Here is a 556,412-nt window from a genome sequence, read left to right as displayed (position 1 = left end):
CCTTCTCCTTCCTTTTCCAGAACCGTCTATTACACAGGCTACCGGCAAGTGTACACCATGGAGGCCCAGACCGTGCTCAGGTGCTGCCCCGGGTGGAGCCAGCAGCCTGGTGACCAGGGCTGCCTCTCAGGTGAGTGGCCCACCCACCTGTGCCACCTACAGATGCTAGATCTGCCTCTGAAGGGACCCTGTCTCCTGGGGACTGTCCCTCCCAGCTGCCACAGGGTGAGATGCAGCCCCGCCCCACTGTCTGCACTTGGCAAGACTGTCGCAGTCAGTGAGACGCCCAGGGCCACTCCTTCAGCCAGTGCGCTCACCAAAGGCTTTTATAACTAAGTATGAGAGGAGGAGCCGCGACTCCCCCTGTGCCGATGCCGGCCCTGGAGACAGGGCTGGGCCGGCGGAGGCCGTCTGCAGGCCCCGGTGCCTGGCACCATCGGGAGGGGCTCTCGGGCACCCCTGAGCCTGGTTTGGGGTCAGTGTCACAGAGGCTGACCCCTTGCCCACCTGCCCCGCCATGCCCACGTCCTGGTCTCCGGGCCCTCTTTGTCCCAGAAGGGCCGGCCTGGGCACTGGGACCCGGCCTCGGTGGGCTTTCAGGGGAACCGCTCCCATCCTGCCTCCCACCGCTGCCCCCTGCGCCTCAGCCCCCCCTTCTCTGCTGAATGGAGTCGCTGCCCCCCTCTGAGAGTGAGTCCTGGTGGACGCAGCAGGGAGGGGAGCCCCGCATCCAGGTGCCGACAGACACGGAGATGGAGGCTCCGGGAAGCGCGGCTGGGCTGGAATCGGGGTGTCAGGGCCCAGCGGGTGGCTGGGGAGCCTCTGCTTCGTGGAAGGGTGGGGCTCAGTGCTGCGGAGTGGGCAGGTGAGGCTGCCTGGCCCAGAGGAGCCAGCGTCCCTCCCCTGGACAGGTCGGCCCAGAGGTCTTGTGTCCCCTGAAACAGTGACGTGGCGTCCGGTGCTGTGAGGGGGGACTGGGGTCCCCGCTTCCCACGTCCAGGGGTTGGCGGTGGGTGACTGGGACAGGAACCTGACGCAGGGGTCCTGTCATAGCCTGTCTTTGGGGCCCCTGGGCCCCTCCTCATGCAGAAAACATGGGGGCTGAAGACTGCCTCACGTGAACTCTGGGGGCAAAGGGGACAGGAGAGGATGCTGTGATGTTTCCTTGGGAGAGGAAATGAATAATTCTCTCCGGAAGGGAGTGGAGGGTAGAGAAGGAAGCCGCTCAGGGGGCCGCGGGCAGGAGGGACCGTGGGGGGGGCGTGGATGCTGGCCAGCTGCCCGTGGGGGGGGCGCCCGCCCCTGCAGCCGCCCTCGGTCCCTGGTCTGGGTCTGCGGCTCTCCGGGCTGGCGGCTCTGGGCTGGCGTCGGGAACAAAGGGGTCTGTTGAGTGGGTGCAGGGTGGACATCAAAGCCAGGCCCCGTTTCCGCTCCGCTGGGGGCTCCTCAGCCTGCCAAAGGTGGCTCTAGCAACCCTGACACAGTAACGGGGGCTGGGGAGGAAGCGGGCCAGGCCTGTGTCCCTGAGTTTAGTGGGGGAGGCAGGGCCTGTCCACCCAGGAAGGGACGTGGGTGCAGGACGTGTGGCTGGGCTCCTGGGCTGGGGGAGGGGAGTGGCCGCAGGTCCCGGCTTGTCCAGCAGCAGCGGACCCAGGATGTGTCTGCTCTGCACCCCTGAGCTGGGCCTCCCAGGCCCTTGGTTTCTCCTGGGTCTTAGAGTGACCAGCCCAGGGTTGGGCGGGAGGAGCAGCTGGGCCAGGGGCCGGCCAGACCCCAGAAGGCCAGGCGGGCCTCTCCCTCTGTGCAGATGAGCCCCCGAGTGCTGGGTTTTCAGGGACTCGAGGCCAAGGTTGGGACGATCTGTAGGGTCAGGGGCTGTGACAGTTCCTCCTCCCCAGTCTGGCTGAATCTGAGCTCTAGCTGTGCTGGGTGCTGTGGCTCTGTCTGCCTGGGAGGACAAGGCGGCAGGAGTGGGGATGCAGGAGTGGGGATGCAGGAGTGGGGATGCAGGAGTGGGGTGCAGGACTGGGGGTGCAGGAGTGGGGTGCAGGAGTGGGGATGCAGGAGTGGGGATGCAGGAGCGGGGATGCAGGAGCGGGGATGCAGGAGCGGGGATGCAGGAGTGGGGATGCAGGAGTGGGGGTGCAGGAGTGGGGATGCAGGAGTGGGGATGCAGGAGTGGGGATGCAGGAGTGGGGATGCAGGAGTGGGGTGCAGGACTGGGGGTGCAGGAGTGGGGTGCAGGACTGGGGGTGCAGGAGTGGGGATGCAGGAGCGGGGATGCAGGAGTGGGGTGCAGGAGTGGGGGTATAGGAGTGGGGTGCAGGAGTGGGGATGTAGAAGTGGGGTGCAGGAATTGGAGTGCAGGAGTGGGAATGTGGCATGTGGGGTCCGAACCCACCGAGGGCAGCAGAACCCGAGGAGTTCCCTAGCACAAGGTGAGTCTCAGCCGGCACCCTCCCCAGGGGAGCCTGGGCCTTACAGAGGTGAAGGAGCTGGGCTGGGGGCAGGGCTGGGGTGGTGGAGAGATGGGGAGGGTCTCAGTCACCGGGCCTGGCCTTGAGGGCCCAGGTTGTCACATCTTCCAGGAGACACGGGACAGGGTCCCCATGGGACAGGATCTCCATGGGACAGGGTCAGAACGTGTATCCGGAACTTGAAGCTTTGCCTTTCTTGGTTGTTTGTTTTCGAAAATTCTTTTTTTAGGGCAGGATTTGCTTATTTATGTATTTGGCTTTCATGTGTTCGTCTCAGGGATCCGGGAACAGCCCGTGGCTGGCCTTTCGGGACGCTCATGTCCTCCGTGTCTGGGGAGGGAGTGGGGGTCCCAGTGGGGGGCTGGGTGCTGGGAGCTGGGTGCTGGGGGCTGGGAGCTGGGTGCTGGGTGCTGCGGACTGGGTGCTGGGAGCTGGGTGCTGGGGACTGGGTGCTGGGAGCTGGGTGCTGGGGACTGGGAGCTGGAGGCTGGGAGCTGGGTGCTGGGTGCTGGGAGCTGGGTGCTGGGAGCTGGGAGCTGGGTGCTGGGAGCTGGAGGCTGGAGGCTGGGAGCTGGGTGCTGGGAGCTGGAGGCTGGAGGCTGGGGGCTGGGCGCTGGGCGCTGGGCGCTGGGGGCGATGCCAGTGCACCCTCAGCTCGCCATCTCGGATGGACGGCGTAGTGACAACGACGAGAATGTTTCAAGAATAAAGAAGGTAGAGGACGCTGTGAGATTCTCGGTGAACAGCTGGTTTACGGGAGCGGAGGCGAGGAAGAGCCGGCTCCTCCCACTTTCACTGGAGGGCGGTTCAGCCTCTTCGGGATAATCGCCTAATGAGCCGGCTCCCTGAGTGACAGCTACGCGGGCCAATGAACCGGAGCCCTGAGAGAGAGCTACGCCGGCGGCGCTCTGAGCGACAGCTACGCCGGCCAATGAACCAGCGCCCTGAGTGACAGCTACGCCGGCCAATGAACGGGGCCCTGAGTGACAGCTACGCCGGCCAATGAGACGGCGCCCGAGCGGCAGCCGAGCCCGGCCACCTGCGCCTCAGGTGGACCTAGCTGAGGTTCCCTAGAAGGACGGCTGGGAGCCCGGCACCGCGGGCGGGCTCTTCGGTTCTGTAACTCGCCAGGAGAGGGTGAGGCGCCGCCGCCGCGTGGGTCACTCCGCGTCCTCCGTGGGACGAGCTTCAGACGCCGAGCCCCCCCCCCCATCCCCAGGGACACGACGGGACGCGGGCAGCAAGCCCACGCGGGGGCACCTGTCTGCGCCCACGCTGCTGAGAGGGGGTGCGGGTCGGCGGGAGGAACCCCTTCTTCTCCTATTCGGGGTTTGGAGGCCCGCCCTGCCGCGCGGCCTCTAGGACCGTCCCCACGGACACGTGCGTGGGTGACATCGACGGCAGAGGCCGCCTTGGCTTCTAGACGGAGATGCGCCGACGGCTGATTCTTTCACCGTCTTGCTGGGAGCAGCTCAGTTCCCCTGAGCATCTGTTCGCTCGTTCGTTCACCAACTAATTCATTTCGTCAGTTTTTAAGAAATATGTTTTTTATTGATTTCAGAGAGAGGAAGGGAGAGGGAGAGAGAGAAACATCAATGATGAGAGTCATTGATCAGCTGCCTCCTGCAGGGCCCCTGCTGGGGGTGGAGCCCACAACCCGGCCATGTGCCCTGACCGGGAATCGAACTGCAACCTCCTGGATCCTAGGTCGATGCTCAGCCGCTGAGCCAGGCTGGCCGGGCTCATTCGGTCAGTTTTTGCTCCACTGCCACCAAGCACTGGGCACTCAGAGGGACCTGGTGGGGTAGCCACGGCCGAGCGGAGCTCAGGTCCCGTGGGGAGGCTGGCTGCTAACAGACGCTGAGGTTGTGACCAGAGGCCTAGGGCTACCTGGGGCGTCTGTGAGGATGGCCCGGGAGGCCAGGAGCGGGGACCTGGAGAGTTCAGGGAGCAGACCGGAGCCCGGGGCAGGAGGAACTGGGGGTGGAGCGGTCGGTGCTAGATGCTGGCCTGCTGGCTGGAGAAGGTGGGCAGCACACGGGGCCCCTCTCGAGCTGCCCCTCTGCTTGGAGTGGGCTTCTCCCTGGGAGCCAGCCCTCTGCCTCCCTCTCTCCAGCTCAAATCCCCCCCCCCCCCGTCCCTAGTAAGCAGGTGTGGGAGCCCCTGGCTACTGGGAACCCCTGCCTCTGTGGGCCAGGTGAGTCTGGGGTGGCTGCCTTGGTCCCCTCCCGGCTGGCGTGACCACAGGCGTCAGTGCTGCAGGCTGGGTCTGGGTCCTCCGAGCCCCCGAGCCTGGCAGAGAGGACACAGGTGAGGGCCCCCACATGAGAAAGGCACTGCCACCTGCCGAGGGGCCCCTGGGTCAGGTTCGCTGGCTCTGCCTCCACCCTCCCCAGTTCTTACCCTCCGCCCCTCCGGTCATTTCTCCACCTTCCCTCCAGCCCTCCCAGAGCCTTCTCTCTACCCCAGGCCCAGCTGTCTGCAGTGGTCAGGCTGGGGCAGGGCAGGGGTGGGCCACAAGCAGCCGACACCGCCGCCCCATCCCATGGCGCCTGCCGTGGCAGAGCTTCTGCTTCGTGGTGACCTGGAGACATGGGCGAGTGCGGGACAGTGTCAGAGCCTGTGGTTTTTGTGTAGGAACAAGGAGAAGGCGGCGTGCCGGTGAAGAGAATGGCAGGAAGCTTCTAATGGTGTTGAGATTCCTCCGAGACCGCTTAGCAGCGTGGTGACCGGGAGGTGACCCCAGAGGAAGAGTGCTGGCCGGGAGGGGCAGTGGTACCTAGTGACCAGGGCTTCCCCCGTCCACTTGGCCTCACCGCCCACATACGCTGGGAGGCAGCTGGGCTCCAACCCTTTGCTGCTGGGGTTCAAGTTTTTCTGCTGAGTGGATCTCTGAATTCCACCTCTATCCCAGTTGGGTGACAGATTTTGCCTGGACCCTCACGATGTTTCAGCCACAGTAGCCCTGGGCCCCGGCTCCCCCTCATGGAAGGATAAGGTGCCTGGCCTGGAGCAGCTGTAACCCCCAGGCCCCCGCACGCAGACCCTGGGATTGACACAGCGAGGAAAAATGCCTGCCTTACCTCTCCGCGTGGGCTGGGCTCAGTCCATCTGAAGAGGCCACAGGGTGGAGAGGCAGAGCCTGAGGAGGTGCCAGGAGCCAGCCCCGTGGGGTGTGAAGAGGTCCGGGAAAGGGGTTCTGCAGCCCAGGAAGCTCTGCCTACAACACAGTGAAGCAGGTTCCCTTTGCAGGACTTCTCAGAGCCTTTATTTTGCTAATGAGCACTGTGGATTCCCGAGACAGACTATGTAGTGTTTTCCAAACGAATTCTTTAAAAAGAAAGGAGGAAAAGTAACAGCAAAGTCAAAACAATAAAACAGTGACCCTAAAGCATGTGCCGAGAAATACTGCCCCAGGTGATACATTGTACAAATGTTCAGCGAGGGCCTGCGTGCCATCTGTGCCCGGGAGCTGCGCTCAGGCCAGGGAGGCGGCAGGGAGCAGAGGCTGGTACCAGCCCTATCCTCATGGAGCTCATGTCCTACAGTGGGGGGTGGGGGGGAGGATGGGAGGGAGGGATAAATGATGTTAGTCAGTGGGAAATGCTACAGAGAAAAATGAGTGACGAGGCACATGTGGTGCTGGCTTCGATGGGGCTCGGGGAAGGCCTCTCTCTCTGTCCAGGGCATGGGTGGCCTGTGTGACATGGCCTGAGCAGTGGGCCTTGCACGTGCCTGGGGAAGGTGTGAGGCCACAGGAGGGGCTGTGCCAGAGCCCCACCCATAGGAGCCCCTGGACTCAGCCCACCCTCTGGGCCTGCTACCCCAGCACCTGCGGTCAGGGCTGCGGTGAGCTCCGGGCTGCACGCCCCTGCGTCCGGCTCTGGTTCTCCAGGCAGGCGGACCCGCAGGCACAGGTCTCTTCCCTGCTCTGGCCTGGCTGCCCTGGGTCCCATGGCTCTGGCCTGGCTGCCCTGGGTCCCGTGGCTCTGGCCTGGCTGCCCTGGGTCCCGTGGCTCTGGCCTGGCTGCCCTGGGTCCCGTGGCTCTGGCCTGGCTGCCCGGGCCTGATGGAAGGAGCGGCTGGGAGGCCGCCCTCTGCTTTCCTGCCTCTGTGCCTCACTTTCCCTTTCCGTTCTGGACTCGGTTGGCCCTGCGCCCAGTGTGAGAATATGCAGAACTAGCACCCACACGCATGTGCTCACACTCACGCTAGCAGCCCCCTGCCCTTACACCTGGCCCAGTGCCCCTCCCCTGTGTCCCACACCCCTGGCACTGGACTGCCTGGAGGCACAGGGAGCTGGAGCGCAAGCCTGGAGTGCTCAGGACGCCTGGGGCTGGGCCAGGGAGGTGGCTCACAGCCTGCCCAGTGCGCCCCAGGCCTGAGACCTGCACGGGGGTCTGTGTCCTGGGACTTACTCTGTGATCTTAGCAGCAGGTGAGAGGCTCATTCATAGATTCCACCAGGAGGTACTGAGGTCAGCTGGGTTCAGGTCCCTGGGTGACCCCTGGTGATCTGTGGTGATAGGACCCCAGTCCAGAGCCATCCAGGTACCAGGTGGAGCTCAGTCCAGGACCAGCCCTTCTGTAAGGTTCCAGGTGCATGGCCTGTGCCCTACAGACCAGCTTTGGGGAGGTGGGTGTGGTGCAGCGGCGGGGGGGTGGGGGGTGGGGGGGCAGGCAGGGACCTACTGCTCTACTCAGATCTGCTCTCTGGGGCTCAGTCTCGGGGGTTGGATGCCAGGGCCTGGAAGGGCGGAGGGTTTAGTCACTGGGGTCTGTGGCCTCGACCTCTCACCTCTCCCACTGACAGGATGGCCTCCCAAACTCGGTGTGGCCACCTGTGTGGTGGGCAGTGGTCTAGGCACGGAGCCTGGAGAGTCAGCCTGGGGGCTTGGTTCTTCCTCGGGAGCTTGGAGCCTCATGCCCAGCGTGGCGCTGGGCTCCCTCCCTGCAGCAAGGGTCTCGGCAGGGGAGAGGGTTGGAGTGGGGCACGCGATCCAGGCCCCTAGCCTCCAGCCAGTGTTGGTGTAAGGCAGGTTTGAGTGGCAGATACAGGGACAGAGGGACAAAGCAAAGGGGCTCAGGGCCTGCTCTGTCCCTGGGCTCCCAGGGAGGTGGCCTCCCTTAGCTACTGCCAGGCACTGGGAAGTGGGCACTGCAGTTCCCACGCCTCCCACTTACAGCTCTAATCAGCTGCTTGGGCGAGGTTTGGGAAATGCCACCCAAACCTCGGCTAATAGGATGGGAGCCCAATAATCGCATCGTGGGCCGTGAGGCTGGCAGGGTCCCGGACGCAGTGTCATCCTCACCATCACCCCCTCTGTCTGTGCTTTCTGACGCCCAGTGTTGCTGAACCCTAAATGCTTCCCACGGTGGTGCACACTGGTGTCCTCACCAGGTGGAGGGAGGTGCCACCGTTGTTCGCTGGTTGGGTGACAGTGGAAAGGCTCTGCTGCAGAGTGTCCCTGACCACTGCCCCGCCCTCCTGATCCAGGGGCCGGTGGACCCACCCGGTGTCTGCGGTGGTGGACCCCCCTGCACCGGGTGCCTGTCCTGCCACACGTGGAGCCTGCCCAGTGCCACTCCATGCCAGCCAAGCTTCCCTCTGTCCCAGGCTCTGTGGTCCCCCATGTTCCCAGCATCCCACCGGCCTCGGCCTCCAGGAGCCCCTCCCTGGTTCGGGACATAGCGCTGTGCGTCTGTTTGCCTTTTCCTTGGTCTCCGTGGACCCACTGCCCTGAGGGAGCGTCCTCTGTGGGGCTCCTGCCCTCCCCGAGGCTTCCTGACAAATCACTGTCACCTGCAGCTTTGCCTGCTGTTTAGTTGTTCACTCACTTGCTCACTCATTCGTTCAATTCACTCACTCACTCCTTCACTCACTCATTCATTCACTCACTCATTCATTCACTCACTCACCCACTCACTCCTTCACTCACTCATTCATTCACTCACTCATTCATTCACTCACTCATTCATTCACTCACTCACCCACTCACTCCTTCACTCACTCATTCACTCACTCATTCATTCACTCACTCATTCATTCACTCACTCACCCACTCACTCCTTCACTCACTCATTCATTCACTCACTCACCCACTCACTCATTCACTCACTCACTCACCCACTCACTCACTCACTCACCCACTCACTCACTCACTCACCCACTCACTCATTCACTCACTCACTCACTCATTCGTTCATTCACTCACCCACTCACTCACTCATTCATTCACTCACTCACTCACCCACTCACTCACTCACCCACTCACTCACTCACCCACTCACTCCTTCACTCACTCACTCCTTCACTCACTCATTCATTCATTCACTCACTCACTCACCCACTCATTCACTCACTCACTCACTCACTCATTCGTTCATTCACTCACCCACTCACTCACTCCTTCACTCACTCACTCATTCATTCACTCACTCACTCATTCAACAAAATTTATGCCACACCTTCTCTGTGTCCCTGAGGAACGTGATGGTGGGGTAGGTGGCTGCTCTCAGAGAGCCTGTGGCTTGTGGGGGGAGATGAGCTGCCACCCCCATAAGTGCCTAGGTTGGTCGAGAGGTGCTATGCTGGGAAATAGCAAGGTGCTGTGCGTTGGGTTTTTTTCCCCACCCAGAGGGGTTCCGCTAGACCACATGTGGCCATGGGGGTGGCAGTGTGTGACCCAGGACAGCAAAGCTGGGGCCAGTGACCTGACAGCAGGGCTAGGCTGCCTGCCTGGGAGACTCTCCCAGGTCCCAGGTTCCGGGGCTCAGCTCCCAGGTGTGGTCCAGGCTGCGGTGCGGGGAGGACTTTCCTTTCCATGGGGAGGGCCTGGGTCTTGTCCAGGCCCGAGGCCTCTCCTTATGGGTCAACTTCGTGGTGGGGAGGGTCCCCCCAGGGACTCTGTCCTGGCGGGTGGGCTGGGGGCTGCCCCCAGGCTCCTGCCCCTGCTCACGGGCCTTCTCTCCTCTCTCCACAGCCGAATGCAGCGCTGGCCTCTGTTTTAACGGCGGCAGCTGCGTTCCCGGCTCAGCCCAGCTGTGCCACTGTCCCCAAGGCTTCCAGGGTCCCCGCTGTCAGTACGGTGAGTAGAGCCCCCGTCAGGCACCGAGGCTCTGACCGTGGGCAGGGGGCACAGTGTTCAAGGGAGACCCTGGACGACTGTCCCTCTCCAATACCCTCACCCTGCGCCCTGCAGCCCAGCTGAGGTTGTGGGAGGAGGGGTGACTCTGAGGCTCCTTCCTCAATGGGTGCCTCTGTACCCCATAATCTTGGAGCCGCCCCCATTCAACCATGCCCTCTGTGGATGGGAATGCAGGTGCAGAGGCGGGCACGGACTGGTGGGGTTGCTGGGCAGCGCAGGAAGTGGCTCGTCCCAGGCGTCTCCGAACTGCCTGCCCACCAGCTGGAGTCTCCCATGTCCTTAATGTTGGAAGGTGGGGGACACCCAGGGGTCCTACCTGAGGTGGTCGGTTGAGAAAATGGTGGCACCCTGGGCACTGAAGCCTGACACCCCATGGGGCACTGTCCCTGGGGGAAATGTTGGCGGGGTGCTCAGGGAGAGGATGGCTAGCGTGTGGGGGCGATAGGACTTTCGTCAGGTGCACACACGTGCGTGAACATGGTCAGAAGTATGCCCCGAAAGTCTCTGGTTGGCGCCTCCGGTTCCCGCTCCCCGCGGCGCGTGGGCTGGCCCGCGGGGTCCTGCTGGGACAGGGCGCAGAGCCACGCCGGCCGCCCGCACAGGCCAAACGCTCCCAGCGGCTTCCCGGGCTTTGAACTCGCCTCCGCTGAGCGGCTGGGGCTCCTTCCGGTGGACACCAGGGCAGACATCCTGAGATGCCCCCTCAAGGTCCAGACGCCCAGCAGGCGACCGGAGGGAGAGCAGGAAATTGTGGGGAGTGGGAGGCCCCCTGCTTGCAGAGGGGAGCCCTCCCTGTCACTGTTCCCTGTGTGTGCACATGTGGTGCCCACTCCTAGTGCCTGGCTGAGGGCCGGGGGCCCAGGGAGGGGTGCTGCTGGCCATTGGAGAGGCTGGCTGGTCGAGGGCCCCCTGCTCGCCGAAGGCTGTGTGCTGGGCTCTGGGTATCTGGGGCGGGGGCTGCTGCCTCGCGCAGGTGGGAGAAGGGCCCCCCCAGGTGCCAAGGGTCCTCGCTTTGTGCCCGCACCAACCAGGCTCCTCCAAGCCTCCGCCAGGCCTCCCGCTGGGTCAGGCTTCCTCCCCTCTGTGGGCTGGCCAGGGGCGACCCAGCCCACCCCGATGCAGGCAGGGGTCCAGGCCAGGAATGGGGGGCCCCTCTCCTCCTCTCGGGGTCTGTAATTAGGCTGACAGGTGGTGTGGAGAAAAGCTCTGAGGACCTTGGGGCTCATTCCTGCTGCTTGACTTGGATTTCTCTGGGAAATACCAGGGCCTTGGGTGGGGGGCTTGGGGGGCAGGGGGAGGGCTGTGGTGGGACAGTCAGCAACACGAACGCTGCTGTGGTCCCCGTGCGGGAGAAGGGCGGGGAGGAGGTGACTCCGGAGGGTGGCCTGTCCTTAGTCATGTCCTCTGAGAAGCGGCAGTGACACAGGGCCAGACCTTTACCTGTCCCCTCCTCCCCACCTGCCTGTCCAGGAGCCCAGCCCTGAGCCCCCAGGGCCAGAGTGCCACCTGAGCCTCCTGTCCCCTATGAGTCCCCGAACTCGGCCTCCTGGGCACCAGAGGGACTGAGGGCTGGGGTGAGGGCTGGGGTGGGGACTGGGGTGGGGGCTGGGATGAGGGCTGGGGTGAGGGTTGGGGTGGGGGCTGGGTGAGGGCTGGGGTGGGGCTGGGGTGGGGGTCATGCCTTGGCAGGGCAGCCCCTTCCTCTCCTCAGTGCCCTGGCCCACACCCCCAGCAGTGCCTCCCGGCCCCTCCTCTGTGCAGGCTCGCAGACCTGCTCTCCAGCACTAACCCCCAATTATAATTGATTCCAGTTTTGAAAATAAAAACCATATTTCTTCTTGTTCCCCCAATTCTTTCATTTGAACAAAAGAGAGGGGGAGGGGAGAGGGACTCTGCTGGCCGAGGGTGGTGAGCAGAGGCGGGAGCCCAGGAAGAGCCGGCCCGCGCCCCCCCCCCTCCCCGCCTGCCCGCTGGGGCTCCGGGCTCAGGGCTTCGTTCCACCTCCCAGCGGAAGGCTTCCTGCAGGAGCACAAAGGGGCCTGTGTGGGCGGCTTGAGGGCGGAGGTGCCCTGGGTGAGCCCACTGCCCAGCCCTGCACCCCACCCAGCCCGGTGCCAGCCAGGCGCAGGCAGCTCTGGTCCAGGGTGGGCTTCGGGCCTTCCAGATGCGCCTGTGCGGCCCAGGGTGACGGCTGCACCCCTGTTGCCCGTTAGGTGGGGTGACAGAGCGGTTTTGTGCAGGTTCCAGGCGTCTGGCGGGGGAGGCCCAGAGCCCCTGGGGGAGGGGGGCCTGCTTTCCCCAAGGACCTGGGCTGGGTATGCACTGTCGGGAGGGATGGTGGCTGGCGACCTGCCTTTGTTCTGGGGTAACCGCGGGCACCGCCTGCCTGAGCCTCCGCCCGTGCAGCTCCCATGTGGCCTCTCCCTCGGGTGGCCGGGGCCTGGACACCCAGGACCACTGGCCTCTCTGCCCTGGGGGTCGGCGGAGGAGGGAGGTGGACCCGGGGACCCTGTCCTGTGGTGGCTCCAGGAGCATATGTTTCATCAGACCGATGAGGAAAGGTTTCCACAGGCCGAAAACGTGGCTTCATCCTACGGGTGCGCCAGGTCACCTGCGTGCTGCGCGAGGGAGCTTGGCAGGTGCCCCCCCGGCCCCCCCAATCTGCTGGGGCGAGTGCTCTTCCTGGCCGAGGGCGGAGGCTTTAAGGAAAAAACAGGCACAGAAAGCTTATGCTTGGGAGCACATAGGCTCTCTCCTGTGCGATGAGTCCTGGCACAGCTGCCCCTGGCCATCTCTCGTGACTTGGCCTGGCCTGACCTCATGGGGCAAGGGCAGACAGAGCTGAGGCCTGGGTTGCCTCTGGGTACCTTCTTGGTCTGGGAAGCTTTGGTTCTGGCTCCCCTCTGGGCCTCAGTTTCCTCACCCATGACATGGGCAGGTTGGGCGGGTCTCTGAGGCAGTTCCGGGACTCTGGCTCCTGGGACCAGTGAGTGATCAGGGCCAACAGTCTGGAGGGCTTCCTGGAGGAGGTGTGCTTGTGGGCTGGGGCAGGTTTGGGGAGAGGCTGGTGGGTTGGAGTGGCTTTCCAGATGGGAGACAGAGGATCGAGGAGCCGAGAGGAGTGGGGGAGCCAGGTTGGCCCCGGGGGCGAGGCGGGGATGCAGAAGGTTCAGCTGGAATCCCAGGACCTTTAGCCTCCTCTCAGAGGGTCGAAAAGACCTGGACGCAGGAGGGCTGCTCTGGGGCTGGCCTGGCAGGTGCCCTTGGGGACCGGGTGTGGCCTGCCCCCCAGGCCCGCCCCACACTGGCAAGGAGAGGCGTGGGTGATCCTACCCGGAGCCTAAACACCGAGGCCACTTGCGCCCTGGTGGGTCCTGCCTTTTGAAGGAGCCTCGGTTCCCCACCTGAGCAGGAAGCCGGTGGGTGGGGGTCCCTGGGAGTGGGAGCAGTGAAGGCAGGAGGTGGCCAGGCCTGGCCGGAGCCCCCGGCCTCGGCTCAAGGGTGACTGTTTCTAAAGGGGAATATTGATTAGCGGAGAGGAAGCAGTGGCCCAGGCCCTCCTCGCTGCCCGCGCCCCTGAGGGTGGGAGCCTGACCCGGGCTGGAGGAGGGCTGCTCTTGGCCACTCTCCAGGGCAGGCCTGGTGACTGCTGCTTGCCTGGGGCCTGGTTCTCCCCTCCCCGGGGGGAGCCTCGCCAGGCCCTTGATCCACTCTGCTCTGTTCCCCGCCCAAGTGGACTGAGTGGCCATGGGCTCCTGCACACACCCCATTAGCTGCACTAGATCCCTCCTTTGAGGATGGCCCCCAAATCTCCAGAGAACCAGCCTCTGGGTGGACCTGGCCTGGTGGGTTGAATGGAGGGAGTGGGTGGCTTTGACTATAATGACAGATGCCCTACTATCAGGACAGGACCCCACTGACCCTCTGACCTTGGTTCCCACTGGCCATGACAGGTCTGGGACACTGAGGCTGCTCCGGGCCAGGTTCCTGCGGGGCGGAGGGCAGGGCGGGAGGGGCATTGGTAGGGATGAGTGTGGGTTGCAGACCCGTCTGCTCCCCGAACTGCCCAGGGATGGCCCCAGCGGAGGCCCAGCTGCCTTTCTAGCGGCTGGCTCAGGGAGGGGCATTCATATTCCTTCAGTGAGTCCTTTAATTACCAGGTCTGTCCCCCCTCCCACCATAAAGGCTCCTCTGTCCTCTGAGATGACTTGTCCCCAGGCCTGGGCCTGGTCTGAGCACAGTGGGGCCATGGCCTCTCTCCAGGCTTCAGAGTCTTGGTCTTTTAATGACATAATTACAGCCGGAGACACTGAGGGGCAGACCCTCCTGGCGTGGAGGTCTGTGGGCTCACCCTACCTGCCCCCATGCCACCCCGCTGGGCTTTTGGTGGGTGGGTATCTCCGGTGCCCCCTGCCCACTCCTGCTTGCTGTCCAGGCAGGACTGAGGCTGGGGTTCAGAGGACAAGGCCCTCTGCCTTCCCCGGCTGCCCCGGGCTAGAGGCCCCACCCTCCTGGGTGGTTTCCTGAGATGATCTGGTGACCCTGCCCCTTGGCCACACTGTCCTGTCCTGTCCCCCCCTTCCCAAGAAACCATCCCAGACTCTGGGTGAAGGCCCTTCTCTGCACTGCACCAGCTCTCCTGGGTGGTCCAGGAGCTTGTTCCGTTTTACATATGGAGATCCTGAGCTGCTGAGTCACAGGGGTCAGCGATGGCTCAGTGTAGGCAGGCAGCCCCCTGGCCCCCCCCAGGGCAGGGCTGGGTGCTCTGTGATGCCTCCGCTGGGGTGGGGGAGCCTGGATGGTGTCGGGGATCCATGCTGCTCAGGTTCCCTGTGTGGGTCCTCAGACTGTCGCCACCACGGGGGTGGATGGATGGACAGGCACTCACGCATGTCCTCCGGGCCTGAGGGGCTGTGCCCGGGGCCCCTGGCAGACCTTTTCCTGGCAGCCCGCTGGGCTGAGTGGAGCCAGGCAGCTGCCCACTTGCCAAGAGGCTGCGGTGCCCAAATCCACAGCCCGCGCCGACCACGGTCGATGGCTTGGAGGCTTCTATTCTGGGCAGAGGAAAGGCTGGGCCAAGCCGAGTGGGACAGGCTGCCTGGCCTGTGGCCGGACCTCACACTGCACCGGGCGCCCTCCTCGCCCCCCGCCCCCCTCGCCCCCCTCACTCCTTGTCCTCTATCTGTACCCTCGCCTGCCCAGGCTTTCCCTGCCCGCGGAGGGGGCAGAGGGCAAAGCCCCCTCCCGGAGGCCTCCCTGTGTCAGACCCTGTGTCAGTACTCCAGGAATCTGTGCCCCCTCCCTGTGGGACCCTCTGTGCCTGGTGCACCCCTTGCCCCCGCGGGGCAGCAGGAGTGTCCATGATTTAGTGTAGCAGCCAGGGCGGAGCTGCGGGGAGGCTGCCCTCTGAATTCCTGGGGAATTCCTGCCTGGGGCGACCCTGCGCCCAGGAGCCAGTTCTGGGGGGGCCTGCCTCCACAGCAGGTTCTGGGGGGGGTCTGCCTCCGCAGCAGTCGGCCCCTCCTGTCCCCGCCCTGTCTGCTGTGCCCACCTGCCCGAGCCTGGCCACCCAGAGCCTTCGCTGCTCTGGAGCAGATTCCAGGAAATGTGCTGATTGCCTGTTTTTAGGGTTCCTGGGGCTGAGCCTGTCTCCCCTCCCAGCAGGGTAATTAAGGAGGGTCTGTGGGGAGGGAGCTGCTGGCCCTGGCCCTGGCCCTCGGGGCAGGCATTCCAGAGCAGGGGCCCTCCCGGGCCAGGCGGGTCTGGGCAGCTTCAGGAGCCCGGCCAGCTGATAACAGGGCAGCCCCGCCCTCCCGGGAGGAGGGTCAGCGAGGGTGTGACTGGGGCGGAGGGTGGGAGGGGGCTGGGGATCCGGGCTGGCTCTGGGCTGGGTCCAGGGCAGACCACCTCCTGGGGCTGGTGGGCTGAGCCAGAGGTGACTGAGCTGCTCACCCCTGTGGGGGCATCTCTGGGTGCTCCTGGGTGACTAGGGCCACGGGAGGCTGGGAGGTTGTCCTGGAGGGAGGTGGCACAGACGAAGCACATTGATGCCAATGCTCCAGACCCATCTGAGGGCCTTTCTCTCCAGCCCCTGCTGGGGGAGGTCATCACAAGTGGCTGGTGCTTCAGGAGCTTACACAGCTGGTCCCTGCTGGGAGCTGTGCGCCTGGTCCCTGCCCCGTGAGAGCTATGGGGCTGGGGGGCCTTGGGGCACGTAGTGCTCTGCTGGGCACTCCCACTCCCCTGTGAGTCCTCCAACACCTTCGTGAAGGGGACACAGGTTTTCGAGGGTCCCTGTTCAGGGCTGAGTGGCCATCCTATCCCCTGCAAGGTCAGGTCAGGGCGCTGGTGTCCCCTGGTGGTGGTGAGAAGCCAGAGCAGGTGCAGGGGACTGCCTGGGATTTAATGCCAACTGTGACCTCCAGGGACAGAGTGCCAGGCTCCCTGCATCTCCTCACCCACCCCTGACACCAGCCCAGCAGGTGTGATGCCTGGTGTCACAGCCGAGGCCTGAGGGACACAGGTGGGAACAAGGTGAGAACCTGATAGGGTCCCAGGGCAAGAATGGGGAAGCGGTGGCCTGGGTGCGCACTGTGCTCGCTCCCTCGCTCATTCAGCGGCCCATCAGTGTGGGCCATGGAGGGGGGATGTGGAACCTGGGCCTGGCCTGGTCCGAGCTGGGGCAGCCACTCCATGCGGTCGCTCTGTGCACCCCCACATTCACCCAAATCTGTCCATGAAGCTGCATCTCCAAGATGCCTTCATGGACCTGCCCTTGTGGCTTTAAGTGATTGAGAGAGAGACAGAGAGAGAGAGACAGAGAGAGAGAGAGAGAGAGACAGGTGTGGATAAGCGTTTGGGCAGGCGGGACAGGCCTGGGGAGGTGCAGGGAAAGTTTGTGTTTGCCAAGGCTTGCTGTGCACTGTGCAGGGGCCCTGGCTGGGCCCTCTTCCCAGCTGGGCAGGGAGCTGAGCTGGTCAGCAGAGCAGAAGGCCTCTGGGAAGTGACCTTTGGGTGGGCTAAGAAGGGGTGTAGGTGAGCGCCAGACCAGAGAAGGGCAGAAGTCCTGGCTGGGCATCAGGATGTTTCTTTGGAGAGAGCTAGTCACCTCCTGGGAGCTCTTGGGGAAAACATGCCGCTCACCCCTGGGCAAGTCCTGGAGGGGACAGCTCCTCTCCTCGCCTGTGACCTTGCCCACTCAGGAGCCAGCCCGGGGAGCCTGCTGCCCTGGCCTCATGTCCTAGGCAGGGCAAGTCTGGCCAAGGGGCTCCTGGCAGGTCAGAGGCTTAGCTGGCCAGAGGGACCAGTGTGTCCAGTCCTGGGTTTCCTACCAGTGAGGTGTGAGGACCAGCAGGCACTGAGCAAGGTGTTGGAACTCAGCTGAGAGCTCTCACTCTAGGGCACAGACAGATGCAGACTTGAACATACACACATGCATGTACGTGTACACACACACTTGCACACAATGCACACATGCATACAGATGTGTACATTCTTGTGCACATGCACTCATGCACACATATGCTCATGTACTTATGTGCACAATGCATGCACACACACTCATGTGCACACATGCACAATACACTCATGCACATAGTGTACATGCATACACACATACACTCGTGTGCACACATGCACAATGCACTCACGCACACATGTGCGCACACAGGCACATAAACACACCAACATATGCACACACTTGTACACACATGCACACACATGCATGTACACGGTGCTCATGCGCACACATGCGCACACACATACACTTGAGCACACTCATGCACACATATGCACACGTATACATTTGCACGCACACATACACATCTATGCAGGCACACACACATATGCATACATACACATGCACACGCAGAGGAGATGGGCTGGGTGTCTAAGCCCTTCTGTAGCTTCACCCCCAGGGTGGGGCACTCAGAAGTGGGGCGCTAGCTCCCAGCTGCAGCCCGTCTGCTGAGCCAGAGAGCTGAAATGTCCCAGGAACTTGGCCTCGGAGGGGGAGTGGAGACCTGGACATTTGGGGAACCAAGGAATGTTCTTGGCTCCCTTCCGGGCCTTTTACATTTTGTCTTGTTTTCTGGGAAACACATGGAAAAAAGCGCCCCATTTCCACATTTTTGGAAGCTGATTTGTATAAACAGACCGAACCTGATAACTTGCAGAGTAAACAGAAACTCCGTCCGAAGGCAGGAAAGCGTCAGCCTTGGCGTGGCGGAGACGCACTTGCCCGGTGTCTCCCTCGCTCCCTCGATTTCCTCCTGCCGCGCCCACTTTCCGAGGAGGCTGTTCCGCGGGTGCACACTTGGCATAGGGCAGGCACAGTGCGTTTTCATGGGATCAGGCTCCCATGGGCTGCTGGCCTTGGACACGCCCCCAGGGTCTCTGGGCCCAGGGCCTTCCTCTCTAAATGGGCAGTGGGTCACCTGGTGGCAGTCAGGCGTCTGTCTGAAGGCCTTGAGTCCTTGGTACTCAGTAGATTCTAGCCCTGAGGGTGGCTGTCACGTGACAAGGGACTGGGGGCCTTGATCCTAGGCTGATGGCAGAGGAGACGGGGCTCTTCTGGGCCTGCCCTGGGCGGTTCCACTTCCTTAAACCCTCTAATGATACCTTCATGCCCACTGCCTGCTGGGGTTCCGCTCAGGAACCTGCAGGGCCCCTCATCTCCAACCTGCCTGAACGTCCCATGGTGCCAGGTCCCCCATGGCCCTGGGCTTTGGCAGCGCAGGCGGCACCCCAGTCCCCAGAGCCCTGCTCAAGGCCCGACTCTCTGCCTTTCTCCGGCCACAGCCCTGGCAGCCTCTGCCCGTGGATGTGAACACATCTTCTGAAGGCTGTCTCTCGCTGGGGGCCTTGTCTTCATGGCCCCCTCCTGCTGGCCAGAGACAAGGGGGATTTGGCAGGTGCTTCCTGAGAACCTGAAACTTCACTTGACCCCCTGCCACCTCCGTGCCTGTCCCTGGGCAGCAGAGGGGCCGTGACCTGCCCCCTGCCCCTGGAGTCCCTGGATGTTGGCCTGCCCCGTGACCTTATCCTGGAGGGGAGCGCCTGGTGGCCTTGGAAATTCAGAGTGGGTGAGGCCTGTCTGACCATTTCTAGGCGACTCACTCTTGGTTTCCATGGTTGCCCTGGAAACCAGAGATGGGGAGGGGGTGCTGGGGCGCAGCCTCTCCTGGCCTGGGAAGGAACCTGGGAAAAGCATGGGAACGCTTGGCCCCCTTAAGTGCACGCTGTTGAGTGAAAGAAGCCCGTTCGTAAAGGCTGCGTGTGGCGTGACTCCTACTACAGAACTTTCTGGAAAAGGCAGAACCCTGGGGGCGGTAGAGAGATGGGTGGTGGCCCAGGGGCTGGCGGGGGATGCACAGGCGGGGCACAGGGGGTTGTGAGGGCAGTGACATTATTCGATATGATGCCACAGCGGTGGAGATGGTCACTGTCCATGTTTGGGTCTCCCAGGAGGTCCACCGCCCAGGGACGCTGGGCTGCGGTGGAAACCACGTGTCAGTGCTGCCTGTCGGGGTGACCACGCAGCGCATGTGGGTGCTGGAGAGATGAGGCGCGTGTGGGGAGGGGGTTACGTGGGACTCTGCACTTTCTCTTCAGGTTTCCATAAACCCGAAACTGCTCTAAGAAATAAAATCTATGGATTCCAAACAAGACAAAATAAGACTTAGCCTTGTGGCCTTCGGGCTGGCGCGGCCTGACCTCGTCCTGAGGGCGCCTCCCTGTCCCGCGTCAGGCGCGGCCCCCCTGCTCTCTTGCGTTTTCTTGGCGCGTGGCTCATGGTGCTTTCAGCCTCGTTTTCTTTGCCTCCCAAGGACGGCTCCGTGGCCTCCGTCTCTCTGCCTCTCACCCTCACGCCCCCAGATCTCCACGTGGTTTCTAACTGTCCATTACAAACGTCTGGAAGTTGATGTTTGAATGGTCAGGCCGCGAGGTTCCCGGGGTGGTCCTGGCAAAGGCCCTGAGGGTGTGGCCCGAGGGCTCCCTTCTGTGGCAAAGGCACTAACTGTACCCGACTAGGAGAACCACCGCCTGGGGGTGCGGCCTCTGAAGGTGATTCTCCAGGCCGGGGTCCCGGGGGCTCCAGCAGCTGCCTTCCTTCACCTCCGCGGGGTCCCAGGCAGCCACCCAGGCGGTTCCTGGAGCTGCCACCAGGGGGTGACATTGGACCAGCACAGCCCGGTGCCCTCCAGGTGCGGATGGACAGGAAGGCGTGTCCCTGACAGCTCTGAGGGGCCCAACGAGAAGGGCTCCCTTTAGAAGCTGGACGGCAAACCCTGGGCATCTGGAGCCAGTGCCCACGGGGCCACACTGCAAAGGGCCCACGGGCTCCTGCAGACGGCCAGCCGTGGGGGCGCTCAGCACGGCTGGGCCCTCAGAGCAGTGGGGGGCAGGGCCGGTGCAGTCTGCACCCCTGCCCGGGCCGCACCCCTGGGGAGACAGAGGGTGCCCTCCGAGCCTGTCTGAGCAGACTCAGCCCCTGGATGCTTCTTCCAGGAGGCCTCCCTGATGCACCTTCTGCACTTCTTTCCTTGACCGCCCACCTCCGCTTGGGCTTCTCAGGCTCCCTCTCCCCCACCCCATGGGGCTTCCCCTCCTTGTCTGACGCCTGGGGCCCTCGCGGGTGCTTGTTGGGGGCGTGAGAGATGGGGGGCCTTCATCCAGCTCCCTCCTCCGGCGCTGGGGTGGGGCGGGGTCCGGCGGGGATTGCACTGGAATGTGCCGGCTGCCGGGGCGGAGGGACTGCTGAGCTGCAGAGGAGATAACCACCCGAGGGGAGCCTGGGCCTGGCAGCCCAGCTCGCTCAGAGAGTGGCTCCCCTCCATGCGGGGCCCCTCCTGGGCCTGGAGGCCAGGGACGCGGGGCAGCCAGGAGGAGTGAGAACTGTTCTCGAAAGAAGTGTGTTTTTCTTTCCAGTTTTGTGTTTTTTTTTAAATAAACCTTTCAGCCAATGGATTACAACATTGAAGTTTTCATTGATCTTTTTTTAAAAAAATATGTTTTTATTTTTTAACATGTCTTTATTGATTTCAGAGAGAGGGAGAGGGAGAGATAGAAACGTCAGTGATGAGAGAGAGCCATTGATCGGCTGCCCCCGGGGATCGAGCCTGTGACCTGGGCATGTGCCCTGACGGGGAATCGAACTGTGACCTCCTGGTTCATGACACTCAACCACTGAGCCACACCGGCCGGCTTTTCTTTCCAGTGTTTAAGGTGCTGCATACCTAGTAACTGCATTCATTTTCCTCTGCTGCCAGGAGAAATCGCCACCAGCTTAGCGCCTTCAAGCAGCGTACATTTATCCCTTCGTGGTTCTGGAGGTTCTGGAGGTCCCGCGTCCAACACGGGTCTCCCGGGGCTAAAGTGCAGCTTCAGGCGGGACCGGTTCCTTCTGGAGGCCCCCAGGGAGCGTCCGGTTCCTTCCGGGGCCCAGAGGCGCCCGCCTCCCTTGGCTCGTGGCCCCATCCTCATGCTCAAAGCCTGCCTCGTGGCATCTCTGACCCCGCTCTGCGGGTCGTCGCTTCTATTTCTTGGGCTTCGCCTCTCCCGCTTCCCCTGCCCTCCTGTGATTACACCTGGCCCACCCGCTCCGCCCAGGACGCTCTCCCTCCGGCGAGCTCAGCCGGTCTGCAAACACTTGGCCCTGGAGTGACAGTCACAGGGTCCGGGGGTTAGGCTGGGGGCATCTCCGGGGACACTGTTCTGCCTGCCACAGTAACTAAATATGGGGAAGCAGGAAAAAGGACTGCAGCCTTGCCCCCAAGCCCAGCAGGACGGCAGGCCACCCCTGACCGGCCCCGCTGCACCGGGAGCTGTGGGGGCCCAGGGCGCGAGCCCCACCGAGGCAGCGGGGCGCCTCCTTTGTGGGGCTCTCTCCCACCCCTGCTCGCTCGGGCCCCTGCAGGAGGTAACCGCACATTTAATCCCATCCAGCAAACAGCCTCGGACCTGCCAGTTGCCATGGCAACCTCCTAAAAGGCCCTTGACGTTTTCTACCCTAAGGAGCTCCCGGTGGTCTCTTTGGGCCACGGTTGAGGAGTCCAGTCTGGGAGCCGGTCAGTTGGCTTCACACGTGGCTCCCGGGTGGCGTGGTCCCGCGGCCCCACTGCCTGTCCTGGGTACTGCGGGTGTGGAGGGCCACGCACGGCCCTGCGGGATGTCCCATTGGCACAGGGGAGATCATGTAGCGCCCGGGGCGGGGCAGGCTGAGCCCACCGGGAAGAGGGGCTCTGCGGGCCACAGAGCCTGCTCGGCAGGATTGGGGAACCTGGGATCCCGTCATCTGTGGGGGAGTAAAGCGGAGATGAGGCCGTTTCAGTGGGTCCCACGGGGCCCGGGCCGCCCCCAGCCGCGCCCCCCCCGGGCGATGGTGGGACAGCTTTTTAGCGGGGGCCTGTTTCAGGCGCTTTCCCTTTGAAGGCTGCTCAGAGGCAGATCCTCCTTGAGCCCTGTGTCCCCAGCCAGGGGCAGGGCCGGGTCCCTGGCTGCCAGCCTGGTCCCTGCCCCACCTGGCAGGCGCTCCCCCGGTAGCTGGGAAGCTCCGCGTTGGCCTGAGAGCCGGGAGGCTTCTGGGACAAGCCGAGGCGGGTGCCCGGCCTGGCAGCATCGTGAAGGAGAGCGGGGTGAATGCAGGGAGGACTCTGTGCCCTGGCGTCCCAGCCGTTCCCTGAGAGGAGCAGGGCCTCGGTTCTGGTGTCAAGGGCCTGAGGCCCAGCTGCGAGTTTTCATTTCTGCCCCGAGTGGGATTAGGTGCCGATGGGCGCAGTGCTCGCCTCTGAGCCCCGCGGGCCCGGCGGTCCTCGTGGCTGCGTTCCTCTCGGTCTCAGAGATGAGGAAACCGAGGCCCAACAGCCCAGGGGCTGAGCAGCTGGGGCCCGTGCCGGCTTTCGGGTGCTGCCTCGCCTGGTGGGGCAGAGTGGAGGTGCTGGGGGGCCTCCGAACCCCGGCTCTGGCGGGACCTGCCCCAGCAGCAGCAGGAGTTCGTGCTGGGACCTCCCTCCTGCCCCGCCGGCCAGGCCTGGGTGTAGGGCTGGCTCCACGTGGCCGTGACCCAGGAACACTGGCCCCTGGAGGAGGCAGGGGAAGTGCTCCTGGAGCTCAGGACCAGCGGCCCTGCCCGCACCTGGGCTTAGCCTGGGGCCACGGATTTTGAATTCTGGCCTCCAGAACTGTGAGAGGGTACAATTCTGTTGTTTAAGCCCCAGGCCTGAGGTGCTTTGTCACAGCAGCCCCGGGACACTGTACTGTCACCTCTCGCTGTGGCCGGGACACCCTGGGGCCCCTGCCTGACTCCAGGGGAATTTCTGACTCTCCTGGGTCAAAGCCAAGGTTGTCTGCACCTCTGCCCTGACCTGGCCAGGAGCCTGGGGACCTCCCCCGTGCTGGGACCGCCCCTGCCAGTCCTTCCCAATGTCCCCACCTTTGCAGCCTGGTTACCTTGGAGCCACCTTCCCTCCCATGGCTGACTCTCAGTGCCCCCAGCCCAGCATCTTTTGTGTTTCTCTGTCTGACCCCTAGGGCGTCTGTCCCCCAAGGCTGGCTCGGAGCCCCCACAAGGGCCTGGTGTTACCTGTCAGGGCTGGAACCCCTGCCCATGACGTGCAGCAGGGTGTGTGGGAAGGGGGTGACTCAGGTGGGGCCTGGCAGGCTCAGAGGCAGGCCCCGACCTGCTCTGGCTGGGATGCCGAGCGGGCACGTAGGCCTGCGGAGCTCGCTCACACGGGCCCCCGGTGTCCCGCTGCCCCCGAGGGGAGGAGGGGAGGCAGGCTTCTGGGGTGGAACATTCTTGGGGAGATATACAGGCATCCCCCCACTTCCTGCCCAGGGAAGGGGTTCCCCACACTGGTGCCCTTTGATGTGTGGCTCATGGGATGCTTCCAGCACCGCTCTTCCCAGATCTTGGCCCTCCTGCCCTTCAGCTGGGCACAGCGGGATGTGGGGCTGTCCCCTTCTTTGGGGGGACCTCTTTCAGGCCCCTGAAAACTCAGGGCCTTTTGTGAAGCCCTTACATGAGGTCTGCCCCTCCACACCTGCAGCTCCCACATGTCCGTCTACAGAGGCCCGTGTGGGACTCCAGCCAGCTGGCCCACAGCCCTCTGCTGGGACTTGGTGCAGCCCTGCCTGTCTGGGTGACACCTGGCTGCAGGAGGAGAATTCCTGGCTTCCTCACAGGCAGGGCCTTATAAATCCGGGCTCCTGACAGGTGGCCCGCAGCCTGGGAGGGTGGCAGGGATGGGGTGACTGTCTCCACAGGCCTGGTGAGCCAAGGCCCGGCCATCCCCTGCCCACCAGGCTTGGCGACCTCCCTGGGTGGTTGCAGCCTCCATTCCGCAGGTGGGCCTTCCCCACCCTCATGGGCTCTTCCTCACTGACAGGTGGGGGACCCCTGGCCATGCCCTGTGCCCCCCCATGCTCTACCTACAGACTCCCAGGCGGCGACGTGATGTGGTTGGGGACACAGGAGAGATGGCCTGAGTTGTGGGCTCTCAGAGGGCTGGTCACCTGCCTCCACTGCTTCTCTCCTGATGTTTGTTCAGACCCGTGGGCCCAGTACCCACCCCAAACTGGCACAGCCCAGCTGCGGGGGGACATAGGTGTTGGTGGCTCGCCCAGTGCAGATCCAGCAGGGCTCAGCCTAGCAGGGCGTGGAGGGGCTGTTGGGGGTGCCGTGGCCGTCTCCACCCTGGTGTTGGGGGTCCGGGCGAGGTGCTGTGTTATATGGTTGGCAGCCTCCATGCCCGGGCAGCTGTGGGAGCTCACGGGGCCTGAAGGCTCGCCCACCGGGCAGCCTGCCCTCCTGGCTGCCCAGCAGAGGGGCCCGAACAGGCGGCAGCTTCTGGGTGCAGCTCGCACCCAGCCACACCCGGCCACGCCTTGTTAGGGGCCTGGCCTCTGCGCCATCTCCCCAGCTGGGCCTCCAAGGGAACCCCTGGGCCCTGATCCTGGACTCTGACCCCTGTGCTGGGCCGACCTCCGTCTGGCCCTATGTAACTAGCTAGGAATTCCCGGAAAATTCCCGATGTTCGCCTTGGCAGGCCCGGATGAAGTTTGCATTCCAGCGGTCCCGAGGGGATTCCGGCCACGGCCGTTCCCGTGGGACCGTGGCCCCCCGCACCCTGCGCCTGCCTTGGGGTCTTCTAGAGACCCTCCCAAAGAGCCACAGAGATGAGTGCCGGAGCCATTGGGGGCCTTGGAGGCTGAGAGGGCGGGAGGCAGCCCCTCCCGGACCTGGGGTGGGCGGCCGGGCCGGGGCTGGAGGCGGGGGCGCTTGGGCGCCCCACAGACGCAGGCGGCCACCTAGGAAGCAAGCAGCAGCCTGCCTGTGGGCAGCCTCAGTCTCACAGGCCCCGGCCTAGGGGCAGCTGTGGGGGGCGCGACGCACCCAGCCCCGGGGAGCCCTTCAACCCCGTCTGGCCAGATGCCCAGCCCCAGGGGCCACGCCCATAGGGCAGGACGCAGGAAGGGGAGCTGTTTGGGGTCTCCCGTCCTGCTTGACCCTCCGTGCCAGCCCACGTTGGGGCAGCTGCGAGGGTGACGGTGGGCCTTGTCCTGCCTCAGCACTGGGCAAAGCCTGGCGTCCCTGCAAACCGACAGCTGGACTCACACAGGGCCGCTCCTGTGCTAACAAGGGGCACTCGAATGCTGCGGGGTGGCCGCTTGTCCTGGGTGCGTGAGGGGCCCGGTGGCAGCATGGCTCTGCTGCCGCCAGGTTTGCGCATGATTGTCCCCCTCGTGGGGCCTGTCTGGAGGGGCGGGGCTTGCCTGTCTCTGCCGGGCGATGTCCTCTTGTGGCGGGGGGGCGGGGGTGTCCGGGGCCTGGAGTGGCCGTGGCTGTGAGGTCCCCTTAGGGTGGCTCACAGCTTCTCCTCCTTGCAGATGTGGATGAGTGCGCCACTGGCAACGGGGGCTGCGAGGGCCAGTGCTGCAACAGCGTGGGGGGCTTCCACTGCCGCTGCCCCCCCGGCCGCCAGCTGCAGGGAGACGGCAGGACCTGCAGAGGTAGGTCTTGGGCCCGGCCACCACCCTGCCTACCACAGCCACTGCCCACAGCCACTGCCCACAGCCACTGCCCACAGCCTCTGCCCACACCCACTGCCCACACCCACTGCCCACAGCCACTGCCCACAGCCTCTGCCCACAGCCACTGCCCACAGCCACTGCCCACAGCCTCTGCCCACAGCCACTGCCCACAGCCTCTGCCCACAGCCACTGCCTACAGCCTCTGCCCACAGCCACTGCCCACAGCCTCTGCCCACAGCCACTGCCCACACCCACTGCCCACAGCCTCTGTCCACAGCCTCTGCCCACAGCCACTGCCCACAGCCTCTGCCCACACCCACTGCCCACAGCCTCTGCCCACACCCACTGCCCACAGCCACTGCCCACACCCACTGCCCACAGCCACTGCCCACAGCCACCACCTTGCCTGGTTGGTCCTGGAGGCCACCTCTTCGCCCCCACCCGGGGTTCCTCTGAGGGGGACCACTCAGGGTCCTGGGTCATGCTCAGTCCTCGGGGTCCTCCCTGCCTGACCCACCCCCCACACTCGTAGGGGTCTACGTGTCTCTCCTGAAATGAGGTTGGGAAACTCAGAAACCTGATGTGGGTGGGAGCACCCGGGGGGCTGTGCAGGGGTGGGTGGCTGCTCTGTCCCTGGGGAGATGCAGGTGGAGAAGGTGGGTGGGCAGCCAGCTGGCCAAGCGCAGGCCCTGTGAGGGAGGGAGGGTGGCTGTGTGCCGGGCGTGCATGAGGGCACCGGTGGGCACCGTGCCCCGGTGAGGGCTCACTGAGGCCCTGGCAGGGGTCTGGAAGCGTTCACCAGCTCCGGGCACACCCTGTACCCAGCTCTGCACCCAGCCCTGCCATCTCTGGTGGGCTGTCAGCAAATCAAGAACAGACAGAAAGAGAGGGAGGGAGAGAGAGGTTAAGGCTGAGGTGGGAAGAGGGTGGGGTGGCGAGGTGGGGAGGTGGGGTCTCCCACGCACCCCCCTTCACCTGCTCCAGCCCCTGCCTGGCCTGACCACCGGAGGGCTGGGTTCCGTCCTGCGGGCATCTGCTTTCCCTCAGACAGCCTCTGTCATCCCCTCTCCCAGCGCTTCCTTTCCCGAAAAAGCACTGTCTCCAGCTGCCGGCACCAGCTGTGAGCCGTCTGTGAGGTCGGGCAGGGGGAGCCTGCAGGAACTGGTCTGGGGTCCCGGAGGGCAGCCTGCTCTACAGGGCCTGGGGTCTGAGGGGCAGCCTGCTGGATTGGGGCTGGGGCTGGGGCTGGGGGCTGCCCACTGGCTGGGGTCCGGGGCTGGGGGGCTGCCTGCTGGACGGGGTTTGGGTTCTGGGAGACAGCCTGCTGGACCGTCTGGGGACCTGGGGGCTCCCTGTCCAAGCTGCTCCGCAAACACTGTTTGCAGGCTCGAGGTCTCAGTGGCAACAGGAGGTGTGTGGGGTGGGGACAGCAGAGAGGCCCCCGTGACCCCTTGTTTATGCCCAGGACCTGGGGACCCTGTGCCGCTGGGGGGGGGGTGCAGGAGCCAGGGCTCCGTGAGAGGGGAGATGCCTCCACATCACCCACTGAGTTAGGCTTTTGCTTGATCTCCCTTCTGTGAACCAAGCCCATTGGGATGGCAGAGCCCGCTGAGGCCGTACCCAACCCCAGGGCACTAGCGCAGGGGAGGTGGGCGGAGGGGAGGAGTGCCTCCCTCTAGATCCCTGGTAAGGAGGGGCTTCCAGCGGCCAGCCCTCCCTCCCGGTCTCCTGCCAGTGCCTCTGAAGTAAGGTGACCTCTCTGGAGTAAGGAATGACCCAAGGGGCCTAGGACGTGCCAGGCCCGGGGCAGGCTCCCCGTGAGTGTGAGGCCCCCTCACCCTGGCCCAGGGTGCCCACAGGTGAGACAGGACAGCCCATGACACAGCTTCTCCCTCCGAGGTTCTCCTGGGCTCTGGCACCCCTAAGGTGCCCTAGGAGGATTCTGGCTGCACCCCGCCTTCCTCAGGAACACTGCCCAAGCTCAGGGGCCTGGCCTCTGCAGGCCTTTACTTCTACATCTGGATTCCTGCCAGGGGCTCCCCTGCCCAGGGGTCTCCCAGCTTGGGACTGGGCCTCGGGCTTCCCATCCCCTCACCCTTTTGTTCTTCAGCCCCCAGAGCCTGCTCAGAACCTGTGGGGTACGCACCCCACCCGTTGTTGGTGTCTGGGACCCCTGCTCTCCCATGAGGGCTTGTGCCAGGCTGCCTTACAGGGGTCTTCTGATGTGTGCCTGGGTTCCCAGTGCTGGCTGAGCCCAGCGCCAGGCAGAGCCGGCAGCGTGTCTGCAGGTCCCGAACTCGGCCCCTGGCACAGGTGGGCAGCTGGCCTAGACTGTGTCCTTAGCAGGCGTTGGAGCCCCTTAACCCAGGAGGTCCCTGAGACAGGCAGGCCAGGCTGTCGCCACCCAGCAGAGCTGGCTGAAGGTGGGATGGGGTTGAGATGACCCCGGGGGCAGGGGGAACCAGACGGGAGGGAAGGCCTCAGGCCTGCATCCCGCTGCGAGCCTGGCCCGTCCCAGCCCCGGCCCCTGGGAGCTGGCTGACCCCGGCCCTGCATGTTTGGAATGGCTGGGGCTCTAGTCACCGCGTGGCCTGCAGGGCCCTGCTGAGAGCCAAGCGCCTGCAGTGTTTTCTGTCTCCCTGCAAGGCCGGCCTCCCCCGAAACCGAGCAGGGCTCGCAGGGCGGCCGCTGGCCATGTGCGAGCAGAGCCAAAAGGAAATCAAGATGTTACCTCGGGGAAGAAGGTGCTGCTGGCTGGCGGAGGGAGGGCGGTGCGCCGAGTTGATGGTGGGGTGAGCCCAGAACCCGCACGGACCTACGCATCGGCTCTGTAAACCCTGCGCTGGCAGGGGGCCTGGCCAAGGGCGCCGGGCCTGCGCTCCGGGAGCGTCGCCAGGCCGGTGTGTGTGACATGTTCTGGGAGACCGTCCTGGAGCAGGAGCCGTGTGCTCACTCGCTCGCTCTGCCGGGCAGCAGAGGCCGGAGCGACAGTGTCTCCCAGGCCAGGCTGCTGCTCCCCACCAGGGCGTGGCTCAGCCGGGTGCCAGCTGCCCCCAGGCCAGAGACAGGTTCAGTCTTGTGGGTCACAGAAGGGGGATCCTGGGGAGAAAAGTCAGGTCCACTGCAAAGCTCGCCCTGGCCTCCCAGCTTTCCACGTTGGCCCCTCTGGGGAAGCCGCTCTAGGGCCAGACTCTGGGTCAGTGAGCCCCTTGGATGAGACTCCGAACCTCAGTCTCTTCTTCTGGAAAGTGGAACTAATAACGTTCTTGCCTCAGGGCCCTTAGGGGACTCAAGGGAAAGCCCGAGGCCCACGGCCCAGCGCCTGTAGCAGGCTCCCAGCCCCGGGCCAGCACAGGATGCAGGGAGGGGCTGCATCCTGAGGGGGACCCACTCCCCACCTGGGCCTTGGGGTACTGCTCTCACCTCCACCCTCACTGTATTCTCTTGACCGAGGTCCACAGGGACCAGGCCCAGGGGCTGGGGGCTACGTCCAGGCCTGAGGGTGAGGGGGACACTAGGACCCTAATCAGGCCCAGGAAGGGAGACCTACATCCAGCCCACAAGGGGGAACGGGGCCTCCATCAGGCTAGGGGACCCTGACAGGTTCTGGTACCTCCCCAAGGTCCCCTGTCCCCTCCCCTCACTTCCCCAGTCTGCAATGGGACCCTCTGTCCTGTGAAAGCCCGTCTGTGAGATGGGCCCGTCCTCACACCGACTGGGTGGTTTGGCCTGCGGACAACGCTGCCATTGGAGTGGGTGGGGGTGGATTTCCAGTCCCCTCCGAGGGAGAAACGCTGTCGTCTGGAGAAAGTCAGGGGCCTCTCTCCACGCGGGAGGCTCAGGCTTGGGGGGGGACTCCCTGTCCAGGCCTGCCTTCCCACACCAGGGGTGGGACTCTGCGAGACCCTGCTGACCACTCCTTCCGGGAGATAAGGGGGGGCTAGAGGAAGCTGGCGGCTGGACTGGGGGGGGGCATCCCCCAGCGAAGGCCTTCTCAGCCCAGCTCGAGGGGGCTCGGGGCCTGGAGGCAGCAGTGCTGTCCCCGGACCCCAGCCCACGGCCCGGCTTTGACAACTGCTCTGAGCCTCTGGGCGCACTGCCCCGGTCCTGGGACCTCCCTTTCCAGAGCGAGAGACCCTGTCTGAGGTGTGTGAGCTCAGGGTCGCGGGAGCAGGCGGCCTCTCGCTGCCGCCGGCCTGCCCCGCCTGCCTCCACTGCCGTGGCCCCCGTCTCCCCAGTCCTGTCCCCCTCCGGGAAAGCAGCCCAGCCGGGAGGGAGACTGACAGGGCTCCTCTCACACCCCCTCTGCCTGGCCGCGAGGAGGGAGCCGCCAGGGTCTCACCGTCCCCAGGGGGAAGCAAGAATGTGGGAAGTGATAGGTCCTGATAAGGACGCCTCGGGGCTCCCCTGGGTCAGGAGGGCCGAGGGCTGACCCCGGCCAGCTGTGCTGTCCTGCAACGCGGGGCTGGGGCTGGCGGGAGGGGCCGGGGAGCTGCTAGGGGCCTCCTCCGACGGAGGCTGGAGGGCTGGCAGGGCAGGCTGGTCAAGGGCCCGTGGAGCCCAGCGTGAACTCGGGCCTCTTGGGGGCAAACCCCGCCTTGTTCCTAAGAGGGTCAGACTCTGGGCCTCCCCAGGCCCCACAGTCCGTCCAGGCAGGACAGCGACTTTTCCGACGCTGCGTCTGCGGCAAGGGCCCCCCCGTCGGAGGCGCTGAGCGGAGAGCCTCCGTTTCCTGCCTCAGGCGGAGCGTCCCTCTGGTGAGCGGGTCCTGGCAGGTGCGTCCTTGGTTACGGCCAAGGCAGCAGCAGTAATAGCCTTCGAGGTCCGTGCTCAGAGCCAGCGGTGACAGGACAAGAGGCCTGCCCACAGCCTGCCCCGACCCCTCAGACCCAGCCAGCCTGCAGGCGTCTAAATTCCGGGCGCCCGTGGCCGGTTGCCGAACCCCGAGCTTCAGGCGAAGGTGTGGGCGGAGCAGCCAGACGCGGGCGTCGGCGCGGGCGGCCCCCACCCCTGAGCCCGACCTGGCGCCTTCCACCGGGCGCCCGGCCTCCTCGCTGGACTCTCCTGCTGCCGTCTCTTGGCTGCATCTTATCTCTGTCCCTCCCATTCTGAATGACGGCCACACCTTCCCCGCCATGCCCGTGACCCCGAGAAGTGGGTCTGGGCCGGGCCTCGGCTTCCACCCTCTCACCCCTTCCCTGCCCCTGACCATGCCGGGCGCTGGGCTGCTGATCCCACCCGGCTCGGCCAAACCCCAGGACTTTGTTGTCAAATCCTCATTGCTCCCCACTTCCCAAGGTCTGGCCAGAGCAGCTCTGGGGAGGGGTGGGGTGGGGTGAAGGTGGGGTGGGGCACGGAGTTGCAGAAGGAAGAGCGGGAGGAAAGGAGATGCCTGTGATAGTAAGGCCGCGGGGCCCAGTGCATCTTGGGTTCCGGCGAGGGCTGGACACTTGGCAGGGACCTGGCTGAGTCGGGTTAGAGCCGGGAGGTCCTGTGGTCTTAGACATTGCCTCTCTGCATTTTACGTGGATGGCAGCTGTCCCTGAGCTCAGTCTGTGCAGTGGGTGGCATGGATGGCCAGCCCTGCCGGCTCCAGGCTTGGGCACCGTCGACGCAGCGTAAGTGCTGGCTGGCCCTGGGTCCGGCTGACGCCAGCTACCTCCCCTGTGACCAGTTTCCTGTGATCAGGTCCGGCCTCCAGGTTGGAAGGGGGCAGGAGGGTGGTCGAGGACTCCAGCAGGCCCTGTGGGTTGCAGGGAGCAGCCTGGTTGTGTGCCTGGGGGTTGATTTACTAGTTCCTTCTGTCGGGTTGGGTGCCTGCCGTGGGCCAGGGCCAGGGCCAGGGCCAGGGCCAGGGCCAGGCACATGGTGTCGTCCAGACGCCCCACCTGGCATTCAGTCCTCACTGGCCTTTCCTGCCTCTGCATGAGCAACCCCACACTGGCCCCAAATGTCCTCTGACAAGCCAGTCCTTGCTTCCTTCTACTCATCCAAAGGCCAGCTCAGGCCCACCTCCTCCAGGAAGTCTGCCATCGCTCAGCTTTCACCCTCTCCTCTTCTCTGAGTGCAGCGTGAGCCCCGGGGCTGGGGGTGAGCCCCTTCTGTGGTCGCTGCTTCCCGGCAGCTCAGATGTCCCCAGTGAGAGCCAGGTCTTGGCGGCTGTGTCTGTGGCCGTGTCCATGGTGGGACCGTGTCAGTGTTCCAGGGCTTGGGCTCTCTAAGCTGGACCCAGCCTCCCCCAGCCTTTTCATGGCTACAAGAGGCTGGGCGACAGAGAGCCATGGAGGGGGCCTTGTCACGTGCTTACACATGTGCACACATGTTCGGAGGCCTCCAGCCAGGCTCTGGGTCTGGCTCGGGACAGTGCCTCCCCAGGCAGACCAGGCCGTGGGCTTTCTGGCGCGGGGCTGGTTCTGATGCCCCAAGCCGTCTTCTCCAGGGAAGAGAGTGTCACGGAGACTGCCCCCTTTGTCCCTCCCAGGGGGGCCGTGTGGGTAAGAGGGGGGCTCCCCTGTTTCCGCCCGGCCCAGCCAGGGCAGCGGCAGGCAGGAGTGGCAGCTGGGCTCTCGGAAACGGCGTGGTTTTAATTTTCCTTCCTTGACTTGGTGAGGAGCTGAGGCGGGTAATGGGTTTACCATGAGGCTGACTCGGAACAGCGGGAGGCCGGGCCCCCGCGCGCTGCTCCTGAAATGCGTCCGAGGCGGCGGCCCCGGGCGAGGGGCTGGGGAGACACTCTGCAGGCTGGTCTTCTTGGTCTCCGTGGAGGCAGGGTAGGCCACACGTGACCCCAGACCAAAAACTGACCCCAGCTCTGGGCTGGACTCTGGGCATCAAGGGTGAAAACTGCCAGGCAGGGTGTTTGTCACCTGGGGACCAGAGGTGGCAAGGAGGGCTTTGGGCTGAGAGGCCTTGGGGCCCCGAGAGCAGCCTGGAGAGAAGCCTGGTAGACTGACACTTCCTTCCAGCACTTCCAGGCCCCTCTCCTGCCACTGGGCAGCCTGTCCTGCTTACAGCCCTGCCCCTGAAGCTCCCAGATGGCACCCGCACTGCTTTCTCCTCCTTCAAGGCCCACCAACCTGCCCCAAACAAGCCATGTGACCCACCCAACTTCAATGGGAGGGGGAGGAGGGAGACATCCCTGCACCTGCATGGAGGAGGTGTCTGTGAGCACCAAGGGCAGAAGCCATGGTGTGGGGGGGAGGTGGCACGTCTCTGCCAAGTTCCTCTTCCTGGCCCCAGTTGGCCCTAGGACATGGCAGCTCTACCCCAGAGCTCTAGTCAGGGGCCTGTGGTGGGATGGGGGCCTGGCATTTGGGGGCAACATGGGCCCTCTCCCAGCCCGGGTCCTGGCAGCAGAGCCTGTGGCCCCCCAGCTGGAAGAGGAAGGCGGGGCCGCCCGGCGGGCGAGGGAACAGCCCTGCTGCTGACACAGACATTCCCTGTGTGTCCGCATCCGGAAGGCATTTCCCAAACTGCTTCCAGACCTCCAGCCGCGGCCGATGCGCTCGCCATCAAGGGGCGCCGTGGGCACCGTCTGGGCTGCCGTGGCATTCCGTACTCTGTGGGCTCCTGCCCCTCACGGCCATGCTGGAGTCCCCACACCCTGCCTAATGGGGACGGGGGCCCAGAGCCGCCCGCACCTCCGGTCCTGAACGTAGCCCTCAACTAGGTGGGGAGACATCACTGCACCCCAGAGCCCTGTCCAGCCCGGAGTGGACACACTTGGTCACTGCTGAATGAAAGGCTTGAATGAGTGAATGAGTGGGTCAGTGTAGAGGGATGGGCCAGGTGTGGGGGAGCAGAGGCGGCCCCAGCTGGGTCAGGGGGTGAGCGGCTGGGGGTGTTTCGCAGAGACCGTGAACTCTGAGTGGCCACCCCGGTGCATAGGAAGATGGGCATCTCGGCCACAGTGGAAGCTGGGGCTCCTGAGGGCCAGGCCACCCAGAGGAGGGAAGAGCCAAGATTTGAAGCCAGAACCTCCTAGGACCCTTTGCCCAGGTCCAGCTATGGCACCAAGGGCCCTTTGGTGGCCAGGCCTGATGAGTTCCAGCACTGGGTTCTGGCCCACAGTCCGGGGATGCCTTGGCTGGGGACAGTGGGTGAGCGGGAGGAACTGTGTCCTACACGGCACCCCTCCTCCTGCAGGTCCTCTGCCCCCACCCACTCGGAGCCGGCCGGGTGCCTGCCCACAGGGAGACACCAGGTACCCAAGAAGCCTAAAGGAGGTGGTCCAGTGAGGAAGGGTGTGGGTGAGTCAGGCCTGGCCCCCTCGGCTGCCCCTCGGCCTGGGTGACCTGGGGAAGGTCATTTCTCCTCCGGAAAAGGACCATCAGAGAACGTCCTGGGTCCCTATGTGCGAAGTGCGGGTCCAGGGCACCCTACTTCTGGGTTCCCTTCTGGGCAGAATGAGGGTTGATTATGGACCTGTCTGTGAGGGGCAGAGAGGGGGGTGGGGTGCAGGGCAGGAAGGAAGGAGGGAGGCCTGAGGGGCCAGGCGAGCAGGCGATGGACAGCCTGGGGCCCTGGAGGTGCTGGGTGCTGAGGGTGGCACAGGGGTGGGACATCACGTGGACTCGGGGCTCTTGAGGACTTCCAGGGCAGAAAAGATGGGATCCCCTGCCCAGACTTGTTAGAGAGCCTCGCTGTGCTCCAGGAGCCAGCCCTGCGCACGCACTCGGATCACTTCTTTCATTGGCGGGTTTCTTCCTCCCTGGACCCAGTGGGCACCGGGGCAGGGGACACACTTGATCCTGTTTCTCTTTTTCAAGTCATGGCTTCAGGCTGTGGGCCCCTTAGCTGGTCTAACCTGGCCCCCTGCCCACTGTGCCTTTGAGGAAACTGAGGCCCATCTCCCCCAGCCCTGCCCTGAGCTGGGTGCTGGGGACAGAGGCCCCCAGCAGCCCACCCCGGCCCTGGGAAGGCGGTGGGACTGAATGACCCCTGCTCAGGCCGGGCTTTGCTAGGGTGGCCTCGTGCCTGCGTCGGGAGCGCGCGCCTGTGCGATGGGCCTGGAGGTGCCCGTCGGGGGGGTTCTGTGCGCGTCTCCTGCGCACGTTTGCACACGCGGGGGCTGTGTTTGCGCGCGCGTCTGAGTTGTGCGCGGGGCGCCTGTGTTCGCGCGCGGGGCTGCCTCCGGGTGCGGGAGGCTCAGCGGAGGAATGCGCGGGGCGCGCTGCGCGCTGCGCGGGGGGTGGGACCAGCGCGGCTGCGGGGGGCGGCGGGGCGGGGCGGGGCGGGGCGAGGGCGGGAAGGGGGCGGCCCCCCAGCTCCCGGGATTTGGCTTTTACCTGCGGGGGGCGGAGGGAAAGCTGAGAACTTAAAGGCGAGGGGCGGGGAGGCCGGGCGGGAGCGGCTCCCGGCGGCGCCGAGAGAGCGCGGAGCGGCGGCTGCTTGCGCGCCTGGTGCCTGCGGGAGCCGGAGCCGGAGCCGGAGCCGAGCCGCACGGACCGGGAGCCGGACCGGGAGCCGGAACCGGAGCCGGGTCGGCTGAGCGTAGCGGCCCATCCGCCATGGGGGTGCCCCGGGGCCTCGGCCGTCTGGCTGCGCTCTGGTGCCTCGGGCTGCTGGGGGGCCTGGCGCGCGTGGCGGGCACGCACTACCGCTACCTCTGGAGGGGCTGTTACCCGTGCCACCTGGGCCAGGTCGGCTACCCCCTGAGCGCCGGTGAGCCGAGACCAGGTGGGTGCGGCTTGGGCGCTGCGCGGGGCGGTGGACCCGGTGCCCCCGGGGGCCCCGAACCGCCTGCGTGCCCTTTGTTTCCTCTTTTTAAAGTTTGCGCGGGGTGCTGACAGCCCGGGGGCTGGAGCGAGCGGGGCGGGCAGACATTCCTGCCCCCTCCTGGGCTGGTTGCCGGGGCTGCTGACAGCAGGGTGGTCGCCCGGCCAGAGGGAAGGAAAGCATCCTCCGGCCTCTGCCCATGGGCCCGGCATTGGTAGCCCTGGGGCTCAAGAGAGAGGCCCTGGGTCCCAGAGCAGGGTGTCCCCTTCCAGGGTCCTCAGAGCCTAGGCCCCTTGGGCGTCGTGTGTGGGTGTGGCAGGTGCCCTTCTTTATCCCTTCCACCACCCCAAGCCTTGGGTGCGGTCAGCCCAGGGGGCTGCAGGGTCAGCTGAGCGGACCCCAGCTGCCTGTGGGAAGTGGGTGCACCCTGCCCTCTCCCTGCAGTTCAGATCTGGTACCCACGCCGGGCCAGCCGCCCTGCAGGAGGCTCCCGGGAGCTTGGAGCCAGGAATTGGAGTCAGGTGTGGTGCTGGGCTCCAGAGTCTTCACCTGGATCCCTGGGGCAGCAGGCCCGCCAGGTCCCTCGTGTAGCTCTGTGCAGTGCACCTGGTCTCTTTAGAGACATCGGCCCTGCTCAGCTGTCCCCTGGACCAGTCCCTGCCACTCTCCAAACCGGAAGGCACACAGTGTCCCTGAGCTGCAGGCCCTCAGCTGTGGCAAACTCTTCTGCCTCTCCAGGCTTTGTCCCTCAGCCAGCTGGGGGACAGGGTCGGTCCCCACGAGGTCCCCAAGGCAAGGCCAGTGCTGTCACAACCCCATGGGTGGCACTGAATGCCACGAGACTGTATAGCATCCAAAGTCTGGGGTGGGGCAGGCTGGGCTTAGGGAGCCAGGAGGCCCTGCTTTGGGGCCTGCTTGGGCTTGTGGAGGGGAAAGGGGACGGGCCCTGGATAGTGGGGTGCACTCTCTGGGGGTGAGAACCTGTGGCATATTTAGGGGGGGTGGCAGGACTTGATGACCACTGGGTGGAGCTCTGGCAGGATCCCAGAGGCCTCCGTTTTCCTGTAAGTACAGGAGGCTTTGGAACGGGCTTCATTTTGGGTGGTTCCTGTCGGGGCAGCTGACTTGACCCTGGCTGTGTGTTCCTGGCCCGAGAGCTGGTGTGACTGGGTGACGGTTGGGAGAGACCCCGTGGGCCCCCAGCAGCCTCGTGACGGGCTTCCCGAGGCACCACGGTTTCCCAGCTCAGCAGACACTCTAGGGCCAGACGGGATCCCCGGGGACCAGCCCAGTGCCACACAGTGATGTCACCCTGCTCCAGTGTGCAGAGCGTGTCTGGGGGCTGCCAAAGTCCCCAGTCATGCCTGTCAGCCAAGGGCAGCAAGAGGACAGAGGGGACTTTCCCGCAGAGCTCTGGCCCAGCTGTTCCTTAAAATCACCGAGCTCAGGACTCCGAGCTGGTGCCAGCTCCATGGCTGCCGCCCAGGTGCCATCCCAGGTCTCAGGAGCAGGGGTGTGGCAGTGGGCGTGGAGGTGGGCCCGCGGCTGGAGGGCAGAGCGGCCTTGCCCGGGGCCTACCTGGGCCTACCTGGGCCGGGGTGGGATTTCTGACAGGCCGGGTGTGAGGGTGGGCTACTAGAGCCTAAACTTGCCTCTAAGCAGCTGGAGCGCTGGGAGAGCTGTCCCTGGGCAGTAGGTGTGAGCACAGAGGGAGGCTGGCTCCTAGGGACTGAAGGGCTGTCCCCTGTCCCCGCGTCTCCCACCTGCTTCTTCCCAGACTGTTGTTTGGTGTCCTTGCAGCCTGTGGGGCTGCTGGGCTGGCCCGGCGGGCAGCTGCTCCTCCTGGGCTCCCTGTGCCTCCTGGTCGGACCGTGCAGACCTGCCCTGGAGCTGCTTGCAGACACGGCCCCCAGGGCAGGCTCAGCCCCCCAGGCGTCCTCAGGGCACAGGAGGGTCTCCGTTCCGGGACAAGTGTAATGCCACCCAGGTCAGCCTCTCCTTGGCTGAGTGTCTGGAGTGAGCTCAGGGTGAACATGAAGTCGCCAGCTTCCCCACCAGCCTGCTGGCTCTGCGCCTGCCTCTGGGGTCACATCTGGGGCACATCGGTGCCCTCTCCCCGATCCACCTGCCTGTCCACCCCTCAGATGACATCAAGGCTTCTCTTTCCCCAAAGCTTCCTGAGCACCCCCTGTGCCCCCAGTGCTACCCCTGCCCTGCCCTGCCCTGCCCAGCGGGTATGGGTCAGCCCTTCTGCCCGCTGCTCCCAGCTGACTTTCCCACAGAGAGCCCTGGGCCCTGAGGCCGCCTGCCTTGCTCTGGCTTCTTGTCCCCCGAGCCTCTCTAGGGCTCTTTTGGGGGCTGTTAACATTTTGCCTTCCTGCTCCTTCCTCTGAACATCCTGGCTTTGTCCCGAGGACATCTGCAGGTCCCCTTGGTGCAGGCGGAGCGGCTGCGGGCCTCACCTGCCTGTCCTCTGAGGCGGTCTCCCCAGGGTGGACATGGTTTGTGCATGGAGAGGGTCCTGGAGGTCCCGGCAGAGTCACTGGGGGAGCCCCAGGCGTGTTCTCAGAGCGCGGGCCGGGGGCAGGGTTTCCTCGTGGGAGGCGCGGCCTGGCGGGAGGCTCGGGGACGGGATCCCCGGGCAGCATTTCCTGGGGCGGTAATGGAGGGCGGATGGCTTGGACCCGGGGGTCATGGGGCAGAATTAGGGGGAACCTCAGCTCTGCAGCCTCTGGGAGCGAGTCGTCCATCAGCCCGGGTTTCCACACAGCTGAGGACTTGCCCCCGAAGTCAGTGCTTCTCCGGGTGGAGCCACGCAGCTGGCGTGGCTTCCCTGTGAGTCTTGGTCCGTCCGTGGTCGGGGCCTCTGCTGTCCCGCCGGGGTGCCCAGGCTGGTCACCTGATTGCCCCAGACTCTTGGTCGGTAGACCCTCACGAGTGAGGAGCATCCGTGTGCCTGTCCCCCTGCGACGGCGCCCCCTGGCAGCCCTCCCGCTCTGGTGCCTGGGGGGCAGGTGGCCCTCACTCCAGGGCCTCTGAGCAGAGGCCTCGCTCCGCCCTCTCTCCGTGTCTCCCTGGCAGGAGGGTCCCTCCAGGGTTCAGCCTCACCCCCGGTGCCTGGGCAGCCTGGTGCCTCCCCCCTTCCTTCTGCCTCCGTTGCTGCCTGGCCTCCCCCGGGGCCCAGCTTGGCAGGAGTGGGCTTGGAGGGCGGGTGAGGCGAGGCCAGTGGAACCTTCTCCACACCTCTGCATTCCTGCAGAAAGGGGACAGGTGCGGGCCCTGGGCCCCCAGCCCTGGGGAGGGTCTTTCCACCCCCGCTGCTCCCCTCTACAGCCACCTTCTGGCTGACCCCACAGGTTGGGGTCCTGCTCTTCCTGCCAGGCGCGGGGCTCGGGCCCCACCCTCCCTCCTCCTTGCCTGGCAAGTGCGGGCTCGTGGCTCGTTGCACAGAAGGAGGGTTTCGGGATCGGGTCCTGGCACCTGGGCCTGGGGCGGTGTCCTCAGTGAGGCGGCCTGGTTTGGGGACCCCGGGGCCAGCGCAGCGTGGGTGGGCAGCCTGGTGGGTACTGGCTGTTAACCCTGGACCCCGTGTCCCCACTCAGATGTGGACGAGTGCCAGCTGCGCAACGGCGGCTGCCATCACAGGTGTGTGAACACGCCGGGCTCCTACCTGTGTGAGTGCAGACCCGGCTTCCGGCTCCACGTGGATGGCAGGACCTGCCTGGGTAAGCGCCTCCTGGGCCTGGGCCACCTCCCTGCCCGGGCCCCTGGCCTTGGCTGTCCCCCACACCCTTGGGTATGCCCAGGTCTGGGACAGGGCCAGAGTCCCCGCGCTCCTGGGCTGAGAGGCCCAACGGGGCCAGGCTCAGTGACGTGCTGTTACAGTGGCCCGTCCAGCCGCGTGTGGGAGGCCACGGGGCCCCTGGCCAGGCTGTCATAGGCCTTCCAGCCCCACTCCCAGGAGAGAGCTGAGGCTCAGGCAGGTGAAAGAACAGGTCTGAGGGCCCAGCTCCCCCATGCCCAGGCTGCAGTCTGTGACCCTGCACCCCCCCCTCCATTCCCTATCTGTAGCCATACCTGAGTCGGGTTGGGATGCCCAGGTAATCTCCCATGGATGGGGGCATGGCTCTTGTGACGTGGGGAGGAGCCCTGGGCTGCCGTCCTATGCAGAGTCGTCTGCAGTGAAAGCCACAGTCGCTGGTCAGCGGGGATCAAGGCTGACTATGCTCCCCCCAAACTCGAGGGAGACTCAGATGCCCTCTGGGCAGTGGGAAGGCTGGCCTGGGGCAGGGCAGTGTGAGGTCACTCTGGGTCTGCAGAGCTGGGCTGCCTGGGCCCCCAGGAGCCTGGGGGATGGGAGGTGGCAGGGGGAGACGACTGAGCAGTGGGATCCTGACCCTCGGTTCCTCTGCTGGCTCTTTGTGCCACGGGCAACGGGCCCGATGGAGGTGCTGTGCCTCAGACTGTGGCCCCTGGTGGTTCGGGAGGGTTATAAGGGAGAGAAGGGGTGAAAGGGGGAGAGAGAGCACCAGGCACCCTCGGAGGTAGGGGGTGGAGGGGCTGGAGGCCAGGAGCAGTCAGGGCCCATCCCCCCCCCTCCCCGCTGGCTCTGGACATAAGTGCTGTGGCACAGGGCTGACCCCTCCCTGCTGGCTACTGCCTTCGGGGCCCCATGGGGGTCATTCTCTGGGGGGCTGGGGGCGGGATGCCCCTTCTTTCCACCTGGGAGACCCGGAGTGCTGCGGCGGGCTCCGAGGGCCTCCTTCCTGCAGGCCTGGCTGCTATGTGGCAGGCAGCCTGCCAGCCCTGGGGGGCCCCCCCAGCACACACTCACATGTCCAGGCTGCTGCTGGGGGAGCGAGGCAGCTGCCCCATAAAGTTTCTCTGGGTCGGAAAGTGGAAACAGATGCAGGAATGCTGTGGTGTGCTTCAGACAAAATGACAGGGCGGGGGGGGGGTGCGGCCCCAGCTGCTGCCCACTGGGGCGGGAAGGGGCTTCGGGGAGCCCACCACCACGGGCTCTGTCCTCGGGGCCCCAGGTCTCCCACACCCTTCCTCGGGGCAGGCTCTCCTTGGAGCAGGGCATCCACGGGGGCTGGGCCTGGTGGATACCCACAGGCCCCTCCCTCCCGTGGCTGCCCGGCGAGGGGCCTGGGGCTGGGATACACCCTCCGGTCTCCCTCTTCTCCCCATCTGCGCTGACGGTGGCCTTCCTGGAGACACTGACAGGGCGTGATGAGTAGGCGTCATGAAAAGGGAGAGTGCCATTTGGAACTTTGGAGGGACCCGTTGTGGCCTCTCTGAGTGCCTCGTGCTGCTGGCTTCGGGAAGGGTGGCCCTCGGCCTTGTGGCCTCCAAAGGGCCTGCCTCTGGTGCTGTCTCTCAGGGACCGAGGAGCAGGGCCCGTTGGCAGGGTGCAGTCTGTGATGTTGGGGCTGGTGCCACCCATGCTCATGTCCCTGGAATGTGGCACAGTGGGCGTGTGCACGGCTACAAGTGAATTATGTCCCCGTGTAATGCCAAGGCCCCATCCAGTGGTGGGGGACAGGGCAGGACACACAAGGCTGAGCATGAGGTGACACCTGAGCTGCCCGGGGTGAAAGAGGGGTGGGCAGAGACCAGGTTGATGTTTCTCTTCCTGGCCGAGCTGGCAGGCCGCCCCTTCCTGTCCTGCTGTCCAGCCCTGGCCCCAGAGAGGGCTTCCTAGAGGGAAGGGCTATGGATGGCCGCTGACCACATGGGGGGTGAGGCTCTTGGGATTAGAAACCAAGCCAGTCTGAGGTCAGGAATTACAGAACCTATGAAGCCAGCCCTGAACCTGCCAGCTGGTGGGAGCCTGGAGTGGAAGGCTGGACCCGCAGTTGACAGGCCTGTCCCCCACCCTCCAGCCTGCCACAGCACAGCCCCTTAGCTGACCAGCTCGGGCTGGCCCACGTGCCAGGCCTGGGGGCCAGGGCCTTGCCAGCGGAGCCGCACCCACAGCCCCCACCTTCCATTTCCTCCATGCCACTCAAGTGCACCTGACCCTGGGCTTCAGCCTGAATCTGTGTTCAGGCCTCAGGTGCTGCCACTAGCACCTCCAAACACGGAGAACCGCTGGCAGAGGCAGAGTGAGCCCCCCACTTTATAGGACACTTGTCTTCTAGATGTCCAGTTTCCTGCTCAGGTGAGGTCCTGTTCTCCGGGCCTCCTACCTGAGGCTCCTGAGTAGGGCGGCCCCTGCTGGCAGGAGGCAGAGTTGCTGCCCAGCTCTATTAGACCCTGCAATCCCCTGGCTGAAGCCCCGTGTCCTGGAATTTGCAAACTAGGGAATGAGGGTGTATCAGTCAGCTCAGGAGGCTGTAACAAATACCACAGACTGGGGGTCTTAAACAACAGACGTTAATTTTCTCACCATTCTGGAGGCTGGAAGTTCCAATTCAGCCCTAGTGAGAGCTGGCTTCCTGGCTGCCCCCTTGCTGTGTCCTCATATGGCAGAGAGAGGAAGACAGAGAGAGATCCCATCTCCTCTTATAAGGACACAAATCCTGTTGGATCAGGGCCCTGCCGTTATGACCTCATTTAACCCTAATTACCTCCATGAAAGGCCTACCTCCAAATACAGTCACATTGGGGGTTGAATTTTAGGGGGATATAAGCATTCAGCCTATTAGGGGTGGTGGAGCCCCCTCACCTCCCATCTTCTTTTTGAAAATATATATATTTTTGTTGATTTTAGAGAGAGAAAAAGAGGGGGAGAGAGAAACATTGATGTGAGAGAGAAACAGTGATTGGTTGCATCCCATACACAACCCTGACTGGGACTTAACCTGCAACCTGGGCATGTGTCCTGACCGGGAATTGAACCGGTGACCTTTCAGTGCACTGAACAATGCTCATCCAACTGAGCCACACCGGCCGGGGCACCTCCCACCTTCCAATGGGCTCTCAGCTTTGAGTGTGGTCTTAATTGGCAGGAATGTCCAGGCAGGGGTCACTGGGACATGGGTGACTCAAAGGGCTTGGAAATGCCACCTCCAGCTCTGGACACTGGTCACATAGGGGCTGGCCCTTCCCTGAGCTGTGCAGCCCAGCGCCTGAGAAAAACATCCCTGGCTCAGCTTCCTGGGCTCCCGGCACAGGCCGTACAAGTGGCACTAGGCTGGGCTGCCTCCTGCGCGCAGCCTGGGAGTCTCTGGAATGTCAGAATGGGGAGCAGGATGGGGACAGGCAGGCCCAAGAGGCTGCGCGGGGAGCCTGGACCCCTCCACCTGCACCCACCTGCCTGTTATTCCTCCCCTGGTGGGCTCAGTGCCCGCTGCTTCTGGGCTCCTCCCGGGGCACTGTCCGTCTGCGGGGGCTCCTCTCCAGCCCTGCCACCGCTGGCCCCTTGCCCTGGGCTCCCGGCGCCCGTCTCCGTGAGCCTGCCTGCCCTGCCTGCCAGGGACGAGCTCTGGTTCCTATTACGAGTCCTGAGCGGGGCTGGTGCTGTGAACACAGACAGAGTCCCAGGAGTGGGGCTGGCTCAGGCCACACTCAGAAGCCTCCGGGGTGAGGGAGGGGCTTAAGCAGAGCTGGCTCAGGTGAGGCAGTTGGGTCTTGAGGGGTCAGGGCAGAGCTGGGGGGTAAGTGGGTGGAAAGGAGGCTCAGGGGTGACAGGAACGTGAGGTGGTGGCTGCCCTGCTTGCCTTGCTCTGCCCAGGCCTCGAGCCTCCGCTGCTGCTCCCCCGACATGTGCCAGGCCAGATATGGGCAGGAGGTACCCCTGGGCGCCCTCCTCTCCCCCCAGGGCTGGCTTGGCCCCAGGAGGGGAGCCTCAGTGCAGGCTCCCCACCCACACACCCCACGTGGAGAAACGGCAGGATCCTGAGTGTTGTGTTTGGCTTTTTTCAAACACGCTTGCTTTGAAGGAAGCTTTGCTTCTGGCCGACAGCGTGGCTGCCGCCTCCTCCAAGCCCCGAGGCCGCTCACGCGCTCCGCGGGTGCAGAGCACACCGCACGGCACCCAGCTCCCCTGGCCGCAGAGCTCCGCCCCCCAGGGTGCCAGGTGCATGCTCCTGGCTCCCAGACTCACAGGGGGCACCTCGGGGTTCGGCCCTGCCTCCCATGGCCCCCAGGTTTCAGTGACAGGACTCAGGTCTGCTTCAGGTCCCGCCTGCTGGGACACAGACAATAGTGCATTCTTGTGGTTTTGCTCGCGTTCTGGGCCAACGCCCTCCCTAACCACGAGGCCACTGCCAGAGCCTTGACCGAGCTGCCAGAGGCTCGGTGCCCACCCTGGGCACCCAGCCTCACCCAGCACCTCCTCCCAGGCACAGCCCAGCCCAGCCCGGCCACCTAGTATACAGGCACTGCTCGGCCATCTGACCCGGTGGAGCCATACCCTGTAGGAACCCGAGAGTGAAGGCCTGACCGCTGTGGTCCCGGGGCTGGGACTTGGGTCCCTGGCTCTGTGGCCTTACCTAGTGCTGTCCCCACAGCCGCTGGAGGAGTGGAGGCTGTGTGAGCTCAGGTTTTGTGTGGGGCCCAGTCTGGGATGGGCAGAGGTGCGCAGGGATCAGGCACCAGGGGCTAGGCCTGTGGCCACAGCAGCTGTCCACGGCAACCCATACCTGCCTCTTTGTCCTGACCTGACGACCAAGATAGTGGAATGTCTGGGCCTCCACCACCTCTTGCTGGCCTGCCACCTCCTCCAGGGAGCCTCCCAGCCTGCTTTGCCTCTGAGCCCTGGACACCCTGGCTCTCAGTGGGGTGCTGGGTGGCTCTGGGCTTCTCCTGAGAGTCTGTCTGCTCTGCAGTGTCTCTACGCCCAGGGCTTGGGCAGGCTGGGGTCAGAGGACCCAGAGTCAGACTACAGTCCTGCATCCCCTGTGTGGGGGCCGAGAAGCAGGGCCAGACGGGCCCGGGGCCAGATAGGAGCAGTGTTGCCCTCCTGAAGCCCCTACTCTGGGGTGGAGGAGGGGCTCCTGAGCTAGCGTGTCGCCACCTGCTCCACGGGGCCCCTCAGTCTTGCTGTCCTCCTGGGCTGATCTGGGCCCCTCTCTGTGTCCCCAGCCATCAACTCCTGCTCCGTGGGCAACGGTGGCTGCCAGCACGACTGTGTCCAGCTCACGGTGACCCAGCACCGCTGCCGGTGCCGGCCCGAGTTCCAGCTCCAGGAGGACGGCAAGCGCTGTGTCCGTGAGTGCACCAGCCCAGGGGAGGGCAGGGCACAGCTGGAACCCCCGCAGACCCCTGTCCCACATGCACCCACAGACCCGCCCAGGAGCCCTGCAGTCTGAGCCCAGGCAGAGGGAGCAAACACCTCCCTGCTGGGCTTCTGGGCTGGACAGGCCATTGCCCAGCTCCCATGCGCTCTGGGATCAAATGTCTGTGGGGGCAGGAAGCTTAGGACGGGGGCATCTTGTGTGGCGCTTGGTTCTGGACCCACCCTGGGCTCAGCAAGGCATGTGGGTCCCAGGCCCCACCTTTGGGGTGGAGGAGACAGGCCACACCCCATCTGGCACCTAGTCCTGGGGTCTCGGGCTGCCTGTCAAGGAAACAGGGGGCTTCCCTGATGGAGAAGGTGGAGTGGGCTCAGGGGTGCCTCTGAGATGTGGAAATGGGAGGCAGGCTGGAGCAGGTGCTGAGACAGTGCCCCTTGGGTCCCAGGCCAGGAGTGAGGGCAGGTGGGCCTGAGGTCCAAGCCAGCAGTGGGTGCAGAGTGGCAGGGTCACGGGACTGGGGAGCTGCCGGGCACGCTGGTTTTAACAAAGAGAGGAGGCACGCTGTCTTCTCGGGGGTGTCTAGGGGGCCCCCACATCGATGTGGGAGGAGGGACACCCACTGGCCTAACCCACACCTCCCATCCTAATCCTTTCCTTTTGCCCCTGTTCCTCCTGGCGGTGACCACAGGCAGAAACCCGTGTGCAAATCGGAACGGCGGCTGCATGCACACGTGCCAGGTGCTCCGGGGCCTTGCCCACTGCGAGTGCCACACGGGGTACCGCCTGGCAGCGGACCGCAAGGCCTGTGAAGGTGAGACGCCCTCCCCGGGGGGCGGCCCCGCCCGAGGTCCCATTGGGCCTGTCCCCCTGCAGCCGGCCTGGGGGCAGGACAGGCCTGGGGTGATAGGCGGGCTCCTCTCGGCTGCCGAGAGTGGGGGGGTCGAGGGGGGGGGCAGGAACACACCCAAGGGGCTGCTTCCGACCTGAGCCTCATTTGGGCAGCAATTGTCCGACCTCAGGCTCTGTTTTGTGTGTAAACATTTCTGGTGTCACCAAGCGAGACCTGCTCCTTAGAGAGTTAGAAGAGGAAGGGTAAAGGGGAAGCCCCGGCCTGAACCCGGGTGGCGGCTCACCCGCTGGTCTCCGGTGGTCTTGGTTTCACTGGGTGCCCCTCTCTAGAACGCGCCCCACCCCAGGCTGCAGGGGCCCCCGGGGGTGCTGCACTTTGTTGGTCGGTTAGTTGCCCCCCCCCAGACTTTCGGGTGTCCCCCCTCCTTCCTGTGACAGGCGCCTGCAGGGCAGCCTTGGGGAGGGGCAGCAGGTGGAGCCCTGGGAAGGAGGGTTCAGGCGTCTGTCAATGTCGCGGGCTCAGTGGGACACAGGGATGAGTGTCACCTTCATCCTGAGGAATTATGGGGCGTGACCAAGGCAGTGGCCGGGGACCCTGGGGCTCTGGTCCTGATGGGCAGTCAGCAGGTGGGCGTTTTCTCCTGCTGGCCCCAGAGGCGGGAGTGTACAGGCCAGACCCTGTACAAGCCGGACCCTGGCTTGGTGAGAGTGGGGCGGGCACAGCTGAGAGACTGACCCCAAGCAGCTGGCAGGGCCTGAGCTCGGCAGTGGGGCCCCGGGGTGCAGACTTGCAACCACACCCTCCCTGCCCCGGGAGAGGCTCAGAGGGGCCAGCCTGGCCTGGGGCCACGGAATGGGAAGGCGGGAAAGGGCATGGGGTGGCACCCTCCTGGCACAAGGACCCTGAGCCCTACCCGTGGCAGGTGTCCTCCACGTGAAGGCACCACCCCTGGGGGTATGTCTCCCAGGCCAGCGCCCAGAGCCCCCACCCATCTCTCTCACCCAGACGTGGATGAATGTGCCACGGGGCTGGCCCAGTGCTCCCACGGCTGCCTCAACACCCGAGGGTCCTTTAAGTGTGTGTGCCACGCAGGCTACGAGCTGGGGGCCGATGGTCGGCAGTGCTACCGTGAGTGGGCAGTGGGCGGTGGGCACGGGCGCCGCGGAGTGCTTTGGCCAAGCTTCCTTGTCAATCAAGGACAGTGCTGGGTGTGGGGGGTGTGGGTGGGCCCTGGGGGGCAGGGGGAGGGTGGGGCGGGGGGGTTCCAGAGCCCAACCTGCCCAGGGGCTCCATGCGGCCTGTTTCCCAGCAGAGCGGACCCGGGGGTCTCCGGCTGGCTGCTTGGTCAGGGCAGACCGGGATCGGTGGTGGGGTGGGGTGTCACCCAGACCCCGTCCCAGGTCCCCGGGGTGGGTGTCCTCTCAGGAATCGACATGGAGATTGTGAACAGCTGCGAGGCCAACAACGGCGGCTGCTCCCACGGCTGCAGCCACAGCAGCGCGGGGCCCCTGTGCACCTGCCCCCGCGGCTACGAGCTAGACAAGGACCAGAAGACCTGTATCGGTGCGAACCGGCCCCCCCGGATGCCCGCGCCCCAAACTGTGACATGGAAGTCCCCTCCCGTCACACCCGAAGCTCGCTCGGCCCCAGGCCTGTGGGCCAGGCCACGGGTGGGCTCCTCCAGTCCCTGGGAGTAGCACCCAAAACGCTGCAGCGTGTGAGGGTCCCCTCCCCCCTGGGAGACCCTGCCCCCGAGAGGGACTCCCCACCCACCCACCCACCCACCCAGCCCACCGTCTGGCCCCCGCAGCAGGGGGTGGCCCGGTGGCTGTGATGTCTGTCCTGTGGGTGTCTGTGGGTGCAGGACAGGAACGCCCATGGGTGCCTGCAGGCGTGGGAAGGGTGTGCCCGCTGGGGGCCTGGGTGCCAGCGGGCTCCCATGTGTCCCCGCAGATGTCGACGACTGCGCCCACTCCCCATGCTGCCAGCAGGTCTGCACCAACAGCCCAGGCGGCTACGAGTGCAGCTGCTACGCCGGCTACCGGCTCAGCCCCGACGGCTGCGGGTGCGAGGGTGAGCGGGGCGGGCCCTGGACTGAGAGCGTGGGGTGGGCCTGCGCTCTGCTTCAGGGCTGCAGGGGGCAGCCTGCGGGGTCCCGGCCGGTGGTCACTGGTCCCTCACACGAGGCAGGGCCAGCCCCCTGCCCCGGGCAGGGCTTCCACAGTCATTCCGAGCCTGGGGAGGGGTGGGCGAGGCTGTGGCCGGGCATCACCCAGCAGGCATAACCTCTGGCCTCAGGCCAGCGGGCAGGGTGGGGCAGTGGGTGCCTCCTGAGACCCAGCCCCCGGAGGACAGGCCCCGGCAGCCTGGTTTGCCCGCAGATGTGGACGAGTGCTCGTCTGGCCGCGGTGGCTGTGAGCACCACTGCACCAACCTGGCCGGCTCCTTCCAGTGCTCCTGCGAGGCCGGCTTCCGGCTGGACGACGACCGCAGGGGCTGCACCCGTGAGTCCGAGCCTGTCACACGGACACCCCCCTTCCCGGAGCACCGTGCACCCTGGAGGGCAGGCCAGGGGCAGCGGCGGGAGGGGGCTGCTCAGAAAGGCGTCCACCGGGCGGGAGGCACCTAGGGCTCGGGTGGACCCGCCTCTGCTCTGCCAAGGAGGCAGAAGGGACATGGTCCCCTGGACTGAGGGCAGCGTCCAGAGGGGCAGAGAGCTGCTCCCGCCCCACCCCTGCCTCCATGCTCAGGGTCCCTACATCCAGGGGGGAGCCGGGCCAGAGCTGGGGTCAGGTCCTCAGGGCCCAGAGCCTTGTCTGTCCTGAGAAGTAGGGTTAGGAGAGAAGCTGGGACCCGCAGTCCCCAGGACCAAGGTGAAGAGGGGTGTGGGGGCTGTGGGTAGGGGCCCTGGGGCGGGGCTCAGGCCCTGAGCTAGCTCTGGGCACCGAGGGGCAGGGAAGTGGTTCCAAGGACAGGCGGGCACAGGGGCTCAAGGGCCATTGTGTCCCCTGCAGCCCTGGAGCTGCCCGTGGTGGACCTGGATGGCCGGCTGCCCTTCGCGCGGCCCCTGCCCCACGTCTCGTTGCTGGAGGACACACTGCCCCACCTCTTCCAAGACGACTCCGTGGGGGCCGAGGAGGCGGAGGCCCGGGGCGAGCACACACTAGAGGAAAAGTTTGGTGAGTAGTGGGCCCTGCCCTGCCCTGCCCTGGGCTTCTGATCACTGGGAGGCAGCCAGTGCCCCTCAGCCACCCTGCGGTCCTGGGTGTGAGGAAGGCCCCTGCGATGGCCTCATTTGACCACTGCCGAGGGGTCCAGCCACCTGCTCAGCTTGCTCAGTGAGTCTGGGGCTGAGCCTGGGCTAGATGGGCCCTGCACTCCCGGGTCAGGGCCCTCCCAGGCCCCTGCATCTGCTCGCATATCCCACCTTGCCCATGGGGGCTATCATGGGCATGGACATCCCTGTGCCCTCTTCTCTGGCCCCTGTGCACTGGAGCTGGGCAGGATCTGAGGCCCCTCTGCCCTCTGCCCTCTGCCCCCAGTCTGCCTGGACGACGCCTTCGGCCCTGACTGCAGCCTGACCTGTGAGGACTGCAGGAATGGAGGGACCTGCCTCCCGGGCCTGCCTGGCTGCGACTGTCCTGCGGGCTGGACTGGGCTCATCTGCAATGAGAGTGAGGCTGCTGCCGGGGGCGAGGGGGCGGGGCGGTGGCAGCGGGCCTGTGAGCCCAGGACCTGCGGGCCGCCCATTCCGTTTGCTCTGTCCTGCTAGCCCTGGGTAGAGGTCCACGTCGGTCCACCCACTTCCATTCACTCACTCACTCATTCATTCAGTGTCTGCTGACCGCCTGCTCTGTGCCAGGCGTCTGCCCCTGGCAGACGTCGCAGTGGACAGGGGGTCCAGGATGCTGGAGGCTGTCTGCTGAAGGGGAGCTGGGGGGGGGCAGGCCTGCGGAATCCCGGTGGGAGCAGCAGCTTCCCCAGGCCACGCAGCCCGTTGGTGGCTGGAGCTCTTCCTCCTCTGTCCAGAGCCTGTGCCACTCCCCTCCCAACAACCCCAGACCAAGGACAGCCTGGAGGTTCGGTCTTGGGGCCTCAGTGACTTCCCGAGGGTCTGCCTGCTGAGAGTGCTGGCGGGGCAGGTGGATGTGTTGGTGTTCCAAGGGACGGCACGTGGCCGTCGATCAGTGGCCTCTGCTCTGCGTGGGGCGTCACGGGCACGAGCATCACACTTGTTGCTCTGGGCCGTTGCTTCTGAACCGGGTGGCTCAAGCCCCAGGAGGGTCTCTCAGTGTCTCTGGAGGGGCTGCTGGGCCGAGTCCTTTTGGGGCCTGTGACCCTGGCTTCCCTGCCCCCTGCAGCGTGTCCTCCAGACACCTTTGGGAAGAATTGCAGCTCCCCCTGCAGCTGTCAGAATGGCGGGACCTGCGACCCCATGGCTGGGGCCTGCCGCTGCCCCCCGGGTGTCAGTGGAGCCCACTGTGAGGACGGTGGGTGCAGCCCCTCTGCATCTGGGATTGTCCCTGGGTACACAGGAGGGGAAGGCACCACCTCTCAGCTCTTTGAGGTCTAGCGGTCGGGCTGGGCGACCACTGAGGGAGAGAAGTCAGGCCACTGTAGATGTGGGTCGGACACGGGGGACCGGGATATGGCCTTAGTCCACGTGCATGCTGAGCCATGTGTCTGGTCTCCCACTCTGGCCACTGTCAAGGCCACAGATCCCGGGGCCGGGGGGAAAGGCCAGCCAGGGCAGACAGCCACACCCTTGGGGTTCGTCTTGCGCCTGCCTTGCCCTCCTGGTGCCCTCACTCATTCTCCACGTCCCTCGCTGTCTGGGATGCAGGGTCATCAGGCTGCTGGTGGCCCCAAAGCCCTCCGGCTGTGCCCCAGTGGCCCAGGCCACTCCTGGCTCTTGTGCTGGGGGCCCGGGGCCCTTGGAGCATCTCCTCGGCCACCGTGGGGCCCATTTCAAGTGGGTGCTCACAGGCCCGCCTCCCGCAGGCTGCCCCAAGGGTTTCTACGGGAAGCATTGCCGCAAGAAGTGCCACTGCGCCAACCGGGGCCGCTGCCACCGCCTCTATGGGGCCTGCCTCTGCGACCCAGGGCTCTACGGCCGCTTCTGCCACCTGGGTGAGTCCCCCTGCCCCCAGTCCCCATGTCCGAGGGGGCAGTGCCACTGTGCCCTGCCGCCCACCATCGGGCCTGGGTTTGACTTCACCGTTTGCAGATTATGATGTGGGAACTCAGCAGGGTCCCCCAGCTGGGGTGTGGGGTCCGCCCCAGTCAGTGGACTGTAAGCCACAGGACTGCCCCCCTCCAGGGCGTCCAGGTGGGCAGTCCCGGCTCAGGTCTGGGGGTGCAGGCAGGCCTCCCTCGGAAGCTTCCGGGATACAGGGCTCCTCTTGGCTTGTAGAATTTGCTGGGGGTGAGAGGAGGCCTGGGCCCCGGTGGGGTCCACAGACACCCCGTGGGGGGGCGAGGAACAGCAGGCTGGTGGAGAAAAAGCATGTGGCGATGAGCGGCTTAGTCCCGGCAGCTCCATACGGTGCTTTGTAAAAGGACAGTTCAGAAGGAACAACACCGGCACCCCAAGAGTTTCCCAGCTGGGAAGTGGGGTGACCCAGGGCAGGTTCCTGAACTTCACGGAGCCCCTGGGACACCAGAGGCTGGGGAGGACCCTGCTGGCTCTGTGCCAGGTCCCAGGGACACAGCCCAGCGAAGCGGGGTGGAGACCCGGGACCCGGGAGGGGCGGGTGCAGGCAGGCGGCAGGCCCCTCATGGTGCTGTGGGCGCAGCCTGCCCGCCGTGGGCCTTCGGGCCGGGCTGCTCCGAGGAGTGCCAGTGCGAGCAGCGGAACACCCAGGCCTGCGACCGGCGGGACGGCAGCTGCTCCTGCAAGGCGGGCTTCTGGGGTGCACAGTGCCAGCATGGTGAGTGCTGGGCGTGGGGGGTGCTCCCCGGGCTGACTGGCTGAACCTGCAGGCCCCCTCTCTCCTCACCCCTGCAGAGTGCGAGCCCGGCTTCTTTGGGCCGGGGTGCCGGCAGGCATGTGCCTGTCCTCCGGGCATGGCCTGTGACTCTGTCAGTGGCCAGTGTGGGAAGCAGTGTCCTGCCGGCTACCGAGGGGAGGACTGTGACCAAGGTGAGCGGCTGGTCCCCGGAACCTAGGGTCTGGGTGGGGTGCGGGTCAGTTGGTCCACCAGGGCTGGGCACGGGAACGGTAGTGAGCTGGCCTGGGGCCCCGCATCTGTACCCACCCTGTACCTTCCTCACCGTGTGCTCTGCCTGCCCCTGGGCCCCTGCGAGGCTGCTTGGGCAGGAGCTGGGGTGTGCCCAGGGCCTGGCCCAGAGAGGGGTGGATGCCTATCCAGAACCCCTCCTCTCCCTCCCCGAGTGTGTTTGTGCTGAAGCTGGGGTGCAGGAGCAACTCCCTGGTGGCCTGAACCAGACAGACAGGCAGCTGCTCCTGGGGTGGTGGCTCGGAGCCGAGTCTGGGCCAGCGAAGCCTGCGTGGGCGTGGGCGGTGATGGACGGCCCTCCTGTGGATGCTGAGACCTGGGGCCCAGGGAATGGGCACAGAGCGGTGGGCGAGGCTGGAGGCCTAGACCCCTTTACCTGTCATGGGCAGGTGATGAAAGAGCCCTCAGTGTGAGTGGCATGACCATGGCCAGGGGGAAGCTGGCTTGAGTTTGCCCCAGCCACAGGCCTGTCCTCTCAATCAGAGTTGCCACCCAGCTTCCCATCTCTCTGGGGAGTAAGGATGGGTCTGGGGGCTCTGCCTGGCCTGAGACGAGGGGTCCATATCCCATCTTCACCCAGGCCAGGTCTCTCCTGTGTGGTGGTCCCAGGACCCCGTGATGACCCTGCCAAGGGCTCTTGGCCCCATTGGTACAGGAAGGGCATGTGGGAATCCAGCCAGAACCCCCTCCCAAGCCCAACCTGTCTCCAAGGAGCTCTGTGGTCTGTCTGGGCTGCCCCGAGCCTGCTTCCCTGTCTGTGGAAGAGTCACAGGACTCCCCTGAACCCACAGGCGGGCACTCATCTCCTCCTGACCCCTCTCTGCCCCCCCCATGCATGAGCAGGGCACACACTTGCAGCTCCCCGCCCCCCCCCCCCCCGCGCCCCCGCTCCAGCCCATCACCCCCAGCGGCCTGTATGCTGAGACCTGGAGGCCTCGCCCAGCTCTCCGTGCTGGTTGTCTGACTCCCTTTTTTCTTTAAAAGCCCTCCGTGTCCCAAGGATGAGGCACCGGAAATGACACACATATTTTTATAGACACGATGCCCCCCACCCCCCACCTCCCGCCGTTGTTAGGTCTGGAAAGTATTACTGAGCCAAACACGCGTCTGCCCCCAATTAGTGGAGAGGAGATCCCAGGCCTGGCAGGACCACTTCAGACGGCTCCCCTGGGCCTCCCTGTCCATGGTCCACAGCGTGGTACCCGCGTGTGTGTGTGTGTGTGTGCGCACCCTGGTCACTCAGGGTACCCCGGCTACGTCCAGCAGCCCTGCTGGGCCAGGAGGCAGGTGCCAGGGGTGAGGGCCCCTGAGGGGAAGAGGGCAGATTCGCCTGAGGCCCTGCCTGTCTCCCCCACAGAGTGCCCAGAGGGGACGTTTGGCGTGAACTGCTCAGGCTCCTGCTCCTGTCGGGGGGCCCCCTGCGACAGGGTCACGGGGCAGTGCCTGTGCCCACCTGGGCGGACGGGGGATGACTGTGGGGCAGGTGAGTGGCAGGCATGTCCTGGGTCCTCTCACCTCCCTGTGCTGCACCACTCTGGGTGGGGCCCCAGCCCCAGGCCCTGTTTGCAGACCCCAGCCCTGGGCTGCGTGTGGGGAGCCCTGGCCCCAGGCCCGTCCACAGGAGCTGCGGGAGCCCATGCTGGACCACCCTGGGGCCTGGGAGTGGGGTCTGTGCTCACAGAGGGGCCCTAGGAACCCTTGTCCTCCGGGAAGGTTGGCCAGCAGAGCCCAGCCCCCTCAGAGGGACCTGAGGTTTCCCCTCAAGGCTGCTTGTTCACTGCATGGGAGTGGCCTGACCTCTCTGATGGGCCCCTTGTGCCTGCTGAGCCATCCCGGGGCAGGGGCTCCTCTTGGGGCTATTGCATCCTGCAGCTTGCACCCCGAGGAGGGGCCAGGAGCTCCCCTGACCAGTTCTGCCCCTCCCCCTCCTGTGCACGGGATTCAGGGCTGTGCCAGATGCCCAGCAGTGCCCCAGGGAGACTGACTGCCATGGGTGGGGGGGAGACTAGATTGTCCCGAGGGCCACTGGGGGCTTGGCTGCCAGGAGATCTGCCCGGCGTGTGAGCATGGTGCCATCTGTGAGCCCGAGACTGGAGCCTGCCAGTGCCGCCCTGGCTACACGGGCATCCGCTGCCAGGATGGTGAGTGCCACACCGCCTGCCTCAGGCCCTGCCTGTGATCAGAGCTTCCCCACCCACTCACCCTCCCCCTTCCTCCCCCCAGCGTGCCCAGCAGGCTGGTTTGGGCCTGGCTGCCACACGCGGTGCTCCTGTGCCAATGATGGGCACTGCCACCCTGTGACCGGACATTGCAGCTGTGCCCCTGGGTGGACCGGCCTCAGCTGCCAGAGAGGTAGGTGCCTTTGCCCAGCATCCCTCCCCCTGGACAAGCCTCCACCCAGGACCTGGGGGTCTGGGGACCAGCAGGAAGCCCATCCCCCTGACCTGCTGTAGTGCCCGTGGGCTCTGCTGGGCCTGCGCAGGGTGACAGGGCTCTGTTGCAGCCTGTGACAGCGGGCACTGGGGACCCGACTGCAGCCACGCCTGCAACTGCAGCACCGGTCACGGGAGCTGTGATGCCGTCACTGGCCTGTGTCTGTGCGAGGCCGGCTACGTGGGCCCCCGATGTGAGCAGCGTGAGTTGTGGCCCGACCCGCAGCCATGCTCTCTGTGTGCACACGCAGGGGCGCATGTACACACACACAGGTACACACGCGAACATGCACACACATATACACATGTATACCCACAATATACACGAGCACACACGTGCATGGGCAATGCACACACATGTACATGCACACATGCACGCACATGTGCACATACACATGCACACACATACACACACTTGCAAGTGTTGGGGGCCCTAGCCCTGCCCTCTTGTCCCCAGACAAGCAGGGATTCTACTCACCTGAACTCACCCAACTTCCCTCCCCAGCCTGGCCTCACCCTTCCACCTGCCTGGCCCAACCTCAGGCTCACCTGGAGCAGCAGGCAGGGAGAGGAGGGGCCTGTCACACCCCTCAGGGCACCAGGAGGAGGGGGAAAGTGGCTGCTGAGAGCCCAGGGCCAGGCCTTCCAGTGCTGCAGCTTAAGCTGGTGGGTGGGAGCCATGCCTGGGGCAGGTCTTCCTACAAGTGGCCCGAAAGGTCACACCTGGGGCTCCTGCCTTTCCTGGGGCTCAGGTCCTACCTGGGCAGGGGAGGGGGGCAGAGGAACGTGAGCCCAGCACCCCTGGGGCAGGAGGGGCTTCTCCATGAGCCCCTAAGTCCCTGCGGGGGTGGTGGAGTCCCAGGCAGGACTGGGTGGGCTCACTGTCCCCCCAGCTGATTGCTGGCTGGGGCTGTGTGTCTCAGGGTGTCCCCAGGGCCACTTTGGACCAGGCTGTGGGCGGCAGTGCCAGTGTGAGCATGGTGGGGCCTGTGACCATGTCAGTGGGGCCTGCACCTGCCCAGCCGGCTGGAGGGGAACCTTCTGTGAACGAGGTGAGCTGGGGCTGCGCTGGGGTCAGAGCTTGGATGGCCAGGAGTATGGGCAGGGTCTGGTGACCCCGGCTGTCTCCCCATCCCTGTCCCTTTCCTGCAGCCTGCCCGGCTGGCTTTTTTGGAGTGGACTGCCGTGAGGCCTGCAACTGCACCGCCGGGGCCACCTGCGACGCTGTGAGCGGCACCTGCCTCTGCCCTGCTGGCCGGCAGGGTCCCCGCTGCGCCCAGAGTGAGTGAGCCCTGCCAGCCGGGTGCTGCAGATGGGGGGCGGGTTGCTGTGCCAGACTCGCTCCTGGAGCCCAGCTGTCCGGAGCTGCCTGGTGGCCACCTTGGAAATCCCTCTTTGCCCATAAAGGCCAGTGTGTTGTCCCTGTTTGTGGTCACCCTGAGCGATGCCCAGGCCAGAGAGAAGAGTCTGCCCACCTGCCCCTCCCAGGGTCTGTCTCCCTGGACCCCTGACCACCCTCTCCCCTGCAGCCTGCCCAGCCCTCACCTATGGGCACAACTGTAGCCAGGCCTGCTCCTGCTTCAACGGGGCCTCCTGTGACCCGGTCCATGGGCAGTGCCGCTGTGGCCCTGGCTGGATGGGCCCCAGCTGCCTGCAGGGTAAGCCCTGTCCCAAAGTCTGGGGCCGGGGTTGTGCTCACCTGTCTCAGGTGGGTGTGAGGCTCACCTGGAGCGGTGGGCAGGGATGGCTGGGGCCCCTGGCACCTGGGGGAAGGAAGAAGGGTGGCTGCTTAGGACCCAGGGCCACACCCTTGGGTGCTGAGCTCCCCACAGCTGGTTGGTGAGCATGGGTGGCCTGGGGCAGGTTGTACTAGGGACAGTGGCGGGCAGGTCCCCACCCCTGATCTGAGGTTGGGCTGTGGGCCGGGCCTCCGGGGGAAGGAGGCCGGGGCCCCTGTGACCTGGCTGGCAGGTGCCGCACGTTGCTCCCTCTGCTTCCAGCCTGCCCCTCGGGCCTGTACGGCGAGAACTGCCAGCAGGCCTGCCTGTGCCGGAATGGAGGCACCTGTGACCCCGTCTCCGGCCACTGCGCCTGCGTGGAGGGCTGGGCTGGCCCTGCCTGTGAGCAGGGTGAGCTCTGGGTGGGCAGAGGAAGGACGGGGGTTCCTGGGGCCCTGCGGGAGCCAGGGCTGGCACCCCATGGACCCCGGTGCAGCCCCCTTCCTCGGAGGCCAAAGCCAGCTTCCTGCTCAGGGCAAGGACGGCATCCTGGGTGTAGCCTCAGGCCTGCAGGGCGACCGGCCCCCGCACCGCTCCTTCCTGGAGACGTAGGGGAGGCGTGGGGGTCCTCGGGTCATAGCCCCGCCCCAGGAGGTGACCTCCCCCCACTCCCGCGCTGCAGAGTGCCTCCCAGGGCGCCTCGGAGCCCGGTGCCCGCGCAGCTGTGGGTGTCGCCATGGTGGCCGATGTGACCCGCACACGGGCAGCTGCCTCTGCCCCGCCGGCTGGACGGGGGACGAGTGTCAGAGCTGTGAGTGGGACGGGCTGGGGGCCGGTGCGTGGAGGCCCTGGGGCCCTACTCCAGGTGTGGGTCCTCGGCAAGGCGGCCAGTTGTCCCGGAGCGGCCGGGGTCCCCGTGAGAGGGTCTCGGCCCGAGACGCGGGGCTGGAGAGCGGGGGCCCCAGCCCTTCCTGTCTTGTCCCGTAGCCTGTGCCGAGGGCAGGTTCGGGGCTGACTGCGAGGAGCGCTGTGCCTGCCGGCGGGGGGCCACCTGCCACCACATCACTGGGGCCTGCCTCTGCCCCCCGGGATGGAGGGGCTCTCGGTGTGACAGTGGTGAGCCCCCAGCCCCTCCAGCGCCCGGGGGGAGCCCTCCAGGCCGGCGCTGGCCCCAGGCTCACCCCGGCCCGTGCCTTCCCGCAGCCTGCCCGCCTGGCTGGTTTGGAGAGGCCTGTGCCCTGCACTGCCAGTGCCCGCCTGATGCTGCCTGCCACCACATCACCGGGGAGTGTCGCTGTCCCCCAGGCATGACCGGGCCTGGCTGTGAGCAGGGTAAGTGACCAAGCTGGGTGGGCCTGGGCTGATGGGTGGCTCAGCCCCTCCTTATGTGACCTGAAGCTCGGTCCACATGTCCCCTGAGCTGTGCCTCAAAAATCTCATGCCAAGGGGAGGACTCGGGGTGGCCGGGAGGATGCCTGTCCCGGAGATGGGCCGGGACTAACCTTCCACCTGCACCCAGCCTGCCCACCTGGCACCTTTGGGGAGAACTGTGGGCAGCAATGCCAGTGTCCCGGCAAGAACCAGGCCTGCCACCCTGCCTCGGGGGCCTGCGTGTGCGCCGCTGGCTACCACGGCCCCGGCTGCCGGCAACGTGAGTGCTGCCTGGGCCACCGCCGGGCCGGCCTCGGGAGGGCCCCCATTTAGGGTGGAGGGTAGGGACGCCAGGGGCTCTGTGTGGGGGGTGGGGGTGGGCAGCCCCAGCCCCTCAGCCCCTGGCCACTGGCCCCTCCCCTGCAGGGTGCCCTCCTGGGCGCTTTGGGTCCGGCTGTGAGCAGCTGTGTGGATGTCTCAATGGGGGCTCGTGTGACGCAGCCACGGGCGCCTGCCACTGCCCCGCGGGCTTCCTCGGGACCAACTGCGGCCTCAGTGAGTGGTGGGTGAGGATGGGGGGATCCTTCCTGTGCCTCAGTGGGTGGGGCCCCACACCCCAGTCTTCCGGGAGGACAGCCCCCCGGCCACCCACCCCTCTGGCTCTCCGGTGGGCCCCAGGCTGGGTGGAACTAGGGGTGTCCCAGCAGGCTGTGCTGTGCCCCAGGCTGTGCTGTGCCCCAGGCTGTGCTGTGCCCTCCAGGGGTTCTGTGCCGCCTGCAGAGGCCAGCGGGCATCCTGCCGAGAGCAGGGCCTTTCCCTAAGTCACATGGGGACTTTCCACCATCTGAGATGCTGGCGGGCAGGGGAGTGAGTCACTATAGCTGCAGAGCCAGCTGGGCCCCAGCAGGACCCTCGCGGGATGGGAGATGCCAGAACGGCAGGGGGCAGGGGAGCGGCAGGGGGCAGGGGAGTGGCAGTCTCGGCTCTGTTTGGGCCAGACACGGGAGATTCCTCCCGGCCACCCTGTCCCCAAGCGGCACAGAGAAGGGGGTCCAGCCAGGGGCAGCCACCCTCCCACTTCCTCCCGGCAGCCTGTCCACAGGGCCGCTTTGGCCCTGGCTGTGCCCACGTATGCAGGTGTGGGCAGGGGGCAACCTGCGACCCTGTGACTGGCAGCTGCACCTGTCCCCCGGGGAGGACCGGCATCTACTGTGAGCATGGTGAGTGCCGCTTGCCTGCTGCCTGGGGCGCGTCCGGGTGTCACTCGGTCAGCCACGGGACGGAGCAGCGGGGCCCCGTGATGTGTTCTGTAGACTCACTCCTCTGCCCGCCAAGTGCCCCAAGGGATAAGTGAGCTCCTTCTTGTGTTAACAGCAGCGTCCCACTCGGTCACTGGGCCACCCAGCACCACTCTACACCTTCCTTTGACCTTGGCCCCTGACCCAGGCCATCGAGTGACCTGTTCAGTCCACCGGGGGTGCTGAATAGGGTCCCTTTAGCCCCATAGCAGGAGGGGCCAGGTGGCTGTTTAGTCTGAGGATGGAGCCAGCCTCCTGGCTGATATCTCCTTGGAATGGGGACCTCCTGGCACTTTCTGCTGGGCCAGGGGCTGGGACCCCAGTAGAGGGAGGCCTGGAGCACGGGCCTCGGTGGAGAAATGGAATGGCCCAGGAACAGTCCTGGAGCTAATGCTCACGATGGCAAGCAGGTCCCCACGGCCACCCCACAGCCCGAGGGACTGACTCCTTGGTAGGTCTGAAACCCTGCCACCCTCTGGTCCTCATAGAGGTGCTGGTGACACCCCCTGGTTCTCAGCCGGTGGCAGTGGGGGGTCAGAAGCCCAGAACCTGGCTCTAGCCAGTCCATGTCCTTATCCCCAGAGGATGGCAGCTGTGAGTCAATCAGATGTTGAGCAGAGTGCCGCCACCTTCAGGAAGGCTTCCCTGACCTCCTCCCATCAGCTGGGCAGGCGCTTGAAGCCCCTGGAGGGACCTGGCCCTTTTCTCCTGAATTACCCTCAGCCCTGGGTCAGGCCTGGCCTTTGCTGACTGAAAGGATGGATGAATGGGCAGGGCATGGCTGGTGCTACTCCCTGGCACACGTGTGCCCAGGGTGCAGAGACTGGCCCCCAGAGGTCCTGGGAAACATTTGTTGAATGAATGTTGGACTCAGTGGGGATGTGTCCCAGAGAGTGTCTGGCTTCTGTCTCTAGACTGTCCCCCAAACCGGTTTGGAGCGAGCTGCGAGCACAAGTGCTCCTGCAGGAATGGGGGCCGATGCCACCTCGCCAACGGCAGCTGCTCCTGTGGCCTGGGCTGGATGGGTCCGCACTGTGAGCTGGGTGAGTGTCCAGGCCAGTTGAGCAGCTGAGACCTGTGTGGCTGGAGGGATGGCTCCCTGGTCGCCTGAATCAAGCTAGTGCCCAAGGGGCCGGCCCTGTGCTCCCCCCACTCCCAAGGCAGGAGGCCGACCTGCCGCTCTCTCCAGCCTGCCCCCCTGGGTACTACGGTGCCACCTGCCACCTGGAGTGCTCCTGCCTCAACAACGCCACCTGTGAGCCAGCCACAGGCACCTGCCGCTGCGGCCCTGGCTTCTATGGCCAGGCCTGTGAGCATCGTGAGTCGTGGGGGGACCCTGGCCCGACATCCACACCGCCTGCCCACGTGGGGGATCTGGGCTGACCTGGGCCCGTGGGGACCTATGAGACTGGGTCTGACCCCGGAGCTCTGAACTCAGTCATCTGCTCACTGGGGTAAACTGAGGCAAGAACTCTAACCGCTCTCCCTCAGCATGTCCCCCTGGCTTCCACGGGACTGGCTGCCAGGGTGTGTGTGAATGTCAGCACGGAGCCCCCTGCCACCCTGTCAGCGGCCAGTGTCTCTGCCCTGCTGGCTTCCACGGCCAGTTCTGCGAGAAGGGTGAGTGCTCCCAACCCAGCCCCCACCCTGGCCCTGCCCGGTCGGGGTATGGGACAGGAGGAGGCGCTGAGCCCACTGCCCCCCCCCAGGGTGTGAGCCAGGCTTATTCGGAGAGGGCTGCCGTCAGCGGTGTGACTGTGGGAGCGGGGTGACCTGCGACCCTGTCACCGGCCACTGCCTTTGCCCCCCAGGGCGCATGGGGGCCACCTGTGACCTCGGTGAGTCTGTGGTCCCACTGGTGGGGGCACAGGTGTGGGTTTCTGTCAGGGGTACCCATTGGTCCCGCCCTACCTGTGCCATTGCTGGTCTGGGCTCGGTGCCCTCCTGTTCCCAGCCTCCTGCAGGGGTCAGCTGCTCAGAGCTCTGCCTCTGGTTGTCGGGGCCACTCCTGGTCCTCAGGCCACCCACAGAGTTCCCTGGGTGACCTCTGCCCAGGGAGGTGGAAGGAGCCCTCTCTGATCTGCCGTCAGGGGCGGGGATGGGGGGCCATCCTGCATGTGGTTTTGCTGTGGGGGCACATCCTTGACCATCAGGCCCCCGTTGCTGCCCGGGCTGGGCAGGACCTGGGGCTGTGATTCTGGGCAGGTGCCTGGTGCCGGGTGCTTTCCACGGGAGAGCCCACCCCGGGCAGGGAAACAGCTTGGGGTTTCCCCCTGCACCACCCTACCCAGAGGGCGGCCTGGCCGGGCGGACAGGGGTGGCTCTCAGGCTCACCCCTCCTGCCTCCTCCCCTGCAGACTGCAGAGGGGGCTTCTTCGGGCCCGGCTGCGCCCTGCGCTGTGACTGCGGGGGTGGGGCCGACTGCGACCCTGTGAGCGGCCAGTGTCACTGTGTGGATGGCTACGCAGGGCCCACGTGCCGACAAGGTGAGTCAGGCTCTTGGGGAGAGGACCCGGACACTGTGCCCCAGCCCCGCCGCTGCCCAGACCGTCCCCCGCCCCACACCCAGAGCTGACCGTCCCGGTATGTTCCCATGGCTTCTGATGGGCAAAGTGTAACCTTGCGGCCACTGGGCCTTGGAGCAGAGCGTGGCGGGCTGTCAGTCGGCGGCAGCCCCAAGGTCTCCAGCCCCAGGGCGGGCTCCCCCGCACATAGGGCGGGCGGGGAGGGGGTGCCAACCTTGCCCGCTGGTGCCCAGGACTTAATGTTGGCTGTGGCGGCACCTGGTGGTCAGGTGTGGTACTGCACCACGGGCCCGCAGCCTTGGGCAGCCTTGCATTTGGGGGGGGGGGCTGCTGCCTGCCTGAGGCCCCCCTGGGAAGGCAGGGCCTCACTGCCCCCTGCTTTGGAGTCAGTAGTGAGGTCCCCTCTCCCCCCACATCCAGCCCAAAGTCTTGCCTCCCAACCCTCCAAGCTGCCTGGACCGGGTAGGGCTGGGGGAGCTCATTTGGGGAAGGGAGGAGTCCCCACTATTTGCATAGGAGGGGGTCCCTGCAGGCGTGGGTTTCCGATCACCACTGTCCACCCGGGAGTGGGGCACTAACATGAGTGCTGTCTTCTGCCTCCAGGTGGGCCCTCCCAACACCCTGGGATCCTGTCCCCAGCCCTGAGCCCAGGTAAGGGGATTGGGTGGCATTAGGTGGTGTGACTGGCATGTCCTCAGCAGATGAAGGGCAGGGGAGGGACGAGGTTTGGGCACTTAGGTAGAACCTGACCCTCGGAGGATAGCCGGGGTGAAAGCTGGGAGGACAGGCCGGAGCTGGAGAGCAGGGGGCAGAGCGCGGTGTGTCCCCCCCCCCCGCCGGCGCCGACCCTCCTTCCTCCTGTATCCGCAGCGCCCTCACAGGCAGCCCCTCGCAGACCGGCGCCCGGGCTCCGCGGCAGGACGGAGGGGCGCTAGCTCAGGGGCAGCGCGGCCCGGGGCTTCGGTGGCCTCTCAGGAAGGACGCGGCGGGCCTGGCCCGCGGCCGCTCTTGTTTGCGAGGGCCGTGGACAGCCGTGCAGCCTCTCCGCAAGGACCGCCTGGCCTCCAGGGGGGAGGCTGCGCCTGGCCGGCTCCTGGGGCCCGGCAGTGGCCTGGCCTGGCCGGGGAGGCCCCCCCGCCGCCCTGGGGCGGGACTGCGGGCAGGTGCGGTGCGGGTGCAGGCCTGGGGCCCCTGCCCTCCAAGCGGGCTCTTTGGTGCTAGGCCCTGGGACTGGTGCGCTCGGCCCGTCACCGGGAAGGGTCACCGGCCATATTTATGTGATGGTATTTATGGGCAGGGCACGCCCGCTGCGCCCCTGGGGCTGGAAGGCTGCCTGCTTCCTGCCGCCCGGGAGGCCTGACTCAGGACTGCGGGGCTCTGAGGGGCTTGGGGCGGCGGGCTCGGTACCTTGTGAAACCCAGTAAGTTAAGAAAGGAGCAGCCGCTACTGGAGGCCTGTGCGTGTGCGTGTGTGTGTGCGTGTGTGTGCGCACACGCGGCTCTGTGCGGGCCCCACGGGGCACCCCCCTGGGTGCACCTGCATGATTGTCCTCGGACAGGGGCCTCCCTTGACCAGGATACTCGATGGGTACCTGGCTCACTCGGCCCCTGCTCCTCCCTGGGGGTGCCAACTAGTAAAGCTGGGGTTCACCCTGGTTCTCAGGAGCTGCTCAGGCGGAGGGGAATGGACCTGCAAGGGGAGCTCACAGCCAGGGCGCCCGAGACCCAGGGGGCAGCTGGTCCCGGAGCCGGTGGGCTGAGGGGAGGGGCTGCCCTAGGGCGGGGGTGGCGTGGGGCAGCGTGGGGGCCCCCCACCCCTACTCCTGCCCCTCCTAACCTCCAGCCGGAAACAGTGTTGAGGAGAGAACGTCACAGGGTGGGGTGGCCAGTGGAGAGGGTTGGACCCAGATTGTCCCACCAGACACGGGGTCTGAGCTGTAGCCCCTGTCCCCTCCCCTCCAACAACCAGCCCAAGGGCAGAGGACCTCATGGGGCAAAGCACAGAGGTTCTAGGAGGCCTGGCCCCCTACAGACGAGCAGTGAGCAAGGGACAGCCGAGGAGGCCCAGTGAATGAGCCACATGTTAAGACTCGAGTAGGTGCAGTAAGTTTCGGGGGGGAAGTCAAGGAGGAACCGTCCTGGAGGCTGAGTCAGGGGCGGGCGCACAGGCCCGGCTGCCGCGGGTGTCCCGGCCCAGGACCGGAGGCGGCAGGGAGGCCGAGAGAGGGAAATCCGAGAGAGAGGCTAATAGCAACGGGGGGGGGGGTTGACGGCCGTCTGATGGAAAGAAGGGAGAAAACCGTCCGCGGGCCGCCCGGTGAGCCGAGGGAGGCTGGCCTCAGACGGCAAGGGCCCAGCGTGCGACAGAACAAGTGAAACGGCCACGGCCCGAGGAGCGTGAGGGACAGCGGCGGCCAGAGATCCCAAATGCCCGGGAAAGAGGACCGTGGGTCAGCGGCACCTCCGGCCGAAGGGACACGGACGTGCTGTGTTCAGGGTTTGAGAGAAACATCTGAAACTGGGACTTGACGTCCCACCGGCCATGTTGTTCTTGGCCGGTCCCCACCTGGAAGCCGGCCCCGTGTGTACTCGGAGGGGCTCTCGGCAGGGAGGGGAAGCTGAGTGTCTGTGTGTCTTTGTGTATCTATATCTGTGTGTCTGTGTATCTGTGTGTATCTGTGTCTTTGTGTGTGTCTGTATCTGTGTGCGTGTCTGTGTATCCATATGTGTGTGTGTATCTATGTGTGTGTGTATCCGTGTGTGTCCATGTGTGTGTGTCTGTGTCTTTGTGTGTGTCTGTGTGTATGTGTGTATCTATGTGTGTATCTGTGTCTGTGTGTGTCTGTGTATCTGTGTGTATATGTCTGTCTGTGTGTATGTGTGTATCTGTGTCTGTGTGTCTCTGTGTATCTGTGTGTGTCTAGGTATCTGTATGTGTATCTGTCTGTATGTGTGTCTGTGTTTGTGTGTATCTGTGTGTGTGTCTGTGTGTGTCTCTGTGTGTCTGTGTTTGTGTGTATCTATCTGTGTGTGTCTGTGTGTCCGTGTGTGTCTGTGTGTGTGTCTGTATCTGTGTGTATGTGTCTGTCTCTGTGTGTCTGTGTGCTTGTGTATCTGTCTGTGTGTGTATCTGTGTGTGTGTGTCCGTGTGTGTCTCTGTGTGTGTGTCTGTGTGCCCGTGTGTGTCTGTGTCTGTGTGTCCGTGTGTGTCTGTGTCCGTGTGTGTCTGTGTGTCCGTGTGTGTCTGTGTGTGTCTGTGTGTCTGTGTGTCCGTGTGTGTCTGTGTGTGTCCGTGTGTGTCCGTGTGTGTCTGTGTGTCCGTGTGTGTCTGTGTGTCTGTGTGTGTCTGTGTGTGTCTGTGTGTCTGTGTGTCCGTGTGTGTCTGTGTGTGTCTGTGTGTCCGTGTGTCCGTGTGTGTCTCTGTGGGCACCAGGAGGGACCACACTGCCCACACACCCTGGTGAGTAAGAGAATCCAGGGTCACGCTCAGCGGCAGCTGGACTCCCGACAGTGCCCGGGAGGCCGTGGGCTCTGCTCCTCCAGCCGGGGGGACGTCGATGACAAATGCACGGGGTGTGGACAGGCTGCCGAGAGGCGCAGTGCCGGGGGCCCGGAGGATGCTGAGCTTTCAAACCACCTGCAGGGAGTGTGTCCCCTCGCCGGGCCGCGGGAAGGCGGGCGGGGAAATGAAGCCAAGACGACGACGGACGGACAAAGCTAACGAGAAGGGTACAAGCGATCGGAGGACAGATGCCCGGCCCAGCGGACAGCGCCCGACAGCTGTCACTGCGGGGGCGCGAGGCCCACGGTGCAGACGCGGGCGCCGGGCGCCGGGGGGCGGGCCCCGGGCTCAGCAGCTCACGCCTGAAGCCCCGCAAGCGACGCACAAACACGCGCTCATGTGCGCGTAGCGGCCCCGGCTCGGGTTCGGCGGCAAGGACGGTGTGACAGGTGGAAACAAGCGTGGCTGGCGGTTTTCCTTGTGAAAACCGGGTGGTTAAGCAGAACGACGCAGGCAGCGGTGAGGTCTGAATAAGCGCTGGCACGAGCTGTACTTACGCCCACCGTCACGTTCCGTTCGCGTGTGTACACTGTGCACACGCGTGTGCGTGTAACTACGCTCAGCCAGGGGAGAGCCATGAGACGCGTAACAGGACCAAGGTTTATTGGAGACTAACAAGAAAAAAACTCGAGCAAGACTGATTTTTTAAAAACATAAAGCACGTAAAAAATGCAGGAAGAAAATGAATGGCAGGCATGGGAGAGTATGGTAATAAATAATATTATGGGACAACTGTGTGCCGATAGCGTGGGAAACAGGAAAATGGACACGTTTCGGGGAAAATACAAAATGCCAGGATCGGTGCAGGTAGAAAGAAAACACCGGACTAAGCTGAGAACTTAAGAAAATGCCAACAGTAATCCAAGCTCCCCCCGCTCCCCGCGCCCCCTGGTAAAGCGGGGACACCGCCGGTGCAGGCGGTTGGCTCAGACTTTCAGGAGCGACACCGCGGATTCGTTTAATATGAAAATTCCAGAAGCATTCGAGGAAAACAGCCCAACTCACTTCGCTGGGCCGGTGTCCACTCGGCGCTCAAGCCAGGCGTCGCGGGCAGGGCAGGGCAGGGAAAGAGAGGTACAGGCTCCTCCTGTGTCCGCAAAACCCCCGATAAAATAGCTCCTCGTGCAAGAAGTTGTCAAACGTTGAGCCAACCGGGACTGGCTCCACTCAAACGCCAGGGCGGCTTAGCCTCAGAAAGCGTGTCCGCGCCTCGGGGGAGAGGAGACGTCGGAGGCTTGTCGGGAAAGAAGTGGAAAGCGTGAGACAGCTTGGCGTCCACGTGGGATGGAAATCCTCGGAGAACAGGACAGAGGGGCTGCGACCGTGGTGATGCGTCAGGAGTCCCATTCGAGTTGGAGAACCCAGCGGGCTCGTCTCTTCATGCGGCGCTTCCAGGGCCTTCCCTGCCCACCTCCCGCTCTGCGCCCTCCAGGGCCTTCCTTGCTCCCTCCAGGGCTTTCCCTGCCCGCCTCCCGCTCTATGGCTTCCAGGGCCTCCCTGGGGCTTCCAGGGCCTTCCCTGCCCGCCTCCTGTTCTGCCGGGTCCAGGGCCTTCCCTGTGGCCTCCAGGGCCTCCCTGCCCGCCTCCCGCCCTGCGGCCTCCAAGGCCTTCCCTGCGGCTTCCAGGGCTTTCCCTGCCCACCTCCCGCTCTGTGCCCTCTAGGGCCTCCCTGTGGCTTCCAGGGCCTCCCTGCCCGCCTCCTGCTCTGCGCCCTCCAGGGCCTTCCCTGTGGCCCCCAGGGCCTTCCCTGTGGCCCCCAGGGCCTCCCTGCGGCCTCCAGGGCCTCCCTGCCCGCCTCCCGCCCTGTGGCCTCCAGGGCCTCCCTGCCCGCCTCCTGCTCTGCGCCCTCCAGGGCCTTCCCTGTGGCCTCCAGGGCCTTCCCTGTGGCCCCCAGGGCCTCCCTGCGGCCTCCAGGGCCTCCCTGCCCGCCTCCCGCCCTGTGGCCTCCAGGGCCTTCCCCGCTCCATCCAGGGCCTTCCCTGCCTGCCTCCTGCTCTGCACCCTCCAGGGCCTCCCTGCCCACCTCTTGGATTCTTGCTGTTGCTCCGTGGCCCTGACTTGACCTCTGACCTCGCTAAGGGGCAGCACCCGGGAGGTGGGGCTCCGCTTGCCTGCTGCGGGACCACGCAGACAGGGCCTGGCGAGGGCCCAGGAAACACTGTGGAACAGATGAACCGATTCCCTTCACAATCAAGAATGGACGTCCCTGTCGCTCCCCCTCCCCCCGCCCCAGCAGAGCTGGGGGGCCGGAAACAGGAGGGCTGAGGACCTGGGGGCGGAGGGATGGACACAGGCCTCCCTGGTTCTCGGGGATGGGCTGCTGCTGTATGAAAGTGCCAGCAGGCCAATCTGCAGGACCAGCGGGCACTCCACAGAGGGGTCATCGCGTCCCACAGGTCCGGAAAATGCATCCAGCCCACACAAACCAACCGTTCCCAATGCCGGCCGTACCGGCTAGAAAACAAAACAAGCCGCCGTTCCAGGTGGCAACAAAACCGGCAAACATCGAGGCATTCCTCTGGCAAAGGGGCTGATGAAGCTTTCACCACGTCCAGGCGACCGCGAGGGGCCTGAATGTGCGGACGCCCCTCTCTCCAGCCAGCGTCCGTGTCGGGTGGATCCCAGGCTGTTCCGAGACCGAGCGATGGGCTAGACGGGTGACAGCTGGGGCAGTGACCTGGGATGTCCGACGTGGTCGAGGGTCTGCTATCGGGAATGGTGACAAATAGCACAGTGACGGGAGGTGAGGGGGATTCATGGAAACCCCACAGCCAACTAGGGTATGGAAGGAGGAGCGGACACCAGCAATCCAAGCTTTATTGGGTTTATTGGGAGCCGGAGGACTGTCACCCAGGGGTGGGGAGTGGGGACTCACAGGCACTGGTCCCACCGTGGACACCAGGGGGCTTCCCATGCCCTGAACCCCGAGGGCTGGACTCAGTGTCCCTGCCAGCCACCAGGGAGCAGTAGAGGGAGGTGACCCCCTACCCCCAGCCTCCCCAAAAATGACAAGTCAGGGAGATGGAGGCCCTGATCCCAAGGGTTTGGTGGGCACAGAGGGGCACATAGGTCCTAAAACCGTGTTGGGACACGCAGCAAGGAGGTTACTGGAGCACACGGCCTCTAAGTCAGGTGTCCCCTGCCCTCAAGAGGACACGTGTTTACAAGGACAAGGGAAGGAGCTCAGCCACAGGCCCCAGTACCAGCTTCCTCTCCCCACTGCTCCGCAGACGCATCTCCGGGTGCCCCAGGCCGAGGCCCCAGCGGGTGGGCTGGGACACCTCGCCGGGTGCCCGAGGAAGCCGCGATGTCTCCCAGCAAACCCACCAACCCTGGCAGTGGGCAAAGGGTCTTCGGGCCTCAGTTTCCTCACCTGCAGCAGGAGGGCCGGTGCAGCTGCCTGGGCCTGGTTCCGCCTGGAAGGGTTCTGTGTCCTGAGCCGGCCTGGTCTGGCCCTCCCCGGATGGACCCAGCTGCCCCCAACAGCCCCTCCCCACATCTTGGAACATCCCTCCTCTGGGCTAAGCAGCCCGACTCCTCCTTGCTTATGAGGCACAGGGGGGCTTTGACCACTTTCAAGACCCGACCCAGGTCATGGGAGTGAGGATGTGGCCTTGGGGCTTTCCAAAGCCACTCTGCTCCATTAACCGAAACTGTACTGGGTAGAGGAAGGGGAGCAGGCTGGCTGCCCTCCCGGGGTCAGCAGGGAACAAGCAGGTGGGCTACGGGCAGCTGGGCTCATACAGGATGCTGCCCACTAGCTTCTGTGCAGCACACACACCCCTGGGCCTGCACCCGCACCCACCCACCGGCACCCATGCAGCTGTGCGCACACTGGCCCCAGCTTCCCCCACAGCACTCCAGGAAAAGCAGGGAGTTAGCCCAGCTCACAGGTGGGAAAATCAAGGCCCCAAATTTCCACCTGCCCAGAAAGAGAGGGCCTGATCGCTGGTGACCCAGCCCCCCAGACCATGCTTCTCCCTGAGCCCTGGCTTTGCCCATCTCTCATCCCCCAACACTGGGAAGCTCCTGCCCAGGATGGCGCTTTGACGTAGGCCTTCTGCCTTGGGCCGAGGCCATGGAGGTCACCTCAGTGGGGAGGAGTGAACCCCCTCCCGGGGTGAACCCCCTCCACCACCTGGTACGGGGGATGGGTAGGACCCCATGGCTGAGGGCCAGCGGTGGGCTCCCCAGCCACACACTCTGGGAGGAGGGGATCAGTCACAATCCTGGCTTTTACACAGAAGCTGGCGCCCAGTGGGATGCGGCACTCAACCTAAGGACAGTAGTGCCAGCTGAGAGCACAGGGTGGGCATCGGGAGGGCTGGCAGGGGCTTCTGGGAGAGTGGACTGGTCTTTGAGCCTGGTTAGGCAGCCAACAACCCCTACCCCCTGGAAAAACCATTGTCCCCCGCCCAGCCCAGTGCCTCTCCCACTGCACATCCCTCTAGGGTGTCTCCCCCAGGATCTGCTGTCTTCGAGCCCCCAGACCCACCGGCCTTGCCCATGACTCCAGCTGGAAAGACAGGCGAGGCCAAGAATGAGCCTGGAGTGACCACGAATGGGCACCCAGACAAGTGACTAACCCAGTGACCACACCCAGGGGCCAGTCCCCCTGGCCCATGGTACCCTGGTAATTTCTTGGGGACTTGCGTGGCCTTGGCGGGGCTCACATACGCTGTGGAATCCAGGGGCTATACGAGCACTTTAATGTCTCTGGGAACCTCCGTCACAAGTATAGTGCTGGGATCACGGGGTCACCTCCCTCTGGGCGGCCCGCCTCTCGGACGGCAGGGCAGCCTGGGGCTCAGGGCCCGCCCTGTCCACGCGGGGCAGGAGCAGTGTAGGAGGTAGACAGCCCCATGCCAGTCCCACGGCTCCCGGGGCCATCCTCCATCATGCCACCCATGGCATAGTTGTGGGTGCTCGGGGCAGGGCGGGCGGTCAGGAGCTGGTATGGGGCCAGTGACCACAGCTGGCTGGGCTCCTCTCAGGAACTTGGCCAGGGGTCAGGGCTGGCACGGCCCCTTCGAGCTTGTCTGGAGCCATCACTGCAGCCACAGGTCCTTGGGGAGACCCAGGATGGCTCGGCTCCCGGGACAAGCCCACAAGGCCCCCTGCGGGCTGCCACAGCCACCTGCTGGAGTTTGGACTGAAGCTGCCTGGCGAGGTGCCCACGGAGCGGGCTACACGTCAGTCTCCACCCGCAGCCGCTCCATCCTGCGCACGTTGCCCTCCACGGCCACACGGTTGGTGATGCACCGCGCAAAGTCCTCGGGGAACCAACCGGTCTCTCCGTCCCGCAGCCTCTCGCCGTAGAGCCAGCCTGAACCCAGATACGGGCAGGTGAGGGCAGGGTGCTGGGCACCAGGGAGGGGCCCAGCCTTGGCACTCCCGGCCCTCTGAGCTGCTGTTTTGGAAGACGCTGGGGCCAGGCTTCCCACGGAGCTCACCACCATTGCCTCCCACCAAGGGGGTCTTGCTCAAGGTCACGTGGCTACAGTCAGCTCTGCCTACCCTGTGCCGGCACCCGCTGGGACCCCAGGAGCCAGCCTGCCCGGGCTCCTCCCACCCCACATGCCCCCCCCCATGCCCTCCCCGCCCTGAGCGCTCACCGTCCTCCTGCTGCAGGATCAGCACCACGTCCGCCTGCTGCAGTGAGATCTCATCCGCCTGCTTGGCGAAGTAGGCCTTGGTGACCTCCACCTGGGGAAGGTCTGGGGACAGAGGCAGGCGTCAGGGGCGGGACTGTCCTTCCAGCCCCGAGTCGAAGGGCTCCACCTCCTGACACAGCCCCCGCGCCGTTCCCGTGTCCCAGCACGTGGCCGTGGCCGCTTTCCTCTGGCTGAATCAGCCCCTCCGCAGGCAGCAGGATGGGCCTGCTTCTGGGTCAGTGCCCGGTGCGGACAGAGGGTGCTCCCAGCTCCCAGCTCCCGGGGGCTGAGGGCCGGGGGCAGGGCTGGAGCTGGGGGAACAGATCTGTGGGCCACACGCTCCAGCTCTCTAGTCTCAGTTTCCACCAGCCAGTGGGCACAGGGCAGCACTGTCTCCCCACCTCGCGGAGGGGAGGCCCCGAGACAGCTGGGTCTGCGTGGCGAGTGCCCCTCACCTGGGCAGGCCCACCCCAGGGTCAGGCTGCAGGACGGACAGAAATACGGAGGATACCTCCCCTTCCTGGCCAACACCCTCCCCGACCAGGGCCGGAGAAGGGGCTACGAGCCCTGCTCCTGTGGGGCGGGCGCTCACCTCCCTTGTTGGTGGTTCCCAGCCACTGCTGCTCCTTGTACGTGAGGGCGGTGATCCACCGGGCACGGTCGCTCCTGGGGACAGAGTGTGAGCATGGCCCGAGGCCGCCCCTGCCAGTCCGGTGACTTTGGCATCAAGCACCCCACCCCCAGTGTGGCACAGTGAGAGGATGGGGGTCACGCGGGCTCCCACGGTGTCTCTGAGAGTCGCCCCACAGCCCTCGGGGTGGGACAGGCAGTGGTGACGCAGGCTCAGGTGCCTGGGCACCCTTTCACGAGCCTGGCCGCGGACTGGAAGTTGTAAGCAGGCTTCCGCTCTGGGCCTCCCCAGCCCCGTCCTGGGGGTCGAGGCGTGAGAAGTCACAAAGCCTGAGAAGGACCAGCGCGCAGGCTGAGCCTGAGCCACACCTGCCTGGGGTCAGGGTCAGGTGGCAGCGTCACGCCCGGAACGCAGGCTGCCCCACTTCCTGGCACTGGGCTCTGAGCCCCCTGCCCCTGGTCAGTTTGCTGTTTGCCATACAAGGCCTCAGTTTCCCACTCAGAAAGGGGGCCGTGCTGGAGGGAGTGCAAAGGCCATCTACTGGGCTCCCTCAGGGCCTGCACCTTTCTGTGTGCTGAGCCCCTGGCCACCCGGGTCCCAGCCCCGCTGTCCTCTAGCTGCTCCGTGCCAGGTGCCTCCTGCCCCAGGGCCTTTGCACGGCTGTGCCTCCTCTGGGACCCTGCTCCTCACGCAGCCCCACAGATGAGGCTTCCTCCGCAGCCCCCACCCTGTGCTCCCTTTCCTGCCTGCTTTCCTCCTTGGTCCCTACCCCTCAGACACACCGGAAGCCTCAGCTGCTGATTTTGTAGCTGGGGTGTCCCCCTCCCAGGAATGTGAACTTGGTGAGGACAGCGTTGTCCCTAGCACCTGGTACAGTGCCGGCACAGAGCAGTTGGTGATGGAAATTCTGTCCTCACAGAGCACACAGAGCCGCCCTCTCCGGGGAGCCCTCCCGGACTTACGCGGAGTCAGAGGACAGCAGGATCTTCTCCTGGCGGCCCTCACTGTTGTGCAGCAGGGTCACCTGGAAGGGGTGTGGCACGGACGAGCTACGGTTGCCGCCCCCTGGCAGAGAGAGCTCTGTGGCCTCCACCTTCTGGACCTGGATATGGTCCACGTGGGCGTAGTCCTGGACCACGAAGCTGTCCTCACTGCGGGAGACGGAAGGCAGGTCTATGTGCAGCCGGGTCCCCCTCGGCCCTGTCCACCCAGGTCCCCAAAGCGGTGGGGGGCCAGGCAGCCAGAAGGATGCTCTAGAGTTGCTCTCCCATCCTCCCACCCGGGATAATAGAGGCTGCAAGCTTCCAGGTCCCGGTGGCTGGGCGGGCAGGCCCAGGTCTGCAAGCGGGAGCCAGAGCTGCACAGCCAGAGACACGGCCGCCCTGGGTCATGTCGGGGGTGGAAGCTGCATGTGTGTCCTTGCGTGGGGGATCCAGGCCGCTGCCGTGGGCAGACCAGGCTGGGTGGGGGCCCTGTTGTGCACCCCCACCCTGAGGCCAGAGGAGGCTCAGGTCGGCTCCCCGGCGCCCTCCTGGCCTCCAGCCCTCATCCTGGCCCCAAGGCCGCTGCTGTCGCCCACTGCACAAGGCAGGGCCACTCAGACTGGCACCCACGGGTGGGGCTCACCTCTTCTTCTTGGTGACGACCAGGACGTCATTGAACAGGAAGAGGTAGCAGGTGGGCCGGCTCGCAAGCTTCCGGAAGAGCCCGGCCTCCACCACGAAGAGCTCGCCGCGCTTCAGCAGCCAGCGGGAGGCGGAGATCAGAGGGAGGGACTGGGGGACAGACAGACGGTCAAGCTCCGGGGGGGGTCAGGACATGCAGCTGCCGGTGGGGATGGATTCCTGCCTTTGAGGACTGGGGACTGACCATCCCCAGGGCCGCACAGGGTGTGAGGCGTCCCGATCTCCACAAGAGGCCATTCAGTCAGCCAAGTGCTCAGGGTGAGGCAGCTCTGAGCCAGGCAGGGCCCAGATCCCACCCAGGGACCGGGGCCAGGCTGCCCCGCTCCCACCAGGCCCAGGAGCTGGCTGTCCACCTACTGAGCGCTCCCACGGGAAGCCCGAAGAGCAGAGGTGCTAAGGGTGGTCTAAGAGCCTGGGACGGCCAGGGAGGGTGGGGTAGGACACGGCGGTGCTGACGGACCCCCTACCTTGACCTTGCCGAAGTCCAGCTGTGTGTGCAGTGTGTACATCTGCTCTGTGCGCTCCATCTTGTGGGCTCCCTCATTGCACTGCCTCACCAGCTGCAGAATGGGCACCGGACGTGGGCTAGGCTGCGGGCCCCACCTGCCCAGCCGGCCCGGACGCCTGCCCTCGCAGCCGTCCTAGTCCCCACGTTGCCATGGGCTCACGGCTTGTGTGCAAACTGCACTCGCTCTAAGCCTGTTTCCCCACTGGTACCATGGAAAGCTTGGGATGGACAGTTTGGAAACTCTCGGCGGGGTGGGGGGTTCAGGGGCAGCGGGGGACTAGGTCCCAGCTCACCTTGCTGATGGCCTTCAGCGCACGGCTGGCGGCCTTGTACCTCTCGGGGTGCCCCTGGGTCTTGAGGCAGAGCGTCTGCAGGGAAGACACCAGACGTGAGAAGGCACCAGGTACCTGCCTGAACCTCAGGCTTAGAGGCCTGCATGGGGCGGAGACCCAGGTGGGGGCTACAGGGAGGTCCAGGGCCCCTGCCAGGCCCCAGTGGAGAACGCAGCCCCCAAACAGCTCTGCCAGGTCAGCAGAGCTGACCTGAAGTGAGCATTCCCAGGACCTGGCCCCTCCCCGCCCTGGCATCACCATCCAGCCAGGGGAGGCCCCCCAACCATGGCCTCTACTTCTACTCTTCCCAGAAGGCCCAGGAGTGGCCAATGTCCCATCTGGCTTGGATAGCTGACCTGCCTGGCACAGGGCCACACGCTGCCTCCGGGAGCTTAGCTGGGTTCCTGCCACGTGTATGCTCGTGTGTGCATGTGTGGACACTTGTGCCTTTCACCCTCTGCCCCGTGAGCCAGCACCTCAGAGACACAAGCTACTCCAGGGAGCCCTCTGAGCTGCTCTCCCCACGCCTGGGACAAGGGTGCTAGGAGGCAGCGGCCCAGGACCAACGCTCGGCAGGGGCCTGGGTGACGTGGGTTAAGACACATCCACATGGCCATCAAGTAGGTGAAGGACCATAAAGTGCAGGGCCAGGTCCCGGCAGAGGGAGTTCTATGAGCAGCGGTGACGATGCTGGGACCACGTCACCACGGCGATTAAACCATCTTATCACGGTCCTCATAATTATCACATAACAGGCAAAGGGTGGATGAAGATCTGAGGGTGGGGTCTGAGGGTGGGACCGGGTGCGCTCACGTCGGTCAGGAGGGGCAGCCGGGTCACTCTCTGCATGGGTAGGATCAGGAAGGAGATCATGGGGAGGCCGCCGCACGCCGGCCGCTTCTCGATCTCCCTGAGCACGTCTCGGAAGGCGGTGTTGCTGCTTCTGCAGGAGAACGGGGCGGAGGTGGGGTGGCCGCGCAGAAATCAGGCAGGACCCCCGAAGCCAGGCCGAGAGCAGGGACGCGCTCCCGGCCGAGGTGCAGGACCGTCCCCAGCCCGGCCCTCCAGGCGCCACAGCCCCGCTCACGTCAGCTTCTGCAGGGCCCGCTGCTGGTAGACCTCGTTGGAGCAGTAGGCCACGTAGGGGTGGAAGTGGCTCTCGGCGTGCTCCTCCAGGATGTCGCTGATGTCCTCCACGCACACCTGCGCCTTGTGCCGCCGCTCCAGGTCCTCGAAGAACCTGCGGGGGGGACGGCGGCCTGAGTGCCCACTGCTGGGCGTGTGAGCACATGGACACACACGTGCACACACACACATGCCCAGCTCAGCTCCCAGGGCGGCACATAGCTCGCATGTGTGAACACACGCACGCACATACACACGCACACACACGCGCGAGCACACACAGCTCAGCTCTCGGGCAGCACACAGCATGTACATGTGAGCACACACACACACACGCATGTTCACACACCCAGCTCAGCTCCAGGACAGCACAAAGCACACACACACGCCCGCCCACATATGCATGCACGCACACACATGCACACACGCTCGCCCACAAACGCCCAGCTCAGCTCCAGGGGCAGCACACAGCACGCACGCGGCAGGACTGGGCCAGCACTCCTGTGAGCCACAGCCCCCTCCAGGAACACCCCAGGACAGATCAGCTCCTGGGATCTGAAATAACTGGCACAGACCCATGGCCACATCCAAGGCCACTTCCCTCGAGGTTCTGGCAAGACTGGTGGGCATCACGGGACGCTGATGGTAGGACAGAACTTATCCCTCTGACTCGATTCCCTGGGACTCAGGCGAGAGGTGCCAGGACCTGCCTTGAGCCCCAGCACCCTTCCCCCGCTCAGCTGAGTGGGGCCTCTGGGCAGGCTCCCTGGAGGTGACCGCCAGAGCCCCGATTCCTGGGGGTCCCCTTCTGAGGCTCAGCGTACCCAGGCCTGGGCCGGGAGATGACGGTGAAGTGAGCCAACCTTCGGCTGGTGCTGGCCAAGGGCTCTGCTCCCACGGGCAGCTGCTGCTGCTGCGGCTGGGTGAGTGGGCCCGCGTGGGGCCACGTGATGTACATGGCTCTGGCTGTGGCCTCCGGCACATCCTAATAGCTGGAAAGTGCCGGATCCCAAGGCCCCATCACCTCTCCAGGCCCTGGCCAAGGCAGTGGGAGGTCCTCCTACCCCAAGGGCTCTGTCCCCAAGAAGTCCCTCCCCAGTGCTGGGCTCTTGGCTACGCCCATGCCAGCATCTCTTTCAAAGTCCTGCTGAGCTGGGCTCCTGGACAGCCTGGGACAGCCCTACCTGGAGATAAGATGCTGGCTGACCTCCCGAGGGCAGAGGGCAGAGTCCCAGAGCACATACCCGCCCCGCAGGGGGAACTCCGGTGGCCCACACCCTCATCAAGGAGTGACCAGCTGAGGGCTGCCAGCCCTTGCCACTCACCCACCGGGGCGGAAGCCGGTAGAGAGACAGCGAGAGGGGGAGAGTCAGCCCCACCCAGGACTTGTGGCCAGGGCACTACCTGGGAGGAAAGTAGGCCACCCACCTATCTGTGGGACCGCCTGGAAGATGGGCGCTTCACTCTGGTTATCCTGGCGAGACCAGTGAGGGTGGCAGGGAGGGGAAATGAGGCCTCCACCCGGAGGTGGGCAGGGGTCCCTCAGGCTTCTGCTCACAGGCCCCCTGCCTGACCTTTTGCCCACAGGGGACCAGGATTCCTTTAAGTGGGGACATTCTTACAGCCCCGGCTGATGGGCAGCCTGGACAAATGGGGACCCCACCCCCATCCCCAGGAGGGTGCGGGAGGCCCTGGCTGCCCAGATGCAGGGCCACAGGCACGTGCACACACCCCCCTACTGTCCCACATATGTGCACACACACAATGTGCATTCACACGCATGCATGCAAACACCTGCTGCTCTACATGTGTTATCATATATGTACACGTGCACACACACGGCCCCATGCAGACCTGCAGCTGCATGTCCAGCCCCTCCTCCACCTCCCGCCTTGCAACCAGAGCCCTGGGCCTGGCACCAGACACCTCTGGGAGGAACATGACCCAGGTGCAACTAGAGGCCACCTCCCACCCGCTCTGCCTGCGGGTACCTCAGGCCTTGCCATTCAGCCCTCTGGGCCTGGGTTCCTGGTGGGAATGTGCCTGTGGGCAGGGCCATGTCCCAGGGGAGGTGATCCACCTTTCAAATGTCAGGGGACAGGGTGCAGGAGGTACCAGGCATCCACAGTCCCGGTGCTCAGCTCTCCCCCGGCTACTCCCGGAGGCCTCAGGGCCTGGGGAGGCCCTCACACTCCCTCCCAGCAAACCGCTGCTCCACACCTCCCACCAGCAGACTTAGACCAGGGGGCTCCCAGAGTCTGCCTTTCAGCCATCCTGTGCCAGTGGGCAAGGCAGCCTCCTGGGCACGCGGAGGGCGGGCACGGGCCTCACCGCTGGCTGGCACTCTGGACGTCCAGGATGTTGGAGAAGAGATGGTGGTGCTCCGTCTGGGTCATGGTCGCCCGCAGCTCCCTGGACTGCAGGAACTCGGCCACCAGGATGCCCAGGCTGTGCTGGTAGGAGAACTCGGACGTGAGGATCTCGAAGATGGCCTGGGCGAGAGGAGAGCGGTGCTGGGGGCCCCCACACATACCGGGGCCCCACGCACACTGGGACTCCACGTGCCGGGAAGGTGGTCTGGACGAGTCGTCGCCGCACAGGGGCCTGGCACAGGGCGTGTTTGTGATGAGTGCTCAGTGGGGATATGAGCCGGGTGAGGGGACAGGTGGGGATTCGAGCCCCCTGGATATGCCCTGGGTAGGACGAGAGGACAGCCATGGGGATGTGAGCCTGACTCCTGGGTTCGCTCGGCCAATTATGAGCTGTGACACTGAGCAAGGACACCTACCCTCGTTCAAGAAGTAACAGTGGCCACCCCTGCCCCACCCGACCAAGGATGTCGGCCATCACCCTTGTGTCTGCCCTGGGAGGTGGCCCGTGGGTGGGCGGGCAGGCGGGCAGCATCGCTGTGGCCGCTGTCCCCCTGCAGGACAAGGCTGGGACGCAGGGCTGCCGCCCCTCCCCCCACCCCGCCACTTACCTCCTGCCTCTTGCGCTCCTCAGCCGGCAGTGTGTCCAGGATGCCAGACTCCACCACCTGCAGGGGCACAGGCCTGGGAGTCAGGGGTCGTGTGTCCTGGGAGCCCTCCCTGCTGGGCCAGGGCCAACGTGGATGGCAGAGAAGCCTGGAGGGGGCAGAAGCCAGGCTGGCTGGGGGCAGCCCCACCCTTCCCATGGCTCAGTGCAGTGGGACGGCTGAGCTGGCCCGTCACCCACATCCCTCCTCTCCACGGAAACATCCCCTGGGTGGGCGCATCCCTGGCAAGGAGCCCTGGGGCAGCTGGGGAAGAGAGTGGGGGTCCAGAGGGGAAGGCCCGGAGGCACCAGAGCAGGGGAGGGGGTGGAGAGGGCAGGGCTGCCTGGAAAAGCTGAGGGGGTGCCTGGGTCAGGTGAGTCAGCGTCCTGCCCAGGAGGCTCGGGGTGACACTGTTCCAGCAGGGTGCCCTGCCCCAGCTCCCCACCCTATCAGGGCTGTGGCCTCCAGGCTGCCCTGGGTGGAGCGTGGCTCTCAGCCACTGCATGCCTGCCGTGTCCCTACAGAGCCTGCCAGGACAGGCTGGCTGTTCCCCTGCCTGGGGGCACCCCCTCTGTAGGACCCAGGGCCACCCCATTCTTGCCCCCCTCCTCAGCTGGCTGGGCAGAGGCCACGTCCAGCGCCTATGCCGGGGAGGCCAAACCCCATGCCTCTTCCTCCAGCCCAGGCTGGGCCAACACCCCCCAGTGCAGGGGGCTGGGGTCAGAAACTCAGGCAGTGTGTGGAGGGTGCAGAGTCCTGAACCCCACCCTGACCCAGGGGGTCATGCACACCCAGCTCCTGGCATGCATCTGGGACCTGGCCGGGGGGAATACATTTCCTGACCCCAACCTGGGGTCCCACAGCCTGGAGCAACACAGCCACTCACAGCCCCTCAGCTCCTCACCCCCCAGGGTGCAAACAAGGAGCCCGCTGTGCTGCAGACAGAGGAAAACCCAGTGCCCACCCTCCCCGCCTGCCCACCAAGCCCACAGCCAACAGCCCAGCTTGTCCCTGGGCTCTCAGGGGGTGGGGTCAGGAGTCTGCCACGTGGCTGGCCATGCCATCCTGGGGTGGTGACATCTGCTTTTCCTGCACTTGCTCGGAGCCCCAGGGACTCATTCCCTGCTCTCTATCAAGCCCCCCACATCCCTGTAGGGCGGGACCAGCCCCATTTCCAGGTGTGGAGAGTGAGGGTGGCTTGGCAGTGGCACAGAGCTGTGTGGAAGCCCAGGCCCGGCCCAGCCTCCCCCTCCTGCCTCCTCCTGAGGACTCTCCTGCACTTTCCTGGGTGCGGGGCCCTGGGAGGGTCCTCTGTGTCCAGGGCTACCCGCAGGCCAGTCTAAGCAGGACGCAGGGAGCTCTGAGTTCACCTGTGGGACGCCCATCACTGGAGCAAATGGCACCTGCCTCTATCTGACACCCGTCCCCCCGCCAGGGACCACCAACAGGTGCCAAGCAGGGCAGGGCCGCTCTGAGGGCACCAGGAGGCAGCCCGCTGCTGTAGCTGGGGCAGCTGGGGGCCTGGAGGGTGCCCCCCCCCCCGGAGGACCTGGGACAGCTGCTCTGGGCTGACCACCCGCAGCCTAGGGGAAGGACCTCACCCAGCAGCCTGGCCCTACCTCCGGGAGCTGGCTCCAGGTGACCTGGGGGGGCCGGAAGTTCTTGACTACGATGGGAGTGCCCCCCTTCCGTGTCCCCTCGGGGCTGCAGGGCTCGTCAAGCAGGTCGTCATCAGACTCCTGGCTGGTGTTCAGGCCCCGCTCCCGAATCTCCTGATAGAACCGGGGGTCTGGGAAGAGCGGCCACATCACCTGGGGGCCTGGGGGCTCGGAGAGGGCCTGGCGTCCCCAGACCCCACAGGCCGAGGCCTCCCAAGGAGGAGTCCCTGAGAGCATCAGCGTCGCCAGAGCAGGCTCCCCGTGGGCCGGCTGGCCACTGGCTGCTCAGGGTGGGCCCAGGACAAGGTGGCACCCCAGTGCAGAATGTGGCACCTTCAGACCAGCTGAACGGACCAATCAGAGCACATGGAGGCCCACAGGGGCTTGGGGTGGGGACTGTCCCCAGGCTGGACCTCAAGCACTGAGACTAGAGGCTCAGTCTCCTGCTCCCACACCGCAGGCCACCTGGACGGGCTGGTCCATGGCTCAGGGCACCTCTGAGCCCTCACAGCAACCTCTCCACACCTCACACCGAGACCTGGGCAGGAGACCTGGGTCCTGAGGCCTCCCAGCTCCAGCCTGTGGCTGTCCACAGAGGTCTGGGCTGGCAGGGAGGGAGGGCCTGCCCCAGCTGGGGTCCCTGTGTCCTCAGAAGCCCAGGCCTCACCCAAGCCTGATCCCTCATGCCCAGTGGGTGCTCCATCCTGGCTGGGCAGGCACCTCCCCCCCCATTGGGTCCTGTTGGCACCCCAGCTCTCAGCAGGCTGACTGCGCTGCTCTGGGCAGCCAAGGCCCAGGGCCACCCATGCTCTCCGGAGCCCCATTCCCACGGGCTCCCTGTGAATGAGACGATCCCAGGAGGAGGCTGCAATCAGGCAGGACTGTGCCTGTGGGGCCTTGTTCCCCGGCATGGCCACCACAGGCCCTGCACACACACGAGGTGCTTGACAACTGACACCTGGGCGTGAGTGTGGGGGCCCTGTCTCCTGCCCCCAGGATAGCTCAGAAGAGAAACTTCTAGACCTTCCTAGACCCATCAGAGCTCCATGGCCAGATGACTAACAGGACCTCGGGTCCCCAGAGGGATCCCCTCCAGTACATGCTCTGTGCCACCGCACCCAGGCCCTCCCCTCCCCCTCCTCCAGGAGACCAGCCTCCCCGAGGCCTGGCCCAGCCCGCAGCCACCTCCTGAGGCCACGCTCCACACTCACCATCCTTGAAGGAGCCCTTGTGTGCACGTTTCCGCCCCAGCGTCTTCTGCGCAAATGAGACAAACAGTGGTCAGCAGGGAGGGGGGCGGGTGTGGGTCTAGAGCTGTTCCTCTACCCAGGGGCTCAGAGACCAAACAGCCCTGTGTGTGACACCGTGCCCAGAAGTAGGCTCTGCTGAGCACACAGAAGGCGCTCAATAAATGCTGGCTCCCCGAGGAAGGCAGGGCCACCAAGGGAGGCCAGGGCAAGGTGGGATGCCCCCAGAGGAGCCAAGGCAGGTGGCTGATGGCTGGGCAGATCCAGGAGGGCTGCCTGAAGGAAGAGGCAGGACTGCACTAGTTAAGAGGGGCTGCTCAGGAGAGCGGGGTGTTCCCACTTGAGGAAGCCCAAGGCAGAACAGGTGTGGTTAGGAGAGAGCCAAGAAGGGACACTGGGGTGGGAGTTGAGGCTGCACACAGGACCCCACGGAAGGGGTGCCCCGAGGCGGCAAGGAGAGGGTGAGTGTCCAGCCCCACAGAGGTCTGGAGGCCTGGCAGCTGATGGCAGGGCTGCGGAGGTGAGTGGGGGCCCGCACCCTGGCGCACCAGGTGCCTGCTCAGAGCCTGCCTTCTTGGCTGGGACACACCATTGTCCCTCACCTCACAGGTGCCCGGTTCCAGGAAAGTGGGAGCTGTTTTCTCTTAACGAGTTGGGGCCTGAAAACTCCCCATGCTGGTCTGGACCGTGTGTGCTGCCAGCTGCACCTGGCCCTGCCGCCCCCCCCAGTGCCCTCACCCCTCCCACCCCCAGGTCTGGGCACAGGCTGCTGCCTCGGCCCCTCCTCCACCTGGCACCAGCCCTTTGTCCCTGCCTCTGCTTTAACCCTCCCCTCTGGGACCCCCAGGCCCTGTGCACCTGGGGAGCCCTTCCTCTGTGCTTTCCCAGTTCCCTGAGCACCCCAGGCATCGCCCTCAGCACCCCCAATGCCTGGGAGCTCTCCTGGGGCCTGGCCACTGGGACCACCCCCACACCCCAGCACCGAGCGCTCAGGAGACTCTGAATCGGCAGAAGGAAGGACCAGACCCCGCAGGTCTGGCCCTAGCTGGGTGGAGGGAGCACTGGGGTCCTGAGGCAGTTTCTGGGGTCCGGGCATCTCAGGTAGGCATCGCAGTGAGCACTGCCCACCTCCCAGGCCTGGGGCGTCTTTAAACTCGGGACAGTGGCTGTGGTCCTCCCCACCCTGGCCCATCTGCACACTGGGTGCAGCTTTCCCACGGGTCCAGGCAGGAGCCCTAAGCAGAGGGGGCCGTCGGGATGGCAACCATGGGCACAGAGGGTCCTGGGTGAGGCGCCCATCTTGCCGGCCCTGCGCCTGTTGCATTCTCTCTAAAACATAGAGGCGGCAAAGGGGCTGTACGTGCAGAGGGCGCCAGACTGCCCCTGAGCTACAGGCAGCCAGAGCTGCCACCGCCCCTCCTGAGTCCCTGGCAGGAGCCCCTGCAAAGCCAGGGCCAACCCCCCTCAGGGCTGGTCCCTCCCCAGGCTGTGTCTGAGAGTAAGACTCACAGTACAGGGTCCTGGGTAAAACCCTGGACCTTTCTGGCCTCTGCTGCCTCATCTATAAAATGGGGACATTCACAGTCGGCTCACAGCCTGGCTGATGGGTCTAATGGAATAACTGTCAGGAGCCTGCACACAGTAGGTGCTCACCGAGCAACAGCTGTGGGATGGTGATGTGATGGTCACGCCCCTCTCTGCTTACCCACTCCCGGGGCCCCTGAGGCATACCCCCTCCTGTAGTCCAGGTGCATGGGCGTCCTACCTTATTTTTGGCCACATGCCGACCAGGAGGCTGGGTGGACTCCTCGGCCAGAGCGTGGAGCTTGGGGCTCAGAGGGATGGGGGGCACCTCGCCACCCAGTGCCCCCAGGCCCTTCATGGCTGCGCGGTAAGACTGGCTGCGCAGGTTCCGCGCCAGTGTCCCTCCGGGGCCCGTGTCCATGTCCATGTCATCCAGGGAGAAGCTGGGGGCTGCGAGGAGCCGGGGGTCCCTCCGGGCGGCCTCCTTGCTGAGTATGGCTGCCCCAAAGCTCTGGTGGCGGGCTGGGGTCTTGGCCTTGCTGGACACGGCCAGGCTCCGAGGGATCAGCTGCTCGGTGCCCATCCTGAGGGCCACAGGGCTCTCCGTGCTCAAGATGACAGTCCGTGGCTCCTTGTTCGCAGGGGGCGAAAGCGGAGGTCCCATGGGGTCCTGCTGGACGATGGCATTGCTCCTACCCTGCAGGGGGCTCCGGACCAGCGGGAGTCTGGACTCGGGGTTACCCTGGGCATCCAGCCGCAGCTCCGCGTGGAAGCGGCCTTCCAGCAGCTTTTCTTCCAGGGAGCTGTCCGAGCGCCGCTGGGCCATGCTGGGCGGCCGGGGAGTCCTGTGGGGACAGGGCATGGGGGAGGGCCTGGAGCAGAGTTGCCGGGCACATGGCCACGGTCATCGGGGCTGCCTAGGGAGGTCAGAGGCAGCCAGCTGGGTGTGCAGGGAGGGGCCCTACAGTCTCGGGCCTGCAGGACCCGGCAGAGGACAGGGGGCTGGTTTTCTAAGCTGAAGGACCCAGGCGGGAGCAGCCTGCAGTCCAGGCTGCCCTGCGAGGCCACCAGGCTCCCTCTGCTGGGCCGCCCATGCTGAGGGCAGATTCCTGAGCTGGGGGTGTCAGTGTGGGCAGTGAGGGGTTCCTGGGCCCCTGGACCCACAGGCCTGGGATGGAATCAGCCACTCTGCCTGTTGGCAGCATTTCCACCAGTGGGTCCCAGCCTGAGCCCATCTCACACACTTCCTGCCCAGGATGGGTCTGGGGGCTCCCCTGGGATGTTCTCTGCTTTCTCCCAGGAATCTTCCCTGAGGGGAGGCAGGGCAGAGCCAGCCACACGGGGTCAGAAATCAGCCACACGGGACTAAAACCGGCCACGAGGGGCAGAACAGGTTGCACGGGGCAGAGCTGTCCACACAGGGCAGAACCAGCCACAGGGCACAGAGCCGGCCACACGGGGCTGGCCTAACCCACAGCACAGCCAGACTGCCTGTGGGCACCGGGAGCCTGGTTCTCTGTCCTGCTCAGCACACAGGTTCTCCACTAAACCGCCCAGGGAGGAGGCAGGGCTGTGCCTCCCAGGCCCCAGGAAGCCCTGGCCACCCCCACGCTGGGAGGCCCACCCACACATTCCCGGGGACATTCTGAGTCAGCCAGCAGGGATGGCAGCTGCCACACTGGGCCTCCTCCAGGCCAGGCAGATGGGCACCTCCCGGATCCCCATCCCATGTCAACTCGCCTGTCTTTACCCAGGCCTGGGGTAAAGTGGGGTTCAGACTTCAACCTGGAAGCATGCCCCTCGGGCAAAATGCACCCGGGTGGGCAGCCAGGGCATCTGACGCGTGAGTCCTCTCATTCTAACCATGACACGTGGGCATTGTTACCAAGAGCAGGCACTGAGGCTGTGCCCCCCAAGTGCCCACACAGAGCCCGGTCCGCCCCGTCCCCTCCTCCCCCCTCCCGTCTTCCTGTCTCCTGCAAGGGCCTGACTCTGCCAGACTCCTTCTCCCGAGGCCGGACCTCACGGCCTCTCCCAGGAGAGGGCAAAGTCTGCTCCGGAGGAAGTGCCCGGATGGAACCAGTCCCGCGAGCCACTGCAGGGCGTGACCTGGGTGCCCAGCAAGGCGGCCCCACCCACAGGCCTGGGCGCCTCCAGTGGGAGCCCGGACCCGGGGTCTGCAGGAGCTCCAGGCGTGGGCTGCAGCCACCACAGGCATCAGTGCCTCCTTTCTACTGCCTGGTTTACCCCAGAACCACCTGGGCACCGGTTTAAAAGTCAGATACACAGCAGGAAAAGGCTCATCCTCACAGACAGGCGCCCCTTCCTCCACCACGCTGTCCCCCCGCAGGCCACCACCCCGCAGGCGCAGCCCTAGATGGGCACCCTCTGGATCCCCACCCCCATGTTAACTTGCCTGTCTTTACCCAGGCCTGGCCGGGAAGCGGGGTTCAGACGTGCATTCACTGGAGGTGTCGCCCGCCCTCTCCCAGCCCCGAGGGCGGGGCCGGCCTCCCACGGCGACCCCCAGGGGGCCTGTGGCCCTGAGCAACTGAGCAGCACTTGGGCTTCGCCTCCGTCGGTTAATCATTCCCTCTAGTTTACGAGCGAGCGGCTTTCCTCCTAATTTCCCCCCAGGCCTTCCAGCGCCCCTGCGTGTGCTGGATCTTACACAGTCGGGGCACCTGCCCCGGGGGTCCCCTGAGACCCTGTCCTCTCCCGGCCTCCGTCGGCTTCCAGGGCTGGAGCTTGCGGGTCTGATTCGCCTCCCTCCAGCCGCCCTCGGGCACTGTGTCCCCCGGTCCCGCTCCACCAGAGGCAGCATCCCGGGACCGAAACGTCTTCCCTCCTTCCCCTGGGCTGGGACGGTTAAAGTCCCATCGAGGCTCCCTTCCCAAGTGGAGAACCCCATTTCGCCTCCTTGGATTAGGACCCGAGTGGGGCTCTAACCGCCAACTTTACCCGGGGCTCCGAGGCTCACGGGGACACGCTCCACGGACGAAGCCACGTTCCCTCCCGAGCCGCGTGCCTGTGAGTCCTGGGGCCGTCCCCGTGGCCAGCCGCCTTCCAGGGCTCTTTCTTTCTCTGCATGTTCTCTGGTCTCCGTGTCTGGAAAAGCCCGCTGACGGGCAGGGACCTCCGAGGTTATCTCCGAAGTCAGAGCTCTTTCTCCTCTGTCTCCCTCTGTGGGGACTCCCTCAGTGTCACCTCCCGCCACACGCGCGGGCGTTCTCACGTCCCGCTCGCGCCCTCTCCCCTCCAGCTCCGCACCCTCCCACCCTGCTCTCGTTCCGTGGACCCCCGTCTCCTGCTCACGTCGGACTCGTTTCCTTCTGCCCGCAGCCCGACCCCTCTCAGCTCAGCCAGCCCCGCTCCCGGGCACCAGGCTTCCCGCAGCCCGCTGGTCCTGGTTGGCTGGCTGCTTCTTTTTAGGCGACGGGCGTTGCGCTGGTGGGAGGCCCACGTGCCCACGCACACACATGTGAGTATGCGCACACACGTGACTACATGCTTTCACCCGGCAGGCTCTTTGGGACCCTCGGCTCCCAGGGCGTTCCCACCCGGGAGCCTTCCCTTGGCAGGTGAGACCTACAGGCTGTCCCCTCAGTGTCCCACTGGATGCCCGCCCTGACCTGGTGTCCAGGAGCCAGCACAGCGCAGGGGCTGAAAACAATCTTTCAGCTGCCCTCAGGGCAAATGCCAGCCACGCTGCCTGGGCAGCAGCTGCTGAGAGAGGCCGGAGCCCTGCAGCAACCACGGGGGCCACCGTGGCGGGTCCTGTCCTGCAAAGGCGGCCCCAGAGAGCTCCTCCAGGGGCCACAGCAGCGAGGACCGAGCTGTGTCCCCGACAAGTCCATGGGTCACAGGTCCCACGGGCCCTTGCTGTGTTCTGGTCCCTCACCTGGGGTCCGTGCCCTCCCTGAGGCCCTTGGTGCCCATGCAGAGAACTAGCCCACCGGGCCGGGCACCTGGCTTCAAGCAGCAGAGACCCCCAGCGGCTAAGGTCACCTGTGCCCCCTTGTGGGTGACTTCCTGTTTCTGCTTAGGGTGGGCAGGAGAGGGTCCCCAATAGTTGAGCCCCCAGAATCCACAACACTTGGTTTTCCCTTTGCCACTCACCAGCCTGCCGTGCACCGCCCCCCCACATTCAGGCCAGGGTAAGGGACAGTAGGGGCTTGGGAGGGAGGAGCTGGGGGGTTGCTGGGGGCAGCAGGTGGAGTCGGGGAGGTCCCTGGGCAGCCTACCCTCAGCCTCAGGGCCCCTCCTTAGCCTGGCCAAGCCTAAGCTGTACTGGCCCCTCCCTGGCCTGGTGGGCCCCTGGCTCCCTGTCCCTGAAGATGGGCCTCCCAGGACCCCAGAAGCCTCAGCTGCACCCTCTCACTCTCCTGAGAAGCACAATATTCCTGGCCTGGGCCTGGGGCTCGGCTCACAGCTGCTCTCACAGCCACCAGGACCCATGTCACACCGAGGTTGGCACCTGCTACCCCTTGGATCAGTACACCACGTGACTTCCATCCTTGTGACACCTCCATCCCCTCTGCCCCGACCCCCAGGTCCTGGTGGGGCTTGGCCTCTCCGGCACCGTCTGTCCGACCCAGGTCTGCGCTCAGGCAGACTCGGCCACAATGATGGCCTTGTGTCGGGTAATTCTGCCTGGCCAAGCTCGAGACTAGGAGTCACACGGAATTTGGGGACAGGATTTGGCTCTGTAAACCACGAAGCTCGTAGCAAACAGTTCCACTTGCAAGGTGGCCTGGGGTGGCTTGGAAGCTCAATAGTGGGACAGCTTTGCTCCCCAGGGGACATTCCTGGTGGTCACAACCAGGGACCAGCTACTGGGCTCATGGGGATGGGGGCTGGGGACACTGCTGAATGGCCTGCAGTGCACAGGACGCCCGACATCAGGAATTGTTTGGAGCAAATGTCCACAGTGTTGAGGTGGGGAGACCAGAGCTTAGCAGACTGGAGTCACCCTTCATGGTGGGGGTTAGGGGAGCCCCACCTGGCCACGCCCAGCCTCGGACATCACCTGGCAGCTCCTCCCACCTCAAGCACAAGCCTCTTGCTGCCTCCTTCCTGGGATACCTGCAGGCCAGCAATCGTCACAGACACTGCTGACCGTCCTGGCTCCCGGCTCCCATCTCTGAGTCCAGACATCCCATAAACCTGGCTCCTGTCCTGGGCCCGGCTGGCACACACTGTTTCTCCAAAGGAGCCACAGGCAGGAAAGCAGAGCCTGACTCTGGCAGGAGCCTGGACAGGTGACCAGCAGGTGTCCTCCAAGTGCCTTCTCGCCCACTTTTCTTCAGCCCCCCACCAACCTTCCGGAAGGTGGGTCCTGTCCCGCTCTGACGGGTGAGAGGACCGGGTGCAGGGAAAACGTGGCCCGTGTGGGTCAAGGTGCCAGTCCACAGAGCTGCGAGGAGGAGGCCTGTGCTGACCCACACGGCTGCCCTGACAGGCGCGTGGGGAGACGAGCAGCTGACAGCCACGTGGAAACGCAAACTAAAATCCTGGGACCCAGGCCCACGGTGAGCATCCGCACCCATCGGACCCTGCACACAGACTGCTGTCCTTGGGGCAGGGACTGTGGGGACCCACCCCAGCAAGGCCCCGTCACCTCCGTGCCTCAGTTTCCCCATGGGTAGGTGAAGGGCACTTCCCATATGGGGTCAGAGACGACCCCGGGAACCAGGGATGTTGGGGTGGGGGGTCACTCCACCTTAGTTTCCAGGTGACCTTTGTCCAAGCGACTTAGGACCTTACTTCTACAGGAAGCCCCCAAGCCCCCCTCCTCCCAACACTCCCTCCCTCAGGACTCAGGGGAAGCCCTGCCTTCGGCCTCTGGCCCTTGCCCGGGCAGTGCCCACGGCCCACCTCTCACAGGTGGGCCTCGTCTTCTCGGGGCCATGGGCATCAGAAGGGCAGCGAGCAGACACAGCTCAGCCAATGCCTGAGCGGGCACGCCTGCGATTCCCGTTACAGGTAAGGAAACTGAGGCGCAGGGGGCTTAAGTAACCTGCCTCAGTTCACAGGGAGCCAGGATTTGAACTCGGGGTCCCCACTGAGCACTAGGCCACCGGGGTGTCAGGGTAGCCAGGTGTGCGGGGTCTCCTAGCCAGGGCCGCAGGTGCCATGAACTGCAGGGCCTTGGGTGAGCCCCCTGCTCTGTGGATTCAGGCTGTTCACCCCAGGACAGGGGACAGATTCAGGCCCTGCCCAGCTCTGGGGCTCTGGGCCGGATGCCGAGGTTGACACACACTCCCACCTGCCACTCACTCAGTCATCACCAGCCCACCCCGCGCCCAGGCGCTGGGCTGAGGTCCACTCCAATCTCAGGAAGACCCTGCAGACGCGAGGCTGCCCGTGTCAGAGGCCACCGCCCCCCTCCACGCCCCGTCCAGTCTCAGCCGCAGGGCAGGACCCCTCCCGGCGTCTGGTCTGCCCACCAGTTGCCCCAGGGAGGGGAGGGGAGGGGAGGGGAGGGGTCGTCATTCCAGGGGCTGCTAACTCCTGGGGCCGAGCGGGGCTGGGCAGCAGATTCTCAGAATTGTTGAGAAGGTCGTTCCGTCCCCGCTCCGGCCACCGTTCAAAGGCCCTGGGGCCTCCTTCCTGAGACTACGGGCTCTGCGGTCCGCCTGGCTCCGGCCGCGGGAGCGCTCCCGCCCGGGGCTCCAGGGGCCAGGCAGCCGGCCGCCCGGGCCGGGCTCCGCCTCCTCCCGCAGCCCCGCCGGCCCGCAGCCCGCGGGGGGGCGCAGAGCTCCGCACACCCGACCCGGCTCGCGGGGACCGCGACGGGGAGGAAAGGCGCCCCCAGGGGTACTGCCTCCCCCTCCCGAGGCTCACTCCCCGCCCCTTCCAGGCTCACCTGTCCCCCCAGGCCCACCTGTCCCCCCAGGCTCACCTGCGCCACGGGGCGGGGGCAGGAGCGGGGACCGCGGGCGGCGGAGGCGGGGCCGGTCCGGCCGGCAGGCTCCGCGCCCAGGCCGGGCAGCTGCTCCAGTTCCAGCCGCTCCTCGGGCGCTCGGGCCCCTCCCCGTCCCCGCCCCCCCACTTCCTGGGCGGCCCCGGGAGGCGGGGGCGCGCTCGGCGCGCGGGGTGGGCGGCAGGTGGGCGCGCGGGGCGGGGCGGGGCGGGCTGGGCGCACCTGGCAGCGCCGCCGCGTCACCTCCGCACCTGGCGGCCGGCGTCACGTGACCGCGGCCGGGCGGGCTCCGGCCTCGGAGTTCGGGCGCCTCTGGATTAGGGCCGGAGTCCGCCACCGGCGCCAGAGGCCCGCGCGCCCTGGGACCGTCCACCCCGCCCTCCGGCTCCGGCCCGCCCCTCGTGGGACCGGGCGCCAGGCTTCCCTCCCTGCAACCTGGAACCGCTCCCTTCTCCGGATAGGCCCGCCTGCTGCCCCCTCCTCCAGGAAGCCCCCTGGGAGCTAACCCGCCCCGCGCCAATCTGACCTTTGCCAGATCTCCGCGCTGCAGAAATGGCTCCACCTGCTGGGTTCTCTGAAGAGTGGCCGCCGCAGGGCGGCTGGAGGGCAGCCCAGGCCACCAGCCCTCTCAGGCCTCAGGGCTGCTGTCAACTTACCGTCACCCCTGTTTTACGCTGAGGATCCTGAGGCCTGGACAGGAAGGCGCCAGCCTGCTCAGGGCCCAGCCTGACTCGGGCCTGGCCTTTCAGGATCTTATCCCAGGAGGTCCCCTGCACAGAGGCTCCGACAGCCCGCAGCTGGGGGTTCAGGAATCGGGCTCCCCTGGAGCTGCAGGAGGGCTGGGGCCTGGGTCAGGTCGGCTCCACCTGAGCTTGGGCCCACCTGCCAGTGCACCAGGCGGGGGCCCTCTCACCAGCCTCCCTGCCCTGTGTCGCCCACCCCACCCAAGTCCCAGCCCCACACCTGCCCAGGTGGCAGCCGGGGAGTGTGCTCACAGCAGAGTGTGCCTCTGCTCAGGAGGGGCCCACGGCTCCCAGTGGCCTCCTCCGTCAAGGGCAGAGGCCTCAACTTCCCCGTGAAACCCACCCCCCTTGCCCTCACTCAGCCTGTGCAGCCTGCCCCACGCCCCCCAGGGAAAGCCCTCCTGTTTCCCCAAATGAGAGGCACAGGGAACGGGTCACCATCACTGTTGGAAAGCCCCTGACCCGGGGGGGTGGTTGTTATGGCAGCACAGCCCGGGAAAGCCGAATAATGCCCCCTCCCCTTGCTGACGCCCAGCCCTTCGTCAGGGGTCACCAAGGTTCATCTCCAGCAAGCCGCCTCCTGCCTGCCTGCCTGCCTGCCTGCTCCTTTTACTCTTAGGTATTTATTGAGCCCCTACTGTGTTCTGACTACCGTGCAGGGCATTAGAGATACAGCCCTGAGCACAACTGACATGGTCTCTGTCCTCATGGAGCTCACTGCAGCGAGGACATGAACAGATGTAAACCTACAGCCGAGGTAGTCCCGCAAGTGAGGGGCTGCGCTCCACAAGCTGTCACAGTGTGTGCAGTCTGGGGTGGGGTGGGGAGCCAGCGGCACTGCCCCTAAAAGGGGCCTCTAATCCTGAGACCTGGGGATGAGCAGGAGTTAGATTGGTGGAAGGGAACAGAGAGGGTTTCAGGCAGGGTCATGTGCAAAGGCCCTGTGGTGGGCGTGAGCATGGCCAGATAAAAGGCTGTGAGGCTGGGAGCAGAGGGAGCAGGATGGTGGGGGGGAGTTGGGAAGACTGGACAGGGCCTTGCCAGCTGGGGGCAGGGAGTCTATGCTTTATCCTGAGAGCAGCAAGGAGCCTCTCAGGGCTCAAGCGAAGGGATGGAGTGATCAGATCGGTGGGAAGAACCCTCTGGCAGCTGGAGAGAGGGCAGGTGGAGCGGCTAAGGCAGACACCCTGACTCCACCCAGACCAAGGAAGCTCATATCCTGCCTCTGTTTGACCACTCCCTGGATGAATGTCCCAGTGATGACATTCATTAGTCAATCTTGATAGGACACAGAGTTCAGGCTGCTCATCCTCTCGGTGTGTTCCCCCAAGTCACTTCGAAATGTACCCAAATCCCCCTCAAGATGTGGTCATCAGAACAGAACCCAGTACCACACCAGGAGAAGAGGAGGGGGGACACTCACCTTCTTCCTTCTGGATACTATACCTCTGTTAATACAGCCTCTTCCTGCTGCAGCTCTTACATGTGTCCATCTCACAGCACAGAGCCCAGGGCCCTGTATACAGCTGGTGCTCAGGAAGTCCCTGGTGACTCACTGATGTGACCTAAGGTCCCGGGACACAGCCCCAGAAGTGCTGGATATTCCAGCCTGCCCCCCCCCCAATCTGTCTCCAGTGTCTGCCCTGCCCCTGGGGCCCAGCTGCCTGTGAGTCAGGTAGTGCAGAACCCAGACTGGCTGGCCACAGGGAGGGGCCTAATAAGCCGTCAGTCTCCTCTGTGTGTGTCAGGTGTGGGGCTAAGGGCTGACACCTGTGGGTGGCGGCCTGGGCCCTGCTGCCACCTGCGTGGACTGGCGCTTTCAGGCAGCTCCCTGGAAAGGTGGGCTGCTGCTGCCCTCCAGAGACCATTGTGGGTATTGCAACCACAAGGCCCAGCCTGTGGGGGGAAGCAGCTGGGGGCGTCCTGGGGCGCCTTGGACTTTGGGGAGACGGAAGCCCGGTGGGTTCCCAACTCCCACTCAGTACTTTCCTGTAAAGCCCTCTCTCAGAACCTGGCTTGGTCACTGCAGGGTCAATCCCCACCCCACCCCCTTCTGCCCCGGAGTCCAGCACCTGTACCACCAGCTGGGAGGCTTTGGGAGCCAGCTCCCCATATCCGGCTGGGGACAGGTGACCCAGAGCAGGTGGCTTAGCCTCTGGGCCTCCATTGTCTCTGCAGTAGGTGGGGGTTTGGTGGTGACACCTGAGGTCGCCCAGAGTCAGGGGGTGGTGGCCGGAAGGAAATAGGTCAAGAGTCTTAGTGACTGGCTGGAGAGAGGGACCCGGGGCTGGCTGCATGGCCCTCCTCTCACTGGCCGGCCAGCAGGGCCAGGTCTCTGGAAGCCTTGGCACCCATGTGGGCCAGGAGCACCAGGGCCAGGTCTCTGGAAGCCTTGGCACCCCCGTGGGCCCAGGAGCACCAGGGCCAGGTCTCTGGAAGCCGCGGCACCCCCGTGGGCCAGGAGCACCAGGGCCAGGTCTCTGGAGGCCGCGGCACCCCTGTGGGCCCAGGAGCACCAGGGCCAGGTCTCTGGAGGCCGCGGCACCCCCGTGGGCCAGGAGCACCAGGGCCAGGTCTCCCTGAGCTCCCATGGGGCAGAAGCCTTGGAGCCCCCCGGGAAGGCTTTAACGCGTAGTTGCCGGAATTGTCCCACCACCCCGGAGGGGTTTTCAGCCTCCAGAAATGAAAGTCAGGAGTGGCTGCCACATGGCCCCTGGGTCCTCCTCCCTCCCTCTCCCTCATGACAGCCTTGGAGGTGACACAGCTGTCCCATCCCTGGGTTCCTGGGGCCTGCACACCATGGTCACCTTTGTAAGGTGACGTGGGTCAGCCACTTGCCTGGCCTGCCTGACACTCACTAAATGAGGGGCCTTCCCCTCTGGGGTTCCCGGCAGGGAGAGGGTATTGAACCCCCAGTCCCACGGCTACTGGGATTTCCTGAAAGAAATCAATGCTTTTCATCTGCAGGAGTCTCTTTCCTGCAGCTCACGGGTGTCCTGTGCACCTGGAGGTTTTGCTTCCAGTCTTTGAAAAGTGAGATGTGAAAGCAAACTTTTGCTCACCCCCTGGGGCCGCAGCCCAGAGAAGGCTTGAGGCCAGCAGCCCTCCAGGGGACCTTTGGCCTGACCACCCCCGGTGCCCAGGGCTGACTTGTGAGGCTGCAAGGGGTGTCCGTTTCCCGGGCCAAGGCTGAGTGAGCAGCGCCCACTGCCCTCCCTCCCCGGGGGCCACAGGGAACGTGCGAGGTGGAGGTCACGGGCACAACAGTCCACTTTTCTTCTCTTGCCCTGGCACTGGGCTGACCTATCCCTCACTGCAGGGTCCCACGGGTGCCCTGTCCAGCCTGAGGGCAGCTGGGAAAGGTCTCGTTGACCTCAGATGACACGGCCACTGTGAGTGGGCCTGAGGACAGAGGCTCCTCTGTGCTGGGTGGGTGGAGGCCCAGGCCGGGTGGGGTTTGCAGATGCCTGAGGGGGTCGGTGGAGGGGGGCTGCTGCCTCTCTGGCCACCAGGGTGGCCTTGCTGAGCAGGAGCACAGGGTCACTCTCTCCTCCTGCACCCAAACAGCAAGCGATCGTCACTCCTCTGTGTGCCAGGCCTCGTGTCAGCTATCGAATCTTCCAGAAACCCCTCAAGGTGTTTGCCTGTTGTCACCTGGCCCGTGAGTGGCCCCCCCCAAGGATGAGACGCCAGGTGTGTCTGGCTCTAAAGCCCAGGCCCCGTCGTAATAATTAGGGACTATTTCAGGTTTCCAAAGAAGTGAAACAACAACTTAAATGCACTTATCTGCTTCCAACTGAAAATTTAAAACGTCGCAGGCATTTTGGCCGTGACAAAGCAGCTTGACCTGCTCCCCACTTCTAGTCAGCCTTGGTCCTGTCCTGCGCCAGGAGGTGAGAAGAAGCCACAGGACCTGAATGTGCGTTTAAACGAGCCATCGCAGAGAAGACCAGAGCCCCCCAGCCTCGCCCGCCCCCTGCCCCCGCCTCCGCCGCTTCCCCGGGTCCCCTATTTATCCGCCTACACGGGTTCCCCACACAGATGCCGCCGCAGCCGGCCTGCGCTTTTAAACCCCGTGTCAATGTGCTGTGCTCCTCAGCTCCCCACTGGGACGAAGGGGCCCACCCCAAATGCCTGGGGCGAGGCAGGGCCAGGAGCCCCCAGCCGGCCCGGCTGAGCCGCAGTCCCCACGCTCTGCCACACCTCCTGTGGACACACGTCTTCAGCTCTCGGCACGTTGGAAGCTGGCTGCTGCTCGGCACTAGCTTGAGGAGCCTCCTGGTGGCCAGAGCCACACGCTGGGTCCCAGGGTATTAGGACCTCCGGAGGTGCCCGTCCTTCCCTGCCCCGGAACTCCAGGGGCAAACTCCGCTGTCCCCTCCTGGCGGGGGATGAGCCGTAGGGGTTGACATCCAGGCTCCTGGCTGGCGGCCGCCTTGCACCCCAGACCCCAGACCCCCACTCCAACCTTGAGCAAACCTATGCTGTGGACGCCTCTCTCCGGTCCCTCTGCCCCGTGAAAGCCCCCTGGGCCTGGTCCTTTTGCTCAGAATGAGGAGACATCTCAGTTTGGGGAAGACTCTTGCTGCCATGAGAAACAAGGCTCACGAATCTCAAAATAGCTTCTCCGCAAATAACTGAAAGGCCCCCTCGGCCCCACAGGAATCTTAAGGGCGATTCAAAAGCATCGCTTTCCCCAGAAAACAGGTTCCGCATTGACACATTTCTCCCGTCGGTTTTTCCCCCGTTTCCAAAATGCGGCCTTTTTCCTCGGTCCTTTATGTGAGGAGCAGGGCCTGAGAAAGACAAAGTCCCCTTGTCAGCAATATTCGTGCCTGTTCTCCTATCCCCGGGGCCCCCACAATGGCGCTATTATCCAATGGCCTCTTACTCCTCGTGTTTTCCTCTCCCCTCGGGCTAATGAGGAGGAAGGTTGCCAGGCCGGACAAAGACGGGAGGGTTTGCACTGGAGGGAGCCCCAGTGTGCAGATCCAAGGGCCGTGATGGGCGTGGTGGAGACAGTCTTCAAGCCTTGGAAGGACTTCTGGAAGGGGGCCATTCGTGGGCTCTGTGATTCACATCACTTGTCCTCTGAGAATGGAAATCTATTTCCCAGAGAGAGGCCTGGTGAGCTGGAGAGCTCCTGGTGCTTCCAGCAAACCCGTCAGACCATTGGGGCCTAAGGTCTCTCCAGTGCTTGTCAGTGACATGAGAGAAAATGACCCAAAATAGTCAGACGCCTCCCCAACCAACCCTGCCCCTGGAAAACGCACTTCAATAAGAAGGCTCAGCACACAGATTCTGGCCCAGGGAACTTGTTCCAAGATAACTTCTGTTTCTTGCCTTTGGAGGCTCTCAGGAGCTGCTATTTGGGGGACCCCAGGCCTCACCCCCATTACTCTGCCAGAGCATGTTCAGGCCCCTTTGGAGGCACTGGAGCTCCCAGAATCCATGTTGAGTAAGGGCGTTTATAGAAAACCACTCATCCATCCATCCACCCACCCACCCACTCATCCATCCATCCAACCACCCACTCATCCATCCATCCATCCATCCATCCACCCACCCACCCACTCACCCACCCACCTATCCACTCACTCACCCACCCACCTATCCACTCACTCACTCATCCATCCATCCAACCACCCACTCACCCATCCATCCATCCATCCATCCATCCACCCACCCACCCACCCACCCACCTATCCACTCACTCATCCATCCATCCATCCATCCATCCATCCATCCATCCATCCATCCATCCATCCATCCAGCCATCCATCCATCCACCCACCCACTCATCCATCCATCCAACCACCCACTCATCCATCCATCCATCTATCCATCCATCCATCCATCCACCCACCCACTCACCCACCCACCTATCCACTCACTCACTCACTCATCCATCCATCCAACCACCCACTCATCCATCCATCCATCCACCCACCCACTCACCCACCCACCTATCCACTCACTCACTCATCCATCCACCCATCCATCCATCCATCCACCCACCCACCATCCACCCACCCACCCACTCACTCATCCATCCATTTATCCATTTACCCACTCACTCATCCATCCATCCATCCATCCATCCATCCATCCATCCATCCATCCATCCATCCATCCACCCACCCACTCATCCATCCATCCATCCATCCATCCATCCATCCATCCATCCATCCATCCATCCATCCATCCATCCTTCCACCCACTCACTCATCCATCCATTCATCCATCCATCCACCCACCCACTCACTCATTCATCCATCCACCATCCATCTACCCACTCACCCACCCACTCACTCATCCATCCATCCACCCACCCACTCACTCACTCATCCATCCATTCATCCACCATCCACCCACCTACCCACCTACCCACTCACTCATCCATCCACCATCCATCTACCCACTCACTCATCCATCCATCCCTCCACTCACCCACCCACCCACTCATCCAACCATCTACCCACCCACCCACTCATTCATTCATTCATTCATGCAACCTACCCTCTGCTCAGAGTGTGTCCAAGCCAGGCTTTGGGGACCAAGAGCTCCATTGGGACTCTCATCTTTGCAGCCCCAATCCTCTGGGTGACAGTTTTTGACTCAGAGAACAGAGGTTCTGGGACCCTCCATGTCCTGGGCCCTGAGATGGTCTGTGGGGGCGGTTGGACCAGCCAAGAGGTCCCTCCTGTTGACACCGTTGATATTGTTTCCCTCCTGCCTTACAAAGGAAACAGAAAAGACAAAGGTCCCCTCAGCCTTCTTGGGCAGCAAGCTATCTCCCTGAGCATGGAGACGCTGCTCCTGGCACACCTGGGGAAGGGAGGGCCATAGGCCACCTGGCGTGGGAGGGGCTGCTTTGTCAGGCAGACACCTGGGTGTGGGAGGCAAGCTGCCACCTCACCTCCGGGCCTGGTGGCCAGGAGTGGCCTCAGGGAGGGTCAGCTGCTGTCGTGAGTCTGTGAATTGGGGAGCTATCTCTGTGGCTTGAGTGGTTGAAGGTGGGCGGCAGGCCAAGGGGTTGTGGGGGCATTGGGTGGGTAAGAAGTTACCTGTGGGAGTAGTCAAGCTGGTCAGCGATGGGTGTTGTGCCACGTAGAAGCTTCCTGGATGCTGACACCTCCTATGGAAGATGCTGCTTGGAGAAGATAAAGGGCCACCCACATGACTACGGGCGGCCTCTGGGAGGGATGGACCCCACCACCCACAACTCCCCGCCAAGGGTGCTCCAGGCATATCTCCTCCAGGTGTGTCCCCTCCAGGTATGGCATGCCCCTGCACGTGCCCCATATGTGAGGAGCCAGGGGCATAGGAGAAGTTTAGGAACCCTGCACGGGGCGGAGGCTACTTGTAGGTGGCAGGCAAGGCTGGCTTCGTGGGCTGCAGGCCTAAGGGTCACCCGTGTGACACCCGCTGGCTCTGTGTCAGCAGAAGGCAGAATGGAGGCACTGGGTGACAGGGCTGGGGGAACTCCCTGTGGATGGATGATCAGGACCATCATTTGTTTTTGGTGGTTCAACCATCCAAGGCCTGTGGGTCAGAGAAGAATCAGGTGGGGGGCCCGGCTCCCGCTGAGGCAGGTGGGTCTCGGAAAGGTACTCAGGAGGAGGGGTGCCCTGGGGGAGGCTGGGCCTGCTCTCCCTGCAGCCCTCGGCATAACCCTAGTCCACCTGTCCGTCTGTCTGTCACCTGTGGGGCAGGCTCAGCCCTGGCTGGGGGTGGTGTGAGGGGGCTGGCCTGTGGGGAGAGCTGGCCGGTGGGGCCTCCACCCTAAGGAAGGGGCGGTGAGGATGGCTCCCTCACCACTTCTGGGAGGGGACACTGTCACCGAGAGGGAGACACTACATCTGGAGGGAGACGCACCTGAGGCTGAAACGTGTAGAGGCAGATGGTGCCAAGCCTGGAGATAAACGCACCCGGAGGAGGGCGTGCCTGAAGGCCATTGCACCTGGAGGCCGCTGTGCCTGGGGGTGGGCACGCCCAGGGCCGCTATGCCTGTAGGTGAACACCCCCAGACGAGGCTACACCCGGGGTGGTCAGACCCGGAGGCCACAACACCTGGAGGACACACCTGGAGGCCACTGTGCCTGGACGTAGATGCGCCTGGAGGCGGCCACACCTGGAGGCGAACTACTACGGCCGCTGCAGGGCTGCCGGGGTCCTGGGCGCCCTCCCCGCCCTGGCGGCGGTGCTGGGAGGGTGGCCTCGCGTCCCCTGGAGCGCCCGGTGAAGGCCGCGGGCCTGAGCACCGCCCAGCCCCGCCGCCCCAGGGCTTTCTCCGCCTCTGCTCTCCCCCAGTGAAGCTCGCTGGCACGGAGGTTAGAAAAGCACACGGATTTATTGCATATCAATCTCATGTATAAATTCATTGTAGCATCGGGAAGGTTACATTTGGTATACAGTCCTATCCTACAGCATCGCCTCGGACCCAGCGCCGCCCGGCGTCCTCGCACGCACAGGGACCTCCCTACGCAAGTGCTTGTCTTTGTCTCCAGCGGCGGGAAGCCTGCAGGCCCGCCCTCGACGGCCTCCCCGCCTCCGCCTCCGCCTCCCCGGCCGCCCCTGGCCGCCCCGCGCCCCTCCCTGGCCCCGGGCCCTCGGGCCCCCGGCGCGGATTGAATAAGTGCATCTACGGAATTCTCCCTTCCATCAAAACGTCACGACCACACAGGACAACGACGGCTGCACGCCGGCCATGCACACTTCACTGGCGACGGAAGCAATTTACAGTCGGGGACAGATGCACCGGCCTCCTTCCCAACGGTCGCGTGTTTTTGAACAGCATACGAAACCCCGACATTTACATTTTCCCCCCAACGCTATACAGCCCTACGAGGAAACAGAGACGAACGCGAAAACGGAACCGGGCCGGTAAGGTAACAGTGGGACAGACGACGGGGACGCCCGTGGACGCCGCAGCGGGCGCGTGGACGCCGGGCTCGGCTCCCCCCGGCCGCGAAGGGGACGGTGGCCCCGGGAACTCTACGCGGGAGGTCGACCGTCAGGGCCACTTGGCTCGCCGGTGAATTGCACGTTTGGAAACTCAAGCTGCCTTTTCAGTTTTTTCTTTCTTTTCCCCCCAAAAGTGGCGCCACGGATCAGTGACAGAAAGGACAGAAAGAGCCTGGGATGGAGAGAAGCGGGCTCGCCTTGGAGCAGCTAGGACGCCTTCGTCACAGTATCGCTCGTTGTTGCTACAGGGACACAGTTAGTTACATGGCTTTTGATCCCCGGCTGAGGTCCACCGGCCCGAGCAGCAGCGTCCTGGGCCTGTCCCCGGCCCGTCCCCGGCCGCAGCTCTACGGGTGGCACTGCCCCCTCTCCTCCCTCAGGGCAGCACAGTGAATACAGCTCAGTAGATTTCAGTCACTTGGGCGGGGGGACGGGGTGGGGGACAGGGGTGGGGACAGGGGTGGGGACAGGGGCCACAATCCAGTGCTTCGAGGCTAACACACCTGATATGTATTTCGGCAAGTGCTTTGCGGACGCTCACTGAGGGAGCAGTGAGGACGGAGGAGGCCAGGGGCCCCGAGTGTCCGGGGCCAGGCTCGGGGGCCACCGGGCTGCGGGGCGGGTCAGGTCTGGGCGGGCTGGCTGGGCGCTTGGCCTTGTCCAGGGAGGCCACACGTCCGGGCGGTCTCTCACCAGGTTGGCCTACAGACCCACACGGCAGGGTGCCGGGCTGGCTGCAGAACCAGGTGCCCCTGGGTTTGAATTTGGGGGCCCCCTGTGCCTGGTCAAAGGGCCGGCAGGCCGTGTGTCCTGCCCCATGGTCCCAGGAATGAGCACAGCAGGGGTAGGAGGGGAGTGTGGGCCGCTGGGGGCTGGGGGCCGGGGGACCGCGGAAGGAAGGGCGAGGAGGGTCCCCCTTCCGAACTTCGCCTTGGGGGTCAGTCAACCGTCCACACGAGGGGAGCAGTTGAGGCTGGACTGGGGAGCCCCGGCCCTGGGCAAACCCACGGGCACAGCGTTCGTCCTGCCAGCCTGATGCCTTCCTGCTCTGAGGCTGGGATCGCCCAACTGCAGCCAGGCTCCCCGGCCCAGGGCTCCCCCGGCACAGGGACCCGGGGCCCAGGAGCACAGGGAAGGGGCCACCGTGGTCTGGGACGCGCGGGGCTGTGAGGCGATGCTTCATGGATGCACTGGGCACAGGAAATAAGTGCTCTCTGACACGGGGTCCAAGGACGGACCCCCAAACCTGCAGAGTGCTCGGGCCCGAGGGGCTGAGTTCAGGATCGGCTGGCCTCGCCCTCATTGTCAGGGGGAGAAAACACAGGCCTTAAAATGTGCAACGGGGGCTCTTGGGGAGGAAAAGAGCCATGATGCTTAGGAGGACTGGCTGGTAGTGACAGAATGTGACAGTCAACAGAGGCCTTGGTGGGCGGCAGGGCAGCCCTTGTGTGCCGGGGCCGCCGAGGACGGACTCTCAGGCGTCCACCCGTCCAAACCGCCTACTTCAGACAGAGTCAAACGGCAAAAGGAAGCTCGCGCCTTACTCTTTAGCGCGTGATCTGGGTTTACGGACGTGGGGTGTCTCTATCTGAGGGGTCCCATCCAGACCAAGCGGATGGTGGCATTTCCGGGCCATGCCTGGCAGCTCCGGCCCAGGGGAGGTCGCCGATGCCCGTGGGAAGGTATGAGCATTGTGTTTGCAAATCCTCGCTGCCAAGGACACAGCCATCTCTCCCCCGGGGTCCCCGGGGGGCCATGTTCCGGCCGGCACACGTGTGTAAGTGGCCTCGGCACACGCTCAGTCTTACTACCTCGTGTAGGTTTGAGAAAGGGGGTGAAGCCCTTTCTCTGGGACTGGAGGGCGGGTGGCACCTCAGGGGACTCCCCACCAGGGCCTCCAGGACAGAGCTGCCCTTCCCCCCAACGCCCACAGGGATGACCGTCTGTGGCCCGGAGCCGCCACGACGTGGACACGTCCCGCCATCCCGGGGCCAGCACTGAGGACGCATCCACGGTTGAGGCCACGTCCACCGCGACCCACGACCCACACTGTCCGCATTCACACGTTTTTAAGGGCAACGCGGGCGACTTTTTTCCCTCTCTTGTTGGGACTATTACTCTTTTTTTCTGCCAAACGATAAAAGAAATAAATAGAACACTCGTCTTCAACGCAAATGCAACTGAAACGCAAATTTAACAAAAACACGTGATTGTCTGGAAGCGGCAGCCGCAGCGGCAGGATCCGGGGGGACGCGGGTATTTGGCACAGTGGACACCGCCCACTCCCTGGCTCTCGGTCACACACACACAACCTATTACACGGTTTTGGTCCTTCACTGGGTACTTATATTAACATTATTTCTTCACAATAAGAATGTCTAATGCCAAAAATACTGTTAAGGAAGAAATAAAATAAGAAAAGAAACAAATTAGAAAAAAATTACAAGTTATATACAGATTAAGGTCAATTCCATCAGGGAAAAAAAAAATTATTATTTGAACTTGGCCCCTATGGGAATAATTTAAAGCCCATGAGTGGGGAAGGAGACTGGTCCCCAGGGAGGGAGGCGCGGCCCCGGCCGGCCGCGCTCTCTGTGCTCTTTGCTGCAGGTCTCCAGGTCCTATCAGGACGTCCTTCGGTTCCGGAGCAGGGTCCCACCTGCCAAGGGCCCACGCAGAGAGCGGGCGCGGCCGCTATGTCCTGGGTCCCGGGTCTCAGGCGCACGTGGAGCTTGGCCGCCTGCTCGGGGGGCTGTGAGCGTCCCCCGTGGCGGCCACGGGTGGGCCCGCCTCCTTCCCTTGTCCGTTTGACGGGGTGGGTGAGGTGGGGGCTGCAGGCCCTGCCTTCGGAGGAGCAGCGGTGGGGGGCTGGCCCAGGGGTGGCCAGGGACGGACCCAGGGAAGGAACGTAAGCTGCCCGGCCCACCTCTCTGACCTTCCCATATAATTGGGGGGGTCTTGGGAGGAGCCACTTGGGGGCCACGGGCACGAATCACATGTCACACAATGACAGGCACATGTCCCAGTCCCAGCCTCGGGCCGGCCCTGGACAGCATATCTAGGAATCCTTGGTACAGTCTGAAATGGCTCACAGGAGCGGCCGACGCCTGGGCCCGCCACGAGGTCACGGAACCACCGGGGCCACGGAACCACCTTGGCTTTACAAACAGGGTCGGGGATAGAAAACTCCGTTATCTACCGTATAAAGACCACGCCCACAGTGTGGGGTCCCAGGCGGGCTTGGCTTTGCAAATAAGCTCAGGTTCCCAAGCAATGCAAAATTACTTTAAAAAAACAATTTGCAAGTCCTTTTCAATTTCTTTTTTTTAAAAAATACTGTCTATTATTAAAACCACATGCTTAAATAGACTCTGTCGTCGATAAGATTACCAAAAGGGCTGTTCTGGTCATTTTCACTATAAAAATCGCGTGGGCCGCGTCCCTCTGCGGAGCACGCCCGCGTCTGTCTTCCTTCGGCTCCTGGAAGCTGCCCGGCTTCAGTTTGGGATGAAAGTCCCGCCCTTGCCCACCGGGTTGATCCCATGAGTCTGTCCCCGAGAGCTGCGCCCACGGCCGGCCGTGCGCCAGGCAGTTCCCGAACGGTGCTCTCGAGACCAATTCTTAGAGACGTGGACTCGACGGCTGCTTCGGGGACTTCGGTTTCTGAGTTTTCATTGGAAACGTTGAGTTAAACCAAGGTGGGGGGAGCAGACACCGAGGAGTGGTCAAAGGCAGGCGACAGGGGGGTCTCCCTGGCTCCAGGCCACGCTGGTTCCCCGAGGCCCTTGCCTCCGCCTTCTGCAGCTGGGATTTCTGTCGGGACTTGGGGCCCGAGGTCGCGTCGTGGACCCCAGCCCCCCGGCCGATCAGAGGTGGTTGATGGGGTTAAAGGCTCCGGACTCGGGTGTGGCTCCCGCGATGTTCAGCCAAGCGTCCAGGGGGCTCTGGGCGGAGGTGCGGAGAGGAGCGTCCTCAGAAAGGGACAGCATCATTGCATACGCCTGGGGGGAGAGGACACGACACGGGGCAGGCAGGTGAGCAGTGTGCGTCCGGGTCCCGCAGGCCCCAGGCTGGCTCCGTGCTCACCCCTCCCTGGCCCCCCACTGCCCTCAGCCCGCTCAGGTCCACACCGGAGGGGAGAGCGGAGGTGCCAGCGGCCAGGCCATAGAGGCCAGACCCCCCAGCCCGTCCTGGAAGAGGGAGACAGGGCAGAGAGGGGAGCTAAGACGCCACGGCCCGAGCATAGGGGCTCCTCCCTCGGCCTCTTGGGGTGCTCCCCTGCAGCCCCACCCCCCACTTCTCTGCCTGAGCAAACAGTTTGGGCAAGTATGCCTCGTGGGAGGGCCCTGGGAATTGCAGGTGGTCACTGCTCAGACCTCGTCTCCCCCGCCTGTGTGGACGACCGTGGTGACACCACAGATCTCCTTCGGGGAGACGAATGCAGCTGGGTTTGCTGGCCCGGAATATGGCTCAGACAGCCCACAGGCCACGGGCACGAGGCCACGGGCCACTGCAGCAGGGCGGGGCCGGTGGGGAAGCCCAACCCTCGTCCCGCCTGAGATAACACTCTGGACAGAATTAGTAAAAAGACAAAGACAGACATACAGACGGTTTTGCTGAGACTCGGGGTGGGCCACAGAGAGCTGACTGAGACCCTGCCCCCTCCAGATGGACCAGGAGGCCACCTACACTTGGGAACAGAGTGCCTGGGGCCAAACCTGGTGCCTCCCTGACCCCATCACAGCTCCAGTTTGGAACCAGTGCCCTCCTGAGGGGCAGCTTCCTGCAAGGAAACCTGGGCTACTGGTCACTCTGGCAGGATCACAGAGGGGGGGAAGCCAGGGCAGCCTCATGCTGAAAACCTGCTCACGGGCGCCTCCTTCTGGGGACGAGAGGACAGTGACCTCTGTGCCCCTGAGCACTCTGGCTCGGGTCCTCCTGCTCTCAACCTCTCCCTCCCCACTCCTGCTGGCAGGGAGGTGGCAGTCACTGGGGTGTCTCTCTAGCTGATGCAAAGGGCATGGGAGGGCCAGTGGGTCCCGGGTGCCCCCCAGGCAGGCATGGGGTGGCTCCCCTGCCGTTCAGCCAGGGGCAGGCGGGAGGGGCGGGCTCTGCGGGTACCTACCTGGTTCTTAGCCTGCCTGTACAGGGTCTGTTTTAAAGCCTCAGAGTCTAGGGTGGAATTAAGGACATCTTTAACTTCAAACGCTTCCTCAGCTGCTCTGCGCAGATCCAGCCCCTTCCCAAAAGTCGGCATCGGCTCCAAAGCTAACAGGCCGCCCGCCGGCTGCTGCTCAACACACCTGCACCAATGACCGGAGAGGGGCCTGCCGTTAGCCTGGCTGGCCTGCGGCCGCCTCTTTGACGCCCCACGGACTGCTCCGTGCCTGCATGCATGCCACGGTGCCTCCACGAGCCACATGCACAAGGAGATAGACACAGACACATGGACACCAGGATGGAAGCCACACGAATGCAGGAAATGGATGGACAGAGGACCACGAGGGGGTGAGTATGTGCACACATGTCGCAAGCAGCAGGCGGGGCGCCCAGGTTTCCGGGTACAAGGACAGAGCGGGAAGCCTTGGTTCCCAGGATTCTGGGCAGCTCTGAGGAGCCCAGGACCCCCAGTCCCAGTGCCCAGGGGTGGGAAGAAACGCTATCTCTGAGGGTCCCCCAGGGGCTCTTGGAAGCCACACTTTCACTGTTGCTGAGGTAGGGGGCCAGCACTAGGATGTGGGGGAAGTGGCTGTGGTCAGCACAAGTTCCAAAACTGGGGAGTTAGCCCCGGCACCACAGCTCCTGCGGGAGGCTGGATGTCAAGCCCCAGGCTGACAGACACTGTGTGGCTCTGTGGCTGGACCAGAGACGTCCACGGGTCCAGGACCAGCTTGCTCTGTCTTCCCTCCCATACTCTGCTCCCTGGTCTCGGATGTGCATGTGTGCAGATGTGCATGTTTGCATGCATGTGCAAGTGTGCACACACAGGCACACATATGATCACGAACACACAGTCGCACGCTTGCTCACACACGTGCAAGCACACACACACGTTCACACATGTGTACATATGTGCATGCACACATGGTTGCACGCTCTCACACATGTGCACATGTGCTCGCATGTGCGCAAGTGCATTTTTGCACTGTGCATGTGTATATGTATGTGCGTGTGCATGCATGTGTGTGCATGTGCGTGTGCACATGCGTGTGAGCCTGTGCATGTGTGCGTGTGCATGTGTGTGTGTGGTGAGCGGCTGAGCCCCAGCCCCCTGCCCCAGGGCCGGGCCTCACCCTGGCCACGGGCACAGGCCCTGCGGTAGAGACGCCTGCAAGGAGGTGACCCGCAGGGAGTGTGGAGGGCTCCCTGCTGCGGGGGGCCAGCTACCCTCCCGGCCCCCTCCCCAGCTGGGCCCCCAGCCGCCCCACCTGCGGCCCGCAGAGCCCAGCACGCACCTTCGGGGGCGGTCGAAGCCCACGGCCAGGGCGGTGGGCGGGTCGTCCTCCTCCTCATCCTCATAGGGGCCCTGGGGCTCGGGCGTGGGGGACGCGGTGTCCTCCTGGGACTTCCCCGCCAGGCTGTCATCGTCTTCCTCCAGCTCCTCCTCCTCTTCGCCCTCCTCGGGCTTCCCACCGGCTCGGCCCGGGCACTGCGGGGCGCCGTCCGGGTCCTGGGCCTCTGGCCTGGGTGACAAGGGAGGGGATTGGCCGCAGGCCCTGAGGCCAGCAACCGGCTGCTGCCCCCTCCTCCCCAGGCCCCTGCTCCCCTGGGGGAGCCGCCCTGTGGTCACAGAGACCCGGAGCTGTGGTCTTGGGCTGCCCCTGCCCTCGGCCCCAGCCCGGCCCTGCGGGGGGAGTGATTCGAGGAGGGGAGGTGGCTGGGGACAGACCAGGGCCACTCATTGCAGGGCTCCTGTTAGGCCACAGTGGACACCCGGCCGTTCAGGGCATGTGGTGCCAGGGCCGGGCACTGCCCAAGGCACATCCTCAAGGAGATGCGTGGCCCAGCCCCGATGGACGTGGCTGCTCCTGCCACCCTCGAGGACAGGAGGACGTGGGGATGGCCAGGGCGAGCGGCCCCTCAGCAGACGGAGCGCCTGGGTCCAGGGTCCTGCAGAGCGAGGGCTGGGCTGCGGTCGGCAGTGGACCCGCCCGGACGGGTTTGCTTCAGAGACGAGTTCCCTGGCTGTAGACCCCCGGGGACATTCCAGCCCAGGCAAGACCTCCACTCGGGGGCCTCGTTATTAAAAGGCAAAAAAAGTGCCCCGGGTGAGTGTGAGAGTCCTCACTGCCTCCAGACAGCGCCGCCGGTGTGGGTTTAGTTCATCAGCAAGCCTGTGACCGGAGGGCTGGGCGTGAGGGCCACCCGGGCAGGCGCCCAACACGTGGGCAGGGAGCTGGGGCGGGCAAGGCGCACGTTCGCTGGGCTCACGTCAGACCCGAGTCCCAAGACCCCAGCCCCCAGGCCCCGCTCCTCCTGGACCCCACGTGGCTGCGGGAATCTGTCCACGGCAGCCACAGGACACGGTCCTCCTCTCAGCGTCCTCAGGGAGGTGTCCTTCCCAGTGACCACTGCTGGCCTCCAAATGGGGGATCTGTCCTGGGCTTGTCCTTGTGCAGAGGGACTGGGCTGGGGACCCCAACCCCTAGGCTCCTGGCCTGCCTGTCTTCAGTTCTTGTCTTTCCACAAGGAAGCGTGTAGATTCTCACACCTGACCTGCCTCAGGATGGGCCCAACCCAGCGCATTTCCCTGTGTCACTGGTCACCTGCGCGGGGCACTGGGCCCTCGCCCATCACCACCAGCAAGGGGCGCTCTGGAGCCAGGTGACATGGGCCAAGACCAGTCTGGTCTCCTTCTCTGGCTCTCTGCGGGTGACCTTGGCCTCTCGGTGACGTGAGGACACCCTGTGCTGAGGCACGTCCCTGTCGGTTCTTCTTCATGTGGCTTTGCCTGGACATCGGGAGCCACGGTCAGGGGACTGTCTCTAACAGCCAGACGTGCCTTAGGCCCCAACTGCGGGGCTGTGATAAGATCGTGACTTTCTCTGAAGGTGGAGACCACGATGCTTGAGCCACAGGCGGCTCTCAAACGGGGGCTGGAGTGCTGTCTTCGGGTGCCCGCCTGGGCCCTGCGAGTACCCAGCCACCGGAGGTGCAGACGGGCTCCTGGGACCCCGTCTCCTGGGGGGCTCCCCTCACTTGCTGAAGGTGAATGGGGAGGGCCCTGGGCCCTGGGGGCCGTACAGCCGCAGCCCACCCGTGGCCAGCACGTGGGCCGGTGCTCTGGGCCGGGCTGTGTGGCTGGAGCAAGGTGCCCCACTTCTCTGGGCCTCAGGTCCCCTCTGCAGAATTAGGGGATCGCACCCGAGGCCTCTTGGAGTTGGGAGTGTCTCTGGTTCCCTGACTCCGGGTCTGGCACCAGCTTCCCCCAAAGAGAACCTCTTCCTGGGGTCAGAGTGTCCTTCCTGGGTGGGGCCGCACGCCGGGGCGGAGCAGACACCCTCCTTCTCGAATCAGAATTCTGCCATTTGCTGCTGCTGCTGGGTGTGTGTGCACGCGTGTGCGTGCATGTGTGCGCACGTCTCTGTGTGTGCACATGTGCACTTGTGTGTGCACGTCTGTGTGTGTGTTTAAGGAGGCAGCATTCTTGTTTGGAAACCTTCAGCACCCGGCACTGAACAGTGTCCCCGAGTCTCAGAGGCCGGGGGGATCTGGGCAGCAGCCCTCGCTGGGCAGACACTTGGCTGCACACAAGTGAATGTCGAGGCCCCGCTGTGCCAGCTGCCGGCGAGGCCTGCACACCGGGCGCTGCTCTGGGTGCAAACCTGTGTCAGCATCCTGTCCAGGTGGAGAAACTGAAGCAGAGGTGGAGCCCTTGCTGACACTCCCCCAGCTTCCAGGTGGCGGAGCTGGTACAGAGCGAGCGTCAGCGGCAGAGCTCGTGGGCCTCCCCTGGGGGCAGGTGCTGGGGCGGGGGTGCCCTGCTCTGGGCCCAGCCACACAGGGGAGCTGCAGCGTCCTCACAGTCCCATGGCCCAGCGTGGGTTTCTTACCGTGTGTCTGTTCGCGTGGACGCTTGGTTCATCTCGCTGTTGGCAATGAAGTTTCTGATTTCAGAGAAATAGGAGTCCTCTTTCTCATCTAAAAGTGCGTGGGTGTCCGACTCGGAAGTGGGGGAGGAGGCGCTGGTCCCCAGGTGGTTCGAGAGGACCCCGGAGTGCTGGCTCACTGCGGGAGGGGGCATCAGAGGGGCCCTCAGCCAAACCGATCTTCTCCACTGCCCTCCCCTCTCCATCCCATTCCCCCCTCACATCTCTTCCCATTGCCCCGTCTTTCAAGTCCTCTCCTGCTCCTGAGCTCACCCCCCAGCTCCTGAGCTCACCCCCCAGCTCCTGAGCTCAGCCCCAGCTCCTGAGCTCAGCCCCAGCTCCTGAGCTCACCCCCCAGCTCCTGAGCTCAGCCCCAGCTCCTGAGCTCACCCCCCCAGCTCCTGAGCTCAGCCCCCAGCTCCTGAGCTCAGCCCCAGCTCCTGAGCTCACCCCCCCAGCTCCCGAGCTCAGCCCCCAGCTCCTGAGCTCACCCCCCAGCTCCTGAGCTCAGCCCCCAGCTCCTGAGCTCACCCCCCAGCTTCTGAGCTCACCCCCCACCTCCCGAGCTCAGCCCCCAGCTCCTGAGCTCAGCCCCCAGCTCCCGAGCTCACCCCCCACCTCCCGAGCTCACCCCCCAGCTCCCGAGCTCAGCCCCCAGCCCCCGAGCTTGCCCCCAGCTCCTGAGCTCGCCCCCCAGCTCCTGAGCTCACCCCCCACCTCCCGAGCTCAGCCCCCAGCTCCTGAGCTCGCCCCCCAGCTCCTGAGCTCACCCCCCACCTCCCGAGCTCACCCCCCACCTCCCGAGCTCACCCCCCAGCTCCCGAGCTCACCCCCCAGCTCCCGAGCTCAGCCCCCAGCTCCTGAGCTCGCCCCCCAGCTCCTGAGCTCACCCCCCACCTCCCGAGCTCACCCCCCACCTCCCGAGCTCAGCCCCCAGCTCCTGAGCTCGCCCCCCCAGCTCCTGAGCTCACCCCCCACCTCCCGAGCTCACCCCCCACCTCCCGAGCTCACCCCCCAGCTCCCGAGCTCACCCCCCAGCTCCCGAGCTCAGCCCCCAGCTCCTGAGCTCGCCCCCCAGCTCCTGAGCTCACCCCCCACCTCCCGAGCTCACCCCCCAGCTCCCGAGCTCAGCCCCCAGCTCCTGAGCTCAGCCCCCAGCCCCCGAGCTTGCCCCCAGCCTGGCGGAGCGGTCCCGGGGTGTGGCGGGCCCCCAGGGTTGGCGGGCTGTCCCGGGGTGTGGCGGGCCCCCAGGGTTGGCGGGCTGTCCCGGGGTGTGGTGGGCCCCCCAGGGTTGGCGGGCTGTCCCGGGGTGTGGCGGGCCCCCAGGGTTGGCGGGCTGTCGGGGGTGCGGTGGGGCTGCCCCTCGGTGTGGCGGTGGTCTCCGGGGCGTGGCCCACCTGGCGCGTGCTCGTGTTCGTGCTTCTTGAGGTGCCGGTCCAGGTTGGTCTGCTGCCCGAAGCAGCGGCTGCACAGGTGGCACTTGAAGGGCTTCTCCTTGTTGTGGATGTTGCGGACGTGCCGCTGCAGGTTGGAGGAGATGCTGAAGGACCGGTCGCAGTACTTACACCTGCAAGGCACGCGTGTCTCAGAGGGGCCCCACCACAGCCGCAGGGCCCCGAGCCCCGTGGGTCCCGAGGCCACGGGCCACCCAGCCCCAAGGCGGGCGGTCGCACAAGGCTGTGCCCAGGGGCAGGTATTCGACCTGGACCCCTGGACAAGGGATCATGTTGGGCTGTGCCTCCAGCGGGGGGCGGAGGGGGACCCGGGGCCTGTGCCCTGGAGTGCGCAGTGCCCAGAACTCTCCAGTGCCTCTGCCCGCCCTGCCGTCAGGTCACCCAGCTCCGTGGCCCCAGGCCTGGCAGGTCCACGCGGAGGGTGACATGCTCCCAGCAGCCTCAAGGGGGCAGCACATCACCACAGAAAGATGCTCAGGCCTTTCCCGGGAAGGAGGGGCCCACGGCCACCTCCCTGGAACTGTCCTCCCCACAGGGACCCCCAGCAGGCCTGGGAGGGTGAGGAGAGCCGGGTCGCAGCGGGTCCCTGGGCCAGTCCCATCCTGCTGGGGCCTCAGCTTGCGAATCCATCAAGGGGGGCGTGGGAGCTGCCCCGAGGCTCTTTAGTGTCCTAACCACCCTGAAGGGGGCCTCCCAGCCTTGCTGCTGTCAGGGCACGTCCTCTACAGGGACCACAATGACCACACTGTCCCTTTCCGATCTGGGGCAGCTCTAACACTCAGTTCATCTGTGTGCCCCTCTGGGTGGGCACCGCCTGCCAGCCTGCCCCGTGCACTCCCTCCTATAGCAGCCAGCCTCAGTTGCACCTGCCGGAATATTCTGCTGACATCCAAGTTTATCCAAACAAAGCGCTTACTGCCAGGAAATAGCCGTGATGAGCCATCTGAGACGCCCGGGTGTGACATGGCCCCTGTACGTGGGGGGCCCCCGGGTAGGGTGTGGCTTTCAAGACAACTCTCTCGGGCCCTCATACAGAGGGTGAAACGAGCCGGGGCCAAGCGATACGCGTGTGGAGAAGACACGCCAGCCAGGAACAGGGAGCCAGGGCCAGAGAGCAGTGACGGAGAAGGGGCCTGCGACCACGGGCTCTGCAGCCAGCGCACTGCCCCCTCCTGGTGGCAGAAGTGCAAGCAAGGCCGGTAACCGCTGGCTGACAGGCGCTTCCACCGCCCTGTGCGCCCAGCAGGAGTCGCACACTTGGGTATGTGCATGTGTGCACGAATGCATGTACACAGTGTATGTGTTAGTGTGCACACATGTGCACATGTATGCTCACGCACACTGCGCACATATAGGCCAGTGCACATGTGCTAGTGTGCACATGCATGCACACAGTATGCACACGTGTACACACATGTGCACCCCGTGTGCTCGTGTACGCTGTACACATGGGTATGTGCAGTATGAGTGCATGTGCACAGGCGGTGCAAGTGCACATGGGCACACAGAAGTGCTGGCTCCAGAGCTCCTCAGAGACACTATGAGCCTCCGCTCTGTCCGATGGTGTCAGCATCCTGGGCTGCGGGCCTGCTCCTCAGATTAGCCGCTCAGGAGGGACCGGGTGCAAGGCCAAGCTGGCCCCAGCCCAGGTCTGGGCACTCACCCCCTGCCCACCCACAGGCGTGCCCGGCTGAGCTGCGCCCGCCCTCAGTCTATACCGTGCTCACATGCAGTGTCTCTTCCCTTGCTCCTTTCAACACGTGCCCCCTGAGGGCAGCTGTGGGAACCTGGAGCAGCGGGATCCTGAGTGCGAAATGGGGCTGCATCGGAGCCGGTTCCCAGACATGGAGAGCAGGGGTGGGGGGCCACAGAGAGTCCTGAGTGGCCATCCTGAGTGGCCCTCCTGAGGTCTAATCTAAATAAATGGCCCAGACAAACAAGTCTGTTTGGAATTTAGGGGAGCAGTGAGCCCAGGGCTCAGGGAGCAGGGCTCTGCAAGCAGCTGGGATTTGCATTGTAAATAAGCTGACAAGTGGCGACTGAAATTTATGGCCGTGCTGTGTAGAGTAACGGCCGGAGCTCCACCAGGAACGGGTGCGCAGATGGGCGGCCGCAGCAGCGGGCAGCTGAGGGCCCGGAGGGTCCTCGCTGTGACCACGTCTGCTGCCACCCCAGGGAAGCCAGCCACGGTGGGCACGGCACGGGCAGGGAAGGGTGAAAGGCTCAGGGCAGCGTCCTCCCTGGGACCCGCAGGACACACCATGGGGGGAGAAATGCTGTTGGTAACTGTAACGCAAAGAAGGAAAAGATACCCAGCCCTAGAAATAAAACTAGCGGAGGAGACCCACAGGGGCCAGGCTCGGGCGTTTGGCTTAGCGCAGGTGGCAGGACGGGAGCCCAGGAGGAGCCGGGCTGAAGATGGAGAGGGTGTGTCCCTGCGAGGAATCCCAGGTCCCACCAGGAGCCCATGGGCCAGCCACGGAGCCTCGCATCCACAGAGTGACTCAAGGCCCCAGTGGGCACGCTCTGGAGGGACCCCGAGCCGTCCCCCTCAATCCCAATTCAGTCTTTATCTCCCTCCAACCGTGTCTCAACAAGGCCTGCAGGCTGGAGCTGTGAGCAGTGAGTGTCTAATGGCTCCTGCCTCCCAACCTCTCCCTCAGCCAGAAGCTGCCAGAGGACACGGGGCTGGGCCAGCGGGTGGTCTGGTCTTCCCTCCAGGAAGAGTACCAGTCACACTCAAGTGCCCTTCCTTCCCCACGTCCAGGCTCTGAAACACTCTCGGAGTGATTTTAGATGCCCTGGGGCGCAGACTCTGAAGGAAGCGTGTTCCAGTGTTGTCTGGTTTGATTACCGGTCACCCTGGGCAGCTGGCGAGGGGGATGTTAGCTGGCCTCCCTGGTGCACACGCAGGGACGCATATGGGAGCTGGCCCAGGGGTGGGGGTGGCTCCGGCAGGGCAGTTGGTGGGCGGGCAGTTTAATCAGCCTCCAGGGGCTGGGGTCCCTCTCTGACGGGTCTGAGGACGAATGTGCGCAGTTCCCTTTTCCAACGTAAATCTTCCCAATGATCAAAGTCGGCCAGAAACCCCCGTGATGTCACAGGGAGGCCCCACCCCCGGACTGCTCCTCACAGGGCCGCCTCGAGCCAGAGGAAGTCAAGATTTGCAACGAAAACTTTCCAAGCAATTACTGCTGTGTAAGTTGAGCCTCGCAGATCGGAGAAGACAAAAGAAATCGATGACAATCAGGTTTCTCTACAAACACAAGCTGACCGCCAGGGGTCTTGCACAGGGACCGCCGCCCAGAAGTCGGCTCTCGTTACAAAAAAACGCGGGGCGGCGGGGGACAGACAGATCTGTTGCCAGCCTTTGATACGTTGTAATTCACTTTTAGGGGGACAGGGGCCTGTGTGCTGGGGTGTTGGCCACGTAAGTGGTTAAGTAGTGGGGGCTGTCATTTATGCAGCCAGGAGACAGGAGGGACCGTGGCACCTGCAGGGGCCCCATGTGGCCACCGCTCTAGGGATGGACACACACACACAGCCTCCAGGGCCAGCGGGTGACTCAAGCTCAGTGTGGCCAGACACGGGGACCTGATGTTACCATCTTAAAACCGTGCAGACTCCGCATTCCCAACGGCTGTTATTCCTAGACACATCCCAGACTGACACGTTGGCATCTAAGCCAGCGTCTCCCCAATGTGCCCCTTGGTCACCATCACTTGTGGCTCTTCTCTAACATGCTGACTCTTAGGCCCTGCCCTTGGCAGGTTCCTGGAAGCCAGAGGTCACCCTCAGCCCTGGCTTCTGGCTGGTCCTGCTCTGGGTCCATGCCCAGTGGACACCCCTGAGGAGGCAGGAGGGCTGCTCCCAGCATCGTCCTCTGTGGGCAGGAGGGAGCTTTCCAGAAGCCTGCTGGGCATGGGCCCCTCCTGCCTAAACTTTACAACATCCCAGGGCATAGGGTGGAGGTGGGGTCAAGAGGGAGGGGCCCAGGCACTGACAGGGAGCCGCCCCCTGGCTCCCACCAGCTGCCTTTCCTGTGGTCAGGAGCCTCCCCCCCCCCCCGGGCCAGGTGGGCTCCCACCTGTATGGCTGCTCCCCGGTGTGCGTCCTCAGGTGTCTCGTGAGGTTTGCGGATCGGGGGAAGATCTTCCCGCAGTACCTGGGTGGGGGTGGGAGACTGTCAGGCAGGGCCATGCTGGCATAGACTCAGGTGCCAGGTGCTTTCCTGGCACAGCCCCCCTCAAACTGGACATCTAGTCCCGGAGGTCCTATACCTGGGGGAGATGGGTTTTAACTCCCCTGCAGCCCTGGGGCCCAGCTGAGCTTTACAGAAAAGCCACCGACAGACTGTCCTGCTCGGGCCCTCAGGCCGTGCCCCTCCTCAAGCGTCATCTCAGCCCTGGAGCCCGGAGGTGCTGGGCCTGCTGGGATGGGCTTGGACAGGCGGGTGCAGCTGGGGACAGACACAGGGGTCTCTTCCCAAAGCCGGGACTCCAGTCCCTTCCCAGAGCTGCAGTTAGACACTGAGCAGCACACCCTGGTCCAGGCCTTTTGAACTCCTACTGGCCAGGCCAAGGGGGTTATTTTTTTGAGCTCACGAAGTTTAGTGGGAGGCAGGGGGAAGCCCACCCCAGACACACAGACTTGAGGGCAATGGGCCATTTGCTGCTGCTATGCTGTGAGTCGTGACTGGGTTTCTCCTGGAAGCGCAAGGTCACGGGGCTTGGGCACATCGCCTGCTGCCACCTTACCAGGCCCCCCCCCCCCCGCCCCAGGGGCTCCCCGGGCTCACCTGCACGTGTACCGCTCCTTGCCCTTCCTGAGGATGGGGTCTGAGAGCGTCGGGGGCGGGGACCGGAAGTTGAAGGGGTGGTGGGGGAGGGGCTGCAGGGAGCCGCCGGAGTCCGCCTTCATGGCCGCGAAGCTCTCCAGCTTCTCCGTCATGGTCTCAATGGCTGACATCTGTCGGCACGAGAACGGGAGAGGCTGGGGACCAGTCCCGTGGGGTCCTCGGCGACAGAGCACACGGGTGGGCCAGGCCAGGACAAGAAGGCCACGCGGGCCCTCGAGCGGGCCTCGGAGCCAGACATCCTGGCGTCTTCTCGGCCCCTGGGCTGGACTCTTCCACCGGCTGCAGCCAGCCCCGTTCCCGTCCTTCCCCGGGACCCCCGTTTCAGTCTCGGGCCCAGGCTGTGGGGCCCGGATCTGACCACAGCAGCCAGCCCTTCTGCCTGGTGTCGGGGACACAGCGAGGCAGGCTGTGGACACGTGCGATTACGCATCAGCTATGCAGAAACAAGCCAGCAACGCCCACCGGTGCGGCCCTGGGCCAGCACCCCTGAATGTCCAGATTGGGTTAAAGACATAATTATATCGATTTTTTTCCGAGTCCTGAAAAATTAAGAAGTTACCCGAATCTCAGGGTTTAACAGGGATCACGGCCTGAGGCACCACCGCCACCCCCTAGTGGCAACAGGCCATAATTGCAGGCAAAGCACCAACAGGCATTCAGCAGCCTGGGACCAGACCCCACGAGCTACGCGGCCAAGGCCACAGTGCCAGCGTCACACGGCACAGGACGTGACGATACGGACAAAGGGAGCTGCCTCTCTGCTCCTTGGGGATGCCAAGGGCCAGCTCAGGGAGGAGAAGGGGGCGGGCATTGGTCCTTCCCACGTGGTGGGCTGAGTTATGACCAGACTGTGCCTGTCCTGAGTCCTGGGGTTTGGGGATAGGAGGTGGGGCTGATGGAGCGGCACAGACCTCGCAGCACCTCCCCTAGATGGAGGGGCTGTCCCGAGACCACCTGCCGCGAGCCAGGCCCTGTGGGAGGCTGGGTGGGGCCTGAACAGGAAGGGCATTCATCACGCCAGAGCCCCTTGGGTGTTAGTTGGGGAACCACCAACTTGTTACAATAAAACACCCAGGAAGAGGTTAATGAATAGAAAACGGTGTCTCCCCTTAATGGCCCAGGCCACCTGTGACCCTGGGCTGCCACCTTGCCCCCACGCCAGCTGCGCCCAGGTGGCAGGACTTTGGGCTTCCCCATTCCTGTGGGGCAGGGACGCCCTGCTCTGGGCTCTGCCCTCCCCTGGCCCCTGATGGACAGATGGGAGCTGCCCCCTCACTGGGCCCTCCATGGACAATAGGACCCCTGGGACACAGACAGCTGCCCACCTGCCTGCGGGGCTCAGGCATAGCCATAGTCTTGAAAGGCTCTGGAGCCCTCCACCACCCAGGTACCCCAGGACCCCCCAGAGGTGGTGAGGGACCACGGCCTGGCAGGACTTCCTCTCCCTGTACTCTGGGGGCTGCCCACCTGCACATCGGGCCTCAAAAACAGAAGGCCCTGGCCACGTCCTGCCTGGATCTGCCCAGCACAGGCTAACATCACCCAGATAGCGGCTCAGACCATTTGATTAGGTGACTTACTGGTCATCTCCTATCACTCCACCCACCCAGCTCTGGGCCCATAGACTGGCAGGGGGGCGGCAGGGCCCAGCTGACAGGAGGGACGAGCCCCCCCGGCCCCTCTTCCTCGGGCCAGGATGGGTCTCTGGGGGGCTGCAGCAGGTCCCGCCTGCCCAGCCCGATCAGATATCCCTGCCCAGCTCCCCCACAAACAAACACAGGATGCGCCTGCTGGCTTGTCGGCTTTTCCCAGCCCGTCCCAGAGAAAATCGCGGGAAGTTATTAACCAAACTCCTCGGCCCAGCAAACAATGGGGACTCTAAGTTTAGCTGTGAACCCGGGCAGGGCGCAGGTTTCACAACCTGGGGTGTTTGTCCAAGGTGGGGGCTCTGAGAAAGCAGATGATGCCCCAGAGTCTGGGTTCAGCCCAGGACCCTCCGGGCCGGGGGTGGGGGGCTGTGGCTCTACGGGGCACATGGGCAAGGAGTCGGGAGACTCTGCCCAGCCCTGCTGCTCAGCCAGCTCACCAGCTCTCTGTGTCCACCCCTTGGGAGGCCAAGGCCCAAGGGGCAGACTGAGTGCCTGCAGGCCTGGCAGGGTCTGCGGTCGCTGCCCGGACTTGGGTGTCTCTTTCCCAGACCCAAACTCCAGTCTGGTGGGTAGCCTCCACCCTCTCCAGCCCCTGGGGGGGCTCTCCTCCTGCCCCCACGCCCCGGGACCTTCTGCATGTCTCCTGCTCCTGACTCCTCCAGCCTGCTTTGCACCCTGGGGGCCACCCACCAGCACGTGGCATCTCAGAGGGGTCTACACACAGGCCGCCCATTCCTGGCCTCTCCACGGAAGCCCCCGGAAAGGCCTGCTTATGTCCCCATGGCCTGCTTATGTCCCCATGGCCTGCTTATGTCCCCACGGCCTGCTGCGTCTGTATTTTTCACTCAAGTTTCTTAGATTCACCCCCTCTGAGCTCTGCCCACCACCCACTGAAGTTCATCCCACCTCCCACCGCCCAGTCTCAGCTGGGTGGGCTCCCTTTGGGCCGGGGTCCTTGGCCACTTCTGAGGGACCCATGGGGCTGCCCCCACCAGGCACCAGCCTCCTTCCTTGCTGTCCTGGCCCTTCCCACCCAGGCCAGCCTCACGGTGACGCGTGGAACCTGCAGGGAGAGCCCTGGGCAGGTGGGGAAGCCCAGGCCGCCGCAGGTGTGGCTTGGCCTCGAGTGGCCTCGAAGCTCCAAACCAGCCCGGAGCCCGCCCGGAGCCTGGGTCTCACCTGAGGGTGGAAGAGCAGCGGGGGCGGCCGCAGGAACTTCTCCTTTAGGACTCCCACGGGGTCGGGCACCTTCCGCTTCTCCACCCTGCTGGACAGCAAACAGAGGGTTACGTACACCCCCCAGGGGCCCCGCCGACTCCTGCCTGTGTCCTCCGTCTGTGTGGGGCCCTGGTCACGGCGGCTCTGCTTCCCTGGCCCCAGGCTACCCAGTCTCACCTGACATGTGGGGACGTCCGTGACCTGGCCAACCCCTGCCTGCTGAGCCTCCTGGCCCGCCGCCCGCTGCCCACTGGGCCCCCGTTCCCTGCCCCCACTCGCTCCCCATCACCACGCCCAGCTCCGGGCCCTCCGACCTCCCAGGGTCCCTCCACCCACCCCAGCTGGGGCTTCCGCGCACGTGCAGACGCTGAGTCTGGAGCCTGGGACCTTCTCTGAAGCTCCCCCTGCACCCACCCGCCTGGGGTCAGCCCTGTCTGGGCCCCTGGGCTTGTCACAGAGAAGGTGGAGCCCACGGGAGGCTGACGCTGACCCCCAGCTTCCCTGTCCCTGCCGGCCCTCGGCGTGGGGCGTGCTGCCTGACCCGTGAGTGACCAGTGGGCTTCATCCTGGGGAAGCCACCAGGGCCTCCTCACACGGCCAGGTAGGCTGGAAACTTGTGGCCAAACGCCGGGGACAATCTGGATAATCACAGGACACGTGGGGGAGGTGGACAGGGCGGCTTCCAGCGCCCCCCTCTCACCCGAGGTCTTCTCCCACCTCTTCCCAACAGTGCGCCTGCCTCAGTCTCCCCTGTGGGGCTGAGATTTAATCTCAACTCTGGGAAACCTCTCCACACACAGGCACAGCCCTCTGGACAAACCCCGGACCAGTGCTTCCTGCGAGGGCCACGCTCACGTCACTTTTACTTGTGACCATGTCTTCCCAGGAACGAGCGGGGACACTGACTGCAGCAGGACAGGGGACAGCACAGGAGAGGACCCGAGTGCAGGAGGACTGCAGAGCCACCCCAGGGGCTCAGGGGCAGGAGCACCTCGCAGGTACCCCCCCCCCCCCGAAACCCCAGCCCGGTCCAGGAGGCGGACAGCGGGAGCCGCAGGACGTGCTTTGGGCAGGTTCCCCACCCGGAGGCATAAAATAAACCTGTGGGAGCTGCCGAGAGGGGTGGAGACCAGCTCGGAGGCGTGACCGAGGCCTCGGGGCTGGGCTGTGTCCGGTTCCGCCTTCCGAGGGGACACTGTGCGGTTGGTGGCGTGGGCTGAGAGGATGGGGACCACATGGGGGGGGGGGGAAGGTTTGTGTCCATCTCTTCTGCCCTTTCCTGGTTTGGGTCACATGGTGGCCCCACCAGGCTGAGGAAGCGGGGACCCACTGGGCGCGCAGGAGGGCAGAGCGGGAGACGCCCACCGTCCCCTCACGGGCACCTCTACCTGACTCTGACCTCACTTCTCCCATGTGTCCTTCGGCGGGCGTGACCTCACCCGAATGCCAATCCCAGGCTCTGCTGGCCCCTCGGGTGCAAACAGCAGGCACCACACACGCCCTTGCTCCCCGAAGACCAGTGTGTGCACGCACATGCATTTGCACACAGGACCTCAGGGTCCCCGAACACCAGCGCATGCACGCACACGCGTGTGCACACGGGCCTCTCTCACAGGGCCTGCACCAGCTCCCACTGCCGGTGCCTGCTGCCCACACCTCAGGGCGCAGCTGCCCAGCTCCCCCAGATAGACGTGTTGGGGTCACATCTAACCCCCCTGACCAAAGCTTGCCCAGAAACGGGACAGGATTAAGTCGGCCCCTCACTGGCAGGGCTGGCAGGGACACTGATTTTTTGCAAACCCTCCAATGCTTCCTCCTTCCTTCCCCCACCTCCTCCCCTCTGGGGGCAGGGGCTCCTCTCTGACTTCCCCGGGCCACCAGGAACCCCCAGCCTTGGCTCTGCAGAGCAGCCTACGGGAAGCAGGGACTCGGAGCGGAGGAAAGAGTGCGGGTCTGAGTTGTGTGGGAGGCAGAGCTGTTCCAGAGAGGACAGCTGGAGACAGCAGGGGTCCCAGGGTGGGGTCGGAGGGGAGGCTCGGAGGAGCTCAGGAAGCACAGCGGCCGTTCCAGTGGCTGTCGGCAAAAGGGAACCGCAAGGGTCCAGGAGACCCTGCCCTGGCCTCCCAAACACGCCCTGGCCGGGCACCCATCTCAGGCACGGGCCCAGGCAGCTGTGGGCTCCGGCACAGACCCCGAGCTCAGGCAGCCCCCGAAGCCAGCAAAGGCGGAGGAACGAGCCTTGGGGGAAGACGTGAGGGCCGCGCCTGGCACGCAGACCCCCCCAGGTGCCCAGCTGGGCGGCGCCCCTCTGGGAGAGCAGGTGAGGCAGGGCATGTGAGTACCTGTAGATGGGGTCCATGAAAAACGGCGAGGGCTTGGCGTAGTGCAGGGAGGGCTGCTGGGCCAGCTGCGCCGCGCAGGCCTTGGGCAGCCCCTCGCCGGCCCCCGGCTTGCGCTCCCCGTAGACGTGGTTCTTGCGCGGCTCCCGGCCGCCGCCGTTCTGACTGGCCCGGGCGCGGCTGCCGATGCTCAGGTCCAGCGGCTGCTCCTCGCCCGCCGAGGCGGCCTTGGGCGCCAGCAGGATGGGCTTCGCCTCTTTGGGTTTGGTGGTGAGGTCGAAGGGGGACTCGGCACTGGGGCCGCCACCCTTGAGGGCGTCCCTGGGCGACTTTGGCTCGGCCTTGACCAGCAGGCTGTGGGCGAGGGTGCGGTCGGCGAGGGGGTAGAGCGCGTGCGGGAAGTCGGGCAGGAACTGGAAGGGGAACACCGAGTGGTAGGGCAGAGCGCCCAGCCGCTTCTCCTGCGCGCCCATGAAGCCCGGCCCGAAGTACTTCTCGGCGATGGAGGCGATCGCCTTGATGGAGTCCCCCGTGGCGCCCGACGCCGCCAGCAGCTGCTCGTCGGGCGGCGGGAAGAAGGAGCGCTGGGCGTAGAAGACAGGCACGTCGTTCACGCTATTGGGGGCCCCCGGGGGCACCGCACCCCCCCCGAACTCGGGCTTGCCCTCTGCTGCCTGGCTCTTGTCCTTGGCCTTGTCGCGGTCGCTTTCCACGTCGCTGTCCAGGTCGGAGCCTGTGCCTGTGGTCGTGTCCAGGTCCGTCCCGGTCGTGGTGTTGATGTCCTCGAAGTCGCTGCCGTCCGACAGGTCGCTGCTGCGGGTCTTGAGCTTCTCGGGGTACGTGTCCTCCAGGCGGCCCTCGAACTTCTCCTCGGGCCCCGTGGCGGCCGCGGTGCCCTGGCCGCTGCTGCCCACGGCGGAGACAAGGGGCAGCGCCGGGTTCCCCAGGGGGCTGGGCAGCTTGGCGTCCTGGGTGTGGTTCAGGGGGCTCTTGAGCAACGGAGTGGGAGGTAGCAAAGGTGGCCGGGGGTAGAGGGACGGCGGGAAGATGCTGGGGAAGCCGGGGGTGAGTGCGGGGAAGGCGGGCGGGGCCGCCGAGAAGGGCAGGCTCCCCGGGTGCGGCCTGGAGGGGAAGTACTCGCTGAAGCCCAGGCCGGCGTGGTTGAGGCTGGGGGGCGGCTTCGCCTTGTCCAGCAGGGGGCTGGGGGTCAAGGGCAGGCCCGGAGAGAAGATGCCGCCGGGCGCGTAGTGGTTCTTGCCCTCGCAGAAGCGCCGGTGCTTGTTGAGGGAGGAGGTAGTGCTGAACATCTGCCCGCAGTCCTTGCACTTGATCTGCGTGCGGCAGTCCGCGTGCATGCGCTTGTGGCGGCACAGGTTGGAGAACTGCGTGTAGGACTTGTGGCAGACCTCACCTAAAGCACCAGCAGAAAGCAGGCGAACACGCTATGAAATTACCGGGAAACCTCCGGGTGGGGGGGAGGGGTGCTTCTGGCCCTGGTGATTGGAGCAGCCTGCGCTTGTGTCATGTGAGCATGTGTGTGTGTGTGTGTGCATGTGTGTCCCTATGTGTGCACGCCTGCATGTGTGTGCAAACGTGTGGTTGTGCACATGTTCATGTGAGAATGTGTACATGTAGGCACATGTGTGCATATAAGTACACATGCACACATGCACGTGCCCATGTTGTGCATAGACGTGTGTGTGTCGTGCATGTGCATGACTGTATGTGCAACTGTGTCTTCGTGTGAGAACATGTGCAGGCATGTACGCACACACATGCACACGTGTGCACACAGACACATGCATGTCACGAATGTGTGCATGGCATGTGCTATTCACATGCACATAAGTGTATGTGTGCGCACACACGTATACGCATACATACACCTTTCACATGCACGTGAGTGCACACCTGTTGCACGTGCATGTGCCACATGTGTTCATGTGTACAGTGTTTTGCATGTGTATATGTGTGCACATGCCTGAGTGTGCCTACCTATATGTGTGCACATATACACCTGTACATGTACATACTATTCTAGGGCTGGCTTCTGGTCACCAGCATGAACTGACAAGACCACTTGTGCCTTCCTGTTGGCCCCCGTGCAGCTCGGAGAGGCCTCAGCTGGCTCTTTGGAAAATGGGGGACCACTGCTCACACTCCCTTCCTGGGAGTGTCTGTAATGTGTGGGCTGAGGTCTTCCGAATCACTCAGGTGGGCAAAGTCATGCAGGCAGCCGTGTCTGCCACCACATGGGCTTGCCCAGGACACCCACCCGTTCCTGTCCATGTCAGTGTCCTGCCCCACAGTGTAGGAGGAACCCTGACCACCAACCACATCAGATCTCCTATTTCCAAAGCTTAAAATGTCCCCAGCGTCCCTGTCCTCTCCTCTGCCCCAGGCCCTGGGATCTGCACCAGGAGAGGGCGGCCCAGGTGGTCATTCCGCTCAGGAGTTCTTGGTTGGGGAGTCTGGGCTGTGTGGTCACTGTTTGGGGGTGGCCTGAAGGTAGGGGTGAATCCCTAGCAGGGCCATGCAGAGAGGGGCTGGGTCCATGTCAGAGGAAAGCGGAACCTCCCCAAATTGGGATACAGAGGCAGATGCCAGTCTGTGCTCTTAACAGGAGAGGGCAGTGCCAGCCAGCACCAGGACCCAGAGGCCCAGGGGACCCCGACTCAGCCATTTCCCGATGGCCTGTGAGCTGAGGGTCAGCGAATCACCAGCTTTTCTTTCTTCTGTTTTTCTAGCAGCAGGAGGGACACACACACACACACACACACACACACACACACACACACGCCTGCGCATACACACACGCACCCCCTTCCCCCCCCGCATGTGGCTCTCTCTGCAGGACAATTTTCGTCCTCAATGTAGCCCTGGTGGAAACAATGATTTCCGCGTGTTTCTCGCTCCCCATCAGTCCTCGCCAGCCTGATGTCATGCTATTCTAGCGGGAGCTTCAGCCCTGAGATTACCGTGTCCTTTAATCATGGTATCTATTTATATTAGCCGCTCGGCCTTCCCGGTCGCCTGGCATGGCGAGGCATTTTCAAGGCTGAGGGGGGAGAGTGCTGCCTCATTGAATCAAATCAGCCCCTCTGGGAGGCACGGGACCGTCTATAAATATCCTCAGGTCCCCTGCCTGGCCCTCGGGGGAGGGAGAGAGAGGCTGCTCTCAGCTCAGGCCTGGCTGGACAAAACAAGTGACACGTCACCGTGTCCCTGACCCTGGAGGGGTTCTGTCAGTGCCTCCTTAGTGGCTGCTGTCACTCTGAGGTTGGAAAGGTGCCTGGGCTTGGGAGCCTGGCCTGCTGGGCCCCACCACCTGCTCCCACGGTGGAGGGGCCTGAATAGATGTTGGGGCTGTAGAAAGGTCTCTAGGAGACCGAGGTCCTGGATTCAGGTCCTGGACCTGGGATGGCCAGCAGCTGTCACAGCCGGCAAAGGGGCGGTGGCTGCCTGCAGGGGCTGAGAGAGGCCCTGGATATGGGGACCAGCACCTCATGGGGGGTGACCCTGGGCCCTGCCAGGAGGCAGAGGGGCCTGGCCCATTCTCACCTGTCAGCAGTTTCTTTTTCTTGAGTGTGTGGATATGTTCACTCACACCCACGTGCACCCTCCCACACCCATATACACCACCCACTCCCACACCTGCATATGCTCACACCTTCCCCCGACACCCACACATGCACTTGCGCACACACACACATTCACCCCCACCTCCCCACTGAACAACCCCCACACTTGCGAGAACATCCTGACCCCAACTCCCCACGCTCCCAGAGTCACCCCTCCTGGCAGTGATCTAACGGAGCCTGAGAAGTTCCAGGCCACCCAGCCTGGGGTCAGGAGCCAGACCCCTTGAACTGGAATCAGGGTTTGGCAGTGGTGCCTTGAGCACCTGACCCCTTAATGTCTTAAAGCCTCGATTTCCTTCTCAGTCATTAGAGAGAGTACAGGCCCTGCAACCTAGGATTTTATAAGGATCCGGTGAGATAATGGGTGTGAATGGTGACTCGGCACAATGCTGGTGTGAATGGTGACTCGGTATAATGCTGGTGTGAATGGTGACTCGGCACAATGCTGGTGTGAATGGTGACTCGGTATAATGCTGGTGTGAATGGTGACTCGGCACAATGCTGGTGTGAATGGTGACTCGGTATAATGCTGGTGTGAATGGTGACTCGGCACAATGCTGGTGTGAATGGTGATGTCAGCACAATACTGTGTGAATGGTGACTCAGCACTATTTGGTGGGAATGGTGACTCAGCTCAATCTGGGATGAACAGTGAGTCATCACAATACTGTGCGAATGACGACTCAGCACAATCTGCCAGTGTGAATGGTGACTCAGCACAATCTGCCAGTGTGAATGGTGACTCAGCACAATGTCAGCGTGAAAGGTGAGTCAGCACAATCTGGTGTGAATGGTGACTCAGCTCAATCTGGTGTGATGGTGACTCAGCACTATGTTGTGTGCAATGATTGTTCACTGTATTGTTAGGCAGAGAGGATCCTTTAGGGTCACTTCCCTGGGCTGGCCTATAAGGTCCCTGGGACCTGGCCCTTTGTGACCTCTGACTCCTCTCCTATCAAACCCCCATCACTCGCTACCCAACACACCTGGCCTCAAGGCCTCTGCTAGAGTTGCTGTCCCCACCTCTCCGCAGCTGTCCCCTCTGCTCACTCCCTCTGCTAGAGTGACTCTCCCACAGGCTGTCGTGGGCTCCCACTGCACTGACAGGAGCAGTGCCCACCTGGGTGCCCTCCTGGCACTTCGGAGCCTCCTAATCCTGCACTCTTCTGGACAAAAGGGGGTTTGGCCCATGGGGGAGCACCTGGGGACCTCCTGCCATGGCCTGGTCCTCAAAGCCCCCGAAGGTCCCCCTGTGCGGCCCGGCAGGGGGACGACTCACATATGAAAGGTTTGACGGTGCTGTGGATGTGTTTGTGCTGCTTGAGGCCGGAGGACGTGGCGAACGTCTTCCCGCAGTCCGGGCAGGCGTGAGCCCGCGCGCCCACGTGCTGGGAGCGGATGTGCCGCTGCAGGTTGCTGGGGTCCGTGAACACCTGGGGAGACAGATGCTGTCACTAGAGCCCCGTCCACCCCGTTCTGGCTGCTGGACGGGTCTCCCTTACAACTCTGTCCCCTGCACCGAGCCTGCTGGGACCTCTGCTGTAGTGGTGACCCCCGGGTGCCTGGGGAGAGCTGTTCAGGCTTCCCTGGCTTCTGTCTCCTTAATAATTCCAGAGAGTTCTGTGGTCATGAGGATGCGCAAAGAGGAGCTCAGAGGGGACACATGCAGGCCCAGGGTTGGGAGGCTTGCCCGCCAGCCCCTCCTTCCACATTGAGAGACCGGGTCTGTCTCCCTTGGCTCTGTCACCTCCCAGCCATGTCACCAGCCTTCCCGGAGACTTGCTCTCAGGTGGGGGCGGTGGGCGCCCATGGGCATGTTACCTTCACGCAGTTTTCACATTCGAAGCGCTTGCCGCTGTCGTGGGACATCTGGTGGCGAATGAGGTTGGACTTCCAGTTGAAGGCCTTGGGACACTGGTCACACTTGTACTCTCGCTCCTCTGTGTGGACGACCATGTGCTGTTCCAAGCTGTGCCGAGAGGACAGAGGTCACTGCAAGGCCCGCCTGCCACCCACTGCCTAGCGGGGGATGTCCCTCCACCCTGCCTGGCTTCTCTCGTCCCCCGCTCCCTGCTCAGCGATCAGAGTGAGGCGTGGCGCACTGCTGTCCACCCTGCTCTGGACAGCTCAACAGATGAAGGGCAGAGATGGCCCTTATCCAAAACCACCCCCCGGGGCCCCAGCCCACACTTCCTGGCCTCTCTTCTGGACAATCTTAACCTTGAGGTTAACCCTGGGCCTGAGAAAAAGGAGTCCAGAGCTGTCAACACTGCCATGAGCCCCAGCGTGGGAGAGGGGCACAGGAGAGCCAAGGCCACCCTCCGAGTGGCCTGAGGGTGCTTGCCCGCCTGCCATGCACACACGGGCGGTGGCCGGCAGGGCTGGGTCTCCCCGGGATGGGGAGGGTGGCGCACAGCTGCTCCGAGGGCCGGGCCCGGATGAGCAAGCGGCTCCACGCCCTCTCGGGGGACGCCCTGCCTCTCCTGTCCCAGGTACGCCCGTTAATCTTCATGAGCGAAGCAGCAATACATCACAGCCCGTTAATTACGGGGCCAGCCATCCGTTCCGACCAGAAATGCCTGGGCTCGGCACCCGGCAGACTGTATTCCTTTCCCTGTTGCTAATTGTGATTTATGTGTTTATGTAAAGGAAACACGGACCCTCTCCAGCACGCTGACCGCCCAGGGCCTCAGCCGGGATTTGCCCAAATGCTCATTTTCTGTCATCTGCTCAGGGTGGAGGGTTTCCCACCCCTGGGGAGCCGGGGAGGGATGGCGGTCGGTCCCCCACAATTCTACAGCCAGTTAGTGGCCTGATGGGGCTGCTCTGACTTTGCGAGTCCGTCCGGGGGGAAATTCTCCTAGGTGAGAGCAGAGGCCCGTGCTGGAAAAGGCCTCTTGGTTCCCTGGAGCATGGGGACCACATGACCCGGCTTGCCCTTCGCGGGACCCCAGGAGGCCCATCTTTCACAGGGGTCCTCAGGGCCCCTTGCCTGACTCTTGCATGGCTCGGGGCAGGGGATGGCCAGGTTGATGGTGTCCAGTGTCATGGTCTGGCCCGGTGCCCTGTGTCCTTTCCTGTGATGTCCCTGGGACAGTGGGTGCTGCCCGTGGGGAGCAGAAGCTGGCACCTGGGCAGCTTCTTCTCACTCCTGGCCACTGTCTAAGAAGTTGTGTGTGTGTCCAGATGGTCAGGCCCCTCCACCAGGCCCTGGGGAGTGGGGCCTGGCTGTCTACACTTTGGTCTTGGGCATTTCTACAGAAGCGGCCCTGGAGCCTGACCCCCGCATGTCCTGGGGCCTGGCCCGCGTGTCTTAGCTTCCTTCACACCTGTCTGCACAGCTCAGCCCTGATTCAGAGCGATGGGGCCAGCGCTGTCTCAACTGGGCTACAAGGGACTCTTCCAGAGGTGGGGGGGGACTCGGACCACAGACCTGGGCTTCACGTCAGAGCCGGGAACACTGGTGGCCTCCAACTGCCAGCTCGTGGGCTGCTCTGTCTCAATGTCAGATGCCTGGGCCAGGGTACCTGCCCTGGCTGTGCCAGGAGGGGACCCTCATCTGCACCTGTCTCTGCAGCCCTTGAACTGTCAGGGCCCCCTCTGTGCTCCAAGGGCCACTGACCCCGCTGCCCTTGGCTGGCTCCTGGGGGGGTGGGGAGGGGGGGGGCGGCAGCACCTGTATTTGTTGGGGAACAGCCGCTCGCAGTCCTTGCACTCGTGGGCCTGCCCGTCGCTGCCCCCGCTGCCCAGGCCCTTGGGCTTGAGCGCGTCGCCCAGGCCCTCGTAGAGGGCGGCCCCCACCGAGCCGCACGCGTATTTCTTGTGTCGCCGCAGGTCCAGCTTAGACGGGAAGAGTTCGTCGCACACGTCACAGCGGAATGTGGGCTCCTCTGCAAGAGAGAGGGGTCAGGAGTTGGGGGGGGGGTCCCAAGACCTGCCCCAGGGCCTGCCAGGAGGGCGCAGGAAGGCTGCGAGCCTGTCCCACGCTCACCGTTCCCGCTCCTGCTTCCTTCCTGCCCTCACCCCGGACCTGGGAGTGGCTGCCCCGGGGACCTGGAGATCACAGGGACCTGTGTCTGCATCTGGGAAGCACTGAGAGGCGCTGGGCCCCGAGCCTCAGGAGGCCCCTGTGGGCTTGAGAAGCCCGTGCTCGGGAGCGAAGAAGGAAGCAGGCCAAGTGCTTTGTTTATGAATTAGGAGAAAAAAGATGACAGAGCTCTAATGCATGTCATAAATTATCGTCGTCAAGGTCAAACAAATTAAAAGAGGGGCAGCTATTATGAAGTTTACGAGGCGGCATCCTGACCGGCGTGCCAAGCCAAACAATCAGCCCAGAGCTGTCAATTTCCTGGGGGGGCGACCTCCGGTTCATCCAGCCTCCCCCCTCTACCCAGCGGCCCCCTGACAGCAGCTTCTGCACAGCGCGGGTCCCCTCCCAACCCGAGGCGGACCCTGCATCCCACACAGGGCTGGAGGGAGAGCACGAGCAGTAAGCGCTCTGCACAGATGCATCGCGTGGGTGTGCTTGTGAGCAGTGTGTGCATGCACGTGGCTCCCTGTGCAGGGTGTGTGGCCGTGTGTGTGTGATGTGTGCACAGGCATGTGGCTGTGTGAGAATGCAGGGGCACGCGTGTGAATGTTCACACTTATTGGCATCCATCCACATCTCCGCATTTTTGTGCATCTCCACTCATGTTTGTGCTGGTGTACAGCTGCATTCATGCGCATGTGTGCACAGGTGTGAGTGTGCACATGTGCTTTTGTATGTGGTTGCGTGTGTGAAGATTTGTGTGTCTGCATATCTTCGCCCTGCATGCATGTGTGTGTGTGTGCCTGGGCATGAGTATGTTTCTATGCACATGTGTATACTGCGTTGTGTGTGCATGTTAAGTGTGGACATTTGTGTGCACGGTTGACTGTGTGCTGTGTGTTGAGTGTGTGTTTCTGTGCATGTGTAAATGTGAATGTGTGCACATCTGTGTGAGAATACGTATATATGTGCATTTGTGTGTCTGTGTAAATGTGTGCAGTTGTGTATGGGCATGTGCACATGTATTGATGTGTGAATGTGCCTTTGTGTGCAGGCATGCACATGTTTGAGTGTGTATGCACATGCACAAGGACCCCAGGGCTGGCACCAGAGCCTTATCACCTTGCTGGGTGCTGCCCAAAGGGCCTGACCTTCAGGGGTGCAGAAGTCAAGGAGGAAGGGACATGGGGGCCAGCAGGAGGGGGGCCCTCCTTCCCCCTCCTAGTGTCAGGGAGACCACTAGAGGCATCTCTGAGTGTGAGGAGAGGTGAGCAGCTGTGCAGCCTGGGCAATGTGGATGGGGGTGGCCTGGGGAGAGGGTGGGCCACCTCCTCGTGACCAAACGCTTTTGAGCGTAGGGTGGAGGCATTGGAGGGCATCCCCACTGGTGGGCACTTGGACCCTCCCCTGCTGATGTCCAAGGGAAGACGCCTGCAGGAGCTGGCTCTGAGATGCCCCTCTGAGCCCTGGCACTGGCAAACACCCTCGGAACCCCAGGCACCACCTTGCCCCATGTGACTTCTGTTCACGTTGTCACACAGAGGCAGGTACGTGGGTGACAGGGGAAGGGCTGCCTGCTGAGAGGAGCCCTGGGAACTACGGGATGCAGGATGCATGCGTCTGGGGCAGGCCAGGCAGTCCTACTGCCAGGAATCGCGTTACAACAGCCGGCCCCGCTCTGGGCTGTGGGGGCAGGGGCCTTGGGAGGCTCTGGCCCAAATGTCTCCGGACCAACCGCCCTGGAACTTATCCCAGACACACGCTGAGCTGTCAAGTAGACTGGGAGGAGGCAAGCAGGCCAGTGGTCCATACAGAGACCTGGATGGAGGAGACAGGGAGGGTGGCTGTGCCTGTGACCTAGGAGCAAGCGTCTGCAAACACAGTGGCCGAAAGGACAGACATGATACTCCCACGGACAGCAGAGCAGCTACCTGGGCAGAGGGACCGGGGCGGTGGGGCCCGTGGCTGACTGGAGTCAAGAGAAAGGTCTAAAGCAAAGCCCCTCTAGGCCCGGGGCTGGTCCTCAGGTGCCAGGTGGAAGCCCAACCACGGAACACAGGGGAGGAGATGGGCAGGATGAGGCCCATTTACAAAGGGGTCACCCTGAGAGTCTACGAAGTGCCGCCTTTAAAGCAGAATTCTGGCCTGGCTGGTGTGGCTCGGTGGTTGAGCACTGACCCATGAGCCAAGAGGTCTCGGCTCGACTCCTGGTCAGGGCACGTGCCCAGGTTTAGGGCTTGATCCCCAGGTAGGGGCGTGCGGGAGGCAGCCGATAAATGATTCTCTCATCAATGTCTTTATCTCTCTCTTTCCCCCTTCCTCTCTGCCTAAACCCCAATACAAACATATTTTTAAAAAAACCAGAATTCCGGCGTGCCAGTTATTTTCAAGAAAAACATCTGTGAAAATAACACGGATAACATCACCGACGCCGAGGGGTGGGCGCCTCCACGTGGCAGGCACAGGCCCAAGGACGTTCGACGTTCACGCATCTGAACCTCAGATCCGTCCACAAGCACCCTCCTGGGGACTATACTTGTGCCTGCTTTCCAACGGGTAGACTGAGGCTGAGAGAGACTAGCTTACCCAGGGACCCAGCAAAGTGACAGAGCCATGTAACTGCGGCCTTTGCCATGTTCGGCACCCTGAAAGCGGGGGGCGGAGTCCCCACTTCCCACGAGGCCGTGGGACACACACAGCACGTGGCGTGCGAGTCTGGGGCACACCGTCACCCCCGCAGCCTCCCTTCCTTTAGAACTGTCAGCTCCTGCGCATCTGAGCGCCGAGGCACCGTTTCAGGACCGAGCCGGAAGCTCAGGCCCACAAAGCTGCTCTGCGGGTTCCCTCGGGCATCCTGGCTGGGTGGGGCGGCGACCGGCCCTCCCACCAGCGTCACGACGCCGCTGGAAATGCCCGCTCGCCTTTGACTCGCTGCACTGGGCTAAGAGCAATCACTGAAGTTACCATTTGAAAACAAAGAAGGAACGTCAGCCCCACCCACCCAACTTGGACCAACTGCTTTTCCCACGTTTGATCCGGAATTTGGATTTAACATGAAAACTCGGCCTGATTCTCCGTCTGACGGCATTGGAGGGAGCCTGGAGGTGATGGGCCCAGCGACGGCCGTGACAGTCACCCTCCTTCGCCGCTTCCCAGCCCACTGTGGACCAGAGCTTGTCCCGATCGAAAGACAGCGGGGAAGGGGACACATCTAAGCCTCGCCCACCGGCGCTGCGGTGTGGACAGGGTCCCACTGCCTCCCATGCAGGTAAGGCTGGCGTCGGGGGCACGCCTGGGCTGCGCTGGCCGGGGGCGGGGCGTGCCCACAGCCCACGTGGCTTTCGCTTTCCCAGCACAAGCAACTGTTTCACTGAAATACTAAGTGCGTTGTTACATTGCGCCCTGTCATACTGTATTGTTGCACTGCATTGTTCTACGCTGTATTTGTTACATTGTATCTCATCGCCTTGCACTGTGTCAGTCTCATACCTTACAAACAATACACTGCATCCTCTTGCCCTTTCTTTGGAGAGAGAGGGGAAAGAGTTAATAACGTCAAGCCTTTCTCAAAAGAAAAGCATGTTTGAATGGAAATAATTTTCTTTATTTTCTTCCAAGAGCAAGAAGTTCTCCTGAAAGAGAAACCTTTTCCCTCTCCATTGAAAGAGTAAACACAAAATAAAAAGTCGCTGGGACCCAGGACCTGAAGGGGCTCTGTCTGCTCACACTCACTGGGAGGAAAATTAGACTCTCACGTCTACGGAGCTGCGGCCTAGACAGGGGGCGTCCAGCCCCAGGCCAGCCGGCCAGAGCTCGGGTGCCCAGTGGGGTGGCCCACTGGGGCCTGTTTCTTCCATGTGACCCAGCCTATGTGGCTCTGCGGTGAGAGTGTCGTCCATGCACCGAAGGGTCTCGGGTTTGATTCCTGGTCAGGGTATTTACCCAGGTTGCTGGTTCCATCCCTGGTCAGGCACGTACGGGAGGCAACTGGTCAATGTTTCTCTCTCACATCGATGCTTCTCTCTCTCTCCACCTCTCCCCTCCTCTCTCTCTCAAATCAGTTTTTTAAAAAATCCCTGCAGTTTCCTCTTTTTAAGCTGGGTAGGGGGCCTGGGGAACCGTGGCCGGGGCAGAAGCTCCATCTTCCACCCAAACTGAGCTCAGCCAGCGCGGCGTGTGTCAGATCCACGCCCTGCTTGTCCATCTGAAGTTCCATCAGCAACTTCTCCGGGTGGAGCAGGAATATAACAGAAAGGGAAGCCAGTGCCTAATGGCCTCGCAGAACCGAGGGGGACGCAATTATGTGGCATCTACATGCTAATCTACCAGCCTGGAGGCTCGAGGCGCTCAAGAGCCCACTCCAAATTCCCGCCGCGATAAGGGGCTGCCGCATTTAGCCGGCCCGGGATAAAAGATTTTTTATGATAATTATCTTAGTGAGGAACGTTTTTGCATTTTCTTTTTTGTGCAATTCAGAGTCTAACTGGGGGGAGAGGGGTTGGCTGTTGGGGGGCGAAAGAGTGGCCTCGCCAGCAAAGAGTCTGAAAAGTCAAATGTTTGGCGTCGGGCGATTATGTGTGGAAAGCAATTAGCCCACAAATGTCTGATAAATTATTAGGTAAAAGGAGAGCTAGGTTATTCAAGATCAGGGGCCGGAGGGGGAGTGGGAATCGAGGTTTTTAAACCTTGGGAGAAAAGAAATTTCATTACACAAATGAGCTCCGTCTCCAAGCATGCTCCGGGCTAAGTAGCTTCACCTCGCAGGCTCGCGTTTACTCGAGATCCACAGGTCTTTTCAACAATTGTTTTAAGGAAAATGAGACTGTCCCCTTGCAACCCAGGTCTCGGCCATTTATTTTTCTTTGCTCGATGGCCTAATGAAAACCAAACATCAGAGCAGAGGACAGATGGCATCCGGCTCATGAAACTGTCCCTCTGCGGTGACTGCCTTCGGAGCAGCTTGGGGCCGCGGCCGGTGCTGCCCACAGGAAGGCTGGCTCCTGACCGCCGGCCAGACTCGGGGTGGAGCGGAGGAATCGAGGCAGAGAACTCTGGGTGGGCTCTCGGAGGCCTCCTGGTAGCTCCAGGGCCCAGCTCCCTGCCCAGCCAGTGCCACCCCCAGTCATGCCACGGGAGGGGCTCCTTGGACAGACTTGCTGTTAGTGTGTTTGTGGGGGAGAGAAATAAAGACAGAAAGGACCCCCTTCCTCTAGCCTGAGGGGTCAGTAGCCCCGAGGACGCCTAGGCTAGGAGGGGATGCTGCTTTTCTGTTCACCGGTGGGGCTCGTGCGAAGCAAAGCCTCCGTCTGCTCAGAGGCGGCGCTCAGGGAGTAAGCGGACCCGCGCCCGTGCCAGGCAGCCTTCCCCCACCCACTGCTCCCACTTCTCTGTGACTTAGGCCGGCCGCAGCACCCCAAGGTGGCTGGGGAAAGCGACTCTGCTCAGAAATCCTGGTCGGTCTGCGACCGGGACTTTCTCCAGCTTCCCCTGAGACACGCTTGGGCGGATGGACGGGGAAGGGAAGCGGGCCTACCGGGCAGTGACTGAGCAACGGCGCGAGAGGCGGCGCTCGGAGCAGCCGCAGCGTTAACGCAGGACGCGCTGAGCCCGCACCCCAGGGCCCGCCCGGCCCCGCGTCGCCCTCTTCCCAAACACACTGGCCCTGAGCTTCTCTCTCCGACGGGTCGGCCTCCTTTTAGCTACGGATGGGCGCTAGTTTCAAAGACAGAGCTGTGTCACCATCCTCCCCTAAGCGAGGCGGGAACTCCTCCCGTGGCGCAGAGCTCTGGAGGCAAGCGGGTCCAGGCCACAGAACGGCCTTGTTTTTGTTTTTTAAGTACTGAGGAGAGCAGACGCTGCTGCTGTTAATAATAATACAGTTTAAAAACATCCCCGGGACTCTACCAGAGAGACATAATATGACCAAACACCAGCACCCACATCGGCGCAAGTCCCAAGTTGAACCCAGGGCGGGGCTCCCAGCACCTGAGGAAGGAGCGAGCCAGGGGCTGAGGCGGGGAGGCTGCGGAGAGGAGGCTGTTGTGTTTCCCTGGATCAGAGTGGGGGGCTGTGGGCAGCGGCTGGGGTGCCTGGCCCTCATCGCGGATGAAGTGACCGGCCACCTCGGGAGCTCACTTACCATCCAGGCTGGAGGGGACGGTCCCCAGGGAGTAGGCGCCTTCCTTCACGTGCACCAGCAGCTCTTCCCCTGGCCCAATGTCCTTGATGACTTTATAGTAAATCTGGGAAGGAGAAAACAGAGAGAGCGTGTCAGTGTCAGTGTCAGTGTCACCGTCCCCGTAGTCTGGAAAGCCGTGGAGAGGGCACCCGGCCCTCGCCCTCAGGGGCCGCGTGCTGGGCAGGGGGTTGGTCTGCCTTCTGAGAGCCCCTGAGAGGCTCCCCTTGGGAACTCTGCAGAATATGCTCAAAAATCCCACAGCCCCTTTTAATTTGTTTATCACTTCTGCATGCCGATATGGGGGGGGGGGACTAAATCCACAAGGATCTGTCCCAAAGTTTGGAGCAAGGAGTGGCCCAGCAGGAGGCATTAAGGGAGGATGCCTCTCAGCCTCGGCCACAGGGCCTGGGGTGATTCCTTTGGTCAGTGTGTGTAAGTCAGGGGGACATCCTTTGCCCTGATGCAGGCGCCCAGGTCAGGAACGAATGTGGGTGTCCACAAAAGTGGCCATGAGCTCAGACAGGGGCCCCGTAGGCCAGGACCCTGCGCATCTCCCATGAGCGTGGACACCGTCCTGAAGGGGGTGGAGGGCGGGGGCACCTGCAGCAAGCCCGGTTTCCAGTGGCCATTGGGGACCTGCGATCGGGGACATCCCTGAAACGGGGAGGCGGGGGGGGGGCTGGGGGTGGACTCTGCAGCTGAGTCTCAGGATGTTCAGGCTCAGTGCTCCGGGCAGCCCCGCAGCCGGTCAATGTGTCTCCTGAAAAGGACCGACCACCCTGGAGGTGGTGGCCGTGGTCTGGAAAACTCCAGCATGGCGGGGCCGCTCCGGGGGGAGAACCAGGCCGCCTGTCTCTGCCAGGCCCTGCCAGGAGCCCCTGTCCTCTGCAGAGACCGGGGACACGCAACATGTGGGCAGGGGGCCCCCACTCCTCACAGGAGCAAGCTGATGTTGTCCCCGGGACACCGGACACCAGGACAGCGGGACTGCACACAGTGAAAGCAATCGCCCAGGCGCGCAAGTCCCACCGCCGGTCCCGTTCCCTTCCCGGGGCTCATCAGTTATTTTATTTGGCAACTATTTTCAGGGACGTCAGTAAAATAAAGGCAAGATTTTCAAACGAAGGTAGCAACTGGGCCATCTTGACTTAGAAATTCAACCAACTGTTATTAGCATCCCAGTTGCATCTCATTTTATCCAAAACATTGCACAGAGGCTGAACCATGGTTTTTTAAATAATCAGACTTGAGCTTCTGTCACTCAGGTCGGGGCAGCGAGTCAGGGGGTTGTTAACACGCAGGGAGGGTCGGTCGCGCTTTGATCCCGGTCGGCGCGCACTCCCAGCAAGGGCAGGTTTCCTGCCTTCCCGCCCCGCTCGCTCGCGTCCTGGCGCGCAGGCTGGGGAGGCCCGGCCAGAACCGCGGCTTCCGCAGGTCCCCGTTAGAGGGCAATGTGGACCCGCCCGCAGCGTCCCTCCCGCCGGTGCCCCCCACTCCCGCTCCCAGCCCCGCGCGGGCCCGGGACGCGAGGCAGCCGGGCGCTCTGACCTGGACTCCTGGCTCGGCTCGCAGCTCCAGGGCGGCCGCGTCCTCCGTGGGCCGGGCTGCGGGGCTCCTGCTCCAGCAGGGCTGGCGGGGCTGGGCGCGGCGCCTCGCTCCTCTGCCTCCCCACTTTGACCCCCTGGGAGGGCCAAGTGGCCTCTCAGGACCCCCACCCCCGCCTTACCCCCGCTTGGAGGGCCACCGGCTCCCCCAGGCCCCACACCCCAGCTCCTAGGGAGGCAGGACTTCCTCCCCGACCCCCTCGGAGGGCCCTAGGACCTCCTGGGACCAATCCCCACCCGCACTGCGCTCCAGGGTCGCCCAGGTTCCCGCCCCCCACAGCCCCCCTGCTCGGAGGGCTGCCCGACCGCCTAGGACCCTTCCCGCACCCCCAGTCCGAGGGCCAGGGACTCCCTCCTCCGCTGCTCTGCAAGGCCTCCTGGTCTCCCAGGGGCCCGACCCTCCCCTGGAGCTGCCCGCGGGAGGGTCTAGCGCGCTGGGGCTCAGGGAGCAGTTTGCGCGCAGCGGACGCCCCGTCCCTGGCTCGGGACCCCACAGGACCGCCACCCGCGCGCCCGGCGGGGGCGCAAGCTCAGGACGCGAGGGCGGCGGGCCCGGTAGCCGTGGCCGCCTGGACTTTGAGCTGCAGACGGAATTAATCGCTATTAGTGTTAATCGCAGGGCCCGGGCGGGGCGGGTGGGGGTGGGGTGGGGGACACTGTCCGGATCTGCCTCCACCTGGGGGCACAGGGCAGGAGGCGAAGGAAATCTGTGAAAACTTTTCCCAGCTCCGCGGGTCCTGCCTGCGCTTGCGGCGGGCGGGGGGAGGTTGCACAGAAGCCGCGGGCGTTTTTACGACCTGTCCCCAGTGGCACAAAGGCCGCATGAGCCAGACGCGCCGACAAAGCCGAGGTTCCTGGTGCGCGGGGTCGGGCGACTTCCCGGGACAAAGGCCGGGCTTAGGTGGGACTGCGCGCGGCCTGGCGCTCCTGGCTGGCAGGGCTGGCGAAGGCGAACTGCGCCTCGGCTGTCCCGAGCCCTGAGCCAGCCCTGCCCCCCGGGGCCTGTAATATATTATTGCAGCCCCTTAAAAATTCCTGACGTCGGTTTATCGCCTTCCTTTCATTGTCTGCCTGTCAGTCCATCACACCCAGACCCGAGACCAAGCCAACACCCCGGACGGGCTGAGCCGGGGAGTTTTCAGGAGACGGGAGGGAAAAGTCTGCCTCTCAAGAAGCGCCGTCCTCTCCAAAGCCCTGTCACTCGGCTCAGCCGCAAGAAGGAAACACCGAGGTTTGTTGTATTTTGTTCCAGCGGCAGCATCGAAGTCCCTCGGCCTTTTTCCGAGCAGCCAGTTGCCGCCCCGCTCAAACCTGCCCGGGGCCCTGGGTCCCGCGCCCGGCCGGCCGGCCTGGGCTGCGGCCCTTCTCTGGTTTCAGATCCCGGGGCTCCGCTGGCTGCTGCCACAGCTGCGTTTACTAGCGCCAATAAATGTCGGCTCTGGACGCTTTTAAAATAACCGTGCCAAGCAGACCTGATCGGAAGTCAGTCCTCGCTGCAGCGGCCCAGGCTCTCTTTCTCGACAAGGACTCTATTGAGCGCGGCAAACAACACCCAAACCAGGCCCTGGGCGCGGTGACAGCCCTGCCTGTCTCCCTCCCCTGTCACCCTCCAGAGGCGCGCCTTGGAGCCCGGGGGATGCAGGACACGCGGGTGGCCACGGCCTCGACAAAAGGCAGAGAAACCGCCCGGGAAGCGTTGGATTCAGCACGGGCCACGTTCATTTCCACTGGGCCTTTCATGAAAATGAACATCGTTTCCATCCCAACAACGTTCTTTAAGACAAAGAAACATTTCAAATTGATCGCAGCCAGTTTGGATACTTTCTCCTTACGGTTCTTTAAGTGTTATTTTTTTACAATATCAAATCCATTCACAAGGATACATAGTATCTTCTAATAAGCATGCCTAAGTCCCCCAGTGTTGATTTCTACTTAATCTTAGAATCCTTACATGCAAATCGATGAGAAACCGCGTGCACGCTGCCCTGGGCGGGAGGGACGGGACGCAGACTCGGGGCCAGCACAGGACACAGGCTGCTGGTGGCGCCCGCCCCTCCCGGGAACAAATGGTTTTCTCAAAGGAATCCTGAAAATGCTCAGGCCAACCGGACGACTCTTCTCCCTCGTTTTGACCAGTTTGGGAAACTTTAAAGAGGCCTTTGAATAACTCAGTTGAAATTGCCTGCCGCTTATCTTTAAACAGATCAACCACTCAGGGCCCTGGATTTGGGAATTAGACGGCGCTCGAATTCACGGAGGCTTCGGTGTGGTGCCCGGGGGCTTTTCCGCAGAAGCCGGGCGGCCAGGGGAATCCGAACTCCTCTGAGGAAACTGCCGAGAGCAAGTTCATCCAGGGCCCGCCCGCCTCTCCCGGCCTTCGGAGCCTGACGTTGGTCTGAGGGTTATGCCTGGGCTTTTTTTTTTTTTTTTTGTCTCTTGGGGACTGAAGAGGCTCGGTGGGTGCCCGGGCTGCCTCATTGCTTCAAGGACTTTGGAAGTGTCACTGTGTGTCCTCACTGTTTGCTGGCCCCGCACCCTGGGCCACCTCTCTGGGAAAGGCTGTGGACCCCGGGGCCCTGCGGCTGGCCCGGGGCTGAGCAGTGCAGGTTAGAAAACAGCCCCGGCGATGCTCCAGGACCCGCCGGGGCGGCGCGGGGAGGCCCCTCTCTCTCCGCCCTTGTCTGGGCCTCGGCTGTCAGAGCTTCCTCTGCCCGGTCTGCTGGCCGGCTTTTCAGGGCCCAGAGGGGACAGCAGCTCCGGGTTCTGCTCCATCCGCAGGCTCCAGGGGCCTCAGACAATTCTTTCTTCTGGCCAAGGGCAGAGCAGGCTTGTTATCTGGGCTAAAGCCGTTTGCGCCTAAATCTTCACATTCGACCGTAGATATTCTGCCCCCCCCCCTCCCCAGCGGCTCAAACATTAAAAAATCTCTACACGTATCTCTTAGGTGTACAGTTCGCACCTGGGCATTATTTCTCTCTCTCCATAAATTTTCGGCCCCAGTTAAATTGTCTTCCTGATTCTGAAACGGCTTCTTGCTATAAAATACTCCGTTGATTACGAGGAACAGACTATGCGCCGACCGGCGCTCCCAGCCGGCGGGGGCCGCGACAGGGCTGCTGGCTGAATTTCTATCTCGGTTCTTGCCACGAAGAGGGTCCGCTTGCTCTGAGGACGGCGCCGTAGAATCAACAGCTTCCCGACAACTCGGACATGTGTTTTCAGTCTTTTGTAAACTGGCCAGGAAATGCTAAAACGAATCCCCTGCCCTTCTCACTAAGAGACAAGCGTGTCTCTTCGGAAGCTGCCGATTCACCGGCAGTTTTTACTTTATAAAACCGCAGGGAACAAATGCAGAGGTGGAGGGGACCATCCGGGTGACGGGGTGGAGCAGGGTGGTGGATGTCAGAGGCCCGTCCTTTAAAATCCCAGCCTGGCAGACAGAGGGGTCCACGTCGGGCGACAGAAATGAAAGCGAAAGAGAAGCGCCCGGCACCAGCGGGCGGCGAGCGGCCGGGAAGCAGCGGGTTCGCGTTAGGAACAGCGCTGGCTCGGGCGCGGCCGCGTGTTATCAGTCGGCTAATCTGCTAATGAAATGCTTTTGTTCCACACGAGAAAGGGGCTCAGCCCCGTCTGCTTTCACTTTGGGGAGGCCGCCCCCTGCTCAGCCGGAGCCCCCCACTTGGCCCCGGAATGTGCTGCTGATGTGGGTTTTCCTGCCGCCCGGCCAGCCCTGGGGAGGGGGCGGCGGGGGCCTCACCGGGGGTTTGGAGCCCCGAGCCCTGCTCCCCAACACATGTGTGGCCCCGGCTCCACGTCCTCAGCCCCACCGCCACTTGCCACCTGGCCACCAACCTCCCTGCCCCGTGGAGGCGACGTGGGAGCCGCCTCCCGCCTGCCTGCCCCTGTGGGCACCCTGTTGACAAGCCCTTGTTTTCTCGCAACATTAGAACGGAGCCGGGAACAGAGCCCGCCTGTCTCTCCCGAAACGTTTCAAGCCAACTCGTTTGCTCCTAATTGTGGGAGCATGAGCCACGCGGGGCGGGGGGTGGAGGTTCCGTGGCTCTCCTGGGCCCTCCGTTCCCGCTGAGCTGCCGGGGGGGCCCGAAGCTCCCGGCGCTCTGCCAGCAGCCCAGCCACCCCCAACGATCCCAGAGGAACCCGGTCTCCCCAGCTCGGGACCGTCAGTGGGCCCCACGTGGGTAGCAAACCACATCACCTCCTAGGTGATGGGATCATGTCCAGGAGGAAATCCGTGGCCCAGTGTGGCCCAAGCTGCCCTGGGCTCCCCCATCCAGGGCCACGGAGAGGAGGGCCGAGCCGGTGCCGGAGGAGCAGTGGGCCTCTCGGAGCCACGGAGGACCGAGGGGAGGGTCTCGTGGCCAAGATGAGAACCCAGAGGTGGGGCCGGGAGCACTGCCTGCAGCCCCCCAACCGCGGGGACCACGCGGTCCATGCAGAAGACGGCCAACCTGGAACCGGAGGCCGGCGCTGTGCGGGAGGGAGGCGTCGGGGCCTCCGTGACGGCGCCTCCCGTGGCAGGCAGGTCGCACGAACGCTGGAGTTCCCAGGGAACCTCTGGACGGGCGCTGAGTTCTTCCAAGCCCCGGTCACTCTGTCTCCCACGCCCTTTCCCCTGCCGGGGCCCCGAGTGGGAGCTCAGGGCCGGGGCCTGGGTGCGCTGGGCGGCTGCGGGCCGGCAGCGGGAGTGGGCAACAGTCCCTGGAGGCTCCAGGGAGGGCGAGGCCTGGCCCATGGACACCGTGCCTGTGGCTGCTGTCCTGTCGCCGCCTGGGCTCCCGGAGCTCCCGTGACGTGAGCTGAAAAATCACTCGCCACTCACAGTCCGGACACGCGAGGCCAGGCTGCCCGCAGAGGCCCTGCGGGCGGAGGGGAGCCTCGGTGGCCCGGTGATGCCGCGAATCTCCGCGTGGCCCGAGGAGGTGCCCGCAGGCAGAGGGCTCCTCGCTCTCTCGGGGGGCTGAGGGCTTGACAAGCTCCGGGCGCAGAAGTTGCTCAGCTTTGGCCTTTGCAGGGCTGCGTATGCTTCAGTGCGCACCCCGCGGCTCCCCCGGCCTGTGCACTAAGGCAGGACGACTCTCCCCGGGGGCCTGCTGTAGAGAAACACCCAGCCGGCGGGAGCAAGGGAACGTGACACTCCGCCGCCGGGCGTCCGTCACAGAGCCGGGCCGTTTCCGACTGGGGGACAGAGCTTCGGGGCAGATAGGCGCCGGGATGAGCGCGGGGTGGCAGAATCGGTAGGAGCCCAGGTCTGTTATTCCGGCCCCATCCCCGTGGAAAGCCTTTCTCCCGCCGGTCCTGGTGCGGTGCAGACTGGGCGAGCGGTCAGCCCCGTTTAGACCCGATGCTGAGCTGGAATGAACGCTCCCCGGAGACAGTAACAGTGAAACAAAGATGCTGGGAGACAGGCTGCTCCCCGAGGACTGAGCGCCTGTTCGCTTTCTCGGAAGCTCGAGGCATGAAGACACCCGCGTTCCCGCGTCGCGCAGGGGCCGGCGTGCTCGTGCCGTTTCCCCAAACGGAAAGTCGCGATGCTCCATGGGCCCCTTCTGCGTGTCAGGAAAGTGCGGCCCCGGCCCCGGCCCCGGCCCTGTGCTGTGCCCTCCGCAGCCGAGGACACAGGCTCTGCTCCCCCAAAACAAAGGGCGAGAGGCCGGGGGCTCCCTGTGCCCCTTCCGTCTAATCCTTCACCTGAAATTCACAGCCACCCAGAAAGAAAAGTTCTCTTCAAGGTCTGTTCTCATTTTTATGTGGACTTTTTTGCTTTATATCTGTTTTTTAATTTTTTTGCAATTGAAATAGGAGTTATTTTCAAAATGTTGAGTTCTCAGTAAAAGCCGCAGACGTCCAGGGAGCAGAGGCGGGTTCGAGCCTCAGGGCCGTCCGGCACCAGCTGTGTCCCAAGGAGCCCCTGCCACTGCCGCCGGGGACACTGCCGCGGGGGAGTCGCCCGCCCCCGGGGGTCCCGGGGACCGCCCTGGTTGTGCGCCCTTCGATTATTAACGCCAAACCGTTTCGCCAACGTCAAGGGCCTGGAGCCCCGTGCTAATGGTTTGCACCGGCGATGCGAGAATGCGCCCTTGTTATGTGGTCTCCGCACACATTTCGGAAAGCAATGGAATCCTTCTTGCAAATGAAATCGCATGTGTGACCCCAAGATGTTACAGGCAGAAGCAAAAGGCTCTGATGGAAGGGGCTGCCCCCCCCACCGCCCGCGCCCCAGGAGCCAGTCCTCTGGGAACGTAAGGAGGGGCCTGGCTTGGGAGCGGAGAGCAAAGCAGCTGCGGGGCCGCGTGCACACTTATGAGAAAACCGTCGGCGCTGGGGACACGCCGCCTTCTGGGTCCAAAGAAATTCCACGCGGCATCCACCCTCCTGGTGAGCTCGGGGCCTGGATGCCTGCCACGCGGGCGGGTCAGAGCCAGCGACGCCCACAGCCCAGGGGCGGACCGGACACCCACGGGGAGCGAGTCAGCTGCCCCGGCTGCCCTGTCGGGTCTCGGGCCGTGGGCGGCTGGGGCCGCGTCAGCCTCCCAGCTGGTCAGTGCTGACCCGTCCCGAGGGCTCGGCCAAACCGCGCCATTTAGACACAGCTCTCAGCAGACAGCTCCGGGCGCTGCTTCCCGGGTGCCTCCTGGTGGTGGCACCCGTGGGGAGCGTGGCCCTCGAAGCTGCGGCCCGTCTGCCCTGGCTGGTTTCCTTCACGCGCACAATTGCCTGTCGGCTCCCGGGACTGTCAGCCTCGGGGGGGCCACCGACTAAGGGCCCCGATGGAGCCCTTGTAGGGTCTCGCTGAGCACCCGGAAACCCTGCTCTGACCGAGCGTCCGACAGCCACCGCTGCGGCAGGACAGGGCTTGGCGCCAGAAGTATGTGGCAGAGGTGAGCGGGCCTTCGCCTTGGCCCCCCCAGGCCCCCGAATCTCGGTGCCAAGGTCCCCAGGCTGGGACCGAGCCTGAGTGCACGTGGCCCACTTACCTGCTCGTTGATCTGACACATGGTGAGGTTCTGGTCCTCGCAGGAGCACGCCACACGGATGTACTTGAGCCAGCTTCCCGCCCCAGCCGGGCTGGTGTCCACGCAGAACTTCTCGCCACCCAGGTCTTCGGAGACCTGCCGGGGAAGAGAGGACACCGAGCAGGTCAGAGGCATCGTCTGCGCAAGAGCCGGCCGCTGGGCTCAGAGGCGCAGGCGGCTCGGCACCTGGGCGTCGCGAGGCGCCGGGCCCACCCCGCCCGCCCGGACGCCCGGAGCCCAGGGGAGGGAAGGGGCCTTTTCTGTCTCACCGGGCGGGTCACCGGCCCAGCGTCGAACGTGCCGCCAGCCCCGCAAAGTCTCCCCAGCAGAGGGGCTGCCCCGCGTGAGAGAGCGGAGCCCCCCGCGCCTCAGAGCAGGGCCCTCTGCCGAGGGGAGAGGGCGCCGGGCGCAGAAAACCGCTCTCAAGGTAAAGGTGTCGGGCCTGTGGCTGCACAGGAGGGGGGGGGGGCGTGTGCAGCTCACACCCGGGCCCCCATCATCCTGAGAGGCAGAAAAACATCTTGTTTTCTGAAAAGCGGAAAATTTCACCTGACACCGTGGCCGCCGCCACTCAGCCTCTCTCGCCTGCGAGGCCACGGGCTCCTCCTGACAGGCGGAGGGAGGGTGGCGGCTCCTCGGGCCACCTCCAAGCGGCCCCGTGTGAGAAGACCCGGCTGCTGTCCTAGCTCAGAGAGGGACACCCCCGAAGCGGTGGACCCCAGGGGAGGCCGCGGGCCGGGTCCCACCCCCACCCCCACTCCCACCCCCACCCGCTCTGTCCAGCGCCCCCGGGGGTCCCATCTCAGCCATGGGAGCAGCAGCATCTGGGGGAACATCTGGGGCAGCCCCGCCCAGCACAGGGACGGTGGGAGGGGCCAAGGCCACCTCCTCACTGAGGTCCTGGTGGGCAGGTGTTTCCAGCTGAGCGGGTGATGGGAGCAGAGCCTTAGGAGGGCCCAGTGAAGTTGGGACAGGGGGTAAGTGACCTGCCCCAGGGCAGACAGCGGAGGCCGGCTCTGGGTACCACGGCGTCTACTCCCCGGAGGTTCCCCCACTTTCCCTGTTATGAACAGTAAGGACCCGGGGAGGGAAGGAGGCTGTTCCCCGAGGCCTGGAAAGGACAGCTCTGGCCAGAGAACCAGGGCACTTTGTAAATAGTTCATGTGGCCCCCAAATATCCACAGACACTTTCTCAATGGCCGAGGGCCCCACGAAGTTTTGGGGAGGCGGCTGCTTTGCTGGGGGAGACACAGAACCTGCCTCTCCACGGCCCCCGGTGGAGCCTGCGGCAGCCCCTCTTCTAAATGACAAGTGTCTGAGGGACCCGTGGGGGCCCTGCTGGGCTGGCACCTCCACAGGCTGCTCTGGAAACGGGCTGTGAGCCCAGGGGCCCCCGTTCTGAGAATTCTCCGTTTTAAGGGAACTTTAACCAAACGGGCCGAATTCTGAAAGGAAGGATTCAGAGGGTCTGGGCAGGATGGAGAGGATGGAGACAAGAGACGGCAGGTGGGGACAGGTGGGGACTGGGAGGGAGGTGAGCTCCCCATCTTTGTCCCGGCCCCCCGGCCCTCACCGCTGCAGCCCAGGCCCTGGGAGGCGGGGGCGGGGGTGTGGCCGCTGTGCCATGTCAGCAGGCCCCTGTGGGCTGGCTGGTGGGGGGCACGCAGACCACGTGGGAGGGGTCCCTCCACTGCATGAAGGCCTCTCGGGGCCCCTGCTCTCACCTCCCACCCCAACTGCAGGAAACCTGCCGAAAACACCCAGCACACAAAGCCTGTGGTTAGTGGCACCTCCGCTGGGTGAGGCAGCCCCACCACCTTCCTCTGTCACAGGAGGAAGCGGGCTCACTGGTGGGGGTTGGAGTCCCCTGTGGTCCCCAGGCCACAGCATGGGCCACACAGGGCCTGGCAGGGACAGGGCATCTCTCTCACCCTGTGCCTGTCCCTGCCATCTCTGTGTGTGTGTGTCCCTCTGTCACCACATCCCCAGCCCCCGTCTGTGGCTCAGAGCCTGGGCTGCAGTGCTTCTGGGGTCTAGCTGGCTCAAGGGTGTCACCTCACCCTGACCTCCCAGGACTTGGGGCCCGTCTTCCCCAGAAACCCCTGGAAGATGTAACTAACATTCTAACTGCTTGGAAGCTTCTCTCCACCCAGTCTGCACTGTGTGTGCGTGCGTGTGTGTCAGGGTGCCAGTAGGGTGGTTGTGGGGGACAGTCCGTGTGTTTTGGGAAAAGACTAATGAGCTGCAATGAGGAAATGGCCCTTAGCAGCCCCCATGAGCCACCTTCCCCGCCTTCCAGGGCCCCGCCCTCCGCCGCCTCTACTCACACGTCCCCAGTGGGACCAGGGCCTGTGCCATCCCTGGGCTGGGATGTGGGCGTCACAGGCAGACTTGAAGGCCCCTGGCCCTTGGGCATGTGCCCTGCGCCCCGGACTCTGCATTCGGCCCTGCAGACTTGCTCCCCGTGGGCCTCCATCCACTGCGGTGAGAGGAACTCTGAGCAGGACCGGGGTCCTCTGCTGTCCCCTCTCCCTCTGTCACCCGGGGTCCTCTGCTGTCCCCTTTCCCTCCGTCACCCGCAGAGCGTGACTCACCCTTTAGGTTCTCACTGGACTTGCTCTGGGGGGAGGTGAGGAAAAGCCCAGGCAGCTGGAAGGTTCCAGGCTCATCCCATCCTCCCCATCCCACACCTTCCTTAGTGTCTGTGGGCGAGTCCACACCCCGCACAGGGACCCGCCGCGTGCACCCAGTCAGCCCTGTCTACCGTTGGCCCCAGTGCAACACCAGGAACAGAACAGACCCTGCCTTCCAGAAATTTCCGCTCCCCGCCCTGCAGAACAAGCCTCTTTCCCACTGGACGGCCTCGCAGGTCAGCGTCCCTGACTCGTGTCCCCCAGCCCTTCCCTGTGCCTCGGCTCACACCTCCGGGTCTCTCCGGAGTGTCTGAAACCAGGCCCGGCTGGCCGCTCGCCAGCTGGGGACACTGGGCTGGGCCTCAGTCTGTCCTTGCCCCTCGGGGCACACGCGTGAGCTCAGAGGCCACAATCTTCCGGGGGCCCCCCCACCCGGCTCCCCGTGTGCCCCCCTCTCTGGCCAGCAGCCTCCCTTTCTTGATCACTCATGTAAACGTCCCTCCCGCTCAGTCCGGAAGACCTTTGAATGGTCACCGGGTGGCAGTTACTTCCTGGGGGCCCCTGAAGGGCAGAGGTGGTCTTGGTTAACCCCTTCCTTCCAGAGACAAAACTCTACCTTTGAGGGGTGCCAGGTGGAGCTGGCCCGTCCCCCAGTCCCTCTCCAAACATAGCACCCGCTCTCCTGCCTGATCTGAGTCCAAACCCTGGCTCGGGCTGTGAGGCCGAGCCCCGGAGTCCGGGAGCCTCCCGAGGAAGCTGCCCCACTCCCCGCGCCCCCCACCCCGGTCCCTCACCAGCGCCCCCCGCTCATAAACCCCCCACCAGAAATGCTGTTATGAGCAAAGGAATGGAAAAATTCTCGACCTTGACAATTTTTTTGCACATAATTTGAGGTTTTCCTGCACTGCTAATTTGTGGGCTCTGCTGGGCCGGTTCTCTCCTGTTTCGGGGGCACGGCCAGCGGCTGGCCCGTCCGGGGTGACCGCACAGGTAGGGACGCGAGGCTTCTGTCATCGGCCCCCCCAGTGCACTCGGGCGAGTGGACAGAGCGCCCAGGCTGCCCTTGGTCCCCGGGTCCCACTGCCGTATTGGGGCTCCCCTGGCACAGCGTCCACCTCCACCAGCTGGGCGGGCACCCGGGAGGGGCTCCTCCTCCCCTCCGGCTTCCTTTTTGTTTTCGTTGACCTTCACCCAAGGATATTTTTTTCATTGATTTTTAGAGAAAGTGGAAGGGAGGGAGGGAGGGAGAGAGGGAGAGAAACATCGATGTGAGGGAGACATCGAGGGGCTGCCTCCCGCATGCAGCCCGACCGGCGGGCCGGGGTCACACCTGCAACCCAGGTACATGCCCTTGGCCCGGAATCGAACCCGAGACCCTTTGGTGTGTGGGTGGACGCTCTAACCGCTGAGCCACACGGGCCACGGCAGACGCCTCCTTTAAGGACCAACAAACAGGCTGTTTCAGCGCCACAGGCCCTGGCCGCAAAGCCGCGTGGGCCTCTGTCCGTGGGCACGCACGCACCTGCACACACCTGGTGCCGATTTACGGCGCCCGCGGGGCTGGAACAGAAAGGCCATTCTGTGGTGGAAGGAGGGGGGAAGGCGTCCTGGAAACACCTCCACGGGGTGCAGACAGCGCCCGGGACGAGCCCATAAATCCCGTCCCGACTTTCATTAGGGGGCTCCGTGATGAGATGACCACGCGTTGCCGCCAAATGTGGCTGGCGGGAGGGGCGCGCCCAGGCGGGTGGGTGAGGGACCTGGGCCCCACCTCCTACGGGTGGGAGGGAGGGGAGAGAAGGGGGAACGGGGCAGACAGCAAGGGGGAAAGCAGGTAACTCAGGGGAGCGGCTCCTCCAGGATGGACCCAGCTGCCCCCTGAGCGCGCGAAGACAGAGAGGGACAGAGAGCCAGCGTTTTCTGGGGCGCGTGTCTGGGGGAAGCTGGGTAGGGCTCCTAGGACGCCCAGGCCGGGCCAGGTCTCCAGAGAACAGCTCCAGGCCAGGGGCGCTTTGGGAAGTAAAGACCAGGGTCCGCTGGTCTGAGAGACCCAAGAGCGCAGCTGAGACGGGGAAGCCGCTGGCGCCTGACGGCCTCGCTCAGCGTCAGCGACGCGCGGAGCCTCCCTGCCAGAGCCGGGGCCCGAAACCACACCCGGCTCTGTTTTGGGGCCACTGATGCCTTCGAGGATCGGATGAAAGTCACGGACCACAAATTGTCCAGATAAAATGTCATGTGAATGCCTGAGGGTCGCCCACAAATACTCAGACACTTGGGGGCCATGGAGCTTCTCAGTGCTCACAGGCCATCTCCCCGAAATACCCCGACATTCGCCTCTAAGCCCTGCTGGGGAGCACGGCCCTGGGCGCCCGCCCGCAGCCTGGGTCCCTGGCCCAGCCCAGCACCGCCGGCCGTCCTCTCGACTCTGCCGCCTTCCCTGCCTCCTCCCTTCTACCTGGCCCTTGTTTTAATGCCCCCTCGTGTCCTTTCCCTCCTTGGTCCAGGGGCTGAGCCCAAGAGGGCAACTCCACCAGCAGCGCCTACACCTTTGGCAGAAACTGGAGGCTGAGACGGTGGCCAAGCCCAGCTTCCGCTGACATCCCGTCGCCCCCGTGCACCCTGCCAGGTCCCCTGGAGTGGGGCTCACACACCACGATTCCGTAAACGGCACTCGGGGGCAAGAAGAGGGGCCACGTAAACCCGGGCGCAGTGGCTGTCCCTCACTGTCTGCTGCGGAACCGGGTCCCCAACGTTTATGGTCTGATTGGGGTGTTTGGGGGCTGGGCCTCCTGCCAAGCCCGGGTCTCCTCCACCGCTCGAGTCTGCAGTTTGTCTCGCGGGCCGGGAGCTGCAGCCCCGAGCCGTCGGGAGTAACAGGCGTCGGAGATTCACACTAGTTCCTCCCTCGACAGGGAAACTAACGAATCAATACAGACCTGCGCAGGCACAGGACCCCTCAGATACAGGCTCCCTCGGGCGATCGGCAGTGAGAAGGTGACCGGCAGCAGGGGTCTGCTGAGACCTTAGGACCAGTGGCTGAGTGGTTTCTACAGGCAGCCGGTCTGATGGGTGGGGAGCCTCGCAAAGGGGTGAGAGCCCCGTCACCATGAGGATTCAAGGAAGGCCGCATGGCCATGCCTCCAGGGCGCTCTGAGGGGAGGCCAGACTATGTGAACCACGTGTGCCTTCCCAGCCCTGACGTGTCAAATTCCTAATCTGATGACATGGGGGTGGTCCGGGTCCTGCCTCTGTTTCCCCTTTGGAGCTAGACAGCCTCCTTCCTGCTTTTGGGCTGTGTGGAGGCCCGTGGCTAAGGGAAGGTTCAACTGGCCTCAGCAGAGCCCCCACCCATGCCTTGCCTGGCACTGGGAGCCCTGTGCTGATGGCTGTGGGTGCTGCTGCTTCAAGCTGGCCGCACCGGCTGGTCAGAGGCCGGCCCTCCTGGGTGGGCACAAGAGTGGACTCCTGGCTGGTCGAGAATGTTCAGTGGCTGGCCCAGGGCCCCAGAGGGAGAGACCAGCTCTCCAGGGAGCAGGGAGGGTTCTGTACGCTTCCCCTCCACCCACCTGTGAGCTCAGAATGTGCACACGTCCCCAGCGAGAAGCCGGGTGCCTGCGGAGCCTCCCCCAGCACCAAGACGGGATCTCAGCTGCCGGCTGGGTGACAAGGTCAAAGTAAGGATTTGGGGCTGGACTTGAACCCCCCGAGAAAGTCAAGATACTGCAGGCCTGGGCCCTTCCCTCTGACCCTCTGAGGAGAGGGCTGGTGTCGCAGGGGCAGCTACTTGCTAGTGGGTCCTGCAGAGGGCTGAGCTAAGGTAGTCCAAGTATAATCTGGGTGCAAATGCTCTGACTTTTTGTGCCCCCCGACCCGGCACCACAGTGGGGGGGCCCACGTGTGCAAGCACGGTCCCTCAGGGGCTCAGCCCTGCCCCAGCCTCACCGGGCTTCTGCTCCTTGGGTGGGGGCAGACAGCCACAGCCAGTCCTGCACTCCTGGGTGGACCTGGAGGCCAACCAGAGCTTGGTGCCCAGGGGAGGGCAGTTGTGAAAGGCCACTGATGTGCTAACTCGGGGACAGTTTGGACAGGTAAAGGCAGGGTGCAGAGAAGCCCCCCCTAATCCTGGCCTGGTGTATATAGCCCTCCAGCTTTCAGGTTCCACCCCAGCTCCTGGCCCCCCCCAAGCAGGCCCCAGGCCGCCCCGGCTCCTGGGGCTGATGTGGTTAAAATGCTCGCAGCCCTAACACTTGCCAAACCCCAGTTTGCTGTGAGGTTGGGCCGGGACCAGGAGCTCTGAGACCGCGGGTTGCACGCCACCACAGACCCCGCTGTGACATTATCAAGTGACACTCTCTTGCTTTTTTTTGCTGCTGTTGTTCATGGAAAAGACTGAAAAAAAAAAAGCCCAAACAACCCAAACCAAACGCATGTGGTGGTATCTTTGCCCTGGGGTCAAGTTGGAGCCAGAGTCTGCCCACAGGAAGCCACTGAGTCGATGTGAGGCCCCTGCGAGGTGTCACACACATAACCTTTCTCTGGCCACATAGATGGTGACAAACTGCAGAGCCTGTGAGCGGGCACCGTCCCCAGCAGGTGCAGAGGAGTTTCCACAGTGGCTAAGCTGCTGCAAATTGGGGGATGGGGGCTTCCAGGCCCAGCCAGCACGTCCCCCAGGGCCTGGGGCCAGCTGCCCAGACTTTCTCTCTGCTGGACAAAAGCCCCAGGTGTAGAAACAAAATGCCAGGTCGAGATGGCCCCCAGGGACCTGAGGCCTCCTCCCCCGACTCCATCCCCCTGGGCTGGGACTCGTGCGCCTTCCAGCCTTGGGAGGAGCTGCTCTGAGGCCCAGGGCCTGATTACCCTCAGACCCTCTGCAGTGTCCCCATCACTGTGGACAATGCCGACTGCGCCCAGAGTGACTAACACATGCACCTCTCAGAGAACCAGAGAGGCTCAGAGTCCCTCACCCTTCCTCCTCCGATATCCTCTCCCCCACCCTACAGACTGCTTGCTGCTCCAGCCGCTGGTCACTGCTGAGCCTCACCACTGAGTCTCTAGTAGCCACATGTGTAGATGAGGAAACTAAGGTACAGAGGAGTTAGGTAACTGATCCGATGTAGCACAGCAAGACAAGGCAGACTGGCTGGATGCTGGGCACTGGTCTCACCTCTTTAATGATCTGTGGGGACCAGCTCTAAGCATTCTGGCTAGTCTTGCCCTTCTCACCCCTCCTGTACTTGACCATGGTGGCCAAGGGTGACTACAGCTTCCCCAGAGCCTTGCCAAGGACTATGGTTCAGTCAGGGCTCACTGAGTGTCTCCATGGGTGGGTGGATAAATGGATGGATGGATAGATGGATGATGGATGGATGGATGGATGAGTGGATGATGGATGGATGGTGGATGGATGGATGGATGAGTGGATGATGGATGGATGGATGGATGGATGGATAGATGGGTGGATGATGGATGGATGGATGGATGGATGATGGATAGATGGATGGATGAGTGGATGATGGATGGATGGTGGATGGATGGATGGATGATGGATGGATGGATGGATGATGGATGGATGGATGGATGGATGATGGATGGATGGATGGATGGATGGATGATGGATGGATGGATGGATGGATGGATGGATGGATGGATGGATGGGTGGATGATGGATGGATGGATGATGGATGGATGGATGGATGGGTGGATGATGGATGGATGGGTGAATGGATGAGTGGATGGATGGATGGATGGATGAGTGGATGGATGGATGGATGGATGGATGATGGATGATGGATAGATGGTGGATGGATGGATCATGGATGGATGGATGGATGATGGATGGATGGATGGATGGATGGATCATGGATGGATGGATGAATGGATGGATGATGGATGGATGATGGATGGATGGTGGATGGATGGATCATGGATGGATTGTTGAATTGAATAATGAATGAGACACAGAGTCCCCCATCCTTCCCAGACACCTTTGGCTTCCTCCACTTCCCAAGGTGAGGTATAAGAGAGCATCCTGCCAGGAGTTATAAAGGTGGAAGAACACATGGACACCCCTCCCAGGAAGCCTGCCCTGATCCCACACACCAGAGCATCTCTCACAGCCCCTGCACCATCACAGGGCGATTACAGTGAACTTCATTTGGATGGTCCCCAGAGCCAGGCAGACAGTGGTGCCCCATCACTGTTTGGGGGACAGAGGGGTAAGGTACTTCAGGACAACTGAGACTGGCCTTTGCTCCGTGAGTCTTTCTTTCCTCACTCCCCTGCATCACCTGGACCCCTCTCCTTGTTTTTCTGTGGGTTTCTCCTCTTTGTCACTGTTTCTCTGGAATCAGGGCTGCGGTTTTCCCTGTGTCCAATGTCACAGTGTCATTGTCCTGTGTTCATGGTTACAGTGGAATTTCCCCTGGGTCGAAGGGGCAGCGCCCTATGTGCCAGGGCGGAGGCCATGCTGACCTGTCCACCTCAGCACCCCGAGGGACCTGGCACACAGTAGGTGTTCAGGGACAGTCTGGCGTGCAGCCAGGATGGACCGGGCCAGGTTATATTTAGCGCCTTCCCCGAGGCTGACTCAGTCTCTCCGAGCCCATCCAGTCTTCCTCCTCCAGGGGACACGTCGGTCTAGAGAAGCTCCGTGACTCATCGCCTCCCGTATCAGGCCTCGTGGTCTGAGATCAGCTCCCACAAATAGCTCCGATCTCAACAGGCCAAATCTAAGCAAATACCTTGCCAATCCCACAGCGAGCACTCCGACAGACAAACATGGGCATTGGCAGAGGGCTCCCGGTGCGGAGCGTGTTGTCTTTGGACGCTCCTTCGAACAGCCAGCCGCGGGGCCCCGCGCGGGCCCGGGCACACCTGCGAGGCATTGCGGCCTGGCTGCGCCTTCGCCTGGGCTTCACGGAGACAGGAGCCGCTTTGCCTCCAGATGCTTTGCCGTTGCGATCCCACCTCCTAGGATTTGTTTTTTGGGGTGTTTGGTTTTTTTTTTGCAGGGGGGCCCAGAGCTCAGCCATCGTCTAGCTGAGCGGGGAGGGGCCCAGGGTCCTGTAACTGTAACTCAACGGGCCCGTCTTTCCCGACCCTCCCGGCACATCGGACGCGGAGCGACCGAGATGCTGGGCCTGAGGTGCCGGGTTCCGGATCCCCCCGTTCCATCCGGATTCCCAGGTCTCCCCTGCCGCCCGCCTCAGGGGCGGACCTCGCGAGCTGCGCCAGGCCGGCCGTGGGATGTCAGCTCAGCCCGAGCCATCCCCCTGGGAACCCACAGCCGGCTTCCTTCCCAGGCTGTGGGCATGCTGGGCGAGATCCACGGGGTTGGGAATGATTCATAGGCCGAGGTGCGGCGGAGTCAGGCCGGGGTGACAAATGGAACCGATTAAATGCAGTAGGTCTCCCTCTTCCTCCGTGTCCAGCCGGTTCGGTCACCTCTCACGACACATATTCAAGGAATTAAAAGGGCCCCCCGCCCCGCATCACGATAGTACCCGGATTCCTTTCAAGTCCTCACTGACCAAGTTCAAACATCTCTTCGGCTCAGGAAATAGAACCTAGATGGCTTATTAAAATCTAACGAGAAGGGTTTGCAGGACACCATGTCTGTGAGGGGCCCCTGGGAGCCCCACAGTCTCCCCGGGCAGCTGAGAGCAGCCGCGTTCGGCGTGTGCCTGGGTGACAGCCTCGGGGCCTCGTCAGCGGGGCCTTTCTCTGTGGATTCTGTTGCATTTTTTAATTTGAAAAGAGGCGAAGGGTGGGAGGGCTGTGCTTTTTGAGGGAGCCGTGCGTCTGACCTACTCCGGCCGCTGGTTTTCCGTGCTGTTCTCAGGATCAGGATAAAAGCCCAGGGAACCGGGGCTCTGCCGCAGTGACAGGCTCGGCGTGGCGGAGGGTGGCTCCCCTGTCCGCTGTCCTGAGGTGGACACACCCCCAGGGGGCCTTCAAGAAGGACTGTACAAACTCAGTCCTCTGTCCTCAGGGTGGGAGTGGAAGAGGGGCTGGAGGGCGGCTAGTCCTCGCCATGTGAGTTTAGCTCTCGGGGTATCTGGCCCGTCCCCCGACAGCGACAACAGACGTGGGCGCAGAAGCTCCCTTTGACGTCCTCCTAGTCAGTGGTGGCCTCCCAGGGGGTGATCATGTTGCCCCTCTCAGGTGGCAGAGGCCCCCCCCCAAGCTTCCCCCAGATGGAAGCCTGGTCTTCGGTGTGGCTCCCGAGCTGGGGTCTCTGTCCTGGAGACTCTTGGCCAGAGTGGTCCCGTGTGGTGACTTCCCCACAGGTGCTGGATCCAGCCCCACACAGCGAGGTCTGGGCCGGGCAGGGGGCCGTGGTGGTGGAGACGCACCCCCAGGTGGCTGCTCGCTCTGCCCCCGGCCACTGTCAGGGCCTGGCCACAGCAGGGACGTGACTCTGCAGAGACTCTGGCTCCAGGACCCCGAGCGGCCCTGGGGCCACAGCCAATGAGAAAGCCACTGTCCTCGGGTGTCTGCCGAGGCTGGTGGAGAAACGCCTGGATGCGCACGAGTTCAGGTCCCGGGATGCTTAGCTCGCTTGCAGACAGTGAATCGAGTTCATTCGGGGGGAGGGAGGCAACTCCAAGTAAAAATGTGCCCAGCTTTGCCCCATCCCTCTCACCTGCGATGGGCCCGGCGTCCCCGCCAGCGACGGGCGAGAGGGTCTCCTTTTCATGTGTTTGGTGGGACAGGGTTCGGATTAGGTTTGAGATTCCCAGCACCTTGTGGCTTCCCGAGGCCTGTCCTTTTATGGTAGCCTTAGGGGTAACCAATCTCTTGGGGGAGCGAATATGTTGAGACGTGGCATAAAATCAGGGACCCTGGGGCTGCTCGTATTCCTGGACAACAGACACTCAGGGGGGTCCTGGGCTGGCAGCCCCATCGCGTCCCAGTGTCCCCCCAAAAGCCACGTGGCTACCGGTGCGTCGGGCTTGGGGATCAGCCGACACCCAGACAGTGCATTCGAGCACCCTCTTTGCCAGGGGGACCCCCCCAACCTGCCTGCACGTGAGCCACAGGCACAGCCTCCTGTCATTGGAAACAGACAGGGGACCCCTGCCCGTGACCGCCGGGCCCCCAGGCTGCAGGGTGAGAAGATGCTCCTTCCTTAAAGGGGGGACGTCTTGAAACGGAGGCAGAGCAACCCGGGGCGCGCCCCCCGAGCCACAGAGCACCCTTTGTGCGCCGGAGCCGGGGCAGCGGGCTCGGCGCTCGCACACGCAGCTACGGCCCGATATTACGCAATAGGATGTTAACCACACGTTCTAATAAAAAAATAAAATAAATAATAATAAACATTTGACCCGGAGTAAAGATCTTTCACGAGACGCCCTAATCACTTTTCTGCTCCGACCTCCGTTTTTTCTGGACCGGCTCCAGGGAGCCCGGGTGGTGCCACAGCCTTTTTCTCCGAGGGAACAAAAGGTCTTTTTCAGTCCTAAGGGCTGTCAAGTTTATCCAAATATTCTCAGCTTACTACTAGCCCCTTTCTGAATTGATATTTCCAATAAAAGGACACTTTGTATCTTTAAGCCGCGCTGGGCCCCCCGAGCGAGGATGCGGAGGGCAGGGAGGCCGCCGCGCGGCCGGTCGGCCACTTCCTCGGGGACGGGTGGAGAGGAGGCGTCCCCGGCGCGGCTGGGAGGGAGCGGGCGGCCCAGGGCCGGGCGGCGGTCAAGGCCGGGCGCTGAGGGGAGGGGGGGCCGGGGCCCGCGGCGGGCGCCCACCCCCCACCCCACGTCAGGGCATTGCCGCGGCACCTCCTCCCGGCCTCGCTTCTAATTTTGGCCGAGCCTGTCCAGCCCGCCAGCAGCTGCCAAGCACATTAAGTCATGAGAGCGATTGGTGGCGGCCGAGGGAATTCATTCCAGCCGGGCCGAGCCGCGCGAAGCCTGTGTTCTCCCTGGGCTGTCGGCGAGCGGGGCAGGGGCGGCCTCCCGGGACCCCGCCCTTCCCGAGGGGCGAGGGCGACTTCCGAGCGTCGGCCCCTCCCCATCTGCCCAGATGTCTCCCACCGCCCAGCCTGAGAGCCCTGTCCTGTGTGCGCGCCTGTGCGTGTGCGTGCACGTGCACGCGTGTGTGTGTGTGCGCGTGTGCACATGTGAGTGCACGTGTGTGCGTGTATGCATGTGTGTGCGTGAGTGCACGGGTGCATGTGCAGCCACGCGTGTGTCCCCCAAGCATGCACGCAGAGGCATCCAACACCTTCCTGAGGGGTCCCTGCAGCCCCACAGAGGGCATTTCCTTCCACCGGCCTCCTCCAAACGGCTCTGATTAGCGTTAATGATAATTCTCATTAATCACCCTCGGCGGCTGCGGAATGGAAACGCGGCCATGGCCCAGTGACAGGGCCACTTAGGCGGTATTTATGACTTGCGTGTGCAGCAGCAGCTCCGGGCCCTGACACCTCTGGCCTGTGGCTGACATCAGGGCTGACACTCGGGGCCGCCGGCTGCCCGGCACAGAGGCCCTGTGTTCCGTCTCTTTGCCTGACCCCAGGGCCGCCGCCACCCCGGCCCCTCCAGGTGCAGAGCAGAGCGGAGCGGGCGGAGGCTCCCTGCCGGGGCCAGTGGCAGAAGAGGGGGCTGTGGGGAGCAGGCAGCCTGCCCCCAGGCTGGGGGAAGGGCGGGGGGGCTCTGGTTGCCAGGAAGCCCCCGCCTGCTTCCCAAGCAGAGCCACACACCTTCCTGTCCCTGACCGCGTGCGTGTGTGCGTGTGTGCGTGTGCGTGTGCGTGTGGGGGGGGCGGGGGTGACTGTTCCTGCCCCTGCCCCGTGGAGCCCAGCACGGAATCCTCCACTCCTGGTGGGACTGTCTGATCTCCCGCAGACCCTCAGCCACGCACACACCAGGCGCTCAGGCGTGTTTGTGGCTCGGGGCTGGTCTAAGTGTCGGGGGGGGGGCAGAGGCTGGGGTACGTCAGGCAGCTGTGCACACAGAAGCCCCCCCCGAGTCCCCCCGAGCCACCATCCAAGGTCTTCAGGTCATTGTCCAGCCCAGGGACCCTGCAACCCGACTCCCACGTTCGGACTGAACCACATCGAACCCGCAGCCACTGAGACCCGTCGCTTCCAGGAGACCCCTCCTCGCCCACCCGCGGCTGCTCCCTGGCTGAGAGAACGGGTGCGCTGGGGGGCCCCCCACTCCCCCTCCCTCTTATCTTTCCTTGCAGCCCAGCCCCGGAGACCCTTGGCGCGGGTTCGTGAAGCCTGGGGCCCTGAAACACGCTGCTTCCCGAAGAAGCAGTAAGCGTCTTTCTCGGGGTTCGGGGGGGGGTGGACCCGTACGCCCGGCCTCTGGTCCCCCGGCAGGCTGTGATCGTTAGGGCTGTGTCCTGGCTCTAGTGTCCACAAGGCCCGCCTGTCCCCCTGGGCCGCAGGGGGAGGAAGTGATTGCCGGGGCAGCGAGTAAATATGCTTCCCTCCGCCGGTTTAATTTTGCTCTGGCACCGGGGTGCCACGTGCAGGGGCGCAGGTCGTCACTAGGCTGTTGCCGGGCGAGGGGGGCCGGGCGCGGCCCGGGGTGGATACTCGGATGGCGGCGGCTCCGCTGCCCGGGGCTGAGACGGAGGGAGCGGCTGTGGAGGCCGCCCAGGAGCTGCCCTGGACACCCGGGGGCTCCCTGCGTCCACCGGGCCGGCTCCCCCCACTGTGCTGACCTCCCGGGGTCTAAGGGACCGCAGCTCACTCTCAGGCCCTCCCGTGCCCCTAAATTACAAGGTTAGAGTGCAGTCTGTGGAGGCTGCTACACAGGACAATTTGGGGTCCACTAAACGGCAAACCAGGAGCCCCTAAGAAGCACTGAGCCACCTCCCCCGAAACCCCACACGAACCCCCACCCACAGCGAGGGCGGGCGGGCGGGGGGTCGGGCTGGCTCGGCCTCCGCGGGAAGCCCACCTGAAGCCCTCGGAGCGCCGAGCCCCGCGGGGCAGCTGGGGAGCAGCACCCCGATTTCACTAGGGAGTCTCTGTGCTCAGGGCCCCGCGCGGCCGGGATCGCAGCCCCTCCCCCAGCTGCGTGGGAAAGATGAAGGAGCCCAGTCCTGTTCGAACTCCAGGGCCCATGCAGGTGGGGGTGTCACTTGCGCCCCTCGGTTCCCTCATCGGGGTGCGTCCGCTTTCCGTGAGTGGCTTTACCGGGGGCTTTTTATTTTGTTTGGGTTCTTTCTACCCCTTCTCCTCCCACCGTTTCCTCCAAAGCTGCCCCGTGGAGGCGACAGTTGGGCAGCGGTTCGTGGCTGCACCCCCGAGGCAGGGGGAGCCTGTGGGACGGGGGCCTCTGGGGGTCCGGGAGCGTCTTAGGAAGTTTATGCTCATAAGATCGAGGCCGGATCCCGCTCCCAGGAATGAAGACATCAGTGACACGCAGGCGCCCTGGCAAATCCGACGGCTCCGTCTCGGGAGGAGCCGCAGAGCGCGAGGCCTGCGCCGGCCTCCGGGGCTCCCGCCCCGAGCCCGCCAGCCGCCCCCCAGGGCCTCCCTCCATGCCGGGGGCTTCCCCGGAAATGGCCCCCTTCCCCGGGATGTTTAATTACAGCGATGCGGGCGCGTCCATGCCACGGTGGTGGGAAAACCAACTATCAAAGGAAAGTGACGGGACGCCAGCCCCCAGGGTGGGCGGCGCCTCAGACACAGCCGCCGGGAGAGGCCGGAGCTCTGCGCACCTGCCTCGGGCACCTGGCCCGGCTGGGAATCAAGTGCCCCCAGGAAGGTCCTGTGAGCGCCAACTTGGACTTGCTGGGTCAGAAAGCCCCCACCCGCTGCCCAAGTCACCATGGGGTGGGGACAGCGGCCTCCTGGGGGAGGGGGCACGAGGGGGCCCTTCCCCGGCTTCTGGCTAACGAGGCTCCAGCTCCCGCTGGGCGCGGGGTGCAGGTGAGGAGGAAAGAGGGGGGCCTCGGGGAAGGAGCCCCACAGGCCGAGACGGTAAAAGCAGACCCGAGGCTCAAAGCCAGGAGCCTCTGAGCCGGCGGCTGAGGCTCCGTCCACCCGCCGCCACAGCCCACGTGTGAGCCGGGGACGCTGTCCCCGAGAACCGCCCCCCACGTCAAAACGGCCCTCCAGCCGCTCCGCCCGGTGGGCCCTGTTCTGCGGACACCAGGGTGATTGTGAGGTCGGTGTCCTCGCTCGGTCACACAGAAGCGGCCCCGCCGGAGAAGACGAAAGGGCCCAGAACCCCGGCCTTTCTCCCTTCCCAGCGGGAGGGGCACCTGCTCCCCTCGCACCGCCTTCGACTTTCCAGGGCAGGAGGCTCCACAGGGGAGGAACGGAGGGGCTCTGTCCAAACGGGACCTGGAGGGCCCGGGTGCTGGGCAGCACAGCCCGGTGGCTCTTGTGGTCACCCGGGCAGTGTCCCCATGTAGCTCTTGATCTGGCGGTTCCCCGCCCCCCAGCACATCCCACGGCCCCCCTGAGTCTTCCTTCCCGCAGAACGCAGGGAGGACGCCCAACAGCACCCAGCTCAGCAGGCCGCCGACCCCTCCTCCCAGTCAGTTTCCCCCACGGCGCCCTCTCTGGTCACTGGTGCCTGACCCCCCCCGCCCCCCGCCACTGGCTTATCTGCAACCCGGGTGCCCAAGGACAAGAACATGGGGGCCCCTGCCACTGAGATGAATGCAAGTCACCCGCAACTGGAAGTCCCGTCAAGCACATTAGGGTCTCAGCAGGAAACACCGCCCAGGACAGATGTCCCCGCCCAGGACACGCGAGTTCTGCACATATGGTCCCCATTACAGCACCGTGTCCCGGAATACGCGATAAAAGATGTGTTAGATTTGTTTACCGGAGCTTTCAAATAGGTGACAATTAGGGACAGGGGACTGTGGTCCCGCCAACAGGGATGCATGGAGTTAATTCCTCTTTCAAAAAAAAATATTTTTAGTGATTTTAGAGAGAGAGGAAGGGGGAGGGAGAGGGAGAGAGAAACATCCACGATGAGAGTCATCGATCGGCCGCCTCCTGCACGCCCCCCGCTGGGGATGGAGCCCGCAACCCGGGCACGGGCCCTGACCGGGGAATCAGAACGCGACCTCCTGGTTCATGGGTTGACGCCCAACCGCTGAGCCACGCGGGCTGGACATGAAGTTAATGCCTTTGCCTGTGGCTTCCGGCTGTCCACGGGGCAGGTGTGGCTCCGAGCTCCGTGTCCAAGCCCAGAAGCCTGCGCCCCCACGTGGCTCCCGCTCTCTGAGGGGCCTGGCCCAGCAGCACACGGGGCCCCGCCCGCGCAGCTTCCCCAGAAACGCGGGGCAGCCGGGCGTCGGGCTGAGCGCTGAGCGGGGCTCAGTTCCAGGCTCCCGGCCTGCCTGCCGCCCGTCTCCGCTGCACAGAGGACGTGTTTTTTTGGTGTGTTTTTTTCTTCCAGGGGAAAGAAGTGAAGATTGCCAGCAATTTTCCAAAGGCCTTCAGAAGAGGGCCCAAGGATGGAGCTGTGAGCGCCGAGGAGCGTAAACAGCGGTGACAGGTGGGAGGAGCGTGAAACCCAACCCGGAGCAGCCGGGCGGCGAGATCTCTTGCAGATGGCGCGGACAGGGCCCCGCTGGAGCTGCCGCTGCGCCTCGCTCGCTGCCCGCGGCCCGTGGGTGGCACTGCCCGAGCCTCTTCCCCGAACCCTGGCCTCGAGCCCCGGACGGTGGGAGGTCCCCTCGGGCGCGAGGTGGACGGTCCTGAGTGGCTGTTTTCATGGACCGGGCCCGGGAGAAAGGGAGTCACCCCATCCAGGAGCGCTGGCCGGCCCCTGCTGCGTCCCACGGGTTTAATGTGCCCTCCCGGCCCCGCCCCGCTGGTGTGGCTCAGCGGTTGAGCGTGGACCCATGAACCTGGAGGTCGCGGTTCGATTCCCGGTGGGGGCCCAGGCCCGGGTTGCGGGGCACAGGCCCAGGGGGCGCGCAGGAGGCGGCCAATCAATGACTCTCATCATCGATGTTTCTCTCTCCCTCTCCCTTCCTCTCTCTGAAATCAATAAAGACATATTTTTAAAAAAATTTGTGCTCCTGATTTTCTGAATTTCGAAAAAAATTCTGGGTTGTTTTTTTTTAAAGAGTCCAGTGGGCACGTGGAGGCTGTGCGTCGGGCACCTGAGAGCCGACCCGGGTGGCAGTCTTAGCTGTGACGTGTCACAGGGGTGCCGGCCACTGTGCCGGTCGCCATAATTTCCTGCCTTCCCCGGTGCACTGAGGAGCGTCTGTTCCCCTCGAAATGGGCTGAATCAGGGGCGAGCTCCCCTCCCTTGTGGCACGAGTGCCGCACACGGTGACCACATGCAGACTCGGAACAGACGGAGTGCAAGTCACCTACTTTCGGACTGCGACATAGATTTTCTTCGGCGCTGCGTGGACGCACAGGTGACGGTGGTTTCTGGGTGTCCACCTGGGTGGCGACACGTGGACGGTGGGCGCCCGCAAAGAGACCTGCCTGCCAGGTGTCCGGCGTTCCTCCCGGGCCCAGGGCGCTTTATGGAGCGGAAGCCGCTTGTCTGTGCCCGGCTCTCGCTGGGCCGGGGTGAGGGGCTCCGGGGTCCCCATCGGGTCTGTGTGGACAAGCCGCAGTGCAGGCACGGGCTCTGCGTCTGGGCTAGGCGTTGGCTGGAGCATGTCCACCACGGCCCGAGGAGTGGAAGCAAAGCTATCGCCCCTTGTCTGGAGACCCAGCATCCCAGAGGCCCAGCCCGAGGGTGGCTGGCATCACTTTGGTTCCCTGAGCGTCCCCACCATTTGGGAGCTTTCTCAGCATCGAGGGCCTGGCTCCTGAGTCTGGGCACCAGGGACAGTGCCCGGTCCAGCTCCTGGCACCAACCATCTCCATGCTCAACCTGCTTACGGACTTTGCTTTCCTTGGCCTCAGCCTGCTCATCTGTAAGATGGGCGTGAGGGGAGGGCCTCCTTCCAGGGCTGCGCTGAGTCCTCACCAAGGCCACGGAGGGTGCCCAGGTGTAGCAGGCGTTCCAAACCGGCTCAGCTGTGGCTATTTTTATTTTCAAAGCTTTGCAAACAGGCAAGGGAGGGGGGCCATGGCAGGGGGTGCTGTAGATGGAGGGCTTCAGACTCGCCTCCCCTCCTGCCTCCTCCTAGGGGTTCGGTGTGAGCCTGACTAGGGCTGATCAGAAGGTGGCCCCGCGTCACAAAGCAGAGGCCGTGTCTGCCCAGAGCTGCTCCCTCCAGCACGGGCTTCCCCTCCTTTATCTCCTTGGCTGAGATGATGGCTGGGTGGATGGGGCCCGGGGGGCTTGGGGACAGAGCTCACGCCGGGCCTGGGGGGCCTGCTCTGAGAGTGGCCGTCCCTCTCCTCGCCGAACACCGATATGGGCAGGGAGGTTATTTGCTTAAGATTAGGGCAGTTTTGCTAACTCATCATGGGAATCGTGGGAAAAGCAAACGGCCCCGTTTCCAGAATGTGGGGGGTCCTGGGCCCTGAACACCGCGCTTGATTCAAGGTACAGGTGGCAGCTGTCCCCTTGTCCCTGACAGGCCGAATCTCCTTGTCAGGAGGGGCCCGGAGGAGATGGTGCTGAGGGCCCTCGCCCATGTTCACACTGATTACGTGGCTGGGGGCATTTCAGGGATGGGGAACAGTGTCTGGATCACTGGGGTGCCCTCGTTTCCAGAGACAGCCTGTGGCATGAGTGGGCAGGGGCCTGGGGGGCCGGAGGTGAGCCCTGGCACCCCGTCCAGCTGTCTCACTGGGCGGTGGCTCAGCCTCCTCCTGCTCTAGCTTGCCCTTCCCGACACCCTGACTTTTTGTCATCCTGGCCCCAGAGAATGTAGCATCAGGGTCCCATGGGGCAGGGGCCGGGCTGCTCAGGGCTCCGGGCACCACAGGGGCCCAGCACTCAGACCCCCACGCATACTCAGCCCTCATCACACCCTTGGAAAACCCTGCTAGACTGTTCAGTTCACCCCATTTGCTAGACAGGGAAACTGAGGCCAAGCTCCTGCCCACCCTACTGGGGAAATGGGAAAAAGGTGTGTGTGGGGGGGGTGAGCCTGGCTCCTTAATCCGATTGGAGGACTCCAGAGTGAGACAAGGGGCAGAGCTGGCCGAGGAGAGGGAGGGGTTCGGAGAGAAGCCCCATGTGCGGCCGTCTCCTTGGGGTACAGTCGGATCGCACCTGCTCGTCTCCCACCTGCAGCCCCTCCCCTGCTTCAGCCCCTCTGGACGCAGGTGCATTTGCAAAGCCCAGACCTCACCTACCTGCAGGTCTGGGTGACCCGTGACCCTCCATCCAACACCCCCATCTGGCCTCTGAGGCCCCTGTGCCCTCTGCTGCTGGTCACGCTTCCCCAGGCCCTGGGATCCCCCCCCCCCGGCGGGTCCAGACCACAGTGCAGGCCAGGCCATTGCTTCCAGCCCCCTCCCTGAACCCGCCTGCAGTTTGCACGCACAGCCTTCGCCATGGAGATACCCTGTCCTGTCTGCACATCTGAGTATCCACCGGGTCCCTTGCCCTCTCTACCCTGAACAGCACCTGCTGCGAGGCGGGTCAGATGCCCGGGTCCCAGCTCCCCGTGTGACGCTCTGGAGCCCATGTTCACTCCACCAGTTCAGAAGGGAGAGGAGATGGTTCTCTCACCCCATGTAAACGGTTCCTCTGCAAACACCCAGCCACACGGCCACTCTCTTCTCCAGGGACACTCCGCACCCAGGCGCTGGGAGGTGGCTCTGGGCTCCTGCAGCCCTGAAGCCCCCAGGGCCCTGTGTCTCTCTCCTCTGGCGATTGCTCCCGAGGTGGCCCACAGGCCTGGGCACCGCCAGGCAAGGAATGAGGTGGGGAGTCACACACCCAGGCCAGGCGAGGGGTCTATAAAGAGTCCTTAGAGTCCTCCAACATCACGGATCTCAGAGTACCTGTCCCCTGGTTTCTCACTGAGTTTTAGCCTTTGAATGGATTCCATCGCTGCCTTCTTGGAGACAGGAGCCTCCACTAGGAGCCAGTCCCATAGCAGAGATGTCTTGGAAGAGTCACAGTGGCGTCCTTCCCTTGGGACCTGGGGACCTGAGTGGGCTGAGCAGCCTGGGCCTCACCTGTGTGTAGGTCCCCCAGCCTCCTCTTGGCCTTCAACAGAGCCCTCTGGGCTCCCAGAGCCGCCCCTGGTTGCTCCCCTGGGTGCTGCCGGCTCAGCTGGGGAGGGCGGGGCGGCAGGTCAGGTGGCACCGGGGGAGGCGGCACCGGGGGTGGGAGGCCCGGCCTCGAGGGCCAGCAGCTCAGCCACTCTCTATATGTCTGGCCGTCCCCAGACTCCCACCAGCCTGAGCTCTGATTATCTAGTCTCTGCAGGGTTCTTGGGAGGCGGCACCCATGGGTGGTGATGGAGGGTGAAAAGCTTTGTCAACTCAACACTTACACGGAGCAAAGTGGCCCATGGACACCATCCTGGAGGATGGCATTTTTGTAGAGGGCTGTTGGACGGCCTCACCACAGACCCCAAGGGCCAGGCCCACCTCCAGGGTGAGCCCAGCAGGGCCAGGCCCCACTCGCTGCTGTGTGCTTGGCGAGGCCCCGACAGCTGCTCGGGGTCCCTGGACCCGCCGTGCAGGTGAGCGGGGAGGCCCGGCTCTGAGCAGATCACAGGCAGATTACCCGCCGTCGTAAACTTTTACCGCGGCCCACGCAACACGCATTTCACACCCGGTTAACTTTTATGACAGACTCCAGGAGCAAGGAGCGGAGGGAAGCAGGCAGGTCCTAGCTACGGGGGGCCGCCCGGGCGCAGCATCTGGCTGGGCGGGTTTGCGAGCTCCGGGGGGTGCACAGCAGCCACCTCCCTCCCGGCTCCTGTGGCGGGGACCACGACCCGTGACCGGCACCACGACCCGTGACCGGCACCACGACCTGTGGCCAGCACCACACTCAGGTTCCACCATGAGGCGCTGCCTGGAAACAGCCCTGAGCCAGGCCCTGCATGACCCCAAAGGAGCCCCCTGATACCCTTGGGGACAAGCCTGCAGGGGGCGCGTGCCCGAAGCTCACCCCAGGCTCGCACCCGGGCCCGGCGGCGGGGGATGCCGGCGCTCCTGCCTCGGCGTCACTTTTGCGCACGGCGTGGGGCTTTGACGGGTACCGACCCCGTGGTCTGACCTACACTCGAGCTGTCTGTCCCTGAACTGGGCAGGGGCGCCAGTGGGGGCCCGGGGTGAGGGGCGAGGGGGGCGGGGGCTGTCCAGTGTCTGTTTTCAATATGCGGCCAATCGCGGCCTTCCCCCCGTTTGGTATAATTTTGTGCCGGGGACGCATTTAGGGCCTGCGCGCTTGACAGTGATGATTAATACGGTGCATTAGGAGATTCCAGCGCGGCCGGGCTCGCTGCGCGCCCTTCGCCTCAGACGGCCGGGCCGCAGGCCTATTAAAAGCAGCGGGAGTCCTGGAGGCTTAATCACGGAGGCGGCCTCGGGGAGAAAGGGAAAGGGGACGAGACAGAGTCAGGAGACCGGAGAGGGGCGAGGGGCGAGGGCGGAAATGCTCCTGGAACCCCGGCCCCCCAGGGAGCAGGCGGGGGCGACGCAGTGGAGGGGGAGCATTTGGAAAGAAAAACAATTAAAACATGAGGCCACCGCTGGAGACCTGCAGCTCTGATGGGAAGTCTGCCAAGGGAGGGGCATACGGCCCGGGCTGGGGAGGCAGCCGAGGGCCCCAGCACTGTCACGGGGGCATCGGAGGAGATGCCCCGCCAAGAAGATGGTCTCTCCCAAGAGTGTCCCCTTTGGAGTAAAGTGTGTGGCCATCCTGCTCTTTGAGGGGCCTCAGGGTCTGGGGAAGGGGGAACCAGGCCCAGCTGGGCCACCTTCTGACCTCTGCCCCTCCTGCCCCAGGAGGCTCCACATCAAGTCACGGCACTGCGGGGGCTCCTGGGAGGGCAGAGTGAGGGCCTGAGGTCCCCCTGTGGGCTGGAACCCCATAAAGTGGGCTGGAGAGTAGGGGGCAATGGAAAGAGAGAGAGGGGGAGAGACACAGAGAGGGAGGTGGCTCAGGCCTAGAGCTGCTGGTGCAGACACCAGTGGGGGCGGGTGAGGGTCTCGGTGGGGGTTCCGAGTGGGAGGTCTGAGCGTGATGGGAGAGGCAGAGGCCTCCTCCCGGCCCCTGTGGACCCCGCCCCGGGCAGCCGGCCCCGCTGAGGGCCCCGCGGCGGTTTAGAGACAGCAGCCCGCTGCCGATGGAAAGGTGAAATTCAAGGGCAGGAGGCCGAGTTTGTCTGAAAGTGAGGCTGAGGCCCGGGGGCAGTTTTCAGAGCACCTGCCTGGGAGCCAGCGGTGCTCCACCCGCAGGGACTGACCTCATGCCTCCCACCACGTGCGGCTGACAGCCGGGGCCAGCCAGGCAGAGAAACTGAGGACATGACAGAAACATCCCTCTGAATTTCCACACGAAGACAAGGATCGCCCGGCCTGCCTCGCAGAGGTCGCGCTGAGTCTTGGTCCCTGGCCCCAGGGCTCCCCGCCTGTCGCTCCCCAGAGGGTTGGGCAGCCTGGGTCTGAGCCTCCGCAGCCCTGGGCACCAGCTGCAGGACCCAGAAGATGGGGAGCCCTCACAGGAGGAAACCGCCTGCTTCGGGGAGTCCCGTCGCCCACTGCCTGGCATTGCTTTGTCTCCTTCCTATAGAGATGGGTCTCCAGAGCCTCTGGGACTCCAAGGAGGCCCTAGGACGCAGCTTTCTCCCCAAACACAGCCCAGCGAAGGTGTACTCCAAGTCAGAAACCCCAGGGGGGTCCTCAGAACACCTGTCCCCGGCAGGGTCCTTTCCACCTGAAAGTCTGGGAGGGCCACTCCGTGCCAAGCCCTGTCTGGGATGCCTGTGACCGCCCGCTGTCCGGTGGGCAGGGAGGCCAGGGAGGCCAGTAGGCGCCATCAGGGCCCCGGTAGACCCTGGGAGACAGGGGCACTCTGCTCAGATATCCCCAGGAGGCTGGGTCCGGGGGGGCTGCTTGCCGAGCCCTGTCTGTCTGGCCTGGGAGACAGCTCCTGGCAGCTCCGTGGTCCCCAGGGGGCCAGCCCGCGCTCCCACCCAGGGGGCTGTGCAGACTCGCATGGGCCCAGACAGTTCCCACTCTCCGCGGGCTATTTTTGGAAGCAGCGTTCTGATTTGTTTTTCCTCCCAGGCTCCAGAATGAAAAGGGTTGAAGTGGAGGCCGACACCTCCTTCGAGGGGGCTCTGCAGGGACCGTGGATTTCGCGTCCCGGGCGCCAGCCACCTGGGCGTGAGAATGTGTTAGAGGCCGGGAAAGAGGACAGTGCTGGGCTGCACCAAGGAGCCGCCTCGGACCCAGAGCTCTCGCCGGGGAAGGGAGCGGTGTGCCTGGGCCACCCGGCTGGGCCTGTGAGCTGGGTGCCCTCTGGGAAGCTGCCTGTGACATGGGCCCTGCCTGCTGCTGGGCGCTCCATCCCGAGGCCCTGGACAAAGCCACGCTGTGTCCGAGAGCCACCAGGGGGTGGCTGCCACCCCTCTTCCTCTGCCTGTCCCATCTCCCTGCTGAAGCTCAGCCCACCCACACTGCCCCAGTGTGAGGGGGGCCTGCTGGTGTCCTGGGGGCCACACAGGCCCAGGAGCCTCTATATTTGCACTGACACATCCTGCCTGGGCTGGAGCGTCACAGCTGCAAGCTCCCACCCCCAGGCCAGCCCCAGGCCCCAGCCCTGGGCCACACACACGTGGCGGAGACCTGGACCGGGGGTGGGAGCTGCTGCCGGGGCACCCAGCTCCGAGGTGGCAGAGCTGGGCACCCCTCCTCCTTAGAGGATCGGCAGCCTGGTGGGGGGGATGCCCGTCGGTGCCTGACTTCAGTTCTAACCTCCAGCACTCAGGGCTCAGAGCTGGGCCGCCAGAGAGGGACAGTCCTGGGCTGCGCTGACCAGAGGGAGACGGAGCGAACCCAGTCAGGCCACAAGCCAGGCGAGCTGCAGGCAGCTCACCCCACGCCCAGCACCGCGCCTGGCAGGGCCCGGCCTGGAGCGCACAGGACACGCAGGGCCCGCAGCACACTCAGCCCGGAGCTTCCCAGAGACGGGAGCTGACCCTTGACCTGGGGGGAGGGGAAGGGGCAGCTGAGCTCTGACCAATAGCCCGAGCTCCTGGGGAGGGGGTCAGCTGCCCTGCGCCACCCCCCACCCGCTAGGAGGTCCCCTCCTATCCTGGGACGGGCAGGCCTGCTGGGCTCAGGATGATGGCCTGAAACGAGTGCCCCCGCGGGCGGCGACAGCCAGGCCCTCTTCCCGCGGCCGTGCTTGCCAGGCGCCTGACCCGGGGTTATCAGGCCAGCGGCTCCGGCGATGACCTCATTAAGCCCCGTGGCCACGTCAGCACCTTTCTGAAGCCCCTTTTCTCACTCACAGTGTGCTGGGGCGGCCCCGTCGGCACCTCCTCCCCGACACCCGCTCTATCTTATCTGCCTGGGGCGGGACCCTTGCTGGGAGCCAGGGAGCGGGTCTGGGAATGCGGGCCAGACAGCGGCCACCGTGCTGACGGCCGGGGGCCGGGCGGGCGGGGACGGAGGATTCTTGCTGACGAAACTGTGCAGAAAGACACTGACTCTGGCTCCCTCCTTCAATGATCCCTGTGAGTGCGCGTTCAGAGCCCCAGGCCTCTCCCACCTCCATTCCGCAGGTGCTGCCCAGCCCCCACCACCCCCAAAGGCAGGAGCCAAGAGCCACGCTGGGGTGGTCACGTGTCCCCGTGGTCTTCTCTTCTCCACCTCCCAGAGCAGGAGGCCCTTCACGAGACTCTCCCACCGTGGGCTCCAGGACAGGCCACTTTCTCACTGGGCTGAGCTCTGGGCCCTTTGGACGGCGGGTGGGGAGGCTGAGGCCCCCGTGCGTGCTCTGCCCCCCCCCCCCGGGTCTCTGTAGTCAGGTCCCCAGGGGTGGCGAGGAGGATGACTGTCCTCGTGAAGAACCCAATGCCACTGTCAGGAGCCCTGCATGTGGCTGGTGGCACCCGACACTCAAGGTCACCTCTCAGGACAGGCTCTGGAACTCAAAAGCCCAGCAGCCCGGTGGGGAGAGGGTTTAAGCCCCGAGCCACTCGCTCACCCCACCCCGCACACTCAGACCATCTCTGTGAGTGGCAGGGCTGTGCCCACTCTCAGATGAAGCCGGATCTCTTTCCCTGTGCCCTTGGCCGGCGGGCTCCACGGTGGCGCTGAGTGGCTGCCCCTCCTGCGCGTCTCTCTTCACTCTGCCAGGATTCCCCCAAGGCCGACACATGGATACTAAAGAGGAGCCACCAGGCGGCCAGCATGTGCTCCCGAAGCTTGGCCAGGGCTCAGTGTTGGACGGTGCTGGGGCCAGAGCTCGGCCCTGGGTGCAGGAGGCAGGGGGCAGACCTTCCAGAAGCAGGTGGACAGCACTTGCCAGTAGGAGCTACGTCTGCCCCGTGACTGGGTCCAGTTGCTCTGCCTCCTCCCAGGGCTAATGCTGGAGCGCTGGCGACTGTGCACAGCGAGAAGCCAAGGGGTCTCCCCTCCCCACGGGGAAGGTTCTGGTTCCCCCTCCCAGGGCTTGGTCCCTGCCCCCCCCCCGGCCTTGTACCCCGCCTGGAACAGGACCGAGCTCCCCTCCCAGGCTCGCTCTTGGCTGCCCTGGTGCCGCCCTGTGTGTCCACCTGGTGCAGAACCTCAGTAAGATCATAATTCTAGGGCGAGTGGCCAGGAGGCATCCCCGCAGCCCCCAATCCTGCCCTATGTTCGGGGCCACACACCGTCTTGGACTCCCTCCCGGGACATGACTCGGGAGCCGGGTTTCCTGAGCATCCTCTGAGGTCCTCATGGAGCTCACAGGGGGGCTGGAGATGTTTCCTGGGCTTTGCTGTGCCCAGGGGCCCCACGGCCGTGCTGAGGACGTCTGGGGGAGGGTCAGGTCGCAACGCAAACCCGAGACAGATGTCACAGTCCATTCACAGCCATCTCAGATGAGAACACGACCCTCGGGGAGAGAGGCTGGTAAAACCACACGGAAGCAATGAACGGGACTTGCTCCGGAGCCAGCTTGATGGACGGATCAAACATCCAGTATGTTCAACCCCCCCCCAGTGGGTGCCAGGTGCCGGCCCGGCCCCAGGACGGGTGCGCACCGAGGAAGGCCTCCCGTCAGAGCCACTGACCCACGCTCAGAGCCCAGTGGGTACCCTCCGGGCACCAGAAGTGAGCCCCGGCCTGGACCACAGCAGGGGAAAGACCGGCTGGAATCTGAGTCCCACTGACTCAGGGAGGTCGTGAACATCTCTGGTTTTCCATGAAAAGCCTACAAGGGCTGCACCTTAAGAGCGTGTCCTGAGACTAAGAGCAAAACTGTGACCGACTCACCCCTCACCGAGCGTGGAGTCGGGAGGACAGGACGCCACGCTCAGAGGACAGAGGGAGTGAACCCGGTTGGCCACTGAGAAGATCTGAGGAGAAGCTAGAGTCCGCCTGGCCCCGGGGAGACTGAGGTGGGCTCAGGTGAGAAAAGGGAGACCCCAGGACAGAACAGGGTGGGGAGGGTGAAGTGGACACCTTGGTGTCCTGGGGGAGCACAGGGCACCTGACGAGGAATGGTGAGCGATCGACCTGGGGTCACGCAGGGAACCGCGGCACATCCAGACGGTCAACTCGCACATTCAGACGACACCACCTCCAGGTAGCCAGCTGGGCCTCCCGCCCCAGACCCTGGGTTCTCTGTGGCCTCTTTGCCACAGCAGCCACGTCGGCATCCTGAGGCTCATCCGCTGGACCACTGAGTCCCCCGCCCGACGTGTGCAGGGCTCCCGCCGACGTGCGGGGGGGGGGCACCGCCGCCAGCCACCGCGGGCACGGCCAACGGGAGAAACAAAAAAGGAAACCTGATAAACAGTTTCCATCTCCAACATTTTCCACATTCAATTATTTTTAAATTAAATAATCTCTCCCGAGGAGAAGAGGGAAAGTTCCCGTTCGGCTCAGCCCCACCGGCCTCACAAAGCCCACATTGTGGGGCCCTGGTGGAGAGCGTCTCCGTGGAGCCCGCCCCTCAATGCCCCCTTTTATATTCGCACTCCCCGCAGCCCCTCTGACCGCCCCTGTGCGGTGGAGACCCTGGCCCACCGCCCACAAGGCCTCTGTGGGGCTCTTGTCGGCTCCCGGGAGCCCGGGCGGGGGCACCGAGCAGCCGGGGTGGAGTCGAAATCCCGCCAAGGGAAACAGCTACAGAGGCGGCGAGTGGGGACCTGCGGGGCGGCCGGGATGAGGGTCCCGCCGTGCCCGTGCGACACCTTCAGAACCAGCGGCTGGAGGAGCGTGGGGCTTGCGATCGGCCACACCCTCCTACCAGTGGGGTGTGCTCGGAAGAGGCATCAGGCAGTGGGAGCCTCGGCATTGCCGGCCGTGGTGGCCACTTCCCCAGACTGAGGGGAGGGTGACAGAAAGAGGCCATGTGGTCGTGCATGTGGGAGACAAAGAGCGGGGGCTCTGGGGGCTCCGGTCCTAGGAACAGTAGAGTAGCTTGAGTGGGACTCACCCTCCTGCTGGACAGAATATTTAAAAAACAATTTAAGGCATCAGAGTGTGACAAAAAGCAGGACACAGAAGGGATGTGACTCTTGAGAGAAGGAGTTGCCTTGGCAAAGTCCGCAATTATCTGGCTATCCCCCTGAAGTCGCCACCTAGTCCACGGGGCACGGGGCACCCACATTCCAGCAGAGAGCCACAGACATATTGGGCCGAGGTGGCCGAGCATGGGGTTGGAGGCTGTGAATCCTGGAGGGGAAGGGGCCACAGACAGGTGAACCCCAGGGTACATAGGAAACACCCCAATCTTGGGCTCTTCTGCATTGCCCATGCTTGAGAGAGGCAGCAAGGAGCCCAGCAAAAGTCAGCAGCTGGGAGGTGGAGAGCTGAGCAAAGACCGTGGCTACTGCCCACCACAGCAGGAGAGAGAGGGTCTGGAATGTGAGTCCAGTGAACTCAGAGCGGAGTGGTGAGCATCTCTGATTTTCCATTAAAAGCCTACAAGGGGCTTTGCCTTAAGAGCAAAGACTGGGGTCAAAACCGAAACAGACACACCCCAACCAAGCGTGTGGTCAAGCTTCCACAAGGGGACCTTAGGGTGAGCCGCTGGTGACTGAAATTCTGCCGGAGCGAAAACCAACACTCTTCAGAGGAAGATCACAAAATCTAGAGTTTCTACAACGTGCCATAGACAATGTCCAGTACAATGTAATAAAAAAACGACTAAATGTACAAAGACACAGGAAAATGTGACCCCCAGTCAAGAAAAAAAAAAAATTACCCAAGACAAACCGACTCCGATATGACCCAGATGTTAGCAATTAACAGACACAATCTTTAAAGCGGCGATTGCCTATCTGACCAAAGAGTTAAAGGAAAGTGTAATCACAAGGACTGCACAGATAGGAGATGCCAGCGGAGGAACGGAAAAATGCAAGAAAGAACCAGATTCTAGAACTGAAAAGTACGATGCATGAAAGGAACACACTCTGGGGCAGGCTTTTAATGACAAGTCAGAGACAGCAGAGAAAGGGTAAGATCCACAGAAACAAGCTAATCTAAATAATAGAGAAAATACTGAAACAAAATGAGCAGAGCCACAGTGACCTGGGGGACAATGTTTGGCGTAGATGTAACTAGAGCCCACAAAAGAAAGAGAAGACAGGAAATGGAGCAGAAAAATTTTGAAGAAAAAAGAAAAAGACTGAAAAAGCATTAAACATACACAAAAAATTAAAAACACCCACTTATTAAAAAAACAAACAAACTCTGTTAAGGAAAGAAAAGGGCAAACCATGCACGGGGAGAACACATTTGCAGTGGGTCAGGGAAATGCGTACGGAAACAGAGACACTATTTCGCATCTGCTTGAACGGTTCCAGTTATGAGACCGGCAGTGGGACTCAACGTCAGAGGGGGTCCGAGCCACGGAAACACGCGACCCCCGCTGGCGGGACGCGCACTCGTGCGTCGCCTCCAGAAACAGCTCGGCGACGTCTCACAGTCCGAGAAAAACACGTATCCCCCCCGCCCAGCCAGTCTACTCCCAGATACTGTGCGCAGGGGAAGTGAAAACTCAGGCCACACGGCGGCCGGACACGAGTGTTCACAGGAACCAGATTCACAACAGCCCCTAGCTGGACCGGCCCCCAACGCCCGTGCGCAGCCTGTGATGTGTTCCCACCACCGAGGCTGCGCTGTCCTCCCGGCAAGGAAACCACTGCAGATCCACAGGGCTCAGCACGGGGGACGGTGATCGTCGCCCTGTCAAGAGAGAAGCCACAAGAGCACAGACCCTACGAGTCTCTTCCTACGAAGCTCGGGGGCAGAGCCTCCCCGGCAGAAAGCAGGTGGTGGCGCCCATCGGCCATGGAGAGCGCTGGCCGGGCGGGGCGGGGGTGACGGAAACACCCGGGGTCTTGGTTCTGGTGGCGGTGACGTTTGTCAATAGTCGTCCAAGGGCGCGCACTCGGGGGCTCCGAGGCCAGGCTGCTGGGTCGAGTCCCGGCGCCACCGTGGGCAGGAGGGTGGACTGTGTGTGTCTTATGTCCTTTCCAGTCGACGATTTGCAACATGGGGACGCCGACCGTGTGGACTGTGGCGACAGCTGACTGAGATACGCAGGTCCGCCCCGGCCCAGGGCGGCACAGAGGAGGACGCTGGACCCTCGTCAGGGCTGTGGTCTGTCTGATGTGGGCTGAAGCCCATCCGCACGGCAGAACTGTCGCTCTGCGCAGCAAGTCGCCTTCCCCGCAGGCAGGCGCGGACGTGGGGGAGGTACCGTGAGCGAGAGGGGGCGCCGGGCGGCTGCCCCAGATGCGGGTCGTTCACTTGCCTCTCCTGGAGCCCCCCAGGGAGAATTCCATGCTGTTCAGGAGAGGGGAGGGGCTCTTCTTTGGAAACCCCCCCCCCCCCAAGGCCCTGGTGTGTACTGTGGATGCCAAGGTTATTTCTGGGGCCTGCAGGGGAGAGTGGCAGGGGCCCGGGGGAGCCTGCTGGCCCCAAGGTGCCCTCAGAGCCCCCTGGCTGTGCATCCCCGCTGCCTCCTGCCACCGCCAAGCACAGCAGGCCCGAGAAAATGGCCTTAACTGCCCCGAGGCGGCCTTGCTCCGGTCTGGAGGCAGGTGTCTGGGATTCTGGAAGCTTCCTCATTTGTCGGCTCCTCACAGCGGAGACCAGCTGGGCAGCCCTGGCCAGGCTCTGATGGAGGCTATGGGCCATCCCTGGTCCCACGTTTCAGGTGATGTTACCTGCAGGCCTCTCAGCTGCCACTTTGCATCCGTCTCCCTCGGAGAAATGCAAGCTCCCCGGGGAGCGGCTGGGTCCGCTTGCTCCACCTGGGACTCCAGCCCTGGGCACGTGGCCTGGCCTCTGCTGGGCACGAAGGAGGCCAGTGAGTCCCTGTCACTGCGTCAGTGTTTTTCCTTAAACTCCACCGGGCGTCTGTCGGTCACTGCCCGAGCCCTTTGCACTGGGGAGCGCCCACAATATCCTCAGGCCTGTGGGTGATGGTCACAGGGCACAGGGGAAGCCACCCGGCAACAAACTTGGCACCTCTGGCACCACACTGCCTGGAGTGAGGGCGCCCTGGCCGGGTCTCACTGTGCGTGTGCTCTGCCTCCTCCAGGAAGGCCCCCAGGCTCTGACCTGCCGCACCGCCCAGTGCTCCGCTGTGCTCCTGTCCCCCTACCCGCAGGGCGGGGGCGCCTTCCTTTGGCCGCTCCACGACTTCTGCTCCGTCCCCCACCCCTTTGGCTGTTAATTTCATAAGGAGGCCATTGTTCCTCTAGATGCTCTTTACAGAAACGTGTCCCCAGCGAGTGGAAACATTTGGTTAATAATTTAACACTGTGCTGTCTGCTGAGTCTTCAGGCCCCCAAATAGGATCGATGGAGCTAACAATTGGCTTATTGAGTTTGCGGCTGTTTCCCCGAAGACACAGGAGCGAGGAGGGGACGGCCAGGGCCTGGGGGAGGGGAGCCCGCGCCAGAAAAAAATGTAGATGGTATTGACTCCAGTTGTCAGAAATAATTGTCTTATTTTCCCTGGGACTGATCCGGACACCCCCGGACGCGCCGATCCGTGGCGCGCTCCCCGGGAGCGGGAGTCTGGCATTTCTTGGCATTTCGCTGCCCCCTCCTGAGAGGTGCCTCAGGTAAATGCCTGTGTCTCATTAGGTCACCGTCTATCCCCAAACTATTTCGAGCGGAAGGGGGAGGGACCAGGGTCCTTCCCTCCCTTCTGCTGGCCATTCAAGGGGCAGGAGGAGCCTGGGGGACATGACCCAAGAGGGGCAGCAACAGCGCAGGGGCAGCTCCCGGGCCGCACCCTCTGCCGCTGGTCCTTGCGGGCCCCATGTGCCCTGGTGACTCGGTCTCACCCAGGGCGTCGCGCTCAGAGCGTGCGGTGGAATGTCCTGCCCAGAGAGGGCCTCACTGTCCATGCCCAGGGACCACCTGTCCGGGTGGCTTCGGGAGCCCCAGGAGGGCACAGGGGCCATGACCCCTGGGTTCCAGGTGCCTCCCTGGCCCAGTGTCGGAGCCCAGGGGATGTTCATCAACCACCTTCCCTGGGAAGACGGATGGGCGGATGGACGGATGGACGGACGGGGCAGTGCTCTTGGCCCCCCACTTTGAAAAAAGCCTGAAATCAAGAAGTCTGGTTGGGGGCCCCGGGGCCTCTTAGGTTCTTGCCTCTTGGCTTGTGGCTGAGATAACGGAGTTAATGGGCATCCTGGTCTGACAGGGCCTCCGATGGCGCCACTCGCCCCAGGCCATGGAGAGTTTCTTCTGAAAACCTTCCTGTCGTGGTGGGAGGGGGAATGTTCTCACCCTCCCTCGCCATCAGGCCCCCCGCCCCAGGTGCAGTCGCCCTGCGAAAAGCCAGGGAAGGCGTTCGCAGCCCCCAAAAGGAATTTGGTTTGTTCGTTTCTCTAGAAGAGTCAGAATGGAAACAACCGGGGCTGGACCCTCACCAAGCTGGAGGTGTCTGTATGTGCACACATGTGTGTCTGTGTGCACGTGCATGTGCACGTGAGCCTCTGGGTCTTGAGTGTGTGCATGGTGTCTACAGACACGTGAATATGTATGTGCACATTTGCATACGTGTCTGGCACGAGCATATGCACTTGTATCTGCACGTGCACATGTGTACGTGCACACATGTATCACCTCTGTGCACATGTGTGTCTTGTGTGTGCATGTTTATGCATATGCATGCCTGCATGTGTACCTGTGTCTGCGTGTGCACGTGAGTCTGCCCTGTGGGCAATGCCTCAGGAACCCAGCATTGTCTTGGGGGCTCACTCCACCCTCAGGACTGCAGCTTCAGAAGTTGGGGTTCTCAGATTCAGCCAGGGGCTGCTCTGCGGAGAGGGGGGCAGGCTGTTGGCTCAGGGGTAGCGAGTAGGCACTGCCAGTGAGGAGGCAGTGGGAACGCTCAAAGCTTCCAGGAGAAAACATGCCCACTCTCCCGCAGCCCCCTCCTCTCTTTCCTCCCGAATTAGACTTCCAGTGGGGTGTGCACACACACACACACGTGCACAGACACACCAGCACACGCACAACCTATGCGTGCATATATGCAGAACACACGTACACACACCAACACATGTGCACACACATGCACACCCCAAGTGCACAGATGCAACACACACATACACACATGCACACACACCAACACACGTGCGTGCATACCCCCCCACACACACCATCTGGCTGTGTCCCGTGTGCAGGGGCCAGGCCTCTAGGCAGGCTCCCCAGTCTCCCTGTCCCTCCCAGTCCTCCCAGGCACGGCTGTGGGGACTGGCTGACCTGTAATTGGTTTAGAAATATTTGGGGTGTCCATCAATAGAGACGTCACACCCCCCTGTCTGCTGCCCCACAAGATCCGAATCAGAATTCCAGCCGGGCCAGGTCACCAAGCACTGCCCACGTCCCGTCCCCCCCCCCCTGGCACGTGCAGCCTGGCTTCGCGGCTCCCGTGAGCCCGAGAACCGGCGGGGGCTGCGGGGGCGCTCTGGGCGGGGGGCCCTCACATGTGCCCGGGGGGCACTCCTGCCAGGACACGGGACAGAACACAGAGCAAGGGCAGGCTCAGAGAAGCAAATGTTTTCCCTCGGAAAGTTTATTTGGAGATTTATGTCCGAGGGCGTGTTTTGCTAAACCTCAGCCGGAGGTTAGATCTCAGATGTCCCCCTCCGCGCCCGCCGCTTTGAAGTGCTGTTTATTTGTTTGGATTGGCCGGTCCAGAGCTAAAACACACAAACTCGCCCTGCTCGGGGTCTCGCCGGGCGCAGGTTCGGACACGCGCCGTGCCGGCCGGCCCGGGCGGAGGAGGCGCTCTGCGGGGCCCTCGGGGCGGGAGGGGGCTCTCCCGTGTCCTCCCGAGTCCCACCCCAACCCCCGCCCTCTGTCAATAACCTCCTTCCATTCACTTTCCAAAGTGGCAGGTCCGAGAAGAGCAGCCTGTGAGAGCCTCCCCATTGGGACCTGGCCCGAGCGGCTGGCCCGCTTCTCAGCAAGACGCTGGCTCCGGACACCACCTCCAGTCAGGCCTCCGCACAGAACGCTTGCATTGTCACCTGCCGCATCTCCTTCCGGGTCAGGCTGGAGCCTGGAGCCAGTCCAGGGGTCCCCTCTGGGCGCCTACCTGGTCCCCACCGCTCCTGCCGGGGCCTCTCTCACCTTGGGCTGGGGTCTGTGACATCCTGGCACGGTGCTGGCACTGTGGTGGGGCCACATCTTCTGCCCACACCTGTGAAGCGGGTCCGGTCGCTCGAGCTGGCTGAGAGCAAGAGCAGCCAGGCCGCTTCCTGGCAGTGGCTCCTGGACTGTTGTCACAGGCAGAGTTGACAGCCACTTCGGAGAGTTTGGGGGAAGCTGGAAGTGGCCCCGGGGATGACAGAACTGTCAGGGGATCAGAGCCCAGGTGGTCTCTGGGTGGGAGCCCCTGGCCGGCGTGCGGCATCTCCTCCAGGCTGGGGCGTGGTGGTCTTGGTGTCACGGCATCGCGGGCTCCTCCTGGGTCTTGCTTTATTTCTCAGTGACGGGGGGGACAACGGCTCTGGCAAGCTCGAGTGTCAAGGACGGATGGGCTAACCTTTGCTGGTGAGGCCTGGGACCTCAGAGACACCGTGGTGACCAGAACTGGAGGACCTGGCCCTGCTCGGACACACTCGACCCGCGTGGCATCGAGGGTGCCCTCAGAGGACAGGGGGACAGGATTTCGGGCTTGCTCATGCCCTCGGCATCTCGCTCAGGCTCTGGCCTTAGAGACCTGAGCCCCGGCCCTGGGCTGGGTCCGGGCCTGTGGCTCCGCACGTGGGGGGGTTCTGGGCCGGGCCACGCTCCACGTGTTTCTGTCTTTGCTGTTTCCTGTTCACAACATGTCACTCGTGGGCCAAGCAGACTCCCGTCCTCGGGTGCAGGCTGGCTTCGCGAGCCCGGCTCATCTGAGAGGTGAGGAGGCAGACACCCCGGGGACCGCGACTGCCTCCGGCCATTCAGCGTGTCAACAACAGGCGGGCCTCATACGGCGACAGGCGCCGAGCAGCGGGCCCCGAGTCTGCAGTCTGGACCTCAGGGCGCTGGCAGGATAATTCCAGAAGCTTTCAGAGGAAGGTATGTTCACCCCGGGAGCACGCCTGCCCTGCGCATTCCCGGGCAGGCCCCGCATCCCTAATCCGGTCGCTGCAGGAGTCAGGAGACTCTCTGGAGCTGGGCTCTGGAGCCCACAGGCTCCGAGCCCTCTGTCCGCGGGGACCGGCCCCTCTGCCGCAGCCACCGAGCTCACAGGGCCCTGCTTCCTGAGCCCGAGCCCTGCCCTGCCGCGGGCTCTGCCCCTGCTGCCCACCACCCGAAGGTCCCCCAGCACCCCCGAGGGACAGGCCCCACTTCCGCAGGACACCTTGGCCTTCCTTCCTGCCATGTCTGCTACCGTAGCGATGACACTTTGTCACTGTGACACTAGTAGGTCAACCATATAACCCAGCAGTTCAACTCCCGGATATGCACCCGAAAGAGCTAAAAATGGTTGTTGGCACCAAGACTCGAACACCAATGTCCACGGCGACACCACTCAATCACCAAAGAGCAGAACAACCCAGATGCCCACGGACGGGTGAACTGATACGATGTGGCCATGCGCACAGTGGAATATTACTCAGCCCTGAAAAGGACCGACGCTCGGACACAGGCTGCTACGAGGCTGAACCTGAAAACACCCTGCTAAGCGAGCGTGAGCCGGTCACAAATGGCCGCGAACCATGTGATCCGTGTGCGGGAACCTTCGGAACAGGCGAGTCCACGGAGACAGCGCAGACCTGGTTGCCGGGCCCGAGGAGGGGGGCGGGGAGTGATGCTAAGGGCTGTGGGGTCTCCTTTTCTGGGGGTGAAATGGTCTGGATCTGGGCAGACGTAATAGTCACACAACTTGTAAATGTGCTCAGTGCCGCTGAAGTGCCTACTTTTAAATGGTTAAAACCATAAACTTATGTGTATTTTACTGTAATGAGAAAAACCACCCCTAACACTAAAGGCTGATTTAGAAGAAACACAGAAACGGGCTGATCGAGCCGAGCCCACAGCAGCCACATGGCCGCCCGGCCAGGCTCCCAGCCACTCCCGTGGGCATCTCCCGGGCTGGGCCTCCCGGCCCAGGGTGAGGGCCTTGGGCAGCGAGTCTCAGCCCTCCTAGGACAGGCAGGTGCCCTGAGCCCCAGGCCACCGTCCCCGCCCGCAGTGGAGGCGGGAGGCCCTGAGGAAGGGCTCCAGGATCCACGGGGGGCTCGGGCCTGGCTCCCCCACAGCCCCGCCATTTGAGGCTCGAGGGCGGCTCCTCTAATGCAGGGCTCCTGCCTGTAACCAGAGGGTCGCCTAATTGAAACGCATGAGAAACAATTAAGAGTAATTGGAATCAATTAATAGATGATTTTCTCGGGAACCAGTACACAATGTGAGGCAGAATCTAATTACAATTGCCAAGTGCCGCCCCCCCACCCCCAATCAAGTCACGAGTTGGGGACGAGCGGGCGCGATTCCAGCACCGTGGCCACCGGAGGGTGAGCAGGGATGGCTGAGGCCACGGGCCGGCTGGCGGGGCTCACAGAGGGTGGGGGTCCAGTCTGTCACCTGCCCAGGGTGCCACTCAGCTCTAAGGTCAGCTTATATTTCAGGGACGTGGTTGAGCCACTGCCAGGGCATGGGGGTCACCCTTCCCTCCCCTTTGAGACTTGGAGACATCTGTGTCACATGAAAAAAAGGACCCCAAGCTGAGACCCAGAACCCCTCCAGGGCTGTGCCCAGAGTAGCTGAAAGGGGGTCCAGGGGACAGCTCAGGGCCCTGCCACTCAAGGTGGGGGACTGCTGATGAAGGGACAATAACAGGGGATCCGGGGTGACAGCTCCTCAGCCTCCTGCCAACGGCTTGGCCCAGGGTGCCCAGCAGCAGAGAGAAAGGTCATCTCTGCCCATTCCCACAGCAAGGGCTGCCCACGTCCCGGGACCAGGATCTTGCTTGGCCACAAGTTAGGCGACTTGAATGAACGTGTTTTCCTCCAGGATTCGGCTCACGTCCTAAAGGACAAGCCTGGAGAAGTCCCCCCCCACACCACTGTCCCCAGTCGGTGCCGCGGGCCAGTAGCTGCTCAGCCTGAAAACAGAGCCTGGAACATTCGTCCGTTCATCACCAAAGGGGCGTGGGCCACCCAGGGTGAGGCCCCTGGTCTGGGGGTTCCTGACGGGCCCTGTCCTCTGAGGAAGTGGCCGTGCCTGTTAATCCATAGACCCTGACGCAGGCTGTCGGCTCGGCCGCTGGCAGCCTTGTCCTGTGAGGGGAACAGGAGCAGCCTGTCCCCCAGACTTTGGGGGTGCTGCCAGGAAGGTGTCCCATCAGGCCAGCAGGGGGGAAGGGACAGTAGAGGCGGAGGTGCTGTCCGGTGGTCCTCTGCAAGCCCACCCTGCAGGTAAGGGGGTGGCGGCCGGCAGATCCCCAGGACCCTGCCCAGGCTGGGGCCGCTCCGGACCCTGCAGCCTACGGAAGGAGGGGGTGTCAGTGGGGTTTAGTGTCCCTCCTTATCAGATGCAGGTCCCCACCACCAGGGAGCCTATTCTCCGCAGAGGGGCCCACTTCCTGCGAGCTGAAAGCCGAGCTCCCCACACAAAGGGCCGGCTCTTATCTGCTCACCCCTGACCCGGCAGGCACGCGAGGCGGGCTCGGGTTTCTGCCCCGAGCGGCAGGTGAGAAAGTGTCTGGCTGGGGCGCTGCGCGGGGGGCCGGGCGGCTGCGCCCAGCGGCTCCTTCCTCGGCCGGCGAGCAGGGGCCTGGCTGCTCCCGAGGAGCTTCTGCAGCCCCAGCCCACCCAGGCTGTCACCTCCCACTGGACGCAGGGCCCCGTGCGGCCAACTGAGGCTCTACCTGATCTGGTCTGGAAGGGTCCTGGGGGCCCCCTGACTTGGGGTTTGGAGCTGGCGGCTGGCTGGGGGACAGGAGCACGACCAAGGCCCAGGGGCCAGGACGGTGACGCTGTGAGGGTGGATGGAGGCAGGAGGGAAGCCGCCCGCTTTCGTCCGGGCAGGTGGACGGTGCTCAGGGAACCGGAAGCAGATGGAGGGAGGCAGGGGAGGGAAAGGGGCTGATGGAGATCGGAGCAGGGCCCTGGGGTGGGAGGTGTGCTTTCCGCTCAAGGTCGCCATCATTGCGTTCAAGGGCACGGGTCTGCGGACCTCCCGCTCGGCGGCCTGCCACTCAGCCAGGCACCAGTTAAAGGCGGCCGTGTGACTTGACAGGTCCAAGGTGAACTGGTGGCCAGAGCCTCAAAGTCCCCCCAGCCCCTCTCGGCTGAGAATTCCAGCTCTGTCCGGGGACAGCGTCTCCCATCACCTGTCCCGGGAACCCGAGGCCACAGACAAGACAGCCTTGATTCTTAGAGGGACAGCGAGTCCACAGCCGCCGTCCTGGGGGAGCATCCGCAGTCCCCCCGCGTCAGCTCCTGGGTGGACTTCTGTCCAGCTGGAGGAGCTCAGCTCAGCCCAGGCAAACCCCGAGGAGCACCTGCTGGGGGGCGAGGCCACGGAGTCGGAGCAGAAAGGACGGGACTGCAGCCCCCGTAACAGGGCAGCCTCCCCAGGAACCTACGCAGACCGGAGGGGTTTCCTCCCCTGTGGCTGCTTCTTTCCCTGCAGCCAGAAAACTCCCCACCCGGGGGCCCGGCAGCTGGGAAGGGTGGGGTTGGCCTGGGAGGGGGTCCCTCTCTGCTTCTCTTCAGCCCCAGGCCCCAGGCAGGACACTGCCCCTGAAGCCCTTTGAACCAGAGGGTCCCTGTGTGTTTCCTACCCACCTTTGTAGGAGCCCCAGCTACAGGGGGTGACGGAAACTCCCTCCCTCCCCAGGAAGGCCACCTCCCCCCCCAGCAGTACCTGGAACAGTTCTAGTTGTCACGTCACCTGGGTGGAGGCTGAGATGCTGTGGACACCCTGCACCGACCAGGACGGCCCCAGGACAGGACAATCAGACCCAAATATCAGGCTGAGAAACCCTGACAAGGAGACGCTCGGGCCCCATGGCCACAGCAGCTGTGGGGACACAGGAGGGGAGGGGCACCTCGGAGCTTCTCTACCACCAGCCAGCTCATTGCTCAGCTCAGCCAGGCCTCGCCTCCTGGGTTTCCTATGATGTGGTCCAGAAACTCAGACCCCAGGCATGAGATATGGACCTGGAGAGGCATCCGACAGCTTGAGCACCAAGACAGCCCCCCAGCTGGAGACGTCCCCGTCCGCAGAGACCCCTGCTCTGTTCCCAAGGAGTGTGGGAAACCCCAGTGCTTCCAGTTTGCTTGCTTCCATGAAATGGTTTTTCTGCTCAGGGGAGAGGCGAGCCCCAGCCCTGGGTGCTCCGGGCCTCCAAGGCCCCCTCTGGTACAGTGAGGAGATGGGACACCTGTCGCCGGGAAGGTCTATCCGAAGCGGGGTTTCCTCCTGAGGCTCTGAGACACCCACATAGGGCTACGGTGACCTTCTCCGGTCCCTCCCTCCTGGGCAGGCGGCTATGATGCCAAGACCCCACCTCCAGGGCCCGCCTGTCCTGCTGCCACCTTGACGTGGCTCCCGAACGAGGCCGGACGTCTGAGTGACAGCGTGCGGGGTGCAGGCGGGGCCGACACGCTCCGGATCAGTAACCGGCTCAGCGCCCAGGTCAAATGACTTTCTGTCCATAAACGGAGCTCCTGCCTGGTAGGCGCATTTGTCGGACCCGACCGTGTGGACAGGGCGTTGAAAGATGACTCTGCGAATGGGGAAGGTGGGGTGAGGGGACCGAGGGGACACGTGTCCGTGGAGACAGGGAGGCAGACAGGTGGCAGGGCGGCCCGGGCGGAGGCTGTTGGCCGAGCTCCTGTCCAGGACCCCAGGTTTCTCCTGGGAACCGGCCTCCCACCAGCCTCCTCCCCGAGCAAAGATCTCAGACGCTGAGTGTAGGGGGATGAAGTGACACCCCAATCTGGACTATTGTGTCCCTGAAATATCACCGGGCTATGCAGGTGGCTTTGAGGGGACTCTGCCTAAAGAAAATTCAGAAAGAAAAGAAAGCTTGAAACACACAAGGCTTCGGACCCCTCCTGAGAGCAGGGCGGCCTGGGGGCCGGCGTCTTTCTGCGGGTCCCACTCCGTGGGCTCCTCACCGTGGGCGGCCCAGCCTCCCAGGGCCCGCAGCCACACAGGGAGGCGCGGGTGTGCGGGGCCAGGACATCGGAGGCTCTCTGAGCTGGGGGCCTCTCTGCCGGCCATCATAAGCCATCACACTGTCACATGCCACGCCGGGGGCAGGGCAAAGACACTCGGGAAAAGGCGTCTTTGTTGACGAGGCTCTGGGATGCGGGGCAATGAGGCCGGGAAGGCGGCGGCCTGGGGACCTCTGCACCCTTGCCGGTGCCTTTTATGACGTGCATTTGGTTTCCAGCCCTGTGGGGGTGGGGGGACAGGGATTCCCTGACCTGGGCTCATGGGTGTCTGCCAGTGGCAGGTGGGGCCCCCCGGTCTACACAAGTCCTTTCTCCCTCCATTGGTCAGGCTCCCTGGGTCCCCTGAAGGTCCCAAGAGGCCCTCCCGAGAGGGGGCCTGATGCCTTCCCAGGTTGGCAGGACGGTCCGGCCTCTGTCAGCTCAGAGAGCGGTTGCGCCACCCAGGGACTGAGGTCGAAACTCTACAAACTGAAGCCTGCGCAGCCTGATTTTTTTGAATTCTCGCAAGCTCAGGGGTCTTTCTCAGTTGCCTTGGGAGTGGCAGGTGGCCCCTTGCCCCCAGCCTCACAGCTGCTGCACCGATACCAGCGAGGACGGCCACTCGAGGTCCGGCTGTGACATTCCCGAGCGCCAAGAGCGAGACCTCCCCGGAATCCCGTCTGAAAAGGCGACCAGAGCGTCTGTCCCCCACCACACACCCACGTGCTCTGAGAGGCTCCCGGACACCACGACCGGTTCCCGGGTGAGGCTGAGTTGCCCCGAAGCCAACGCAGGAGTCGTCCCCGCTGGCCACACAGGAGCCAGAGTCCAGTCACAGCAAATTCCCCGATGACCGGTGGCTGCCCAGCGAGGACACCCCACCCCCATGGCCTGGCAGCCCTGCCACAGCCCAGAGCAGGAAACAGAGACGTTATCGGAACCACAGCCAGAGAGCAGGAAACCCAGAACACCGCGGGCCCCACTCTAAGATAAAGGAGAATTTCCTTCATGTCTCCCCAGGGACTTAGTCGGGGCGGCAGGTCCCCAGCAGCACGCGGGTTCTGATGGGAAGAGGGAAGATGGACGGACCGAGTGCCAATGGACTGATTTCCAGGTGACAAGATGCTCGTCCCATCCAAGAGCTCCGTCTGGGGAGAAGCTCTGGCCCAGGCCCCGACCTCTGGAGCTGGTGGCCACAGGGTGCCTGCCTGGGGGTTCCGGGCTCACCCAGGTCTGGGAGGACCCTGGGCAGCAGGCAGGAGCCCCAAATGGCAACAGCTCCCCTGCGGCTGGTCTCAGGGAAGGGGCAGGGTGGGGGCCGCGGTCCAGGGACAGAGGGGGAGGGAGGACCCCCCACGAGAGCACAGGCTGGAGCAGGTGGGCCCAGAACTCCCGATTGTTTTTAAATTCTGTTTTTACAAGAAGCATGAGATTTATAGGCTCTTGAGGGGAAGGGAATGATGTAACTGGAGTCAATCAACAGGCCGTTTATTCCGGGCCTGTTTCCTCTCAGGCTGTGGGCTCCCAGGCGGCTCGGGGAGCGGCGGCCGTCACAGAAAACCAGGCACCACACACACTCCCACACTCACACCCACCCCAGCCTCGCTCACACACACGCGCCCTGACACGCTTGCACACACACATATAAGCATATATACATACACACACGCACACACACACAAGCATATATACATACACACACATGCACACATATAAGCATATATATACACACATGCACATATACACACACATGCACTCGTACACACACATGCACACATATAAGCATATACACATACATGCACTCGTGCACACGCACATACACTCTCATACACACATACACATATACACAGTCATGACCACACACTCACGAGCGCACACACGCGCACATGCACACACCCATGCCCGCACACTCACACATGTGCACAAACACGCACAGAGCGTCGCTGCTCAGGCCGGCCTGACCACAGGCACCATGAGGGGCGGGTGCTTCCTCAGGCCTCCCTGGGCTTCAGCCCCCCACGATTTCCCTAATTTTCTTCCTCTGTGAGACCCCGGCTGCACCCGTGGTATGACATGGACAAAGCCCAGTGTCTGCCTCCATCCCTCTTGGAGCTGTGACAAAGCGCACATAGAGGAGTGCGGCAGGCTCCCCTCTAAACCCTGCCCTCCCCCAGGGCCTGGCAGAGCCAAGACCAAAGGTGTAGCTCGGAAGCTCTTCAGGTCACCAGCAGCCAAGGTGGGTGGGCAGGGCGCCTGAGTCACCTGGGCGGGGAGGAGCCTTTGGAGGGATCAGTGGAGATCAAAGGACCTGTCCTATCTTTGCAGCGGGAGGACCTTTGCTCGGGAGGATGGCTCCAGGGAAGGGCAGCCGGCTTCCCCGGCGGGAGCTCTGCCTTCAGCAGGCAGGAGTCATTATCGATTCCTTGTCTCTTCCCCGCTCAGAACCGAGGTGGACAGACGCAGACTTTGTGCCCGGAGAGAACACAACAGCCGCCTGGGAACCAGCCAGGGTGTGCAGCCAGCCCGCAGGCCCCGCACCCACCTGGCTCCCCCAGGCGGGGCCCCGGAGGCAGCCCCAGCCCAGGCCTGTGCAGAACCATCCCCACTCACACTCACACTCACCTCCCAGAGACACACACCTTCCCAGACGCACACACATCCCCCTCTACCTTTCGGCTGACCCTGCAGAGGCCACTGCCTCACGTTTGAACTCCCAGGGGCCTTCGGGGTCTGGTCCTCAGCAGATGGCCGTCGATTTTCCTGTGTTGTCCCAACTCATGTTTCTTTTTGTTTGGCACGTGTGCGCATTTTATGAGGGCGCTGCGGGGCAGAACCAACGGCAGAGGGCGCGGGTCTACACTCGCAGAGCTCTGCTTCCAGGAAAAGGGAAGTAGGCCTCTCCAGAGGCCGTACCAGGCTGTTGTGGCCGCCAGCCCAACAGACAACCTTGCTACTCGCCCCCTCCACTGTCACCTGCCACACTGACGGGAAGACGGCTGCCCTGGGGCACTCAGCTTCCCAGGGGCTGAAGGCCCATCAGCCTAACCTGGCCCAGGTCCTGCCTTGTCTTCCTGCAGGTGTGGCAGCAAAAGGCCACATCTCTTCTGTGGAGCCATCGAAAGCCATGGGAGAAGCACGTACCTGCTCACGGACAATGACGTGACAGCTAGTGTCACGTGGGTGGGCTGTGGTGACACAGAAGAAAGACACCCAGCCCAGGAGCCAGCAGAACTCGGTTCCGTCCCAGGTGTGGGAAGGTCAGTATTACCCCTGGGCCTCAATTTCTCCGATTGGGCATCCAGGCAGGAGATCAGACAAGTGTTCAGAGCCCCCCCCCAGCCTCCTCTGTCCGTCCCCGGAGCCAGGGGCCAGCCAGCAAGATGTCCCCCCACCCCCCACCCTGGGAGTGCCTCTTTTCTGGCTGCCCACACTTGCCTCGGGCCTGGTTCCACGGCTTCAAACGTCTCCCATGACTCTGTGAGACCCAGGAGGCATGTCACAGTCCCCATCACCCCACATCATCCACCCCCTGCCTCAAAGGCCAACGCCCCCCAGCCCGAGAAAGGAATAAATGCGGTTGGAATAAATGTGCAAACCCATCAGAGGAGAACGGCGGCGGGTGACTCACTCTGCAAATGTGGAGCCTCCTTCCCGGTCCTATCTCTCCACGACCAAGCCTCACACCCCAGTCCTCCCCACTGCCTCCCACACCCCCATTCCTGCCGGGCAGCAGAGCGGACAAGCTGGTGGCTTTGGAGCCCGTCCTCTTGCACCCTGGGCGCCCCTGGGAGCGGTTCTGCTTCCCGGCTCCCGAGGAACATTCCGCTCCGACTTCCCCCAAAGACGGTCGGCGGAAGCGGGACGCCACGGGGGAAATTCCGGGGTGTCACTCCCAATGTCACGCCATGTTTGTAGCCATGTGTGGCATTAGCGATGTAAATGAATCAATTACAGAGCGCAGGGCCCTCATTTTTAGTTCCCAGTTGCATTTTTCCGAAAGTGGGGAGAGCGCTGGCAGCCTGCACCACTCCCTCGGCGTTTTTATTACTTTTTATTGTTACAAATCTTTCAACGAGCAGGGGGGAAACACCCTCCGTCGCTTTTTGGCATGCCTGAAACATCCAGAGGATGCTCGGAATTTATGAATTTACTTTTGTGACTTGCAATTTGGAAATGCGGTTATTGAGGTTCCCCCGCCCAACAGGGAAGTTCAAGGCCACGAGGGTTTGTCTGGCGAGGGTGGAGCAAAGAATTCCAAGTTGGGAAGCATTATATATGTGTGTGTGTTGTAATATATATGTTACATACACGCTATATATTATATATACTGTATACATATATATATGATGGGTCGAAGCTTCCTTTCCCACATTTTCTGGTTTAAATTGTAGAAAAATAAGAAGAAAAAGCAGATTTGAACCAGATCATTTTCTTTAAAAGACAAACATAATACCCAAACTTCTCAGGGACAGGGACGAGCCCGAGAAAGCCGTGAGCGAGCAACCCAATGGGACGGAGCAGGACGGGGCTTGAGAGGCGCTCTTAATGCAGTTATTAAAAGTCCTATACGTGTCTTCCCTTGTAATTGAATTTCACCGCATAATTTAAGAAAAGCCACACAAAAAAAAACTTGTAGTAAAAATCTGGGGTATAATTTTCTTCAATCAACTCCGGCTCATGACTGCAATTACCCCGAACCCTTTGCGTGCCTCGCCGCGATGCTCCGGGGACGGGCCCTGGAGCCGCTGTGGGTGGCGGCTTTTCATGTGCCGCTCAAACCCGCCTTTATTGTAAGGTTTCAAATTAGCGCTAGCAGCAATGAGCAAATTTGATAATTCGATCTCAAATTAGTTAATGTGATGTGCCAGCAACCACTAACGAGTGCATTACAAAGAGGAAAATGCATCTTCTTGGAGTTGGGATATAAAGTTAACCAGCCTGTCATTTTGCCATTGGAAACTTTTTTGGGTCTTTATTAAAAGAAAATAATCCTATAAGCAATGTGTACTCCTAACGGCACTGGTGGTGTCCGGAGGAAGCGGCTGTGGTGCGTGGGCAAGCCCCGAGCCCAGGATGCTCACACCACCTACTGGCAGCCCTCAGAGGGCTTCCCGGCGCCCAGGTCTGCAGGCCAGGTGGTCCCAGGTCCCAGGGAGAGCTGAGAGGCAGGAGGGATCGTCCCCAGGGTGGCTCTGCCACAAGGGAAAGCCATATCCGGACAGAAGCAGGATGCCGTGGGGAGCCAATGACACCCAGCCCTGCACCTACCTCAGTCCCAGGGTGTCGTGTGCTCGTGCCCTCACCCTGCTTAGTAACGGAGCCAACAACAAGAAAAGGCAGCCAGAGAGGATGTGCACCCAGCCGGAGCTCCCCACAGGGTCCGTGAGGGTCTGGCTAGAAGTGTAAGTGTCCTTGTCACTCCATCTCATCCCTGTCCCTCCCCAGGTAAGTGTCCTAAATGTCCCCTGGAATGCCCACGTATGCTATAGGAGCAGGCAGCCAAGAAGGTGAGTATCCCTCGCGCCAAATGGCGAGAGACAGTCCTCACAGTCGGTGCCAAACCGTAGGGATCACGAGCTTCCTTCCCTGCTTTCCGTGCATCAGGCTGCGAAGTCTGTGCCTGTTTCTGAGTTATCACAGGTGTCGCTCCTTCCCTGTAGTGCTGTATCCCTGCTTCCAGCCACACTGTTTCCCTGTTTCCTGCTACATTGTATCCCTGCTTCCAGCCACACTGTTTCCCTGTTTCCTGTTACACTGTTTTCCTGAGTCCTGCTACATTGTATCCCTGCTTCCTGTGACACTGTGTCCCTGTGGCCTGCTACAACATACCCCTGCTTCCCTGCTTCCTGTGACACTGCATCCCTGTTTCCCACTACAATGTATCCTGCTTCCTGCTACATTGTATCCTTGCTTCCTGTTACACTGTATCCCTGATTCCCACACTGTCAGCTCCCTTCTAAGTTACTCACCTTCCTGTTTCTCTGCCAGTACTTGGTGCACATCACTGGCATTTAATAAGTACCCATTTTTTTCTGAAAGCTGAAGCATGTGCAATTGAGACCCGAAGCTCTTAACTTTGAAGAGTTTCTTTTGGAAAGCAAGGCTAGCTACCCCCCCCCCCACACACACACACACCCCACCCCCATATGGGGTAAACCAGGCAGCAAAGCAGGAGGAAGTACCGGGAAGGCTTTCCAAAGCCCCACTGTGGCCCTGAACTTGCTACTTTAATCAGAACTGAAAGGTCCCTCCCTGCCCCCACGTGCCCTCAGTCAGTGACAGATGACTCCTGCCTGAAAAGGTTTGAGAGGAACAGGAGACGCTCTTTATCTGTGTGGCCCGAGCCCATTTACTGCGGGAGAAAGCCCGAGCCCGTCCCACTGAAAGCCACGGCTTGTTCTCTCATCTGATGGATGAAAGGAATTTGGAAGCCTGATACTGTCCCCTGAGATGTCATTCAAATCCTCAGATACCTTCTCCAGGCAGGGCCACCTCCACTGGACCCATCTCTGCCCCCCCCCCCATTCATTGTGGCCCTCCCTCACCTCAGAGCCCTGCTCTAATCAATAGAAACCTGGGGGGGGGGGGTCTCCGACTGGTAGGCCGGCAAAGTAAAAACATGATTAGAGATGAAGTCGCTGGGGATGCTCTAAATTGGAGCTCTTTGAAACCAGCCGGGGCAGATCGGCTTTCCTTCAAGGGGGCGTGGGGGGGTTGTTGTCAGTCTTCATGTAGAGGGAAAAGATGAAAAATGCAAAAGACAAAGCTTGCAGCCCCCCCCTCCCCCAGGCCGGGGGGACAGCAGCAGTGTCCTCTGGCTCATTAAAGAAAATACAACAATGGACAACAACTTGTTAAGTGTTTCCTTAAACAGAACAAAGAGAAGCCGCAGGTCCTAATGGTTCCCATTGATGGCTCATAAATGTGCCCCTGTCCTCCAGCTAGAGGCTCTTCCCGGCCAGTCCTCTCTGCTTTTATTCCAAACGCCCCCTTCACCGCAGCGGCCACCCCCCCCCCCATAGTAAGTCAAGCAAACTTTAAAATCTATAGATGCAGCATTCCTGGGTGATGGATTTGCCCCCTTCCTGAAATTCGAATATAAATCCCAGCCTCTGCAGAGGAGCCCTGGCAGCTTGATTTATTTGGGCTGTTGCAGGGTTGCCCTGTAGACTTTCAAAAACTTGGAAAGGCGAAGAATGCAGGGAGAGGGAGGGAGGGGAGGAGGGAGAGGGAGAGAGAGGGGAGAAAAAAGGGAGAGGGGGAGCGGCCGCCGAGGGCTCCCCCCCGGGCCGGGGTCCCGCCTCCCGCCCCGCGCCCGGCCTCGGGGAGGGGGCTTTCCCCGCGCAGGGAGGGCGGGGGTCCGTGTTCCGAGCAAGCCCGCGCGCTCGGTCAATCCATCTTCCCCCGGATATCGCTAATCTGCACATTTCTCTTCTCGTGTGATGTTACCATCGCTTCATCATAAATGGGCTATGAAGACGTTTGGTGCTGCTACTGTTGTAATCTATCCAAGATGAAGAGGGGCGAAGGCTGACGCGCACCCCGCTTCCTGTCCCATCTGCCTGCCAGACTGCGCAGGTCAGGGGCATCCTCCCTCCAGGCTGGTAATTGCAAAAAAACGGAGCAACTGAACCGAACCAGAAGATCAAAGAGCTGGGGGGCGGTGCGGGCGGGCGGCGGGCTTTTCTGAGAACAAACTGGCTACAGGGGCGGGGGGGGGGGGGGGGGGGGGGCGAGGCGGCGATTAGGGGAAAACAACAACAAAACCCGACCTTCGCTCGGTAACGGGATGGGGAAGGGCAGCCGGCAGGTGGGCTCCGGGCTGGGGCTGAGGGACATGGGGGCCCCGGTGGCAGGGCCAGCACCAGGCTGGGGTTCAGGCCCCCTCCTGGTTCTCGTCCTGCCTTCTCCGACCCGCAGGCCCCCTCGGTCAGCCACTTGATCGGCCGCACATGCAATCGAGTCCTCAGCTCCCTGGGCAGGCTCTCTCCCCGTCTCTCTCCCAGCCCCTTCTGTGTGTCTGTCTCTCTCTGTGTCTCTCTGTGTCTCTGTTTCTATCTCTCTCTCCTGCCTCCCCCCATGTGTCTCTCTGTCTCTGTCTGTCTGTCTGTCTCTCTCTCAATCCCCACCCCCTCTCCCTCTGCCAACTTGAAAGCAGTCTTGTGCACGACCGGGCGGGGAAGAGCCAGGAAGAGCGTTGCCGAGTGTCGGCGGAGTGGCCAAGCCCACACCAACCGCAGCCAAGACGCACCGTCCCCGTCCCCAGCATCCTTCCTCTCCCACCGCACAGGGCACCCTTGTTACTCCCCAGCGAACCGCAGCACCCACAGCCTCCTGGGCCCAGATTTTTTTCTTTAGATGTGACGGCGAGCGGCTGGGTCTGGGCCGTGACCCCAGCCCCCCATGGGGAGGAGGCCTGTTCCTGGCAGGCGGCCGCAGGCTCGCCCCTGTGAACGGCTGCCGGTGGGCCTGTTTCCTGGGTCCCACACTCAGCAGCTCATCAGTGCATCTTATATTCACGTGGCCAAAACGCCCCAAGGCGGAGATGTTTCCCCACCAGGGCCGTAAATCGTGGCCGGGAGTGCTAACAGTGCTCACATTTCCCCCTGTTAATTCTTCCTGCGCCGAGCCTGGGCCGGCTCCAGGCCGCTCTCCAAGCCTTCCTGCCGCGAGCGCCCCGGCGGCCGGCCAGGCCCGCCAGCTGCCACCTTCACACATTCGCGGGCCGCGCCGCGCGGGGACCTCCGGGCTCGCCCCGGGCGGCGAGAGGCGCGGCTCCAGGGCCGCCCACAGCCTCCTGGGACCCCAGGCAGGACGGCGGGGCAGCAGGCCCACGGGGCTCCCCCCCCCCCCCCCGCTAGTTTTGGAAAAACTATTTCCGTTCGTGCTTAGGTTTTTCTTCCCGGTTCCTCGCTCACCTGGACGCAGGTGGGGGCGGGACCGGCAGGGTGCCCGCCAGGCGCGCGTTTCACCACTGAGACGCCCCTGCCCTTTTCCTGACTGACCCAGGGCCCTTTACAGTTTCCAAGCAGCTCTTTCATCACACAGGTTTCTGGGAAACCGGGCTCCGGGTGCGAGGATGCTGCGCCGTCACTTTCTGACTCAGGGCTCCTGTGACAGCGATGACTGGACGGCAGGGCGAGCGCGGAGACGGTGAGCGGTTAGATTCCTTTCCCGGCTGCTTCGCCCCCCTGTCTAACCCGCCGCGGGCAGAAGGCCACGGGGGAGGCGGCAGAAACCACATCCTCCCCATCACCGGCTCCGGGATGGGCATCCTGCAGCGGGCCCGGCGTCACGCGTCGGCTGGCTCACCGATGAGACTGCGCGGCCCCCGGCTCCCGGCCCACGCCGCCCCGGCCGCCCGTGAACACGGCCCCTTAGCACAAAAGCTCAGCCCCCCCCCCCCGCAGACGCGGCCCTGCTCTGTGAGGCGCACCCCCGAGGTGCGTGGGGGTGCTCGTGGGTGCCCGCGTGTGCGTGCGGGTTTGGAACGCCTTTCTCCAGGCATGTCAGGATCACACGCGTTCCAGATCCAGGCGCGCTTTTCAGAGGTTATTTCTGGAAAAATGTTGACTCTCATAACAGCAGTGAAAGGGAAACAGTGCCTCCGCCAACGTAAATGTCTGTTTGGAACGCGCTTGAAAAGCAGGGGAAATGTGTGTGAGTTTGGAATTCCAGCCTCGGAGTGGAGCGGCCTGGCCGTTGGCAGGCCCGGGGACAGACCGAGGGTCCATTTCTGAAAGGCCCCCCCCCCCCCAGCGTGTCCATTCGGTGGCCTCGGCCTGCTGGCCCAAGCTCCGGGATGGGCACACACAGCAGCCGCCCACTGAGACAGCAACGGTGATGTCACCCACGGCCAGCTGGGGAAGCGGGGTTCTCGGCGCCATTGGCAAGGCGGTGGCCAGCCTCCGGGACGAGCCTCAGAAGAGGGCTGGTGGCAGCTCTGGACCTGCGGGGCCCTGTGGCCCTGCACCCGGGGCCTGTCCTCCCGCCCATCGCTCTGCCCGATCAGTGATGTGCCCGCCACTTCCAACCCGCCAGGCCGCGGGCCGCGGCACCATGTCCGCTCTGGGACCCTGACCGGACCTCAGGACGAGCAGAGAAGCCCCCTAGGGAGGCGAGGGCTCCGCCGGCACCACTGCCACCAATGAGCACCCAACCCGAGACGGGCTGGCTCCACGCGGCCCCCCCCCGCACCACCTCATGCACTCCTGACCACAACAGGGCTCCCGACTGCCCTCGGGTTCTCAGGAGGGAGACAGAAGTCAGGGTCGGAACCCGGGCATCTCTCTGGGGACAGCCGCCCTGGGACTGGAGCCCGCGACCAGCCTCCAAGGCCCGGCCATTGCCGGCAGGAGCCGACCTGGGCTCTGGGCTGGCCGGGAACGGTGCAGCAGGGCCTGGCAGCCGCTCAGGCCGGGACGAGGGGAGTCGAAGGCATCGGCCTCTGGTTCCGTGTGTGAGGCGGGCTCTCTGAGACCTGAGGCTCGTGAGAAAGCTGTGGGACCTGCTCTGCCCTGGCTGGGACAGGAATGGAACTGGGACCCTTCTCCCGGTGACAGGCCAGTGTCGGCTGCCCGGAGATCTGGCAGACCCAGCCTCCTGCGACAGCCTCTCCTGGCTCTGGCATCCGGACAAATTCAGGACCTCTCCCTGCCTCGGTTTACCCATGGCTTAGAAGGCCAGGGTGAGGATTAAATGAAGACGGATCTGCGCCATGCGTGACTGGTCTCTGACTTTTAAGTGACCCTCGGTCAATTCATCCTCTGATTATCCGGAGACCTGCCCCTGGGCCTGGGGCACGGGGCCCAGAAGGTCTCCCCGAGGAGTGGGGATCGTGCCTTGGAGCGATGGGCACTGGGCAGAGCTCGGCGGCACCAGCAGAGGGGCAGGTTTCCAGGCAATTTGGGGAAGAAATAAAGAACCTCTCTCTGGACTTGGCTCCGCCTGTTTGTTTCCAAAAGTGAAAGAGAGGGAGGCGGGAAACGCAGGCCCCCAGCCCACTCCTTGGGAACAAAAACCAAGACGCTTCGCCCCACGAGCGGCCCAACACTGTGCGATTGTTGTCGGGTCTGGTTTGCATTAGCGGAAGTGACGGCCAGGCCCGGGCAGGGACCTGGCCCGGTTAACCCCTTCCCCGCCTTGCCACCCTCCCCGCTCGCCACGTGTCCCGGGCTGGGCGTCCTGGGCCAGGGTCAGGAGGACCATCTGCACCCACCGCCAACGACGCCGCCTGCTGGCGCTCGCACACGCCGGCGAACACGTGTGCACACGCATGCACGCGCAGGGACTCTCCCCCCGGCCCTCTCATCTCAGGTTCTGCAAAGAGCTGCGGGGACACTTGAAGGTCCAGAGCCTGGGGCAGAGGAGGGGGCCCGAGGGAGCCTGGGGCAGGGATGGGGTCAGGGCCCGGTCCCCTGGGGTGAGAAGGGCTTGCTGGCTGGGCCTGTGGAGGAGGGGCAGCTGTGGGCATTGGGGACAAGTGACCCGCTGGTTTGTGGCTCTGTCCCTGGACAGCGGGATCTCGCTCTGTGCTGAGCGCGGCTGGGACCCCTCCGCGGCTCAGAGGTCTCTGGACCTGAGATGCCAGAAATGGGGCCACTGCTCCCCTAGGCTGATGTCACCTTCCCTAGCTCGGGGGTCATCCCGAGTGACAGGCACCAAGGGCCGAGCAACAAGTGGACGCCCTAGCTCCCTGCGGGTTTCCTGCCTTCGGGTCCACATCTGCGTGGTCAGCTTTGGTGTGTTATCTCAATTAACCACCCCTGAGACCACCACTGTACAGATGAGGGAACTGAGGCACAGAGTGTGACGGGTCCCAGCGCCCTCAGCCGGGCAGGGGGAGGCGCAGAGCCCCAGCCTGTGGCCCGGCACCTGTCGCCAACTCTCAGACCAACGCGGACGTGCAGACGTGACTGTGCCCGGGCTTCAGGCTCTAAAACGCACCTTCCGTGTGGCTACTGATGAAAATAAACCGCACCCGGGCAGACCCTCGGAGGGTGGGGCCGGCGGACCTCTGGCGGGCGTCAGGCTGCTACACCTGGGGCCAGGGATGAGCCGACAGTGGGTTCACGGGGACGGTCTCCACCTAGGACATTCACGCGTCGCCCTGTGGCCGTGTCCAGGTGTGGAGGGGCCGGAGCCTCCCGGAGCCTGTCAGCTCCCCGGCCGCTCTGGGCCCCCCGGTTTTCCTGGGAGAAGAGGCTGAGAGTCTTTCAACCTCTCTGCTCTCTTACGTGGAAAACCTCTAGAACACGCGTCCTGCTTCCCGGGCTGCTGACCAAGAAGCGCACCTGCCCCGTGGCCGTCCTGGTTACTCTATATTGTGACAACGAGCCACCCTGCCCGGAACGGCCCCGAGGTCCCCGGCATCGCTGCGCATGCGGTTTGGGGTCTCCCTGAAGCTGGGGGCCGCTGGCTCCGCTTTTGCTGGGGTCTGACTGTCGGTGGCAAGTGCCTCCTGCTTCCGATTTGCTGGAGGCACAGAAGGTGGAAACTCAAGCCGGGTAGGAGCGTGGGAACCCGAGAGAAACCAGCTCAGAGCGGGGCCCTTCCCGCGGGGCGGCCTGCGCAGCCCTGAGCAGCCTGAGCCTCGCCACGTGAACGCCAAGAGGACCGGTGTGCGTGTGGGGTCTCCCGGTGCTGACCCGGGCGGGGCACAGGGAGGGGCACAGGCCTGCGAGGGGTGAATAATCCTCGGAAAAGCCAACGCCAGGCTGCGCGCGCTCTGTCACCCAGACGCCTTTCTCCTCCCGTCTTGGGTCTCAGCTGCGTCCCGAGTTCTGCACACGAGGCACACATGTACCGTGGACCCGGGACACGCACCAGGCACGTGGCGCCCGGCCCGCAATCCCGCTGCAGGGCTCCCTCCCCAGTCTCGGCTGCCATCTGCCCACCCGGCCCGTGGGCTCCGGCGCCTGGCGTGGAAGCCGTTTCACGGTCACGACGACTGGCCACAAAAAGGATCACCCAGGCTGACGAACTGCAGCCCAAATCATTAACTGCACGTAAGAGGCTGCGAGTAAATAAGCAAATAAATGGGGGGGGGGTGCTTATAGCTAATTACATGGCTGGACGGCTGCCACCGATCGGGCCCTGACGCTGGGAAGCAGAATCCAGCCAGAGGCAGCTCCGGGGAGGCAGGACCAGCCGTCCGGCTCCGGCACCGCCCCCCATCTCCGGGGGGACCCAGCACCGTGCCCACGGCCGGGACCCTCGCAGGCAGGGCGGGCTCTGCACGCAGCCCGGCCGCCCCGCAGCCCCTCCGCTGGACTCCCGCCCTCAGCGTCTGTGGGAACTGCTCCCAGGGTGCGACCTTCGTGAGTGTGAGTGGACAGGTTCCCACAAAAAAAGTCCAAAACGCTTAACTGCTGCCCGGATGCAAGCGGCGCTCCCCCATTTCTCGCTCTGGACGACAGCGTCTTTCACGGGTGTTCACTCACCGTCCAGTGACGTGGGTCTGGACGGCCCTTTCTCAATGCTGTCCATCCTGTGGGTGCAGAGGTGGCCCCGTCCTGCTTGGCCAGGCCACTGGGAACCGGGGGCCACAGCCACCTCCCGGGCTCTCTGCACAGCCTCGGGGCAGGTCTGGGGGAAAGGGGGAAGCCTTAGGGGTGACCCTGAGCTCTGGGGCACTCCCTGCCCTCTCTGGAGAATTCCAGGCCTTGGGGACAGCCAGAGGGGGAAGGGGACAGTGAGTGTGTGCTGGGTGCCATCGGACCAGCTCCCTGGGTCCCCGGCTGACTCAGGCAGCCCGACCGCCCTCAGCAGACCACCCCCGAGGTGTCGCAGGTAACGGCCGCCTCTCCTGCCCCTCGCTTGGCCAGTGAGCCGAGCCCGCTGGCTCTCAGCGTGCGGGGCGGCGGGAATACAAGGCCTTCTTTGTTTGCACAGATGGGGTGGGCCTTTGTCCTGGGCTACAAACTTGGTTTCCATAGACTAAGACTTGTCCCGAGAAAGTTCCATGGAAACCGCTTGCTTCTCCCTCCGCTACGTCAGGGGCAGTGTTACTCACACCGATGTGACCTCCAAGCCCCTGCTGGGCTCCTGCCTCACTGTCCCCGAGCATCCAAGAGCTGGTCTCCTCCTGGGCTCCCCGGGGCTCCCCAGGGCACACACATGAGATGCACCCCACCCGCACCAGGATGCTACAGACAGGAAAACAACGGGTGTGTCAGGAGGACTTGGGGAAGCCCCCCTGTGCGAAGGGCCGCGGTTGGGCCTCTGTGAACACAGCTGACAGTCCCTCTGAAAGGTAAGCAGGGTCCCCACGTGGCCCAGCAGTTCTACTCCTAGGTGGGCACCCGGGATAAACGAAAACACAGGTTCGCACAAAAATGTGAACACACACGTTCACAGCAGCTCTGCTCACGAAGGCGGGAAAGGGGGAAACAGCCCACACGCCCGTGGACAGGCGCGTGGACACACAGAGCGTGGCCCATCCCCACCGTGGCGCCGTGTCCAACCACAGCAGGAGGCAGGGTCCTGAACCCACTCCAGTGTAGCCGGGCCTCGGAAACGTGCCAGCGCCTGACAGAGGCCGGACGCACACGTGCGACTCCGTTTCTGGGAGCGCCCAGAGCAGGCGGGGCCACAGAGGCGGAGGGTAGATCAGGGGTTTCCGGGGACGCAGGCTGCGCGGTGGTCACGGGGCCACCGTTCTGTGGGTAAAAACCGCCAAACCGTGTACGTCCAAAGGGCAGAGTTCACGGGGTGTGGGTTACGTCCCGACGAAACCGGCCTCTGCCGTGAAGCCGGGGCGCACATGCTTGCGCAGCTGACCCCCACGCACGGTTCCGCGCCTGCGAGCGCCCCTGCTCGCCAGGGTGCGTTTGTAACCGCGCATCAGCCGCTGCGGTTCACTCGCCGTCGCTCTAAACGCGCGGAGGGCGAGGTGAGGGTTGCCCGCGGTGCCCGCGACCAGCTGAGGACCGGGGGGTGAAGGGTGGGGGGGGCGATGCACCGCCCTCCGGTCTCCTTCTGATCTCAGCTTTCCGCTGTTACCAGGCTCCTTTTTCTCTTTTTTCACCCTCACCTGAGGATATGTTTTCCATTGATTTTCAGAGAGTGGAAGGGAGAGAGGGAGAGGAACCGGCTGGCTGCTCCCACACCTGCCCCCTGGGGCGTGAGCCTGCAACCCAGGTGCGTGCCCTCGACTGGGACCGAACCCGGGCCCTCGGGTCTGTGGGCCAACGGTCCCAGTTGTTCACCGGCTGACGGCTGTTCCCTGACCCGTGAGGGGTCGGGCTCCGGGCCGGGCGGCAGCCTCACCCCGAGAAAGTCGGGGGCAGGGGGCCGGGGCGGGAAACGGCAGCAGGAGGCAGGACAGGAGCCGAGAGCGGACAGACGCCGCGGGAGGGGTCCTCTGCCGCGGTCCTCCCAGGCCGTGCTGGGGGTGGCGGAGGCCTGGGTGGGAGCTTTAGGCGCTGGAGGGAGGCGCGATGAACCCGTTTCACACAGTCGGGGGGAGGCTCCCCGTCGGAAAGACCAGCAGGGCCAAGCAGGGATGGCGGAGAGACGCTCGGGGTCACGCGGGGCCCCGGCAGGATCCACGCGGGGGGGACGACCTCGCACAGTAGGGTCGCCTTTGAGACCCCAGTGAGCCAGTCCTCTCGGGGACAGGAAACACGCTAGCAAAGCCGGACAGGGATGGGAGGGCCGGGGACACAGGGCGGCCCAGTCCGGTGTCTTCCCCGAGGCAGGTTCGAGGCCGGGCGGCGGTGCAGGCCCCAGACTTCCAGAGGACGCGTGCGGGTCCTTCACCCGGCATGGCCTCAACTCCCCCCCGAGGGTTGATGACGGGGGTCCCTGGGCCCCGAACACCGAGCCCAGCGCCGGGAGAGTCACAGAGAAGAGCCAGACCCAGTCCCGAGGTCCCCGTGGAGAGTGCGGGGGGGACGCCACGCCAGGGAAGAGAGCCTGAGAGCGGGCGCCCCCCCCAGCACAGCCGCTGGGCAGAGGGGGCAGGGGGGCAGCACCGGGTGGGTGAGCCTCAGGGCAGGTGTGCGGGGCAGCCCCAAAGCTGGGCCACCCAGCTGCTCTTTCCTTTTCTTATGCTTAAAACAGCGCATACGGGATACGCAAGAAAACCCCAAGGCCTGTCCCCCCTCCCAGTCCAGCACCTTGACCACCCAACCTCACCAGCCCCAGGGAGCCTCCCCGCCCCGCAGACCGGCCTCCTCCCGGCTCCTGGAACAAGACGGGGCGCTAAACCTCCGTTCCTGTCCCCCCGTCTCCGTCCCCACACTGTGGCCCGCACACATCTGCCCTCTTCCCCCCGGGGCCCAGTGCTCTGCACGCGGGGGGGACCCGCGTGTTTGTTGGGTGACTGGGTGGACGTACCCCGTCTCTCAGGGGCTGTGCCAGGAAGTGGGGCAGCTGCCTCGGAGACCGTAGGAGGGAAACGGGGGCTCCATGGCCCTTCATGGGGGGGGTGGCATCTCAACGGGGCATCAAGCGAGAACCTTAAAACTGCCGGGAGCCAGTCAACCAGCCGAGGACTGTACGGGGACGGATGCTTCCGCGGGGCACGGACTTAAGGGAGGGAGCCTGGGACCGAGTGGCCGGCTGGGACTGTGGTTCGAGGACAGCTCGCCAGCCTGGGGACAATCCCGAGGCCGGGATGGAAGCAGAGCTGCCGGAGCCCCTCCCACCCGGAGCCCCTCCTGCGCCCGCATGCTTCTGTCTGGATGGGGGACGGGCTCGCGGCCTTCCTGCGGGAGCGGCCGGCTGTCATGCCCCAGTGCCCCCCAGGTCCCTGGCCCGCCGTCGCCCGGGGGGGGGGACACAGGAACTTCTCCACTAAGGAGGGTTATTTACTCTCCCCTTGGGCTGCGGGGTGGTGTCACCGTCCTACAGAATTTGGAAGTCTTTGGAGACAGAAAGAGCCCAACACCCAGAAACCCAGACTAAACAAAGGCTGTGGTGGGCGAGCTGAGTCGTGGGGGCCTCGGGGCCGGACGGTGCAGGGCGAGCGGGGCCGGCGGCTCATCAGTTACAGGCGGGCCAGCGTCTGGCCCCCCGGGTGCTGACCGTGAAGGGGCCCTTTGTTCCTGGGACACACGTGCGCGGCCACCTTTCCCGAGAGGGGGGCTGTGCACCTGCATCGGAGGATCTATCTTCCCATCCCCCCCGGGGGGATGCTCCCGGGGTCAGGGCTGGGGGACCGAGAAGAGAGTGTCACCTCCACGGGTTGGTCGCGGGAAGTCTAGGGGGACGGTCGATGCAAAGGGTCCGAGAGGGGCCCTTTAGGCCGTCCCCATCACCGCGGGACCAGCCTGTCTTCATGGAAGGAGGGGAAACGGAGGCCAGGAGGGGTGAAGCCCGAAACCCAGCCCTCTCGCCCACTGTCTGGTGTCTGTCCTGGGACCCGTCCTGGGACTGTCTCACCCTCAGCAGCCTGGCCTCTCCTCCCACACGTGACAGCGCCCAAGGCCTCCCCGGAGAGCACGAGGCTGCTGGTGGGGTCGGTTGGAAGCTGGGGTCCCTCAGGAAGGGGCCCCACCGGCGGGACAGCGTCTCAGGTATGCCCAGCGACACTGGGGCACGGGGCTGGACCTGGCGCTGGGGTTTCCCAGGTGGGACGACATCCCTTCAATGTTTCCGATGCTGCTCCTGCACCCCCGGACCTTCGATTCTTAGAACAGGTGGGGCTGGCTCTGTGCGTGGATGAGAAATTATGTTTTTTCATGGAGAGCCCACCTAAGAACAAAACACTGGCCTGCGTGTGACAGGGACGCTGGTTTGGTTTGTCTGATTCTGCGCAAGTCCTGGCTCTGACTGTCCTGTGGGCGTCCCTCCCAGGACCATGAGGTCACAGTCCTTGATAATTCAGAGCTAAATACTTCCCAGCAAGGTGGGGCTGGGGGACAGGGGACAGCTGCTCTGCCAGGGTGACGCAGAGTCCCTTCCCCCAGGCTCCTCGGGATCTGCTCTTTGTGGGGTGCTGGGGGTGGGAAGAGAGGGGACACTCGGGAGCCCCAGGTGGACAGAGCCTCAGACAGGGAGAGCTGTGCCCACTGACGTCAGCAGAGGCACTGGGTCGGCTGTATGGGGGTAACCCGGAGGCCTCTGGGCCCCGTCTGCCATGACCCTGCAGGAACACTGTGAGGGGGGCCCCAGGAGCAGGGTGGAGGCCTCCAAAAGTGCTTTCCCACAGCCGGTCAGAGGATGAACACAGGGGGACCAAGAGAGGGGTCCAAACTGTCACCTGCTTCCCCCACATGGTCAAAGGCCTTTGGGGGCCTCCTGGGGAGCACAGGCCTCCCCACCCTGGGCACACCCCCAGGCCGCAATGCCTCTGAGCCAGGCTCTGCCAGAACAACACCTCACCCGTTCACCTGGATCGCATCATGCCTGCCGCCTCCCTCAGGTGGGCACAGCAGGGATGCCCAGGCCCCAGGGAAGCAGAGAGATGGCCCAGCTGGGGCTCCTGTAGCCAGAAACCCAGATCCCACACATGTGCACACACATGAATGCACAGCCACACACATACACCCCGAACTCACACAATCACATGTGCACACAGATGCACACGCACACATGCACACACACTCAAACACCTGTGCACACTCACACACGCACACACTCAAACACAAGCACACACGTGTGCACACACACAAATGCACACATGCTCACACATACCCATACACACATGGACACTCAACCACACACACATATGCACATGCACATGCATGCACACACCCAAACATGCACATGTGTACTCACACACAAGCACATTTGCTCACATGCACACACATGTATGCACATGCACATGCATGCACATACCCAAGCATGCACATGTGTACTCACACACAAGCACATTTGCTCACATGCACACACACGTATGCACATGCACATGCATGCACATACCCAAGCATGCACATGTGTACTCACACACAAGCACATTTGCTCACACACACACACACACACACACACGTGCCTTTGGAGTGCCCGCCAGGAGCTGTGCTGTGGGCCGTGCCCGTGAGATACTCCAGCACCCGCAGGGGCGACACTCACTGGGAGACGGTGAGGGACCCACTAGAGCCGGAGCTGCGTTGGCGCCGGCGCCCCCCACCCAGCGACCGCCGAGCATCCTGCACAAACAGCCGCGCAGGATTCTTCCATAAATCCCGTTGAACAAGCTCTTAGCCATGAAATACCCTGCTATTAGCCGAGACAACCACTTACTCAAAACAAATGCTCGTCGCGAGTTCATCTCACACGCACTCCCTCCCTCGGATTGTCGCCCGGCCCCGCACTTCAATCTCTCTGTTTATGAAACAATCACCGAATCCTATTTAACAGCCGCCGAGTTCGCGCCTCTGATGAGCTGCGTTCCAACTCTGCCCCTGGCGATCGGCTCCTTCCTATTACCGCCTGTCCTGCTTCCCAGACGGATGGGTCCCGGCTCAGACAGCAGGGCAGCCTGTCCCCACGCGTCCTCCTCAGGCGCGGCGCCCACAGCCATTTCCAGAGGGCTCCTTCCCACAGCGACGCGCCGGGGTGGACGCCGGGGTGCGTCCTGATCATCACGGCTCCGTCCCGGACGCGGGGACCGTGACCTGCGCTTCTCAGGTGGAGGGGGGCCTCCTGGGCTGCCTGGCTTTCTGGTGGGCTTCCCTGAGGACCCCTCCCCGGACAAACTCCCCCTCCCCTCTCCTCTGGGGAGCGAGGAAGTCGTATGTTCAAACGCCTTTGAGTTGTGGCCACGTGCCCGGGACGCGAGTGGAACGTGGGCCCATAGGATCTGGTCCCCATTTTCTTGGGGCCAACGGTGCTTGTGAAAGCCGGACGTAGACAGGTCCCCCTGTCCTGGAGATGAACTGCAGGGAGACGGGGAACTCAGGCTGCGCCAGAGCCCAGCTCCATGAGACAGCCGAATGCCGCCTTTCCGGGCAATTCTACCAAGTGGGCGGGAACCTCAGTGCCGCCCCCTGTGCCGCCCTCCCCGCCGCCCGAGACCCGCTGGGCCGTCCTGAACATACTCGGGGTGCGGGGATTTCACGGCCCCCCCGGCCAGTGCTGGAGGAAGGTGGTCATCGTTGCCTCCGCGCCAGTTCCCCGATCCTGCCTCCCGGGTGCCCCAGCCCCACAGGGAGCCTGGCAGCCTCCCCACCCCTCGGGGCCTGTCTCTTCCAGGGGAGCGGGGAGGCTGGCCATCCTTCCCCTTCCCTCCTCGACACCCCCAGCTCCTTATCTGCTGCCAGGCAGCGCGGTCAAGGGCGAAGGTTACGTTTGTGCTCCTCTGCTCCTCGCCCGGAGAGCGCCTTTCAACACCCGGGGGAGCAGATAGCGAGCGGCCGGGGCGAGTGTGAGCCGCTCAAGTGCGGTTATCTTTCTGTGGCCCCCGTTCCTCCAAAGGCGGGGACGCCGCGGCCCAGGGCGGGGTGATCAAAGGCCCTGGGACGAGCCGGACGCTCCTTTGATTTGAAGGGGCTAAAAATGCACAGGTTTGGAGAGGCCCCGCACCCCCGCGGCGTTATCGCCTCCGAGCTCTCATCTGGCTTCGCGGGTAATAAGGCGAGTGTTGAGTAACAGGCCCGCGGCCCGGCCGCGGGAGATTCCTGCCGGCGATGTCATTGGACAAAACAGGTCAACATGTTTTCCCCTCAATAAATCTATCATGTGCTGAAGGTCGTGTGCACGACCTTGAAAAGCGAGAGTCCTGCCAAGGCCTCTTCGGCCCGGAGACTTTGGCCTCTAAACCGGCCTTTCTGGGCTCCCGCCGCCGTGTCAGACATGGGGTGATCCTGGAAGTACCGGCCCCACGGGAGCCCCTGTTGGAAGGTGCCCACTGCGGGGAGGGGGAGCCCGGGAGGAGCACCAGCGGTGGGAGGCCTCCGAGACCTTCCAAGAACCGCGAACAGGAGCTGGAGCTCGGCTCGCCCTCTGTGCCCGACCCAGCGGGTCTCTCCCCGGAACTGCGATCTCCCTGCAGACTCGTTCACAGAGCACCGGCCGCACCCATAGCGCTCACTCGGGTTTGGGCTGGGCCCAAGAATCTGCATTTGTGACAGGTTTCCGGGAGATGCTGAGCACTGTGGCCTTGACCTTATTTAATGGGATTCGAGTGGTAGTCAGGCTGTGGCAGGGGAGGGCCTGTCCCACGCTGGCTGCTTAAGGAGATGGGCACTCAGGGAGGCTCCGGGCCCAGGGGGCCTGGGGGCCTGGGGCTGGCCCTTGCGTGTTCTGGCTGCTGGCGTAATAACAACAGCGTGTGCCATTGATTGGGGACCTGCCCACCAGCGAGATAAGAAACCAAGGCTCAGGGAGGTGGGGTCCCTGCGGGACTGGGTAAGTGTGACTCCAGGCTTCTCCCGGGCTCCCTGTGGCCTTCACTTTGCCCTTTCGAAGGGACCACTGACTACAGGGGCGATTTCCATCCAGGGTCCTCCAATCTCAGATGCTGTGTTTCCGCTGCCCCCGAACAAGGCCAGGTGGGTCACGCCCTCCTGCCGACCCTCGTCATCCATGACTTCTGTCACGGGCGTGATGTTGCTCCGGGCCGGCGAGGGCCTGGGAATCGCAGTGGCCGGCGGGCATTTCCAGGAGGTTCCTCCCGCACCTCGCCTCCCAGCTGAGGACCAGGACAGCTGTCCCAGGCCCCCGGAGTCAGGAGGCCAGGCTGCTCCGGTCACCCCGTAGGACAGTTAATAAGCCCCCTGATGAATGATGGGGACGGATTTCTGCACCACTAATTTCCGTAACTATCGCCCTTTGAAAGACAGCCCGGGGCCCCAGTGCTCCCGGCCCGGCCCAGACAGAGCTGCATTATGTGGCCAAGTTCAGGTTGCGGATCCCGTTTCAGGGCCCTAACAGGGCCTGCCTTGGAAAAGCCTGCGATACTTTGAGATCCATGGTCCCTGTCTTGAGTTTCTTCCTCTGTTGCAAGTCCTCTTGGAGCTTAATTCTTTCCTGTGATGGTGGGGACGGTGTCCCAGGTGGGGACAGTGCTCCAGGCGGGGACAGTGCTCCAGGTGGGGACGGTGCTCCAGGCGGGGACGGTGCTCCAGGTGGGGACAGTGCTCCAGGTGGGGACGGTGCTCCAGGCGGGGACGGTGCTCCAGGTGGGGGTGGTGTCCCAGGTGGGGACAGTGCTCCAGGCAGGGACAGTGCTCCAGGTGGGGACGGTGCTCCAGGCAGGGCTGCTGTTACAGGTGGGGATGGTGCTCCTTTCACCCAGCACTGAGTGGACTGGGACCCAGGGATTTGCTACGGGAAGGGACAGCATTTAGGGAAGGTTTCTGGGAGCCACACGTCTTCGTTAGTGACAGTTGCCCAGGGCCGTCCGGAGCATGAACCTCCATCCGCATCATGGGAGCAGCTGCCAGATTCAGTCGGGTTTGAGGTCAGAAATGGTGTTAAGAGCTGGAGGGAGGGACGGCTGACCTCGGGGAACACTGGGCTTCTAGCTGTCTGCCCTCCATCCTGACCTTGGGGAAACCCGGGCAAGCCCCAGCCTCGCTGTGCCTCAGTTTCCTCGTCTGTGAACGGGAGATGCTGAGACACACCCCCCGTTGGGCCACGATGCGGGTGAGAGCAGCCAGCACACGCGGGAGCCGGGGCTGAGCCTGGCCGGCAGGCTCGATGTTTCACTTTCTGTTCCCATTTTCCACTCCCGCAGGTCGGAGCCCTGCCCAGGGGTGGCAGCATCCTGGCCCGTCAGGTCCCAGCGCTGACCGTGGGCATGGGGACAGGCTTCCTCCAGGTCCAGCCCCCCCCCAAGGCCTCAGGGAGTTAAGTGCCAGCACCTGGAAGTTCGCCAGCAGACCAGGCAGCGGGCATGGGCATCGCTTACGCGGGAGGAACTGGGGGTGCGGAGGTGTAAGCGCTGTCTCCAGCCCCCCCGGCCCCTGAGTCCTGAGTGCCGAGCGTCCCCTCGAGGTGGGGCCGCAATCCGCGCTCTCCCCTCCGGACCCCATGGCAGCCGGTCATCCTCTCACCGGCCGGAGCAGCCAGGGTGCCGACCAGGACCAAGGCGCACAGCCGGGGCTGGTGGGAAACGGCACCATCTCCGGAACTTTCTGGAAGGCCCATGTGTCCCCAGGCCTGGGTCCCTCCCACACGGGGACACGGCCAGGCCGGCGAGGCGGGCCTCCCGAGGGGTAACCTGCAGTCACCGGTGGGCCCCCTCAACCCACAGGCACCGCCGCTTGGTCCGCACGAGGTTGCCGTCACCCACACGGCTCACGGTGTGTTTGGCGCCGGGCGTCGGCATCAGCCTGATTCAATCACGGGCACCGCAAAGGGGTGTCCCCTGCAGGGGCCCGCGAACGCTCCAGTGCCCGCGGATGCAGGGGGAGCCGTGGGCCGAGAATGCTGACTCCATCCCTTTGAGATCCTGTAATTGACTTTTTAAAAAATGACATTAGCATTTAAATGGTCCCGTCGTTATGAGGGTGAAGGTTCACGGAACGCGGTCAATGTATCGAGCTCCTCAAATGTTCTCGGATATTATTTTTGCTGTGTCAAGCCGCAGGGCTCGGCTGGCGAGGGCTTTGATTAGGCTCCGGAGTCTGCGGCGGTGCGTCTGCCCCCTCCCCGTGGACGTGGACATGGACGTGGGCCTGTCTGCGGCCACGGCAGCTCCCCTTCTCCAGGGCCCGTGGGCGCACCTTCCGCGGCCTGCATGCCGGCCACCCCCAGGGCCCTCAGGAGGCGGGTCGGGCGTGTGCTGGGCTTGGGGCTGGGACCACATCCGATGCTGACATCAGGGGGGGGTGGGAGAGGGGTCCGGGCACACGTGCCTGTCCCATCCCAGTGGCTACAGACATGCCCGTGCCCGGGGCCGGGGCCAGGGCCGGAGGAAGGGCATTTCTGTCCAGAGCCCTGTGCGCGGGGACGAGACACCAGCTGCACGGGGCCTGGGAATGTTTTGCAGAATTACAGGGATCAGGTGAAAGTGTAAAATGACCTAAAAAAGGAGCCCGTGGAACAATGGGGTGCAGGCAGGAAGGAGAGCGGCTTCCCAGCGACACCTGGACGGGTAATAGGCACGTCCAGGTGGCCAGCCGGAGGGGAGAGGCTCCGGCCCTCCGTGGGGCTGGCGACAGAGGGGCAGGGTCCTGAGGCAGACTACGCATCCACCCGGGGAGCCTGCGTCCACCCTGCAAAGCTCAAGATCCATCCAGGGCCGGGTCCCCCTGGGGCTCCCGGCTGGGGCAGTGGCCCGTGAGGCCAGGGGCACGTGCCACCTGGCGCACTGAGCCCGGAGCTTCCCGCCATCTTTTCCCATTTCGCCCCAACCCTGGGGGGCCCTTTGCGCTTTGAGGCTCGTTGGCCCCCCGCTCACGTGGTCTCTGAAGCCCTCTAGGCGAAAGGCCCTTTCGGGGGGCCCATCCCAGACCCAGGGTCCAGCCTGCGACGCGCCCTCCTGGCCCAGGACAGACCCTCTGACTGCCCATCGACAGGCCTGAGCTCTGTCTACAGATGTCTGTCTGGATGGAGACGGTGTCCAACTGAGCCCGGGACGCGGGTTCCACGTGCCTGCTGGTGTCTCTGGGGCCGTCAGAAATCCCGCAGTCTGGGCGGGGTGGTGCCGCTGACGGTCGCCCAAGGGCTCCTTCCACGGTGGCCGGAGTTGAGCAGCAACCACACGGTTGTGAAATGGGGCCTGGGCCGCCCAGGGGTGACCACGTGTGCGGAACCTGTCCGCCAGCATCCCGGGTCCTGGGGAGCTGGGGCCCCTGCCAGCCTCCTCAGGACCCGTCTAGAATTTCAGGCCAGGGCCAGGTGGGTTTGCTTCCTCGCTGCTCCCCTCCCCTCGCTGCCATCCAACCTCTCCCTCCCACCCTGTCCTGCTGGGGAGGGACCTCAGTGTCACCCACCCTCGGGAGGAATTGTGAATACTGCTGGCCCGCGGCCTCGGCCTCGGATCCCCGGAGCTGCCTGCTCGGCCTGTCCGCCCGGCGAGCCCCACGTGCCCGGCCGGGAAACCCGGACAGACGCTCCAGGGCATAACTGTCCCCACAGCCGGTCACCAGAGCAATAAACAAATGGCCTCCAAGGGGGGGAAAAAAAATCACACATCTGCTTCCAGGTGGAACACAAACATTTAAACACCGAAACGTAACCCACCAACAGAATAAATAATAGACCAGAAAGCCCCCGAGCGAAACCCTCTGCAAATGTCTAAGAGGCTTATGAAACACGATGTCTGACCATGGAGGCCCCGTGTCAGGAAGGCCCGTCCCTGTCTGCTCCACCCAAGGGCGACTGTGCCACCTCGGGAAGAGCCCCAGGACCCAGCCCCGCTCCCGCACAGGAAACCGGGGCAGGGCACAGAGAAGCCTGCCCCGGGAGGTGTTCGGAGATTTCCGACGTGCTTCTGCTCTCGACAGAATTCTAGGCCACGGGGGAAGCTAACTCGCCGTTTGGGCCGTATCCTCAATTGCTTTTCCACAAAAACTGACTGAATGGGAGCCGTTTTCGTGCTTAAAAAACAAACTCGCGCTCCAAGGACCACACGGTTCATATTAAAAGTCAGCCCGGAGCTGGGAACGCGTGACTCTTCGTTTTAAAGGTTCCCCAAAGGCAGATAACGTCTGGGGAGACCGGGCATTGGCTGTGGGTTGGCAGAGGCTTCCTGGGCAGCCGGCTGCTGCAGGAAAGACGGCCCCGAGCAGGCGATAGAGGGCGCCTGTGCCCCAGCTTCAGGGCGCTGGGTGGCAGCCCCACCCGCAGGCCTCGGGAGGCAGCCTACCAGCAACTCGGGGCCCCAGGGGCCACTGGCCGCCTGCGGCATGAAGCCAGCGGCCAGGCCCTGCCAGCTCCCTGTCTTGAGGTGCAGCCGTGTCCGCCCAGCAGGAGGCCGGTGTCACGCTCCGTGTGGCCCCTCGGATCTCGAGTGGTTTGTCTTCCACACCAGTCTCGTCTCCAGCTTGGGTGTGGCCTTGGGGCCCTCACTCCTTGGCCCCTCCCTTGTAGGGGAAGGTCCCCCCTGGAAGCATTGAGGGGCTAACGGGGCAGCCGAGCCCCGGCCACTGGGCCAGGTCCCTCCTACATACAGCGTGCGGCTGACACCTTCCCTAGGCCTTTGGGGAAAGAGGCTCGCGGGGTCACCGGGAGCGGACCTCTTAGCCCGGTACCCCCACCTCAGGGCACCCGACCCTGTGGCCTACTTCTCCCTCGGTTTCCCAAGGATAAAAATCTGTCCCCGCGCGGAGTGAATGTGTCCCCTCCCCAGGAGGGGAGAGCGCAGGTTTCCAGAGAATTACACCTGCAGCAACCACAGCAGTGACCCGGCCGGTGCACACGGCCGACGGGCTTCTGAGAACCTGTTTCCAAGGCACCAAGCGGAGGCCAGGGTGACCTCCGCGACCTTGGCCATTACCAGGCTTCGTGGCCGCTCAGTTAGAGGACACTCCCCCATCTCAGAAGACAGCCTGCCTCACCGTGGGCAGGACACTGGGACCCTCAGGGTGGAGGCTCCCGGAGGGGCTTCCCGAGCCAGAGTCCCCCAAACTGGAGCCCCCGGAAGAGCGGCCGGCCCACCAGGCACCCCAGGGCCCAGGCTCCTGGGGGTGGCCAGTCCGCAGGCCCGAGTGCCAGAGCTGGGGGCAAGGTCTCTGGGTCAAGGGCGTGTAGGGGCCGAGACAGGAGCTCAGAGCCTCGGCCGGACTCACAGACAGCCGAGCTGCCCGGCCGGCGGGGCCAGCCTGCATTTCCAGGGCGCCTGCCAGGGCCTGGCACTCACCGGCCTCTCCCTGGAAATGAGCGCCTGCCAACGCCAGCCCCGGGCACATTCCTCTTCTAGAACACACTGAGAACTCACGGACCGGGGCTGTTTACGAGCGGAGTGCAGAGCCAAGCTGGAGACCAGCTTCAGATGCTTCACGTTTGCGAGTCCAGCAGGGCTTCCTCGGGAGAGGAAGGAGCTGGCGTCGCCACCCTCGGGCTGGACGGCGACCCGGGCGAAGCGTATGGGACGGCTGTTAGGAAACAGCCCCTCTGCTCGAGCAGGGTTCTTGGTCACCTGCGAGGGACTCTGACCACACAGAAGGCACAAGACATGCGTGGCCCCGTGGGAGCCCAGGCGTGGGTCCCGAGGTTGCCTCGGGGCCGTGGGGATGCGCTGCTGTGGTCCCTCCCCCAGCATCACTTTCCCAGGATGGCCCCCCGCTCCTGGCTCCACACAGCAGTCAGATGCCCGGCATCTGGTGGGCAGGCCGTGCCCTGGGGCCAGGGGTCAGCAGCTGGCAGCCCTACCCAAGGGGCTGTGGCTGACTGGGCTGCAGCCCAGACCACCTCCATCTACACCCGCCAGTCCCTCCTCCCGGGTCACCATGCCCACAGGCCTGTCCTCCGGTGGAGGTGGGTGGGTGGGAGCCCGCAGGACATGGGGCAGAATTCATAGTTAAAGAGGATGCCTGGGTCCCTGCAGCACCCGTTCCCTGCCGAACGCCTAACCGGCCCGATGTTGCAGGACCCCAGCAGCCTGGGCCCAGAGCTCCAGGTCACCATTTACTCCTGGCAGCCTTGGGGGACAGTCCAGCAGCGGAGCCCCCAGCCCAAGGCCGGGCCCCCCGCTCTGTTCTCTGAGGCTCCTTCGGTCTCCGCAGCCAGAATTTTGGAAGAAACCACCTGTGGAGATTTGAGCTGATCCTCCAACTCTCCTCTCTCTTCCTGACCCATTTCCCCAGTTTCCCGAGTCCCCGGGCGGATCTCTGCCTGTCCCCAACCCCGAACACCCAGGGAGCCCGGCCCTGACGCCTCGCGGGCTCGCTGCTCGAGGCGGCTGCTGGGCCCTGGACGGCGGCCACCTGCTTCCTACTTACCCAGGAGCCGGGCTTCCCTTTCATGGGTATTTACTTTTTTTCAAAGCTGAACACCTGTCTCCAGACCTCAGCGAAGGTTTTAGTGTGTATTTCTTAAGCCCTGGCCCTTGGTGGGGCTCCCCCAGCCGCCCACAGCCCGAAAACGGAGCGGGGGGGGGGATGCTGGCAGCCCCGAGGCCCGAGCGCGGACATTCTGACACAGGGCTGGACGCCCACAGCAAGGGGGGGCTGGGGTGACCGAGGGGCCATTCTGAACCAGATCCACCTGCCCGGGTGGGCCAGGGAGCCCCGGGAGGGAAGTGAGGTCCCCCGCCAGGCCACTGATCCGCCAGCTGTCCAGCGATGCCACCCCACTGCCCCCGACGACAGTGTCCGAATCAAACCACTGTGTGGAACAGGCCACGCCGCACGGGGCTCCCTGTGAGAAAGTGAATGGAAGGGGCGAGGTCACCGCGGCTGTGCCGGTCCCGAGCGTGGCAAGTACACCTGCGGGGGCACACCTGCCCGGCCCTCCCACACGCGTGCGCCCCCCACACCCGCGCCCACGGAGGCCGCGGCTGAGCACGGACTCGCCCCGCGGCGGCCACGCGGGGCTCACGGGTCTGCTCGGCGGTGGAAGCGCCTCCCTGCCGCTCCCGGGTTCGTTTTGCGAATCAGCGGAGCGATCACGGGGAGTCCACGTTTTCTTAGTGCACAGCCTTGTCCTCCCCCCACGAACTTTTCACAAAGAACACGTATTCCTGTCACGACGGGAAGACAAATCGGGGTTTCCCCGAGGCCCTCGGGGCTCTACAGGGTTCTGTCCTGCGGCGCGCGTGCTTTCCCGGTGGCCTGAGGGCGGGAAGGCGCACCGTCGGGGTGGGCGCCGGGCGGGGGGCGGGAGGGGCCGCCTGGAACGTGTCCCGTGTGACGCTGCTCGGGGGGCACCAGGGCACAGGCTGGCTTCCCTGTCACTTTCCCTGGGGGCCCCCATGCCTGAGCTCCAGGCTGTGCCCGGGTCTCCGGGTGGGCTTCTCTCTGTGGGTGCCTAGGCTGGGGGCAGGGGCAGGGGGCAGGGGCAGGGGCTGGGGGCAGGGGCAGGGGGCAGGGGGCAGAGGCCCCTTTGTCCAGCCCTCCCTCCTGTCCCTGCCTCCCTCCCTCTGCAGGCCCCATGCAGTGTCCCCAGCCCTCCTGCAGCACCCACCCTCCCCAGCTGCCCCATCGAAGCGCATGGCCCCCGGCAGCCACCTCCTCTCTCACCCCGGTTCACTCCCTCCAGGGGGACGGGCGGAGCCTCTTGCTCAGGGGTTTTAACTGGTGTCTTTTCCCTTTGATTGGCCAGAGAGAAAGAGTCCTGAACAGAAGGGGCTCTGCGGCCGGGCCTGTGTTCGAGGATGGGGTTCAGGGGGTGCCTGGCCTAAGGCTGTTCCCATCTCTGGTCCCTTTGCTTTGCCCCTGGGACCCAGGCCGGCAGGAGACACCCTGACTCCCTCTGCTGAGATGCCCCCGTCCTTCCGGGCAGATGGGCAGGGCTATGGGGCCCCTGGTGACCATCCGCCCTTTGGTAAGGGGAGGTCCCCACTGCACCCCAAGCCTCAGGGGCTCCGAACGGCTCCGGCGGCCACGGGGGCAGCTTCCACAGCCGCTTTCTTTGCGAAGGCAGCTCAGAGAAGACATAGTCGGATGGCCCCCGGGGCCGGCAGGGTGGAGGGAGAGGCCGATGACAGACAGAAAGCACACGATGTCCTGTGTCCCCGAGGACGGACGGGCAGGCCCCTTCCCTCCAAGACAGGCGGCAGCTCCAGCTCCGGGGCAGGAAATATGGGGGGACTGGAGAGGTGGCGGGGGGCGGGCTGTTGGGTAATTATTGCCCACGGACTTGGGGGAGCCTGGCCATCGTGAGAGGGGGCGCCCGTGATGGGCTGTGAGCTCCGCCGGCCCCTCCATCTCTGTTTCCAGACAAGGGAAGGTTTTCCGAATTTAGACCCATCTCTCAAAGTTCATCATCAGTCAGTTTGTCAGCACGATCGGAAAGGCTCTTGGCGGTCAGTCCTCTGTCTGTGACCCTTAAGGGTGGGCCTTGCAAGGGGATGCCCCGGCCACGACCCCCACAAGCTCCACAGCCTGGTGGCCGGTTACCGCTGGGTGTCCTGGCTCGCCGTGGGTACCCCAGGGGATCCCAAGGTTTGAGGCTGGTGTTTCTGCCCAGCACAGGGACTCCCAGGCACGTGGCGTTTGCTGACCCACGTATGTGACATGGGCACTGGCAAGGGTCCCCCAGCTCCAGCTGGGCTGGTGCGGCCAGTAAGAGGCAGCTGTCGGAAACGTCCCACAGGACTGTTCCCCGCGTTCGGGCCACTGAGGGGGTCTTGACTGCGGCAGTTGTCTATTTTCTCTTCCATGTGTCACCCAGATAGCATTAGGCTTAGGGTGCTGGTCCGGGGGCAGGGCCAGGCCACCCCGAGGAGGGACAACTTTGGAAAGCATCCGGGGTCAAGGACACCCGGGGACCTTGGGGATTTTCTATGCCGCAGACGGGCAGAACTGAGAACCGGGCAAAACCCACGAGGATGGAGAGGCCGCCGTACTGGGTTCAAGGGGCATTGGATGGGGTGAAGGAAATGCCGTGGCGACCAGAGCACTGCACACCCCTGCTCTGCTGCTGCAGTGACGGCTCATGCACAGAATTCATCCAGCAGCACAGCATTCGTGGTCTCAGGATGGTTGCACATGCGTGTGCACACATGTGCACGTGTGTGCATGTGCATGTGTGTGTGCGCACTTGTGTGGTGCCCGCATGTGTGAAGGGGCGCGCAGCACACAAGGACTCCTGGCCTGCTCTAGGCACCCTGTGGATTCCTTTGGGGTCGATGCCCCGTTGTACCCAGGCCCCCATGTCCGAGACGTTTGCACGGCACTGTCCTTGGGCCACATTCCGGGGCGGGGGGGCCATCAGCAGACTCACCCCATAAACCACTGTTTTCTCCCCAGGGAAGAAGGGCTGGGCCGTCAGGGGCTTCCCGCCACTGCTCCTTTGTCTCTGCAGATGTGTCAGGAAGTGTCCACACAGCCTTCCTGGCCACTGTGCCCACCGGCCTCCAAGCTGCCCTCCAGGTGGGCAGGGTGGGCATCTGTGTGCCTCTGGTGCTTGGTGACATCCCCAGGTGGAACCTGGCCCAGGGGAACTGGCTGGTGGCTGGAGGCCCACCCCCACCTTCCGCGGGGTCCGGCAGCAGGCAGGCACGACCATGTGCCCCACGCCATCCCCACGGCGGGCCGGCCCCTCCCCAGGCCTCCTCTGGGCCTGGTTCCTGTCTGTCTGCTGGTCATCGCACGGGGCGACCACAGGCAGCAGGTAACGGATGGCCGGTGTCAAGTCCTGTCATGCCAACAGGGTCCTGGGGGAAATGAGAGAGGCTCTCAAAATGGCTTTATTACCAACCTGTGGCTGCAGAGATGATCAATCACACTGACCGGGGGTGGCAAACACGGGCAAGACGAGAGGCAGATGCCGGCCTCCGAGGCTGGGGGTCAGCGACGGGGCGGGCGGGGGAAACCCGGGAAGGGTGGCGGGTTCAACGCTGACCTTGACCTCAGCCCAGGCCCCTCAGTGTCCATGCTGTGCCCTGTTGCCAGCCTGGCTTTGGAGGCACTGGCGGGGGCACAGGGGCTGGTTCCTTCTCAGGGACAGGAGACGGGGTCTCTCTCTGCACTGGCTTTGTCCCCAGGCGTGGAGCCGGGGCCAAGTCGCCGACCCCCCGAGGGGGCTCTGCAGCTGCCCAGGGACCCAGCCCCAGTTCCCCATAGGCGGAGGCTGGAGGCAGCCTCCACGCTTGCTGTCCAGGGCAGGATGAATCAGACCTTTCTTGGGGGGGTGCCTCCCGCACAAGGACGTTTCAGTCGGACATAATTACAAGGAAAAATAAACCTGCCTTAACAGAAAACAGCTTCCCGCTTGTTTGTCCCTCGGCGGAGCCTTTTCAGCTGCAGGCCTTGGCAAGGCCTGGCTGTGGGTAATTGTCAACACCGCCCGGTGTCCAGAGACCAAAGCCAGCAGAACGGAAATGGCACCCGCAGCGAGAGGGACCCGGGACGCGGCCCCGCAGGCACGCGTGCGCGCCTACGCCCTCCGAGGGCACCGCCCGACCACAGGCAAAGGGGACTTTGTCTTGGCTGCCACGGAGAGGGCTCCGCAGGCCTCGCAGGCTCCGCGCCCCGGGCACGGGAGGCGGCCGGGCCTCACTGGGAGCGGCCCGAGCTGGGGCTCCGGCTGCACGGGGCTCCCCCAGGCTGGGGCGAGGCCCCTCCTCCCTCCTGGCGCAGCCTCCCTCCCAGGTCTCATGTCACCCCCATGGAAGGTCACCCAGAGTGCTGGGGGAGGCCTTTTGGTGCCCTGGCACTGTCCTTCCTCAAGGGGACCGGGTGGAGTGGCCGAAGGAATTGGAGACAGGGCCGGGCGGGATGACATGAGGCCCACGGCCCACATCAGGGGTACACCCACTGGCCCCGTGTTGGATGACAGGCCCAGCCAGGCCCTCTTCTTCCCTCTGTCCCTGCTTCTCTGGGCCTCCTGCCAGGGGGCCGCGGGGATGGGCAGGCTGCGTGAGAGGGGCATGGGGACGGGACGGGCGCCCACCGGTCCTTCATCACCGACGTCCTGCTGTTCGTGCTCAGGAACTTGTTACGGGGTCTGTCGAGCCCGCGGCTGACAGGCCGATGTTACTCACTTGGCTGGGTCCCCGGAAACGCGGGCTCATTTGCCAGGCAGAATTAATGAGAAAAGAAAGACTTCAACGAGATAGTAATTTATGACTTCCACCGGCCTGCCTCCCGTCCCCACGCGGCTCTCTCCGCGCGTCTCATCGGCCACGACGCTCCGCCCGAGGGAGCCGAGGCCAGGCCGCCCCCCGGCCCTGCGCCCGGACGCTGGGTCTGCCCCGCTCTGCCGCTTGTACGCGGGGCTCTTGGAGTCTCCGGGGTTCAGAACCCCCATCTCCAAACCTCAAGCCCCAGGGAGCCTCTTGACAGCGTTTGCCCCACGGCTGGCTCCCCGAGGCGCCGGGACCCAGGCCCCGATCTGCCTTTCTGGCCTCGCCGCCCTCGCCGCCACCCACCCCCCAAACACAAAGGAGTAGAAAGCAGTGGAAAAGCCAGCAATTCGGCAGAAAAATAAACCTTTCCTAATGGCCACTGACTTGCTGAGTGTCAGCTCTCGTCCCTCCGTGCGGCGTGTCGGTGAGGATCACGCAGCTCGGAGACAAGGCCTCTCTCCGGCGGGAGCGCGGTGACGGCCCGGAAGGCAGGTGTTACTGTAATTAGCTATTGTTTGACTATCAAAAGTCAGGGCTGATTAAAGCCACTGAGCACAAGTGCGCGATTTTATTTCAAAGAATATTATGAACTGCACGCTGGGCCCTTTCAGACGGGGCCTCCCTTCCGCAGCCGGCGCGGGGCCCGTGCCAGCGGTAATCAAACGCGAAATCTGCATAAACCTTCGGGGTTTCATTCAAGCAGAGACCTTTCATTAGAAATATGTTACTTTATGAAATCTGGTCGCCGGCAAGGGGAGGAAAATACGATTTCTTAAGGAAAGTGAATGGCACCTCTTTAGTGATTAGCCCGGGATTAATGGGGGGCCCCACTGCTCGCCTAAGTCCGTTTTATTGCTAATTCATTTAGGTACCATTTCAGATCCGCCTGATGAAGGTTACCTGCCGGGGCGCCGGGTTTTGGCAGGCGAGGCCAGCCATTAAGGTCAAGCCCCAAATACACTTTTTATTAAAGACGCTTTGAGAAGTGTCTGGTATTAGCCTTTTTCCTCCCCTTCCCTTTTAGGGACTTTCCATTGAATGTATTCCATTAGTTAAAAATCGGGGTCCTAATTCCTCATTAGAGAGCGATGGGAGAGCTTCACTCTTCAGGGCTCCTTTGTGACTCCTGCACGCTGAGTCCACGCGAGGGGCTGCCTCGGGACCCACACCCACAGGCCCACGCCCACGGGCATGTGTCACACGGGCACACACGCACACGCCTGCCCAGACACACTCACATGTGCATGCACCCACCTGTGTGCACACGCACACATACGCACCACCACGTGCACATGTACGTGCACCTACACACATTACACGGGCACACACATACACACACGTACCACCACGTGCACACGCATGTGCACACACACATTACACGGGCACATACACACATACCTGCCCAGTCACACCCACATGTGCATGCAGCACACATGCACGTGCACACACAAGCACACGCATACCATCACACATACATGTACATGTGCATGTACGTGCACATACATGTGTCACACGGGCACCCCCACAGTCATGCACACCTGAGCAGAGGGCATTAAGAACAGAACCACAATAGCCCTTGTCAGCGTTGCTCAGTGGTTAGAGCATCGGCCTGTGCCCCGAAGGGCAGTGGGTTCGATTCCCGGCCCCAGTCGGGCATGTGCTAGAGGCAACCGGTCGATGTGTCTCTCACATCGATGTTTCTCTCCCTCTCTCTCCTCCTTCCTCCCTCCCTTACACTCTGAAAAGCAATGGAAAAAATATCCTGGGGTAAAGATTTAAAAAAAAGAGGAACAGAATCACAACAGACGTGGAGGGGGCACCCATTCGCCACCTCTGCCCCAAAGGCCCCTCCCGCTGCCCCTTCACTGGCACACGCCAGGAGGCTACCGCCCGAGAGGCACAGGAGGCGGGGGAGCCACTCCTCACCCTTGGGGGCCACAGGGCGGGGAGGGTGCTGCCACCCTGCCCACTGTGTACCCAGCTGGGTCACCGCCCCTCACCCCCACGTTAAGGTAGTGCCGCCACCTTGGCGCCTCCCACAGATCCGGGCACCACACCGGGAGCTTTAAATCTACATCGACCAATGCAAAGCCAGGGGCGTGCAGCCACTATAGCGGTTATTCCAACACCTGCACCCATGTCCCAGGGTGGCGCGTGTCTGTCGATGGGCGGCAGGGAATTGAGCCCTGGTAGGTGGCATCCCAAGCACCTGCTTCGAGCCCAGCACCCTACCAGCCCCACCCTAGGGCCAGACCCAGGGTGGACGGAACTGGAGCTGCATGACCTGGCCTGTGAGCTCAGCGGAGAGCCCAGCGCTGTGTCTTCTGGGCCCTGAGGACTATCTCAGAGACAGTGTCACCTGATGGAGCTGCCACCTCCACAGTGGAGTCTGCCTTGCGTCCACTCAGACCCTCCTGCCTGCTCCCAGCCTGGCCCTGCAGAGGCTATCGACACGGAGTGACAACAGGGTCCCGGCCCTTGGCCTTCCCCAGGCCTGTCCACCCGGGCCCCCCACCCTCTGCCTTCTCTGCTCCGCGAGTCCGAAGAGTCTAGATTCCCAGTGGCCATCACCGGCCGCTCTGTCCCCGTGAGCCTGCAAAAACCTGCCGAAACCCTTACCTAGTGCGTCTTCTGTGCCCGCCTGGGAATCAGAAACATGCCCAAGACACCCCCTGTTGCCTCTGCGACCCCGTCGGGCCTGCTGGCCGAGCCTGGCCGAGCCTGGTTGCAGGAACAGCATGCTGGCAGGTGGGAACCTTGGGCAGGGCGGCCCCGGTCACGGGCCTGAAGAATATCATCTTCTGCCTCTCTCAGGGCAGGTCCCCAGCCTCCGGGGCTTGTGCCCCCAGGAGGAGGTCCACGGATGGGGGGCTTTCCCTGTGGAGGAAGCAATGCCCCCCACCCAGCCCTCGAGGGGCACCCGGTGGAACCTGAGTTGAAGCCAAGCAGCTGGGCCGGACAGGCTGGGGGGCGTCAGCCCCCAGCTCCTCTCTGCTGCGCGGGAGGGAAGCAGGGCCCTGGGCCAGGTCAGCGCTGACCGCCCTGCCCCTTCCACAGTCTAGGAACATTAACATTTTCTAGAGGCCCCAGTGGCCTCCCGGGCTGGCGTGGGAGTGGGGAAGGCCCACTTGGAGGCCCCTCCAGTGTCCCACGTCCCCCGTCTACCCCGTCCCTTGTCCTTAGGCAGGCGGGCCCCCCGTGGAGGCCATGGTCCCCGCTGGGGACTATGGATTTTCCTTTCCTCAAAGCCGACCTGGAAACGAGGGGCAGCCTTCTCTGACCTGCCCGTCGTGGGGGTCAGCGGATGAGCCGGCCCGGCGGGGCCGTCCCCCAGGAGCCACGTGTCCCTAGCCGGCTCCTTCACCTCGCGGCCTACCCTGCACAGCCTGGCGCCCTGTCCCGACGCCCGTCTGACGTCCCTTTTAGATGCATGTGTTAATTATCTCGCTGCCGCTGTCATTTCCCCCGGTCGCCCGTTAATTGAGGGGTCACCACCCGAGAGCATGTTTACCCAATACGCTTTCTTTTTTAATTATCCTAATTGCTTGGAGACTGACAAAGACTCTACTTTCCTCCTTCCCTCGGTGGATTAGCCGATGACAAACGCACTCGCACGCGCGCACTCGCCGAGGGGCTGGGCCGCGTCCATGGTCGGGCGCAGGGCCCTTGCTCGGGTCAGGTGGGTGCACACGGGCCGCGAGCTGGGGCCCTGGGGCCGCTTGCCACATGCTCACACATGTGTGCCAGTGTGATCCTTCCCTGGTTACGGTTTGGGGACCTGGGGCCCAGGCTGGCAGGGGTGTGGATCCCGAGGTCAGGGCCCAGGCAGCTCGTTTTCACGGATGTGGCCCACGAGGTTCAGGAAAACCCGGCCCTGTTCCAAGCAGAACCAAAAATGATCGCTAGGCTCCAACTTGGCTTAGAATCGGCCTCAAGGTCCTTAGTCCTGCAAACACATGGGGCTCCCGTGGGCTTGGCCTCTGCACCGATGGAGCTGGGTGCTGTCCTTGACCCCAATCTACAGAAGGAGCTCTACAGAAGAGGTCCTGGGAGCCGACCCTTGAGTCACTCTGAGGAGCCCATTCTTGATTTTGAGCGAGTTGGAGTAAAAAAACACACCCAGGAGTGTAAAACAGGGCAGCCACTGCCAAAAACAGCCCGGCGCTTTCCCAGTTAAACGTAGAGTCACCCTAGGGTCCGGCGCGTCCACTGCCAGGTACATGCCCAAGAGAACTGAAAACAGGATGCAGTCAGACACGTGACCACGTACATCCACAGCAGCGAACGGCGGAAACCATGCCAATGTCCACCAGTGGGAGGGTGGATCAACAGACGTGGCCTGTCCACGCCGTGGAATATTACGTGGCCATGTAAAGGAACGGAACAGGGACACTTGGCGCACTGTGGATGGTCCTCCAAACACTATGCTCATTGGAAACATTCAGACACAAAAGGCCACGTACTGTGGCTCCACTTACATCAAATGTCCAGAACAGCTACATCTACGGATGGAGGCGGAGTGTGGATTAGTGGCTGTCAGGCGAAGAGGTTACTGTTGGTGGGCACAGGGTCTCCCTGAAGCTCAGGAAAGTGCCAGAGCCACACATCCCAAATGCACTAAATGCCACTGAATCGTTCACTGCAAAACGGTTAATTTGTATGTTTTATGAACCTCGGCTCAGTGAACAAGAAAGCGGGGGGGGGGTGGAACAGGACGCAGCCCCTCGGGCCCGGCTGACGCGGGTGGCGACGCGGGTACTTGCTTCGTCCCAGACGCGGCAGGTCTGCTCGCGCCGGCCTCACGGGGCTCCGGAGGGGGAGGGGGGATTAATTCAGGTCTGCTGAGGTCAGCAGCAGTGACGAGGGGAAGAGCGGGTCCAGCTACATTGTTCTGGGGGGATTAGGGGGTGCTGTCGCTCCTCGGCCACCCCGCCGGCTCCCCAGGCGCCCGGCTGCGCCGGGCAGGCCCGCCCGCTCTGTGCGAGTTTCCGTCTCTTTAATAAAGATTAAGATGTCAGAGGGCCAGCGTTGCACAAAATCCCACTTTTATTAACTTCTCATTACCAGCTGAAGGCGAGGCCGTTGCCGAGCTTCGGAAGCAGCGACGAGAAAATAGTTATTAAGTGTGCGTTCGCGAGGACGGCTCCCGGGGCCCTGCTGACTCAGCGACCGGCGCACGCGGCCGGCGGGCCCGAGACAATGGGACCCAATGAGGAGGGGCTGCCGGCCCGGCCCGGGGGGGACCCAGGCAGCAAGCGTCCCGGGCCCACCGGGAAATGGGGTCCTCCGGGCACCGGCCCTGAGCCTGTCTCCAGGTTTACTGTAATCTCCCTGTTAGCCGCCCGGAGCTCCCAGGGTGAACCCCACTGTCCACCTTCTCAGGCGGCCCCCAGAGCTGCCGTTGTGGCTGTAGGTCCAGGGCCCCCACCCCTGGACCAGAAAGGGCCTCTCCAGTGAAACTTCGTTCCCTCTCCAAGGCGACACTTCACCCCTCTCTCCATCCCAGGAACCTCAGGCAGTTCCCCTGAATCACAGGCCACGGCCCAGGGAGACCAGGCAGGGGAGGCTCACCTCCATCCCCACCCCACGGACCACTCCCGCTCCATCCCAGGGCGAGCTCTCCACCGGGACCACCCTCACGCTTCTCACCTGACAGTGGCCAGCAGCTCCAGGCTCCCCTCGCCTGCACCCCTTCCAGCTCGGGCCCAGCTGCCACCCACCCCCGCTGTGCCACTCCTGTACCTGACACCCACATCCCAGCCCACGTGGAGCTCTGCCCCAGTCCACGGAAAAATGCCCTCATCCAGGCTGGCGATCACAGGGTCCCGGCCCTTTCTGTCCAGTTTCCCGGTCACTCCAAGTACTCCACATGCTCGGTGCTCCCCGCCTCTCCCTCCACTGGTCCCGGATGCTGGAGCTGCTCAGGGTGCCTCCTGGCCCTTCTGTGTTTGTATCCCAGGTGTCCCGAGCTCATCGGTCCACAGCCACTGCCCACCTGACGGCCTTCTGGGATGTCCAACGGGATCTGACATCTAAGACCTACCAGGCCGACATGTCCACCAACAGGTCCAGGCTTTCCCCCTGCTAATGGTGCACCGCCCCCAGCTGTCCTGGGCCCTCTCATCATTGTCCATACACTGATACTTCTCCCTCTGAAATATCCCAAATATGTCTACTTTTGTCACCTCCCTACCCCCCACCTTTGCCCAATCACTTCCACCCCTCCTCTGACACCCAGTGACTCCAGGACCCCCACCCAGATGGCCCCTCCTGGGCCTCTCTCCTTGCACGTCAGGGCCTTCCAGCTGCTGGCCCCTCTGCCTGGATGCTCTCAGCTCTGCCCTCCCAGGTCTGACTTCCCCTCGGTCTCAGGGGCCTCCTCCTATCCCCCCTCCAGGGGCCTGTCACAGCCCCCACTTCCTGCAGTTTTGGTCACTTACAACTGTTCACTTATTTATTGCTTTGTGTTTGCATTTTATTTCCCTCTTCAACAGCATTAGGGGCTGAATGTTTCTGTCTCCCAAATCCATACGCTGACACCCTAACCCCCAATGTTATGGCATCTGGAGATGGGATCTTTGGGATGTGATTACGCCACGAGGGTGGGGCCTTTTCACCGGAATTAGTGGCCTTATAGGGAGAGACCCGCGAACTCGCTCATCCCTCCAGGACGTGAGGACACAGGGAGAAGACAGCCGTCTGCGAACCAAGAGGAGAGGCCACACCAGACGTGGATACGGCCGGGGCCTTGACCTCAGACCTCCAGCCTCCAGACAGTGAGAGAGAAACTTCTGTGGCATTTTTATAAAACACCCTGAGCAGACTGAGACAGACCAGAGGGGATGGGGCCCCGTGGGAAGGGCCTGACAGCTCCCAGCTGCAGGCTCAGAGCCCAGCGCAGGCCGGCAGGTCGTATGTGCTCCATAAACAGTGCAGAGGGGCAGCTGAGGGGCCGTGAAGATGGGTGGGCTACGTGCCTGCTCAGCCACCTGGAGCTTTAGGCAAAGTCATTTTCCTCCCCGTGCCCCGGAACCCTGGTCCTTAAAGGGGGATCAGCCGCCCTTTCGGGGGAAACGGGGTTACGACGAGAGCAGGAACAGTGTCCGCACAAGGGAGGCCCCACGGGTTCTGTCCAAGGAACAGTGAACGAACGAATGAATGGATACTGCTATCCCACCAGCCTCTGCCATCTGAACATTGGTTGCTTTTCCAAAGGATGCCCAAGGCTTCTCCCTGCCTCTTCTGTAAATTATTTAGGGAGACCGGTCCTTTGTTATCAGGCTTGTCCAGATGGGCCCTCCCTGGAGTGAGACCAAGGTTTGCCTGTGAAAAGGCTGCTGCGGCCTAGAGGAAGCCGACCTGAGCCAGTGTCCGGAGCACGTGAGCCAGAGAGCAGCCCGCGTCGCCCGCTGTGTGCCTTGGGGGTCAGGGTGCGCTTGGGGACCCACTGTTGGCTGGTTACTTCTGGGGGTTCACTGGTGGGAGCCGGGGGAGGCCAGCTCAGGTCCACCAGCCCGAAGGACAGAGGCCCAGGGACCAGGCGATGCCCAGCGCCGTGGGAGCAGCATTCCCACCACCCGCCAGGTAGATCTGCCTGGACTGGCCTGGGAGGGGCCAGCAGGACAGGGCATTCTCCACATACTTGGGATTGCCCCAGAATTCCGGCCAGGACCGCGCTGTCCTGCGCCTGGGGCAAGGCCAGCAAGGCCCGGTGGGAGCGAGGACAGGCCTCAGATACAGTCTGACTGCCAGGCTGTCTCCTGTTAACAAGCCCGTCCTTGGGCCTTTGAAGCGGGTGAAACCTGACAAAAAGAGCCCCCAAGGTGACACTGGGCAGCTACTTAACCTCTCTATGCCTCGCTTCCCCACCCGTGGAGTGGGCACCGACTGATCTCGGGTGTTGGCCCCATAGCCAGCCTTTCGTCATAAGCGTTTTAAGGGCCAGAAGAAACGCCAGCCAAACACGCCAGCAGAGTTTGTGCTCAGTCTGCCCCTCAGAGAACACCCTGCTCTGGAGCCTTCCGCTCAGCTTTGGGGCAGCCAGGGTAGCGGCTGGGAAAGGAAGGGGGACAGAGGGGGCCCATCCTGCCACCTCATGGCCCAGAATGGCAGCTGGACAGGTTCCCTTCGGCCAAGGGGCCGAGCAGGCCGCAGCTCCGAGCCACCATCAGCTGACCACACCCGACCCACGGGGGACAACTCTGGGCTGAGGTCAGCGTGGAGGGTCAGACAGGCTGCAGCAGAAACACTGGCTCTCCCAGACTCTGCCTCGGCGAGCTGGGCAGGCCGCACGGTCACCGACCAGGGTCCTCGGCATGTCACTGGAGGGACAGACTCCTCACCTGGGCACCTGGTTCCAGGGGCGCCCAGGCAGGTCCACCTGAGGGCCCGGCTGGGTGCGGAGTGTGGGTGGGTGGGCGGCCGTCATGTGTACCTGCCCCTACCCGGCCCCCGGTGCTCAATAGCCCTCGCTCCAGCCCTGTTTACCGGAGGGAGGGGGCAGACGGGCCTCTCCCCACTGTGTCAACACACTTTCCAAAGGCCCCTGCTTTCTCACCCGCTTCAGCTTTCCAAACCCACATTATGAATTGGCGGGCTTATCGGAAGGGCCGTCTGGCAGTTAAAAGATGTTTCCACGCATTGTGCGGCTGCATGGAAACCAAGTCATGTCAGCTCCAAGGACAAAGGAACTCAAGTGTTTGAAATGCAAAAATATTTTGACCCAACTACATCATTTTTCAAAGGGAAAAAGTAATTCACGGCTCACAATTCGCTTGCTATCTCGCAGGAAGTCCTGTATTTCTTATTAACTCCCCAGGGCCTGCTTCTCCGTGTGAGAGGTCACCTCAGAGGGCCAGCGTGGGGGGACGTTTATGAGTTTTCTTTCCGTCTCTTCCTGTTGTTTTTTACTGTGAGTGCCGCCTCAAATTTGCGAGGTGCTCACTCCAGGCTGCTCCCGGCCTTGTCTCCAGGTTTTCCCAGACCAGGAACTTGAGTGGGGTACAGATCATCTGCCCTGTGCTGCCAAGTCAGGAATCAAGTCTCCAAGAGGTTAGGTGACTTGCCCCAGATCACATCAGGTGATGGTAGAGCCAGACCTGGAGCTCCTTTGGTCTAAGCCTCTGGGTGTCCTCCCCTGAGCTCTTTCCAGATGATGGTGTCTGGATGGGACCTCAAGGGCTCACCACCATCATTATCATCATTGTCAACATTGGCACCATCACCACCATCACCACCACCATCATCACCATCACCATCACCACCATCATCACAATCATCACCATCATCACCATCATCACCATCACCACCATCATCACAATCATCACCATCATCACCATCACCACCACCACCATCACCATCATCACCATCACCATCATCACCATCATCACCATCATCACCATCACCATCACCACCATCATCATCACCATCATCACAATCATCACCATCACCATCATCACCATCATCATCACCATCATCACCATCACCATCACCACCACCATCATCACCATCATCACAATCATCACCATCACCACCATCACCATCATCACCATCATCATCACCATCATCACCATCATCACCATCACCATCACCACCATCACCACCATCACCATCATCACCATCATCACCATCACCACCATCACCACCATCACCACCATCATCACATCACCATCATCACCATCATTATCACCATCATCACCATCATCACCGTCATCACCGTCATCACCGTCATCACCGTCATCACCGTCATCACCGTCATCACCGTTATCACCGTCATCACCATCACCTTGGCCTCTCTCTGAGCCCTAAGCCTGTGCCAGGTGCTTTACACACAGTAACCCATGTCATCAGTAACTACAACTCTGAGGCAGGAGCTACAATCATCTTCCTTTTACAGCTGAGGAAATCGAGATGCCAGAGGAGAGAGAAGTCCTCAGACAGAGTCTTAGGCCTTCTGAGAAGGGTTTTCTACTAAATCTTGAAGCTCACAGAAAGTGTTATGGCCCGGCCTTCAGAGGGGCTGCTGGAGCCGCTTTGAGGAGGCGGCGCAGCCTGTGGGGTTGGAGCTGAGCGAGCCCCAAATGCCTCTAATGCTGTGTGTGGGATTTGGGCCCTGGGAGCACAGGAATCAGGCTGCTCAGGACGCACTCCTGCTGTGGGCCACTTGGCAAAAGGGCAGAGTTTGTCCTGCCAGAGGAGCAGAGTTTCCCCGGACAGAGGGTGTGAGTGCAGAAGTGGGGCCTGGGGGTAAGGGGAGCAGGAGAGATGCACTGTCGGGAGGGGGCTCCTGAGCAGGTGGGTGACATGTTATGTTGGGAAAGCAGGGGCCCAAAGAGGGGCAAGGGCTTTGAGGAGAATTTCAGTGATACATTGGGGGTCAGAATGTGATTATGGAAAAAAACATCCTGGGTGTTTAGTGAGGGACACAGGAGTAGCATCTGCTGCCCTAACTGGATGGCGACCAGGATGTGGCACGACCAGTGAAACCAACCAGGGAAGGAAGTGGGCGCTGGCCCAGGCCGAGGGGAGGCGGGCTCTCTCTGGCCCTGCACTCGGCTCCTGGCCCCAGGGACACATGCTTCCCACCAGACATCCAGGACAGTGGGTGACCCTGGAGGGCGAGGGCCTGCTGGCCATCCTGCAGAATGCCTTGTGGGTGCCTCTGGGCATCGCCTCATGTTTACGAGTCTGGGTTTGGGAGCGTTTGGTGGAGGCCGAGTTTGCCGCTTACTGTCTGCGCAAACTCAGGTGAGTGAGTTCACCTGAGCCCTAGGCTTGGGGACATGGCAGTGGGCATGCAGACGTGGCCTGACTTTGCACACAGGCAATCACTAGCCTGGGCACAGGGACTGTCATCCCCCACCTGGCACCTGCCTGGACCTTCCTCCTGGGTGAGCCGGGAGAGACACAGGTTTCCCCTCCACCAGTTCTGCCCCCTGAAGGCCTGCACATGGGTACACGCTGGTGAGGACGCCCCTCGTCCCCCGGCCCCACCCCTGGGCAGCTGCCACTCCCGGCCTTCTGAGGGCGAGCGGGGTCATCGTCTCGGCCTCTGCACTTGTCGTCCAAGGCGGAAACACAAAGGGAGAAAAGCTATTCAAAATCCCTCCTCCTCACTTTATTTTTGCGGCTCTCTGGGGTGCTTCAGATTCTCTTCTGATAATTAGGTTTGGGGGGTAAGAAGCAAGGGCTGGGCTGGCTGAGGCCTGCGGGACGTCCTCCTGCGAACGCTGGGTACGCAGCGTCTCGGGCCCCTTTCCCACAGGGCGAGTGTGGGGAGGCGGATGTTTATGATTTTTTCCCCTGTCTTTGAATATCTCTCCTTTCTCTCAGCTGATCCATGATAAATGCCACATCACACCCCTTTTATGTGATAATTTTCTGTCCCCGGCAGCGCACACATTTCTGAGGCTAATACTCCGAGTCTTGGCGGTCGCGCAGAAATAACAGAGGCAAGGTTCCCACACGAAATAATACGTCTCGCCTTTTATGACTTAATTTATCAGCGCTCCACCGAAGAGACGTCTCGCTAACCGGGTGAGCAGCAGCCGTCCGCCACGATGGCCGGGCTGATGGAGGTGGCGTCGGGGGGAATGATGGGCCCGTTAGCGCGGAGAGGACGGATTATTCTGAGAAGGAAATACTGCGCGCAGCGTCTGCGAAACATCGAGAGTCCTGCCCTCCCCAGCCCAGTCCGTCTGTCATCCTCACAGTGTTCCCCTGGACAGAGTAGGGATGCAAAGGACTCCCCCAGAAAAACATCTCCTTAGACCGGGGGTGGGGGATGTCCGGCCCGCGGGCCATGTACAGCCCACAAAACGCGAAATCATTTGGTCTGGCCCTGCCGAGGCCTCACCAAAGAGAAGCAGTTCCAGCCATCACATTAGGGGTGAGTGAATTAAACGTTTGACCAAATCGAGCAGGCTAATTTTTAAGTTGATCGTTTCGTACGGCCCCTGAATGATGTTATCAATAGCCAAATGGCCCTCCGCAAAAAGAAGGTTCCCCACCCCTGCCTTAGACTCACCCCTGCAGGGACGGGGCCACACCCACAGGGCAGGATGGGCATTTCTGCTGTAAAGGAGGGGCTGCTGGACGCTTGCCCACCCGGAGGAGGAGTGTCTGGTCTGGAATGTTGCTGCTGGGCGTCCCCGGGGATGAGGGGCACCGAGAACTACAGCTGGGAGGCCCAAGGCGCAGACGACAGGGGCTCGGAAAATGAACTAACTGCAGGAGGGCAGAGAGTGGGGGCTCCAGTACCTGGGACAGAGTCCCGCACAGAGTAGGTGCTTGGCGACCATGTGCTGAGCGGGCAGGTGAATGAATGAAGGCAGGGCTGAGACTGCAGAGCTGGGCAAAGCACTGCGAACCCCTAAGTCAGTGAGTTGGGGGGTGAGGTTGGGCCTCTAAAGCAAACAGCCGCCGAGGTCAGAGGCCGAACAAAAGTCATGTTAACCCTGCATGTCCGCTGTGGCTCACAGGGTGGCTCTGCTTATGGCCACCCCTCGGCAGCTTCCGGAAGTTTCCGGCTGCCGGGTTGGAGAACAGAGAGCTCCAGGGGGTGTCCCACAGCAACTGGCGGCTCAGCCATGATGTCGGCCTCAGCTGACGTGAGCCTAGGCCAGGTGATTATGAGTGTCTGCTATCACCATGAGAACATGGCCCAGGGTGCCCACTGTGCAAGGAGGGCGAGGCATTCAGAGAAAACTGGACTGACCGTCGGCTGGGAACCAAACCCCACCCACTGAGCCCAGCCTGGATCAGCCAACTCGCGCACGTGTAAGTGAAAACCAATGAGCAGTAAGAGTTTGGGGCTGTTTGTTACGCGGCATTATTGGGGCAGTCGCTTACTTCAAACTACTCCAGCCCCACCCAGGCTCACCTTTCTCTGCACTGTACCCAGAGCTCAGTGGGCTCAGCTCCTGGAGGGTCCAGGTTGCTCTGACTATATGTCTGGAGAGCAATCCTGGAGGCGCATGTATCGCTCGATACTTAGAAGACTTGCTTCAGGCCTTGTCAGCTGCCATTAGAAAATTCCCGGCTTTGCCACTGAGTGGTGTGGCCTTGGTGAGCGACTCACACTCTGTACCTCAGTTTCCCACGGGTTGATGTGGGGGTGACGGGGCCTGTGTGGGATGGGGGCAGACGAGTCCATCACAGAGCTGTCTGGGCAGGGCCGGCACTAACACGGCAAAAATGAGAAGAGGCATCAGCAGCGGGTCACAGTGCCTGGCCCGGGGCTCGTGTGGGTGGAGATGGGCCTCAGTGGGGCAGGCGGGTGGATTCCACTCCCCACCGGCCCCCATCTGTCTGCTCTCCTCCCTCCCTCCAGGCCCCGTGCGGCCGAGCACCTGGTCAGCCAGCGGCAACGTGAGCCTGGAAGCTGCCGTGGGAGTGAGGACAGAGACCACTGAGCCCCCCGCCCCCCACCGCCCGCCGATGTCAGTGTCTGGGGCAGGAAGCTGGGCCTCACTGCGGAGAAGCCGGGGAACAGAAGCTGGGATGCAGGTGGAGGTGCCCGCCCCAAGCTGGGCAGATACCTGCTCCCTCGCAAGGCAGCAGGTGGCTTCTCGGGTGGGACAGGGCGAACACAGCCTTCCCCGAGGGCCCTGCCTCCCCCAAGAGCTTCTGCAGGCCTCCGAGAGCCCCGGATGCAGCCCCACTGGGAGGACGTGGCCCCCGCATCCCAGGAACAAGAAAGGAGGCCCCCAGCTCCAGCAAAGTCCTGGGCCCAGAGAAGTGACAAAGGTCCCGCTCCCTTGTCTCAGGACAGGGGTCCTGCCTGGAAGCTGTGTGCCCGCGGCCTGGAGGACCCGGGACTACGAGGAGGGATCACAACACAGCCTGGCCCCCCAACACCTTCAGGGATGCCATCTGGGGCACCAGGGTGCCTCAGGAGGCGATGCTTCCTTGGGGCCTGGGGTGCTCACCGGCACCCATGAGAGCACCCACTTGTGCTTCCATCTTTACCCGAGGGACCGGCCACCTCGATGCCCAGCCTGTGTAGCACCAGGAGTGGCCTTTTACGCAGAATGACACAACCACACGGGGAGAGGACAGCGGGCTCCCCGCGTGGAGGCGGCCGCTGCTCTGGAGGAGGCCGGGCCCACCTGGCCCGCCCGCCTCGCGACGGTGCGCGTCTACGCCCCGAAAGCTGAGGATGCGGCGGAGCCCAGAGCCGGCGTGTTTTCTCTCCTAACAGTGCAGCGCGATTTAATTAACTCGCTGTTGCCCCACCCGAAGGCTGCGGCGTTTATTGACACCGCCATCTGGCTCCTGGGAAGCCGGGAGAGTAGATAGTAAATCTGGTTCATTACTCGCTGCCTGGGAGAGGCATCCTGCTCCGCTCCCTCCCGGCCCCCTCCTGCCAGCGAGGTGGGCCCAGGCCCGTGTGGCACCTGCGGCTGTGAACTCTGACCCATGGCAGGTGCCACGGCACCACCGAGGAGACAGGTGTCCTCGAAGAGGCCTGACACCCTCGGGAACGGCCGCCGTGCACCCAGGGTCTCGCTGGCCCGCTTGGCCCCACGCCAGCAACAGCGGCCGCACCCCTAACGCCCATCCAGCCGGCCTGGTGCCCGGGGCTGTGCCCACTCGCTGCCTTGTTACCAACTTAATGCCTGGACCACGCGGTGCTGGAGGCTGCGGTAGCTCCCTGACCGCAGGGGGAACAGCAAACCTGCAGCGGTCCCAGCTCAGCGAGGGCCACAGGTCAGGGCAGAGCCAGGCCCAGAGGGCAGTGGGGCTGGGAGGGCGAAGACCCGGCTCCGCTTCCCTGGGCCTCTGGGGAAAGTGGGGTCCTTCCTGTCGTCCCTGAAGGTCGATGTTCTTTCTGTGGCTGAGATCTCAGTTGGGGCAGAAAGTCTCCACAGGTAGGAGAAGGGGCCTGACCGCAAAGAGGGGTCCCCTGTCTCCTGCCCTCTCACACTGCGAGGGGCTGCTGGGGGGCCCCAGGGGACACCCCCACTCTCCCTCCTCCAGGGCCTCTGCCCTGAACGGCAGCCTCAGGCCTTTCAGAAGCATTTCGGCTGCTGCAGGCCCAGAGAGACCCTGCTCATGGCTTTCCCAAAAGGGGAAAAATTAAACTGTCATTCCTTCCCTCCCCCCGCCCCCCCAGCAATCAGGTCCTGCCCCCTCCAGGCCTGCTCTGAGCCCAGCACCCCGAGGTGGGCCGTCCGGGCCGTCCCCCCACGGGCCCGGCCTCAGCAGGTAATGAATTACTACGAAGGAAATTAATCACCTGCGGCTCTCCCGGCCTAATCTGGTGGTTTAAGCTGATTCCAGGAATCCTTCCGTTGGGGCTGGGGCGGGGGCGGGGGTGGGGGTGGGATCAACGCATTTGGGGGGCAGGAAACAAAACGCAAAAAGGCTGAATTTATAATGTCATCACCCCGCCGGGAGCTGCCGTAACTCACCCCGGACACACTTTGGGCCCATTAATCACCCTTATCTGCTCAGGAAGGGGCCACGGAGCCACCGCCCTGGGGCAAGTTCAGGTACCTGGAGGTGGCTGCAGGTCAGAGTCCGTCCAGGGGCCTGATTTTCTGCCCCAGGCACCAGAGCCACCAAAGTCAGGCCTCTTCAGATAAGCGCCAACAGTTGTGAAAACAGAGGCCTCCGGGGTGGGGGTGGGGGGCCAGGAGCAGGACTCGGGGCTGTTCCTGGGCCCGGGGCGGAGGGTCCCCAGGGCCCCGGCTCCGGAACAGGGGCGGGCAGGGACAGGCGGAGGCCCCACCGCCCGACTTTCTGTGTCTTGGCCCCTGTACACCTCTGGGCTCCAGGGCCTTTGATTCAGCAAAACCAAGGATGGAAACTTCTTAGGAGTACTTAGTTTCCATGGCAACCGAAGCTGACCCCAACATTACTGTTCTCAAGAGGGGACTGACTTTCCTATATGTTCATTCACTGAATTAATGGACTCCCGGTTCTTTCATCAGAGGCCCCGGAACAAAGGGGCGAGAGACGTGTCGTCAAAGGGCTTTCAGCCTGTGTCCAGCCTTTTGTCCGGGGCTTACCGCGACGAGGCGCGTCCATTCAGCCCCAGATTATCAAAATCAACTCGGGGCCGGCTCTGTGGCAGCTAAACACACTTTGATTTCATAAAGACATAACCGACCCCGCATGCAAATTCATAATTGCGGTCGCGGGGTTCCGGGGCTCGGGGCTCGGGGGGTGTTTCTTGGTCCCAGGGCGCGTCGGTAGGTGACCCGTGGCGGCGTTACAGCCTCGCTGGCGGGGACGCCAAGAGGGGATTTGGGGGGGGCTTTCTAAGCCTCACCTCGCCGGCACGGGCTACACGGCTCGCACGGCCCAGGGGACCCAGCCTCCCGGAGTCCCGGCGAGGGCAGCCGAACCCTGGGCACTCCGCTCAGGGGTGTGGCGTCCGCAGTCTCCCCGTTTCCCAGTCCAGCCACATCCCTTCCCCTCCGCCCTCCCCCTGCAGCCACCTGGAAAATAGCTCTGCTTCCTCAGGGAAACGATGCGAAAGGAATAAACCCCGGGACGCAGCGCTGAGCAGAGACGCGTGGCTACGAGGTGCGGCCCGGCCCGGAGCGGAGCGGAGACAGCCCGGGAGCCCGGACCCCAGGACCCCCGAGCCCCGAGCCGCGGCTGGCGCAGGCGGGCTCAGCCCGCAGGGCGTGGGGCCTGTTCGAGGAACTGGGGTCTCCACGGCCACCATCCCGGGGCTCGCTCAGCTCAGCGCTCATTCCCGGCTCCCCCTCACCCTTCATCAGCCCCTCCGCCGCCACCACGGGGGGACACAGGAGACCTCCGGGCTGCCCATCACCGGAGGCATTTTGCCCGGGTCAGACGCTAGAAAAAAACATCCTCACACAAGAGCCCAGTGGGACAGGCCACGGTCCTAACACCCACACAATCATTTCACAAATTATCATAATTATCAATCCATCACCCTGTGCGGACAATGCCAGCTGGGCTATCGGATGACTTTTATGACCTGTAGCATTTTGTACGTAATAACAGGGAGAGATTTATGGACCCATCACGTCCCCTCTTCCAGCAGTAGGACTTTATTAGCTCGATTTATTTTTGACTCTCCGAAGCCCCTGCCTCCCCGTGCGCACCGGCCGGGGCGGCCACAGCCCCCCAAGCTTCCGAAGAGACATCTTCCCGGGTCACCCCGGTCCCAGCCCTACGGATGCCACTTCCCGATTTATTTATTTGTGGGGGGGGGGGGCTGGTGGAGACGGGAAAGAGGGAAAATACATCTATAAAAATAAAGAAAAAGGCCGCTTTCCTTTGTGTGCGTTTGCTCCCGGTTGTGCCGTATTAACGCGCCCGCCCTTCCTTTTCAAGGCAGCCCCAGAAAACAAGACAGAGCGGCGCAGACCCAAGGCTGCCGGGCCGCGCGTCCCCGTCTCATATCTCCGAAGAGATTGAATCAGAATTCCTTTAGCTGATACCATCTCCCCGGGTGGACTACGCTCTCGTTAAGGGATAAATTCAAGCCCTCCGGAAAGTAAAGAATAAATTTAAGCCTTTTGCCAAATGTCTATCCTATTGGATTTTGATAAGACGGCCATTGAGCCTTAATAATGTCTTCCATCCATTTTCAGTGGGCCCTTAACACGGCTCTTTATTTGTCCCCAAAGCCTCTTCGCCCGGCCTTTTTATTACCGGCTCCAGCGGGCTCTCCAGGGAGTGGGGCGACCCGAGTGATGGATGGACCACTGGTTAGATTATCTCCCGCAGATGTTTGCTCTCCCGGAGCCCGGGGCTTTCCCTCTGAGTAAACAGAGACTAAATAGAGTCGTTGGAGGGACAGTCCCAGAGGTCCTGGCACCTCGGCAAGAAAAGGCGTCGCAGCCGGACCTGCAGCCAACGTGACTTCAGGGGGCAGCTTCAGGGCCATACGCCCTGGGGGGGTTGGGGGCGGCGAGGGCACAGGGACGGGCAAGCACGGGTCCGAGTCTCATCAGCACCAAAGCTCCCGGCTGCTGGGGTTGCAGAGGGGACATGGGGACAGGGGCTGTGGGGGGGCTGAGAAACATGCAAGAATTCGGGGGCCAAGATTAGAGGGATGGAGAAGGGGCTGGGGGTAGGGGGGTGCAGGGGACACAGGGGGAGGGAGGGCACTGGGGGGTGGGAGACCCAGCTCAGCCAGGCGGTGGCCCCACACTTTCTGGAGGCGGGGCCAAGCCTGCGGCATCTGTCACTCCAACGGGAGCCCCGCCCCACTCCGCAGGCCCAGCTGCATCCCGAGTTCAAATCACTCCACCCCTGGGGGTGTGGGCGACGCCAACCATCCTGGGCCTGGGTTGTTTCACTGGTAAACTCCGAACAAACCGATTCTCCAGCCCCTTCAGCCGCCAGGATAATACTTAGAATTTATTACCGTGACTTCCCTACAGAAGACCCCATTTTCTGCAGCTCCCATGTCAAGCCCTGATTGAATTAATTGACGTTGGTTATATTTCACTGGCGCACCTAAGGGACAGGAAGTGAAATCTTCCTCAAGTCGAAACAGATGAAGCTCAGAGATGTCAAGGGGCCAACCCAAGGACACACAGCCCCCCAGTGCAGCCCCATCCCGATTTCAAGACTCCCAAACCCGCATCTTTGGGGAAGGAGAGGCCCTGCTCGGCCAGACACGGAAATCCCAGACCGCAGAACAGGTAGGCGGGAGTCTATGTCCATTACCAAGGAATTCACCTAATTACCCTTTAAAATAGCACACTGACATCTTTCAACAGTAAAGATAAACTTTAAAAAATAAAATAAACCAGCACACAAAGGCACGAGCAGTTACATGTGAAATACGCACACTCCTCTCAGTCGCTGTGACATCCATTCGTCAGGTGGGACTTGCTTTTTGGAAAGAAAGTCACATGAATGCTACCTTTTTCACCTCTTTGGTCCCACGTACGAACCCCTTTGCCTTTGCTCTCACCTCTCTCGGTGCCGTCCCCCCTCTCCCCTCTGGAGCACGTGGGGACGTGGCCCAACGGGCCCACATCTCAGCACCACACTTAGGTTTCCATCGTCTCACCAGTGTGGCCGTCGGCACCCACATCATCACTCAGATGCCCCACATGCTGATGACACCTATGCTTAATGGGAGAACGGGACAGTCCTGGGTTCAGGGGGCGGCGGGGCTGGGAGAACACTGGAGGAGGTGGGCAGAGCCCCCCAGGGAGCCTGTTCCCAAACAGACGGCAGCCACGGCGCCCTGCGCCCCTGGTGCCCAGCGCCGGCTCCCGGGCGCGCGGGCGGCTGTGGGGTTGGGTCCGTCCTGATTTTGTGCGGAGAAAGGCCCCGGGCCGCCCGGGCAGTGGGCCTGGGGGTGGACACCTGTGGCGGTGTTGGCTCAGACAAAGGATCCCAAGGGCCAGACGAGAGAGGTAAAAAGGTCACCCTGCCAGAGGTCCCTCAGGAGGTCACCGTGGGGTCGGAAAACGTCTCCCATTGCAAGGTTTTCTCCAAAAATCAATGTCTCCGGGGCTGAGCCTGGTGAGAAGGGCCGGGTCCTTGTCCCTCACACGTACGTCTGACCAGATGGCAGGTCTCCATGTCCCCACCCCCACGAGAACTCCGTCGAGGTGTCTCAGCTCCAGCCCCTGAACCAGGTGCGCAGAGAACCTGGGACGGTTTGGCCGGACGGTGTGTCGGGAGCGAGGGCGGGGCCTGGGCCGCGGCTCGAAAACTCAGCTCGCAGCCCGACAGGCCACGGTGGCTCATCGCTGCCACGGCGGTGCCTGCGCCTGACAGAGTCGGGGTGTCACAAAGGGGCCGCGTCCCCGCTAGGCCTGGGCGGGGGGGTCTTTGCAGCAAAGGCGTGGGAGGAGGGAATGAGCCTTTAACCCCACCATAGGCCCAGGGTGCTGGGCCAGGGTGCAAGTGTGGGTGTCTGCGTATCACGCGTGTGCACCGTGTGCATGAGCATACATGTATGCCACGTGCGTGCGTGTGTCATGTGTGCGCACAGTGGGCATGTGTGCCACATGTGTCTGTGTGTACCATGTGTGCACACCACATGCATGTGTGCACATGTATGCCACGTGTGTGTTTGTGTGTCATGTGTGAGCGCAGCGGATATGTGAGTCGTGTTTGTGTGTATCATGCATGTAGCGTGTGCACCTGTCGTGGTTTGTGTGCCTCACGTGTGCACCATATGCGTGTGTGTGCACGTGTGTCACGTGTCACGTGTGTGTGTGCATGCTCGGGGACAGCCCGCCGGGTGAAGGCCGAGCTCTGTCTGACGAGCAGCCTCGGGTCCGGAGACGATTTCAGGGTGCGGTGCCTCTGCCGCTGGGCAGCCTGCCGCGTGCCGACGCAGGTGCGTACCTGCCTGTGTGTGTACTTTCCTCCGGGGGGTGTGCATTTTTCTGGCCTTGTTCACTCTCTGGATAATGTCACCCAGCTATCATCCGTCACCAGCCGGCAGAGCACAGACGACGGCTGTGCTGACACTTTCTCTCGCCTAACGGGCGGTGTGTTTACCGCCACCTGGAGCCCTTTCGGAATCTGAGTCCCGACCGCAAAGGCTTGGTGACTGCGGCCAACTGTGCTCCTCCCCCCACAGTCTCCTCACGTGGGGACCCAGTGACAACAGTGAGACCAGCGTTTACTCAGCTTTGTGCGTCCCCTGGCCGGGAGCATTCCCGCAGGTACAGGGCTCTGCTTGTTCTCGGGAGCTCAGCGATCCCCACCCGCCCACACGGCGAAAGCAAACCCCGTCCCGATGACAGGGAACCGCCGTCTGGGACCCGCGCAGGCCACAGACACCGACCGCTCAGGGACGCCCTCGGCGAGGCCAGCGGAGGCCGGAGCAGCTCTCCTACCTTTTGGACGCAGCCCTCCTGCGACGACACCTCCGCCTCAGTCAGCATTTGCTGCAAAACAATGTTGAAAGGGGATGTTAGTTTCTTGTTTAAAAAATATGTTTTTCTTGATTTTTAGAGGGAGAGGAGAGGGAGAGAGAGAAACATCAATGATGAGAGTCATCGGTCAGCTGCCTCCTGCACGCCCCCTACTGGGGATCGAGCCTGTTACCCTGGGCATGTGCCCTGACCGGGAATCGAACCAGTGACCTCCTGGTGCACAGGTTGGTGCTCAACCACTGAGCCACACTGTCCTGTCAAGAGGGTGTTAGTTTCTGACAAGGTGCAGCTCCCCGGCCACCGCGGGCTGTGAATCAGGGGCTCATTATCTGAAATAATGAGCGTGGGACACAGCGGCTTCTCCATCACAGGAGAAAAGGGCCCTGTGAGGAGCTGGGGTCCTCCGTTCCCCAGCAGTGTCTCCCCCATTTGTTGTAAGGACCCCCCAGGGACTTTGCCTCCCTGGAAAGGCAGCTGGGTCCCTATAGGGAGGGAGCCACCCTGTGCAGCTCACCCTGGTCCCTTAGTAACTGGGCGGAGACCTGCACATGTTATTAGAAACCGTTCACGAAGACGTTTCGAGACATGTCGGGGACTCTGTCCTGTTCCCTCCGAGTTCCACCAGCAATGTCAGTGGCCCACGACTGGGGATGACTTTGCCGAGCGCGGAGCCAGCCTGGGGGGAGCAGGAGGGTCCCCTCCGGCCACACAGACGCAGGCCTGGGGTGGTGCAGGGAGGAAGTGCGGCCGGCCTGGGCTTTCCTCCGCAGCCCGGACGCGGAGCTGTCCCCGGCGAGGCTGGGACGGCTGCAGCATCTGGCCTGGCAGCGTCCCCTCTTTGAAACCACAAGGTCCCACGGCAGGAGGCGGCATTTCAGGGACGGTCCCGAGTGCTTTCTAAGCTAAGCAAACCGACAAATTAGCTGCATAAACGCGCTTCTCCCTGCTGGATCGAAGCGCTGCGCGGAGACGCATATAGAAATTGGAACGTCGTTTCCAGAAGAATGGAAACCAAGATTGAAACTAATATTTGGAGAAAAAAAAATCAAACGAGAAATGGTGTCAAATCCCGGGGTTTCGTCTCCCCTCCCCTTAAAAATCGCACCGTTGCCTTTTCAAACCCCGAGCGTGGAGGGGCGCGCCCGCCAGTGCCCCCACGGGCAGGTGAGCATCCCGGGATGCCGCCGTCCAAAATGCGGGCGCATTTGCCCGGGCACAGCTGTAATAACAATACGTCATCGTTTTAAATGTTGAGAATTCTAACCAGTTGGGGATTTTATGTTTCTTTTAATAGATTCTGAAACTGTGGTTTGGAAGGTGGCTTTAGAGAGTAAAGAAAAGAGACAGAAGAAGGTGAGTGGTGCAGCGGGGATGCCGGGATGGTCCCCGGGGCATCCGCAGAGACCGGGTCACCTGGTGCCCCGTCCCTGCCAGGCCTGGGGCTGGACAGGCCCATGGAGATCAGCCCAGCGGCTGGGCTGAGTTCAGCCAGCGGGCAGGCTGGTCTTTCTGTCCTCTCGTCTGCCTGGTTTTCACTCTGAATCCAGAGTCAGGAGGAGAGAGGGAGGCTAGTCTCAGACAAGCCAGCGACTTCAGGAAAGAGATGAGCTCACCAATGCCCAAGGCCAGAGAGGGCCGTCCAGGGCCACTGAGGAGAGGTGCACGACTGTCCTACCGCAGGCTGTCCAAGCCTGGCCCCTGGACCTGGTCACCTGGCCGGGACAAGGACCTTCATCACTGTTGCCCAGAACTGACACCTTCTTACTGGGTCACAGGGTCTCCTGACGTGGGCCAAGGTCTGGGGTTTACCAACCTGCCCCACATGGATCAGAGGTAGAAAAACTGTGTTTTAACTTTTCTAAGGTCCCAAGGGCCCAGGGCTTGACCACAGGAGGGGTATCCAGTCCTGATCCTGGTGACTGAGGCACCGGGAAGCAGCCCCTGTGGCCCTTGGCGGCCACCACCCAACACCACCCCTGGGGGAGCCTGAGCCACGTCCAGTCGCCCTGCAGCTGCCGGAACCATTTCCAGGGAAGGGGCTTCAGGGACCCTCGTGCACGGACATGTGGTTGCCTTGCAAAGCTGGAGAGGTGCTGAGTGGGTCAGGGGTACCAGGTGACCTCCCCCAGCTGCAGCCAGGCCGCTCGGTCACATGCCCACCAGGGCCAAGCACTGACTCCCGGCACCCAGAGAAGCCGCCTCTGAGAGAGGAGAGAGCGCTCAGGGTGCGACCTGCCCAGGCTCCACCAGCTCAGCGATGGCTCCCATCTACCCAGGAGCTTGTGCTCATGTAGGGACAGGGAGACGGGTGTTCAAACCACACTGTCCCCTAACAGGTCAAAACACATGACATACCAGGCAAGCAAAGCCAGATAGAGCTGTGTACATCTGGGTGGAGTGGGACCAGGAAGGGCCAGGTGGGATCAGGAGGGTCTGGGGGGGACCAGGGGGGGGCCAGAGAGGACCAGGAAGGACCAGGAGCTCCTGGGTTGTCTCCACTGCTCCCCCAAGCCTGGTCCTCAGCTCCTTCAGGCTGTGGGGTGTGGATGGTTGAGCAGTGTGGCTGCCTGAAGCACAGCTGTAGGTAGGACCCCAGTTGACTAGGGAAGACCCCACCCAACCATGTGATGCAGAGAGAGGTGGGCATTAGGCCTAGCCTGCCCGATGCCCTCCCCAGAGGAGGCTGGACCAGGCTTTGAAGTGTCCTCCTGCAAAGGGAGGGTCTGAGCGGGTCCAGAACCCCCTGTTCCGGAAGTTTCTCTCTGCCTCCCTATTTACCAGCCTCCTTGGCACCTATGCATATCACTACCTCTGCTCTCACCCACCGCTGACCTCGGGCAGACCCCCGCTGGACGCGCCCCTCCTGGAGCCTCGGAGCCCCGGCCTCCCCCGCCAGGGCCGTGCGCCGCTGAAACAGCCCTTTATTCGGCGAGCTGAGCCCTCAGCACGGCCTCGCTGGCCGGCCCGCCTGGCAGAGGCTGTGGCCGCTCTCAGCCCCATCTCCACACCCCGCACAAGGATTAGGTGTGTTTTGATTAAGCATTTTAGCCAAAAAGGCGAGGTTTGACCTCCGGCATTCCGCTTCCCTTGAGGGTCTCGGTGCCAGGACTGAACTAAGTGGGGTTGGTCCGAATATCGTCTTTGACTCTTAAAAATAAATACCGTCTGTTCTCCAAGTGCGCGCCCGAGCAGACAGACACAGACATCTCGTATGCTCACAGCTCCGCAGCTCTGGCGGGTACCCCGAGGGGGCTAAGCTTTCTGGTCGGTGTCACAAATGGATCCCAGAAGGTTTCTCTCCCTTCAACATAATCTGTTATTAAAGTATCTGGAAACACAGCTATAGGAGGAAACCAGACGGAGCCCGGCCTCTCCGATTCCAAACCCAGAGGCGGATGAGCTCCCCCCACCCCAGTCCAGTCTGTCCTGTGGCTCCAGAAGCCACCAAACGCCGGCGTTTACCGACCCCTTACCCTTGGCCTTGGAGCCCAGACCTCTTCCTCACCTGCTTCTCCCTCACTCCCCACTGAAGTCACCTCTCCAAGCCCAAAGCCGAGAGTCTGTGTCTAGAAGCAGCTGAAAGCTGTCCATGCTGAGGCCCTGGCCGTCGAAGAAGCCGCCGTGGTTGGGGGTGAGAGCTCTCCGTGCAGGTCACTTGGGGCTGTCAGGAGAGGAGGGCTGGGTCCCCGGAGCTGTCTCTGAACCTCACCCTGCTGACCTCTGGGGGATTGGGGTCTGCAGAGGGGTCAAACCCGGCCCCACTGGCAGCTGCTCTGAACCCCACATGGTCTGTCCTCTAAGGACGATTTTATACCCGCGAGCAACGCCTGCAAATGGGCCTTGTGAGCTGACGATTGAACTCACGGAACCTCGAGGTTCAGGCTCCTTTCAGTCTCGGCAAAGGGGGCCCACCGCCCCACGCGTGCCTCCTCTGTTTCTTTTTAAAGAGCCATTCTCATCCTTAATGCTGTGTCCAGATGAAAGTCCTGCCGTGACTGCCACTTTCCCTGGTGTAAATGCTGCACTTACATTGTGACGGCAACAGTAGCCGCCGTGACTTGATGATGACAACAGGGGCACTCGTTCTGGGGCCCATCCCAAGCACCTGGCAGGTGGCTCTTATCCTTTACTTCTCACAAGAACCCTATCAGGGCAGGCGTTGTTATTGCCCCACCTTATAGATAGGAGACTGAGGCTCGGGGAGTTGGAGACACAGGGCAAAGGTCAAGGAGCTGCTAAGTGGAAAAGCCTGAGTTCAAATCCAGGCTCCTGACTCCGGGCTTCTGCTTGGGAGGAACACGAGGCCGCTGGGCATGTCGGCGGAAACACGCCACATGGTGCCCCTTCCGACCGGGACTCACACCTGAACCCAGGCCAGGACCCTCCCGGGCGAGGGCGCTCCCCACGGCCAGGCCGCGGCCCCATGAGCTCGGGCCGAGCTGGGTGTCCTCCCGCTGGCAGCCGGGACAGGAACCATGAGAGGCATTAGTCACCGCCGGCCGCTCTGGCTGCACAGCTAAGGCTCCCGTGGTGTTGACACAAACTCTTGTGCTCTCGACTGGGAGCGGGTGATATTTATTTATTTTTTGCATTAAAAAAAAAACACAAAAAAAAACACCCCGCTTGGCCGTGTTTGAGCTACAGAACTGATTTTTTTCGAAAGGCGCCTTGGACACTGTTTTTAGCTTTTAGGCCTAAACAGACACTTCTCAGTTCTTTCAAGTGAGACCTGCCCAATGAATGGAGGCTCTCTCTTTACGCCTAAGAAAAATATTTACACAGCCAAGTATGGCACGAAAAGGACCCGCGCTCCTCAGAGAGCCCATCCCCGGATCGCAGATGGGTCTCCCCACTGTTTACATTCCCAGCCCAGCCCCTCCCCTCCCCCTCGGGCTCTCCTCACTCGTTTCCCAAGCCTCCCGCCCTGGACCCCGGACCCCTGAGCCCGGGGTGTGCACGCCGGTTCCTCCCCGAGAGCCCACACTGCTCCCACGTGAGGACACCGCCCTGTGCGAGTGACGGCAAAGTCCTCCCCCACCCACCCCACCCCCACCCCAACAAGAACACCCAGGCCACTCTTCCTGGGGGACCCGTGCAAAGAGCTGTGATGTGGACACCCCCGGGCCTGCTTCCCCGATGCAGCAGGCCCCCAGCCCTCCCTTTCCAGACCCGCCTGGAGCACCAGGGCCCACCGCCCCGCCCTGGCAGCAAGGACTATGGTGGGGCGGACGATGTTTCCTGGCCAGCGCGGCCTTGCTCAGACCCAGAACCTCTGGGCACAGTTTGTCCACTGTCAGAAGCGCCCAGAACACTCTGTCTGCCCGAGGTCTCCTTCCGTCCAGCTCCGGGGCCCCTCTGCCTACACGCCCTGCCCCGCCCGCGGCCGCGTGGTGCCTGCAGCTCCCGTCTGCAGCTGGAAGGGCTGAGTGGCTGAATGAATGACCTCCCCGGCCCTGCCCAGTCTCTCCTCCCCAGGTTAGATGGTCCAGCCGGTCCCAGGTCCCCTGAGGGCAGGGTGGCAACATCCTTCACACCTCCTTTCCACGCAGCCCCTGAAGGCCTGGTGTCTGGCCCTCAGAAGTTTAAAAAAGCGTCTCAGGATAGCACTGACTCCAGTATCGGCTCCGTGGGGGCAGGGGCCGCGGAGCAACACCTTCCTCCATCGAACGACTTGAACTTGGGCACACGGAGCCCCAGGGAGCGAGGGGGCCGTGAGCCCGGTGCTTCTGGAGCAGAAATCCTGAAGCGGGGGTGTGGGGTGGGGAGGGGCCGTGATGGGGGAAGGGGGCGTGTGCCCTGGGCAGTGGCAAATGCAGGCACAGAGGACGGGAGGGGCCGCGGGGTTCGGAAAGGCCCTGGGGCTCGGCATGGGCGTCCTCAGGCAGGCTGGGGTCCGTTTGCCTCTGTGGGTAGACGCGGATGCAGATGCTGGTGGGACAGGGCAATGGGTGCAGGGCGGGGCAGGGGGAGGAGGTCTGCGGGGGGGGGGGGGGCAGCCTCGACGGGGCGGATACAGTCCACGTGGCTACTCCCCGGAGCACGTGGGGCGTGTCCCCTGTTCACAGGCTGCTGCTGCCTCACCCCTTCCCCCTGCTCCCCCATCAGCTGGGGACCCTGCTGGAAGCTGCCCGACACGCCGCAGTGGGATGGAGGAGGGTCCCGGGCAGGCCAGGCGCCGTAACCGGTCAAAACTTAGCGCCAGCCTCTGGGAAGGGCTGTCGCCGCCCTCTCCTGACAGATGAGGTGGAGGCTCAGAGAGGGAGGGTGACCTTCTGCGGGCGCACAGCTGGTGGGGCGGACACGGGAGCCAAGGCGAGGCCCTGCCAGGACCAAGGTGAGCGGGGCCCAAGGGGCAGGGGTGGGGTGGCACGCAGGTGGGCAGCCCCTTTCCCCAGGCGGCACAGGTGTGGAGGCCAGGATGGAGGCCAGGATGGGGGCCAGGTGCGGAGGCCTGCGCAGCCCTGACCTCGCTTTGCCCCTGCGTGTAATGCCCCCAGGTGGTATCAGGGCAGGACTCGGGCTGACCACTTGCCTGGGGCTGCAGTTGTCAGGGTTGGTGGCAAGGATTCCCACTCTCTCTGGACTCCCCCCAAAGCTGCTCTGCCGGAGAGGAGAGAGCGCAGGTTACCCCTAGTTCAGACATCAACCTCCGAGGGCCTGTACCTTTCCAGCCGAGGCTTCGAATCCTCCATGGACCCAAAGACGGCTCTTCCCTGTCCTGGGCAGCCCGGGTCTCCGAGCCCCACGCGTAGGTGCTGCTCAGCCCTTCCTGTCACCCCTGAGTGGGGTGGCCTGACCCAACCCAGGGCCCCCTGCCCTCTCGCCCTGGCCTCACGGGCACGTGGTTCCTGGGGGCTCTGCACTGAGCTGCACCCCTGGGCGGAGGAACATGCTGGTGGCCAGGCCGGTGAGAGGCACTGACAGGGGCCCTGAGCTGGCAGGAGAAGGCCACCAGTTCCACGCTGACGTCAGCAGCCGTGGTCAGGCTCCTGCCTCCTTCCTCTGCCAGGCAGTGCGCTAAGGCCGAGCCCAGGACGGCCCCGCGGGCCCCGTCCCGAGAGCTGCGTGTCCAGCCCCGCGCCTGCCGGGTGGACAGCGTCTTCCCCGGCTCCGGGAAGATTGACGGCCTCGGGGGAAGTGGGTGTAAATCACAGGAGGTGTCGCTTCCAATCGATGACTCATGACAAGCCATAACTTTCAGCCGTGGAAAGGGAAGCATGGGCGCATCAGGGCCTCGCCGGCGCCGGGAACCGCCACCCGCGCCCGGAAACCAGGACCACCGTCCGCGGGCCTGTTTGCTCCTGGACCTGGTGCCAGAGCTTCCTCCCGGGGCTCCAGTCCGAGAGGAGACAAGTGCGGGGCGACCGTGGGGCCCCGGGCGGCCCCGGACCCTGCAGAAGGGGTCACGGCGGGGAGGGCGGTGCCGAACCAGAGGAAGCCCACGCTCCCTGTGCCCAGAACGGGGGCTGAAAGGTGGCGGCTCCAGGTGACACTGCTCGGTGGCCTTGCCCAGGGTCCCCTCCCTCCTCCCTCCCTCGCTCCCTGTCTCTGTGAACTGGCTTCGGGTGGAAGTGAATGTGTCCCTTCAAAGCCCTCCTAACCTGGGAGCCTCTGCCTGCCCAGCGACTCAGACGCCGCCCGAGGCACCTCGCGGTCCCCAGGACACGCCGTGGAGCCTGCTCGGCACTGACCGAACGAAAGGCTGGGAGTAAACAAGTGGGTAAGGGATCCACCCAGCCACTGTCCCCACGGCCACACCCAGCGGACCCCTTGGAGACAGCCCCCCGGAGGCTGCCCGGCAACCCCGCCCGGCCCCGATGGACTTTGCACCTCGCCGCCTCCCTCGGGGAAATAAATCCCAGGGTCAGTTATTGGTCCTACGCACAGATCCGTCTTTTATCACGACCCTTCTTGGTTACAGAAATAACCGGGGTATTGACAGACTGTTACTAATGCGCTTGCCCTTGACCTGGCTTATCGATAACACGTCTGTTAGGATGACTCTTAATAATCATAAGTGGACGGGGGGTGGGAGTGGGCACAGGTCTCCTGGTAGTGGCCGCTCGGACCCGCACGCGGTCATACGGTCCCGGGATGTTGGCTGGACAGGCGCTGAGATGCCAGCCTCCCCAGGGCATCCCGCAGGACCCGGCTCTTCCGGGCTGTGAGTTCCCACCCCGCTCGCTGGGGCTTGGGGTCGCCTTTGATTAGCTGAAGGAGGAGGGTCAGAGGCCATCACCCCACATTTCAAAGCAGAATTAATATTAATCCCGTTACAAATGGCAGGCACCTCAGTACCTTCTGGGGATAGAAAAACAACAAAACGTGGAAAAGCGGCCACCTGTCCTCGGGGTCCCCCTTGGGGCCGCGACCTGGGGGGACAGAGGCCTTTCCCGGTCACGTTCGGGCCTGTCTCACCCTCGTCTTTATCATCCCCCTCATTCGTGGGCAGCTGTGTGTGGACTCTTCCGCCAACCTGCCCACAGGAAGCCAGAAGCGCCACCGCTCGGTTCCCATCCCGCTCGCACCAACAGCCAGGGCGGGCTCTGCAAAATCGCCCTGGAGCCCACTTATTTAATGCTCACCCTCCGGTGAACCCCCCCTTGCCCCGGGAATGCGAGCTCAGGGAGGTTGAGTGACCCGCCCGGGCCGCACAGCTGGGAAGCCACAGCGCGGGGGCTCCCACCAGCCGTGTTGGGGGCCATCGGGCTCTGTGGCCAATGCACAGCCGGCTGCATTTGGAGAAGGGGGGTTGGGGGCGGAGGGAGAGGCGATGAACAGGGGGAAGGGGGCTGGGCTTTCTCTCCCACCAGGAAAGTTTCCAACCCGTGGGGAGGAGACAGGGCAGGGCCCCGAGCGCCCGGGGTTTCGGTCACAGCTGCCGCGTTAACCGGAGACCACCGTGCGCGGGGCGGTGGGAGGCAGGGAGCCCCCAAAGGAGGCCGCGCGCCCGCCTAACGCCGCCCGGTTACAGCAGCAGCTGCGGGGAGGAATCCGCGCTGATCCGCCGTGGGAACAGCGGCCGTGGGACCCGCGGCCGCCAGGACGCTGCGCGGCAGCCAGGAGCACCCCCTCCCCACGCCAGGTCTGCTCTGAGGAATTCTGGGGGCCGTCCCAGACCGGGCAAGCCCGGGGCGCAGCCGGCCTGTCCTTGAGGACGCCTTGCTGGGTAGGATGGGGTGTCAGTCCCACCGTCCTTCCTCCGGGAGTCGGGCGAGGCCGCAGGGTCAGCGGAGGAAGCTGAATCCGGAGCCTGCCCTGCGCCCTGGGCGCCGGGGGCGCGCCCACCTCGGTCCCCTGTGCACCTTGCTAACCGCACAGCCTCAACTCCTGCATCCAGGCAACGGGCCACGGGGCACTGGACACACCGCCCACTCTGTCCACACCACCCACGCTGTCCACACCACCCACGCTGTCCACACCGCCCACGCCGCCCACGCTGTCCACACCACCCACGCTGTCCACACCGCCCACGCTGTCCACGCCACCCACACTGTCCACGCCGCCCACACTGCCCACGCCGCCCATGCTGTCCACACTGCCCACACCGCCCACGCTGTCCACGCCGCCCACGCTGTCCACACCACCCACACTGTCCACGCCGCCCACGCTGTCCACGCCGCCCACGCTGTCCACACCACCCACACTGTCCACGCCGCCCACGCTGTCCACACCACCCACGCTGTCCACGCCGCCCACACTGTCCACGCTGTCCACGCCACCCACGCTGTCCATGCCGCCCACGCAGCCCCAGTGTTGAGAAAGATGCAAACCGCGAGCGGTCAGCCAATTCCCAATGGAAACACAGTCACGACGACGCCGAGACGTAACCACCATTTTCGAGACGCCCAGGCTCAGCCCACGATCCTCTTTGGGGGTGACCTCCAGCCAGGGTGCTCGACAGACAGCCGCAGAGGGACAGAGGGGCCCCCGGGCTGCCTGGCCCGTGGCGGGGTTGGTGGGCCGCATCCAGCCCATGGCCCATTTGGGTCCGGCCTGCAAGCCAAGGGCTGTAAAAATAAACTGAGGACGTGGGACAGAGACCGCGCGGGGCACAGAAGCCCAACTCATTCACTATCTGCTCCTTCGAGGGGCAGCGTGTGGACCCTGGCCCGTGGCAGACACAGTGGCCCAGAGGATGGAGGGAGGTGTCTGTGTGTCCCCAGCTGCAGGTCCAGCTGCGAGGCCTCCTGGACCGGGGCTCGATGGGCAGAGCTGGCTCGTCTGTCCTCGGGGGGCTTGGCTCACGCTGTTCGCCGACCCCCGTGGCACAGGCAGAGCCCGGAGCAGAAGCAGCGTGGTAAGGTTGCCCCTTCCAGCCCCTCAGGTCTGCGCCCCGGGGAGGTCACCTTCCAGCAGGTGGGCCGGCCTGGGCGGCAAGCAGGCCAGCGCTCGGGGCAGGGGGGTCCCCAAGAACACCTGACCCTGCGGGGCGCATGCTCAGCTGCAGCGGCACCGGGGGGGCCCTGTGAAACTGGGAGCGCCCTGCATCGCCCCGTTCCTTCTCCTTTCTGCACCTTCTCCCGCCTGCTTGTTTTCCAACAAGGAAAGCGCTCAACACGGTCAGGAAGGAAACCTCAAAACGCTCCTTGGAATTTGTACCTCGAGCCCCTCGAGGTCCCTGGAGGTTTGGCCTCCCCCGGAGATGGGAGGGGTCCCTTCCTGGGGCAGGTCCGGTGGCCAAGAGCGGGATCTGTGCTCAGAGCTGCAGAGGAGGGTGGCCTGGAATTCGATGGACTTGCCCCAGGCCCACCAGAGGGCCCATCGAGGGCGGTCGGGGGTGAGGGGGTGCCCCGTCGTGATGCTCGGGGACACGGAATACCTGGATGTGGCTGCCGGAGAGTCAGGCGCCCGAGACTGTCCCCTAGCGATTTCATCTTACGGTGATGAAGCCGAGGTGGGGGCAGGGGACCCAGGCAGCTGGGGAAGGACATGCGGGTCCTGCCCCCGGCCACCGCGACCCCTTCAGACGTACAGAGAACGTGACCATCAACGGAACACAGATGCCGGGGGCCCGCTTACTGTCCTGACTCCCGTGCAGAGCGTGGTTTCATTCCGTCACCTCCCCTGGCTGTCGCAGTGGGTGTGAGGGTCACATCGCCGCTCTCAGGACGAGAACAGCCCCCGTGCCCCCCGCCCGCGCTCTGAGAGCCACGCTCTGGACCCCGCTGCTCCCCTGGCGCTGGGAGACATGCCCAACCTGCCGGCCACCGCTCTCCATAGTCCTGAGAGTAGTGGGGGGGGGGGCTTCAATTCTCCCCTGGAGGTGGAAGTAAGGAAAACACGCCCCCGAGCCCTGGGAGGGCAGCGGGAGGGTCCCGGGCATGGCAGCCTTGGCGGGCGGGGGGTGGCCCTCTGGAGCTCGTCTGCCCTGTGGTTGGCGTGCCCGTCAGTGTAACAAGACAAGGTCACCGTCCGTCTGCGGGACGGACTCAGGAAAGTGGCCCCCATTAGCGCAGGAGGAAAGGAGGGGCCGGCAGTGACTGAGCTTCCCCGGGGCTGTCGGGGGACACACAGGGAGGCCCGGGCACCCGCAGGTTGTGTGTGTCGCGTGTGGGGCCCCCAGGTCCTCCCCAGACCCCAGCTGGCCTGCAGGCCGTCGGCACGTCCAGGGGAGCTTGTCCACTGGGCCCACGTCGGGCCGAGGTGATCTCGGGGAGGCGCAGGCCGGGCTTCCAGATATTCTTGGACACAGCGGGATTCTGAAAACTCTATTCTTGGAGCTGGGAAGGTTGGGCGGCAGCGTCATTTATTTGCTCTTTCCAGAGACTGAGAAGAGAGCTGAGGTTTTCCCGGCTGCGCAAGTGCTGCCTGGGGGCGGGGGGCAGTGTGTCCTGGGCCGAGAGAGCCAGTGGGGTGGGGGAGAGGGAGACAGACCGACAGACAGACAGAGGGGTGGGGGACAGGGAGACAGACCGACAGACAGACAGAGGGGTGGGGGACAGGGAGACAGACAAAGGGGTGGGGGGCAGGGAGACAGACAGACAGACAGACAGAGGGGTGGGGGACAGGGAGACAGACAGACAGACAGACAGACAGAGGGGTAGGGGAGAGGGAGACAGACAGACAGAGGGGTGGGGGACAGGGAGACAGACAGACAGAGGGGTGGGGGACAGGGAGACAGGCAGACAGAGGGGTGGGGGACAGGGAGACAGACAGACAGACAGGGATGGGGGAGAGGGAGACAGACAGACAGATAGACAGAGGGGTAGGGGAGAGGGAGACAGACAGACAGACAGAGGGGTGGGGGAGAGGGAGACAGACAGAGGGGTGGGGGAGAGGGAGACAGACACACAGACAGACAGAGGGGTTGGGGAGAGGGAGACAGACAGAGGGGTGGGGGAGAGGGAGACAGACAGACAGACAGACAGAGGGGTAGGGGAGAGGGAGACAGGCAGATAGACAGAGGGGTGGGGGAGAGGGAGACAGACAGACAGACAGAGGGATGGGGGAGAGGGAGACAGACAGACAGACAGAGGGTTGGGGGAGAGGGAGACAGACAGACAGAGGGGTGGGGGAGAGGGAGACAGACAGACAGACAGGCGGGGGAGAGGGAGACAGACAGACAGACAGAGGGAGGGAGGAGAGAGACACAGGGAGAGGCGGGAGGGGTGGGAAGGGAGGCAGTGAACACAGGCACCCCCAGGAGACCCCACTTGGCAGGGGCTCCGGAGAACTGGGGCCACCTGAGGGCGGGTGGGTGAAGGGACAGAGACACGGTCTGACCAGTAGGTGGTGGGCACTGTGCCGCAGGTGGGGGGCTCCTGGGCAAGGCCACCCCGAGTTCACTAAGGGCAGGTTCACGCTCCGACGCAGGCCGCCTCTGCTTGGCCGTGGAAGCGACGGGGGACTCGGGTGTGAGAGCAGCTGTCCTTCCTCCCGGTGGCCTCCGGCTGCGGCTGTTTCACTGGGGCCAACGGTCCTGATGACGGGCACCTAACACTGCTCTCCGCGGGGGCGGCGGGGTTGGCGGTCACCGTGCAGATTAAAGCCGGAAACCCTCGGGGTCACCTCCGCTCCCCAACGTCGCCTTTACGGAGAGCACACACCCACGAGCCGCCACCGGGTTTCTGCCCTTTCCCAGGAAACGCTGCTTTTCTGGGCGTCTGTGCCCGGTTGGCGCGGGAATGTGGACAGACACCCCTGGATTCCCTCCGAAGGGCAGCAGCTGGATCATGAAATCCACGGGGCCGGCCCACACGGGCTTCCTCGGGACGGTGCCTTTCTGCCTCGGTCTCCCCACAGGGAAAGCGGTTTAGTTGGATAAAACAGTAAATCTTGGGGTGCAGCGAAGAGGCCACGTCTCGAAACAGAGGAGCAGGCGAGGGGTGAAGCTGCCCCCCTGGGTTGTGCAGCTCAGGAGAGGAGCCTGTCCGAGCCGGGGGGTGAGGTGCCATGTCCCCTATAGACCAGCCCCGTCCCTGCGGCCAGTCCGCTCGGACACAGCGCCCCGAGGACGCTTTCCACGGCTGGCCCCACGGGAACCCGGCTTTTGCATTTTCCACAGCAGGCCCCAAAGCTGGGCCCTGAATCCTGGGTCGCGGGGTCCAGCTGGGGCCCACAGATCCGATTGCCTTTCGTTGCTGGCTGGCCGTGAGCGTGCGCGGCGGCCCCCCGGCCGCGGTCCGGCCCCTGCGCGCTCGGCTGTCACAGTGCCACCGCCCGGAGCACCTCCAGTCAGCCGCTCGTGGCCGAGACGCCACAATCTTTTTACCCAATTTTCCAGCTCAGTTGGCCGAGGCCTGCGGGGTCACTGAGTAAAACAGCTAAGCCCCTGGCCTGGGGACAGGACGCGGGACTCGGGCTCCCTGTTCCTAATCGCTTAGCCACAGGCTCTTTCATAAATAACAGGAGCAACAGGGCCGTGCTTTCCTTTAGAGGACGCGCTCCCCAAACGGCCACCGGGGTTGCCATCCGAGTGCTGCCAAACCCTGGAGGGCAGCGGGGACAGAGCCGAGGGGGACAGATGTCACCCGAGGGCCTGGAGAGAGAGCCTGAGGGCCGGTTCATACCATGATGCCGACGGTCATAAGCCTATTACTATTATTATTATTAATAATAATATTCTCGCCCGGCCGGGCATGGCTCAGCGGTTGAGCGTCAACCTGGGATCCAGGCGATCAGGGTTCGATTCCCGGTCAGGGCACATGCCCGGGTTGTGGGCTTGATCAATGACTCTCTCATCATTGATGTTTTTATCTCTCTCCCTCTCCTTTCCTCTCTCTGAAATCAATAAAGATGTATTTAAAATAAAAACAATAATAGTATTCTCACCCAAGGATTATTTTTCCCATTGATTTTTTAGAGCGGGAAGGGAAAAGACAGAGGAAGACAGAGAGAGATACATTGATGTGAGAGGGAGACATCAAATGGTTGCCGCCTACACACGTCCCAACCGGGGCCAGGGGTCGAACCTGCAACCCAGGTCCATGCCTTTGGCTGGGAATCGACCCCTTGGGCCCGTGGCCTACAGGCCGTGCTCTAACCCTGGGCCACGCCGGCCACGGCTATTCGCCTGCTATTAGATGACTCCTCCTTCCTACCCCGCGCCTGCCCTTAAATGCTTCGTGAACTGACATTAACGAATCCAATTAGCGCAGGACCCAGGATCTGTGTCCGCGGTGATCCGAGGCTTTGTCCGTCTCCGTCTGAAAGAGCAAAGGCCTTGGACGTCGGCTGGAGCCACTCGTACAATCAAGAGAATTCCTCCGGGAGGGCAGCCGAGACTCGACCCCGGGGCTCGGGGTGAGGGACCCGGCCTCCCGGCCGGCGGGCAGGGCGTGTCTGCGGCGGGCGAGCGTGTCCCCAGCTTCCTCCCGCATCCAAGCTCCCGTCCGCACTTGGCCGCCCCGTCCGCATCGGGGAGGGGAAATATTTATTTTTATTACGAGTTGCGAGGCCGCGCGGCGAGGAACCTTGTTATTAAACTCTCCCAGCCCAACTCGGCCGAAAATCTCGACATCCAAGTTGGAGTATTGATTGCGAGTTGTTTTTCTAATCAGATGCCAAGAGGAACATTGTGGGGAAGGATGTCTCAGGCCGGCCTCCGCCAGGCAGCATCTCTGTTTACGTGTCCGGGCCAGCAGCTGGGCTCAGAGGCTCGGAGACGGCGGGACGGGGCCCGAGGTCCCGGGGAAGAGCCCAGGACGCACGGCGCACGCAGCTGAGGCCCGGGCTGGGGTCCGCCGGGAGTGCCCGTGGGGGACGCTACCGAGGGGCAGCGGGCCTGGCCCGCTCCACGCTCCGCGGAAGCCCCGAGTTTTATTACTGTGAAGCTGCAGAGCGAGCTCTGGGAATCTGAGCGGTTCCCCGCCTTTCTCGTGTTTAAGTGGCTTTCACTTCATGTATCAGGGAGCCCCGCAAACTCATAACCAGGGGTTCCCTCGCTGGCCGCCCCGTATCGCTGGACAGCGGGGGGGCGGCCCCGCCGGACTGCCCACCTCCTGAGCCACCCGAAGAAGGGAGCGGCTGTTTCCCCCGAGTGTCCCGACCCCGTCAACCTGCCGGCCGCGCCCGCCCTCCCTAGGAGAGCCCCGTCCCGCCGGGGCCCCTGCCGCGCAGGTGAAGGAAGGTCGCCGCCCAGAATTTGTTCCTGCAGAGGCGAGCCTCGCCCTCGCCCTTCCGCGCGGGTGCCCGGGGTCCTGGCCGTTCTGTGCGGCGCCCACACGTCTGGCTGCCCGGCTCCTCCCCCGGCCGCTCCGGCTGTGGGATCACGAATTTCTAGGGGGCAGAGCTGGGCTTCCCGCTCAGGACCCAGATGTCCCGGCGGCGGCAGACCCCCGGCTTCACCCCAGCGTCCGACGTACACGGAGCCTCTTTCCAGCTCCTTCAAAAGGAGGAAGCAAGGTGCTCGTTTCCTCCCCCCTTTCGTGTCCAAATAAAGTCAGGATTCTTTCAGTCTCAAAGCCTAATCGCTTTTGAGATCTTCCCTGCGCGCGTTTTCCCCTGTGGGCTCGCGTGAGTGCGTGCGCACACGCGACACGCACACGTGAGCACGCACGGCACACACGTGCCCATGCATGTGCACACGCGTGAATGCGCGCAGGCACAGGCGGCCCGCCCGGCGGGCGGGTGGGGAGGGGCCCCTGGGTGCTCGCGCAAGGTCGGGCGGACGAAGAGACCTGGGTGCAAACATTTCAGAAACCTCTTCAAAATATTTGCATTTGTCAAGATCCCAAACCGCCGTTTGCCAGGCACTTTTCCCGCTAGTGCTTGAGCCCGCGGGTATTTTAAAGGAAATGAAATCCGTGTGTTTCTGATTTATTTATACTTAACTCATCAAAATGCTGTTTTAAGGAGCTGTTTTGTGTCCAAATGCGCTTTATGCCGTTTTTCCTTCCAAACTAAGAGCCGCGCTCCGCCAAGTGCAGATGACCTTAAACGCGAACGTTCCCAAGGCCCTTTCGCAAACCGAGCTCGTGGCGTCCAAACGGACCTGAACCGGAACTAACGGTGCCGCCCGCACCCCCTCCCCGCACCCCGAAACCTGTGGCCCCCCCAGCATTTTGCTCCGAGGCCCTGACCCAAGCAGGGTGACACCCGCCCCCATGACGGGAGCCCCGCATCCCTGCACCAATGGGAACGAGCCAATTTTCCGGAGATCAGAATCCCCGGATCTGGGATTTGAGTCTCTCCCGGGGCTCCTGCTGGACCGGCTCAGGGCCACCTTGGGGTGTCCCGCTCGCCCTGGGGATGGGGGGCTGTCTTCCCGGGAGGGGCACAGGGGCTCCCTGGTCCTGTGTGGCCCACGGCACCTTTCCTCCCTCCTCGGCCTGACCCTCAGCCTCAGGGTGCCTGGGACGGCCCCGCGCAGACGGCCACGGCGCGCCCGCAACTCTCACGCGTGTTCTAGAGGATCCCCGCCGGGAAGAGGCTTTCTCCCCGCGCCGAGAGGGGGCTGTGGCCTCTGCCGCTCTGAGCACTGCAGGGCCGGAGGGGGCCCGAGTCCCTTCTGAGGCTGGGTCCCTCGGGAACACGGTCGCCTGGCCCGTAACGTGGGGACCCGGGGCTCCGCTCCGGGTGGGATATTTATTTCTGGCCGATTCCATGCAGCGGCGCTCAATTATGAAGTTGATTGCTTTTTGTGTGTGGGTGATATAAAGTCCCCTGTCCCCTCGCGTTTAACTGCGCTTCCTGGGAGATTTGGTATTCATCACCACCCCGCTGTCCCCAGCCCCTCAGATAAACCACCGGGGCAATAAACGTCTGGCCGGTTATTGATGCTCTCGGGGAAATTGATTATCTATTTGAGGGTGCAGAGCGCTGACGCGTGCCGCCTCCTCCCCGGAGACGGGTCGCTTGACGGGAGCGATGGATTTCCTATTATATCTAACAGTTTCCAAAGTGACACCCTTTTATCTTAATATTTGAGGGAGGCGTTCAGGCCTCCGACACAGGTGGGAATCGGCCGTCTCTTTCGTCCGTTCACGGGATTTCAAGCCGAGAAAATCAGGGAGATGACGGACCGCGGCCAGGTGGGGGCCGGCCAGTCGCCGCGGCCGAGCGCAGAGCGAGCTGGGCGCCGGGGCTGTGGGACACTGGGCGCCGGGGCGGAGATTTACCGAGACATCTGCTCCTGGGGCTGTGATATTAACGTGTGGTCCGAACATTCACCTTTATGGGGTATTTCCCTGAAGCCCAAGAGAGGAAAATGGGCTTTGGGTGAGCTTAAGCTAAAGAAAAAACGAATCCAAGCCATTTTATTCTAGACTGACCACCAAAGACTCGGGTGCCCGAAACGCCCTTCTCCGTTTTTCAGTTAAAACGATGCTTGTGCACCGGGTGCTGGCACATGTGCGGGGTGCGGGGCCCCCGGGCTGTGGAAGGAGCTGAGACAAAAGATGAACTTCGGCTCATCAGGTTCCGTCTATTAGTCAGGAGATAACAGGTGTTGTAAACTCAAGAAACGTTTGCTCCCGAGAAAAATCGATACCAACCCCACAATCCACGCTGCAGAGCTGCGCCCTGGCTACCGCCGGCGGGGTCCCTTCATGCGGTCATTTCCCAGCAGCGGAGGTGGGGAGGGGCCTTTCGGCTTCCTCCGGGCGGTGGCCCCCGCACATGCTCATATCCGGGAGTCCCTGGCGCCGCGGGTTCCGCGGCCGATCTGAACGCCCCTTAAGCTGCCCTTGGCCCCTGTTGAGAGCCAGAAGCCACAGGCCGTGGTGGCGGGTGGGCAAGCTGCACCCTGCCTCCAGTCCCCCTTGGATGCAAAATGCTCAAATGTCAGCGAGGGACCCGCAGGCGGGGTCAGCGGAGACCCGGAACAGCGCTGGGCGGGGGCTCTGGTTCTCATTCCACACGCCAGCCATCCTCCGCCCTGGGCCCCGCTGGAAACATCCAGGGGCTTTGCAAAATGCCGGTGCCCATGTCCCCACCCCAGTCTCACGTCACAGGGGTGAGCCAGGAGGGCCTGGGCACACCCTGGGGACCCTGGAGCTCAGCCAAGCTGCAGAGCAGGCCCCACCCTGTGTGACAGCAGGAGAGCTAGGCCTGCCCGCTGGGTCCAGAAGGTGCCAGCACCGTCCGCAGACAGGGCCAGGGGTTTCCGCCACCTGAAGCCACCAAGCAAAGAGGGGTGGCTGAAGATGGGCTGAGGCCCCCCTCACGGTGGAAGGAAGGAGAGGCCTTCCCCGGGAAAGTGGCCCCCAGCACAGGGGCTGCGTGGGGCCTGAGGGGTGTACCGCAGGGCCGGGGCCTTCGGAGCAGGTGGACAGGCCAGGGCAGCCGCCTCTTGCGGGCAGTGAGCTCTTTGCCATCAGCTCTTTCCCACTGGGCTGTTTGCTCCATGGAGGGATGGGTCGGATGGGACCGGAGCTCAAGGTCATGGCACCTGACACTGAGGCCAGCCCTGTGGGTGCCCCTTCCTTGCTCTCCTACGGCTCCAGCACTGGGTGCAAAGGCCTCTGCCGGGCGTCCTGGGAGCAGAGACGTGATGAGCCAGCTTCCTGAGGCTTCCTGTCCATGCTCCGCCTTCTCGGGTTTTCCTGCAAACCCTCCAGACCAGGGAACTCGGAGGTTCTGGGCCTCAGAAGGAGAAGAGAATGACTTCTCCAGGAGGGGTTTCTGTGTGCACGTGTGTGCATGTATGTGTGCGCGTGAGTTTGTCTCCATACTGGCATGTGTGCGTGTGCATGTGTATGTGTACAGGCATGCGTTCTCTCTGCATATGTGCGTGCGTGTGTGTGCATGTGAGCACGTGTGTGTCACCTGGTGCCCAGGCTCCGGGTAGCCTGGGGCTGAGTAGGAAGGGACCGGATGCAGAATGCCCGTCCCGCCCCAGCTCCTTGGGAACAGCACTGCGTGCATTGTACCTCGGGGGCCAGGCTCTTCCATGATTGATGGCCTGGGCAGTAACTCTTTATTTTTACTGAAGGAAATACAGTGCTTATAGACTGGGCCCACTTGGGACAAAGGACTCCCCACAAAGCAGGCCCGGGCATTCTTCCCTTGTTTGCACAAAGACAACGCGTCCAGGCAGCTCTGCGAATCCTGCAGAAAAAGTCCCACATACATTATCCAGCTTGGTCGTCTCCCTTGCTCTGTGAGGCTCAGAGAGGTTGAGTGACTCGTCCAAGGCCACCCAGCTGTAGACTGCGCACCAACACCTGGAGCGTCCGTGTCCGGGCCTCGGCTTCCTCAGTCTGGGGGCTGTTTCCTTAAAGATCAGAGAGACACAGAGGCAGCAGGGCCCTGCCGGACGTCCCTCATCTCCCTCCATGCCAGTGTTGCCGGGGTTGCTGGGGCCTGTCCCAGGGCTGGGCCCCCTGAGCGAGCTGTCCCTTCCTGCCCAGGCGCCTCACCCTAAGAGGTCACAGGCAGGACCTTCTCCACCCAGCGTGTCGGCCTCGGAGTGGCCAAGACCAGCTTCATCTGTGCTTCCCTGTTCGCCTGGCTGCTGCGGGACTCCATCCCTCAGAACTGCTGCCCTGGGTCCTTCTGGACCATTCCAGAAAGCACAAGAACACGTGTCCAGCCGTGCACACTGCATTCTCCGTGTGTGTGCATGTGCAGGTGTGCACAGGAACACGTCGCGACCTCTGGCCTTTCAGGCAGAGGAGAGCTGGGTGGACAGCAGGACCCCAGGACGGTGCAGCCGGGTTCTCCCGGGGGCCCTGCACCCGCAGCAGGTCCCAGCTAGCTCGGCCCCACCGGCCAGTGCCGCTCGCTGAGCTGCTGGGCCCTGCGTGGGCTGGGCCACCACCCACCGAGGATGGGCAGGGTCTAGAATCCTGGACACAGGGAGGAAGCCCGCAGAGGGACATCCACGTGGGCTGAGCGTGGGGACGGGGCGCTTTCTTCCGGCTCCCGTGGGCGCGTAATGAACGTCTGCTGGGGAGGAGGCTCCCGTCTGGAGAGGGAGGTGTCCGCCCTCCAGGGCGCAGCCCGGGGCCTTTACCGTCTGAGGTTACGTGGTCAATGGTTTTCAGGGGAGGCTCATTACTACCTCAGCGCCAAACATCTGTGGCCAGCGTGGCCGCCTGCTTCCCAGAGGAGCCCCCATCCATGTCCCGCTCTAGGCCGGCTTCGCCGGCCCGGGGCCCTCGAGGCCAGAGCCCATCCTGCTTTTCTGGGAGGCCCGCTGAAGGCTCGCTCATGCTGGGGACACAGTGCCCCAGATTCCAGGAGGGACCCCCACACCCCCTCCCCCATCAGCTGCTCAAGGCGCAGTGGGGGGGGGGGGCAGCCGGGGGCGGGCGGCCCCAGTCTCCTTGCCCGGCAGAGTCAGGCAGCCCCCGGCCGGGCCAGTTCAGTTATTAACTCCCGTGGGACATTATCGGGCCCGAATCTGCTGGGTGCAGAGGGGCGGCCGGGCTCCGGGCCTGTTTTATCGGCCTGTTCCCGATGGGCGCAGACAGGCCCCGGCAATCATTAACCCGGCTCCTGCCGCTCTCCCCTCCGAGGACGGTCCTGCCCCGACAAAGGCGCGCCAGCCCCCGCGCTCGCCTCCCACGCTCGGACCCTTCCCCCGCCCGCTCCCTCCCTGCGCGGGGGAGAATGGGAAGGCAGGTCCTCCGGGAGCTGGCACGGCAGACAATGTGTGTCTTGTGTGAGCGATTCAGCGCCTGGCCAGTCAATCTGGTTTCTGGGCCGGCTGCCCTGACCCTCTTTAGAGAGCCTCGCTCTGCAGCCCAGTGTGAAACGGCTCCTTTCAAGGCCCTGACACTCCGCAGATTGAGACGTCAGCCGGGTCCAACTGCAGCAAATTAGCAATTTTTCTCTTGCTAATTGGAAATAAAAATGTTTGCCGAGGGAGCCGTTTGTCGGCATGTGGTTTTCGGTTTCTGTGCATCCGAGGGCTGCGTGGAAAACGCTTCCTGGGGCGCTGTGCACCCTGGGGTGCCCCTCAGCGCACGTTCTAAGGGGCCTCCTGGTGGCTGCGTGCAGGACCTGCCTCCCCCCGTGCCCCCCCCACCCCTCCGCATTTCCCCGGGGACCTGGGCATCCCTCCTGTCCCCAGGCCCCTTCTCTGCAAGAGCTGGGCCTGGGGCCACTGTGCACCTTCAGGAAACCATCCGGGCTGGGCCGGCAGCAGCCCTGCCAGGGGGGCACCTGGGGAGAAGGCCCTTTGAGGAAAAGAGGGAAGCAGAACGTCAGGGGTTAACGGCCAAGGGCAGCCCACACCGTCCCCAGCTCAGAACAGTCTGCAAAAGCCAGCTGCGTTATCTGATTTCCGAATCCCTGCCCGCCCCTGCCCAGCGTGCACAGGGGGAGGAATGTCCTCGGGCCTCCAGGGGACTTCCAGTGTCAGCCACCTCTCAGTCCCAAGGAGGAAAAGACCCCCGTGCCCGGGCGAGGGGCAGAGGCCCCTGCGGGGATGGGGGCGGAAACGAAACCTCCCTGCTGATTGGAGCAAAGAAAGAAAGAGCCACGCGGACAGACGTCCCAGTCCCTTGCGGAGGAAAGTGGCGCAGGACCCTCGGGTTAAGTGCAGCAATTTGGAAATCTGCTTATACACAGACCCAGGCGCACACCCGCCCGCGCACTGACCCGCGCGCGCCCTCGCTTGCACGTGTGAGCGGGCGCGGGCCGGCCTGCGGTGCCGCCGGGCGGCCTGGCCCCCTCCCCACGCCCAGGGCCTCTCAGGCACCAGGCCTGTCGTCGGGCCAGCGCCTAAAGGGTTACCCTGCTCCCCCTCCCTGTTTCCCTGATAAAGCATTTGACAGCCATGCCTAATAATTCCTTCTGCGGGGTTTTTTTTTTTTTTTTCTTGATGTCTTTATGTGAATATGAAGCCGGAATGAAAGGCTTTGGGGGACCCCCACGAGAGAGGAAAAGTGTGAACCCTGGAGGAAGAAAGAGCGTGCCCCGGCTCCCCGCCGCGCCAGCATCTCCGCCGGCAGCCCACGACTTGGCTCCCGAGGCCCTTTGTGAGTGGGAACGAATCTTCTTTCCTCGGCCACGACAATAGGTGTTTTGTCAGAGGGGGCCGGGGTGGGGGGTCAGCAGCGGCGATGGGCTGCCCCGGGGCCTGCAGATGTTGGACGAGAGATGATTTATTGCTGCAGTGTCCTCGGTGGCATTTGGCTACCTTCCCAGAGCCCAACATCGGTGGCGGAGGAGAGGGAAGGCGAGGGGAGGAGGGACAGGGGGGCACAGTCCGGGGGCCCCCACACCTTGCTTGGGGGGACGGTGTTGGGGAACAAGGCGGCGGGCGGGCTGCCTCCCCGGGACTTCTGGGCAGAAGAGCGGGCATCTCAGCCGCTCCCAGCTGGAACTTCCAAGAACTCGAGGAAACCGGGCCGAGTCCCTCAAGAACCGCCCGCGTTAGGGGGAAAAAGAAAGAAGCGTCGGGATGAGCCGCCCGGGGGACCTGGAGGCCGAGGAGTGTGACATCGGTGACGACGGCTTTTGGAAGCCGTCAGCGGGCAGGCAGCGAGGCTGGAGCCTGCAGTCCTCTCCCTGAACGGAACGCGTGCCCTCGGCGTCCGGGCCCAGCTCCCGCGTGGCCTGTGTGGCGGCCACGGGGGTCCACGGTCATCCCAGCTCAGGAGCAGAAGGAGATGCTCTCCTCGGGCTCCGACCTGGCCTCAACCGGCGAGGCCATAAATCCAAGCAGGAGGGCTGCTCCCGTGGGCGCGGCGTCCACTCCAGACCGAGGAAGCCTGGGGGCGGCCGGGGCAGCCCAGCAGCCTCCAAAGGGTTTTCTGGACCGAGAGAGCCTCCAGCCGCCACACCCGCCGCGTCCCCCACGCGAAGCCCGAGCCGGGAGCCGTGCGCTTGGACTGTGGAACCAAAGCGGGGCTGGGTCACTTCCAGCGACAAGAGACGGCTGCCCGACGGCTCTCCCACACCCCAAACCACAGCGCAGTCCCGCGTGGGGGTGAGGTCCACTTTGGGACACTTTGTCCAGTTTTAGACTAAGCTTTGAAAATAACAACCCTTGGCCCCGGGAGCCCTGGACGGAGAACGCTCTTTAAAAACGACTTTCCTGGCTCGGGGCTGGGAGCTCCTTCCTCCGTCCTCACGGCACTCCAGCCGGGAACAGAGCTGGACCCGGGTTCAACGGCACCGAGGAACCCAGCACGATCCTAGGCGGGGGCTTCGGGCGCCGGGCGGGGACAGCGGTGGCCTGGGGAGAAGACTGGCAGGTGCTGGGAGGAATGGGGGGCGACGTTGGGCACACAGCCCTGGACCGGTCCTGAGCAATCTGTGGGCCCTGGTTCGCTGCTGCTGATGGCCACTGGCCTCAGCCCCTCCCAGTGTGACATCCAGGGTCACTGCAGTGTCTTTGGCCTCAGGTTTAGGCCCAAGCCTTCTTTTATTTTATTTATTTTATTTTTGTTAATCTTCCCCTGAGGATATTTTTCCCCTTGATTTTTAGAACGAGTGGAAGGAAGGGAGGGAGGGAGAGAGAGAGAAACATCGATGTGAGAGGGACACGTCCATTGGTTGCCTCCAGCGCCCCAACCGGGGTCAGGAATTGAATCTGCAACCCAGACCGGGAATCGAACCCTTGACCTCATGGTGGGTGGGCTGGTGCTCTAACCACTGAGCACACCGGCCAGGGCCTGAGGCCAGTCAGGGCCTCGGGACACCAGGTCCTGGCTCCACCTCCGGGCCTGGGCAGATGCACAGATGTCCACTTAGACGGTACAGGACGGGCACAGGGCCTGCCCCATCCAGCAGGCCACAGCCACCCGCACGCCCCGCTGGGCTGCGCAAGCCCCTGGAACACAGGGGACCGCGGGACGGAGCTCGGGGAGGGGGCCCTCCCAGGCGCGGTCACGTGGGAGACGCTGCGAGACTCGCTCGGCGGCGGGGCCGGGGCCCTGGCATCGGCACGCATGCTCCCTGCGGCTCCCCGGGCCCTCCGCGCCGCTGTGTCACCATCCTGACGCGGACGTGAGAACCGCTCCGGGCTTTTTGTTCCTCGGACACTATTTGGACGTGGCCCGTCCAGCGCCCGGAGGGCCTGGCAACTGCCACATCAGCACAATCCCCCCGACTCTTCCCGGGATGTGCCGGGACATTTTTCCCAGGGAAAGAGAGCGTGGCCTTTGTGAGGGGGCCTGGCCGGCCCGGGTTACAGTAAAGATTAATCCCAAACAAGAGACAAGAAGGACAGACAAAGAACATCATACAGTCCGCTTTTCAATGGATGTTTTCATAAATGTATGAATAATTTAAATTATCATTGCCGGGTATTTATTCGAGTGTTTCAGGGGGAAAATGCCTCGTCTCTTGCTCCCTCGATTCTTTTCATTTTTGTCTCATCTCTTTTATGTGCTGCATGGGCTGTTTCCCTGCCATCTGAATCGGCCGGGACAATGGGATGTGGAGGCTGCGGGGGCGCGGAAGAATGCTGCCCTTGTTGGGATGTCGTGCTTGACGTTGATTAATGAGGGTGCGGACACGGGCAGAATCTGTGAGAGCCGCGGGGGGACCGCAGGCCCGAGGGCACCGAGGCGGAGGGCAGGGGCTGGCAGGGAGAAGGCCACGGCCATCTCTCCACGCCCAGTGGGAAAGGGCAAAGGGGGAACGGGGAGCCTGGAGCCACCAGCGCCAGGGATGGGCACCGGACGGGTCCTCCGGGGACGGGCACAGGGAGGGGGTCCAGGTCCCCGGCACCCGCTGGGCGGAGGGATAGCGAGTGGCGGCCACTGAGCTGGGCGCACGGACGTGCGGCCCACCTGCCCGCCCCTGCCCGCTGCCAGCCTCTCAGATACCCTGTCCCCGGTCAAGGGAGGAGGGGTCTGGCCCAGCGATGCTCCTTAAGGTACGCAGCCTCCTTCCTATCCCTGGGGCCTCGCCACACGTCCACGAGGCAGACACTGTCTTTCAGATGTCCCTTTGGCTGCCACTGAAACCTCAGGACGGACCATCGAGACGAGTGGCAGCCACAGGTCAGCACACGAGACCATGGCTTTAAGCGGCCCCGTGCTGGCAGCCAAATCAGCTGAAATGAACACGCTCAACCAGCGAGCACACAATTGTCTACCCAGGCCCCCCTCTCAGGCCTGCTCCTGCCACCCACCTCCAAGGTCAGGGGCCCGAAGGGAAGGTTTGGGGGGTGGACGCCCAGAGCCTCACGCCAGGGCCTCAGGACCCGCCTGTGAAAGGGCCCGCGTCCACCAGCAGAGCCCGCTGGGGCTAAGGCTCCCCTCGGCCAAGGCCACGGTCGTCCCCTCTCCCCATCTGTGGGCATCGCCTATCTGATGTGGGACATGCCAGCCCAGGGCCAGGCACCCGGCGGAGCACGGAGGGGGCATCACCCCCGAAGATGCCGACACTTTAGGTGAAGCCCCTCTCGCCGCACAGGGTGGCCCTGTGTTCGCTCCTGCCGGGGGCCGGGAATCTGGGACCCTGGGGTCTGACCAGCACTCGCCCCTGGACACTGGCTCTGAGGAGCTGCCTCCCTCTGAGCTCCCTGCGCCCTGTGGACTGTGCCCTGTGGGGCGGGCACTGGAAGCTTCCAGGTGTGCCAGGCCCACCAGGTCTGGAAGTTTCCGGTTTAGGTCTAACAGGAGGATGAACCTGTATGAACAGGGAAACCCACTTGCCTCTTTATTATTTTTCCGCCTTTTGAAATAAACTGTTTACAGAAATGCACCTTCTCCGGTCAGTGCCGAACCCTTGGGTGGATCGTGCGTTCTCCAGACCAGGGTGGCAGTGGCATGAGGACAGTGGGTTCCCGATGAGTTGCGCAGGCGACCACACCAGCCTGGGGCACGACACGGGTCAGGGGCAGTTCCCAGCCGTTCGGTTGGGCTCACCGGCCACTCCCTCCACTCTGCCTGCTTCTGAGTTAATGTCCCGGGAGGAGTGGCCCCGATAGTGATCTGGAATTGCAGGATTAATGGGGGGCAGTGAGGCTGCATGGGAGGGTGCCCCCACGGCCCGGCGGGTCCTCTGTCTGCAGCCTTGGCTCTGACCTTGACTGTGACCTTGACTGTGGGTGACCTCAGCGGACCTGGTGTTCCAGAAACTCTGCTTCCTGTGCTGGAGAGCGGGTCCTGTCGGTGCCGCTCAGCCTCCGACGTCCTGGTGCTCGGAGCATCTCACGAGCAAACTGCTACCTGTCAATCACCGCTTGGACTGGGGGCCTTTCCGCAGGACAGGGGACCATGGCTGGACACGTTCAGATGCCTGCGCCCTGAGGGACATGGACACAGACTCCCCGGTGGAACAGGATGCACACAGCCAGCCCCCAAAACGGAGACGCCGCGCACCACCCGGCCCGGCACTTGTGGCTTCCCAGCCCGTGACAAGCTTGAGTGGCAAATTACAGTCATCACAATTTTATAATTACAGCAGCCGAGCAGACAACTGGGGTCCCATCGCCCGCCCCTCGAAGCCCTCTCCCCAACAGAATAGGTGGAGTTGTTTGTGTCAGCAAATTAAGCAAAAATGGGTGTATCCATGGCTTGATGGACTTGCCATGTTTAATTCATAAAGATTTGGGAAGGGGCTGCTTTCCTCCCGATCGCGGGAAGAGCCGTGTTTATTGGCTTGTTTGGAGGCCCACAAATCTGTGTTTGGCGGGTGTTTCCTTTCTGGCAAACGAGGGGCTGCCACGGTGCGTGGGATGTGATCTCCGCGACCTGGGCAAGAGAGGTCTCCCAAGGAAGCAGGTGGCAAGTGAGTGAGGGGACGGTCTTTCTTCCCCAGGGGACACCCATCCTTTTGCAGGCAGGTCCCTCCAAGTTCCCTGCACAGGGCTCGGTGGGTGGTGTGCTTTTGAAATAGTGCCGGGGGGTGGGGAGTCCCTGAGAAACGCAATGCAGCAAATGCTTGGGGCCCTGTCCCAGGAGTGACGGCCAGGTCGCCTACCCAAGGGGACACTTGGAAACTGCCCCTTCGATGCTGAGCTTCAGGAAAAGGACAGAGCTGGAGATGGTGGGCAGGGGGCAGGTACAGGGAGCCAAAGAGACCGGCCTGGTGACTTTTAATTGGTGCCGAACACATACATTACGGCAAGTAAGGCAGCCTGAGTGGGGCCAGGGGACACTGGAAATGTCACTTGGCCTTAAGGACTCCGGAAGCCCAGAGCTCCCGGGTCCAGCCCCGCCCCGGCCAGGCCCGGGCTCTCAGAATTCCCGCAGGGGCCCCACCCCAGGCAGCCCTGCCCCCACCTCCCCCCGGCCCGGCCAGGGGGCGTCCAGATCACCTGAAAAGGCAGCCCCGAGGGTGACCCAGGCCCTGAGCCCCCAGCGGGGACAAATGAGGAGCTTAACTAGTGCAGCGCATGAAAGGGGCAGGGGACGGGACGAACAAAGCTGCCGCCAATTTGCTCTTTTGGGCTTTGTGCGAGCTGGCCCCTTTCCCAGCGTCCCCCCCATTGAACGGGCCGCGCGGCCCTTCCGCAGCACGGAGGGGTTTTCACGGGGCGGTGAATGGAGGGCAAATTAGCGGAGCCCAGGGAGGCTTGTTACTGTCACTCCCGCGCTGACGGCCAAAGGCGACGCGAGGATTAATCCATCTAAAGCGCGGCCATTCTCAGAGCAAGGTAGGAAACTGTTTATTGTCCCCGCTTTCACGTTTCGGCCGTGCTGCCCGCTGGGGAGGCGGCTGGGGACCGGGCGGACGCACAGCCGCCCCTCCACGCGGAGCTCAGGCCGGAGGCCGCGGGGCCAAACGCACGTGCAAGACGCCCCCGCACGCAACACGTAAGGTGCCCCAGGGCACACACGTCAAGGTGCCCTTGCATGCACATGTATGACCTGTGTGCACACATGTATGAACCCTTGCTGTACATGTATGACCCCTTGCGCGCACATGTATGACCCATGCTTTAACGTGTATGACCCCTCGTGTGCACATGTATGAACCCTTGCGCACACATGTACGAGCCCTTGTGTGTACATGTATGGCCCTTGCACACACATGTACAAACCCTTGCATGAACATGTATGACCCCGTGCATGCACATGTATGACCCCCTTGCACACACATGTGCTCCCCTTGAGCGGTGCCGGCACCTTGAGCCGTTTCCTGCGCATTTTGGCTCTTCTTCAGGAAGCAGGCCTGGCTGGTGGCTGAAATGCCGAGGGACAGGCCAGGTGCAGGCAGTGGGCACAGAGGGCGGCCAGTGCCGCTCCCACGGATGTGGCCAATGAACGGCCTCATCGCTCCCCGAAAGACCAAGGACAAGGCCGGGCCCTCGGGGGACAATGTCTCCCAAATCAAGGAGCAGGAGGACAAGCGGAGCCAAATGCAACTTGTCTCCAGGATGCGAATCCACAGAGGCCCCACTGCGACCAGAGACATGGCTCTCAGCCAATCGGCCTGCTGGCAGGGGCCTGCCTGCGACCCGCGTCCTCACAGAGCAAGTCCACGCTTCTCACCGGGAGCTGCGCCCGTGGAAGAGATGCCCCGCCGAGCCCCTCCTTCATTCATCTCCGACCCGCGGGCACAGCGCCCCGAGGAAGCGGCTCCCACTCCTCTGCTCAGAAAAGGCGAGCAGCGCTGACAGCTGGCCCGCCGGCCCGGGGACCAGCCCGTGCCTGGTCTGTACAACGCAGACCTAAGGAACGAGGGAGTGAGCAGGTCTAGGTGCAATGGAGGCGTGGACGGGTTGGCATCTGAGTAAATAAATAATCCAATGAATCCACAAAGATACCTCTAATAACTTAATAAAAACGCATATTCCCCAAGTGAATCTATAAGCATATATCTCATGAGGGAGCAAATACATATCTAAGTTAATAAAGTTAAGTGGATAAATAAAATACGTGTGCAATGAGCGATCAAATAAATACCTAACGAGTGAATGAATAAATAGCTATCCCATGGGCGGATGAACATCTGATGAATGAGTAATAAATATGCAGCGAGCGACTAAATAAGCAAACACGTGTGTCCAGCGGCTGGGAATGCACCGTCTGCAGCCCTGTCAGGCAGGACAGACACCCCGCAGCCACCTCCCCTCCATTCTGGTCCCTTCCCATGGGATGTGGTATCTGCTCGTCTTGGGGATATTTCATCAACCTCTACGTGTGGCTGAAGCGACTGGGGCTGGAACTGAAAGTCACACACACGCACACACGCCTCTAAATCTTCCAAAACGCCCAGGGCCAGGCCACCTGCTGTCCGGGTGCTGCTCCGGGGCCTGGATTCGGAGCCCGCCGCGGCCCCCACCTGAGTCCGCGGACGCACAGCCTTCCTGGGCCTCGGTTTCCCCACCTGCACAGCTCGGCTCTGCCGGGGTCACGTAGATGACGCCTGCCCCTTGGAGGGTTGCCGAAAGCAGGCTCGTTTGGCGGTTAGGGGCGTCTCCCCCTCCCTCCCCACACTCGCAACAGGATCTGCTGCGGGAACATACACGGGACACACAGAAAACTGTTTCCCGGTAGAGAACTTGACACACAGGTATTTACTCCGTATGCTCCTGTTCTAGGTGTGCACACCTGAGCTACTTTTTAAAACAAGGTTGTATTGACAGTCACCGGTTTTCCTGTAGCTGAGAGAAAAGAGAGGCCTCGGAGTGTCCCAGGTCCCCTTGCAAATGTCCCTAGAAAGTACCACGATGTTTCTCCACGAGAACTCTGCCAACAGCCTGGCGTGGGAGCCCACGCTGAGCACCTTCGGAAGGACCACGTCTCCTTGGACCTCAGAAGGCACCTGTTGCAGCTACTTCTCTAGAATATCGCCCTCGGCAGAGCCTCCGATGCGCCCGGTTTGGGAAATTCTGAAGGCGGGGGCCCCGAGACACACCCTCGGCCCAGAGCTTGGGGCCGGCAGACGAGGTGGGGCCGACCCGAGGCTCCAGGTGTCCGTCACCGGTCACGCCTCCCAAGCAGGAGGCACACTGTTTGCGCTAAATCAGTCTCGACGAAGCTCCTGGCCGGGAGTTCCAGAACATTCCACCTGCCCCTACAGGCTTCCGCCGAGATGCGCAGGCGGGAACCAAGGCTGCGAGCAGAGCCACCCCCACGCCCCGCTCTGGCTGCCTGCCTGGCTCTCCAAGGGGACGTAAAAGTGACCTTCAGAAACCTGCCCAGGAAAGGGCCCGGCCGTCTCCGGTCCGTCTGCAAGCAGCCGGGGCAGGCGTGGAGGCTGGGACAGCCTTGTCAGGGCCAGGCCAGGCCAGGCCAGGGTGGAGCCGCGACACCCGGGACGTTCTCTGGACTCCGTGGTTTCCCAGGGTGACCGTGCTGGGTAAACCCAGTCGAAGGCTCGCTTCAGGTCCTTATCGCCTGTCCCTTTTCTGCTCAGGCATGAGCCCTCGCCTGGTCAATGATTAATTTTTCTTGCCACTGGAGCCAACCTTTCCCAGATTTTTGTCTGAGACATTCAGATGCTGCCCGACGCCCGCCCGCCCCCCCGTGCCCCGCGGAGCAGCCGCCTCGGAGTCCGTTCAGAACCCCGGGCCCCTGCTGGAGCGGGCTCCCCGGGGGTCGCGTCCACAGTTGCTCCCCACCCAGGCAGGTGGGGGTGCGGGGGGTGGGATAAGTCACCACGTGGGCCGTGGAAATGATGACCTTGACATTCAATAAGAAAATAAAAGCCAGTTCACGTGACCAGAAACCCAGTCCCAGGAAGAGGCGCCAGGGCCCCTCTGGCTCACCAAGACCCTTTGCCCCCGAGTGGGGTCCTGGGGGCGAAGCTACCACCTGTTCAGCCCACGTAGGCCAGCCATGATCCCCCGTGCTACCTGAGACCCCCCCACACACCTCTGGCCTTGTCACGGAGCCCAGGCTTGGGCAGGGGCCAAGCTTGGTCTCAAGTGCCTGGAACCTGCTCGGCCGCCAGTGGGTGGATCACACGCTCGTCCCCCTTCAGAGTGGGACAGAGGCTGCAGAGGGCAGGAAGGGGTCAGTGTGGCAGGACAGTCCCTCACCCACTCTCTCCGTGTCTCTCCTGGGATCTTCTGGACACTGGCCTTGAAGGCTCAGAACAAACCTGGGGGCTTCTAGGTGAGGGCTCAGGCCAGACCTTCTGAATAAAGAAGGGGTGATGCCCAGGCTGGGGGCTGTGCAAATATTATCAGAGGCCTGGCCCCAGATCCTCCCACAAAGGGACGGGCCACTCAGCGTATGACCCCCTCCTGGTGCCGGGATGGGCAGGGAACATGCACACAGGAGGAGACCTCCAGACGGCCGGGGGCGGGACAGGGCAGAGCCAGACACAGCCAGCACCTGGGCATGTGGGAGTCCGCAGGCCACACAGGCTCCTGGGTGGCACCCGAGAGCAAAAATACCTAAGGGAGCCCTGGCTGGTGCGGCTAAGTGATTAGAGCATCAGCCCACGGACTGAAGGGTCCTGGGTTCGATTCCCAGTCAGGGGCACCTACCTGGGTTACAGGTTCAATCCCTGGCCCCAGTTGGGGCGCATGTGGGAGGCAACCAATTGATGGGTCTCTCTCACATCGATGTTTCTGTCTCTCTTCCCCCCCTTCTACTCTCTCTAAAAAAGCAACGGGGGGAAAATACATCTGAGGAACCCAGAGGAAGGAGTTCCAAAGGAAGAAGAGGAAAGGGGGTCATCAGGCAACGTCTGAGCCACACTGGGCTGTCACAGCTCGGGGTGGGGAGCCACGGCACCCATCACGCCAGCATCCCCAAAGCCTAGCACAGCACCCGCATCAGAGTCCGGGCCCTGCCTATAAACCGAGCCAGAGATGCCTTTGTCGGGGTCACACCATTGTCCTCCTGCCACCTTTCCAGGGTGACACCTGGGGGCAGACACCCTGACCTTCACTGTGAGGTTCGCTCACCACCGACTGCAGACAGACCAGCTGTCTGAACACGGACCCCACTGGGCAGGCCCTGGGCTGGCGGGTCTGGGTGGGTCTCCCTCAGTCACCCCACAGCCCGAGGGGCCGGACCTTTAGGGACAGGCACTGTGGGACACAGCAGGGTGGGGGTCGCCGCTTCAGGGCCACCTGGCGGACAGAGGGCAGAGCCAGGTTCCCAGTCCAGGGCCACGGAAACAGGCCCGGGAACCATCCTGCCTTAGGGCCAGAGGACTGCGCGAGGGGCTTCCAGTCGCTGCTGCTCACTTGCTGCACTGGAACTAAATCTATGGGAACGACCTCCCGGCTCCTGCCTGCGTCGGGGTCAGCGCTGGCCCGGCTCTGAATTACAGACGCAGGTGGCCTCCTCCGGGAAGCCCTCAGTGGACGTGCACCGGCCTCCCCGGAGGCAGAGCATCCGCGTCTCTGCCGCGAGTGGACACGAAAGCCGCCGAGACGGTAGAAGTTGCTGTGAGAAAGGGACCCGGCGGGGCCCAGGCGTCCAGGAGACGCACACGGTAGGGCCCAGGGAGCGGCGGAATTAATTAAGTCACCTCACACTTGGTGGTTGCGAATTTCTTTCCAAGTCATAAAAAGGGGATCAAGAGCTTTGGGCTGGAACTCTTTCTGGGATGGTGAGCCGGCGGACCTGGCGCACTGGCCCATGTGGACGTGCCCTCCTGCCCCGATGGCTCCTCCGCCTAGACACCGCCCTCTAAGGCCTGGCTCCCGCCTCGGCCAGTCCCGCCCCTCTGCGTCCCGCTGGCCGGGCGGCTGGCACGCAGCGGGACAGGCAGGCGGCGTGGACGTTCTCCGGGTGCCCTGTGTGCCTGGCTCCCCCAGCAGAGGTGACTGGGGGTGGGTGAGACCACAGCGTGTCTCAGATTCACTCCCCAAGCACGGTTTCTGGAGACCTCTGTAAACGCCTGTTCCTCTAGCCAGGCGCCGGGACCGCATCCCTGACTCCCATCCCTTCACCCGCCCTCGAGCAATTTCCCTGCTGCTGCTTGGGAAGCAGATTTACAGTCCACAGAAAAAGCAAATGGCCCACCTGCCCCTTCATAAAACATCCAGGTCTCCACCCCGTGGGCCCTGATGTCCCCTCTGGGGGTCAGGAGCCTGCCAGCTGGGAGATGGACTGTGCTGGCTGCTCCATCAGGAGGTCATTCGCTCCCCCTTGCCAGCCACGCTATGGGGCCCCGAGGGCCCTGAAAGGGACCCCTCGTTGAAAATACACGTGTGCTGGTCATCCCCAAGGACACAGATCCGCGCCCACCCAGCGGCATTCTCTGGAAAAGCCCTCTCTCTGCCCGGGGTGCGCGCTTGGCGGTTCTCTCTCCAATGTCCGGATAAATCTACACGGTAAAATCAGAGACCACCGAAGACGCTCAGAGCTCTGCCACCTTTTGGGGCGAGGAGCTCATGAAGGTTCCAGAACAGGGGATGTGACACTCGACCTCATGACACCTTGCAACTGCTCGGGGCATGCCACCTACACAGGCTGTCCTCCTGCAGGCACCCGGCAGGCCTGGGCCCTGGCCCTCGTGGACAGGAGAGGCAGGCGGCCCCAGAGGGCAATGGCAGAGCCAGACTCCCCAGGGACACCCCGAAACAAAACCACAGCATCAGAAAGGCACGCTTCCATTCCCAGGTGCTCACACAGGGCGGGGTGCACACCTGGACCTCCTCCCATCCTCACCACAGCCCTACGGGGCCCTCAGAGGTGCCAGGGATGCCTGGGTCTGTGCCAGTGTGGGTCAGCGGGCTCGTGACGGCCACCCCACTCCAGACAAGGGCCCTCGCTAAGGAAACAGGGACAGCGACGCCTCGCTGCTTCCCTCCGAGAAGTGCTGGAGTCCAGGCCCCACGAATCCCTTTGGAACTTGGATGCAAACGGGAGGGCTCACTGGGTGGGGTCCCGAGATTTTGGCCGTGAACCCCAGCACCACAGGATGGGTTCGGAGCGACACAGCGGACGCAGGGGTGGCCGGTGCCCCCTGTGATGGACTCCAAATAGCAAATCAGCCCCTCCATGGGGCAATGACTGGGGGCGGAGGGCCAGCCAGGAAAGCCCGTCCCGGGCGCCCCAGGAGCGGCCTGCCCGCCACCGCCCTCCCCAGGCTCCTCTACATGGCTGCCAGGCCCGCCGTTCCTAATCCTGATTTTCTTTTAAAAATGGATTAGGGAAATCTCATCTGGAAAATTAATTAATGTGTGAATTCACTGAGCATAGCACTTTGTTAAGTATTTATTTTTTTACGTAACCTGTATCCCCTCCCCCTTTTTTTCTGTCCAGGCAGGTTCCTGGCTGGCCCGTTTCTGAATTTTATGGGTTTTTATTGCTATTTCCAGTAATATTCTCTAATTCAGCTGCTAGGATATATCTCCTGCCTACACAATCGGCCACCTGAGCAGGTATGAAATCTCTGAGTTTTAAGTGGAAATGAAGCGATCTGACGACCGGACGGGAGGTCAGGGGTCAGCCGGTGACACAGCCCAGGTCTCCGCGGACCTGTGGGAGCGGAAGGAGCTCTTCGGAGCCCTTGATGTGCGCTGGCGATTGTGTCTGCTGTCACCCACCGCTGGCCCCGGGATTGTGGTCAGGGCCCCTCCCGGCCGCCGCACGGTAGGTAAGCCCGTCCTCCCAGAGCAGCCCGCCCCCCGCCGAACAAAATGAGGCCCCGAGACAGGAAGCCGGAGCTTTTCACGCAGTGAATGGGGCCCCGGCTTAGGCCGCATTACGCCCCGGCTGCTCTTCCCCTTCCTCTTTCCCCCAGTCAGGGGGCTCTGACTTCAGCTAATTCGATAACAATCCCGCCGCCTGCCCAGCTCCCAGCCCCTGAGCGCATTGTCCGGGCGCCCGGCCTGCCCCCCACGCCCAGCCGCACTCAATTAGCCCGCCGCTGGGCCTCCTGTCCCCCCCACTCCCTTTCTGTCACCGCCCATTTGTAACCATTTCCTCTGGGGCCGGACTCCAGGGGCCTTCGGGACAGCGTGCCCCCGACGCCGGGGTCAGCGGACCTGGGTCAGACGGTGACGACTGAGGCGCTCACAGCTCAGGGGCTCTGGTCCACACGGCCTTTCGGCACCTGCCCCACTCGGGCAAGTGATGGGACGTGCAGGTGGAACCTCCGTCTCCTTTGGGGACCTTCCTTCTGAGCCTGGTGGGTTCCGAGGGCAGGACAAGCACCCCAGCCTCGACGGCCTGTCCGGGAGACCAGAGCTCGACCCTCAGACCACACAGATGAAGGCCAGGGGAGGGGGCTTGGTCACCTCTCCCAGGCTCAGCCACCCTCGGGCCCCTGTCCTCCTGGGCCAACATCTGGCTGAATCTCCCGGGCGAGCCCCTTCCCTTCCCTTGGCCACGTGCAGCCCCCTGGACCCCCCGGTGCTGCGGACCAGAAGCAGCGGCCAGGCTGAGTCCCCCGCCCACCGCCCTTGGCAGCGGCGGGGCCTCGCCGAGTGAAAGGAAGGCTGATAAATGAGTCTGGAGGGAGACAAGGCGCTTCGACTTGTAAGAGGTCACCGCGACTTTGTTCTGGGTGAGGGTTTATCGCGGCTGCCGCGGGGACAGACAATGCCCGGGGCCTGAACGCCAGAAACCTTAGCTGGGCTCACGGACCAACGGCGCTGATAAGCCAGAACGGGCTTCAGAGAGATCTAAATGGGAAAGGAGTGGATGGCGGTGTCGGACACGGCTGAGCCGGGCTCACACAATGGGACGTGCAATTACCCTGGGCCGCGGCCAGAGGAGGAAACGCCGCCTCCGAGCCGGGCGGAGGTGGTCCCCGCGCCCCGCCGGCCAGCGGGCCCTGCCAGGCCCTGGCCTGTGGGCCGGGGCACAGTGGGGACAGAGGACCACAAGCCCGGGCCCACAGAGGTCCCTGGGCACGGTGGAGGGAGGCCAGCCCTGTTCCTCAAGCCAGGGCCTCCTTGGGACACGCAAGCGTGTCACCGGTAGCGGGGCCAGGCAGGCAGGTGAGGCGGGACTGGTGCTCTGGCTCCGTGACGGCACACACGGCCACCCCGTCTCAGCATCATGCCTTCCGGGGGAGGAAACCCCGCTCGACACATCAGGGAGCACCCTGTACACTGGCGTAAGAGTCACCCCCAGGCCATACGATTCACTGCGCCCCACACAGTGTGCCCGGGGTCACGAGGAGCACCCTGGACGCCAAGGACACTGCTTCCACCCCGACCCTCCGGAGGGGCCTGCTGAGCAGCCACCTGGTGGATCCGGCCCCGGCTCACGTAAATCCAGCCGCCCGCAGCCGCCCGTGGGCCGGCCGAGCAGGAGAGGCCTGAGGGTTTGGGCTGAGGCCGCGGTGGCCTGTGAAGGGCTGAGAACACATTCCTCTCTGGGGGGTGACCAGCCCTCAAAATTCCCAACTCGAGAGAAGCCCTGATAAGCAGACAAGGCCTGGAGGGAGGGGCACGCCCTTGTCCCATGACCCAGGGAGACCTTTTATGGCCTGCCACCCCTGGGACTCTCGTCCGGCCCGGCGGAGGGAGGCCCACGCAGGGGCTGGACGACGGGACGGCTCAGGCCCTGCTGGGCATCCCCAGGGAGCTGCCTGGCCAGTAGCTGCCATCCTCAGGAGGGGCCGCCCTCCCGGCCCGGGCTGTTCCCGGCGAGGCTGCTGCTGGGAAAGTTCTAGAAATAGAAATACTTCTGTGTAAGTGACAGACACTGCAGATACTTCAGTCTTAGCAGGTGGGTCCCCGGAGACGGGGTCAGCACAGAGGGGGCTGGCCGGTGGCAGTTCAGGTGGAACCTGAGAGGTAGCCTCACTCCGAGGGCAGAGCGGGCGCAAGCAGAGGCCAAGGTCACGCCTGTGTCATACCCCACCTTTCCGGTCTCCGTTCCCCTCGAGAGCCAAGGGCCGGGCCATCGCCCACGGGACGAGGTGGGGGGGCTGCTCTGACTGCGGGGACACCGGGCAGTGGGCCGGCCACGGCCCTGCTCTCCCCAAGCTTTATGAGCTTCACGGGGAAAAGGCAGAGAGATGCTGCTGGGGGTCCTGAGTCTGCTCCCTCGCCCCTGTGCCCACCTATCGTGGGATCCTGCGTGACCCTGTGTGACCCCTCCCCTCTCCTGGGCTCAGGGGAGAAATGGCAATGACCTCAGGCGTTTCCAGGCGTGACAGGGACAACTGGTGCCTGGGATCCCCACTGGCCATCACTGCCATGCCCTCGGGGAGGGGGCCTTTGTCACTGGTCAGCCCCACCCCAGGAGGACAGCAGAGCTGAGCACCCCCTGATGGGGTGAGGGTGACAGTCCTCAGGGGCCCTTGCTGGCCTCCCTAGTCCTGCTCGGCACGGGGACACCAGGTGTCTTTGTTATCTCCCCTGATATGCAATCCCTCCTGTTCTTAGGAAAAAGAGAGAAAGGAGGGATGGTGGGAGCGAAGTGCCCCTTCTCCCAGGCAGCCCTCGGGGGTCCACAGGAGGGGCTGAGCTGCCCAGCTGTCCCCTCTGTCCCCACCCCCATCTTTCTGACAGCCTGGTGCGATTTCCCAGGTCTCGGGTTCACAGCGGCCGGTGCAGACTGAGGGTTGGTCTGGCTGTCACTGGTGTGTGTGTGAGAGACGGGAAGGGCGAAATGCCATTTAAGAAGCTGGTATTCAGGGACGTCTCTAGAATATGAAGAGAAAATATTTATTTCCTTTTTCGCTTGTGAATCAGATGCTCTATTTAAAGCAAGTCCCCTCGCTGGACCGCGGCTGAGTTATTGCCCCTTAAGGAAGTAAAGGAGCCGTCCCGGGGGTAGTCTTAGTCAGTCTATCTCCTTTTTTCTAAAATTCCTTATATACCCGCGCCTCGAGCCGGGCCTGAGAGAGTGCAGCGTTTTGGGGCATTCCTGGGCTAAAAACGTCTGGACCTGATGTCACGGTGCCCGGGAGGGGCGGGCACGGGCTGGCAATGTGGTCCTTTTCCTACGCAGTAAGTGGCTCCTGGGGAGGGAGGTCGCCCGCCGGGGTATCTGCACTGCGGACCCCCGACACGCACACCCCGGCCCTGGGCGCACACACCCAGGCCCCCAAAGTGCACACCCGGGCCCTAGGTGCACACACACCCGGACCCCCGACACACACACCCGGGCCCTGGGTGCACACACACCCGGACCCCCAACACACACACCCGGGCCCTGGGTGCGCACACACCAGGACCCCCGACACACACACCCGGGCCCTGGGTGCACACACACCCGGACCCCCGACACACACACCCGGGCCCTGGGTGCACACACACCCGAACCCCCAACATACACACCCGGGCCCTGGGTGCGCACACACCAGGACCCCCGACACACACTCGGGCCCTGGGTGCGCACACACCAGGACCCCCGACACGCACACCCGGGCCCTGGGTGCACACACACCCGGACCCCCAACACACACACCCGGGCCCTGGGTGCACACACACCCGGACCCCCGACACGCACACCCAGGCCCTGGGTGCGCACACACCAGGACCCCCGACACGCACACCCGGGCCCTGGGTGCACAAACACCCGGACCCCCGACGCACACACCCGGGCCCTGGGTGCACGCACACCCAGCTGTGTCCCAATGGGCTCGAATCCAATTCCCGCTGGACGTCCTGGGAACAGGTCCCCAAATGCCCGCCGTCCAGGTGCCGTTTCCAGGGGTGCCAACGCTCACAGGCGGCGTACTTGCGGCCTGGACACTTTCTGAATGTGTGTTTTGCCTCCTAAGTAATAAGATGATTATTGCGGGAAAAACAGAAAAACAACCCCCCGCCGTGTTTCCAGGCCTCAAATAAAACCCAAGCAACACGGACGGAGGGGCAGCATCCAGCGGGGCAAGTCCAGCGCCCGGTGGAGGAGCCGCCGCACGGAGGATTCTGGGGGTCTCCCCTGGGGGTGGGGGGCTATGGGATAGTCCCAAGAGTGGGTCCTGGAGCCTCTGAGAAGAAGAACAGTCGAGATCTGGGACCGAGGGCACTAAGCCGGGGCTCGCGTGGCCATCCGACCCGCAGGAAGCCCCGAAATAAGGTGTTTACAGTTCAGACGGCCCCTGCCCCCGTCCCCTGCCCCACCCCCTGCACCCGGCACTTGGGATGACCAGGAAAAAAGGTTTTCTAAGGAAATGACGAGCTGAACGAAAGAGCAGGGAGCCCCTCCCCAGCACACCAGCCGGGGCGCAGCCGGGATGCCCAGGGCAGAGAGGGAGTGAGGGGCACAGAGCAGGGCACACGCAGTGCCATCCGCCGAGCGACCGGACACCCGCCTGCCGGCCATCCGGCCATCCCCGCTCGTCCCCGGATCCCACGCGGGCGGGGCTCCTGGAAACGTCCGCTCGCGCCCGGCCTCTGTCCTTCGGGCCCGAGCAGGTGCGGGAGGCCTGGCTGGTCCTCCCTCCTCCCTAGATCCGCTGTCCGACCGCGACTGCTCCTGGCACTTCCCGGGCGCTTTCACCAACCCAGGACTGTTTCCCCGTGACCCTGGAGCCTCCCACGGGCCTGGCCCAGACGCAGCCTGTTTGTTGACTGAACAAGTGAACACGAATATTAATACTCAGGAGCTAAAGCCACGGACACGGATGAGGCAGGAGACGGAGTGAATGGTTCAGACGACAGAAGGCCCCTCATTCGCGTTGACGTTTCCACCAGCTCCTTACACAGAGGCCTCAGCGTCGTTCAGTCGCTGAGGTACCAGCCCCAGGCCCAGGCCCAGGCTGGGCGATGCTCTAGGCACCCGCAGTCCCCGGCGTCCACTTTATGGGGGAGACGGGCACTCAACCAAGACCCAAGCAGGACACAGGCAGGTTTGGTTTGGGACTCACTCCTGTGGGCCCCCAGGGGGTTGGGTGTGGGGGTCCCCACCCGCCAGGCCCCAGAGCTGGGGGAGGTGGGCAGTCACAGCTGCAGGGCCCGGCCCTGGGGCAGGTGGCACGTCCAAGGAGCCTGCTTCCTCAGCCCGAATCCCTCTGGGCTGTCACTGGCAGCCATCTCTTAATTAGCAAAATAAACAGCACAATGATAAATGTCATGATTTACTCAACAAATGATCAAAATCATTGTTTTTTCAGACCTCGGGGCAATGAAATGCAATCTCAGGGTGATTTATTCAGGCAGGGTGAGTGGTGGCAGGCAGGCCGCCCATAGGGGGGAGGAAGGTCATGTCAGGCGTCACCTGGGCCGGGGACAGACCACCTCCCTTTGAGATGGAGCCCAGGGGCCGCCTGCACTCACCCCAACTCCCGTCTGTCCCACAGACATTCCTGGCCAGGTCAGGGTGCAGGGCAGATACACCTGACATGGGGTATGTCTCCTTCCAAAATGACAGAATCTCCAGGTGTCCGCAAAGCACCCAGGGGACGGGACGTTCGGAGACACTGAGCGTTCTCGATACACGTGGGAGGGGGGCTCAGCTGCCAGGCCGCCACCCCCGTTACTGTTTTGCTGAAGAAAACTCCTGCATGGAGCAAGGGTGGCCCCAGACCTTGAACCTGAAGGTTGGAGGTCGCCCGTCAAGCCCGGCAGGGGAGAGGAGCGGTGTGTGCCCGAGGGGAGGGCGACCCCCGGGGCCTCACGCGGGCCAGGCAGCTCGTCAGTTACCCGCAGACAAAAGCAACCAGCCGTTCGATTTGATTTCAATGGAATGTCCAGAGAAACAATTTTGTTCTCAGAGTAGAAAGAGAATTGTTTCCATGGTGTCCCCAGATGAGGGTAAGAATAATCCAGTTGACCTTGATTTTAATCCAGTCCTCGGGGACACCTTCCTGTGACTGTGGGGGGACCCCTTTGTGCGTCCAGCCGACAGGAGGAACCCCACTGAGAGCTTGGACCTTGCACGGATCTGCTCCCAGCCACCCCCCAGGGGAGTCCACAACGATACCGGGCCCTCCTTAGGTTTCTTTTGACATCTTTGCTAAAAATGTGCCTACCTCTCCTCTTTCAGTCAATGAGTAGAACGTAAACTGTAGCAAAATCAAAGCACCCCAATTTATAGAACAATCCCCAGCATGAGACTGACGATTACACACACAAAACTGGGGGCCGGGTTGAGGTTACAGCCTTCGTGCCTCATCCCCGGGACCTGGGCTGACGGCCGGGCCTGCCCCCGCCTCGCCCGCTCACCTGCCGCTTGCGTGCTAACAGCTGTCTGGTTATCTGCCCCATCCAGCTGCCTGCTGGGCAGAGGTCCCGGGGGGCCCAGGGAGCGCGTCTTTGCAGGAGCTCACGCTGGACGGGTCACACGGTCAGGCCGCCCGGTTTACGTTAGGGACTCAGGGACTCATAGAAAGATCCAGGCTGTGGAGCCTGGGTTTTCCGCTCCGGTCCGGGGCCTGTTTGCAGGTCGGGCCCACAGTCAACGCCTAACTGGGAAGGGGCACCCAGGAGGCGCGTCTCTCTCCCGAGCCACCCGTTCTCCTCGAGGAAGGCGCGAGAACAGAGCGAAACGGCCGTGACCTGTTTTGGGAGACCCCTGGAAAATCCCATAAAGCTGCTGACGAGGGAAGGCGGTGGATTTCCCCCCAAAGGCCCAAACGGAGGCCGGTGAAGCTAGAAGGAATCCTCCTTGGCCTCGTGATCTAGTTCAGGGGAAAGTGGGCTCGCCCTGAGTTTTCGGGGGACCCGCTTCCTCCCTCCCTCCGTCCCTGGGGAGGTGGTGGCTTCCCATCCAGTCCCCCCTTAGGCCCTCTCTCAGCTGCCACACTGACGCAAACAGCCGCCCGCCCCGCTCGCCGGGGGCCGTGAGGCCCAAAGACGGGCCACAGCGCAGCTAATCCGGCTGCGGGCCTGCAAAACAAGGCCAGAGCAGACCACGCGGTGCGGCGCGGCCGGAGCGCCGGCGGAGGGCGTTGGGTGGAGGGCAAACACTCCTAAGCGCTGGCATGAAAGGCAGCTGGCAGGTCATGACCCAGCGACAAAGCCCACTGGCGGGCGGGGGGGCCGCGGGGAGATCGCTGCCTCACGTACGCAGAGAACAAACAACATGGCAAAGTCAACAGGCCCGGACAGATAACCGCACGGCCCGACGGGCCTGGCACCCAGCACGCGGCGGCGATACGGGCCATTTCTTTAAAGAAGAGCAAACAGAAACCTGTAGCAGAGCAGACGAGAACAAGGTCGCCTCAAGGTCATCCAACGCCCTACCTGCAAGGTGTGTTTTCACTCCAGGGTCCAAAAGCCACCTGCTCGTTCAATAGCCCAGACCTCTCCGAGAGTGTCACCCAGACACCCTTAAATTTCTCTCCCAAACAGCCAGGCAGGAAGGACGAGACACAGGCAGAGTCAGAGAAATGCCACCTCACGGCCCGAACCACTTACCTGTCACACTGGCGGGAAATGCTCTCCTTGCTCCCAGAGGGGACGGCCCCACGAGCCACGGCAGAGCCCACAGTGTGGCCCCCGGGGTGGTGTTAGGGCTGCAATTCCAAACCCCCTTCACCTCCTGCCTCGCCTTGCTCCTAGGCTCCTGGGGATTTGTTCTGAAGGTGACCTTGAGCGGCACAGACCTGAGTCTGCCACCCAGGACGGTGGGGCCAGGCCAGGCCACCATCGTAGACTGTGCTGAATTCTGGGGCGCCCATTCCTTCGTCCATCTGGTCAACCCACCTCCCAGCTAAACCTTTTATAAAGCTGGCACTCGGGTGGGGAGCCTCTGCGCCCCCAATGTCCACACCCCCAGGCAGGGGCCACACTCCACCTGCCTGCTGGGAAGTCAGAGGCTCCCAGTGTCGAGGGCACAGCTGGCCCTGGCCCCTGTGAAGGAGGGAGGATCTGTGGGCTGTGGGCAGCCTCTACCACCGTGAGCATCAGCACATCCAGCCTCCCTGAAACCCTGAGAAAGGGTCTCAATGCTGATGGGCCCAGGGGAGGCGCCCCAGGGTGGCTGGGGCTCCGGGAGCCTGGAAACGAGCTGGGGAGAGGGCACTGCCGTCTCTAGGGAGAGGTCAGGCATGACAGGCAGGGATTAACCTCGTGAGAGAGCAGAGGGGGGCCTCCACACACACTACAGGACCCCTCAATCGGGGACCTTCCCGAAGCCACTGAGAGGCTGTGAGCACTGGCTCCCCTCCCCCTCACTGCCCTGGTCCCTGCCACACCGGTCCCCTCCCTAGAGCTGACCTCATCCTAGGAATCTGGGTGCCGACCTGCATCTTCCGCCCAGGCAGGGTCCCAGCCCAAACAGCACCGGAGACACTGCAGGGCCGGAGCAAAGTCAGGACACCTGAGACCACCTTAAAGCCTCCAGACCGGGTCCAGCATCCTTGGTGGCCTGAGCAGGACACCTCTGAGGGAGGGACGCCTTCAGGGACCTCCGCACCCCTCAGCTAATGTGCCTCCACTCTCCTGACCACACACAGGCTCAGAACCATCACGGCAGACCCAGGCTGTTAGGGAACCTAACCCACAGAATCCCCTCCCTGGCAGGACGGGACTGTACCCCACTAACACGAGAAGTGAGGCTCCTCTTAGGGAGCCGGGTGACAGGGAGTGGTGGCGGGAGGCCCTGGCGTTGATGAGCTCGGGGTGCCTGGGGACAGCACGGCCACCGGGCTTATTCTCTGAGTGCTCACCAGGCGTCCGGCCCCCCGGGGCGGGAGGTCTCCCTGGAGTAGCGACTCCTGATCTGGGACATCCCATTCATCTGCTGCCTCCCCGAGCTCGCAGCCTCAGCACCTAAGGCCCAGACGGGAAGCCCGGGCGGTTTAAGACATGAGCTCATTAAAGACACATTTCCGGGAGAGCGCGGAGCGGGCACAGCCGGGCCGCCGGGCGCCCGCGAGGACCTCGATCTCTCTGGGTCCCGTCACGCGAGCCGCGGGATAAAATAAGCCTGGGAAATGTGACATCCGAACACTCCCTCCGACCGCGCCTCCCGCCCGGGGCGGCGGCCCGGCCGGCTTTATAAATAGACGGAGCGCAAGATAAATGGGCGCCATCAATCTCCCGGCGCGACGCTCACCTCCCATCCGAAGTCGGCCTCCTTCAGCGTGGCCCGGGGCGCCACCATGTAGGGGCCGAAGCGCTCCCCGACCTCCATCCGCTTCTTGGCCCAGATGCCCAGGCCGGCGCCCGGGATCGAGGACTCCCGGAGCTCGAAGTCCGGCGGGATGGGGATGTCCTCGGGGATGTAGACGGGGGCCTCGTAGGGCGAGCCCTCCTTGGGGGTGAAGTCCTCGCTGGTGGGGAAGGGGGAGGCGGGCCCCATGGGGATGGGGGACATGATGCTGTCCTCGGTCTCGTCCTCGGCGCTCTCGCCCGCCAGCAGGTCGGGGTCCGGGTCGTACATGTTATTTACAATGTCACCGTCACCTGCGGGGAACAAGGCAGTGTCAGGCTGGGCAGCACCCCTGCCCCAGTGCGAGGGGCTCAGGGGCCCCCCGGGACAGGGACGGGATGGTGGCCCGGGGTACCAGGAGGCCAGGACGTCCCCGGCCACCACCCCTCCTCCCCCCGTGACGTCGCCGCCGCTCCTCCTGACCCAGCAGCCCTCCCCCACGTTAGAGCCGCCCCCCCCCACGGCGAGTCCACCAGCTCCCTCAGGAGCCGGCGACCTCCGTGTCCCCCGCGGCCACACGCGGGACCAAGAACCTGTCACCCGCTCCGCTTCAGAAGAGCGGGGACAGGAGCCGCCCATGGCCCACAGGTGTGGGGACAGCGGGGGGGTCGACACACTGGGCACCCCACCTGGGGCTGGTGGTAAAGCCACGTTCTAGAACCATCCGACCTGTGTCTGCAGCTGGATGGACACACGTCCCGCCTTCTCGGGAGGACTCAGAATTTGGGTTCCTGGGGCATCTGTCCTACTCTGGACAGTCGAGTGGGGCCAGCAGGGCCCCGGACGTTCCCGACGGCCTCGCGGCAGGTTAGGGCAGAGGCCTGCTGGGGTCACGAACACGGGGCTCATGCGGCCGCAGGTCACAGGCTGAGAGAAAGGGCAGGAGGGTCCCCGGTTTATCTGTCCGGGGTTCTTCCTAAGATAGCCTTGGTGCCAAGATAGTGCCACCCGGACATATGCCAGCCCCGAGGAGGTTCTAAACTGTGGGCTGGGGAGCGATGGTGAGAGCAAGGGGCGGGTCACTCGGGGGAAAGGGCCCCCTCCAGGTATCGACCCGAAGAACCGAAAGGACCGGTGAACACTCACAGCACCGTAGCCATGTTCCCCTAAAGGCAGGCACACCGGGTGCCCCTCGGCAGGTGAAGGGCGGGCGCTCGTGGCCCGTCCACACGGCGGAGCACCACCCAGCCACGAAACGGACCGGCCGCCGACAGGCTGCCCCGCGGACGGGCCTGCAAACGCCTCGCTGAGCGAGAGAACCGGCGCGAGGGGCCACGCGCCGCCCGAGCCCGTGTCTGCGGAACGCCCAGAGCGCGAGCCCGGCGAGGTGGAGCTCACACGGCTGGGGCTGGGGCTGGGGGCCGGTCAGTGGGCGTGGGGTCTCCTCTGGGGGAAGAAAATGTTCGGAACTGGACAGAGGCGGCCGTTACACAACCTTGAGAATGTGCTAAACGTCACTGAGCTTTCGCTTCAAAATGGCTAATCCTTAACGTTACTTGAATTTCACTATAATGAGATTTTTAAAGTCAGAGAAGGCGTGGGGAGCAGAGGGCGCCTCGCCCGCTGGAGCCTCCTGACCTCTGTCCAGACGCTTCCGCCCGAGTCTGGCCTTTTGAAAAACCTGCGAAAGTGACCCGGCCGCCGCGGTCACTCTGGCCCTTGGCCTCGGCCCCTCCCTGCTCCCTGAGTGACGTGGGCGGGAGAAGCTGAAGTCCCCATGGAGACGGGCCCCTCACGCTGGCTGCAAACAGGCCGGGCGGAGAAGGAACAAAATGTTTTCCTTCCAAAGAAACCAAAGTCTTTGAGGAAAAAACATCCTGGGGATACCACTTATTTAATTTAGCAGCATTCACAGAAGTAATTGTTATGTTTTTAATTGATCGGCAGGATCCTTTCAAAGGAGCTGCAGCTGAGGCCCGGCGCCCTAAGGATCCCGGCTGCTTCGGTTGGAGCCTCCCCCATACACCTTCCCTGCCCGCGGGGCGCAGAGGCCGGTCCCAAGGGGGTGATTAAGGTGCCACCTCGTTACTGGGAACTGGGGACTGTGCAGAGCTCGCAAACAGGCCCCCCACACGCGCCCCTAACTCCCGGGGGGTGGGGTGGCTGAGCTCCAGGACAGTGAGCAACCGGCGAGGCTTCCGTGTGGGTCCCTGCGCGGTGTCCCCCCCACGCATCTCAGGGCTCTTTTTTGTTTGGGGGGGGCGTGTTGTTTTTATTTTAATTTTCTGTTTGAATTCTACTTCCCCAAACGCCTCACCTGCTGGAGGGCAATCGACATTTGAGGGTGTGTTTAATGTACGGGCCGAGCAAACAGCTCAGGCGAGCTCGGTGGCCGTGGCGGTGGCCGTGTTTCCTGCTGATTAGAGGAGGCTGAGTGGGGCCTCCACCCCCAGCGGGCACGGGATTAAGTGACTGCCCCAAGCGCCAGGAAAACCCGTCTCCGTTCTGCTGGGGGACAGGTGGCCTAATTACCGTGCAGAAGCATTTGGAGAAAATGGGGTGTCAGGAGCAGCCCCAAGGCCCTGGAGGAAGCAGAGAGCTGCTCAGAGGCGCCGGAGCCGCAGGGCAGGCCAAGCGCAAATTGTCCTCTCCCCAGGGTCCTCGAGGAGCTGGAGAGACCATCTTCCTCAGCGGCCAGGGGACCGGGAGGGGGCCGGCCCAGGCAGGAGCTCCCTGCCCCCTTCCCTCTGGCCCCTGCCCCCTGCCCTGTGCCCTGGGCTGGATACGCATTTCTCCGGCCCCGGCCCCGCCACCTGGGCCGGTGACCACTGGTGCATATCCAGCGCTCTCTCGAAGGTTGGAATGCAGAGCCGGGAACACGGGCTTTTTACGACTTTGGACACCGGCTGTGCGATGTGTGTTATTTACTGCCCGGGAGACCTCGGGTCCCTCATTTGGGTTTTGCGGTAGTTTCAGGAGAGGGGCTTATGACTGAGTCCATCAGTCCTAAAAATTTTTCTGGGACACCTATCAAGATCATAACATCAGGGAAGATTGGGGGGGGGGGTCAGTGGCTGTGATAGGAGGAGGGGTAGGGCGGCTGGAGTCTGGCAGCCAGCAGGCGATCCTGAGCCACGGCCACTCGATGGGCCACGGGGCACGGGCTGCCGGCGCCAGGGCCCGGCCCGACCACTGTGCTCCTGGTGAATTAGATGCCGGAGCCCGGTGTGGAGGCCTGTCGCGTACCCTTCAGGGCACGTGCTGTGGTCATCTGGTTTCCTAACACGGGTCAGGGAAGTGGAAACACCCGGCTGCTCCCCAGTTGGGGACCCAGTGGGCTGGAAGCCAACGAGTTCTCAGCCCCTATCCTGCCCCCGAGTCCCTAGGCCCTTAGTTTAGGGCTGGGTCTTTTCCAGCCTCAGAGTGGGAGCCTTCTGCGCAGTCCCCCCCCCCCCCCCCGCCCATGTGCATGTTAATCAGCCCTGACCAGCGGGCGCCCTACCACCTCCTAGAGAGCCCCATCCATACATCGGGGTCTGGAGGGAGGGGCCCCGAGTAGGGACAGCTGGGCTCCAGGAGCCAGCGCAGGGTGTCCCTCCTGCACTGTCCCTACGAGGCTGGCGGCCGAGTGAGCAGTGTCCCTCCGGGAGGGTGGTTAGAACCGGTAGAGAGACCACTGGCTCCTTCCCTGAGGCTGCAGCTCCAGCGGCTGGCTCCTGGGGAACCAGGCGGACTTAAGCCTGGCTCCTGGGCTGGGGACTGGGAAGGAATTTCTCAGAGTCAGTGCCTGCTTCCCCTTTGCTGTCTGGTGGCGTTTTCAGAACCACTAAGCCAGCTGGCCCGTTTGGGTTGGGCCCAAGAGACAGAGCGCGTGAGAGTGTGGGTGCTGCGTGTGTGTTAAGTGTGCCCGAGATCCGTGAGGAGGGTGCGAGGGGAGGCGATGGAGCCCTGAAAATACATCCATGTGGCCTCAGCCAGCCCCCTGCCTCCTGCAGCCCTTTGGGTGGGGAGGGCAAGGCTGTCCTCCACTTGGGGACCCCAAAAAGAAGGGAGAGGGAAAGCCCGTCTGTGGGACTTGGGCCACCTCCCCCTTCCTCCTCCAAGCAGGAGTCTGCAGGGCTGTGTCCGGCTGCCCTGGGTTGTGCCCCTCACTGGGCAGAAGGGATCCCACAGGGGCTTCCCAGTGCTGGCCGATGACACCCCCGTGGGGACGGTTTACACGGCCAGCAGGCCCCGGGCATGGACAGTGGAGAGCTCACCCTGCCCGCACACCCTCTCCGCGGGGCCGGCTCCCTCCCAGGACGCCCCTGCTTGGCCATAGGGGATCCTGCCCTGGCTCTGGCCTCTGGACACCGGCCGCCCAGCCGGCCCACGATGGTGTGCAGGGCCGTGGGGAGCGTTGCACCATCAGCCAACAAGCAGACGCTGGCCTCCCGGGGCCCTTCCGTCCCTCCTGCCTGGCCCAGGGAGCTGCCGGCCGGCCTCCGTGGGCCCCCCTTCCAGGCGCTGAGGGGAGAGGGGCTGGCTGACCACCGGCTCGGGCTCCACCTTTTTTGGGAGGCCTCTCCTGAAAGCAGCAAGGTGTGGGGGCACTGGGGGAGGGGGGGGCTTCCCTAAATAGAGGAGCCGACTTTGTATTTGTAGCAACATCAGAGGAGGTAAAGGGGAGTGGTTGGGGGGCAGGCGCAGGGGGCCAGGAGGCCACAGGAGGACCAGCTGAGGCGTCCCAGGGCCTGGGGCTCTGGTGGCTGGTACAGATCTACCCAGACGCAGAGCTCAATGCACGGGGACGAGTCAGAGCCGCTCAGGAGGAGGATACATTGTATCCACGCCCTCGATTGTATCCCTGGATTGTATCCCTGTCAGCACCCCACACACTGGAGCTCCCCGCAAACTGCTGGCATCAGGGAAACGGGAAACCGGCCAAGGGCACAGGGTCTCCCGCTCTCACAGGCCTACAACTGCGTGTGAATCTACAATGATTTCAGTTAAAGCTCTGATTAAGAGCACCTACCCTGAAAAACCCCAGGTCTTTATCCACCTGTGCACAGCGGGGTGTGATTCCTTCAGGTCTGAGTATATCAGAGAACACGTTTAATTAGTCTCGCTGGTCTCGGGGACCCCTCATCCCGGCCAGGGTTCCCCCTGCCCTGGTCCAGCTCATCCTTAACTCTGGGCTTTAGGCAGAAAATTGCCTCGGTCCAATCACCCGTCATCTTCTTCAACACCCTCCGAGGATGGTGGTGCTGGGTGGGGCTGGGATGGGGGAGGCCAGCAGGGTGCCCAGTGCCCAGCTTGAGAGTGACCCCCTGAAATCTGCACCTTCTCCCACCCCCCTCATCACAGCCCATCTGGTGGGGTCATAGGCCAAAAGCAAATAATTCTCTGATGACCTGGTACTGACCACTGGGGGGGCCACCACCATCCCCCTAAATGGGGAGAACAGGTCATTGGAAGAGAGAGAAAAGGAGGGGCTGCCGTGACCCCCCACAAGCGAGCTGCTCAGAAACACACCCTGTGGGAGCCCTCTGCTGAAGGAGCTTGTGGCAAGGACAGTTCGAAGTCAACTCCACCCAGGCCCTGCAAGGTCAGCCATCGGCCACCCTCGGCCGTCGCCCACTCCCTGTGGAGCTGGGGATGCGCAGCCCTGCCCAGTGAGGACATGCACACCGGCCACAGCCTATCCCGGTGGCCGCCCATCCCTGGCCGCCGCCGCCTGAAGTCCACCCTGCACGCTGCGGCTGGCTCATGGGCTCAAGGACCCCCGAGGGGAAACCGTCCTGGCCACCCTGTGGAACCAGCTCTGAAAGTCCCCCCTGCTTTCTTGGACCCAGAGCTGATGGACATGCCTCCTGTATTCCTCCCTCACTCATTAACCGGTGACACTGAAGTGGCCAGGCCCCCAGAGGTCACATTTCCTCCCGACAAACACGACCTCCCTGGGTGGTGACGGTAACATCATGGTGGGGGAGGGGGGCTGATGCACAGGCCAGGGCTCAGCTGGCTCCCCCAAAGCCCTGGGCTGGACATCGTTACAGGCCTCCTCCCCAGTCAGGGACATCCGGGTCAGTCAGGGCCAATCTGGAAACTTCTAAAGCAACCCCCTTCTTGGAGCCCATGAGGCAGAGCAGTGGGCCCCAGGCCAGGAGTGTGCCCCTAGGAATCCTCACCCCGTGACCTCTGAACCCAGACATTCATGCCACACCTCTCAAACGGGTGGTGGTTTCTTGTGGGACACCCACTGGCCTGCTCGGCAAAGCTGTGTCCTCGAGTGCGACAGTGCTGGACGCAAGGATGCGTGGGGGCTGGGGGCCGAGGGACACTTCTCCAGTCAAAGGGCTCAGACCGATGTCACCTCATCTTGGAGGGAAAACTAACCTAAGGAACAGCTCCCTCACCTGAAGAAGCTCAGGTGTGCGCAGGAGGCAATGGCAGATCTAAAATGTCCCTGGAGGAAGGACCATGCAGTGTGGGGTCCAGCTGTGGGTCAGGCCAAGGAGTCCAGGGACAGAGCCTGAGCCCACAGGCCACAGACATGCCGGCCATGGCCACAGAGCAGCTTGCTGAGGGACCGTGTGAGCCTGCAGCTTCCTGGGGAGGCACGTGCCCAGCGGGCTGAGCTGGTCAGGTGTCAGGAGCAAGGGACCCAGCTGTGTTGGATGTTTTAGGGACAGTTTGGCCCTCTAAAGCAGGGGTTCTCAGAGTGGGGTTCCCAGGCCCATGGCATCTGTGTCCTCTGGAACTTGTAGAAAGAGCTACAGTTCCCACCCCAGGTCCACTCCACCTGCAGCTGGGTGCAGGCAAGGTGATCTGTGCCCACACATGTCCTCTGGGATGTGGCAGCCACTGCTGTGGCTTCAAGAGGGGGGTGGGCAAGTAGCCTGCGTCAGAAATGCCGAAATGAGAGGCATGCACCCTGGAGGAATAGGGTTGGAAAGGGAGCCAGCCTCCTAAAAACAGCCAAAGGTCCCCTTGGAAGTCTGGGATGCTCCATCCATGCAGACCTGGTTCACTCACCCCAGTCTGCCACATGGAAGCCCACAAACCTGCCTCTTAGTGGGAGAAACACGCCCTGTGACTGACCCTCTCCAGTAACCCCATCTTGTCACCAAGGGACTTCCCTCGTTTTGTCCATCAGGGATGCTCAAGGCCACGCAGCTGGTCAGGACTATCTAGTCTTGATTCTGAAGTTCTTGGACGCCATACTGTGCAACCCCAGTGTTCTCACTCCAGTGGGACAACGGCTGGATAAGTGTCCCAGCACTTAGTGACGGCCTTCCTCTTGTCCCACAGGAGACTCAGGACATGGATGGATGAATGGATGAGGTGCATAAATGACTACATGGAAGAACAGATGGGTGTGTGAGTGGATAAACAGACAAATGGATGAGTAGATAGTGGACAGATGGGGGATGGATGGATGGATGATGGATGGTTGATGGTGGATGGATGATGGATGGATGGATGATGGACGGATAGATGATGGATGGATGGATGGATGGATGGATGGATGGATGGATGGATGGATGGTGGGTGGATGGATGGATGATGGATGATGGATGGATGGATGGATGGATGGATGGATGGATGGATGGATGGATGGATGGTGGGTGGATGGATGGATGATGGATGATGGATGATGGACGGATAGATGGTGGATGGATGGATGGATGGATGGATGGATGGATGGATGGATGGATGATGGATGGATGATGGATGGATGGATGATGGGTAGATGGGTGGATGGGTGGATGAATGATGGATGGTTGATGGTGGATGGATGGTGGATGAATGATGGATGTGGATGATGGATGGATGATGGCTGGATGGATGATGGACAGATGATGGATGGATGGATGGTGGGTGGATGGATGGATAGATGGTTGATGGTGGATGGATGGGTGGATGAATGATGGATGGTTGATGGATGAGTGATGATGGATGGATGGATGGATGGAGTATGAATGATGGATGAGTGATGGTAGATGGATGATGGATGTGGATGGTGGATGGATGGATGCATGCATGGATGGATAGATGGAAGGACAATCTTGAGGGCAATTGTTAACAGAAAAGTTAAAGGCTGAAACCCTCACTTTCCATTCTTGACTTTCCTTTCCTGAGGATGAGCCCCATTAACATGACCCCCTTGCTCCTCTCACCCACCCAGACTCTGAGTGGTTCATCTGGGAGAGCATCTGGGCTTGGTTGGCCCTGTCCCCACCTCTGGGAGGGAGCCCATTTCTCTGCTGCTCCTCAGGGTTGAACCCCCTTCAGCCATGCAGAGTAGCCTGCCTGGCCCAGCACTCCAGGGCTGCGGTGGCACATCTGTGATCCTGGGGTTCAGCCATAGGCCCCAGCCCTCTGAGCTGGTGGGACTACGCTTCCCACCTTCTGACTGTTCTTTATTCTCTCGAACCAGGCGGCAAGGACTGCTGGGTACGGGGCCCCTCAGACACCACAACACGTTCTCCCCGCCCCAGAGCCTGCAGTCCACCCAAGCTGTGACTGTCACGAAGACCATCTCGTCTGTGCTCAGGAAAGGGGGTGGGGGTAGAGAAGAGCACTCAGTAAGCTGGGTCCACGGAGGCCACCGGATAAAATGGTGAAGTAAGACACTCTTGTTTCTAACAGGATTTCCCTGCTGTTAAGCTCCTGCCAAGAGCAGTCAGGCAAGGGGAGCCCCGTCCTCGATGGAGGGGTTCTTGGGCTGCAGGGAGCGTCCTGCAGACCCACCTCCAGAAAACGTTTGCTAGAAAGGGAACCGGGAATTGACGGCTCACATACTTCAATCACCCACAACAACCGTGATTGACTGTCCCCCAGCCATTGTCAACCCTGCCTGTAAGCCAAGAACCGAGCATCTTGGCTCCAGGACCGGCCCAAGGAGGCACCCATGGTGCTCGGGGACCCACCGCCCCTGGAGCCGCCGAGGGCTGCGGCCGCCTCGGGCCGCGCTCATTGGCATTCCCCTCACCAAGTGGCCGCTGCTTCTGAGCCCGGAGCGCGGCTGCTATTAATGCAGCCGATTAATAGCTCTGAGAAAAGACGCCCCTGCAAACATGCTAAATATTAATAATAATCAGTTGCCATTTAGATTCCCAGCCTGCACCCGGGACCTTGCTCACAGGGACCCGAGGGCGAGAAGCCCAGCTGCCGGGCCGATGGCACCAAATGTGATCAGGGTCTGGGGACGCCGGGGCGGCGCAGGGCTGGCACTGGCCTCTGGTCTCGCTTGGGCCCAGTCCCAGCCTCTCCTGCCAGGGCCCCGGTGTGGGAGCCTCCCAGACAAAGAAGCAAGGCCTCCCTCCCTCCCCAACCCTGACAAGATGGCCACTGCTTGGCCTGGCCACTGTCACAGGCCTGTGACCTGTTCCCAAGATGGAGCTGGCTGGGGCAGCCCACAGCGTCGCCTCCTCTGGAGAGGAGGAAGGGAGGTCAGAACAACTGTGACCTGTCCAAGGCCCAGAGCGGGCGATGGCCGGTCCTTCCGGTTCTGGGCCAGGTGCTCCACTGGCCTCCAGTGCCTCCTGTCACCTAGATGTCCCCAAGGCCGTTGTGGGTGGAGCTGCGTTCCCCCACACGTTTTGCCCTGACCCTGGTTCCTGTGGATGAGACCCGAGTTGGAGACAGGTCACCGCAGAGGCGATCGGGTAGGTGAGGTCACTAGGGTGGGTGAGCTTTAATTCAACACAACTGTGTCCCTATAGGAAGAAGAGACAGAGACACAGGGGGTGGGGGGGACACAGGATGACGGAGGCCTCTGGGGCTGTGAGGGAATAAATGTTTTACGCCCCTAGGTTATGGCGCTTTGTTACAGCAGCCTGGAGCAGACACAGAGCCGGGCTGGAGGGCCCCGACCCCCACAAATGCGGCCGGGGGTCCCCACTGGTCACAGGCCCCCCCCTCCACAGCTGGGGTACCCCCACCTGCCCCTCGAATCTTAGTCTGCTTGCGGCGCTGTGAAGCAGGTCACCGGTCTACCCGTTTCACAGACGCAGAAACTGACGCACGAAATGGATTAAGGTTCCAGATGAGGCCTTTGCTGGGAGTGGAGCCCAAGCGGCACCTCCTCAGAGCCGGGGACACTGGACGCCCTGAGAATGAGTCCCCGCTGCTCGCTCGCCACGGCCCAGCTCAGCCTACTCAAGGCTGGGGCCACCTGCCCACCGACCAGCGGGGGCCGGGGGCGCGCATCGCAGGCCACCACTTCCCGGGGACCCCTCTGCCCTCCTCAGCCCCGCCTGCCGCCGGCCCAGCTGCCAAGGGGAAGCCGGCGGAGATGGGGGCCCAGGGGTGCTCCGGCCTCCGGGTCTCCATCCAGCGGAGCCGACGCGGGGTCGGGGGCACTGCAGCCGGCCCGCACCACCCGGCCCCTACCAGAAGCCCGCGCGTTATTCCAAGGAGCTCATTTACCCGCGCAGCGCTCGGGGGACCGCCGCGCCCCTCGCCCAGGCCGTCCCCATTTCATCTTCCATCGCCCCGGGCAGGCAATGCCACTGTAATTTTTATCAGGCTTGTTCCCGGTAAAAAGCCTCTTTGTTTCAGAGAGACGGGATCTGGCCTTTCTCTCCTCTCCTGCAGCCCGTGGTTAATACGCCGCTTCCCCGAGCCCCGGGGCGGCGAGGTGGCCGCGGATCGCTCACAGCTCCCTGTTTTTCTTCTAAATCACAGCCCACGCTCCCGGGCCCGCGCTGAGCGCCGCGCGAGCAGGCGGCCGGGCGGGGTGTCCCCCGGGACCCTCTACCTCCCCCGCTGTGGATGCACCAGAGGGGTCCGGCCCCCCCCCCCGACCTCCTCAATGTCAGTGGGGGGCTGGCTCCAGACACCAGCTGCGGAACCTCACATTCGGCAACTCCACGGGGTGCTTTTTAAAAAAATTGTGGTAAAAGACACGTAACATAAAATGCAACAACCTGACCACTGTGCAGCTCAGTGGCCTTAAACACAGTCACACGGACGTGCAGATGTCACCACCGTCATCTCCAGAACGTCCCATCTTCCTGACCTGAGCCTCTGTCCCCGTTAAACGCTCACTCCCCACCCCGGGCCCCGGGCCCTGCACCCCCATCCCGCTCTCTGTCTCTGTGTGTTTGAATCCTCCAGGGACCTCATCTGAACAGCGTCCTAGCACTTGCCCTTCTGTGTCCGGCTTATTTCACTCCGCATGATGTCCCCAGGGTCCATCCATGCTGTAGCAGGCATCAGAGCTTCGTTCCTTTTCGGGGCTGAATAATACTCCATTGTCTGTACCTGCCGCCCAGTTTATCGGTCCATCCACCCGGCCCTGACACTTGGACCATTTCCACATGTTCACTTTGTGGAGGATGCCGCTCTGAACACTGGGGTGCAGGTATCTGTCTGAGTCCACAGTGCGCTTTTAGCATCACCAAAGCCGACAGGATCGGGGGGGTCTCCCCAAACTGTCCCACCACAGTGAAGCCAGGCTCTGTCCTCAGCCCAGGCCCCACCCCGGGCACTCTCTCCGCCACCACCTCGGCTGACTCTCGGGTCCTCCTGCCGGTTCTCACACACCTGCCCCCCTTGTAAAAGAGGGGTGTATCCACCCTGGGAGACTGTCAGGAGGCCCCAAGCCACAGGCACATGCATGGGGGGACCCTGTTCCTGGCACTGTCATCACAGGACCGTCTGGCAGCCCCGACGCCCAAGAAGGGCGGCAACGTTGGCCAGCAGTGCCCGTGGCTCTGGCCCCATCGAGCATCCCTCGCCCCCACCGTGCCCACAACAAGGACGCGCCCACCTGTTAGACGGGCCGGAGGGCCCAGGAAGAGCCCCAGGGACCGGGTGTCAGTCCCTGGGGCTGGGCACAGCTGCTAGATGTTGGATTTTCAGAGGCCCCCGTCGAAGCTGGGCTTCAGGAGGCTTGGCTGGGGGCGGGACCTGGTGGCCACAGTAACCACGCCGCCTCCTTTGGTCCAGGGGCCTCGGGCTCCTTCCCTGCTCAGCCCGGTGAGTTGAGGCCACAAGGCCGAGGGCACTGTGGGCCCTGAGTCCTCAGTGGGGGAAGGGAAGGGGGAACCCGGAGGGACATGGGTCTGCACAGGCCACAGGCAGCCGTCATTCAGCACGTGACCAGGTGGGTGTGGGGAAGGGACCCCAACACCCACAAACACACTGTTACTGAAAATTCAGAGGGTGGGTGTGGGGAAGGGACCCCAACACCCACAAACACACTGTTACTGCAAATTCAGAGGGTGGGTGTGGGGAAGGGACCCCAACACCCACAAACACACTGTTACTGAAAATTCAGAGGGTGGGTGTGGGGAAGGGACCCCAACACCCACAAACACACTGTTACTGAAAATTCAGAGGGTGGGTGTGGGGAAGGGACCCCAACACCCACAAACACACTGTTACTGAAAATTCAGAGGCTTAAGTGGAGTGTGAGGGGAGGGACTGAGGTGGGACAGTCACACCTGCTTGCTGCGGGCCACCCACGGTGCAGAGGCTTTGGGGACAAGGCTGTGTCTGCCCCACCCACCTGGGGACAGAGTGTTTGGGGACGAAATGTGCTCGGCTGGGCCTTGCAGTGCCCCCGCCAGCGCTCCCTCCCTGTCCAGACAGCACGTGGAGGAGGAATGGGTTAACACTGAGCAAACACCCTCACGGCCGCCACCCAACTATTTATAGACAAATTTATCGCTTCGGTTCCCACACGCTGGGCCTGTGGCTGCCGCTCGAGACGGGAGCGGGTCACACGCGTCAACAAAGGGGCCCCAAAATAAAAATCTGAAGAGGGAGAAAGCCGACCGAGTGCCTGCCCCACACCAGGGAGGCCTGGTTCTCCCCAGGGCCCTGGGGGGGCTGCGGTGCCCTTGGGGCCGGGCTCTGGGCCGGGTGGACATAGGGAGAAACAGCCCCCTGTAGAGACCCCATCAGCCGGGCTTGGGGCGAGGCCCCTGCTCCTGGGCCTCCTGCTGTGTGGCCGCCGCCTGGGGCTCCGGCTTCTCAGAATGACAACTGGGTGCTCGCACCCGGGGCCTCAGAGCCTGGGGGTGGGGCTGCCGGTGGTGGGGCAGGTCCTCTGCCCCTTCCCTCTGCCCGGAGCCGGCGGGCGCCCTGCCCCGCCCTGGCCTCCAACTAAAGCAGGGTGCGGAGTGGCCCAAGCTGAGCCCCTCTGCAGCCGGGGCTGGGGGCTCCGGTCCTCCAGACGCCCCGAGGGAAGGGGTGCCTTCTGCGCCTCGGCTCTTGGGGGGCCGGGAAGCCCCCCCCATGCTGCCCAGACCTGCTCCCGATTCCCCTGCCCTCCTCCCGTGTACTGTCCAGACGACAGGGCTGCGGGCAGGAGGGATGGGAGAAAGCCGGGGCACCCCCAGCCCCCTGGGCCAGACACCCAGGGGCAGCCTCGGCCCTGCAGCCCGGGGGTGCCCACCACGCACACCGCCGCCGGCCCGGCCGTAGCCGCGGCCCGCCGGTGCCGCCCTGGCCCCGGGCCGCCGCCGCCCTAATGAAGACGTTTATAGTTTGAACCATCAAATAAAGCGCTTGACTCGGCCCGGCCCGGCCCCGGCTCAGCCACGCCACAGCTTCATTTAGCAGGCCAGTGGCGAGAGGAAAAAAAGAGAGAGAGAGAAAAAATTCATTAATTTTTATTAACAGGGAGAGCCATTTGTTCCCTGTGACAATATTTGACTTGTCGAAATGATTTTCACCTCTGCCATGAGGTGGGCGCTCCCCACATACATCACCCGATTACGCGGCGCGGGCCGGCCGCAGTCATTAGGCAGTGAATTAACGACAATCCCCAGCACTATTAATCACCCTGACACAGGCGTTAGCTCCGCGCTGACCCGCGCCCGCCGACCCCGCAGCCAGAGGGGCGCCCGCGGCTCCCGGAGGCGCCGGCGGCGGAGCGGGCGCCCGGCCCTCCCCTTCCTGCCCCCAGATCCTGGCGCGGCCGGAGGGCGGGCGGTGGGCACCAAGGCTCCCTGGTCTCCGCCCTGGCTGTTTTACTCCGACACTCTCCCTGTCCAGGTGGCAGCCGACATCCACGCGCCCGCCAGAAAGTTCACACCAATCACCCTATTTGCTCCCCAACACACAACTCCAGGAGCGGGGCCCACTGTGACCCCATTTTATGGATCAGGAAACTGAGGCACAAAGATGCCGGGACCTGCACCAGGTGAGGATCTGGGAGGCAGGGCGGTGCCTGGGCTCCAACAGGGCCCAATGAGCTGCCAGGTTCTGCCGTGGCGCTGCCCCCGTGACCCCGGGCCGACATCTCTCGACCCCAACGCCCCAGAAAGCTGCCGGGAATCAGTCAAGGTCACGGGGTTTCCTTCGGCCCCTGATCAGCTTCACAGGAATATAGTTGGCTCCTGAACCACATGGGTTCGGACTGCGTGGGCCCACTTACACGCAAAGTTTTTTCAGTAGATCTACCGTACGATTTTCTGGAGGTTTCCTCACTACGGGACACGGTCACGTCGATTATACGGGGTCCCACCCGCGATCATTAGCAAAGCAGGAAGCGCCATCCTGTGAATAAACGCGAGCGTCTTTCTCCCACGAGCCTCGCACTGTTGACGCCTAGTGTTGGCGGCAATACTGTAACATCCACGGCGCTTTGCGTCATGTAAAACAATATCCACGAGACACTGACCCACGGTGCGTCCGGTAAACAGACTCCGTGAGCTTGTGGCGCTGGTACATACGTCTGGTGGCGCAAACGTGTTTTCTCTCCTGGTTTCCTGAGTCACGGTTTTTTCTCCGGCTGATTCTGTGGTAAGAACACAGAATAGAGCAGACGCCCAGTGTGAGCCCACCGGCTGTCGGCGTCGTCGTGAGGCTTCTGGTCCACGGGAGGCTGTCGGTAGTCCCGTTTGGGGGGGTCAAACATTACACACAGATTTTAGATTTCAGGGGCTCAGCACCCTGACCCTGGCATTGCTCAAGGGGCAGCTGACTTTCCAATCAAACGTGTTCAGAACAGGGAGGCTAAGTTGGCAGATCTTAGAAACCTGACTTTCACGGAGTTTATTTTCTCTTGAGGTCGCAGACCATGGGTTTTGTTGGTAAAAAACCAAAAAGAGCAGAAAATTCTGTTGTGATGAGATGTCCCCACTCAGCATTAGGGACAACTGGGGCTCGGAGAGGAACATGTCCAAAGGAAGGGCCTGGACAGGTAGAGCCGAAGCCCCCAGCCGCCCAACACGGTGACCGGCTCTGAGGATCCCGACGGACCAGGACAGCTTGTCTCTGTGACTGCAGACCCACGGACAGCGGCCTCGCCTTCCCCGACTGGCCCTGTTCCAGGCCCGTGACCCTGAGGGGCCGCCGCTGGGCAGAGGGAGTGAGCCACACCCGGGCTCCCTGCTGCTGGACGACACGCCGGCCACGCAGTTTCTCGGAGCCGGGTCTCTCCTGGTTGGCGGGTGACAGGGCCCACCTGCCGGGAGCCTGGTGGGACCCACAGCAGGCCATCTGCAGTGCTTGACACGGGGCCGGCAGGTGGCGGGTGGCCCCCCTCACTCCCGATGCCACTTTAACCATTTTTTGCACATTAATCCAATTAATCATCTCTACATTTTAAACCAATTTCTTCCCATTAGCCCGGTCGTCAGATCCGTGTTCCAGCCCGGTCTACACCCGAGTCTGAAGCAGGAGGACGCGGGCGGGGGAATCACCCCCGACCCATTTGTCTTCTTTCTCTGGACTTCTCATTTTTTATGCCTCAGCACATTCCCTAATTTTCCTCATTAGCGACTCATTTACAAGTCTCGACAATCTCCCCACCTGTTCCTAGAGTGGAAATCGCCACGCAGTCGCCGCTGTGGTTCCGGTTCAGGTTCCCAGCAGACCGGGCGGTGGGGGCCTCTGTCAGGGTTCACAGCGTGACCCCATGGTGACAAGCACCCCGACCTCCTCCTGCCACCAGCCCCCGCTCCCGGGGCCGGTCCCTACACCCAGCACCAACCCACATCCCAGGGCCCGACCTCCGGGAACTGGGGCCTCAGTTCGGCACTGTCGACGGGCGGGCGGGCAGGTCCTGGACGGGTCGTCTTCAGAAACTCCTCCTGCATCAAGGGCGACTGAGGCTCCCCTGCAGGATGGGGGCAGGGGTCTCCTGGTCTCTGCCTCCCCACTTTCTCCTGGTCCTACCCTCGGACCGGAGCCTTCTCGAGCTCATGCTGGTGGGGGTCTCGTGTGGTACGGACCACCTGAGCCATGGCCTGGCTCTGCATCCCGAGGAGCCCTTCCAAGGGGGGAGGCCAGGGAGAGGTGCAGAGGACAGTGTTCACCCCTGTTCTACCGCGTCCTGCTGCGTGTGCTTGGGCAAGTGCCTTGCAGTCTCTGAGCTTCATGGCAACATCTTTCCAGCAAGGGAGCAACGGGGCTGCCTCTCAGGGCCGCTGTGAGGATGAAGCGAGTAAACACCAGGCACACACTCAGTACCCAGACCTGTGGCCTGGTGATGGTCCCACGACGCAGAGCAGCCGAGGTGACTCCGGCTCGGGGGCACCTCCATTTCTACCAACTCACTGCGGGCCTGCAGGGAGGCTGTGGTCAGCGCCCGGCCATCAGCAGGGCCCCCTGTTCCTGGCGAAAAGCAGGGAGCTCTCACCCACAGCACTTTTTCTTTTAGGTGAAGGCCACGGGCCACGAGTGGAACAATCCCCAGGGCCGTCTCCCCGTAGAGGTCCCATTTCACCAGAGCCCGAGCCCAGTGGGCACCTGGCAGGGCTTTTCAACCATCCCCCCAGGGGCCTGGGGGGACTCAATCTCCTTTTGAGAATCATCAAAGGCCCTCTTAGAAAACGTCAGTGCGTCCCCACAGCCATTCACCTGGCCTGTGGCACCTGGCGTGGACACCTGGGGGCCTCTGCAAAGTAACTTGGGTGTAACGGCTCCGCCCCCACCCGGGAGCCACCAGCCGGCTCCTGGGCGAGGCCTCCAGGCGTGGTCCCCGTTACCCGCTCACATCAACCTGATTTTCTCTGCTGAGGGGAAGGCTGTAGAGAAGCTGGGCTTGGAAATCCATGATTTCCTGGCAGTTAATGAATTTCAGGCCAACGGAAAGCAAGGTGAGGTTCCAATGTGGCCTCAGATCCAGACACAGGAAGGACCAGGGGCCAAGGGAGGGCTGCAGCCTGGGACTCCCCCCTGCCCCCACGGAAGCCCCTCTTCAAGGCCCTGCTCAATGTGCATTTTGCTAGCATTTAACAACACGTGTGATATGGCCACAGGAGAGGAGGCCGGGTCCACATTCCTGAGCCCAGGTGGGCCCCATCCCTGAGCCCAGGTGAACCCCATCCCTGAGCCCAGGTGAACCCCATTCCTGAGCCCAGGTGGGCATTCACACCAAGAGACTTCCTGTTTGTGAGACAAGCCCCCTCCCCCCCCCCAGAAAAGCTGAGCAGAGGAGGGACACTGGAGGCTCTGCCATGGACCCCACAGGCCTCCACCCACAGCTGAGTGCTTCCTCGTAGACAGGGCCACCTGGTACAGAGGATGGACTTCCCCACAGTGTCCCAGACACAACAGCCAATCAATGGAGCAAAGACTAAACAGGGGTGGAGGGAGGCCTCTGGAAGGCAGAGACCCACCCCACAGCCCACACCCCCGGCATTGCTGGGGAGCAGGCACCTGGCCCAAAATAGCAGAGGGAGGGAGAAGGGGGCCTGTTTCACTCCTGAGATGACAGATGACCAGGGCAGGGGGCCCCTGCCCACCCCCCAAATGGCCCACTGAAGGACAAACGCACACCCATGACTCCGTGGTGCAGGCCCTCAGCCTGGTTCCCAGCCCCCCCAACGCAGCCCCTCGGAATTGCTTCCACGGGGTCTTATCCAGTCAACATGGCCAGGCCTGTGCCGACGCCTCGGAAAAATGGCCATGACCTCATTTCTCTTGCAGGTCACCTCATGGCCCGTGCCCCTGTCGGGCCACCCGCCTGCCACCAGCATTTAGGTAGCAATTCCTCACACTTAAAATCCATCCCTGCCAGACGCGGAGCCGGCCACACAGGGACCGAGTCCTGTCCGACTGGCCAGGCGCAGGCTCCAGCTATAAGAACGGGGCCTATCTCGCTCCACACAGCAGCCAAGGCCGTGCCACCCCAACCTGGGAGCCCCCGGCGGCCGTGTGGTGAGAAAATCCTTCTGGAAGCCGTCAGCCCGACCCCACTGCCTGACATCGATCACGTTTCTAAAAATTAGAAACAAGGAAGGGAAATCCTTCCCTTAAAAACATCATCTTCTCGAGTTGCCGAACCCACCGTCTGCCAACCCAGGACAACCTAAAATTATTCTCAATCACTTTTCAAACCTTAGGAAACCGCGAAACGGAATGATCTCCTCTGTTTATCACACATTATACTTAAGCAGTTGGCCGGACGTCTGAGTGGCAGAGAACTCGCGGGCGGCGGCCTCTGAGGTCTGCGGAAGACACAGCAGCAGGGTACAGCGGGCGAGTGCCACAGCCACCGACAACCTGCAACCCCTGGCTGTTTTAGGGGGATGGTGAGGCCGGCTGGACAGAGGGCGGAATAGTGTCCAAGCACTCCCAGCACCTCAGGCCACAGGAGCCGATGGCCAGGTCTGCAGATCTGTCCCCAGAGGCCCCATAGCAAAGGCAATGCCATGTGGGAGGAACTGGGGCCACTCTCCATTGTTGTGGGCTGGACTGTGTCCCCCGACTTTCGTATGCTGAAGTCTTGACTCCCAGGACTCCAGAATGTGGCCTCATTTGGAAATAGGGTCCTTGCAGATGAGCTGGTGAGGCGAGGCCATTAGAGTAGGTCCCTGATCCCATAGGACAGGTGACCTTGTCAAAGGGGAGCTTTGGACGCAGACGCGGAGGACACCACATGGAGACGGAGCAGAGATGGGTGATGGGTCCACAAGCCGAGGATGCCGGCAGCCACCAGGAGCGGGGCCTGGGCTGGGTTCTCCCTCACGGCTTAGAGGAGCCAGCCCTGCAACACCCGGACCTGGGACCGCCAGCTCCAGGCCTGGGAGAGAAGCTTCCCGGTGTGATGCCCCGGCCGCGGAGCTGTGTTATGACAGCCCCAGGACACTCACCCGTTAATTTAACCCACAGATCTCCCCTCACAACTTACTGAGCACCTACTAAGCTCAAGACTGTGGAAGGGGCCCGGTGATGCCATCCCAGTGGGCACAGTTTGGACACAGGGTTGTGCTGGTTACCGGCCAGATGGGTCAGGGCAGAGCTAGTGTCTCCAACAAACACCCGAGGACGCACATGTCGGGGCTCCCACATGCACCCCCTGTGCCCAATTCCTTAAGTGTTCGATACCCTTGACCCTTGACCCCCTGCTGCCTGGGCATCTGAAACTGTGAAGCGGGGGCCGGCTAGTCTGTCCCTATCTCCTCAGATGCAGCTAGAGGTTAAAGGGCGCCAGGGCCCACCCCTGCCTGACCCGTAGCCAGGTCCCCTGCGCCCTCCTCGGGGGTCACTCCCTCCAGGGCAGGGGCGGGCAGGCATCCTCCTGTTGGGCAGACTCATCTCAAATTATTCCCTCCCCAGGGGCAGTGCCCACGGCCTCTCACAGAACCAGGCCACATGGTGGTTAATAAATTCAGAGCCTGTGGCCCCGGGTGGTGGGGCTGCTCCAACGGCTCCCAAGTTCAGGTCACTTTTGCTTCCTGGGAAAAGCTGCTGCATCTTAAAAACATCAGCCGGCAAATCCACGCAGACAGAGGCCGGAGCCGGGGCGCCGGGGGCTGGGGTGACGGGGGTCAGTGTTTCGTGGGGGCGGAGCGTTTGGTGGAGATGGGAGAAAGTTCCGGGTGTAGAAGGCCGTGGCCAGCGACGGTTCCAGGGCGCGCGATGCATTCGGTGCCGCCGAGCGGCCGGCCCTGGAGCCGGTACAGCGACAGGTGCGATCGGGCGCCCACTGTACCGCAGTGAAAAGAACAAGCCCGTTTTGGCGAAGAACCTTCTGCGAAGCGCGGCTGCCTCCTCCCGGCGCCCCCATCCGCCTTCACGGGAAGAAATCCTGCCTCTCCCCCAGGCCACACGTGTGTCGTCCCCCCCCCCGGTCCAGACCCAGCGGCCCTTTCGTGTGGTGATGAATCCACGGCAACAGGACCTGGCCCGAGACAGGAGGGAGCTCAGCACCCACGAGCGCGCGGAGCCGGGGACAAGTCAGGGAGGCTCGGGGACTCCAGGCGGCTTTTCCGGAGCCCGATCCAGCAGCAGCGAAGCCACCGGAACAGCCTCTGAATAGTCCCACCTGCGCGCCAGGCCCAGCGACCAAGTGCCCCCCCAGCGAGGGGACTGGGCCCCGTCACTCAGGCAGAACACGAAGGGCGGGCCCAGGAAGCGCTTTTAAACCTAATCGTCCCAGTTCCTTTTGTTCACTGGCCTGGGGGTTCCTGGGAGGCCTCACCCCGGATCCAGTGAAAGTCCGAAAGGGACCGACACGGGCCACCCGAGACAGGGCCGTCCCCCGACGGCGGTGGAAGGGGCAGCTCGCGGCGAAATCCGTCCGCACGTCTGATGCGTCCAGGACAGACATGCTGACGGTCGCTGCGCAGGCTGGGGCGCGAGCCATCTCTCCTGACCGGCCCCTCTGGCAGCCGGGCGGGCAGGGGACACTTAATTGTGGAGCCGGTTCGCTGGCAGGAAGCCCTGCCTCGTCCAGCGGGCAGCCAGCATGTTAATGAGACTGTTTCTATGGAAATGAGCTTATAACTATTCATTTTCTCCCCACTCCAGTCCCATCCACAAAGAGGTTTTTCCAAAATGACCCCCATTTTCCTACCCCCAACATGTCCTCACGCCATTGCCCGGCCCGCTAATCAGCCCGAGGAGAAAGGAGAGAGGAAACGCTGTCCTTTGACAAGATGTGGGAAAGCCCTGGGCTGGTGCTCCGTGCGGTTGTGACCAGCAAACAAAGCAGCCTGGCCGGCCCCGGGGGCCAAGTTTCCAGTCAACTCCCCCAGCGCCCTCCCGGGGGCCCTGCGAGTCCTGCCATCTCCAGAGAAACTCTCAAACGTCCGTGTTCTGGAACATTCCAGCCGGCGGCCTGCTGCTCGCCTCCCGCACCTGTCCGCGGGGAGCCCCTGTCCCCGCGCTGTGTTTTCTCTCCTTTTAGGGTCTCAGGACGTAGAGGGACGGCATCATCTCGGGGACGGAACAAAAGAAGAAAAGCCTGAGACGCGGCACAGAGGCCCCCGCCCGCCCGACCTCTTCCTGGCTGTGTGGCCTTGGGCTGGGCACCTGCCCTCTCTGAGCCTCCCACCCCTCAGGAAGTGGAGGAGGGAGGGTCAAACGGGGTCATTCCTGCCGAGCGCTCAGCGGGGCACCTCCAGCGAGGGGTCTTTGTGGCAGTCCCCCGGGGGTCTGGCTGTCGGCCGGGGTTCTGGCTCTGGGACCCTAACCAGGAGGGATGTCCCGATCCTGGCTATGTCAGGAGGGGCAGGCCCTGCTTCCTCCTTGGGATCCAGGCATCCTCTCCCCCTTTCCCCCGGGTGGGGGGCAAGGGCGCCCTTCAGGGGTCCTCCCCCCTTCATGTTCTCTGAGATGCCACGGGGAAGCCACTCGATCAATGCTCCCTGGGTTCACCAGCGAGGGAGGGAGGGACACGCGACGTGGCATCTAAGGACGACCCCTTTAGCCGATGACACTCACAGTGCACGGGGGACCCAGGATGCTGGGTCACTAGGTGCCTTCCCACCCATCTCACCGGGGGCCCCGGCGGGCTGATCCCTGCAGGAGCCACCCATGGCCAGTTCCTTCCGTGGACACCACACAGCTTATCTCCAGCCTCCAGGGCGGGCTTAGCAGATGCAAACACAGGACACCCGTCAGCCTCGAATCCCAGATAAACATCGGGTACATTTTAGTAGCCGTGTGTCCTGTCCTATTGGGACCCTCTCTCTCTTCCCCTCCCTGGGCTGAGCCTGGGGGCCTGGAACCCGGCTCCTCAGACCTGAGAGAACTTCTTCCAGCTTTTTATAGGAAAACCTTTAGCAAGGACCCCCCCACACTCCCAACGGGCCGGCTGTTTCCATCCGAGGTAAAGTCCCGGCGCTCTCCGGGCCGCAGGGGAGCGGAGGCACCTTCGTGCTCTTCAAGGAAACACCCGTTTTAAAATTTCACTGACTCAGCAAAAAACCTGAAAAATCAGGGGCTCAGGCACAGGTTTTAAAAATCCATGTTTTTAAAAAAAATTTTAAAGCTTCCCATTTCAATAATCACAGCATATTTTTGACAGAAGGCAAGTTTAAAAATCCAGATTAGATCTGGGCCCCTCTTTTGGAAATTAACCCTCTTGAGGACAAGGCCTGGGTTTGACTACGGGTGGGGGTTTCGTCTCCGCCTCTCGGGAGTATTTATATAGGCAGAGACGTAAAAACTAAACGCGCAAGGCTGGAAAATATACCTAATGTCACCTCTCAATGATGGGACAGGAGATTTTAATTTTTAAGATGTTCCTGTATTTTCTATTGTGAACATTACGTTATAATTTTATAATGTGATTTATGCTAGAATTTTAGGTGGGAGAATGGGGCCTCAGTCGCGGAGACTGTGCGCCAGGGCCAGGTCTGGGTGAGCGTGTGCCTCTCAGACCCCTGGGCTGCCCCTCCGGCCCCCCATGGTTGCCCCAGAGACCCCTGCCCCCACACACAGCACCTTGGCTTCCTCTAGACACTGGGAACCATGGGTCACCCCACCCCCCGGAGGCAGCTGCCCCAGAGCTCACACCCACGCCGGGGTTCCCAGAGGCCACATGCGTGGTGCAGATGCTCCCACGGACGCCACTTTCCACCTGCTAAACCCGCACGTGACACGCAGGAAGGAGCAGGTCTGAGGCAACTGATCCCACCCACTCGGCTGTGGGGAGGGCCCAGCTGTCGGTCGCCTTCCCGACAGCCGAGCACTGAGGCCCCTCTGCGTGGGTCCAGCCCGTCTAGGGTGGAGATAACTCCCCAAAGCAGATCCTCCGCGCGTCCCAATTCCTGTCTGTTAGAAACCACCCAGAGAGGGAGCCAGAGACACCGGCAAACACCCGTCCTCCCCCAGAACCACGCTCCGTGCCTCTTTGGGGGAAATCAATTCGAATTTGGGCCAATTGTGGGTTTTTTTAAATAATGGTCATCCACCTGAACAAGCCCAGCCCCCGAAACAGAAGAAACGGCGACTTTTCCTTCTGCGGAGACAGATTCTCGAGGGTTCCGGGCAGAAACCACCCGGGGTCTTTTCCCCTCCAAGAACAATTTCCCTAGATCAGGGGTGGGGAACGTCCGGCCCGCGGACCATATATGGCCCTGGGGAAATCATGTGGTCTGGCCCTGCCGAGGCAACTGCGGTTCCAGCCATCACATTAGGGGTGAGTTAATTAAACATTCGACCAAATAGAGCAGGCTAATTTTTAAGTTGATAATTTTGTATGGCCCGCGAATGAAGTTATGAATACCCATATGGCCCTTGGCAGAAAGAAGGTTCCCCACCCCTGCCCTAAAGTCACTGAAAATGAAACTGATGACAACTGGCACCCACACTGGTCCCCATCGAGTGCGTCACAACCGTCCTCAGAGGAGCCCGGGCGGCCGGGGCCCAGTCCATCCGTGGCCGGGCAGCCCCCGTTCTGTCAGGGCCTGGGCAGGTGATCCGAGTCCACGGCAGAGGGACTCGGGGAGATATATTAGCGCCGGGGGACATTTGTCACCTCCTCTGTCTCTCCTTCTGCAGGAGTGCCGGTGATGAATTTGCACATGGCCCCGCATTATGACAGAGCTTTCCCCCTCTTCATTATTTATCCCTTCCCCGCGCCCCTCGATCAGAGGCCACGGGGACAAACGCACAAATAAAAGGCAGAGACAATATTTTAGCCACGTGCTGTAAATCTCCCCCTGCGCATTATTAATTTAAGGGAGTCCATTCCGCCAGCCGCTCCGGGAGGGAGGCAAGGGGACAAGGGATGGGGGGCGGGGAGGGGGACGGATCTGGCTCCTGAGGGTCACGGAGAGGAAAAAACGCCCGGCCCGCCGCTCACCCACCCACCCACCCGCCCGGAGCCTTTCCCCAACCGAGGTTTTGTTTTAAGTGAAAGAGGGCAGAGCCGCTCCCCCAAACGCGGGCACATTGTGCAAAGTGAGAGCCGGGCCCTTTGCGATGGTCTCGTCCGTCAGGAGCTGGGAAAGGTGGGCGAGGCCCGCGCAGGGCTGGGGTGCCGGTGGCCGGGCGAGGGGGGAGGAGGGGAAACAGGTGGGGTGCTCAGCTCGGGGCAATGCGCCCCTGAAACGATGGAGTGGGTCCCTCCCTTCTGGCCTGGAGAACGCGGCTGTGACGATCCCGGAGAGCGAGGCACCACCGCCCCGAAGCCACGGCCCCTTCTGGGCGGGTGCAAACCGCCAGCAGCCAGCCCGCAGCCTGGTTTTCTTTCCCTCATTTTATTTTCTCTTAAAAACCTCCAAGAAAGGCGCTCCGGGCGGCCGGTCCCACCACCCGCCTCGGCTGCCCGCTGGAGCCAGCTCTGGGTCCCCAGAGCACCCGCCTACAGGGACCTTCCTCGGGATTGTCCAAGGACGGCGGCAGCCCCAGCGGAGGAGCCCGGGGCCGGGGAGCCACGAAGGCCACCGCCAGGCTCACGCGGGGTCTCTGCCCCCGGAGCTCTGCGCCCCGGGGTGCGGGGCCTGCAGGAGCCCGACCTGGCTGTGGGGCTGTGCGAGGACCGGTTTTGGTGCGCGTGGGGTTTCTTAACGACTGAACTTGAGTTTCTTTCTCTGTCGCCTCCCTGAATTCACAGCAGTTTGCGTAGCGCTCCCTGGCCCCGCCCGGCTGCTACCCACACTCATCCCCCGGGGCCCCTGAAGTCGGAGGGTGACGGTGGCCCGCGGCTCGCCACCTGGGCTGGGCTCCCGGCCTTCCTCCACCCCGGCCGCGCCACGGTCCCCCCCCACGGGCATAAGGAACACTTGGCAGGCCCCTGAGAACACGGGGGACCCAGCGGGGAGCTGAGAAGTGGGCAGGGGGAGAAAGCTTCTGTACGCTGCCTGAAACTGGGCCCCTGGGATCGCGGGATTTCGGGGTACGGGGGTTCCTGGCACTGGATGGGGCATCTGCCACCCTTTCTCTCAATGCCCCACGTGGCACCTCTGTCCCTGAAGGGTCGGGCGGTCCCGACAGGATGCACAGGCCCCGGAGGTCGCAGGCAGAGCTCCGTCCCCTCCCGCGGGCCCCCCTCGGCCCGTTTAGGGACCCGGGGGCGGATCGCCTAGGACCCCTCACACGCGGGCCTGGCGTCCCCGTGACAGCGCTCGGAGCAGCGGGGGAGCAGGGCTCTGAGGTCAGGAGCTCGGACAAAAGGGCTCCGGCGGGGCCGGGGGTGGGAGAGCCGGGCGCCCGTCCTGCGAGGGGTGGGATCGCCTCATCTTGGTTTTGCTCCTCCGGGCCGCGCGCGGTTCACCTGCACTCAGGGGGACAAGCGCCGCGCGTATCTCGTGTAATTGCCGGCGCAGGAGCGGCGCACTCAGCGCGCTCTCCTCGGAGCGGGAGCCCCGCTCTTCTCCGTGTGCGAGGTTAATACTCAGCTGGTGTTTACTTCCCATACGACTGTTAATCAGCCTAAATTAAATGCGTACTTGAAACCCCCACTTAAAGCCACGCTAATTATTTTTTTGATCCAAACAGGACGGGCTTTTCCGAGAGGGGGACTCAGGACTCTCCGGGGCCAAATACGAGCGGGAGAAACTGATGCCAGCGCCAAGGATCGGCCTCAAGCACACGTGCGGCGGTTTCTCCGGCGCGGTTTCTCCCGGGGCGAGCGAGGGGCCGTGTCCGGGGGGGCCCCGCTCGGTCCGGCAGGCAGCCACCCCCAGGCAGCGGCCCCGTGGTCCAGGAGAGCCGGCCGTCCACTGGGTGGGTGACCGCTGAGCATTCCGTTCCCAGCGGCCCAGGAGACAGGGGGCCCGGCACCCGAGTACTTCAGGGGTGAACAAGGCAAGCGACCTTTGCCAAAGGACCGTTGTCTGACGTGTTCACGCCGGAGCGGCTGTGGGTCCAGGGTCTGCGCAGAGAACAGCTGCGGGGGCCGCAGGCACCGTCCACAGGCTCCGCCCGATCCTGGCTGGGGTGCGGGGGAGACACGCGGCCTCGGAACCGGATAGAACGTCTCACCTGTTGGCTTTACTCGCACTGCGCAGGCGGCCATCCCGTCAGAACGCACCCCTCGGGGCCTCTTTCAGTAAAAGGAGAAAGGTTCCCAGGGACGGCCCAGATGGGCCCGGCTCGGGGGAGCGGACGCCGGGATGGGGGGGGGGGGGAGCAGGCTCCCTCTGTCCTGGCCTTGGTGGCAGAGGGGGGTCCAGCCCAGAAGGAAATGGTGCAGGGTGTCCTCTAATCACAGGACCCCCCCATAGGCCCCTTCTGTGCGGACTCTGGGGAGGATTAGACCCTGCCTGTCACGTCTCCAGGCCAGACAGGGGGACGGGGTGCCCTGTGCCCAGAGAGGGCGCAGATGCTGTGGCCCCAATGCTATGTCCAGAGACAAAGGCCGCTGGATGGCATCACAGGGCATGAGCTGGGATGGTGTTGTCATGTCAACAAAGAGGTCAAGGGTCGACTCCCCTCCAGAGGAGTCACAGCTCCCACACCCCACACCCCACATGTCCCTGGTTAGAGAGGAAGCTCAGCTTTAGCTAAAGCATCACGACTGTGACTAGGGTTCCCCCAAAGTCTTTTTTCCTCTCATTTGTTGAAGTTCAGGCCCAGAGAGGGGTGTCCGTTTCCTCGGGGAGAGGCCAGTGCGCCCGCAAGCGCTCCAGGCCCAGGGCTCGCATCTCGGCCAGCCCTGGGCCACGGGTCCAGATCCACGGACACAAGTTCCGGGCGGTTTCCTGTTCACCCTGAGCCCTTCGCCTAATCATCGGAGATGGATTCTGCCGATGGTGGAGGATCGTGTGTTCTGTCCTGGTTGTCTGTCTCTTTTCAGGAGCCAACTGATGGCCCACAAATGCCAGCCTGGCCTCCAGGGCTGGTGGAGCAAACCGAGGACAGCGTGGGACTCCCGCTGGCTGGGCGTGTCCAGGCTCCTTTCACAGCGGCCAAGACCTCGGTGCCGGATGCGCCCCGAGACTAACGTGCCCCTACCGGAAACTGAAGTCACCCCTTCGGGCAGGCGTGGCAGGTTAGGCGGCGGTGTCCTGGTTGCCTTGGAGTGGCAATCGGGGTGTCTGCCTTCAGATGGTGTCCAGGTATTTTTCTATCTCAGGTGAGTCCTCTCTGGATACAGGGATACGTAAGGCAGGTCAAGGGGTACAGACTCCGGGACCGACAGGAACTGAGGCCGCCAAATCCCCAGCCCCAGAGACAAATGCCCCCACCCACTGGCCAGCTGGGCTCACGGTGCCAAGAACCTGCCGGAATCACTCAGGTGTTCAGACTTGATGCAGAACAATCTCTCCCCGTGGCCCAGCCCCGACCACTGTCGCCTTCTCACCTCTGTGGCCCCTGATCCATAGGAACGGGGGGGAGCCCCCTTTCTCCCCGATCCCTCCTCGGGAGTCACCTCTTCCTGCTGCCGAGCCCGGGATCACTCTCGGATACCAGTCCCCATGCTTGGCCGAGAAAGAAATGGAAAGTATGGAGGGTGGGCTCCGGCTTTCCTTCCACAGACCAGACACAGACAAGGAATCTCTAAGCCACTCGGTGCTCCAGTTCCACAGGACACAGGACTCTGGGGGACAGCTACCCAGGCTTTCCCAGAGGAAAGAATCTAGACAAGCCCCACAGCTGAGGTCGGGAAGCCAGGGTGGGACCTCGGCGGGGCCGAGCTGTGCCAGACCACCCGGGTGCCCTCCGGCCCTCACCACCCTTTGTCCGTAGCCGGGTCCGCTGGCCGTGGAGGGCGCCCTCGGGGCTCTCCTGGCAAAGTCCATCTCACGAGGAATGACTTTGACCAAGACAGAATGACCTTCCCACTGAGGCCTGGCCCTTTCAAGGTCATTCAAGGTCATCACACTCAGCAGCCCTGATCCCCACTCTGAGGATGGACTGAGGCCCCTGCTGCTTTCAGAGCTGCCTGGGCCACGTCTGGAAGCCAGAGGGGCTGCCGGGCCCTTGCAGGGACGGTGCTGTCCTCGCTAGCCCGCGGTCATCCCCGGGACCCTCAGGGGTCCTGCTTTTCCCACTGCCCAGCACACTGAACCCTCCAAAGCTATTTGTCAGATGAGAAAGCAGAGGGAAGATGTGCCCGGAGTTCACATGAAGACAACACACCGCTTGAAGACTGTCCCGAAGACCTGGCATTTATGATGCTGTCCACGGGGTGGCCGAGGGCTGCGGACTGTCTGAGGACGCCGCCGCGAGGAGTGTGGCTGGATCGGGACATCCTGGGGAGGAGGCCTGAGGAGAAGGCCGGGGCGGCCAGGCTGGGCAGCACGGGGTCCCCAGGGAAGCCGGCCGCCGGGTGGGACCAGCGTGGGGCCGCTCCCCAGGTGTCCCTGAGCACAGAGCCTCTAGCTTTCCCTCTCGAGACAAGGAGAGACCATTGTCACAGCACATCTTGGGGAGGCAGAGGAGGCTGCCCGGGTCTGGGGCTGAGTGCCCATCAAGGGCAGTACAGTGCCCAGGCCCCAGCACCCTCCTCTGTGGGCAGCAGCAGCCAGGGCACTCGATGTCTCTCCCACAGTGACAGGGCCCAGATGGCAGGAAGGGTCCATCCACCCAGGACTGTGGTCTGCAAAGCCGTCGAGGGGGCGCAGTCAGCCAGGAGAGGGGACCAAGCAAGACCCCTTAGTTCCTTCCCTCCTCCCCAAATATACTTGTGGGGTGTCCGCTACGACGAGCCTGGGCTGGAGTCTGCAGGGCCCGGAGCCGCCCTCCCTCCCACACAGGCACCACCTCAGCTCCCTCGGGCTGCAGGCGCGGGGCTGCCTGTGGGGCTTCAGACACGCGGGAGACACAGTCCTCCCCGGACCTCACTATTCGAGAAGAGAAATAAAAAGTTTCAAACAGCAGGGGTCCTGGAGCCCCCAGTCCCAACACTCCAACTGGGGGGCAGGGTCAGTCCCAAGTCCCCTGCCCAGACCGACAAGCACTCTGCCCAGCTGACCAGAGCTCACTGCGCCCCTCGCCCAAACAGCCAGTGAAAGCAGAGCCCAGGAATTCAGGCCACGTGGGCCACGCTGACCCCACGTGAAAGAGGCCACGAGCCAGCCACGTCGCCCCCCGAGCCTCCTGTTACACCCACACTCTCCATTTTTATTTTTATTTTTATTTAAAATGACAGGCGACCAAAAAGACCAAAAGCAGGCTTCCGTGTGCGTGTGTGTGTACGCGAATGCATAGGTGCGTTCCCAGCCCCCGTGACATCTAATGAGAAACACAGCGGGAGCCCGTGTCCCAGAGCTTTCAGGGTCCCCTGTCGGAAAAGCTGCTACCGATGGACCTGCACCCGGCCTGCAGGGGCGGCCGAGGCCTGGGAGCTGGCCGGGCCACCCGTCTGGGAAGCGCAGGCAGCTCCAGATGCGACGGCCACTCGGGTGCCACGCCTGGGTCCGCCTGGCCAGCACAGCCTGCCAGGTCCCCAGCTGGTGAAGCGATTTCCCCCACCTTCCACCCGTCCCGCCCGTCACACGCAGCCTGCCTGGCACGGCACGGCCAGCAGACAACGACAGGAACGTCCCTGTCCCCCTTCCGCAGCACGGTGTATGTCAAGGTGAACGTCCGCTCCGGACGGAGCTGCGGCTCGGGGAATCCCGATGCTTCCGTGCTTGGGAGCCACACGTGGCTCTGCATCGGGCTGTGACAGCCGGCACCAGGAGACACCCCAGCTCCTGGGCATGCCCTGCACGTCCCGGAGACCCACTCTGAAAGCAGGTTAGAAGCAGCAGGGCGGGGTGCAGGGCACCAGCCGGGAGCGTGGCCTGGAGCCCTGGTGCCCGGGACCGTGCTCCCCACGTCTGCCGGGCAGCTGGTCGCTGGCGTGTTCACAGATGTTTTCACTCGGTTTTGCAAATGGGCTCCAGGTCTGAGACACGGCTGTTTGTTCTAGAAATCAGAAGGTCCTGCCTGGCTGTGAAAGATGCCCGACCACCCCCGCCCGCGTCGCTCCCCCTTCCCGGAGGACCAGACCCCAGGAACGGGCCCGGGGGAGGGGCAAGGACGCAGCTTTCGGTGTCTCGGGAGCTGAGCTCTGGCTCCCGCAGGCTGAGGGGCTGCATTGGGCTCCAGCCGCAGCATCTGCCCCAGTGGGTGGCACGTGCGCTGCGTGACCCCGAATTTTAAAGAAGCACATGTGTGACGCGTGACCCTGCCCCAGGGGAGCTCAAGGGCTGCTGGCCCCAGAAGGCCAGAAAAATGCCCCTTCCACGGTGGCACACGCCCCGTCACTGTGCGATTCGGGCCAGGCTGGCTCTTGGCTGGGCAACTGCATGACCAGTGTTCAAGGGTCACCATCACCCCCCACGTTAAGGTGGTGAAAGCAGACCCCGTGCTCCAGGGAGGCCCTGACTCTGTCCCACCGTCATTCCTGACTCTGTCCCACCGTCATTCCTGTCTCTATTTCTCTGTCCCTTCTGGCTCTCAAAAAGGAGGCCCAGCCCAGCACATGGAACAAGGCCTTTATTCCACAGAATCTATCATCCCCTCAACGCGGCCAGCGTGCTAGTCACAGGGCGTCGGGATGGACCCCGCACTCCGGACGCACCTCCCCGGCAGCCGGGAGGGCGAGGAGGGTCCAGGCGCAGGCCAGGCCCGGCTTTGATATCTCACTGATAACATATCGTACAATTAGATCAACTTGACAATTTCCATTATGGCTGATAAAATATTTATCGAGCCTCGGAGATGCTGTCTGATCTCCGCACCATTTGTTCTGCTAATGGGGGGCGGGGGGGTGCCTGCGGAGGCTGCAGACGGGCAGACAGAGCCCGGAGCCGGAGCCGAGGCTCCTCCCTGCCTCCCCATTAGGTTTGCAAATTGCCGGCACCAGCCATAAATTACCGCCCAGCCCAGCGAGATTGATGCCCGGCTGACAGGGCAGGTAGGTGACTTGTGATGACATTGTTTCGTGGAAGCATTAATCATGGCCGAAGGAGAAAATACCCTCAAATTGGCCCATAAGTCTAAATATTAAGGAGTGAGAAGCAGGCAGCCGGAGGATGGTTTCAGCAAGAGCCGGGAATCGGGAAATGAAAAACATTTTCTATTATTTAACAAATCATCTTCATAATTCCCAGGGCTTCTGCTCGGAGTTCCGGGGAGCCGGGACCGCAAGGGCTCTCTCGCCACCGGTGGCGTTTAATAAAGCGCGAGGGGCCCTGGCCCGTGTGGCTCACTGGTTACAGCGTCGCCCTCGGACCTAAGGGTCACGGTTTTGAGTCCCGGGACCCGGGTTGCAGGGTCGAGCCCCTGCCCCGGTCAGGGCATGTGCAGGAGGCAAGCAGTCAATGTGTCTCTCTCTCCCCCTCCGCCCTCCCTTCCACTCTCTCTAAAGATCAATGGAAAAATATCCTCGGGTAAGGATTTTTTAAAAATAAAAGAAAGAAAAGAAAATAAAAATAGAGTGCTCAGAGACGGCCTCCTTTGTCATGGGGTTTCCCTGGCCAGGGAAACAGATGGAAACCGTGGCCAGAGCCCCATGTGGTGCCCACTCGGCCAGGGCACCCATGGCCCGCTCGGCTGCCCTCCTGCCCCGGAAACCGAGGTGAGGACCCGGTGGGCTGCAGGGCCTGGGTGCAGAGAGGGTCCACTCGGCTGTGGTCCCCACCCACAGCCTGGCACTCGGGCAGCAACTGTGCCCACAAGCGTCTCATTTCCGCAGCCCCGGGCCGGGCCGTGCGGGTAACATTTGGCTACAACAGATAAATGGCCCTTGATGAGTTGCCCTTAAGTTAGGGAGCCAACCTGGTTTTCACAGCAAACAAAAAATAAACACGTCACTGAGTGAGTGAAAATCGAGGTCCGGAGCCCAGTTCTGAGCAGAGGCGAGCGGGGTCGGGGCGGGGGGAGGTTGGGGGTCGGAGCCCTGACCTCCGGCCTGTGCCCTCCCGAGGCTGCTGGGCTCGTCCGAGGCGGGGGCCCCGTGTGAGCCCTCGGTAGCCACGGGTCTACTCGGAAGGCCACAGCGCAGAGTAATTAAATTAAATTGGTGCTGTCCCTGCTTTGAGGCCACCCTTGATTTAAGGCCAGAAAAGGAAGCAATTAAATTTAATAAAAACCAGGTTCCTAAACAAAGATATATGGCCGAGCAGCCATCCGGAGCCGGCGTCCGCCCGAGAGGGACCAACCGCGCCGGGTGCCGCCAACGTCGGGTTCGAGGCTCTTCCCGACACGCGGCTTCAAGGCACGGGTCTCGCGAACGACTTTGTCAGAAAGCAGAGCAGACAGCCCCTTCTCAGGGGGCCACGGCTCCTCACCGGGGCCACCTCGTGTAACTGGAGGCAGCCAGGCTGCTCTGGGGGCATCACCGGGGTCCGGGTGCGTGGTCCCCGGGACGGGGGTAGGGGACGGCCCGGAGGTCCCAGGGGCGAGGAGTGGGAAGCGGCCAACGACGTCCTGGCACACCTCCTGCTGGGGCCACAGCAGCTGCCCCTGAGTCCACCCCGGGCCCCCAAACCCCGCTCGGCCCCAAAGCTCTGCGGAGCGGATCCCTTTCCAGTTAATGGAATTGGAACTGGTGTGTGTGCCTCGCCCCCGCGGTGGGTCCTCCGGTCCTAAAAGCTCTGTGCTCATAGCGACGAGGGGGGGTGTCATCACAGCCCGGGCGGAGTACGGGAACCTCAGGAACCAGGCGACAGTGCTGAGGGTTACTCGCGACGGCACTGCCAATACAGCGGGCAAGGCGTCCCCTCACTCACAGCACCACAGAGGTGTCAGGCGGGTCTGGAGCCCCAGCTGGACCCTGGCCACCCCAACAGCCGCTCTGTCCCCTTGCTCTCTGGCGTGTGACCGGTGTTCACTAGCACGTTTATCCCTCTGCTGCTCGTATCCCCAGAGTCACCGGAGGAGGCCCCAGGGTGCTTCTTCCGGGTCCCCGTGGACATGTCCGGGGTGGGGGTTAGGGCCCCAGCAAGAGGAAGGGAGCGTTCCTGCAAGTGGTTCCCTGCGGAGGGAAAGGACCAGGAGGGGCAGCGACAGTGCCGGCCAGGCGTGCGTGTGGGACATCCTGTCCCCGACCGCTCGGCCGCCCGCCCCGCCGAGACGATCAGCCACAGGCACGCTGGACCTCAGCACCGGCCCCCAAGCGCCTCCCGGAACAGAGGCCCCATTCTCTTACCCCAAAGGTCAGAGCTGAACGCCCCCAGCCCCGGGCATCCGCGCGGGGGTGGGAGAGGGCGGGGCAGGGAGCATCTTCGCTCTTCCTCCCGCCTTCGCACTAAAGATCATGGAACAGCAACAAAACCAGAGAAACCACAAATTCTCCGGCCAGGCGCCCGGCTCACCCCCAAGGTCCTCCCGGCCTCCTCCCAGCACAGGCAACCCGGTGACCACGCAGCCATGTGCCCCCAACGCGGCCGCAAGGTCTGTGTCCTGGCACCTGCTGGGCCAGGGCGGGAAAGCCTTCGGGAACTTTCGGGAACCTTCCAGGCCCTGATGGTAGCCTGAATGCTGCCCCCAACTCCCACGCATCTGAGCGCCGCTGGGCCGACGGCGGGGCGGCAGGGAGGTCCAGGCCCCAGGCCCCAGTGTGGCATCAGCTGGTTCCAATCAGGGCACCTTAAAGGGGTCCTGAGCAGTCTCAGCACTGGGGTCTCCAGCCTAGAAACCACCGACACTGGGGGGTCCCAGCGCTGGGGGCTGCGGCCCTGCTCCCCAGCAGGGAAATGAGAGAGACAGGACATTTCTTCTAGAGTCGGGGCTATTCTCACACCCCCTCCTCAGAGGAAACCCGACTCCCAGGTGCGCAGGGAGATGAGAAGGCAATTCGGGGTTTATGCACCTGACAAGGAAATCTTCTCAAGCCTTTCTTTGTTCATCACGGAAAATCTCCACCCTCCTCCACACACATACGTGAAGCTGCCTCCTCCAGGAAGACCCCCTGGATGGCCCGTCTGGACCCGACCCCATCTGGTGTGACTTGGAGCATCTCTCTGGCCAGCAGGCCCGGGAACGTTCTCAGACATGTAATAGAGACATGCCAAGGGCTGCCTGGGAGGCTTTGGGACGGCACTGGTGGCGTCCTCCTGGCGGCCACCACTGTCCCCAGAACTTATCTCACACACATGACGAGGCTTTGCAGGAAGGAGGAGGCCAGCTTTGCATTCCTTGCTCCCTGCGCGACAGGCTCGCCTCTAAATCTGCACCGTGTGACCACCTCACATGCTGGCTCTGCGGCCAGGCAGCTGTGGGGTCAGAGAGAGGGGAGAGGGGCCCGGGAGCCACCGGAGGAGGGTGCTGCCACAGAAAGGGCCCTGCTCTGGGTCCCTTGGGTGCCTGGGCTGGAAGCTGGATAGGGGGGAGGGGGGACAGCAGCAAGCAGCTGGGGTGTCCTAAGTCTGATTGGCACATCCCAGGCTGGGGTTGGACCCCTGGCGCCTGCACGGCAGGGTGGCCTCTCTCTTGACTCAGTTTCCCCATCTGTAAAATGGACTAAGACTCCTTCCACTGCCCACCCACCCCCCCCCGTCCGTCCCATTTGTCTGATGACCCAACAGTGGGGCCGGCCCTGGAGGGCGGGACCTCCTTCTGCACCAGCCCCTCCCCGGGGCAAGAGGGGGAGGGGTGCCCTGAGCGTCCACTTATAAGCCAGAGCTCTCTGAGTGGACTGGGCAGCGTGAGGTGCCACCCGGGGAGCATTTCTCAGTGCCCCCAACCTGGTGGCCTCCCTCTCACTGTTGCTGCCACGGCCCAGCCTGGGGCAGGTAGCCTGGGGCAGTAGCAGCCTCTGCCTTCCCTAGGCTCCCAGTCGCAGGGCCCTTGCATCTGCTCTGGGGTTGGCATCAACCCTGCCTGGGCGCAAGGAGCTCCCTGGCCTCCGTGGGGGCAGCTCCTGGGCCCTAGCCCCCACCCCCACCCCGGTGTCCTGTGGCTCCCAGACAATGCCGGCTTGGCCATGTCCTCGCACCTGGGCGTCTCATGTTAGCTTCTGGAGAAGTAAAAGGAGACGCCCACGATCGCTCTCAGAGCTCCCCACCGGCACCCCAGAGGCGGCCCCGGCCCCTCCCCGCCCACCCTCTCTGGGCTGATGGGCACTGAGGCGGGTCCCTGGGGGGCAGCACAGGAGACCCGGCCCAAGAGCGCAGGGTAGAAGGGGGTTGGGGCGGCGGGTCCAGGGCTGAACAATGCCGGGACCTGTTTCTCGGGGTAACCTGACCCTGTAATTACACCTCCGCCTGGGGGTGCTCGGGCCACAATACCAGTGCTCAGGGGAAGCGGGTGAGGAGACCCTTTAATTGTCATTGCCGTGCGGGCGCATTGTGTCAGGCAGGTCCGGTTACCGGGCTCACAGCTGGCATGTCACCTGCCCCACCCCGCCTCGGGAGGGGGGCCCGCCAGCCTTGGCAGCGGCTGCTGGGGGCTCCCTCGCGGGATCCGCCGCGAAAGGCCCTTCCCAGGCCAGCGGCGGGCTCATTGTTTGCCCTCAGATAAGAAATATGGGCTCATGTGTTTTCTTTTCTTGAGAAAATGTCGGGCCCAAGGACAGCGTCTGCGGGACAGGAAGAGTCCGGCTCAGTGGAAGGCCTCGTGGGGCCCACCCTCCCCTCCCACTCTCCCCAGAGACCCCACCTGCTCTCTACCAGGCCTTGGGGACACAGGCACTGACCTCAGCCAGTTGGTGCCCAGGCAGTCAGGGTCCCCCAGGCCAATGTGAGGACGACTGGGTCCACACGCTCCTTCCCAGGCTGGGCCAGAGCGGTGGGGGTTCATCCCCTGCTTTGGGGGCGCCCTGCAGGCCCCAAATAAGTGGGCAACCCAGCTCTGCCCAGAGGACGCCCTTGCTCCCTATGGCCTCTGACCCCGTGGGTGGCCAGCGGCCCCCCTGCCACCTGGCATGCCGACGCCTAATCCCAGCTAATACCGCAGATGCCCCCACCTGCAGGGTTCCCCCGCCCCACGCTGGAGGTGGGTTCCGGGCACCCCACTCAGGCTCCGAGGCTAGGCCCTGCCACCGAACAAAAGGGGGTCTGTTCGCTCCCTCTGCCTCGTCGCAGCTTAAAGGCATTTTTGTCATTTCTGACCAGCTAATGTCTTAAAAAAGAAAATCAGTTGTCTAATCGCTTTAGGTTTAATCTCCGCCGGTTTGAACACTCGAGGTGCCGGTGCTGACCTTCCTGGAGCAGCTAGGTCAGGGCCCCCGCTGGCCCCGGGTCCTGCCCAGCCCCTCTGCTCGGGGAGGCGGCTGCGCTGGGCCCCGGCGTCCCGCAGGTGGTCCCAGCCTTGGACGTGACCGCCCCATCCAGGAGTCCTGCCGCCCGAGGCCGCGCGGAGAGAGGAGGTCCCGTGGAGCGGGGGTGAGATGCATTAATGCCACGGTCTGGGTCCCGACCGGGGACCCTTCTCTGCCGCCTCTCAGCTGCCACTCAGGCCGCACCCTCTGCCCAGCCCCCCCTCCCTCAGCTGGCCAGCTCTTGTCTTTAAGAATCAAGATGCCCTGTTCCAGGGAAACTCCTGGACTCCCGCTTGACTCTCCAGCCTCCCCGACGTGGCCCCCATTATCTGGGAAGTTCCCAGGCACGGGCCCCCCTTCCCACCGGCCACTAGCTCCAAGGGGCCAGGCCCGGGACACACTCCTCTCAGGCCCCAGGCCATCCTGAGCCCAAGTCCTGGCTCACCCTCTGAGTGACCTCGGGGGAGCCATTCCCCTCTCTGCCAAATGGAGCAATGGCTCCATGCATTTCGGGATTTGGGGACGAGCAATGAGGCTGCACACAGCGTCTCGGAGCCCGCGGTGGGTTGTGACGACGGCCAGGGAAGGGCCCGGAGTCACTTCCATCAGTAATGGGTGCTGAGGGGCAGCAGCTGTGGCTAGTCCTGCCCTGTGTGACCCCCCCCCCGCCCCCAGGGCAGCCTCAGCAAAACCTTGATCTCGGGAAGACCCGGCTGCTCCCACCCCGGGGCCAGGGTGCCGAGAGGCCCTCAAGTCAGCCCTGCAAATAGCACAGGCGCTTCATCTCCAATGTCCAGTCAAGGACGTCCCTCTGGTCAGTGCCGGGAGGGAGCGAGTGTGGCCACCACACTGGGGCCTCATGGCCACCGGCCCACACACCCAGGTGACACAGGAGGGCCTCTGATCTCCGATGCAGGCGCACCCGCCCCAGGCCCAGTTTCTGCCAGGGTCCTCCGTGAGCACTCACCATGGGGGAGGGTAACGCTGGCTCAGTGTCCAGTACACCCCATTCGCCCACCGACTTGGGGCAGAAGGACAGTGTGTGTGTTTGCAAAAGGCGAGACCCTTGGCCGGCAGTCCTGCCACAGCCGCCTGCACCAAGAGCTGTGTCTGTTCAAAATGAGCATCCTGTCTCTCTCAGGAGGCAGAAGTGTTGAGTCGTCGAGGCCAATGCTGGACAGGATGGTTCCGGAACGCTGGGAGGAAGGAGGGGGGGGGGGCAGGCAGAGGAACCCCCCTCCCATATTTACCCAGCGTCCGGGGTCCGAGGCTGCAAACTATGCATGGCGCAGCCTACCTGCCTCCTGGGGCACATGTGCTCTTCTAGAAGGTTCTGGAAAGTTCCAAATGATTCTTTGAGGCCAAGACCCACAGGCACCCAAGATGGGGCTCTGACCAGGCCGAGTTTCCTGTCCACCCTCCACCCAGCAACCTCCCCTCCTCTCCTGCTGGCCGGAGAGCGATCTGGGCAGAGACCAGGGCCCGTGTCCAGGTTCCAACACTTTTGTAAACATCATTGAAATAATAAGACGATATAATGACCAAACGTTTCTCACTCCGCAGCCACGTGGCCTTCACCCCGGGCGCCACCAGCGGGCGGCTCCCGTGGCGGAGACCCCACCCCAAACTCAGAGAAGTAAGTTCGAACCTTTAAAAAGTGCCCTCAACGCCCCATTGTGCCCCTGATTGCTCATTTCCCAGCTATATAATTAGCACATAAAGAACTCTCTCCTCCAAATTAAATGGCAGTAATTGGGTTTTTAAAAAACTAATTTAAATCCTAAATCGTTTGGGGAAAAATTGTCATTGTTTACATATTAAACGGACTAGCATTTTAAGTATTACGGGGCTAATTTAACAGGCTTATCTAGGCCGTGGGCCACAGGGGCAAGACCGGAGGGAGGGGGAGCCTTCTCCCCGCAGCGCTGCGCGGAGGAAAAGGCCACTCCCCGGACAGAGGACAGGAAGGGACAGCACCGGAGCCCCAGGGCAGCCCATCTCTCCAGACAAAGCTGAGGCCACGGCCACGGCCACGGCCACCCTGTGACATTCGTGGAGCTAGGAGCTGCTCCAGCCCCACCCACCACCCACAATGCTCCACGGGGACAGTCAATCCCTTGTCCCCAGAGAGCAGGGCACAAAACCGACGGCCTGCAAGTGTGTGCTCGCTGGTTCTAAGACTGTCTCATTAAATGTATTTTCTGCATCGGAGGCAGAAGGAAACAGAAGCGTTTTAATTATTTCCACTTTGACTTTTTTTTTTTTCATGCTGTAAAATCCTTCGAAGTATCTGGCTGAGAAATGTGTGGGGGCCCCTACACATGAAACTACAAAATAGTGGTGAGCATCATTGTTTTAAAAACCTTGACTAAGTGGGGAGACATACCACGTGCCTAAATACGCAGAATTAAGCCGCAAAGCCTGCCATCCTCCTAACGTTAACCTAGAAATGAAATAAGGTTACAGAATAAATCTTTTTTTATTGGAAAAAAAATAACTTCGAATTTTTTCTCGCAGGATATAAACCTCAACAATGACGAGAAACGTTTAGGGTGGAGGGACCTTGCTTTTCCGTGAGTAACGGGCAGAGATAATCCAAAGAAAGACACGGCAGCCGAGAACGGCGAGGCGAGGCACAGGCGGAGGAAGCGGGGACCCGAGCAGCCACCGCAACGAATGTCCCGTCAGAAAGGGGCCTGGCTCCACCGCCCACAGGACTCGGAACCAGCTCCCTCTCCGGGAGCTGCGGCAGAAGCAGCGACCCTGGGGGCGAGGTCTCCGCACCCCCTGACCCGGCGAACGGCTGGGAAGACCCGAAAGTGAGCGTTTACAGAATTCCCCACGAGGGAAGGCCCGCGGGAGCTGCCTGCGGGGAAGGCGTGGAGGGAAAGACGGACCGCGCAGTGAAACGGGATCTGCACTGCGCCCGAAAAACAAGCCAGGGCAGAGGAGTGGACAGCGACCACGGCGCCAAGCCCCCGACACGTGGATTCAATGAGCAGCAATGTGGCATCGATGAAGTGGGGGGCAGGGGCACCCTCAGTGCTGGGCCAGTCCAACTGTGGGTGTGTCTGTTTGGGGTTTGCAAAGGACACGCGGGGATGCGGGGCACAGATCCACACACACACGCACGTGCATGCACACATGCACACACACATATGCACACACCCTAGCCTCCCTCTGGCTGACCCGTCAGGGTGCTCAGGCGGCCCACGCCCCTGGGGAGCCCACGGCGGTGAGAAGGACACGGCAGTAGTGATGACACCCCCACCAGCCTCTGTCTCGTGTCACACGCCCCTCCTACTTTCCAGACACGGACGCCGAGCCTGGCGGCAACGGCAGGTGCCGTTCCCTTGAGGATACAAGCCAGAGAGGAGCAGGCCCCGGGTCACAGCGCGGCACCCGCTGGGCCGCAGACAGACAGGACATTCATCTGCTCAGGCCGCACCCACAGAGCCCAGAAAAGACCAGCTGACGGGTGGCATGGTCACTGACGGCAGGTGAAAGAGGCAGAGCAGCCCCCCCAGGCCAAAGATCATCCATCCTCGGTCAGGCTGGGTGGCCATTGTCAGCCGAGGGGCCAGGAGCACAGGGCGGGGACATCGCAACCTCAAATCTCTCAGCCGCCCAAGTGTCCTGGGGGGGGAGGGACACTCTCTAGGCCCTGTGAGCTAGGACAGGCCGCCATGGGAGGCCCTGTGCATCTGGGGACATGCACCAGCCCAGGCAGTTGCACCCAGAGGCGAGAGGTGCTAGGCCGGGGACCAGCTAATGATTCTGGGGTGCAGCCTGCCCACCTGTGCCCACACGGGTCCTCATGCACAGATACATGCCTGCACACACATGTGATACCAGGTGTCTAGCCACACCACAATTAATCCACGTATTTCAAAATGCAGTGGCCCCTCCATCTGCCAGAGAACCTCCTGTCCGAGCTCACCTGCCCCAAACTGTGTGGCCGGCTGCCTTTGGGTTCCTGAGCTGGGCTCCCCGGGCCTGAGCCTGCAGCCACCAAGGCGGGGCCCCTGCTCGATGCCAGCACCCTATGGCTGTCATTCCCCAAAGCCACGCATGTGACCCGGGATCAGAAGAAAGAAATAGAGAAGCAGCCCCGTAAAACAGGAGCCAAGGTGGATGGAGGGCCCCAGGCCGGAGCAGGGAGCAGTCTCCGCCCATCACGCCCCACGGTTTCTTCCCTTTTTCTAAAGATCACTTGCTCAGCATAAGGCAGACTATTCATGGAAGACATATCGGATCTTCCTGTCCCTTTTAAACACTCAGAACTATCTCAAGTGGAACTGGGCGGGCCCCTCGGCCAAGGGGGCCGACGGGAGGGGGGCGGGTTTCGCTCAAGCACTGTCCAAAGTGAATGGAAACTGTCGGCCCTTTTCTCAGGAATTAGCCATTTAGGCAGGAAGCTGGGGCGGGGCTTGGGGGGAAGGGGGTGTCAGATGCCAGCTGCCTCCTGGTAAAGGCCACAGCCAGTGCCTGACCCTCGGCTCAGAGCCCCCTTCCCCAGTGGCCATGCCATCCAGCTTCCAGCTCCTGGGAGCCGGCTCCCGGGTGAGCGGCCAGGGCCCACAGGCCTCCCCGCACCAGGACGGCCGCTGACCCAGGTCCCACTGTCCCTGCCCTGCAGGGAAGGGGGGGGCCAGGAGTGTGGAGGGAGAGCACCGGCCAGGCCCGAGTGTCTGATTCGTTTTACAGGCCGAATGGACCCGCTCAGCCGCGAGTTTCCAAAATGAAACCAGAAACCAGGTTTCATCACTTGAGCTAGATAAAGATTTCCCCAAAGCGGCCGGGAAGCGGGGCCGCGCCACGCCGGTCACGGGCGGCCCTTCTCTCCAGGGGCAGGGATCCTGCTGGAAGAAGGGGAGAGGCATTGGCTGCACCCTCCGCGCCGAGGGTGGGGCGGCCTATCTCCGGGGGGCATCGTCTGCGTAAGATGATACCTGATGTAGCAAACAAGAAAAGCAAAGTTCACGAAACCAACAGAGATCGGCTCTTGGCAGGGCCCGCTCGCCGCTGTTACGCATTTTAAGCAGCTGGATGCCAAATCGTAGCGGCTCCCCCTGCCAGAAACCGGAGAGGTCAGGCCGGGACCGCGAGGAGCACGGATCTGTCTCTGAGAAGCCCGGTGCTGAAATCTATTTTGAGTTTTGCAAAACAAGAGGCCGTCTGGGCCTCCCTCTCTCCCTCTTCTCCCTTTGACCTTCCCCCTCCGTTGTAAAGTCAGTGTCCCAGCCTCACTCCCCCCACTGCCAGCCTCCAGCTCTGGGCCCTGGCCGGGCTGAGCCGAGGTGTCAGGGCAGGACCCAGCTGACGTGTTTGGGACAGATGGCTGTCCTGCCCGCTCCGGGGACCTCACAGGCTGTCCCTGGGGGACTCCCAGCCCTCCCGTTTGTCAGAACATACGAGCAAGTGCCGGGCCTGACATGGGAAAGCCCAGGCCCCCCTCCGCCTTGTTCACCGGCCACATGTTACCAGGAGCTCTTCTGGAACATTCCTTGCACCTCGCTGCCTCTGTGCCTTTGCAGGGGCTGTTCCCATCATCCGATACGCCCTTCCCTCCCGCTGGAGCAGGGAGCCTCCCCCCGTCTCCTCCCTCCAGAAGTGTCTTCCCTACAGTCCAAGGTCCTTACTGGAGCCAGGGCTGGAACCTCTGCTCCCCAACCCCCAACTTTCTGCCTCCCAAAGAGCTTGAGCACCCAAGGAGGACGTTGCCCAGTGTCTGATGTCATCCCTGGGCTTCCGGAGCCCACCTTGGGATTCCGAGGCCACACCAGGCGCTGGACGGACTTGTTTCTGAAGGGGCCGTGCAGACGTGACCTGACTGCCCTCCCCAAGGGCGAGGGAACCTGGAGGCTGCCTGCAGGGAGCCGGCCTGTCCCTCCCTGAGCAGATGCCATCAAACCCACAGGCCTCACCATGTCCATCTGTAAAATGGGTTCGCCTGTACCTGTCCCTAAAGCACAGGGACAGACTGAGCCACCGGGAGCTGAGACAGGCCTGCGGAGGAAGACACGCGGGGGCAGCTGGGGCCCGGCCGGGCAGACATCGTTCCCAGGCTGCCAGGCGAGGGCCCGGGAACAGCGGCCGCCTCAGCCAACCCGCAGAGCTGCGCCGGGGAAGGGAGGCCACAATGGGCCCCTTTCTCCCCGTGCTGATTAAGACAGTTAGGTCTGGAATATTTAAGAGTGGATATTCACAGGCCGTGAGGAGGGGCCAGGATGACCTGAGGAGGCCGGCGGGCGATCAATGCGTAATCAGATAACCGCCCACTCTCTGCCCGGCTTTAGGAGAGGATCAGCCACTCACACACTAATTCCTCTGCTAATTAAGCAGCCTGTTAATTGCTCTCGGGGCTCTAATGGCTGTCATTATGCCTGTAACAGCCCGTGACAGCAATGGGCCTGGGGCTCGAGGCCACAAACGAGCCGGGCCCTTAATGAATCGGGCGGCGCTGGGACCGACCCGCGTCAGCGGCCTCGCCCAGCCAGCGCCATGCTCCTCGCCAGGGGCCTGGGTGGGCTCAGCGCCCCTCACGCCGGGACTTGCCCGACAGCAAAGGAGAAGCTGAGGAAGTTCCCCCTCCAAAGAAGCCGCCTGGTCCAGGGACCCACATAACTGCTCCCTTAAAACTCACAGCTTCCCCAAAACCCTCCCAACCACCAGCCCCGGTCTGGGTCAGGCCGGCTTTTCCTACGTGCGATTCCTGCTGAGCCAGCACCTCCGCCTTGCAGAGCTGCTGGGCAGCGAGGCCTGGCCTGGAGCAAGTCTCCTGGCCTTTGGGGCCTCAGTTTCCCCTGGGTGACCTGGTGGGGACGGTGCATACCACAGGAGGCCCAGGAGACCTGTCCTGTCTTCCCTTCTCCTTGTCAGCGGGCACCAGGCCCTGCCTCCTGGTCAACGCAGCCCAGGCTGCGTGTGGGAATCTGGATGGGCCCCGGTGACCGGTCAGAGGGTGAAGTGCCCTCCCGACAAGGTGTCCTGTGGGTGAGCTCACCGCCGGCCTGTTGCCTTTGGCCCCAAGACACGTGAGAGCCGTTAGGACAAAGAGAAGTTCGGCGAGACAGTGCTGGCCCTGGAGCCGGCGTTTCTCCAGCACCAGGATGGGGTGGAGGGCGGGCGCTGGGGCCACCCTGTGCGGCCAAATCGCCAGGCCCTCGGGGACTCTTCAGCGGGTCCAGGTTCCCTGCAGGGTCTGTCTGGGGAGGGGCTGTGAATCGCGGTGTTTCTGGGCCCTCAGGCTGGGCACTGGCAGCCAGCAAGGGGAAGATGCCACCCTCCATTGCTGATGTCTCCCCTGAGGCGGAGGGTTGAGTCACGGTGCTGCCTCGGAGCCAGGCAGGGACGGAAGCCCAGGTCTGAAGGACAGGACAGGTCTCGCTGTCCTTCCCTGCCTGGGGCCTGGGGTGGGCGGGCTGGGATAGGCAGGTACAGCAAGCACTCACTCCGAGACAGAGGGCCCCACTGGGGCTGCGGCCTGTGTCCCACCCTGTGCACTGTCCGCTGTCCAGTAATGGGTCATACTTAGAGGTCACGCGTGCAGACGACCCCCGGTGAAGGTCGCCACAGTCCCAGCCAGGCCAAGAGCAGGGCAGAGAAATCACACCTCCTCCCAGGCTCCTGTGGCCAGCTCCCAAGCTGGACTTCTCACAGGGCTGGGGCCACAGCTGACACCAGGAGACCCCTGCCCCTGCCTGGGCACAAAGTCCTAAAAGGGAGTCCGAGGGGACAGAGCCACGCCCGTCTTATGCAGATGGGGGTGGGCTCTACGGGCATAACATGTGTCCCGCTTCTAGATCGTAACGATGCCACCTCGGCTGTCACCATGCCAGAGTCACAGTGATGCCTCCTCCAGGAAGGTCTCCTGGGCTGCAGACACTCTGCACCCATCCCTGGGGAAAGCGTTCTATCTCAGCCTCCCCCCCTCGCTTGGGGGGTTTGACAGATGCCTGGAGACACGCTGCTCTCAGCCCTCAAACAGGGCAGTTTTCCGGGGCTCCTGGAACAGGGCACCGTGACAGCCCTCGGCCCTGGAGCCCGCTGCTCCCTGGTCTGGACGTGGGGAGGGGGTCCTGGTTTGAATTTGCGAGGCAGGCCTGGTTTTCATTCCCGGCAGCTGCCTTCCCAGCGCCCTACAGGAAGATTCAACCTGTTCAAAGTTGAAATAAAATAAAATACAACGGCATCTCTCCGCCCCTTATTAGATTAAAAATCCTGGCCAGTCAGGGAAGCCCCTAAATTTGATTTCCTTTCCTGGGCAGATTTGGGTGGCGGGGGCTGCGTCTGGAAGAAGGCGGGATTGTGGTGTCCGTGGAGTCGAGACAGTTCACTTTTTTCACTCATATAATGATCCTTTCTTCCCCCGGCAGGCACCGGAGCCTTGTTTATTCTGCCCAAACCCGAAACCCCTCCGCACGCTGCTCAGAAGGGCCCAGGGGCCCCGTGCCTGTCAGGCAAGGCCTCTCGAGGTCGGGTTCGTGATAAACGTGAAGGCAGAGAGACGGCTCCTCCGGTCAGACACCGGGCCCTCCGAGGGAACCTGCGGACTGTGATTCTCCGGGCCGGTCCCTCTGGGGGTCACCGACCCGTGGCCACGTCTCACAATCAGACAAAGAGGATTATTTGCTAAGAGAGCGTCAGGGCCCCGGGTGTCGCAGGGATTGTCGAGAAATAAATGGCGTGTTCCGTCTTCTCCACCCCGACTGGAGAGGCGGGCACGCGGCAGCGGGCAGGTGGGCCGCCCTGGCCGGGCCGCCCTCCCGCCATCCCACGGCCCAGGTTCGGCCCCGGCTCAGCCCCGGCCCCCCGACCTGCTCAGGCTCCGCGGGCAGGAAGGGGGGCTGCACGGCTCCCTAATAGGATCCATATTCTGCCGGGTGCGCTTTTAATATAAAAGATCTGGCGATACCCACCGCCCGCACTGCCCCGTCCCACTGAAAGGCCTTTGTTCGGGAGATTAGAGCGGATTCGCTTTCGTTTTTCATGAGGTTTCACTCACTACATCACCGGGGTTATTGACGTAGCTGCCTCCCCCCTTCCCTCTGCCTCCCACCCAGCCCTCGAGTGCCGGGGTCTCCAGCCCCCTCGGGGACAGGGTGCTGGCCGAAGGGAGGCCTGTCCAGGCCGTCTGAGTGGAGCCCGGCAGCAGCCGACCGTCCAGGCCCGGGCCACCGTTCCCCGAGGCCGGGTGGCCCCACCATGGTCCCGCCCCCGTCCCCTAATCAGCCCACGTGCTTCCCGGTCCTGTCCCAGGCTCACATCTGGTTCTCTGCACTGGGAGGCCCTGGTCATTTCTCACTGCCACCCTTTGTCCCCCACTGCCCGGCCCTGGCCGGCTGGGAGCCACACGCAGCCGGGCGGCGGGGCCTGCGGGCCGGGGCCGCACCGCTCCTGCGGGTATCTACAGAATCGGTCTGTTCGCTGGGGCCTCCGGGCCGGGGCTTGGTCTCCCTGTGTTTTGTTTTAATTAAGACCTGATCTTTTTTGAGCCCCTTCCTGAAAACAGCTCCACGTTGCCTTCCTCCCGGACACAGGGCTTTTAAAATAAAGGCCTTTTTTAAAAACAAGTCCTGTTGTTCTCCGCACTGTGCGCCCCCGGGGTCATTTTCCTGGGTGGACGCTGGCGCTGAGCGGTCATTGCCCGGGGCCTGGCTGGGAGGTGGGTTCCCGGGGCCCAAGCCAGCTGACCCCGGGCACCTGGAGGGCCAAGGCCGCCGTGGCCTGAGCCGGGCCCAGCACCCCGCTCCCCTCGCCCGCAGCCTCCGCCACCCCACCGCACCCCACCCGCCTCCAGAGCCAGGGCACTAATTGCGGCATTTTCCTGCACAACAGAAAGAAAACAGGAGAAAACACCCACTTACGTTGTCCCAGCACCAGATCCTGACATGTTAACAAGTTTATTATATCCTGTTTCTGATCTAAACACAGAACAAGTTCTTCAGAAGTGGGAAGTCGGCCTTTAACGGTCCTCCCTGGGCCGGCCGACTCCCTGTGCTCCTGGCTGCCCGGCCTCGGGTCACCCGCACAGGCCCGCTGCTCCTGGACACCTCTCAGCACCGACGGTGCAGGAGCATCAGCCCCGGGCCAGCGGGTGGGAGTCCCTGCCCGCCTGCCCCAGGGTCCGGGGCACAGGAGCCGCAGCTGACAGAGGTGTCCCAGGCTCCACTCTGGCCGTCTGGGATGGCCGGCCCGTCCAGCGGACGGCCAGTTTCCCTTTCTTGGGCTTCAAGGGGGTGGTGGCTGACCTTCTGGGGTCACAAACACGAATGACCAGCATGCCTTTGGGATGATCCTTGTGCAGGTGACAACCCCCCCCCCCGGGTCTCCAGCTCACGAGCAAAGCCCCCTCCCCACCCCACCTCCGCTTAAGTGCCCCCTCCTCCGGCCGCACCCTGGGCGGGGTGGTGCCCTTTACACGCTGTGGAACTTGACGTGGCTCCACCGCTCTCTTTACGCTTCGGCCGCGCTCTGGGAGTTGGGGTGAAAGGGAGCAGCGGCCCCAAGGAGGCCCGAGCGCAGGAGACGAACCCAGAATCTTCCAGCGCCTGGGGGTGGGTGGCCGCCAGGCTGCGAGAGGGGGGCGGGGGAGGGACACATGATATCTGTGGAACAACACGATACGGGCCAGTGCGGAGACATCCTACAGATTCAATCCGTCCCCTTAATTACTTGGATTTCAAGCTGCGAACTGATAACTCGGCCCGGCGGCAGGGACCGGCCCGTCCCCAGCTTCCCAGAGGCTCGGGAGCCACCTGTGGACCCCAGCCAAGAACGGGCGACGGGAGGCCTCCACCCAGCTGGGCAGGGAGCCCCACCTGCCTGCGGGAGGGGCCTCGTCCGGCCTCCCCGGGGCCCTCAGCCTTGGGGGGGAACCCGCTGCACTGACTGCCCGTGGGGCTCAGATTCCCAGCAGCAGGCCGAGCTGGGAGGGGGGTCCCCTCCCGTCCCCAGAGTCAGGGCAGGAGCCTGGACCCCGGGGCAGGATGATCTGGGGCCGCGGAGATCAGGGTGCTGCCCCTCACCCGGCCTCACCGCCCCCGCGGTCTGCAGACGGCCCGTCAGCTGCTAAGTGAGAGACAATCCGGCGTGACCAGAGGGCAGGCCTTTCTCAGCTTCTGGGACAATTTTCAAACACTTAACTCCACGGCTTACACTGAGAAAAGGGATCAGTCATCAAATTCCCGTTGTGAGGCACAAAGACAGGCGCCCCCCGCTCTCCCACGTTCCCAGCCGCGGGCCTCGGCTTCCTGTCCCCGTGACGTGGCCAGAACCCTCTCCACAGGAACCGAGAGGGCACCTGAACCTATGCCCGCAGCCCCGGTGCCCATCCCAGGAGCCAGGCCTGGGGCCACTGAGGCTGCCCTGCGAGGACCGACCTGTCAGCTTCCCCCGGCCCAGCCCGACGCGGGGAGGCCCCGGCCGGACGGAGCCCCCTCCCCTCGCCCTTTCAGGGAAATGACTTTCCAAGCTGGGGTCCAGGGAAAAGTAATTAACCGGGCCCCAGAGGGCCGCGCGGCGTAGGTCACCCGCCTGGCCACACAAAGAGCCACCGTGGTGCCGGGCGGCCGTGGCGCTCCATGCGAGGACGAGAGGCGGCCGGGGCTCGCCCTCCTCCACCCGCGCCTGGGAGGGAAGCCGCTCAGTGGCGGAGAGAGGGGGCCGCTGCTGAGAGGGGAGCAGCGGGGCTGTGCGGGCAGGGGCTGTCCACGCGAGCACCGTGGATCGATGGTGTCCAGGCAGAAGGCACAAGGCCCTGCCTCTGGCCACAAATGCCAGGGCGTGAGGGAGACGCTGGGAGCCGGGTGGAGGGGTGCCCGGGGCCCAGGCTGCCCCACTCTCCCAGGCCAACGGGGGAAGGTGAGCCTCTCTCAGGGGACTTGCTGGAAGACAGGGGCACCCTGGGGTTGGGGACAGTCCCTTCTGGGGCTGCCGAGAAGGTCCTGGCCGGGCATCCTCCTTGGCCATACCCCTGCCATGGAACCCAGGCTCCAGGGAGCTGCGGGTAGGGAGGGGGTTCGGGAAGGGGGGTCACAATGCTGCAGACCTGAAGCCCGGCCCCAGGGGAGGCGGGAGAAGAGCCAGGGGAGCTTCCTGGAAGCCACAGCCTGGAATGAGGCGTGACATCCGGGACCCCCTCCAGCAGGCTAACGGGTGGCCAGATAGCATCTGTGGCCCGGACTACAGGCCAAGGCCGGACACTGTGGCCAGGGGCAGCCTCGGGCAGCCTGCCTTCCCGCTCGGGGGTCCCGGTCCCCGCCTGCCTGTCGGGTCTGGGTGCGGGGCTCGGTGGGCAGCGTGTGCACGGGCCAGAGCCGCTCGCCCCTTTGTCCTCGGAGCGCCACTCACGAGGCCGGCCTGATAGAGTATTGATCCCGGGAGTGCAAAGTCCGCATGCCATTAGTCCAGCCTGCTCCTGAGCCGACACAGTCCCATCATTTGTCATCGGTCCTGTCCTGCTGGGTTTGTTCAGGAGCCGGGTGTTTGCTTTATCTGCCTCTTTCCTAGCCCGCAGCCCCCACACACGTTCCTTCCCCGAGGGTGTCGCGGGCCTCCATGTTCCCACAGCCTCTGTCCCCATCACCCAGGACAGTCATCCCGGGTGCATCCAGAGAAGTCCCGTTAGCACGAGCCAGCGAGCGTCTTCCCACCCCCCAGCGAAGCCAGTCCTGTTGTCTCGACCCCGGGGCACTGGCGAGGCGCAGAGACGGGCAGTAACTGGCTCGGGCCACACGGCCGGGGAGGGCCCAGCTGGGGCCCAGAACCCAATGTCCCAGAGTCCACGGGCACCACCGGATATGCTGCCACCTAGCAGGGGCCGGCCAGGGTCGGGTGTGGCCAGAGGAGGGTGGGGCGAGGACCAGCTGTGCAGAAGGGGGGCTCCTGCCCTCACACCTGGGGTCTGCCGTGTGCCACCCACTATCTCAGCCTCAGCGTCCCGTCTCCCCGCCCCTGGTATTTGGGACTCTGCTGATTGCTCCCAATGATGCCTGGTCGGTGAGGCTCTGGGGACGACTGCAGTGGGGTCCCCACTGGGGTGCCCACACACAGCCACTGACTGGTAGCAGGGGGCTGCTAGCTTTCTTTCCCTGAGTGTGTGTGTGTGTGTGTGTGTGTGTGAGCATGTGTGTGAATATGTGTGTGTGAGCGTGTGCGCGTGTGAGCATGCATGTGTGAACATGTGTGTGAATGTGTGTGAGCATGTGTGTGAATGAGTGTGTGTGCGCATACATGTGTGAACATGTGTGTGTGTGATCATGCGTGTGTGCGAGTGTGTGTGTGAGCGTGTGTGAGCGTGTGTGAATGTGTGTGTGAGCGTGTGTGTGTGAGCATGCGTGTGTAAACGTGTGTGTGAATGTGTGTGTGAGCATGTGTGTGAATGTGTGTGTGAGCGTGTGTGTGAGCATGCGTGTGTGAACGTGTGTGTGTGTGTGAGCATGTGTCGAGGTAACCCCTGCAGTCGTAAAACTCTACCCCTGACATTTCAGTGGAACATCTACATACAAATCGTCATTTTACAACCTGGCAACTCCGCCTAAGCCTCCATGTTACTGGTGGGTTTAAAAACAAATTCAAACAAAACACTGGCAGGCGAGGGAAACGACGCCAGGGTTTGCCCCTTTGCAATCTCAGTATTTAAAACAACAGAGGGAGAAATGGGAAATATTCTCACGTGAAACCGGCCCCTGAGACCCGGGGCCGCTGAGCTCGGACACTGTTGGGGGGCACAGAGCAGCAGCGCCAAGGCCTGGGGGGCATTGTGGGGTGCCAGCACTGCGGGGTGCTCCCTAGTGTGTAGAGGCAGAACGCTGCTCAACACCCCGAGAGGCCCAGGACAAGGAACTTTCTGGAACAGAGCGAACAGGAGGCGAAGCCCACGGTCACGGGGCCCCCTGGGCTGCTCCCTGCACCCCGCTTGCCTGCCTTGTTCCCGACGTGTCTACTCCAACCCGCCCCCCTCCTTCTCTCCTTGCTACCTGAACACCTTTACAGAGCACCTACTATGTGCAGCCCACCCCTCCCCAGCTGAGGTCCTGGTTCGGAGGGAGGGTTAAGCAGAACATCTCTCCTTTCCACGCCCCCGGCCCCAGTCTCTGCCCCCCCTCCCCCTCCCTCCAGCCACGGGGACGGACTGGGAGAAGGTCAGCCCCCTCTGCAGCGTCTGGAGACCCAGACCCTCCCCTGGGTCTCAGGCATCAGGTGGGAATGTGTCCGACTGTCCCGTGAACAACCCTGGAGGCTGTGCTGGTTCAGTCCTCAGGTGGGCTCAGGGTGCGGGTGGCCAGCGCTGGCACTGCCCGGCTCTGACAGGCCCGCCGGCCCTGGGGGCGCATCGGCCCTCTTAACCCTTTCCTGAGCGTGAAACCAGCAGCAGGCTCTGGGCTGAGCCCTCTGCACTCGTAACCTCATGGTCCCCAGGGTCCCTTCCCACCAGGAGTCCCTGCTGGGCATCCCGGTCCCAGAGGAGGGACAGGGGCCACAGGGCTGGCCTGCCGAGCCGTCCCGCCCTCACCTCCCTGGCCATTCCCACGAGGGGCTTGGCACGCGCGGGACAGATTTGTCAATGAAGTGTGACTTCCTCCCGGGCAGGCAGAAGCCCTGGCCCCCGAGTGGCTGCCCAGACACGGAGGGGTCAGCCGAGAGCAAAGGCCCTGCCTCCAAGAACGTGGCCAGGGGTCCGGGCCCTGTGGCCTGGGCTTCCAGAGGCAGGTCTCCGAGGTCACCGGTAGCAAAAACAAACAGCCGGCAGCCCGTAAAAGACGGGGACGTGCGCCCCCGAGCACAAGGCCCAGGTTTACGAGCCCCGGGCCTCCTGGCCCTGTCCGCACGCGGGGGGTTGGCCTGGTTTTATTTGAGGAAAACTTTTACTGCAGCAAAGTAATGTTCCCGACCACAGACAAGCAGGACCTGAGGCCTGAGGGCCACGGCGCCCACCCCCGAATGCTCAGCATTTCTCACGGACAGGCACGGATTTGGAGACAAAGGCGGTAAGTCCTGCTCCCTTTGTCACCAGAGGACGCGAACACGGTGGCTCCTCCCAGGTCGGCTTAATCCCTTCGAGTGATGCCCGGGGTCCAACTTTTCCTTCAACCGAGACCTGCCCCACGTCCCTTCCGATCCACCCGAAAGACCGGATCAAAAAGGGGAACAAACTTCCGGGGGTCGGGGAGCGGGGACCCGCCGGAGTTTTATTCAAGTCCTTCCTATTTACTTCCCGCCTAGATAAGATCTTAATCGCGGCCCCCAAATTATCCGCGCTGACATTTATCGCGGCCGCGCCCGCGCCCGCCCCTCCGCCCGCCCGCCCTCAATGGAAGCTAATTTCGGGAACATGATTTATCGCGCCGGGCGCCGGGCGAGCGGGCCCACCTTTCAGGGGGCGGCGGGGAGTGAATTATCGCGGGCCGGCCGGTGATTGGGCCGCGGGAGGACGCAGAATAGACAGCAGTGTGTCGCCTGACGTGGCGCTGGGCCTTTTCAGCCCGCGGAGAAAAAAGATTAGGCCTCTGACCGCGGGGCTGACAGGCGAGCTCAGGGCCGCAGACAAAAGGCCGGCACCTGAAAGCCGGACCGGGTCCCCGAGGGGGGTGCGCCCCGACCGACCGCGGCCTGCCCCTCTGCCCCTCGGGCCCTGTCCCCCTCCCTCCCTCCCTCCTGCTCTGCGGTGTCCCCCCTCTTTCCCTCCTCCCCTGCCCCCTCCTCTAGCCCCGCAGCCCCAGGCCCTGCACTCAGGGCACCGCCTGCCTCTCTGCTCTGTGGCAGGGATCTGGCCTCTGTGTGCAGGTTCGTCCCCGGCAGGGGCCGCCTGAGAGGGAGGCTCCCGTGCACCGTGCACCCCTCATCTCAGGGAACAGAGGTCTGTGCAGAACCCCCCACCGCTGAGGGTTCGAAGGGCAAAGCCCTTACCCTCCTGCCCGCCTGTCCCCCCGGGAATGAGTGATCATGGCTGCAGGGCTCCAGCTGGGCCAGTGCGGCCAGGGCTGGGGGTGGACATGGGCCTGGGCAGCCCCTCCAGAGGCCAGGACCCTGCCACACAGCCAGCATGGCCTCCTGTCCAGCTCACACAACAGCCTGGGCTCAGGGTCAGGGGTCCCGCAGTCGTCCACGCCACGTCCTGGCCAGCCCAGCGTCTGCCACCCACCCAGACACGGTCCCCCTCTGCCTCCTGTTATTCTGACAAGTCCCTCCCTCCCGGAAGCCTCAGCGGGGCAAGGGCCTGGCAGCCACTCTTGTCCATAGAGGGGCCCACGTGGGTCTCCTGGCCGGTGTCCCCTCGTGCGGCCCTCCCGAGAACCAAGGGCCCTGGACCGCCTTGCTTGGAGCCCTGGCTCCCGGGGGAAGCGACGCCAAGCCTGTCACATCCGGAACCGTCCCCTCAGGACGACAGAAGCCCACAGCTCAGGGGCCACAGGAGAGCAAAGAAAATCCCCCCGAGCCAACCGCGACATCCTAACCGGAGTGAGCCGTCTCCCCGGGTGTCAGTCTGCAGCACTTTTTGAGAAAAGGTCTATTTTAGGTCCAACTGTGGTCACTTAAATATGCTGATTTAAAGGTTAGGAGGACCGCCCGGCCGGCGTGGCTCAGCGGTTGAGCATCGACCTATGAACCAGGAGGTCACCGTTCAATTCCCCGTCAGGGCACAGGCCCGGGTGCGGGCTCGACCCCCAGCAGGGGGCACGCAGGAGGCAGCCGATCGATGACTCTCATCATTGATGTTTCTCTCTCTCCCCCTCCCTTCCTCTCTCTGAAATCAATAAAAACTATTTTTAAAAAATAAATAAATGTTAGAAGGACAGAATTAAACCTAAAGTGGGAAAAAAAAGAGCAACTCTTGGGGGGTCCCCCAGGTCCCCCACTCCTGTGGGCACAGCCCTGGGCCGCAGGGAAGAGATGACATGGTGGGCGGGGCCGGGACCTTTGTGAGGCTGCTTCTTCCTTCCCACCCACCCCCCCAGCACCCAGCACCCAGCACAAAACCGTCCCTTGAGAGCACACAGGTGTGTCCCAGAGCTCCTGTCTCCCATCCCGCCGTCCCGAGGGACCTGGCCCAGGTGCTCTCTGGGAACCCAGGACCCAACAGACAGGCCCCGGGGGGGGGCTCCTCCCTGCCCATCCAGAGGGAGCTGCGGAGCCTGTTAGCACAGCCCCCGCTGCCACGAGAAAGAAGCCACGGTCCCCCAGGACCCAGTCTGCACACAGGCCTTGCCAGGACACCCCCAGGACAGCCTCCAGTCCTGGCACATCCACTCCGGGCCACACAGGGGGCACGTCCCGCGCCACGAAATGCCTCCTAGAGCCACAAGAGCTGACCTGGGGAGGGGGGATCACCAGGGATGGCTGGGTTCCTCAGGGTTCCCAGAACCTGGTCTGTGCTGCAAATTTGAGGTGTGGGACCCTCTTTCCTCTACTGAGCTAGGTTCTGGCTTCTCCTTTCCCCTGGGCTCCAGCTCTCGGTGGCTCCTGGGCACAGCAATGTCCAGGCCGGATCAAAGGAGGAAAAAAAGCCTCAATGTCATGGGAATACCCCTGGGCTCCAGCTGGGTCCTGGGGCCCTGGAATCAGGGTAACGGAGCTCACAGCCTGACCTTGCCCCACCTGAACTGGGTGCCCAAGACCAGGTCAGCCACACCCACCCCAGCTGCACCTTCACCCTCCTGATGATGGAGGATGGTGATGGAGGGGGGTTCCTGACACAACAATGCATGCAGATCCTCACCGTGTCCCCTGAATCAACAGCAAGGGGCGAAAGGCAGTGGTCCCGGGCACTGCACCCTCGCCCCCGCCCTGGGAAAGGTAGGCCGTGTCTGCGTCCTGAAGGGGGTGATGCCATGGTCCTGGGACCTGAGGCCAATTTCCAAGACAGATGCCCTTCCCCTGACAACACACTAGTCACCGGTCAAATCCTCGGGTGGTGTGTGAGGCAGCCGGACCCTAACTCAGGTGCCGGCTCCTTCGCTCAGACACGAAGACACCCCCACCTCCCTCCGATGAATTCAATGCTGGTCATTGGCGATCACAGTTGCCTGCCCCACGCAAAGCTGCTTCCTAATTGCTGTTCAATTAGTCCCCGGCTGGCCATAGCCCCTGGTCTAACGGGCCCCCGGGAACACTGAGCGTGAGACAGTTATTAAAAGACAGTTGCCTCCCGGGAGTGTTGCGGAGAAGACTCGTTTTAGCATCTGTTTAGGGAGCCACGCTGAGGGCTGGCCCCGAGGAGGCAGGAACCCACAGCGCCACGGCCCTGGGGGCAAGATAGATGTGGCTGCTCCCCAGATGGTGCCATCCCTTGGCGAACGGTAAAATAATAACAATAAAAAAATACAAGTCAGTACCTACAGGGTTTGATCTCCTCTAAGAGGCCAGCAGCCCACCCACCTGCAAAACACTGAGACAGCCTGGCCCGTGTGGTTGTTGGTTGAGCATCGTCTCATGCACCGAAAGGTTGCAAACCCAGGCTGCAGGTTCGAATAAAAATATTAAAAACAAAGCAAAACACACACCCCAAAAACTGCTGCAATAAATAAGCCCACAGCTTATCCACAGGAGAGGAGAACCTGCCAACCCAGACGGAACCTCCTTTCCGGACAGCACACAGCGCACACCGGTGTTTTCAACGCAGGCAACTTCGTTCTATTCTGCTTCTTAAATCTTCCCACCCCTTTTGGAATAACCTGTGGTCATCTTGGAGTGACAAGGGGTTGTTGCCTCAGACTTTTCTGTTCAAACTGTCCCCCTCTCCTGGAGAAGACAGCTGGCCCCTGGGGCCTGGTCCCTGGCTTCATGGCAGCTCCATCTGGCCCGGAGCAGCTGCATCGAAGGCCCCGAGGTCGCTAGACCTATGAGTTCAGAGAGAGCTGCACAGACCACTCGGGGTTCAAGCCCCTCTGGGCTGCACCACCTGGCTGGGCCTCGCTCCCCCCACCTGCAGTGTCCGGCACTGTGTGGACTCCTGTGGATGTGCCTGTTACTAGTTTCCCATGGTCACTGAGACATTTCCACCAGGGGCTGAGTGTCCGCCCAGGCGTGGACCAATGACCGACGGGAAGGGACAGGAGACCCAGAGACAGAGACTCCCACGTAGCACAGGGGTGACACCGCCGGTTACCGGGTGACATCTCAGATCACAGAAACCAACACTGCACCCCACACACCTGGCCGGGAGACCGGCTCCCCCCACAGGGTGCCTAAAATATCGTTCGATCCCTACCTCACACCATCCACACCGACTCGCCACAGAGGACTGCAGGGTTTATTCATGGAAACAGAACTTCCAGAATCCAAGAAGGGGGCAGAGGAGAATCGGACCCACAGGCGGGGAAGGGTTTATAATCACACACCCGCACCGAGGATGGAAGAAAAGACTGGTGGCTCCGAGCTCCACACGCGGCCGCCCTGCATCCTACAAGTGTCCCCACGCTGTACAATTGGTTTCTCCCTGAGCTTGGCAGGTGTGGAGCAGGATTCCTGACACAGACATCCACACTGGGGCTCGGGCCACTGCCTGCTAATTCTGTCCCCCTGTCCCCCTGCAGGCAGGAGCCACAGGCATTCTGCTCACAACCTCCCAGGAGACCCCAGCCCCAAGCTGGCCACATGCAGTGGTCATAGGGGGCTGGCACCTGGCTGATGGCTGGGGACAGAGGCAAGTGGAGACTCTGGGGCTGGGCCGGGATTACGTGTGTCACCAAGGAAGGTGGTCCTAGCGTTAGTCCAGCAGAGATGACAATGGGGGGTGGAAACCCACCCGGGCCCTTCTTATCCTGATCGTGATACCCGGGACTGACCCCAGCACCGGCCCTTCCAGTCTGGGAAATGGGCCCAGGCCAGCGGAGTTAACCGGCAGGTGCTGGGAGTGGTGGTGTCACGCTGATCTGTGGCTCCCTGTCGGGCGGTAAGTGATACATGCTTAAAGGATTGCTCTGTTTACATTAGAATTAGTGGAGCAGACTGACACCCAGGAACTGCGGGCTTCTCAATCCTGAGCCGGTAATCCCCTGTAAGCCTCCCGTCTCACCCACCTGGGCTCCCGGGCCAGCCAGCCCTGCCCAGGCCCCACGCCTCCGGGGCCAGAGCCACAGTGTCCACCAACCATGACCAGGTCTCAGCTGCCCACCCACAGCCACACTGCCAGCTTCACCCCAAGGCCAGTGCCCAGACCACAACGCCGACCAACCAGGGCAGGGACAGGAAGTTTCGCCACCCCTGCTTCCTGCTGGCCGGGCTCTACTGGCCCCAGGAACCAGCTCCCAGGGCCCCACCTCTGCCCTGTGGGTGGGCAGTGCTAGTTGGAGCCAGGGCCACCATATGGGACCTGCAGTCCTGGCCCTGCCCGTGTCCACTGGTGCCAGTTCCACGGTGGCTGTGCCTCTCGTGAGGTCCAAAGGCTTGTAGGACCTGCTCCTCTGCATGGGCCCTGCTGCTCAGGACAGAAAGCTGGGGTGTCCTCCCTTCTGCCCCCCTGCACTCCATCAACTATTCCTGCCAGTTCTGCCTCCCCAACCCTCCAGAGCACACATGCCCACCTCCCCCACACAGGCCTGGCAGTAACCCCCTCATGACACCCACTTGGGCACCTCCGGAGTCTGCTTTCTGTACCGGGGCCTGGGTGACCTTTGACACACAGGACCGGCTCCCATTGCCCCCCAGAAATCCTTTCTGGTGGCCTCTCTGCACCCAGCAAATCCACTGGGCCCTCACCTACCCCACCCCCTCCAGCACCCAGGATGCTCCCGGTTCTCACAGGCTCAGGGCCAAGCATTCGAGTCCCCTTTGGGCACCTTCCTCCCTCTCTGGGCCTGGGTCTCCTTCAGGTTCCATATGGGCTCTCACCCCAGCCCCACTTCACCCAGAGCCCAGGTGCCCTCTGCCCAGACCTGGTCACCCTCCACCCCAACATACATGTCACTGGGGCCCTGTCCACTGACAGCTGCTCATTGAGGCCGTGTACCCTGCACCCACACCCACCCCATGGGGGATCCACGTGCTACCGAGAAGGAGCTGGCCTGGGCCCCTCCAGATGGATGGGTCCCATCCCAGATCCTGGGCTAGGGGCTGGGCCGACCATGTAGGAACCCCCAGTGGGAGCAGAAGTGGACCCCCAGAGACAGGGGAGAGGCTTTCAGGGCCCTTTCCTGGGTCTCTGCCCCCTCCGGGACCCTCTGCGGCAGCTTGGCCTGGCACCCGGGCACCTCAGCAGGGAGGAGGGGACAGGGCGGGCTGTGAGCAGGAGTGGCAGCTCGGCCCCTTCTCGGGGAGGGGACCACAGCCACCCGCCCTCGCCTCGCGGGCTAATTAGCATGCTGCCTGTGGGCCGAGCTGGGAATGTAATTACTGGGGCGGCTGGGAGGCTGGCCTGCCCAGGAATGCATTTTGAAGGTTACCATAGGAATCAGCAGGCCTATTCAGCTGGTCATGAGGAAGGGATTGGGGACAGGCTGTGGGCTACACTGACAGGCTGCCCGACAAAGCCCCGCACTCGCTCCTTAACCCTTTGGGGTCCAGACTGGTGACCAGAGAGGGACAAGGACCCCGTCCCCCACTGTGCTTCCAGAAGAGTCCATGAGTGGCCACTCAGATGTGTCTCCCACCAGGGCTCCTGTCCTTGAACAGCGAGAGGGAGCAGGGGTGTTTAGGCCGGAGGTGAGCACCCGGGCCGAGCACTGGCTGGGCCACGGAGGGGGCAGGGTGGCCACGTGGCCCAGGACAAAATGAACATGAATGTGGCCTCCTGGCAGGGCAGGCCTGGAGGCCAGAGGCCAGGCCGGGGAGGCCAGCGGACGAGACAGTGGCCTCTCCAGGGTGGAGCCCCAAGGGCCCCGCACAGGGCCTCCCTCCAGGACACCAGCCCCTCCATCCTCGGTGGGCAGCCTGAGGCCCCCACTGGCCTCCGCCACTCAGTGCTGGGGGACTGGCCACCTGGGAGCCGAGCCGCCTGACTTCCTGCCCGACACTCCTGAGCCAACGCCTTCGGAGACGTGTTTCCAGAACAGTCTGTCCTGCCGTCCCCCTCTGCACTCCCAGAGCCTTCCCTGCGGATGGTCCTCCCACCCACGCCCGCCACCAGCGTTTAGTGAGCACCTGCTGGGCGCCAAGATTAAGGAAAACCATCCCCGCCCGGGGGCCAGGGTTCTGCAGGGCTGGGGACAGGGTGTCAGCCAGGGGAGGCTGCAGGCAGACTGCAGGGAGTGGAGGCAGCCTCAGCTCAGGAGCAGAGGGGAGAAAGGGGCAGGGGAGAGCGTGGGCCCCGCGAGGGCAGGAGGGGCGGCACGCTGGGCACTGCTCCGTGGCCTGGACTTGCCTGTCCCTGCATCCTGTTCCCCATCTGGGCTGAGGTTTCCTGGGGAAACGGCTTGGGCGCCCCACCCTCATGGACCCCTAAGAGGTGCACACACACAGGAAGCCCAGGCAGCTGGGCAGGCCCAGGAGCCAGGAGATTCTCCCGCCGGGCTGTCCTCGGGGCTGCGTCCCGGGCCCCCGGCTGGGGTCCTCTGCTGCTGGACGTAGCCACACTGCCCTGGCACCCCAGCCCCTGCACAGCTGGGCCGGACTGCGGTCGCTCAAAGCACACGCGTGCTTCTACAACTAAAACCCCTGGTGCCCTCCTGCCTGCCAGCACCTTCCAGCACCTTCTGGAACCTTCCGGCAACTTCCAGCACCTCCCACGGCCCTCTTTTGCCTCCCTGGACCTTCCAGTGAGGACAGCTGCTCCCGGGGTGACCGCACAGCCTCGCTCGCTGGGAAGGCCCCCTCCCAGGCCCCCACCCGCCGCCCGTAGCTGGCCCTCCGAAAGGCTGGAAGGGGGAGAGTGCGCCCTCGGGCTCCCGAGCCGCTGCTGTTCTCCACAGACCCTGGGGGACCTGTCTCCGTGGGATCAGCCATTCAACAGTGACCCAAGGCGCCGCGTTTTGACAACGCGCCCTCCCCCGGGCCAAGGAGCGGCCCCGGGCGGAGGAAGGCAATTTGTTTGTGAATTTTGCCCTTTGTTATGGAAAGCTGTTGGGTTTTAAAAAATTGTAAAGGTTTGAACGGTTAGCTCCCAGGGTCGTCCCGCCCTGCGGATGGGGAAGTTTGAGGATGTGTTTATTTCTTTAAAAAAAAAAAAAAAAAATACAGAATGGATGTTAAGTAGCCCTATGCAAATTTCCTGGGGCCTGTGGATTTTATTATCTTGAAATCTTTTTGAAAAGGCTCAGCCCCACAAAAATGAGAAAAATTGTGCTCTCCAGTCAAGCCCTGATTTCCATGGCTGAGTCTCAGGTTCAAGGCCGGTCTTTAAGCCCCTTGGCCTTTCAGGAGGCGCGTTTGGGCTAATTGCAGACTTCTCGCCCCTCCCGGCACATCTGCTCTCGGGCCCCCAGAGGCCAGGTGCTTTCAGGGCTCAGTGTTCAGGGCACCCCACAGGAGGTGATTCTGCCCCACCCCTGGGGGACGGGATGTTCCTGGGAGCCCCCTTGCCATCCCGTTTCTGGGGGTATGTTAGAATATCGTCACAGACGATGCTCTGGGCCAAAATGAAATACAGCTGCGGGCAACATGGACAGCGGCAACGGGCACTGTTTCAGGTTGAACTATTTCCCTAAATTTGTATGTTTTACGTTCTGGACACCCCCCCCCCCCCCCCCGGCCCTCAGAATGGGACTGTATTTGGATACAGGGCTTGAACCGAGGTGAGGAAGGTAAAGTGAGGTCGCTGGGGTGGCCCTAATCCCCTAGGACTGGTGTCCTGATGAGACAAGGAGATTGGGACACAAACGCGCACAGAGGGGCAACCACGTGAGGCCACGGGGAGAAGATGGCGCCCGCATGCCAGAGAGAGAGGCCTGGGGGGGGGGGAACCAACCTGCCACGCCCGGGTCTCAGCCCCCCCAGGGCCTCCAGGGCCGGGAGGAATGCATGTCCTCTGGGCAGCCTGGACACTCTGCGCCCTTTCTGGCCGCTGTTCCCCGTGTGTACGTCGGGCATCGGCTGGGGCTCCTCCCACCGCAGTCCCCTAGACTCTGGGGTCCTGAGCAGGAGCCTCCCGCTCCTCCCCAAACCGGCCGCTTCATAAACGAGGGTCCCGCACGAGGTTCAGTTGTAGGCGTCCCGCGGCCCCGTGTTGGGAAACTCCCCTGAGCCTGTCCTCCGGCCAGAGATGCAGGTGGAGGTAGCGGGCAGCCGCCCAGGGGGCTGTGCTTGGCAGATGGCAGCTACCTAGGGGACCACGTCCCGGCCCCAGGCTCCGCCCCGAGTCTGTCTAACCCAAGGAAGTGTGGCCTTGGAGGGGACAGGGGTCAATGGTTTCTCTGGAAGGTTCCGGATCCCCAGGATCAATTCCAGCTCGGCCTCGAACTGCCCGGGGGACTCCCCGCTGCTCCCCTCCTGCCCTGGCTCACCCTCTGCCCTGGCAACATAGGGACCCTCCTTGGGCCCCTCCCTGCTTTGTCAGGGACCCCCACAGCTCATCCCACGGGGCACCTGGGACCTCAGGTGGGACCCACTCTCCTGCCAGGATGGATGCCACAGTGTCCCCTCCCCAGATGCTCCTGCTCAAGGTGCCCGGGACAGCCACTCCCAGAGGCGTCCGGGGGCTGCGGTGTGACCGCCCATTCTGCACAGATAAGCCCCTTCAGAAACGAGGGGATTTAATTCAGCGTCTGACTGACAGCAGGAAGATTTATCCGGGGCCCAGACAATGCAGCTCCAGGGCTTTAATCTCCCCCAGACAATGCGCTGCCTCCGGCCCTCAGCTCGGGCCTTTCCCACGATGGCTGCTGATTAGCGGAGGAGCGTTGGACGGGAGCCACTATCTCTCACGAAGAGGTTTGCGCGTCGGGGTGAGGAGGAGGGGGAGAGAAAGCGGGGTCGTCTCCGCACAACCCCCGTCCCCCCGCCCGCAGGGGGGGCGCCCGCAGTCCTCCCGCCCGCGCCCGCAGGCTGGGTGGGCAGCGTCTAGCGGAGCAGCTTCCGCTCTGACCGCATCCGCCAGGGACGGAGCAGCAGGTCCAGCTCGGCGCGGCCCCCTGCCCGGCGGGACCCCCGTCTAGGTCCCCGACCTTTAAAGCTGCCCTAGGCCAACGCTCCCCACCCTCCCTCCCGGAGTCCCCAGGCCAGAATCTCAGCACGTGGCCAAGTGACAGAGGTCACCTTGAAGTGGCTCCTCCCCTTCGGACAGCCTGGGCTCCATCTGTACCTCCCGAAGGGGCTCAGGTCCAGCTGCCAGGGGCACCCGTGGCATCTCCCCTTCTGAACGACGTTTATTCACTCTCTTCCCCCCCCCCCAAGGCCAGCACCAGGCAGGTCCACGGACCTCGGTCAGCCAAGGCATCCCTCCCTCCCTCCCCGTCTGAACTGACCAAGGAGCCCTCACAGCCCAGGTTGGGGCGTCTCCCCCTCGAGGGAACGTGACAAGGATGTTTTCAGAGCACAGGGTTGAATAGGGGGTCCAGGCAGCAGCTGGGACCTCAGGACCCGCCCCAGAAGAGCTGCCCGATTCTCTTCCCCAGCTTGTGGACGCCCGCCGGGCAGGAGGCGCCTGTGAGGTTCCCCAGCACCTGGAAGACGGTGCAGGTCTGCAGGGCACCGAGGGCCACTGCGGTCTGGCTGGCAGTCACCGCCCTGCATAGCCAACCCCTGAGGCGGAGCAGGCGCAGCGGGAGCGGACGCTTCCCTGGGCCGCTCGCTGCTCGAGTCCCGCCGGGTGCCAGGCGCCCAGGCACAGGTCTCTTGTAGTCACAGGTCTCTTGTTGGCCCACGGACTCGGCTCCCCTCACCCATCACCTGATCCACGGTCCCCAGGAACCAGCCCACACAACCCACAAGCCCTGGGGTCTTTCAGAACCAGGCCCTGGGGGGCCGCACGGGCCTTCTCCTTCCACCGTCCCATCCCCACAGCCTCCTTCCAGAAGGGACTCGTCCAGTCCAGACAGGCCTGTCATACCCCAGGTGGCCTGGCTCACTGTCACCCCTCACCCCAGCTACCACGTCTGCCCTCGGTTCACTCGGCACACACAGGATGCTCCCACTCAGCCCTCCTCTGCCTCCTGGACACACGTGGCCCCACCACGCACACCCCTGCGAGGGCTCGTTCAATGGCTGGGACTTTGGGGGTGGGCTGTCGCCGGCCCTGCGGTTACAGGGATCCCTGAGCTCAAAGCGTAGACCGAGGTCAGTCGTGACCACAGCGAGCAAAGCAGGAGAGGGCAACTGAGTCCCTTCCGTCTGCATCCGCCGGACCCCCCCCCCGGCCACACCCGACCGACCGCGGGGACCTGCTGGGAGCTTTAAGTCTAAACTGGAGAAACAGAGTCGGACTATAGAGCTGGCGGGTTTGCCTGATGAGTGTAAACTTCAGTGAAGGTGCAAGTTTCCCTTTGAAGGGTCATTTGTTTTAAAATTAAAGAAACAAATTCAGAAAACAATGATTATGATGGACGTTTACCTGGTTATGACTAAAAACAGTGTGTTGAGTAGAGGAAGGAGGCGTTAAAATGACCCCTGCGGGCATCAAACTCACGGGCACATCGCCTGCCCCCCCCCCCCCCCCGTGGCCCTCTCCCGAAACCCTCCTGCCCCTCCAGGCTGAGGTTCAGGCCTCGCTTGTCTTTCCTGTCCAGGGGGCATCCTGGCTGTGCCCTGCACATGGTGAGCGCCCGCAGATGGCTGACTTTTAGTTCATCCGAAAACGGGAGGAAATGAGGCGGCGGCGGGCCCAGGGGGTGAGCTTGGCCATTTCCTGGGCACACGCCCCCCCCCCACATACAGGGCTGGCCACACCTGCAGGGCCCCTGCCCAACCCAAGACCCTCTGGGGGCCCCTCTGCCTTGCTTTGGGGAGGCGACAACTATGCGTGACTCAGCGTCGCCATCTCAGCTGAGGTGCACCCCTTTATGAACCGAAAGCGACCCTGAGCTTCAGGGATGCCCCTGTCTGTGGGGTGGAAGCAGGTGTGAAGGAGGCGTGAAGGAAACACAGGTATTTTCAAGATCATGTCCATTGTGCATGGACGACAATGGTGAGGTGGCTGGATCCTGCCAGCTCCTACCAAGTTGTTAACGCCATGGGGATACCAGGATGCCAAGATGCAGCCTTGCCACTTACTATTAATTATTTGTCATTATTATTATTATTTAGAGGTCGGTGTACTAGGCACCAGGAGGCGTGGAGATGCCTCTGCTCCCTGCTGGCGAGCACCCTCACACCCCCTGCAGATGAAGACACCACTCCAGAGAGGTCAGGAAACCACCTGAGGTCACACAGCCAACGAAGGGCCCATCAGAATCCAACCTTTGCCAAACCTCCCCCTTGGGCTCATCCAGAGGCTCAACCACCCTACCTTTGACCTTTCTCATGACCTTGGCAGTGCAGGCTGCTTCTCTGAACAGCTGGGTCCTCACCGGGAACGGGGGGTGGGGGGTCATCTCTGACCCTGGCCCAGCCTCACAGTCCCCAGAGACACCCACACCCCACATGCCCACGTGTGGCTCACGGCTGTTCCTCTCCCAGCAGGTGCCAAGGCCACAGTGAGGGACGGAGCGTGGGGTCAGGTGGGAGGAGGTCAGAGCGAACGGCCCTGGCACCATTGAAAACTTAGCACCAGGTCATCAGCAAATGGCCCCAGTGATCCCAGAGATGACAGTGGGACCTCCCCGGGTGACTGCCAGGTGACCCTCAGCAGAGCTCCAAGGACAGGTGGGCAAGGGGAAACCGAGGAAGGCCAGACCCTGCGCACACCCGCCCCGTGCTCTCCCAGGGAAGGGACGGCCTACTCACCGCCACCCCCGCGCCAGGGCAAAGCCACCTGCTCCGGACGCTCCAAGCTCACCAGCCCGGGCCAGCCACCTCCCGGCTTGCCCGCGCGGGACGGCCCAGCGTGATGGCAGCCGTGGGACTGCGGAGCCCGATCAGGCAGGGAAGGTGCCGAGGGGCGAAAGAGGAAGAGGCAGCCAAGGGGGCTGGGGCCGGGGCTGGGAAGTGGCTCTGGCCTCAGCCCTAAGGTGTGGGTTCTAAAAACAGGCCCTCTCCTTGTGGGGGCCCCCCTCCGATGACCTCATTCCTTCCCAGCTCCAGGTCCAACTTGGCCAGGGACAGGGACAGGGACAGGGACAGGGACAGGGGCTTGGGCAGCCCCACAGGGTGGGAGATGACAGAAAGGACCCAAGGCCTGGGTGGTCCCAGGCTGGAGGCGCAGCAGGAATGAACCCCCCTGTGCAGACCCTCAGGAAGGTCCGGAGAGGGTAGGAGGCCCTTCCCTGGCGGTGGCCCAGGCTGCGGTCCTCCCGGGGTCCAGGCTGTGTTACCAGGGGCTCCAAGCACACCAGCACCCCCAGGTGAGATGTCCCAGCCACCCAACCCAGGCTGAGCATCCGGCAGGCTCCCGGGGCTTTCAAGAGGGGAGGGAGGGAGACGTTCCCCCTGACCTGGGCTCCATGCTGACACAAGTCCCTGTCACAAAGCCCAATCTCCCAGGGGAAGGGACTTGGATTTTAAACCGTGGTCAGTAGAGTGGGGATAATATGAGGCTGCCCCAGCCCCCTAGCTCCCCAAAGAACACTCTAAGCACACAGCGCCGACCCTGCATGCCCCCAACTGACGAATGCACTCCCAGGAGTCACCCCTAACACCGCGGAGACCCCCCTGCACGGACCCAGCTTCCCTGGCCCAGCCCAAGGCTGCCCACAGCACCGGCAGGGCCCGTGGAGTCTCACACAGGCACAGGGGCCCGGAGGGCTGCCTGGACAAGGCGGCCGAACCCAGGCTTTGTCCCAAACCCACAGCTGCTGACCCAGAACCAAGATGCTTAGCAGCGGAGCAGCTGCAGGGCCACGGGCATCCTACCCCACAGAGCCCGGGCCTCTGCCCCCCACCCCGAGGCTCGGGCCAGCCTCAGGGCCTCACTTCATCTTCCAGAACTAACCAGGATACTTCCCAACGCCAGGTCTTCCTGCCTCTCCCCTCCCCGGCCGGGGGACAGTGAGCTCTCAGGCTCAGGAAGGCCCACCCCCTGCGACCCTGCAAGGGGCAGACAGTGTTGTCCCCGCCTCAGTGACCAGGAAACTCAGGCCCAGCTTCCACACTTCGCTGCACCCCAAACTGCTGTAAACACACCGAAGCCTCGATTATTCTGTTCTTCCCTAGAGGGTGAGGAGGGTGAGCCCAGTGTCTTCTGAGCGGGACGCCCTCCTCGACAGCCGCAGGTATTCAGGCCAAGCTGACTGCCAGCATCCACTGAGGACAAGCCTGGGACCCCGGGGTCACCATCTCCTGGGCTGGCAGGAGAGCCACAGGACAGCCACCTGTGCATGGCAAAGCAGGGATGGGGGGGGCTGGAGTGGCAGAGGGGTCCCGAGGCTGGCCCCAGCCCCCAGCCTTATCCCATCCCGGCTTAGTCCCGCCAGCATGGAAAATCCCCCAGGCCGCCCGAGATGGGCTCTGGTCACCAGCCCCACCCGCCAAGGGGAAGAGCCAGAGGGAAGCCCCCAGCCCCTCCTGGCCCACAGGATTCTCCCAGGGCACCAGGCCCATAACCTGGGCTCCCCACGGCAACCGCATTGGCAAGGCCCAGGCAGCCAACTCCAGGAAGCCGGAGCTTCCCCGGGGGCCCCGCTCCCTCCAGCAGGAAAAGCAGGGCCGCAGTGGCCCTGGGGAAGGTGCGGCCTCCCCCCCAGAGCAGAGCTCGGGGGACACGGTGTTTTCCACTAAGCCAGCTGGTCACACTATAAGTGGAAAGCTCTCTTGGTCACCAATGTGAAAGTCACCTCCCCATCACTGCTCACAGGGCCCGGTGGGAGTGACGGCCACTCTCCAAAGGGTCCCCAACCTGGCAGTGAGCCCGCAAGGGGTCCTGCTTTCTCGCCACACTGCTCTGTGTGCCCAAACCTCCCTCTGCCCTCTGACCCAGGGATTCTGACCCTGAGATGGGGGATTGGGAACCCACCATTTACTTAACGTGGATTTCTCTTTAAGTTGCTCCATTCTGAGAAGTCCACAGCCTCCCCAGAGACGCTTAAGAATCACAGGGAAGCAGAAAGTCAGGGGGGACCTTCAAGTATGCACTGCCCTGGCCCCCCCACCGATCCAGGCCGCCCACTCGCAGGTGCCACCACCTACGTGCCCCATGGCTCCTGACCCTGGCGCTGTGACTTCCCTTCCCCGGCGCTCCATGGCGGCAGGGTGCCCGGCCTCCCACCCAGAGCACTCGGCTGTCGATTTCTAGGTCATCAACAGCCACAGACCACACTGGCTGAGGCCACTGTTTTCCCCAGACCAAGGTCACTGGCCAGAGTCACCACTTCTGTTTGGCACTTCCTGGAACACAGCGGCCTGACCACAGAATCACAGAAGTCCACATGCCCGCGGGCCTGGTAAAATCCTCAGCACTCGGGGGAATTCACCAGAGCTCTTTCCTCATCACACCTGCTCTCAGCTGGGGGCACGGGGGCCACAGGCAGGCCCTCAGGACTCATGCCCCTCCCTGCACTGTGGAGCCTGCCTGCACCCACAGTTCCTCGGCTGTGGTTCAGGCGGGAGCCGACATTTGCCTGTTGAATCTCGGAGCAAATGTCAGCTCCTGCCTGTCTGCCTGTGACACCGGGCTAGCCTGGGCCCTGCCCCTGACACACCGGGCTAGCCTGGGCCCTGCCCCTGACACACCGGGCTAGCCTGGGCCCTGCCCCTGACACACCGGGCTAGCCTGGGCCCTGCCCCTAACACATTGGGCTAGCCTGGGCCCTGCCCCTAACACATTGGGCTAGCCTGGGCCCTGCCCCTGACACACTGGGCTAGCCTGGGCCCTGCCCCTGACACCAGACTAGCCTAAGCCCTGTCTCTGACACTGGGCAAGCCTGGGCAGACTCAGAGACACTCCCTGAAGCCGCGCAGAGTGGGTGCCACAGCCCCCTGACCATATCTGGATGAACACAAGGCAAGGTCTCCCCTCTGGACTCCATCCAGAGCAGAGAGGCAGCTTCTAGGAACGTGGTGGCCACAGCCCCCGGCGTCACTCCACCCTACCCAAGTTGCCCCCGGACAGCCTGGATCTCCAATGTTCCCTCTGTGACAGTGACATTTTTGAGCTATTCCTAGAGGCCAGGACACTCATCTGCTTTCTCCTATCAGTTCCCTCAGGGGCTGGTGGGGTGGGCCTCTGATATCCCCATGGGAGGTGGCAGAGCTGGGATTTGAACCCAGGCCGTCTGGTCCAAGGTCTGGATTCCTGACTGTCTGCCCCACACAGGGGCAGCCTCTCCATTCTGAATTCCGGGTTTTAGTCTGCGGGACATTTCTGTCTCTCTTGCCCACTTGGCCCAAGAGCACATGGAGCCAGGATAGAGCTTCTCAGAACTTCAGAAGAGGCAGGTGGGCACCCTGTAACAGTCACTAACAAATGATGGATGATGGATGGGTGGATGGGTGGATGAATGGACAGGTGGGTAGATAGATGAATGGGTGATGGGTAAATGGATGGATGATGGATGGGTGGATGGATGGATGGTGGATGGATGGATGGATGGATGGATGGATGGATGGACGGACGGACGGACGGACGGACGGATGGATGGATGGACGGATGGATGGATGGATGGGTAGATGGATGCATGGATGGATGGATGGATGGATGGATGGATGGATGGATGGTGGATGGATGGATGGATGGATGGATGGGTAGATGGATGGGTAGATGGATGCATGGATGGATGGATGGATGGATGGATGGATGGATGGTGGGTGGATGGATGGATGGATGGATGGGTAGATGGATGCATGGATGGATGGATGGATGGATGGATGGGTGGATGAGTGGATGGATGGTGGATGGATGGACGGTGGATGATGGATGGGTGGGTGGGTGAATGGCTGGAGTGGTTGGAGCCTGGGTCACAGTCACACAGGTTAGCCTGGTCCCCGTTTGACGGGATGGTGTGGCCAAGTCAACAGGCACCTGTTCCTATTTCACTAATTCAAAAGAGACTCCCATGCGAAGAGACTGGGGTTTGGGGGACAAGCATCTGATTAGGCTGGGCCTGGAGGAGACACAATAACATGGGGAACTGGCAAGTGCAGACATGCGGCTCCCTCAGGTTTTCTCTGCGGTGGTGGCTGCCCTGGGAACACGCTGCTTGGGGAGCAAATGCACCCCAAGAAAGGGCATCTGCAAGGGCACTTCTGTCCCAATGAGGAAACTCCGTCACATAAAAAGGCCAGCTGAACAGCCTGCATTTCATGGCCTGGGAACATTTGATTTTCCCTGGACCGGAGCAGGGACCAGCCGCTGTGCTCAGAGGGCTCCCGCCCACCCTACTGCCTCAAATGAGCGCTCGCAGACCCCCTTCAGCTCCAAGTAGGTGAGCGGGCTCCACGGAGGACACAGGCCCAGGTGGAGGCAGCTTCGGTTCGCAGGGGCCGGGGCAGGATGGGGAGGCCCGGGGCCCCACGCCTCTCAGAGATCGATGAGCTCCCAGCCGATACCTCTGTGCAGGCAGCTGGGTGCAAAGAGCCACAGAGTCCACGCCTGTCTTCTCCAGGCAGGGGCGATGCTGGCCGAGGTGCCACCTCTGTCCATTCACGGTGGGGCCAGCCTGTGAAATTCCCGCAGGCCGGAGTCCTTGGGGGGAGTGGGGAAGGTGGGGAGGCTGCTCTATAAACGCATTTCACGCCCGCACAGCTCCCGCCCCGACCACGGGTCCACCTTTAAGTTTATTCAAACACATAAGAACACGCTTGGGAAAGGCCTTCGGGGGTTGTGATTGTTCCTGGGTTGCTCTCGGTGACTCGGGCCCCCAGCTCCCTGACTCAAAGCGACGAAGCCTCCAGGGCTTCTCCCGCCCCCTCCACGCGGAGACTCGGCCGCGCCCTCCGCCTGGGCGGCCCTGGGCAGCGGGGGGATGCGCGAACGGGGGGTCCTGCGGGGCGCTTAGACCGCATAAATCGCCGCCGCTGCTGGCTGGCCTCCGAAGGCGAGAGAAACAACCTTACGAGGCAGAAAGAGTGCAGCGTGAAGGCCAAAGAGCAGGGAGTCGCGGGGGACCGAGGAAACAGCGCGCCGCGAAATTCAGTCTAATCTGCCCTCGGCCGAGCGGGAGGCCCGACCCCGTGCCACCCACAGAAACGCTCTTCCTTTCCCGGAAAATTGATTTGTCAACAGCCAGAGCTCCGTCCAAAGGCATCTCAAGGTTGTTTTTAAAAAAAAAAAAAAAAAAAAAGGAGAAAAGAGGACTCCAGACAGAGGCACACACAATCAGAAATGCTTCTCCAAAGGCGGCCCAGCGGCTGCCCAGCTCCGGCCCCTCTGGGCGATGGTCTGGAAATGCTGGATTCACAGCAGCCACGGGAAGGGGGGCATGCTGGGCGTCCTCAACTAAGAATGGTTTGCAAAAAAAATCAAAGATGGTTTAAATCTGTCCCTATGATCTAAAAACTCCCTCCCATAAACCCAAAAAAATGTGAGTTTCCTCATTTGGGGTTGAGTTGCCTGCCAAGTACATGGAAGGACCCTTGACCTGACCCCGATGTGGACAGTGGTTCCCTGCCAGGGCTCCCGGGCGGCGGGAGTGGCAGACTAGCCTTGACGGTGGAGCGTGGGGGTCACACCCAGCTTTGGGGCCCCCCGGCAACATAGGGTAGAGCAGAAGCCGGGATCTCAGTGTGTCTTTTTGCTGTAGGTTAGAGGCTTGGTCTTCTGTAGCCCAAAGACACCTGCCCTCTGACCTGCCGCTGGGGTTGGCCAACCCCTTCCCCGTCCCCTGCAAAGGAGCGGGGGTGCTTCCAGGAGAGGCCCGGCCACGTGCGGCCCCCAGGGGCAGGTCCCAGGCTCGCTGCAAACACTCGGCCCGAGAGTCCCCTGCACTCGGACTCTGCCTTTCCCTGTCTTCCTTTCATTTTCCCCGCTTTCACTGGAGGTGCCGGGCACTGTGTGTGGGGTGTGGGATCCCATGGCTCACTGCCCCACTCCTGGGGGTGTCAGGCAGCTTCCTGTTTCTCCCCCAAGTCTCCCATCCCGGCCACATTTCTATAGATCTTTTGCCCCTTTAATATCATACTTCACAGAAATAAATAAAGATGGCAAGCCCCAGAGTGAGCCAAGCATCCTTCGTCATCTCCAAAAGGAAGCCTCCACAGCAGATAAAATCGCTCTGAAAGGTGGTGACAGGATAGAGGCAGTGTGGCTGAGACCACCTTTGGCCCCCATGGGAGGGTCTGCTCTGCCCGGGTCGGGCCCAGCACTCACAGGTGCCAGCCAACACTGCCAAGGCCCAGGGAGATGGGCCCCCAGAGTCCCCACCTGGTCCTCTTGCTCCCAAAGGGGACAAAGTGTCCATGTGAAAATGCAGAGTGAGGAGGGAGGTCAGGCAGCTGGCTGGCAGGGGGAAGCCAGGCTCAGAGGGGGGACAGGGGCAGAGGCAGGGGCCCTGGGGAGGCAGCCTGTTGGGTGTGGCCCCTCCACCCTGGACAGGAAGTGCAAGGCACCCCTCAACCCACGGCAATGACTCCCGACTGAAAGGACACTGAGCTCGGGGTTCAGCACTCGTGACCCTGGAGTCCAGGCTGGCCGCCCCGGCTCTGAGGCCCTATCCATGCACCTTGCCAGGCAAGCAACTTATACTTTATAAAGACTCCCGTGTGCACCAGCACACCCCGAGCGTGCCTCGGTTTCCCCACCTGTCCTCTCTGAAAGAAAGAGAGCTGAGGTGGGCAAAGAAAAAGGGACCCAGGGGCAGATGACTGTCCCACCACCCCAGGATGCCATGATCTTCAATGGGGCCCATAGAGGCCCCACTGAGCTAAGCTTAAGGAAGGTGCCGAGCCCGTGCCCAGACCAGCGGGTCTGTGGCCAGGCACAGGCCGCCTCAGAGCTCCAGAGAAGCTGACCGCCCGCCGTGAGTCAACCCTCGTGTACGGAGTGTCAGCTCCCAGAGCCAGACACTCTCCTGGGCCTGGGGAAGCTTGGGGACAGCAAGCCTGGGCCAGGTCCCACAGCTGGGCCCTCCGGGGTCCCTGCAGGCCTAGGGGAGATCTTGACTAAGGGCCCCTGCTGTCTGCCCTGCAAACCAGGCAGTCACCCCAGGCACCCAGAGGACCCTGCCATGGCCCCTGCTTTGGCCCCACCGTGGCTCCAGGTGGTGAGGTAGAAGCGGAAACGGACACTGATTTCCAGGAGAGAAGGGCAGGCCTGTTCTTGATCCCATCACAGCCCAGTGTTATGGGTTTCCCGTTTCCTAGACACGAAGCTGGGCTCACAGAGGCTGAGCGTTGCCCGGGTCACAACCCTTGCGGATGACGGGATTTGGTAGGGGTCTGTCTGAACCCCAAACCTACGCTGCCCAATGCTAACAGTCACACAGGGTGCAGACGCCACCCCTGGACCCAGAGTCAGGACGCACTTGTGTCCCTGAAGGGGCCGTCCAGCTTCTGGTCTGGACCAGGTCTTCCTCCCTTCCCCCGCCCAGAGCAGTTTGGAGCTGAGCTCAGCCGCTTGAACCCCACACATTTGTGCTCCTCCCGGGCCCTGCTAGGTAGTAGGAAAGAGCTTCATCCTTGAGCTGCAGGATGACTCTGACCTAGAGAGGGGGAGACCCCTGTCACCCTTGGGTCCTCTGCAGAATCCCGCCAAGACTGGGTGACATCTGTCTCTTCAAGCCTGCAGTGCCTCCTGAGCGTACGGGGTTTGTGCTCAGGTGCCACCTGGAATTACATATGAGAGGCTCAGAGGTAGGTCCTGGGCACCAGCCCCCAGAGCAGTAAGCTATGCCCATGTCCACTGGCCAACGTTCAAGTGAGCTGGGGACGGAGCAAGCAGGACAAAGGGCCTGGGTGCTCAGTGCAGTCCAATGCCCGCAGCTGGCATCTGCAGCGGGAGCTATGCGGGCCCACCTGGCGCCTCTAACCAGGGACCCCCAGCTCCCAAATGCAGCTCGAAAACAGCACCAGGAGCCACCAGCCTCTCCACCTCCCTCCCTGTGCCGTCGGGTCCACGGGGCCTGGCATCTGAGATTCACGGAGGATACCCCCGAGCAGCCCGGCCTGGGAAGCGAGAGGCTGCCCTTTGTGTCTGAGGCGGGCGGGAGCCCCAGGTAAGGCACCGGCGGACTCGGCCTGGACTCGAATTCCCACCGGCAAGGGCAGAAAGGACGGTGCCTCTCGGGCTCAGGTGTCCTGGGCCAGTGGCCTCCACTCTGGGGCTGCACCTCAAATTTCGGCGACAGCCGGTGGTAGCAGAAAGCAGCCTGCTTTATCTGAGGCCCCGTGAGCTCTATACGGCGTGGCCCCTGGCCCCCGGAATTCCACGCCTCCCAGGGGGCAGATAATCCCACGGAGGGCCTCCTGCCAGGGCCCAGGACCGTGCAGAGTGCTTTCTCAGCGCCGAGCGCTTCTGATCCCGGGCAGCTCCACTCAGGAATCTCCTTACCGGGCCCCAGGGTTCAGATCGAATGTCCCTGTGAAAGGGCCAGACGGGACCCCGTGCCCGGCCCCTGGGTCTGCACGACACTAGATCCAGCCCGTCCTGCCTGCGCTGGCCCACCCCAGGAGGCTGGCTGACACCCAGGGCCCGTTGGACCCTTCCTCCCCAGGGAGCCCCTGGCCGGGCTTGGACTCTGCTGTCCCAGCTCCCTGCCCTCTCGCTCCACAGCCTGTGGGACCAGGAGACCCAGCGACCGCTCCCCAAACGTGGGCCCCCGTCCCCTTCACATGTGCTCCGGCCCTGTCTGTGCGTCCGTCTCCTCAGTCACCCAACACTAAAACCAGAGTGTGGTTCATGGCATCGTGTGTGTACACAGAGCACCCTGCACATGTATGCACATGTGTGTACATGTGTGTATGCATGTTACACACACACTGCCCTGTGTATACGTGTGCACTATGTGTGTGTGTGCATGTGTGACTTTCACATGTGTGCATGTGTGGGCCTGCATGTGTGTGCACTGTGTGTGTGTGTGTGTGACTTTCACATGTGTGCATGCATGGGCATGCATGTGTGTGCACTGTGTGTGTGTGTGACTTTCACATGTGTGCATGCATGGGCATGCATGTGTGTGCACTGTGTGTGTGTGTGTGTGACACATGTACACATGTGTAAGAGTGTGCCCATGCACGTGCTCCTGTGTGGATGTGTGTGTCACGTGCATATACTGGCTACAGAAGCCCCAGTATCCTGTAGTTCCCTGAGGGAGCCCTAAGATGTCCCCTGGGTGACATCAAGGACACTCAGAATGGCAGCTGGACAACCACAGGGCGAAGAGAAACAGCTTCCCTTTCAGCTGTGGGACCTGCCACTCGGCACCCCCAAGTCCCCTGAACAAAACTAAGCAAGACACCCCAGAAGGGCCCACTGCCCAGGGCTGGCTCCGTTGCTGGTGCTTGTAGGGTGGGCTGGGCAGAAGCTCACCGGCCCCAGTGGGTGGAGCCCGAACCCAGTGCAGGTGCCACCCAGACCGCAGACCACACACCGCCCAGGGCCCCCGGACAGCCACCGGCCCTCCATGCGCGGGCGCAGCCCCTCGGACGGGCACCTGTGCCCACGGCCAGTGCAGGCCTGAGAAGATGGACCCACGTTGCTCTGAATTGCTTGCTCTCTTCTCATCAAAATATTGTCCCCACGAGCTTTTAAATCTGGAGGCTACACAGCCACATGCAAATCTGCTTCAGCCAAGTCCCAGAAAATTCCAGAAACCCAAAACAGCTGCTCACAGTGACAGCCTCGGTCCTACAGACAGCAACAGCCATCACCACACCGCGGTCAAGCGCCCCCAGTACATCCCTCCAGCCACCACTTCTCCCTGAGGCCCAGCCTCTCCCCGTGTCCCATCCGAGCCCGTCAGAAATGGTGAGCAAGGGGCCAGGGTGAGCACCCTGTCCTGGAGCAGAGGAGAGAGAAAGCGGGGTCCGCGGACAACAGGTTACACGGGTGCTCACCCCCACTGCACACAGATTTCATTTTATGTCCTGACCACCCCCGGGTGCCCTCAGGACAGGGGGGTAGAGGTGCCCGCCCCAGCTCCCATGGCTGGGAGGGAGCAGAGGCGGAGCTGGACGCACATGGGGATAAAGGCCCCCACCCTGCGGGCCAGCCTGAGGGTCCCTGGGAGGGAGCTCGTGACAGAGGCCAACAGCCCTGCTCTGTCCTGACCCAGCAGAGGTGGGACGGTCAGGGAGCCTGGGCGCTGGCGTGTGACCCCCAACCTCTGCCCCGACAGGGGTGAAGGAGGCTTCCTGGGGGCCCCATCTCCACCCTCAGCCATGGGCCTCCTCAGCAAGATGAGGTCCTGCCCTCTCAGGTCCCTGCTTATCTGCAGCTCTCCCTCTGTCTCAGCCTTGGCCAAGGGTGACCCCAGATTGAGGTGGGGCCATGGTCCCTCTGACACCAGTCGAGCTGGCCTAGCGATGCTCTGAGGGACCTGCAGGAGAACTGCCTGCTCCTGAAGATCTCAGGGAGCAGAAAATCTCCCCTTGGGGGCCCTAGGCTTCCACCCTGCTCCCCAACACTCCCTGGCCACCTTCCCTCTTTGTTAGGTGACACAGGAGCCCAAAGGCGAGCCGTCCACCTAGGGTGCCAACACTCACTGGGTAGGCGGGACCCATAGGTCCCTGTGGTTTGGTCCAAGGTTGGCTAAGGTGATGGAGCCACTCATCCCACTTGGAATTTGGGGAGTATGAACCAAGAGCCCATGGGTGCAGGCCAGCAGCCGGGGGGCTCGGCTCCATCACCTGCCACCCTGCCCGCCAACCCCGCACCCCGAGGGCCTCTGCCTGTGGGCCGGGAGAGAGGGAGGGTCTTGCTCGGTTTTGTTTTTATAAATTCTGTGAGCGTCAAAGGCTTCAAGGAGGGAAGTCAGGGTAACACTGGCCCTGAGGTGGCCTCCCACCGCAAGGGCCCTGTGGCCAGGCTGTGCCCGCTTGCTGGTGATCACGGCCCGTGATGGGAGCCAGCCTGGGGTCACGTTTTCCCAGGAGGCCCCGATCCGCCCCGGAGGCCCCAACGCCCTTCAGAACCCCCTGCAGGCCTCGCTGAGCCGTCCGCCGGCCACGTCCCTGCGCCCCTCCACCGCCGGCCCGCAGGTGAGGCCAGGCATTATTCCACCCGGCCGTCAAGAACCCGGAGCCCTTTGTCAGAAAACCCGAGGCCACATTCTTCCCCGCTCGCCTCTCCCTCCCTCTGCGCCAGAGTCTGTGGGTCAAAGAGGGGGACTCCCGAGGGGCCGCCGGGGCCCGGCCGCCGAATGGGCTTCTCGCCCTCGCCGTGGTCATCCGCGCCCCTCCCCTTTGAACGAGGGTAGTCTGTCAGGATTGCAGGCAACCTAAAACCCGGGGTAAAGAGAGAACTTGGAGCAAAGAAAGATTCCTTATCCGGGCTGCCAGCCTGGGGACCGGCGGGGCGGCCGAGATGGGCCCGCAGCAGCCCGGCCCTAATTAGCAGATGAGATTCAATAGCACACAGCAGCTTTGAGCTGCTTTATCTAACCTTTGGAAGGTAAGATTAACACCTCCGATGGAGGGAAAGTTAAGACCAGGGGCCCCCACGCTTTGCGATTCTGATTCTGAGCCGTGAAACGAGAGCCCCCCTTGGGCCGGCGATCTGCCCCCTGATTTCTGAGGGCTCTTTCTTTCCACTGGTTTTTTCCAGCCCTTTTGTTCCTAAGGACACTCGGCCAAACGTGCAGCCGCTAAAACTCCACCCCCTCCATGGCACACGTGCTCACACACACACACACACGCACACACACGCGTGCTCACACACCACGAGCTCCCTGAACATGGCGAGAGTCTGGGTACAGGGGGCTGGGACCCCCATCCCGCCACCCGGCTTCTCATCGGAGACGCCAGGGCTCCGTGGGCCCCGTGGAAGTCTCCCGCCGCCCCAGGGTGACTTGTTGCCACTTGGGTTTCACGTGCCCCGGGAGGAGCCTCGGACCCCAATCCCCGGCCCGGTGACGGGCCACTCGGAAGGGGCGCTGGCCGGCCGAGCGAAGTCTGCCTTCGGTTGGGCCGCTTGGGGCAGGCAGGTGCCACAGCCACACGGGGCCAGCCGGCAGGGTCACGAAGTGAACGCTGACAGACGCGAGGACGCCACCCCACATATCTGAGCGGGTCTTGTTTTAAAAAATCAAGTCAAACCACTTCCGGGGGAAAAACGGATCTGTCCCCGACGGGTCTCCTCCCGCTAATGCGATAGATAAATAATCAGCTGCATAGTCGGGCTGTGTCGCAAAATAAAAGGACGGCCCGGTGGGCCGGGGGAGAGAAGCGAGGCAGACGAGGGACGGAGCCCGGCTGGCACCCCCGGCGTCCCCGGCAGCATTTGTGTTCTGTCCGTCACTAGCCCTACGCGCGGCCCCGGCGGGAACTGAATACCTCATTCAGAGAGGTACTCACAGGCGTGTTATTGCAATTTAATATTTTCGCACACAGTCACATCATTATCTCGCAACCTGACACCGGCCGCATAATTCCGTCATTTTTCAAGAGGGCCCGATTTTTCTAAATGTGAGCGCTGGGCCCAGGATTATCTAAACAGCCCCTCTCGTCTTTGTTTCTCCTCGGGGGTCACAAATGTGCAGAAAAGTGCTCGCGGGCCGCCCACCCTCCACCTTTGAACTCCAGTCTCTTCTCCCCGCAGGGCCAGCTGCAGACGGCCCGGGGCGGCGGGGCTCAGGCGCCGCGGGCCGCCCGGCGGTGTGGGGGGCGGCGGGGCCAAGGGGCTCCTTCGCAAAAAGCACCGGCGTTCAGGGACCGAGAATGTCACTGACGAAACGCAAAAGCCCGAGGGTCAGTCTCCGACGTAAGCCCCAAGCGTGCACGCACACACCCGTGAGAACATGCAGAGCACATGCACACACGTGGACACGCCTGCACGCTCGCTGAAGCCATCCCGCCGCACTGACTGGGCGAAGGGCCGTGTTTCTCTCGAGCGGCGTAGGCTCCGGCCCACAGAACACTCCCCGTTTTCAAGCCGCTCAGGAATGCACCGGCGTCTCCGGGAGCGAGAGCCGAGCCGGGGTCCATCCGCAAGGAAAGCCAGGACTCCCCGGGGGGGTCAAGCAGGTGGCAGGGAAGGGGACAGTGGCAGGCATGCCCCGAGCTGGCGCTGTGGCCTAAAGCAGCTCAGTATTTCCAGAGCCAGAGACACCCCGTGGGTCGTAAGCTCCTTCCTCCAGCCCCACGGTGGCTCCTCCACCCAGAAGCAGCCCCAGGGCCACCCGGCATTGAACCCTGACGCCACCTGCATGCTCAGGACGGGGCCAGCCGGGCAGCACGTGGGGTCAGGAGGGACCAGCAGCCCCTTCTGAATTTGGGGGCTGGAAATGGCCGTCGGCTCCACCCCAGAGAGATCGCTTTCCGGGGACTGAGGAAGGAACCGTCTGTGTGGGGACTTTCGGCCTCTGGGGCAGTGGCCTCATTCTGGACCCTCACGAGGAAGCGTCGCCTGAGGGCACAGAAGTGCCAGGAAGTGGGGGGCCCCTGAGCTACTGCGGGGGGGGGGATGAGGACTGACGCCCAGCACTGTGCCCAGAGCCCGGGGGCCCCCCCAGCAAGCCCCGTTCCCAGTCTGCGTTAAATTCTCTGAAGCGGGAGTAACAGCCCAGGGAGCCGATACGAAGGTCTGAGCGTGTGAAACGCAGGCCCTTCCCCTGGTCAGGAAGCGGGAGGGGCAGTGAAGTTATTACGTAAATCCGCGGGTCCGCGGGGTAACGCCGCCAGCTTCAGAGCACGGACACGGATTAGCCCGTGTCACAGGAAGGGGCGCCCAGCATGCCCAGTGCCAGTCCTCACGCGTCCACCCGGGCATCTTCTTCCTGGGCCGAAATGTTGGCGGTGCCCTGCCCGCCCGAGGGGCCGGGGTACGACTGCGTTTGAGCCACTGGATTTAAGGGGGGGGGTCATAGAAACTGAGACAGCGAGGGGCAGACCTCCTCTCCAGCTTCCTCCCGCCCGCCCCCGCCCGTGGCCTTTCTCATTTGAGATAAAGCAGTTAGTTGAGGGTCTGGCGACGCCCCCACCAACATCGGGGCCAGGCCAGGGGTGCAGAGAGCTGGCTGCCCCCAAGGGGCTGAGGCTGAGGGGCCTGCTGGGCTGAGTCTGGCTTTGTTCCCTTCCCAACAGTTTGGACACAACACGGAGGCCCGGACTCCAGGAGAGGCATCTGCTGGTCAGTGAGGGTCAAAGGCTCTCTCGGGCATGTGCAAACCCCCAGACCCACCACACTGGCCATGTCTCAGGGCCCCACGCACAGTAGGCCCACGGATGACGCGCTGGGCTCCAGGGGCAGAGACGAAGGGACAGATGGACTCCATCCGCCCCAGCAACAGATGACCCCCAAGCCCTGCGGGAACAGGGAGGCCTCTGATAAGAAGGAGCTGGCAGATGCCAACAGCTGTTTAAACCCTGGAGACAGATGTCAGCATGGAAAAGGCCCCGCGTAGCTGATGGGCCAGGGAGGCGGCAGGAGGGAGCCACTGACTGGCCTTTGAGCTCGGCGAGCACCTGGCTGCAGGTCGGAGGGGCCGAAACCAACCGGAGACCTGCCTCCCCAGTGTGAAAATGACATCCCGAGCTAAGGATCGTGTGAGCCATCCAGTAGGGATCCAGGGCCCTTTGCCGAGCTGGCACAGCGTGAGTGGCAGGGTTTTATGATGCTGAAGCCGGGCAGCTGCAGCCAGAACATGGCTGGTGGTCTGTGCCCCCCTCCCGGCCTGAACGGCCCTCGCAGGGCCCCCTGATGGCCCCCATGGAGGTCAAGTTCGGGAGGCTGAGGCCCACAAAGCAGGTTCCCACGAAGGCCAAGGACACAAAACTGAAACCCGGTTCCAAGTCCGGAGAAGCAGCGAGTCAGGTGAACGCCCTAAGCTGACTGGAGCTGAAGCACCTGCCATTCTGAGCCCCCGCCCCTGCCCCGGGCCCTCACCTTCTGGGCAAGACACTCAGCAAACACTATGCTGGACCTTCCAGACCCTTCACGTGGTCGTCCCTGCGGGAGGTGGGCAGTGGAAGTGCACGAGACTCCAACACTCACGTGTTCACACGCGGCAACACGCCAACCGAGCTACAACTCACCCAGTCCTCCCAAACGCCTCCCTCTCCCTGGCTTCGCAGGGGCCGCTGGTGGCCGTGGCACGGGGACCCAGCAGTGTGGCGCACAGGGGCAACGTCGGCGCAAAAGCGGTCCCACGTGAGGGCCACGGCAGGGGCCCACAGGAGGCCTGGAGAGCCGCGCCCAGGGCACCCAGGGCCAGGACATGATACCTGCACGAAGCGTTCAGCTTTGCTACTCCTTCTAAGGTAGGAAGGAGACAAGGTCGCGTCTTTCTCGACTCGGCAGCTCATCAAATGGAAAGCAAACCACAGGCCCAAGGACCCACCCTGGGCACGGGGAGGTCACGCCAGCAGGGCCTGGTCCTCAGAGCCAGGGAGCTCCCTGTCCGGCCACCCCCGGCCGCCCCCCTGGGAAGCAGGAGGGAGCTTCAGGCCCAAAGACAGTGAGCCACCCAGTGTCCCACCATCACCGAGCATTGAAATCCGTGGGTCAAAGGGAGAAACTCAGGTCCTACTGAAATCTATCCAGGTGAGTCAGGAGGCTAAGAGGCCGGGCAAAGGGATAGTCCTTCATTCGGCCACAAATGACCAAGGACATTTCTGGGAGTCCCCTAGGAAACCCCTGGGGAGACCTGCTGGTAAAACAGCAGCCCTGGTCCCGGGCCTCCGACCAAGCCATGGAGGGCTCTGCTTCCTGTTCGTGGCGTGGGCACTACCTGGGGGTGGAGATGGGGGTACAGCCCCTAGAAGCCCCCCAAGGTGCCTGCACTGGCACAGCCGCAGCAGGGACGGAGGCTGGGCCCCTTCACAGCAGAAGGGTTCCCTGTCCACCTCCACAGCGGGGACAGGCCAGCAGCCTCCCTGCAGGGGCTTCAGCAGCGCAACTCTGGTCTCCCCACGGCACGTCTCAGAACAAGGAGCCGGACTGCGCTATGCCCGGCACCCCCTCCCCGCGGGCCCCGCTAACCGTCTCCAGCCACATCCCGGGGGAGTGAGGAGCCAGCACCTCCATCCCCTGCCTCACGGGCCACAGTCAGCTCAGGCTAGGCCGGGGCCTTGGCGGATGAAGCTGATCCCAACACACACGCGGGGGCACACCCTCCAAACCGCCCTCCCCGGCATGCGGGCTGCAGGCTCACACCCACCCGAGGAGCAGCGTGTCTCGTGGGTTCCTAACCGGGGTGATCCTGCAGCATCCTCGGGGCGCACTCAGAAAGCAGGTGTTGGTCGCTGGCTCTCTGGCTTCCCCAAGCCGGGCCCGGGGAGCAGAGTTGAGCACAGCAAAGGAGGCTGCTCAGGTCCCCAGGCTGGGCCAGGGAACACCGGCTATGGGAGGCTCTGCCCCCAGGCCGGGAAGGCCCTGCGTGTTTACGGAGCCCCCTCCCACCCGAGGGCCAGAGGGAAAGCTGGGCGCACTCAGGGCCCCTCAGCACCAGCCTCTCGGGTCCCCGCCGACCCCAGGTGTATTTCAGACGCCTCAGACACTGCACCAGAGGGTCCAGCTCAAGGACAGAGTCGGGCCAGAGTGAAAATGGGACCCAGGCTCACCGGGGTTGTGCGAAGACAGCCTCCCCCGTGTCTGCCCTGAAAGATGGGGGTTCGGGGTTGGAACGGCACAGGCGTCAGGATGTGAAATGTGTGCGGATAACACGGAGCCTCCGTTAGAGGAGATGAAATATTCACCAGGACCCAGCCACGTTTTCAAATGATTATAAATTATTTTAACAGTGCATTTGCAAAGGGTTATAAAAACAGCCATAATATATTTTTTTCCTTAGATTCTAGAATTACCAGTGTGACAGCTAATGCAATAATGATTTGTTTCAAATGCCAGTGTTTAAGCTGCATAAAGCTGATTTTATACATTTTTCCAGTAGGCCGCATTGTAGTTAATGAAATTAAACACACCAATCGCATTTGTCCCCGGGGGACGAAGAACTGAACACACCACCGGTTTATTTTTTTATTAAAATAAATTGCAGCCGGCAAGATGGACTAATTGCACACAGAATTGAAAAAGAAACATTCCATTGATATAATTAAGCCAATTTTCATGGACATAAATAGTTATAGTGGATATAAAATAAGCAAAGCCTTCACCAGAATCTGACTTCCCTCCCTTTTTCTGCCCAGAATGTTAACTATTAAACAAATATGTATCTCGGGGCACGGTGCTCCTATCTGTGAGCTCCGGGGCATCAGCCCTCAGTCTCGGGAGAGGCCGACGAGGCGGGCAGCCGGGGCACCTCCAGACCACGGAGGACTTGACCGTGAAGCCCCGAGAGCACTGTGGTCAGAGCGGAGAAGAGGCCACGTCTCCACTGCCCTGGGCCCACAAGAGCGAGCCCGAAAGGCCGCCCTGGCCCTGGCTGTAGCCTAGGAGGTGCCTGGACTTGAGGATCAGCGGTGGGTCCAGGCTGGACGGGTGACCACAGCTCTAGTCCCCCCTCTTCCCCCTCTCAGGTCCATCTCTCTCTGACTGCCGAGGGCGGGCCAGCGGCCGGGATTACTTGCCTCCAGGTTTGGGTTGGGGGTGGGAGGGTGGGAGGGCGAGCAATCCATTCCTACACCTCCTGCACTTGCTCAGGCAAAGGCACAGGAGGGGAGGGGTTTCGGGCAAGTGGTCAGCACTTCCCACTCCTCTGCACCTGTCCCTGGGAGAGGACAGGCAGAGCTAGGCCTGGAGAGGTGGTGGTGGCCCTGCCGAGGGGGACAGGCCTCCGGGCAGCCCAGACCTGGGGGAAGGAAGAGCCCAGCCCGGGGAGGCCGGGTGCCCAGGCGGTGAGCACACTGATGTCTTATCTGCTTTTTAAGAACAGACCTGTCACAAGCTGAACGCCGGCCTCGGGAAAACGCTGGAAGCCGAACACATTAAAAATAAATCCCGCGGAAATACCTGCAGTCTGCCGCTGGGGGAGGGGGTGCTGGCTAAGAAACCCAGGAGGGCTTTCTTTAAGTGACATCAGTTTCGGCTGTAACTGGCTGTGCGACCTGCGAGGGCTACCCGACCGCTCCATGTCTGTGCCTTGGGTCTCTTGGCACCTACAAGCGGTGCCAGCTACCCACACTGTGCCCTTCTCAGGGTCAGGGGAGGGGGAATGGGGGCCACGTCTCCCACGTGGGCCACCGAAGCCTCTAAAGCCACGGGCGAGGGGCAGGGGCAGGGGCTCAGGCTGCCTCTGGCTCTCGGCCTCCCCAGCAGACAGGTGTGTGGAGCGAAGGCGCAGGGCCCCCGGGAGCCACCTCCCCGAAGCTGTGCCAGCCGGGCTGGGGCCCAGGGAGGCGGGGCCGGTTCCGGAAAGCCTGAGCCCACCCTCCACCTCGGTCCCCCCACCCCGGAACCATGCCCCCCTCCCTTCACTGCCCCCAATTTAGACTCAGGCTCCCCACCCGCGGGTCTCTCTGCACATGGGTCCCCGCAGTGACTGCAAATAGGCTCCGGGTCTGCCACCCGCGGAGTCTAGGCCGGGGTCAAGAGTTGGGGTTCAGGGGCGCAGAACCTGTCTGTCCAGGAAGTTAAGAGGCAAAGACCCTTGGGGGCCAGACCCGGGCCCAGGAGGAGGGCTCTGCGCTCCCGGGTCTCGGGTCAAGGGCGCCCGGGCGCAGCCGCCGCCGGGAACCTGCGGTGCCCACGGGCCTCGGCTCGCTCCGTAGTCGCGGTAACTTTGAGCGCGGGGAACCGGGGGCCGCTGCGCCCGCCGGGCCCGGGGCTCCTGGGCTCCCGGGCTCCCAGGCCCCGCGCCCGCATGGAGCCCCCCGCGCGCCCCGCACCCGCCGCGAGGCGCGGGGCTCCGTGCGCTGCGGGCAGCTTCTCTGTCACCGGGACGGCGCCCTGGCCGCCGGGCCCTTGTCCTTTCGCCCCGGCGACAGGAGCCATCGCGCCCAAGACGTTCCCCGGGTTTGATTCACAACCTGATAAATTGTATTGAGCGCTCTTTGAAATTTTTAAACGAAATTCCTCCAAAGATTTTTAATCCTGGATAATTTTTGTTGAAACTCTAATTATGCGTCACCTTAATCACCAGCCCCAGCCCCCCGAGGATCTCTAATTGCCTCCTAATTGAATAAAACAGAGGGCTAATCGCGCCCAAAGTGGCCCAGAGAGCGGCCCCCCTCCCCTAGGGGCCCCGTGGGGGAGCCCCCACCCTGGCCCCACCGCCTGCACCTGGCCTCTCCCAGAAACCGGGACCAGGTCCCCCGCCCCACGCTCTGCCCAGAGGGGGACGCAGGGTGCACGGAGCCGGCCGCCGGGGCCCAGCCTGTACCTGCTCTGCCAGAGGAGCGGCGGGCGGCCGGCGGCTTCTGCGCCCGGGGACCCCGGGAAGCAGCGGTGCCCGTCCAGAGGGAGGCTGCCCGCAGCTTGCTCCACGGACTGGACTTGGCAGCCCCCGCCCTCCCCCTGCAGCCCTCCGGCCACGGCACACCCGCCAGCCCAGGGCGAAGTGGGAGCCCGCGGGCCTGTGCGCCCGCGGGGCACCTGGCCTTGGCCGCGGGCCCGGCACCCGCCCCTCCGCCTCGGCCTCCGCGTTTTCGCCCGAAGCGGGGCAGCGGCTCCACTCCCGCCGGTCGCTCGCTGGCGCCCTGGCCCTTCCAGGCGGCCAAACAACAGGAGGCCGCCGCCGTCCTGGCTCCCGGGAGAGGACCGGTGGCCGGGCGGACCCACCGACCTACCCTGCCTGAGGGAGGGAGACGGGCAGGGCCGGCAGGGCGCAGCCAGGCCTGTTTCGGGCGGACGGGGAGCAGGCTGGGACTCAGCCCCCGGCCCGGTCCTCCCAACGTGTCGCACACACATCACCTCGCCCGCGGGAGACGCACCAAGTGCTCCTTTAGGGGGGGCAGCGGCCCCCACCCAGCCCAGGGGCTGGGCGGCGGCCACTCCGAGGACAGCATCCCCACAGCTGCGTCTAGGGTCCCGGCATCCGTCACCTCCACGCGGACCAGGCCCTGGCTGGCACTGGCTCTGGCCATCCTTCCCTGCCCAGAGGTCGGGTGGGAGGCACTGGCTGTGCCGGCCCCCCCCCCCCCACCTGCCCACGACAGAAGCGGAAACATAGAGCTTTTGTGGGGCATTTCGGTCTTAAAAGGAGAGCGGGACAGTCCCATTTCCCTGGCCAACAGCGCCCGGGTCTGCGAGGGAAGCCTGGACCCTTCCTGTCCTCGCTCTGCTCCCTGCCTCCAAGACGCAGATTGGGGGGGGGGGGGGGGTTTACCAGCAGCTGAACTGCAGCCCCAGCCTGGACACCCCATTCGCCTCTGCCCTTGGAAAGCTCAGCTCAGGGTCCCCAGTGGGGCCCCCCAAGGTGCTACCGGCTCAGCCAGTAGGCAGGCCCACTGACCCCGGGTCCTGGAAAAACACAGACGCAGCCCCCCCGAAGCTCTGTGTCAGGGAGCACGCCCACTGACCTGGCCTGGCCGTCCTTCCCTGCCCAGCACATGGCTGCAGGCACAGCCCAGCCCCGCACACTGGCCTGGCAACCGTGACCTCTCCCCTCAGACCCAGCCCCTGACCCTGGCTGGGATGTGGCCTGAAGGGGGAGGTTCTCTCGGAGGCAGGGCAGCTGCCCTCGGCCTCAGAGCCAGGTAATGGAGTCAGGTCCCCGGGGACGTCCACATCTGCTTAAAATATTGTCCACTGGAATTAAATTCCTCAGTGAGCCCCGTGCTCCGTGTCGGGGAGGGAGGAGCGGCCACATTTCTGTGCCCGCCTGGGCCACCTTCTTGGGGGTGGCTCGGGGCAGCTGTCCCAGCTACTGGAGCCCGAGAGGGAGGGTTTCCCAGTGCCGGCCCTGGCGCGGGCTCCAGCTGGGCCCAAGCCTGACAGATCTGCTCAGGGGCTTTTTCTCACCAAGGACTCCCACGTAAAGAGGAGCTGCGCACGGCCCAAGCCCTGGTCATGTTCCCGGGCCTCGGGCTAGGCTGAGGGACAGGGGCAGGCAGCTTCCTAGGTCCTTAGCAAGGGTCAGGCCTTGCTAAGGACCTGAATGGCAGCCTTCCCCACCTGCTGGGGTGGAGCAGGCCGAGCGCTGAGAACCAGAGCGGCGGCCAGACAGACTGCCTGCCTGCCTGCCTGCCTGCCTGCCGGGCCTGGGAGGTTTCCGGGCGCCTCTCGCTTACAGCGAAGGCCAGGAAAAGGCGGCCACCTTCCACCTTCCCGCTCCAGCTGTGGGCCCTTCCTCGGAGAGAGCCTGACCCAGGTGGCCAGCAGCCTAGGGCTGAGCCTCTCCAGTGGGCCCGGGGCAGACGCACACAGACCCCAACACGCACAGGAACCGCACACCCCCCACGCCCACAGGGAGGCAGGTAGCCCCGTAACCGCGGAGCCAGCAGAGAAATGGGGGCCTTGTCCGCGCCAAGAGGGGCCAGAGGTCGAGGGAGGCCGGGCGGCCAGGGGAGGCGGAGGCCGGGAGCCCGGGCCGAGGCGCCGGCTGGGACGGGGCGCTTCCAGCAGGGCCCCGGCGGCAGCCTCGGGGTCCGGGGGCGCCCTGCACGAGCTGGGAGCTGCTTTTCCCTGGGAGCCGCTGCCCCGCCGAGCTGGGCCAGAACCGAACCCGAGCACGGAGCCGCTTCCGAAAACTGTCGCGAGTGCCGTGCCCGCCAGGCTCACGCTGGGGGTCGGGCCGCGCGCGGCCGGCGAGGCCTGGCCGGGCGGGTCGGCGCGGAGAGCGCGCGGCGCGGGGCGGGGGCGCGCGGGGGCCCGGGGCAGCGGCCGGGCGGCCTTTCCGCCCGCGGGCGGCGCGGGGCGGCGGGGGCGGGAGGCGCGGGTCCCACCCCGCGCGCGGCGCTCGCCGCTTCGCTGCAGCCGGGCCGGGCCGGGGCTGCGGGAGCCGCGCTCTCCGGCCTCGCGGCGCCGCTGCCCCACCTGCCCGCCTCCCGGGCCCGGGGCCTGGCGGCCGGTGGCGCCCCGGCTGGGGCGCGGAGGGCGCACGGGCGGCCCCGGGCGGCGGCCACCCGGAGGCGAGGACCCGGAGGCGGCGGGGCCGAGCGCGCGGAGCCCGGGGCGCAGCCGGAGCCGGAGCGAAAGAGAAAGTAAGGCCCGGGCCGGGCGGTCTCGCCGGGGCAGCGCTGTCCCCTCCGGCCTCGCGGTGCACGGGCGCGGGGGGGGCCGCGGGCGCGGGCGCGGGCGGCGGGCGGCCCGGGGGGACCCTCCTGCCCCGCGCGGGGCACGGCGCGGGCGGCGCGGTCCGGGAGCAGCGCCCTGCGCCGCGCGGGGCGCCGGTCGGGAGTGAACTTCGCGGCCGCGGCTCCGAGCCCCGGGAAGCGTCTCCATTTTGCTCCCCAAGTGGCCGCGCCCCGGGAGCCGGGGGGCGCCGGCCCGCGCCCCCTCCTCCGCCCCCTCCCGGCCCGGGGTCCCCCGCTCCGGGCCGGCCGCGGGCGCCCACGGCGGTGCTCTAGCGCCCACTATTCCACGAGCCCGGGATAGGACCCGGGCGGGACCCGGAGCCCCTCGGGGAGGGAGCGCGGCGCGGGCGCGCGAGCCGCGAGGAAAAGTTGCCGTCCCCTGTCGTCAACTTTTCGTTAACTTTCGCTTTTTGCTCCCCGCCGCCGCCGGCCCTCCCCCCGCCCCCCTCCCCGGCCCCCACCGCGCGCCTCGGGTTCCCGGGCCCCAGCGCCGGGCGAGGGGGGGGAGGGGGTTCGGCGGGGAGGGGGCCGGCGCCTTCGGGGAGCGCGCGCCCCGGCGCCCCAGCCCCGCGCCCGGCCCGGCCGCCCCGGGGCGCGCGAGGCGGAGCAGCCCCAGCGCCGCGCCGCCGACTCGGGGGGCCGGGAGCCCCGGGCGCGCCGGCCGCGCCCCGACGCGCACCCCTGGCCCGGCCGCCGGGCCCCGCGCCCCGGGCCGGGGGCGCGGCGCGGCGGGGCCGGGAGACTTACTTTTGGCTAGCTTCCGCGCCCTCGCCTTGGATCGCATGGTGCCGGCGCGCGGAGCCCCGCTCCTGCTCCCTGAGTCCAGAAGCGGCCGCACACTATCTTCATCGCCCCAGCATTGTCAGTTTGGACACCTTCGCACATGCGCACAGAGCGCTCAATCTGACACCCCTCGCCGGGGCCAAAAAAACTTTGCCATGTATTCATCATCCTCATCGGCGCGGGATTGGGGGGCTCCCCGGCCGTCCCGGCCGCGCCGCGCGCCGCGCTCCCCCCGCCCCTTCCCCACCCCCTCGCGCGCCGCGCGGGCTGGCCCTTTAAGAGAACACCCCGGGCTCGCGCTCCCGCCCGGGGCCCGCACCCCGGACACTTTAAAAGGACCCAGGTGGCCCCGGAGGCGAGGCGACTCCCCCGCCCGCCCGCCCGCCCCGCGCGCGCGCCCCGCGCCTCGGCCCTCGCGGCTCCCTCGCGCCGGGGCCGCCGCGCGCCGGCCGTTCGGACGCGGGTCCGGCGGGCGTTTCTCGCATTTTTTTTTGGTGCCGATTCCACAGCTTCGCGTCCGCCCGCTGCCCGCTCTCCTCCCGGCCTGTCCCCGGGGTCGCCGCCCCTGACCCCGCGATCGCCAAAAGGGGGTGTCCGCGCCCCGCGCGCGCGCGCGCCCCAACCCGGCTCCTCCGAAGCCGCCGCCCCCCTCGGGCCTCGCGGGGGCCCCCGCCCCTCCCCTTCGCCCCCACCCGACCGCGGCCGCTTCGGGCTTCGCGGCTCAAAAACAGCAGCGCCAGCGCCGCCGGCTCCGCGCTCGCCGCTGCCCCGGGCCGGCGGGCCAGACGCAGCCGGGTCACCGCGGTCCCGCGCGGAGCCGCGGGGACGGACGCCCGGCCCCGGGAGGCAGCGCCCGCGCCTCGGCGCCCCGGGGCAGCCCGTGCCCTCGGCCTCCGCGGCCCGCAGGTGAGTACCCGGCGCTCGGAGCTGGACCATCTCCAGGGAGCGGGGCCCCGGGGACACTCCCCCCTCGCCCGGGCCCAGGTGTGTCGCGGCCCCAGCGCCCGCGGAGCAGGTGGAGAAGGGCCAGCGGACGCCCGGCGGGTGCTCCTGCCCGCGCCCTCGGCTCAGAGGCTGGGCAGTGGAGGGACGGGCCGGGTGCGGGCAGGGGGTCCGGGCGCGGGACCCGGTGGGGACTGAGAATTCCTCAGTCGTCCGTCTGGGGTTCAAGAATGAATTGGAAGTGGGGGAAGCACGGCCTCCGCGCCTTTTGGAGAACCAGGGTCTCCCAGGCTGCGGGACTTGGAGGTACCTCGGAGTCAACCTGAGCCTGGAAGGGGCCGTGCCATGCGGGGTCTCTGCCGCCTGGGGGGGCCTCCTGGCCATGCCCTTCCCCCGTGTTGTGCAGTGAGACCAGCAGCCCTCTCCTGGGACCTACACTGGGACCCGCGCCCTGATCATAAAAGAAGTGAACCCACCGAGGAGCTAACCCGCGACCCCCCGGGGAGGGGGACCCCGACGGCGAGGGGCGCACGGCCTGCGCGGCCCCAGAGGAAAAACCGGGCAGAGCGGGATTTGCACGAGCCCGCGGGTGGCGCGCTGGGCCTTCCGCCCTCCTGCCTCCTGAGCCCGCAGCGCTGCCCGGAATTCGAACCCCGACGGAGCTCCCACTGCTCGGGGTGTCCAGGCCTGCGCCCCGCCCCGCTCGCCCCCGGGAAAGAACGCGCTCCCCGCCTGGCTCTGGTTCTCACTGCCAGCTGCCTCCGCCGATCCTGGCCCTTAGGTGAGTGATGCCCGCGGAGGGGGCACTGCGCGCGTAGGCGCCCAGCCCCGGTGCCCGGTCCTTCTGAGAGTCTGTCTCTCCCCCACCCACCCACCCACACACTGTGTCTCCCGCGGCGCTCAGAGGGCCCCAGGGCCTGGCTTCCCATCTCTCCGTGCCCACTGGGGACTAGGACATTGCTGCAGACCGGCTCAGAGCCCACTCGCGCCCAGGGTGGGGAGGGTGGCTGCTGGCAGAGGCAGGGAGGAAGGCTGCTGGATCCCCAGAACTCTGGAGCCGCCCGCCCAGCCCAGCCAAGGCGGGCTCCAGCCAGTGGGCCCCAAGACCCCGGTGCAGGGAGCCACTCAGCAAGGTTAGTCGGAGACCTGGGAAAATACAGGGTGGCTGTGAGGAGCTCCCACCTGCAGAGGGTGCCTCCCACCCCCTGACTCCAGCCCAGCGCAGGTCCCCTGCCCTGGAAGCAGACCACTGACCACGAGGTGAGGAAGACCCCGACTTCCTCTGGGGGCACCCTGCTCACTCAGGCCCTCTTCTACTCCCTCCCTCAGCTGAGGAGGCGATTATAATCCTCAGAGCAGGACACCCTGAGACTCGGAGACTGCACCCTGGCCGGGGCCTAGGGAAGGAGGGCCCGCCCTAGACGGCACTCTCGCCTCCTGCTAGGACCCTGCTGGGGTGGGGGTGGGACAGCCGCTCGGGCGGCCTGGAGGAGGGGAACCTAGAGGTGAGGGTGGCAGGGGTCGGGCAGGGTGCCAGTCCACACACACACACACACCCGCCCCCAGGTGCTGCAGCTCCTTCAGGGTCTCCTCCAATCGGCTCCGATCAGCTTAAACAGCCCTGGCAGGCCTTCTCCAAGGCCAAGGTCCTGGCGAGGCTGGGCCCTGGCCTAGCCAGGCCCTGCCCCCGCGTGGCCAGACTTAGAAGGAGAGCAGGTCAGGCCTTGTGGAGTCCCAGCGAGAGAGCGGGGCGAGGGAGGGAAGCCGAGAGGCAGGTTGTCCTGGGTCCCCAGCTCTGCGTCCTGCCCGCAGACATTTGGGGACTTGGGGGGAACAGGTGTGGGCAAGTGGGGGTCAGTTTTCATTTCGTTGATACTAAAAGATTTAAGGGCCGTTTTCGAAGTGAGCACAGCTCTGAGGAGTGTGTGGCCCACAACTCCGGCCTCGCACTCCCCCACCCCCACCCCGGCACCCTCCCCAGTGACCTCCTTGGCTTCAGGCTCCCTCAGATTGTGGAGGCTGATGAGCTGTGGGGTGGCTGCAGGGACACGCCTTACACTCTCTGTGGTTTGAAATCGACTTTGTTGCTGGGGTCAGGGGATTGGAGAGACTCCTGCACACCGGAGCCCGCGTGGGTCGGAGCTCTGCCCGCTCCCGCCTGCCTGGCAAGCAGGTAGGCACAGCTGGAGACCCCGGCCCAGGCATGCTCCTTTGGGAAAGGGTCAGGTCGGGAGAGCCAGCCAAGCGGCCCCTCAGTGCTGTAGAAGCATGGTAGTGCCGACAAGTGTGGCGGGTCCCCCGCTCCGGGGAGAAGCCTGCGTGTGCTAACATCGCACTAGGGCCCACTGTGCACTCTGGAGTCCAGGAGTCCATGCACTGCGGGGCTAAAGCGGCCCTCTGCTTGGCCAGGACTGTGCCCCAGGCCAACCCCCCGAGGCCCAGCCTCTGGAGAGGCCGTCTGCACTGGGAGATCTGTGTGCCTGGAGGTGCAGGGTCCAAGCCGGCCCAGCCCAGCGGCCCGTCCAGGCCCTCAGGCCCCAGGGAGCCCCCTGCAGACTGCACACTCAGGGACGTGGGACCCATCAGCTGCCTCAGGACAGATGCCCGGATCTGGCTGGGTTCCTGGCTCCCCTCTATGCTCTGTGCCCCCTAAGCTCTGCCCGGTGGTCAGGCGTGCAGTTTCGGGGATCTGTGGGGTTCCAGGTCAAGTTTGCTCGCCGTTTGGCTCCTGCTTAGCCAGAGGCTGAGTAGCTGACAGCATGAAAGCCTTGCTCCCTCGTGTACCTGTGGACGGGCCTCCGAGGCTCCAGCTGCCCCAGGAGGGGTCCCGACCACCAGCCCTCACCCCGCCTCCTACGAGATGCGGGTGTTCCTCTCTGGGCACCTTCTCCTGCCCTGCGCCAGGTGGAAACGGCTCCCAGATTTTAGCAACAGAAAAGGCTGGAGCCCACGAGGGACACTTGGGGACCAGCCAGTTTGGTTCTCACTATGCAAAGGAGCCCACGAGGTGGCCTTGGCGCCCAGCAGGAGGCTCTTTGGGGACTGACGGCAGAGGCCTCGCAGCCTGGGGTGAATTGTTAGCTCCAGTGTTTGATATAGAATGGGGGTGGGGTGGGGCATGGACCACCTGCAGGGCCATTTCCTCCCCTCGGGGGGCTGCCACTGGGGCCCATAGCCCGGCTGCCCCCAGCACCCGCGCCTCCACTCCAGACTGGGACCCCGGGAGGCCCCCGTTTTCCCCTTTCCTACCCCAGATCACTTTCAAGGACGGGACTCGGGTCCGATCCGGTCGCCGTCCCAGTGAGTTCCGAAGCCGGGAGGCAAGGCTGTTCCCTGCGCTGCTCAGCGTTGAGGCCTCGCCCGGTCCCTGGTTCTGGGACGGGTCCCCGAGGGGGCCGGAGATGCTCCCCACCTGGACTTCCCCGGGAATGTGAGCCCTGTAGTCAGTTTCGAGCAAACCTACCCTGTTCCCAGACTGAAGGACTCTGTCCCAGAAAGACGGGCAGCCTCCGGGGAGGGCCGGAGACTTCTCTGCAGGACCTGCCTTCTGGTGGCCTGGCTGGGGGGTCCTCTCAGGCGCGCAGACGCCTCCCGCGCAGGCACCCCGGGTCTGCCCCGCGCGTTTGGGGCGGCACACCCGTCTTTTTGTTTTGAGTTTTAATTTAAGAGGTGGAGACGCACGTGCGCTTGAGCTCCCCGTCCGAGCACCGGAGGGGGTTGGCCCCTGCAGGCGGCCCCGGCCCCGCGGCCGGTCGGGAGAGGTGCAGGGGCCGCCCCTCCCCGGCGGAGCGCACCCGGGCGGACCGAGGCGCGGGGCTCGGGCAGGGCGCGGGGCGGCCGCGGGAGCCGTAAACGAAATCGCGCTCCCACGCTTCCCTGCTGCCTCGAAGAGCCTGTAAAACCCCCACCACGAATCCTGTGGTTCGGTTCGCGTCGGTCGTGAGCCCCTGAGCTCCCCCGGCGCCCCGAGACCCCGGCACCGCCTGGAGCGGGGACCCTCGCGCGCTCCGCCCCGCAGGCCGGGAGCAGCTGCGCTCCCGGGGCGCAGCCGAGCGCGGCGGGGTGTCCGCTCCGGGCGGGCGGCCGTGTCCCCCCCCGAGGGTGTCCACTCGGGGCGGCCGCGTGGACGCAGAGCCCGCAGGGTGTCCGCTCCGGCGGCCGCGTGGACGCATCGCCTCCCGCGCCCGGGTCCGGCTGCGCGCGGGCGGCAACGAAAACGGCGAGCGCGTCCCCCCCGTGGACCGCAGAGTCCGGGGAGCCGCTGGGTGGGAGCCCCTTCTTCACGGCCCCAAAGGCCCCGGAGCCGGGGACACCAGACCGGCCGCCTGGCTCCCGGGGAGACGCCCCAATGGGCTCCCGCCCGAATCCACAGGTCGGTTCCCAAAGGCCCTTTCTCTTCCCTCCTCTCCGCCGGGGTCTCTGGCCCCCACCCCCGACCTCCTACTTTGGGAACGAAATCGCGCCTGGGGTCCTGAGGGCTAGACCCCCTGAGGGCAGACGCGCCCCTGGACCGTAGATGGTCCTGCACGCCTCAGTTTCCCCATCTGTGAAATGGGGCCGGAGACGCCTGTGCCCCTCTCACAGGTTTATGTGGGTTAAAGGGGGAACCACAGAAACGAGGGGGGGGAATGCAGCCCACCCTTTGGGGCCACGTTTAAGCCGAGTGGCCCCGAGGTGGTCCGGGAGGTGAAGGGGTGCGGGGTGGCTCTTAGCGACCCCTGCCCATCCCTGCTTCTGTGAGACCCGTTCCCAGGTCTCCTGTCTCCAGGGCTGGTGGAGGAGGGTGAGGGTCCCGCTCGCCCCTGGACGGGTTTGGCTTGCCCTGGGCTTCTCTCGGGGTCCTCTGGGCCCGGGATGCAGGGAGAGGTGACCCACCAGGTCCAGCTCTCGGAGTGGCCCACCCTGCACCCCGTATCTCACCGCGGGCAGGTGCTGGGGCTGCCAGGGAGGAAGGACAAGCCACAGAGGCCCTGGTGCCCCCCCAGCTCCTGGGAGGGACACACCCGTCTCCCTCACTCCCCTGCCTGCCAGGACTTGGGTGTTCCTGGTTTTGGGGGCCTGCGTGTCCGGGCAAGCCTGGGCGGGACCCTCAGGGCGTGACCTTGGAAGCTTGGGCTCCTTTAGCTTCCCTTAAACTACGCCCCTGGGTGTTGACTTGCTGGGCGGGGGGAGCTAGAGGAGGGAGCAGGACCAGAGCAAACCTGGCTGCCCACTGCTCCCAACCCACTGCTCCCAACCGGACCCTGGGGGGCGAAGGGGGAGGAAGCTGCGGCAGACGGGAGAGCCCCAGCGGACACTCCCTCCCCCACCACGCTGTGCCCGCTACTGAACCTGTAACCTCTGGCCGGAGGTGGAGACTAGAAAAGGGCGGAGATCTGGACGGCCTCCCGCAGGGGAGAAAATCACCTCTGCTGAGTGGCCCAAGGTGAGGGAGCGAGTCCGAGTGTCCTCCAGGGGCAGGGCCTTTGGCTTCCGTGGAAGTGAGGCTCCCGCACCCAGGACCCAGGCTCTAGGGAGGGAGCCGGGTACAGGCAACTGGCTCCACTACCTCAGGTTTTGCCACCTGCAGGGCCGGGAGGGTGCCCCCCTGCCATCCTTGCCCCCTGCATCCCAGACCTAAGCCCCTCGACGAAGGAACAAGCGATGTTCAGAGAGGCAGAGACACACATACAAGGTCCCAAGGCCCCTGAAGCCCAGGCAGGTCAGAAAACTTCCTGAGGACCAACTGTGTGCCAGGCCCAGGGACTAGGGTAAGGACCCCATGATTCCGGCCCTGAGAAGCCCCCCACTCATGGGGACCCCCTTGATATCACTGGAATTATAATGGGAGTCTGTGCCCGGTGGGGGTCAGCAGAGAAATTGCCTGGGCGCTGTTCCCTGCACCCTGTCTTCCCTCGGCCCGATGCATGCGGCTATGCTGTGACCCCCTCCCAGGGCAAGCAGTCAGCTGGGGGGGAGTGAAGACCGAAGGAGCCTCAGCATAGTCAGAGCCAGGATCTTCCCCACTCCCTCCCCCTGGAACCCTGGGTCAACCGTCCAGCTTCCTGGGAGCCCCGGTTTCTTACGTGTACCTGTCTAGCCAGAGGGAGGGTTACAGGAATTGACGCGTGGGGGGGTCCTGGAGCTTCCTGGGAGCTCTGCAGGTTGTTGGAGCAGAGACTGCTGGTGGCAGGGGTTCCTGTGCCCTCTGACCCCTCCCCTCCCAGAACCAAGGCCTGTCCCAAAGGCTCTGAGTTGGAGTCACGGAGGGCAGCCACCTGGCTGGGCACAGAGGGCGAGTGTGGCAGGGACTGACAGTGCTCCTGGGAGCCCTCAGGCGGGTCTTAAGGGGCTTCCAGGGTCTGCCTCACCCTTGTGACCTTGGCCTGCCCCGGTCTTGCCTGGTCAGCGTGGAGACTGAGGGTCAGCTGGTCTTCCGGCACCTGCGATCCATGCTAAGGCTCTTGGATCAGGCTGCGGACCCAGCATTCATTCGTTCATTCATTCATTCACTCACTGGCACATGGCCGAGGCCTCAGCGAGGCTGTGGGCTGCTAGAGCTGATGGTCCCATGGTGAGGCTGGCCTTGGAGGGCGGGTCCTGCAGCAGACTTGGGGCTCCAGGGCATCCGGCTCCCCGGGAAGCCCCAGCCTGGAGCCAGCTGAGAGCTGGAATGAATGAGGGGTGCTGAGCAGGTGGGAAGTGACCCTCGGACCCCCACAGCCTAGCTGCAGCCCAGGGAAAGACAGAAGGAGGCCAAGGGCAACACTACAGGACGTCGGAGTGGAGGCTGCAGCCCTGGGCTGAGTGGCCTGTCCTTCATCTGTCCCGGCTTGCAAAGGGCCACCTGCATTCAGCAGCCAGCACCAGTCCCACCAAGGGGACCAAGCAGTGAGCGAGGCACCCAGGGGCCCCGCTGCATGGGACACGTTGGCCAAGGAAGCCGACTTGCTCGGAGCCCTCCGTGGGACCATGAGGCCGGGACGCCATCAGGAGGCTGTCTATCCACAGGGTTGCCTGGCCTGGAGCGATCGAGCCAGGTGGTGCTAGTCTCCTGTGCCCGGCAGGCTTGGCTCCTGCCCCTGTGCCTCACAGGGCCATGGGACCCTCACGACAATCTCATGCCATAGGAGCTGCAATTGTCTGCTCCTTACCAATGGGGAAACTGAGGCTCGGAGGAGCGAGGCGTGCCATGGGTGAAGGGGAGCGGGGCCCGCCGCCTGACAAAGCCCTACTCCAGGTGACCCAGGCAGGTGACGGGATAACACCTAGGTAGGCGGGTGGGGTCTCTGCCCGGACCCTTTCCCGGGTGTGAGCTCCCCAGTGCTCTGGGCTGGCATCACCCACCCACGTGCTCCCAACAATAACTGAGACATTTATTTGCCTGTGTCCAGAAAGACAGCTCTTTAGGGTCACTGTACCCTGAGTCCAGCTCTCTCTGGGGAGTCAGCCCCCCTCAGGGTGGCCATCCCAGGACTGTTCTGGGAGCAGGTCCCACGACCCAGCCAGTGGCTTTGGGGGCCCACGGGGGAGGGGGGTCACGCACCACCCAGGTCATGCTCAGCATCTGGGCTCCTGGTGAGGTCTTTCCAATCATAAAACGTGTCGTTTAGAAGATGCGTCAGTGACATGTGCGCCAAGCCCGGCCCACTCAGGACGCGGCCGCTCTGATACACACGGACACGCCGTTCCCGCATCGGAGAAGTCACAGTTTCCCGTGGGAACGCAGCGCCTTTCAGGGGGTTAATTAATGAACAGCAGGCGATTGTTCGGGGCGCGTGGTGGCGGAGGGTGGTTTCCATCCGAGGACAGACGCCGGGGCCGGCCCCTCCGTACTCAGCCTTTTTGTGTAATAATCACCTTGGCTTCACCTCCGCCTTTAATTTTTACAGCTGGAGCTGTTTATCCTACCCCAACTCTCACTGAAACGGGAAAACTGTCACTTAAACAAAGCCATTGAAAACTCGGCGTCGTATGTGGATTTCTTAACATAAATAAATCACACGCACCAAGATTTATGTTCTCCGAGTGATGTCATGCCCCGAGGTCGGCTTTCCCATCGGCACTGCCCTCGGCCGCTTTCCTCGGGAGCGTGTGTGCCTGAGTGTGTGTGTGCGTGAGTGCGTGAGCGTGTGTGCGTGCATGTGTGTGCATGTGTGTGCATGTGTGTGTGCATGTGTGTGAGTGCCTGAGTGTGTGAGTGCATGTGTATGTGTGTGCCTGTGTGTGCGCTTGTGTGCATGCATGTGTGTGCGTGTGTGCATGTGTGTGTGCATGTGTGTGAGTACCTGTGTGCCTGAGTGTGTGAGTGCATGTGTGTGCCTGTGTGTGCGCATGCATGTGTGTCTGTGTGCGTATGTGTGTGCATGTGTGTGAGTGCATGTGTGCATGACTGTGTGAGTGTGTGTGTGCATCTGTGTGTGAGTGAGCGTGTGTGTGTGTGTGTGTGTGTGTGTGTGTGTGTGTGTGTGCGCTTTTTGCAAAACAAGAGAAGCCACCCTGGCATCCTTGCCATTCTTTTTTCTCCTCTCAGCCCAGGACATGAGAACTGTCTGTCCCCCGGGTCAGCCCAGCAGAACCGGATCTAAGTGGGGGAAACCGTTTCAACCCCACAGACTGCTTTTAAAGCCATGGGTGTTTTTTTAAAAAAAAAAATGTTTTTATTGATTTCAGAGACAGGAAAGGACAGGGAGAGAGAGAGAGAGAAACATCAATGAGAGTCATTGATCGGCTGCCTCCTGCATGCCCCCGACTGGGGATCAAGTCTGCAACCCGGGCCTGTGCCCTGACCGAGAATCGAACCCTGACCTCCTGGCTCATAGGTCGCCGCTCAGCCACTGAGCCACCACGGCCGGGCTGAAGCCTTTGCTTTTGAAGTGTAAGTTCTGAGGCTGGAAGACGGTTAAAGCTGCCCAGAGAATTTGCGCAGACCCAGCAGAAGCAGACGGTCCCCTGGGTCCCCAGAGCCCACACCGCGGCTCGGGGCAGAGCACTCGCGTTGAAGTGAATGAGGGACATGAACACTGCCAGCGACGGGCGCATGAGACGAGGCCTGTCCGCACCACGCAGGGGATTGGGGGCCATAGACAGGGCTGAAGACCTGACACGCCCACGACCTGAATGAACCTCGAGAACTTTGTTCTCAGTGAAAGAAGCCGGTCACAGAAGGCCACGCACTGGACGATTCCACTCGTGGGCAGTGTCCAGGACGGGAAATCCATAGAGACAGCAAAGAGACTTGTGGCTGCTGGGGGCCGTGACCGAGAAGTGGGAGTCACTGCTTGGGGGGGCGGGTTTCCTTCTAGGAAGAAAAGAAGCTTCTGGAACTAGATGGTGGTGATGGTGGCACCACATTGTCAGGGTGTGAAGTGCCACGGAACTGTACACCAACAACTGGTGAATGTCAGCAAATGTGAATTAAGTCACAATAAATCTGTTATTTAAAAAAACGCTACTACGCCCTGGCTGGTGTAGCTCAGTTGGTTGGGCATCGTCCCAGGTACCAAGAGGTGGCCGGTTCCATTCCTAGTCAGGGCACATGCCCTGGTGGTGGGCTTGATGCCCAGTAGGGGACGTGCAGGAGACAGCCATTGATGTTTCTCTTTCATCGATGTTTCTCTCTCTCTCTCTAAAATCAATAAAAACATTTTTTTAAAAAATAAAACCCTGCTACTTGAGCATTCACATTTAAAGAACTTAATATTCATCTTTAAAACCTTTTTTTAAAATGTAGTCTAGTGTGTGAGATGCACATGCACACCCTGACGGGCGCGGTGTGAGCCCCCTCCTCAAATTGCATCCCTTCCCACCAGCCCAGAAGTGGCCGCCACCCAGGTCGTTGTGTTAACCCTCTGTGTCTGATCGCCTGATGCGAGGCCTGAACTGTGAGTTTAGCTGTGAAAGTTTAATGAAGTTGAAATGCGTGAGGGACATTAAAACCGTCACTATGAGTCAGTGAGTGTAGCACATCCACGCTGTGGAATGTTATTTGGGCACAAAAAGGCTTGCGGCTCTGACAGAGGCTACGACACGGATGAGCCTTGCCAACATGCTACGTGGAAGGAGCTGGACGTTAAATGCCACATACTGGACGACTCGTATTTATAGACGTGTCCAGAACAGGCCAGTCCCTGGGGACAGAACGCAGACTGGTGGTTGCCTAGCCATGGAAAGAAAGGTAGTGGCGTCTCTGGCAGGTGCCGGTTTTAGGAGGGCGTGAGCCAGACCACAGCCTGGCTCCAGCCCCAGGGCACCGATGGGAGACCCTTGATTGGGAGCCAGCAGGAAAACAGGGCTGACCAAGGTCGGGCATCCAGCCGATTGCAGTGTGGGCCGTGCATTCATCTGAGCGGCAGGCATTCACTGCACACCTACTACGTGCCAGCATGGCCACAGGCCTCAAGGATGCAGCCATGACTGAGGTGGACAAAAGCCCCGCCCCCACCTCCCCTGGAGCTCGCCTTCCATAAGACCCCTGCCCAGCACATTGGAAAGAGAAACTGGAGAGGAGAGGGGGAAGGAGCCAGGGGGAGGAGGGTCCAATTTTCAATCGAGAGGTGGGGGTTGCAATCAAGGTTGCAGATGGCATTAAGATGATTACTCAGCCGACCGGCGGGCAGGGAGTGTCCCTGGATTATACAGGTGGGCTCCATATTATCACAAGAGTCCTAAAATGTGGTAGATGGAGGCAGAAAGATTCAGCTGCCTTGCCGGCTTTGACTATGAAAGGGGGACCATGAGCCAAGGAATGTGCAGCCTCCAGAAGCAGGAAAATGCATCCAGACCCCCTTCCCCAGAAAGGAAAGCAGCCCCACTGATACCTCAACATCTCCCGATACCGGTGAGACCCATTTTAAACAGACCTTAGTGCTGTTTTAAGCCACTAAATTTGTGGTAATTTGTTACAGCAGCCACAGGATACTCATACCCAGGGGTGAGGCAGGAACCTCAGCCATATGAGGTCAAGACAAGCCGGTGAAGGTAAAGGTCTGAGCCAGGCTGCTCCAAACTGAGAAAAGAGAACCGTGACTGCAGGGATGTTGGTAACAGCAGTCCTCACATCTGGCCCCTTAGTCCCTGTGCTCCAATGTGGACCAGTCGCCCTGTCATCCTGCCCATGACCACCATCCTAGAACCTCCAATTGTTTACCTCTGGGGAACTTCTTTGAATCTCTGGCTCCCTGGCACCTATATTTTCTTGGCTTACGTGTTCATTTTCGTAGAGTGCATCCTCTAATAACTTCTGATGAATCGGGAGGTAAGCTTCTTAGGACCTCGGCTGTCTGAAAATGCCTTTACACCCTCACAGAGTCATCGTTTGGCCAGGTATAGAATTCTTGATTGGAAAGGATTTTCATTGCTGAATTGTAAGAGCTTTGCCTTATGTCTTTTGCTTTCAGGGCAGCTGTTGAGAAGTCTTTAGAGAGTCCGTGTCCTTCTGCTCTGTGTGTGACCTGCTCTTTCGTCTTTGGAACCTTATGGAACATTCTCTCTGTCCCAAGCGTCCTGCTCTTTCACAATGATGAGCCCTGCAGTGTGTCTGTTTGCATCCCACTGTGGGTCCTCTCACACCGGAAGCTTATGTCTTCAGCTCTGAGAAATCTTCTGGAAACCTTTTGTTGCTGATATTCTACCCTCTGTTTCTTCTGGGATTTTTTTATTTTTTTTTTTTTGGTTTGGTTTTTTTTTTGTTGTTTTCTTTTTGCTTTTGGAAACTGATAGTATGAAGTAGGCTGTGTGTCTTCCAAATGACTCCGTTGTATTTGTTTAAGTCTCTGTCTTCCTTCCAATATCTGTTTATCCTTGGCTGTCAGCCCATGATGTGAGCGGAGCACAGAGCTGGGTGGCAGACGTGAGAGTAAGGGGGGCTTGTTGCCTCTGAGATTCGGGAAGGGGGGGTCCTGGGAGCCCTTGATGTCAGCGTCTTTAGGAAGCTCCTAGGGAATGCGGGAGGGTCTGGCTGCCAGCCTTCTGGGAGCCGAGCTGGGGTCTCCGCAGTCAGCTTTCCATTGGGGCTGCCTATGGTCCAGAGAGTCGACCTTCGGCCTTTTGCTGATTCGGGGGAGGGGCACCTGGGGAGGGAGTAGATCTAGGAATCGAACTTCCTCAAGCCCCTGTCACTCTAGACTCCTGATCGTCCCCACTCCTGCACCCCTAGTTCCAGGGGCACTTCTGCGGCCAATCCTGAGTTTGGGGATCTTCTTGTATTAAATCTGGTAAAATATCACTGTCCCCACTCTCCACTCAGGGCTGCCTTTCTCTTGCCGGTGACCCATGACGGCAGGTCCATCTGTAATTCACCTTTCAGATGGTCATCGTTGCCCTGTCCGCCCCTCCCTCGTGGGCAAACGTCCATTCACGTCTCTTAGTCATGGTTGAAGTGGAGTTTGCAGAGGAAAAGCCACCAGATGTGTGTGACCTGCCATAGTAACCCGGAGGCCGCGGTGACTGTTTTAGAAAGTCCGCATCCATCCATCAGTGCAGGCCTATCCCGCTCAGGTCTCCGGGGCCCTGACCCGTGACGTCCCCAGAGCGTCCCTGTGGCACATTCCGGAAACAGGACATGCTGACCATGACGTCTGTTAGGGCCACTCAATGGGCTGCTGTGTGGACAGTGGGCGTGGTGCCGTGGCTGCTGACCCACTGCTGTATTGACATGTCCCCAACGTGATGCGACCTTCAGGAAGGTAGATTGAAGTGTTAACGGCGGTTCTCTCTGAGGGATGGTATTTCAGGACATTACAGCCTTTTCTTCCATTACATGTATCTGCATTTTTATGTTTCTCCAGTGACTGTATATTTGTTGTGCAATTGTTACAATATTTAAAATCAAAAACAAAACCCAGCTGACCTTCAAGAGCCAGCTCAGACGTCACTACCTTCCGGAAGCTTCTCCGGATCCCGCTGCAGGTAACGCTCCCCTCACCGCATACGTGAGACGGGCTTTAAATAAAACTTCATTTTCTAAATATCAACTTAAAGCCTGGCCAGTGTGGCTCAGTGGTTGAGCGTCAACCTATGTACCTGGAGGTCACAGTTTGATTCCCAGTCAGGGCACATGCCCGGGTTGCGGGCTCCATCCCCGGTCGGGGGCGTGCAGGAGGCCGCCGATCGGTAATTTCTTCTGCCAGGGTCTGGGAGGCTGGGGACACACTCTGAGCTGGACTCAGTTTCCTCATATGTTCAGATGGGGGGAGGGGCATCTGTCCCTGGACCCCAAACCCGAGGCCTGGGGATGGGGTCAACCTGCTCACGTGCACCCCAGGGGCCCTGTGCACAGGACCTGAGCACACCTGTTGGGCCCCAGTCTCCTCACCTGTAAACATGAGAACACCCCCCCTCCCCGGGCCTCTGCGGGGTGAAGGTCGGGGGTGCCTGCGGAGGGCTGAGAATTCCACACAGGAATGACCACCTGAGCCACTTCTAAGCGCACCGTTCAGTGGCATTAAGCACATTCACATTTTGTGCAGCCAGCACCACCACGATCTCCAGAACTTTCCATCTTCCGGCCCCCAAATGTCCTTAAAAACAACTGACACTTGGAAAAAAAAACCCCACTGAAATTCCCTCCAGGGACTAGGCCTGATGTTCAGAAGCAACAGCGTGACGTGAGCCCAAGGAGCTCCTGCTCAGCGCACATCCCCGCCTGAGATGCAGGTGCATGCTTGGCACACGCGGAGCCACGTGCACGCCCCGGGGATGGAGAAGGGCTGTGTAGACACCGCTGGAGTCACCCGTGCTGTGGAAGCCAGGACGAAGCCCAGGAGGCAGCCCAGGCTTTGAGGGCAGAGCTTAGCCATGGGGGGCCCACAGCCAGGTGGTCCCTCCGCAAACCCACCAGGTAAAGCTGGTCTCTCCCTCCACCAAGGGGCCTTCTCTGCACATAGACACGGCCCCTCGGGCCTGCAGGAGAGCGGGAGCTTACCAGAGCTACAAGGCCGTCTCCTCCAGGAAGCCCTCCTGACCCACGGCAGCCCAGCGGGACTCACTCCTCACTCCGTGGCCCCCAGAACCTGCACAGGCCACAGTTAGAAGCTTGCACACAGTGGGCTCTCACGGGAGGCGCTCGCAGCCCTGACTCCGCCCCTGTGGGCACACGGCGGTGCACCAGCAAACAGAGACCCCTGGGCTAGGTGGTCAGAAGAGAGCTGTCTGGACAAGTACACAGAGACCGGCTCCCTCCCACGGAGCCCCTGGAAGGGGGGCTGGCCTGCGGCGGCCGAGGGCTGAGGAGCTCTCTATACCCGGCCCCTCGCTCCCCTGCGGGCTCACCCGGGAGCCGTGCACATGCCCCCTCCCTGCCCTCTGCATGCCGCTGCTCCGACACCTCCTGGGGGGGCTAACACCTCCTGTCCCCGCCAGGGCTGGGGTGGCCAGAGCAGCCACAGCTGCCTCCTGCTGCCCCACCCTGCTGCTGCCCCCAGCCTCCGCTTAAGGGCACGTGAGCAGGGTCCACTCAGCAGGCCTTCCGCTCTGCCTGTGGCCAGCCAGGAAGGGTGGTGGCCATGACATGTGGGGCGGACTGGTGGGGCCCCAGACCTGGCCCGGGCACCGTCCCCGCTGCTCTCGTGTCCTCCGCTGCCAGCCTTCTCCAGGCTGCTCCACCTCTCAGCTGCCCTCCCGCTGCAAGAGCCTCCTGGCTGCTTCCCAAGCATCTGCCCCCCATGCAACCCTTGAAGAGTCCCCCACAGTGTGGGCTTCTTGCCTCCGTTATTCCCCCTTATACTCTAGGCCAACAGAGACTGTGGCGCATCGGAGATGATCAGCAGGTTCGGATGCATATGGATAGAGGGAGGATGGGTGAATGGGTGGCGGAGCGAGTGGATGGATGGGTGGGTGGACAGGTGGGTGGTGAGTGGGTACATGGGTGGGTGGGTAGATAGGTAGATAGGTGGATGGTGGATGGATGGATGGATGGATGGATGGATGGATGGATGGATGGATGGATGAGTGGGTGGGTGGAAGGATGGATGGATGGTGGATGGGTGGGTGGATGGATGGATGGATGGATGAGTGGGTGGATGGATGAGTGTGTGGGAGGGTGGAAGGATGGATGGATGGTGGATGGGTGGATGGGTGGATGGATAGTGAATGGATGGATGGATGGATGGATGGATGGATGGATGGATGGATGGTGGATGGATGGATGGATGGATGAGTGGGTGGGTGGAAGGATGGGTGGATGGATGGATGGATGAGTGGATGGGTGGGTGGATGGATGGATGGATGGTGGATGGGTGAGTGGATGGATGAGTGGGTGGGTGGGTAGAAGGATCGATGGATGGGTGGATGGGTGGTGGATGGATGGATGGATGGATGGATGGATGGATGGATGGATGGATGGACAAATGACGGATGGATGGATGGATGGATGGATGGATGGTGGATGGATGGATGGATGGATGGATGGATGGATGGATGGATGGTGGATGGATGAATGGATGGACAAATGGATGGACAAATGACGGATGGATGGATGGATGGATGGATGGATGGATGGATGGATGGATGATGGATGGATGGATGGATGGATGGATGGATGGATGGATGGATGTCCCACTGAATTATCTGAGGAAACTGAGTTTAATAATGAAACTGGGAATGAACTGGGGAAACGGAAACCTATTGGGGAATGGAATTTGTTCAGGGTCACAGTGCACGTTGGCGACAGAGATAGCCCAGGACTCCAGACCTCTTCCTCCCTGCCCAGCTGTTTGCAGTAGTAAGTTTCGCCTTGACAGCCAGGGGAGACCCAGGCCGTATGTTTGCTGTTGGCCCCGGGGGGGCCCTGAGAGTCCAGGAGCTGCTCCTCCTCACCTCACCCATCTGCACCTGGAGGTACAGTCCCCAATCTGTCACATCCTGGCCATGTTCCCCAGGCGCAGAACCCGGGAGAGAAAAGATGGGGTCCAGCTCTCAGGTTACTGCTCAGAACAAATGAAAGGATAGGCCTGAAGGGCCAGGTGAACGGTGGTTACATGACATCTGTGCCCCGCCCCCCCCAGCCGTCACTGCCCTCTGCGCCTCGTTCAGCCGAAACTGCTCTCCAGGGTCCCGAGAGGCACCTGGAGGCGCCTGCCCCCTCCCGTCTTCTCCAACGCCCCCGGTAGCATCGCACATGCCCATCCAGCTCACTCCTCAGAATGACACACACGGCCCCCGGGCCCTGCTGAGCCCCCTCCCTGCGGCGGGCGCCTGGCTAGGTCCCCGGTCCCAGCTGCCCAAGGCAGGCAGGAAGCCCCGGGGGAGGTGTCCAGAGCGTGGGGCTCGTCCACGTATCCGCCTTTTCTGCACACCCTCCCCTTCCTAACATGCCCACAGTGGAGCATTTCCTGCGGCCTTGGGCGCCGCCGCAGCCCAGCTCTTCCCCGCCCCCCACCAGCGTGTCTTCCCTTGGGTGGGCCCCTGAAGCTGAGCCAGCAGGGCCTGGATGAGCCGCTGACCTTGCCCTGCAGAGGACTCGGCGATGAACCTGGCCAGGGTCCTTCCGGGGCCCTTCCTGGGTTGGGGTCCTGAGACCACCCCTGAGGCTCCCCAGGTGTCATCCCAGCCGGGTGTCACCAGGCCACCGTGCTGCGGGCCAGGCCTGGGCCGGGCTGTGGGCTCTGCTGGGTGCAGCGCAGCCTCCTCTAGGGCCTTGGGCCCCACAGGAGACTCTGACCCCCCGCCCCCCGAGATCCCTGCGGGGCTGCCCCAGGCTCTCTGTTGGACAAGCCGCTGCAGGAACGGCTCCAGGGTTTTTATGGGTTTGCCTTAAAGATTTTATTTCCAGAAAAAACCAAAGCAATTAATCCAAATTACAGAGTAGTCATTTACAATAATATTTGCTTTAAATATATATATTTTTAAAAACCCCTAAGCTGTGAGCCTCCAGTGGATTCGAGGTGAAGGACACCTTGAAATAATTATACGTTCTGCTTGTTTTATGTTGTGAAAATGGCCCGGCCGATTTGGGGAAGAATTGTAAAATGTTCGGCCGACTCCCTTATAAAGACGACGTTATTTTTTTTCTGCAAATTCTGCCAGGAGAACCACACCGGTCGTTCACCCTCTCGCCTCGAAGGTGGATTCCTTCCAGAGGCGCCCCGAGCGTTGGTCCAGCTGCCTCTCCGCCCAGCCCAGGCCAACGAGGGGAGACCAGGGGGACAGGGTCCGGCATGGTGGGGGGTCCCTGGGCTGGCAGACATCCAGGTGGGCGAGGCGGACCCCGGTTCACCAGCCCCCTTTGTCCTGGTGACTTTGGGGACCTTGCCCACTGGTTTGAGCACAGCCCAGAGAGGGGCCAGGCAGCCCTGCCCACTAGGACCCTCCGGCCAAGAGCATGTCGGGTGAGAGAGTTGGATGCCTGGAAAACGGGAATTGAAAGGAGTCAGTGGTGCAGCATCAGGTGCCCAGCCACGCTGGTCAGGGCGCCCGGCTGCGGGGCCAGTGCCGCCGCCGAGTGTCGGGGACCTCAGGCCGAGGTCTCCCTTCTGTTCCCCAGACGTGTGTCATCCAGCGTCCCCTCCCAGGCATATGATCGGAAAGGGGCTCTCCCCGGGTGGGTTTGCCTTTTCCGTTTCTTAACGCTGTCTTTCGAAGGACAAGATCTTTTAATTTTAACAAAAATTTTTTTAATTTTTGTTTTGCTGCTGTTGTTGTTAATCCTTGACTGAGGATATTTTTCCCTTCATTTTCAGAGAGTGGAAGGGAGGGGGAGAGAGAGAGAAACATCGATGTGAGAGAGACACATGGATGGGTCGCCTCCCGCACAATCCCCGACCGGGGCCAGGGATGGAACCTGCACCCCAGGTACGTGCCCTTGACTGGGAATCGAACCCGAGACCCTTCGGTGCAGGGCCGACGCTCCAACCACTGAGCAAAACCAGCCAGGGCGTTAGCAACGTCTTTTTATTTTTTGTTTTCATTTACAATTTCTGCCTTTGTTTCTGTCCTGTTGAAAACTCTGCCTCACCCGAGGTTGCCAAGATGTCCTAACTGTGTTTTCTGTTTGTTTCACCGTTTTCACTCTTATATTCGGATCGAAGATCTATTTTGAGGTTCGTTTTTTGGATGGTGTGAGACAAGGTCCACGGTCTTTTTTTTTCCTTCCAACGAGCGTCCAATTCTTCCCGCATGATTTGTTGAACAGTCTATCATTTCCCCATCGAAATGCCTTAGAAACCTGGTCGGAAATCAGCCAAGCAAACGCGTGTGGTCTGTGTGTGGACCGTCCCACGCTGCGCCGACGACTTGAGCTGCCGGATATAAGGTAAGTCTTCCAGCGCTTTTCTCCCTTTTCGAAATTGTCGGGGCTACTTTAGGTCTTTGTTACATGACCCCACACACGTGCAAAACCCTGACAATAGTGTGGCTCCGCTTCCCACCCTCTGTGCTCTGTGCGCTTTTCATAAATTTTACTTTCTGATCGTATAAACCTTTTAATACACTGCTATCACTTTCCTTGAGAAGTTAATTATATTGTTTGAATTTTTTAAAAACTAGTTTTGCCCGGCCGGGCGTGGCTCAGCAGTTGAGCGTTGACCTAGGATCCAGGAGATCGGGGTTCGATTCCCGGTCAGGGCACATGCCCGGGTTGCGGGTTCGAACCCCAGTCGGGGGCGTTCGGGAGGCAGCCGATCAATGACTCTCATTATTGATGTTTCTCTCTCTCCCCCTTCCCTTCCTCTTTCTGAAATCAATAAAGATATATTTTTTAAAATAAAATAAAATAATTAAAATTAATTTAAATGCTCTATATTTGCCCAGATAGTTACCATTTCCAGTGGCCTTCATTTTTTTCTGTGCAGGTTCATGTCTCCACCTGGTACAATTTTCCTCCTGGGTGAAGCGTGTTATTTGACAGTGTTTGTCGTGCTGATCTGCTGACCATAGATCTGCTCAACTTTTATTTTGACTGAAAAATTATTTTATTTTGTCTTATTTTGAAGGACGTTTTTGCTGGGTGTGGAATTCTTGGTTGACCAATTTCTTCCTTCAGTCCTTTATTATTATTATATTTTTAAATATGTCTTTATTGATTTCAGAGAGGGGAAGGGAGAGGGAGAGACAGAAACATCAATGATGAGAGTCATTGATCGGCTGCCTCTTGTTCGCCCCCTGCTGGGGATCAAGGAGCCCACAACCCGGGCCTGGGCCCTGGCTGGGAATCGAACCCCGATCTCCTGGATCCCAGGTCGACGCTCAACGGCTGAGCCACGCCGGCCGGGCCTCCTTCAGTACTTTAAAGAAGTCTCCCCACTGTCTTCTGGTTCAGGTGGTTCCGACAGTAAATTCACTTATATACTTAGCTTTGATCACTTGTCTTTTATTCTGTGGCTACTTCGAAGATTTTCTATTAAGTTAGCAGTTCGATTACGATATACTTTGGTGTTTTTTCTCCCTACTTGAGATTCATTGAGATCCTTGGGTCGGCAAGTTTATAGAGTTTTCTTAAATCTCTACAAGAAAACTTAAATCTTTCGACTATTTTCAGCAGCTATGTCTTCAGATACAATTCTGTCCCTTGTCTCCTTTCTCCGCATTGGATATTCCAGTGACACGTGTGTCAGGCTGCTTCCTATCGATCACTGTTGTTATATTTGGGGGGGGGGTTCTATATATAATTTCAGATAATTCTTTTGTTCTCTTAAAATATCCGATTGTGTTGTTTTTTTTTAAATTCTGTAGTAGCTAATCTGCTGATAATCCCATTTGGTATATTTTCCCATCTTAGATTATTATGTATTTTTTTTACCTCTAGAAATTAATTTTGGGTCTTCGCTACATCTTCCATTTCTCCCCTCATCCCACTGATGTTTTTCCTGCCTTTTTGATAACATCGATTATACTTATATTAGGTGCCTTAACATTCATTTCTTGTATTTCTATCAATTATGTCATTTGTGGGTCTATTTCTAATTATTAGTTTTTCTCTTGGTCATGGTGCATATACCCCTATATTCCTGCTTCTTTTAATGCCTGGGCATTTTAAAACACTATTTATTTTATATTTCACTCTTAGAGTTGCAAAAGAGCACACAGAGTTCCAGACTACCCTTTGCTCAACTTGTCCCGACGTCACCGTCTTACATAACCCTGGTCCGAGGATGCGAGCCAGGGGATCCGCGCTGATACAGCGCTGCTCAGACTTAACCAACTGTGAGCATCTGGGGGACTCTGAGCTCGTATTTCTTTAACTCCCAAGGACTCTGGGCTCAGTTAGACTCCCCTCCCTGCGCTGCAGCCTGGGGGCTCGCCCGGGACAGGGGCCTGGGCCATCGTGGGGCAGGGGAGTGACACACAGACAATGTACTCTGACAGGCACGGTGTCTCGCACCTGTCTGGGCGGGTGCACCCGAGGCCGGGACCACGGCCCGCCTTGCCCTCGCCACACACCCGAGGCCGGGACCACCACCCGCCTTGCCCTCACCACACACCCGAGGCAGGGACCATAGTCCACCTTGTAAACGTAAGTGGTGTGAAATATTAGTAACGTTTATTAGTAATACATTCATCTAAACGTGGGCATATAGGACATCGCTGTAACATTCAAATTTTTTGTACCTTTGAAAATTTTCATGTTGGAATGTTGGAAAAAGTACATCCTAATCAAGCGTGGCTTATCCCAGGAATGCAAAGATGGCTTAAATTCAGAAAATCGATCAATTCACACAAATAGACCAAGGGAAAAATGAATCGGTGCAGAGAAAGTATTTGATAAACGTTAGCACTTAATTATCTTTCTAACAACTGCCCGGTGCAGGCCCCCAGGGAAAGGCCAGGCTGGCGGAGTCGCTGCCGCTCAGGCGACTAGGTGGCTAACTCAGAACAAGGACGGAAACGCTGCCCCTGAAAACTCAGAGGAGCGCGTCAGTGGCCGTGCTCCGCGGAGATGGTCGGGCTCAACAGGAACCCGAGGCAGGCAGAGTTAGAAGTTTCCACGTTTACACCCAGCCGATTTATAAAATTTGAAAGTGAAATGATAGCCAGTCTCGGGGGGGGGGGGGAGGCCCCTCATCCGCTGGGGAGAAGAGAGATGGGGAGTCTGGTGGACGCGGAGCTCGGCGCGGCTAACCTGTGCTCCTTGTGTTAGCATCGCCCGCCCCCAGGAGCCCCTGGGCCCACGCAGGGCGCCAAGGCGATGCCTGTCTAAGGTGGGCAGCTGATGTCCAAGCCCCCCACTCCCGACCGGTACAACCAGGGCCTCAGACTGGCCTTCCCCTGGGGGGTTCCACCAGGTGAAACAGAACCAAGCCCCCCTTTGTTGGCAACAGGCTTCCACTCAGATCCCCATTACCTGGCCCCTCTGCCCCTCAGCAAGTCCCCACCGTTTCTAGATTTTTCACGTTTTCTGCACTTCATGGGCGGGGACACTGATTCGCGGAGCAACCCAACAAGCTCCCCTGGTCGCAGACTGGTCACTGCTGGGGCTGAGCTCTGACCCCAGCTGCCCCACACCCAGTTTTAGCCGCTGTTCTCAGCCGCCTGGAGCCGGCGAGGGAAGTGGGGTTGGTGGGGACAGTGAGGGGAGCAGAGGTCCCAGGGAACAGGGTCGTCAGAGGACACCGGGAGGCAGGAGGCACTGACGTAGAGGCAGCCCGTGGTCGGGCTGGGCCAGGCTGCCGGGTGGGACGGGGAACGGGGCAAGTTCCCGGAATGTTCCCATGTCCCCCGGCCGCAGGCCCTTTGCATGTGCTCTTTCCCCCCCTCTCACCTTCTTACTCCCTGATGCCCCTTCCAGGCTCAGCCCAGTGGTCACTGCCTCGGGGAAGCCTTCCCTGATTGCTCTCTACCAGGGGGATTCGTGTTGAATCTTTTAAAGGGTAAAATCATGAGTTGGAAACAAGTATAAAGTGAGCGAGGGACAAGCTGCTCAGTTCACTGATTTACGGGGCAGCCAATAAGGCGTACAAGCCGGTTCGAAGGACAGCCCAGAGCACGGGCGTCTTTAGAGGCAATGGGATGACCACAGCGGACGCGACACCAGTCCCTGTCCACAGGGAGGGTCAGGCACCGCCACCCGGTGACCTCCCTTCCCCTCTCTATGGGCAACTCCTCTGTCGTCTGCAGCGTCCGCCTCGCAGAACAGCTCAGCGACCATGAGCAGCACAGACGCCGCGTCGGCCCAGCCAGGAGGGGCGGCCAGGCCGCACCCTGCGGAGGGACGTCCAGTGAGTTTCCTGCAGCTTCAAAATTATCGTTTTTTGCTGATTCCCCCCCCCCATGCCTCTCCCCTGCAATACCTGTTGCTTCAGCCATCTCCCTGCCCTTGGTGGGTCCCCGCCCTGAATGGGCAGCGAGTCCCGGGGTCAGGGTCTGTTCCTGACCATCTCACCCTCAGGCTGGGGCGCGATGGTGACCGTGACGGTGGCAGGCAGCCCGTGTCCCACGAGGCGAGAGGGGCTCCCAGTGCGCCCGCCGAGCTGACGAGGAGACCCCGACCCGAGAGCCCAGCCAGCCTCTCCACCCTCGTGCCACCCGGCAGGTGGCCTCGGATACCGGGCTCTGCACGGTGCCCAAGTGCCCCCTGCAAGTGAGGGAGAGAGGGAGGGGCCCCTTCTAGCTGGATAAAGTCCCTGACAGGAGATAAGGCTGGTCCCCGGGGTGGGGGTGGGGTGGGGGTCCAACAGGCCCTGCGGCCTCTGGCAAGATGCTGACACCAGGCCCGGGTTTGGGAGCGTCACAGACATTGCTCGGGCCTGTGTCAGTGTGACCGGCTGGACTTAGGCTCCCGCGATGGGGACACCAGCACAGAGCTGAGCTGGCCCGGAGCACAGCAGGGCAGCTGGGGACTCGGAGGCCGCGGGTCGGGGACAGTGGACAGAAGCTACGAAGAGGAACTTGGTGAAGGGTCAAGAGTGGGGGACTCTTGACAAAACCAGACAGGACAGGCCAGGGCCACAGCCGGCAGAGGCGGTCAGGGAGGGGGGCCCTAGTCAGGGGGTGGGGCCCGGACCCGGGTTCCCCTGGTGCCTGCCTTACTGGGAAGAGGCCCCAGAATTGGGCCTGCTGAGCCCCAGAGCTGCAGCATGCTGGTCACTGCGTCCTTCCACAGCCATGGGCACCTACGCAGGGTGGTCGTGTCCCCCCCGGGAGCCCCTGTGGAAGGCAGGTGCCCAACACGCTGCCCAAGTGAGGGCCACCGGAGCCCACCGTCTTTGTGACGTTCTCTGGGAGCCTCTAAGCTCTCAGGCCAGCCCCACGGGCGCCCGGGCGCCCCCCCGCCCTGCCCTGGGCCTCCGCCATGCCTGGCTCCAGCGCATGTGGTTTCCAATTGCTTCCTGTAAGCCTGCCTCCTGGACACGGCCAGAGTGTCCCAAAGCACCCATGGCAATTGGAACATGTCCTCTGTGGGGGACACACGTCCAACTCTCACAGCTTGTCAGCCAGCCGATAATCTCCCTCCCTCCCCGAGGTCCAGCCGAGCTTCCTGAGCTGGGCCTGCCTCCCAGGCCCCGCAGGGCTCTGCGCCCGGAGGTGGGACCCTCATTTGGAGACCAGTCCTGGAGGGGACCCGGTGTCCCTCCATCTCCTTGGCTTCACCCCGTGAGAACGGCTCGGTCCCCCCGCCGAAGGTTTGGAGCCGGCTTCCCGCCCGGTCCCCGGGACAGAGAGGAACGTTTAAAATAAAAGCGGTTGTGTAATGCTTGTGGAAAGAATGATTTGGGTTTCGTGTAATCCCAGCAGAAACGCTGGCGTCATTTCAGACCCTGGCCGCGCTCGAGCTTCCTCCGGGAGGGGCCCCGGCTGGGCCGGGGAGCGAGAGGATTCCACGTGACCCCGAAGACGGGCGCCCCGCGAAGGCTCACCTCGCCCCCGGGGTTTTCCACCCCCGTGGGCTCCTGGGGAGGAGGCTCCTGGTCGCTCCTGGACGGCGGGGCAGCGAGAACGGGAGGCCCGGCTCCGGCTCACCCGCGTGGCTCTGGCGTGGGGAGCCCCTGCCTCCCCCCTCGGCCACGCTGGTGACCACGTGCCGGCCCCGCCGGACAGGACCCTCCGTGGAAGGGAGGAGGGGCCAAGGCTGCGGGCTCCTCCTCAGGTCCCCGGGCAGGAAGCCCAGCAGGGCACCCCGCGGTCATGGGGTCACGGGGTCAGGAGCAATAGTCACCCTGAGGCTCGAGCCCCCAGAGCTCATCGCGAGAAGAGACGCTGCGCAGGCACCTCTGGCCTGGAAAGTGGGTTCCAGAGAAGCAAAGCGAGGCCATTCCCCGTGTTCCTGCCGCAGGTCCGCCCGGCTCGGCCCCGGCTGGTCCTGACCAGGAGCAGGTCCCTCCAGGTGCTCCCGCAGCCCGGCCGCCCCTTTACCCTCAACGCGGGTCTTCCTTTCCCGAGCACCTCCTGCCCCGCCCACATCGTGGGCACTTCTGGCATCGGCACCCCCACCCCCCGTGCCCACTGCTCCCAGCTCCGCCACACCTGGGGCAGAGCCTGGGCGGGAACACGCCAGGTCTGAAGGCTGACTCCCCACCCCTCGCCCATGGGGCCCCCCCCAGGCCCAGGTGGGAGAGGACACGCATCCATGTGCCTGGTGTGCCCCATATGCAGCCCCACGAAGCAGGGCCCACGGCCCCCGGCTGGCTCTACAGGGCGGGTCAGGCTGAGGATTCCACGTGGTCACCGTCACTGAACTGCATGGTAGTCACTGTCACAAGCACCTTCCTGGCCAATCTCGGGCACTTGTCTGCACAGCAAGGAGTGGCCGTCACAGGGCCAGGGTGGAACCTGGGCCGACTTGGACAGAGCTGGTTGATGCTGAGGGACCTCACTCAGGGTGTGTGCATGTGGGGGGGGGCATGCATTCGTGTGCATGTGTGTCTGTGTGCGCCTGTGTGCACGCACATGTGTGTACCAGCATGTGTACACACATACATACTCATCCCTGTGTGCCTTGCCTCCTCACGCGTGTGCACGTATGTGTACATGCAGGTGTGTGCACACATGCATGTGTGTGTGCTCTGAGCAGAGCGTGGCCAGAGGAGTGGGCATGTCCCTGCACAGAGGGCTACGGGCACCCACCTCTGTCATGGTGGCTGGACCTGGGGCCAGAGCTCTCAGTCAGGGACATGCCCTGGACACACAGGACCGCTGGCCACCAGTGTCCTGCTTGCACTCTCCCAGATCCATGGTCACCTCTGACGGCCTCCAGCCCGGGAGCCATACCTCCTGCGAGGGAAGCTAAGGGCTGGCCGGGGGCATCGCGGCTGAAGGGTGAGCATCTGCCCTTTACTCAGCCGCTGGCCTGGGCTTTCCTGTGGCCCGGGCACCCCTCTTCCTGCTAAAAAGGACAGAGGTTGCCTGGGTACTAGCCCCCACTCTGCGCACAGGGAGTGAGGCCCGCAGGCTGTTCTGAGCACCGAGGTGGCACTAAGCACAGCCGTGAAGACATCGGGGGAAGCCGCTGGCTGGTCATTCCACTCCCTGTGGCCGGGCTTGGAGCGGAGATGCCAGGATAGGAGGTACAGGGTGCTGTCCCCCGTCTCCTGCACGGGCTCCCAGGGGCTCTCTGGTGAGCTCGGGGGGGGGGGGTAGGGCACAGACAGGACCTCGTGGGCCAAGGTCTCTGCAGCCCCATCGTGGGTCCTCACCAGACCTGGAGCAGGGGCTGGTGGACGTCTGGGCCACGCTGCTCCCGGCTTCCCGGGGCCTTAGAAATGTCCTCGTGAGCTCAGAGGCTTTCCTGCAAGATCTGCCTCCACGTGCACAGCCCATGGCCCGTCCTTCTGGCTCCTTGCAGGCCTGCGCCCACCTTCTGATGGACGGCCTGGGATGGGCTTCATGGGAAACGCTCCCCAGCCCCTGTGAGATGAAAGGCCCGCCTCCCTTGAGCGGCAAGGAGTGCCTCTCCGCCCTCACATGTCTTCCTAAAGCCCTCTTCCCGGCCCCGCCGCTTCCCACAGGGTGCAAGACAGGACCACGCTCACCCACCAGAGCCACCGCCCTCTGACCTCCACCCCCCACTCCCGGGAACCCCTCCACCTCAACCTGAAGCTCCTACTGCGCATCAGGGGCCCCAGAGAAGCATTTGCCAGAAAGGGGGATTCTGCACACGGATGAGGCCTTCGCACAAGGGCAACAGGCCCCCATCTTCTCTGGCTCCAAGCCCCTCCCAGGGCAGCTGGGCAGACCCTCTACTTAGCCCTCCATTCTGTTCATCTTCGGGGCCCAGATTCTAGGGCACCCTGGTGAACAGGACGGCAGGGCCCCTGTCTTCCCTGAATTCCAGGTGACACCTGACACCCTGCACTGTGACTTTCTGGGGACATCCCAGCTGGGACCCTGGAGTCGTGTGTGAAACTGCAGGACCCGCTCGCCTGGGTCACGTCGCTGTTGGGTGAGTCGTGTGAACAGCCCGGTCGAAGGCTCCTCAGGGGCAGAGCGAGGGCAGCGAGGACCTCCACCACCACCGGCACCCCAAACACGCAGGCACAGTGTCCAGTGTAGCTGGGAGAAGGGACAGGGCTCTGGAAGCGGCCCCATCTCCCCCAGGGCGTCAGGGTGGCCCAGGGGCCAGGCTGGCCTTGGCGGAGCTCACGGCCCTTCCCACCGAGGCTGTCATCGGCGTCCAGCCCCCACCCCTCCCCGCGCCTCCCTTTAATTGGGCCCCGGGATTTCGCACTCCGGAGCCAGGAGGTGCTTGTTTTGGCTGCCCGGGCGGCCCATCCTCACCGACCCCGGTTGCATAACTGTGAGGTATCCGTTTACTCGGGCTGACGCCTCTCAGCCAGGCTAACGTGGCCCGTGGCTGGCGGACCAGCCCCCCACCTCCCTCCCTGCCAGGCTTCCGGCGGGGTCGCCGGGGCGGCCCCCGGCCCCGCAGACAGGCTGGCAGCGGCGGACGGAGCCCCCAGCCCCCGGTGGGCCAGATGCGGCCACCCCTGGCCAGAGTTGGCCGGCCAGGCGGGCGGCCCACCGGGAGGCCTCCACCCTCTGATTGCATCTGTCTGCGTCACCGGCAGCCCTGCCAGCACTGCGGCCTCTGGGCCAGGGACACCGAGGACAGAGCAGCGCCCGGCACCCCGGCCGTGGCCGCTTTGGTCCCCGTGGGCCCTGGACGTGGCCCAGCTGCCCAGGTGTGAAGGGAGCCTGGGACCCCGAGCCTCGCGGCCCGGCCGCCCTCTCCCCCCACCGCGGCCGCCGAAAGGTGGGGCGAGACGGAGGAAACAGGAGATTTGAATAATGGGAGAAAATGATTATGTCTTCGTGCGAGCTGGAGCCCGGCCCCGTTCCCTGCAAGAGTGATAACAGGGACGCGGCATCTTATGTTTCCGCGCTCCCAGCCGGGGCCGGCCGTGACAGTGAGCACATTGTTCCCAGTGTCGGGCACTGTCACTCGGGGTCGGCACGCCTGGGGAAGCCAGGGCAGGGCACGGAGGCGCTGGGCCGCCACCAGGAAGAGGGCGAGGCCGGGCCTGGAAGCCGGCGAGGAGGGACGCGGAGCCCACAGCTGACGGGGCGCACATGTGGCCTGGTGACCGCTCTGCCCGCAGCTGGGACAGGGGCCAGAGGGAGGGGTCCTGGGCGTCCCTGTGGGAGGCAGAGGTTTTCATTTTTAGCAAAACTGCGAGTTGGGAACCGGCTCTGGCTTCTTGCATCAGAGCCGGTGAGAGGCCAGGAGTCTTGGACACGCCTTCAGAGGTCACCTCTCAGGGCGAGGAAGGCTCCACGCCAGGACCCGCATGAGGGAGCCATGAGCGACAGCCTCCCTGTGACTGGGTCCCTGCTGCAGAGTTAACTCGCTCCTCTCCCCCCAGGAGCATGCTGGCTCTCGCAGGCCCTGGGGCTGGGCAGGACGAGGCACCCTGGAGCCCACCGAAGCCCAGCCAGCCTGAGCGCACAGCTGCGGTTCCCTCTCTGGAGAGCCTGTCCTTCCATCCTTGCTGGACCCACCCTAAGCCACAGCCATTGTGCCCCCTCCCCCTTTGCATCTTCAGACACACCTGCTCATCCGAGGACAGGTGCCTGCTCTGCCCAGCGCCCCAGACAAGCCACCGACAGAGCAGGGCCTGCGACAGACCCCAGGTCCTCGGAGCTCGGCCTCTCTGTGCCCGCACCAGGCATGCAAACGGGGAGACTGAGCCCTGGCCAGCTAACGTGGGGCTCAAGCAGGCTTTCGCCGGGTTCCTGGCTCCCGGCTCATGCCTGAACCCCTGGATCTCCTGGCCCCAGGCCCCAGGGCTCCTATGCGGCCTCCCCTCCCCACAATACCAGGCTTTGTGCAGCTCACACGGGTCTCCAAAACCTCAGGCTCCAGGAGACATGTTGGCCCCCAGCACAGCCCCTCTGCTGCACACACACACACGCACACGCATGCACGCATTTGGGCACCTCCAGGTACCTGACACAGGTACACGTGTCAGAGGCTGGGGAACCTGGGACCACACCCATCCCTGTTCATGGGGCCTGCAAGCAGCTGCAGTCAGGCTTGCTCCCTGTGAGGGCCCAGACTCTGCCCACAGGTCCTGATCCACCCCCAGTCCCTCCAAGTACGGCCCCCCCCGTGCTTCCAGAGGACAGGGAAGTCCCCTCGGAGTCAGAATGGAGGGAGCAGGGCCAGGATGGGGCCACCTTGGGGGAGGGTCCTGGCTTTATGTGTTGTCCCCTGGACCCCCACCTGGTTGGCATCAGCCCCACCAGCCCTCCCGGTTCTCTTGTTATCTGTGTTGAGTTCCTAGAGCTCGAGTCTAGACTCTAAGCACCTGTAAATCCGGCACGTGTGAAAGTCAGCAAGCTGTGTGCTATTGAGACTGTCATCAGAGGAAGGTAATTTGTTTATAGGTTTCTGTGCTGGCACAGGGGCCTCGGATCCTGCGTCAGGCTCCCCAACAACGCTGTGAGCCCAGCCCTGGGGCAGAAGAGCAGCTCCCCCACGTTGGAAAAGGTCAGAAGTAACAGGAGCATGGGGGGTGGATTCAGGGCCTGGAGATGTCCCCCCGCCCACTGACCCCAGGGGAACTGAGGCAAGGGAATCCGGGTGCCCCGACCCCAGCTGTGGACTATCTGGCAACCCTGTCCTGTCCCGATCTGCTCACTTCCATCCCGGGCAGGGAGCTGGCGCCCCCACCCCAGCAAGCCCCTATGCTGGAAGGTCCTGGGGAGGGTGTCCCACACAGGTCTTCAGACCTGGGGGCTGAGGGCAGGAGGGGCGCTGAGCTGGGGGGTTCTGGTCACCTGTGGCTCCAGTTCCCATAGATAACTGGAAGCCTCTCATCCATGCCCCCTGGTGTCCAGGGGCTGCTCAGTGGACACCCTCAGGGCTCTGGTGCATTCCCATTTTCTGGGAGTGTCGTCCAAGTGCAGAGCCTGAGCTGGTTGCATGACTTGGAACACACACCCTGCACTTCCTCGGGCCTCGGCTACCAGCATGAGAGATCCTTGGCCACACACGGGGGCCACTGGTTCAGTCCACGTACACACTTCCTTGCTCACTGCCACTTCCCATCCTTGGCAGCTGTGTCAACTCACGGGGACAGAACAGCGTCTTCTGCTCCCTTCAGGACCCACAGCACATGGAGCGGTGCCTGCAACATAGTGCGCCTCCCACCAGCATCTGTGAGGTGAGCGAGCGAGCGAGCGAGTGGGCGCTGTCATCGCAGCCACGCCAGGCTGTGGGGACCCAGCTTCCTAGACCTGGGAAGCGCTTTGAGAATGAAGCTCCGTGTGGCAGGGGGTGTGTTCCTGGGAGAAAGTGTGACCAGGGGGGACAGTCTCCCCTTGTACTTCTGTGTGTCTGAGTCTCTCTGTCTTCACACGGCATCACAGGAAGACAGAATTAAAAGCCAGACTGGTTACAAAGCTCCCGCTATGGACTCTGTCAGGGATTTGGGAGCTACTTTCCTTCTCTGCACTTCAGCACCCCAGTGACATAGTGCTGAAGATGACCTAGAGGTCGGAAAATCACCATGATCACCACCATCACCACCATCATCATGACCATCATCATGACCATCATCATCACCATCATCATCACCATCATCATCATCATGACCATCATCATGATCACCATCATCATCACCATCATCATCATCATCATCATGACCATCATCACGATCATCATCACCATCATCATCACCATCATCATCACCATCATCATCATCATCATCATCATCATGACCATCATCATGATCATCATCACCATCATCATCACCATCATCATCACCATCATCATCACCATCATCATCATCACCATCATCATGACCATCATCACCATCATCATCACCATCATCATGACCATCATCATGACCATCATCACCATCATCATCACCATCATCATGACCATCATCATGATCACCATCATCATCATCATGACCATCATCATGACCATCATCACCATCATCACCACAGCCATAGCAGTAGACCAGTAGCCACCATAAGAAAAGCAGAATATCTTGAATAGAAAAAAAACAACAACCTGTTAGTTGTTTTATTTGAGGTGCAGTTTGGGAACACGAGGGCAGTCTCGCATGGGGCAGGGTGTAAAGATGTGTTCAAAGGGAGTCTTGAGATATTCAAAATGTCCAGAGTACAATAGAAAACCAGAAACCTTGTGAACTAAATGAGGACAGACAATTCTCCGATGTGAGTTTTGGAGAGTGGACTGAGATGATTCAGATGTTGGGATTATCTGGGCAAGGATTTTAAAGCAGCCACCATAAAAATGTTTCAGCAAGCAATTACACTTTCCCTGAAACAAACGCAAAAATGAAAAACCTCGGCAAAGAATTCAAAGTTATGAAAAGAGAACCAAACAGAAATTACTAAACTGAAAAATGCAACAGAAATTTAAAACTAGGCTGGAGGGACCCAAGAGTAGGGAGAGATGACAGAGAATAGACTCGATGGATTTCAGGGCAGGTGGACAGGTTTGACCCAACCTGAACAACAGGAAAAATAGGCTAAAAAAAGATTAACAACGTTTCAGGGTCCTGTGGGACGATTATAAGATTGCTAATTTCTGAGTCTTCAGAGACCCAGAAGAAGAGAGAAAGAGGGACTGAAAAAATGTTAGAAGAAACTATAGCACAAAACTTTCCCAATCTGGCCAAAGACATAAATCTACAGATTCAATAGGCTGGATAAATCCCAAAGGGGATCAAAACAAAAACATCCACGCCAAGACACAAAATTAAAGTTCTGAATACAAAAGATGAGAAGAAGAAAAAACCCTTGAAAGTAGCCTGCGAGAAAAGACACGTTACCTGCAGGGGTTCACCTGTCAGATAACAGGTGCTTTCTGATCTGAAACCACAGAGACCGTGGAGAAGCACCTGACACATCCTCCTCCAAGTGCTGAAAGAAAACAGTTAACCGTAAATGTTATTTCTAGCCAAAATAGCCTTGGGGATGAAGGGGAAATAAAGACATTCTCAGATGACCTGTTGCTTAGCAAACCTATTCCTTTATATATATATATTTTTTTTTTTTTATTATTTTTTTTTTTTTTAGTAAGAGAGAGATAGAAACATTGATGAGAGAGAAACATCATTGATCGGCTCCCTCCTGCATGCTCCCTACTGGGGGGAATGGATCCCTCAACTCAGGCATGTACCCTGACTGGGAATCAGACCGTAACCTCCTGGTTCATAGGTTTACGTTCAACCACTGAGCCATGCCAGCCGGGCAGCAAACGTATTCTTAAAGAACAGCTCAAAGAAGTCCTCTAAACAGAAGGAAATAATAACACAACAGAAAAGGGCATGGGACTTCCGGAAGAGCAAAAGAACTTGGGATTGGGTAAAAACAGGGGTAACCGTATTAAGACTGTTCTTCTCATGAGTTTCTTAAATCATTTGATGGTTGAAGGAAAAAACCTTAAGACCATCTGAGGTTGTGCTTGACATGCTCAGAGGAAATACAGAAGACAATTTTGTTTTACAAGTTGGGAGGGTAAAGGGACTTAAATAGAAGTCAGGCTCCTACATTTCACTCCAAGTCATGAAATGTCAGTACCGGTGGGCCGTCGTGTTACCTGGGACAATCACTAAGAAATCATACAAAAACCGATAAATCAATCAATATAGAATCCTAAAAATTGCTTAAGTAACCCACGGGAATAAAAACAAGAAACAGGGGGCGGGGGAACAGAAAATAAAATGGCAGAGCTGAGACAGAACATATTACTTTAAACATAAACTGTCTAAACATACCAAGTAAAAAGACAGGGATTGGTACCATGAATCTGAAAATGACCCAACTATGTTGTCTTCAAATACTCTATATGCTCATTTCAAATATGACATAGATTGTTTCATCGCTTAGTCAGCCGTTACTTCATTGATGGCCATTATTAACTCTGTCTCCGGTATTTTGCCCCTAAACACTATCATATGTGCATTTGAATATAAAAACAAACAGAAAGACCACAATACACAAAGCAGAGGTGTTGAATCTCACACACTCCCAGGAACATACCCTGAGAGAGCCCTCAACAGATGGCAATTTCTGCTTCTGCCCATCCCCATCTGCCCAGGACAAGGGGTCCCTCCTGCTCAGCTGCCCAGCTCCATAAGAGCAGAGAGAGCGCCCTACTGTGCTAAACACCCACCCGGGTGAGGGCTTGTTGACCCTCAGAACAGGACAACATTCCTGTTTGTTCCTGCTGACCCCCCTTCTGGGCTCTGTCTCAGACCCACCTATGACCCATGTTTAAGATGCAGACTCCAGGGCCCTCCCGACTCGAGCTCCAAGCATGAGGCCTAGGCCTCACTTTTGGTCCCAACTGCAGATGGTCACAGCCTCAACTCCTAACCCAGGCCTCTCCCAGGAGAGGGAGAGGGAATGGGGGACAGACCACTTAAACGAGAGTCACCACCAGGATCACAAATTACTCTGGTGCCGCCAAGAATGAACCAAGCCCGACGTGACCAAAGACTGCACAGTTTTGCCTTTTATTGAACACCTTGCTGGTGTCGAGGGGTGAGCTCACCGCCTTCGGGGGCCACCCCCTGCGTGGGGCCCCTCAGAAGCATCGTCTCTGGACCACGGACGTCCCAAACTCCTTGAAGTCCACAGAGGTGACCCACATCTGCCTGAAGCTGCTCAGGGAGGTGACGATGGAGGCACCAATCCAGGTGGAGAACCACCTGTCAGGCGGTGCTGTGATCTTGATGGGGGTCCCCTTGGAGGCCAGCTGTTCCAGCTCCTTCAGCAGCCGGTCGTCCAGCCCCTGGAACAGGGTGGTGCCCCCGGACAGCACGATCTCCCCGTAGAGCATGTTCTGGATTTCGGCATCGCATTTGGTGATGCTGTAGGAGACCATCTTGGAGAGGCCGGGGTTCTGTATGCCCAGCTGCTCGGGCGCAAACAGGGCCTCGGGCGCCTGGAACAGCTGGTCGCCGATCTGGATGACATTGCCGTCCGGCAGCTTATACTCCCTCAGGACCTCCTCCGGCCGCCGGGACAGCTCCTTCTCCGGCTCCAGGGCCACGTAGCACAGTTTCTCCTTGATGTCTTCCACCAGGGCCTTGTTCAGCACGCAGGGGAAGGCCCGCCCGCTCGCCTGCAGCAGCCGCGTGAGGTGCTCAGTGATGTCCCTCCCCGCCACGTACAGCTTGGTGACCGCGTGCGGCAGGGAGTACCCCTCGAAGATGGGCACGGTGCAGGTGACCCCGTCCCCGCTGTCCACCACCAGGCCCGTGACACAGGCGGAGGCGTAGAGGGCCAGCACCGCCTGGTCTGACAGGTAGAAGGCGGGCACCTGGAACTTCTCGAACATCACCTCGGCCATCTTCTCCCGGGTCTCCCTGGGGTTCAGGGACGGCTCGGTCATGAGCACCGGCCGGTCGCTGGCCCTCACTCCCAGCTCCCACTCGAACAGGTGCCTCCAGAGGTGCTCCATGCTGTCCCAGCCGGAGACCAGGCCGCGCTCCACGGGGTGGTGCAGGTGCAGCACCCCCTTCTTATGCAGGGCCTCCTCCCCCACAAAGCACTTCTTCTGGTTGGCGCCCTCCGCGGCCGTCTTGAACTTCGGGTACCCGACGACGGAGCTGATGATGTGGCGAGGCCCGATCTCTCCGGACAGGCCTGCTTTGCAGAGCCCGGACCCATTGTCCACGATCACGGCCGGAGAATCTAGCACGTGTGGGTTAAACATGTCTGCGTCCCTCTCTGCGGTCACTGGAACACGGGCAGGACCCTCTCGGGCCTCTTTGTGACACCGGAGGCTCCTCTGGAAGCTTTGTGGGCTCAGGATTCCAGGGCTCTCAGGGCGTCCCCCGGGCAGGCTAGCAGACGGCGGGCCCCCAAGAGCCCTCCATCCACCCACTGGCCTGCTCCCCTTCAGGGGCCCGGGCGGCCGAGGCTTTTCCAGGGATGGTTGCATATGTCACAATGCAGCCAAGGCAACCACTGTGCCCAGCCAGCACTCCAGGCCTCTAGCGGGTGGGGCGCAGAGCCCCTGGGCACCCCTCACCCGGTGAGACACCGAGCAGAGGAAGGCAGGCCGTACCCACAGGCGGTGTCATCACCAGCCTTAGGACTGGGTGAAGCAGCCTAGCCTGGACCTGCCCAGTGAACAGGCGTCTCCGGCCTGAGCTGCGCTTTGTGGAGTGGCAAAAACACACGTCCCTTGCTAAGGAGTGACAGAGCACCAGGCACAGGCCTAGGAGGGAGGCACGATGCCCACAGCCCCATCACGTCAGGAACTTACAACATTCTTTTTGAAATTAGCCTCCTCCAGGAAGCCCTTGGGGATTTCTCTTTCATTTACCCCAAGAGCCTTGGCTCTGTCCCACAGGGCAGATGCTAAGCAAAGCCCCCTGGGCCCACTGGCGCCCTCTCTAGGTACCCATGTCCCTGCTCCGGGTTGAGGTCAGGGCCCCTCCTTGCTATCTGCAGCCCTGGGAACTCTTACACAGAGCAACCTCCCGTGGTCTTTGGGGCTGGGGGTGCAGTGAGGTTTCAAGAGGGTCACCCCAAATGGAGCAGGTCACACAGTCAGCCACACCCCCTGAAGCTCATTCGGAAACAACCGTGTCACCAAGGCCGAGGCCAAGGGCAAGGCCAGCGAGGTGGCCAGGCTGCAGGGCCAGGATGCACCCCAAGGGGCCGGGCAGAGGGGCTGCTCCAGCCTCCACAGCCCCCAGTCAGCAGCTCTGGCTCTCAGACCCGGGACTGGTCTTCAGCTCAGGGAGAAACCAGGGTCGGATCAGACCCGGGAACAGGGCTCGCTGTTCTTTGAGGAAGGTGGAGGTGGTCGTGGGGACCATGTCTCAAACTGCCCTCCGGCCCGGCTCCTCCCCACCCAGAGGACACCTCCCAGGGTCGCGTCCCTTCCAGATCCCCTCGCCGCCTCCTGCCGCCGCTGGTCCTTACTGCAGGTCCTGCCAACCCACCAGCCAAACTTCACACGTGCTGGGCATGTGGTGCAGATGAGTGGCCGAGCCCTGGGCAGGAGTCAATAAAACTTGGGGTCACGGAGATTTTTCCCAAGGACACCTCTAGGTGGAAACTGAGTCTGTGGCCTTAGACCCTGGGTTTGCAGAGCCCAGACCGCCTTCAGCTTCCACTGTGGGGCTTCTAAGATTTGGGGTCTAGCATTTAAGGGAACCTGTGTCCCTGGCAGGCTGCTGTGAGGGCGAGGCTGGCCAACAGGACGCTGTGACGGGTCCAGCCCGGTGACACCACAAACGGCCTGTGTACTCCGTCCTCGGACTTTGCTGGAATGTTCTCGCTGCTGCCGACCCTCGGGGCTGAATCAGGAGACACGTGCTCTCGAGGTCTCTGGATTTGGGCCCTAAAAGTGGCCCATGTGGGAGGTGATGCAACAGAGCTAGGGTGAGGGGACTGCCCGTGGGTCTGTCCCTTGGCCCGGGGCTGGCTGAGGCACTTGGCATTTGCAGGAGGGACAGAGAGGGAAGGAAAAACATTCATTCAGAGCTTAGACTGACCGGAGGGAACACTGAGGCTGCTGGCCACCCGGCTACCGAAACACACCGACCGCCAGCCGGCTCGGCAGAGCAGCCCTGGGGAGCAGTCCCCGCTCCCCCTTCTCTGTGCACTGGGACAGGCGACCCCATCAGGACAGCACCTCCTTCCCTGTCTCATGCTCCGGGCTCTGGGTCAGACTTCAGGCAGCCCCCAGCCCCTCTGCCCTCCTCCCTGGCTTGGCCCTCGGAGCCAGCCCCGGGCTTGTCAAGGCTCCTGTCCCCACCATGAAGTGTCTAATCCGGCCGACTGGTCACCCCCCACCCCCATGGAGAGCAACAGGAGGGCTCTGAGACCCCACCACCAAGAACTGGGAGGCTCCCTGGGGGGGCGACACCACGTGGCCACTGAGAAATCCGAGTGGGTTTATGAGCCACGGCCTACGTGACATCGTGTTGGTTTCCAGCTCCCTGCGGGGCAGAAATCCCAGCCGTGGCTCTCAGGTGCCTGGGAACCTCCTCCTGGGCCCTCTGTCACATCCGCCGCAGAAATGCCTCCGTCCCCAGGACCACCTGGGTCTGTGCAGCTTGGAAGGGTCATGTGGGCCATGCAGGTGTCCACGTCCACAGTGTCCTCGCCACTTAGGCAGATGCCACATGCAGCGCCACGGAAATATATCGTAGCCGAGCATTCGCCGCGGAGGCTGTCACCACAAGGATGCCGTCCCCTCTCCTGGCTCCAGCTAGAAAGCCGCTTGTCTGTGGCCGCCCTGCCCCCACCGTGCCGGCCAGGCCTCGTAAATCGCTTGAACAAGTTTATGGGCAAACTGGCTGTAACTCCATCTCCCTCCGCAGGGCAAGGCTCGCCACCGTGATTATTCTGGAGGGCACCCGTTTCCGTCCGGTACAGAAGGCTGGCTCTTATTTCTGCTCCAGCGGTCACGCCCGCCGCAGCCCCCACGTGGTCCCCCTCCTGTGCCCTTGGAGGAGCCCCAGCCCGTGACGGAGGTGGACAGTCCCTGGAAAAACTTGGGAGGCTGCCAGGCATTTACACTTGGGAGTGGGCAGCCTTGGGTCTGCTGGGCACCTCAGCTTCCCGCTATCCTGGGTCCATGTGACTGGGCCACCCAAGCCTGGGCCGGGGGCCGCCCTGTCCCATCATCTCTGGTTCCATGTGTCACTGGCGCCCAGACCCTCAGCCAATTAGTGACCAGCAGACCGGGCTCATTAGCGCTGGCTGACATCTGGCGGCCAGATCCCTCTTGCTGCCAGCCTGGTCCAGTGACCTCCGGCCACCTGAAGCCACAGGCAACAGCAGATGGCAAGATGGGCACTGCTCATGCAGAGAGAGGGGTGAGCGTGCACCAGGGAGCTGTGCCAGTCCAGATCGCGGTGCCCGCAGCACCTTCCACCTCTCTGCCCAGTCAATTCAGAGGAGCCCAAAGCCCCGAGGACTCCTCCTGGTAGCCAGGCCCTTTATATCTCTAGGATGGAACTTGTATCACCTACCCACCCCTCCATTCTTCCACCCACCATCTGTCTACTCATCCATCATCCATCTACCCACCTATTGGTCCATCCACCCCCCATCCATCCATCTTCCATCATCCATCCACTCACCTACCCGCCCACCCAGCCACCCAGCCAGCCACCACCCATCCACCCACCCATCCACCTATTCATTCATCCATCCATCATCCATCCATCCATCCATCCATCACCCACCCACCCGCCCCTTCCCTCACCCACTCACCCATCCACTTATCCACCTGCCCACCCACCTAACCACCCAATTTTCTGTTCAGTTATCATCTTCCTCCCCCTGTCTTCTCATCCACCTTCCTCTCTTCGTGGCTGAAGTGAGCTTCCTCTCTTGCAGACGGTCAACATACGTTATATTCAGATTTTCGACTTTGAGGGGGGTTGGCACCCCTCACCCTTTCACTGTTTAAGGGTCAACTGTGTTATCTCATGTCCTTCAGACTGTAGGTCCCGGGTCAGGGCTGTGGGCCTCAGAAGGTGGCAGGGAAAGGTCCATCCCAGGTCCTCTCCAGCTCCTGGTGGTTCCTGGGCCTGTAGCCCTGCAGCTCCAGCCTTCACGTGGGGTTCTCCCTGGGTGTCCGTCTGTGGCCAAATCTCCCATTTATAAGGACACCAGTCGTATGGGATCAGGGCCCATCCTCATGGCCTCATCTCAACTAGGTCATCTGCAAAGACCCTCCTTTCAAACAAGGCCACCTCCATGGGTGCAAGGGATCAGGGCTTCAACCTAAGAATTTAGGGGACACAGTCAACCCACAACAACTGCCCGACGAGAACTGGCTGCTTTGGTGTGAAGAAAGTGGGTGAGAAGGGTGGGAGCCCAGTGACAGGTGTGGCTGCTCCGTGTGGCATAAAGGGGCTGCATTTGTTACTTACTGCTGCGTAACAAGTTAACCCCAAACTGAGCAGCTGAAAACAGCAAACATTTCTTAGTTCAGTTTCTGTGGGTCTGGAATCTGGGCCTGGCTCAGGTCTCTTACGAGGTTACAGCCGAGTCGTCATTGGGGCTGCGGTCTCCCCTGAAGGTTCTACAGAGAGGTGAAGGGGGTTCTCCTTCCAACCTCACCCACTTGGTTGTTGGCCGTGTGGCCTCAGCCCTTTGACACGGGGGGTGCTCCCACGTGGCTTCATGACGTGGCTGCATGAGGCAGAGAGACAGAGAGGGAGAGGGAAACCCCAGGCGGAAGCCACAGCCATTTAATAACCTAACCTCGGAAACACGGTCCCATGACTTCTGCTGTTTCTATTGGTCAGAAGCGAGTCAGCCCCGGCCCAGACCACAGGGAGAGGTAACGCGAAGATGCATGTGCCCACATCACTGAATGCCGTCTTGGAAGCTGCCCACATGGGGGCATTGACCAGAGTGCCAGGGTTGTGGGGAGGGTCACCCTCTGGCAGCTCTGACCAAGCCTGGCCGCTCCGGCCTCAGCTTCCCCAGCTGGCAGCAGGGATGCCGCCTTCTGCTGGCACCTCAGAGCACTGCTGGAATCTAAGGAGGAAAGCGCGCTATGGCCATTTGAGGAGGGTGGCCCCATAAGCGGGGCGCCGGGGACGCGGGTCAGCGGGAGCACTCTGGCTGGGCCTCTCCTGGCTCTGTGACAGGTTAGTTGGGGACACTCTGATGGTCTCGTTTATTTAACCACTATTGCTGCCACTTCTTATTGCTTCAAAATGTTACGTCCTGACCGAAGTCACCCCAGACAAACTGGGGTTGTTCCCACCCCCACCCCCTTTCAGATGCGCAGTCTCGGCCTCCCCCTCTGCTGAGTCTCTCAGCTGCTGGTCACCCCATCGCGGGGCTGCCCCAGACCTGAGGCCAAGCCAGCAGGAGCACCCTTGGGGTGGCCCTCACAAAAAAAGAGAGTCTCCCGCCCCCTGCTGGCGCCCGGCGGAAGTGCCACACGATGGGGGGGTGGGCAGGGTGCTGGGCCCTGGAACAAAGGCGGCTTTTAGTTCGTTTCATGGTGAGTGTGACTCTGGGGGAGGGGGGAAATCAATGTTTGCTAAATAGGGAAGAAATCGGCCTGCCTCAGTGGGGAAAAGGGTTGTTTTCAAGTGTAGTAACGTGATTACCCAGAGGGAAGCCAGAGCGAATGAGCAGCGGGCGGAGCGGCCAGCGACCGACGGGCAGAGGCACCGGGCTCCCGCCAGGCCGGCGAGCAGCCCAGCGTCAGGTTTCCAAGGGTTCCTAACGGTTCCGGGCGGCGTCAGCGCGGGCAGTCCCCGAGGTGCTCTGCAGCCCCGCATGGGCCGGTGATAAATGGCCGGGCGAGCACGAGGCCCGGAAGGATCCCAGATTTAATTCAAATAATTTAAAATCTAACGTTGAAAGAGCCCTTTGCATGCACGGGGCCTGCGCTTCCAGCCGGAGAAAGAAAAGGCTTTGTGCTCCGGTGGGGGCGGGGAGCAGCCACGGCCCTCGCGGGGGCCCAACCTCTCCGCACGTGCGGCTCCCGGCCAGCTCCCCGGCGTTTTTCATGCCGTAAGTGGCAGGTCTCATTCCTGACCCAGACGCGGGGGAGATTTATCATCTCCGCAGAGTTCCGACTCCAGGTGAAAGGAGTTTTGTCCACGGCGAGGTCGCCTTTCACAGGCCCGTGGTGGGGAGTGGCGGGGACGCCCTCCCAGCGGGTGCCCGCCGCACACGAGGCTCAGGGGGTCCCACTGAGCTTCCCAGACCCAGGCGTCTCCATGCAGAGGCCGTTGCCCCCCTCGGTGCATGGTCTGCTGGCTGTGTGGCCCGTCCCCATTGTGGTGGTGGGCGGGGGGCCGGATGGCTGGCAATGCTGAGGCTCATTAGGGGAGAGCACCCCCAATCCGCCTCTCCCACCTCCTGCCTGGCCCACAGGTCAGGAAGGCAGCCACCAGGAGCTGAGTCCCCACGACACTGGAATCAGGGCTGAGGATCCCAACTCTGGGCACCGGCAGCCCCAGGACACTGCTCAGCATCCTGAGCCCCCTCTTGGCTCCATGCAGACACTCAGAGACCCAGGCGCTGGGACGGCTCCAAGTGGTTCAGGCGCCATCTCAGTGAGAAAGACACTGGGAGTCACGCATGGGCTGTTCCCACCGCCTGGAAGAGACGGGTCACTGCTGCTCATGTTTCACTGGTCCCAGGGCCTCGGCTGCCTTTGAAGGAGCCAGGAGAAGCAGGAGGGGGGAGGGCCTGACGGGCTCACCCCGACCCCCCAACATAGCTAGTTAATGGGGTGCATGCGTGTGTGTGCGCATCTGTGCGCATGTGCATATGTGTGCATGTGTGTGTGCATGTGTGCGTGTGCATGAACTTTCCAATGTTATCCTCGGTCGGTGCCCACGTAGGCTCCCAAACTCCACGGGACACGCCTGTACCGAACGCATTGCCTTGTTTGCCTGGGATTCGCATTTAACCGGGCGTCCTGTCCTTGCGGTTGGAAACCTGGCCGCCCCACCCGTGTGCCCTGGGCTTCGGTGCCCTGAGCTCTGACAGGTACCCGCATGGCTGGTGTCATCCACTTAGGAGCCTCAAGCACAGAAAACACTCGATCCAAGTCATCAGAACAGAGCCGTAAGTGTCCTCCAGTCCCCGGACTGAAGGAGGTGTCCAAGGAACGGACCGTGAGCCCGGAGTGCCCGCCGACTGGCCGCAGAGTTCAGGCCCCTGGGGTGGAGCTCTGCCCCTCCAGGCATCTGTGCCAAAGACATGAGCTTTCCAACAGGGAATTCAGCCCAAAAATGGACACCGCTTTCTCCTCCCAACACCCCCGCCTGTCTGCCCAGACTCCCAGGAGAGGGGCCCCTGAGAACCCGCTGGCAGAGACTGAAACAGCCACCGGCGCTGGCCACTCTCCCCAGAGCCCAGAGGTAACGGGCACCCACGCTCGGGTCTTATCCCCTTGTTCCCAAGATATCAGCAACCTGGGCCGAACCCGAGAGGAGCCTGGGCCGGGGTCCCCCCCACGGCGGGGGGCCACTGTTCCATCTTCCCAGCGCGAGAGGGGGCACTCACCGCCACCGCCCTGCCTATCTCCTTGGGGGGCGGAATCTTTGCGGACGTTTAAAAGGTTTAGCGTGGACGGGGCCGAGGTCCCCCCTTGACACGAGCCCCCGCGCCCTGCCCCTGAGAGCCACCATCCCCTCTGGCCCACGGGCTGCACTGCACCCCTGCCCCGCCCGGGCCTGGCCTCGCTGAGCTGCAGCCGGTGGGCAAGCGAGGCGGGGATGGGACGTCACAGACAGAGGTCGTCCGGGTGGCATCAGGACAGGACGTGCCCCGCGGAAAAAAACGACTCAGGCTCGGGGATGGAGGGACAAGTCAAGTCAGGTGATCAGGGTGCCCCCACTGAGCTGGGACCCCAACGGCAGGCGGAGAGCCCCATGGGAGGCAGGAAGCATTGCAATCCACCTGCCAGGGTGCGGATGGGCAAGCAAAGGCCCGGGGTCGGGAATGACGTCACTTTCCCTGGCTCTCTGCTCCTCGAAAACTTCTGGTTTCCCGACCGGCCTTGACCTGGTACTAAAGGCGTCCCTGCCGGGGAAGCTCCACACCAACGCCACCTGCGGGTTGGATGCCAGGCTTGGCGTCCAGGGCCCGGGGTCGGGGCTGGGCTGAGCTGGGGGGACTCAGGTCCCCTCCTCTTCAGGGAGAGAGAGGAACATGGACGTGAGAGACACATCAATTGGTTGCCTCGGGCATGGGCCCCACCAGGACAGGGGATCGGGCCCACAAGCGAGGTACGCGCCCTTGGCCAGGATCAAAGCCGGGCCCTTCAGGCCTCGAGCTGACGCTCTAACCACTGTGCCAAGCCGGCCGGGGCAGCCCCTTCTATTTAGGCAGCCGGGGTCCTCCCCCAGGAAGTGGCCCTGGGGCTGGGCTGTTGGAGATGGGGCGCCAGGGAAAACCCCCAGGCAGCGGCCAGAGGGCCCCACCTGTGAGGCCAGTGCTCCTGCAGCCTCGTCAAAGGCCCCACAGCCCGGTGGGGCCACACCTGCGGGCAGGGGCAGGGTCTGGGGATCTTCCGAAGCTGGGGATCAACCCCCCAGCCTGGAGTCAGGCTGAGCTGGAGGGGAGGGGCGGGCGTGACCCCCTGAGGAAGCTGGTCCCCCAGAGCCCAGGGGCCTCTCCACGCCCGGCACTGTGCCCGCACGTGGGCGAGCGCTCAGGGAACAGGGACCACCGGCGCCAAGGAGATGGCGGCAATGACAACGACAATAAGGACAAGACTTGGTTCTACCCCTCAAACTCCACCCTCCCACCAGTTTCTCTAACAATCGGGTTTGAGTGAAAGCAGGGCCCCGTCACCTCAGCGCCGGCGGCCTGATCCCAGCCACTCCGCTGCTTTCTAAATTTAGAGGTTATGAAATTGCTCAGCAGTCAGAAAGTGGAGTAAAAAAGAGAAAAGCGGGACTGTGTGACCGTATATGTACATACACCGGGGCGCCGGGAGCCAGGAGGACGGGGTATTTATATCCCGGTGACTGAGGGATCCCCAACACTTCTGCCGAGAAAACAGCAACACTCCAGCTGGCCGCCCACCCGGCCTCGGGCTGTGCGTCTCGCTGCCGGGTTTCAAAGCCAGGAAGGTAGACGGACTCTCCACGCAACACTAGGAGTCCTCGGACAATTGCCCCCCCATCGGCACCCCCATTCCCAGCCCAGGAAGGTCGCTTACACACGTAGATGAGCCTCCGGGAGCACCAGCACCATCCCGACCTCCCCGGGCGCCCCGTCTGTCCTAGCACCACCCACCCAGCGGACCCCGCGGACGGAGACCTTAAACAGCAGACGCCCACTTCTCACTGCGCTGGAGGCTGGACGCTCCAGGTGCTGGGGGCAGATTCGGTGGGTGGGGAGCACCCGCCACCCTACTCATAGACGGCCGTCTTCTCCGTGTGTCCTCGCAGGGTGGAAGGGGCGAGAGCTCTCCGGGGGGCATTTTCAAAGGGCACTGATCCCACTCAGATGGGCTCTGCTCTCACCCCGGCTGGTGTTGCTCAGTGGTTAGAGCGCCGGCCAGCTCAACAAAGGGTCGGGAGTTCAATTCCCGGTCAAGGGCATGTACCTGGGTGGCAGGTTCGCTCCCCGACCCCAGTGGGCCACATGCGGGAGGCAACCGGTCAACGTGTCTCTCTCACATCAATGTGTGTGTCTCTCTCTCTCCCTTCCACTCTCCCCGAAAAGGGAATGGAAAAAATACCCCCAGGCGAGAATTAATATCTAAATAAATAAATAAAAAGAGCTCTACTCTCGCGAACCAATCGCCTCCCAAAGGCCCCACCTCCTAACATCATCATCACAGTGGGGTTAGGATTTCAAGGCTGGATTTTTGGGGGGAGCACAAACATTCAGTCCATCACACCCTCCTTCTAAAATCTCCTGGCACCTGCGGCAGCGGGCAGGCAGTCTCTCCCTTGCTCTGCACAGCCGAGAGGCCCAACGGGCTCCCACAGAATAAACTCGAAGAGATCCGCACTTAGACGCATTATAGTCAACCTATCAAAAGCCAAAGGCAAGACAATCTCAGAAGCAGCAAGAGAAAAGCAGCCCTCCCACATCGCAGTTTCTCTCTCTCTCCCCCTTCCTCTCTCTCTAAAATCAACAGAAACATATCCTCAAGTGAGGATTTAAAAAAGGGGAGGGGGGATTGGGGAAATATATACCATGCAAATATAAATCAAAAGAAAGCTGGAGCCCTGGCTGGTGCGGCTCAGTTGGTTAGAGCACGGTCCCATCTACCGAAAGGTGGCGGATTCGATTCCTGGTCAGGGCACATGCCCAGGTTGAGGGTTTGATCCCCGGTCAGGGCACATACAGGAGACAGCCAATCGATGTTTCTCTCTCTCCCTTCCTGTCTCTAAAATCAATATATATATTAAAAGAAAGCTGGAGTGGCTATATTGTCAGATAAACTTTAAGACAAAAATTGTATAAGAAACAAAGGACATTTGCTAATGATAAAAGGGCCAGTCTATCAGGAAGATATAACAATTATAAACACCTATGTAGCTAAACACAGAGCCACAAGACGCGTGAAACACAGAAGGAATTGCAGATATAATTCCCAATAATAGTCGGTGACTTAAATACCCCACGTGTCCGTAGGGGACAGGAACACAGTAATAATACCCAAAACGCGGCGCAGAGGAAGCCGGATGACACGGCGCAGTCGGCGTGATTCTGCTCGCTGGAAGTCCACAGTCACCACCTTGGGCAGAAGATGGGTTGGTGGCAGGAAGGACCCAAGGGGCCCCTGGGGTTCCAGAATATTCCGTGTCCTGATCTGGGTGCTGACTACATGGTGTGCCCCTCGGTGAAAATTCACACGATTGCATGCACTCATATGACTTTTGCATTTTTTTCTGTATATTATGTTGTCTTTAAATAAAATGTTCATTTAAAAAAAATTAACTGCAACAAGAAAAAATAGACAAGATGAAACATTCCAACAGGAAAACCGATAAAGGCTATAGTGAAGCATCTGGCAGAGGCAACACCTCAAATTTCTAGATTCCTGGGCAGAGATGCTCAGAGTCACCTGTCCCAAGGGACATGCTCATTAAAGCAAGACTGACAGACATCAGGAGGGCAAAAATTAGAGGTCTGCCGACACCAAGCCTGGGTGACCTCACTTACACCCCCGGGGGCACCGAATTAGGGCAACATCTTCAACCCAAGTCACTAGGTAAGTATTGTAGGGGAAGCTAGGCCCAGCCCAGCAATCCCACTCTAGGCAGAGTCCCCTAAAAAGCTCACCTATGCCAGTGTCGTCCACAATAGCAAACCCCAGGAGGCCCCTGAATGTCCATCACCAGGACAGTGGGTAAGCCCGAGGGTGGGGTGCTACACCTGCGGAACAGCAGCTTCACGTCAGAACCATTTATGGGAGATTCCAAGATGACGGCAGATTGAGTGGAAGCTACACTGACACTCTCCCGGGACCAAACTGAAATGACAACGAAAATATAGAGAAACCATCCTGAATAATCCACTGAAGATGAGCTGGAGAGCACCCTCATAACCAAGGACCTAAAGTGGGGGCCACATAGAGACGGGTAGGAAGTGCGGAAGCGCGAGAGGGCTGGCTGGGCTCCCACAGGCAGCAGCTGAAGGTCCGGAGGGAGATCTCAGCTGTGGGGGTTTCCACTGAGAACTCCGGGGCCTAAACCCCAAACTGAGCTCCCCAGCCCAGAGCATCAGAACTGAGAAAGGTACCCACACAATGCCTGGCTGTGAAAGGCAGCCAGGTTTCTGACTGCCAGGGAGAGATGCAGGCACCCTCTTAAAAGGCCAACGCACAGTTTCCTGTGCAGCCACTCACCTTGGGCTCTGGTGGAGGGAGGGCAGAGTGGACCCGAGCTGTGTGAGGAGAATCCAGGGGAAACAGCTCTCAGAGGGCAGCCATCCTGGTGCTGAGTCATTTCCCCCATAGGACAGAGGGCGTCTTTCTCAGGCAGACATTTACCTTCTGAGCAGCTTTTGCCTGAGGAGGAAGCAATTGCCCCACCCATTGAAAACCTCTCATCCAACCTCGTTGAGTTTCTACAGCCTGAGGCTCATTAAGAGACTGAATAACAATCAGCCTCAGGTGCTTTGAGTGTTTGCCTGATTTACTTCTGGATCCAGGGCTTGGAAAAGCAGACCTTGGTGGGCATCTTGGTCCTGTCCAAACATACCTAGCCCCAGCACAGGGAACCACAAGCTGTGGAGTGAGGAAAGCTTCAAACAGGGTTCTCAAGGCCAGTCACAGACAGCGTCTGACATTGGCCTGCACCAGAGACCCTCCAAAAGTCTGAGAGTCTTAGCAGATCTACCCAATACATAGGAACAAACCCAAACAGGCAGCCACAATGGGGAGACAAAAAAAAAACACAAAACACAACAAGCCCCAAATGAAAGAACAAGAGAAGTCTCCAGAAAAAGAGCCAAATGAAATGTAGATAAGCAACCTGTCAGATATAGAGTTCAGAATACTGATTGTAAGGATGCTCAACAGAATGAGAAAAGACATGGAAACTGTGAAGGAAATGAAGAATGACGCAGCAGAAATAAAAAAAGCATTGGAAGGAATAAACAGCAGATTAGAGGAAGCTGAGGATCCAATCAGTGAATTAGAAGACAGGGTAGAAAAAAATCACTCAGTCAGAGAACCAAAAAGAAAAAACAATTAAAAAACAGGAGAACAGTTTAAGGGAGCTGTGGGGCAACATGAAACCTAATTATATTTGCATCATAGGAGTTCCAGAAAATGTAAAAAGTAAGCAAGAGTTAGAGAACCTGTTTGATGAAATAATGCCTGAAAACTTCCCTAACCTAGTCAAGGAAAAAGTCACACAAGTTCATGAGGCACAGAGAGTCCCAAGCAAGAAGAACCCAAAGAGGCCCATGCCCAGACACATCATAATTAAAATGCCAAAAATTCAAGACAAAGAGAGAATCTTAAAGGCAGCAAGAGAAAAGCAATCTGTTACCCACAAAGGAGCTCCCATAAGGCTGTCAGCTGGCTTCTGATCAGAAACCCTACAGGCTAGAAGGGAGTGGCATGAAATATTCAAGATAATGAAAAGCAAGGATCTCAAACCAAGACTACTCTACCCAGCAAGGTTATCATTCAAAATAGATGGTGAAATAAAGAGCTTCCTAGACAAAAAAAATGCTAAAGGCGTTTATCACCACCAAACCAGCACTGCAGAAAATGTTAAAGGGGCTGCTGTAATGAGAAGTAGAAATAAAGAGAATGAGAAAAATAGGCATAGAGAAATAAAATGGCAACAGATAAGTACCTATCAAGAATAACCTTAAATATAAATGGATTAAATGCTCCAATCAAAACATAGGGTAGTTGAATGGATAAGAAAACATGACCCAAATATATGCTGTCTACAAGAGACTCACCTCAGAACAAAAGACTCACACAGATGGAAAAAAAAAAACACAACTTCTGGAGGACTTTAAGGGAGAGATCGACAGCAATACAGTCATAGTAGGGATTTTAACACCCCACTGACTTTACTGGATAGACCTTCCAGATAAAAAATCAACAAGGAAACAGTGACTCTAAATGACACACTAGATCAGATGGATTTAATTGACATTTACAGAATATTTCACCCCAAAGCTGCAGAATAGGCATTTTCCTCAAGTGCACATGGGACATTCTCAAAGACAGACCACATGTCAGGACACAAAACAAGTCTCTACAAGTTCAAGAAGATTGAAATCATATCAAGCATCTTCTCGGACATTTACACCATGGAATACTATGCAGCTGTAAAAAAAGAAGGACCCCTTACCCTCTGAGACAGCCTGGTGGGACCTGGAGAGTATTGTGCTAAGGGAAATAAGCCAGTCAGAGAAATACAAGTGTTACATGATCTCACTCATATGTGGAACCTACTGAACAAAATATACTGATGAACAAAATAGATCCAGAGACATAGGCGCATGGAACAGACTGAGGGATCTCAGAGGGAAGGCGGGAGTAGGAGAGTGGAGAGAGATTAATCATAGAACTTATATGCTTATATGCATAACCCCTGGGCACAGACAATAGTGTGGGGAAGGCCTGGGGGAGGGGTGCAGGGAGGAGGGGATCAAGGGGGGGGAAAGGGGAGACATATGTAGTACTTTCAACAATAAAAATAAATTAAGGGGAGTGAGTTCCAAAAAAAAAACAACAGACAGAAAGAAATGATGATGTATCCTTATATTGGAATACTATGCAGCTGTGCAAAAGAGTGGGGAAGTAAGTTATAAACAGTCAAGGAGAGATTTCCAAAACATGTTAAGTAAAAAAAATCAAAGTCATGCTTTCATGACAAAGGGAGAAATATAAGAACGTATATTTGCATTAGGTGCATAAACAATTCTGGAACTAGGTACATGTTGAGCAGAGTGGTCACGTTTGGAGGGTAGGACTTGGGTTAATGGAGACATGGGGTGGGGTGGGAGGAAACGTTTCACGATGGAACTTTTTATGCATTTTGGATTTGACCCATGAACATGTATTACCTATTCAAAAAACTAAATTTAAAAAGATTAAATGTGGGGGGGAAATTTTATGTATTTTTGAATCTACAGGCAAAGTAGAACTAAAGGTGTGAGGCCTGGTGGAAGGAAGACCTCCAGCCAGGCCTATGAGAGATTTGGGTGGAAACTGGGCAGGTGAAGGCTGCTGGACGTGATAAATCTGACGACTGAAGGTTGAAGGGGGTGTTTCCCTATTAGCCTCTGTTCATTTCTTTACCCTGGAAAGATCCCAGGATTCTGGAAAATCCTGCGCAGAAGCCCACAGAAATGGGAACTAAGGTGACCTACAAGCGCCCTGTGGCTCCCTTCTCCTGTGGCAGGCCCTCACTGCCCCAGCAGCCCCTGTCCTCATCTGATTTCACACCAAGGGCCACAGCCACAGCCAGCCTCCAGGGACACGATTTGCTCACATTCCCCCGTGGAGATGTGTGCAGTGGGTGTACCTTCCTAAGGGGCCGTCTGGGGTCCAGAGGGAACACTCTGGAGCTCTGACTGCACAAGGCAGCTGCTCCCCCGCCTCCAGCTGGCTCCCGAGCCCCTCTGGCCACCCACACCTGGAGGATACCATGCAGAGAAGCTTGCAGAACTCGAGTGGGCAGGAAGCCTCTTCCCAGGGCCTCTGATCCCACTCAGCTGCACTGAGGGTTGGGCCACCTGGGCCATGGTCACAGATGACACTGACCCTGGGCAAGTCCTCTCCACATGAAGGAGAGTCTGGCGGCAGAACCCTGAGGCTGTTGAATACTGAGTCCAGGCTCCAGTGGCAAGGACTTTGGGAGGGGTCACAGAAGGGCCACTGCCCCACTTGGCTTGCATTTCCTTGGCCCGGGGCTCTGGAGAGGGCAGGAGAGGAAGGGTGTGGAGCCCAGGCAACCCCCAGTTAATGGCCCCTGACTCTCACTACCCCGGGCAATAAGCTCCCCTCTTCTCTGTGTACTAATTACCTGGAGGTTTTCCAGAGCCCTGAGCCTGAGCAGTGATGTCTTAGGGTTGGGTTGGGCAGGGAGAGCCTTTCCTGGTAGGAGGGCCTCCAGGTGCCAAGCCCTACTCCCAGGACAAGACCTGTTCTTCATCTGGCCTCTGTGTACATGCAAAGCTTATTCACTGACTTCCTGGTACTTCTGGCCTCCAGTGAACCACCAAACTACCAGTGCAGGCCCCCCACTGACCCCATAGCCCATCCGGCACCTTGGGAGAGATGTGCGGTGCACATGCTGGGAGGGAGGAAACCCAGGCACTGGCCAGACACTTAGAAGGAACCAAGTAGATATTTATTGGATGGGTAGGTGGATGGATAAATAGCTGGAAGAATGGATGACTTGATGGCAGGGAGGATGGATGGATGGATGGATGGATGGATGGATGGATGGATGGATGGATGGATGGATAGTGGATGGGTGGATGGATGGATGGATGGTAGATGGATGGATGGATGGATGGATGGATGGATGGATGGATGGATGGATGGTGGATGGGTGGATGGATGGATGGATGGATGGATGGTGGATGGATGGATGGATGATAGATGGATGGATGGATGGATGGTGGATGGATGGATGGATGGTGGATGGGTGGATGGATGGATGGATGGTAGATGGATGGATGGATGGATGGATGGATGGATGGATGGATGGTGGATGGATGGATGGATGGATGATGGATGGATGGATGGATGGATGGATGGATGGAGGATGGAGGATGGATTGTGGGCTCTTCAGCTTTGGGCTCTACCTGAGCTGAAGTTACCTCCTTGTTTATTCAGATAAATCCTGCCAACAGCTCCCTTGGGGTCTCAAGAGTTCCCATGAGAGGGTCCTCAGTGACCAGGAAGCTGTTCCTATTTTAGCTTTTACGACGGAAACAATGTTGTAGGGAGCCTGCGGCAGTTTCCAGGCCTCAATAAGCCGGATCAGGCGGCGACAGCTTCGGTTGTCTGAATGGAAGCGTGCTTTGGATTGGGCCAGGTGGCTTCCGGGCCTCCTGGCTCAGGCTCACTATTAGGAATATTCAGACATCCACCCTGGACAGAATGGGACAGGCAGGGCCAGGGCCCCTTCAGGACACATAGAGACAGGCTTTTAAAACCTAAGTCCCAAGAAGAGGTGGAGGCTTTGGGATTTGCATTTTCTCTGTGAAAGTGGAGGCAAGATCCACACAGCCCATTCCACTCGACCATGTCCTGGAAGCTGTGTGTAAAACCACAGCCCCTGACTTCAGGAAGTTTCCTTCTAAACTGGAAGACTCGGCTAAGAGATTAAACACAGGAGACTCCGCTGAATAGCAACCGTTTTAGAGCAAAAATAGGAGTTTGCTTGCAGGGCAGGGGGCACCAGCTGGAGAGAGCTCAGTGGGTGTGGGGAGGGGGGAGCGCTACCTAACAATGGGGGGCCTCACCGGCATCCGCAGGACCATCAGCCTCGAGCAGTCTGGACAGATGCACCCAGGGACACTGAGGTCTAGGGCCCCGGAGGCTGCAGCAGAGATAAGAAGAGGCCAGCGTCCACCAGGACCCAGCTGGGCAAACGGCAGGGCATCTCCTTTGTAACCGAAACGCTGGCAGCAGCTCTGCGGGCCTCTCTCCCGGGGAGGTTTCTAGGAGCCGTGGCTGGTCTGTTGTACAGAGTATTAGTGAGTTTTGTATATGCCAATAAAAAAAATAAAAGCCACTATTAAAATGAACCCCTGGCACATACCTGGTTTAGATCACACAGGAGCTGGCCTTTTGCACTGGAATCTGCAGCATCTGTTCCAATTAAGCCTGGCTTTTTAGCTTAAAGATATTAGGCGATCACTAGTGTTCTGTTCGGACATGAATAGCGCATTGTTCTGCCCTGAGCAGCCCTGCAGCCGCTCAGACACCATTAAACGGCTTTGCGGCCCAATTAGAAGTGGAGTTGGGCTGGTAGTGGGGGCGGGGACTGACCACCGGGGCCAGGCGCTTCATGGACACAAGTCAGGCAGGGGGACGGCTAACGTGGACCATGTGTGGGAGCGTGGCCCCCGGCATGCACGCACGCCTCCCTGACAAGCTAAGAGGCGTTCATCCATCTCGGCTCTGGATGGGCCTCACACTCAGGCAAGGTGGCCAGAGCAGGGGGCAGGCGGCTCCCCATGGGGCCTGACAAATGGACGTCTGGGCCCATGGCAGGGCCGAGAGAGTTCGTATGGGAGGCCAGGCAGAGTTCAGGTCTGCGTGTGTCAGTGGCGGCTGTCAGGCCCCTTCCTCCCAGTGGTGGCCTACTCACACACTTGCACACGCTCGGACACTCACTCTCACACCCGCACGCACACCCCTCCTGTTACGAGTGCATTGTTTTATTATCTGCCTTTTTTTCTGCTTAAGTGTTGAACCTAGGAAGCATGTCTGGGCAAACTGAGGGGTCTGGTCAAGAAAAAAGAATGTGCGAATAGATGGATGGATGCACAGATGGATTGGTGGATGGACGGAGGAATGGTCGACGGTGCAGAGATGGATGAGTGGATGGGTGGACAGATGGATGAATGGATGGATGGGTGAGTGGAGGGATGAATGGATGGATGAACAGATAGAATGGTAGATGGATCGATGGACACATAGATGGATTTGTGGATGGATGGATGAATGGATGGATGGATGAATTAGTTAATGGATGGATAGATGGTGAATGGTGGATGGATGGGTGAGTGGATAGGTGGATAGATGAATGGACAGATGGATAGTGAATAGAGTGGATGGATAGTGGGTAGAATGGGTGTATGGATTGGTGGATGGATGGATGGATGGATGGATGGATGGATGGATGGATGGATGGTAAATGGATGGGTTGATGGGTAGGTAGATGGATGGCTGGATGGATGGATGGATGGATGGGTAGGTGGATGGATGGGTAGATGGATGGATGGATGGATGGAGAATGGATGGATCGATGGATGGATGGGTGGGTGGATGGATGGGTGGGTGGATGGATGGAGAATGGATGGATGGATGAGTGGGTAGGTGATGGATGAAGAAGTGGATGGTGGATGGAGAGTGGATAGAATGGATGGGTCATGCATGGATGAGTGGTAGGTAGGTAGGAAGGTAGAGCTTATGTGATAGAGAATATTAGGAGGTGATATAACGGAGTGGGATTCTGAGTATTTTCTCTTTCTCCCTCTTGCTTTTCTAGATTTTCCAAATTATCTGTAGTGAGCATAGGTTTCTTCTTTAATCTGAAATAAGCAAACGTTCCAGCACCAGTCCTCTCGGTCCTGGAGCCAAGGGGCAAGGAGCTCAGATGCACCAAGACGCTGACCCCTCCTGGCCCTTGGGTTTGAAGCACAGGAGTCTCTTTCTGCCCCGGCTCCTGCTTCAGCCGCTGTGACACCATCCCTGTGGCGTGTCACTCGAGAACCGTGCTGAGCAGCGTCGGGGCTGACTGATCACACGTGCTGGTGTCCTGCCCCAGGAGGCCCGGGCCGGCCTGGCGGGCAGCTGGCTGCGTCTCTCAGCAGCGATTAGGTCGGGAGCCGCATCTTCATTCCACGGGGCCGGCTGGGCGGGAAGAGCCGGAGGGGATCGCGTTTCAGATGCGCACACTGGGCCCTGTCAGAACCGCACAGGGTCCCCTGCCGGGCTCCCCGCCGGCCCCTCCTCTCTTTTGAAGCCCTCGCCGCCCACCCTGGCTGGCTCCCTGGGTGGGCTCCAGTTGTCGCCCCTTCTCCTCCCAGGAGAAGACAGAGGGCGGAGAGGCCTGCGGAGGCTGCCCGGCATGACTGGAGCCATGCACCGTCCTCCAGGTTCTCCGGGGAGGGCTGAGCGCCCCTGTGAGCACTTTTGGGGGTCTCTGGGCAACATCCTAGACGGTGGACCCAAGTCCCCACACCTGGCCTGGGAGTAGGTGGGTCCACCCAGCAGAAGGGCCAGGCGTGGACTAGGTACAGCTTCTAACCTGACGACAACTCCATAGCCAGAGACTGTCCTTGACCTTCCCTGCATTTTACCAGGGCGCCTGGGCTCAGAGAGGTGAAGCAACCTGCCCCAAGTCACACAGCTTTTCAGCCCCAGATCTCGGATGGGAGCCACTGGGTCTCCAGCCACGAAGGCCCCGTGGTCTCCCCTGCACGCGCCCTTGCAGGTGTCAGACGGAAGGCAGGCGGGCACCCAGGCCACCCCGTCGGGGACAGCCTGCCTGCTCTGCACTAGCGAGTCGGCTCACAGAGGGATGTCAAAGAGAGACCTCTGTGGACAGTAAAACCAGCATCTATTTCAAGGCAAAACAACTACCTTTATGTTCAAGGGAAACAGGGAGCCAGCACTTAGTTCAATCGCTGTCTCATAACTACCCACGGAGCCATTTTCAGAGCCATTTAAACGCTTCTCCTCCTTCCCCTGCCCCGTGTGTGCGGAGCTCGGGCAGGAGGGCGCAGGTCCGCAGAGCCCCCTGGACCCCACCAGCACCTCTGTCCCCGCAGAAGCCCCTCCCGAGGCCCCCTCCCGAGGCCCGGGGTGAGCAGGGGTCCTGGGATGCCTTCCCGAGGCCGGTTAGGTGAAAAGGTGAATTTTGGAGGCTGTTGGAGGGCAGGTGGTCTCCTCTCCATGGTGGGGGGACAGGTCGGGCCCCCCTCGCCCAGGGCAGCTAAAAACCAAGCACAGCCCCACATCACGTTAAATGTGTTAAGCAAACACGCGGCAGGCGGCGTGAATATTAGGTCATTTCTCATAAATATTAACAACGGAGTTTTCCAACGGGCGAAATTAACAAAACAAAGATGCCCCTTCAGGTCAGTCGGCCCCACAGCCCCTGGAACAGGCCCGAGAGGGAGGGGAGTCCAGCAATTCAGCCCCAAAAAGACATCTCGGCTTGCGGGGGCTGCAGCCGAGGCTGGCGGGGGCTGGGGGGGGCTGCCCTCTCTCGGACCCTGCAGCCCTTTGCCCAGGGAAGCGGTACACCAGCAGGGAGACCACCATCAGGGCCCAAGTACCCCCAGCTCCACCTACAACTTGCTGCCACCTTGACCGGCTGCTCTGTGGAGAAACCCTGGTCCAGGGGACCTGTGTGGCCTCACTGCCCACTTTCTGTAGGGGACCTTCTCCCAGGTTCCTGGACCAGCCCTCGGGACTAGGACCCCGTGTGTGTCCCCGAGCCTGGGGCTCACCTGCCTGAAGCACCTGCTGGGGGAGTTCACGCCTTCACCTGTATTCCAGTAGCTTCCAGGACTCGGACGGCTTCTCTTCGGGGTCTGCTCCTGCTGTCCACCCGCATGGGCCCCAGGGGGGACAAGCGGGTGAGCCATCGGCCCCGAGCACAGTGAGGGCAGAGCTGGGCCGGCCTGACCACCCGGCTGCCCTGCTAGGGGAGGGACAGGGCGCTCAGCTCATCGCTCCAGCCAGCTGGCCCCAGGGAGGCTGGGCAGGGTCAGAGGCCACAGGAGCTGGCTCCAGATGCCAGGCTCTCTCTGATTTGGCTGTGATGGCGGCTACACCAGCAGCTTTTTTCTAACTCAGTCTGACCAGGTAGCAGAGAGGGAAAGACTTTAAAAAAAAAAAAAAAAGCCATTGTGAAAACTATCAGGTATCTAAACAGTATTTATTGCACAGAAGAAGGGGACCTCAGCAGGGCCCCTTGTCTGCAGATGGGACCACAGGAGCCAGGGCCAGCAGCCTTGCTGACCCCATAGTGGGAGGCACCCACCTGGTCCTTCCCTCCAGCCCTCGGGTCCCGTCCACCTGCACACATTAGGCTGGGCCCAGGCTCCGGAACCAGGAGGACATGGCCCAGGTTCTGTCTGTGCCACTCGTCAGCCGGCCTCCTGACCCTGAAAAAGGCACCTCACATCCCTGTGTCTTTGTTTAACTTTTTTTTTTTATCTGAAAGGGTGGTTGTAACGTTCAACAATTTAACACAGATAAAGAGCCTGCCTTCTCTAACCCGTGACATGGGGACATCTCAAAAGCAGGCCAGAGGAAAAAGACCCTTTGCAAACACAAACACAGAAATAATAGCTGAGTGGATAGAAAAGCTGTGGGACATTTACACCATGGAATACTACGCAGCTGTGAAAACGAAGGATCTTTTACCCTTTGGGACAGCATGGAGGGACCTGGAGAGTATTGTGCTAAGGGAAATAAGCCAGGCAGAGAAACACAAGTGTCACATGATCTCACTTATACGTGGAATCTAATGAACAAAATAAACTGATGCACAAAATAGATCCAGAGACATAGAAGCATGGAACAGACTGAGGGATCTCAGAGGGAAGGTGGGGGTGGGAGAGTGGGTGGGGAGAGATTAACCAAACGACTTACATGGTTATGTGTATAACCCACGGACACAGACAGTAGTGTGGGGAAGGCCTGGGGAGGGGGGCGGGAGCGGGGAGGGGCTCCATGGGGAGGAAAGAGGGGAGATCTGTAATACTTTCAACAATAAAGATAAAATTTTTTGCCCAGCTGGGCATGGCTCAGCGGTTGAGCATCGACCTAGGATCCAGGCAACTGGGGTTCGATTCCCGGTCAGGGCACATGCCCGGTTGTGGGCTCAATCAATGTCTCTCTCATCATTGATGTTTCTATCTCTCTCTCTCCCTCTCCTTTCCTCTCTCTGAAATCAATAAAGATATATTAAGAAAAAAAAAAAAAAGATAAAATTTTTTTAAAACAATGCTGACGGCAGATTTCTCGTCGGAAACAATGCAGGTGAGAAGACTGTGGAGGGGCCCCTCCAAATTGAGGGGGAAAACAAGACAACACCCGAGAGCTCAGGGTTCTGCACCCACCCGGGAAAGCATCTCAAATGCAGAAGAGAAGCAGAGATGGGTTCGGACATGCAGGAGCTGAAGGAACCTGTCTCCGGCCCACTCGCCCTCAGAGGAATCGTGAGGGACAAACAGAACCTCGGACAAACCTCAGAGTGGTCCCTGTACTGGAGTGAAGACGAAGCGGGCCTCCCGAGCACTGCCTCTCGTACACCCTCTGGGAGATGCAAAGTCTCCTGGAGCGACAGGAAGCAGGGTCGGGGTCGCCCAGGGGGGCTGCTGAGACGGGGAGGTGACAAAGGGACCGAGGGACTCTCGGGGGCGGTGAGTGTGTTCGCAGTCGAAACTGTGGTGACGGTTTCACAGGCATTCTCCCGAGTCAAACTTATCAAACGGCACCGCGAAAATAGTGCCATTGCTCCTACGCCAGCTACACCCCAGCGAGGCCGCTATAACCGAACCAATGCGGGGCGGGGCCGCCATAGCGCGGCACACAGCCAGTGAATAAATCTTAGTGTTGCAAAGCCCCCCGAGCGTGAGCAAACCCCCCGGGCCTGAGCAAACCCCCCGGGCCTGAGCAAACCCCCCGGGCCTGAGCAAACCCCCCGGGTGTGAGCCACCCCATCAGGTCTCGTGCTGGCCACTTGGCAGAGGAAGCCCAGGTAGCTGAGGGACTCGTTGAAGCCTCGCAGGGCCCGGGACCCCGGCGGGTGCCCAGCCAGCCGAGCCCGCCGTGATCCACAAGAGGCGCTCCCCTTGTCCGAGCCCCACTGCCTGGAGGAGCCCCTGGGGATCTCACTCTTGCTGCGTTCTTTTCGGAGCTGTTAATGATTCTGTTTGCCTTTCGGTCCACTGCCCCAGGCCCGCTCCCTGCGCTGTGCGCCCGGCTCCCTCACCCGCCTGAGTGATGCCTCCAGTACCAGGGGACGGGCGACAGGGCCGTGCTGCCCAGGGGTGAGGGCGGCCCCGCTCAGCCAGCCTGGTCGACGCTCCCTGCCTCAGTTTACTCTCCCGCTCAGTGGGAGAACCAAGCTCCCGTTACCACGGTGGCTGGTCATGGAACAGAAAACCATGTGGAGAGTGCGCCCGGGGCACTGGCGCTGTTATGATTGTGGGTGTTGGGGGAGACGGGGAAGCCGAGCAGGTCTGCCACGTACATCCCACCCACCCCGCAGCATCGGTGCTGCCTGCCTGGGCGGGGCTCCAGGGCAGGGCCGGGGTTCCTGCTCCCCTGGATCCCAGGCCTGGGGTGTCGGGGCTCCAAGGACTTGTCAGCCGGCTTCCCCCACACTTGCGGGAAGACGACACAGCCTTTTATTAGCTCGAAGCCGCTTTTCCCCTTGATTTACAAACCCACACGCATTTATAAAGGAAATTCAATCCGGTTGTTTTTAACCCTCTCACACTTAACTCATCAAAATGCTATTTGGTGAGACCAAAGGTACCTCCGAAGTCTGCATTCCAAAGGGCTGCATGGGGCTCGCCGAGTGCAGCCAGGTCCACCCGGGACGCGCGCACGGGGCCGGGACAGCGTCCACTCTGCAGCCAGGTCCATGCGGGATGGACACTCGGGGCCCCGACAGCGTCCACTCTGCAGGGGGCCTGCTCCCCTGCCAGCTGCCACATTCCCTTAGAGACAAGGACACCGGCCCCTCCAGCCAGGACAAGTCCCTCTTCCCCGCAAGCACCTGGGGGTCTTAGAGCTCAGACCCTGCGCCCCATGTACAGCCCAGTTCTCAAGAGGAGATGGCCCGAGGACACTGAGGGTGGACCTGGAGGCTGGGCAGCCTGCCCGATGGCCCTGAGACCTCCTCCCTGAGCCAGGAAGGAGGGAGGCAGTGCCCACAGTGGCCAGCTGGGAGCATGGCATGGTGTTCAGCCCACAGAGCCCCGAGGGTGGACGTGTCTGCCCCCCAACAGCCTTCACCGCCGAGTGGCCTGCTTCCCGCCTGCGCCCAGAGGCAGGGACTGCGCAGGGAACGCTCTCGGCACCTGGTGAGAATCCCGCCTGGCTGGACCTTCTTTCTGTCCGGAAAGGCCCGGCGGGTGGTGCCAGGGTGCACAGCAGGGAGCGGCATGTCCCCCATCATCCGGAGGGCAGGGGACACAGGGAGTGACTGAGAGGGACCCGAGCCAGCCAGGCACCAGCACGCCCCAAAGTAGCTGCAAAGCTGCCGGAAATGGGGCGTGAAGCGTTTGCGAGCCCAGCGCAGGGCAGCCGGGCGCTGACCCGACACCCACCATGTGTGGCATTGGCCGGGGGGGGAGCCCCGGACCAGGGGTGGGAGGGTGGAGGCAGCTCCCTTGTCTCCTGGGCATGGCCCCGTCCCTCCTCGCCCTGGCCTGCTGGACACCCCAAGACCCCAGTGGGGGCCGGGGTCAGTCAGGAGTGGACACTGCTGGGTTTTACACACACACAGTCACACACAGTCACACGCTCACTCATACACTCGCACGCACTCCCAGACGCACAGAGAGCTGAAGTCTCGGGGTGCAGCCTCCCACCCTAACGGCCCGGCCAGGTGTACAGTGGGGGGGCACCATCTCTGGAAGCTGCCAGTCCCCTCCCCATCCCCAGAGCCTGTGGGTCTCTCTGTGTCCATCCTAGGCTGTCCTTCCTTCCTTCCACATCCTCTGTGCTAATGGGATGGGGAGACCTCCTCCCGAGCACGCAGGCCGTGGGGTGCCAGGTGGGGGGCCTGGCTTGTGCCTGGGGGCCCGAGGGCAACACGGTTTGGCCCTTCCTGGGGGGCGGGGGTCTCAGTCCAGTGGAGAGGTGACCAGTGCTCCCCCCCGGCCATAGTCCAGTATGGAGGTGCTGTGATGGGGACACACAGGGCTTGGGAGACGAGGCAGGTCCTGCACCCCCCTTGGGCTGGGGCCTGGAGAGAAAGGGACCCTGGGAGGAACTGGCAGCTGAGCTGTCCCAGCCGTGAGCCCAGTCCAGCCAGGGCCGCGTGCATCGGGCCGAGGGGACAGGAGCACCGGAGGGGCTGGGAGACGCCACCTACGGCCAAACAGAACCGTCCTGGACCACCGATGTCCCCCTGAGCGCACTGGACGGCTCCTGGACTGTAGGTGGGGGCGGGGTGGGCAGCCAGAGCTGAGGGGTCCCTGAAGCCCCTCGGGAACCAAGCCCCCAGCACACACCCCCCGCGGGCTGGCCTCTGGGTCTGCCACCGTCTGATTTTCTCTGACTCGCTGGGGCCCTTGGGAAAGGAGACGCGCTGAGCGTTACTCCAGCAGCCGGCCTGGCCGGGCCGCAGAGGCTCCATCCACCCAGAGGTCGTGGGTACGTGAGGAACCCGGGCAGAGCCCCAGCCCAGACCGCTGGCCCCACACAGGCCCCAGGAGCCTTCCAGCTCGGAGACCCCGAGGTGACCCCCAACCAAGGCAAGCGTCCTGCTTTGCCCCAAAAGTGGTCCCGCCTGGGCCGCCACTCAGCTGACCTCAGTCCAGCGTGTCCGGCCCCCGAGAGGGCGGGTGAGCAGCCCCGGCCCCGCCCCGGCCCCCCGGCCCCCGGGGGCTGCTGTCGGGGCCGCGTCCCGGGAGGAAGGTGCCCGAGACCCAGTCAATGGCCTTTTCATTCCTTGTGCTCTCGCCTCTCGGAGCACTGCGCCCTCGCTCCCTAATAGAATCACTCTTATCTGCAGGTGATTTAAACTCTAAGGTTTACGGAAGATTTAAAGAGTGTGAACACAGTTGGAATGTTTTAAACTAACAGTACAAGTTGCATTTTAAGAAAATAATTAAGTCCCCGGGGAGGTGTGGGTTCTGGAGCAACAGCAGGCTTGCAAGGCCGCCTCCCCTACATGGAGTTTCCAAATAATAAAATATCTCTGATTCCCTGCTGATGTCAGACGAGAACCTGTTAGTGCGCCGGCAAACTGTCATTTTTTTTTTTAAGAGGGCCCATTAGCGTCTTAAAGACGCAGGCCGAGCCTTCGCGGAGGGCAGGGGTCTGCTCCAACCAGGGCTCACCCACGGTCAGGGGCACCCCTCTCCCACAGCATCCCAGGCCCTCCATCATCTGGGCACCCTGGCTCCCACATAGGGCCGTGTCCCCAGCGGTGCAGCCAGGTGTCCCCTGGTGAGTCTGGGGGCCCCGCCAGCCATGGCACCCTCTTCCCTAAGGGCAGCCCAGGGAGGGCCCAGCCCTGGGGAGCTACGCTGTGGGCTCTCGGGGGCAGCCCCTCGGCATCCACGCCTGGGTCTATGCTCAGCACGGGGCCCTGTAGAAAACCATGCAAGGTGCTTCGTTGCATTTAACCTGCGACTCACAAAACCCCAAGGGGGACGCCTTCCCATCTCACAGATGGGAACAGCAAGGCTTAGTGAAGCTCAGAGCTGGCCGAAGGCCTGACGCGGCCCAGGAGCCCCGAAGCCCAGCCTGCGCCCCGTGGCCTCCAGCCCACCCCTCCTGGCGTCTGAGCTGGCACCGGGTCCTGGTCCCTCCCCCGGTCCAAGGCTCCCCTGAGGGTCGGAGTGGGGTACAGGCTTCGGGTCATGCGAGGAGGCTCAGCTCTCAGGTCAAAGCCTCCGAACCCCTCTCTAAGCCTGGGCAGGAAGCCTTAACCTGGGGCGGCTGGGTCGGGAACAGGGGTGAGTGAGCAGCCGGGGAGGGGCTCCCCTGCCCCCGCCACAGCCCCGCCAGGCTGATCCCCCCCTCTCCGTATGGCCCCCGTGGCAGCTCCCGCGTCCGCCCACCATCCTCGCCCGGGTCGTGGCGCCTGGAGTTGGTTCAGCGGACAGCCCTGCGCCAACTTTGTGTCCGGTCCCACGCAGGCCAGGAGTGTGGGGCACCAGGCAGGTGTGCGGGAGCCGTCACGGCTGGAAACAGAGGTCCTGCCACGCTGTCCCCTCAGGCTGTGGACAGAGCCATGTCAACCACCTCCCGGGACTGGGTGGCCTGGGACCCTCAGACACACGTGCTCTCCTTACACAGCTCCTAAGATGCCATCGGGGCCCACGTTGCGGACAGAACAGGCAACGCAGAGCCCCCGGCCATGCCTGGGCCCCCTCCGAGGGTCCAGAGACCCCACCCGGCTGTGCCCGGACCACCCCTGAGGGAAGCTGAGAGGGTGAGCTGGGCCCGGCACCCCCTGAGGAAGGGGTTTGAAGAGCCCGGGGCCCACCCTGCTCACTCGTCCCACCCTCAGAAGCAGCGGCTCTGGGTGGGGTGGGGTCTTTCTGGAGGATACATGACCCCCCCCCCCCAGGCCTCAGAATCCGGGGCCTGGCCTTCGAGACAAGCGCTGGCCATCTGTCCGGTTTCTAACACCTTCCCACAAACCTCTGCCTCTCAGGAATAATTCTTTCTGGTAATTTACTTGCAAAACATTTGGCCGTTAACACCCAGCCAAGAGTGGATGGCAGGTCACACGCTATTAAAAGTCTCCGCACCTGGGTCCTTGGCAGCCTGTGCAACCGCCGTCCGGGGGGGACGGGGGCGGCTGCCGGGGCGCGGTCAGCAGGCGGGAGGAAAGCGGGGGGACCCTGCCCCGGCTGCTCCCTGCTCACCCCCCACCGCCCTCCCCCTCGGCCACCGGCCTCGTCCTTTGGAGGGGCAGGGTCATGACCCTGTTCTTTGTGGGGGGTCCTCTAGGGTCCCGTGCTGAGGCACCGTCGGGTGGATCTTTCCGGAAGGACGCTGGACACGGACGCCGAAGGCCTTTGCAAAGGTTGGCTGGAAAGGCCTGTCCCCGTGGGCCCCCCTTTAATAAGAACTACACCTGCTTGCAGGTGAACCCATTTACTGCCCACCGCCGCCGGAGGACGGCACGCTTGCTCTCTAGGGAAGGAAACCGAGGCACGGAGAAGCGGGGTCCCTGCCCGCCCTGGCCCCCGGGGTGCACAGGCCTTCTAGCTGCTCCAACGGGAGGGAGCCGCGTCCTGGGCTCACCTGTGGGACCACGAGCAGGATGCCTGCACTCAGTGGGGCTGTGGGACGTGGGAACCCATGATCTCAGCCCACTGTGCCCGCCCCTGGGTCCCGATGCCGTCCCCACACCAGGAGAGACCCCCTTCCCTTTGGCTGGCCTGTGGGGTCCTTTGGGACTGACAGGCCTGGGCCCCAGGACCCCGTGGGAAGCCTCGGTCTCCAGGGGTCTGTGGGATGAGAAGGTGCTGGTGGGGCCAGGGAGGCTGTGCACCCCGGGGCCTGGGGGACACGTCGCTTCTGTCCCAGCCCGAGGCCGTCCGCGCTGACCGCACACGAGAGGCCCCCTGTCACCAGGGACTGCGGAGTTCTGGTGGCCAGATACTCCAGGGCGGGGCCAGGCCGCGTGCCCGATGCCCAGCACGCGCAGGCACTCAGGGGGTGGCAGGGTGGCGGCCCAGGCAGCTCTGAGGACCACGGAGCACGTCTTTGCCCAGCTCAGGTCCGGCCTCCAGGGCAGGAGAGACCTGGCGGTGCGTCCGGGTCACCGCGGGACGGGATCAGGAATGAGACGGGGTGGGCTCCAGGGTCTGGGCCTCCAGGGAAGGCCCTTCCAGACGCCCCTGCCCCGGGCGCTCTGCCCTGCCCCCTCCCACCCCCAGCGCCCCCCACGCCACGCCGGAGGGGTCTGTAAAGGCGGGTGCGGAGCACCAGAGAGAACACCGCTATCATTAAGGGATTTAACGACAGCCTTGCCCAATATTGGGGATTTGCTATGTCTCTCATTACACATTTTAACAAGCGCATTTCTCCGCGGTGCAGCTCCGCGTGGGGGCTGCCACTCCCGCCGCCGTGTGTGACTTTCATTAGAAGGCGGTTTATGAAGCCACCGGCCACAGATGCCGCTCAGCCCACAGCCTCAGCTCACCGGGCCGGTGTCGGGCGCTGGGTGGCCGGCGGTGCACGCGGCGGTCAGTCCCCCCAGTGCACACAGGGCGGCGACCCCTGCGCCTGGACCCCCGTCCTTCCCTGACGCCCTCAGCAGGGAGCGTGACTCAGGGACAGACCCCCGACGGGGCATCAGGGTCCCCTCTGCTGTGTGATCCCAGGGGAGCCTCAAGCTTCCTCTCTGGGCCTCAGTTTGTTTACGTGTGAGGGTCAGGCATCTGTGCCTCAGTTTCCCCAGACCTTATCTCAGCAGCGGGATTCCATTTGGCCACACGCACCACGTGGTATGAGACCACGTTGCCAAGGGCACAGAATTTGATCACCCCGTATGCGACCTTCCAGGGGCCCCAGGGCACCCCACACACTTGAGAGTCTTGCAACACAGCTGGGAAGCTGCTCGATGTCGGAGGCCTGTGAGCCCCCAGTTCTGTGACTTGAGCCTCTCACCCAGGCGACGGCGGCCCTGCCCTGAGAGCCGGAGGCGACCTGGGCACTGGGTCCTTCCAGCCCTCGGACCAGCCAGCTCAGCTCCGGGCCCGGCAGCCTCAGACTGCAAGGTCTGAGCTGAGGTCTGAGGTGCGTGTCCCCCCGCCAGGCACCTCGTCTCCTGCACCCCCTGCTCCAGGCGGCCACCTCCCTGGGGGGCAGTTGGAGACAAGCCCACTTGTAGCCAAGGACTAATTCCTGCCGAGAAACTTCCTGACAAGCACCATCAGTCGTGGCACAAATGGGCGCTTGGTGGACAGGGAGCCCCCGTCCCTCCTGCTCCACGGCCCAAGCCCCCCCAGGCACGGCCCGCAGGCTGGCAGCCAGGCAGACCAGCCGCCGGAGCCCAGGGTGGTGCAGCCTCCTGGGGCGCAGGGACCCCCGTGCGCGGCCAGAGCTCCTTGGCAGCCGCAGAGATCCCGATCCCAGGACACCGCAGGCCCATCCACACCCCGGCAACAAGGGCCGGGGCGGCTTTGCTGGTCTCCTCTCCCCGGACCCAGCTCGGGGCGGCTCTGAGGTTTGTAAACAGTTGTCTCTAAAGAATCTGAGAGAATCCAGGGGCATGGCCAGGCCAGGGCCGAGGCCCGTGTGCGAAGGGCAGGTGAGTGCCTCCGCTTGGGTCCCCGACGCCTCGGGGTGCAGGGATGTGCAGAATACGGGGAGCCCACGGGACCCTCATTCTGGAAGCATCTCGGGCGTGAAATCCTTCCTGGGGTTGCCCATCCTCCTGGGTTCCCTGGGACTCACAGCCCAGCTGCGGCCAGCCCCCCGCCCCCAGAGCCCACGCCGGGTAAATAAATACGAACGCCGCCCGGCGGGAGCACGCCCACAATGCCTCGCATTCATTACGCGCCGAGCCGGCCGCGCCGCGCCGCGTCTGGGAAGCAGGAAGCGGCCGCCAGTCTCCCGTGTAAAAGCCATCTGAGCCCGGGCAGGCATGTCCCCAATCAGGAAGCAGGCAGTAAATAAACATTTACGTCCCGGCCGCGCTCCCGCCTGCCCCGGGCCACAGAGGGGCACGGCGGGCGGAAATTTGTTTAGTCCTATAAAAGCTCAGGCCGTATATCAATAGATGATTAAAAATGGAAACAGGGCCGGCTAATGGACGGTATTGATTTTAATAAGCGTTAAGTACGTGGGGTTCGAGATAAGAGCCGCCCGGCCACCTCTCCACACTCCAAGCTCACAGAAAGCGACTCACGCGAAGGAAAAATAAAATCCTCCTTCCCAAATTGAGACTTTCACCGGGCGGATTAGGACCCAGGAGCGGCTTCCAAAGCAGCATCGACTTTGCATTGTCCATGTGACGCCGATGAAATATTAAATCGTCTCTGCGAAGGGGCCAAGCAACAAAAGCGCAGGGGCCACGGGACTTGGCCAGCACCAACCCCAGGCCCGAGGAGATGCTCCTGTCCACCAATGTCACCCCATTTTGCCTGGGAGCCTGTCGGGTCGGGGGACAAACACCACTGGGACAGCCCAGGCCAGACACCACAGCGCCGGTCTGGGCTTTCGTCCTAAATCAGACAGCGACCCAGACGGTCCAGAGGCCCTAAAAGCTGCACGCATGCTGGGGTTGAGCGCAGCGGGGGTCTGGGCTCGGTTCGGACCGGAGTTGGAGGACAGCCCCACAGGAAGGCAAAGCTTCGAACCCGGAGACTGTCCCTCCAAGCCGTGGGACGCAGGCCCTGTGTGCTCCGGCATCTCCTCTTCACAGCCGCTCACCTGAGGGACCACACCGCCCACAGGCCCGGCCAAGGACAGCCCAGCGGGGACCCCACTTCCTCCTGGAGATACGGCCATAGCTTCCCCCAAACTCAAGGCTCCCTGGCTGCCCCGGAGGAGGGGGCCTCGCTCTGTTCCTACTGCCCAGTTCTTCCCGCCCTGTCACCCTGGCTCCCCCCTGCCAGGAGCTCACGGTTCACTGGGCTGGAGAGACGGGACCAGCCACCAGGTGTCTGCGCAGAAGCCATGCTCCAGGTGGCAGAGGAAGCGAGGGCTCTGCTGTCCACCCAGCCGCTCAGCCCTTCACCAAACCAGGACCAGGCAGCAGCTGGGTGGGTGGGACCAGGAAGGTGAGGCTACAGGAGCTGCCCCCATACCCCGTCCTTGGGCTTGGACAGGCCGACCAGTGTCCTAGCCAGCACAGGTGGCCTCTTGGACCTTTCTGGTCACTATTTTGTCTACAGTCTGCTTTCCAGGTGACCTCTTTGGCCTCCAAACCTCTTATAAATCATTTCCCTTGAATGGAAGCAACCTCCCCCCAGGTCTCAGCTCCTGAGCGGGCAAGTCTCCTTGGCAGGAATTTGTCCTTGCAGGTGGTGCTGCCCAGCCCAGGGGACTGGTTGGGGGCCATGGTCAGGAGGTTGCAGAGTTTCTGAGAAAACTGGAAGGTGAGAGTGTAGATATTTTTATAATCAGTGAAGTAACCAAGTATAAATTATAAAGCACCTACTATGTGCCCCAGGCCAGCTGCTGGGCCTCCTCCCCCCCAGTTGAGATATAGCTCAAGCCTCCAGGGACTGCCACCTGCCCAGGGGGATGAAGGGACCAGACATCAGCCTCTGGGGGTGCTCCATCCTGGACAGGCAACGCCAGACACAAGTGTGGGAAAGTCTTGTGGCCCGTGTGGGGGGTGCATCTGTGTTTCAGCCACCACAACAAATTACCAGAAACTAGAAATTTATTCTCTCACAGTCTGGAGGCCAGAAGTCCAAAGTCAAGGTGTCAGCAGGGTCATTCGCCCTCTAAAGACACCATGATCCTGTCCTTGCAAAACATGGGCTCCACGAAGACACAGATTTATCTGTTCATTCAACACCGCATCCCTGAGCCAACATGGTGCTTGGTCAATGGCCACTTGGGAAATAACCATTGAATAAATGGATGAATGAATGGATGATGAATGGATGGATGGATGGATGGATGGATGGATGGATGGATGGATAATGGATGGATGGATGGATGGATGGATGGATAATGGATGGATGGATGGATGATGGATGGATGGATGGATAATGGATGGATGGATGGATGGATGGATGGATGGATGGATGGATGGATAATGGATGGATGGATGGATGGATGGATGGATAATGGATGGATGGATGGATGGATGGATGGATGGATAATGGATGGATGGATGGATAATGGATGGATGGATGGATGGATGAATGGATAATGGATGGATGGATAATGGATGGATGGATGGATGGATGGATGGATGGATGGATGGATGGATAATGGATGGATGGATGGATGGATGGATGGATAATGGATGGATGGATGGATGGATGGATGGATGGATAATGGATGGATGGATGGATAATGGATGGATGGATGGATGGATGAATGGATAATGGATGGATGGATAATGGATGGATGGATGGATGGATGGATGGATGGATGGATGGATAATGGATGGATGGATGGATGATGGATGGATGGATGGATAATGGATGGATGGATGGATGGATGGATGGATGGATGGATGGATGAATGGATGATGGATGGATGGATGGATGGATGGATGGATGGATGATGGATGGATCTGTAGATGAATAAGTTGGATGGATGAATGAGTGGATTATGGATGGTTGGATGGGTAGATGGGTTGGGCGGGTGAATGGGTGGATGAGTGAACACCTGCTGCCCTTTCAGGTCCAGAACAGGCCAGTGCACATGGGAGGTGTTCAGGGAATGAGTGAGGGATGGAGGGCGTGGAAGAAGTTGGAACAGTAGGTAAGTAGGAGGGGTTTGGACACTCAGGTCAAGGTTACAGAAATAAGCAGCGGATATCACGCTTTTGCTCCAGGAAGCACTGTTGTCAGGCAGGTGCCCAGCAGGCCGGAGGCCTCTGCTCACATCAGGTCACCTACATCCAGAGAAGCCACAGGGCCCAGCCCAAAGGTCACAGCACGGGATCCACTCCCACCCCACCCTGAAGAGGAAGGTGAGTGTTTGCTGAGCAACCATCCAAACCATCGCAGATGCTCTCATTAGCGTCTCTAAGTGGCTGTTAATTCCATTAATAGCCAGTGGTCTCCGCGAGGCTGGGCCCGGTTCACGCTGTTCACCTTAGAAAGGTCAGCAAATATTTGTTTGACAAGAGCGTGACACCCAGATATCTGTTGTCCCATTTGCACAACATTATCGCCCCCGTTTCCCCCCAACACCCTCCTAGCAGCGGAGCTGGAGGAGTGAGCAGGGACAGGCTCCGACCTCAAGACACCCTCCCATCGCTCAGGCCCTGGCCGGCTGCTTCAGGCCCTCAGGCTCCCCTGAGAAAACACCCCGAGTGGGCAACTTCAACAGAAGATATGCATTCCTCCCCGTCCTGGAGGCTGGGGGCTGAGACCCAGGTGTGGGCAGGTTGGTTCCTCCCGAGGCCTCTCTCCTCGGCGTGTAGACACCGTCTCCTCCCCGTGTCCTCCCATGGTCGTCCCTCTGTGTGTGCCTGTGTCCCGATCTCCTCATCTTTAAGGACACCAGGCACGTCGGATCAGGCAGGGCCACCCCAGGGATCTCATTCTACCCCATCTCCCCATAAAGTCCCACTCTGTGAAAAATTAACTTTGGGCTTCATTTTCTTACCTTTCTTTTCTTTTTCATCAATCTCTTCTCTTTATTATTTTCTTTTTTACTTTATTTAGAGTTTTTTTAATTACTTGTTGAGATGACTTTATATCATTGATTTTCCAATTTTTATTTTATTTTTTTAATGCATTCGACACTATAAATTTAACTTGAAAGAAGACTTTACTTTCAAACCACTCACTTTGGTGTAATGTGTTTTCGTTGTCATTAAAGTGAAAATATTTTTATTTCCAAAGTGATTCTTTCCTTTGATTTATATGTTATTTTAAAATGTCCTTCTTAATTCCCAAACTTGAAATACTTTTCTTGTTACGTGTAGTTTGTTTTTTTGTTGGTGTTTTTTTTTTTCTTCTCATTTAGTTCTGCATGATTTCAATCCTCTGAGACTTTTTAGAACCTGGTTTATGGTCCTACGTGAACTTAATTTTCAAATACGTCATGTGTGATACGTAGGTTTGCCCCAAGGGATGCATTCTTTATCTATATCATTAGGTTCCATTGCTGATCATGTCATTTAAATCTTCTATAGTCTTCATGATAGCGTGTCTGTTTTTCTATCAGTTACTGAGAGATTTATATCAAAACCTTCCATGGTATTTGGGAATCTGTCAATTTCTTCTTTTAATTCTCTCCATTCTTGCTTTATTTATCTCAAGACTATGTTAGGCAGATATGCATTTAGCATCCACGTATCTTCACAGTGAATTGAGCATTTTACCAATGTAAATGTCCATCTTTCTCCCTGGTGATGCTTCCCGCCTTGAAGCCTCCTCTGTCTGATCTCAACGTAGCTACCCCAGCTTTTCAATGTTAATCTTTGTGTGTGTGTTTAAGGGCAGGTTTTTAAAATTTATTAGTGCTGTGTCTAATGTTCACCTTTCACAGAACTCTTTTCAACTTTTTAATTCAACCTGTCCTTATCACTATATTTAAACTGTAGCTTTTATTTATACTTGGGTTTGGTTTGTGCAGGTTTTATGATCAAAATGTATTTGGATTTTTTTGTTGTTGAGTATGACAACCATTGTCTTTTAATAAGGACATTTAATCTATTTGTATGTAATGGAATTAATGGTATATTGGGGCTTAAATACAACTTTCCATCTGCTTTCTATTTGCTCTGAATTGTCTATGGCTCTTTTTTCTCCTTTCTTGCTGTTTTCAGATTGACTCAACTTTTTTATTACTCCATCCCCCATTATCTCATAAAAAAATACACACACACACATATTCATTTAGTGGTTACTCTAGAGACTACAGCATTCATCCTTGACTTGTCAAACTGTAATGTTGCTGAGTAGTTACTTTTACTCTCTTCTAAGGCAATAGGCAGATATTAGAATAATTTAATTCTACTTGACTTCCCCCAACTTATATGTCTTGATATTATGTGTCTCAATCATATATATGTAATATGGATGGATGGATAGATGATGGATGGATAGATAGATAGATAGATAGATAGATAGATAGATAGATAGATAGATAGATAGATGATAGATAGATAGATATAGATAGATGATAGAGATAGATATAGATAGATAGATAGATAGATAGATAGATAGATAGATAGATAGATAGATAGAGAGAGAGAGAGAGATAGATAGATAGATAGATAGATAGATAGATAGATAGATAGATAGATAGATAGATAGATAGATAGATGATAGAGAGGGAGAGAGAGATAGATAGATAGATAGATAGATAGATAGATAGATAGATAGATAGATAGATAGATAGATAGATAGATAGATAGATAGATAGATAGATATAGATAGATAGATATAGATAGATATAGATGATAGATAGATATCCCAGAAGTGTTAATTTTTGTTTAACCTGTCAATATTCATATAAACTGGACCATGTGCTCACCATTTATGCTTCTAATTCCTCCCTGCGTCTCTGACCTTCCGCATGAGTCTTTCTCCTTCTCTAGCACCTTTCGATGTCTCCTTTAGTGAGCATCTGCTGCTGGCAACTTCTCACATTTTGTCTAGAAATGTCTGTATTTGCTTTCTTTCTTGAGATACGCATTTTATGTGTGTAGACTTCTAGAGAGACAGTCATGTTGTTTCCAACTGTGAAGACTATTCCATGGTCTTCTGGCTTCCACTGTGTCTGTTGGCTCGAGGTAGGTCTTATTGTGGCTCCTTTGGAAGTAATAGTTTTATTTTCTGCTTGGTTTGAGGGTTTCTCTTGTTCTTTGATTTTCAGCAGGTGACTAAGATGGCCTGAGAAAGACAGACATAGAGCAGACGGGAGGGGCAGAGAGACGGAGAAAGGCAACATTTGCCCAATGAACGTGGGCAGGAGAAGGCCCCTCACTATGATGACCATCCACACCCTTTCCATGGCCCACCTCACATTTGTAACCCCGACTTTCATAAACCAGTTCAGGGTTTGTAAGATTTCTTGAATCTGGGGTTGAGTGTATTTTGTAAATTTTAGAAAATTTTCAGTCATTATCTTGCAAATACTGCATCGTCTCTGTTCTCTCTCATCTCCTCCTACGATCCAATTAGAAATCTGTAGAACTATTCACTTTATCTCTTCTGAGTCTTAAGTTCTCATCTGTATTTTCTGCAGTTTACTTTCTCTATGACGCATCTGGATTTTTCCCTCCTTATCTATCTTCCAGTTCTTTAATTCTCTCTCCATCTGTGTCTAATTCCTTGTTCAATATGCCCACCGAGTTCTTAATTTTGATTATGTTTTTCAGTTCCTGATTTTTTCATTGGGTTCTTTTCTGTCGTTTTCAGTTTTCTGATAAAATTCTAGCCCATTTGTTGTACCTCCTAGACTCCAGTAAGTATAGATATGTTTACGTCTGTGTCTGATGACTCCAATAATTGGAGCTCCTGTGGGTCTGTTTATATCTCCTGTTGCTTTCTTGGTTTTTACTTATATTGTCTTATTTCCACACATACGTGGTTATTTTTGTTGAATGTCAGAAATTATACATTTTTAAAATATACATCTAAAAACAATCTGAGGCTTAAAATTATGCTCTCTTCCTCCAGAGAGGGTGTATGTCCTTTCAAGCAGAAAGAGACTTAGTGATCCAGGACTACCTTAGTCCAATTTCTGGCACTGAGATGGTTTAAAGATTCCCATCCTCCCAGCCACATCTTCCAGAATCAGCAGACGCCCCTAGTGGAGAAGCACCCCCAAATGCTAAGCGCCCTTTGACCCTCTTCTGCATCATGTTTCTCTAATTCCTCACCGCCTTCCTGACTCTGACTCAAACTGGTTTTGTTTGCATTCCGTGGGAGGGTCGGTCTGAATTATCTACCTGCCATTTCTGTGCACGGGAACCCTTCCCTTCCTAACATTTCACTTTCCCAGACGCAGGCAAAAAGCCGTGAAGCTCAGGACAGTGACTGAGGCCAGAGAGACCCTCCCGCTAGGTCGAGGCATCATGAGCACCCCTGGAAGCGCAAGGGTGGCCAGGGGACCACGGCAATGTGGGATTCAGCTCTGAGTTTGGGTGCAAGGATTCCCACCACAAGGAACAGTAAACAGAATAACCCCCCTTGTCTGTCCCTCAGCAGCTCCCGCTCCAGCCCCCTGGCCTGTCACAGCTGCAGTGCTGCTGGCTGACTGGGGCCACCTGCTCGTGGTCCCAAACCTCTGAGCCCTGCAGCAAAGGGGAGAGAGAAAGAGAGGATGAGAGGGAGGGAACTGGCAGAGTGGAGGGTGAAGGGGAGATGGTGGGTCAGGGGTGCAGAGCGAGGAGGCTGAGAGCAGAGAGGGGAGCCCTGTGGTCAGAGAGAGGGGAGCTGGAGGAAGAAAGGCCACGTGTGCCCACGCACTGGACAGGGCCAGCTCGCCACCTCCATGCTCCCCCATTTTTGAACCCCTCTCCTCTCTCTCTGTTCCTGTCCCCCCAGCTTCGCGGGCCGGCCTCGCAGCCTGGGGCACAGAATGGAAACCCTCTCGTGGAGCCGGCTCTCTGCCCAGGCTTTGTTGGGGCTGCGGAGCAGCCTCGCCATTTCCTGCAGCAACCCTCCCCCACCCGTCCCCCACACCCGTGGCGGCACAGGCTGTCACCTTGGACACTCGAGCCCCAAACAAGCTTCTCCGGGGCCAGTAATGAGCTCCATATGGGGTCTGACACGGCTGCCATCTCGCCTGCGACTCGCCCCCACCTCTCAGCTACTTTTGACATTCCTGACTGTGGTGCACACTGTGGATGCTGGGGAGGGGGTGGGGGAGCGGGGGGTCCTGGGAGCTGGGGGGGGGCAGGGGCTCTTCCTCCTGGTCGGTGTCTGCAGCCTCCACTCAGACCCTCACGCCCTGCCCTGCGTTTCCAAGTCTCCCACGTCTGGGAGGCCCGGCTGCCTCCCGGCCCACCTCCCCTCCTGCCCCGCAGGGTTGATCTTGGCAGAGGTGGGCAGCAGGCAGCTTTGAGGAGCGAGCGAGCGAGAGCCAGCCAAGCACACTTTTTCCACGACTGCCCTGCCCGCGATTTCCTCGGCAAGTCTCTAATCCCGGGCGACACTTCTGGGCCCTGGGGCTCTGGGCGCTGGAATTCCAGCCGTGCAGTTGTTGGGATCGATCTCCCTCTCTCCTTGCTGAGGGCCCGCGATGGCACCGGCTTCGCTCCTCCCGCCACGCCGTCCAGGGTCACGGATCCTGTTTCCATCCCAAGTCCGCCTTTGAAGACGGCCCTCAGTGCATCGCTGGGAGGCTTGTATCATTCCACAAGTATGTTTCGGCCCAGAGGTTACCCAAAATAGACCGGGGAAGGCTCCATTTAGCTCCGAGTGAGGATGGGGGACTGGTTCCAGGGAAATCGAAACCAACATTGCCCAAACAAAGCAAAGCATTTACTGAGATTTGAGGGCATGCGGGGGCCGGGGGCGTGTATGCCCGGCAGTGAGGAGGTAAGGGGCAGGGCTCTGTCTCACGGGGGCCCTCTCAGTGGCCCTGATGGCCAGAGCTGCCTCATGCCATGTGGGAGAGGGGCACCCCTGGCAGGCAGGGTGCTGTGAGCCCAGCAGGAAGCCGGGAACCCAGAGACAGCCCCCCTTGTCCCCTGGCACCAGCTGCCGCCCCACTCCACTCTCCGCACCCTGCAGATATCCCCCTAGGCCCTCGACACCACTCTTCCTCCCTGCCCCCAGCACCATCCATTTCTTCCCCCAGGACAAGCCCACACTCATCGGGCCCAAATGAGCCTCCGTCTCAAAACCCCGAGGCCCCATGGGCCGCAGAGCGCAGTGGGACCGCGTCGTCTCAAGGGCGCCCCTCGGCCCCTCCCCAGCCCCTCCCCCACCCCCCACAGCACCCAGTGAGAACAGAAGTCACCTACGCGGGGCTTGGGGCCAATGGAACCGTTCAGGTCTCTCCTCGTTGCCTCCTCTCTAAAAATGACAGCCAGGCCCTGGCCGGTTTGGCTCAGTGATTAGACATCAGTCCACGGACTGAAGGGTCCCGGGTTTGATTCCGGCCAAGGGCACGCACCTCAGCTGCAGGCTCGATCCCCGGTCCAGGAGCGTGTTTGGGAGGTAACCAATCGGGGTGTCTCTCTCACATCGATGTTTCTCTCTCTCCACTTTCCACTCTCTCTGAAAAGCATCGTTGGGTTAGGATTTTTTTTTTTATTTATTAAAAAACGACAGCCAGGGCTTCCTGGGCATGCATGGTGCTCCCCACGGCCTGAGGGCAGTGACCCCTCAGGAGGCCTGGGAGGGCACAGGCTCTGCCCAAGGCCACGTGGGTCAGGACCATCATCCGAGCCTGGCCAGGCCAGCAGCAGGGCCTGCTGGTCACCACTCCCCCCAGGCCAGGGCCACCCTGAGCTCTGGGGGATGGGCCAGGGCAGGAGCCCATCACGGGAAAGATGGAACAGTGGTCGGGGGGCCGCTGCCCTCTTGCAATAAAATAGGTGTGAGCTGGTAGATTTCAAAAGCCGTGAGAACATGTGCGATCGGAGGGGAACCTGTCGAGTCTGTTAGGAGCTGGGACAAAGGGCCACAGAAATGTGTTCTCACCGTCCGAGGCCAGAGCCCCAGGCGGAGGCGCGGGCAGGGCTGCGCTCCCTCTGCAGGCTTGGGGTGGGTGCCTCCTGCCGCTCCCCGTCTTTCGTGGCTTCCTAGACTTAATGGAAGTGTCACCGCCCCAATATCTGCCTCTGTCGTCACGCACCCTCCCCGTGTCCCTGTGCCCTTCCCCTTCATTATAAGGACATGGCTCATGGTTAGGGACCTCGCTGGTCCAATATGACCCCATCTTAAGTAATTACATCTGCAAAGGCCCAGTGTCCGCATAAAATGAGGTCACCTTCTGAGACTCTGGGTGGACATGAATTTTGTGGGGGACCCTGTTCACCGCTAGATGGGAGCCCAGCCCCACGCCCTGCCTGGGCCTTCTGGGGAGCAGAGCCCGGTTTATCACCATGAGACTCCTTCCTGAGTGGGTGCAGGGGGACAGGGCTGTGGGCTTGCAGGCAACGGGGTCACTGGCTGAGGGTGCCTGACAGGCACGTGGAACCAGGGCATCCCTCCTTTCTCTGGGCTCCTAGCACCCTGGCTGGCCAGGCAGAGCGGCAACAGTGGCCGCAAATGGACAGAGCTCCTGGAATGTCCCCCGATGACGCGCCAGCCCCAGGTGGAGTCGGCCCCGCCTGGCAGCCCGACCAGGCCCCAGCGAGGTCGCACCCTGTCGCACAGCCGGCCGCCTCTGAGCAGGCCTGGCGAGAGTCCAATAAAACTGCGGAGAGGTTCGAGGGGCCCTTTCAGCTCAAAAGATTGATATTTGCCCAGATTCCTGAATGCCCACAAACTCGCTGACTCCGCGCGGCGCACTGGCAGGCGTGCAGCTGGTCGCCAGAATCGATGACGCTGGTTTCCTTTTTAATTGCCGGCCCTCAGGCGAGTGGGGTGGCATCCCTGTGCCCACCCCAGCGCCCAGCAACTGTGGAGAGCAAGCCAGTGCTGTCCAGGGCATCAGCCTGCAACCAAGGATGCCTGCGCCATGAGGGCCCTGGCTGGGACGAGGCCCGTTACCTGGGACACCTGCCCTAGAGGTGCTCCCGCTGCCCCTGAGGGGAGCTGGGCTTGGGATCCCCAAGAAAGATCCTAACCCAGCTCCTTGCACGGCGCCCACCTCTCACCCCCACCGTGCACCGATCTCCCGGCCCCGCTGACACCTGCCTCCCGGCCCTTCTGCCTCCAGTTCTTCGTGCTTGGTGTGTCCTGCCTGGGCCAACCTTTGGGGTCTCAGCAGAAATGCCAGCTCATCGGAGGTGTCCCCGGCCTCCAGGTCGAGGGCTCCCCTCTCGCTGCCCTGTCTACTGTCCTCCCCACAGGCTGTAAGTATTGTCCTTGGTCCAGCCCACAAGGTCAGGAGCTTGTCCTGTCCGCACCCCAGCCCGCCCTCGACGCCGAGCCGGCTGCTGCTGGGGGGCGGCAGGAGCCCTGGATGTCCCCACTTGCGCCTGCACTGCCCGGACAAATGACGCAGCTCCACCCTCCGAGGGCTGCTGGCCCCCCAGGACCGAGCCCCCACACCCCAAGCTCTGCCCTCAGCCTTCCTGCTCCCTCCCGAACACCCCGGGATCTCCACAGGGCCGGCATCTCCGTGGGAGACGCAAGGGGCCCAGGCTCCGAGGGGCCGTGCGTGGGGCTCTGCGGTCACCGTCTCACATGGAAATGAAACGGTTACAGGCCGTCGTCAAATTTGTGCCGAATTAGCGATTTCCAACAGGGGACCGTGGGGCTCGTCTGGGAGGCTCCCCACGCTCCCCAGGAGTCTGGGCCCCCACCCACCCCTCTCCCCACCTCCACGGAGGAATTTCACCACGCTCGGCTCGGCTCTCCTGAGCCAGCACACAGTAGGGGCTGCTAGCACACAGTAGGAGCTGCTAGCACACAGTAGGGGCTGTTAGCACACAGTAGGAGCTGCTAGCACACAGTAGGGGCTGTTAGCACACAGTAGGAGCTGCTAGCACACAGTAGGGCCTGCTAGCACACAGTAGGGGCTGCTAGCACACAGTAGGGGCCCTGCAGACGAGGCTGGTCCCCAGAGGACACAGCGGGGCCCTGTGGGGCTGCAGCCGAGGACGTGGGCTGGGCAGGCGGCGGCCCCCGGGAGGCTGAGGAGCCCGCCCCTGGGTGGGGGGCCTCGGGGGACCGGGGGGCACAGGCCTGTGTGGTCATCCTCGGGGTCTGGTTTCAGGGCCCCGAGAGCATGCCTGGGATCTCGCCGGGCACAGTTCATTTCTCTGTGTCCATAAAGTCACTTAAGCGCCAACTGGCCTTGAAATTGATCCCTGATTGGAGCCAGGCCGGGAGCCATGTTGAAGCCGTGATGCAGCTGCGCCCGCTCGCAGCCGGTTGTTAGCAGAGGTGCGGCGGGCGGGGCGGGGGTGCGGCGGGCGCGGGGGCGGGGGGAGGGGCGGAAGGGGCGACTTCAAATAAAAGAGGTTTGGGTCCACGTTATGTTTTGCTAATATTCGAATTTTACCTGAGATTACTATTTCTCCCCTGTTTAATATATTGTTTTAAATAAAAATTCCTAGTAAATCTTGAGAGAAATATGTCATAGCGGAGCTTAAAAACCGGAGTGCAACATATAACAGTTCATAAAACGTCCTACCCCAACGCCCGGCGCGGGGCGCTCGGACCAGAAGTAGTTAACTCCGGGAACGGCATTTTATTAGCTACTAAAATTAAGAAAGGGTAGTGCTGTTTCACAGCCAGATAATTAAGTGCCGTTTTCTCTTTTTTAATTCTATAAAATTAAACTTCCTGCTTTAAAGGTCTGGAGGGGCCTCAGGCGCGGGGTCCGCGGATGAGCCCTGAGGGCAAAATCCGGGGAACAACAAAGGCCCTATGTGCCCGAGACTTTAAAACGAGGGCCTCGGAGAAAACACGCCGCAGTCAGCAAAAAATTGCAGGTCGTAAATCAGAGATCCATTTTTTCACATCATTTTAACTAATCCATTAAACCGAGGTGCCCAGGGCTCCGTCAGAAACAGGAGCTGCGGCTGGCCGGCCACACCTCCGCCTCCCGTGGGCTCAGACCCGGGGCGGTGACCCAAGTCAAGCAAAGCCGGCCCGGGGGGTGGCCGGGCCCTGGGCCCCCCTCCTTGCCCACTGGTGGTTTGGGGTTCAGGCAAAGACACCCCCACCAGCTGTCCTGCCTGGTGCCACTCACTTTAAATCCCCGATGGTGAGGGAGCCGGAGGGGACAGTGGTGTCCAGAGGCCCCGTCCCCAGCAGGAGCTGACAGGTGCCCAGGTCCGGGGACTTTCTCTCTCGTGGGAGGAAGTAGGCCTGAGGTCACACCTGGTACCCAGAGAAGCGGGGCCCCCGGGACACTGTCCCGGCAGGTGGGTCCAGGCTGCCGACCTGCATGCACACAGCTGGGGTCCCCCCCGGGCAGGGCCGGCCGCCGGCAGCCCGTGGAGGCTGCTTTGTGCCTGTGCTCGCGGTTTTCTCGTTTAATTTTATGTCATTTTGGTTGGTTGGGGCCTTTTGGCTTCTACGTATAGACGAATTTTTAATGAATTCAGTTTTTTTTTTAATTTCAACAACACAGCCAGGTGGACGGCTCTGTGGTCACAGACCAACCAGTGAGGCAACTCGGGGAATTCTCGCCGAGGGAGTGACCCCCGCCTGCCACCCTGCCGTGAGTGGGCCTCGCTCCCTGGTCCACAGCAGGGCTCTCTCCAGGAACGTGGGCTCCACGGCCAAGCCACACTTGTGAATCTCCGCTTGTCCCCAAGCCCTCTGCCTGCTTCTGGCCCTGCGGAGCCACCTTCGCTGTGACCACATGGGTGACGGTCTGGAATGAGGTGCCTCCTCCTCGAGGGTCAGTGGGACAAGCCGGACACCCCCCAACCTGAGCTGGGCCGCAGGGCTGAGGGTCTAGAAGTTAGTGTGAAACCTGGAAGCTCCTGCCCACAGGAGGCTGACGGCACAACACGGGAGGAACACCAGCTGTGGCCTGCGAGGGGTGCAGGCCGAGGTCCTGCCCGGCCAGCCCGAGAGGGAGACACGGCCAGTGATCGCCACCATTGTCAGCTGCCTGCTTTCTGGAGATGGGAGCACACGTCTGAGATGAACGGACGGTTTCCAGCAGGCCTGGGGCCCCGTTCACACCCGATGCCAGTTAGGGGCCCAAACCAGGGCAGACTCCTCCGTGAGCCATGTGGGCCAGTCACTCGCTGTGCAGGCTGGTGGCCAGTAGCCCCCGGCCACCCTGACCACAGCCTCCAGGGGCTGCCGGCCCACAGCCGTCCTGGCCAGACCTCTCTGTGCATTTACGGAAACGCACAAGCAGTCAGCAGAGAGGGTCCTCAGGGCAAGTAGGACCCACACACTGACACACACGTTTCCCCACACACCTGACACTGGAGCACACAGGTCAACACACACCGACATGCACACACACCGCTAATGGCATTTTCTGTCCAGAGTCACAATCCTGGCGCCAAGCTGAAGTCAGTGACTCCCACCACTGGTGTCCTGAGCCAGTGGAAGCAGCACCAGGGTGGACCGCGGGGCCATCGGAAGCCGCACTCAGGCCAGTGAGCCCCTCTGGCAGTGGACACTGGCTGTGGACCACTGAGCCTTCCTTCTAGGGCCTGGGCCGTTCCATCCATGGCTCCCTGGAGGCAGACAGTCCCACTGACAGGCCCTGCGGCTCAGCGTCCCAGGGAGCCCCTGCAGGACTCACCCAAACCCCCAGGAGGGAGGCTGGGGGGCCAAGAGGGCCAGTGCCCTCCACACTTTAATTGGCAACAGCCAGCAGACGTGGCCACATCTGCGGGTCGTTTCTAAGACAATAAATCAGGAGGAACTTTCCAGACTGGCTCCCTGCCAGGGTAGAGAGCGGTCCGGGGACAACAGGAGGCGCGGCCCCGCGCCCAGGGTGGCTGGGGAGCTGCTGGTGCTGGGATGGGGAGACATAGATTAGATTTGTCTAGGACAAGCACTTGTGGTCAGCTCCGGGCTGGAAGGTATGAGGAAGGAATGTGCCCTCGGTGACAGGGACATCTACATTGAGGGGCTGCTGAGTTTGGGGGGTCCTTGGTCTGTGAACACGGCCCAAAGGGCAGCTAATCCCGAGGGCAGAAGTAAGAGGGCCCTCAGGGGTCAGCAAGGCCATGAATGGGGGAAATTGAGGCCACCGGGAGGTGACTTGCCCACAGTCACTGAGGCGGGCCCAGGTTTAGGACTCTGTCCCACCTTGACTCTGCCTAAGACAGGTGGGCACAGGTTCCCTCCTGGGGACCCCGGGCAGAGACATGCCCAGGAGTGAGACTTGGACATATGAGGCCCTCGGCCCCAAAGCTGATCTCAGGCCATGTGGCTGAGGGGCATCCTGGAAACGGGAACAAGACTGGACGGCCGCGGGAGTCCAGGTGGCCCCAGGGCTGGCACACTGCAGTGACACAGTGACCCCTGAGAGCACAGCCCACTGGCTTCCCCGGAGCGTGCCTCCCTTAGGGTCTTCTTAAAACCAAGTGCTTCTGAGGCGTCTGCTTTAAAGTAGATATGGGCTTATTGTTTGTTTGTTTCATTGGGGTTTTTTATTGATTTCAGAGAGAGGAAGGGAAAGAAAGTGGGAGAGAGAGAAACATCCCCCACTGGGGATTGAACCCGCAACCCAGGCATGTGCCCTGACCAGGAATCGAACCACGATCTCCTGGTTCATGACGCTCGACCGCTGAGCCACGCCAGCTGGGGCTAAAGGAGACTTTTTAAATCATCACCATTATGAGTAAGCTCCATGGTACCCCGAGAACCTGGGAGAAGGGGGATGGGATTTTAGTTGGTCCATCAACCCAGGAGTCCAGCTGCTGACCCGAAAGAGAGAAAAAGAAACTGAGAAAGTGCCAGGAAGGAGGGCTTATTTGCACAAAGACATAGAAGCATGAGTCATAATGCGGGGGGAAGAGACGTACTTTAAAGCTTCCAGCAGGGGGAAGAAAGCAGATTATGTACAAAGGGTCAGGAGTAAAATGGGGTCAGACCTGGGAGCCACGGGAAGCTGGGGGACAACAGAGCAATGCTGTAAAAATTCTAAAGGGACATCATCTCCAGCCCAGAATCCAGTTTTCAGACGAACAAACAATCAAGAGCATTGGTAGAATACAGACAATTTCAAAGATTGAAGGGCTTCAAATTTTTACTTTCCACGAACCCTTTCTGAGAAAGCTACTTGAGGATGCACTCCAGGAAATCAAGGGCATAAACCAAAAAAAAAAAAAAAAAGATGAAGTGGGATCTAGGAAACAGAGAATCCAAACTCCAAGAAGAGAAGAAGAATTTCCAGAGTAATGGTGACAGCAAGTCCCAAGACAGCCCAAGGGGGGACGGGGGGGACTTGGGTCCTGGTTCTAAGACTGTCCTGACCAATGCCTGTCTCCCAGTAGAATTATTAGTAGTACCTTTTTCACTCCCAAATGTGTCCTGAGTAAGATAACTAATGAGCCACCAAAACAGCATGGAGTGGGGGCGGGGGCGGGGGGAGAGAAATCCAAGAAAAATAAATGGAAAAAAACAGCCTCACCACCAACCTCCTTCTCCTGGTTGAAAGCTGAGACGTCTGTCCCCCAACATGGCTCAAGACGGCTCTCCCAAGGCAGTGAATCATAGGAGATGCTCCACCCACACAAAATGCACAAAAGATCAATTGACAGTCCTCATCAGAGCCTTCAACCAAGAACCTTACCCAAGTTACAATATCAGGCAAAAGCTTGCTTTGGAAATGAACCTTGAAGGGCCCATAATCCAGACTTAGTTTCAGAATCAAAGAGCTAAGCACGGATTCCAGAGAAGACCAGAGCCTGAGGACTTAGCAGCCAGCCAAGCCCAAGATCAGCCTGTGAAGAGTCCACGTAGACGGCGGTCTCATACCATCTACACCTCCTCCCGATTACACACCCTCAACACGGCATTTAAGAACGACCCGTATCCTGGGGTTGATTCCAGAGAGCAACTTGCTAAGGAAGTTGGGGTTCCAGAGCCAAGAGTCCACGTTTGGTTTCAAAATCGAAGATCTAAATTCTTTGTCCAAAGGAAAAAAGAAGCTGATGAGCCTTCAGAACAGGAACAAGACGGCTGACCCGAGAGAACTCAAGGTGCCGAAACCACACACGATGGCACCAACCTCCTCAGCAGCTGTCGTCTTTCTCCAAAGCCAGCACCGGATAGACCAAGAGACAAATCAGTGTGTCTTGTGTCACGAGCCTGGGCTCCGAAGCTCCCGCTCTTCCTGGGAACAGCCGCTCTAATCACACCTTCGGCTGCTCCAGAGGCCAAGCCTTCCTTCTGGAGACGGCAAACGGGACTTCAGGAGGTGGACAGACACCAGGCACCACGTAGCCCCACGGGCGAGCAGAGCCGGGCCCACAGCTCAGCAGGTGTCCAGGGCCAAGAAAATAAACGTATCCATGTCATTCCTCCACACACACCCCGATATTCTATTCTTTATTTATAACTAAATCTCAATAAAATCTATTTTACATTAAAAAAATTTAATTTAATTTAAAAATAAATGAATGAAACTAACAGAAAGCCGAGGCATTTGGCCATGTTTTAGAGACACGTTCTAGCTTTTTTTTTATATATCTTTATTGCTTTCAGAGAGAGGAAAGGAGAGGGAGAGAGAGAGATAGAAACATCAATGATGAGAGAGTCATTGATTGAGCCCGCAACCCAGGCATGTGCCCTGACCGGGAATCGAACCCTGATCGCCTGGATCCCAGGTCGACGCTCAACCGCTGAGCCACGCCTGGCTGGGCCGTTCTAGCTTTTTAAGATAGTTTCAGGATGAGTTAGTGACGGCCACACAGACACGGGTGCTAATGAAGATACGAGGCAGTCTGAGAAGGTTCTCCACTTGCCCGTGAAGAAAGTGAACCTGAGAACCGGTGTCACGAAAAACCGTGACGTGGCGGCTCCATTGACAGGGGGCTGTGAGGAAGTTAAATTTCCAACCTCCAGCCCTGGCTGGTGTGGCTCAGTGGTTGGAGCGTTGGCCCTGGGACCAAAAGGTTTCGGGGTTTGATTCCCGGCCAAGGGCACGTACCTGGGTTTCGGGTTCAATCCCCTGCCCTGGTTGGGGTGCGTGCAGGAGGCAACCACTCTGTGTGTCCCTCTCACATCAATGTCTCTCTCTCTCTCCCTTCCGCTCTCTCTGAAAAGCAATGGAAAAAATATCCTCGGGTGAAGATTTAAAAAAAAGAGAGAGTGTGTGCATGTGTGTGCATGTGCGTGTATACCCGTGTGCATGCCATACACATGTGTGTGCATGTGCGAGTGTGTGTTCAGCTTCCCAAAGGTGCTGATAGTCAGGAAACGGCCGAAGGTGAAGTGAGGTACAGAGAAGTGACGTATTTCTCACCTTCAATCAGACTCTGTCAACAGAACAGTCAGCCCCTGACGTCAGAGCCAAGCCCGGCCTTCCTGAGCCCACGTGGCCCCTCGCAGGTCCCTGCGCGGACCCGGTGCCTCCCCAGAGGCCGAGGCCCTCCGCCCCGTCCACACGTTGGCATCGAGCAAACTGGGCCCCTTCCTCTCCACTCCTCGCGCTGGCGGGAATCCTGACCTCCTTACGCCAAAAACAACAGGACCCGTCAAACCCAGAGGCTGCGAGAGAAGCCCCGGAGATGCCCGTCCCGTGGCCGTGGCTGCAGTGGCTGTGGCCGCAAGAGCCAGGTTGGTGATGTCGCTCACCCAGATTCAGAGCCAGCGTGGCCGAGGGCAGCGGGCGGGCGGGAGCCGGCGGGGTCTCAGGAGGCCTCCCCTCCCTGGCGCCACCTCCGCCCAGGCTGTCCCCATGCGGCGGGCTTGGAGGGGACCCACACTGCAGCCCAGCCCCGGAGAAGGGCAGAGGGGGTTTTCTTCCCTCGGTCCTCCTGGCCACAGAGCGTCTCTGGGCAGCCCTGCATTCCTGCGCCGCCGGCCGGGCCTGGTGTTGAAAGACAGCACGAATGATAAATTAAATGAGAAGGAAACGGCTGAGGGCCCCCATTCATAACCCAGCATCGCGGGGCGCCGGCCCCCAATCCCCCAGGCGAGCGCCGCGCTCATAAAGGTCCGATTCAGGCCGAAGCCGCCCGTGGACCCGCCGCCCGCTCGGGACTCACCCCGGGGCTGGGGACTGAGGCTGCGGACACGGGGGGCTTCGCCTTCGGCCTGTCGTTCCCGCCATCCCCCCTTTCTTACCCAAACAGGAGGTGCGTGGTCGCCCAGAGGACCCCCCTTCCCGCCACCCAGCCCCCGCCCCCCTGGAATCCTGGCCGGTGCGCAGAATGGCTAATTGTAAAAACGTGTGATCCGGGCCGGCCCCTCCCGCGTGGCACGTTTCCTGGGTAATGAATTCAAGCCCGGGAGATGCCAGCACGGAGCAGCGGCCGGAAAGGGGGGCGCCGACCCCTCCCAAACACGCTCCCGGCCACTTAATCTTCCACCCGGGTTAATGCCGCGATTCACGGCCCTGCTCAGACACCGAGCCCGAGGTGCCGCCCGCCCGCCCCCACCGGCGTGTACAGGATCCCTGGGTACAAGTGAGGTGGGCGAGGCCGCGCCGGGCCTCTGCGGTAACTTAATCTCTGTCTCATCTCCGCCGGCTCTGCGAGGACTCGGCCGCTTCGGGGTGAGGGCGAGTCGGCTCAGGCTCCCCTCTCCCTCCCACGCCCCCGGGACATCTGGAGCCCAGGGTGGCACCTGTGGGTGTCTTAGTTCCCACAGATTCCTCGGCGGCCGGGTCCCCCCCGGCCGGCAGCAGTTGTCCCTGCAGTCTGCTGGCCTGGCCCCGATTTGCTTCAAGCTGCACCTGCACCTCCTCACTTCGGGCGTCCAGGACTCGGGGAGCGGCCCCCGGGCACGCTCAGCTCTTATCTGCCTCCCCCTGCCCTGCCTGCCCCGTGGCAGAGGTGACCCCTCCAAGACCACGGAGCAAAGTCCAGAGTGAGACCCCCCCATAAAAACCCGTGCTGGGGGCCGGGGTTTGCACCGGAGGCTGGAGATTGGGGTGCTGGGGGGTGACAGAGCAGGGCACCCTGCACGAGGCGAGGGTCCAGCAGGCTGCCGGCAGCTTGCTCTGTGGGGCGAGTGGAGAAAGGCCAGCCAAGGGTCATGTACGAGATGTGGGGTGCAGTGCTTGCACCCCCAGGGCTCTTCACCGTGGGTGCCAGCAGGTGGGGGCAGCTGGTGGTCCCTGGACCTGGCCAGGAACGGGGACGGTACACAGCCCCCCGAGAGGGTCCCGCGGGAGGCACTGCGACCGGCAGTGACTTCTGTTGGCCAAACCCGAGCCCAGGCGGAGTCGGCTCCCGGCCTCCCCTGCCCACGGCCTCGGCCTGGGGCTCGGAGCCGGTGCAGGTGGAAGGGGCAGGTCTGGGTCCTAGATGTCCACCCACCAGCCTCTTCAACAGCAGTTCTCGCTCCGCCAGGATGGGCAGCCACGAAGAGGGGCGCTTAGCCGTCGGCCGTGTGATCGGAAGCCTCGGCCGGACCTCGGGGTTAGGACACGTCACCCCGCTGGAGCCGGGCGCCCGCTGGACAAGGCGCGGCTGTGAGTCACACAGCAAAGACTCCGAGCAGAGAGCCCTCACCCCCCCGGGCACTCCCACTCCCCCAGTGGGGGCATTTCCCCCAACGCAGGGCCTAACTAAGCAAACCCCAGACGTCCGCTGGGCTGGGGGGACTTGTCAGACCTCGTCCAGAAGCTCCAAAGAGTGACCACAGCCACGGCGTCAATGGGCCGCGCCCGGCTCTGAGCACGGGGCCTCTGTGCGGGTACGAGGACGTCCCTGGGTGGCCGTAACAGCTCCACGCTGGCCACAGCGTCAATACCCGGAGCCTTCTCTCCCAGGCTGGAACTGGCACCCCAAGGTCCAAGCGTCGGCAGGGCTGGTTCCTAATGAGACCACGAGGGAGAACCCCCCCCATATGGCCCCCAGCTCCTGGTGGCTGCCGGCATCCTCGGCTTGTGGACCCATCACCCACCTCTGCTCCGTCTCCATGTGGTGTCCTCCCTGTCTGCGTGTCTGCGTCCAAATCTCCCCTTTGACAAGGTCACCCGTCCTATGGGATCAGGGACCTACCCTAATGGCCTCATCTCACCAGCTCACCTGCAAGGACCCTATTTCCAAATGAGGTCACGTTCTGAGGTCCTGAGGGTCAGGGCTTCAAAGTAAGAATTTGGGGGGGGACACAATTCTGTTTATAACAGATGCTGAAGGTGGCCCCCGGCTCACGAAGGGCCCTGCCCGGCTCGGAGGGCAACCTGTTTGGGATGCCGGCCTCCTAGTAAGGAGCAAACGCCAGGCCAAGCTCCCCTTTGGAAGGTCCAGTGACAAAGCCGGGCCACCCAGAAAGTCGCGGGGCTTTGGCGAAGCTTTGGCGAGGAAGCCTCCGCGCCCGTGTGGATTGAGGTGGGCGCGGGCGGCCAGGGCCCCGCTGTCCGCCTGGAGGAGCCCGGTGCCCCTGCCGTCGGGCCAGCGTGGGATCCGCGGCTCCGAGGCCTCCCAGCCGCAGCGTCTGGACTTTCCATCACCCGACGTCCCGGGAATGCGCGGCCACAGCGGCATTGGGTTTCCATCGCACATTCTGACTTCAAGAGCGGCTATAAAACAGAGCCCCTGAGCATGTTTCTCGCTTTTTTCCCGACATTAGCAACTCATCTGATACTTACTCTGAGGCTCCAGTTTCCTGGAAGCCGCTGACACGTGAGAGCCACGGCCGGCCGGTGGGCCCGTGGCTAATGCGCGGGAGGGAGCGCGCGGCTCAGGCCGAAGGTCGCGGGCACAGGTGTGCCGCCCGGCCCGCGTGTCTTTTTTCCCTTACGCACCCCACTGGGTTCCTCTTGTTTTTTTCTTTTTAAAAATGTTTTTGTTGATTTCAGAGAGAGGAAGGGAGAGGGAGAGAGAGAAACATCAATGATGAGAGTCATCGATCGGCTGCCTCCCGCCCGCCCCCGACTGGGGATCGAGCCACAACCCGGGCATGTGCCCCGACCGGGAATCGAACCCCGATCGCCTGGATCCTAGGTCGACGCTCAACCGCTGAGCCACGCCGGCCGTGGCTCATCTTGTTTTTCTACCTGAATATCTCCCCAAATAAAAGAGGGGAGAGCCTTCCCTTGGGGCTCCCGGGGCTCAGCCTCACGTGGCAGGTGAAGCACAGGGCAGGGCGAGCTGCGTGGAGTCTCCTTCCATGGGGACCAGGCCCCACGCGGCCCCGGATGGAGGACACCGTGGCCTGGTGGCCGTCACTTCCCCAGGCTGGGGTCCAGAACCGTGGCCGTGCGAGGGGGTCAGAGGGGACCCGCGGCCCAGAGCCCAGAGGAGGGGGCTTCCCACGTGTAACAAGGGAACAACCGGCGACTTGTGGCCTCTACGTGAGGAGTTTCTGAGAAGGGGAGAGGTGGGGGTCACAGGGGGACCGCGAGAACTGACCCTAACCGTTCACACCCTCCGCTGGCCTCATAGCTCCTCCATTTACCTCGTAACCCCGTGAACAAGGGAGGACACCGAGCCTCAGGGAAGGACAGGGACTTGCGAGGGTCTCCCGGCTGATACCCAGCAGGTCAGAGCCCACACCAGGTCCCCCTGCACCCCAAGCTCCTGGGGCGTGGGCAGCCTTAGGAAACCCATGCATGGCTGTGGTGAGCCCAGTGCCTGCCCTGTGTCCCCTGTCCTGTGTCCCCTGTCCCTGGCCTGTGTCCCCTGTCCTGTGTCCCCTGTCCCTGGCCTGTGTCCCCTGTCCTGTGTCCCCTGTCCCTGGCCTGTGTCCCCTGTCCTGTGTCCCCTGTCCCTGGCCTGTGTCCCCTGTCCTGTGTCCCCTGTCCCTGGCCTGTGTCCCCTGTCCTGTGTCCCCTGTCCCTGGCCTGTGTCCCCTGTCCTGTGTCCCCTGTCCCTGTCCTGTGTCCCCTGTCCTGTGTCCCCTGTCCCTGCCCTGTGTCCCCTGTCCCTGTCCTGTGTCCCCTGTCCTGTGTCCCCTGTCCCTGCCCTGTGTCCCCTGTCCCTGTCCTGTGTCCCCTGCCCTGTGTCCCCTGTCCCTGCCCTGTGTCCCCTGTCCTGTGTCCCCTGTGCCGGCCCAGCCCACGTCGCTGGTCTGGCTCTGCAGCTGGTGACAGACCCCCCGGGCTGGGCTGAAAGGCTATGGGAGTGACCGACCTCCCTGCTCCCCACCTGCACAGGAGCCAAAGGACAGCCGGGCCCGAGCCACACAGAGGCTGGACGGTCACAGGAGGTCCCTGCCCAGGCTGCTCGGGGGCCACCTGTGGGCGACCTGCGCCCCGGCCACGCCCGCACCGGCTGCCAGGCACCCGGGGCCCCTGCGCAGCAATGCAGCCTGTGCCCCCCCCGCCCAGATGTTCTGCGGGAGACACATCTGCGCGCCGCATGCGGACGGAGGATCCCCGGGAACAGGACCCAGGAGGGAAGACCCTGGAAGCCGGGCAATAAAGACCCTCCCCGCCCTGGACGCGTTCACAAGAGAATCCTTATTGGGCGTCATAAAAATATCATGCCTGCTTACGGGGATTTATAACGCAATAAAATGTAAACAAACAGCTTTTCAGATCAAAGTAGCATAAATAACAGACGCGGGCTTCTGGAGCCGAGTTAATAAATCCGAGGGTTTCGGTTGGAAACGGTTCTGGGGTTGACACTTCCCAAGCTCCTGGCTGGGGCCGGGAGCACGGCCGGAGCTGGGGGACAGCCCCTCGCTCCATCCGCACGTGTGGCCACCGGGGCCCCCGGACAGACAGGCACCGAGCCACTGGGACCACACTGCCCCGCCACCCACGTCCTGCCGGGGGGTCCAGTCTACACCGGGCTTGGGCTGCCGAGAGGAACATCCGGAGACGAAGCCGCACTGTAAACCCCTCTGGCTCCCGCCCGCGCGTCCCCCTTCATCTCCCTCCTTTTAACTGGAGACTCGGGCGCCCTCGTGTTTCCTAAACTGTAACCAGAGGCCATCCCGGCCTCGCTTCCTCCATCCACCTTCCGAAATCCGACCTGCGCGCCCACAGCTCCTTAGGGCCTTGGAGCAGCTCATTAGCACCCCGAGGACCTCCTGGCAGCTCTGGGATCCCAGCGTGTGCATGTGTGTGTGCACGTGTGCATATACACTTACATGTGTGTTCACACGTGTATGCTTGTGTGTGTCTGTGTGTGCATGTGTGCACTGTGTATGTACACTTACGTGTGTGCTCACACACATGTATGCTTGTGTGTGTGTATACACTTACGTGTGCGCTCACGTGCATGTATGGTTATGTGTGTGCACGTGCACATGTGTGTATGCACTTACATGTGTGTGCTCACACGTGTATGCGTGCGTGCATGTATGTGCGTGCTGTGTGCATGAACCTGCAGGCTTTGCCAACTTTTTTCCTTTGCCAACCACAGCTCCTCCTGGGCACAGGGGTCCACTCCCCACCGAGTAAGGCCAGTGCCGGCCTCGCCCATCCAGGGCTCTCTGGGTCCAAGCCCTTGGTCCCCGGGGCATGGTCTGCGCCTCGGCTGGGCCACCACTGAGAGAGGGATGGGGGGCCCAGGCCTGGGCTCAGTGGGCAGGGCAGCCAGATTCAGCACAGAAACACAGGGGCACAGTGAAGCTGGCCTTCTCGACAAGCCAGGAGCAACTTTCTAGGCCACGTACGTCCGAAACATCGCACAAGAAAACTGCTATAGGTCGAATTGTGTCCCCAAAAAAGACATGTGGGAGTCCTGACCCCAGGACCTCATGGTGTCACTGTGTTGGGAGGCGGGGTCTTTGAAGCCGGGATCCAACTAAAGTGAGGTCACGAGGGTGGCCCTGATCCAATATGACCAGTGTCCTGAGATCAGGGCACAGACACACACAGAGAGGACAACCAAGTGGGGACACGGAAGCTGACGGCCGTCCACACACCAGGGAGAGAGGCCTCGGGAGGAGCCACCCTGTGACCCCTGGGTCACAAACTTTCTGCCTCCAGGACATGAGAATAAATTCCGTTGCCTAAGCGCCCCCCACCCTCCGCCACCCCCCGACCCCCCGTTTGTGGCTGTCATGACGACCGAGCACACTAAGCCCCACAGTGACGCTAAAAGTTACTTGTCCTGCGTTTGAATTCAGATGTGACTGGCAGTCCTACCTCTGGGTCACCTCCCACTCCCTGTTCACTGGACACAGTCCCCCAGCGCCCAGCTCGGACCACGGCTGCCACCCCCGGCTCACCCTGTGGCCGACCACTGCTTGGGCTTGGGGATGGGCCACGGGCTGTGGCCTCGACCCAGACTGCCAGGGGCCAGCCGCGTGAGGAGGAGGCAGCGGGTCAGAGACACACGGCCTGTCCGCTGGCGCCCAGGGCCGCCCCGGGCCACCTTGGTGGACGTAAAGGCTGAGAGCACCGCCCTCAGTCCTAGCTTGGGCCTCTCCTGAGTCAGGGCGCAGACGCTGGCTGGCCGTGGGCGCCCGAGGCCCAGGTGTCTAATTTGGGGCGCAGACACTGCTCCGAGCTCGTGGGCGGCCACAGAGGCCGTTTGCAGGAATGCTCCTGGCCCCGCGCGAGGAGCAGCTGCGACGCTGAGAAGCGATGGGGGGAGGCGTCGGAACTGCTCCGTCATCCTTTCCCGCGTCCCCGTGGACGCGGCCAGGCCCGTGTGGATCCAAGGGGTGTGCTTCGGTGTCAGCCCCCGCTCTCAGCAAATTAATTAGGGCAATAATTAAAACAGCCGCGGTTCTATGCAGGCAGCTCGGGGTCCCCACTTACACTCTCTCCGTGACTCATGTCGCGTTTGCTCCAATTATGAGCAAACACATCTGTCTCCCCGCAGCTCCGCGGAGCCCCGCGCGGGCGGGAGGGTCCAGCTGGGGCCCCGCATCGCCCGCCCAGAGCACAGACTGGGTCACACACGCACACGCGTGTGCACACAGGGCCCCCAGGGCCCCGAGGGTGCAGGGAAGCAGGGGGGCCACGGTCCCACGGCCAGGAGGGGATCGCGTGAGTTGCAGGGATGGCACCGGCACTCGGGCGACCCAAGGGAGACGCAGCTCACCCACCTCCCGGAGGCCCGCCGAGCACCGCAGCGGGCGGGCTTGTTCCAAATGTGCTTGTCTAAAAATATCCCGTTTCTGTGTATTTTGACTCCAGGCCCGAGAGCACGAGCCTGTTTCCGCAGAGGGAGACGTGAAACCCGACGCAGCTCGCAGGATCGACGCTCTCTTGCCGCCTGTTGTGACATGAAGGGCTTTCTCCTGGGTTTCAAACAGCAATTTGGCGAGTGCGGGGGGCGGGGGGGGGGGCGTGTATTTGGTCTTTCGAACCGTAGTAAAGATCTGAGACCCTAAACTGCTGTTTCTTAAATGTTTCAAAGCGTAACATTGACACCAAGTTTTGCTGTAAAACAATCGGGAAACACGGCGGCCCGGGGGTTTTACGCACCGTGGCCAATCGCCTGACCCCAGTGCGCGCAGGGCCCGCCACGCCATCCGGCCCCCAGCGCTCGCGGCTCACCCACAGGGACGCGGGCAGGACTGCGGGGCCCCGAGGCCCCAGGACGTGTGTGGCATCCCTGTGGGGGGGTCACTGTTATCAATTACGAAGCCGATGACATTGCCCGGGCATCGGTGAGGTTCTGGAACCAAAGGAAATTCTTTCCGGGGGGTAGTTCTGGGACGGCTCCTTAGGAGCAGGGACAGGGCAGCCAGGCCTTGTAGCGTCCAGGGTGTGGGGGAGACTGAGGCAGGGGGTGGAGAGGGGCATCCTAGGGGGAGGGCAGGCCCAGAGCCCTGAATGAGGCAGGGAGACGACAGCTGGCCCTGGGTTGGGGACACCGAGGACGGCTGGGTCTACCTGAAAGTCCACCTAGGACCCTTCCCCCCGGTCCCATGACGAGCCCCTCGACCCTCCTTCCTGGGCCCTGTACCCCCTGCCGCTCGTGTTCAGCCGCTGAGCCCCCCTGACAGAGAGAGAACGGAGAACGGGGGGCCATCATGAAGGCCGACGCTGACCTCGGGGACACCCGAGCCACTGGGTGCTGCCGGGACGCCTCTGAGCCCAGTTCACAGGGACCTGAGGGAAGGGAGGACAGTCTTGGTGGCATCACAACCTGCTCGGTTGTCCCCTATGCTGTGGGTTCGGTCATCGTGACCTATATGTGGATGAAGACACAGAGGCCTGGCCACGTCCCCAGCCCTGGACCACAGAGTGACAGGGGCAAGTGGCCCTTGAATTCGGTGTTTAATTCCAGAGCCACCATGGGGAGGGAGGGGACACGCTGCCCCTCGGACCATGGGAGTCGGGAATGGGCGGCTGCAGTTCAGAGACGCCCCTGCAAGGTCCCCGAGGAGCAGACAGGGTGAGGGTGACGAGGCCTCCGAGCCTCCGCCCAAAAGGGGGCTGTCCCCCCCACAGAGACCTGGGGACCAGGACCTCAGCTCCTCAGGTGGCTGCCCAGGTGTGACCTGGTCCCGGGGGGCTGGAGCCCTCGGCTCTCAAGGGTCCAGTGCTGGTCCCCGTGTCTTTCCTTTGTTTCTTCCACAAACGTCCTCTGCTAACGACCCCAGATGAACCCCTGGGTGCCCCTGGGTCTGAACTGCAGGCCCACAGCTGAGTCTTTAGCGTGAGCCCTAAACACCGTACAGGACACACGTGCACTAAAACGTGATCCGCTGCGCATCCAAATTCAGACGTAGATGCACAGGTGGAGCTTACTCGCCGTATCTCCCCAGCCTGCCTGGACCCTGCGGGGGCCGCACACTCGGGCCCCAGGACCCCAGCGAAGGCAGATCTCGGGGGCCAGGCGGGGAGGGAACAGGCCGCTGCAGTGGCAGCCGCTCACCACCAGGGGGCTCCGGGCACCCAGGTTTCCTGGGCGCCCGGCTGGGCCCCCAGAGACCTGGGACCAGGGAGCAGGAGGTGGGCGCCTGGGCCGGGGGCGCCTCCCCGCAGAGCTGGCTTTTCCCCGGATCTCCTCCTCGGCCCTGCAGCTGGCAGCCCAGCTCGGCCCTGAAGAGCTGCAGCATCAACACAAGATTCAGGGTGGGGACGGTTCCCAGACCTGGGTGATCCCGGCCACCCGGGGACCCCTGGGAGGCGGGGAGCCCCCTGGGAGGTGGGAGCCCCGTACTGTCTAGTGTTCATCCTACTCCATCCCTGTGCCTACGTCATTCTGAGTCTTTGTTGATAACCGGGAACTGGTGACATCGGCACACCTCTGGGCCCCCCACCCCGCCTCACCGCCCCTCCTCCAGGCTCCCTGTCTAGAGCCAGGCGGCAGGGTTCAGATCCCCACTCCTTCACGCCCTGCTGTGTGACCTTGGGCAAGTTGCTAACCTTCTCTGTGCTGCTCTCACCTGTAGGACCGCTGTGGAGGGCAGATAAGTTACTCGCTGTTTACAGCTGGTAGAGCGGAGTCAGGCGCAGAGGCACTGAGAGGGCTCAGGCTCCCAGGGGGACCCCAGCCCGGCCACACGGGTCCCCCACGATGGTGGGCTGGGCTGAGAAGGACCGGACCGGGGGATGTGTGGTCTGGGGGCCAAGGAGGCACAGCTGCGGGCAAGGTCAGAAAGGGCCCCCCCAGTGGGAGGGGGCCTGTCCCCAAACACTGACCACTGGGAGGGCTGGACATGGGGCTGGGGACACAGCCCAGTTGGCAGAGCCAAGACACGGATGAGGCGGGGGTGGGGGTGCTGAGCCCGGGGCTCCCCTGCCCCCTCAGCTCCCCCACCCGCGGGAGGCCCCCTCTGCAGCTGCTCACGCCTGGCCGCCGGCACATGGCTTTGCTGTGGGTTCCCCCCCACCCGCCCCCAACTTTGGGTATTTTGGGGCCCACTTTTATATTTTAATGCATGTTTTTATGGAAATATTTACAGCGCACATGTAGCGCGTAAAACACCGTTGTAAAGTCGTTTTGCCCCGATGCTGCTGAAATAAATGATGTTGTTACTGTTATAATTTACCGGGTCTCTCTGGCCCTAATGAGAACGGTCTGGGCTGTGTCCCGAGCTTCCGCACTGCAGCCCGGGAGCCACTCAGGCCACAGCCTCGCTGCCTGGGCGCGGAGGGCGCGGCGGAGACCCCCTCCCGGGCCCCCAGGGGACCTTCTAAGGGAGCCACTGGAGGAGAAACCTCGGGCTGGACCCGCCTCGGTTTCCCCACTCGGGAACCGGCAGCTCCACGCCTTGGCTGCTCTCCGACCTCCTAGGGGAACAGGAGCAAATGTGATAATCCCGGGACCGAGTTCCTGCCGGGCTGAGAGGCCTGCGGAGGGCTCCTCCTCGGGCCGACCACGTTGCCTCCAGGTCCAGGAAACCCTCCACCCAGGAGCCTGGAGCTGGGCTCAGTGGGCAGATGCCCCCAGCCCGTCCTCAGTCACCGAGACTCGGGAGCACAGTCCCTCCGCCTAACCCGCCCGATGGTCTGCAAGGGGCACACGGCGGGCTGGCCACCTGGGTGACCAGGTTTAAAAATTAATGCATCGACATGAGCAACCCTGTCCCGGACACCAGGCCTTTCCACCGCTCTACCCCGGGAGGCCAGGCCATGAATAATTCAGCGGTCACTCCGGGAGCCTCCGAGGTGGCTGAGCAGAAGGAATTGTCGTTAAGAGCCAGGCTGGGTTTCCAGGACATGGGGTAATGGAGCGGAGCAGGTCGCCAGGTAAGCAGGCCCAGGCGACCCAGGCACAGGGCAAGGGCCGTGCCAGCCAAGGGCCTGCTTCTGCCGCTCAGCCCCCAGTGTGGCTGCCCATCTGCAGGACGGACCGTCAAGGTTGGGCTCCCGAAGGCGGAGTTACCCTCGGCATCCTCAGCACAAGGGGCCAGGCCACGCCCTGGAAAACAGCGCTTCCTTCTGGTTTTTTGTTTTATTTTGTTTTGTTTGGGGCTTTTTTTGGGTTAATCTTCACCTGAGGATATGTTTTCCATTGATTTTCAGAGAGAGGGGAAGGGGAGTGAGAGAGAGAAACATCGATGTGAGAGAGACACACCAACTGATTGCCTCCCGCACATGCCCTGACCAGGGCTGGGGATCAAACCTGCACCCCAGGTGCATGCCTTTGGCCAGGAATCGAACCTGAGGCCCTCGGTGTGTGGGCCGATGCTCTGTCCACTGACCACTGGGCCAGGGCAAGGCTGCAGTTCTTATGGGAGGAGACAGAGGCGCAGAGAGAAAACCGCCATGTGACGGGGGAGGAGAGACGGGGTGATGCGGCCACAAGCCAAGGACGCCTGGGGCCACCAGAAGCTGGAAGAGGCAGGAAGACGCCTCCCCTGGAGCCTCCAGAGGGAGGGACCTCGGGCTCCCAGCTTCACAACTCGGGGGGAACGTCTCTAGTTTTAAGCCCCAGCTGTGGTTCTTCCTTCCCGCCGCCCCAGGAAACTCGCAGCCTGCTGTGTACGGCACACAGTGGGCACTAAACCAAGGAGCGTGTCCCGGGGGTGACACAGTGGGCGTGTGTTCCAAGGCCCCATCTGCAAAAAGCAGGTCAGCGGACCCTGAGCAGGAGAGAGCCCGGGCTGGGGGCAGATGCTGGGCCGTCTGCTGCCCACGGCCGGGCAGACCCCAGGGCCTGGCAGACCCCACGGCCGGGCAGACCCCAGGGCCTGGCAGACCCCACGGCCGGGCAGACCCCACGGCCAGGCAGACCCCAGGGCCGGGCAGACCCCAGGGCCAGGCAGACCCCACGGCCTGGCCGGCGCCCGACACGCTCAGCCCTCGCCCCACATGGCCCTCACCAGCCGCAGTTAAGTCTGCGCCTGCTGTTTTCCCCATCTCCCGCCCTTACCCCCTTTATGTATTCATTTTGGGCTTAAATACGTGTTTCCCTTTGTTTCCAGCAAATGCATCTTCCACATTGTTGCATGTTTTAAATATTCACAGTGTTGCATGTTTTAAATATTCACGTTGTTGCATGTTTTAAATATTCACGCAGGTAAAAACCGAAACACACACACGTGGTACATTCATTATTTAGGGCCCCTTTCCTCCGATAAGACAGAAACTCCGCATTTGAAGGGGAGCCCGACATCGTATTTCCATTAGCGCCTCTCGTTAAAGTTTAAAGCTGCTGTGTCCACACCAAGGGCCGGTATTTCCGTCTGTCAGGGACACGGCTGTGCCTGTCGACGTGACAGGGAGAAAAAAGAGCAGCGGGAAGGGAAATGCCAGTCTGACAGCCGGGCGGTGGGCGGGGAGACGGGGGCGGCAGCCTGGGGGTCGTACCCACGCGGGGATAGGAGGCCTCAGATCCCGGCTCCGGGGCGGCCGGACGAGAGCCCCAGGCTGGGGACACGCCATCCACCTCCCAATGACTCAGGCTGGAGCCCTGGCCACCTGCTCTCTGCCCGGCGTGGCCTCTGGCCTCTGCGCCACACTGGGCATCAGAGCACAGGTGTGGACCAGGCGGTGTGAGAGCCACAGGCAGGTGTGTGAGGGGCAGCCCTGCGCACACTCGGAGCAGGGGCGCAGAAGAACACACACACGTCGCATTCGCACCAAGTGCACGCACGCCGTGGCTGACCCACCAGGAGGGCCCCAGCCCGGGGAGGTGGCAGACGGTCTCCAGAGGCCCCAGAGCACAGGCTCTGTCTGAGGGCTGGAGGGGCCCTGAGCCTGGAGGTGCCCCCAAGAGCTCCCTCTGGAGGAGCATCACTGGACAAAGAAAAGTGGCTCCGCGTTTGATTAGTGATGTCTGCCCTGGACACAGAAGGGGGCAGTGACGGTGTGACCGCCGCCTCCTTGCCCTCCCGCCCCGACCGCACAGCTCTGCACAGGACAGGTTCCCAGGGGCCCCTTTTCCTGTGTTGTCTCCCCACCAGGCTGTGGACGCGTCCAGGGGTGTGACTGGCTGACGGAGGGAATGAAGCAGCTCAGGAGCCACCTCGGGGGACAGCGGAGCCCCCAGCGGCCCACCTCCCCTCCCCCGCTGGCTTAGTCAGCAGAGGTCCAGTGAGGACAGGTTGGGGGCAAAGTGACCCAGGGGCAAGGTCTCAGCCCGTGAAGGAACCGGGCACAGCTGGCCCGGGTGAGCAGTCCCCAGGGCGGGCCCCAGGCCGGGCAGCCTTGAGGCACCGTGCGGGCCCCAGGGCCAGGACTTGGGGCCGCGAGGACGTGAAGGAGTCTGGTCCAGAGGTGAAGCCGGGCTGGTGCTGTTGCGAGGATGGGCCCTTGGAGGAAGGGCTGCCAGCAGGCTGTGTGCACCCGCTCTCCTGAGGGCAGAGGCCAGTGGGTGCCATGCCCGGGACATGATCATGTTGGAAAGAGCCGCCCAGCAGCCCCCAGAGCACCCCCGAGGGGTCCGTCATGGAGGCAGGCAGTCCAGTCCAGAGGCAGCGGCCTCACCCGGAGGTCGCCCAGTGGGCAGCTGTGTCCAGCATCCTCCTCCCACATCACTAGACGTGCCCAGTGGGGCCAGTGGGACAGGAGAGCCCTTCACATCCCACGGGGAAAACAGCAAACAGAAGGGGCTTCCCACGCCTGGGAGAGGCAGCCGGGGCCACACGAAGCCTGTGCCACGGCAGGACCCCACACGTGTGCACACGCGCACACACACTGTACACGTGCACACCCACCCCACACACTCACAATGATTCACGCACACACCACGCATGCTCACACGTGCACACGCACACACACCATCACATGCTCAGTGCATACATGCTCGGTGCATACATGCACATGCACTGTACATACATGCACACCTGCACGCTCACATACCCACCCACACACTGACACACACACATGCACACACCACACATGCTCACACGTGCACACACACACACACCATCACCTACCCAGTGCACCCTGATACATGCACACACACTGTACATACATGGACACCTGCACACTCACATACCCACCCACACACTGATACACACACACGCACACGGGCTCACACACAGCCCCCTCCGTCTCCCGTGGCCTCTGGGACACTCGCAACCCCACTCGCAGGGAAAGGCACATCCAGACGCAGCATCGATTGTGGAGACATTTGCCTCGGGCTCTGTGACGGCCTCTAAATGCCACCGGCCTGCGGAGGCTCATTCAGTCCCCGGTGGCCGCCTGACAGGTGCGTGAGAAAAGCCTCGGCCGCGAGATTTATTGAGCGGGGAGGCGGCGCCGGGCGGCGGCGGCTGGTCCTCCCGCGCTGAATTATCTCTGGCAGAAATAAAGATCAGCTGAGCGCTGGCTTTGGATGGGCCACAATCCGTCAGCAGAAAATTGGACTGTCACCGGCGTGCCATGTTCATTTTGGCTGATTAAAGAGATATTAATCTACTGTCAGGGGAACAGCTCTGTCAGCGGAGCTAACAGGCGGCAGCGGCCGGGCTGCCGGGGACGCGCCCACGAGAGACGCACGCGGAGCCGGCGGCCTCGCCTCGGCCTCCGCACCGGGGGGGGCTCCCTCTGCTCTGGGGACCAGGCAGGGCCCCCTTGGCCAGCCTTTCTCGGCCTTGAGAGACCCCCCAAGACTGGCCACCTGGTCCTGGTCCTGGGCCCCATTTGTTGGCGTCTGGGGGTGATGCCTGCACCTCTCAATGTCCCCTGACTGCAGGGCTCACTGTGGTACAGGCCTTCAGTCCCCACAGAGAGAAGATGGGGCCTCCTGCACAGCCATCCTTTCCCGGTCCCCCCAGACCTGGGTCCACCACATTGGCCACAGGGACAAGGGACAGAGCCACCCTCAGGAGAGATGGCGGGGTGGCCTTGTGGGCTCCTGTGGGCTGGGACCCACTGTGGAGATGCCCCCTGACACCCCCCACAGATCTCAGACGCTCAGCTACCCCAGCCAAAGGCTCTGTGGGCCCAGGGTTTGCCTGCCTAGGGCACTGGGCACCAGATGCTCCGCAGGACACGCAGCGGTGATGTGGTGCCCACTGCATACAGCACCCACCCAGCGCCCTGGGCCTGCCTCCCGAAGTTAGGCATCGGGATCCAGGGAGGATGCCCCTCGGGAGCCATTTCCTGGGGGTATGTGGCTGGGTGGGGGGTTGGGCAGTGGAAGGGTGCCCAGGCCCTCTGTCCCTCCCTCACCTGGACCCCCGATTCTCCACCTCGTGTCCCACAGCAAGAGGTGGGCCTTGCTCTCCCACCTCGGCAGCTGAGCCAGGACCCCCCACACCTGGCTGGGCAGACGCAGCCTGTGGCCACCCCAGGCCAGCCCACTGAGCGAGGCCACTCTGCTCACCAGGTGCCACTGAGCATCACCCCCCCCCCAGCCCCCACCTCAGGCAGCCAGCGCCAGCTCGGGGGACACGCCGTCCTGACCAGGGCCCCGCGCCTGAGCCCCACCCACACCAGGCGGCTGCCAGAGATGCTGGCCAGACAAAGAGCCGACTTCGGCGCCATCCTCTGCAGGCTCGGCAGCCGGGACAGGCCCGCAGATGCCACCACTCCTCAGCTCACACGGGGGCCTGACCCACAACGCTGCAGATGCCCCTGAGCCCCCTCATGGCCTCCTAGCTCGGTGGGGACACAGGGACAATCAAGCAGGTGTGTGAGCAAACAGACGCCCCCTCACAGGTGCCCGGCCCACGTCCACCGCCAAGAACCACGCCGCCGTGGGCTGAGAGGGTGCGGTCGGGAAAGGCCCAGGTTGTCCAGCCTTCCAGAAAATCACCACGTTCACCCACACTTCACCCTGGGACCTGGCCCTACGACACCACCACCTCCCCAGACAGTGGCAGGAACCCCTCGGGCCAGGTTGGCACCAGGACTCCCAAAGGGGCATCATCAGGCCAGAACCCCGGGCTGGAGCTGTGACCGGGCAAGCGGCGGGCACACACAGGTCCCGTTCCTTCCGGCTGGAGCTGCTGCTAGACCACAGAGGGCAGGACACCCCAGGACAACTGTAACCGCTGACACTGGTTTCCTGGACCCTGAGTTGCTCTGTGCCCACAGCTGGGCCTTCGCCGGGTCAGACGGGCCGACATCTCTCCTTGGAGCAGCGGTGGGTCACGGGGGATGAGGCGCTGGCTTCCAGGGTCACCTCCTGGGCCTCACACAAGCGCCAGTGCGGCCCCAGGTGAGCGCAGGGGACCCCCGCCCGCTGCCCAGCCTGCAGCCGCGGCAACGGGAGTCGGGGGGAAACGGGCACCGAGGTCCTTGCGGCGGCTCCGTCAGCAGCCAGGCCGAGGGCCGCGGTGCTTGGGAAGCATGAAATATTCAGGAGGGCTCCACTCCCGAATTAACTATTTATCGATTTATAATTTAAAAGATGTATGCCCTGCCGCCAACAAAGATTCCACACTCGATTCCAAGAGCCGCCGAGCGCCGCGGCCCCCGGGGAGTCCCTGCGGCAGACTCTACCCGGCAGAGTGGGGGGCGGGGGGCTGGGGGGCCTCCAGCCCGTGACTGGCCTACGGGCCTGAGCAGCGCTCCCGGCCCTGTCGCCTCAGCTTCTCGATGGGCAGCAGAGTCCACGTCCCTGTTCCGCCGCCTCCAGGCTGGCCCGGCCGGCAGCGCGGGTTTGTCTGTCCCCAGGCCTGAGCCCCGCTGGTTTTTAGAGCGAGTGGGAGGGAGGGGGAGAGGCAGGGAGAGAAACATCCATGCGAGAGGCGCCTCGGCGGGGGCCCGCAGGTGCCCACGGCTGCCTGAGTACCTCCCCTGACAGGCGCCAAACCCCCTCGGCGACCGCACGGGCGACTATGAGGGGCTGAGCCGGGTCCCCAAAGCCACATGCTGAAGTCCCAACCCCGGGACCTCGGGTCTGAGCTCATTTGGAAATAGGGTCTTTGCGGATGTCACGGATTAGAATGGGGTCCCACTGGACTTGGGTGGCTCATATCCAATGTGACGGTGACCTTGCAAAGGGGAGATCTGGACGCAGACACAGACGGGCCCACGGGGAGGATGCCGCGTGAAGACAGAGCCGGGGGACGGGCCTACGAGCCAAGGGCCGCTGAGGACGCCAGGGGCTCGGCGCTGAGCAGGGCCCATCCATGCTGGCGGCATCTCCATCCCGAGTCCACGGTGAGCCCACAAGTTGCCCAGCCTGGGCTTCGCATCCCTGGGGGCCGCTGTCGGCAAGACCCCCCCACTGGTCGGACAGGTGCCCGGACAAGGCAGCAGCCCCTTGAGCCTGAGGCAGGTCGGCTCCCGCAGGAGAGGTTGGGTGAGTTGGCACCTCCTCTGGGGTCTCCCACGGGGCGTCACCCCCACGCCCAGAGAGTCACCGAGGTCAGGAGCCCACACCCAGGCCACACATAGGTTCAGAGAGAAAGCTCCCTAAGCCCACAGGTGTGTGCATGTGCACATGTGTGTGCATGTATGTTGTCTGAGTGTGTGTATGTTGTCTGAGTGTGTGCATGTGTGGGGTGAGGCGGGTGCATTGCTCATCTCTGTGCATCTGCTTGTGCCTGCGTTTCGTGTGTAGTGTCGTGTGTGCACGTGTGCACGTGTGCATGCCTGTGGGTGCGTGTCTGTGTGCCCCAACCCTCAGCCTAGAAAGGGGAGAAGGGGATCTCTCTCCCCCACTCTCCACAGGAAAGACACGGGACAGGAGCAGCACCACGGTTCTGGGCCAGAACATCCCACGTGACCGTGGACCTGGCTCCCGCTCCATGACTCAGTTTCCCCACCTCTCATCTGAGGGGTGGGCTGGGTCATGCTCCGCGTCCCGTGTGTGTCCTGGTGGCTGAAATTCACCAGAGGCCAGCGGGCCGAGCAGCCAGTCCTGCGCGATGGGACAGGACGCTCCAAATGTCACAGACCCCGGCTGTGGACATGGTCCCACCTCCAGCCAAGCCCCCCTCCCTGAGCTCTGGGGTCTGGATGGGCCGGGGCCCCGTTGCCCTCCCCCCTCTGGACTCCCCACCTCCCCACCCCCTCTGACAGCGGGGCCTTCCCCCCACTTTCTTGGGCCGGAGCTTGTGGCCTAATTATCTCTAACCTTCTGTTCGAGGACCGCTGTCCTTGCCTGATACAAACCAGTAACTTTGAAAGCAAACTGGGTCTTAATTTTCCCTGACAGCCCCGCTTGAAGCTTGCGGGCCGAGCCGGGGTTTAATTAAATGCACATTCGTATTCCAAACAAATTAAGTACAATTAAGGACCCTGAGTTATGGGTATCTATCACTCCGCGATGTTTTTGTAAAAATTACCCCATCGAGATCAAAGCCGGAGGACCCTTGCCTTAATTGCTTCATTAGGGTGCCGCGCACCAGGCTTCGGCGGCCGGGCCCCGGTGTCTCTTTGGGAATTGCTCACACAACGGCTCTCACAGTAATTGCTTCCATATTTCTCTCCCGGAGACGTCCCGGCCTCCACGGATCAGCGGCAATGGCTTCAGGAACCCGCCCCGCTCGGTCCCGCCCCAGCGGCCGAGGCGTTTTCATGGCGCCTGCTCGGAGGCCCCGGTAGGCCGCCCGTGGGTGGGCTGCCCCTTGCCCTGCCCACGCTTTGCCCCGTAGCCAGGGCAGCCGGTGGCCCAGAGAGTGGGGCCCAGGCCGGCCCACAGGTCCAGCAGACACGCGGACATGCTTCCCCGGCCTCGATGGGCTTGGTGCGCCCAGGGCCATCTGCGCGGCCCGGCCTAGCCCCGTGCTCTGGGTCAGAGCTGGGGAAGGGGGTGAGGAGCCCCCACTCGAAGTCCCAGGCCTGTGGGGACCCAGCCACTCACTGCTGGGGCCGTGGCCAAGTGGGGTCGGGGGAAGTCCTCAGTGTAGTCCTGGGCCTTGTGTCAGGTGTGGCCCCCAGCCCGTCTCCAGCCACTGTGGGCGGCCCCTCTACCCCACTCCACTGTCACTGCCACTTGCGCCCACTGGGAGTCCTGCGTCACTGCCAGTCTGGAGCCAGGGATCCATGCAGCTCCTGCCGTGTGACCCCAGGATGGGGAGCGGAGCCACCTCAGGGATCCTGGCCACACGGCTGCCAAGGGAGTGCCTTTCCCTGGGGCCCAGCTCCTCCTGGAGCCCTGAGTGGACCTGGTGGCTGGGCCGGATCCCAATGTCCCAAGGATGGGGTACAAATTGGGGCTGCCAGATAAAACCCAGGACGCCAGCGTACATGACTTTCCGATAAACAATGAGCTGTGTCCTTAGTGTGCTGTGTCCCCTGCAACACGGGGGACACCCTGACCCCACAAAGTGGCTCGTGGTTCACCTGAAGTTCAAGGGCACCCGGGCACCCTGCCCCTCGTTTCGCTGGATCTGGGCCCCAGGCTCCGGGACCGCCCCTGGGGAAGGCCACTTCTTCACCACGCAGAGAACCCGGTATGTGGGCAGCACTTCCCAAACTGTGTCCCGTGGAACACCAGGAGCTCCACCAGCCGTAAAAACAGCGCCGCGATCCACCCCTCGGCACCTGTGGGACCGGGTGCACGTGCGGCCTCCTCCTGGAGCGGCGTCTGTGTCCCGGCCCCGCCACCCGGACAGTGACTGATCGGCAGGCAGCCTGGGACCCCCGCCGGGCTCATTACCGCCGCTCAACCCGCCGCCGGCGCCAGCTGACGCGCTCATCGAATATGCATAGCTCTATTAGCATAGCGGGGACCCCCGGGCTGCGCGCCCCGGAACTTTAAGCAGAAATCAAAACAGGGCCGAGGGGGCAGGTGGCCAGGGGAGGCTCCATGATGAACCAGAAGCCCCTGTGTTACCCGCAGAAGTGGGGGGTCCCTTTCCCCACTGAGTGCTGGGGCGAGGTCCTGACAATATCTCGAGAAAGAGAATTTTCCGAGACTCACGAGGCAGGAGGGAATGAGTGATTTTTATTCCCGTGGAATTACACCCCTGGGGTTCCAAAGTCCCGTGTCCCTTAACCCAGTCCTGGAAGAGGTGCAGCGGGGGCTTCGGGAGAGCTAGAAGCAGAGCCAGGGTCCAGAGCTGCAGCTCCGTGTTGCAGCCGGGTCCAGTTCAGCATCAGTCCAGTTGGCGGGGAGGGGGACCCACATGGCCGTGGGCAATGTGGGCAAATGCTGGGGAGCCAAGAGAGCGTGTCCCCTGCAGTAAGAGCCCCGAGAGAACCAAGAGAGCCAAGAGCACAGGAGCAACCAAGAGCGTGAACTCCTTTGTTCAGGGAATTAATTGTCCCAAACGTGGAGCTTGCAGTGGCCACGCCCATTCTGGCCAGTGACCTGATCCCAGGTGTGGCTGACAGCAGGCTCCTTTGCCAGTCCCCCCAACTTCGCTGGGCATGCATCTCTCTCTCCCCCGCCAGGCCTTTCCCCCCGCGGTCTGTGGGGAATGAACTGCTGGCTCTCTGGGGAGTGTAAAGCTTTAGCTTCCTGGTGAAGCTGCCCAAACGGCCACACTTATAACATTTGGCCTTCCCTTTGCTCCTTTCCTGTTATTAATAACTAGGTTACTGCCCGGCCGGGTGTGGCTCAGCGGTTAAGCGTCGACCTAGGATCCAGGAGATCACGGTTCGATTCCCGGTCAGGGCACAGGCCCTGGTTTCGGGCTCCATCCCCAGTAGGGAGCGTGCAGGAGGCAGCTGATCAATGACTCTCATCATTGATGTTTCTGTCTCTCTCTCCCCCGCCCTTTCCTCTCTCTGAAATCAATAAAGATATATTTTTAAATAAATAGGTTAATTACAATGGCATCGCCTGCAGGCTCTTCCCAGGGAGCCTCCCCCACCACGGCCTGATGTCCCCACAGAGGCCGAGGCCCGAGGAATCTTGGTTCAGGACCTAGACATGCCCTTCTCTCCCTGTGCCCGGCACCTCATGGGCCTGGGAGCCCTTAAAGCTGTTATTAGGAGCCCCACCACCCAGGGGATACCACGAGACACTCCTGGTCCTTGAGGACCAGGCCCCAGGCCCCCAGCCCCTTGTCCTGGGGTGAGAGCCCCTGGCTGAAGCTGCCGGTGGCAGGGTTCAGCCCCCTGTCCCCTCCCCCCAGGACTGTCCCTCCTGGAGCAGTGGGCGATCAGGAGAGAGGGAACCACTAGGGAATCCATCGCCCTCCCAGCAGGACTCCTCCTTCCAGCCCTGCCCCAGTTCTCAGACGCACCCTCCACCCTCTCTCCACCCCCAGCCAGACCTTCAGAACTGCCCGGCGTCAGCGGGGTCCTCCCTCTCCCAATCCCCAGCCCATCTCCCTGTCCTCGGGCGGTCCCCCCGGACGGCATCTGACTGGGCTGCACAAACCCACCCCATTCTCCTTGGCCACTGTCCCTTCCTGGTCCCTACCGCTCAGGTGCAGTCTCCAGGGCCCAGACCTGCCTTCACTGTCCACACTCAGAGCCCGGCGTCCAGAGCCGGTGTCCTCCGAGCCCCCCAGCCTGTTTGGCCTTGGCAACGGGTGTCTTCCGGGCTGTACGTCAGGGCTGCAGAATCAGCCACACGCAGCCGGGGTGGGGACAGAGGACAGAGGGGCTCCCCGACTGTCTGCTGACCCAGGGCCCCCAGAGCCTCCCCACACTGTCCTCCCCACACAGGCCCCAAAGCTGCCTGGAAAGAGGTTCCCCCCAAGAGTCCTTAGGACCCTGAACCGGGCAGCCCTCGAAGACCCTGACGCGGCCAGGCCCCAGACTGGAAATGACCTTCCTCCTGCACCAGGCGAGAGCCCCAAGAAGTGGCTTAGAGAGCCCTGACCTGACCCCCCAACCGCTGCGCACCCTGCTCTGAGTGTGGGTGCCGACGGAAGCACCCAGCATCTGCCCACGCCCTGGAGCCCTCACACTGACAGGTCCCGGGCACCCTGCCCTGGACACTGCGCCTCAGGACACCCCAGCCGCCCTCCTGGAGCAGCCCCTAGTGCCACCCCGCTCTGTGTGGGGGAGGCCCCGCTGTGACCCCACGGGCCCTGCTGGTTTCTGAGGACGGCTGAGCAGTCTGGCCAGGGGTGCGAGGGAGGGGTGATGCCAAGACCGCCACAGCCAGGGGGTGGCAGTGTTCTGGGCAGGGGACCAGGTGTGGTCTGGGGCCGTGATGGCTGGGGGTGGACAAGCGGCAGAGAAGAGCTCAGGACTCAGTAACAGGTCAAATTCAAGGGCCAAGGGGTGGGTACAGTGACCCCACACGGGGCTCCATCCAGCAGGGTAGGGGCCACCAAGAGGTCAGGAGGTCAGAAGGTCAGGCGGGGCATTTAGGGCAGGATGAGCTCAGCCTGGGACGTCAGGGGCTTGGCAGGCTCGCAGGACCGGGGGACTGGGGCCACTGAGTCAGGCTCAGGGTCGCCCCGTAGGTCACCAGCAGGGGCCCTGAGCTCTAGTGAGAAATGCTGGCATTTCGGTCCAGGGAAAAGAAACCTCACCGTCAGGGGGGGGAGGGCTGGAGCCTGGCCTCCAGCAGGGGGCCACCCCCCTCTCCCACCACCGTCCCCTGTGGCTCCCGGGCAGCTGCTGCGGGTAGCCCGTCCCTGGGGTCCCACGGTGCGCATGGCGTTGGGGAGGCAGCTCCCCTTGGCCGTGGGACAGTCAGGAGTCTTCTCACCCCAACAGGACCTGTCAGAGCATCACAGAGGTGAGGCCAAGGCCCAGTCAGCCGTCCTGGGGGGGGTAAAGCACGGCTCAGAGTCCCTCCCTCCCCAGCAGCCGGGGAGGTGCACCGTCCCCAGCGCTGGGCAAGCTCCCGGGCAGGCACCCTGGCCACAGCACCCTCCCTGGGGCAGTGGGGGTGAGGGGAGGTCACTCAGGTGATGTCTGAGTGGGCGCCTGAGTGTGGACCTGGGCACGTGCGGGATGGCGGGATTGAGGTGACCATGCGTGCCCCCGGCGAGGGGCCCGAATGGGCTGGGGTGTCATTTAGGAAACAGCATAAGGGGGGATGAGAGGAGAATGGCAGGTCCACACCATCCCCCCTCCATCCCCTCCCTGCCCCCCTTTCCATTCTCCAGTCGGAAGGTTCCACACCAGGGTGGCATCAGGCAGAAAGTCATTTCTGGCCTGGGCGCTGAGGCCTGCGGGCCGGGTAGATTGCCCAGCCCAAGTGGCCGTGCACACCGCGTGGCTCACGGGAGCGGGGGAAACCAGCCCCTTAAAGGATGGATATTTGGGGGGCTGCTGTGGTCAGTGGGCGCTGAGCGGCAGTGGCAGGTCTGGGGCCGCGGGAGGCATGTCCTCCTCAGTGGGCAGGACGATGGGGCCTGGCAGCGAGGGGCTGGCAGTGAGGCCTGAAACGGGTTTGGCTGGGTCAGCAGGTGGCTGCACAGAAAATGAGTCCCCGGGGCGGCAATAATTGTAAGTGTCAGGGAAAAGTCAAGGTCTAGGTAGCTTGGCCTGTGACGACTTCTGACCACAAACAAATATAAATGGAAAGGATGGCCCCGGGCGGGCGCAGCGCTGAGGCGTGAGGAGCCTTAACCCCCGAGTGTCTGGGCAGCAGGCAGCAGGCCCAGGGCACTGGCCCTCCCCGCGGTGGCCGCAGGGCCGTCCCCTCGCAGGACAGACAAGCACAGCCGCCCAAAGGGTGACCCCCACCCTGCCTAGGACGGTGCCCAGCAGTCCCCCCGCCTCCGCTCCCTCCCGGGAGGGCCCAGGCTGTGCGGGCGGCTGGGGTGTCGCTCTGGGAGCCCGGCAGGTCCGGAGGGTGGGACCGCCGCCCCCCTCACCCTCACGGCGACGCCGCGAGCAGCAGGCACCCCGCCATAAACACCCCGAGGCCCCCTGGGCGGCGGCAAAGCCCACCTGCCCAGCACCTGCGAGCAGCGTCCAGTGTGACGAGACCAAGACCCAGGGCGGGGTGGGGGGGGCAGGTCGTTACCACGCTAATCGCTAGTCTGTTCATTTACCCCCCACACGCATGTGGTTCAACTGCAGATTTTAAAAAGCGGTCTCCGCGCGCACGTGGACCCGTAATAGACACGGACGCCCACGGCGGAGCCACGCCCACGGCAGAACCATGCCCCCGCCCCCACCTGCGGCCTCCCCCCCTTGGCCATGTACCTCAAATTCATGTCCACCCTGAACATGACTTTATTTGAGAACAAGGTCTTACAGGTGGACTTAGGTCAGGATTTTGAGAGGAGACCTTCGTGGATTTAGGACAGGCCCTAATCCAGAGGGGACAGCAACGGGGGGGGAGCCATGTGACGACGGAGGCAGGGACTGGGGGGACTCGGCCATCATCCCAGGGATGCCTGGAGCCCCGGGAGCGGGAAGGGGCAGGCAGGAGCCAGTCTCGGGGCCTGTGGAGGGGGCACTGCCCTGCCCGCAGCTGGGTCTCACCTTCCACCATCCAGGCTGTGGGAGAATCATCTCTTACTTCAAGACCTCGGTGTGTGGGACCTGCCTTCGGCAGCCCCGGAAACTGGTCCCACGGCGGGTGGCTCCCCAGAAAGTGGAGCCAGGGTTGTGGTGCCCAGGCCTCCCTCGTGGCCCTGCCCCAGCCCTGTGAATCCGCCAGTGTCAGGGTCCCTGAAAGCCCCTCCACCCCTGGCCGCCGGGCACGCACCCCTCCCCCATCACACAGAAATCAGCAAAGGCCCACGAAATACTGTGGGGAAAAATCACCCACCCAGGGCAGAAGCCGGGCTCCGCCCCCCTCTTGTTTCTGGAGCCCAGGACCCCGCTCCCCAGAATATGGGACTCCTCTTGCTGAGCACCAGCTTGCTGTCACCCCCAGAGGCCCCCATGTGGAGGTGGCCTGGCACACATGGCATTTGTTATCCCAACGGGGGGGCACAGGTGGCTTCGCTGGAGGCAGGCGGGACGGTTGCCACGGGAGGCACAGGAAGTGGCAGTGTGGAAGTGGGCGCCTCAAGGGGGCAAATGAGGCAGTGTCACCCCAACTTCTGAAGGCAGCAGGTGATATCGCCTCCCCCAGGACTCGGGACCCATCGGGTGCTTGCACGCACTGGCACAGGTTGCTTCAAAGACACGGTGGGGTTTTGTCTGGAGGGCCCAACGCCAGCTGCCACGGCCACCCCTTCGTTGAGGGTGCCGGCTGTGCTCAGGGGCCAGGCTGCTGTCCATGACGGCCTCGTGGTCACTTGTTTCCTCTCCTGCGGGTGGGCCTGAAGCTGTCACCTCCTGCCACCTCCCGGAGCGTGACACCCCCTTTCCCCGTGGCTCACTGGGGGACTGATGGCAAGGAAACCTCGAGTCTGAGCCTGACCACTATTTGTTCTCCATGATGGTATCTTCTCAACCTTGAAACTACTTTCTGTTTTGAAAATTAAGTGCCACCTGAAAATAAGCCGCAGTCGAGGACGGGGCCGGCCCGTGGAACCACGGACCAGGACCCAGCAGCCGGTAAATGACTTCTGGTTCCGGCTGCTGGCGAGACCACGCTCACGGCCCTCCCGGGCGAGTTCCCACGCCAGCCGCCTCTAAAGCCCACTGCGGTGCCCCGGTGCAGGGCTGGCCCTAAGCCTGACCACTCAGACCAGGACCAAACCTGGCAGCCGCTGACCTCAGGAGGCAAAGACTGACTCACACAGACAGTGAGCTCAGACCCAGGAGTCGGGGGGCTCAGCAATGAAGGGGGGGCTTCCCTGAGGCCGACACTCACTGCCCTGGATTAGCCCAAAGGCCACGTAGGACACATACAGGCACATACATGCGTTATGGTCACACATACACAGCACATACATGTGCATACAGGCAGGAGTCACCCAGGCACAGACCCCCAGGACCAGAGTGAAGCCTGAACGGGCCGGGCAGGCACCCCCACCCTGAGTGGAAATGAAGCGAACAGAGGACGGCTCTGGCTGCCCCCAGGCGGAGCCAGGAGCTGACGCCTGCAGGCTCTGGGCCCAGCATGTGGAAGGGAAGCCTGAGGCTTCAGGAGGCGACACAACAGCTCCCAGCCGCGCTGTGACTCCAACCTTCCCAGGTGTGTGCCCGCCTCTGCCACAGGTAGTGACCAGGCAGCTGGCCAAGGGGACCTGTTCTGTCCCTCAAGCAGGGGCTCTGCTCCCCAGGGCGGCCTGGCTCCTGACCGAGAGGACCCCCCGAGGGGCACGCAGATGGGGCGAGGCCCTGACCACAACCCAGAAGACAGGACACACCCAAAGGCACCCAGCTCTGGGCCCTGGGCTGTCGACAGTGAGAAGCAGCCCCCAGCTCAGGGGTAAGGGGCCGACTCTAACCCAGAGGCACCAGAATTCCCACGATGGCCCAGGAGGCCGTGGCCCGGCTCCAGCGGCTGCCCAGACTGCCCCTGGCCGCAGGCACGGCCCTTGGTGTGCAGCCTGGCGCCCAGGGTGCCCCGCACCCACCCTCACGCTGGCTCTGGGCCGGCCGCCCGCCCGCCCGCCCGCCCGCGTGTCCGCCTGGCCGAGCACGGGCGGGGCGGCCCACTTGCTATTTCGAGGCGAAGGGTGCAGCGCCGAGGCTCGATGTCACCGGGAGCCAGGCAGGGGAGGAGGGCAGAACCTTCAGACTAATGTCAATTTTCTGCATCAAATATTTTGATAATTAAACAAAGCTGATCAAGAGAGGCAAGCAGCAAGGCTCCGGAGCTCAGGAAGCAGCCCATTAAATAGAGGCCCGAAAGCGCCCGGGGCGGCAGCCCCAGATTAATGACTTGGCCGTAATAGATTTTCCCAAGCTCAGCCGCATGGGGCAGCGCAGGCCGGGGAGGGGCTCGCCGCCCGCGCCCGAGGGAGACCGTTAAAGGGACAGGGGCGGTAAATCAAGGGGCCCACAGTGATGGGTGGGGCCAGCAGTGGGCTTCCACCCACCCACTCATGTCTGACCCAAGATGTCCCCTCCTCTGGGGTGACGGGGGTCAGTGACCCAGGCACTTGGACAGGCCCCCTGCAGACCAGCTGGAGGCTGGCCTCCAGCTCAAATGGATATATGGCCAGAAAGGCTCTCTGTCCATCAGGGCCCCCCCTTCCTGGCACCTGCAGTGCCCAAGGTGAGGCAGAGGGCAGCCCGAGGGGTGCTGGGCCCTGGGCGAGGACCCCCTGCCCCTGGGGCCGCCTGCGGCCCTCTGGTCTGGCCGGGGGGGGGGGGGGGTGAGGCTGAGGGGCGCTGACCCTGACCGTCCACCTGGCTCCCGCCCACGTCCGCATGGCTGTGAGGCATGGATACCAGATGAAGGAAGCCGGTCTCAGTCACGGCAGAGGCCTGATACGATCGCACTGTGGGCATGGGTTCCATCTGGGGTGTTTTCCGGGGCCGGGGGACTTAGAGGTAATGAAACCCAGGGCTGCTGACCCAGGAGGGCGGGTGTGCGTGTGGGACAGGCTCCCACGCGGCCCTGATCCCCTGGGGTAGCTGAGTCCATGGGTCCCACGCAGCCCCCGCGGCTCTCGGGGCCCGTCGGCGAGATGGGGTCTCGGAAGCTGCCACCACGGGCCCTCCGAGAAGCTCCGAGCTCCTGGTGGGGGCTCCGTGTTCTCGCCAGGCTCCCTCTGCCCTCCTGGCGGCACACTCCGCACGTGGGAATGGAGACACGAACCAGGTCTCGGTGTTTTCATTCAGCCGAGGCTCACTGGGCAACGGCGGCGGGCTGGGTGCTGGACGGTGGGGACTGGGGATGGACCCTGTCCCGGCCCAGCCTGAGGCTCGCCCGCTCGGGCAGGCGGAGGGAAACCGGGCACCAGTCGCCCGATCCCCAAGCCCAGGAGCATGGCCTATGCCCACCCCTGGGTACAGCCTAGCAGCGAGAAGGGGTGGCCCACGCTCCCTCGACCTTGGAAACTGGCCCCAGAGCACAGAGCAATGAGGTTGGCAGAGGAGTCCGGGGGGTCAGTGGGCAGGGCAGCAGCGGGGTCCTTGCTGGATGCCCGGAACGATCGGGTCCCCTGCAGCCTTGGGTCTCTGTGCCTAGGGGAGAGGGGGCCTCCCCAGAACGGCCAGCTGGCCCCGGGCCCCTGTCCAGCTATGATGCCTGGGGTTTTCCCTCCAGCCTCTGCCCTCTCGGGACTGGCCAAGAGGCCTCTCTGGTGGCCGGCTGTGCAGCCACAGCTCCCCTGAGGACACTGATCTCTCGGGTGCTCCGACCTTCCTGCCCACCCCCCAGGTGTGGGAGGGAGGGCGCCGAGGGGCAGGGGCCTCAGTGGGCAGCATGGGGAGAGACCTCCTACCAGCCCTGTGCCCCCCATGTCCACCCTCCACCCTGGACCCACATACTGAACCAGGCACTGCACAGGCCCCCGAGGTGGTTCCACCAGCCCTGTGCCCCTGCCCAGTCCTCTGACTAAGTCACTTGTGTCCTTGCCCTGGCCAGTTGGGTCAGTGGTTAGAGCATCGGCCTGCGGACTGAAGGGTCTCGGGTTCGATTCCGGCCAAGGGCAGGTACCTGGGTTGCAGGCTCCATCCCCGGGAGGCAACCCATCGATGTGTCTCTCTCACATCGATGTTTTTCTCTCTCTCTCTCTTTCTGAAAACCAATGGAAAAAATATCCTCGGGTAAGCATTAAAAAATAAAATAAATCCTAAAATAAGATCGCTTGTGTTCCCTTGACCCTTAAGGAGCTGAACCTCTCCTACCTGCCCGGAGCCCTCTGGATACAGCTTCTCCGCACACAGACTTACCTGTTCTAACTGGAATAACCTGCCCTGGACACGCTCAGTGTCTAACCCGGCGCATCGCCCAGGACGGGGTGAGGTGGGGCTACAAGTCAGGGGCACGAGGGGGCGGGGAGGGGGTGCTGAGAGTGTGAGTCTGCAGGCCCTCAGTGGAGACCCTGCGTCCCGGCCACCCCAGGCCTGGACACCCCACAGGCCCACAGAGATGCAGCCCCGCCCGTGTTGGGGAACCGGACCCCTCCCCGCCCACCCTCGGGGCTCCTGTCGCAGTTGGAGCCCCATTCAAGGTCAAGAGCAGCCCGTGAGGCCTGTGTGCGCCCAGCCCGGGCTGCTGCTGTAACTACATGGAGACTCGGGCAGCCTCATATTTCTGTCGGCTGTGACAGCCCAGATAAATCTGCCCGGCCAACCCGCTGTGGGCAGCAGGCCGTGGCGAGGGAGGTGGCAGCCAGCTGTGCGGGTGCTGCCGAGCTGAGGACCCCCAAGACCGGGCTGGGGGGGCTCAACCTGTGGCCACCTTGCTGACGCAGTCGCTGCCCCCTGCCCCGGCGATGACATCTGTTTGAGGTGGGACTTGGGGCCCTGAAACCGCAGGCTCCCAACCCCTGGGACCCTGCAGCTCCGAGTCTCGGGGTGTGACTTGTTGACTGTGTGACCCTGGGCCAGTGACTAGCCCTCTCTGGGCCTGCTTTTGCTCACGTGCGCAGGGGCTCACCCCCCTCACACCATTGGGGTGACCCCCCCTCATCTGACAGAATGCGCCACTCTGTTGGGAATGTGACAGTCCCACCCAGGCCTCCCTCACAGCCCTGCCACCCCCACCGCGGGGGCTCCCGGCTCCATCGGCCACTCTGTTTTCTGCTGAGCCACCTCCTCACTGATCCCTGAGAGGCAACGCTGGCCACCCCGAACCCAGAGCCGGCACCCCAGCCAACCTGTGCTGCCCAGAAAGTGGGCAAAGCAGCCAGACTTGGTGCTCGGGAACTGTCCCCACTGTTACGGGGACATTAGACGCTCCATGAGCAGGTCCCTCTGTGTCTCTGAGGCATCCCAGTCTCAGGGCTCCACACCCACAGAGCTCAGCGAGCAGCAGCAGTGCCCCCGAGAACACTGCCGCGCTCACGAGCCCCGCACCCCGTCACCCGCCAGCCCCAGGGTCTCCCTCAGTGAGGCTGCCACCCAGGCAGCTGGCAGCTCCGGGGCCCGCGGCCCAGGGCATGAGCATCTTCACGTGTGACCATCACCTGCCCACGGCCAGGGAACTCCCGACCCCCTTAGAACTGAAGCAGCTCGGACCCCATGCGCGGAGCCCGGCCAGCTGGGCGCCATCCCCGCTACGTCTGACGGCCTCTGTCTTCAGGATTTGCCCCCTTGTCAGCCCTGTCCTCACACCTTGGTCGGTCCCCAGCCCCCCTGGGTCCCATCTTCCCTCCCCACTCGGCCTTTGTTCTCCCGGTTGGCCTGCAGTGGCCTCGGGTCAGCTGACTGGGGACGTTTCCACGGAGCAGGATGGAGACTCACTCCCCGAAAACGCTGCAGGAAAGAGCTGGCGCCAGAACCCCGTTAGACGGGGCACCCTGTGAAAACAGGGTTGGCTCCAGCTATCGGGCACTGCGGTCCGGCCAGGTTCCGCCCGGAAGGGCGCCTGCAGCCGGGGGGGGCCAGGACTCTGGCCGCACAGCACAGACACTGCAGGACCTGAGGGCCGAGGCCGCAGGGGGGGCGCACAGGAGCCGTTTCCTCGTGTCTGCCCACATCTCAGCAGCGGGCACAGCTCAGAGGAGCCCCGGGGCTCAGCCAGGCCCACACCCTCCATCCCGGGGCTGTGGGGACCCCTGGCCTTGACACCACCAGGCAGGATATGACTCTCTGGCCCCCTGAAGGGAGGATCCATGTCGGGTCCTAGAGCAGCAGCTATAGGGGACCTTTGCCCCATCCCCCCAGCAAAGAAGCCGGCAAACTTCCCCCAGATCCAGGCCCCAAATGGCATTTGGGGCTGGCAGTGGGTGCCATGCCCTCATCCCCGGGTATGACCAGGCGACCTGTGCCCCCCGGCCTCACTCCACCCCAGCCCCGGCCCAGCCGGGACACAGAGCCCCGCCGGCTTCATCTGCGCCCATCGGGCGCAGCCCCCTCCCTGAGAGGTAATGGTTTAACAAGCGATCTGCTTTTTATTTAAAGGGTCGGCAGTAAACCCAGATCACGTTTCTCACTTGGTGGGTCAGAAACCGCTTACGCTCATTTCTGCGATGTAAAGCGACACTCTATCAAATCAAACACTTCCAGATGCGCCCGGCTTGCGCGGGCGGCCGCGGGCAGGAGGCGCGAACGCAGGCCGGGGACACCCCCTACCGGCCGCCGGGCCCAGGTCTCCGCTCCCCGCCGCCTGGGGCCCCGCCGCCACAGGCCAGTGCCTGTGGGCTGGACACCAGGGGCCCGCCTCCCGTCAACGCTGTCCACCTGCTGCTGTCTGTGGGGCCGGGGCCCCTACTGCCCACCCCTCCGGCCACTTTAGCCGCCCAGACACAGCTGCCTGAGGATCCCCTGGGGAGCCGCTCTCCTGGGGGAGCTGGGGTGTGGGCCGGTCTGAGAACTGGGAAGGAGGGAGGGACCGAAATGGACTAATAGTCGGTGCTGAGCCCCTGGGGTGCAGCCCTGCACCCCAACTCTGCCCCTTTGGGGTGAAAAGCCACCCTTGTCTTAGAACAATGCACATGAACTCCCAGAGGCTCAGCATATGTTCGGGCCGGGAGCCCAACGCAGAGGCTCCAGGTCATAGCACCGCGGACACCTCCCCTCGGCCGCAGAGGGAAACGCAAACGGTGCCCAGGCTGAGCCTCCCTAGAGCTGCAGCCACCAGGGTCGGCGGGAACCCCCTGGCTGCCCAGGGCCACAGATGCGGGGCAGGAAAGGCTGCCGGGAGCCTGTGCACCGAGGGCTCAGAAAGCCCCTTCCGGGGGTCCCGGGGCTGCTCTTTTGAGGGGTCCCGAGCTCCTGGACCCACCTGGGCCGTCTCGGGGGGGCCCTGGAAACACACTTGCTGGCAGTCACCCTGAAGCACATTCCGGTATGCAGTTTTCGCTCTGAATGAAAACCGCAGCCAACGTTAAATTTAATAATAGAGTTATAAACTCCCGAACATGCATGGATGGCTGACCGACCCCAGAGCGGAGAGGGGGCCTCTATAAATAGAGGTCCCTGTAAGCAAATATCGGGATTCGGTCCAAAGCTCGTTGAATTACCTTTTGTGCAAACTCCACGCCTCTGTGTCAGGCACGGGCGGGGCTCTGTGGGTGACTAAGGATGCAGGGTGAACCCCCGTGAGCCCCCACCCTGGGGGACCCACCAGGCTGCTCCTCCTACTGAGTCCCCACCCCAGAAGCCAGACTCCCGCAGAAGCCCAGCGCCCACACCGGTCTCTGGGCGGTGATGAAAGGCGAGGTGGGGCCAAGGAGCCCGAGGACGGACGACAGACGAGAGCCAGCTGGTCAGGAAAGCGCTGTCCTGCCTCCAGGCTCCAGACAGACCGCCCCAGGATGGAGCCCGGGTGGGCCCAGCCGGGGCCGCCTGACCAGAGCCAGCTGGGCGGGCCACCCCCAGCGTCCCCCAAGACTAGCCCCTTCCAGCTGCCCACAGACGTGAACGATGGGAAATGCTTAGGGTTTCCCCGGGAGCAGAAAGTCTCCCCCACCCCACCCCCTGCTGGGTTCCTGAGATGCCAGGTCACCCCCATCTCTCTAATGTGGAGTCTGCAGACCATTCGCTGCAGGTGGCTCATCCCCACCGGTCACTCCGAGACCAGCTGGCGAAGGAAAACCACGATGTCACGGAACAGAAACCTGAGGGCTCGAGAATCTCTCCACGCCCCTCCCCAGCCCCCAAATCACCTACTCACCCCACCCTCAGGGACCCCCTGCTCCTGTAAACTCTGACCATGGGGCCTGTGAACCCTCGAAGCCCCACCCTGGCGCCTTCTCACATACAGTGTCCCGATGTCCGCCTGCCTCCCCCTTTCCTCACCACATATCTGAGTTTTGCCCACAAAGGTAGAGGGTCTCCCCCACCCTGCACCCTGGGGTATAAACTTCCCCACAGAGGGAAACAGCAACAGAGGCTGCAGGAGTAAACCTCGGCTGCTCCTGAGCACAAATGCCGCCTCCTCCAAGAAGCCTCCCTGGTTTAACACCCCAACCTGGGCACTCTCCCTACCCCAAGACACTCCGGGTTGGGGTCCTTGCTGTCTTCATTTTTTTCCTCCTACAGGTCCCCCACCATCACCACAAAGCACCAGCCCCCCACCCCACCCCCCGTCCCTGACACAGACAGTGCATCTGAAGGAGACTGGTCGTTTCCACACCCACACACTCTCACTCACAGATATTCACAGCCTAGACACGGGCCCCGCCCCCATGCTCCCTGAGACCCCCCATTTTTTGACTCTGGGCCTTTGCACATGCTGACCCCAGCCTGGGACATGATCACTTCCTCAACCACCGGGCAGCAGCCAGCTCCTCTGGGCAGGAGGCCCCCACCCCAACCCCTGGCCCCCCACCTGCTCTAAGGCCCAGCTCCCCCGCCCGCCATGCCCACATTCCCTGCCTACAAGAGCAGGGCTGCCCTGGACCACGAAGCCCATGGTGGCGGCACCAGCCCCCCAGGTCCATGCAGAGACCAATGCGACAGATGCTCTGGGCGGGCACAGCCACACACACCCCCCACCTCCATCCGCTGGGGCAGGAGGGCCGAGAGCGCTGGCTGGGGGCTGGGGGCTGGGGGCTGGGGGCTGGGGTCCGGGGCCCCGGCTTTGTTGATGAGCCGCCCTGCACACTCGGCAAGCTCTGTCAAAATATTTTTAGCATTTGTTCTGTTTTTAAAACCCTGAGGTATTAGAGTGCACTAATCTTTAAAAAGGTTAATTTATTCATAGAGATTTTGACAGAGATGTATGGCACCACACAGCCGTGGCCCCTTCCCCGGGGAAGCGCGATCCCGCAGGGGAGGGGCGCTCACACAGGCCGCGGCGGCCACCCCGGGGCCCGGCCCTGCCCTCACCCTGCCCAGCCTGACCTGGCACGGGCCGGCCTCCCTGCCTTTGCTCACTGACCTCTGCCCAGTAGGCAGGGGGGGCTCAGTCGGGGCCCTCAGTATAAAAGGTGGGGCCTAACCAGACCCCAGGCCACAAGGAGCCCCTGAGGAGCCCGCTTCTCCAAAGCAGCCCCCACCAGCCCCAGGGGCCTGGAGTTGGGTGCCCACATCCTATCTGGGTGCAAATTGCCTCCTGGGCCTCTCCAGGGTGTCCACAGCACTTGAGAGGGAGGGAGGCTGGCCTCCCTCCCAGGCCAGACCTCCAGGGCTTCGAGGGATCCTAGGGAGACCACAAGGACCTCATGGGCGGGTGGGCAGGGTCCAATCACCCCGCAGGTGACCAACGCATGCTGAGAACCTACCCGTCAGGACCACAGCTTCAGGGACACAGGGGAGCCTGCTGGCAGCTCTGGGAGAGCCAGCAGCTCGGGGAGAGTGTGTTAATACTTTGGGGTAAGGAAGGCTCTGTTCCTCCAACACCAAGGTCAGTCTCACCCCAGGGCCTTTACAACAGCTCCTCTCTCTACCCAGAGTCCTGCCCAGACCTTCCTGTGGTGACATAAACACCACCTCCTCCAGGAAGCCCTCCCTGACTACCCACGGATCCCCCGAAACCCAGGCCCCAGCATTTCACTGTTTTATTTCCTGCAGGCGCCCCCTCTGAAAGGCCCGTGTCCATTTATCATTTGCGCGCGTTGTTTGCAGCCCGCCCACCAGAGGGCGAGCGGGAGGCGGGGGGAGTCTCCCCAGCCTGGCCCAGCGCCGAGGCACGTGTTGAACCCGAGCCACAAACGCGTGTCCACGCTGCTGCCCCTCCGGTGCCTGCCTGGGCCCCGGGCTCAGCTGCCCCGAGGTTAGGAATCACCTCCCTCAGGTGGGCTCACGCTTCCTTTTCTGTTTCTTTTCTACTGAAAGTAACAGCAAGAAACACCTCCGTGAGGAGCCCCTGCTCTGTCCCGTGTCCCCCGAATCGGAGCTACTGGGCCCGAGGGCACAGCCGTCTTCCCCGGCTTGTGGGTCCTCTTTGCACCAGGTATTGGTGCCTCTAGCAGCCCAGGCCCCACCCTCAGGGGAGACCCGTCCAGCCCACCCGGCCCTGCTCTGAGCCCGGGCAGTGTGTCCCCGTGAGCCGGGGGCCCTCCGAGCCGTGTGTCCCCGGCTGGAGCCCGCTCCCACGCTGGCTCCTCCGTGACTCCGGGTGAGGGTCTCTACATTCTGCAAAATGGGCGGGCGGGCGTGTCCCAGCCGGCAGGGAGGTGCCCACACGGGGCTCGCGTCCCAGAAGGACAGTCAGTGAATGCGGTGCCCGGGGGGGGCCGCCGTCGGCCCCCTCGCTGGGCCCACACCAGGTGAGGCCCGACCAGCAGAAAGGCGAAAATCCCCGCACTGCTCCTGCCCGGGGCGCTGAGGCCTGGCCTGCACCCTGAGTCCCACGGCGCACAGCCCCTCCCTGCAGCCGCCGTTGCCGTGGGGCCCCCCGCAGCCCCGCCGACCCCCGCCCCACCCCCGAGGTGCAGAGTTTAGAACCACGGCGTCCTTGGAAGGAAGGGCAGTGCTGAGCGACGTGGGCCGCAGATGCGCTCCCGGCGCGTAAACAAGGCAGGAGAGGGCGGGGATTGGGTTACGCGGGTGGAATACCGTAAAGTAAACACCGGGACGGTTGGTGTACTTCAGGTGAATTAGCCTGATTCAAGCTGTCAGCTTTAGGAAGTCTAAATAAACAGAGCCTGCCGGCTCTTCCCGGCTAGGCAGGGGCCAGGGCACCGAGCAGGGCCGGGCGTCCAGCTAATCTGTCAACCTGCGGGCGGCAGGCGGCCTTGGGCCCGGGGGCCTGCGGCCACGTGCACCCCACCTCCGAGACGCGAGATGCGAGACGCGTGCGCAGGGGAACCAGCCCCGGGTGTGGCCAGCAGCCCCCGAGACACATCTCAGTCCCCCTCAGCCACCTCTTGCTCCTTGTAGGATGGGGCCACGGGACGCCTGCCACCCTCTCAGGGTGCCAGCTACGGGGTGGGACCGTGGTGCGGCTCCGACGGCCTGGGAGCACGTCTGCCCGGCGCTTGTGTCTGCCGCGTGTCACCGGGGGCAGGTGGGGTCCGGTACACCGGGTCCATCCGACCTAGGACGAGGGTCTCCCCACCCGCAGGGCCTGGGCTTCCTCAGCAGCAAGACTCACGCCCCTCCGAGCCCATGGGGTGGGCAGGGAGGTGATGCAGGAACCCCTGGCGCCATCTCAAGCTGTCCCTCTCCAAGGGCCGCCCGGCCGTGGGGGTCATCACGATGGACGCTACCCGGCCACTGCTTTACAGAACCGCTCAGTCCTACCCAGGCCCAGACACTCAGAGATGCTAAGTGCCCCCCTCCCCCCGCCCCACGCAAAATGTAGAAGCCAAGTCACCAGTTTGGGACCCCCGTGTCCTGTGGGGGCTGAGCTGCCACGGCTCCGAAGGCCACATCACAGGGTCCGTGCCAACCCCGCAAGGCTGCCCGGCCCCGAGGCCAGGAAGGTGGATTCCAACCCGCTTGGCCAGGTGTTTCCTGTGGCAGGGTTTTCAGAGGCCGGATGGACGTGGCCTTGGCCGGGGCGCCCTGTGGCCTCTGAGGGCCTCCTCCCCCTGACCCCACAGGCGGCCGGGGTATTTGAAATTGAGGGCGGCAACTGTCGGCTGCCCCTGCCCCATGCGGGCTCCCCACGCCCAGGCCACTGCCCTCCTAGGCTTGAGCCCCGCGTGCGCCAGGGCCTGGACGTGGGCTGGGGCTGGGGGCAGGGCGACGGGCGGCATGAGAGGTCCTTGGGGCGGCGGAGGAAGCGGTTTGATCTGCGGATGGGAGTTTGTTGATATCCATTTCCCTTCCTGGAGAAACTGCATCTTAATTCAGGGAAGCGGGCTGGACTCAGCCAGGCCCAGGGCCGCCCCACCCCGAGGGATCCGGAGCTAGTGGGTGGTGGGGCCTGGGCGAGGCGCCTCCGTAAGACGGGGCTTTGCCTGTCCGCAGGGGCCCCTCACAGCACCTCAGGGCGCCCAGGCCCCTGGAAGGCGGCCTGTGTCCCCGACACCTCTGCCCTTTGCAGTCAGCATTTTATTTCCAAAACTATTCACGGCACAGTTCCCGGTGCCGCCACGATGTGGACCCAGACTTGTTCCAGGCACATCCAGGCCTGAGGGGACCGCGTGTCCTGCTCAACCCCTCCCCGCAGGCTGCACCCCAGCAGAGAGCGGTCCTCTCCAGGGGCCACCAACAGGGTCCCTGCCGGATTCAAGATTTGGGATTTGGGAGTCAGCAAGGTGATCTGAGGGCCACAGGTCCTCCGGCCGAACCCCAGGGGGCGGGCGATGCCCAGGGTACCCAGGGAAGACTTCTTCCTCCCCTGTTCCCAGCACGGCCCCCGCCAAGCGCAGGTGCCCTCCGGGGCTCCCTGCCCTCCCTGGAGCGGGCAGCTGGCAGCACGTCCGGCCTGGGTTTGCGGTCACTTCCCTGCTTTTGAGGGTTCATTTCTGGGCCACAGGAGAGAGGGGACGACAGAGCCACCCTGAGGAAGGTCACGGCCGTCCACTTGCGGCACATCTCGGCTGTCCTGTCCCTCACTGCCTGGTGGCCGAGCTGGGTGACCCTACGGCCAGACCCAGACATGTCATCTGTGAAAGTCACAAACTTCATCAAAACTCGGGGAGTCAGGGGCTGCAGAGGGACTGTGGGTACACGAGGACCCCGCCAGGTCTGTAGTCGGCGCCGGTGCCAGGATGAAAGACTCACCTGGGACAGAGCCCCAAGCGCATCCTCCAGGGGGCCACCAGGTGGCCTTTGTCACAGACGGGAGGCCTGCCCACTGGCCCCTCCCAGGACCCCACTACCACCGGGCGCCCACTCCACAGGAAGAAGGTCTAAGAGGGGCCACGTGTCCCAAGTCCCCGGCCCCACCCTGCGGGCTGCACCCCTGCAGAGAGCCAGGTCCTCCCCGTCAAAGCGCCAAAAACACCTTCCCAAGCCTCCCGGAGCCTTGGTCCTCCTGGGGTCTGGGGAGGGTTTTGTGGGGCTGTGGGGCCATGTCGGGCGTCCCAGCTGTGTCATCTCACCCTAAGACCCTGAAGGGCGGAGGCCCCGGGCCCCGGGGGGCAGGGGTGGGGCAGGACGCCCGGCCACCAGCCCCCTGGGCACCCTGTTCACTGGTCACCCCCGGCTTCTCTCCAGGTGGGGCATCGGAGATTATCAACCCCTTGGCCACCACACTGATCATCGCTGTGTTTACAGTGAAGGGTTTGCGGCTCTGAGCCTGACACACAGCTGTCTCGGCCCCGAATGAACGGAGCCTTTAAAAGCCCTGGTCCACCGGGCCTGAAAGTTTACACTAAATTTAACAAGTGAGCTCGCTCCAGGTCCCACACGCTCAGCGGAGGGGCCACGACCCCACATAAAGGCGTTTGCTGGGCGCTGGGGATGGTCCCCGATGGGGGTGCCGGTCAGTCCAGCATTCAGGCTCCGAGCAGCGATGGGACAGTGAGCCGGGCAGAGGCTGTGCTGCGGGCTCTGTGCCAGCCCAACGGCCCTGCAGGCAGGACCACGCCCGTCCCCAAGGGCTCCTCCCCACAGCTCCCTGGGCGGCCGGGAGAGTTCCTGACACTGGCTGTCCCTGGCCCTGCTGACTTTAAGAAGCTGCAAGATGTCTTGGGCCCAGGAGGGCCCCCCGGGTGCCAGAGGCCCTGAGCGACGCGACCTGGGCCTGGACGAGACCCCAGGAGGAAGGGCCACTGTCACTAAACGCCCAGGTGTCTGGACCACACAGAGTCTGTCTCTGGAAGTCTCTCCAGGGGGTGACTGTCCCACCGCCTGCTGCATGACCCGGTCCCCTCAGTCGTCCGTCTCTGACACGGTCCCAGTGACAGCGCCTGTGAAACGAGGCAGCCCAGCTGAGCGGCCTCCTGCCGGGAGCCACACCGCGAATCTCGAGCCGGCTGCCGGCCGCGCTGGGGAGGGGGAGGCATCGGTAGACAGGGTGGAGGGTGGGGCCTGCGCTGCCCGACTGACCAGAGACCAGCGAAAGTGCAGGCCGCTGTCCAACGAGCCAGGGATGCTGGAGGCAGGTGACACCGAGAGAGCAAAAGAGCACACAGCCGAGCCCAGAGGCTCCGAGGACCTGGCCCCACCGGGGGGCCGAGCGTGAGGCCTCTGTCTCGGCACCGAGGTCGGAGGCTATCAGGACTGTGAGGCCCGGACCCGAAGGACCCACGATGGCCCTGGGCTCAGAGGACACTGAGGCTCCCGGCCACGCATCCGGTGAGCAGCCCCAGCGGACACCCGGACAGTGAGGGCCTTTGCTGTGCCGATGGCCTGTGCCCCGCTAGGTGACCGAGCCGGCCCACAGGCATCACCGGGACTGCGTCCCCTGGCTTCTGAGAGAAAGGTGGCCCCCAGCTGTGGGTGGGTGAGTCCCCGAGACCCAGACGCCCCACCCAAACAAAGGGTGGGGGGCAGAGTGACCTCGAGGTGCCCGCAGTGAGCTCAGCCCTCAGCCCTGAGCAAGGAGGCTCCCCCAGTATCTCGTGAAGATGAACGAGCGGCCCCATTTGAAACGAATCCCGCTAATGACTGTTTAGCTCAACGGTAAGTTCACCATCGAAACTCGGCCCCGGAATCCAGCGAGGCCGGGCCCTTGATTAATGCTAATGGCTTTTCTCACCAGCTGTGAAAATGCATTTCCCATAATTTAGCTGTCATGACAATGGGCAGGATTTATAAAACACACGCGCGCACTCTCCGCGCTCGGCGGCCTGGAGGGGAGCAGCAGGCCCGCCCCGCCGGGCGCGAGATCCCGGCCTCACCCGGACGACTGCCGCGGGCTCGGGGCCGGGACGGTGCCAGCCTCCGTGTTCCCCCCGGGAGCCTCGCCCCGAGCCAGGGAGGAAGGTGGGACAGTGACCCCCTGGCTGGGGCCAGGACGCCCCCTCTCGGAAGGAAAGAGGGAGAAAGAGGGGGGAGGAGAACCACACTCAGGGCACCGGCCCTGGGGGGTGAAGGAGCACCCGGGCCTAGCGGCACCCAGAGCCCTTTGAAGATGTCAGGTGACATCTCTCAGGGGCACAGGGGCCGTGGCAGGACCAGCACCACAGCCCACAGTTACCCCAACACGGCAGCGTCTGGCCAAGGAGCAGAGTCCCGGGTGATGGGCGGCCCACTGACCGCGGCCCCCGCTCCCCCTTAGCTGCCCCCTGCACCCACCTGGCTTCAGGCACCAAGGATGCCCTGGGAAGGGCGTGGAGGGGTGAGCGGAGCGCTGGGCAGCCCCGCGGCAGGGAATCAATTAGCGCCGCTCCCGCCTCGCGCCCGCCACGCACGCGCTGCCTTCAATTAGCGGGCCCTGCGCGCGGGCCCGGAGCCACGGCCACGGAAACTCCGCTGCTTGTTTTAATCTTTCCCGAGCCGGCCTTTCGCCTCCAGCCCGTCTAATTGAAACTAATCTTCGCGGGCAAGGCCTGTCTCTTCCCCTAATCCTCCTCGGAGGAAGTTCACATGGTCCCAATTACCGGACACCGGCCCTTTCTTCCCGCCCGCGCCTCCCTCTGCCAGCCTGCGCTTTTGAACGTCCGCGTTATTAACTCCATGCCTGCGAGTTCCTGCCCGTCACGGGCCGCGAGATGCTATCGCCGCGGCGATGGATAGGGTTACCGAGAAAGCATTTTGGGGATTACGTTTCGCACAAAGGCGACAGAGGACATGATGGGGCAGAACCGGTGAGCTCCGCGGGCGAGGCGGGGGCTGGCCCGGCGCCCGGCTCCTGCTGCGGCCCCCGGCCCGGCGTCCGGGGGGTTCTGGAAGCTTCCGAGGGGCGGAGAGGACTGGAGAAGAACACACACACAAGGCAGAACCCTCGCGCCACACTGGGGGGCTGCAGAGCAGGAGCCGGGGTCCCCGGAGCTGGCCTCGGTGTTACCACAAGCCAAACGGAAATCCTACATTTCCCGGCTGCGGGGAGCGTCGAGTTTCCGAGCTCCGGGCTGGAATCCCATCACCCCGTGTTATCGCGGCCGATCAGACCTCAGCTTGGCAGCTGGGGATGGCTCTGCCTTTTTTTTTTTTTTTTTTTAAGAGAAACTGAAATAATTATTATTTAATGAAGGCAGTTGTGTGTTTTTTTTTAAAAAAAAAAAAAAAAAAGTCCCTAAACCCAGGCCAGGGGAGAGCAAGAAGGAAATGGGCCCCTCCTGTACTCACCAGCTCCACGGGGCTCAGCGAGGGACCCAGAGCTCCAAGCAGAGCCCCGGCGTCCTGCCCACCAGCTTGCGGGGGCCTGGCAAGGGTGCTTGACCTTGGTTTATGGCCTGTTTATAGAGTCCGGGGCTTAAAGCGAGAGCTGTGTAAATCACCAGTCTGCCTCCGCCCCCAATGTGTTCACAGCCGGCAGCCTCAGCTTTTCTAGAACAGTCCACGGGAAAGTCCCAGACAAGGCCCGCTGAGCAGGACCCCTGGGCAAGCTCACCTGGAAGCCTCTCTCTGCCTCTGGGGCCGGACACGGAGACTGGGGGTCACAGGCCTTCGTGGGCCGGTTCCGCGAGGCTCTGGCCGCCTGGTTGAGCTGAGAAACTGTGACCAGGCTGAGCCCTGGCAGGGCGGAGGCCCCCCCGGCTCAGCGCCCTCCGCGCTCCGTCTCCAGCACCCGCTGCCTTACCCGGTTAGGCCCAGGACCCTGCCAGGTGAGCGGCCCCCCTGCCGTGGGTCCCTCCCCTTCCCGCAGCCTCTACCTCACCGAAGCCCATGGGGCTCACCTGTGGCTCAGCCCTGCGCCTCCCACCCTCGGGAAGGCGAGGACCGTGTCAGAGACCGTCCAGCGCGACGACGCCGGGCCTGAGGCCTGAGCAGCACACACGTGGGCCCACAGGGAAGTTTCTCTCCTCCCTTGTCTGTAGCCTCTAAGCTCAGCCTCATTCCTGTCTCCTCCGGGCAGTGCCCTGGTGGCCCCACAGGAGCCCATACTGGCCAGGGGTCCCAGGGTCCCCCTGCTGTATTCAAGTCTCAGCTCCCAGCAGCGCCAGACGCCCCCTCGGGCCATGTCTCAGCACCCGGGCCCCTGGCGCAGAGCTGACACCGCCTCGGCTCACGGTGCCTCCTGGGCAGAGGGAGGGGCCCGGTGGGGCAGGGAGAGAGGCTGACGGAAGAGCAGCAGGAAGCTGGGGAGACCCTGCTCAGGAGCCGGGGAGAAAACCGGGGGGGGGGCCCAAGATAAGATGAAACAGCAGGATGGCTAGAATCAAAGAGGCCCCGGCCGCCGAGCGCTCACGAGGCCCTGGAGCGACTAAAACGCAGCATAGCACGGAGCATGGTTCTGGAAAACAGTTAACAAGTTAAACCTAAACTCACCAGAGGACCCAGCTACTGCACTTAATAGCTATTTATCTAAGAAATGAAAACAGGCGGCCACCCAGAGACTTGTAAGTGAACGTCCAAAGCAACTGTGTTCAGAGCCGCACTGCAACTACCCAGACTCCAGGAGCCGCCATGCAGTGGATACAATGTATTAATACGTACACTAGATACATTTAGCAGACGTGATGGATGGATACATGCGGGGGAGACGGTGGATACATCTGGTAGGTACAATGTATCAACCCATGTAACAGATACAATGTGTAAATAGATACAGTGGATGGATATGAGTGTGTGATGTGTGCGATGGCACCGTGGAGGGTGCCTGTCACCCAGCCTTAGAAAGAGCGAAGCGTTGATACTCACGGCAACACAGATGAGTCACAAGATAACTGTGCTGAGAGAAGCCAGACCCAAAGGAGCACGCCCTGCCGTCCACTTGTGGAAAACTCTGGGGGAGCCCAACCGAGTCCACAGTGATAGAAATCAGATCCAGGCCTGGCTGGGGGGGGCGGGGGGGGAGAGAACTTTCTGGAGAGACGGGCAATGTCCTAGAACTTGAATGGGAGGTGGGCCTACGATGGTGTTGACATCTGTCAGAACTCATCTAACCAGACCCTTTACTGGGTGCGTTTTCTAATTGCGGTAAAATACACATAACATAAAATGTACCACGCCGGCCATTTTTAAGTATACGGTTCAGTGAGTCAAGCGCAGTCACACCATGGGGCAGCCACCAGCACCGTCGTCTCCAGAACGTTCCCGGAGCGGCCGGGCTGAAGGGCGCTGCGGTGGGCGCGGTGGGGAATCCGCGCTGCGGCAGGCGGCAGAATCTCCTGTTTGTCTGGGTTTTTTGGTTAATCCTCACTTGATATTTTTTCCATTGATTTTTTTTTTTTTTTTAGAGAGAGAGTGGAAGGGAGGGGGGAAGAGAGAGAGAAACATCGACGTGAGAGAGAGGAAGGGTTAGGGAGGGGATGGGTCCTGCGACCCTGCGGTGCGCAGGCCGGCCCTCTAACCACTGAGCCACACGGGCCAGGGCCAGAACTCCCTTCCTTCTCAACGCTGGGAAATAGTCCATCGTGCGCATGTGCCGTATCCATGCACCCAGCTGTGGGCCATTTGGGTGGTTGTGAATGATGCCCCTGTGGACACAGGGGCATGGACACCTGTTCAAGGCCCTGCTTTCAGTTCTTTGGGGTCTATGCCCAGAAGTGGAGCTGCTGGAGCTATTTGGGGCAGGTAATTCTGTCCTGACCTTTTTGAGGAACCGCCCTACAGTCTTCCAGGGCAGCCGCACCTTTCTCCATTCCCGCCAGCAGGGCCAGAGGCTCCAGTGTCCCCATGTCCTCGCCAGCACCTGCTGGGTGTCCAGTGGCCACTCTACTAAGGTGGTTCTAATGGGTGCATTTTATCATATGTCCGTTGTGCCTCAACAAAGTGATCTAAAAGCTTTTAAATAAGAAAGATGGAGCGGTGCCCCTGGCTCTGTCCCTACCCACCAGCTCCTTCTCTGCCTGTCTCCCCACCCAGCACCCAGCACCCAGCACCCAGCACCCAGGGCACAGCCTTGAAACCTGAACCCAAACCCACACTCCTGGAATTCACCACCTCTGGGGTCCCCAGGGCCTCTGGCCCCAACCACAGGGCAGCCCCAGCCAGGGGAGGCCGGGCTCAGGAAGGCTCCGGGTGGCGGGACGCAGGCGGGCGCCCTGCGCTCCCCGAGGTTCGTGGAGAGGGCAGGCACACAGAGCTCCATTCTCCTCGCCCACCGCCCTCCCAGCCAGACCCCAGAGCCGCAGCTGCATTTTCCACGAAGGTTTCCCGTCCGCTGGCCGCTCCTCCCAGCAAAGCCCCTTTGTCCCCACCTGGCCCAGCCCCGCCTCTGTAAGCGCCTCAAGCCCCCAGGCCCGGGGCTGAGCCTGCAGACCCCAGGAACTGCCCCTCCTCCCGCGCTCGGTGCCCACGGCAGGCTGGTGGGGAAGGCGGGACAGACGGGCCAGGCGCCCGCCCGGGGAGGGCCGGGGCAAGATGCTGCCCTTCGTCCTGGCTGCGCGGGTGCCGGAGGAAGGGAGCGTGGCGCCCGCCATCTGTGCCGGTTCCCCGTCTCCTCAGGGGCTGCCGGAGGGTCACTCACACAGCGTGTGCCGTGCGGTGGGCATGGACCCGCATTGTCCCCGTATGGCCATCTCAGGTGGCAACTCAGTGGCCACCAGGGTCTCTCAGCTCTGGGCAAAACACAGAGCCCACTGGAGTCAGGGGGCCACACCCGGTCCCCTGAGACCACTGTCCCACCCACCTACTCAGAGAAGCCCCTCAGGGCTCGTCGAGGGGCCAGTGCTGCCAGCAGGGGAAAGGGCTCAGGAGGCGCCTGTCCGGCTGCCCCCACCCTCCCCATTGCCCCCTCCCCACTGCCCCCCAAGGCCCCCCCAAGGCCCCCCTCCCCACTGCCCCCTCAGCACCGCTGTCGCCAGCACCAGGCGGGCGGGGTAACAGTCAGAGACCGTCACCCAGGGACCATCCGGGCCCTCGCTCGGGCCTGGCTCCCGCTGGCTCTGTTAGGAAGAGTATGTTTTATTAATACTGGGTATTAAAGTTTAATACTGTGATTACAGGGGAAAAATGGGACTTCAGCTTCGAGGAGTATTAGAGGATTCCAAAGTGAGCCTGCGAGCGAGAGGGACATTTGTCACGGCCTCGCAGGACGGTGGCCCCCATCCATCACGCCCCAGGCGAGCCTCCACGGCTGGTCCGTCGGCCTCACGCCACGGTTGTCCCTGTGGTGTCGGCTCCCCCCAGGGGGTCTGAGGCCACCAGGGAGGAAGCGTGGGAGAGGCAGGGGTACCCAGGCCCCCGAGGAGGGGCCCCCCGCTCAGCACCTGCACCTCTCCGCCTGACCCTGGCTACCTGCCCCCAGGCTGACCGAGGCCAGACACCCCCTCCTCCTATGAGGGGAGTGCTGGGGAGCGGGCGCCCCTGGTTTGCCATGGGGGTGAGAGCTTGGGCCTTTCTCACCCCCCTTGTGGGTGTGATGCCCAGAGGGCAAGAGGACCATGACCCTTCGGAAGCCTGGGGCCAGTGGGGTGGGGCAGGTGCTGGGCTGCTGACGGAGGACCCCAGAAAGGGGAGGCACCGCTGACCGCCAGGCTCCCCTTCCCCTTAGCAAGCCCGGGCAGAGGAACTGGGGTACAGAGCCCCCAGGCACGACTCTGAGGCCTAGCGCAGCTCATACTCGGCACAGCCTGGGTGCCCCCGAGGGTCCTGCAGCCTGGCCGGCAAGCCTGGGGCTCCCTCCTGTCCCGGAGCTTCACCCGCCCGCACCCCACGTTCCTCTCCACCTGGCGGGACAGGCTGCTTGACTCTGCTCATGTCCCCATCCTGACACACCCAGCCTCCCTCTGCACGGAGTGACCCCTACGTCGTGTTGGGGGTGATGAGACTCACGAACACTTTGGGGAACCGATGGTGATGAAAGAAGCGGTGACCGGGCCCCAGGGTGGGGTTGGGGGGCCCAGCAGCACCCACCTTCACCAACTCAAAGACGACCAGGGCCAGGTGGGGTCAGAAATGATTCAGTCGACAGGAGGAAATACCTGCCCCTCGAGCTCGCGCTCTGTCCCGCACTCGCGACAGCCATCACTAGTCAATCACGCATCACGGATCAGTCGCCACGTGCATTGCTGCTGAGCCCAGACCCAGCGGTGACCCCCCAGCCGCCCAGGCAGCCAGGCCAGCTGGTCAGGGCGGGTGTGCAAGGTGGAGCCCGGCAGACATCTGACTTTTACGTGGGAAACAGAGAATTGGGGGGGGGGGTCTAGGGTGTCTCAGTTTCCCCCAGAAGGAAGCAGGGACACAGGTGGGTGCAGCTGTGCTCCCGGCAGCACCCACCCAGCCTCCCAGCCGCAGGGCCCAGCTCAGGGCCGGGCGCACAGCTGGTGCTTCCTACGCGCCTATGGGTGGCCGTGACCAGCCTGCGTGGGCAGCTTTGTGCGGCATCTGCCCGCTGCGGGCAAAGCGCCAAGGCCGAGGGAGGACCTAGCAGGCGTCCTCAGGGACAGAAGGCGAAGGCCACCCCCATGCATGCAGCCCCTCGGAGGTTCCTCCGCCGGGTCCTGAGAGCAAGGCCAAGGGGCCGCCGTGAGGACCCGTCAGCGCCTCCCTTGGGAGTCAGGGGTCAGGGCTTCGGGGGTCTGTGGGCCCAGCCTGGAGGGGGCGCCAGCCGCCCGGGGAGGCTGCGCAGACAGAACCACTACCGGAGGCCCCGGCCCTCCCGAGTCAGTGTCGGGAGTAGCAGGAAGCGTCTCCCCAGCAGGTGGCCCCACAGGAGTGGCCTCGCCCAGAGGTGACCCCCAACCACAGCAGCACAGACAGTCGGAAACCCACCGCAGGCCTCAGGCCACGGTCAGCCCCTGCTGGTGGGGCTGGGAGACCCCGAGAGACCAGGTCTTCAGGGACGGGAGCCCGATGGAGCAGGGGGACCAGGGGGACCAGGGGGACCAGGGGCTGGGAGGGGCGCCTGGGCCACGCTTCTCCCTGGAAACTGTTGTGTGTTCTGAACTTCACCTTATGTTTTTTAAAAAACAATTCCATTAAAAATAAATGTCCTCACACGTCTGAGCGTACATTCCTCTCGCCCAAGAAATGCTGTTCGCCCCCCAAAACTGAGTGAGGAAGGGGGGCGTGGGTGCTACAGGGACCTGGGACCTCCTCTCCGGGTCAGGAGGCTGTAGCTAACTCGTGAGGAGGTGGCCAGGATTTCAGACGACCGCGCAATGCGGCGGCCACCAGCCGGACGTGGCGAGTTCAACGAAATTAATTACAATAAGTAAAATCTAAACTTCAGCTCCTGAGTCACACGAGCTACAGCTCACACGGGGCTGGTGGCCGCCCGTGGGTGGTGCAGGCAGCTCGGAGGCAGGTGCTGGGTGTCCCCAGCCACGGAGCAGGTGCCCAGCGCCCCCAGCCCGGTCTCCTCGGGTCTCCTGTGCGGAGTAGGGTCTCAGTAAATACTCCAAGAGCTGCACCCCCATCTGCTGCCCGGGTGGGGGGCGCACCCAGAAATGGGCAGGGTGGGAGGAGCGAATGGGAGGGGCTGGTCAGGGAGGGCTTCCTGGAAGAAGTGGCCTGTCGGGCAGTGGGGGGGGAGCTGAGGAGGGAATGGGAAGGAAGGTGGGGGCAGCTGGTCAGAGACAACGGCACAGACCTTGGGGGTGGGGGCCCTCCAGGGGTCCTGGCAGCCACGACATGGACCAAGGTGTACACGGACCCAGGGACACACTGACCAGAGGTCTCGAGGGCCCCAAACTTCTCGAGGATTCCGATGAGCAGAAATGCTTTCGGGAGGGAGGGCCAGACCCCATGGAAGTCGGGGGGCGAGGGTCCGGGACAGACGCTGGGCCGCGTAAGACTGCGGGGGGTCCCAAGGAGGGGAGACGTGACCCCACAGAGCCTGGGGTCACGTCTCCACCCTCTCTCCACCCCAAGACCCCCCGGGTGGAGTCCCCAAGGCCTGAGCCCCCCTCATCTGAGCTGGTGACCGTACTTAAAACTCAAAGGAGCCAGCACCACACCTGAAGGAGCCCCTTTCCATGGGTTGTGTTTTTTATTTAATTTTCCAACGAACACGCTCTTTTATCAGCCAAAACCGTGAAAGTAAATTAAGGAGAAATGGGTTTCTTTCAATTAGGCTCAGCGTTGCTTTGAGTAACTGCCTATAATTCTATTTAATGAAAAAATAAAATCATTATTCCACGTCTCCCCTGCCCTGTCACGAGCCCACAGACGGGCTCCATTAGCGTGCACCGTAGATTTATTTAATTAGAAAAATATTTTGTTTTCTCTGATTCTTTGGGAAAAGAAAAAAAAAACCCTCCAGGCACAAAATTAATCAAATCTGTTACCTGGCGGTTAATGGCTCCTACGCCGAGGCCCCTCTCTGTCCGCGCGGCTCCTGCCCCCGCGTTTCCACCCAGATGTGGGTGCCCGCCCCCCGCGGCTGCGTCTGGGGAGCTCAGCTGCCAAGACCCCGCTGCCGGGGTGGAGGCCCCGCGGCGGGCACGCGGGAAAGGAGCCAAATTCTTCCATCGCCACAAAGAGCCGTCCTCTGGGCGCACAGCGCACAGGATGCCGGGCGGGACCCACACGTGCTGCTCGTTAAACCCTGGCCCCTGCCACGGAGCCCACCCCGGGACCCACCGCCTGGGGCCTCATCTGGTCCCCAGGGACCCGCGCGAGGCCCTGGGTGGCAGGAAGAGCTGGAGGGACCTGCTCCCTGTGAAGAAGCTGCCACCCCCACCCTCCTGGGGGCAGCGGGGTGTGGGGTCAGGCACTGGAGCCCCACAGAGCGACATCAAACGCCCAGCAGGAGCGTGCCCCGCGGGATGTGGCCGTCACCCGGGTCACTCTGGGCCCTGTTCTGGGGATACTGAGTCACCCCCCCTTAGCCCTTCTAGAGGACAAGACACAGATGGACACACTGGGAGCCCCTTCGACGCCCGCGAGGCCCAGGTGGGCTGGCGCAGGGGCATGGAGCTGGGGCTCTCCTTTCAGCTGGAGGGCCCTGGGTGAGACTCAGGAAAGGACCCCCAGGGGCCCCCCAGTGCCTGGAAGGTGAGCAACTGGCCTGAGGGAGGGAGTGCGGTCAGGATCCTCAGCCCCAGAGCTCCCCCCACACTCCGGCCCCTGCCCCCTCCCTACTCTCTCTTTTGGGACCCCTGCAGGAACCTCAGACCTTTTCTCCCAGTAATCCCAGCAGAAAGAATGGGGGGCTAGTGAGAGGGCGCCGGGTGGCATCGCAGGGCCCGGGGAGTGGGGAGCACAGAGAGATCCGGAGAGAAGCCGCCTGCTCCCTGGGTGCTGTCCCACCTTGTCTGGTTCGCAGGGGTCCCCCTACACCCCGTTTGTGGATTTGTGCCCCCAGCCTCCTTGAACCCCGATACGTTCCTTAAAGAGCCCTGAAGGACTTAGAGCAAGTTCTGTTTAGATTTATTATTGCTTTTGGTTTCCAACAAGAGCCATTCACCTTTATTTCTGGGAAGCTCGGAGGGGCAGGGCAGGGCCGGACCCCTGGCTGGCAGCAGGGCCAGGCCCCGGTCTGTCCCGAGTCCACCTCCAGGATTGCTCCTGAGCCCTCGGGGCTGATTGAGGACCATCTCAGGGGGGGGGGGGGGCCTCTGGCTCCCTCTGTGGGGTCTGCCCCGTGGACACCTCCGGACACACAGGCACGCCCTCAGCTCACGCAGCAAGCCTGCTGCCTGGCTCCCTTCCCGCACAGGCTCAGGCCGTGACATCGCAGGAGAGAGGATGTCGGGACCCAAGGTCGCAGGGAGCGCTGGGAACTCTGCAGAGCTGTGTTCTCACCTGACCACCTTGGCAAATGCCCTGGGGCCACCTGCAGGCAGGGCCCGGAGCCCCCAACCCGGTCTGGGCTGCGAGCTCACGGGAGAAGACCGCCGTCCCCATGCTCCTGCCCTGACGGGGCCAGACTCTCGCGGAAGACGGGCCAGGCACTCGCCTCCGGGTCGGCCGGCCACCTCTTGGCCTCTGTCCACTCTGTCCAACCGGGAGAGGGTCATGCAGCCGCAGAGGGTGGAGGCCACCCCCACCCCCACCCCACAGGTTCGGCCAACACTGGTTCCGGGGGGTCAGAACCAGATGGTGTGGAAAACCCCATGTCTGTGGAGTTTACAGTCAGGGCCCCTCTCCCATCCCGCACCCTTCTCGTTGGCAGAACCCAGACAGGGGCCCCTGAAATGGACTGCAGGGCCCTAAGGAGCTGCAGTTGCCTGGCCCTAAGCAAGCCCCTGGCCCCGCCTGCGTCAGTCTCCCCTCCTGTGCACTGTCCCCCAGCCCAAGCTCCATAGGGCCACGTATGGACGCTCAAGAGCGCAGGCCGGACGTGAAGAGGTCAGGCCAGCAGACTCTCACGCTGTGACATCTCTGAGACCAGTTGTCTCCTCCTCCCAGGCCCTGCAGATGGCCAGTCCCCCCGCCCCACCTTTGTGTGGCCCAGGTCCCAGCCCTCCCGGCCTCCAGCCACCACCTGGGAAGGAGCCGCTGGGCCCTGGGCCCATCTGTGTGTGGAGCACGGCCGCCCCCTGCTGGTGATTATGTGCAATGACCACGGAGGGAGTCGGGGTGGTCGCCGGGCAGCTCCTCTGCAGGCCTGGGATGGAGGGGCCGTGAAGGCCGCCCCCCCCCCACCTGGCCGCAGCCCCAGGTTCGGCCCTGCCCGTGATGGACAGAGCCAGAGTCCACTGAGCGCTCGCTGTGAGCAGGGCAGGCAGCCTCGGGTTCAGGAGGGAAACTGAGGCACGGGGATCTGGAGGTGAGGTCACTGCCCGCTTCTGGACTGGGAGAGCCACACGAGCACCAGGTTATCACCCTCCACCCATTGCCCAGGTGACAAAACTGAGGCACAGGTCACCAAGTCACCCACCAGCTCCGTCTGGTCCCCGGCCTGGCTTCTTCGCTCCCAGTTGCCACCTCTGCCAAGGCGCCAGGGTGCAGCAGGCGGCCACAGAACTCACTAGCCAGGCAGATGGAGGGCCTCTTTCATCGCCATCATGGGGACCCCCTGGTCCTGGAGAGGGGCAGGCGGCCTCAGCAGGAACAAACAGGGGCCAACTGTCAGTCTGTCCCTACAGCAAAGGCTGGGCGGTTCCTGTCTTCTGTCCACCATCACTCCTGAGCGGGGGCCACCACAGGACACGGGCCGGGGTCAGCCAGGACTGAGCCCACCTGGGAGTGTGGGGCCACCATGGCCTGGCCCCTGGCCCCCACCCCTGTCCTGGCACTCAAGCCCCACCCAGGAACCACATGCAAATAGGTGGAAACCAGGACTGCGCCAGCCTGCCACCCACACCAAACCCACTCCCAGAAAAGCCTCATTTGTTGAGCCCTCCGACCCCATGAGCTCAGGGTCACCTCTATGGAGACAAAACTGAGGCTGCTGAGGTTGAGGCAAGTCATGGAGTTCCTGCCTTACGCACGCCGAGACATACGCATGCACACGCCTGCACGCACACACCTGCCTCATGCACACGCACATGCAGGTGCACACGCACACGCATGCACACGTGTGCAGGGAGCATTTTTGTGTTCTGGTGCTTCGAGAAACTCAGGGCACCTGGTGAGGAGCCGTGGAGCCAGAGCCCTTGTAGGGTTAAAATGCAGCTCTTCCCCAAGCTCCTGAGCTACACAGACATCTCACTATTCTCTCACCTATTTTAAAATTACGACCATCATTTTTAAAGGGGAGAGAGTAGCGAAATCCCTTTACCCATTTTAGACATATCGAAGGGAATAGATTTTATTTCCTTTTTAAATACTTCCATGTTCTGATGAAACAAACCTCCCTCAGGACTCGTTAAAGAACTTACTATTCCAATGAGTTAAAACTGATAAATACAGAGAAATCTTTACATTCTCTTAAAAATCCAGCACTTTCACAGACTTAGTAAAGCCACCGGATGTCGTTCAACTTAAAAGTCACCGACCTGGAGCGATTATTCACGACATTAGAGCGGACGCGTAAGGCTGGTCTGTTGGACGGTCTCATGGGCCACATTCTCTCAACTATCGAAGCTCCTAAAACACCCAGTGGGAGATTCTGTCCACACTTAACAACAGGCGTGAGGAGGACACTTGGCTGTGCCATCTCTTTGCAGGGTTCCCGTCCTCCAAGGGGACAGGATGGTGACTCTCCGGGGAAATGACTTGCGCGGCCCCCTCCCCGCCAGCGACCTTTCTCATGCTCCGAGGCCGGCTTTTTATAGCCACCGGGCCGCGGCTCCTAAAAAGGGCTGGTCTCGCGGTGCGAGGCTGGGGTTTAAGTCCGGTCATCAGTCGGGGCGCCGGGGTGGGCAGCCGCCCTCACCCAGCCCGGGCCCAGAATCAGGCTGGTGGGGACCAGCAGAGGGGCAGTCAATCCGCCATCCGCACGTCCCGTGGCCCAGAAACGCGTGGCCGTGGTGGACCACAGGTGTGTCTGGGCCGCAAAGGAGCCTGGTGGCCTTCACGTAGCTTCTCAGAAAACGTAGATGGAGCGCACGCTGCAGACCCGAGAGCGCCCCGGATGCATCCTCCAGCCGCTGCAAAGCCGTCCCCCAACTTTCTGAACCGGCACGTCCCAGGCTCCCTAAGGCAACCCACCTGAAGATCCCCCACTTAACCTGTCTTCAAAGTTCCTTCCACCGTGTGAGGTCACTCGTCGGCGGGTTTTCGGGGGGACTCGCATGTGGGAGCGTCTGGGGTCCTCATTCTGCCCAGCGCCCCTCCAGGTGGCACCACTGCCCGACAGAGGCTGCCCTTCGGCCGGGGTCTGGAATGAGAGGCGGGCGAGCTGAGCCTAGAAGAGCCGCAGGCACCTGGTCACCCTCCTGCCCGGGGCTGGAGGCCACGGAGAAGCCACGGAGAAGCCACGGGTGTTAGCGCAGCAGGACCCGCCCAGTACGACCCTCCCACGCTCAGAATGCGTCTCCAAATCTGGGCGGGAAATCTTATCTCTAAATATTTTTAAATAGCAAAGTATTTTCACCTGAAAGCCCAAGTTTTTCCACATCACTTCATCGAACGCAGGGGGGGGGTCTTTTCCTGACACCCAAGGAATGGGCTTGAGAAGCACCCCTGAGGCGCCTCGTGTCTCCAGAGGCCGACGGTGACAATAATCATGAAGATCACAGGGCCATCGTGGGGCAGGCCCCATGACACCCTCAGACCAGGAGGCCGCTCGCCCCTCCAGGGCTGTTCTGCAGCGAGAAGCCGGCAGGGAGGGGGACCCGGAATAGGAGCTGGATGAACGTCACCTCTTGTGAGAAGCTAGACCCAGCATTCGGCTGAGGAGCTGGGGTCCGGGGGGGGGCAGGTGCACAACCGCAGAACGTGGACTTCGCGGCCGCCAAGCTGCCCCCTTAACCACACTTCAGACAGGCTCCCAGCCCTTTCTCCACTGGGTGCCCTGACTTCAGCCGGCCGAGGCCCCTGGTAGCAAGAGTCCCACTAAGCCCTGGCCAGTCTGGCTCAGTGGTTAGAGCCTCGGACTGCAGGGCCTCGGGTTCGATTCCAGGCGAGGGCACATACCTCAGGTTACGGGCTTGATCCCCAGCCCGGGTTGGGGCGCGTGCGGGAGGCAGCCAATGGATGTCTCCCTCTCTCCCCCTTCCAGTCTGAAAGCGATGGAAAAAATATCCTCGGGTGAACATTAACAACAAAAAAAGGGCCCTGCCCGGCCAGGCGTGGCTCAGCGGTTGAGCGTCGACCTAGGATCCAGGCGATCAGGGTTCGATCCCCGGTCAGGGCACATGCCCGGGTTGTGGGCTCGATCAATGACTCTCATCATTGATGTTTCTGTCTCTCCCTCTCCTCTCCTCTCTCTGAAATCAATAAAGATATAGTTAAAAAAAAAAAAAAAAAAAAAAAGGGCCCTGCCGAGTCGGTGGGGCCAGACGCCCTCGGTATCAGATCGAATTCCTCGCCCCACCCTGGATGTCGGACCCCCTGGCCGGCCTTCAGCAGGAATCCCCGACCCTGATGTCCCCTCTTTGTCATTTTTCCACCCACCGACGCCCTTGCCCGTTCCTGGGCGGTAGCCCCTTGTCCTTGGTGTGCGGAGTGAGCCCGCTCAGTCTCCCCGGCTGCAAGTCTCAGATTAAACTTCCTTATGGCTCTGACAAGTGTCAGGATGATATTACCTCCAACAGCGACCGCCCCGCCCCGGCCCCGTGCAGCCCAGCCAGATCCTCCGCTGCTCCTGTCCATCCTGAGACCGCAGCCCGAGGGACCGGGACAGGGACCGGGACAGGGACAGGGACCGGGACAGGGACAGGGACAGGGACAGGGACAGGGACAGGGACAGGGACAGGGACCGGGACAGGGAGAGGCCCACCCCCTGATGCTTCAGCCTTGTCTTCACTCTCTGGGCGCTGCAAACGGGGGCGCCAACTCCCGACAGCGCCCTGCTGCTGCTGCCACCGAGGCCACCAAAGCCCCCCCACCCAGGGCACCCCCCGCCCCCCCGAGAGGCAGCTCGCTGACTTCATTAATCTAACCCTCGCTCGCGTGTCAAAGTGCACACGGTTTCTTGTAAAAATGATCCGGCTGCTAATTAGGCTGTTTATAACTTGTTTCCCTGGTCACTAATGATAATTAACATGCAAATGAGCTCTGGGCGGGGAGGCTCTGGGGCCCCCGGTTCATTACCACGTTAATTACTGTTTGCATACTTAACGTCGCAGATATAAATGGCAGCATTTAGTGGAAGGGGAGCGATGATAATTATGCCAACGACATTTTGAAAAGTCATTTTCCTGTGTTATTTCTCTGCGTGATTAATGGTTCCGCGCCTGGCTGAGAAACTTCGGGAGTGCCAACCTTCAAGGCTCAGCCGCTCTTCCCCTTCCCTGCTGGCCACCAGGTTTCGGAGAAAGGAGAGGCTGAGGGGGGAGCTGGGCAGCTTTGGGGGGACGTGAACCTCCGGACCAGCCTGCTTTCAGGGCTCTCTCGAATCTGCTCTGACACAGTCACAGGGGGTCTGTCTAAGGTGCTAAATTTGGGGGACATCTGTGACTAGGGGAGGCCTGCCCCTGGGAGGGAGTCCGGAGACCCAGCTTCCCTCCTCCCTCCTTCCCTCCTTCCTCTCCCACCTGCCAGGTGCCTGCTGGGCGGTGGCAGCCCGGCCCTGCCCTCCTGGAGCCAACATCCCGAAGGGAAAAGCCCAGAGCAGAGGAGTGGATGGCGCCGGGCATGGGGCGGGCGAGGGGCCGAGAGGAGCGAGGGGCTCAGCAAGGGTCCCTCTGAGGCGGGCGGAGGGACGAGGGACCTGAAGGGAGTGAGGGAGGAGTGTGGGGAGAGGGGAAGTGCAAAGGTCCTGGGGCAGAAACAGGCCTGTGGGGGAACGGGGTGGGGTTGGCACAGCGAGGGGCAGTGTGGCTGGACTGAGGGCCAGGGTGCTGGGAGATGGGCAGCAGAGGGTGGGGGTGGGGCTGGTAGTTCAGGGGGAGCCCCGGGAGCCTGATAAAAACAGAAGGGCCATCCCCACGGCACTAGGACATCATGTCTCAAACCTGCTCCCCCCTAGACAGGAGTGGCGCCCACTACAGCATCCCTAACACGGAGCTGGCCCTGGGCAAGCCACCAGCACTGTAACTGAGATTCGGACACACCCAGAGCGACAGGTGGGCCGGTGGGTGAGGGGGCGGCGGGGACGCTCCTCCCCGCACTGCATTATTGATCAGGGACGGACCTGGAGAGCCACGGCGACAGGTGTGCCCCCGCCCGCTGGCCTGCCGCCAGGCCGCTAGAGGCTCCGGAGGCCCACGAGGCGGGGGGAGGGGGGAGGGCCGGTGGGTAGCCGTGGGCCAGGATGGGAGTCCTGGGGGAAGGGGCCTCCCGGCCAGGCTCCAGCCTCCAGCCTCCAGGACTGTCCTCCGCCTGCAATTCCTGCCTGTCGGGCAGCAGGGACCAGAGGCTGAAATTTCATCTGTGACGACCAGGCCCCTGGCCACCCTGGTCCCCTGGATCCCCGCGGGCGTCCAGCCACTGCAGCCACAGGTAAGTCCCTGGGGCTGAAAGGCTGCTCGAAGTCCTGGGGTGTCCTGAGCACTGGCGGTGGGGGAGGGGGGCCTGGGTGAGCTCACACACCCTCAGAGAGCACCCTGGGGTCCATGGGGTGGTGGGAGCTGCACCCAGGGACAGGGCCAGAGCTGCGCCTGCTCCCAGTGGGGGGGGTGGGAGCACCCCTGAGAGAGTCCAAAGTCACCTTTGGGGGGCTCGGTGCAGTCATGGGCTGTTGCTAAGCGCTCTTGTTTCTAATTGGGATTGGCTGAGAGATCCGCCTTCCTGGATGGGTGCCTGTGGAGGAGGGGGGGGGTGCCCCAGGGGAGCCCACAGGGAGCAGAGTAAGCTGGGGCCTGGGCTGTGTGGGCCCTGTCTCCCTCCTGTGCCACTGCGGGGGGGGGGGGGGGGGCAAGGCCTACCCATTTGCCTCCAGGGTCCTGTCAAGAGCCCTCATTTGGAAGCCCCGCCCTGGGCCTTGGCAGTAACATTGGCTCACGGGTGTCAGGAGGCTTCAGGCCTTTCTCTGGGCCGGGGAAGAGCAGCCTGGGAGCCGTGGGTCCTCCCAGGGCCTCAGCGGGGTCTGCAGGCGGGACCTCACCCGGCACCCACCTCCTGGTTTCTGGGCCTGGCGCTGGGATGGCAGCTGGCCTGGAGCAGCTCTTGGGTGTCTGGAGGGCGGGCAGTGGGCAAGGCGAGGAGGATGCACCTGCTTCGGTAAAGGTGGTGGGTAAAGCGGACTCCCACCCGAAGGCCCTCGGGAAGCACCCAGGGGTCATGGAGATGCAGTAGGAGCCCCTCGGCCCAGGCAGGGACCTCACTGCGCTGTGTGTCTGCAGACAGGGCTTGGGAGAAGCCTGCCCCCCGCCCCGCTTCACGCGGGGGGAAGGCCACAGAAATGTAAGGCCACCGCAAGGCCATCGCCACCTGTGCACATTCATAAACTTCCGTTTCCAACGAAAATGCTGGGGACGGCCCTCGGAGCCCCCTTTCAGAGCCAGGGATGTGACAATGGCATCTGCAGCAGGGACCGAGTGCTCCTGCTGGGACCACAACGGCACCCACGTCCCTCGGGGCAGCCAGTTCATGGCCGTTTCAGGGAGTCCAGGGGTCCCTGAAGACGGCTGGCGGCAGCACCCTGTCCCTCCCTAAGCCCAGCCAGGACTGACCACACACACTGGGGCCACCGCAGGTGAACTCCCGGGAGCAGGAGGAGCAGCCCCGGCCTCAGGAACACTTCAGGGGCCGTATTCCCATCGCGCCTGCGAGGCCTTGGCCCTGGGCTCGGGCGGCTCTCACTCGGTTCCTGGCCCAGCAGGATGGGTATCAGTCCACGTGGCTCAGTCAGGGCCTGGCGCTTCCTTCGCAATGAAACTCCGTTTGCCCCGAAAGCCGTGGACATGCCATGAACTTCCCACAGAGACGCCACCTGTCCTGTCCTGTCCTGTCCTGTCCTGTCCTGTCCAGGTTTGACAGGCACAACAGTGCAAAGGGCAGGAGCTCCGCATCCCCCCCACCGGCGGCCCAGGTGCCTTCAGGACCAGAGAAGCTCCGGCCGCAGCTGGAGGAGGGCGGCCTCCTTCCGAATTCAGCACCACATGTCTGTATTCCCCGCACCTGCCCGAGGTCCCGCATCCGGACCCCACCCCGGCCAAAGGCGCCCTGGGGTTACCTGCACAGGTGTGCCGCCTGAGGTGGGGCCGTGATCACAGCTGGTGACGCGCCCCCTAGACCTCCCGGCTCATCTGGCCAGCGCCTGCGGGTCCTGGGCACCGTGTGCCCTGCGGAGGCTCCGGGGACCGATTGGGGCTAATGCGACCGAGAGCGTCGGGCAGCCCGGCCGCCTCCTGGCCCCGGGCCCTTCCCACCGCCGGTGTGACAGCCCCGCTCCATTATGGCTCCTGCTTAATTAGGGTGATTAAAATGAAAGTAATCAAAGCGACGGGGAATCTTAATAAACTGTCACCGCTGCATTCGTGGCTCGTGCACTGTGCCTTTGTGAAGGGCAAGGAGCTGCACAGCAGGCCGGGGCCCAACAGGAAGACCCGCCCTGCGGCCCACTGCCTGCCCACTGCAACCTCGAGCCCAGGCTCCCTAACAGGCCTGGTCTACACCCAGGAGGCCCAGGCCCTGAGGAGGAAACCAGAGATGCAGCACCCACACTCCCAGTGCCCCGCCGCCGGGCCTCACAGCCCCCACAGCCCCCACTGTGGGCACCTGGCTACCGGAGCCTGCAAAGGACTGGAGCGTCGCCTGGCACCTGGGCCCATTGCATCTCGAGTTGGGAGGGGCCCTTGCCCAAAGCGGCACCATCTTTCCAGGGACCTGCAACTCCCTCCCCTCCCCAGGGGCCTCCCAGGGTGTCAGCAGCGAAGGGCCTGGTCCTGCTGCTGGGGGGCGGGGGCCTAAAATATCACCTGATGCTGCAGCGCCTCCCTCAACTGCAGCCAAGGTGACCCCAACCTTGGGCTCAGGTCACAGCTCCTTAGAGCCACCTTCTGGGCCGGGGGAGGAAGCTGGCGAGAGAGGGCCTGGATGTGCCAAGGGTCCAGTCTGCCTTCCCCATGCTGGGGGCAGTTTGAGGGGGAGGGCGCCCACCACAGCTGGGGGGACCCAGGGGAACCCAGGGGACGTGGCCTGGGGGCCGTTTCCCGCAGCAGCCTGCAGGAGGGCAGGCAGGCTGGGCTGCAAGGACCTCGAGAGGGCTGCCGAGTTCTGGGAGCCAGGGGCCCGGGCGCGCCCACCCCACCCCCGGGGCTCCTCGCTCAGCTGGGAGGACGGGGAGGATGTGGAGGGAGGGGTCTCCCAGGCGCCCGGCATCCAGGGCCCGCACCCAGAGCCCAGGTCTGCCCCAAGCTGCCCGGGCCTGGACTCAGGGGTGGCCCTCCTGGCTCCCTCCCCGCGCGCTCCGGGCTGGGGAGCGAGGGAACCGGCCGGCGGCGGGCAGGGGGCAGGTTGGGGGCGAGCTGAAGGGCGCGGCGGGCAGGGGCGCCCGGCCGCTGGGGGCGCAGCTGAGCAGCGGGCGGCGGGGTGTTGACGCTCTCCCGGGAAACGCACCCACCGCGCAGGGAACCGCACCCACCGCGCAGGGAAACGCACCCACCGCGCAGCCTGCGGGCGCGGAGGCGGTGGGGCGCCCGGGAGCCCAGCCCGTGGACCCTCCGGGGGAGCTCGTGCACCCCCAGGAAGCGCGCCTTCCCGTTCCCCGCGGCCGGGCAGCCTCCGCGCACAGGTGTGCCAGGTGTGCCAGGTGTGCCAGGTGTGCCAGGGGCGCCAGGGGCGCCAGGGGGGCAGGGGCGTGGCCTGAGGGTGGACAGGCCTGTGGAGTCAGTGCCGAGAAGGCTGGGGCGCTTGTGTGACCTGGCCTGATTGGGGGGGGCGTCCTGTTTCCTGAGGGCCCTGTGCCAGGAGGCGCAGGAGGTGGAGCGAGGGATCCTGACCCTGCCCCCTCGGGCGACCCAGCTCCTCCCCAGGTGGGCGCTGGGGGCATCAAACACAGCATATCAATTGCGGAGCAGGGTCGCGGTCCCTTTCTACACAGGAGGGAGCTGAGGCCCAGAGGCAAACTGTGGTCTGGGGGCCTGGCCAGGCGGACCCTGGTCACCACCCCGGGCTGTGGAGACGGCCTGCAGAGCAAATGCCACCTTAAGGGCTGGATTGGATGTTTTCACTCAGGGGACTCAGCACTGGCCCTGCAGTCTGGGGGACGGGCCAGAGGCTGCTCTAGAGCAGGGCTGGGGTGCCGCAGGGCTGGGGAGCCGCAGGGCTGGGGAGCCGCAGGGCTGGGGGTGCCGCAGGGCTGGGGAGCCACAGGGCTGGGGAGCCGCAGGGCTGGGGGTGCCGCAGGGCTGGGGAGCCGCAGGGCTGGGGGAGCCGCATGGTTGGGGAGCCGCAGGGCTGGGGAGCCGCAGGGCTGGGGGAGCCGCAGGGCTGGGGAGCCGCAGGGCTGGGGGAGCCGCAGGGCTGGGGAGCCGCAGGGCTGGGGGTGCCGCAGGGCTGGGGAGCCGCAGGGCTGGGGGAGCCGCAGGGCTGGGGGGCCGCAGGGCTGGGGGACCGCAGGGCTGGGGGAGCTGCATGGTTGGGGTGCCGCAGGGCTGGGGGAGCCGCAGGGCTGGGGGGCCGCAGGGCTGGGGGGCCGCAGGGCTGGGGGAGCTGCATGGTTGGGGAGCCGCAGGGCTGGGGGAGCTGCATGGTTGGGGAGCCGCAGGGCTGGGGGAGCTGCATGGTTGGGGAGCCGCAGGGCTGGGGGAGCTGCATGGTTGGGGTGCCGCAGGGCTGGGGGAGCCGCAGGGCTGGGGGGCCGCAGGGCTGGGGTGCCGCAGGGCTGGGGAGCCGCAGGGCCGGTGGGCTGGCCGCCGTGTGAGCACTAACCACGCTCCCCTTCCCGCCGCAGGTGCTGCGAGGCCGGGCCATGGACTCAGCGGGGGCGCGGACGTGATGTCGGCCCAGGAGCTCGGGGCCCGCCTCTGCGGGGAGGGGGACCGGCACCTGGCCCTGGGGGAGCCCCTGCTGGCCACCGCCTTCTACCTGGCTGCGTTCAGCTGCCACGCCCCCTCAGCCCTGAGGAGCGCCCGGGCCGCCTTGGCCGAGGCCCGGGGGGCACCCGTGGTGGCCACCCTGGAGGCCTGGTGCCGAGGGGAGAGCCAGATCCCGGCCGTCCACTGGGACGGCATGGCAGTGGTGTCCCTGACAGGGACCCTGGCCTCCGCCTTCCTGGCCACCCTGTGCCCCGGCCACCCCGCCGCAGTCCTGCACTCCCTGGCCGGCCTGCTGGCCCGCGGGCGCCACGGGGAGGTGGTGCGGCGCTGCGGCGCCCTGCTGGACGCTCACTCCCAGCAAGCCCTAGAGCTGCGGCTGACCCGAGCCCTGGCCTGGATCCTGTCCGGGGCGCAGGTGGACGCCGGCCTGGCCGACTACCTTCAGGCCTTCGCCTCGACGGCTGACCGCACTGTGGCCTTCACCCTCACCCACCAGCAGCCCTACCTCCCTGTGCTGGTCAGCATCCTCCAGGGCCACATCTCAAGGCGCCAGCAGGCTGGAGACAGCGCCAGCCAGCAGGAGACCGACTGCCAGAGACTGCTGGCAGCCCTGGACCCCGGGGGCACCTGGGGCAACACCCTGTCACCTGAAGTTCTGCTCCGAGGTGGCAGGTATGAAGACTGCCAGGCAGCGTGCAGCCGGGCCCTTGAGTCCGACCCAACAGGCAGCCGATCCCAAGGTAAGAGTGCGGGTGACGTCCCCCAAGGGTCAGGGTGAAGGTCACTCGAGCCATCTCTTCACAATACAGTCAAGTCCTGCTTATGGGGGGGAAGGGGGTTGTGCTGAGGCTGGGGACGCCACAGTGACATTGAACCCCCTCAGCCACCCCTGGAGGTGGGTGTGGCCACATCCCCAGTGCCCATGGAGATGCCAAGGCCACATGGAGTATTCATGGTGAGCTGGAATCTGGCCCCCAGGATGCTCCTAAAGAGGACCCAGCAAAGGGGGAGGGGGCAGGGTGCTGGCGAGGGCAGACGGTGAAGGCAACGGCGTCTGCAAGGTGAAAAGGTGTATGTGGCGAGAGCTGCGGCTGAGACATCCACCAGGAGAGGACAGGAAGTGTCTGTAGAGGTGCCACGGGGAGGTGAGGGTGACCCCAGCGTGGGAGGGGGACCAGAGAGAACTGAAAAGTGAGTGGGAAAACTTGTTTACAGAACTACACTGAACCAGATACCCTGAAATCCTCCCACTATAAAAGCTACAAAAATGCTCAACAGAACCACAAAGAATCCTGAGCTCATGAGAAATTAGGGGACCCTCCATGCCCAAAACACAAACGTGCAGTGGCTGGAGAGCAGGGGCCGATGCCACGGCAGGTTGGGGGCATTAAGCAACTCCCAGGGGGAGGGGGTCGTCCACTTCAATGACCAGTAGAGGCCCTGCAGAAATTCAGAACCCCTAAAGGGCTACAGCCTCGGAGGACCAGTGTGCTGGAAAAACTGCTCCCCCACCACCACCAGGGGAGAGTGTCAGGAAGCATGTCTGTCCTGCCTTCGCTTTGAATTGGGTGGAGCACCTTCCCTAAGAATCACCACATTAATTAGACCTAAGTCGTCTGTATCACATGGAGTCACCTCATCACCACCAGAAGCACAAGTGTGGCTCACGACGTGAACAAATAAATTTCCTATCTCAAACTTCTTACAAATGTAGTTTCCCATAGCAAAGGTATTCTAATCTCAAGATTACTTATCAAAAGTCCTTGCAAACATTGAACAACCTTCTATATTTTGGAAAGTGCTCTGTCCTTCTTAGTAAGGAAACACACAGGGACAAGATATAGAGCTTTAACTCAAATCTCCCCGCGTGTAAGCATCTATGTGCCATGGTTTCCTGAGCATGTATCCTCCCAAAGAACCCAGGGCAACCACCTCCTATGCATTCAAGCTTCTTCATTAAGAACTATACAGAAAAATAGCATACATCAAAAACCTACCAAACACATCATACTTAATGGTGATGTTTTAGGAGCCTTCCACTTAAAATCCAGATTGAGGTGGCTGCCTCATTCTTGGGAGCATGTATCCATCATTGTACTAGAGATACTAGCCAATGCAATAAGATAAGAAGGGAGAAAAACATGTAAAGCAGAAAGGAAGGAACAAAGTTATCATTATGCCACACAATATAATTAGCTTTGTAGAGACCGCAAAAGAAACAACAAAAAATGTATTAAATACAGGAACAGAATTTAGCAGGATATACAAAAAAGTGTTTGTTTACAGACACCAGCAAGAAATAGAAACTTTTGTGGTTTAAACATATACCAATTACTATAGCAACAGAAAATAATTCATTTCAGAGTAATATGACTTTATGAAGGAAATTATAAAACTTTATTAAAAGATAATAAAGAATAATTATATAAGTAGAGAGGTGTTCAATGTCTATTGTTAGAAAGATTTGACAACATTATAAAAGAACAAAGGACCAATAATAGACTAGATGAAGAAGGATGGGAGGGGGGAAGAGACAGAGAAAAAAAGTAGAGATATAAGGATTTGCTCTACTAGTTGATGCAAAACTATACTAACCAATACAGAAGGAGATAGAAAGGCCAATAAAACAAATTGGGCCAGAAACAGAGCTGTATATATCTGGAACTTAATATGTGAGAGTGAGCATTGCAAACCTACAGTGAAAGAAGAGAACTGTTATTCAATGGACGGCACTGATTCTCTACTTCAAACCACATGAAAAAGTAAAGTCTAGGGGGATTATGTCAATAGCTAAGTTTTACAAAAATGAAAGATGTAAGAGAATATCATTAAGACTTCTGTGAACATCTGGGCTTCTTAAGATACAAAAAAATGGAAACAATAAAGGAAAATGTAATACATTTGATGAAATTTTAAAAATTTAACTTCTGTTTTGCCTATAACTACAGAAAATGGCAGGACAAGCCACAGCAGAGAGAGAATATTTGCAAAATGTACATAGGCAAAAAAGTAGTACCCAGAGTATTTGAAGAATTCCTACATGTCACTAAGAAAAAAAATCTGGTGCTAGAATTTGCAAAAGCATTTCCCCAAAGAGAAAACAACGCAGATGGCTAATGAACATGTGGAAAATATCCAACATCGTAGTAATTATACAAATGTGAATGAAAACGAGATACCACTTTCTACCCACCAGATTGGGGAGAAATGTATTTTTAAATAAATGAGCCTCACTAGTCAGCAGGAAAATGAAAATTAAACCAACAATGGGATAGCATTTTATATCCCCTCAGATTGCCAAATTTTTTAAGTCTAACAATAGAAGAGTCTGGCTTCCAGGGATGGTAGAGTAGCTTGACTAGACTGTGTACCCCACAGATAGCAATAATAAAATTTGGACAAAATATAAAATGCAACCATTGGAAGACACTAAACAGCGACCAAATGCAGGCAGAAACTGAAAATTGACCCTTGAAATATGAGGACTGTGGAAGGTGAGGTTTTCATGCTTGTAGCTTTTTGCCTGAGGAAACTCCTCAATCCAGGTTTTATCCACATAAAAATAGAAAACAGCAGTTTTACTGGCTTGTGATGTCACAGAACTGAGTTTGGGCTGAAAATAATAAGTGGCAGGAACGTTAGAAAGGAAGTCCTGAAAAGGAGGGAAGCCACAGAAGGGATGAGACCCAAAGTCCACTCAACTCCTCAGCTGACCCCCAAACTACCACATACAAGGGAGAGACTAGGTGGTCTGGAAAAAGCTGAAGCTGGAAACTGCAAGAACTTAATGGAGATTTCAGCTGCTACTCACCAAATAGACAGAATATGAAGTTTGATTCTATCCAGTTTAACGGCCTGCTCCAACAAAATTCTTTTCTCTTCAGAGGAACATAACTTAATCCAGTCTCTACAAAGCATCAACCAGATGTCTAGTGCGCAATAAAAAATTGCTAGACATGCAGGGGGAGGAAACAAGATGGTGGCGTAGGTAACTGCTGTACCCGCCGCCTCCCGCAACCACATCAAAATCACAACTAAAATACAGAACCACCGTCACTCAGAGCCTCCTGAAATCTGGCTGAACAGCCCTACAACCAGGGAACTGAGGAAGCACCGAGACCAGTAGGAGGGGCGGAGACACGGGCGGATAGGGCTGAATCCCGGAGACGCGGCCGTGGGCCCACACCTGGTGCCGAGGTTGAAACCGGGGAGGGAATCTCGGCAGCAGAGGTTTCCCGGAGGAGGGAGGGGTCCCAGCCCCACAGCAGGCCCCCAGGCCAGGGCTCCAAGGCCAGGAAGAGACGTCCCCACAACTCCGGGCTGTGAAACCAGCAGGGACTGTGGCTGAGGGTCGCAGAGGCTGCGGGAGCCCCAGCAGCTCCTCTAAAGGGCCCCAGGCCCGGACTCACTCGGACGCTCCCTCTGAGCCCAGCGCCGGGCAGCAGCTTGAAAGGAGCTGGGGCACTTGGGGAGGAACTAACCTGCCTGAAATCCGGGCGAGAGGTGGAGGGCGGCTTCCTCCCGGGCAGAAGGGCTGGCGGAGGCCATGGCTCCTCTGGCGAGTCCTCCCCGCACACAGCCGGCAGGCAGGCGCCATGTTTGAATCGCCAGCACCTGACTCGCACCTTTGGCCCCGCCCCGTGATTCCCGGAGGCCCCGCCCCTCTCCACCTGCAGCTCATCCAGGCCATTTCCAGGGGTTTTTCTATGCAAGTGGCCCCTGGACCCTCATGCTTAGGACTTTCCTAAAATCTCTCAAACAAGCAGCAGTGGGTCCCCTACCTCTTGATAAGTGGCCCCAGGCCTGGCACTAGGGGCAGCCTGCATTGGCTCATAGCTTGGCCTCTCCTGGACACCTCCAAGCTCAGCACAAGTAGCAGCCAACTACGGTTTGCTGTGTAGCTCATGCTGGATGGCCCTGGGCAAGGCACTGACGCACGCTGACTCTGCACCTCCCAGGAGGCCCCAGAGACAGTGCACCTGGTGGTCAGACTCGACCACACTGCATTACAACCCTACCACATCCATGAGTGACACACTCAAGGGGCGCACTTGGTGAACACCAAAGCCCCACTGAAGTAAATCCTGCTTCATAGGGATGTCTCCAGCACAGCAGCTCTCTGGCTGTAGTTGCAGCTGGTCCTCACAGCTGATTGGCCTCGGGGTCAATTCCTCCCAGTGACGCCAACAGCATCCAAGGCTCAACTACAACTGTTCAGAGCACACAGCCCACACAGGAGAGCACCTAGAAGGCGCAGCTCAGGGAACTGGGGAGGCTGAGCCACTGGGCCCTACAGGACACCTACTACACAAAGCCACTCTACAAACTCCAGGAGACATAGCAGCTCTACCTAATACACAGAAACAAACACCTGGAAGCAGCCAAAATGCAGAGGCAAAGAAATATGTCACAAAGGAAAGAATAGAAAAAATCTCTAGAAGAGGAACTAAATGAAATAGATCCAAGCAAGCTAACAGATACAGAGTTCAGAATTTTGTTTGTAAGGGTGTTTAAGCAGACTATTAGGGAAATAACTGAGAAAATCGATAACATAATAAAGTACCAATTTGAAATGAAGGCTACACAAACTGAAATGAAGAATAATTTACAGGGAGTCAACAGCAGAGTAGAGGACACTGAGAATCAGATCAGCAATTTGGAACATGAGGAAACAAAAAACACCCAACAAGAAGAGCAAAAAGAAAAAAGAATCCAGAAATATGAAGATAGCATAAGGAGCCTCTGGGACAACTTCAAGAGGCCAAACATTCATATTATTGTGATGCCAGAAGGGGAAGAAAGAGAGCAAGAAGTTGAAAACCTATTTGAAAAAAATAATGACAGAAAACTTCCCCTACCTGGGGAAAGAAATCGACTTACAAGTCCAGGAAGCACAGAGGGTCCCAAACAAGAGGAACCCAAAGAGGCCCACAGCAAGACACATCACAATTAAAATGCCAAAGGTTCAAGACAAAGAGAATCTTAAAAGCAGCAAGAGAAAAGAAATTAGTTACCTACAAGGGATCACCCATATGACTGTCAGCTGATTTCTCAACAAACCTTGCAGGCCAGAAGGGAGTGGCAAGAAATATTCAAAGTGATGAAAAACAAGGAACTACAACCAAGATTACTCTACCCAGCAAAGCTATCATTTAGAATTGAAGGTCAGATAAAGAGCTTCTCAGATAAGAAAAAGCTAAAGGGCTTCATCACCACCAGACCAGCACTACAGGAAAAGTTGAAGGGTCTTCTTTAAGAAGAAGCTAATGAACAAGAGAATCTGACGAACTAAATAGGTCCAGAGACATTGACGCATGTAACATACGATCCTATTTCAGAGGAAAGAGGGAAGGGGGGGTGGAGGGTGGGAATGGGATTAACCAAAGAAGTTATATGCATATATGCATAACCCACGGACACAGTCAATAACAGGGTGAAGGCCTGGGGAGGGGGTGGGAGTGCAGTGGAGGGGGTCAATTGGGGGGCGGGGGGGAATGGGACACCTGTAGTACTTTCAACAATAAAGATAAATTTTAGAAAAAGGTTGCTAGACATGCAAAGAAACCAGAAAATAAAATGTGAGCCACAGGGGAAAAAGAAATCACTAGAAACCAACCTCTAGATGATCCAGGTGCTGAACCTGGCATAGTAAGGACTTTAAAGGAACTATTGTAATATACTCAAGGACTAAATGAAAATATGATCATAATGAATGAACAGATATGGAATCTCAGTAAATAAATAGAAACTATGAAAATTCTAGATCTGAAAAACACATAAATGAAGTGAAAAATTCATAACATATTGGAGACAGTAGAAGAGTCCATGAGCTTAAACTCAGAAAAGAAATTATCCAATGTGACAAACAGAGGAAAAATGTACAGAGCCTCAGTGCCCTGTGGGACAACCTATAGAAGTCTAATGTGTGTAACTGGAGTCTCAGAAGCAGAGCAGAGAGCACACCTCCGTGTGGGTAAAGAAATAATAGCTCCCCTGGAACCCGAGGGCTCTGTACCTGCTGCAAGCACTAGGGCCCATGAACTATTGTACAAATTGGGGATAAGAGTTACTGTGTCAGGAGTTGGTAACTGACAGGAAAGTCTCAAAGTTTCTTTTACTTTGGCCACCAGCACTAGACAGGATGATCCTACTGCTGGTTGTTTCATTGGTCGGTTGATCTCAGGGTGCAAGATGCTCTTTTGACTTGGCTCTGGGCTGTGTGGTGATGCTCCCCCACTGTGGCAACAAGGCCGGACTGTGGCAGATTTGCTTTCCTGCCTGCTTCTGTTTCAATGTAAAGGACTGTTACTGTGGCAACTATGTTGCATTATCAGGAAAAGCAGAGAATTCCGAAGGACTCAGTGCAAAAAGCACTGCAGGGGAGGTTCAGAGACCTGGGATGGAGATGCATTGGGGAAGATGCATTCCTCTCCCTGGCAGCACTTTCCTAACCTGTAATATGGGGGGGGGGGGGGGGGAATCACCCATGACCTTGAGCTCCCGCCAGTACTGAGTTTTCTGAGATTCCCTCAGCGGCGTGCATCCACCTGGGGCGCTGTTGGGGACTGGGTGGCTTGGCTTTCTGTACTGATGTGATTCCTCACTGAGTAATACACCCATCAGGCCCTGTTCCGGGCCCTGGGCACACACTAACCCATTTCACTCTCAAAGCTCTGTGACTGTAGACCATGTCACCCTGTTACAAAGCAGAAGAGGAAACTGAGGCATGGGAGTTCAGTAAATGGCCCGAGTCCCCCACTCTCATGGGAGGCATTGGGAGCGCCATTCCCTTTCCTGGACTCCGGGGGAGGAGGGCCGGGTTCTGTCTCAGGGAGGAAAGTATTGAGTCCCGGTGTAGCCCGAAGGAGTCAGGAAACAAAGATGCCACAGTGACAGCCGGCCCCTACCACGGTCACAGGGCCTGGAGCTGATCCCAGGAGAAAGATAAACCCTAAAATCCATTATTAACGGGGGGGGGGGGGGGGTAGGTATTGTAACTAGATTTCCGTGGTGGCTGAGCAGGGAGCCTGACTTTGAACCCAGACTGAGAACGGGGCTGGGGAGGCATCCGGAGCAGCCGCGCACCGCGCTGTCCGGCCTCCTTCCCCGCCTCCAGCTGGAGCTCCTCCGGGCGGTGCTCCAGAGGGTCCAAAGCGCTGGACGGTTGGGGGGCTACAGGTAGGACCTGGTCCAACAGGTCCTCCGTTCTCTCCCCCAGGGGAGCGTCTGGCCGCCCTGCTGGTCACCCGCGCCGCCGCAGCCTTCTTTCTGGACAGAGGGGCCCAGGACCTGCTTCGGGACCTGCACGAGGCCTTCCGCGAGAGCCCCTCGGCGGCGCGGAGGCAATTCGAGGCCGTGCTCTCCGCGGGGGACCGGGAGCGCGTGCTGGCCCAGGTGCAGGAGGCCGCGGACGTGGGTTTCGCCCACTTCCAGGAGGCTGTGCGGAGCCGCCCCGAGCTCCGCCAGGACTCCGGCCGAGAACTGCTGGCCCCGGTGACGCGCGCGCTCCGTGTCCTGCTGCGTGTGGCGCCGCCCGGGGCGCGCCCGGCCCTGGGAGCCCGACTGGCCGAGTGCCTGCTGCTGGCCGGGGATGCGGCGGGCGCCCGAGCGCTGTGCGAGCGCCTGCTGCGGCCCTCGCGCCCCAGGGATCGCGCGGGGAGACGCGCCGGGAACCGCGCGCCCCTGCTGGCGCTCCGAGGCTTCTGCGCGCTGCACGCCGGCGACGCTCCGTGCGCCCGAGAGGACTTCCAGGAGGTGGTGGAGCAGGGGCCTCCGCACCCCGGCGGCTGCGTGCGCGCCCTGTGCGGCCGCGGGCTGCTGCGGGTGCTGGCGGGGAGCGCGTTCCTGGGCGCGCTGGACTATGTCACCGCCTGCCGGCTGCAGCCGGACGAGGCCCTGCTCGTCGCCAAGGCCTACGTGCCCTGGAACCAGCGGGGGCTGCTGCTGACCGTGCTGCGGGAGGAGGGCCGCAGGATGCTGCAGCGGAGGCCGGACCGGGGACCCGCGGGCGCGCGGGGCCGCCGCAGTCAGGCCGCGGAGACGGACGGCTCCGCTGCGCAGGAAGGGTAAAAACTAGCTCCGTGCGCGCCCTCCTGGGGCTGCGTCCTGTCGTGCAGATGAGTAAACTGAGGCAGGCATCCGGGTGATTTCTTTAAGTCATTGGAGGCAGATTTCGCGCCAGGGCCCAGATCTCAGTCCTTGACAGCGACGCGTTAAGGACTGAGATAGAACATTAGAAACCCAAGCACGGAAATGAAAACATAAAACCCCTCACCCCACCGTTAGCCTCCCCTTTCCAGCTGGTTCTTTGTGCATAGAAAACACAGCTCACCAAAATGAATTGTGCTTATATGCCATTTATAGCCCGCTTATTTTACTCAATAGATCGTGGACATTTCCTTTGCTGCTAGCTAGGTTCCCGCAGCCCAGGAGCCCCTCCGTGGCCTCACCATCAGGACCCAGCTTCTGCTCTTAGTTATAACGCATCCCCGGTAACTCCTGTCTCCTTAACCTGGAGGCAGAGGGGGCGTCCTGGGTCGGGCAGTGCGGCCTGTGAGGTCCTGGACTTCTGGAGCTGCCCGCCTGCCCCTCTGGGCCCCGGGAGGGGGCCTGGTGCTTGATGTGACCATCTCTCACACACACACACACACACACACACACACACTTCCTCTCCCCCTGGTTGCTCGGATTTGCTGGTGAGAAAGAACTTTCACCTGTGGGGTTGGGACCCTTTGTATTCGTTCTCTCTGGGGATTTTCACTCCAGGGCCCCCACCCCTTCTCCCAGCGGGAGTTCATTTCACATCCCCAGGGCACCAGGAGCCGAATCTGGTGCGTCCCCGGCTCTGCCTCCCACACTCCCCTGAGCTCAGCAAGGCCGACATGGTTACCCTCCCGCAGGAAAGGAAAGGAAGGCAGGGCTGGCTGGGGTCAGCACACAACCTCTCCGCTCTGCAAGATGCCTGCCCCACGGGGTGGTGGGAGGGTACAGAGGGGCGGGGGCCAAGGATTCTGGGGACGGCACCATAAGGGTCCTTCCAGCAGCACCCTGGTCTCCGTAGCCCAGCAGAAAGGGGGCCGCCTGGGCCGGGTGCACAGGGTAGGCCTTGCCCGTGGCCAGGGTGTAGGGAGGGGCTCACGCTCCCCCAGCTTCTCTCTCTGCAGGGACGCCCAGGGCGTGTACCAGCTGGCCACGCTCCTGATGGAGCTGGACGCCGAAGATGAGGCCTCACGCCTCCTGGCCGCCGATGCCCTGTACCGCCTGGGCCGCCTGGACGAGGCCCACAAGGCGCTGCTGGTGGCCCTCTCCCGGAGGCCCCAGGCGGCCCCCGTGCTGGTGCGGCTGGCCCTGCTGCAGCTCCGGAGGGGCTTCTTCTACGACGCCAACCAGGTGAGGTCGGTGGCCCCTCGCTCTGTGCCCCACAACCCGGACCTTGGAGCAGACAGATCTTCTCCCAGCCCCGGCTCTGCCACCTCTGGCGGCCGGTCCGTCGCCTCTCTGACCCCCAGGCTCCTCGTCTGTGCCCTGGTCTTGCGGGTTGTCGTGGGAATTCGCTGGAGTAGCTGCCCCAGGCCCCAGCAGGCCTCCAGCATGCGGCAGGCGCTCCGTAGACGTGAGGGCTTCCTGCTGGGCCGTGGTCAGGAGGGTGTGTCCCAGGGAAGGTGTCGGGCTCGGGGACCGTGAGGGCTTCCTGCTGGGCCGTGGTCAGGAGGGTGTGTCCCGGGGAAGGTGTCGGGCTCGGGGACCGAAGCTGTGCGCCCGTCAGCGGCCTCCGTCCCCTCTGACCTGGGTCGGGCGTCTGGTCTCCCCGCGCTGGGCGGTACAAGTGGGAGGACAGGGTGCCTTGGGACCCGTGTCCACAGCGAGCGGCCGGCAGGGGCACCATCCGGTCTCCTTGGGGGGAGCTGCTCTGAACTCCAAGGTCACGTCCACCTGCGGCCTGCCCCGCCCAGAGCGCGCATTGGTCCCAGGGCTTCGGTTCCTCCGCCTCCCATAGCACAGAGGAGGAGGCGCGGCCCAGGGACATTGGGGCCCCCCAGCTCCCGCCACGCAGCAGAGGAGCAGCCCAAAGGGGCGCTCCCATCCCCTGCACCCCAGCCTTCCCGGGGGACTCGCAGCGCCCGCCCCAAGACGAGCCAGGCCCAGGAGCCACACTCCAGCCCTAGCTATCCCCATTGGCCACGCCTCCGGGCCACGCCCTCACAAGCCACGCCCATTGGTAACGCCCCCGTGAGCACGCCCATTGGTCATTCCCCCGTGAGTCACGCCCCCGTTGGCCACGCCCCTGCGAGCCGACCCTGCCGGGAGCGTTGGGTGGGAAGGACCAGAGCGCAGGAGAAACTGCTATGACTTTCCTGCCCCGGCAGCTGGCGAAGAAAGTCGTCCAGTCTGGGGACACCGCCTGCCTGCAGCCCACCCTGGATGTCTTCCGCCGGGAGGACCGGGAGCTGCTGCGGGGCCACTGCCACGCGAGGGCCGTGGCCATCCTGCGGGCGCAGCCGGGCGGGGCCGAGGGCGAGGCCCACACCAGGGAGGCCATCGCCTACCTCTCCCTGGCCATCTTTGCTGCAGGTAGGAGCTGCCCGCCCGCCCACGGGGCCCCCACCCTGTGCCGGGTAGGCGGGGGCATGGGGATCTCTGCCTAGCTGGGGCTCTCTACTAATCTCCCCCCTCTCCCTCCAACCGTGGGAGGCGAGGGCTCAGCTTCCTTCAACCCTTCCTGGGAATAGTGGGCATGTCCCTGTATGTGTGCCCCTGGCCCCCGGCTCACCCAGCCAGCCTCCCCGCCCTGCCCTGGATGCCAGGCAGGACCCGGCCAGAGGGTCGCAGGGTGACAAGGGGGTTCCTTGGGGGCTTGGGATTCAGTGTGGACTTGGACTCCCAATACCAGTTGGTCTCTGGCTCTGCCCTTACTGGCACCTCCTCTCCAAGTGAAATGACAGAGATGCCTGGCAGGGGTTGGGGGGCGATTGGGTTAAGTGAGATAATTCTAGGACAGCCACGGATGGTGCGTGGTGCAGGGTCGGCACCCCACACAGGTTAGCTGGGCAGGGGATGTGACCCAAAGCACAATGTGGAGCCCAGAGCACTGTTTCCTGGGTCCATCACTGGACACACACTTGGTGACAACCTCTGTGAGAGGGGCTTCCTGTGCCAGAATTCATAGGGCTCCTCCTGCCCTCCTGGCACCTTCATGCTTGTGGCCATTTCATGCCCAGCCCCGAGGACCCTCCTCCTGGCCCCTCACCTCAGATGCAGCTGCAGTGCCCCCTTCTCTTGGAAGCCGCTTCTGACTGTCCGCCCGCCCTCCCAGACTGCCCCCCCCCCCGCCAAGTGTCTTGGTGCCCAGCGGCCTGTGAGCTCACCAAGGTGGCCCAACAGCTGGGGCACCCTTGGGTCCTCCCCCATCGGGCACCAGGAGGGGCACAGTAAATGCTGGATGAAGACACATGCACTGTGCCCACCCGTGCCCATCTGTGGCCAGTGAGTGGTCCTGATGCCACACTCCTTCCTCCAGGGCGTCAGGCCAGCGAGTCCCTGCTCACCCGTGCCCGATGCTACGCGGTCCTGGGCCAGAGGAAGACCGCCCTGTTCGACTTCAACTCGGCGCTGCGGGCCGAGCCGGGGAACGTGCAGGCCCTGTGCGGGCGGGCGCTCCTGCACCTGGCCCTGGACCAGCAGAAGGTACGGGCCCGCCCCCCACACCTGGGACTGGGCAAGCGGAGTGGGGGGTGCTTTGGGGGAAGAGAAGAGAGGGAGTGGGGTCAGGCCATCCTGGCTGTGGGATGCCCATCAAAACCCTGTTGCTCTGGGGCTCACGGGCACCTCATCCTCACATCCCCGGTTTCGGGAGCCTCTCCCTTTCTTCCGATGAGTCCTGTGCCTCCACCTTGGTCAGCATGGACACATGCAAACCCTCAGGGCTGCCAGGGGACTCCCCAGCTTAAAATAATGAGACCTGGGCTGCCACCCTCGGTGCCACGCTGAGCTGTCTACACAGGGCCTGTGGATTCGGATCATTGGCATGCAGGGCAGGGCAGGAGGGTCCACTGCCAGGCCCCGGGCAGGTGCCTATCACAGAGAAGACGTGCCCAGAGGCAGCCACCACCGAGTGACCCTGGACAAGGCACTTCTCAGCCAAGACAATGTCACTGGCGGGTGGCTGAAACTGGCTGTCTGCCCAGAGCCTCGCTGGATGAGAGCAGCCCGGGGGTGAACTGCCTGCCAGGTTCCCTGTTTCGCCTAAGAGCTGGTGTCCTCGGGAGTGAGAAAATCCAAACTGCCACCACACGAGGGCGTCTCCCAGGGCGCTTACTTCTGCCCGTCAGGATGCCTGTTTCCCCCAACAGCATGTGTGGGCAGCCTCATGCCAATTCCCACCTGGGCACACTTGGGGTTGGGAGCCCAGCACTCTGTGTGTCCTTTCCTGGGCTGGGCCAGCACCCGTGTTTCCCAGGACAAGCCCATGAAGCAAGTGGGCTTGGCCAGGCCCCTGCTGCAGGGGGACCCCGGGCGCTCTCCACAGGCCATTAGCTCTTCATTTTAGCTGACACACTCACCAGGTTGTGAGAGGGCAGGGACTGGGCTGTCTACCCTTCCTGGTGTCCCCGATGCCCAGACACTGGGAGAACAAACGCTTGACAATACCCAGCCGGGATGACTTCTGCCACCTGCCCTGCACTCCCCCTTGCAGGAGGCTGTGGACGACATCCTCTCTGCTCTGAAGCTGGATCCACGGACGGCGGTCCCTGAGATCCGCTCTCTGAAGCCGGAGGCCCAGGCCCTCATCACGCAGGTCCTGTCATCCGGCTGCCGGGCCCTCCTGAGCCAGCTGCTGGACACTGGGGCCCCCCTCAGTGACAGGGACGTCCAGGGCCTCCTCGCTGCAGGGGAGGCACTGATCAAACTCGATGCTGGGCAGCTGAGCGGGCACATCCTCCTGGTAGACGTGCTCACCGCCATGGGTATGCAGCGGCACAGTGTCTGTCCCGGCTCCTCTCACCCCTGGAGTCTCTCCTGTAAAACCAGAGAGAGACCCTAGACTCAGTGGCTTCTAAGATCCCTTCCACCCGAATCCCAGCTCCTGGGACTAGGTCCCTATGTGGGCCTGGTGTGCATGTGTCTCTAGCTCTCAGTCACCTGCGTGGCTTTGCCTGCAGGGGGCAGAAATGAGCAGTGACTTGGGGCTTCTTACAAGGCTCCGGCCTCCTGAGTAACTCCTGTTAATTCACTAGATGTTGACCAACTGTCCCCAGGACCCAGGTCCCATGGGAGGTGGGGATATGGGGGGTTTCTTACTCCCACATGTGCCAAAATGTCGGCCTTTCCTGAAAAATCCTGGATACATTTCAGCACTAACTTGAAAGGGGAGGCCCCTGTGCAGCCTGCATGTCCCCGCCTGTCATCCTTACCTCCGGTCCAGCTCCGGCCCCATGCTGTCTGCTCCCGTGGGTGCCCAGGAAAGAGCAGACCCTTGTGGTGACCACAATGAGGGGCTCAGAGCCCTGCTGCTTGGCCTGGGGGACATGGACTTCAGTGACACCTCCCCAGGTGGGGGTACTGGTAGCAGACAAGTCCATGTGACCAGCACGGTGTCACCATGTCCCTCTGCTCCTGACTGTCCTTCCCGGGGCCAAACCCTTCCCTCAGCCTGCTGCCCCACAGCCAGCACAGAGCAAGAAAAGCTGTGGTGGGCTCCCAGCATGGTGGCCAGGGAGGCCCACCTCTTTACCCCCTGGCCCCAGTGCCACCCTGACCATCCTTCCCGAATCCCTGACAGGCAACTATGAAGAGGCTGGCGCCCACCTACAAGAGGCCCTGCGCCCCACTCCGCCATCAGAGGTGGCCCAGGCCCGGCGGGGCCTGCTTGGGCTCAAGAAGGGAGACGTGCCGGCTGCTGCTCGGGACCTGCAGTGCCTGGTGGAGACAGACAGCGGGGACCTCAGCTTCCTGCTGCGCCTCCTGGAGGCCTCGGAGCGGCAGAGCCTGGCCCAGGTGTGTGCAGTGGCCCAAGGAGCCCCCACATCAGCCCCTCCCCAGCACCATGAGCACTTTGGGCAGCTCTGCATTCCCTGTGTGCTGATTTCAGGTGGGTGTGGGGAGGGTGGGGTTGTGAGCCATAGGCACCCAGGTGTCACCATCTCAAGCTAAGCTCTGGCAACTCCAGTGACCTTCCAGCTTCTTTGCAGGAGGCATATAAACAACAGGTGACTTGGGTGGGAGAGAGGGAGGGGATCCCCTCCTCAGAGCCAGGTGGAACCAGCCAGGAGCACCTTGCTCTTGCCGTGGGCCTATCCCAACCCCGGGTCAGGCCAGGAGAGACTTGTTCCTCCCAGTAAGAGTGTGGGTAGGGAGGCGGCTCCTACAGGTGGGGAGCTGCGAGGGGCTGTGAAGGGATGTGGGGCTGGCTGGTTTTTCATTCTACTCTTTATCTGCCAAGAATGTATGAGCACCTTCCCCAGATGCTGGGGGGAGGGGGGCACAGCCCCGCCCTGTGGCCCTGGAACCTCAGGGAAGTCAATAGGGGTTCACCTCAGAGAGTGTCAGTGTCGCAGACCCCAGAGCAGGGCAGTGGTGAGGTCGCACTGGAGGTGAACCCAGGGTGGGGACAGACCGGCCTAGGCAACGGCCTGGATGTGGGACAGAGCTCAGAATATTCAGGAAAGCGGCTAATGTGTGGAGTGGAGGAAGCGGGGGCTGGGGTGGAGGGCGGTTTCCAGCCTGAACTCTAGTGGAAGCCAGTCTCAAGGAGCAAGCGGGGCCGGGGCAGCGGGCAGCGTGTGGTCGGTTCTGCTCTGACCACTACCCGGTGCACTGGGCGAGGCCGCAGGTGGGGGTGGAAACCCGTGCATCCTCGGTGCATCCCCGTGTATCCCCCGTGCATCCCCGTGCATTCCCCGTGCATCCCCGTGCATTCCCGTGCATCCCCCGTGCATCCCCGTGCATCCCCGTGTATCCCCCGTGCATCCCCGTGCATCCCCGTGTATCCCCCGTGCATCCCCGTGCATTCCCCGTGCATCCCGGTGCATCCTCGGTGCATCCCCGTGCATCCCCGTGCATCCCCCCTTGCATCCCTCGCGCGGCTGAATTCGGCCTTTGGGGGGCGTAGGGGAGGCCAGGAGCATTGCATGCTGGAGCCCACGGACTCGGGGCGCCCATGGCTGTCGGGGGCTCCAGCGCTCGGTCCGCCATAAAGAGAAACAGCGCCAGGCGTTTCCACGAGGCGTTTATTTAATAGAGGCGCTGGCTGCGCGCGAAGAACAAAGCGCAGCGGGGAAGGCGGCGGGCGCGCAGCCCCCGGGCCGAGGGAGCAGCGAGTGCGGCGGGTCGCGGGGACCAGGGACGCGGGAGGGGCCGCAGGGCGCGGGGTGGCCGAGGAGGGGCCCGGCCGGGGTCTCCGCGCCCGGAGGGGGCCGCGCGGGGCGGCGCCGAGGCTGGTTTCCGGCGGCGGGGAGAAACGCCGCGACGCGCTCCCGTTGCCCGGCGACACGTACCGACCCGGAAGGGAACCGGAAGTGACCGATTCCGGCGGCACGGCGCCTGCGCGGCCAGCGGCCCCGCCCCTGAGCCGGGACGCGCGGAGGCTGTCGGGAGCGCGCAGCACGTGTCCGCGGCTGGGCGGGGTCCCCGGGGGAGGCGGGCGGGGTCCCCGGGGGAGGCGGGCGGGGTCCCCGGGGGAGGCGGGCGGGGTCCCCGGGGGAGGCGGGCGGGGTCCCCGGGGGAGGCGGGCGGGGTCCCCGGGGGAGGCGGGCGGGGTCCCCGGGGGAGGCGGGCGGGGTCCCCGGGGGAGGCGGGCGGGCTGCGCGCACCGGGGGCTGCAGGGCGGGCGGGGCCCCCGCGCCCGGGAGGGTCCCAGCGCCTCGCCGGGCGGGACTCAGCTCCCGGCGCTCCCGGCGGCGCCGCAGCCTGACGTTCGTGCCCCGACGGCGCCCCTGCTGCGCGTGGGGAGCTCGGGGGCCCCTGGGGACGCGGCGCCCGGCTGTGCGGAGAAGAGGCCGGGAGGAGCCGCCGCGGAGCCGTTTTTCTTTTTTTTTTTAATATAGGTAGAGGGAGGGCGAGGGAGGGAAACGTCGGTGACGAGTACCCCGTGCCGCCTCCTGCGCGCCCCCTGCCGGGGTGAGCGCGCCGCCCGGGGCCTGGAGCCGCGTCTCCCCGACGCCGGGCTGATCGATGCTCGGCCGCGGAGCCGCGCGCCCGGGCGGGTCTTGCGCCCTGCTCTTGGCCGAGCCGCTGTGCGCCCCGGGGTGGGGTGGGGGGGGATCGTCGCGGGGCAGCCGAGTGTCCCGGGACGGCGTGGAGCGCGCGCGGGCTAGAGGCGCGCGGAGAGGCAGGGAGTCGGGGCAGCACCTGGGGGCGCGCTGCCAGATGCCTGGGGGTGCGGGGGCGCGGGGGGGCCAGCAGCAGAGACGCGCCCCAGCGGTGACTGGCGCAGCGGGGCCGCGGTGAGGAGCCCGCGAGGGCTTCCTGACCTTGGTTCCACGGAGGGGGCGCAAGGACCTGGCTGGGCAGAGGTGGTGTTTGCTGCTGTCCCCAGGGCCAGGCCGACTTGGGAGGGTGGGCGGGGGGGGGGCCCACTAGGACATCCGCGCCTCAGAGGGGCCTGCGGGGGAGATGGCTGCAGAGGGGCGGAGGGAAGAGGCGGCCCAGGTGAGAACGGCAGTCGGGCAGTGCGGAGGCCAGGGGAGTGAAGGTGACCTCTGAGCCACCTGCAGAAATGCCAGGCCTGTGGGGTAGCAGGTCGGGGCCCCCCAGGAGGACGGGAGCAGCTCCTGCAGAGGCCGGGTGTGCAGGACTGTTGAGGGGCTGCGGCAACCTGGGCTGACCGGCACTCCCCCCCTGTCCCCTCTGCAGGCCGCAGCCCAGGAAGCCAGCGCCCTCCTGACCTCCGGGCAGCCTCGGCAGGCGCTGGGCTACTGCTCACTGGCTGTCCTGGCTGGTGGTCGCAGCGCCTGTCACCTGCGCCTGCGGGCCACCTGCCTGGCCCAGCTGCAGGAGTTTAGCCGGGCACTCAGAGACCTGGACCTTCTGCTGCGGGAGGGTGCAGGGGACGGCGACCTCCCACTGAGGGCAGAGGACTTGTGCTCCAGGGGCCGCCTACTCCTGAGCCTGGGAAACAAGGCCGGGGCCGCAGGGGCCTTTGCCCAGGCCCTCAAGCTGGCACCCGCCCCAGCCCAGAGCAGCCTGTGGCAGCGGCCGGGCCGCGCCCCCACCGCCCAGGTGTTGCTGAGCCACGGGCAGCGCTGCCTGGAGGACCGGCTGTACTCCGAGGCCTGGACGGCGGCTGAGAGCGGGCTCCTAGTGGACCCGGAGCACTGCGGCCTGAGGAAGCTGAAGGCGAGAGTCCGGAGGGAAGCAGCCTCTGGCTGCCGGCTCCACTAACCCCATGCTTGCCAGGCCCAGTCACAGGGCCACCCGGTCATTTTTCCCCCAAACCAGGGAGGTGCCCCCCCTCCCTCCCTCCCAGCCGTGGGGTGGGTGGGTCAGCGGTGAGAAGCAGAGAGAAGGGAGTCCTGCTGGCCTGGAGCGGCCGTCCTGGGAGGCCTAGAGTCCCTTGCTGCAATGGCACCCCAATCGCCAAAGCTGGGTGGGGCAGCAGGTTTAAGACCAGCCCCTGGTAGCCCCAGGGAGATGGTTTACCCCTTCCCTTGGCAAGAAGCAGCCTTTGACCCTGGCCTAAGCCTCAGGCGGGACCCCCCAAGGACAAAACTCAGACATGTCCCCCTTTGGAGCCAGTTATGCAGCCACACAGATGAAAACAAAGTACCTGCTCAGTTCAAGAGGTTAGAAAAAGACCGTAGACGGAATCAGAAGGCAGAGATTAACAAGGAGAAAAGCAGAAATTGGGAGACCAGGGATAGCAGCATGGAGGAACTAACAAGTAAATCCAAAATGCGGTTATTCAAAAACAAAACATGAACCAATAGCAAACAATCAAGAAAGAAAAAGACACTTGTGTCACCCCAGCCTGCTGACGGATGCTCCCTGCTGGGGAGGCCTGGGGCGCTCGCCTGGGCCGGTGCTGCCTGCGGGGGGCACCACAGACGTGTCCCCGTTTGGAGCCAGTGTTGGGGCTGCACTGGCCCTTGTTATTGTGATGTCAGGACAAAACTCGGCAGACGCCATCAGGGAACTTTGAGGAACAAGGTTCGTTACTTGCAGGTCCCGGAGGGTGCACAGCATGTCCGGGGCCACACGTCGAGGTCAAGGGGGGGGGTGCCGAGCGAGAGCTCAAGGGCCTGGGGCTCTGCCTTCACTGGGGTCAAGGGTGGGTGTCTGGGGTTTTCCGGGATCCCTCATCATTGGCTAATTTGGCACATAAAAGGGAATTAGGTCTCAGGAGGCTAGAGGCAGGGCCGCCTACCCAGTCAGTTGTCTGGGTCCCCCGAGTTTTCTGAAAGGGGAGCTTTGAGGGTGGGGGCGGCCCAGTTCCTCATGTGGTGGTTTTGCTGTTGGCTGCAGCCCACAGCTGGCAATATGTTTACTCGAGGTGGGTATCTTTTGCAAATGACAATCAGAAGCTTAACGTCAGGCACTTCCACTGCAGACACAACATTGTAAAAAGTGGCAAGGACAGAGTAACAGAGGGGACCGAAAAAAGCATGAGTGCCCGGCTGGCATGGCTCAGCGGTTGGGCATCGACCTGTGAACCAGGAGATCGCGGTTCGATTCCTGGTGGGGGCACAGGCCCGGGTTGCGGGCTCCTCGATGCCCAGTAGGGGGCGTGCAGGAGGCAGCTGGCCGATGACTCTCGATGTTTCTCCCCCTCTCCCTCTCTCTGAAATCAATAAAGACATTAAAAAAGAAAGAAGCATAAGAGATTACATTTCTCAACTCTGTAAATAAACCTGAAGCCTGGACGACATGGGTTAGTTCCTAGGAACATGGTATTTAACTAAACTGGCTCCAGAATGGACGTAGGTAAAACTCACACAGGACAATGACCGTGGCGGGAAGAGGGTGGTGAAGGAGCCCTGCCCAGGGCAGGCCCGGGCCCGGGGGTGTCGGGACACGGACCGGCCTGTAAGGAACAGTCCGTCACAGGCTGCCTTCAGCTCCTTCGGAGCCGAGAAGGAAGGCTTCCGGGGCCTTTTCGAAGACGGCTTGCTCTCAGCCCAGCGAAAGCCACAGCGAATTTCCTTTAAAGCCCCAGGTCACAAGTCCTAAGGGAAACACCAGCAAACCCAAATCCAGCGGCACAGTGTAAGGATGGCGCCCCATGAGCGACGCGTGCGGGATGCAAGGACGGCTCCATGTGAGGTGCATTCTGTGGAGGAAAAATAAGCCCCGTGATCCCCACGGGGCTGCTGTGGGGTGCGCCAGTCACACGCGATCAGTCCAACGTGCGGTCTCCCTGCGCCTTTGGGTCCTTCCTGAGCATCACGCGGGGGGAGTCCCGTCATCTTCACTTCACTCCCCGTGGACCACCAGCGAGTCCAGGTTTCGTTCCCCACGTGGGTGGTCAGAGTGGCAGCAGTCGACGGTGAGTTATGTTCAGCGTCTCCGGCAGGTGTACCCCGTTAGTACAGTCAGCCCGGCGTGGCACCCCCTCCGCCGTGGTCTGATACACTTAGACTCCGTTCCCACACAGACTTCCCGGGTTTCTCAGTGTGACCTAGGAAATCCTGCGATTTCGGGGGTGCATATGCTATTTCCTCCTGGGTCAGCCTTTGCACTTGACCCCTCCCCCCCCCCACATGCTGAGATCTGACCCTACAAACAGCGGGTGGGGAGGGGGAGCACCCTCTCGCTAGGCCCCGGACCCCTGCAAGGTTCTCACAGGGTTTGTGACAAGAAAAGGCTGGTCTCATCCGACGCTGGAGGACAAGCCACTCCCGCTGGAAAGAGGGGCTCAGTGGACTTGGGGGGCTCAAGGTCCTGAGTTTCATCTGAGCCGGACCAGACATCCCCTTCCTAGTTTCAGGGTCCCTGGCTGGGTAGCTCAGTTGGCTAGAGTGTCGCTCTGACACCCCAAGGCTACAGGTTCAATCTCCAGTCAGGGCACATACAAAAATCACCAAGGGATGCACAAATAATTGAAACAACAAATCGATGTTTCTCTCCCCCCCCAAAAAAATTGGTAATTAGTTTGAAGGTGTTAATTATGGAACGGGAGTCAGAGTTTTAACTGGGATCCTAGAAGCAGTACCTGCAGGGCTCAGAAATGACCCGGCCTCTCCGGCAGGCTGTCCGCCGGCGCCCCGAGCCCCCTGGCAGGTGTTTCCTGACCACACCTCTGTGCCTGGCACTGCGCCTCCGTTTTCTCCGCCGACTCCCTGACAAACCTTATAAGGGAGGGGACTCAGGCTCCAGTTGTTGGGACTCAGTTGGTGGCTCGATGACAGAGACCCGGGGCAGAGTCGGAGCACCCTGTTCTCTTTTCTCCTGTCAGGCCTGAAGAAGGCCGGTCTGAGTTCTGACCGGGGCCTGCTCAGAGCCCCCGGGGCTGGGGCGGCTGAGTCACCCTCCGAAGCACTGGGGTCCCTGCCAAGCCCGAGCCCCTCCCCACCTCCCCTACACTTGGCGAGGCCCCCAGGACCCTCCCTGGAGACTGAAGGGAAAGGAGCCCACTGCCAGCCGGTGCCCTGGTCCTGACCTCTCGACCTCTCTGGCCAGCGTGGGAAAGGGTCTGGCTCCCTTTCCAGCTGTCCCTGCAGCCCCTTTGAATGGGGGGTCAAGGAGCAAAGGAGGAGAGAGCCGAGAGGCAGGGCTGAAAGGCAGGGCCGGAGGCTCTAGAAGGGGCGCCGCTCAGCAGGGAGCCGGGCGCCCCAGGAACCGCCCCCTCCCCCGCACCCAACCTAGACAGAACTCGCTAGGACCAGAAGGGTCAGCGCCTCCCGGGAACCCCGCCCAGGGAACCCACCGCATCACAAAGGGGGCTCGGAAGCCACAGGCCCTGCTCAGGAGCCCCTCCGCCCGGCCCTGCTCGCCATAACCCTAGGCATCGCGACCCTACCGTCCAGACCTGCCCACGGGCGACGGCCATTCCTGAGTGACCTGAAGGTAGGCTGATGGAGGGGCTGCAAGCCGGGCCAGCCTTCCTGGGCAGCCCCCCGAAAACACCCTCCAGCACCCAGCCCATTCCCCAGGGGGCAGGCGGGGCCTTTTATGTGGAGCTTAGCCTGTACCTGGGCAGGTAGCTCCCAGGTACCCCCGTCCTGCGGCCGCAATAGCCTGGAGAGGCCACAGGTGAGACCTCGCTCCCCAGTGGGGCCCCGGCAGCCCTCTGGGTCTCTAGCAGAAAGCCTGGCTTTGGCCCGCCCTTGACTGGACGGCTTTCCTTGTGCCTGGGTCCCTGGAATGAGCAGGGCAAAGGAAGTGGAGTAGCTGGATGAGCCGGGGAACTCACTCGTCCTGGTGCCAAAAGGTGACGCTGGTGAAGCCAGAGCCACAGACGCTGAGCCAGGGCCCGGAGCTGTCCCACCCAGTTCGCTCATTCATTCGTTCACCATTCATTCATTCAGTCACTCATTCATTCAGTGAATGCTAACTGATGCCTGGGGGGGGGCTGGGGACCCAGGGAAAACGTCCCCTGCCCTTGGAGCTGCCGTTCCCGACAGGGAGATGGAAATGGACATAAAAATAAGGGCTCTATGTCTGGTGGTAAAACAGAAATAAGTCTGGAGTGCAGGGGGTGCTGGGCTGGCAGCGCTGAATGGGGACGCCAGGGAGGCCTTGCTGGGGGTGACTTGAGCGGGGATTCTCAGGGGCCAAGGGCGGCCAGCGGGGACCTGGGGCAGGGAGGATGGCAGGGGGCAGGTGAGAGATGACGGGGACTCCGGAGGGTCCCGAGATCAGAGCAGGCCTGGCCTCTCCTCTCAAGCTGGGGCAGGTGGCAGGCGGCACATGATGCCCGAGCCGGGACAGAACTCAGGCGGCCCCCTGCGTTGGCAGGTAGGAACATCCAACCCAGCCCTGGTGGCCTGAGCGGCCGGACGCTTCTGCCCAGGGCAGGACTGGTCAGTGTTCCCGGGCTTCTCCCAGACTTCGGCCTCGGCCCACACAGGCTGGGCACCAGCGCAGGCTTCAGGTATGTGTTCGCCCTGAGTGAGGCAGCGCCAGCCGCTCCCCAGGTGCCCGTGCAGCTTTGGGCACAGAGCTCCAAGTACAGCAAAGGAGGTGCGGACGCACAAACAGGCACGTGTGCATGTGCACATGTGTTCACACGCATGCATGCTCGCGCAGGTGCATGACACATGCAGATATGCAGGTGTGCACATGCATGCACATGCTTACATGCACACTCACACATGTACACGGAGCACGTGTGCACACTCACGTGCACACTCACATGTGTGAGCCTGAATGTGCCTGTGGGCGTGAGAGTGGGTGTGAGTGGGCCCCAGGCAGGCTCCTCTGCAGCCACCCCCCAACCCCGGGGCCGGGCCTCCTGGACGGGGCACGTGGACCCCAGGCTGTGAGCACAGCGGCCCCCAGACCACCTCCTGTCGGCACTGGGCTCGGAGAGGCCAGCCTCCAGACGAGACGGTCACCGGGGTCAGCAGGCTGGGCCTCCCACACTCCGGGGCCCCGGGCCCTCCGAGACTCCGGCCCTGAGACACAGGTTTCAAGAGCCGGGGAGTGGACTTGGCGATGGAGAGGGTCCTGAGCGCCCGGAGAGGTCCTGGCACCGGCTCCCGGCCAGCGTCAGGCTCGTCCAGCCTCGGGCAGGGCCTCGGAGGCTCCAGAGCACGTTTCCCCTGCCCGGGCTGGACGCACCCCTGCCCTGGGCCTGGGGTTGCTCAGCCGCGCACCCTTCGTGTCCAGAGACTCCGCGATGGGGAAGCTGGAAGGCTCCGCGGGGACGGTGGAGACGGCGGGCCGGTCCCGGCAGAAGCGCCCAGGCTTCCTGGAGTGGGGGCTGCTGCTCCTGCTGGTCCTGGTGACCGGCGCCCTGGTGGCCCTGGGCCTCCTCTACGCGCACAGCAGAGGTGAGTGCGGGCCCGCTCCCGCCCCGCCCCGCCCGGCCGCGCGCCCTCCGGGGGTCCGCGCGCCGCCCACCCCGGGGCGCGGGCGGGGGCTGCGCGGGGCTCCGGGGGCTGCGGGCGCCGCGGGAGGTCACTGACCTGCGGGCCCGGCCCCTCCAGGCGGCGCCGCCCGGGCGCGGGGCGGGAGCGCGGCGGGTCTGCGGGCGCAGCGCCCGCGGGCCTCTCGGGGCCGGAGATGCGCGGACCCGGCCCCGCCCCTCGCGCGCCCCCGGCCCTCCGGGCGCAGCGGCTGCAGTTCCGGGCGCGGCCGGCAGCGGGAGCCCGAGCGCCCTCCTGGCGCCTCCGCGGCCACCCCGCAGAAGGACCCGCCGCGGTGCCGCCCCGGCCCCGGGAAGGCCCGGGTCGCGGGGGCCCTGGCTTCCCAGACAGGCTGTGTCACTGCCAGGTGGTGGGAGGCGCGGGCCTGGGGCCCCGGGGAGACGGCGGCGCGGCGGCACTGCCGGCAGTCCCCGCCCCTGTCCCCTCCCAGACCACGTGGAGGGGCCGGAGCTGTCCCCCCCCAGGTCCGGGGCAAGGTGGGGGGCTCACGGGCATGCACCTGAGCACCAGGCAGCCCTGAGGCACCCTTGGGGGGGGGAGCATGCACATCAGGTGTGCACCTGCTGGCAGGTGCTGTGCGCTCCTCCCACGGGCTCAGGAGAATCTGTAGGAAAAGCGCTGACCCCTCAGCCTTTGTACTGGAATGCTCCCTCCCCGCCCGAGCCCGGTGCCCATCTATGGTGGCAGTAGGACCATCCATCCATGGGTCCATCCATCGGTCCATCCATCCATCCATCCATCCATCCCTGGGTAAGGCTGCTTCTGTGACCCAGAAATGGGCCCAGCCTACAGGCATCCCCACCAGGACTGCTCCCGGCCTGACCAGGTGCCAGCTGTTGTGCTCTCTGGCCCCTCTTGGTCTCCTGCCAGGGGAGATGGGCACAGCCAACTCCATGGACATGGAACAGGGGGGACAGGGAAAGGTTGCTCACTGCACAGAGTCCTGGGCAGCCAAACCCAGAGCACCTCTGTTTGGAGCTCCCCAGCCTGCAAACACCTGGCTTAGAGATTTCCAAGGAACAAGGCTGAACCCCCACCCCACCTGTGGGGTGCAAGGGGGCCTGTCTTCTCCTGGGTAGTGAGGAGCGGCAAAGCCCACCCCAACAAGAGGGACCCTCCCTGCCCAGTCTCTGCCAGGGCCCCACAGTCAGGACCCCTGGGCCCCCACCCCCAGAAAAGACCAAGTTGAGCTCATGCAAGGGTTTATATGCAGTGTTATTTTTTTATTTCTAAGTATTTTTTTCATTTTCGCTATGCTTTTTTTTTTTTTTACTGCTTCATGGGTTATTTAGAAAAAAATTTTTTTTAATTTCCAGATGGATAGAGATTTTTTTAGTTGGCTTTTTTTTTAATTGGTTTCTAACTAAATTGCTTTGTTGTCAGAAGCCATGATTTATGGGCTATTGATTCTCTCCTACTTGCTGAGGCTGGCTAGAGGGCTAGCACACAGTCAGTTTTATAAATAATTCGTGTGTGCTATGGAATACAGCCAATCACTGTTGGATGAAAATGGAAACAGATGCAGATACGGATACAGTATAGATACAAATGTATCCACCAGGTGAATCTTCTATATGCTCGCCTTTTTCACTTTCTTGATCTTTCCATTATTGAAAGGTGTGTGTGTTAAAATACTGCCCTAGAGAACCATCGATTTCCCTTGTAGTTAAGTCAAGTATCAATTTACCTGCTGCAAGGCTGCATGGTCATGTGAATACAAATTTAAAATTGGTCTGCCTTCCAATCCATGTAATTACATACTGACCCTTTCGCTCTTAACAGTGCTTTTGGCCTTTAATTCTGTTGTTTTCAGCTCTCCTTTGTCTGATGTGAGCATCGTAGGTAAATGCTCCTTAGCATTCGCTTCATCTGTTCTTTTCAATCTTTTTATTGAAACTTTGTGTCTTTAGTCTTAGATGTATCTCACCCAACAGCGTGTAACTGGCATTGGTCTCTGTCTGTTACCTAGAAGATTTAGTCCATTTGCATTTACTGTGAGGACTGAAATTACGTTTTCCCTGCTGTGTTCTTTGATGTTCCCCACAGCTCTTTTTTCTCTTTTCTTCCCTTATTTTCTATCGAGCTCTTATTTTTCAGTCCATTTTCCCTCACCTGGCTTGGAAGTTTTATATTTCTATCTTCTTCATGGTTAGCTTAGATTTTTTTTTAATGTTTGTGATTTTTAAAGTTATGGATAAACCCTTTTCAGAAAAATCAAATGTTCTTATTAAAATTGCAGTGGGAAATACCGTCCACACTGGCACTTCTGCCCACCCTGGAATTGTGATCCTCAGAAGGTACCACATTTGCTGTCTTGGGCAGACACTAGGACACTGTGGCCCACTGCCTGTTTTTGTAAATAAAGTTTTATCGGAACACAGCTGCACCATTCATTTACATATTATCTGTGGATGCTTTCATGCTACCAGAGCTAAGAGAATAGGTGAAACAGTCTCTATGTGGCCCTAAAATACTTCCTATCTGGCCCTTTACAGAGAAAGATTGCCAACCCCTGGACTGGAGGGTCTTCTCATATTTTCAGCCTAGACTTTGAGGCCTCTCTGTATTGTCGATGTCAGATCCTGAGAGGCACAAGGTTGTGGGTAACACCCCAGCGAATACGTCTGACGGCCTGACGGGCAGGCCAGCTCCCCACATCCCAGCTGTGTGACCCTGGGAGGCTTCCTTTGTACCTCTGTGCCTCGGTTTCCTCATCTGCATAATGGAGCATGACATAGTACAATGTTAGAGGCGCACTTGAGGGGTCAATGATTTAATACATTTTAATACAATTTAATACATGTAATACAATTTAATACATTTTAATACAATGATTTAATATATTTTCTAAATAATGATTTAGAAAAATGTCTACCATGCTGTTCATGATCAGATTTAATAATAAAATATCAGATGTTGTCACTGGCCCATTATCAATATTGTTATTGACATCCTGATTGGAAGGCAGATTTAGCTCCTTCAGCCTCCCTGGCCCCCACCCACCCAATCCAGGTATATCGCTGCTTTTGGATAAATCCACAGTCATCATTTAGAGTATTTCCATTAAGTATTTTTTTTACAACAGAACTATGAAGAATAGTTGGACTTTGAAGAATAGTTGGATTTCCTTTTTTGTTATTATTTGGTTTTCTTTTCCTTAATAGCTACCTTGTTTACAGAGCTTTCTTTCTGTCAAATTATTTGATTACAAGCCTGTCTTTGTCCATCTCAGATGTCCACCTTATGCCTGTAAAACATATTTTAGGTCATTGTGCGACCTGAGTACAAGGTACTACTAGTTCACAAATGACACTTGCCGTTAATGACTCTAGATGTAAGTCCATTCACAATGGCACGTCTTATGATCTTTTTTCCCAAACAATTATTTAGAAGTGAGCAGCTTTTAACGTTGTGCAGGTAGTTACAGGTCACTATCTCCTATGACAGGTTAGTTACAAGCTTCAGTGGAAAAGCCCTGGCAGCGTCTAACCTGAAACACAGCCCAGAGCTGGTTTCAGGTGATGAGAAGCCAACCATCACGCTTACGGTTGTTCTGCTGGATGTGATGTCTTCTTTCCTCTGACTGCTCTTAAGAGTTTCTGTTTCTCTCTCCTCCCTCCGTATTTTGACTGTGGTGCTGCTGTGTGTGTGGATCTCTTTGTATTTGTCCTGCCTGAGACATATGGCACTTCTTGGATCTGTAGATTCATGAGTCTTTCGTGAGTTTTGAAAAATCTGTGGCCTCCAGCTCTTCAAAGATTGCGCTGACCCATGTCGTCTCTCCTCCCGTTACACATATGTCGGGCCATTTACTGTTGTCCGACAGGCCTCACATCCTTTGTTGTTTGAAAACTAGTTTTTAAAAAATTTTGGAAGTTTTAGGTTTGCAGAATTACTGCAAAGATAGAACGGAGTTCCCATGCAGGCCACGTGAGTGTCCTGCCGTTAACACCTTACATTAGTGTGATGCATTTGTTGCAAATAATAAACCAATATTAATACGCTACTTTTAACTAAGCCCGTTCCTCAGTTTTTTACCTCATGTCCTTTTGGGTCCCAGCATCCAGTCTCCTTTAGGACCCCACATTACAGTTAGTTGTCAAATCTGCTTAGGTTCCTCTTGACGGTGATGGTTTCTCAGACTTTTTTTTTTTTTTTGGTGGACACATCCTGCCACGCGCTTATCACCGCTGATGTTGACCTTGGTCGCTTGGCTTGAGGCAGCGTTTGTCAGGGTTTTGACCCTGTAAACTTACTGCTGTCCCCTTCCTGTCCACGCTGTCCTCTTAGAAGGCAGTCACCGGGTGCTGCTCTACGTAAGGGTGGGGGAGTCATGCGTAGAGGTGGGGCGTCTACCTGGGGTATCTGGAATCCTTCTGGACGGGAGACTTGTCTGTTCTCCCCATTTTTAGTCAATGATTTCTTTATGTCAGGGTGGGCATATTTATTTTGTACTTTGAGTTAGAATCCCATACAACTTTCTTTTCTTGCTCAGACTGTTCTGACTGTGGCCACTGGGGGCCCTGCATTTGGCTTCTATGCCCATTGGCATGCCTGGGTCATTGCGGGTATTTCGTCTTTGACGAGTAGCGTTTTCTTACTTCCTGGCCCTATAGAGTGTTCCCGGCTCATCTTGGATAATTCCTGCCCCAGGTATAGAATCAACCATCTCTCCAAGGACCCCGGCTCCTTTTTTTTTTTTTTTTTAAATATATCTTTATTGATTTCAGAGAGAGGAAGGGAGAGAGGGAGAGAGAGAGAGAAACATCCATGATGAGAGTCATGGATCGGCTGCCTCCTGCACGCCCCCTGCTGGGCATCAAGCCTGCAACCCGGGAGTGTGCCCTGACCCAGAATCAAACTGCGATCTCCTGGATCCTATGGATCGATGGTCGCGGCTGAGCCACGCCAGACGGGTCCCCTGGCTCCTTTTATTGCATCACAGTGTTAGGAATAAAGACCTGGGTGCCCGGCTGGGCCTGGCTCAGTGGTTGAGCATCAACCTAGGATCCGGGAGATCAGGGTTCGATTCCCGGTCTGGGCACAGGCCCAGGTTTCGGGCTCGATGCCCAGCAGGGGGCATGCAGGAGGCAGCCCATCAATGACTCTCATCATTGATGTTTCTCTCTCTCTCTCTCCCGCTCCCTTCCTCTCTCTGAAATCAATAAAAATATATTTAAAAAAAAAAAAAAGACCTGAGTGCTAGATGTGCTCATTGCTGCTGGGTTGACCACGAGGCAGCCGGGACTCAGCGCCTGTTACCAGGCCATCCTCTCCTCTCTGAAGCTCAGACCTGCCTCCATATCTGTGTCACACAACACCCTCTGCCACTTCCACTGCCCTGGGGGCTTCTTGAGGGCAAGGCCCCGGTCAGGCTCATACGGGAACCTCCAGGGCCCAGCACAGCCTGTCTTACAATAACCAACAAATGTCAGATTATCGGGTGAGCAGGTGACAGGTGGAAAGAGCAACGACCAACAGGAGGAGAGTCACCCCCCCCACCCCCATCCCTTTTCGTAAACTTTTCCTCGAACAGCCAGGACAGCAGGGAATGCCCGTGATTCCCAGGGCCGCCCACGCCCCCTGAAGACTCTGTGACTGGGGCTGAGCCAGGGCCCGGCCTGCCCACAGCCCTGACTGGACAGGCCCCGTTCCCTCCTGCGTGTCAGGTCTCCATGGCCTCTCGGGGGGGACGTTCAGCCACAGCGAGATCTGAAGGTGGCCAGGCCCCTGACCTGACTCCCCTGTCCCTGCACCTCGCCCCTCCCCCCTCTCCCCGCTCCAGGTAGAGATGACCGCCCACCCCAGAAGATCCCGACGCCCAGCAGGCAGTGCCCCCATGTAGGAGGGATGGCGGGCGGGCGGATCTGCACCTTCAACAGACAGCAAAGGTGGAGGGGCAGGAGCTGAGGGTGGCCGACGGGTCTGACAGTGTTCCCTGCACGGGACACGCTTTTCCCTAGACGAGCCTGCGGTTCCTGCCTCGGCAGGACCCCGGAGCTGGGGTGCCCACCTTGCGTGGGGTGGCTCAGGGCCACGAGGTAGAAGGAAAAGTGAGAGGCTTCTCTGGGGAAAAGGAGCCCCTGCCTCAGGAACCCTCTGAGCCCCAGCAGATGGGGGTTCCCAGGGAGCCCCGTACCCCTCGGCTCAGAGATGAGTTCTGCCGGGGCCCCTGTGTGTTGGTCCCCTGGTGATAGGCCCTCACTACAGAGGGGAGGGCCCCAGCCCCACACGGGGAGCCCCGAGCACGCAGGACCCTGGCATGGCAGGAGGATGCCAGCGCTCTCCCGAGGAGTCCCCGGGGTGCCAGGAGGCCGTGGCTGGAGGCCAGGGCTGAGCGCTGTGTCTCTCCCCAGGGAAGCAGCTGCTGCTCCTCACGGGCCAGCTTTCCTCCTGCCGGGAAGAGATCACTGTAAAACGAAAGCCCCGAGGTAGCCTTGCCTTCCCCCAGACACTCCGGGCCCCCGGCCTGGCGCTCGCACGGGGGTGGCCGAGCCAGAATGACTCACCCTCACTCAAGGCCTCAGGCCTGGGCCCTCGGGAGGACCCGGGGCTGCCCTCCGAACACGCCTCAGGGTCCCAGGCCACCGGCTCACGGGGACTAGAGCTGGCGTGGAGGCTGCGCCCACCCGCCCACCCACCTGCGCCCCACCCACTCCCGCCCGCGCCCTCCCGGCCTCAGGGTTCACACTGCTCCTTGCCCGCAGCCGTCCAAGAGCCCCAGAAGGACCAGGCGTGCACCAGCGCCGGCTGTGTGATAGCAGGTAAGCCCCTTCCCCCACGCCTCCTGCCCCGGCCCGCGGGGGGCGGGGGCTGCCGGCGACGCTGGCACAGGCCCTGCTCAGGCCAGGGAGGCAGCCTGGAGACTGGCACTGGGCCGAGGGTACACACGGGCCCAGCGATGGGACTCTGTGTTGGGCAGAGGAAGCTGGTTCTGCTCCCCCTTCTCACCTCCCCGCGCCCCATCCCGGCAGCGCCCCCCCTCCCGCTCAGGCCCCTGGCCTCACGGGACCCGAGGGGCAATTCTTTGCATTTACGGAAAGAAAAGCCACACGAACGTACACCCTCAATCACATTTTCTCCCAGGAATTGGTCTTAAAACTGGGGTCAGGTGCTGCTAGTTGCAGATAAACACCAGTGAAAACGGTGTGAGGAATCACTAGTGGAATCGCTGGGGTCGGGAGGGCTCCAGCTGCTGCTCCCCTCGGGGCCCAACCAACGGCGGGTCCTGGCGGAGCCCAACCCGGCCACCTCTGCTGACGGGGCAGCCAGGAGAGGGGCCCCACTGACCCTGCACACGTGGGGTTCCGGGGGCAAAGCTATCTCTTCTCACAGAAAACAACACACACATACGTGCACACGCACATACATGCACACAATACATGCACACACATATACATGCGCGCACATATACATGCACACACATACATGCACACGCATATACATGCACACACACACACACACACACACACACACACACACACACGGTGGTGGGTGAGGGCCGCCCCTCCTCGCATCCTGAGGACACCTGACCTCCAGCCCAGCACCCTGTCAGCCTGCAGTCTGTCTGTCACCCCCTTGTCAGACGGCTGCCTTCCCAAAATTCAAGGTCAGGGAATGGAGGGATCAGAGAGGTCACGGGGGTTCAAGGTCATGTGGCTGATATGTGGTGGTTCTAGAAGTTGAGTCCCATTTCCAACGTCGCCGAGGCTCAGAGAGGGTGACTAACACTCCTAAGGGCACACAGCTGAGTCTGGACAGCCCCCCGGGGGCTCACAGTCGCGCCCCCCTTTCCTCTCCACCTCCTGGGGCCGAGCAGCCGCCAGGATCCTCCACAACATGGACGAGTCCAAGGACCCGTGTGACGACTTCTACCAGTACGCGTGTGGAGGCTGGCTGCGACGCCACGTGGTCCCCGAGACCAGCTCCCGCTACAGCGTCTTTGACATCCTGCGGGACGAGCTGGAGGTCATCCTCAAAAGTGAGCTGGCCGGCCTGCCCAAGGTCAAAGCGGGGCCCCGGGACAGCCGCTGAGCCCTCCGTCCAGTGGACAGGGAGAAGGGACCCCTGGATAAAGGCCTGTCCCTGAATGTGGTAGAAGTGGGGGGACCTTTGACCTGGCCCCTCAGCAGCCGCCTCAGCCTCTGTCTGGCTTCCTCCTGGCCGCAGGGGTGCTGGAGAATTCCACCGCCAAGGACCGGCCGGCTGTGCAGAAGGCGAAGACGCTGTACCGCTCCTGCATGAACGAGAGTGAGCGGGGGGGGGAATGGGGCAAGCGGGGGGGGCTGCCCCTGCTGGGACCCACTTCAGCTCGGGGCCCCCCAGCCGCTGCAGTGTGCACGGTGGGGTGGGTGCCACTCGGGACGCAGGCCAGAAGGGCTGTGCGCTGGGCCCCCACGGGGCCACTGAGTCCAGGCTCCCCGTGGGGACCGGGCTTACGGCCAGCTGCCCGTGACCCCCTCACACCCCGACCCCAGCACAGGCCACACTCTGTTCAGACAAGAGGAAGACAGTGAGAGGCCTGGCTGGGAGCCCCAGGAAAAGCATGTGTGTGCATGTGTGTATGTGTATGTATATATATATATATGTATATCTATATATGTATATGTGTTTATGTATATGTACATGTGTATGTGTATGTGTATATATGTGTGTATGTATATGTGTACTTGTGCATGTATATGCCTATTGTGTATGTGTGTGTGTGCATGTGTATATCTATATATGTATATGTGTGTGTTTGTGTATATGCATGTGCGTGTGTGTTACATGTGTGTGCATGCATGTTTATAGATATGTGTTTGTCTCTGCGTGTACACATGTCTATGTGTGTCTGTGTAGGTATATGTGTATACATACATGCATGCCTGTGTGTGTATATGCCTGTGTGTTTATATATGTGTACTCGTGTGTCTGTGTGTCTGTGTTGTGGGGGTGCTGTGGGATTTCCCAGTGCTTCCCTTTCTGTTAGAGGACTTGCATACTCAGGACACCTAAGTCCCTGCTCGGGGGCTTGCAAACCCAGCCTGAAGGGCAGAGGCTCTGGGGGCCAGCTTCCCTGCTTGGTGCCCAGGTTCAAGGCCTGCAGTTGTTCAGGGGTCTCCTGGAGGGCAGGGCTGGTTTCTCATATGCCTGACAGGCTCACGGAGACCCCGGCTGCATGGCTGTGCTTGCACAAGCCCAGGCTCGTCTCCTTGACTCCCCATGGCAACTGAAAAGCCATTCGTCCAGTCCGGCCAGTCCCCGCCCAGTGGAGACTTCCTGTCTTCCCACTTGCGCAGAACTTCTGGCCCGAGACCAAACATACAAAAGGACAATGGCCAGACCATATATAAAAACCCAACTTGGACCAGGAAGCCAGTCCATCGCCTCGGGGACCCAGCCCCGGCAACCACACACTGACCTGTACCAATGGGCCCGACACAGGGCTCCATCCCTTGCTTCAGCCCCCACTTTCAAAACAGGACCAGCCAGAGAAGCCAGGGGGCCCTCCCCACGGACACCCTGCTGCATGGTGTCAGTGCCCCCAAGCTCCCCAGGCCCTTTCCCCCCACAGGGCTCCCCCCCTCCCCTCCCCTGCCCACTCGACAAGCCTCCCTTTATTTCCACATGCATATCCCCACCTTCGCCCCACGTCCTCAGAGGAGCCAAGTTCTTCCAAGCTCCTGGCCAAACCACCGCTGCCCTGGGCTGGTCCCCGCCACCCTACCCCACCCCGCACCCAGTGTACCTGGGGCAGCTCTGAGCCCCGCCCACTCCTGGCCACAGGTCCCCCCTCCGACTGGCTCCCCCACAGTCGCTGGCCTGCTTGCAGCCCCCAGGCCTGTCCTCCCTCTGGCCTCTTTGGTGGCACCTGTATGGTTATCCACCCCAAGCCCCTTTCACACCTGCATCCCGTTCCTGCTACTTCCAGGCCCTTCTGTGCCTCGAGCTGCAGTCTCACAGGAAGGCCGAGCTTTGCGCTGGACGTGCAGCATCCCCGGGGTCTGTGTGACATGGTCTTTCACCCGCCAGTGTCTGGGTGAGAGACTACCCTCCCCTTCCCCTCCCAGGCATAATCGAGAAGCGAGACTCTAAGCCCCTGCTGGACATCTTAGAGGCGGTAGGAGGCTGGCCGGTGGCTGTGGACAGTTGGAACGACACTGTAGGTAAGGCCAGGGCCTGGGGCAGCTTGCACAGACGGGGACCCTGAGCCTGGGGCTGGGGACTTTGCACCAGAGGTGGGAAGGCTCCCTGTGGCTGGTCCCTTCCAGCTCTGAAGAGGGGCATCCCTTCCAGATCCCTAAGAAAGACTTGTCTTCTAGGCCAAGGCCTGGGGACCCAGGGCTCCCAGCTCTGGACGTGGGCTCTGCCCTCTGCACTCTGGTTCAGCCCAGGTTGGGGGGCAGGCATGGGGCACACGCAGGGCTGGCAGCCCCCAGCACACACTGCTCCCGGGGCCCTGTGGTGCCCTGTGGACTATGCGGAAGTGTGTCTCCCAGCCCCTGAGACCCACAGGTGAGCCGTGCAGGGGTCCCCTACCTGCCCCTCGAGGTCTGGACTTAGGAGGCCAGGGTCCACGGTGTGACAAGGAGCTGGGCTGGGATCTCAGGGCCCCAACTGTCTCCAGCGTGGGGCACTGATTCCCCAGGCCACAGCTGGCAGCTGGAGCGGCAGCTGGCGGTGCTGAACTCCGAGTTCAACAAGCGCATCCTCATCGACCTCTTCATCTGGAATGACGACCAGAACTCCAGCAGGCACATCATCTATGTACGAGCCATACGGGGCCTGGGGGCCGGCGGGCGGGGGGTCCCCATGCCTGGCTGGGGCTCTCGCAGCACAGGGAGACGGCCAGGGGCAGGGCCATACCAGCAGCTGGGCCCCGGGTGTGTCCCCAGGGCTCTGCTCTGGTCCCCGCTCTCAGTTTGGGGGACTGGCTGCCGATGACCCACGTCCTAATCAGAGGCCCACAAGCTGAGCTGGTTCTCAGGACCAGCTGTTCAGCCATTTGGCACTTGGGCAGGGAGCCTGACCTTAAGAAGCCACAACCAGAGGGCAAAAAGAGCCCGTGCAATCCTTAGACACCCGCAGTCCAGCCTGGGAGCCCTCCGCCTGTTGCTCAGCGAGCAGGGCTCAGGCACCAGGGCACCTGCATGCACCCCCATGGTCCCCATTCTGGGTCCTGGGGGTAGAGGAGAGGGCTGGTGCCTGCCTCGGCCAGGCTGTGGGGACCCCCGGCACCTGGCCCTGGTTCACACCCTCTGTGTCTCCAGATAGACCAGCCCACCTTGGGCATGCCATCCCGCGAGTACTATTTCCAGGAGCACAGCAACCAGAAGGTGAGTCCGGGCCAGGCCTCATGCCCAGGGCCCTTACTGCAGGCCCCTCGCATCTGGGCCCCTCCTCCCATCCCTTCAGGGCCCACCTGGGGCCCAGCTGCCCTGGGTGTCCCGTGTCCACTTGGCCCTTTCCCCTACAGCTAGCTTTTATGAGCATGTGAGTGGGTGGAGCCTGGAGCTATGGGGTGGGGACGAGCTTTGTCACCTTCATAGGGAGTGTCCCTAAACCCTTGGGGATAAGCCCAGCTCAGCCCAGCAGCCTCCAGGGGCACACCCATCACACCACTAGTTTCCCACAAGGGGCCCATAGAGACCTGAATGCAGGCTCAGACCCCAGGATGCTCCCTTGGCCACGCTGCTCCCCCACCCACAGGATCCAAAGAGCCAAACAGTGGCAGAGGGGCAGGACCAGGGCCAGCCGGGGGCAGGGAGAGGCGGGAAGGAAGGGCAGGAGGTGTGAGTGACCCACAGCAGGCAGAGGGGCCACAAGCTAGGGTTTAGGCAGGGCACATGTCCTCAGGGCCCAATTCCTGATCTCCTGGCTGGGCAGCCTGGCTAGGGCAGCCCACTCTTAACCCTGGCACCCGACAGCCCTGCATGGCCCTGGACCTTTCCTGAACACCTGCAGAGTGCCAGCCAGGCAGCCCAGCAGAATAGGCCCCTGTGTCCCGTGGAAGCTCAGGGACAGGGGCAAGCTGGAAGGGACAGGATGGGGCTCCCAGCCCTGAGCTGTCTGGGCCTGGCCAGGTCCTGTGGCCCAGGATCAGGTCTGGGAAGCAGGCATGTCCACCCCTGGGCAGGCATATTGTGGAGTGTGAGCTACAGCTGAGGGCCTGACCGTCTGTGGTGCTCCTTGGGACCTGCTGTAACCTGCTGGCCCAGGAGGGCAGACAAGCACCCTGGGGACCTGCTCCGTGTCATACACCCACCCCCACCCCACAGAGAGCTCCAGGGGGGCCAAGGTGGCCAGGTGGCCCGACCCCATCCTGCATCCTTTGGCCCAGGTGCGCGATGCCTACCTGCAGTTCATGGTGTCGGTGGCCACGATGCTGCGGGGGGACATGAACCTCCCCAGGAACAGCCACCTGGTGCAGGAGGACATGGTGCAGGTGCTGAAGCTGGAGATGCAGCTGGCAAACGTGAGGCCAAGCCCGCAGGTGGAAGATGGGGGAGGGCACACCTGGGCCCTGGCCACCACCCCCTTCTCACTGCCGGGCACCCACCCCCACCCCGATGCAGGCCACAGCCCCCCAGGAGGAGAGGCATGACGTCACTACCCTGTACCACAGGATGGGGGTGCAGGAGCTCCAGACCAAGTTTGGTCTGAATGTAAGTCCACGTGGTGGGGGAGGGGGACCATGTGGTGCCGGCCTGGGTGGGAGGAGACTGCCCAGGGGACAGACCCTGACCCCAGCCCTCCCTGTTTCCTGCCTCTCTCATTGAAGCCTCAGAACTCCTCCCAACCCTGAGCAGGGGGCCCAGGAACTGGTCACCGAAACAGCGACATTTTCCCACTGGGACAACCGGTGTCCACTGGGCTGTTTGGGAACAGGGGGCCCCTCTATCCGTGAGCTGGCTGCTGTGACCACCCCAGTTTTCTGAGCAGGAAACAGGCTGGGAGGGGCTGCTGAGTTGGGGAGACCCCCACCCCGTCCTGCTCTGACCCCCAACACAACTCCCCACAGTCCTGCCTGCCCCTGCCTGGGAGTTGCCCCCATGCCAGAGCCTCCAGCCCCACCCTCAGCACCAGCCAGACCTCAGGAGGGGCGGCTGAGCCCTGAGGGGTTGTTCCTGCAGGAGGAGGGGCGGGAACAGGCGTCTAGCCCTGCCAGCTGCTGCCTGGGCGGAGGGTGGAGGGTGTGGGTGCAGATGGGGCCAAAGTCAGAGCGACCAGGTTGGAGCAGACCCATGGTCAGAAGTTTAAAATAGTCCCATTGGTCCACTTATCACAGACGATCCACCTTTCCTCATGGCTAGGGTCGTGGTTCTGCGAGAAATCTGTCCCCCCCCATCCAAGGTGGTTTAGGTCCACAATCAGCCTCGAGTTTATTTTTTTACCGAGAGCCCTGTAGACATCATTGCCTCCCGTCCCAATGCCCGGGTGACCCAGCACCATTTATTGAAAAGAACCCCTCCCTGCATGGCCCCCCTGCTTAAAATCGAGTCTGTGTGGCTTGTGGTGAGTGTGCATGTGTGTGTGGGTCCTACTCTCTGTTCCACGGGCCTCTGCCACATGCCGACCACCCACCACCCCCCGGCTGCGGATCTGGGGCAATTCTCAATATAGGACAGCGAGAGTCTCGCGGCTCTGTCCTCCCGGTCATCTCCAGTATTCTTGGTCCTTCGCATTTTCTTACAAAACCCAGAGTCAGCGGGCCAACTCCACACACGAGCCTGCGGAGATTTTGAGGGGGGTTGCTTTGAATCTAAATGTCAATTTGGGGAAAACTGACACCTTCTTTCCTGTCGGGTCTTGCGACCCAGGAACCAGATGTATGTTTCCGTAGGTTCGCGTTTTCTGTCATTTCTCTCCGCAGGTTTTGTAGTTTTCTCTTTCAGCGCCTCCCACACCTTTCGTGAGATTTGCCCCCAGTTCGTTTTTTATGTTATTGTCAACGGTACCGTTTGTAATGTATCTTCTTTGTGGCTGGAATATACAGAAACACTGACGTTGCATACAGCACTTTCACTCGATGCACGGATTGGCTCTAACACCTTGTAGATATTCATCGATTTTATGTTTTATGCACAGAAATTCACGTCCTTGGTGAAGCGTGACAGTTTTTTTGTTTTTAATTTTTTCTTAATTGTTACCCAAGGATATTTTTTCCATTGCTTTTCAGAGAGCATGGAAGGGGGAGAGAGAGAGAGAGAGAGGGAGGCATTGATGTGAGAGAGACATCGACTGGTTGCCTTCCACATGCACCCCAACCAGGGCTGGGGATCGGGCCTACAACCGAGGTACGTCTTGGCTGAACTTGAACCTGGGACCCTTCTGTCTGTGGGCCGACGCTCTAACCACTGCGCCAAACTGGCCGGGGTGAAGACCGGCAGTTTCATTTCTCCCCTCCCAAGCCCTCCTGACTCCGTGTCATTCCCTCGTCTTACAGAGCCGACGCCCAGCCTAGCGCCGGCCTCACAGGGCGCCCGGTGCATGACACACGACACTACTTGTATTTTCCATTTCTTCTTTGGTCATTTTTGCTAAGCCGTGTTTTTCCAGGATCTTTCCGTTATGCTTAAGTTTGCAAACACACCGGCGTAGCCTCGTGCCCTTTCCGCAGCCTGCAGGCTCTGCCGCGATGTCGCCTCATGGCTTTCCCCTCATTCCCATGATCGGCACCTTCCCTCTTGTGTCTGGGATATGCCCGGTGGGGCTGGGTGTCGGGCGCCCTGGCGCTGTGCCCACCTCCCCCCCTCCCTCCCATCCCCCCGCCCAGGGATTCAACTGGACGCTCTTCATACAATCTGTCCTGTCCTCCGTCAACATCGAGATGCTGCCGGATGAAGAGGTGGTGGTCTACGGCATCCCCTACCTCCAGAAGCTCGAAAACATCATCAACGTCTTCTCGGCCAGGTGCAGCCCAAGGGCGTCCCAGGAGGCCTCCAAATCTTTGCCCCGGCTCTGTCCCCTCCCCACCAGCTCCTCCTCTAGGGAGACACCCCCCCCCCCAGCATTCACTCTGAGGCCTGAAGGCCGAGGCAGTGGGGGGTAAATGCTGATGGTCCATGGCGCCTTCCATCGGAGCTCTGGACCCCTCCTGAGGCCTTCAGGCACCCAGGGCGGACAGGCTGTGTCTGGGGGGCTGTTTGGGAGGTTTTCCCGACCACCCCGAACTCCCTGCCTGGGGAACAACCTGCTGGCCAAGGACCCAGAACCAATACCCCTCCCTGAGCAAATACCCCTCACCCGTCCTGTCCACCCTCCGCTGCCGCCCGCAGGACCATACAGAACTACCTGGTCTGGCGCCTGGTGCAGGATCGCATCAGCAGCCTGAGCCAGCGGTTCAAGGACGCCCGTGCAAACTACCGCAAGGTGCGTGAGACCCGCAGCCCGGGCCCGGCCCTGAGCCAGCCGCCGTTCCTTTGATCTGTTTGTGATGCTGAGCACCTGCTGGGGGCCTGGCACTGAGGTCCCGGGGTCAGAGCCATCCAGGAGCCCAGGGCGACAAGGACAGGGAAGCGGGAGGAGCGTGGGGCTGGGTGGGGCCCCCATCCCCCCCTCCCTGCCTGGGTTCGAGCACCCCCTCCAAGCTGCACACTCTGCTCTCCCCACACCTGCGAGTCTCTGAGCTCATCCCTTGTCGCCCACCGACCCCCGGGCACCCTGGAGCCTAGGACGGGGCGGTAAAGGTTGGCAGAGGCCGTGGAGTCCGTGAGTGGACAAGGTCGTGAGTGGACGAACGGCCACCAGGTGCTGTACGGCAAGACAGTGGAGGAGGTGCGCTGGCGGGAGTGCGTCAGCTACGTCAACAGCAACATGGAGAGCGCCGTGGGCTCCCTCTACGTCAAGAAGGCCTTCTCCAGGGACAGCAAGACGCTGGTGGGTGCCGGCACCCCGCTGCGGTCAGGGGACTCTGTGCAGCCCACGCAGGGACACAGGCCTATGAGGGTTGGGGGCAGGTCCCGTCGCCACCACCCGGTACTGGGACCCAGAGCTCCCAGAGAGGAGGCCCTGTGCCCCCCACCCCCCCGCCCCCAGCAGTGTGGGTGTTTTCAGTGGGGACGGAGGGGGTGTTGGGAGCCCACATTTGCCCTGGCGGCCTTCCCCAAGGGGAGGCCAGGGGAAGCATTGCCCGTCGGGGCCTGTGCCCCAGCCAGGCGTTGGCCCTGCAGGCTGCCTGGGAAAGGGTTCAGCTGTATGTCTGGGGGTGGGAGGCCCTAGGTCCCCCTACAACAGAGACAGCTGTAGGACCCTGTCCCAGGAGGGCCATCCCCACAGTGCAGGGGCTTTAGACCAGGCCCCTGCCGAGACCCCGCGGCCGGTCACCCAGGCACGTGGGCCCTGGCTCCCCAGGTCAAAGAGCTCATCGACAAGGTGAGGGCCGTGTTCGTGGAGACCCTGGACGAGCTGAGCTGGATGGACGAGGTGTCCAAGAAGAAGGCCCAGGAGAAGGTGGGCAGGTGGCTGGAATGCCGAGCGTAGGGCTTCCCGGCGGCCCCAGGGCGGGGGCACATGGCCATCACTCTCACGCTCGCTTTAGAGTGCGGACATCGAAGCTGGGGTGGCTGGCTCGGCAGGGGACTGTGGGCAGAGACAGGACCGGAAGCCGAGCCTGGGAGACCCGCCAGCGCCCTGGGAATGGGTGCAGAGGACAAGGGGCCGGGGAGCAGGGTGCCCAGAAGTGACGGCAGGCCCTCCAGGAGCCCCTCTGGGCCAGTGAGACAGCAGCCCAGCAGCACCACCGGGCCCCACCCCATGGGACCCCTGGCCGGATGTCCGAGGCAACGTTTGGCCTGGGGCCCAGCCCTTCCACAGTCCCTCCACTAACCTCCTCACAGCCCACTACCTGCTGGGGGGGCACAGCCAGGGTGCCCGTGGTGGGCGGGCATGGACCGGGCCTCTCCTCTCCAGGCAATGAACATCAAGGTGCAGATCGGGTACCCCGACTACATTCTGGATGAGAGGAACAAACACCTGGACAAGGAGTACTCCAACGTGCGCCCCTAGCCCGGCCCTCGAGGGCCCCACCTGTCTCCTCGCCCAGCCCCATCTGGCCCTGGACCGGCCCCTGTAGACCATAGGCCGGCCCCTGATTACCTGGGGTGGGAAGGCAGGGCTCTGTCGATGACTTACCCACCTCTCCATGTGCTGTGGACGCTCTAGCATTACGGTTACTGATGGGGAAACTGAGGCCCCAGGGGACAAAGGAACCTTCTCGAAGACACATAAACATGCAGAGCCAGGGTTGCCCACCCCCCACCCGTCATCCCTCTGCACCCAGCACCTGTTAGCCACACACAGGACTGCCCGGGGAGTCCCAAGGCCAGTCCCCAGCCGCCCTTGACCTTCCGTCCCCCCGCCCGCTCGCTGGCAGTGACAGCTCCTCTCCTGTAGCTGAACTTCTCGGAGCACCTGTACTTTGAGAACGGCCTGCAGAACCTCAAGGCTGTCGCCCAGCGGAGTCTCAAGAGGCTGCGGAAGAAGGTGGACCAGAACCTGTGAGTGGGGACAGCACGTGGGGGCCAGGACGGGACACAGGCCAGCCGGGGAAGGCAGCTGGGTCTGTCTCAGAGCCACCCAGCTTTCAGGGAGGCCGGGGGAGGAGCCAGCTGTCTGGACTGGCCGGGACCCTGCCCCTGCTGTTGGCAGTGCTGGTCCCATGGCATGGCCGCTGTGGCATGGGCCCTCAGGGTGCGCCCTGGCCAGCCCAGTAGGTGGCCCACAGGAGGGTCCCTGGAGACAGGGACTACAGGTGACCCGCTCACTTATCCCAGCTGGATCATCGGGGCCGCTGTGGTCAATGCGTTCTACTCTCCAAACCGGAACCAGATTGGTACGCTCCCCCCGCCGCCCACCTACCCGCACTCATCCCTCTGATGCCAGAGGGGAGCCTGAGCGGCCCACCCTTCCCCTGCGGGCACCCCCAGCCCGTTCTCGAAAGGGGAAAAGGTACCACTTCTGCCACCTGTAGGAACTTCACCCTGTCCAGCCCAACCCAAGGGGCGGTTTCGCTGTGTCTGTGATCAGCACTGGGAGGGTTTTAGGGGGCAGAGCAGCAGACCCTTTCCTGGGACGCAGCATAAAAAGGTGCCAAGAACCTGGACCTGGGTCCTGGACCTGCCACCCCCTACCCGGTCCCCTCAGCTCTGAGCCTTGGCTTTCTCATTTGTAAAATGGGGGGTCCCGATCTCCCGGGCCCGGTCTATGGGATTAACAGGCAGGACCCCTAGAGGGCCCGGCACACAGGTGGGCTCACTCACGGCTTATTCTCTGTCCCCCCCAATGCCGCCCTGGGGCAGTGTTCCCCGCTGGGATCCTCCAGCCCCCCTTCTTCAGCAAGGAGCAGCCGCAGGCCCTGAACTTCGGGGGCATTGGGATGGTGATTGGACACGAGATCACCCATGGCTTTGACGACAACGGTAGGGGGCTGCTGTTTGGTCAGAGCTGCACCTCCAAGCCACAGACCCCCCTCCACTGAGCAGCAGCCCCGAAGGGGCCTGAGGGCCAAGTCAGGCTGCCGGGAAGGGGCCCCGGGGCTGTCCATCCAACCCCTTTGTGATTAGGCGGGGACACTGAGGCCCGCGACATGGAAAAGACTTGCCAGGCCCCCTTGCCAGGGGAGACACAGTGGCAGAGAAGGTCTTGAATCACAGGGTTGGCCCCTGGACAGAGGGATGGAGGAGAGGGGACAGGGTTTGAGGGCCTGGTCCTGACTCCACCTCATGAACAGGCCCCTCCCCTCCCTGGGCCTGTGACCCGGGGACAGCTACACAGCCCAGTGCACCTTCACGCTCTGAGCCCAGCGCAGGGTCATTCCAGGGCAGCCCGCAGCCTCCCACCCTGGGCTGTGCTGACTAAACACTCTGACCTCCCTCCCGGGCTGGCCGCCCTGCCTGGGTCTAGGGGCCTGTGACCAGGCACAGGGACTGCAGCTGCAGACCGGGGAGGCTGGTCCACCCAGAGCTGGACCATGGGCGCCTTCCCAGGGCAGCCCCGTCCCAGCACCACGCCCACTGTCACCTGGGTTCACAGCAGGGAGGGTCATGGAACCGCAGTGCCTCTGGGCCCTGCGACCTGAGACCAGGCCCCACCGTCCAGGGTGGCAGGGGCCACCCCCTGCTCGCAAGCTTGAGCTCGGCCCGCGGGCCGCACAGAGGGCCCACTCTGCCGGCCGCTCGCCCGCAGGCCGGAACTTCGACGAGAACGGCAACATGCTGGACTGGTGGAGCAACTTCTCGGCGCAGCACTTCAGGGAGCAGTCCGAGTGCATGGTCTACCAGTACGGCAACTACTCCTGGGACCTGGCGGAGCAGCAGAACGTGAGCGGCCGCGGGGCGCCCTGGCCTGGGGGGGTGGCCGGGCAGCCCCCTGCCCACCGCGTCTCTGTGCGCAGGTGAACGGCTTCAGCACGCTCGGGGAGAACATCGCTGACAACGGCGGGATACGGCAGGCGTACAAGGTGGGTCCCAGAGGCCCAGGTGGCCCGCACCCTTCGCTGCTGCCCACTGGGAGGCAGCCGTGCCCTGGGGGACCCTGCCCGGCCGTGGGCAGGTGACAGCCCCCTGGCTGCTCCCCCCCACACACACACTTTACCTTGACCTCAGCCAAGGCCTCTGTGCTTGGGGGGTGGGGGGGCACTGTCCAGCTCCAAGTAGACAGTGCCAGTCATCGCTCAGCCCTGTACCCGCAGTCCCCGGGCACTGGGCGTCAGGAGCGCACGCTGGGGGGGGCCCTGTGGATGCCGCCCGGGCAGGGAGCCTCGCGCGAGCCCAGCCTGTGTCCGTGTCCAGCTGGCCACCGAGTTGTGAAGGTGGCAAGCGCCTTCCCTGGGTGCTCAAGGGGGGTCCCTAGGATGCAGAGGCAGGGCCCCCAAAGGGAGGCAGAGACCTCCTCTCTGGCAGGGGCGGTGCGTCCCCAGGAGGGAGGAGGGCAGGCTGGGGCCCAGTGCCCGCTTGGTGCCCGCAGGCTTACCTGAAGTGGGTAGCCGATGGGGGCAAGGACCAGCACCTGCCAGGACTGGAGCTGACCTCCGACCAGATATTCTTCATCAACTACGCCCAGGTGGGGGCCATGGGTACCCCGCCCCCGCCCCGGCTCCCCCCCCCCCCCCCGCCGCGGCTCCCCCCCCCCCCCGCTGTGCGGTGCCTCCTGGGCCGGGCGAGCCGGGCAGAACCAGGACCGACAGCCTGGCCGGCTTCCAGGAGGAGGGGGCAGCGGGCAGGGGCAGAGCCGACAGCCTGGCCGGCTTCCTGGAGGAGGGGGCAGCGGGCAGGGGCAGAGCCGACAGCCTGGCCGGCTTCCTGGAGGAGGCGGCAGCAGGCAGGAGGCAGAGGCGGCCGCCGGCTTCCCTCCCGCACCCAGAGGTGCCGCCTGAGGCCGGCGGGCGCCCCGAGAGAAAGGAGACCGCCCTCCCGCCCCGCTCGGGTCCCCGCGCACCCCGTCCCACCCCGAGGCCCGCCCCCTCCCCAGGCCCCGCCCCAGGCCCGAAGCCACGCCCCTCGTGCGCCCACAGGTGTGGTGCGGGTCCTACCGGCCCGAGTTCGCCGTCCAGTCCATCAAGACGGACGTCCACAGCCCCCTCAAGTACAGGCAAGTGGTCCCCGCGGCCCCGCGCCCGCGCCCCCCGCCAGCCGCTCAGCCCGCCGCCCGTCCGTCTGCCCGCAGGGTGCTGGGCTCGCTGCAGAACCTGGCGGCCTTCTCCGACGCCTTCCACTGCGCCCCGGGCACCGCCATGCACCCAGAGGTGCGCTGCCGCGTCTGGTAGCCGAGGCCGAGACCCAGCACTGCCCACGCCCACCCGCGCCCCGAGGCGTCCGGTCCGCCGGAGACGCAGCGGCCGGCGGGACCCGCCTGCGCCCCGCGCCCGAGCCGCACCTGGCAGGGCCTCTGTGCCCACCTGGAGCGGGGGCCCCGCCCGGGGTCCCGAGGGTGAGCCGGGCCTGGCGCGGCCTCCCCATCGCAGCCTCCTCCACGCACTCAGCCGCCTTCTGCCCGCTGCAAAGCCTGCCCTCGCCTGGTGCCCTCGCCAGGTGCCCTCGCCAGGTGCCCTCGCCGGGTGTCCTCGCCGGGTGTCCGCGAGCTTCAGACCTGAGCTAAGTAAATGCTTCAAAGAAGTCGGCTCCCTTGTCTTTCTGGGCCCGGTGGGTGTGCGGGAGGGGCAGTGCCAGGAGGGTAAGCGCCGGCTCTGTCCACCCACTGCATCGGCTTCTGCCGCTCATGCTGACCACTGCTGGCCTTGGGCAACACCACAGCCAAGTGAGGAAACAGCAGGGCACCCTGGGGAGGGAGCGGTGTCCCCGATAAGCCGCCCTGGGCAGTGATCAGGATCCCCCCCCCGAAATGATGGCTCCTGGCCCTCCGGGACCACCCATCCAGGTGGAGAGCTACTAACAGGAAGGAGCCGAGGTCAGAGGTGGCTCGTGGGGACCCCGGGGCCACAGGCCAGAAGCTGGACCTGGAAGCCACCGGAGACGTACCCCGGGAGGACGCCTTCCCCTGATGCCCACTGAGGGAGACGGGGACTGGATCCAGCAGGGGATGTGGGGGTCAGCAGCACGGCCAGCTAGGAGGCCGCTGTGGTCATCAAGGCCCAGACCAGGGGGGTACAGGGAGCTACCGAGAAGGTCGTCTGAACCCGAACCCACTCAGTCCAGAGAGCACCCCAGGAGGTGGGGGTGGGAGCTGGGCTCTGGGCCTGTGAGGTTGGAAGAGCTGCTGCACCCCTTAGAAAAGGTGTTGGGGTAGCTGGAAGGGCCTGATGGGCCAAGACAACCCCCACCCCCAGCAAGGGCGAGGGACTAATTCTCACATCAGTGAAGGTGCTCTGGGCAGACTAACCCTCTCTCCCAAAGTCTCTGACCGTCCTCCCAACTCCCGTGGTGGCACGGAGACCATCTCCTCCCAGGACACCCATTTAGCTCCCACCCCACGGGAGCCCTCATCCCACCTCCTGCTCCCTCCTGATCCC

At 62.3% G+C, this 556,412-nt stretch overlaps 7 protein-coding genes and 3 long non-coding RNA genes across 14 annotated transcripts in view; 7 read left to right on the top strand and 3 right to left on the bottom strand.

Moving 5' to 3' along the window:
* Positions 1-62,091, top strand: part of MEGF6 (multiple EGF like domains 6) — a 70,614-nt gene extending 8,523 nt beyond the window's left edge. The window contains exons 3-39 of the mRNA XM_016213535.2: positions 21-130; positions 9,460-9,564; positions 25,513-25,635; positions 38,976-39,098; positions 44,407-44,532; positions 45,247-45,369; positions 46,414-46,536; positions 46,834-46,971; positions 47,362-47,481; positions 47,790-47,912; positions 48,423-48,587; positions 48,951-49,082; positions 49,770-49,898; positions 50,410-50,538; positions 51,204-51,338; positions 51,416-51,550; positions 53,005-53,130; positions 53,657-53,788; positions 53,871-53,999; positions 54,151-54,282; positions 55,003-55,131; positions 55,232-55,360; positions 55,609-55,737; positions 56,080-56,208; positions 56,480-56,608; positions 56,785-56,913; positions 57,001-57,129; positions 57,317-57,448; positions 57,595-57,723; positions 58,260-58,388; positions 59,381-59,509; positions 59,656-59,784; positions 59,958-60,086; positions 60,176-60,304; positions 60,824-60,952; positions 61,595-61,642; positions 61,862-62,091. Coding sequence (XP_016069021.2) covers positions 21-130; positions 9,460-9,564; positions 25,513-25,635; positions 38,976-39,098; positions 44,407-44,532; positions 45,247-45,369; positions 46,414-46,536; positions 46,834-46,971; positions 47,362-47,481; positions 47,790-47,912; positions 48,423-48,587; positions 48,951-49,082; positions 49,770-49,898; positions 50,410-50,538; positions 51,204-51,338; positions 51,416-51,550; positions 53,005-53,130; positions 53,657-53,788; positions 53,871-53,999; positions 54,151-54,282; positions 55,003-55,131; positions 55,232-55,360; positions 55,609-55,737; positions 56,080-56,208; positions 56,480-56,608; positions 56,785-56,913; positions 57,001-57,129; positions 57,317-57,448; positions 57,595-57,723; positions 58,260-58,388; positions 59,381-59,509; positions 59,656-59,784; positions 59,958-60,086; positions 60,176-60,304; positions 60,824-60,952; positions 61,595-61,642; positions 61,862-61,926 — 4,609 coding nt within the window. The 3' untranslated portion in view covers positions 61,927-62,091. The remainder of the gene's footprint in view (positions 1-20; positions 131-9,459; positions 9,565-25,512; positions 25,636-38,975; positions 39,099-44,406; positions 44,533-45,246; positions 45,370-46,413; positions 46,537-46,833; positions 46,972-47,361; positions 47,482-47,789; positions 47,913-48,422; positions 48,588-48,950; positions 49,083-49,769; positions 49,899-50,409; positions 50,539-51,203; positions 51,339-51,415; positions 51,551-53,004; positions 53,131-53,656; positions 53,789-53,870; positions 54,000-54,150; positions 54,283-55,002; positions 55,132-55,231; positions 55,361-55,608; positions 55,738-56,079; positions 56,209-56,479; positions 56,609-56,784; positions 56,914-57,000; positions 57,130-57,316; positions 57,449-57,594; positions 57,724-58,259; positions 58,389-59,380; positions 59,510-59,655; positions 59,785-59,957; positions 60,087-60,175; positions 60,305-60,823; positions 60,953-61,594; positions 61,643-61,861) is intronic.
* Positions 62,092-69,680: 7,589 nt separating this feature from the next.
* ARHGEF16 (Rho guanine nucleotide exchange factor 16) lies at positions 69,681-82,775 on the bottom strand. The gene is made up of 14 exons (XM_016213543.2): positions 82,174-82,775; positions 80,373-80,418; positions 79,123-79,292; positions 77,468-77,524; positions 76,819-76,979; positions 74,450-74,602; positions 74,176-74,305; positions 73,324-73,398; positions 72,990-73,082; positions 72,464-72,612; positions 71,800-71,988; positions 70,799-70,872; positions 70,168-70,269; positions 69,681-69,878 (listed from the first exon to the last, which is right to left on the bottom strand). Exons 1-14 carry the CDS (start codon positions 82,756-82,758, stop codon positions 69,739-69,741), a joined length of 2,124 nt encoding a protein of 707 aa, XP_016069029.2. The 5' UTR covers positions 82,759-82,775; the 3' UTR covers positions 69,681-69,738.
* Positions 82,776-100,890: 18,115 nt separating this feature from the next.
* PRDM16 (PR/SET domain 16) lies at positions 100,891-366,919 on the bottom strand. 3 transcript variants are annotated; one of them, XM_087820071.1, is made up of 17 exons: positions 366,672-366,919; positions 279,500-279,849; positions 235,344-235,394; positions 141,623-141,757; positions 132,985-133,087; positions 126,492-126,705; positions 124,637-124,784; positions 124,095-124,248; positions 119,178-120,585; positions 116,797-116,884; positions 113,909-114,078; positions 113,198-113,275; positions 109,054-109,223; positions 107,621-107,795; positions 105,023-105,250; positions 103,693-103,870; positions 100,891-102,568 (listed from the first exon to the last, which is right to left on the bottom strand). In XM_087820071.1, exons 1-17 carry the CDS (start codon positions 366,706-366,708, stop codon positions 102,434-102,436), a joined length of 3,822 nt encoding a protein of 1,273 aa, XP_087676197.1. In that variant the 5' UTR covers positions 366,709-366,919; the 3' UTR covers positions 100,891-102,433. The 3 variants fall into 3 exon arrangements, with proteins under 3 accessions (XP_087676197.1, XP_087676198.1, XP_087676199.1); XM_087820072.1 differs by having other exon boundaries at positions 116,797-116,881; XM_087820073.1 differs by lacking the exon at positions 103,693-103,870 and having other exon boundaries at positions 102,471-102,568.
* A 657-nt stretch (positions 366,920-367,576) lies between these two features.
* Positions 367,577-380,608, top strand: LOC148092329 (uncharacterized). 2 transcript variants are annotated; one of them, XR_015714999.1, is made up of 2 exons: positions 367,577-367,613; positions 379,028-380,608. It is a non-coding gene; the product is annotated as an uncharacterized LOC148092329 (long non-coding RNA). The 2 variants fall into 2 exon arrangements; XR_015714998.1 differs by lacking the exon at positions 367,577-367,613 and adding an exon at positions 367,818-368,430.
* A 12,417-nt stretch (positions 380,609-393,025) lies between these two features.
* On the top strand, positions 393,026-395,457 carry LOC107542028 (uncharacterized). Its single transcript, XR_001603669.2, has 3 exons — positions 393,026-393,064; positions 393,832-393,939; positions 395,360-395,457. It is a non-coding gene; the product is annotated as an uncharacterized LOC107542028 (long non-coding RNA).
* Positions 395,458-395,922: 465 nt separating this feature from the next.
* On the top strand, positions 395,923-397,575 carry LOC107542026 (uncharacterized). The gene is made up of 3 exons (XR_001603667.2): positions 395,923-396,486; positions 397,057-397,162; positions 397,368-397,575. It is a non-coding gene; the product is annotated as an uncharacterized LOC107542026 (long non-coding RNA).
* A 2,988-nt stretch (positions 397,576-400,563) lies between these two features.
* On the bottom strand, positions 400,564-401,699 carry ACTRT2 (actin related protein T2). Its single transcript, XM_016219224.2, has one exon. The coding sequence runs from the start codon at positions 401,695-401,697 to the stop codon at positions 400,564-400,566; it is 1,134 nt and encodes a 377-aa protein (XP_016074710.2). The 5' UTR covers positions 401,698-401,699.
* Positions 401,700-448,218: 46,519 nt separating this feature from the next.
* LOC107542029 (double homeobox protein A-like) lies at positions 448,219-451,578 on the top strand. Its single transcript, XM_016219226.2, is given in 3 exon segments — positions 448,219-449,023; positions 450,233-450,320; positions 451,356-451,578. Coding segments are annotated over 3 exon segments (1,116 nt in total).
* A 58,821-nt stretch (positions 451,579-510,399) lies between these two features.
* TTC34 (tetratricopeptide repeat domain 34) lies at positions 510,400-528,891 on the top strand. Its single transcript, XM_087820756.1, has 8 exons — positions 510,400-511,180; positions 518,659-519,505; positions 520,604-520,829; positions 521,807-522,011; positions 522,958-523,124; positions 524,134-524,404; positions 525,220-525,434; positions 528,291-528,891. The coding sequence occupies exons 1-8, from the start codon at positions 510,400-510,402 to the stop codon at positions 528,816-528,818; spliced, it is 3,240 nt and encodes a 1,079-aa protein (XP_087676882.1). The 3' UTR covers positions 528,819-528,891.
* Positions 528,892-534,213: 5,322 nt separating this feature from the next.
* MMEL1 (membrane metalloendopeptidase like 1) lies at positions 534,214-555,209 on the top strand. Of its 2 annotated transcripts, XM_087820754.1 has the most exons (23): positions 534,214-534,367; positions 540,820-540,894; positions 541,171-541,227; positions 542,283-542,444; positions 542,633-542,713; positions 544,516-544,611; positions 545,094-545,212; positions 545,716-545,781; positions 546,786-546,920; positions 547,021-547,110; positions 549,222-549,358; positions 549,724-549,817; positions 550,196-550,324; positions 550,799-550,897; positions 551,357-551,440; positions 551,840-551,943; positions 552,220-552,278; positions 552,745-552,864; positions 553,631-553,764; positions 553,839-553,904; positions 554,411-554,506; positions 554,958-555,034; positions 555,110-555,209. In XM_087820754.1, exons 1-23 carry the CDS (start codon positions 534,214-534,216, stop codon positions 555,207-555,209), a joined length of 2,334 nt encoding a protein of 777 aa, XP_087676880.1. The 2 variants fall into 2 exon arrangements, with proteins under 2 accessions (XP_087676880.1, XP_087676881.1); XM_087820755.1 differs by lacking the exon at positions 540,820-540,894.
* Positions 555,210-556,412: the final 1,203 nt, after the last annotated feature.

Source organism: Miniopterus natalensis, chromosome 9 (assembly GCF_054644295.1).
Source record: "Miniopterus natalensis isolate mMinNat1 chromosome 9, mMinNat1.hap1, whole genome shotgun sequence".
Taxonomy (NCBI): domain Eukaryota; kingdom Metazoa; phylum Chordata; class Mammalia; order Chiroptera; family Miniopteridae; genus Miniopterus; species Miniopterus natalensis.
The sequence above is the reverse complement of the archived record's forward strand: the minus strand, read 5'-3'. Positions and strand labels throughout refer to the sequence as shown.

Excerpts from the sequence above, each read along its gene's own strand:
- ARHGEF16 (XM_016213543.2), bottom strand. The coding sequence starts at position 82,758 with ATGGCCCAGCGGCGCTCGGACAGCTCCCTGGAAGAAAAGCTGCTGGAA. Across the intron at positions 79,293-80,372 it reads CAAGGGCTCCTTCAAGGATG|ACCCCCGGTTCTATCAGGAG; the intron begins GTGAGTGTGGAG and ends CGCTCTTCCCAG. Across the intron at positions 70,873-71,799 it reads CTGCTGTCCTCTGACTCCGC|GAGCGACCGTGCCCGGTGGA; the intron begins GTAAGTCCGGGA and ends CTCTGTCCCCAG.
- PRDM16 (XM_087820071.1), bottom strand. The coding sequence starts at position 366,708 with ATGCGATCCAAGGCGAGGGCGCGGAAGCTAGCCAAAA. Across the intron at positions 107,796-109,053 it reads CGAACACGAGCACGCGCCAG|TGAGCCAGCACTCCGGGGTC; the intron begins GTGGGCCACGCC and ends CCCCTCCCGCAG. Across the intron at positions 105,251-107,620 it reads TCCACGCGAACAGACACACG|GCCAGAGGCCCAGGACCCGG; the intron begins GTAAGAAACCCA and ends CTTGTCACCCAG.
- ACTRT2 (XM_016219224.2), bottom strand. The coding sequence starts at position 401,697 with ATGTTTAACCCACACGTGCTAGATTCTCCGGCCGTGATCGTGGACAAT.
- TTC34 (XM_087820756.1), top strand. The coding sequence starts at position 510,400 with ATGTCGGCCCAGGAGCTCGGGGCCCGCCTCTGCGGGGAGGGGGACCGG. Across the intron at positions 511,181-518,658 it reads AACAGGCAGCCGATCCCAAG|GGGAGCGTCTGGCCGCCCTG; the intron begins GTAAGAGTGCGG and ends TCTCTCCCCCAG. Across the intron at positions 522,012-522,957 it reads CCTGGCCATCTTTGCTGCAG|GGCGTCAGGCCAGCGAGTCC; the intron begins GTAGGAGCTGCC and ends TCCTTCCTCCAG.
- MMEL1 (XM_087820754.1), top strand. The coding sequence starts at position 534,214 with ATGGGGAAGCTGGAAGGCTCCGCGGGGACGGTGGAGACGGCGGGCCGG. Across the intron at positions 542,445-542,632 it reads GCTGGAGGTCATCCTCAAAA|GGGTGCTGGAGAATTCCACC; the intron begins GTGAGCTGGCCG and ends TCCTGGCCGCAG. Across the intron at positions 544,612-545,093 it reads CAGTTGGAACGACACTGTAG|GCCACAGCTGGCAGCTGGAG; the intron begins GTAAGGCCAGGG and ends CTGATTCCCCAG.